General features: G+C 39.9%; 3 protein-coding genes across 16 annotated transcripts; 2 read left to right on the plus strand and 1 right to left on the minus strand.

The window, feature by feature from the left end:
* Nucleotides 1–11,640: 11,640 nt before the first annotated feature.
* LARP4B (La ribonucleoprotein 4B) lies at nt 11,641–68,167 on the plus strand. 5 transcript variants are annotated; one of them, XM_088052998.1, is made up of 17 exons: nt 11,641–11,718; nt 29,814–29,952; nt 41,943–42,090; nt 42,283–42,444; nt 44,528–44,609; nt 45,059–45,195; nt 46,560–46,663; nt 48,474–48,584; nt 49,049–49,102; nt 49,449–49,658; nt 53,571–53,677; nt 54,160–54,414; nt 55,818–55,863; nt 58,831–58,995; nt 62,906–63,027; nt 63,653–63,764; nt 64,321–68,167. In XM_088052998.1, the coding sequence occupies exons 2-17, from the start codon at nt 29,872–29,874 to the stop codon at nt 64,600–64,602; spliced, it is 2,178 nt and encodes a 725-aa protein (XP_087909124.1). In that variant the 5' UTR covers nt 11,641–11,718; nt 29,814–29,871; the 3' UTR covers nt 64,603–68,167. The 5 variants fall into 5 exon arrangements, with proteins under 5 accessions (XP_087909124.1, XP_014112892.1, XP_014112888.2 ...); XM_014257417.2 differs by lacking the exon at nt 11,641–11,718 and adding an exon at nt 12,672–12,743 and having other exon boundaries at nt 29,818–29,952; XM_014257413.2 differs by lacking the exons at nt 11,641–11,718; nt 29,814–29,952 and adding exons at nt 36,587–38,543; nt 39,309–40,016.
* A 59,862-nt stretch (nt 68,168–128,029) lies between these two features.
* On the plus strand, nt 128,030–436,249 carry DIP2C (DIP2 acetate--CoA ligase C (putative)). 6 transcript variants are annotated; one of them, XM_014257423.2, is made up of 39 exons: nt 128,030–128,235; nt 292,477–292,548; nt 295,085–295,252; nt 304,520–304,630; nt 321,800–321,925; nt 322,751–322,960; nt 329,071–329,202; nt 330,563–330,682; nt 331,597–331,794; nt 341,353–341,444; nt 345,220–345,330; nt 355,594–355,717; nt 356,323–356,432; nt 357,758–357,860; nt 358,213–358,277; nt 360,079–360,172; nt 360,283–360,402; nt 361,322–361,436; nt 365,230–365,369; nt 366,966–367,102; nt 369,258–369,466; nt 370,277–370,391; nt 374,602–374,803; nt 376,851–376,960; nt 377,753–377,833; nt 381,607–381,730; nt 383,347–383,468; nt 386,187–386,298; nt 386,387–386,496; nt 389,246–389,376; nt 398,024–398,192; nt 399,120–399,290; nt 406,097–406,126; nt 407,826–407,887; nt 424,178–424,235; nt 425,216–425,290; nt 426,233–426,407; nt 428,171–428,294; nt 432,938–436,249. In XM_014257423.2, the coding sequence occupies exons 1-39, from the start codon at nt 128,151–128,153 to the stop codon at nt 433,188–433,190; spliced, it is 4,866 nt and encodes a 1,621-aa protein (XP_014112898.1). In that variant the 5' UTR covers nt 128,030–128,150; the 3' UTR covers nt 433,191–436,249. The 6 variants fall into 6 exon arrangements, with proteins under 6 accessions (XP_014112898.1, XP_087909221.1, XP_087909211.1 ...); XM_088053095.1 differs by having other exon boundaries at nt 329,092–329,202; XM_088053085.1 differs by having other exon boundaries at nt 295,088–295,252.
* Nucleotides 436,250–445,187: 8,938 nt separating this feature from the next.
* Nucleotides 445,188–550,409, minus strand: ZMYND11 (zinc finger MYND-type containing 11). Of its 5 annotated transcripts, none has more exons than XM_005528522.3 (16): nt 550,213–550,409; nt 506,267–506,401; nt 489,057–489,216; nt 475,978–476,022; nt 473,078–473,239; nt 464,140–464,217; nt 463,663–463,755; nt 462,117–462,204; nt 461,043–461,098; nt 460,183–460,260; nt 459,506–459,624; nt 457,430–457,637; nt 455,555–455,623; nt 453,507–453,779; nt 452,232–452,417; nt 445,188–447,611 (listed from the first exon to the last, which is right to left on the minus strand). In XM_005528522.3, exons 2-16 carry the CDS (start codon nt 506,380–506,382, stop codon nt 447,489–447,491), a joined length of 1,854 nt encoding a protein of 617 aa, XP_005528579.1. In that variant the 5' UTR covers nt 506,383–506,401; nt 550,213–550,409; the 3' UTR covers nt 445,188–447,488. The 5 variants fall into 5 exon arrangements, with proteins under 5 accessions (XP_005528579.1, XP_087915351.1, XP_087915345.1 ...); XM_088059225.1 differs by lacking the exon at nt 550,213–550,409 and adding an exon at nt 549,617–549,637; XM_088059219.1 differs by lacking the exon at nt 550,213–550,409 and adding an exon at nt 548,732–548,879.
* Between the last annotated feature and the right edge of the window lie 26,307 nt (nt 550,410–576,716).

Here is a 576,716-nt window from a genome sequence, read left to right on the forward strand (position 1 = left end):
CATTTCTCTTTTCCCCCCTTCCTGTTTCTCATTGCAATTTATATCTCTCAGTAGAAAGATTGGACTTTACATATTTTGATGTTTCTATTTAATCCTATTTAAGATTCTCTTTCATGTTTATAACTTCCATCTGCTTATATACCATTGGATTATCAGCAGAGATATACAAGGCCTTTTCTTTCTCTATGAAAAGGTCTATGAGGCAAGGCAGGTCGCATCCATCCATTTTGTCTCTGTTCCTTTTGGTTGATTTGCCTCCAGGCTGGACCATGTGCCAGCAGGTAGGTTTCCACCTGTTTCTCAGCAGGACCTCCTCTGGATTTCCTGGGACCATCAGTCCTGCTGTGAGTCTCAGGACATCACCCACCATTATCCTATCCATATAATCCCAATGAATTCCTGCTCACCTCTATCTGCCATCCAACTCACTTCATAGAATCCATGGACACACTTTCTCAGATACAAGATACCATTCATTGAAAAAGATAATTTGTGTTATCTCTGCAGGGTATCCCCCACTTATAACTCAATTTGATCAAAATCAGAAACATATGACTGCAAGTATTACCCATATTATAGCAGACACCAAAACGTGCTGCTACTGTGCCACATACAGGAGAAGAGGCACTAGAAGTGCAAAAAGCATCATAGGCAGCATTAAGCTTTTTTAAAAAATCACTGTGTATTGAAAATCAGTACACACGTTTGCACTGTTATTGCCTATTCAGACTCCACAGCTGTTCTCTCAGAGCTCTCCTCTCTCCAAACATGGAAGAGACGCAGGAGTTTGGAGGGAAATACTTTTCTTCCGTGCCACAAAGTGGTTGTTAAGAAAACAGCTCTTGGATTCATAGGTCACACTGCATTTGTCTCATCTGGGCTCCTCTTTGTGTCACCAGGCATTGGCCTGTCCCAGGCAGCCTGGCTGTGATGCAGAGAACTTCCTGATGTATTTCTCCAGTGAACACTGAACCACCTGCACATGTCATAGAAGCCACCAGACATGCTCCCAGCCCCAGCTCAGAACTAACCTCACCAGACTGAAGAGAGAAAAACATGTATTTTTCACTACAGAGTAGCTCTCATGGTGATTTTATCCATCTGTAGTAATACCAGAAGGATGAATATTGTGTCCAAAGCCTGTGTTAGCTGACCATGCCAGTAATAACAACCAGGGCTGCCTGTCACCAGGAGAGAAAGTTCTGTTATTTCCCTGACACTGAACTTTCCATGTTGCACTTAGCTTAGTGAATCAGTCAGCAGAAGCTTGCCATTCAGGCTTCCTATAGTACAAATTGCTTTTTTCTTTTCCCTTTAAAACAGCTTCCTATTTTCTCTCATACACCCAAGGGGAAGTTAGAACTGAGATTGCACAAAAACTCTGCGTAAATGAACTGTTTTTATGTGTACCTTGAGGTGCACAGGGATTTCCCCATACCTGGGTAAGTATGCTCAGTTTAGATGTCTAACATACATGTCAGTAGGTCACAATGAAACATCTCTAGGCACCATTCACGTGGGTTTCCTCCACTCCCTTTACAGGTCATTCCACTCTCGAAATCTGGCACACATGATCCACTCAGGGGTGGCCACAGCTCTCAGCCTGGTACACTCAGCTGTGCTTTTCATCTCATCCCTGTTTCATGGGCAACAACCACTGTTGGAGTAGCCAGCACTGGAGTATTCTGGAGCTTCAGCTCTGGACTTAATCCATTGCCACCAAGTGTTTGACCTTGCTCAACCTGTGGATGACTTAAAAACCTGCATTTATCCTTCTGGGTGATTCCATTAATTGGAATTACAAGTACTAATCAAACAGCAAACACTTCTTTTTGCCTGCTTGGAGCCATGTACACAGACTTAGCAAGGAGAAGCAAGGTATGGACTAAAGGTAAGAACCATCAATATGATGGAAAAAACACACATTCTAAAGAGAAAACTTCACTGAAAGAAAGATAGCAAGTTTTCAAGCAAACCAGCTGCCTGAAATTAAGTGTTACCATCATAATTTGGTAGAGGAGAGAGTTGGTGTTGATGTCAGCATTGCAGGTGAGTCAAGGAAGCACTGGGAAGACAGGAGGAATAAATTCTAACCCCCTGCCTCCTCAGAGATTGAGGAGAGATTGTTGATTCAGCAGGAGCTCTCTTTGTGTCTTGAAGCACCAGCAGCCTCCACAGAAACTCTCTGGTAGATGAGGAAACAGATCAATCAGAAATTTTCATGAGAGCAACAGTAGTTTATACAGGAAAATGCTTCCCCTGAAAAACATCCTGAGGATCAAGGCCCTTTGGTACAGAATATAGTTGAAATGCCAAGATCACTAGTTGAGGCGTGAAATGAGAAGAAAGCATTGTGACTTCTCAAACAAGATCTGTGTTATCTTTCTGAGTATTAGAAAAAAACAGGTGTGAAAATTGTCCCTCTTACTGGAATACTTCTGCTGGCTGAAAACCAGAAATGAATCCTCATGTCATGGAAAAGGGCTCTGCCAGAGGGAAGAGGATTCATAGGGCTGTATTGAACAGATCATCTTGACAATTTCTAGGATTCAGCATCATGGAGTAATTTTTTTATAGGCCTCCAAAGACTAGTTGTCTTCTTTGACTGAGGGGAAGAGGTGCAAAAAACAATCAGACATGACTTTACAGAATATCAGCACCTGATTGTCTTTTCTTGTGGAAATCTTGCTTTGCTCCCAGAGGGCCTGACTGCTTTTCAAGAGCACGAGAGATACATCAGAAAACACGATGAGGGTGGGTATTTGTTACACTGTATCTGTAAATTATGGGCATAAAATAACTGGAGACAAGACAGCAGAGATTCTTTAACACAGATAAACCCCCACTAGCTAAGATGTACAGCAATTCCCAAGTATTTACAAGCCCAGCTTGCCAAGCGCAAGACTCAAAGCTACTCTGTCCCTCTGCCACAGGTGGCAAGGGTAGGGGTCTTCTTTACACAGCTCAGAGACAACCAGTTCTTCTCCTTTATCTCCTTTTTTTTCTCCTTTTTTCTCCTTTCCTTAGAATTACAGGGAACTTGGTGCTGGTTTATCAGAGGGCAGACAGAGGCTAGTGGGCATCTCTGAAACGCCCCCCCAAAAAAATCTATCTTGAAATACATGTGCAAATATAGGTAAAATTCACCATAAAATTATTAAATTATTCTAAAGTATTCAAGAATTATCTGAGATTTTCAGGACTGGATGTTATCAATTTTTAGTGACTACAGACCCTGTTTTCATGTGATTCTTATTTGTAATGCGCAAGCTGTTAGTTTTTTCATTTATATAGCAGAGTAGAGGAGATCTACAAGAGAATTATCCTTTAAACATTGCAGCAGAGGAAGAACGATACCTTTTTTTTACTTACCTAATAATCACCTTGAGCCCTGCAGCTTCAGAAGCAGTAAACCCATAATTCAAAAGGAAATGTGAAAAGAAAGAGACCAAGAAGTCCTTCAGTCCTCACTGATGAATACAACAGAGTTTTTCTGCCACCTTTGCTGCTATCCTCCATTACCCACCTTCTAGCAAAATTACTTCTTGCATCACTAAGAAAGATACAACCTCCTAGTCCAGCCATAAGGTGTAAAACTCTCAAAAGATCCCTTTTGCTGGGTATGTCTCATTATAAGCAGTAGGTTAGCTCAGTTCTCAAAGCTGTGTAAAAAACCAACCAAGGCCAGGAACAATTGTCTTGGGGCTCATGGAAATGCATGTCAGGCACTGTACATCCAGTACTTGGCTGAAGGATTCATGGTCTCCTCGCTTGCACTGAGCAGTTTCAGTGCCTCTGAGGAGTGTTGCACTGCTACCAGAAACAATTTGCAACTGCACTGTTCTTGGCATGGCCTGGGAAGTCCTTTCCCAGCTACACCAGTTGCTGCTGGTCTCAAAGGACTAGAGAGCACCTGGGAATCACTAGCACTGGAAGGGTTTTGGGATAGACTCCTTTGTATCCTGAGCCACAGTGACCCTAAAAAGCAACAAGTGTTAAATCACTGCAGCCAACTGTGCCCTTAAGAAGTCCTGGCAAGAAGGACTACCCAGCATTTTGACTTAAAAGTGTCTCTCAGACCCTACAACTAGACCATACAACTATCTTTTAAACAAATAATAGTCACTGTTTTGTGGCATTTGAAACACTAAAAAGGGCCTGACTTTCATCTATTTACCAGTTTCAGTCAAGTTCTTTATTATAAATCTGAAACTTTAGCCATTTCCCTCTACATAATGTGTCTTGCATCCAATACACAGGCGAAACAGCAGCCTGCAACAGTTTTCTTTTGTGGTGTCAGGATAAATTGATGCCCTCAGCATCCTACTGTTGAACATATTTTATAGTGAAGCAGAGGAAGGAGAATCTGAGGCTTCCCAGCTAAAGCAACACCACTCGGACCATATAGGCTACACAAGAAATCTGGAGAACAATTCTGTGTCATCGAGAGATTTTGATGCAGAGTTAAAGTGGAAAACCACATTTCTCCAAGTAAATTAAAAATGTAGCAGAGTTCTGTGATTTATATTGTGTTCTACGTTAATGCCATTATATTTAGTGATATGACTGATACTACATTTAGGGAAAAGTGTTGCTTTGGAAACAATTCTTTGTAATTAATATTTCACTTGGCCTGAATATTAACTTTGAAAAAGAGACACTTCTTGAATTCTGTGTTTGGTCTTCTTGTACATAATATTCTGCTATGATGGGAGGGTCATATTAAACAGTCTAGCTGATGCCAAATTAACTAATGGCCAAATAAAATGTTCATTCCAAGCAAGCAGTACTTTTTCCTGAAAACTAGAAACAAAGGCACCATAAATATGTTTCTATAGAGCGTATATGCTGATTTTTCAAGTCTTTAGTATTTAAGTTACTACTTTTTCAGCATTTTATCCCAGCTCACTATTGTGCTTTATCCAATATATTCCTTCTATAACTAGAAACATTTGATATTCATAGCTTTGCAATTCATTCATTAGGGACATGACAATTTTATGTGATTTTCCCCACAGATGTCCAACATAATTGAGAATGAGAGAATTAAAATTGCATCCAAACACACACACAGCCAAGATATATAAAATCTTAAAATCTTTGAGAACACAAGCAGGAAATACAATTAAATATGCTCTTGTTTGAAACTGAAAGTTTGGGGGATAAAAATTTATGTATATATGGTCCCATAGAATCCTAGTATAGTGCTTAAGAGCACAGAGATACAAAATTATAATAATTTTTCAGAGCACATACAACTTTTTCACAGGACCTGTTACAATACAGAGCTCAAACATCTTAATGCCTTAGTTTGCCACCTGTTGATAGAGAATAAATACACTCATACTTCACACAGGAGCTATAAGGATATTTAAAGACTGCTGTGAAGTGTTCAGAAACAGAAATTATAGAATGATAAAAATAGGTACAAAGGCAGAAAATTGCTAATATCCTTACTGCTAAGAAAATCTTAGATTCCAGACCCCTTAATTTTTTTTTTTCTCAGCCAGAAAATGTTTAAATTATACAACTTTTCATTATGGTTTAATTAGCTTTTAAAAATTGGCCCAAGCTAAAGAAATAAATATGTCACAGATTAACAATAACTAAATCAAAGACCGAATATTGCATAAACACAGAATATACAAGATCTGGTTTCAAGTCCTGACTCTGCTACAGATCTGCTACCTATAGACAGAGTAAGGCCTGTGCACCAGTCATTTTATGGTAGTGCAAAGTCCATGAAACAGAATGGCAATTTCCAGATTTGTGATTACACTCAATTAACACTAATTATTACTGTTAAACCACCTCCTGAAAGTTTGCTGTTAACAACAGTTTTAATATTTATGGAACAATCTACAGCTTAGATTTTTTTTACAGGGTGTTCATGAAACCCCAGGTTTGATGGCTCGCACCCACACTACAGCCTTATTTTAAAATGGTCTCTATGTCATAGAGAAATCAGACTCACCTGCTGCAGGGATAAAGCCAGAGGGAAAATCTGATGAGTGTGGGGTTGTTTGGACTGGTGCTACAGCAGCACTTTAGAAGGCTTGATATCAAACAGCAGCTGATCCAAGAAAGGCACAAAGTGCACGTGTTCATGCTGGCAACCACATGTGGGCACTCAGTGCTACTGTCTGGACATCAGGATTCCACTGCAATCCAAAGATGGATTTTGGCACTGGATATAATTAAGAAATTGTCTCATGATAGCCTTGCCACAGTGTTAAAAATGATTGATCAGCTAGAAAAGAAACAGATCCAAATTATAATCTGCTTTTATCAAGACTGAATACTCTGTAATACATATCTGCACTTAATTGAGAAAATGAAGACTTTGCCATTAAACATCAAACGAAGAAAAGTTATACTGGTGTGGAGTGCCCCTGCCCAAAGAGGCGAGGATTTGATTTTACATAAGCAGTGTTAAAGTGAGAGGCGTGTCTTTAAGTCCCGGGAAGAGTGAATTCCACTCCTCTGTCTTGGAAGATGTGCTCTATAAACCCGGGAAGAGTTGCTCCACCCCCACATCCCTCGTGGGGTGTCAGCCCGAGATGTTCTGCCCTTCTTGTGTTGCTATTCGTTGTATTCTGCATTAACCCCTCCTATTGTACCTCTATTGGTTCCTCTGGGGCTTCTCCCTTGCTGTGTCCCTATTAGACACAGACTATAAACTCCACCCTGGCTCGATCCCATAAAACTCACCACTCTGCCTCTGTTTGGGGTTCTCCGTCACTGGTTTATGCTGGGTTAATTCCTGTGTTGGTGACACCCCAATAAATGGATTCCCGAGTTTAACCAAACAGAGACCTGTCTCATTGATTTCACACTGCACCTCCCTGGACACGACTCCATTGCAACGAGATGCAACATAGTGGAACATATCTCTGTCTACTTCATCTGAACCTGGATCATTCCTTCAGTGAGAGATGCAGGGGTAACAAGGATCATAAATCTATCTGATCAATAATGGACTTTCATCAGTTTACTTGATAATTAATTTTCAGCTAGCTACAAAGGAAGCCTGAACATTTCACTAAACTATAGGATACCACATGGAGCTGAAACTTAGATAACCCCATCTTGTGTAATCATTTGGCAGGTCATTTAATCTCTCTTAGTTTCCCCTCCCTTTGGAAGGATTATTTAGTATGAGCTTCTCCTCATGTCCTCCATGATCACTGTTGAGATAGTATACTTGGAACAAGGACTGTCTTTGACACAGTCATATATTTACTTGTGACTTATGAAAGATACTGACGTTGAAATAATATATATTTAAAATGCCACTCATCAAACCCATGCAATAGAGACTGGTTACAGGATTCAATTAAAGTTTTATGACAGGAATAGCCCATTGTGTACCATCATTTAGTATCTTAGGTTTCAAAACACCTCTCTTCCTGCAAAGCTGGGCAATAGCTTCAGGAATCATAAAATATTACTTGGCTCATAAGGTCTCGCAAAATTGCAGAGTACTAAGTGGTTTGTGACTTTTGGCAAGTGTTCCAATAAGCAATTCTTAAATAGTAGTGCTTCATGAAGCCTTATCCAATAGATCTGAAGGGTAAAATATTTAATGAGAGGGTGTTTCAAATGAATAAGAAGAAATAAACATAAAACAACACAAACACAAACAAACAAACAATTAAAAAAAGAGGTAGTCCAAACCAGGAACTTCCTTTCAAAGCAGAAATCTTGTTCTGTTAGTGGAAGTTTTTATCATACTACCCAAGTACTTCACAAACTTCAATAAATAAATCCTCTATGCTCTTGTGAGGAAGGAAATATTATTTTTATTATATTGAGAAGAAATCATAAAGACTATGAAGCCCAAGTGTTTCAGTACATCCAGTGATTTTTGAGGGTTTGATTTTCTGACACTCAGTTCTAGGTTCAGCTTCCAGGTATACTGCATTATTTGCAGTTCCTCTTTGTATGGAGTTAATCTTTTTAAGTACACCAAAGACCTTTTTTTGTTCCCCTGAACTGTGAATCCCAATTAAAAAACTTACAGAATCACAGAATGAAAGATGCATCAAGTTTGGAAGAGACCTTCAAAGATCATCTAGTCCAGCCATCAACTCAGCACTTCCATAACTATCCCCAAACCATATCCTCAAGTGCCACATCCAAGCACTTCTTGAACGCTTCCAAATACTCTCTGGGCAGCTCATTCCAATGCCTGACCATTCTTCCAGTGAACACTTTTTTTTTTCTAATATCTAAGCTGAACTTCCCCTGGAACAACTAAAAGCCATTCCGCCTCATCCTTTCACTTGAGTTTTGACAGAAGAGACTGACCCCCACCTCACTACAACCTCCTGTCAGGGAGTTTTAGACAGCAATGAGGTTCCTGAGGCTCCTCCAGACTAAAATATTATTTTCAGAATATATCAGTAATATGAGAAGTAACTTACATAGTCCCTTCTATATCTGATTGAACACAGATCAAAGAAAAAATAATCACTTAGTCTAATCTTGCTTGATTTTTCTGGATTAATGGTCTAATTATTAATGGATATTGCTCCTTCAGAGGTGCACTCTCTCTCCTGACTGCCGAGTATGAGATGTTGAAGAAACAGTAGTTTCTACCACCACACACAGCATGCAAAATCTGTAATTTTTCACTCCTATCTGGGCACACACTCCTCAGCTACCAAAGTACCAAGGAAAACATCAAACCTCTTTGATCCCAGCAGTGTGCCATTAAAAAAATGGAAGCATTTTTAGAGACTAAGTTCTATATCCCCCACAGTGAGAATCAGAAGGGGCCCAGGCAGGTAGAAAGCTCATATTACTTTCACCAAGTGTTGCATGGGAATATAACTTGGGGTGTAAGTGAAGACTGCATGCCTAAAGGGGTAAGGAATTTTGAGGCCCCTCAAGAACAAGGGGGCTTACGAAGTTTGAGAGCTTAAAATCAGATCTTTCTCTTTTTTTCCTTTCCTTGACAAGTACTGCAGTCTGCAGAAAAATGGTCTGGCATTAAAGAGCAAAATTATATCAAACTCCTTTATAAAATAATTTTTTCAAAAGCATTAGGAATAGCAACTTTTTCACTGTTTTAGACTTTTAAGCAATGAGCTGTTTATACAGCAGCTATATGGCAACCACCTAATGGATCAGTGACACTCCCTGCACTGCTTGAGGTACTGTCTGTCCTTCTGAACACTCACTCTCAAAGCTGGTTTATCCCTTTTCCTGATCAAGCTCTATCCTATCGGTCTTCTTCTGCTCAGGGTTTTTTCCTCATGACAATTCTGAAAAAGTAAAACTTTTTCACTATGGGAAACATACGCTTTTTTGCCCAAGAGTGAGCACTGAGATGCACTTCCCTCAATGAACAGCAAAGCTCTGTGTCCAGTAGGGTCTGAGCTCATTCCAGGCACTGGGATGTTCTTTATTGCCCCTGCTAGCAAAGGATTTTTAACAAGTAAGACAGTAACATCAAGAACATTAAAACTGTCATAAAAACCATTCCAAAGGGTGCTTGGGTGTCCTTAAAATAAATATTCTAATTGCTGTATTGTCTCTATGGGAATTTCTAGCAGATACCTGGAAGGCAGGCATATGAATCTTATCAGTAAGGATTAAAAACTCAATTATCCTATCTGGATTAACTTCTGAGATACAGATAGGCAGCAACTCCTGGTATAGGTAACTACTGACAACTGGTTGTAACGTGATGTAGTTTTGCCACACCTGTAGTAGAAGACAGGCTGAGGACTGGGAGAAGTCCTGGAAGATGAGCCTTTCTAGACTTTTTTTTTCCTCCCCCAAAGTCCCAAGAGGAAACGACAGATTTTTCTTTTGCCTAATTAACTGCAGGTAAAAACAGATGATGATCTGTACTAAATAACTAGAACTGTTTGACAAGACTTGTTTGTTCTTTGGTCAAACAAATGAACTGTTGAATATTGGCGGGGGGTGGGGGGGAGGTCACTGCAGGTTTATATAATTGAAGATTTACTCTATTCCCCAGCTTGGGGAGAGTGAGAGGGCTTGAGGCTGAGAAGTTGTGAGTCCTACAGAGATTTTACCTCTGGCAAAAGTCCCTCATGTTCCTACCAGAACGTCCTGTGCTTGCACCTTCATGCCTGCCTCTGTCTGCATTCCCTTTTCTTCCCATGCATGTTGTTCAATGCAGCCTGACATTCGCCTAGGAGGAAGCAAACACCTTAAAACAAAATATATTTGTACTTCCCAGCAGCTTCTTTGCTTGTTAAGCCGTGGCAGTGGCAGAGAAGAGCCATTCTGTGGGGACTGGAACTCGCTGTTGGAGGGAAGCACTGTGTGGATCCTGCTTAACAAAACAATCCTGCCTTCCTGCTGCAACCCTTGTCTTCCCAGGAAGCCCTTTGCTTCCTCTGCCTCCTCCGTGCAAATTACAGTGTGAGGCTGTTGAGGCACTGGAACACATTTCCTAGAGTAGCTGTGGATGCTCCGTCTCTGGAAGCTTTGAAGGCCAGGCTGAATGGGGCTTGGAGCAACCTGGACTAGTGGAAAGTGGTCCCCGCCCATGGCAGGGGGGCTGGCCCTCGATGATCATTAAGATGCCTTCCAAGCCAAACCATTCTGTGATTCTATGAGACAACACACTCCAGGCATTCATAACCCACATGAAACACAAGGCTCTGTCATTAAATACTTTTCCCCTATAGTTATCTTATTTAAACTTATCACTTCCCTTTGAGCTGCAACTGCTCAGGTTTGCTCCACAGGAGCTGCTATACCAGGAGCTGGGGCACTCTGCGGTAATTTTGGACAGGCACCCTGCTCTCTTCCATTGCTGCCGTGGCAGAGTTCCAGAAGGCGAGAACGTGTCCTGTGCCAGCGCACAGACCTGAAGGTGCTCCCACACCCGCAGCCCTCGGTGAGGCCGCGCTCCGTTCTCTGTCCTGAAACACCGCCCGGGGCCGCCGCGCTGCCCGGGCCGGCTGGGCACTGCCCCCGGACACACACTGAGCCAGCAGGACAGGAGGCATCGCTTCCGCGACATCAGTCGTGACCCGCCCTTCCCTTTCTTCCGCCTTCCCGTCCTTCTCCCTTTCCTTTCTCTTCCCTTCCCCCTTCTCTTCCCTTTCCCGCCTCCTTTCCCGCCAGTTCCCAGCGCAGCTACGGCGAGTGCGAAGGGACAAACCGCCTCCGGGGGAGGTAGCGGGGGGACGGGCGGTGCCGGCCCCGCCCCCGCGCGCCCCTTCACGGCGGGTGACGTCAGGCGCCTCACGCGCCGCTCCGCGCGTCACACGCCGCGCGCGCGCCGGGGCCCCCTCCCCCCTTCCCCACTCCGCCAATCCGCGCGCGGCGGCGCCCGGCCGAGCGGCGCCGGCCAATCCCTTCCGCCGGCGGGGGCGGGACTTCCGCCGGGAGCCGGAAGCGGGTCTCTCATGCGAGCGGGTGGTTGAGTCTCGGCTCGGAGACGTTTCGGGCCCGGAGCCGCCGCCGCCCCCCCGCGCCCCCCCCCGCCCCGCCCGCCCCCGGCGCGGCCGCCGCCCGCGCCCCCTCGGCCGCGCCCCGCGCCCCGCTCTCCTCCTCACGGCATCCGGCGGCGAGGCCCGGGCGGCGGCGGCGGCGCGGCGAGAGGCCCCGGCGCCCGCGGGAACCCGACAGGAGTGAAAGGCCCCGCGCCGGCGGAGCCTCCCCCTCCCCCGTGCCCGCCCGTGTCCCCCGTGCCGAGCCCCGGCCCGGGGGCGGCGGCGGCTGTTGGTGACAGGGGAGTGCGAGGGGCCGCCCGGCCCGCGCCCTCCGAGCGGCGGCGCCCGCCGGGGCCGTTCCCCACCCGCATCTCCCGGTGCGGGGGGATGGCGGGGCCGAAAGGGGAGCGACACCTCCCGCTCCGCCGCCCCCCCGCACCGGGGAGGCGGCCGGAGCCGCCATCTTCCCACCCGAGGCGGTTCCCGGGGGAGAGACGGGAGGGAGGAGGAGGATCCCGGCTCGGGGCCGCGGTGGTGGCGGGGGTAGGGCGGGCGAGCCGCCGGGGCCGCTCCCGCACTGCGGCCTCGCCGCCCCGGGCACAGCGGGTGAGCTTTGCCCCCGCTCCGACGGGGCCTTGAGGGAGAACCGCGTGTGCCGCGGGGCGAGCGGGAAGGGGCGAGCGCCGGGGGGACTCGCCTGGAGCCTTCCAGGCCGCCGGGCCGGGGCCGATGAGGGGCTGGGACCCTCCGGAGTAGCAGGCGGTGCCAATCCCTGGCCCATGGCTCCGGGCACGGAGCTGACTTTCCACGCGAGCCGTGTCCTGAGCAGGTGAATTGCCGGCGGGCCGGGGGTGCGCCCAGGCTGCACGGAAGTACCTGCGGGAGCACGGGCGCTGCGTTGCCCCCAGGATTTAGTTGTTTTTGGGCCTTGTAACTGCTTCAGCGAAGTTGTTTTCACTCTCGGTTTCAGTTTGTCCAGGTGCTCAAAATTACTACGTAGCTTTGTCCACAGTTTAAACAGATGTTCACTTGCCAAACAATGTTTGTTGTATGAGATTCCTGTGTTGCAGATAAGTATAATTATTTTTATTCTGCAGGTAAGCGAATTGAGGCAAAGTGGTTAAGACTTGCCTGTGGCCACAGAGAGAGCGAGCTGCTTTCAAAACCACTGTTTAAACTTGAGTCACTGTTGGGGTAAAACCTTGAGAATTCTGGCTTCCGATTCTACGTCTTGTCTCTGGCCTAGTTTTGTTGGCCTCTGAATCCTTAGTAAAATTGGAGAAGGCATCTTTGTTAAGTACTGCCTCAAGGATTGTTATTGTAAGTCTGACTTGTGGTTAAAGTTTCATGTCAAACTTATCTGGGTTTTACAGACTGGATAAATTCTCAAAGGTCAAAGCATGTTGTATTTTTTTTTCAACTTGCTGGGATTTCACAACTCTTGGGTTTTGATTCTGGTCTGGTAACTATTTATCAGTTGAACTTTCACTTCTCCCTGATGATTTGTAAGCATTTCTTCAAGTCAATTCTCAAGATATGAAACAATCAGTTTAATCATTCTAGCTATTAGAACAACACTGATATTCTTATTTTTTAAATTATTTTTTTGTAGGAAGTGAAAGAGAGGTGAAAACTAGGCTGAGGCCTGATAATACACATACAAAAAGCAGTATATACTTTATGCATAATGTCTACAGAAAAATTAATTCTTCTAGATGTGTCGTCATTTATGTGTGTATGCTCTTTATATAGAAGCCGCAATTACTCCTACGTTTTATCGGTCTTACATTTTGGGGAAAAAATAATCTTTATTCGAGTGGAGGTAGAAGTTTTGCTTAAATTAATTATTTGAAAACATTTGATCTCTTGTTCCTTGATAAACAGTTGTATTTAATCAGGTCCTTAAGTACACACAGTGTTCTGGGTTAGATTGAATTGTTTACTTTGTAATTTTTTCCGGGTTTTTTTTACCCATTTATACATAAAAACTGTAAGGGAATAAAGGTGTCAGTACAAGTGTGTGCTGCCTTGGTTGCTTTTTGTGGATGGCTTTAGTGCCAATATACACATAGAAAGTACAAATGACTGATACGTATTTTTTATATATATTGCTTAGATAAGGGGCTGTATCTTAAATCTGTTTCATTACAGAGCAAAATAGAAGATCCGGAACTGGAGGCAGTTCTGGGGGCTTGGGGATTTTGTTTGCGGGTGTCTTTGAGACATACAGAAACCATGTAGATAATTTCTGATGATGATGTTTTATTTCAATTAAAGTGAAATTAAATCTTGGTTTATTTACTGAACTGCAGAGTCAATACAGTCAGGTTTGTCTAATCTACATGTTCTGTACTGATCTGTTGCTGCGTCCCTTATAAAGTCTCATATCTTGCAGTGGCTTTGACTTTAAATCAGTTGAGAGCTTAATTGGCATGGTAATATAAACTCTTTGTTAAATATTTATTACGTTACCTCACAAAATGCACATGCTAGACACGGAAAAGGCATGCTTGTGACCATAGTGCATGACAAATCTAAAGTGACAGCTTAAAGGTAGCAAAAAAGGAGTTACAAAAAACAAAGTAATTAGGTGTAGATGTGTTCCATCAGTTTGATTTTTTTTTTTTTAAACTAGGTGGCTTTTACGACCTTCAGTGCTATTAATGTTTAATTTCATCATGTCTGTATATATTCATCAGGCATTCACATTCTCGTAAATTACCAGGTAAGGCACACAAATAAGAGCATAAAGCACTTGACTTGCCTTCTCTTGTGCCCGTGTTGGAAGGAGCAGGTTTTGCAAAGGCCACAGCTTTATTGATACTGAAGAAGAGCACTCTTGCCTTGGAGGTGTGAAGGTGGCTGTGGAGGTAGCTCATGAATGCAGTGTCAGGAGGGCTGTTGCTGGCAGAAAGAGGTGAAATAAGCAAAGAAATGTATTCTTTAGTCTGGAGAATATTGAGCTTTCGGAGTGTGATTTGTGTCTGTGTGCATGTACACACACATGTGAGAAACTGTTACATGATATAACACATAAGTGTGGTTTCTTTGTTCCAGGCATTTACTAGCAAAACGACATTTTTGGACAACGGGTTTGTCTAAGTCTTAGACATAACTGTAGAAAATAATTTCAGGCTGCATTTTTTTTTCCTGCATGTAATCAGTGATACTCAGCTAACAGGAATATTGGAAGACTCGTGCATTTGCATTCAGAATGGGCACACAGGTATGAGTAGGACGGACAGGATGTTGCAAAACAGGATGTTGTAAGGAAGAAAATTAACCCTCTCCCTTGCAGTTTTGAAAGAGGCAATGATGTATGGAGAGCTGTGTAGAAGATAAGAATAAAAGCTACTCTTGTAGTAAAGGCCCTGGAAAGGTGTTTGAGCAATGTTGTTCTGAAAGCAAGGCATGCATGTACTGAAATTAATATTCTGATTTTCGTCCATATACAAGACGTAGATGGGTGGATTTCACCACAGAAACCAGTAATTGGATTAGGGAGGGGAAAGTGATGTAAAACTTAAAACCAACACTATTTCAAAGTTGGTGATCCCTCAAAAAAAGAGAAGACACACGCGCAAACCCTCTTCTCCTGAACTGATAATGTGCTTTGTCAAAGGCACCAGTTCTAACTGTACTTGCATTTTCAAACTAATGCTTTGGGAAAGCTCTGTTTTCTTTTCCTGTGCATTAACTCCTCTGCTAAACTCAAGGCAGGCTAGTGTATCATAACAGTCAAACACAAAAATTGCACTCTGAAGCAACTTCTCTGAATATAAATCTGAGTGATATTTCACCTGGTCAAATGGTACTATAAGCACTGGATAATTGAAGAAGACTTGTTTCTATTTCAACAATCTGTTTCTTTCTCTTTAAGCATATAATGACTTTGTCTAATGGTAAAAATGTGTCTACAGCCAATAAGTTTGAAGAACTTGTTAAAAGCAGGAGACCAGCAGTTGATTTCTCTTCCACCCATTCATCTACTCAAGTTCCATAAAAGTATTGTAAGATAGGAACAATTTCTGTTAATTGGTTCCCAGCTGGTGGTACTTAAATTTTGGTGATGTGATGGAGCCAAGGATTTATGAAATCATTGGTCTTTCACATCTGTGTGGTTAGCTGTTCCATACCCTTTCCAAAGGGGAGTGCCCCTCTTTCGGAAGCAGGTGCTATGGAGCCATACCTGCAGACAACAAAGGTACTTTGGAGTGCTTAAATTAGGTGTGACTATAATACAGTGTAAATGTGCGATGAGGATAGCCATGACAGTGTTCATTCTGTGATGTGTGCTGCTGCAGGTATTTTGTGTCTGGGTATGTGTTTCAGGAACAGCAATTAACTCCAAAATTGGAAGTCTGACAGGGGTTACTAATATGTGACTAGCTGCTTGGCCTAGAACATTGCCGGGAATTGGGGAAGCGCTGTTTTGACACCCTGATGAATCACCAATTTCTTTGAGTCTTAATCTTTTCAAATTCTCTCGTTTACCATGGAGGGCTGGGCTATGCATATTCTGGATCCTGTCAGTCCAGCTCCTTAATGGGTAGTTGAATGATGTAATACAAAAGGAATCAGTTGTTCATAAGCTGAATGGATTGCCACCTCTGCGCTTCCAGCAGCTCTGTTGTTACTCTCGTAAGGCTGTTGGCATTTAAGGAGCTGGTGTCCCGGAGAGCACATCCTACAGTAGAGGTTTATTCTGGATTGCCTCTATGGCCATGTAGAGTTCAGTGTACCTGTATTTAAGGTAGTGGTAGGTGTGCACAGCTTTGAGTTCAGGACTGTTGCACATATAGATGAAAATACGGATGCCTATAGAAACATATAGACATCTGTCTATTGTGGTAGACTGTGGTGAATTGGACACAATTGCTTTATCTGTTAGGGATTCTTTTCTAAAATGCCAATATCGCTTTCATTATTGAAAACAGCAAGCACTGGCAATACAGACTTCGGAAATTACACCTTCAGATGCTATCAGAATTTCACATGGAATATGTTCAGGAATACACTGAGTTTTCAGTGTGACAAACATACATTTTATCTAAAGCTTGTTCTGGGCTTTTTGTAAGTCTAAATAATTATTTTTCTTTTAGATTTCTTCCGGGTTTTTGCACAAGTATCTAAACAAAATTTTCCCTGTGGATGGGTTAATTCTCTCTCAGCCTCATGTTGGCCCTTCCCTCCTGACTTCTGGAAGTAAGCAACAATGGTGAATACTTCATTGGTACTATTCATAAGGCAGACTTCCATCTGTCTTGTTAGTGGAATTGCAAACTTACTTAAAACATTGTAGATTTCTGTTAATCTGTTAAATCTACAGTGTTAAAAACACCATCAATTTCTGTTAATCTGTTTGTCAGTGTTTCTCAGCAAATCTAATGTTCTACAGTCTGTTTTCAAGTAAAGTATTTTATAATTACACGATGCCAGTGATCTGACAGGGAAACCCGAGAAACAAAATATTAGTTAAATAGCAACTATGTTGAGAAAAAAAATAATTTCATAAATCTCATTTGGCAGAAGCTTAATGAAAGGTTTGAAAGCTTTACAGTGATGTCTCTTGGCAGCTTTATGGTTTTGTTTTCGGTCACTGTTGGTATCCATATGTGTATTTTCACAGGTTGTGATGCTGTCACAGGTTGCCCCACAAAAGAGTCTGACTCTGTTGTTCAAACAAGGAACTGATGAATCAACAGGCCAATGTCCAAAGTAGTTTGCTTTTCCATACCTTAATGCTGAGGCTTTATGCTCTAATGTTTGGATGTGTCCTCCTGGTTTCTGATTCTTGTTCTAGGAATTAAAGCGTGGAGCAAAAGTGAAGAATGTACTGGGCCATGGTTACTTTAAGTGCTGAGCTACCTCTGTGTGCAGAATTTGCAGTCTTATCTCGGAGTTTCGTTCCCATTCAATGTTGTTGCTGCCTGACAGATAGGGACAGAAAATGGTCACCATGTTGCTGTTTAAAGCAGCAAGGCAAACAATTTGGTCAGAATATCATTGTCTACACTGGCATGTCTCCAGGACTGTGTCCCTGCTCACATTTAAAGCTTCTTGTCCAATTCTTTGTAATAAATGTCCAAAAAATTATGCTATAAAGAAGGGGAGGGACTCTTTTTAATGAACATATGTTGCAGCTTAGCTTATAGTCTATTTTTTATTATTATAATTTTCTTAGTTAGCATTGTGTATTATAACTGCCTGGATTCAAGGAATAAGTGTAATTTTTAGAAGGGTTTGTGCCCAGTTATTTTGATTTGCAAGGAAGGATTATTGTTTTTAAATCCAAGATAAAATATTGGCAGTCCATCCTTTAACTGTGAGTCAAAACCTGAATTACCAGTAGTTTTGATTACAGTGATACTCTAGGAAGGTGGGGTGCTCTAACTGTGAACAAATGTGCACCCAGGAGATGATAGTCTTTCATACAGTGTTTTAAAAACGAAGCAAGAGTTGCTTCTGGTTTCGGTGAAGCTTGTAATGGAGGATGCTAGCCTTTATTAATAGAGGAAGTAATATTAAAATGACTGGATTATTGGGGTTAAGTTCTATTTTTGGCTAAGAGGTTAATGAAATAATCATTGTCAAAAACATTAGCTTCCTTTTCTTTTACAAAAAGAAAAAATGCTTAAAGTTGAATGATGCTTCTTCTGTAAGTAGTTAAATTTCACTTTAAATTTTGTCCTGAACATGTTTCAAAACTTAAACTAGCATTTTAGGTCAATTAATGCTTTTCAAGTCATCTGAAAAAAAAAAAAAACAACCAAAAAACCAAAACCCTAAACCCCAGAGCTTGAGAGGAGTTCATTCCAGGTGGTTTGTTTTGCATCTGTTTGTTGAAATAGTCTTTGCATTGTCAAGGATTGCTGTATACATTCGTGTTGGGACAAAAATTGTCCCAACTTTTTGCTTATCACTGGCATTATCAGCATCTATTTGGTTAGATATGTGTCTCACTTGGACTTCATGTAGGTATAGATCCTTTTCTCTCTTAGTTTCCTCAGGCCTGTTGTGTGGAAGATACATTCCAGGAGGACTGTAATGGTTGTCCCATTGGTTTGCATCAGATCTTTTCCAGAATTCTAGTTCGGTGTGCATTAAAATTTGAGATCCATGGTGTTAGATTTCTTCTTCCCTGAACTAAGAGTTTATTGTATGGTCCCAGAATGTCATGATAAAGAGCTTGGCAAATAGGCTTTGAAGCTATGTATGTGTCTTAAATAGTAATTCAAAGTACTAAAAATATTAAGTGTCCTGAAAATTTCAAATGCAGCTTTTGACCTCTTGCTTAAGTGCAAAACTGATTGAAGACTTGAAACATGGAATCCAAGTAACAGCAATATTCTAAGATAAGACTATTAAGATCTATTAAAGAAGGTCAGACTTCTAACCTCACCCTTGGAATTTCACTAAACGTTAACCCTATAACTTCAAGTGATGTTTTTAATCTTGTCTTTCATCATAAAATACTGCATCTGCTTCTACCAGCTTCAGAATTTTTCTGAGGAAGATGATGGTCATAAAATCCTGCCCATCAGAGCTGGGTTAGTTGTTTCCTTTACCTTTTCCAAGTGTTCTGCCTAGAGTCACAGGCAGGCTGAGTGCCTCAGCCGCTCTCTGGTGAGCAGTGTAGCGAAGAATGCGGAAAACTTAGAGCTGGTATTGGTAAATCGTGAGGAGGAACATTCAGCAATTGAAACAAGGAAGTTTGTTGTTCCCCGCATTGCCAAACTGACACTCTTGATGCACAGCATTTAACTTGTTCCCTCTAAGCAAGTGCTAAACCTCCTGGAACCTCGTCATGTGTTGCAGCATTTGAAGATTCAGTGTTTCTTTGAAGAACTGGGAAAACCCATCAGTTGCTGCCTCTTGGCTTTAAATACTTGAAGCAACTAGTAAAATACTGTAGAACTGTCAGTTGTTCTGTTAAACAAACAGAATTTATGAAATGACAGGTCCACCTAAAGTGAGCCTGACATGCTGAGATGCTGGTATGTTAGCCAGCAAAGTTCAGTGTCTTTGTAGTTTTCACTTCAAGTCAGGAATCAGTTTGTCTTAGACCGAAGCTTTCTCATAGTGAAAGTGCAACAATCTCTGTAAACTTCACTGCTCTATGTGAGCTCTTAGTATGCTTAATTGTTGCTTCCTTCAGCAGAGGAATAGGAAAATTAATCTCATACTTCCCTTCAATAGCTACTTTAAAGAAAAGCAAACACAAAAAAAACCAAACCAAAACAAAAAAACCCCAAACCAACAAAACCCACCTCATTGTTTAAGTGAGAGCAGGCCAGTTACATGGGGAAGGAAGGGAAACAAAGAAAATACATTATTATGCAAGGTATTATCTTTGCATAATAATTCCTCATGTGCATGAATTCAGAGAAGGTAGGGCAGGATGAGACAGATTTAGTGTCCAGAGTGCCAAACTAACTTACCTGCTGGAAATAAGATGTGTGTCAAAATAAAGAACTATAGTTCATAGAAAAAAATATTGGAGAAGTCTTCTATGTGGCTTTTTCTGATAGACATGTTAATCTCTTGTGTTGTCTTGTTTAGCTACGGGAAAGAGCAATACAGGCCTATTTTGAGAGTTCAAAAGTTTAAGCTACCATGTAGTGTTCTGTAAATGACTATTTGAAAATAGTACAGGAATGAGCAGTATTTTGTGAAATCTAGTCATTAGTGCTAACACGTATTTGCTCCTGCATTATCTACTCCAGGGCAAGCTTGAATTTTCTTTCCAATTCAATTTACTGTTTCTAATCAATTGCTCTTCTGCATTCTTTGTGTACAGAAGTGTTGTCCAGTTTTTGGCCCAAGTCACATTAGTGCAGACAAGCAACATGGATGATGATAGTTGATTTATGTGAGGTTTTGAGTTTGATGTTGCTAAAATTTTGAAACATTTTTGTGATGTTTTCCATCTTTTTTTTCCTCTCATTTAACATTTGCATGAAATGACAAAATTAACTTCTGCATCAGTGAACACTATTTGATATTAAATATTGGTATTACATTAAAAGCCTGGAACAGTCTCTCAGCTAATTTATTGGCTTAAAGATCTCTGAAATTATTGAAAACCTTTGACTTTCAGAGAAAATGAAATTATCCTATCAAAGATCACCCCAAAGCATCTAGAATTAATATTTGTGTAGAAAGTAAACAATTTTAGCAGTTAAATTCATGCATATTAGTAAAAATACCAAGACTTTGTGTTGCCTCAGCTGTGACTTGAGTTTGCAGATCAGAATCCTACTGCACTGGACAGTGCAAGCGTAGGCTGTTGCCTTGTACCTTAGTGTAACAGGTAAATGCAGGTGGATGGGAGTGCTACAAGAAATAATTGTGAGCAGTGGGTTGGTATAATATATGATGCCGATGTTCTGATGAAAACCTAATCAGTTATTAAAATATATTAATTAAAGAAAAAAATCTTGCAGAAGGAGGGAGCTTTCAACACATCCTGCAGTTTCTCTTAACCCATGTTAGGCGTAAATATTAGGGGGTTTATATACTTAGTCATTATTTAGGCTGGCTGGTTTTAGAAGATTATATGAAAAATTAGTCTGCCTCTATGATTAGGCTCATTTAACAAATGTATTTCAAATGTAGTTTGGAAGCAGAGGCAGATATGAAGTACTGTGCAGAGTGTGGGGTCCAACTCCAAGCTTGTCATTCTGTAGCTACTTTAAAGCATTGTTTGCCCTGTATTTAGACTTAATTAGTTTTCAGATTATTTCAGTGCAGAAGAGCAGTGGCTTGCACTGGCCTGTCCTTCACTCTTTCATTCAGTACTGGCCATGTGCAATATGCTGGGGTTTCTGTTTTAAAGGTCCTGCAGATATGGTACTGTACCTTTCCTTTTTTGATTTTGGGTTGTTGTTTTTTGGGAGTTTTTTAATTGGTGTTGGAACTACCTGTCATGCTTTGTAACAGCAGCAGCAGAGTGATGTGGACTTAAGCTGTTCGGTTCCACTCAGAACTGAAGTACATGATTTGCAGTGCTCTGCTCCTCTGGTTTCCTAGAGCAGGACAGGATTAATGCCATCAGGTGTTCAGCTTGAGTCCTCTCTCTTCTCCTGCTCTTCTGGTGGTCACAGAAGTAAAGTGCATGTGCAGGTAACAACTACTGTGTAGTTCTCTGTTTAACTGGCGAAGGGGGTGTTCAAATTTACTCAAATTCTGTTCTTGCTGGTGATGTTTTCTGTCCTGGAAAAGTAAGAAGTTGTGCCAGAGCTGGGAGGTAGGAAGTCAAATGCTTAAAAATATGAGGGAGGGCAAGTGATGGAGCATTTTAGTAGAAAATCATTATACTTAGAGGTATATCTACTTGAGTAACAAATTCCTAATCTCTTTCCTGAGAAAGTTAGAAGACCATTTTCATTTAATGTGAGATGTTTTTTGCTTTTTGTAGGCCTTGGTAATGAATGTAGAATGTGTGATTCTACATTCATCTTATCAAGAGAGAACAGGGTTGTGGAGAATTACAATCATAATTAGTTTATATTAAGTTAGCATTTCACTTTTCAGAATTGTCATGATTTGGCTGAGCTGCTAACAATTTAACTCTGCCATTTGAGGGGCTTCTTAGAAAATCAGAGAGTCAAGAGATGAATTTTAATTAAGTGTGGTACTTTTGAAATCAGCATCTGATAAATACCTTATCTAACATGATAGTTATAATAGAAATTAAATACATATCTTTATGAATAACCTGCAGGGTGTGTGCTGTTAGTCCAGTTACAGTGAAGAAAACAAGCTTGTGGCTTTGTGATGGATGTGCAGCATGAAGCAACTCCTGTTAATTAATGAGTTGGGTTTCTTAATGTAATGTGCTTCAGCCTGCAGTCAGGAGAGTGCTGCTTCAGACTTGGAAACTGAGAACAAGCCATAAGCAAACTGGAAGCTGCTCATGACACAATCACTCTTGTCTTCAAGGCACATTCCTCCCAGTGGTTTATGCATGCTTGGTAGGCACTTCTAGTGTTCTTAAATGGTAAGATTTTTGTTAGGTTGTATACCATTAAACATCTGGTTTATTGCATTGCTGAAGAGGATGTGATCCACAGGATTCTTGGTCCATCTCTGGAGTGATGTTTGAGTGCACATCAGACAGCAACTGCCTGTGAAGCTTCTTGGCATGCAGGAGGGCTGCAGAAATTATGTGAGAGACCATAAGACCATGCATTTAAAACATAGTGCACAAAAGTCTAGATATAAAAATGATAATCATAACTTTTTGTTGGTGGAGGTCATCCTGTTGTCTTCTGTGCACTGTTGACATCATCTTGTTTGAGATGGTGAGTAACACTGTAACTTTACCTTCCTCCCATTTTTCTTGCTCTTCACTGGAAGAGCTTTTTCGTATGTCTCTGTGCAGAGTCCTTATCATTTACCAGTATCAGGTTTCTTTGGTATTTTATCACCTTTGTTTAGTAACTTGCTGCTTGGCATCTTTTAGACAGCTAATTATTGTAATGATCTGGATTTGCAGACTTGCAGAGTAATCAGTTCTGGTGTGCTCTTCATTGCATAGGTTTCTGTGTGAATGAGAATGCTCAGGAAATGATGAGAGTAGTGAATTGCTTGGGAAGCCTCACACAGAAATGTTTCATAGATTTTTAAATAAAGAAAAGCAGCATTCCTTTTAAATAGGAAGATTTACTATTTCAGCCTTTCTTAAAGGGAAAAGGGATAATTAATAGAATTGCAGAACAATTTTGGAGGCTGTCAACATTATAAAAAACAGAAGGGATTAATAAAGAAACAACTTATGAAGTAGATGCAGCAGCAGCACTAAATGATTTGTGCTTGTGTTTTCTATTGAAGAGTGTTAAAGTACAGTATTAAGGTTTAGGTTCTTCTGACTCAGTATTTCTTGCTAAGACCTGGTTGCCTTGTGCATTTTGAAGTGCCTTGAGTCTGCCAAGTGTTCTGTTGCAGGCTTGCCCCCAGTGCTTATGTCCATGTTCCTCTTCAGGAACCCAGCAGTTGCATTACTCTGGAGTGTGCTGGGGCAAGAGTAATTTTCTTGGCAGGAAGGAAAACTGAAACAAATCCAATGGTACTTCCCTGGGGTTTTTTGAAATCTAACTTTCCAGCCACTATGCTGGCACATACTCTGGATGCTTGTACATTTTGAAACCTTCGTCCGACAGACTTGCATAAATCGCTGGGTCTAAACACTAAGCTCCAGAGGTGAATTTTCAACTTTTTCCCCAACTGTTTAGCTAATCAGCAGTTAAACAAATGGAGAACCTTGTGATGATTTTTAATAGTAATGCGTTCAAGACTTCTGTAGACACATGCTGTGACTAAACATTTATGTCGTGTCAGCTTTTTAATTGCTGTTGTGCAATAGAGATTTTACAAATGATGTAGGCACAGTGATTATTGCGGAGATCACCACAAACAGATATGCTTTTGGTGTTGTTAGTTTTCTCATTTGCAGCTATTTAATCTGCTGTGGTAATGGAACTTATTCACAGTATATTTTATTTTAAATAATGCCATCCTTTGAAAGTTAGATTGCTTGTCAAATCTGCTCTGTAAAAAAAGTGATTTCCTGTTTTGAAGGGAAAGATGGAAACCCCTGAGTTCTGTCAAAAGTTTTCTCTGTGAGCGTGATAGAGCTTGGATGACATTATCCATCTACAGAATGGTAGCATGTGGCCCATGCAGCAGGGTGAGGGGTTAACTCTAACAGCTGAGATCTTTTTTGAAAGTGTTCTCAAACAACCACATGATGGAATTTGAAAGTTTCTATCAGTGCTTGTGACACTAAGAGGGAAACTTCCAGCCATTCAGGATTAGGGCTTTTCCAGTTTTTCTTGAGGATGATGTCTGTGTAAGCTTAAATATTATATCCTGTATCTGAGTTGGCGCCTTTACTGGGACTGAGAACTTAAGTCTTGACATACTGTGTATGCTTTGGCTATTCACAGTGCTGTTGAAACTAATAAAGAAAAGTTAAACTTCGTTTAAAGAGGAGCTGATGTATTAAATTTGTAGCATATTTTTGGAAAAGGCATCTCTTATTTCTCATATAAATGTCTATGTGATGTCTTCAGCAGGTGCTAAAACCTTTCAGAGTCCAGGTCAGTGATAGCTCTGTTTACCTCTGGTGTGATGCTGTGATCCTCATGGGTACGCAAGTGTGTTGTAGGTGGTGAGAAACTATGTTCTCTCTCACAGTATAAAGAGGATTTGGCTTGCATCTGGATGTTTGCTATGAGGCTCAAGTTAAGCAATGCACCTCTGTTTGGAAAACATTTTAAGCTTTCTCATGTTACTCGAGTGTATTTCTGTATTAGCCTTGTAAAAACTTAATCTGTGTTTAAAGTTTCTAAAATGTTTGCTAGGAAGAATTCTGCACAAAGCCAAACTCAAATCTATTTTTGTTTGTACTTGCTGGAAGAGCAGTGAAAAGTTCTTTTATTCTGGTAAGCTTTTTTTGTTTTATGATGTTGCTGTTTGCAGGGTGAAAGTTAGTTGTCAGCACTTGCATTTATAAATCTCTTTTTAAGGGCTGATTACTTTGGGCTGAAAGTTGGCAGGCAAGATCTCAGCCCTAGAGCATTGTTTAGGGTTTTGCATGTTTTTAAATAACAGATCTATGTGACTGATTTGGTTGAGAGAACGCATGCTGCTTCTCCGACTGTAGTAACTCTAGACAGTGAAACAGACTGCAGAAAAGCACACTTTGAATATGAATTAGAAAAATTAGAGATCTACTAAATGAAAGCAAGAGGATTGTAGGCTACACTGCAGGGAAGTTTTTAGGGAGGTCAGCATGAGCAGTAGGGCTTTCACTGTGTAACAGTCAAGGAGATAGATGTCTTTTCCAAACTATTTGCAAGGTTGTGGTGCATGCAGATGCAGTGTGTTTATAAATACCTTCAGACAGTTGCACATTAACTCTGCCCATACAAAGATACCTAAACCTAACCTTTACACTGCTAAAATGCAGGTAAAGGTTAGTCTGTTGTTAGCACCACACTAATTAATACACACTTGTGGCTTTTGGATGAGAGCAGTCCCAGCTCTGCTTGGCTTGGTACCCAGGCAAGAGTGATCATGTGGTTGTGTGCACTTATCTGTATAGTCATCCAGTGGGCCATTGCTGGTTTGTAGCTGGTGTTTTCTGAAATGACAGAATTCTTATAACTAGATGGTTTTGAAAATACTTGACAAGTAAAGAACCATGCTGTCAACTTTAAAAAAACCAAAACACTAAAACCACCCCCAGAAAAACCTCAAACAAAAAAGAAAATGTAAAAATCAGCCCCTCCCCTCCCCCCAGAAAACCCATATCTTTCTTTTTGTGAAGGTGGTTGTGGATGTTGCGGAGTGAAACCAGTAGGCTGAAATACCCTGTTGCTTGACCAGATGGTCTCAGTCCCTCCTGAAAATATTCTTGTAACTTCTCAGGTTAAACACTCACCAGGTGTCCACAGGGACAGATCTGTACAAGTGAAGGGTGTCTGCCCCCATTGCCCTCAAGCTAATGAGAAAATGAATAATGAGGCACTCTTGCCCTTGCTGTTGCAATTACTAGATTTGCGGATGGAGCAGTGTATTACAGTTTTGGGGAATGCAAGGGAAAGCAAGCATCATTGAATATTGTGCCGTATCTAAAGAAAAATGTTTTTACCTGTACTTTAATCTTCTCTGTCTTGCCTATTTACAAACCAAGATTGGACTATTTTAGGTAAATCTCAATAAAATCTAGGCAGTTTATCTTGGGATAGGTAGTTGTCTAAATAAGTATTTGAGAATCTGTAGTAGAGTCAAGAACAGAGTTACACTCAAGTTGCTGAACTGATTACTCTATGATGCCAAGCCAGGGTACAATAATTTACTATATGCATTTGTAGAACTGAAATTAATGAGTGCTTCTAAATCAGTGAAAGCCTAGCACATGTTGCCCAGAGAAGTGGTAGATGCACCTTCCGTGGAAACATTCAAGGTCAGGTTGGATAAGACTCTGAGCAATCTGATCTAGTTGAAGATGTCCCTGCTTCTTGCAGGGGAGTTGGACTAAATGACCTTCAAAAGGCCCATTTCAACTAAAAAACTGCTCTGTGATTCTGTGATGAAAAAATTGTCATTTGACTGTGATAGCTCAGTGTTCTGCTGTAGGTAGTACTATATCCCAGACGGGTATGCCAACTTGCATTTTTCTCTTGAATGTCTCCTGCTTATTGCTGCGACATTTATTTATGCAAAGACACATTGAACTGCTGACTGGTAAACCTTATCTTTCAAAGCCATGGACAAGTTAACTCTTCAGTTGGATGATAATTTTTATTGCTGCATTAAAATGCTCCATTTAACTTGTCACTAATTCAGCTGATAAACTCTTTCAAACAGTGAATCTGTACCTGTGTTTCTAGAATTACCAGCTATTGATTGTGGTTTTTATAAATAAGCTTTTATATGAATATATATATCAATGCTAATGAAAAACATGCTAAAACATTTCCTATGGAGAGCTTTTAACTTTCCATGACTTTTATTAGTTTTCTGTTTCTGAAGTATCACTGCCTTTTTCTACAGCCCTTGTATTTGCTGACATGATAGTCATGGGAGTCTGCAGTCACGTACATTTTGTTCTCTAGGAATCCAGTAAGTGACAGCTCTACAGTAGAAAAGGTGGCATTAACTTTCCAGAACAGCCCTGCATGTGAAGGCATTATGAAGTATCTCACAACTGATGGAGTTTTGCAGCTGAGCACTGACATCCTGCAGACTTGTAGCAGTGGGATCTATTAAGTGAAGAAAATTGCAACAGAAGCTCCCTCCTTCTGTGTTTGGCATTTTTCTGTATGACTTGCCCATTTGCAGAAAGGCAAAGGCTGATCACTGTTAAAAATTATGGGATTTGGGAAGCAGGTTTTATCCTCTTCAAACAAATTACTTTATCGCTGTTTGGAGTGTCATTTTGAGCCTTGGTGATCAAAATTCAACTTAAATACATGGGTTTGACATTGTCATTACTAAAAATAATTTGTTTACAAGGTGAGTGGTATTAATATGGTGTGTATCACAACCAATCTGTGTATCTAATGAGAATATGATTATAGTGCAAACAAAGTTACCTAGAGCTTCAATCTAGACCTGGCCTGTGATAAGCATCTTGCATAATCTCGTCTAAGGGACTTCCGAAAAGCAGTAGAATGATATGCTGCTCTAATTGCTGGTGGCTTGCCCAAGGAATTTGCAGTTGCAGTGTGCGCATTGCAATTGTGTGTTGTCAGATTGGCTGACAACTTGTCTATCCTCAGCTGGAATTAATTATTTAGCTGGGTATTTTGTGCTTGATGGCCAGTCAGCGAATGCTTTAAAGGATATATATGTAGTGGAACTTCACTTTTTGTTTGACAGATTCACGTGATTGTAGTTGTTTCCTTTCCTTTATCCATAGACGTACAGAGTTCTGGTGTTAGCACTATGTGCCAGAGGATGGAAGAGATTGCAGCATGGCTCTGGACAGGCTGATCCTAGAAGGGAATAGGAGTATGTGAGATAAGTAGGTGACAGAAGGATGCAGAGACCTTAATATTGATTTGGGGATCAAAATGCTGAGTAGATACCACCATTGCTGACTGAAATGTATTTGTCTTTCTGTAGGCTTTAGCTTATGAATCTGGACTAAAGTGTATGCCCAAGGGTCGTACGAACAGCAGTGGAGGTTACATACAGCAAACATGAAATGAGTTAGAAGCCTGGGCTCTTTTTAGAAAAAAAAAAAAAATCAAAATTTTGAGAAGCAAAACACAATTTCTTTAAAAAACATGAACAGAAGTGTTTTCCAAGAAGCTTAGACACTTCACACAGTGTTAATATGTCTACCTCTTCCTATGCATGGCTTTGAGCATCACAGAGTCTGGCTATTTAGTACTGCTTATGAAAAATTGCTTTCATCCTGAGAATGATCTTGGTTATTTTATGAAATATAAACATCCTGAATAAATTCCAGACTTTGTTACATAACCTGTTAGTATATTTGTGTGTAACACTATTTGAGGGATAGTGTAATTCTGTTTCATTTTAACGTGGTTTTTTGTCTGTGCCATTTCTTCCTTAAGTAGTTTCTATTCCAAGGTGAGAGACAGAGTGTTAGGAATAGAAACTTCTGAGAATATGATAGTGACACAGTACATGTGTTTCTTTTGAAAACATGTTTTTCTTGCCGACTTCACATCAATAGCACAAAGTTATAAGCAGCTGTTCATGTAAACTGAAATGTTCATCTTCTTGGGGATGTCAGTATATTTGTTTCCTCAACTGTATGTATAAATACCTTTTGCATAATCCTGTAATGCAGGTGCTTGAATCAATTCATAGCTGAACGTAATAATTTTTTTTGAAAGTTTTTGAGTATACTCAGTCAGTTGTATTTGGCATTTGCTTTTGACCACTACAAAATATAGTGTAGACAAGATTCCATGGAAGGCCATAATGCCCTATACTGAAAGAAAGTCTTCTTAATTCTAGCCTGGGAGTCAAGGTGGCCTAAAAGGAGCTTATGTTCCTAAAGAATAGAACAATACTGTTAACTTCCATGTGCTGCAAATCTTTACATTTTCATTTTAAGGAGATTGCATATTTGGTGTCATCAACTTGAAGGCAGTGAATCTCTCACACATTGTTACAGATGCACTACTGGAATTTCCATGTGAACAAAAAACTAAAAAAGCATTTTACATCTTTTTAGAAAAGAAAAAATTAAAAGCCTGATTTTCACACCTCAATATTTACTTTGAGACATCATGCTTTAAATTAGCTTTGATTGTTTTTTGAAGACTTTTAAAAATAACAGTATTAAATAATAGCATCAAATTTCAAAGCAATGTCACTGTCAGACTTTCAGCTCTACTGAGTTTTTTACTTGTTAAATAAAATAAGATTTTTGAGATGATAAGGCAGAAGAACTGGTTGAGCATTACTAGTCTAGCAGAACTGTTGGAACATGGTTCTTAAATTTTGCAAAGATGAAGTGACCATCAGAGTAGTTATAGAAGAAAGGTTAGTTTGTGATGAAATGTTTAGTAGCGAGTGGAGTCTGCCAGGTGAAGAAGTCATGGTTTGAAATGCAGTCTGAATAATTAAGGTGAGAATCAAGATAAACTTTCCCAAGTTTCTTGCCCAGTGCTGTGGCAAGTGTTCATCCGTAATCCCAAGGCAGCCAGTGTCTGGGAAGCTGAGTGTATCTGCAAGGTGGCTTTATCATTTTATGTTTTCTCTGGATGCATAATCCCAACTGTATCGTGTGGAAGTTCTTTGGACCTTTGGTCTGAATCAGGGTGGTGTGTCTGGAGTGGCTGAGGATTCTCAGGAATTTCAACAACCACTTACAGAATCTTTTGTTGTCTTATTTTTACAGCTTGCAAAGGTGACCAGTAAAGTTCTCTCTGAGCAGCCAAAAAGCAGACAGCTCATGACTTCTGATCAGGACACTAAAGTTGTGGCTGAACCGCAGGTGCAGCAAGTACAAGAAGTTAAGGACGGTTCTCATCTAGTAAGTATTATAATTGCATGTTCCCCTGGTGTAAGTGTTGTGTGAAACATGGTGTTTTCTCTGTGTCTTCATCAAAATTGTAGGTCAGAACATTTTAGAGGACAGAGAGCATTGCAACATTACAGAACAGAGCTGTTGGAGGTGGTTAATTCTCCATACTGACTAGGAACCTCAACTTTGCTTTAGCCCTATGGGGGGATTTACACAAGCTCCAAGATATGGCAGTTTGCAGTCATTAAAGGTACAGGACTTTTTAGGCTATGCAAGAATGCAAGAATTATATCACCAATCTTGAATTAGGTTCTTACTCACACCTTACCAGGTGAGGAAAATGCAGGAAATGCACTTCGTATGTGTTTGTAATTGAAAAAAGCACAAACCCATACAAGCAGGAATTCACAATCTGTAACAGGAGTTTTGCTCTGTCAGTTATGCCAAGTGGCACGTGCTGCTGTTGCTGTGCTGCTGTGAAGGGTCCAGTAAGTGGCTGTATGGGATGCTTTTGGCAGATCATACTGTACATTGTAGTGTGTCTGTGTTGCAGTCAATGTTACATCCATCTTTAAGAAGATTGAAGACTTGATTTTTATTCAAATACATTCAAATTTTTGTCTTTGTTAACTGTATATTGGAAGGAATGTTTCCTCTTGGGACATCTTGAAGGGTTTGGTTTCAGTGTATGTTCTGCCAGGAACTTTGCTTGTGCTATGCTAAGCAGCAGATACTTCCTGCTTCCAACTTAGCTCAGAGCAAGCACTAAGGAGCATTCTGAAAAACTCGTGCTTTCCTTTTCTAAGAAAGCTGGTGCACTTTTTGTTTGTTCCTCCCCCCGATTTTTTTTATTCTGAGTTCTCATCTTTGTTTTACATTTCTCAGATGTGAATTTTTACTTATTTGACAGTAGAGGAAAAAATTCAGCCTGGTTTTCTGCCATATTTCTGAAAGTTGAGGTTTTGAGATTTGCTGGTTTCTTTTTTTTTTTCTGTTTTTCTTTTTTCCCTGTACCAAGGGCATTAGTGTCAATAAACCAGTGTGTAAAATTGAGTAAGAGCAGCTTGCAGATTTGAATAAGAGCTTGGAGGTGTCTGTGTTTTAACAGGTACATTAGCATTAAAAGCTTACATGGATGCTGGTTCTTTTAATTTGACATACTAGAATTTTTATTAAAAAAAAAATTAAATCTTAATTCTTGTTCTTCCCTACTTATTTGGAGAAAGAGAGCATAACCATTTCTTTATATTTCAGGAGACCTTACTATTATTTTCATGAGAAGAGAAGGCTGATGTCAATTTAGATATCTTGGAATGTATCCATAGTGCTATAATAGTACATTTCAAATAACTTGTTCTATTGTGATTAAAGCTTTTCTTTGGCTGAATATTTTACCTGAAAAAGATGATTCTTGTAGCTTATTAGGCTTTAAGTTATACCAGTATGATACTCTTACATGCACAGCATCAGAAGGTCATTCTGTTTTATGAGCATAATTACCAGTATATTCTGTTAACAGTGGTGTTTTCAAAATGGTTCCTTCTGTAATGGCATGCTTGCAGGAGTTGATTTTTGCCAGTGCTCCAGGACTTCACTTGCAAGTTCTGGGAACAAGGTTATAGTTGGAGAAAAACTTCACGGAGTGTAGGAAAGAGTTAGCGAACAAAAATCATTAAGACACTTCCATCTTTCCATAAATGTGATCAGAAGGAGAAAAACTTCTGGAATTCTGACTATTGCCTTTAGCAAGTACATACTTCAGGTGAAATGAAAATCACCTGCTATTTCTTGTGTCTTGATTATTTTGAGATCAGAGGGCTAGACTGCAAAAATAGGTAGTTTTTGCTGACCCTTATTTAATTGCACATTTGATATGGGGCCATACTGCTATGGCACCTAGTGAGCTCTCTAGGAGTCTGTTTTTAATAGACTTAGAAGAAATATGCTGAACTGTGCTCCCAGCTGTTTTGGCTGTGCTTTTCCACTGGGATCTGTTGATACACCTAGTCCAAATGCTTTTGTTCAGGAAGAAAGTTAGAGAATTTCTATGGGGAATTTTGATGCACTTCTATAGATCCTGTAAAAATAGGTATTAGGCTAGTTCTTAACCTCAAGTGGTTATATAAAGTATTTTTTTGTTTTCTCTTTGAACAATAACTAATTTTTTCTAATTACGACCATTTTCTGTTATTTGGCAAGAGCAAAACTGAAGACATTCTACTGTGAGTAATGTCAAATAGGTAATCAGTAGTGACTGAATTAAAGTGCAAGTTTTGATGTTGTGATGGAACCCTTCAGCAGTCACTTTGTAGGGTTGCTAGTTAAAAGTACACAGGTCATTTGTTCACTAACATTTTTTTCAAAGTCTTAACTTCAGAGTGAGGGAGACAGTCTTTTCTTCTGCATTGAAGTAGCTATGAAACTGCTATTTAAAGCGTAATGTAGATCAATCACAAGTCTAGTATGGTTCATTTCTAACACAAACATTCTTGAGTTTGGCTGATTTTAGTAGTATTTACCCACAGAATTTTAGTAATTTTGCACACAAGTCATTTGAAGGAAATTGACATCTTGAGGGTCTCCATGGATTTCTTGTCAATAGTAGCTTAGACTTACACATTGGAGGTACATAGCTTAGAGGATACTAGCAAAATCTTAACTTTGATGTTTTTCTTAGCTTCAGGAGATAATTATGCTATTTTTTCAACTTCTTTAACATAGAGGTGGGCTTTGTCACTTCAGGTGACATCTGCCAACAGACTGTTTGTATTCTGATTGACAATTACTCTTTCTGAGAAAATGCTAAAGGTATGCACAGTCTTTTTCTTCACTTGTTGAGCCTAAACTCTTCCTCTGCCATGCTCATATTTGAATGTGTGGCCTCTCAGAGCATTTTCCAAGGACCAGAGATTTTTCTTTCTTTGATTAGTCAAATTGAAGACCTGATCTGGAAATTTGAAAATATCTTTAGGAGGGATTCTTGTCATCAAGTGACAGCAAGTTCTGCAAATGTGTGTTCCAGTGCAGGCTATTACGGTGGGGCCATTTAAATCTGCTGTCTGATTGCAATATTAGCATCAGTCATTCTTTACCTAGCTGAATAATTACCAGGAGCTGCCATGGGTTTCTGTTAATGGCAGTTCAAATCTGTGTGGTACAGTGATTTTTGTCAATCCTTATAGGTACTGTAAATATATCCAATCATACTGTTGTTCTAAGCAGGGGAAAAATAACTAGAAATTCATTAAATAAGGCACTTGATTGTACTTCCCAAAAATGTTTTTCTTAGGAAGCACTATAAAAGAGTGTCTCAGGCTTATTGCTGCTTGATTATGCTGTTCGAAAATCCTTTTGCAGCCCATTCAAGAGTAAGCCTCAGAATAAAAAGGAGCTGAGGAAATCGGTTTACTAGTTTAATACAGGACCATGTGCTCAGTGAAAATTCAGTATACCATGTAATCCTCAGATCATTTGACAATATACAGTATTACAAGCACTATATGCCAATTTAATATTAAGCAGCAGTTTGTTTAATGAGTAGGTGGTATTTAGTAATTCAAGAGATCACAATTAGCTTTAAACAAGAAATGGGAGAATTAAACTAAACTGGACACGAGCAGTATCAACATTGTGAAGGATCAGTACTGATCAATGTTTGCTCTTTCTGTCTGGTATTCTAGATTAAGGCCATAAGAAAAGTGAATAGGCCATAAGAATAGTTTTATGCGTATAGATAACTTCTAATGCTCATGTTTAATTATTTCAATATGTAGAATGTGTACTTAAAACTCTTAGCAGTCCATTAGCCATGATCTGTCTGTTGGAGGGAGAGTTAGGCAATTTGATCAGCTGTTTCCAGAAGCCTGCAGTAGTGTCACTGCAATGTCTATTGTGATGCTGCTTTTCTCTGTTCCTTTAACTGCAGATGGGCATGGCATCAGGTGTGGCCTGGGAGTGCAGCATAATCACTGTTTCTTCAGGACTTATAACAATTGCATGACTTCATTATAGAAAAAGAATAAAGGAGGTTAGATTTCAGTAGATTGTAAGGACTGTTTTGACTTGTGTTATTGTATCTTTAAATCTAGATTATGTTTTTACCTTTATGCCTATAAGGCTATATCTGGGATGAACCCTTACTCCTTGACAAAGAATAGGTATGTGGAGAAGTGAAAGATGGATAAGGATACTCTAGCTAATAAGCATGTTGACTTCTTGCCTTCTGTGTAGGTGTGTGCAGGACATAGGAATAAATACCTATTAAAAAAATAAATTGTTCAGGTTATGAAAGTGCTGCTTCAGAGCACTTTGTTTCATGCAGACAGAAGACCTGTTTAGGCTTTGAGTAGATGAGAAATATACCAGAGATAAAATATGCATGAATAAATGAAAAAAACCCAAAACAAAGTAACAAAATTTATTCCCCAGTGGAGCTGGGCTTTCAAGTAGCAGAGAATGAACTTTAAGTGCTTTTCAAGTTGGTGGCACTGTTAAGCTTAGCCAGAGGGTTCCTTGGGTGATGTAGCATAACAAGAGTGGTATTTTCTGCTTAAATTCACATTGCCTTTTTTTTTTAAAGTTGTGATCCCACAATAAATAGTATTGAGAAATCTGACTTAATGAATGTGCGCTGTAGCTGCTTTAAAATAGAAAATATCCCTGGAATCCTAAGATAAAAACAAAGGAACAAGTACAAAATGTGTCTTTGCACATGAGAAGGGTATGGGAAAACTGGATTAAGTTTCTGCTTGCCTCAACTACTTCACCCCTTTTCTTCCCATTAGTTGATAGGAGAAGTGGTTGTTAAGGCACTGGAAAAGTGGACTTTGCCCTGGTCTGTCTCTTAAAGACACTTAGCTCCTCTCTATAAAGCGTGAGTTAGTATTGGTTAAATCACAAAGGGAAAAATCTTGCTATTTGTTTACCTGATAAGGGAGTTCTCTGAATAGTTGCGAACTTTTGAAGTACTACTGTGGCTTTAAGCTGACATTAAAAACAGTTAAATTGTTTGCTTATGGCATTTCTTCAAAAAAACTATTATAAGTAACTCCCTCCCCCTTTCCCTGTTCTCAGTTCCAGGGAATGCTAAAGAGAGGAGTGACTTGGCATAGTTTTCAGTCTGGATCCAAGCATGTTGAATAACTTTGTCCCAGGGGAGAATCAAAAAAAATGCAGCAGATGGCAGCAATGATGCATCAGACTTCCTATCCTTAGGAACAGTGTAGCTGCAGGCACTGGAGTCTTCCTGGGTTGGATAAGGGGCGGGGGGAGGGCAGTTTTCCTCTGATCTTACTTTACAATTTCAAAGCAGAGTTGCTGAAGAGGGGATGTACTTTTTAGCCAATTCAGCAATCTTTTATGGTCAGAGTTAGTGGAATATTAGTTGCCGTAAGGTGCACAACCAATGGAAAAATAGCACTGAGTTCAATGTTTCTCTGAAGGAACATTTGAAATAGAGTTTAAGAGTCTGTCTTGTTTTACACTCTTACGTATTTTCAATATCTTTTAGGTAACAGAGTAGAGTGGCACTGTTGTTGTACACTCTGTAAACTCTCTGAAGTATGGGGTCCAAGTCTGAAATAATAATAATGAGTTTGAGAGAAGGTCTGAGCGATGTGAGGTAATGAAAAGGCAAAGAAGAACTCTGTTTAGAGCAGAAAAAAATTGCTGGGTATTTTCATCTCTTTTGTTGGGCTTTTCCTATTTGAAGAAGCAGGAGCACTTTTTATTAGCAGCTACAAGAACTTGCAGTAATAGAAATATTTCAGTATGTAAATACGTGTGTATAAAAATGGTTTAGTTGTGACAAGGTCAGAAGGAGTCTATGTATGTACAATAATGAAAACTATACTGAGGAGAGACTTTTGGAAGGACTAGCATTCAGTCAAATAATTTTTTAAATATTTCTGAATTTTTAATAAAAGGATACACAGGTGTTTTTTGAGGTTAAGTATAATTAATCCTGTCACAGTACCATGAAGTGGGTAAATGATCTTGAGGCCCCCTTCAGTGCTAAGTCACTGAGGAATTATGTATTCTTTTTTTTTTCCATGCGGATAACAAATTTTAAAAAAAGGCTTGGAACAGAATTAGCTTCTGATAACGTACAATGACTGCTCAATGGAATACATGAGGTCTTATCTATCTTTAGCCTGGTTTTCCTAAAGAAGTAATTGTGGTGTAAGTTCAGCTCTGGGGGAAGGGAGGAGAAGGAAAAAATGGTCTGCACATCAGACTTAAACATGTAAAGCCAGAATGCATTTATCCTTGTATAGAGGGTGGGAATTGTATTAATATAAAAACAAGTAGTTTCTGACACACATGGACATTGTGAAAGGTGTCATTTAAATATTTTAACGATTTGGATGAACTAAACTTTTTAGGAAATGAAGCAATAGAAGTTCATAAGACTCAGTAATACTCCTAAACAAACAGTAATCTCATTAGAAGGAGTATTTGGCTTGAATATTACAGTGTATATGATGAAATGCTGCAACATTGCTCAGCAACTGGGATTTGGACTTTGAGTGGCAATGACATATGAACCCCTGCATGGTTTTAAAGTGTGCTATTTTTGGCAGTTGGGTGTTGGCTTGTCTCCTCAGTAGCCATAGAAAGTTAGTGTAAAGGGGAAGGTGATTTGCAATGAGAAGACCCTCTGACACTACTTAGTAAACATGGGCTGCTGCTTCAGTAAAGAATTGAGTAACGGCACGAGTGAGGAGAAAACCAGCTTGTTACAAAAATCTGTGGAAGAGGAAGCACCAAAGTCAAGGATAAGTAAAACTTTATCTTCAATTTTTGGAACTGTGGAAAGCCAGGACCTGCATACAGTGGGAAGGACAGTTAATGGGGTGGCTGTGACAGTTGGCATTGAACATGTTTGTAGTGATGATTGTGCAGCATCAGATTCTAAATCTGGCTTTTGGGGTAAAAAAGCAAAATATTCATCATATAACAGCATGGGGAATACTCCCCATGGGAGCCCTAGGAGGATGTATGGCAGACCTTTTAACTTCTTTAATTCCTTTAGTCACCTCTTGAGAGTCTCTGGTACATACGGAAGTCTGCAGAGAAGTAAAGAAAAGAAAGATAAGATTATTAAAAGAGCACCTAAAAAACCTAATAGTAATGGTCAGCATGTGAACAATATAGAAAATAACAATAGCAATATTAATAATGAAAATGGAGCTGCACAAGAGCATTGCTTGTTTGATCATATTTCTAACTCACATGTACCAGATACCATAGACAAAGGCTTACAGAGTGAAATTTCCTTAAATAGAAATTCTCTGGAGGATTATGCAGTTACATGTGACCATTCAAGGCAAAATGAAACAACAGTAAATGTTGAAGACAGCAAGAGTGACAGCTTACAGAAAGTTTCAAGTTCATATAGAGAGATGTCTCCAGCATTTTCCTGTCTTGATGTAGAAAACAGTCAAAATGTGAAAGACAAAGAATTTTACAGCATTTGTGTTGTAGATGCCGAAGATTTGAAAGGGGATGAAGAGGTGCCAGCTACTGTGCACGAAGAGACTGCAGCAGACATAGATAACTCAGCTGTTACTGATGAAGGAATGTGCACCATGGCATGGCCTCTAGACAGAGGGAAGGAATTTCCAGTGCAGCAATTGGCACAAGTGGAAGCCAAGTTTAATTCACAGAAAGAACTGTTTGAGTATAAAAAGGATGGTAGATCAAACATGGAGAAAAAGGATACAAAGGAATATTGCAGCCTAGACATCCGGTATTCTTTTGATAACTTACTGACTGACAGGTGTCAGGTGCATAGGCTAAATAATGACAGTATAGTAACAGATGTCTTAAGAGCAAAAATGCCTGTTGAAATCATCCCTGAGAGTCAGCAAGAGGAGATGTATACCATGGGTAGTGCTGCCAGTTGGGATGAATCACTGGATACAGCTTGTGAGTCCATAAAGCCTGTGGATGCTGCTGGAGAGGACCAATACAGCCCTAACTCAGAAAAGGTGAAAAATAGTGATTGTATTTCCAGTGTATTGTTAAACACCAGAGTATCTAATTCAAGAAAAACTGAGGCAAGTAATCATTCTGATGTACCACTTGTGCCACTAACTAGGCATCCCTCAAGTGTTGTAGAACAAATAAATCCTGAACAGGTGGTAGAGAGCATGGGGGGTAACTTTAAATTATTATTAGAATTACATAAAATGGACAATGTAAAAAAACTTGATGAAGAAGTCTGCTTTCTGGATGCAGAAAGTAAATTAAACTCAAATGTGGAAAAGAAAGCACTTGAAAGAACATATGGTGATGGCCAAACATTTTCACCAGACTCTACTGAACATCACAGCAGTTTTGAAGAACCCTTGAAAGAGGGAGAGAAATGCACAGGTACAGATTTGAATAGCTGTGAAGCTTTGAACATGACTGGAACACAGCTAAACTTGGAGGAAGGTTCTGATTTTCAAAATGACATTAAAGGTGACACTGAAATCAAGGCATCATCTGAAGCTGCAATCCACAGTGGTGTGGAGGAAGATATCTGTGTGAGTGCCACTGAACTAAAAGGTGACTTGCTCGAGGAAGCTGGTAACTTGAGCAGAGCTAGACCAGGGGTAAGTGATGGCACTATGACATCTCGTGCACATAATCCAAGCACAGATGAAATGTTCCTAAAGGAAAACAGCTTAGAGTGTCAGGTTTCACAGGAGTCATTAGAAAATAAAGGTAAAGCATGCAAATACTCAATTTCAGATAATAAAACCAGTGTCTCTTCTGTGTCTGTGGAATGTGAGCATATGAATAAGATAGACATGAACAGTAGACAAGGTGAACAACAGGATGTATGTTGCTTCCACACAGTGGAAAATCAATGGAGTGCAGAGACTGAGTCAGCCAAAATAGCTGGGCATGTAGCAGAATGTGTAAAACGGGCAAAATTTGAAGGTAAATTAAATGAGTCCATTGATAACAAGGCAGAAAATGTAGAACAGAATCTGGATGCTAACATTGCTGATTGTGATAAAGGCATCTTCAATTGCAGTAAAGGATTGCCTGACAGTCAGAATGCTCCCTCTGACTCCAGTGTACCTGCAGCCACAGATAGTTGTATGCACAGGAGTGTAGAATTACAAGATGCCACTAAAAATCTGGAAGATGCCAGTAAACTCTTAAATGAAGACCATAACTTTTTGCCTTTGTTGTGTCAAAATGCATGTTTTCATGAGCATGACAAACCAGCAGAGGAGCCTGAGTTGAGTCACTGTGCCAGTCCAGAGCCAAACGTTGGGAACACTCAAGTTTCTGTTGGGCCTTTTACTGAAGAAAGATCAGAAACTCATGAAAAAAGTATATGTGATGTAAATGAATGTAATCTTCAGGACAGTGAAGTAAACAAGTGTGTCAGCATCCACGCAGAGGAGAACCTCACTGGTTTTGGTTTATCAGCTGAGAATCTAGAACCTTTCACCAGGGAGAATTTGAAGCAATTGCAAGCCAAGACTACTGAACTGAAAAAAACCAGTTACATATTAAATACTCAGATGAATGACTTGACCACAAGCTGGGAACAGATTCAGCCAGATCACAAGATTTTCTCAAACAAAGAGCTAGGAGTTTGTGTTGACCCAAAGCAGGTAGACAAACATGCTGCTACCCCTTCCTATGAAATACCCAGTGCCTCTCCTGGTGCAGCAGGATTTCAGCAAGGCACAGAGCAGTGCGTGTTAGGTCTGATGGACAATGGATCAAGTGACCAGAAGCACTCCTGTGACCTGGACAGACAAAATCCCCACGTTGAAATGTGGTCACATTTCATCAATCTTCAGACTGGCAATGCTGATTGGACAAATCAGCTACTTTCTGACACAGTTCCTTCTAGTAATGGTGAATATCTAGTGGGCTTTTTATGGAATAATGCAGCTTCTAATGATACCATGAAGAACGACAGACTGTGTATAGTTAATGAAAACTTACAGAATGAACCTGAAAATTTAACAGGTGCTTCATATGCAGTGGAAACATACCCATATCAGCTGCTAGCACCAGAATATGCTGGTACGTGGGGATGGCACGATAAAGATGAACTTGTAAGTATTATGCAGAAGTGATTGCTCTTAAACCTTAAAGCTGAAGTTAGAAGTTTGACTAAGCTAAGTCAAACTGTGGTGTCATTGGTTAAATAGATGTTATTTTGTCCTGAACCTGATGACTCCCTTCCCTTTGGAAAACTGAATGCTGTACAGAATGCAGAAGTCAAAAATTTTGCTGAATATTGATTTTTTTTTTTTGTTCTGTTTACTTTGTGTGAAAGTTCAATCATTGGCAAAGTAATTGATTGCAGGTTCTCAGTTCCAGCTGAGCTTAAGATAAACAGTGTGCAGAAAGGAAGCTTGCTACAAACCTTTCTTAGTGCTCTTTAACTTTGTATAGGAAGAAATGTTTGTGGATTTTCTGAAGTTCTTGTTTGGTAGCAATTAAGAAACCTTCTGCTCACTTCTGGAGGTGAGTAGTGCTGTAGAGAGGAGTGGCTGCAGGAGAAGTGAGAGGAAAGAGTTAGACTGGATCTTGGCTAGCTGGGCTAAGAAACAAGCAAAGCTGTGTGGCCACAATCCTGAGGTGCTCTGTGGACCCTGCTCAGGCAGAGAGGTTGGACTGGATGACCTCCAGTGGTGCCTTCCAGCCTTAGCCTTACTCACGCTGCAGAAGTCAACCTGTAGCAGCTGCTGCTCCTTTTCCTTCGCTGCTGAGCTTCCCTGAAATTGTTCCCCTCACTGGCTGTGTTGGAACAGCTGCTCTGAATTTGCCCAGCACTTGCAGGGTGGGCAGTGGATTGTACTCGAGGCTGTTTGCTATCTCCTGGGAACTTCTTATATTAAAAATGGAAACTGGTGGAGCTTGCTGTCATCTTTGAATCCTTACTATGCAAGTAGTTATGTCAAACACTTCCGCTTTTTGTAAGTCTGTCATTCAAGAGATGTTTAAGTAAAATTTCTAAAGCTTTTTTTCATTTTCTGGATATATTTTCTATGTGCTGTGATAGTAAGTATTTGAATGCATGTGTTTAAGAAGATTTAAAGCTTTGTGGAGTTTTGGAGTGCCTTCTTATAAACACTGTGATGTTCCTAGCATTGGTAAATTTAGAAAGCAAATTTTAATAAGCTTTTTTAGTATGTCTTATCATGAGCAGTATTCTTTCCCAGTGTAATTAGATTAGAACACTCAACATATATTCTTGGTATAGAATAATCCAATGCACTTTGCTCAAACATTAGCAAAACAAGTCTCATGTTACTCTAGAAAAGTATTGTAGTAGATGTTTGCACTGCAGAGAGCAATGTCTCTGAAGCACAGATGTGACCATCTGTATGATGGTTGTATATAACTATATGTAATCAATAAATGTGTCCATTTCCAATCCAGATTAAAAGAGATTATTTTTGAATGATTTAACTGGATCTGGTTATTCATCCTTTCTGTCCTAATGCTCTGTTCATCCTCTAAAAGTAATAACAAGTTGTCATGCACGTATTACTGCTTTCAGTTTTCCATAATGTTTCATCAAAACTGTTGCATGTTTATATAATTTCAGAAAAATCCCTGTACTTTTGTAATTTCTGGATTTTTTTTTTTAGTATTATTTTGCAGAAACATACAATAGTAATATAATCAACATCAAGCAGACATGTATATTAGAAAACTGCCTGAAGTCTAGGTCAAGTACAGGCTGAGTTAGTCTGTCAAAGGCAAAGAATTAAATGTTTGTTGTCATTTGTTCTCCTTGGATAGCCTTTTCTGGTGGTTTTTAATCAGATAAATGAATACTGTGCACCACAATTCAGTTGTGTTTATACCTGAAATGATTATGGGAATTCAATTAATATATTCAGGTGTGAAAAAGCATGACAGTAAAATTTTGAGCTGTATGTCTGATACTGTTACTTGAAACTGAATGTATCTGTGCACCAGATGTCTGCTCTGCATCCCTGAAATGCATAATCAATTTATTTTTGCAGGAGTCAACCAAGGTTTCTGAGTTAAACCCCAATGCAAAGGTGTGGGGAAATCATATGTTACACTTGGAAGCAAGTGGTGCCACTGATGGTAGCGTGAGCAAAACGTGGGAAGAAATACCTGACCAGCCTCCAGACTCTTGTAAAGAAGGTATGAATAAGAGTTTCTGGCTGTTGCTCAAGCAGAAGGTAAAACTTGATGCAGCAATGTCTCGATTTTAATTTTCTGTTAAAAAATTTCAAGCGAGTATGTAAGCACCTTTATTTCAGATTTAGTTTTAACTATGGTGTTACTGTGATTAGAAAGAACACTTTTTGAGTGTGTTTGTGATGTGTGCTTCAGGACTGGATGCCAATGGCGATGGTGACAAAAAGCATCAGAATGCGGTGCTGACAGAGCTGCCGGAGCCGTCCCCAGCTGTTCCGGGCTCAGAGCAGACGGATATGAACCCTTTGGCTCTCGATCATTCCGAGTATGAGTCTATGCATGAAACCACCCAGACAGGTAGGAGAAAGCTAAGATATGCTTGGACTTAGTTTAAAAACAAACTAAACAAGTATTTTAAGTTGAACAATGAGCATCTGGACAATAATAAAAGCCCCCCAAACTATGCCAGTTTTCTTGTTCAATATATGCATTCTTTAAAATGACCCTAGGAATTCCTGTCTCTTTTGCAGTCAAACTTAGGCATGTTTAGGGACCTGTCTCCTCCTGGTTTACATCTTACAAGGTACTGCACAGAATCAAACAAATACATGTTTGTAGTTGGGTCAGGTACTGAGGTGAGATTCACATACAGTTTGTCTCAAGTACTAATGTTCATGTGGGGAAAGAACCGTTTTATACTTGAAATGCTAAAATAAGTGACATTTTAGTCTTAACTTTTTCACATTCTTATTTAATGAACTTCCAAGATTTCAGTGCAACTGTTAATAGTAGCTGTAGTCTACACCAGATGGTTTGTTTTAAGAAACTTCAGGAAACTAGCCTTGAGATTCACCATGCTTATATGTCTCATTGAATGGGACAGAAGGTCTGCAAGATGCATGTAGGATTACTATTTGAACTGAGATGAGGGATGGGGAGGAGAGGCAAATGTACTGGGTGTTTCTTGAGATTCACAACAGGTCTGTTTATTGTGCTTAGCTGATTTTGTATTTAAAATTACCGTTATAGCATCCATAATAGGTGGAAATCAAGGCAGCTGAAATCAGACATAGTTGTGGCATCATCTTTGCTTGTATTTAAAAACTGAAAGTTCTCATTGACCCTTCTACTTAAGGGTACTATCAGGGAATATTAAATAATAAATAGCCAGTGAACAGAAGATTGGATTAATGGTGCCTCACGCTCTAGAAGAGAACAGTATTCTTTAGATTAATGCTGGAACTTGTCAGTATGTCTTTTATGTACCCAAAATAGTTAACTTTACAACATTATCGGACTCTTGTTAAAAGAGCTGAACAGCAGGTCGGGGCTGTTCCACTTGATGAATAGAGACACATGGTCACAAGTCTGAAATCTGATCTTTCATTTTTTAGTAATTATTTTTAAAAATGCATGTGATTTTGGTCCTTACCGGGTTTTGGACAGGAGAGAGGAGACAGGGAAAGGAAATAGTGGCTAGAATGTGATACATGTATTTCTCAGGTGTTGGTGTTCTTTTCGTCAGAGTAGGACACGTGAAGGACAGCATGGTGGGAGAAAATTAGAAGTTGCTTTAGGAAGAAGAAAGGCTAAGGAGAGCTGAGTAAAATGATGAATGTTAGTGATGGGAAGGGTATAGAGGACAACAGTTGGTATGAAATACTTCTAAAAAGCTAATTTACATTTACATACATATATATTTAGATGAACAATATGCTACTAAATGTATAAATTGCTAAAGGCTGTGCAGAACTTCTAATCATTAAACACTTCTCCCACTGACACAGTGAGTTTACCCTCTGATGACACTGGTATATTGTATCTAAACAAAATGGAACATGAAGTTCATGTGTTCCATGTGATAATTTTTTAACTTTCACATATAAGAAAGAGATTAATTTTGCCTTCTTAACCAAAAGATTGTAAATTGATTACATATCTGTTGTTAGTAGATTCGATATCTGCTGATATTCCGTAGCTATATTTTTGAAAACCTTCTCTGAATTAATGTGTTGGTAATTTAGAGTAAGACCAGAAGCATGGAGTGCCTCCATTGCGTTGTTCCCTTGCATTGCATTAATCAGGGTTTTGTCAACTAGGAATTGGTTACTGTCCTGAGAAAAGAACACAGATCTACAAGCCAAATCACGTCAGTATTTACTTTGAAATGTGCTTTAGTTGTTCTAAAAGTACTTCAGATTTTTATGTATTTGGGAACAGAGGTTAACAAGTAAAGTCAGACATGGTTTCTTTTTTCTGTCTCAAATAAAAAGTGTTGCCATGCAATTTCGGCACTTGGTAACTAACATAATGAACATCCATTGAATTTGAAAATTTGTTCCTAGTTATGTAGTCAGTAATAGACATGATGGCTTGTTTTAAATAGATATTGTGTAATATAGCAGAGTTACTTTTTAATCTGAAGTATTTTAACTATTAGGTGGAAATGAACAGTTGCAGCCAGAAGGTCAGGAAGATTTACGAGAATTACTGAAAAAGACACTGGAAGTCTGTTTATCTAGGTATGTATTTACCTAAATGTACCAAACTGGAGGATGACTAAGAACTTGGGATGTATGTTAATATATTTCTTAGTTGTTACTTAAAACTCAGTGGGAAAGGATGAGAATTCAAAAAAAAAACTGCACAGAAATTTCAATGTGTTGTGCTGATGTACCTCTTAAAGCTTACCTGAAACCCCTGTGCCTAATGCATAAACTAGCAAATACATGGGTTTGAAATGAGAGTAGTTACAAGCAATTACAGATAAGGTGAATTTTTGTAATCTTTACTGGTCATAATTAAAACTGAGTAACTTAAGCCATTTCGCAAGCTTTGTTTAAGCCTGTGATTTTCATTAATTAGCAAAAGTGCTGAAGGAATCTGCCTTCTACTTTGTGGTGAATTTTTGTCTCAAGTTTATTGGACAAAGTTAATATGTGACATTTCCCTATTTTTTTTCTCCCAACAGAGAAAATCTTGCCAGTGACATGTACCTTATATCACAGATGGACAGTGATCAGTATATGCCAATAATGACAGTAGCAAACCTTGATCATGTCAAGAAACTCAGTACTGATATGGATTTGATTGTTGAAGTGCTGAGATGTAAGTAAAAGTTCCTCTGTGCTTGAAGGCATTTTGGTTATTGGTGCAGAACTATTAATCTGAATTTTTCATCTCTTCCTTCTTATTGCACTGCAGTAAAATGCCATTGATTCTCTGTATGGCATTAAGTAACCCAAGCAACTTAGGCTACCACAGTTATAATCACAGTTTATAGTTTAATTACACCTACTCCATATTCTAGCTATTGAATAATGATCTGTGCAAATAAGAATTAATGATTTTAAGTTGTGGGATGTGGTGGGACAACTCACATGACTGGAGGATCATGCTGGATATCTCTAGACTGTTCTGTAAAGACAGATGGGGTAAAAAGGATGGAGGAGTCTCGCTCTCTTGAGGAGAGCCTTGAATGTATAGAAATCAACTGCATCAGTCATGGAAGCTCTATGGAGAGCCTGTGGGCCAAGACCTTGAGGGTTGTTTCTGAGGGGGATCTTAGAGTTGGCATCTGCTACTGACCTAAATGAAGACAATAAAGCCAACAGAGCAATATTTGAGTCACTTACGAGAGCTTTGGGTCAGCCAAACCTAGTTCTTACAGTCGATTTCAATGGCTTAGGTATTTGTTGAAAGAACAATACAGCAGCTCATGTCATCCATCAAATTTCTGGAATGTGCAGAGGACTGGTTCCCCATACAAGTGTTAGATGTGCCGACCAGGAATGAGGCACTGCTGGACTCACCACTCAGAAACTAAGAAAACCTGCTTTGTAATCTCTCAGCCAGTGGAAGCCTTGGCTGCAGCAGTCTCAGAACTGTGGTGTTTGGGGTCGTGCTGAGCACACTGAGTGTTTCTAAGGTTTTAGATTTTGCAAGAGCAAACTTCAGCTTGCTCAGAGCACAGTTGGGAGGGATTCTGTGGGAAGTTTCCATGGAGGATAAAGGCACTAACTATACTAGTGTGCTGGGAGTTCTCTCCTGGAATCACAAAAACATTTAATCCCCTGTAAAGGTAAGGGAAGTGTTGGTGGATCAAGAGACCCCCTTGGCTTAACTCTGTGCTTCTGAGTCTGCTCAAAACAAGAGAGAGGCATTCCAGAAATGGAGAAGTGGATGAATACCTGGTGAGAGCTACAAGGGCATTGCCAGGGTGTGCAGAGATGCAGTTATAAATGGAAAAGCTCTGCTCAGATTGAATTTGGCTAGAGCTACAAGTTTTGTAAAAAACTAGGAAGGGTTCTTCAGGCATGTAAGTGATGAACAGAAACATTGTCTGCTTGTTTCTTATTGTTCAAAAATATTTGAAGCTCTGCATTGTAAGTCTGTGTTCACAGCATCTTTTGGAGTTCAAAGCTACTAGGTTTGCTGACAGCTAAAATGCATTCTTGTCTTTTCTCTCTTAGCGTTGCCTTTAGTTCAAGTGGATGAAAAGGGGGAAAAAGTTCGGCCAAATCAGAATCGCTGTATTGTGATTTTACGTGAAGTACCTGAATCTACTCCCATTGAAGTAAGTGTTCCCTTGGTCAGAAAAGAATACTTTTCCCTTAGGACTTGGAAGTTAGATTTCTACTAAATTTCCATAAGCACATCACATTTTTTACTACACTTTTAGTTTCTAACAGCACTCCTTAAACTTAGTTTATTGTGGGTTTTTGGGTAAGAAATATTTTTGATAGAAGCATGCTTCTCACAGGAAGACTGTGGTAGAACCTGTGGTTCTGCAGAGGGCTGAGAAACTGATAGTGCTGTCTTTGGTAGAGATACATCATTTTCTTGGACTTTGTCTTACCTATATGCACTTGGTCCTCAGATCCTTGGTTAAATAGACAAAGATGAAAGAAGGTAAGTCATAGACTAGAAAATGCCACCGTTGCACCTTGAAGCTTGTTCAAGTAAAGTAGTTAAAGCTTTGTAAGTGTTTCCATAATGCTGAAGTGAGAGGTGTCAGTAAGTCACTAAGGATCTCCACTGGCTTGTGGAATGAGCGCAAGACTGGAGAACTTCATTCTTAGAAAGATACTTCATACCACTCTGCTTAAGCAGGGATTATGACTAATGGAGATATTAGAAAAAATTATGGGGTCATAATTAAACCATGCTGAATTTTCAAAAAGGAGGAGAAGGTGCTAATACTTAATGATGGATATATATTTTAATTTCTCTTCTATTAAATTTTACAAGGAAGACTTAAAGATTCTGAAAGAGTTGCTCTTCTTAGTAACCATCAATATAATGGATAATCAAATATAATTAATTGCCACACAAAAATCAGAAGTACTGCAATTTGGAAACTGATAGCAAAAAAGTAAGTGGCCTTAATAAACAGGAACAAAACAAAATGCTAAAAGAAATTGGAGGGAAGAAGTTGGATATATGCTATGTAAATAGGTTAAAAATAGTGGCTATTTCTAGCTTTCCAAATGAAATGTAGCCTTTCAAAGACTGCCTAAATTTTATTATTGTAGATTTTTTTTCATATTTATTTTTTTTCTGTCATCAGTTCATCAGATTGGATATATTAGCACTGGATGTTAACTCTTAAATGTTTGGCAACAACAGAGTTCTGAAGAATCTTTCTTTTCAGAAGAGTTGGTCTCCAATGAAATGTTTTATATATCGTGTTTAAATTTGTTGGACTGGAAAAATCTAGACTTAACTAACCAAATAGCTAACCAGCCTGTGTTTTCTGGCACAGCAGAGTCAGGCTTTATTTAAGCAGCAAAATTCCAAGATGCTGTAAGGCCTCCCAAGTTGTTGCCTTTTGATGCTGCTCACCCCAAATCTGTGACAAAACAAAAAAATACGCAAATGAATTAAAACAAGTAAATCCAGGGTCTGTTTCTTCTTTAGAAACTAGCCAGTTATGTTTGAGGGTAACTTAAGCCCTGTTTCAAATACATGAATCTGTAGATATTTGAGTTAAAGCTTACCTGCAGGTTTCTGCTGAAAGGGCAGGATTTTCCTGACCCATGCCACATGCACAGGTTTTCATGTGGCTTCATGGTTTTGGGGACAGGGAGAAATAGACATATTTCTGCACTTGATTCCAAGTTTAAATGTCTTCTGTGGCCTAAATAGCTCCCAGCTAAAACTCTCTTCAGTATGGCCTTAGACAGTGCTAGTTTGAATTCCTTCCAGTGGGGAGAGTGGGATGATGCTGACTCTACTGCAGGTGTTCTGAACTACTCCGTTGTTTTGTAAGCCCAGCAGTGCTTCCGGTCTTTCTTTCTTGGAGTGTCAAGAGTTTTGCATTTTTCACTGATGTTTTCTTCTCTCCCTCTTACCTCCCCACCTCCTTATCAAACCACTTTCCCCAGGAGGTTGAAGCACTTTTCAAAGGAGACAATTTGCCTAAGTTCATCAACTGTGAGTTTGCCTATAATGACAATTGGTTCATCACATTTGAATCAGAAGCTGATGCACAGCAGGTAACTCTGGTTTTTGAAGCATATTAGAATGTAAAAGTAAATGAGGATGATATGAGGGTGAATCGACAGGTTGTATTACAAACGTGTAACAACTTAAAAATACCCCAAACCGTAAAAAAAGTAATTCTTCCCCTTAGGTAGTATCCAGTTTTCAGTAACTGGAGGTTTTTTTATCTTGTTTGCATATTCTGACTTCCTGGCTAAAGCTATGATTTTTTTTGTACTGAGAGTGTTGATATTTTGGGTGACACATTGAAATGCTTCCATCTAAACCATTGGAGTTTTAATGCTCCTGAAGCACTTAATGATCAGTTAAATGTTGCTATATGCAGGTGGTGTATGAGAGTTTGCTATACTGTAACATTAGCAGATACTACAGGAATTGGTAGGCTTAGCCTGTCAAAACTTAAGTTTCCTTTATTTAAATTACATTTGACAAATCTAACACTTTCTTTTTTTTAAAGGCTTACAGATACCTTAGAGAAGAAGTGAAGACTTTCCAAGGAAAACCAATTAAGGTAAATAGAGGTTTATGATGTTAGGAGTGAGGTGTGTGTATGTTCTGGGTTTTGTGGTGCTCACTGTGATTTCTAATATAAATTTAAGTGGTCCAATCTCAGCAGCCATTTGACCTGGGTTTAGAAATGTAGCACATACCACTTCACTTCTCATTTTCCTCATTTTTGGCAGTGGTATATCCAGCCCAGCATTAGGCGGCAGGAAAGCATTCAGCTGTTGCTGCTGTCCTTGAAGGACAAAGCAGTGACTGATAAGTGTCCAGTACAAGTTTGAGAGCTTCTAGTTTGAACCATCCTGATTTAATTTGAAAGGCTGCTGTAATAAATAATCTAATCTCCTTTGCAGGCAAGGATAAAAGCAAAGGCAATAGCTATAAACACGTTTTTGCCAAAGAATGGATATAGGCCTCTGGATATGAACCTCTACACGCAGCAGCGCTACACTGCATCCTTTTACATACCTCCAGTATACAGTCCCCAGCAGCACTTCCCACTGTACAGCTTAATTGGCCCACAGACCTGGTCAGCCACACACAGCTACCTTGACCCTTCATTGGTAAGTGTCTTAATTCTGAAACAGTTGTATTCTTTTCAAAGCTGATACTATTTTCTTGCTGAGGTGTAGGGAAACACACCTAGCCTGAAGAGGGGAGTTTAAAGATTCTGGTTCTTCTTGAAAAACAGTCCTTCAAAATCCTTGCCATGGTGTATAAGACAGATTATTTGAAAATTGTGTCTGATCTCAGAATGGAGTGTGATTCTCTTCTTAAACCTTTTAGGTATTGAGGCAGTTCTTTAGTAAAGACTTGTCAAGATACCAAGATATCTTGCTCTTCTAGCAGGAAGTTAGGTTGTAGGGTAACTGTACTGTGTTCAGTAGTTCTATAAACTTCTTATAAATCATTATCACCGAGCCCAGCACAATAACCATTCTAATCCGTGCCCCTCTACTGTGAAAGAGGGCAAAGACAGGTATTAAAACCTCAAAAACTTTTAGGGACCAGGTCCACATGAAGGCCTCCACCCCAAGAGACATTATGTATCCAAACAACATGGCTACTGACTGCTTTATCTCAATACAGAATAAATACAACCAACACTCAGTACAGGTTTTTCCACTTTCTCTTGCCCCACGTTGGGCGCCAAAAAAACTGTATTTGTCTTAGTTTAGGGCAAATTAGGAAGGAAAACTCCAAATGGGGATTTCCCCAGGGAAATGCCCCTCCCCACTAACTGGTCCGGGAAAAGAAAAAAAAATTCCTTAGAGAGAAGTGGAAAAAGCTGTTTATTTAACAGAAATTGAGTAATATTAAATAATAAAACCTCTTGCTGTTCGATGGAATGGCAAGTCTAGGAAGAAAAGTCCTTTTCATGTGGTGTAGCTCGGCTCGCTCAGGTTCTTATCAGTCCCTCCGGCGCTGGAAAGTGCCGAGGCCCAGGCCCTGGTGGGCCACAGGCCTGAGCTCCCGGGGTTTGGCTGGGTGTTCAGTCCAGAGCAGGCTTGCACAGATCTAAGAAAATTGGGAAAAAACCAAACAAAGGTCCAGGGAACTCCTCTGCCTCAGCTAGCTAAAACTAACTAAAAGCCAGAGAGAAGCTCTATCCCGCTGTCTGTCCGTGCTGCAGACACCACAGTCCAGGAGCGGGATGTGTGGGAGTGATGTTTTTCCTTAACACAAACTGCGCGCTTCTTCTTCCCCCTCTCTTGCTCTCAAAGCCTGTCTTAAAGGTGCAGAACTTAATATATAACATAAACCAGACGATTGGGGATACCAGTATCATAAAGTCACCCCAGGACACATGCTGAATTGCCCTATTTGACATGTTCATAAAGCAGAGTATTTTCTGTACAATAGTAACATCTCTTTCAGCAATGAAAAGTAAAATTGCTTTTGCTAATTACAAAAATCACCTTGAAATTGCTTTTTAAATTATTTTCTTAAAGGGGGTTTTGGTGAGGCTTGAAGCTAGGGTGGTAGCAATAAATCCTTAAATACTCTAATGAGACATCTACTGTATCCTGCCATGCTGCTTCCGTCTTCTGCATTGTGACAGTCTCATCAGAATTGCCTTGGCCCCTTTTAGTTGGCCTTTGTTACCCTACAAATACATGGACAGTTTCCTGTAATGACTGGGAGGCTCAGGTTTCCTATCTGAAGCCTCTTTCTCCCCCTTGGAGATGCCTCTTTAGTTGTGGCTCAAAGAATTACAGGGAACAGTGCTCAAAATTAGAAGTTCTTTAGATGTTTTTTTTGGCAGAGGATTAAAGTGTCCTTGGGCAAACATCCTCTGTACTGAACCACAGCTAATTAAAAAGTTAGTGTGCTAAACACTTCACACACAAGGAAGGCAACCAGAGCCCTTGCAGGGGGAGGCTTTCTGTGGGAGGGAATGAAGAATGTGGAGGAGACGAGGTACCACAATGAGCAGTGTTGTTCCAGCAGTGTTGTTTCCAGGAGAAAGCTGTCTTGTTAAGCAGCAATGAATTTGAATCTGCCTGTAGATAAAACTGACTATTGCACTGTCTTGCTCTGGGATACTGAAGGAGCTGGATGGGAATGGTATCCAAGACACAGGTTAATAAGCCACAGGTTCAAGCACAGCATACATACTGTGTATCTACCTTATGTTATCCTGTAACTTTTTGTATTCAAGAAATCTTACTAGCCCTGTCCTTTGGGGAAGCCATGAGTTTGCCAGCAATAAAGACCTCATACTTTTCTTAGTCAAAACAGGAAATCAACTATCTGCACTTTGCTTTTCACTATTTTGCAGTGTATTGTCATTGGTTAGCTGCATTTTATGTACATGACTGTAACGTGATGTTTCTTGATTCTTTTGTAGGAAGAGCTATATTTGAATAGAAATCACTTGAGGAGAACAGGGACCATGAGGAACCATGACACAGCAATAATTTTCATGAGACAGGGTTGCAGTTTGCATGTAGAGACTTGTGTGAAAATACAGCAAAGTTTCTCTATTCTGCTTCAACATAAACACTACTTTCTATCATCACTAATTTGAGATTGAATACCCCAGTAGTGTGGGCATACCATTTTAGTTCTGAAATTTAAATGTGACAACACATGAAGTCAGGATTCTAAAATTACCTCATTCTTCATCATGTACTTAATAGTATTTGAGAAAAGATCTAGTTTTCCTATTTGGGGGAAAAAGAAAAAAAAATTGAAAGGAAAGTATGTTTGAACCAGTTGACTTCTTTTGATGTTATTGGAAAATGGGGAAAAAAATATTTTTTTCCTCCAAAAGGATCACGCATCATAAAGAAAGAGGAATTGAATATTACTAGGGTCCTAATATGTTCAGCATCTTCCCGTTTTTCAGGTTCAATGGTTACTATCTTTGATGCAATTTTGCAGCATTCATGTTGTAACTCTTAAACCAGAAACCACTTCAAAGCATTATTTTGATGAAACATTGTTCCTCGAGGTGCTTTGTTACAAGCTTTTTTTTAAGGGCCTTTTTGTGAAGCCTGAGGTAGCATTTGCTGTCGTGCATGCTGTGTTAGGCTAGCAGTAGTTTGATATGACAGATTTGGGGTTAAATTTTGTTTTCTATTGATAAGTGATTTAACTTGCACAAGAAATCTCTTTCAAGTTTGATTGTGGCTTTATAGCAAATGGTCTTAATCCCAGCTGTTTCTCAACATTTAGTAGAATGTAGAAAGAGTCTTGTTCCTTCTGCACTGTAGTTATTTTCAGGGGGAGAAGACAAGCAAGCATTTGCTGGTGCTAACAGTAACATTTCTTAAATGAAACTCACACATTTAGATAAAAATGACAAAAGTGTGCTAGTGAGGTTGGAGAAATTGCTTTGAACATGCTTCAGGTTTAGAGGCATCTTGTTATTACAAGACATTGGTCTTTACCCACCCCAGAAAATGTTTTGCTAATGTTTCTTCAGACAACAAGAGTGTTTCACATGTAGAATTAGATGTTAAGATCTGAAAAGCTTCAGAGTTCCATTTAACATCCACTTATTCTATAGGCTTTATTTAGATGTCATATGGAAGTAGAATGAGGAACTAAAAACTTGGAGTTTTTATAGGGAGGAATTCACATAAAATTAGAAGAGAAACAATTACCTGCCATGTAGATTAGAGGCTCTGACAAAGAAGTATCTCAGTACTCCCAAGACATGCGTAGTATGATGTGAAATAGGAGGGGAGCTATTCAACTTCCAGCCAAGAATTTTGGCTTGATGTTTTTCAATCCCCTTGAACTATCATAAATTGAATATGTACAGTGACTGGCTTCTCAGACCAGCAGAATATTGGGGTTTTTTCAGAAATTTTGTAACTTAGCTACAAGATACTAAGCAGATGCTCTATTGCTGTTTGAGACAATCTTTTGAGTATTGTCCTGCACAGAATGACATAAAATATGGAGTTAAGAAAAGTAATACTCAGTTTGTTTATAATAATGAGCATGTGACACCATTTTTTTAGGTAACACCATTTCCAAATACTGGGTTTATCAATGGGTTCACATCTCCAACCTTTAAGCCTGCTGCTTCTCCGCTGACAACGCTCAGACAATATCCTCCCAGGAACAGGCAAGTTCATCTATCTTTTAACAATGCTGTTGTATTATCTAGCACATGGGGTTTTCATCTGCTTATTTTAGTAACACCAGCTAACTTGAGAATACTTGTGAAACTGAACCTCGTGCCCAAGGTGAGGCCAAAGGGCAGATGGTGCTCCTGATGTTAATGAATGTAGCGTTTCAAAATGTAAAAGGACAGTCTGAAAGCTGAGAACTTGTCTGTTCTGTGATTTAGGGTATTCAGCTGAAATATTCTGAAAGATGAAATGTCATCAGCAGGATTATTCATATAGTAAAGGTCTAGTTGAAAACAGGGAAAAGGTTAATTTTGATAATTCACATGACCTGTTACAATGAATGTTGATCATTCTTATAAATGAAATAAGTGATAAAGGACTGAAGATCTTGCTTCTTCTGAATTCTGTGAATAGGCTTAGGCCTCAGAAGATCTCTGATAGTGCGCGTATGTTGAAATGACTTTTGAATTTATAGGAATCCTAGCAAGTCACATATACGACATACAATACCCAGTGCAGAAAGGGGACCTGGGCTTCTAGACAGTCCTACAATATTCAACTTTTCTGCTGATCGTTTAATCAATGGCGTCAGGAGTCCACAGACGCGGCAGCCGGGACAAAGCAGGACACGGGTGCAGAGTGCTACCACCAGTTACACCAAGAGGGAAGTGGGAACTGGGCGGATGGAACAGACCAGCGTTGACTCGTCCCCTGGATTAGGGAGAGGAAGGTGAGTGTACTCCGTAGTTGTCCTCTGAACAGCCAAGTTCTGCTGCTTTTGAGCGACTCTGTTTAGTAGAAGTGTGGTATTGTTACTGTTCTCAATACTGATACAAACTCAGGCTCTCTCCTCACACCTAAAATCTTGCAAAGTACTTCACAGAAAGTTAAATACAGAACAAAGCAAAACAGACTTTCCTACTGGATGAAAATCATTGTTGGCAGCTGATGAACAACTTAGATCTGTAAGATCTAATCATCTAGCCTTTCTTCATCTGGTGCAAGAAAGTTTTTGTATATTATTTGTTTGACTTTATTGAAAAAGTTCTGCCCAATTCCATTGTTCAGCATTGTAGATTGTACACCTGAACATGTGTTAGCATTCTTAACTTTTTCAGTTGGAGGATCAGAAATTTTACCAAATTGGGCATACACAACAGCAAAGATGATGGATTGGTATGGAGGGAGGAAAAACAGCTATAGGCAACTAAGGAAACTATTGTTATGTTGTTTTAAAAGCAACCAAACAAAAACCACAACCAACTACCAGGGGAGCTGAAATCTGGCATATTTATACAGTTTTAATAAGTGCTTCATGAAAATATTATGCGGCTTTGATAATGGCTGTATTTATGACTCCAAGTAAATCACATTTTGAGTGACTTACTGAATTGGAAGATAACTCAAGTGTTTTGCAGATGATCCTATTTTAGACTCGTATCATTTCAAAATTAAATGGGTATTTTGTGCAAGGGTTGTAATACTTTCCTAAATCTAATTTACCAAATTGTGTTATAACTAATGGACGAAAGTGTTATTAAGAACTCAGGAAATAAGATTGCTCAAACTATAGACTACAAAAATGTACAGGAATGCTCAGTACTTAAAATTGTATTTTGTTGTTTCTGTATTGAATACATTTAGAATTACAAAAGTCAAACAAACTTAGAAAATATATTGAAACTGAATTAGAATGCAATGCAAATTTTATGAGTGCTGCTTGGAGGGCTTTACCTGAAGCAGGGCTGGAGGCAAAATGCTGAAAATGTTTTGAAGGAGCCTTACCTGGATTGAAAATAGTTAGCTGAAATTGAGAAATTACATTGGCATACAAAAATTCCTAACCCCCTTATTTAGGTACTGTAATGTTTTGTCTAGTCCTTATATGTAATCCCTACTGAGATGGTTTTAACACAGGAATTACTTATTGCATATTCTTACACTGATTTGCATAAGAGCTGTACCTTTATTTTAATGACAGCTTGCTAGGAATTTTTCCATAAAACTTTTCTTCATGACCTGTGTAGAATGAAGATGGATGAAATAGCAATTTGAATTAATTTCTCCTATTTTCATTAACTGCTTTCTGTCCATTTATAGGCAAGGTTCTCATATCTGCATTCTTTCCCTTAGGAAAAACTCATATGGCTACCGAAAGAAAAGGGAGGACAAGTTTACAGTGAGTGTTCATGATCTTATTTGTCTCTAATAAAAGCAGAGTAACAAGGCAGTAGTGTGGATATTACATGGAGTAGCAGGCGAAGTAAGTTACTGCAGAAGCAATTGTACATCACAGTTGATTAAAGACAGCAGCTCATTAGTCACATGAGTTTACTGCATTTGGGTATCAGAGAAGATTTTCCATTAATGCAGAAGTCAGGGAAAAGTTAAAATTACTCTTATGGTAGCAAAAAATTTCCATCTCAGTTTTTGTCAACGTGCCAGTGTTCACATTCAGGAATAGGTAAACAGCTGAAGCTCAAAACACTTGATACTTCATTATCAGTCATTGTGACAGTGAAGAACATTTTATAGATCATTGTGGCATAATGTGTGGTAAAAATATTTGTTGTGATGTGGTCAGTTCATTTTCTTAAATGTCTTTTCAAGTGCCACTTGGTAAGGGTATGCTAATACTATTATAATGGTGTGGTTTTGGGAAACTGACATTCAAGGTTAATACCAAAGTGGACTTGATACTTAAAAAGGCCGCACCAGGCGTAGAAGACAAAAAACATGTTTTTGTAAGATTTAAGTCTTGATGTGATAAAACCAATCATTCTTTGCAATTCACTTTTGCCAGACATGGCATATTCATGAAGTTGAACCAGGTTATTTCCTTATTTGTGTTATAATTGTAAAGTAACACTACTGCATGAGCCATAACACTTCCTAAAGGTCTGGAATCACTGCACATATGTGTTTGTGGCTCCTGCTGTTGAGCGGCCTGAGTGAACTTAAAGGAGCAGGAAATTTTAGCAAGCGATTCCTTCCTTTTGTTTGCTTTTAGCTCTCATCAAACTTCCCAGATTGCATGTAGGATTCCCAGTACTTCTTCCTTTTGCCCTTTTAAAGCTGCTTGAATTTTCACAGTGAGATTTTCATATTAACTTTTTTCTGTATTTAAAAGAACAAGGAAGTGGTACAGGTTAGGTGTGAGTGACTGGAGTGAAAGGATTGCTTTGATGCCTCTCTGAGTAATGCAGCACTTCTGACAGAGCTGACTGCAGAGATTATTTGAACTTTGAATGTAAAAACTGGTAGATGTGACTTTGGAGATGGACAGTTCCCTTCTGTCAACACCAGGCTGTAATTGCAGCCTGTGCAGCCAAGTTCCTTCCAGTCTCTTCTGGGCCAAGAATCTTTAATCTGTCGTGTCCACTGCTGCACCTTAAGCAGAAGTGAGAGCTGCTGCATACCCACCACTGCAAGGAAGCATACTTGGAAGCAAAAGATGAAAATTTTTAGACTGTGGAAATAATTGAATCCAGTATCCTGTTTCTTGTGTAATGCTGTAGCAATTAGGTAGTGTACAGAGGACACCACTAAAGCCAGTATATTTGAATGGAGTAATGACTCCTTTATAAGATTTTTCTCTTTAAAGGAAAAATTAAAGAGTTGTATGCACGTTTGCATGAAAAAAGAGCATGAAACTTTTTGATCAGATTGTTTCTGAGGCTATAGACATAAACCAAGTACTGAAGCCACAGGAAGTTAATTTGAGAAATTTTATGCAGTTAGCTTAAAATTTATTGAAGTCCTCCCTCATCCTGGTAATTTGTTAATGCCACTCTTAATATATTGAGCGTTTTAGGATTCAACTGTGTAACTTAAAATGTAATATGAAGGCATTTGCTATTTCAGAACTTCAGTCCCCTTTAAGAAGAGCAAGAGCTGTGATTTGAAGAAAGACACTTAAAATTCGAGTTGTTCCTCTTGCAGTTTGAGCTGGATAAATGTAGTTTTTCTCCCTGACCTTTGACAGGTCATCTGACTTCAGTTCTGAAGATTTGCAGTCTCCATTGCTGTAGCATTCTTCCAGGGGGTAATGCTGGATCAGTAGCAGTGCTGGGAGTTGCAGTTGGTTTTGCCTCTGTATTTTTGCTTTCCCTACTTCCCTCTTGACACACAATTGTTTGGACATTACACGCAGTTTGTGAAAAGACTTCAAAGGTAGTCTTGTATCCATTGTTCTTTTTGTTCAGGAGCATTGTTCTCACATTCGCACCGTCTTATACAATACACACTCGTATTTTCCTTTTCAAAATATGAACTGTTTCAAACATTGCTTTGCATTTGGTATTTTGCAGCAGAGACCGTCTTAGCACAGTCAATAAAGACTTCTTTGAAGAAAAACTTCTTTGTTTACATGATGTAGGTGAAGTTAATTGGTAACTTCAGTTACAGCGTATTACAAAGGAGTTTTATTTTTCCTGTGTAAATATAATGTAACTTACAAATCCTTACCAGCAGTTCTCACAAGTGATCTTAAACCGTGGTACTTTTAACTCCTGAACTGCTCTCTGTAGTGCAAAATGGTTTCATTTAGCACACAGGTGTTGTTTTCTTCTTGAGACACTGGTTTTCTTCTTAGATTTAGTTAGAAAGTCTCTGTTTCAAAAATAGTTATGACACCTTTCTGTTTTTACACAGTGACGATATAGATTGATACTAATAAGTTATTGTCTGTGCTACATACAAGGCTTGCTGTCTTGCCCTTTCTTTCTTCATATATCTGAAAAAAAGATTCTTGTTGACTCCTGTTGTTTTATTTTGGATGTTACTAACTGTACATAAATGGGCATTATATTTTCACCATATCATGATACATAAACCGGTCTGTTTTCCTTTCTGTATCAGTGTTTCTGTCCTCAAGGATGAGTCAGTGAGGAAACTTCTTACTGTGCCAGCATCCCTAAAGCTGATGTGTATACCATGACATTTAAATAATAATTAAATATATTAAAGGGCAGCAGTGGAAAATAAAGCATCTATTCCTTGCTACTCTGTAGGTTATTTGGGAGATCATATGAGGGAGCCTCTTCCAGGGGCTTGCTGATACAAATCAAGTGCAAATACAGTTTAGAGTTGCATAAATTTTTCTGTCATCTAGTGCAGTAACCACAACATGCTATTTCTATTCCAGAGAGGCCAAACACAGTCTCCACCACCCCCAAAACCTCCATCTCCCAGCTTTGAACTGGGATTATCTAGCTTTCCTCCATTACCCGGGGCTGCTGGCAATTTAAAGACTGAAGACCTGTTTGAAAACAGACTGTCCAGTGTGGTAATAGGAACGTCAAAAGAAAGAGTGAGTAGTGGATGTTCATTTTTGTTGGGAAAGCAAGGAATTGCATACCTCTTGTTTTCTGATTTGATGGTTTATACATGGAAAAACTTGTGGGTTTACATGGGTTGTACAAAATGTTCTTAAAAAACAGCTGTCAAATGATGTGCTGCTGCTTTCTTCACTTATATCTTAGAATTTGTTGGGTATTCTCTTTGAAATGATGTGGAATATGGGCACCAGTATAAGTAGATGTTAATAGCAGAGATTACAAAATATGCTCTTTGCTGTTCACAACTGCCTCAGGCTTTTTGATAGATTCAGGTGAAAAATATGTGATACATTTTCCCTCCTGCGTGAAAGTAAAGACTTCTGAGTTGTATATAAAACACTTTAAAGTGACAGAGAAAAACTTATAAGCACCAAAATAAAGGAGCTGCCTACATAATCTCAGTACGCTAGGCATCATAGCTGGAACAAGACCTGCTACCAAAACCAGCTGGATCTCAGTGTTGTCTTGTCAGAAAGATAAAGATCTTTCTTGCTCGGAAAGATAAAAATACACCAGAATAACTTGGCAACCACTGCTGTATAGATGTAGTAGAGATGCAGTTGAAAATTATGTTCAGTAGCTTTTCATAGATTTCATTCTTAGAACTGTCTCTGCCATGCCATCTGTGAGTGACAGTATGTTCTCCTCCAGCAAGACTCGCATAACCCTCTGCACTGTGGGACGCTCTGGGCTATGAAAGTCTGTATTGGATTTTTTTGCTAGCTCAAATTTAACTTGTGTTTTTCTAGCTGTACCACAACTGAAGAGGTTAAGCCCTGGATTAACAGTGCAAAAGCTATGTGGTAAACCACCACAATCTCTCGGGTCTTCTCCTGCAGCAGGCTGGGTTTAGAACGTTTTCTTTGGTGCCCATGTGTCAGGGGTTGGTAGAGGGTGTTTGTCAGTAAAGAAAGAGGAGACAGCAGGGCAGCCTGCACCCAAGGCAGTGACTGTACAGACAAACCATCTACTCTGTCTCCTGCAAGTGGTAGGAGGGGCAGCCACGTTCCAGGATTGCATTTAGAGGGAATGTGCAGTTTAGAGCCATGCTAAGAGCAGTGTTTAACTTGCTGTCAGCCAGTACTACAGATTGTAGGCTGTTCTATTAGGGTAAGATCTAGTAATTTTGAAGTTTTTTACTTATGAAGTGTTTTTTTGACTATTGTATTTCAGGTTTTAAATACTATTCCAGCACTTGTTTTTAATGCTGCAGCTGAAATTTCTTTGTTCCCCTGTCACAGATGTGGTACTTGCTTTGCGCTGTATGGTAAAGAACTTAAGACTTCTCTCCTGTAGAGGCAGTCTTCATATGAGTCGGGCACTGATGCTTTATGAATCTTGCAGTGCACTGTCACATTAAAAAGCATCCTTCATTTTTGAAATCCTACCGGTTTAATTTTTCAGCATACAGGAGTTACTCTGTATCATTGTGTGGAAGAAAGGAATTATGCTACCTTTCCTTGTTGGCATTTAAATAACGAGTAAGATAACAGCTCCAAAGAGTGATTGTGTTCTGCTGCAAAACTATGGAAAATAATATCAGTCTTGCCAATGTATACAGGCTGCTTTTCACCTTGATCTCAATGTTTTTTCATGTCACTTGATGTGGTGTTACAAAGCACTGGAGTTACACAGTGCTTCCCTTGTTTTATATAGACGGGCAAGTCCAATATAAGAAAGCTGAGGGGACTAAAGGTCTAGAATTTCCAGCAGCTGTTATGTAAGCATCATATCTTTATGCTTAGTGATGCTCTTCTAGATGTAGCTCTGGGGAATGGCAAGTAATAATCATCCCACATTTTGTAACTAGGAAGTGCAGCACTGTCAGATCAAGGGCTAAGTGTTTTGGCAAAGAAAAGCTCTTGCATGTCTGCTTAACTTGAAGTTATTCACATTTAACCATGTACCTACAAGTTCCGATGCACTTGGGCCAGAATGCTCAGCAGCTTGCAATTTCAAGCCTTTGTACACACTATTAAAGTGAATAAAACTATAAAAGCTGTTTGGTGATTTCTAAGCATCCACCTTCTGCAGCCTTTTACTTTGAATCGAATTAGGCTTAGATTCTAATGAGTAATCTATGTTGCCTGATCTTGAAACAGTGCCATCGAATACCATTTTACTTTATAACAGTGACCATAGCATTCTTGGGGTTTGTGCCCTTTTGAATGGTGGCTTGGCTGGGGGAAAAGGAGGGTTATCTTGTTCCTTCTGAGCTTGTGTTCTTTCATTACTTCCCCTTCTGTATACCAGAATCTCTTTGGGGTTTAGAATTTTTAGGATGAGACAGGTCAAATGCAATACAAAGAACATAGCACCCTTTAAAATGAACAAAATGGTTATTAGACGTGAGATATATATTTTTCAGGATATGAAGTTGTCTTTTCTTATTTTGTGATAATTTAAATTAATGTATGCATCTTGAACCTGTTTGGCATTTATCTGGAAGCACAGTGTCACTTGGCAGTAGCAGAATCTTTTGAGGGCTATGGGAAAAGCCTTTTGCTTGGTAGCAAATCCTTATATTGGGATGATGCAGAATTAGAGCTTTGAAGATGACAGTTCTTAGTGCACAGCACTAGGGGGCTTTTGTCTTGATAGGCTGCCTCTGGTTATGTGAACAGGTGCAAAGCCTACTTTGTTACCAGAAGGTGGAAAATTTCCAGGTGGAAAGAAGTCCAGTCACTAGTGGTATTCCCCAGGGCTCAGTATTGGGGCCAGTCTGGTTTAATAACCTCATTGGTCATCTGGACGAGGGGATCAAAGGCACCCTCAGTAAGTTCACAGACAGCACCAAGTTGGGCAGGAGTGTTGATGTGCTGGAGGGCGGGAAGGAAGAGGTCTGCAGAGGAGTCTGGACAGGCTGGATTGATGGGCCACGGCCAGTTGTGTGAGGTTTAATAAGGCCAAGTGCCAGGTCCTGCATTTGGGTCACAACAACCCCAGGGAGTGCTGCAGGCTGGGGCAGAGTGGCTGGAAAGTGGCCCTGCAGGAAGGGACCTGGGAGTGCTGGTCAGCAGCAGCTGAACATGAGCCAGGTGTGCCCAGGTGGCCAAGAAAGCCAAAGGCATCCTGGCCTGTGTCAGAAATGGTGTGGCCAGCAGGACCAGGGCAGTGATTGTCCCCCTGTACTGGGCACTGGTGAGGCTGCACCTGGAATCCTGAGGCCAGTTCTGGGCCACTCACTGCAGGAAGTGTCCAGAGAAGAACAGCAGAGCTGGTTAAGGGTTTGGAGGACAAGTTACAAGGAACAGCTGAGGGAACTGGGGTTGTGTAACCTGGAGAAAAGGAGGCTCGGGGGGACCTCATCACTCCCCACAGCTGCCTGCACAGCGGTTGTAGCCAGGTGGGGGTTGGTCTCTTTTTCCCAAGCAAGCAGTGACAGGAAAAGAAGAAATGGCCTCAAGCTGTGCCAGGGCAGGTTTAGGTTGAAAGTCAGGAAATTTTTTTTTGTACTGAAAGGCAAGTTCAGTGTTGGAACACACTGCCCAGAGAAGTGATGGAGTCACCACCCTAGGAAGTGTTCAAGAAATGACCAGATCTGGCACTTAGTGCCATGGTCTAGTTGACAAAGTGATGATTGATTACAGGTCTTCTCTAACCTTAATGATTCAAAGTGATTTTGTTATTCAGATACATCCCAAAGCTTATAATTTCTTTGGAAGTAACCACAGTGTGTTATTTGTCTGTGTTTCTAAATAAATGTAAAGGGAAAAAATAACATATTCATTACAATATATGTATTGACTCCTTCTGTACCTTCCTAGTCAATTTACCAGTATAAATGAAATGATGAACTGTTTCCTGGTTGTGCTAATTTTCAGGCAAACCATATTAATTGGATATTTTGATTGTCCTTCTGTGCCTTTTTTCCTCCTTCAGAACATTAATGTGGATGCAAGTACAAACACTATTCCATCAGGAATTCCTCGAGAGCCGTTACCAGTTTCTTCTACATTGCCCAGGACCTTTGAAAGGTCTCCTTCGCCACCCCAGCCTACTGAGTAAGCACTTAATTACATGGATATAATTATTCTGCTCTGAATCACATTTGCATTTTCTTTCATCAGGCAGAGCAATGTAAATAGCTATTAAAATCTTAATCAATGAAAGAAGTAATATTTTGTTGTACTTGTAGTAAAGGCAATAAAGCTTAATTTCTGAACAATATTATAATAGTGATTCAATCATAATAGTCATTCAGCAGAAGAAAATTTAATGTCATGGTTTAGTTTCTGTGAATAGAAGTTTAATGAATACCTTACTGTCTTGTATTTATATAGTTTTGAAACACAGAGAGTAAACCCGTGGCCCTATGGGCAGTACTGATGTCCATACCATAAAAATGTTTCTTGGTAACAGTTTATTTGGAACCTGCAAATCAAATAGCTGAGTAACTGAATGCTGTTAGAACATGACAAATTACAGATAGTGTCACATTGCACAGGAATATACTTTTTCTATTATTGATAGCATTTTTTAATGCAATGCTAAGTCATCATGTGCTGGGCAAATTACAGCTGTAACTACTTGCAGTCATACTCAAACATTTTAGACTTATTTTTAAACCATTCGTCTATCCTGAAGTTTCACTTCTCATGAGCCTTGCTTCCTGCTGGATGCTTACAGGGACTCCAAAGTTGTGGATAAACAGCAGAGAGAGACACAGAGTACAGAAAGACTTTCTTCTTCCACACTGAGTACTGCATGTAAATCGGTACAAGTCAATGGGGCTGCCATAGTAAGTGACCTTACTACTTCACTTTTTCTTAATGATCCTAGTTTGCATTAAGCTGAGTGTTTATTGCTAGCCAGTGTTGTCTAATCATGTGAGATTAGCATCACAGAATTTGTCCAGCAGCTTTAAATTTGCTTATTGTGCTTCATGTTTACTTGCATGATAGAGTTATGCAATTAACAGTGCAAAAGAGATCTCCTTATCTGAATCATTTTCTTGGTAGTATCCTTGAGGTAGAGCTATTAATACATATGTTGATATTGAAAGCAGAGTATTCATTGTGTTTCAGCTGGTTTAGCATTTTAAAGGGAAGTATTTTGCCCTATGCCAGTACCCCATTTTTCTGATGTGCTGTTTTACATTTTACCTTTTCTTTAGCTTTATTTATTTATTTAGTTAGTTATACAGCTTCTGTAAACTTCATAGTCAAAAGCCCTCATCTGCATATTTAAGTGCAGTAGTCTTTTGGGGCACGGACTTCACCATTTTTTGTTCATAATTTTTTTTTTTCCTCAGGATGTTTTGTTTAACTCTGTCCTGTTTGTTTCTAATTTCCCAGGAACTGCGAAAACCTAGTTATGCGGAAATTTGCCAGAGAACAACTAAGGATCCTCCTACATTGCAACCCCAGAAAGACCAGAAGCCAAACACTGTAGCATGTGGGAAAGAAGAAAGAAAGGCCACAGAAACAATAGAGAAAAACAGAGAACCTCCTCCTGCAAAGTCACATCCTGGACAACCCAAAGACCAGAGGAGACAGTCAGGACGCAGATCGTCCCCTCCAGCTGTTGGCAAACGCTTAAATAAAGAACAGAGTACCCCTCCAAAATCTCCTCAGTGAAAATAACACCTGTGAGGGATTTGAGAAGAGGTCTGTTTCCCACAAATTAAACCCATGTTCCCACTAAGATACCTGAGAATGAGTTGCTGGTTAGGAGCTTGCAGTGATACAAGGCATGTAACAATGCCTGCAAGTTATTTTTCTGTGAAATACTTTTTCCCCTCTTGAACAAACATTCTATTTTTCTGGGTATTTCTGGATAGTTGTTCTAAACCTTACATTTAGATTGGTGCTTAATTGGAGGTGAAGCTTAGTGTGATTTTTTTTTTTTTTTCCAAGGTGTAAAATATTTGTCTTTAAAAAAAACACAACTTTTTATTAAGCCTCTCTGTGGCTGTGTGAGTGCAAGCTCTGTATAGTGAGTTTTTTCTAAACTGTTAAGCAGAAACATGCTGCTGCAATATTTTTAATAAACTGGTCTGCAAGTACATATCTAAAGTGTCCAAAAGACTGATAACGGCAGCTAGTGTGTAGAGTGCAAGAAAGTAGATATATTTTACAAACTAGTATGTGACCTTGAAGATTTTTTTTTTTATTGAGCTGCTGTACTAAATGTCAGCAAATGAACTTGCACTTTTAGGTTAAATGAGTAGCTGTTTCTAGCATTTTTAAAAACTTAATCTTTTTTTGATGTTTTGCACACACAAAAGGAATTCTACAGGGCACCATAGCAGTCTTTCTGAAATATTTCCTTTTTTGACTTACTGCAAGCAAGTAACCATCTTCTCACTCCAGAATAAAACTGATGTTATAATTTGCAAATACAAAGCACATTGTGAATAGAAAGAATCAAGTCTGTGAGCTTCTATGGTGGTGAAGCCTGTTAGTGGATGTTATCAGGAGAAAGCAGAGTAGCCTTCTTGTGATAACCTGAGCTTCCCTGTGCTTGTAAGGGAGTTAACTGAGTCAGCGCTGTATATTCTGGTTACCCCTGTGCTCTGTGTAGACTTTTTTTTAAAACTCTGCCCCAAGTGCTCTTTGAAAGAGTTCATATCTTAGTCAGCCTTGTGTTGACAACTTCCTGTAACTACAAGCATTGGCATATGGATTTAAATTTTTCAAGACGTGAGATAATGGTGTTTGTTTTGTGTGGTGGAGGAAGAGATCCCTGATATTTACCTCTGGGATGAGGTTTCTCACACTTATTTACTTTAGAAGTGATGCGCTTTCTGAAGGACAAGGATGCACTAAATTAGCAAGTTTCTAATAAAGTTGAATATAAATTATTTTTGTTTTAAAATGCCTAAAGCTTTTCTTTAAGTGTTTAAACTGCAGGAAGTTCAGACAAAACTCATTCCTGCTGACTATGACAGTACAGTTTATTCCACAAAAATGTTTATTTAAACAACTGATTTTTTTAAAGAATTATTTCCATCCAATATTTAAAGACTTGAATTTTATTTAAACTTGAAAATGACTTTGCCTTAACTTTTGTACAAGACAGTTTAGAGTTAATGAGGTCTGACCCTGTGGAGGGTTAGCATGAATGGCATACAGAATTACTCAGTTACAGTATGTATCTATTGTCACTGGTCTTACTGGGTAAACATACTGTAGTACAGGAACTAGCAGCAGTTTTTGTAATATACCTTAAAGATCTTAAACAGTTGATCTTTTTCAGATTGTTGAAAAACCTGTAAATGCAAATAGTCAATACTGTATTAAATATGTGCACTTGGAAGTGTGTGCTTTGCTTGTACAGTTGTAAATAATCAGAACATATAAAAAGGTACCCTAAAGAAAAAAATCTGATAAAAATTATTGATATTATAAATGTTGCTGTTGAGCTGGATGTAGATAAACTAAATGTTGTGGTTTGAATATTACTTTAATTTGTTGTTTTTTCTTTTTCTTATTTTATTCTGGTGTGTTGAACTGACTCTGCCTCTTCACTGCAAAAGGGAAATGGAACGAAAGTCTTATTTGAAAGCCCTCAAATGTTTTCCTAATGTCCCTTTAAAACCAAACAATTTAACCAATTCAAAAGTGTTCTGCAATGTAAATAATGAATTTCAGCAGTCAAACTGTAATTTTTAAGTCATTAATAAAAATCAAGTCTAATTTGGGAAAAAACTTGACTGCTGCAAAAATATACACTGAAGCTTGTCTGCTTTCAAGAGTATCAGTGCATGGTTCATAGAACTGTAAAGTAACTATAGAAGTTGACTCCTGATAAATTTCCTATTACAAGCATCAATTGGTAACCAGTTGGCATTGTAAATCCAGCCTGTTGTGTATGCTGCAGAATTGGTCAAAATAGGGCACGTGGAGTCTGTTGATTTTTCCTGTTTAAAAAGCGCACTTTGTAAATGCTGTGGGAGGAGATAGGACCCTGACACTATCACCAAAACTGCTCAACTACTTCTGTCATTGGATTTTTTTATCCCCTTCTCCTTTCCCCAGTGGCAGTGAAAGCGGTAGCTAGATTTGTGTATGGTTTAGGCCAGCTGTATGATTCATTTTGTTTGTCTGCTGCAAGTGAAAGGCTTTACCAGCTGCAAACAGTGGCAAGTGGTCCCTTCCAGCGGCTGTGAGTGGCTCGTCCTGGTGCTCAGCTGGTACCCGAGGTGATCTGTTGAGACCAGTGGGATGTGTTGTGCTGTTCTAATGTATTCTGCTGCCATTTGTGATAGGTCAATACACTGTAATTACTGCTTACCCAGCAACAGTCTGTTGCATCTAAAGTTTAAACCTTCCTCTGATGTGGTTTTATAGCTTTTTTTTAAAAAAAAAGTGACACGCCAAATCGCTGTGTAATATACAATACAACTTCTCCTCGCTGTAATTTTCCTTTGAGATTTACTACCCCCAACCCCACTCAGTGACAAAATGGAGTTTTCGGAGTAGAGTTGTGAAGTTGCATGCAGACTGTTGCTATGATACAGAGAGGGATAAAAACATGGCTTTTAAAATGAAAAACCTCCCAAAAACAGTAGCTGAGCTCAAGGTTCAGGGATACAGTAATTAATATTGGCATTTTACCCTGTTAGAACTGTGTGGTGATGCTTTTCATTTTGAAAACAAGCCAAAATGGGATCTGAGATTCTTCCAGGAATTTAAAAAAAAACGTTGCTTTCAAAACTGAATGTAATTTCAGATCAGTTCCCACCCCATGACACTGTCACTTAGAAATGTGTGAGCAGTGACAAATTTTTTGTGTTGCTGTGTTATCCTTCAAAGCCTTGAGCTGCTGGCATGGAAAGGCCCTTGTTGGAACGTGGTGCAGTGTATCAGGAGCAACAGCTGGCTGTAATGGTGCACACCTATCTCTATCTCCTTCAGCTACAGGTAGGGGTTTTGTGCTTTGTAACCTATTACACTAATAGCAGCAGACAATCCAAGATTTCTAAGGAGACCTAACAGCTGCCAATTCACAAAATAGAAGTGTAATATGGGAGCCTTTTTGAGGGTTTTTGTTTTTGTTCTTCTTCCATTAAGACTGGAATCAAGCTTACATGTAAACTATCAGTAATTTAAGTTTCCTTTTGTGTCATAAAATGTAAAACTGTCTAATTTGAAAAAAAATATGTAGGTTATGAAAAATAAAGATTTAGGCACTGTTGAATTCCTGATTTTCTTAATTAAACATTTCTTCAGCAGTATTTTTCATTACCTTTTGTCTTTTGCTCCCATTTTTGGAAATTGTATATTTCTAATTTTGGGAAAAAACACCTTTTGCTCTCCTGTTCAACACAGCTCTTGTAACCATCACCTGAGGCTCTGTATCAGCTGCAAGAACCCCTGAGATATATCTCTGAAGGCTGCAGTGTCTTTCTCTATTTAGGTAACTATGACTGGTTAACTTTTTAAAAGGAAACACAAAAGCTGGTATGTTGTTTACTGAAGGTTCTATTCATTACTGGTTTCATCAGTTTATTAGACAAGATATTGGCTTGATCCTAAATACAGATTTCAATGTTTGGGTTGGTGCTTTGGTTTCATGGCGCTTGAATCTGGAGATGTCCTGGGATTATTTTTGGCTTCAGCTGGGTTTTGAAGTTCTTCCTCGAAGAAGGTCTTGCATCTAGGAAAGAAGAGCTGGGATATCCTCTGTCTGCATGAAAGACTATTTTGGAGATAATTCAAATACCACCCCACCACCCCCTTTTTTTTTGTTTTGTTTTTTTCTCTTATGCAGCTATATCTGACCAATTATTACAATGGATGCATGGAAGTATTAACAATTGTTGTGGTTTATATGCATCTTGGGAAATATTGCAGTATTATTCCTCAGGCTGTTGGTTCTGTAAGCTCCTGGACAGGTTAGACTGTTACTGCTCCTATTTCCTCACTACTGTCCTCTCAGCAAGGTAGGCCAGCACAGGAATACCAGCCTGCACTGGGCACTGTGAGCATCTCCAGGATGGAAAACTCAACCACTGAGCTTTCGTGGTAACCTGGGCTACGAGTAGTTGAAGGCAACTAGTTTTCACTTGAGCATGGTCTATCTTGTTCTGCCCTTAGGACAAAGTTTTCTACCACTTCATGTGTTAAAATGCATGGAAATTTGTCAGCAATGTTGCCATAATTCTAAGGTGACTCTGGAGGACCACCCAGCTCTGACAGAAACTGGGGATCTGTTTGTTTGCACAACAAAACTGATTTTCAGCACCCTTTGTGCTGATTTTCCTCAATAAAAAGATGTTCAGTGATGGCTGTAGCAATGTTCATGCTAAACACAGTTTTGTGTCCTCTTGGGCATGATGAGAGTCAGTGTAGAAAACTACATGCAATTTGAGCATCCAAAGGTTATTTATTGTCAAAGAAACTGATTCATTACGCTTTCATCCTAAAGGCAGCCTTAGAAAGTAAGATTTCATGAAGATTTTAGTTTTCTAATCCGCTTTTACTTCACAAACCTTTACATTGAAACTTCCTGTTCTGGTGTAGCTGAGCTTTTATGATTGCAACCATTTAAGTCAGGGAAGAAGTGATTGAATTTCAGATTTTGCTGGTGCATAGATGAAAGCAATGTTACACACTTCATCTCTGCTTTTGAGTGAATAAGCTCTGCAACAGCCTGGTGCCATCTGGTTACGGTAGCTCGGTTACTGCAGCCTCTACTCATCGTGGATATACATCTTTGCATATATTTCAATGCCCAACATGAATTGATCAGGTAGAAATTTAACTCCTATGGAAGTGGCACATGTAATACAGTTCCTAAGCTGTTGTGCCAAATAAGCACAGAAATTCTGCAAAGAGGCTGGCTGGCCTCAGCTGTGCCATCCATCCTGCCTGTGTGCTCCCTCACATCTGCACATTGCCTGCTCTGAAAAGTACCCAAGAAAGGGGAAGGCTTGGAATAGGTCAGCAGCTTTAGTTGTACCAGCAGTACAGTGGAGGAAGGAACAGGAGTACAGCTGGTGCCCAGAATAGCGTCATGGTGATGGTCCTGGCAGGAACACTGTATTACAATCAGCCAAAGTAAACTGAGTGTTGGTACAATTGGCTTACGACAAACGGAAGGCAGAAATCTTGACTTAAATGTTGCCTCGCTCCCTCCAGTGAATGTGGCTCCAGTCATCAAGCTTGGTCATTTTTGAGCCTTTTTCCTCACAATGGAGAGGAGAAAGGGTTCAGTTTCTGCTCTAATGGTTTTTGTTATTACGGTTATTATTACAAGTTGTAAATGTGCTAAATACTCAATCTCTCTTACGACAGACTATTAAAGGTCTTTGTGCATCTTGTCACAACTGGTTTGGGAGCAGTTCACTGTTTGTCAAAATGGAGGGCAGAAGGGGTGGGTGTATGCCAGGGAAAGGAGTCAAAAGATAAAAATCACTCCCTAATTTCTCTAAATTCCATCAATTTAAGGAGCAAATTGCTCTGTGTGCTTGTGTTACGCACGTAGTGTGCGGAAGCCATCCTGCAGCCTGATGGCTTCACATCCCATTTGCTGAAGGCAGACAGCATCTGCAGAGCAGTAAATCTACCATGGCCAAGGGTGCTCTGAGGAAGGAGGGATAAATGGAACAATTTAGAGTTGTAAAACATGCCAAAGCTGGACAGATCTAAGAAATCCACATGGGTGCCGTTACTGATACACAATGAAATGTGTCTAATGTCCTCCAAAACAAAATCATAAGCACACTCTGTGCAGCTTGAGATGTCAGCCCAGGTAGAAGAGAGTGAGATTCTGCAGGTCCAGCCTGTCACCTCCAAGGTTGGGGTGTTTTCCAGGAACCCACAGTTCATGGGCTGTGGCTCACACAAGAAATCTTGGTCACTTTTGCTCTTTTGTCTCCGACTCCGGTGTACTTAGCTCAGGTTTAGGGTGTCAGCATGGGGTGGAGCTAGCTCTGCACAGCAGTGGCTCACAGCCCCCACAAACCAGCCCTGTTTGGGGTGGGAGGCAGCTGGTGCCTCTCCTTCAGGAGGGCAGCAGGATGTACTTTGTGATGGGAACAAAGGTGGGCAGTTAAACAGGCTCTGTGGGGGAGAAGGCCTTTCTCCTAAGTGGAACTTCTTGGGATTCATGATGTCTGTGGCTCGCCTGACCTACAAAGTCTCTTACTCAAGGATCTTGTTCTCCTTTAGAAATGGGGTGTGTAAAATTCATAGTCATTTTCCCTCTCTTGTTACAGTCACCTTTTCATCTCTAGTGATTCAGTGCTTTGTATTCTTGGGAGCTGCATCGCTTGTGGTAGATGGCAGCTCCCTGCTCCTAAGAATTGCACCTGTTTCCAGAGATACAATAGACTCAGCATTTTGAAGCATTTCAGTAGACTGGAGTTTTACATTTTGTCCCACTCAATAAAGCAAATTAGAGGAGGATTATCTAGGTATGTGTTCAAAACTATAATTATACAATAAATTCAAAAATGTATGCTCTATCTTTTAATATTTACAGTTGTTGCTGGGTTTAAGGTGTTTCTGTGATATTTTCTTCATTTCTTTGTTTGCTGGGGTCTGTGTCCTTCCTGCATACTGAGAATGCGTCCATCTCCTCTGGGATGACTTGTGCTGGTGCTGAGGGAGAATTCTTACTTTGAAGCTGTGGCAAATAAGTGTTGGAGTGACTTGTTGATTCAGACAGTGGACACTGAAGTGATAGATTTGCTAGAGTGATTTTCTCAGTGGATTTTACTGCTTGAACTGCCAAACAAATGCCACCTTAGTAGCAAAGTCTTCCAGATAAATCTTTGTATTTTACTTTTCATTTGAACTAGTGATTCCTACTGAGACAGAAACTACTGGCTGCCATCCTGAGTGCTGATCCATGCTTTCATCCCAGCCTAGGAAATCAGAAGGCAGCCACACTGGGTTGCACACATGGAAGTTATGTGCCAGGCTTAATGTACATTGAGCTTGAAAATTAAAAAAAAAAAAGGCAAGATGTGCTCTGTGGAACACTTTTTTAGTTCTGACACAAAAAAGGAGATATGGTTACCACAGGTGGTTCTGGAATGGGAAGGCAAGGAAGTACAGCAGAGCTGGACTTAGCAACACACCTTGTGCAGGCAACACACCTCATGCTTCGCTGCTCAGCCTCAGCAGGTGCTGCTGTCTCAGTAGTTCTGTCAAGCCAGGATGCAGCAGACATAGGCATTGACTTGGTGTGAAAAGTCACTACTTCGTTTCTGCATCAAATTATGTAGAATTGAGTGCTATACAATCCCCTTTTCCTGTAACTTCAAGTTTCAGGGGTTGCTCTTCAACTGTAAGGGGGTGAGTTGCTGATTGTCTACCATATTTCTGTCCATGGTTTAGCAAAGATTGGTTTTGTTGGGTGTTGTAGAGTTGGTGACCTCCACAAGGCTGGAGAAATGGGCACCAACAGAAATCTTACAGAGGGAAATGCCAAATCCTGCACCTCCTGCTGCAGGAACAACCCCATGAACCAGCTGGGGTGTGGAAAACAGCTGGAAAAACAGCTTTGTAGAAAAGGACCTGGCGGTGGCAACAAGTTGAACATGAAATAGCAATGTGCCCTTAGAGTACAGAAGGCCAGTGGCATCCTGGGCAGCCTTCAGAGCATTGCCAGCAGCTCAGGGGGCAATGATCCTCTGCTCAGCACTGGTGAGGCCACACTTGGGCTACTGGGTCCAGCATTGGGCTCCCCTGTTCAAAAACAGTCATGGACACGTTAGAGTGAGTGCAGTGAAGCTTTATGAAGAAGATGAAGCAATCTGGAGCATCTGTCAAACAAGGAGAGTGTGAGAGCTGGGACTGTTCATCCTGGAGAAAAGACAGCTCAGGGAGATCTTGTCTGTGTTCACAAATACCTGAGGGGGAGAGAAAACACGTTGGAGACATATTCTTCCCAGTGGTGCTCAGTGATAGTAAAAGAGAGTATACTCTTACGAATATACTCTTCTACTCACACATGAATAGTAAGTTCATGTGTGCATGAACTGGAACAGGGAATTCTGCTCAGGCAGAAGAAGCCCCTTTGTTTTTTCTAAGGATAGTTCAACACTGGTGCAGGTTGCCTGGAGAGCTGTCTCCATTTGTGGAGCTACTCATTGTCACCAGAGTCAGCCTCCCCAGATCCACAGCCACCTTCAGTTGTTTGGCAGCATTTCCAGGAACATACAAATGTTTTCTGATTCCATTTCTCTGAGAACTGGTGATCTAAAATTCCTGTGCACCAGGAAGAGACCAGCAGGCTGAGCCAGGTGACTGTGGGAGCTTCTCACGCTCCATGGAGACTTGGGCACTGTGACTGCAAGACACTTCTCCATTAAGATGTGCAAAATGTTGGTCCCCTCTGCTTCTTACAGTTGTCATCCCATCCCTTGCCCACAGCTGCCAAGACAGACTGAGCTCAGCATGGTAAAAACTCCCAAGCAAATGACACTAGATGTGACTTGTAAGCACTTAAATGGGGGGTTGTGTTAGGCAGTTGTCTGCTAATACAACATAAAAGAGCAAGGGATGTGGATATAATTCACAGAAATTAAGTTACAGACCACTAGGCAGTGGTTGGGACTCAGCTTACAGATGTACTTAAATTGAATTGTCTACTTGGTCCATGGAGATTGGATCAATAGCCAATGGAGCCTGGAGAGCTATTCATCTGCATCTTGATCAGCTGAATTTTGATCCTGTGTCTTGCATCTGCTTGAGTAGCTCTTCAGCTCTGTTGAAATATGAAGCCACACATTTACACAGCTTGTACAGACAGCTGTAGCTCAAAGACTTGATCTGTGAACTCGATTTCTTACATGAAAGTGGCTAAGTGATGCAATTTTTATTAATGTAAGCATGCATACCATGTTTCTTATGACAGTCTTTGTTAGGCAGTGGCTGCAACTCATAGAATGGTTTTCTATTTGCTATTAAATATTTTCCTGTTCACCACAAATTATAGAAACATAGATGAGTTCTGGTCTGAAGGGATCTCATGAGATACATGGTGCTAATAATGCCAAAGAAGGGGGTTCAGTGCCCCCATAGGCCTTTCACTGAGAACTGGACTTGATGATCCTTGTGGGTTCCTTCCAACTCAGAATATTCTGTGATTCTGAGGTCTTTGGTTCAACATCTTGCTCAAAGGAGGATCAGAGCTGGTTTCTTAGGCTCCATTTGGGCTTTGAAAGCCTCCAAGGATGCCCAACCTCTCTGGGCAATCTGCTCTGATGTTTGACTGCCCTTGTGGGGAAGGAGTTTCTCCTTAAACCCTTGTGCCTCTTCCCTCTTGTTTTCCTTCTGCCCTGCTATACAGATCCCCTCTCTGTTTCCTAGATGGCTCCCCATAGGTATGGAGGTAAATTTCCCCAAAATAATCCCACCTCAGTGCTGACCAGCTCCCTCAGCCTCCCTGCCAGGGCAGGGGCTCCAGTTCCTTGGTGAGCCCTTCTGGACTGGCTCCAATTTGCTGGTTTTATTGGCCCAAAACCAAAGCCAATACTTGAGCTGTAGTCTGCCTTCCAGAACTTTTCCACTCAAAAGAGAATTGTTCTTGTTGTCTTTCACCTTTGCATAAATGGAGACCTGAAAAATTTCAGAACTCTGCTTCTCCTAAGAGGTAGTGTAATACTTAACAAAGTCTGAAGTGAGACAAGGAGGCTGCTTATAACCCTGATCATTGCTCCTCTGGCTTAATGAGTGCTTCTTGTTTGGGTTTTTTCTAGTACCCAGTGGCTGCTATTATGAGACAGTAAATTTTTGAAAGTATGGATTGCTCAGTATAATAGGGAATAAAGTTCTAGAAAGGCCTTCAGAAAATTAATCTGTTGCCTTCCTTTTGCTCCCTTAGTGCCAGACCGGTTATTTGTTGCATTCATTTTGTTTCCACAGTGGAAACTACCTTCCCAAGCAGTCTAGTCCAGTGTTGTCCTGACCTTATTACCCTTTTCCCAGCTTCTTCCCTTGTCCAGCTTCAGCCAGCCATCCTGGACCTTCTCCCTGCTCCTCTGGGGCATGGGGAAGGAGTCTGAACTAGCAATGAGCAGGGGCAAAGGAAGGGACAGTCAGGGAAAAGCTGAATAAAGCTACAGTTCCTCAGCATTAAGAGTGTGAGGAGGGGTTGGTGCTCTGTACAGCCCTATGTGCCAGCAGGGCTGTGGCCAGCGATGGAGGGAAGGCTGCACAGCCTGGCTGGTTGCCCTGGCCCCAATAGCCCAGCCCTGCTGGCACCAATATGGTGCATTTATTTGGAATGTCTCTCCCAGACAGTGCTGGCTCAAGTGTAATGCTTTGCTGGCATTCAAGTAAGAGGATCATTCCCTGTTGGAATTTTACAATCCACTTTATAAAAACCAGCGTTGTAGTTCTGGTTTGCATTGCAGCTGCTATTTAATCTGGTCAAAGAGAAGAAACAGAGAACTTGTACAGCATGATTTATGATGTTGTCAGTGTTTTGGCACTTACTTCAGCTGTATGAGTTATAAAACCAAAGACCATGTCTCTGCAACCTGAAGAGTGACTCTTGGCCAAAGCTGTGTCGTAGTAAACTAATGCTCTGAATGCCTTTTTGACTGCATCCAAGAATACTTTGCTAGATGGAGCAGTTGCTTTCCCAAAGTGTTCTTTTTTGATTAGGAAATTATCCCTGTCTTATAAATACACTCCTAGTGCATTAAACCCTTGTCAAATGCAGGGTAGCCATTTGTCGTGGCTTAACCCCAGAGATAAACCCAGCCCCTCACTCACTCACTGTGGCACTCACTCACTGCCACACCAGCGGGATCAGGGAGAGAATCAGGAAGGTCAGGGCTGGAAAACTGATGGGTTGAGATAAAGACAGTTTAATAGGGAAAGCAAAAGCCACACACAAGTGAAGCAAAGCAAGGAATTAATTTAGTTCTTCCCAAAGGCAGGCAGGTGTTCAGCCATTCCCAGGAGGGCAGGGCTCCATCACACCTAACAGTGACTGGGGAAGACAAACCCCATCACTCCAAACCTCCCCCTTTCCTCCTTTTTGCCCCCAGTTCATATACTGAGCATGATGGCACATGGTCTGGAATATCCCTTTGGTCACTTTGGGTCACCTGTCCTGGCTGTGTTTCCTCCCAGCCTCCCAGGCTCCCCCAGCCTCCTGGCCACTGGGGCCATGCAAAAAGCAGAAAAGGCTTTGGCTCAGTGTGAGCCCTGCTCAGCAATAACAAAAACATCTCTGTTATCAACCCAGTGTTCAGCACAAATCCAAAACACAGCCCACTACTAGCAACTGTGAAGAAAATAAACTACCCCAGCTGAAACCAGCACACCATTCTAAACTCATTTGTCTTAAGTGGTCATCTGATGGCTCAGTTTATCTGAACTTAGCCAGATAACTGGACATGGCTCAGCTGCTCAGTTTGAAGCAAATCAGCTGCATGCATCTGCTGTTCTGTGCTCCCAGCACTGGTCTAGGACTGTACAAAGGAGGGCTGAGCTACCTCAATCTCAGCATCATGGAATTGATTGGGGTTGGGAGGCACCTTAAAGATCATCTTGTTCCAAACCCCTGCCATGGGCAGGAACACCTTTTACCAGCCCAGGCTGCCCAAAGCCCTATCCAGCCTGACCCTGAACTCTTCCAGAGATGGAGCAGCCACATCTTCTCTGGACAGCCAGTTTCAGTAACTCATTACCCTCACAGTAAATGTGTGTTCCCTTCCTAATGTCTAACCTGGATCTGCCCTCTTCTAGTGCAAGACTGTTACCCTTATCCGATCACTACACTCCCTGATAAAGAGTCCCTCCCCATGTTTCCTGTAGACCCCTTTTAGGCACTGAAAGGTGCTCTAAGGTCTCTCAGCCTGTCTTCACAGAGGATGTCATGTGGGACACTGTCAATGCTCTCCATAACGCCAGGCAGATGACATCAGTTGCTCTTCCATTACCACCAGTGCTGTGGTGGATATCCACACACTCCATCTAAGAAGACAATCACATTTTTCAGGCACAATCTGTGTTTAGTGAAGCCCTGTTGACATACCAGACACTTTAGTATTTTCCATGTGCCTTAGCACAGCTTCCAGAAGAATCTGCTCCATGATCTTGCCAGGTGCTGAGGTGAGACTGACTTTCTCAGTCTTCCTTTTTTTTCCTTTTTAAAAATGGGGTTATGTTTCCCCTTTTCTGCTCAGTTGGAACTTCCATGACTTCTCCAGTATGATGGAGAATGGCTCAACCATTTTATCCAACAGTTCCCTCAGGTCCTGCAGATGCAGTTCATTAGGTCCAATGGATTTGTGCACCTTCAGGAACCTCCTGGATTGCTTGTGCCCTGCTGTGTTGTCCCTCCAGCAAGTACTGGGGTAGTTGAAGACCCCCATGAGGAGCAGGGCTTGTGAAGCTGCTGTCTGTCTGTCTGTCTCATCCACTTGGTCTTCCTGGGGGAGCAGCCTGTAGCAAACCTCCCCCATAATGTCACCTGTCCCTTCCCTTCCTTTTACTCTGACCCATGAGCTCTCCTCCATCCCCAGGCAAAGCTCCAGGCTCTCCAATATTGACATATACAGAAAACACCCCCCTCATCTCCCCTCCCTCTCTTTCCTAAAGAGCTTCTATCCTTCCACTCAAACCCTCCAGCCACAGGAGCCATCCCTCCAGGTCTTCATGCTGCTGGTAACACCACAGTCCTGCTGGCCTGTGCACACCTCTAACCTGTGATAAGCTCGTATTTGACAGAGATGTACATGAGACTGATTACTGCACGTTGCCTTCTGGTGACAGTGAGTCTCTGCCCAGAGGTCTGGAGAGAAAGCAGCATCCTTTGAGAGGACTGTCTTTCAAAATAATTAGTCACCACTGTTGTTAAATCAACTAAATGTCTCCTACCACACAAGCTCTGCTTGTGCTTAAATCCATCGTTGGAAAAAGGGATTTGCCACAGATAGCAAATTGCTATTTGGAGTATATTGGTTCTTAAAATTACTAAAGTGTGGCATTAAATACTGAATAATCAGTGTCAATTCTTTTTGATCATGAGTAATGTGCTTTTTACTAAGCAAGAAATCTGCAGATAAAGATTTATAGGATCTTCTTTATATTTTGCAGTACTTAAGAGAGTGTCCAATTTCACAGATATTCTTGGACAGGAATTTCCCAGCAGTCTGGCACACCAGCCTTCTCCCACCAGCTTGCAGTGGAGAACTCTACATTTTTCTTCTTGGTGTTCCTGTCCCTGGGAGGCCCAAGTGAACCACCCACATGATGTTGGTTCTACACAGGGAGATGCTGGAGCTGTTTGTGAAACACTCCACAAAATGACTTTTTGTCTCACAGTGGTGCCTGCAGTATGTTCTCATGTGTAGATACCTAAATGAACACCATGTATCTTGCTGTCTTTTGCTAGAGACTTAGCTTCTGCTGGGGAAGCTTTAGTGATGTTTTAAAAACAAAGCACCAATTCCTTGATTGTTTTAACAAAATAAAAAAAAAAGAGAAAATAAATACTTCCATGCCCATTTTTAATGAGTTTCCATCCAGTTGCTTCTCTTGCCCTTTATTCAGGGAGATAACAGGCAGATTAAATCACTCCCCTCAAACCCCACCTGGGGCTCTGGGGTCAGGATTGGACCTGTGCTGCTTGGCTGAAGCTTTGGAGATCTTACACCAAGGAGGGAATTCCCAGAACTCTCCAGCCTAATGTTATTGTTGGTGATCAGGGCTATAATTAGGTCTGTGAGAAGACTTGCTGGGAGATCTGTCTTGAGCCAGTCAGAGCAAGCTTATTGACAGAGCCAAATAAGAGTCCACTGATTATGGCTGTGGGAAGAGGATGCCTCATCCTCCCTGCACCTGGCAGTGCTCCTGGAAAGTGGAATTAAAATGGAGACTTGCAGGATACCACATAGAGCTAGGACTGGGCAAATACCCCTCTGTTGTGTACCCCTTGGCTGGGAGTAGAACATAGCAATCCATCTAGGTCAAGGTTTTTTAGGTTCTTCAGTCACCTGGGGCCGAGGAATGGTGGCAATGTTTGCAGGTTAGGTGAAATGACAGCGTTTTGGTGGCAGAGGGAAAGCTGGATGTGTGCTTATGGAGGCACAGCTACCCAGGATAGTGTGTCTTTGGGGTAACCTGAGTCAGGGGCTGGCTGAACAGGTGGAATCTGTTCCTGCTGCCTTGGTGCTGTTATGGCTTCTCCCAGCAGCGTTTGGACTGGCATCAGTGGGAGGTTCCCATCACACAGCTTTGGGTTTATGCCAGGGATGAATTTCAGCACAGCACAGGTCCTGGGTGTTTTAGTGCTCCCTGAGGAGACAGGTGTCGATATTCACTGAAACAAAATATTTAGGAATGTCAACATATTTTATGGGATGGAATTATTTTCTAATTAAACTGTGCAAGCTGCAAAAGCTGTGTTTGTATGTACTTGTGCCTGAATAACTGCTGCTCTCACAGGACTGCAGTCTTCCCAAATCTGGTCATTAGGATTTCCAAACCTTAGCCGCCCTCTCCCTGTGTAGTTACATATTTTCATAGTACAAAAAAATACTTTCCTTAGTGTCATTCAAAAAAAACAAAACAAAACAAAGCAAAAGGCAGAAAGGCTAGGTCTGCACTGGTTAGGGATAGAGCACAGTGTGATGGAGGACTTGCTATGGGAACTGCTGCCTGGTTGTCTATGGCATTTATTATGCCACAGATAGAGATCATGCTGGTTCTTTCTGGCCTTCAGTCTACAAATCTCTGCAGAAGCCCCCCTGCCCCACGCTCTCTCAGGCAGATGGTGAGGCAGATGAAGAGCAGAGAGGCACCACTTCAGCAGGCACCCCTTGTTGGTGCCAGAAATTTTAAAAAGCAAGTTGGAGGAAGAAAAATGTGCAACAGCATGGGCTCAAACTTCCCAGTGAGAAGTTCTATTCTGGAAGGACACACAGGATGGTGACTGGGGAGGAGGGGGGACTGTGGATCAGTGAATTGAGTCTAACTGGAGGATAAAGAGGAAAGGAGGGAAAAGTGTGACCCTGAGGTACAAAGGGCTGGGATGGTCTTTTCCATCTTGAGCGCATTGTTCATCTGGCACTGGTGTGTGGAATGCGGAGTTTGCACTGCTTCCCCGTGTTAGATGAGGATAACAACATCCCTTGAGAATCCCTGTAAACACTGTGGCACAAAGGACACAAACATCTCAGACAAGTGTGAATTTCAACATGTCAGGTGAGAAAATTAGAATGACAGAGAAAGCGTCTGAGAAGCAGGTTGGTACCTGGGATCCCAGTGATTTTAGTGATGTCTAGCTGAGAAGAAAGGATACTGACAGGGCAGGAAAGAATCAAGGATACAGGGAATGGCTTATCAGCTGAGACAGGGGAAAGCCTTCTTTAAGTGCTATAAATCTGGTTTTCCCATGAATTTGTGAGGCTGGTGACTTATAGCTGGTTCTTGAGGTCTGCACAGCAGGAGAGGTGATGTCTTTCCCAAAATACCTTCAGCACTTTAAACCCAAGTCCATGAATAAATACCACAACACTGTACGTATTCTGCTGTTTGCTGGGGGGAGGAGAGAAGTGACCTTTTTGTGTTCTTTCCCTCTCCCTGGGAGCCTGATGGGCTGTGATAACCCACTTAGTGTGTGTGTGGGTGGAGGGTGATGGCGTCAGAGTGACGAGAGGGAAGCAGCTCATTCCCTAGCCTTAGTGCTACGACACTAAAAATAAACACGTCTCACGTCGGGAGTCTCTGGCTGTGCCTCAGCTCCTCTCGGCTGTTCCTGTCCCTGGTGTGTCTGTCAGTGCTGCTCTGCAGCAGCTGATGCACTGTGCTGCCTCTGAAGCCTCTGAGTCACCAGGGACAGGGCTGCTGGATGGTTTTGCATGGCAGGGAGCACAGAGGAACCATGGAGCAGTCATCAGGCCCCACTGCTGGAATTTCAGGGATCAGTGCACCTGCAGCAAGCAGCTCCTCTGGGTGCCGAGCTGTGAAGCAGAGATTTGGCCTCATCACAAAGCTACACAGCAGCAATGAGAACGGCAGAGTGGGTTCAGTTCAACACACCTGGCACAGGTGGGCAGGACTGTGCTGGATGAAGGGAGCATCTTTGCTGCAGAGCAGGGGCAGGCAGGCAGATGAGCTGGCTCAGGTAGGAGGTCACAGGCAGGGCCTGGCCAAGGATGCTGCCAGCTGTGTGGAAGCCCTGGAAAAGGGGATCTGTCTCCCTGGGTCATGTCAGGACCCTGCAAACTCACCACTCATGCTGTGAGCAAACAGGCTGTGGCAGCCCAGTCCTGTGGTGCAGCTCTGACTGGTAGTGCACTCAAACACCTCACCAGGAGCTGTAGCAGCAGAGGACATGACATGGGGCTTGGGCACATCTGGCACATTCAGCTTGGGACAAGAAGGCTTATCTGGAGAAGCAACGTTTTGACAGGTGACATATTTACACATAGCAACAATGGTTACTGCAAACACAAACATGAGAAGTAAAAGAGAACAAAAGATAAAATAAAACCCTGGAGGACTCAGTTGCTGTAAGAAAAACACAAGTGCCATTGCTGTAAGAAAAGCACATCCACCACCATCTCCCTTCCTTTCCTTGCATTTCATACACGAGCTCAGTGCATCACCCACCCAGCTCACTCCAGCCCTGGTGCCTATGGGCACCCACTGGAGCAGACTGGGCTGGGCTGGGAAGAGGCTGAGTTTGGGCTGTGATGTTTGTGCCACCAGTGAGACCAGCAGTGCTTATGAGCCTGCTCTTGATGAGGTCCTCACCACCCTGCCTGAGGAGCAGTCACAGGCTCTTTATCCATCACCTACATTGTTCCTGCTGCATCGTTTCTCCAGTCCTGAGCTGTGACTCTCCAGCCTGGAGAAACTGCAGAGGGATCTTCTGTGTGTGTAAAATTCGTGCTATGGGCAGTAATGAGAGAGGACAGAGCCAGGTTCTCCTCAGGGTATCCAGAGAATGGAAGAAAGGCAATGGACTCAAATCAAAGCACAGGAAAGCACATTAAACATAAGAAAAAGCTGGTTTATGGTGAGGAAGGTCAAGCACTGGATCGGGTTCCCCAGGTGTCGTGGAGGCTCCATCCTTGGACACACTCAAACCCAATGGTACACAGCAATGAGAATCTGCTCTGGCTGACTCTGCTTGAACAGGGGGTGGACTGGGTGACCTTAAGAGGTCCCTGATGTTCCCTGCCAATGTGTGGTCATGTGGTCCTGCTCCTTCATCCCTTCATCCCTCCCCCAGCTCCTGCTGGCCACATGACCTGAGACACAGCCATGCAGTGCTTTCAACAAATGCTGTCTTCCTCCCCACGAAGCCCCTGGGTCCTCCCCTTATTGAGCAGTGTCAGGAGAGATGGATGCCTCATCTTACTAAAGCACAATAAAGTGGCACATTATCTCTGGGCTGAGGGAGATTGAGTGGTAGGTGAGGGAGAAAGGAGCTTCTCTCTTTTAATTGCCTGTGTGACATGAAGGCAAAGCTTGTGGCTTCCATCACTGCCCTCCTGAGCTGCTCAAAGACGTTAACCAGAAGAGGATTGGATTGTTTCTTAAATAAAATAAAAAAGGCTTTAACTGGTAGCAAGTCAGAGATTGTAGCACCATTTCAGGCTGAGATGGCTTTAGAATATAGCAGCTTAGTGAGGAGAAGAGCATCAGTCTCAGGCTGCTGTGGCACTCCTTTGGCCAGGCAGACTAGTGCTGGATGGGGGCTGGCAGAGCAGGGCTGGGGTCAGTGCAGGCAGCTGTCCTGCCTGTGGACCTGGCACAGCACTGGTGGAGCTGGAACTGCATCTCATGGGGAAGGAACAGAGCACTGACTTATCCCTCAGCATCCTCCAGTGTGCTCCTGTGACTGTTCCTGTTGAAAGCAGCAGCCTGAACCACATCTGAAATGTTCTTGTGCAGGTGTGAGTGTGTGTGTACCTGTATTGGTCTTTATGGGACCTGGGAGTTGTCCAATCACATGGAGAACTGTTTCCATAAAGAGAGGAAAATTATGTTGGAAAGCTCATTTTCTGCCATCCTACCCTGTTTATTGAGGTATAAAGATAATGTGTAGGATAAGCATATAAGGTGTTACTGCACCACAGGAGTGACTAAAGCTAAGTTTCAACCTCTGACAGGCAAAAATAACCTCAGAGATGCTCTCCCTCAGCTTTTTTCATCAAAGTTTGCCTGTACAAGATGCCTTTTCTGTGTCTTCTGCAAGTTTTTTAACCCCTGTGTCACTACCTTCAGAGAACACCCCCTGTACCTTGCTTGTGCTGTGTTTTCAAGTGAGTTCAGGTCCTGGCATTTACTGTGGAATTATGATGATTTTCACAACCTGAAACTGTAAAAGAAGGCTGGGGCTTCCCACAACTAGCTGGAAAAGGGAGCAGTGAGCATGCACCATGCTTACAGCACACTTTGTGGGGGGCATAGGAAGGCCCTTGAAATGCCCTCCTTTACCAGCCTGCAGCAGCAGCTGCCATAAGAAGTTTCCATTTTCCATAGTTTCTTCCTACAGAGCCTATGTCAGGTTTTAAGTTCCTGAGAACAGTAGGGAGCAGAAGAAACAGGAAAGAAAACTAATGTCCTCTTGATGCTCTGATTTTGATTTTGTATGAAAGACCACAGCAAACCCTGATTAAGGTGTGGGGTTTGCCCTGTTGTCTTTTCTCCAGTAGCAACATCATATTCCACTCTCTGCATCTTATCTAAAGCTGCACTACTGTCCTCCCCTGCATCCCCTCAGCTGCAGATCACCCTGGATCCTGTTTTTGGCAGGGTACCCTAAAACAGCAGTGGCCTTCCTGGAGATGTTTCCTGGCACCTTGCACTGCTTGTGCCCTGTGTGAGCAGGAATCCTGTTTATAGACAGATATGAGGAACTAACTGAGCAGATAAACAGACTCAGAGAAGCAGAAATTCAAACCAGTTCTTTCTTTGTGACACTGATCAGCTCATCACCTTGCAGTGCTTGGAGTTGAGAGGGTAACACACTGAAAAATTCATGTCAAAGTTTTGAAATATCCTGATTTGGAGGCACAAGAGAAATAGATCAGAAACAAGAATAAGCATTTTGAAATTGAAATTGAGTAGTTAGGCAAAATGTACATAATCACAACTTGCTTTCTCAAAGGGAGGATGTGGCTTAAAACTCTTTGTTTTTTCAGGCAGAAAAGACAAGAGGGAAGACTTACTTCTGATCACTTTTCTTAATTGCTTCCTCTGTGACTGTGCAGAGGAGGAAAAGGGGGAGGGGGAAGGAAAACTGTGGGTAACACAGAATTTTCAAGATGTTGTTGGTGCCCATGGCAACTCCAAGGGAACCCAAAGCAATGTGTTTCTGGAGGGATGAGCAGTTGGTCAGGAACCCCCAGCCGGTGTGTTGCCTCAAGGAAGGACATTAGACCTTTTAAACTGCAGTCTGATGGGAGGTGAGGCCAGTGTGATACTGCTCAATGGCTCAGAGAGCTCTGCCTGTCCTCCTGTGGGACATTGTGGGACATGTCCTCCTCTTGCCCATTTGGTGACCAAGTTGTTCAGCCCTGTAAGTCCTCATTAGGCTGGCTTGGCACTGATCACCTCGGGGAGCTGATTGCCAGCCCTGCACACCGGCTTACCGGGATCTCAGCATCATCCTAGGCTGCACCAGTCAGCCCTGTTGAGACTGGGCAAGTCCTTCATCTCCCTTCCACATCATCTCCCACTCCTGTTTGTACCTGGGATGCCCTGGAGCTCTCCCCTACTGCTGGCAGCTATAAACCAGGTGACAGCTCCCCTGTTTTACAGGAGCTGTTGAAATTATGGCAGCATGGCTTTTCCCTTACACGTTGTTAAGCAAAATGCTGTCAAGTGCAGGTGCACACAGAAGTGAACACTGGCACTGGGAGCGCTCCCCAGCTCAGCCACCTTTCCCACCACATTTTTGGGAGATCTGTCAGGGTAACAGTGTGACTCAGCCTGATGAGGTGGTGTTCAGAGGCAGAGATTAAGAGCAAGTGTGAATTAAAAGAGGTTCGAAGTGTTCAACAGCAGGCATTTCCTCAGTGTAAACATTTTGTCTCAAAGCTTTGTCAGGTTTTAATCTCAAGGAAGCAGCGAGACTGGAGCGAGACTGGTCTTTGGTTGAGATACACCTGTCCCACCCTGAGCCATGAGCTCCTGCCTTACCTGTGAGTCTCCACTGCTTTTGGCACGCCTGGGTCCCGGTCAGCAGCAGAAGCAATGCCATGTGTGCTGTCCCCAGCTCGCCCTCTGCAGTGTCACGTCTGGCTCCTAAAAGGCACCAGAAACCCTGCTGACAGTGGCTTTTGTGGCATCATTTCTCCTGGCATGCACACCTAAAGCGGTATCAAAGCATACAAATAGGATTTTCTCTCTCCCATTTGTCTATTTATCCTGTATATTTCGAGAAGGAAATTGCAGGCTGCTTTCCTTACATTTAATTTTTCTCTCCGGCACTAGAGGGCAGAAGGAAGGGCGGTGGAGCCGCGCATCCCTGACCTGTCTCAACAGCTATCCAAGGGTGCAGAAATAAATCTGGCTTGAAAGGCTTTTCTCTTTGCCCATTACGAGAGCTCATCAAGAGTGCCATGGCCCAGCCTCTTTAGTGCTATTAAAGTTTAATACTTCTTATACTTGTTAATAGTGAAATTGCATTTCAGAGGTAACACAAGGCGAGCCCGGCGTGCTCCCGGGCAGGCACCGCGCCGAAGCGGCACCCCCAGTCCTGCAGTTTGGGAAATGACTTCGTGCCATTCAGAGCTTGCTTCTTTCCCTCCTGGCTGGGCTGCCTGCCCGCCCCCAGCATCCCTCTCCTCCCAAAGCCTCGTCTCCCCTCGCGGCTCCCCAGCAGGAAAGCGGGATGTGCAGGGTGCGATTTGCCTGGGGGTGGTGGTGGAGCCACATTATAAGCCGGGAAATAGCAGCTCTTAACAGGCTGGGAGGATTTCTCATTAAAGCCGCCGAAGAAGGGGGCACTTTGGCGGGGCGCACAGACGGATGCCTCATCTCACGTTTCTTCTCTCGGCCAGAGAAGCGCGGTCAGGGAGGCACCAGGGCTGTGGCAGGGAGGATCACACCCCGCAGGGATCCCCGGCTCCCAGCCCGCCTCTGCCGGGAGGAGAAAAGAGCAGGAGAGACGGAGCACGGCGTGGGCCGGCCCCGAGGGATGTTTGCTCCTGGCCCTGGCTGAGGAGTCCCCGAGGGAAAAGCTCGGTGGGTTTAACGCTGGATTTGCTCCGGGATGAGGAAAACCCAACCGGACCAGCCCCTGCTGCACCCCCACTGCTGCTGTTTGATGGCTGAAGGGTGAGGGGCAGATGGCAGCCGGTAGCAATTCCTGTTGAGCCAATTCATTTTATTCTGAGCCCGATTTTTGCAAGGTTTGTAATTACCACGCATGACATAAGTAGTCATTTAATTGACAAATAAGACTAAAAATATTCTTCCCTTTTATTTTTCATTCAGTTCATCTCCTCAGCATATCCCTTACTAGGATGAAATTATCTGATATTTGTGGGTAATGGAGGGAAACTAAACTTCTTACATTCAAATGAAACTGCACTGAAAAGGGTTTTCACAGTCTGCCACACTTTCTGAGACTAAGAATTTTATTTTGTTTTCTACCCAGGAAAATGAATCTCTCATATGCTGGCAGTAAAAAGGATGCCAAAGGAGCTTGTGGATACTCCACTGGTCAGGACACTTCATTTGTGGAAGAGCTGACTCTGGGTTTTATTGTCTTTTCATTTTCATCTCTTCTGCACACTTTTTCAAGAAAAGCTCTGGTTTTTCAAGCAAAATTTTGGTTCAACAAGTCAGCACTCCCTGAGTGGAGAGAGCAACTCTCCTGACCATCCTACCACAGGAGCTCTGAATGCTGAGGGAAGCTGGGACCAAAGCCAGCATTGCCTCACCTCATGCTGCAGCAGCACCTGGGAAGGAATGATGTCCTGGGTCCCAGCTCTGCTCTGAGCAGACCCAGCACAACATCAAACATTTCCTGCACTTTACTGCAAGGCCAGGATGCTGATATTTGCATCCTGGAGTTAATTTAGCAGCTTGGTTTTGTTTGTGGTCTAATGCGTAGTTCTTCATTCCTGGCGTGTACAGGCCCACGCTGCTGAGCCTCAGGAGCCTCTGCAAAGTCCAGCTCCTTCTCCTGGCCCTAGGGGAGATGAATGGAAGGACAGCACCAAGGAGCAGGTGTCTGCTGGATCTGAACTCTTCTTTATGTTTGGACAGCTGACACTTGTGCAGTGAAGCCTGATGGCTGAATTAGACTTTGGTTAACTCAAGGACTATTGTCTTTCTGAAAACAAACCTCAGAAACTGGTAAACAGATGATACACACTCATACACAGGTTTTTGGGTGAACAAGTTATCCCTGGCTGAAATGGGTTTGTAAGGGTTCTTCAGCAAGTGACACAGACACTTTGATGACAGTTAGGTTTCCTTCCCAAATAACATGTAAACCCAAAAGTGTTTGTCATAAACTGTGAATGAAGAGCAATTGAACAAACCAGAGCAAAACATTTGCAAGGAGCATCCAAGCTGCTGTTTCTGTGTAATGTCGGCAAACTTTCAGAAGGTTGAACAAATCATTGAGTGTTTTACCCAGGATAACATTTGGAAGATGTCAGGAATATATGTCCATAAACACCAAGATGTGGGATCAGAAACGATCCCTACTCAGAGGGAATGAGACTTAGCGCTTCCCCAGTGGAACCAACCAGTTTCAGGCAAAAGATGTTTGTGTTCAGTGCTGTTGGCCTTAAACAGCTGCTGAGCACTCTGCTCTGTTCCTTAATGAGTGTGTCTAAGGCTCTCATGGATAGGAAACTTCAGATTTACTTCTGATACTATTTCTGTATAGAATAAAAGTACCAACTACTTCAAAATCCCTGCAGGGGAACAACTAACAGCATGTCTGTCTCATGAGATCACTCTGTGGGAGAGGCGCCCATCCTTCCTAAAATTTCTGGAGTCCAAACACCATCAGGTCCTCTTACTGCTTGCCAGAATAAACCAAGGCTTGGCTGGTCATAGAGTGCTCCATAAAATATTTTAGTTAACAGAAAATTTGAACATTTGTGCTCTATCCTTTTCCTTCAGCTGGAAGCTCTTTAGCGCAGAGACTTAATTCCTTCGGCCTCACCTGAGGGGACTCCTAATAAGCTGGAATGGCACAGGAAGGAGGATGGCACAGGTCATTAGGTGCCTTGGTTTGTACCGCCTATGGAACTGGTAACTCCCCACATTGTTTTGTAGTACAGTACAAGTGTTTTCCAGGGCCCATGGATGAGCATAGTCCTGGATAAGCAAGGCTTTCTCCAGCCCCGTGTGTTGGCCTAGGGCTCTGTCCTGCAGCTGTGGCATCTCTAGCACACAAAAGACATCATTGTGATTTGTAGTAAAGATGTGCACTCAAGATAGCTACAGAAATGCAACCTGGATGAATAGTGTACGTGTGATGAGGAAAGGGGATAAAAGGAAGCAAAGAGGATTTCTGTGAGCTACTCTCTTGCAGGGTATACCACAGCTCTTTGCTGTGACCAGATTTTAGGAATTGAGGGGAGCACTTCCAGCATAATTCACAATGGCAGCTGGGGGCACAGAGTGGCTGTTGGCTTAGCAGCAGCTGCCCAGGACACGGGAGATTCCCAACCCATCCCTCCATCTCTCACACACCGTGGCAGCAGATGGTCACAGAGTCGTACTTGCCACTGCTCCCCTTGCCCACTCTGCCCCCAAAGCCTGCCTGTTAAAGCCTCTGCTGAAAATATTCAAGTGAGAAAGTGCTGAATTTAAATGAATGGATGAGAGTTTGGGATGAGCTACAATCCATGCCATGAGCAGTCCCAGTAGGGGCATTCTGCAGAGAGGGGAGGTAGATCTCAGCAGCCCAACACAGCCTGACCCTGCCTCAGTTGACAGCTCAGTCACACAGGCCTCTGGGAATGCTAAGGAACTTTTCCAGGTGTTTATCACCTTCATGGTTTTAGAGGCCTAGGGGGCTGCTGGCAGAGCAAGGGGGTGCTGGTGGCCCAAAAGGGCTTCTCTGCTCTGAGTGCTTCAACACCCTTATGTTGGGAGCTCTTTCTGTACAAGACAGAAAGGGGAGGAAAATCTGTATCTCTGAGCAACCATCACTGTTTCTTCTTTTTAAAGCCTAAAGATAGACTCCATATGGGCTCTGTGCAGTGCAGTCTGACCATACATACGGTAGATCTTTTCTCTTGGCATTTTTTCAGACAGCAGTAGACCGATGGTGAGAGGCATCCCAGTGGTGGAGCCTACTCCTCCAAGAGTCTTGGCAATGTGTGCATTAGAGAATGGCTCTTCTGCCAGGTCAGGATAATAAAATACACCTTTATTTTATCAACTATACCATGCTAATATGACAAATATGACATGATATTGCATAATGCCTCACCAGTCTAGAGAGGAGAGATGCGCACAGGAAGGGAAAGCAGGAAGGGTTTGTTTCCTGCAGCACCTGGGGTAGATGCAGCGAGAATGTCAAAGCTGGTCCTGCTGCCCAGCAGAGCACATCCAGGCTCAGTCAGACAGCCCCAGCCTCTTGCACAACCCAGCAGCACAACCAGCTCCTTTCCTCTTCTTATCCACAAGGAGGGAGACAAAGCTGAGGGAGTTCTGGAGCTCAGGGGAGGGGAAGGAGATCCCAAGGTCCGACTGCAGTGTCTCCTACATGGAGGAGATAAGCAAAGGTGATGCTGGTGCTCAGCACCGCTGCTCTCCCCTCCTGCAGAACCACAGCCCTCCCTGCAAGCCCCACCTCTCAGATTTGTCCTGTGGGGGCTTGTGCAGCATCCCTGCATTGTGACAGAGGCACCATGCTGCTGCTGAGGGCTGTGACACCCAGCAGCCTGGCCTGTGTCTGGCATGTTTGTCAGTCTCACTCCCCTGTCTCACTCATTTCTGGGGGTACTTACCCAAAAACGCACGGTCACGGTGTGATAGGAGTGCAGGGTTCTGCGGGGAGATGAAAGTGGGGATTGCTGAGTAACTCTCATCTCAGTTTGAAAAGCCAAAAGAGATTAAAAAAAAATCACTTTCATGTCTTTTCGCTAATGTGGTTCTGCTAGCAGGGCCTGTATCACTGGTTCTGTCTGTCTACAGAAAATAAACAATTCCCACCTGACTATTTCCATTCCCACAACTGTGTTTTGCAGCAGCCTTTGGCATCTTCAGACTTCTGCTGAAATGACTTCTGCAGTGATGGAGAGAGGAAGATTGCTCCAGTGAACCACGGACACCAGACCAGAAGCTTTGCTTCTGCTTGACTTGTTTTACCTTGGCATTTCTGTTCCTCAGATGTGCAGCCACCACACAGACCCATGGAAGGGTGTTCTCTGGCCACCACCAGGAACCCAACATCTGGGAGTTTTTGCATGTTCCAGGCATGGAAATGGGAGGAAACACTGGGGCTGGAGCAGGAGGCTTAGCCTGCAAGCAGTGTTTGCAGGGCTGGTTCTCCCACTGCTGCGGTTTGGTTTCTGTTCATTGCACTCCCTGCTCAGCAGGCACAGGGCAGGAGGGAAAGCTTTTCCTATGGAAAAACCAAGGGCAAACAGGCAAACCAGTGGAAAAATGCAAAAGTACAAAATCCAGGCATGGAGGCTTCCTTCTCTGATTATGCATAGCATGGTGTGGCAATTTTTAGGGAAATAGCCTCTTGTGGTTTACATGCACCTGGAGACACAACAGCTCCAAGACATAACTTTGCTTTTCCCTGTGTATCTGTAATAGCTCTCTGTGGTTTTGGATCTCAAAGAGCCTCTTCCAGTGGCAATCACTACCCAATAAAGAGGAGTTTCTCAGTGGTTGCAGTGTACAAGCAGGATGTTTCCTCCTGTCACATGCTTGATGTGCCTGTTCTGGGGACAGCTACCTGCACACAGCCATTTTCCACTGCTCATTTTCTTTTCCCCTACCTACTGAGCTGTGAATTCCCTCATGCACCAGTGGAGCTACTGCTCATTAAAACTAATCAGCTGAGCAGATGCTGAAGAAAATAATGGGCCGGGAATAAAGAGAACATTGGTCATACACTGCCAAAAATCTCTGCAACAGGCTTTTGTAGTTCACTGAGTTTTCATTCTATTCCAAATCAACATGCAAACCAGCTCCACCGGGAGGAGAGCAGTTCAGTGAGGAAAGGGAACTTCAAATTATGAAGGATTGATTGCCAAATGCTACAGAGGGGACCCATTATACGAAATATTCCTCACCGAACAAAACTTGCAACGCAGTAATGGGTGTAAGTGCAAGTAAATCTCATCCAACCACCACCACAGACATAACTGGCAAAAGAAAAACTCCCTGCCCATGGCCTGAACATCTCCCTGTGATACGGGAAGCTAAGAAGGATGGCCTCACTTTCAGTAAGTTGATACACACTGCAGAGAGGAACCGAGCTCAGAAAATGTCCTACATTAAGTTAATATTCGAGTATACAAATAACTTAGGGCCAAAATTAGCCTTCAGTTGCATTAGTGTAAATGCAGTAAAACATCCCCGAGTGGATGGAATTTTCTGGACTGTAAATGGAGGGAGGATTTGGCCCTTGGAAGGCTCTAACAGGAAGAAGGGAGAGTGCATCCCATTATCTGGCTTTGCAGGGGAATTGAGAGTGGTTTGTGTATGTGTGATGCTCCAGACAGCTGGTGAGAGCCCTGCCAGCAGCACAGGCGAGGCTCAGGTACAGCCTGCAGTGCGGGAACCCACTGAGGAGACTGCAAAAGCACAGCAACAAAAGGTGGGGAGGCAAAGCCCTGTTTGCTAAGGACGTTTGTTCTAGCAATTCCAATTAAAAGTCAACATAAGCGCATTTTTAGCATGTCAAACATACCTGTTGTTTTCCTGGCAGGGATGCATGAGGGGCTTCATATTTTGTCTGTTTACCTTGGTGATGCTGCCTGATGCTTTCTCGCATCAGATGCCCAGCCAAACACATTTTCACACCTAACATAATTTTCTCTTTTTGCTTTATAATTTTAATTTGCAATAAAAAACATGGAATCTTTTTAGCTTATTATTCACATTGACAACTTTTTGAAATGTATTTGTGATCGGTATTTGATTTAGATGCAGAGCAGAAGAAATGTTAGGTAAGGTTTTATTTGAATACAGCAAATATTTTTGGTGACATTATTATAAAACTAGCTCAAACATCTTCAGGGATTAATTTCCTCTTTCTCTCTTTTTTTGGTTATTTTGCTTGTTGTATGTTTCTGATTTTTTATTTCTCCTTGATTTTGTTTGCATACTTTTGAAATCATGTTTATAACCAAGAGCACAAGTGATTTACCAGTAGAGGTATACAAATGGCAAATTTTCCAGTTTAGGGGCCAAGCTGAGAAATGAGGGGCCAGTGAACTACATGCATTTGGAGCTGCTTTGAAATACAATATTTCTTCAGAAGCTAATTTTTACCCCCTTTAAGAAGTCAGCTCAGCATCAAACATGAGCAAAACGCTGCATTTTCCAAGGTCATGAAGCCATCTTTCTTGATTTTTTTCTGTTGCCTAAAACCCTTTCCTGGGCTTTGTTCTCCAAACCTGCACTCCACAGAGGTGAATGCAAGAATGCCTGGAGGACACAGGATAACAGCATGGGATAAGGAAGAGACACTTTCTTGGAACACAGATTTCCTGGGGCTGTAAATTGGGAGTGAAGCCAGGCTGGGGGATTAAGGCCTGAGTGTCCTCGTGTGTTTTGTGAGTTCATCCAGATTTCCATTCTGGGGATATGTCCTTCTGTAATTAATGGGCCTTAAGCTCAAGTGTGAATAGGAAGCCTGTGAACAACCCTTCCTGGAGCCAGAATTTTGTAGCCTTGGGACTCAACTCTACTCGGTCTCAGTGCTGCTAAAAGCAAGTTGTTCTTTTTGTGGAGCTGCCAAGAGGAAGCACTCGGGACTGTTGGGAGGATTGAGTTCCCAATGCAATCTTAGAAGAAAGACTTTAAATACCCAAATCCCCAAAATTCCACATGTCCTCTTTTTTCTGCTTCTCACCTCTCTCTACATATTCCTCTCTCTGGTTCTTTTGGTTTCCTTCTTTAGCCCATGAGAACGTTGGTTTACTCCCTCAAGCTTTGTGGATGGAGCAGCTCCTTTCCTCCTGTGCAGCCAGCAGAGGGGATGGTGGGGGTCCCTTTTGCTTTTTATATGAGTGGTACAAAGGTCATATAGGAACACCTGTTTCCCAAGTAATTATTATTCCCAGTGAGAGTCAAATGCACAAGACCTTTCTGCATATGTTCTGCAGTTCTTAGTGGCCTCCTGGTGGCTTCTGAGGCAGATCACAGAGAGGTCAGATGGCCAGCACACAGGTGGCTTAAGAGGACAGGTTCTCATTCTCATATCCTACAGAAGTCATGGGCTGATCCCTTTTTCTTATCCACAATGCCTTGCCCAGGTTTTCTTCACCACCCCATTCACTGTCATATCCCGTGTCAGCAGCATTTCTCTTTCTCCTATCAGTGGGTCTTTTTTCTTTTCTATAAGCCTATTTCTTTCTGTTTACTTCACTTCATCGCCCCTAATTGTCTTTAAATTTTTTTTTTTAATGTTTTGCCACCTTTTCTCTGTTTATATTTTCAGTAACCTCAATCCTGTGATGGAGGAGAAGGAATAAAATTAACAACAAAATCCCTTACTCTTTTCATTTTTTAGATCAAAGATGACTGAGCAACCAAGGGGGAGAATTCAGGGCAGCCTTTGATGCACATTATTGATGTTGGCTTAGCATGAAAATCTCCTTTTGCTATATTTGGGCCAATTATCAGAGGTCCACACAATTAACCTGAGACACAGTAGCCCCATGTGAAGCAATGAAATTTAAGGACTAGGGATGTTAATTCAAATCTTAGATGTTTCTGTGATAGGAGATTACTTACCCTGTTCCTGTGTAATTTCTGGGAATCTTGTGCTGAAGGTTTTGATACTGCACTGAAGCTGAGCTTGGCAGCCTGGCTCTTGCTGACATCCCTGCCTGCTCCACTGGACTCTGAGCCCTGCAGCTCTGCTGGTTCTGCATTAGAAGTGCTTTGGCTCTCACACCTTCCAGCTTCCCATGGGAAGTGCTTCACTGGCATTGAGCTTCTGCTGCACCTTCACAACACCAAATCAACACCTCACCGCCACAGCCTCCTGCTTATGTAGTTTGTGGGTTTTTTCTTCCCTTTTTCCTCTTTGTACACAGTTTTTGATGACCAGGTTTGGGTCAAGACAAGATGTCACACTGCAAAGACAGGAATTTTGGAGACCCACAGTTCTGTCTTCAGTGGGTGCTGGCATTTTCTGACTCCAACCACTCCTCAGAAAACTCAGTATTACCTGTAGCTATGAATATAATCCTTCTTCTCCTTGCAGGACTTGAGAAACTGCACCAGTGTCCAATCTGGGGCTCCCCAGGACATGACAGGAGCAGACTGGAGTGGAAAGCTACCAAAAACAGTCAGGGACACCTCTCTTTATTTTTTTCATTTGCAGGCCTCAGTGTGTAGTTTCATTCAGACAAGTTATCATGGCTCAGATCCACAAAATGATGTATTCAATTACCTGGGTCTCTTTGGGATCATCCATTCAGAGATGCTGTGAAAAAAAAAAACCCTCTGGGCCTCTTTGGAGCTGGCTGGTGTTTCCACAAGATCAGGTACGTGAACATCTGGAAGATGGCTCCCCCTCCCTCATACATCTCCCAGTGCTCCCTTCTCCACATCTGGCTCTTCCTGTGCTCAGAGGCTGAACAGCCAACCTCTTGCCCCTTCTTCACCTTGTCCTTGAGAGCAGAGCTGGTCCCAGTCATCCACTCTATGGCACTGGTTTGGGGCTAAAAGCCAGCCCGAGGTGCACCACCATTCTGCAGAGGAATGGTCTGGAGTTACAGCCCAGCAAGAAGGTTTGCCTTGCAGGAGTCCCAAAACTTCTGGAAGAGCACAGACAAGGTCTGGATTGCATCAGAGCCAGACCTTCTACACATTCCCTCTCCAGGGCCTGCAGAAACTTCTTCTATTACTTGTAGTCTGGCATGGAGCCTGCTGGCACACACAGCCCTCCTCCCCTTTTGTGGCCTCTGTCAGAGGCAACTGGCAAAGCTTTTGCTTACACCTGACAGGTCTGAGATCAGACAGCACTGGGCAGCTGATGTGGCTTCCTATGAGAACATTCTCAGGAGCAGAAGATTGCTTCTGCAATCACATTTCTTCTGATGGAGAGGGAAACATTCCTCTTGCACCCCTGGGCATAATCCCATATATCAGTCATGGACACACTTTTTGTGGGCTGGGAACTCCTTATCTCTTATTCCTTTTTTACAGCTCTAGGTTATGATAAGAGTTTTGTCAGCACTTCTAAGTTTTGTCCTTCTTCCCTATTTGTACAGTCCATTGTTTACCAGCTGGTGTGATCCCACTCTGGCTTGAAGAGAGCAAATTTTGTTTTAGGTGGACTCAGATCACTTTTGTGAAGTCAGATTGCCACTCACAGCAATGAGTTATGTCATGGTGAGTGGCTGCAGTTCAGACTTTTGCTGCAGTCGTGGTAATGAATGCATCTCGAACTGAGCAGGTTTGCCTTCTGTCTTGGAAAAAAATGCAAAAAGAGAATTTTTACCTGTTTGTGCCTTGGCATATGGCAGTTATGGGTTTCCTTACCCCTTTTTTGTTCATTATATAATTTTTTATGTTTAACTTTGACTATATGGACAGAGATCAATCATCTTATTGATCTGCAAAGCACTTTCCATTGACACTGTCTGGTCTCAACAACTCTGGAGGGCTTCAGAAGACTGGATGGTTCATTACTTACAGGATCATCAAAGTGGGACACAGGTAACAACAAACAGTCCATCAAATCATCCAGCCCCACCCCTGTCAAGAAGCAACTTCCTTTTTTTACTTCTCACTGAACTGTTGAACCAGTTCAAACCCAGCTGAGGAAGAGCTGGATCTCTGCCTTGTCTCACACACTGTGTGTCACCCCATGGCACATCCCAGCAGGAGCACCCAGGACTGCAGACAAGGGTGGCAAAGCAAACCTGTCCCCCTCGGGGTCACGAGCTCCAGGCCAGAACTCAGGCAGAAACAGGAGCTGCCTGTAACAGGAGCTTGGTAAATTTGTCACTTCTTATTCCAAGGCAGTTTTGCAGATGAAAAGAAGGCTTGAGTCCCCAAGGCTCTCCATCTGGCACCTTTCATGAGCACTAAATAATTTAGTAATGAAAGTCTTTACATGTTCAGTGGTCCTTTCCTATATCTGGCACAGCTCAAAGTCTTGCTGAAAATAAAAATGCCAGAAAATAATGCTTTCTAAACATAGTCTGAACACCAAATATTGTTATAGTTAACTTCATCTGACCTTTGGTCACTGTTTTCTGTTAATACCAAATCTACATAATCTTAAAATCAGACTTACACCTGTTGTAATAGCTTTGTTAATTGCCTATGCTGCAGTTTGGATATCTTAGCAGGTACTGTGAAAACGCCTTTCTTTGTGAAGGAGTTCTTTATTCTTTTTAGATTCTGCAGTTTTCTAAAACATGGTTGCTAACTGCTATTTTCCTATGCAAAATAGTTTTTTTTCCCTCCTGTCCCTCATGTTCTTTCAGTTTTATATGGAGAAAGAACAGTCTGCCTGAGCTTCTCATCCTGAATGCTCCAAAAAAAAGGTTGGTATGTTTGGAGTACCAATTTGAGAAGTCTTCAGAGAAACCTGGTTTGAAAGCTAGGGGTGCTCAATACTGGCTGAAAAGAACCCTGAAAACCAGAGCACAAAACACATGCCCCTGCCCAGGTATTTCAAGCAGGGGATCTGCTGCCATCAGTGTTTGTGAAAACTTTTGTTCTCCTTTCCTTTTGTCTTCTCCAGGCACAAGGGATACAAAGGAAAGATTATATGACTGCTACTTTTAAATACTCATAGATTTTCCAGCATACCTGTGACAGTGGTGTCTGGGAACCAGTGATGGGATGCCTGTTTTGCCAAGAGGTGTGAGGCTGCTCTTCCTGGAAGCCAGAGGAGGGTCCATGCTGTGGGAAGGGAGGTTACTGAAAAGGAGAAATGTGAAGCCCTGATGAGATGGGCCCTCCCTGGTGAAGGAGACCTTCTCCCAGATAAAAATACTTTTATATTCAAGGAAAATATTTGGACAGATTGTATTGTATGGGAGAAAGGGACAGCATTGACTGCAGATGTTCAGAAGAGCCTTGGGGAAAACCACTTTTAATGAGGTACAAGATGCACTTCTTGAACCTGGAAGAGTTTGTTATTCCCTCTCCAAGTTTAATCTGAGTATATTTACTCCAGTCAGAAGCCCTATTCTGCAGGTCCTTACAGCCTGTTGGAGTCTATAGGAGTTGAATACATGCTTCATGCTTTCAAAGCTACAGATTTCAACTATTTTCCCCCCAGTTTCTGTGTTCCTCACACACTGGTCTGTGCACGTACTAAAGCAACACCAAGCAGCCAGTCGAGCTGCCCTGGATCACAGCACTCCATGCCCTGCAGCCTCTGCCAACTCAAATCTCACCAAAAGCCACAAGGAAACACTAGGGAATGGATTTTGCCTGTGAAAGACACAGAAAATGGGTCTTCAAAGGCTTGGTGGTGCATTCAGTCAGGAGACACTCATTGCCAGCGTGTCTGGGGAGGGCTCTGGGCTGGGAGAGCCCGGCAGACGGAGCGTGGCGCCGGCTGCACGGGAAAGGCTTCACGGAGGGACACGTGTCCTGCCTGGAAAACTGACCCAGGGCTGGGGCAGCAGTCAGCTGGCATCTCACCTGGCCCCACCTCTGAATTCTGGCCTTGCCAGCTGCCCTTCTCACAAGTACTATCTACTCTGCAGGAATTGCCCCTATCCACAAGGCAAAAATTTTAAGGGGGTATGATTTTGTCCCTCTGTCCATGTCTGCATCTCATGGTAGAAGTGAGTTATTTACAGCCCACAGATCTGGGTCTCTGAAACCATTTGTCCAGACCTCTGATAGGGATGTACTGAATAAATACGGCTATGTCCTAGTCTGGGTTAGAAAGTTGTATTGTATCCTTGGAGCAGGATCTGCCTCTTGGTTGAACTCACTGCCCCACCAGGAGCAGCTGCATTTAGAAACCAACACCCACATTTGGTGCTCTGGCTGTCAGAACATCATGTGGGTGAATCAGGCTGGGAATTAGAGGTATATTTATACAGCTCACCTCCCCACAGGCCAAACTCCCTCTTGGAAGGAGAAGTTCCAGCTTTCTGGCACACAGACCATCTCAGAGACATTGCTAGGAGTATTGTAGGCTGACTGAGAGACACGATGCTGCTCCCAGCCCTTCCCAAGCTCATCAGAGAGCAAAATGAAAACAACAACTTCTGGAAATGCACCTTTTGGGAGCTAAGAGCAGCAGAGCAGGTGAAACCCAGGAGATTTGCAGGCCCTTTTGGGAGGCCAGGTAAAAACTATGGTATTGAAAGAGAAAATTATTGTGTATTAACATAATTGGATATAATTACACCTTTTATCTTGTCCATATTTATGAAATAGTGAATGGGCAACCCTGAAGGAATTCAAGGAAGAAATCACCTTACTGAACCCTCCCTGTGAACTGAGGTCTACTGTAAATCATATTCCCCTGCTTTCAGTACCTCACCAGAAGGGCTGAACTGCCCCGTTAATGTCAGCTCTGCAATGAGCTCTGCCAGGCCAGTGTTGAGCAGGCTACATTTTGAAACTAACAGGAAAAGCAGAATAATCTGACTACTTGGACTGCATAGGTCTAGTGACACAGGCTAAATTTTCTTGTTTCTGCTAATCCCTGACTGTGATTTACCCAGGATAACAGACACTCGTCCACTAGTTATTCTTGCAATTATGGTTGTGACAATTAAAAAAATATATAATTTAAGTATTTTAAAATAAGGCTTTTTTAATTTTATGCTTAATTTCCTGGGGAGCTGGAAGGTTATGGGCATCTGCTCGAATAACTCTCTTATTGCAACACAAAACCTTTGTAATCCTGATCTGTGTTTTGAGAACAGCAGGGGTAGTTTTACTACACAAATAAACAAACAGAGGGATGAATGGAAATACTGTTCAATTGAGAGTCCCTCATTGATAAAATACCTGTCACATATTTCTGCCTGAAGCACACAGACAAGCTTCTATAGCAACGTGGCAAGTGGTCCACTAATCATATTCCAAGTAACGCCTAAAAAGGAAAATTCCTACAATCTTCAAATCTATAGAGGAGCAGATGGATGATGGCAAACTCTAAGTGCTTTACTGGCTGCCTGCCTGCCATCCTCTGAACAAGGGCTAATAATAATACCACTTAAAAGAGCCGCTGAAAGGTTAGATTAGTTTCACTGCTGCAATTTGCAAATAATCCAATATGTGAGTTTACTACATCCTTTGCTATGGCCATGGTCAACAAATTCCTGGGTGCAGTATGTTTACCCACTGATAAGGGCTTGTGCTTACCTTTCAGCAAGAAGAAATCAATAGAATGGATCTGGGTCCTTGTGAACTCACTGGCAAAATACAAAGGAAGTTTCACCAGTCATTTCTTTTTACAACTCCCAGTTTATTCAGTCAAGGAGCAGGGAGGAAAGCCTGCTCCCACTCACCTTCTGGCTTTTTCTGCAGCTTTTTAAGCCTTTCTTGACAGGAATTTGGAGCCTTTAAGTGCTGCATGTGAACTGAGGGAAGCATTGTCTCACCTTGAATTGCTGGGCAGGCATGTGGTAAATCCTGGAGTGGTTTGCATAGCTCTGCCCTGTCATGGCCAGGGACCATGGGGACCTCTCCTGCAATCCCACTCCCCCCAAGGGGCTTCATGCTGCCCCTGGCCTGGCCAAAGTATTGCAGCCATTCTCAGCCCCAACAAAACATCCTGCTCTGGAGGAAAGCATGGGGGCAGCAGTAAATGCAGTGACCTCTCTCTTGTCAGACACTACACAGAGACGGGGCTACCAAAATTAAATAGCTGGCAAATAAATCTGGATTCATGGGCTTCAAAATGAGCAAGTTTGATTTCTCTCTTTTCTGTCCTCCCTCATTTCGTACATGATGAGGTCTGTGAACCTTTATGTCCAGAGCCATCAACAACCATTGCCCTCCCTCTCTGAGGGCTAATAACCTCAGGTTTGGATTTTACTAGCATACAGGGAAGGCCGTATTTTTACATGAAACTATCACCACAGAAGCTACATAAGGAAACAAAATCATCTTGGAATGACATCATATTGTGGATGAACCCCAGCTGGCAGTTCCATCCCACACTCATTCACCAGCCCCAGTGGGATGGGGGAGAGAAACAGAGGCGTAAAAGTGAGAAAGCTCATATGTTGAGACAAAGACAGTTTAGCAGGTAAAGTTGCACGGGCAAGCAAAACAAACCGAGGAATTCACTCATCACTCCCCCTTGCCAGGCAGCTGTTCAGCCATCTCCAGGACAGCAGAGCTCCATCACCTGTAGTGGTGGCTTGGGAAAGGCTACACAGTCACTCCAAGCATCCTCCCTTCCTCCACTTTCCTCAGCTGTTGCTGCTGAGCACGGTGTCATACGGTGTGGGACACCCTTGGGTCAGCTGTCCTGGCTGTGTCCCCTCCCAGCCCCTTGTGCACCCTCACTGGAGGGGCAGTGCAAGAAGCAGAAAAGGCCTTGGCTCTGTGTAAGCCCTGCTCAGCAGTAACAAAAACATCCCTGTGTTGTCAGCATTTTTCCCATCACAAATCCAAAACATAGCCCCACCTTGCTACTTTGAATAAAACTTACTCCATCCCAACCAAACCCAGCTCTTTTTAATTCCAAATAGATTCAGAAATATCTGAATATAAGAAAGATGAGGATTGGCACCCAGAAAAATGACCACAGCCCTTGGATCTGTTCAAATTGACCAGTGTGACATGGAAATCACTTGTTCTTTGTTTCCTGAACCTGACATCTCCAGAAGTCTAAATGGTTCATCCTGCTCAATCTGTTAATTTCTTCATTTGTCTTCCTCTCTCTATTCGGCTAGAAATTAATATTTCTTCCATTTTAATTGTGAGTAAACAGGAGCCATCCCAGCTACATCCTCCTTACCAGTTCCTGCTCAGACCATTGGCTTTCTTGGTGGAAAGACCAGATTTCCCCATTTGATGGGAGTTTGGTCACCATATGACTCCTACAGTCTCCTGGGCAGGACAGGCAGGCTGTGATGCTCTTGCTCCTGGATGATGTTACTACCAGGCTTTCAATCCTTCTGGTCATCTTACTTTTTGATACCAATGTGACATCTCTGCCAAGCAATCCAAACAACACAGGCAGGATAGGTATTTGCTGCACAAGGGAACTTCTTACACTAAATGGAAACAAATCACAAAACTCACCCATAACACTGCACTAGCACACATTTTGCAGGGTCAGTGAATATTTTTTCCCCCTGCAGCAAGAACTGCCAGCCCTCCCTAGGGAAGCACTTCAGGCCAACACATCTCGCAGTACTCTGGCTTCCACAGCAGACCAGGCTGATGCAGAGGGGACGCACACAGCAGCACACAGACACCAAGGGACACCCATACACAAAGCCCAAGGAACCACAGCAATCCCCTGCTGACCTGGGACCTGATCCCAACATCACCAAACAGACTGGTGCAGGACTGTTATTGCCACTGCTGTCAATAGTAACCCATCTGTTTGGGCCATTTAATACTTTCTGTCACTGAGAGGTTCTGCACTGCTGGTGTTTGCAGCCAGCCTTTGAAATGTTGCAGAAGGAATCCCTAGAGCTATGGAAATGCATTTTCTTTTTCCACAAGAATTCACCTAGATTTTGCTGAGTTATGAATTTTAAAAACGGCAATTTCTCTTCTTTCATGTTTCTTCTGGAAAAAGTTAGTAGTGTATTTTCAAACTAATTGATCCTGACTGTTCTCGTGCCCCAAAGCAAGTCTAGAGAGCAGGGCTGGGAGTGCTGGGAGGGGCAGCTCCAGACCCAGGGACCGAACAAGCTCATCCAGAAGGAGCACAGCTGGAACCTCCAAGCTGGGGGAGCGATGGTGAGCTGGGGTGGCCTCAGCCACTCCGTGAGTCCCTTCCAGGTCTGATCACCAGCACTGCCTGGACAGGATGTTGTGAAAACATGGAAAGAGAGACTTGGGTTCTTCCATCCTCCCCTCTCCTCCTGTCTCTGGGTGTGTGACCCCTCGCCCCACCAGCAGCTTTGCACGAGCACCGCGTGGTGTGACCAGACCTGGGCGGAGGTGGTGGCAATGCCCAGCAGTCAGCACACCCCCACGAGGAACACTGTATAATAAATGCACACACAAAAAGGCAAGAGTAGACATAAAATAATTCCATTTTTACCTCTTTTTTTTAAAAATTACACAGAAAGTGACACTTAGCAATACATTAAAAGAATTCTATTTAAGCTTCAAAGTCGTGCATTGGAGATGAAAGAAAGGGGTGGTTAGTGTGCAACATTAATTCTGTCCCCTATCTGCATTATGCTACAGAATTTAATTGTTGAATCACTTGTGCCTCGGGGACAGTCCAAAATGGGAGTTCAAGAGGCAGAATCAAGACAATTTTAATGCAACATTAATTTCTCAACATTGTGGTACACAGGTTTTGCATCCTGAGTTGCTTTTTTGAATGTAATTTTAAAATTAAGAAAAGAAAGTCTGCAGGAAAGAAAGTATAATTATTTATGAATGGGAAACTGAGATGTGGAGCAATTAAGAAAGCTGTTCAGAATCACATAAAAAAAATGGCAATGGAGAGGAAATTAAACCCAGTTTCCCAGTAGAGTTTTTGATTGCAGGAAACTGACCCATGAAGAAGACTTCTGTGCAACTGTTGTTTAAAATAAGATGATTTATGATTTTTATAAACAACTTTTATCTGTAATGTCTGTGTTTTTAAAGTGTTGGACTCTCCTGTACTTTAAAAGAAAAAGTCCATGTCCGAAAGCGTGTGTAACAATAACTTTATATAGGAATAACTTTTTATAGGAATGCCCTTTCTATATTTTCTATCATTCACCTTATTACATTCATTTTCTTTACTGCAAGGTGAGTTAAGAAAATGATGGCACTGGGACAAGCTTTTCTTGCAGGCCACCCCTCCCTCCACACTGCCCTGCTGGTCATGGGGGCCCTGTGGGGTGTGGAAGGCTTTCTGTGCTTCTGGTGAGCAATGCTCAGCACTATTTTCCAAGAAAAGTAACTGTCCACTAGTTTTCCATCTCTGCATGTGTGCACAAGGCACAGAAGAGCCTGGCAGGCACCATCTGACCCTGGTGAGGAAAGAACAAGGTACTGCCCACCCCAGGACCCCACTGGTCCCCCTGGTTGACCTGGAGAGACATGATCAGGGAAACAGCAGCATCTTGAAAACAGTTGTGGGGTCTGATTGTCTCAAAAATGTTTCTCAGTAGACAAAGGCTTTTGTGGTGGGCTGGGTGACCTTTCTGTGGCTAAGGGGCTGCTGTGAAGCTGCTCTGAGAGCTGAGCGTGGAGCCTTGGCCTCACTTGTGAGGAAGCTCAGAGGTGGGGTCAGCTGCTTCAGCAGAAATGTCTGTGGCTACATCCCTCTTTGGTCCTTCCTCTGCTCATTTCCAAAATGCCCCATCCAGGTGCCCTGTGGCCACCACAGCACCTGCAGCCTCCAGGGAAGGACAGCGTAAGAGGGGAAATGAAATGTGCATTTTCCTTCTGTCAATCTGGAAGGGATCCTAGGAGGCACATCGTCCCCATCACTCTTTCCCCAGCCTGTTTCCAGCTCACAGGGGGAGGAGCACAGCTGCTTTTCCCTGCAGCCCTCTGAGTTCAGGAGCTTCCTCTCCTTCCCTCCTCCTGCCGAGTGCCCAGTCCTGGTTTCTCTGTGCACAGCAGCACCCAGGTAACCCTGCCCAGGCCCCACACACCTGGGCACCCTCTGGTGCTGAGACAGAGCTGGGAGCCAGCGCAGGGCATCTCCTCCAGGCCCTCAGCCCTGTAAGTGCATCCAGCCTTCTCTGGGGAATGCCTGTGAGCTTTGGGGATTTTGTCCCATCCCTGGATACAGTTATGCAGTCTCTGTTTGTCTGCACAGATTGGTCTGCCTTTAGCTTTGGGCTTTGTGCAAACAGCCAGGAAGAACAGCTGATGGCAGGCACTGAGGTTCCTGGGCTCCCCCAGAGGTACTGCTCTGTTTGCAAGGGCTAAGGCTGGAAGGGTTAAGATGTATGTCTGAGCCAGCAGGGATAAATCAAAAATATCTTCTCTCTTCAGCTTCTCTTCATCTACATATATGGCCTTCAGCTCAGCCTCCCACCAGATTACAAACGCATCCCCACAGCTCCCTGTGAAAGAGCCAGGGCTTGACAGAATCTCTCAGAATACTTTAGGTACAAGATCATCCTCTCCTTAGCTAGAACTCTGAATAAAACCATCTTGATGCCCAGAAATCATCAGTGCTTCTTTTTTTTCTGCATGCCTAGGTTCTGCCATTGGGACACCTGGTATGCACAAAAGCCTTTATTTACTACGAGGGATTTATGGCACAGACAGAAATGGAAGGGAATGCTGCTTGATGCCTTGAGATCACTTTGCAGCTCCCATCCCACGCGACCACCTTGGAAACTGTGAACTGCTTTGTGGGCCCTTTTGCAGAAAAAAAAATCCATTTTCCCCAGACTTCCCAGGTCACACTTTATTTTTCAGCCTCCCTGAGGATACAGCTGCATTTCCCTCACAGGCACAGCTGAGTAACTGCAGAAATCTGGAGACCCTGGTCAGTACTGTTGGGTAAAGGAGAGGTGAGGAAAGCTGGAAGATCATTCTGTGGAGATCTCTGCAGTGGCTCAGAGGTTTTCCTGAAGTTCAGGACAAGCTCACTGAAGTGACTGGGATGTTTGGCAGAGGAAGAAGATCAATCCTTTTATTTCCTCCTGGAGTTGTTGTGTCTCACCCTCAGAGAGGTGCTGACCATGGCTTTTTCTCCATGGCAGACAACAGGCTAGAGGGCTGATACAACCCTCAGTGGGAATAGACAGAGACCTCTGAAGTGACCAATACTCATGAAAACTGAATTCAGGCTTTTGTTTTCAGCTCATCCCAAAGAGAGTCGAGGGCTTCTTTGTATGGTGAGGATCAGCCATGGGCTCAAATCCAGAACAACAAGCTGGACTCACTCACCCCAGCACTCATCCTCCCATTGAGATATGGGTGGATGGATGGATGGATGGATGGGTGGATGGATGGACGGATGGGTGGATCCCAGAAATACATCTAACAGGGACATGAGGAAGATGAAGGTTCCAGTTAGCTCTGTTTGACACTGTGGATGAAGTTGTGAGTGTCTCCCTTCTACAGTAGTACCAAAGGCTCTACTGAATTTCCTCGTGTCTCTTATGTTGCTCCCTTTGCATGATCAAATGTAAGTTGGCCAGTTTGGTCATAAACTCCTGGGAATCTGTGAAAGTCAATGACACATTCCAGCCAGTTTTTCCAACATTATTGATGAGCAGTTAATTATCTTGGATGGGAGAGCATCCCTACAGGACTGCAGCATGGAGAGACACCGTGTTCTGTAAAAATAGAAAAAAAAGATAAAACTGTGATATTAAAAAAGAGCTTGTTTTCAGTGAAACAGATGCTAAAATATTACAAATACCCTGACAGACTAAGCAAAGCTACAAGCTGAAAAGGAATCCTGTTTGTTAGGAACAGGCTTTGACACATCTTTCTGAACTGCTTCTTCACCAACTGTCTCACCCCATCAGTGGGATGTCTGAGTTGGGCTGTGGTCTCTTCAAGGATATAGAGCAACCTGTGACACAGACAAAATAATTCCTGCCCAGCACTGAGCCCAGACAGGTATTTTTGCATTTTCTACAGTGTCCCACACTGACTGGAGCAGAGCATCAGCCCAGCACCAGCCTGGAAACCCACTGCCTGCACTCACGCTCACCCAGGACACTGGTGCTGCTCCTTCTCCACAACCAAGCCGGGGACATCTCTGCCCTCATCCAGGGCCTGAATCCAATCCTGGGCTAACTCCTCCTGTGCCTTATAGTGCAGTGTCTAGGTTGGAGGCTTGAGGTTCCAGGGGATACCCTGAGGCTCAGGCTCAGGAGTATTTTCTTCTGGCCATTTTTACTCAACCCTCTGTTTTCATTTGCATCATCACCATGGCAGGGTCTGCTGTGGTTTGTATGTGTGAAACAGCAGTTTGTACCCAAATTGGTCACTTTGCCTATCTTCTGGGCCTGCCTTAAGGCTGGATGTTGTGACATTTCCATGTTATCTAAATTAGACTGAACCTCATCATATCCCAACCTCTTCCAAAAAGTACAATGTCACACCTGCTCCCTGCAGTCTCCCAGGCAACTACTACCAGAGAGGTTTTTTCTCACCATAGCTTACAAGATCTGGTTCTCACTGCAGTTTACCCTAGGCATGTTTACTATTTTATTTTGTCCCCACCTTGCAGTCTATATTTAGGAGTGGCTTGTAGGACTGATTGCTGGGTGTGCCATCGTACATCTGCCTCAACTGTGAGACCCAGGTGGCTCCATTCTTCCCCTTGTTTCACTGCTAAATCACTAATTCGTTTTACATCAAAATGTCAGACAGGATTTTGAAAGCTTTACTCACAAACATGAGCATTTACTCATATTAATAAGCTTCCTTATGTTATGGGTGTGCTTCCATGCCTATTCAATGAGTAGGAGAGTATGACCTCTCAGTCACACTGTTAGGAGGCAGATCTAGCTCTAATTTTGGTTTTACCCATTCCTGATTCTCTTGAGACTTCCAGAAAGTCACATCTATAGCTGATTCTTTCTGAGCCTCACTGGAGGCATGTAGAAACACAGGCAAGGAGCTCAGTGCCAAGGTACCATCTTACCAGTCCACACATAAGGAAAGGGGGAATGTGGCAGGTTGTTGGGTCAATTTGTCCTTCACCTCAGCTACAGGACAGATTTAACCCTTCAGAGGGCCATGAAGAGCACAAGATATGCTGCTTGATCCTAATTTGAAGAGAGAGCATATTATTTTCTTAGGACTTTCTCAAAGTCTGAGGAAGCTGAGAATAATTACGAGGTTAAAAACAGGGGGCAAAGCAATTATGGCTAACTTGCAGTCTCATATTTCTATGGAAGATCAAAGTAACCTATGTACTACAGGAAAGACTAATTCCCAGTGCAGTGTTTCTTACAATTTCTGCAAATGTTACTCCCTCCTTAGTTTAAAGTAGATTTTTCTACAGAAATTATTCTTCCAGTATCTTATATTAACATACATTTCCATCTCCCATATATATATATATATTTATAGATATAGATATATTTTTAAATATATATGTTCATTCCAGCTGTATCATTCCCATCTCTTCTTTTAATATCAATCTTGGTTTATGACCTCAAGTAATTTGCAAGAGGAGTACAACTTGTAGTTCTGAGCTTCTCAATTTGGTTTTAAGGCCACAAAACAAAATCTTAACTAAAACTTCTTTAATAGGATTGTAGGATTGTCCAGTCATTAAAAAGATGGTACCTCTTTCTGAAGCAGTTTGCTAGCTATGAGAGTCACATGTTGTGCCAACATGTATCTCTTATTCAGATTTTTTGTTAGTGATGGATGTTAAATAAATTTGTTCTAGGAATTAAGTTGGAAAGTGGACAGACCAACCTTATTGCATTTAAATTCATAACTCTGACACTGCCTCTCTTTTCTATGTTCGAGCAACTTGAACAACTTTGTTGTAATAGTTTGTATACAAAACACGTACTGGCATGTCATCATTTTTAGCAGAGTTACAGTTTGACAGCAGGGTGGTAGAGTGAATGAGGTGAGACAAAAGAAAGAGTCCTTGGCTAGGTTCTAAATAACTGACTAATGCTCAGATTTTATGTCCCCATTTAACTTTCACTGGCTTGAAGTAACTGAGTGGGTCAATTAATCCTCATAACAGAAAGCAATTGCATTGCTGCTCTAATCCAGGATGCAGAGAAAAAAAAAAACCCCAACTTGTTGTTTTCAAAGAAAGCAACTGCTTTACGAAGCCAGGGTCCTGGACAATTTATTTAGTGTCAATTTGTGACAGCCCCCAAGATCTGTGCTGCCATGTCTGTGTATTTAATGTCATGGACCTGGACATAATTGCTTGTCATGAATGTTGCAAACTCCATTAAAGAGCTTTTTCCCTTCAGGGGAGAAGCAGAGCTGCACCTGTGATCCGTGTGGCAGTGGCTTTGTCTGCAGAGACCTGATGCAGGACTTCCTCATCCTTTATTCCATGGCCCATCAGATATCAGATGTGATATATTCCTGTACCTTAGGCAGCTGATAGATTTGCTCTGATGGCTTGTTGAGGAGTGTGCTCACGTGGTGGACAGGTGCTCTATGGTTCATTATCTCTATTGCAAGAATGGTCACGTGCACTGAAAACTGTTCATAATCTGCTCTTGAAAAAAGGATTATTATGTATGAATTATTAGATAGAAAATTTCCTCATTAGCCTTCCCACTGTGTTCACTACTGTAATATCTGAGGTCCATAGCTAAACCAGGAGGTGTGAACACACGGAGTGTGGTGTGGCTGGCTTTTGACAATGAGCAGATTGAAGATGTTTCCTACCCACAGGTAGGAGCTGGGTGACTCCTGGGTACCTAGAATAGAAGGTACCAACGCTAAGGTGAGATAAAGGTATAATTTGAATTTTTTCCTCAGATTATTTTGCCTTTTAGTCCTAAGTCCCCTTCAGGAAAAAGTGAGGACTAAGTACCACAAAAAGAAGATTGTTATGCTTTTTTCTTTTCAAAGAGGAGGCAGTTCTCATTATAGCCAGTAATATAATGAATGGAACATTCACCCAGGATGTAGGTGATAGGTTAAATTCCTTTCTATTACTGTGGAAATGTCCCACTGATTTCACGTATATTATCAGTCCTACTTTGATCCAGTGAATGTGCACAGTGATCAGATTCTTTGTTCTTTGCAGACTGTCCATTTTTGCTGGCTTTAGCTCCTCTTCCCATGTAGACTTTGCAGCGTATCTTGTCTTTGAAAGTATTAATAGTTTCTTTGCCACTGCCTTGGTGCTGGGAAGCAGCATTAGACCTCAAAATAAATCTATTCAGGATTCATTTAGACAATGGCTTGTTTCATTTTCTGTTTTATTTTAATAAGCCATCTTTTACATTGGTAAGTTTCTCTGTATGAACCTTTATATACATGGGCCTGTGAGCAATGCCTCAGCACCACCTAAGTCCCGGAGGTTTGTTTCCCAGCATCTGTCCCTGTTAGAGGCAGGAGGAGATGGCCACTGAGAAGCACTAGAGAAAAGAGAGACCAATTCCCATGGCAGCTGCCTGGAGAGAGGAAAGGCAGGGCCTGTGGCTGGTGTTTTATCAATTGCAGTGCAGACACACACTTTGCTATGATGCAGTGCCGCTCCAGACTGATGTGGGAGAGGATTTCTGATGAACTCTGAAGGTTTGATGGCCTTGCACCTGCTGAACATCAGCTCTCTTGCTTTTCTGAGTGTCTAACTGGGAAGCTGCAGGTGCAAAACTTGGAGGATTACTTCAGAGGTGAAAATGTAGAAAGGCTCATGACGATAAAGGTAACAACACACAGGTGAAGGTGGATTTGTCGTGAATTCATATATTTTTCAGAGGTCAGATTGACATTCTTCTGGCATGACTGCAGTGTGGCTCCTGCACAGGACACAGAATCACTGCAGGCTGAGCACAGGAGGCAGCATTCCTGCAGGTTAGACACAGACCCCCTGCCACAGATTCACCACTTTCATTCACATTTCACCTGGAGTCTTACATCCCATGGCAGCATCAAGGGCTTTTGCTTGATGTGTGAAGCGACAGGAAACAAGGCTGTTCAGGATTTGTCTTGATAAAATTCCCTGTTTTTTTTTTTTTGATGTAACTTCAATTGCTTACTCTCTAATTAGCCAGCACATTTACCAGTGCTCATTCAGATAAAACTTATCTAGGAGAAAACTGGTGCTTCTAACTCATCATTTGCAACTGTATGGGACTGCAACTGTATCAGATGTCCCCTTATGAATATGACTGACAAAGTTTAATAATTAATGTTTCAAAAAAAATTAGCTGATGAGGCAAACAATACTCATTTCCTTCAGTGAAAAGTCAGCTTTTCTGGTATGAGTTAATTCATAATCATCTGCCTTGAATTACAACACAACAAAAACTATTTCTTCCAGTCTTCTATGTAGAAGTAGGAAAAGAAATAATTAGCATGTGATGATGGAACTGCAAAGGGTATCTTTAGTTCAACCATGTAGTCTGCTACACTAGCCACATGTGGAACTCAATATTTTGATTTCAAATGAGAGCACTTACTACATTCCTCATTGTACAAATGATTTTGCAGCCATTGGTAAATACGATTATGTAAAGGCCTGACTCATGGCATGCTGTATTAAAAAGGACAAATTGATGGGGAGCAGCCCACGAAAGGCCTCGGCATTTCTGCAGATTGAATAAAATTATAAAGAAATTGTAATCACAAGTTTTGCTAGAATATTTCCCTTCAAATACTGAATGACAGACTCCCTTAAAGTAGCATGAAAGGAAAAAATTAAAAAGAAACAAGTCTGTTATCCTAAATTGACCCTAATAATTGTCACTTCATGTTTAGCAAAAAATATTGGGAGGAAGGGAAAATCCAGACTTCCAGGAAAAGTATCTCATCAAATTCCTAACTAGAAATTGTATGAAGAATGGTAGACCATAATCTCTGAGACTGCTCTTTAAAACTCTGTATCCCATTCTCCTCAGGAGTGGTTCAGAAGAAAAACTTTATGCAAAGCTGATACTGCTATTTATCAAATCCAAGGTTTCAATGGGAAACATCATTGCTTTTTGAGTACTATGAAATGAAGAAGAAATGCTATTGTTGGTGTTCCTGCTTTGTCTATTATCTTTCATAATGAAGGAGTGATATCCTACTCAAATGCACTTTTTAGTTCAATCACTGATGAATCAGGAGTCCCTCCCATGCTCCCATCAAAGATTCTTGAACATCTGCAGAATCTGAGCTTCGTTTTTTAAACAAAATCATTTCTAATCTCTGTGTTTGAAGAGGGAAAAGCTTCAAGTATGAACTGAATGCAGGCTGATCCTATTCTCTGTTATGAGCTGAGATAGTAAATCAATAGCAATATGAAAGGTGAAATCCCTCCCCATCTCCCACCTTCCATTTCAGTAGGCTGAAGACTCTGAAGATTGTCTCTGAAGGGTGATTTTAGTGTCAATGTTGTTATCAATTTCTTTTTCCAACAAAGGCTGTAAGGAACATGGAAATAGGACTGAGAGATCCTTCTGAGTCACAGAACTGACCTTCCTGCCATGGCAGCACTACAACAACAGCTGTCTCCAAAAATGAATAGTGCTATTTTTTAATCTAACTTTGTTTTTTGGCCCACGCTATTCTGATTAAAGGCTTCACTCGTCCAGGGTAGCAGGTACTTTCTTCTAAAACCAAGGCCAAGTATATTCAAGATCAGCTTACACCCATTTGAGAGTGTGCCAACATCACTCTTAAGTGTAAATCACTCTTCTCCTTTCTTGATGTTAACCCCACAATGAATTTAGCAGTGATCACACCCTGCTCTCAGCCTTCACTTGCCAGACTAAACAAGTGAAGGTCTGTAAATCTCCTTGAAGCTGGCCACCACTACCCTGATCCAGCTGGAATTTTGTAGGCTATCCCAAATAAGACTCACCAGTAATGTTATGTAAGTGGCAACAATATTATCCTGGTTTTGTTGGGAAAAGTCTTCTTAGAATCTTTCGTTTTCTTTTAAATTCTGTCAGGTCTGAGAAGAAGAAACCAGTAAGAATTATCCAGACTGATGAGGTTATTTAAAAGATGCTTTTGGGCACCCAGTTAACAGAGTGCCAACTCTTTTGACTGCTGAGACAGAACTGGGGAGGCTGAGATCCCCATGCATTTTTTAAAGCTCAAATTCTCTTGCCATATTAATTTTTCCTGCCCTGGTGGTGGCACTCTTTGCTTCACAAGAGAAACCAGTAAGAAAAGCCAGGAACTGCACAGAGCAAGAGCTGGTGCATGAAAGGATCTGGTAAGCCTGGCAGTGGGAGAGGGAGCTGACAGTGAGAGATCCATCCTGAGGACACTCCTTGCCACAACAGGGCCACTGCAGGGTGCTCCTGCCAGCCCAGCACTCTCCATCATCTATCTGAATGGCTGCCTTATGACGTGGCAATGTCCCCACCATGATGGGAATTTTCAGAAAAGATACATTATAATAAAATGCAAATAGTGTACCGTGTCTGAAAATGCCCATAGCTGAGTGGACATCATAATTACATTAATTCAAGCTTCTAAACAATATCACAGCTATTGGTATTGATCTGACACCCATAATTGATATTAATGGGCTGTATGCACAGTTTAGTTACTCCGTTCTAAAATATCACCTTGAAATTTTCCACTGCTGATAGCACACAGGGGTGTGTCTCTTTCCAGAACAGGTAATTGAAATGTGGCCAGAGACAAAGTAATGGAAAGCAGCAGAGATGGAGACAGAACAGCTATGCAAGAGTGCCTGTAATAAAAGAGGAGAAGAAGGACAGAGGATAAAATGCTACTAAAATGGCCCATACTGTGAACTGGCTATATTTGTATAGAATGGTCATGTCTCTTGCTGGGGTTGTCTCAGTTACACAGTTATAGAATAATAATTTGCTTTTGCTATCAGCATGGCCCAAGACAAGTGTTCTGGCCCTCTCACTAAGGTGAGGTTCCAGCAGCAGGAAAAGAGCTCAGGTCTTTGTGCCTGGACTCACAAAGACCCTAAACTACCAAACCAGCTTCTGTCGGTGGGCAGAAACATCACTGAGGGCAGCAACCCCGAGCTGCACTGCTTGGAGCACCCAGCCACCACTAGAGAGAGCACTTCAGACCTGTCTCAGGCAACTCAGAGCTTGCACCCAAGTACTGAGCTGAGAACTTCTTTCTGCTTGTGCTCCACACAGACCTGCTCCACTAGCGAAGGGTTTCGCTTTAACCCAAAGCACGGCAGCTGCTGGGCTGGGCCGGTGGAGATGCAATTCGAGTTCTGCTGTGGCCAAGTCCATAAAAACACCTTAGCCTGAATTTAAAAGCACTCCAGTAAGTCTTCCATCCTTATGAATTCTAGATTAGGCTGAAAACACAAGTTGTGTGGTCTGATCACTGAGAGTGAGCACTCAGGACATTTTCCCAGTGTTTCATATTGGTCTAGGGACTGATAGAAACACCAAGCCTTGATCCTGGGGAAATGAGTGCTGTAAATCAAGCTTAAGTAAGGAAACATTTCCATTGCAGTATCTTTCCCAACCTTATGATGAAGCAAATTCACATGCTTGCTTCCCCAGATTTTCCACAGTTGTTTTTTTCACATCTTTTTTTCTGACAGGATATTTATTTTCTCCAGCTGTGCTAGCTTGAAACTATAATTGCAAAGCTCATCTTCCAGTGTCTTCCTGTCTTCCAGTACCTGCATTCCATAACTATCCATCCTATTGAGAATGACATGGGAAACCAAGGGTTTGCTATTCTCATAAACCTCCCAGATTGTGTCATAGATACATAGCACTCTGGAAAATTTCCTGATAGCCTGTAATCTTCAAGAATCCCATAGCAAAAATAATTAATGTAACCAGAAACAAGAAGGAAAGATGCATGCTATCTGAATGTAATTCCAGTGTCTTCAGAGATAATTGCTTGAAGTGCTTAAAAAAAAATCTGTCAGGGTGTAAGAGTTGTAGAGTTTTCTCACTGCCCAGGAAACAGAGAGCTGCTTTTCCTGGGCTTTGCATGTTAATTCTGTGCAATATCACTGGTAATACTCAGACACTTCTTGCTGTGTGGGTAGGACTAATGCAAGATGGTATGATGCAAATATAGCTTGCTTGCTGAAAGTGAGCTGGGAAATCGTTTCACATGTTCACTAAGCTATACTCCGTGAGGCACATATCAAAATGCATTCAAAAGTGGATGTTATTTCTGTGCACCAAGAACATAAATTAGAATCCAGGTTTCATAAAGACAGCAAAATATGTGTCTACCAGAATGGAGAGAGCATAGGTTGAAGACAAACAATTGAATTTCCCCAGTTTAATGAGTCATCACAGACCACCTGAGCCACTGCCCCTAACCATGTACATGTCCTTCCCTTCTGGCAAATGTGAAGTTAAACACTGATCAGACCTGATTTACAAGCTGGTAGGAATGACCATATTCTCCCTGACACTGGCCCAGCTGATGTCCAGTAGTGTGTCCAACCAGGAGTCACATCATTCTCTGCAAGGTGGACGCTTACTGTTTTTCTGGTCCAGGCTCAGGAGAATCAAGTGCTACCAGCACCCTCAAGCTCCAGCTTTGGGAGAGGAAGGAGCACCCAACACTGTTCCCTGAGGGGCTGCCAGCCCCTGTACTGGGAGCTCAGTTGCTTTGTTGAGTGGATCTCCAAAGGTCCTTAAAAGTTGCTTTGATCTGTTGTGGTGCTGAATACAGAATCTTGCTGTGGATTTAATGGGATCCAGAAAAGCTCAGCATTCCTGGAAAACAGTCTGCTTAAATCTGTTGGAATTAAATATACTCAAGATTTTTTTTTCTTGTACTAATTACCTAAGGTGTTGAATCAGCATTTTAATGTCAGGGGTAGTAGAAAGCAAAGCATTTCTACCTCTGCACTGAACCAGTCACCCTTTCATGAAGTGATTAAGGCAAAAGATAATCACAGGGTACATTGTTCCTGAGTTACACATACAGCACTGGGTATCTCAAGAGCTGTCATCACCTTCTTGCTGGACAATACAGTGTTTTTTTTACTCCAAAGAAAGGTGTGTAACTTGCTAGCTGGATGCTCCTGTGCATTTAGAAATAACCTGGAGTACCAGCAAGCCCAGATGCTGAAGAACACTCAAGTTTCAGGGCTTCTTCCCTGACCTTTTGCGTATTGCTGAGCATGGCTTGATTTTTGAAGGGAAAAAGCCATATTTAATAGTAGTCTACATCCACTTTTTGCAGGAGGCATGGCTGAGTACTGAGTAAACTCTTTGTTAAGGTTTGTGGTGAGTTCCATTCCATGTTCTCATTTTAACCATTTCCCAACATGAGCGGCACTGGATATGATTTCATCTGCACTCACTAAAGACAGAAACCATCTCACTACATATCTTAAAGATACTTCTGCATTAAAAACTACATTCTGTCTTTCTGAAGTAATTTCTACTTGAGGTATCTAAGTCTTGATTAATGTACATGTACATCTGATACAAGAGCAGTGTCAAGTATTCTTCTCTGTAGACTTCTACAACAAGATTTGCCTACAAAATGACTTTGAATATTCATGTGAGTACTAAAAAGCCTATTAATTGTTACAATTTGGGAACATTTTAAACCAATGAGATGAAGGTCAGGTTGGATGGGGCTTTGAGTAACCTGGTCTAGTGGAAGGTGTCCCTGCCCATGTGCTAGATGATTTTTAAGGTCCCTTCCAACAAAAATAATTCAATACAGGATTTTCCACACAGCTTTTACTCTTGTATCAACCTTTTTGGCACTGAATATAATCTTCTAGCTTTTCCACTGTAAGTGACCTACAAAGAGAGAAAAAAAAAACTTAAGCTCCTTTTTTTTTCAGTTCATTTTTTCTTTTTTAATAAATATTATTTCTTGCCTTTATCCCTTTCTGCTGAATTTGGTAGAGGAGAAAAAGACACTGGAATGCTGCAGACTTTGTGGAAATGGATGGTGGGCAGAAGAAGGAGACTCCAATTGCTGTCCCAGAAAGAAAGATTATGGGTCAAGCCCAGGCACATTGTAGGGCCTGGCTATGGGGACCAGGCACTGAGCAGGAACAGGGTTAAAACCCCCAATCCTTTATTAGAGCTCGAAGGAGGTGACAAGGTGTCTCTCTCCCTTGCCCTACATCAGGGAAAGCCAAATGTGATGTATGTTTACCACAGAAAGACTGAGTAAAAAAACCATTGTACATTTTTAATCTTGTATTTGAACAAAAAGGACACAAATCCAAACCAAGCAAAATTCCCAAAGTCATCTCAGACATCTCTCCACAACCAATGTAACTCCAGCTGAAAGCAGGAGGTATGTATTCTGTCTCCCTAAGAAAAACTCAGGCTCTTAATATACTACCAATTAGAGTTAGAATTATGTATGGATTGTTTAAATGGTTTATTGACATGCTAGTGAACTAAGTACTTTGCTTTATTAGTATTATTTAAGTCTGTATTAGAAAAGCCATTAGAGAATTTAATCCCTAATAGCAATAATAACTAGCTAGATTTTTGAAGGAAAGGCAAAACTACCTATCTGTCAGTTCCACAAAACAACCATAACAAACAATGATCCTAAAAGCATATGAAATTCTGAGTTGATCACAGAACTGATAGCAGAGTAACTCAAGAGTTTCTAAATGCCACTTTGTTTTCTGTGGTAATTTAATCTTTATGTGATATCCCTAATATAATCAATCATATCTGCATTACACAGAGCATTTTTTTCTGATGTATGGCTTTGCATGAACTTATCCATCAAAATTGTGCCCCAACATTACCTCTTTCACTAAACTGCAAGTAGTTTCCAATAGAAAAATTGTCCATGAGTGGCTACACTGTAACATACAAAAAAAAAAAAAAGAATTTGGCCATTTCGTTGAAAAGTATCCATTACATACAGTAACAGTGATTGATTTTGCAACATCTATTTTATGCTTTCAAGCTACATGGAAAGAACACTTTTTCTGTGGCATTTAAAACTAAGACAACACAGGAGGGTTTTTAGTCCCCTTTCTGTACCAGAAATAAGCATGAAAGGGACAAAATTTTGGCCCATCCTTTTAGGTGCTCAGAGAAAGCTGAAATAACGGGGCAGGTGGTGTCACTGGCAAAGCCATTCAGGTGTCACCGACAAAGGGTGAGCACCAGGTCTTGGCATTAATGTTACCTGTAAAGGTGAGAAAGCAGCAGTTCCTAGGAAGGGGAGCATTTCACATCCCTTGTTTGCTCTGAGCCTAAGAGCCAGAGCTCTCTCCTCTCCCACCTGCAGCACCAGCCCTGAGGCACCATCCCCACAGGCTCTCTCCTGCTTGCCACTTCAAGGTCCTAGAGAATCCAGTTGTCACAGCCCGGGCTGAACCCTCATCCCGGCTGAGAAGGTGCAAAAAACCCCTGGGACTGAGGTGCCCTGCCCAAAGCTTTGGGTCAGAGAGGAGCTTCTCAGAAGCAAAGTCACAAGGAGCACGAAAGGCACAAAGGGCACAAGGGAATGTGAGGAGTGTGGATTATGAGAGGCAGTAAAGACAGAGACAACTGGCTTTAGAACTGGAAGATGAAGCTGGGGATCTGGGAGATTTGTCCCCAGAAACCAAGGTCTTAGCCAAATGAAAACATTATATGAAAGAATATATCAAATTCATGTAAACTGCATTTTCATCCTGAAAATGCACTCAAGCAAGGTATCAACTGGCTACTCTGGCTAAATATATAATAATGCCCTCTTCTCTTGTATGTGTGAAATAGTCACATCAGGAGTTTTTTCAAATGAAATCCCAGAAAACATTCTGTGATGACCTGGAGTTAGCCCACCTGTGCTGAATCAGCATCACAGCTCAGAGAGGGGTAAAATCTTGGAAAAACTGTGAATCAAATTTGTTCTTGCAATACAAGCTGTTTTAGGGTTTGTGGGGTTTTTTTTTACCCAGGGGAACTACATATAAAAAAACCAAGGATGCAAGTTAACTCAGTTGGAAGAAGTTTTTCACACCAATAAGAAAAAATGACAAGGCATCAATACATTTAACAAACTTTCTATATAAAGAGGGTAGAGGAAAAGGAAATAATTACTTGAAATCTTCCCCTGGGCAGAATTTCATTTGAATAAAAAATTTCAATAGTGCATGACATTAAGTCTTCCCTATTACAGACAGTCACACCAATTTAACTAGTGTAAGCATTCTGACTTTGGATTAATGAAACTTCTATTTCATCTTGGTTTTTATTTGTTCCCAACTGACGCAAGCTAACTGATATAACTTCAGTTTAATTTGAAACAAAAGTGGTTTAGATAGTTTTCAACTGAAACTGCTTGGAAGAAATGTGCAATCTATTCCCATGTGATCTGGAGGCCTCACATCAAAATAAAGATGTTCATATACCAAAAATATGCAAAGGTTTGAATTTCACCCCATCTATTTTTTCCCTGCTCATTAGTACCCAGACAAACCCAGGGTCAGGTACTCACTTGCTTCCAGAGGTTTAGCACTTCATACATCTGATAACATTGCAAGGCAAGGCAAGAGTCCCCCTCTTGCCTCCAAAGTGATGTAGGGGAGGTTTTAAAGGTCAGTAAACAGATCAGCTAAAAATCAGACCAAGAAATGGTAGAAAAAGAGCAAGAAAAGAGAATGAAGCAAGATCAAGGTTTGTGATTGAAGCCTGTTCTTGGGATGCAGGGTTGCCCTGTTTGGAGAATACTGAGCTCTCCTGCTTTCTCCAAAAGGCAAGATTTAAATCCCAGAAAGTGAAAACCTATCCCCCTTAATTGTGGTGAAAGGGCATTTTTCTAAAATCTCAAGGACAGTCTTAAAACCAGAAGGAAATATTGGAGGCATTTTAATACGTTAAAATTGTCTCAGCTCTTAAGTAAAATTGCTTCCTTATATTGCTAAAAAAATGTTTAATGTTAGATAAACATGGTATCTGTGGAATTCATGGCATTCCCTGGAGAAACACACAAGTACAATTAAACAAGTGGTCCTCAGAGCACCTGATGATGTAAGTAAATATTATTCTGGTTTTACACAGCTAGATGTTACCCCATTCTCCGGACGATAATCCCAAGAAATTAGATTATTTCACTGCTAGCTCCAATGCCTCTGGAAGCGAACAGACCTTAGACAGGTGTCTGTACTTAGAAGTATTAAGAAGATGAAGAAAGAAGTAATTTTAAATTTTGGAACTGAATTTCCCAGCTGTCAATCCTGACCTGAATTTCCTGGACTATTTAAAATACAAATGTAGAAGCTTGTCACCGAAAGTTAAACAGTATAAAGATGATTAATCTGAGCTGCTGACATGGGGTTGTAGGCCAGTGATGTAGTGTTTGTGGACTTTCAGTATTTCCTGGTAAGAATAGCTCCCAGGGCCAGAGAGAAGAGGGGGCAGGAAGCCCTGTCTACTGTTATTAAAATGGTCCACTGAGCTCATGCCTTTAAGGAGGCTCAGCCAAATAAATAGTCAAACATTAACCTTTTTAGCTTAGAAAGGAAAGAAAAAAAGTCCATGCACAATGAAAAACTGTACTGTGGTGAGCCATGCCCCATCTGCAGCCCTGGTCCTGCCCAGATGTTTGGTCCCCCTCTGCTGCCAGATGTGGCTGCTCACAGTGGTGCTCACCATGGAGTGCATTTGTCCACACATCAGGGACACTGAACCTTGATTTCTCGTTTGAGAAGTACATATTAATTCATAGAACCAGAGCCATTTAGCCTAAAAAAGGCCTTTAAGTGCATAAATCAAACCGTAATTCATTAATCTGCTGTGTAAGCAAGGTGAAGACTAAATCAATGACCTAAACATTTGCAGAGAGCACACAGAAATGAAAATAACTTGGTTAATACTGTTTCCAGAACTGAACTCGACTTCCATGTAATTATTTAACAAAAATTGACATAAATTCACAAGTAAGAAATTCCTATTCTGTGCCTCCCTGAGGCAGTGATAAATCATGCACCTTAAATAATAAGTGGGGGTGTGGTTGGAGCCTTTGCCTGCAGGACCAGCTTAGTGCAAAATCCTGGGCTTTGCACTTGTAAATCAAATAAAGAAACATCATGCAAAGGAGAAAACTTCTGGCCTGTTTCATTAATGGACATGTAAACAGCAGACACTTGCCATTTAAACTCTTGCAGGATTTTTTATGCAAACGGCCAGTGAGAATTTTTTTCAGGTATTTTGAAAGAAAATAGGAACCCAGATCTTCCAGAGAAGGTATTTCTATGAAGAAGCTTGAGTATAACTCTCTTTAAAATTTCTCCAGGTCTCTAGCAAGTCCTAAAAGACTTCAGCTCATACAGAAGCTGGCACTGCAAACTTGAGTACAGAGAAATGTTGAAGACATCTGTCAGAGCCTCATGGTAACATTAGAAGGAAGAAGTGGCTCCTTCTGAGAGAAAAATAAATATGGGAGTTTCAGGACAGCATCAAATTAGACAATTCTCTCAAAAAAAGAGAAAAATTAGCTTGCCTAATTGAGCAATTGCTCAGAGGTGAAGAGCCTGGCCAGAAGGAAACAAAGATGTCTGGAGAGCTGGGAGGAATGAGGGTTGAATTCCCAGAGGGCATCCCTGAGGTTGCACTGTTTGCTGGAGGCTGACCAAAATGTGTGCTTGCTTTTTGGGAACAAATATCCAGAACCAGTTGAGCCAGCACTGGGGTGCACAGACTAAAAGGTGATAAAGATCTAAGACTGGGTACTATTTATTTGGATTTAGCTGAGTTACATTCTTACAAGAATTGTGACGGTGCAAGTGATGATGACAGCAGTGTTTTCTCAAATGCCTCAGAAATGCAAAAGCTTTCTACTTCCAGAAAGACAGAAGAAATCAGTTGATGCAGGTAAGTAGTGAGATCAGTAATTGACATACGTTTACTGCCATTTGCTAATGGTAGATGTCAGACATAAGACAGTATGTAATTGGAGCAGATTGTAAAGATAATTATAGAACACTTCTCAGACTATAATTCAATTTTATTTTTTTTTTGGTTGCTAAGTTAGAAAATATTGAAAATGAAAAGTAGTGCCACAGACATTGTGAAAGTATATGAGAATATTTCCACTGTTGTTTAGCTGGCCACTATTTTTGCTTCCAAAAGTCACTGATAATTCCGGTTCTACATCTTCTTGGCATAAATGCTCAATCTCTTAACATAATAAACTAGCTCCCATGTCAGCTAGGAAAACAAGTACGAAAAAATACACTCCTCTCAGAGTGTATTTTTTCTGTGACCACTTAATATTTAAGTCACAGAGTTACTGAAATTCTTTGGATATACATCTGTTACTCTGCACAAACAAAGAGTAAATTATCATTCTGATTATTATCAAGAAAGCAGGAAACTCTCCTAGGACTACCCCAAAATATAAAAAACATTCAAAAGTGCAATGTTTCAAATTTTTAGAATGCATCATGACTGCAGATTTTAATCCTAATCCTAATTTTTTGTGATAATAATCAAACTGAAATGGATTTAATCAATCTCAGGTAGTAAAAACTGGGTGAAATGGTCAATGTGAAAATATCCTTTTATTTTTAATAGAAAAATAAGTATTTTTCCTCATTTTCTGAATAATTTCACATTTATAAGGATATTTGTTGTTGATTGCTGCGAAACTATGAAAATATTAAGGCATGTTCAAATAGGAGTTTATCCATGTCAGTAGAAAGAATCTTAAGATGTTTTCTGACTATTAATAGTTATTTTTATAAATTAATTGTACATCAACCTGTTGTAATTTTCACGTTCTTTAGGTAAGGTAAAGATGGTCAGTTCAGAGAGGCATATTAGATAACAAAATATTGCTTATATTGATTTTACAATGTGCCAACAGTTTTGTATGAAATCTTAAAGCACCAATCTGCCTTTCTGTTGCTAAAAAACATGATATAATGAATTAACTGGAGGGCAAGCTATTAAAAATTGCTAGTTCCTTTTTCATCCATGGATTTTTTTCCTAAAAAACTTCACAGAAAAAACACAGAAAAATGTAAAGGAATTTACTTCAGGAAATTTGCTCTCCTATACTCAGCTTCACATTTCTACCTCAGTAGATTGAAAAAGTCACTAAAAAGTTAAAAAATTTTGTAGAAGAAAAGCTGATGACTTTTCCAGAGACTGTAAGCATCACTGGTGCTTCAAACCTTGATGAGAGGGTGAGCAGCTATTATTCCTATAATGCCCACGGTGGGGTGAGAGACCAGCTGTGCACGTGTGTGTGTTTGGATCTTTTAGTGTATTACAGAATATTCTTACAGAATAATGGACATTTCCTATCTCCAGATTCCAGTACCCTCAAATTCTCTGAACTTGTGAAATGTGTTATCAATTCCAACCTCAAACAGAGCAGTGGGGAGGATCTTTATTTTGTGTAAACAGGCTTTGTCAGACTGCAGGAGCCTAATAAACACATCTTATGTGGGACTGACTTTCAAACCAAAGTTAATTTAAACTTTGCCAAGAAAAGCTTTTTATTAGATTTTTGCTTTTAATAAAAAGAACAATTTATGAAAATTACTAAAATGCACAAAATACCATTGTAAAAAATACCTTAAATGTATAATAATCAAATAGTTCCTTTAAGAACAATGAAAATGCAACACAGAGAGAGAACTATCTAATATATTAAGGGGAAATATATTTCCCAAGGTTTTATTTTCATTCCTTTTTCTGTGCAGTACCTCACATTTAGCCAAGAAAGTTCCCTTTTATGCATCTTAGCTCAAATCCAGCATGTGAGCTAATATGCCCAGCTATGTGCAGAAAGAGCTCAGGCATGAATTCATGTTCCCTGCTGCCAGCTGTGCTACAAGGCCAGTAAGCTCTGGCACAGAGGAGGAGAAAGGAACTTCACAGTTTCCCCACTACCAGAGCTCATCTGCAGTGGTGTAAAGGAAGAAAATGACTGAAGGTCATGAAGTTTCCTCTCAGTGGTCCAGGATTTGCTGCACACTTTCCTGTACACTGAGGTAGATCACTCTGTCCACGGTATTCATTTGGCTTTCCTGGGATGCACTTTCATAAGCCATGGTGAATTAAGAAAGGGACTTCTAAATCATTTCAAAGTGTTAAGGCAGAGAATGAAATGCCCAGATATGCAGCAATTGACATCTGCCATGTGCCCACAGTAATTAAAGGGATCTCAGGTGTCTAAACAGCTTGGAGAAATGGAATATGGTACTTGCTCAGGTGGCACAACATAAAATGAAAATCATATGTGAGAAAGGTGGAGTCACTTCCCTTCCCCTTCTTTTTCTCTTTGCCTTCCCTTCTCCATCCCTTCTCTGTCCCCTTCTGCTTCCCCAGGATAAAAATTAGAAGATGTGATTTGATTTATATTTTAAGCATGAAAATAAATTGTTTATTATGAAAATAAATTTGTTTATTATTGTAAAAATTATTTCCAACTTGGAAATAATAACAGAACCCTTTGCATGCCATTCACAGGAAACTTGATTAATTTATCTAAGTAACAAATTCTTTATTTACAGGTGGCATCAGGTAGCCATCCAGACACATATGTGGTAGATACAGCAAAAGAATAATACATTTTATGATCTGTTTGTGAGACACAAGCAGACAGATGCAAATAGATGGAATGGAATTGGAGAGGTGAAGGGGAAAAAAATCAATTGACTTCAACAGGAAAAGAGAAAAGCAGTACATCTTTGCATAAGCAATGCCAGACAAGCATGTTCATCCCATCCCACAGTAGGATTGTTTCCTACAGCATATTCATGATTGCTTTGTCTACTCTGGTTTTAATGTTTCAAATTATGGGGATTCCACCATTTCCTTTGAGAGCCTGCTCTGCAGTCTAATGCTGCTCATCCCCTGGAAGATTTCCCTGATATGTGTTTCGGTTTCCCTTCTTATTTCCATGACATTATTCAGTTATATCCTCTTTACCCTGCTTTTTTTCCCCCACTTCAACTTCCCTGGTGCTTTTGCTTTTGAAATCATCACAAGCAGCTGCTTGGGCCATCTCTTGCTGTTGGTTCAAAAAGTAAGCACTTTTGTAATTTCTTCTGATTTTTTCTGTTGTTTTTCTGTGAATGCCTCCTGCTTTTGACTTTTCTTTTGCTACTTTGGCCAAACCCCCACTCCCCCCTCACTCAAGAGAGAAGAGAAGCTGACCTATTAATTCACAGACACAGTCCTCTCACTTCTGCTAAGGTGTGCAGGAGAGACACACACATCATTTTAGGTGCTTTAAGTTAACAGTGTCTCTATGCAAGAGCCTTTTCCTTCCCCTAAATATTTTTAGTGCCTTGTCCCCTTCCTAAATGTTGAGATGCTGTGAATGTTTTCTTCTATAGACCTGGCTTTTGGCTAAATCTCTGCAATCATGGATACATCTTTTGCTGAGAAAGCTAGGAAAAAGACTTTTTACCTAAGCAAGGTCAACTCTTCTTCAGAGGTTTCACACAGATAGCAATACCATAAGGTGATCCATAGTCACCAGTAGGATTTGACCACTACACAGGTACTGTTAAGCAAAACCACACTTATTTCTGACCATGGTAATTAATCACTGCATCCAAAATGAAAATAGTGTCCTGCTCTTCTTGGAGTCTGGAACTTAACCACCTCACAACCTCTTACCTATAAACCTAAAAGGATCTATGAATAAAGACCAACCAACAAGATCAAAAGTTCTGATTTCTTTTTCATTGCAATTTCAGTGTTTCACCAAAACTATTGTGCAAATTTATATGCCTGAGATTTCCTTCCTGGAGTCTGGGCTCTGACACTTGGCACAAGTAAGAAATGTTTCCTCTCGAGATCAGCCCACGGGAACAGGTGGTGTTTCCAAAGGAGGCTGCCATGGCCCCATGCACATCCCCATGCCCGAGGTTGGCAGCTTTGGAGCCCCACGTCAAGGCTCCCACAGCACTCACCTCTGTCTGCACCTCACCCCAGGTGATGGGATGGCCCTGCCTGCCCAGGGGACCCTGTAGACCCCAAAGACCCTCCACAGGAGCCAAGACCCAGAAATCACCCTGAGTGAGTGCTGAATTCAGCCATTTCCACTGATGACATCCAACCTCAAGTGATTACTCTTCCTTTCAAACAACTAACAGCTGAAACCCTGGGCTTGTCACGGATGAGCCAAACAAATTCAGTCACAATGATGTGAGTGTTCAACCATTTCTCTTTGGGACCCTTTATATAACTTCATGAAAAATTTGGGAAGTGGTAAACACCAGTAGTACAGATCTGTAAAGACCAGGTAACAAGTTAAATAATCATATTGTATCAGTATGGGGGAAGTAAAGTTGCAACTCAGAGATACACATTGGTGAGGGAAGCTGGACCGCCACAAAGCCTTCTCTTGCCTCCCTCTAGGCTGCCTTCATCATGGTTGAAAAAGCCACTCTGCAGAAGTCTGATACTTTCAGCCTATTTCATCCCACATAACACAACAAACAAAACTCAGATTCTCAGGTAGGAACCCTGAAGCATATTTGTACTTAATTGCTTTTCTTTGTTTAGATCTGGATTTAATGAACAAGAAAGACCTGGATAAGTTTTTTAATCTGTATTTGAAACATGCAGTGCTCAACAAAAGGTAAAAAATTCTTACTTCTGTGTAAGTGCACAGTGCACAGTGCTGGAGGAGAGGCATTTGTACAGCCTTAAATAATGTGTGTCACCATGCTGCTGAAAACAATGGCCCTTCTCAAAGGAGGCTGACCAGGTGGATTTCTTTCTCACTGCATTGAAGAGAAGCCCACAAAAGGTTACAAGAAAACAACATATGACAATGAAACAAACAGCAGCACCATAAAATTAAGGGACACTTTGTGTGCTCAAGCCTTGTTTACACCAGGCAAACTCATCAAAGTATCCCAACCAGTTCTGCTGCTGGTCTGGCTGGAGTGATGCTGGCATGGGCCATGGTTGGGTGTAAACAGCTCTCCAGTCTGGGGCTGGTAACCAGCAAAAACACGAGAAACCACCAGCCCTGCACACGCTGCAGGGATCACTCCAGTGCTAATGCCTGTACAGCACAGCTGGCAACATGATGTAATTTGGTTCCCTTCCACAACATAATAAAAAACTACTTTGTTTAGTATAGTTGCAGCCTAAGCTTTATCTTTCCAAGAAACTCCTACATCCTTTTCTTTCACTGACTAGAACAGTAAGCTGGCAAGTCACAGCTGACCTGGGGATGATTATGACTATTCCTTTCTGCTAACACTGGGTCCCACAAGGACCTGTTCTACCTTTCAGACTCCCAAAGATTTTTGAAACCATAGGTGCTGTGGTGTTTTGCTCCTTCCTTCCTGTGAGGGATTAAAAAAACCCACCAAACCCAAAGCAAACTAATAATCCCCAGCCCAAACCAAAAAAAAAAAAGAAAAAAAAAAAAAAAGTACGGAGAAAAAAAGGAAGATGTTCCTTTTGGAATGTATTTGTTGATTGGAAAGGCAGTTTTATTAAATGTTTTCAAAACAGTCCTGTTGTTGGAGTGGTGTAATTAAGAGTCCTCAGTCTTTTTTCCTGTGTTGTCCAGATACTGGCTCAGTGTCAGCTGGTACACATGTCAACTTTTTCGTCATATTAACATTGCTACTCTTTCATGGCAATGTGCACCCATGGGTAAGTGATACACACACCGGAATTACCATGGCTTGTTTGGAACAGAATAGAGTAGAATTGGAATTAGAATAGAAATAGGATAGGATAGGGTAGAATAGAATAGAATAGAATAGAATAGAATAGAATAGAATAGAATAGAATAGAATAGAATAGAATAGAATAGAATAGAATAGAATAGAATAGAATAGAATAGAATAGAATAATTTTGGTTGGGAAAGACCCCTAAGATCATAGAGTCCCTCTGTTAACCAAACACTGCAGTCCTCTATTGGCTGTATGCAGAGAATAGGAGTGAAAATAGGGTTAGGCTGGAAGTTCTTTGGCAAGTGGGGAAGGAAAAGGGGGCACAGGGTTTTGGAATTGAATCTCTGCCTGCCTCGAGCACATAAGTCCTTCCCCACCTTCTTTGGCAAAACGGGACGTGCAGCCCCACTCCTGGGAGGTGGCACGAGTGAAACCAGTGCAGCCCTTTCCCGTGCTCCCCCGGAGCCCCCGGCACCTGCACATCCCGGACATGTAGTACATCCCGCACACCTCGGACATCCCGCACATCTCCTGCACACCTCCCGCAACTCCCGCACACCTCCCGCACACCTCCCGCACCTCGCACACCTCCCTCACACTCTGCACACCTCCTGCACACCGCACACATCACACACCTCCCACACACCTCCCGCACACCTCCCGCACACCTCCCGCACACAGCACATCCCGCACACAGCACATCCCGCACATCACACCTCCCGCACACAGCACATCCTGCACATCACACCTCCCGCACACAGCACATCCCGCACACAGCACATCCCGCACATCACACCTCCCGCACACAGCACATCCTGCACATCACACCTCCCGCACACAGCACATCCCGCACACAGCACATCCCGCACACAGCACATCCCGCACATCACACCTCCCGCACACAGCACATCCTGCACATCACACCTCCCGCACACAGCACATCCCGCACACAGCACATCCCGCACATCACACCTCCCGCACACAGCACATCCCGCACACAGCACATCCCGCACATCACACCTCCCGCACACAGCACATCCCGCACACAGCACATCCCGCACATCACACCTCCCGCACACAGCACATCACACACACAGCACATCCCGCACACAGCACATCCCGCACACAGCACATCCCGCACATCACACCTCCCGCACTCCTCCCGCAGCCCCCGCGGCAGCGGCGGCCCCGGGGCGCGCGGGGCGGGGCCGGGGCAGCGCGTGGCGCCCCCTGCGGGCGGGGGCGGGGCCGCGCGGTCACGTGGATGTGACAGCGGCAGTGCCCGGCCAGCCCCAGTCGCGGCAGCGGCACCGCAGCGCCAGCGCCGCCGCCAGCCCGGGCCGGGCGGGGACAGCGGGGCCGGGGCCGGGGCGAGCCCGGGGGGACCCGCCGCGGCGGGGCGGGGCGGCGGGGGGCGGGGAGGGTGGGCCGGGCGCGGCGAGGAGCCGATGCGGAGCGATCGCGGGCGGGCGGCGGGAGCAACCATGGCGGGGCCCCGCTGAAGGAGGCGGCGAAGGAGGAGGAGGAGGAGAGGGGAGGAGAGGAGAAACCTCCGCATTCCCTCCCTCCGCGCCCCGTCCCCCCGCGCGGACCGCCCGCCCGCCCGCCCGCCTCCCCCTGCATGCCCGGCTGAGACCGCGGGGAGGACTCAGCCACCCGCCGCGGCCCCGCCGCCTTCCCGCGCCCCGCCAGCCGCGGACAAAGGGGGAGAGCGGGCAGCCAGAGGAGGGGAGAGCCCGTCCCCGCCGCACGAGCATGGCGGACCGCAGCTTGGAGAGCGTGTCCCTGCCGCTGGAGGTGCGGGCCCGGCTGGCCGAGCTGGAGCTGGAGCTCTCCGAAGGTAAAGGCGCGGCGGGGCGGGCGGCGGTGGGCGCGGGCGGCGCGGCAGCGGCGCGGCACCCCCGGCCCGCTTCCCCATCGCACACCCTCCGCCCTGCGGCCCTGCGGTGCCGGCCCCGGCCCGGTGGCGCCCGGGGGGCTCCCCTGACGGCCCCTGCCGCCGGCGGGGGACCCCGGCGCGGGGGTTTTGTTCTACCTGCGAGCCCCCCGCGCTCCGCCGCGGCGCGGGCGGGGGCGGCCGTGGGGCTCTGGCGGCGGGGCTTGGCCGCGCACGCGGTGGTGCGGGAGCTGGAAAAATCCGTGGGGATGGCTTGGAGGGGCTCCTGCCCTGCCAGGGAAACGCGGCTTCACGGAAACGTGCCGTGTACCTGCGTGCCAGACCCCGCTGCGGCCGCATCGAGAGACTCCCGCGGAGTCCACGCAGCGTGTGTGTGTGTGTCGGCTGCAACAAAACACCCTCTCGTAAGGTCGTTGTGGACAATACCACTCAGGTCACTCAGACGAAACGATATATATATATATATATATATATATATATACATATTTAATTGCGGGATTTATTTATTTATTTTTTTATAAATGTATAATTGGAAGCTTGTGGTGGCTTCTTGGCGTGGTTGGTTGTGATGCTCCGCCGGTCCCCGTGCTGGGAAGGCGCGCACGCAGCCCGAGCTGTTGCCGTGGCAGGGAGGATGAGCAGGAGCCCCAGCCCGCCCTCCGCTCCTCAGCCCGGCTCCCGCTCCCCGCTTTCCATGTGTGTCAGCGCCGGGGTAGGAGCGAGGAGCGCCTGTCAGTGCCCTCTCTGATGGGCACTGAGCGCCCGGAGTCGTGCAGACGGTTTTAGTGTATCTGATGGAATTGGTGTCTCCCGGAGGGAGAGAGTGGGCAGTATTCATATGTATTGATGCTAGCGTTGGCTCTTTCTTGAAACGCAGATCTATCTGCTATTAGCTGCCTCTTCCTTTTTTTTTCCTAAAAAAAAAAAATAAATAATGCTGCCCCCAAATGTCAGGGTTTGTTCACCACCAAGAGGCTACAGCACTTCATAGAAGGGACAAATGACCCAGTGTGTCCCATATTAGTTATTGGAAGTGGTCAATATATTGAGCTGTCTGTCTGTCTTCTGTCTTTTTGTAACGGTTTGTAAGGGCTCCGAGCCAGAAAGTAAAATGCGCTGGAGCCAGTTTCATCAGCAGGGAGGAGCTGATGTTGACATTGTATTTTCCTTTTAACGCTTTGAGGGTGAAGAGAATGAGCTACTGAGATTTCTTGTGGCTCTCATTTTTGTGCTTCCCACTCCCTGATGGGGCCCTGAAAACTTGAAGTAAGAGGAGTTAAATACAGTATTGCCTTTCTGTGATGCACTGCCCGTCCATTGGCCATCATCTGTGGTAGTGAGGGTGGGAAGAGCTGTTTCTATCATGGTAAATGCAATGTCTTTATGCAGAAAATGCTTCTTGGTGTGTGTCACATAATTGTCTACACACCAATGAGATACTAATTAAAACATCTCTTAGTAAATGCTTACCAAAAACCTGAAATCAAACTGGCATAGACCTTCAATAAATATGCTAATGCAGTGTTCCAAAGTTGTAATACAGTTTTGTGGTGCAGTTTCTGTTGCTGTAAGCATGATCCAAGAAAGCTCTGAGGAAGTGGGACATGGTTTGAAATTGGGCATCTGTATCTGCACTGCCATAACTTCCCTGCAGCTAGATCTGGAATGAGTTTAGGCCACTGACAGTGAATGAGTTTAGGCCACTGACAATATAGTTTTTTATGTGCCACTGGCGTTACATGCAGCAGACAGGGTGGCTTGTGTGTTCTGACTGTGGCAGCCTAAATGAGGATCAGTTGGAATTGGGAGGCAGGTAAAGAACAGGCAATATCACATTTTCAGCGTCTTCCCCCAGGCTGCTCTTGGTGTGTTCTTAGTCAAGTACATGATAGTGTTCAGTGCCTGAGAAAATGAAATAATTTACTGCTTAAAGCTCCTACTTTTAGGCATGCTGCAACTCCTGGCCTGTTCCCAAAATTAGTCCCTACAGAGAGTGGGATCAGTAATTTGTACAGTTTTATTGTGTTGTAGAAGTCTGCTCATACTCTGGCCATGCTACTCCTGAGTTAAATGGTTTTCAAGGCAGCTCTGTCTCTACACCCTGAATGTACAGAACCTTATGCTTATGCTTCACTTGGCTGTCATGAGCCAGTCTACTGCCTTCATTCACTGATACACACTTATGCAAGTGCATACAATTTCACATGATTGAGGTTTTAACATGTGTTCTGCTCATGATGTGTTAGGGTGTCTCTGCTGCCTTTGTGAAGCAGGAGACTTTTGGAAGCAATAGGCAACTGCATGCTTTAATGTGTTTGGGTCTTATTGATAACACTGGGAGCAGAGTGACTGCTGTAATTTATGTCCCTTTTTAAAGTGCTTCCCCAAGTCAGACTTCCTTGGAAGATGTTTTTTCAAGTGCTGCATTTCTGAACCATTGTATTTGTTGTATTGTTTGAGTATGAGGTTTTTGTTTCTGGGTGCTGTGGGTCTTAGAGCTGCTGCCTGTACCCAAGCCATGTGGTTCTCTGTGCCAAAACCTGCTATGGACATTGGAGCTTTAGGAACACTTTCTGAAAGGGAGCTGCTGCTTTGTGGGAAAGAGAGGAGCACCGGCAGGATTATTGTGTGGTTATTCCTCGGCTGTGAGCTAAAGCTGTCTCCTTCCTAGCTCTAGGAAGTGTGATAGAGTGGGTCCTGCCCACGCAGTGCATCTCAAAACTAAACTGAACATAAAATAGCTGTTGTCCCTGTGCCCAGACCTGGTTACTGTGCCACTAGCACAGCGGGCACTGTGCAGGTGTTGGAACCACAGTCTTCACTGGGAGTTGTCATCACACATTTCAGTTGGGCCGTGGTGTTTTCCCCAGCCCCTGTAGCCAAATCCTGAGCTCCTTGTTCAGCTGCACACTGGGCATAGCCTCTCTGGCAGCAGAGATGTGGCAGGAGAGCCTCAGGAAGTGTCAGATAGCACATGCTTTGTAGACCATAGAGCAAAGTGCCTTTTTTTTTTTTTTTTCTTTTTTTTTAGCAGTTGTGCACTGCTTGTTTGTTGAAAGGGAGGAGGAAGGTTGAAAGGACTTTAATGGTGCTCTGTGAAGTTTGTCTCTGTGACAATCCTAACCTGTTGGTTACTGTGGGCAAGCCACCTGCCTTCCACCTCCCCTTTGCTGTGGTCTGAATGGGCTTTTTTTGGTTTTAACATAGCTATTTAAAAGGTACTATGGATGCAAATGAGAATAACCATTTTAGATTTTGTTAGTTTCGTTAGTATGACTTAGAAGGTGAAGATCAGCCAGACTCAGAAATGCATAGCAGGTTCCTCTGTATCCAGGATGCCTGCCCCACACGAGGAGCGAGTGCCAGAGGTAGCCTGGCACCCCGAAGAATGTTGAGAATGATGTTCTTGGTGATGTGGTGGCATGTAGTGTTACATTCAGCCTAAGGCATCAACAGCACACTTCTTGTTGGTGTTTTCACTTCATTTTGGGAAGGGAATATTTCTTATGGTTTTTCAGGACACAGCAGCTCAACAGAACTTTGAGTTTTTTAAATATTTGAAGTTGTGGAATCATCCTTGATTCCAGATATTCTGGAGACGTTTGTTAGGCTGTGTTTGAGTGAACATGCTTGATGCTGGTATGTTATGTACATGTTCTCTGACACTCTGGTAGTTTCCCTGAGCTACTCAAGCTTGCATTGCTCAGAAGTAGCCCTTCCAGGCTGATGCAATCAACATGTCACTCTGCAGTAGCTGCTCTTCAGGGCTGCTTAGGATTTTATGAGGTTTTTAGTTTTCTAACCATGTATAAAATTGTACTGGGTGGAAATAGATGAATCATACTGTTTTTTAGAATAGCTTGGGGGTTGTTAACTGAAGAACTGATTAAATAAAACCAGGAGTCTTGAAATGTGCTGTTTTATTAAAAAAAAAAAAGTCATTCTACAACCCCTTCATTCTTAAAAACACATAAAAGTTTAAAAAAAGCTCCCTCCCCCTTTTCTCATTTTGTCCTCAATTTCAGGGTATACAAGGTCAAATTGCCCTTCCAATTATTTAGTGAACCAAAATTAATTGGGCAAAGGTGCTCTATATTTCTTCCAGTATTTTATCCAAGATAACATAGCAGAAACACTTAAAGAACCACAGACACCACATGGAAAATGTGAAAACCATCGTGTTCAGAAACTATTTTCCCTATGTTCCATACTATAATTCTAGTCCTCTTCCATTTTAAACATGTGAGGCATTGCAGGTTTCTTTTTTTGAAAGTCTCAACTTTTCTCTAAAGAGCACTTTCAAAAAAGTCTCAGCAGATCTTTAATAAGTGATTACTTATTCCCAAAGGCACTGGATGTGAAGTCACCTAATTAATTTGGTCCTCTGCTTTCACTGTATTGACTGGCTCAATTATATTTGGTAATATTGCTTGGGTTGATTGAGTTACTTTCTGGCCAGGTTTATTATTTTATTTGGTGTAAGTTATGTCTTTTATTGTCTGCCTGTAGTTGCTGGGTTGAGACCAGAGATGTGTAGTTAACTCCTCTTATTATTATTTCTCCCTAACATTTGCCAGCTGACTTCACTTGCAGAGAGGTTTTAAAGTGTGAAAATTTCAATAACTAGCACACCTCTGTGATTTGGGACACAGAGTCATCCTTTTAATTCACTCCTTGAGAGATAGTTCTCTGCTTAGAAAGTGAGTATCACCTGTGCAATGACAGAGTGTTAATGCTTCTTGAGTTTAGGTGAGAAATGAACTAAGAAATTCAACACTCACATTTGCTTTGTGTTGTTTTTTGAGCTGTTGAGAGTTGGCTCATGTTTTCAGTTACTTTCTTCTGGGGGAGAGAGGACTAATTTACTCAAAATACATAAAGCTGAAATTTTCATGGGAGTTAGATGGGAGACTAGGGCTTTAAGAAAATATACTGGGTATCATGGAAATTATGATAAAATCAAGAGCACTGTCAACAGAAACCTTTCTTTTTTAGATGAAGCTCCTCTCATCAGCTATTTTGTTTCTCTGATGGTGCTCAAGTTGGAGAGGGACTGTGAGCTGATTATTTTAAAAACAGGTTCAATTCGTTCATGAGTTAATCATTTGTATTTTCAGGCACTGGAATTTGAAGGGTTTCTTCTTTTTTTTTTTTTAATTCTAAATATTTTTAATTGCCTCCTTCACTGTGCTATTTGGACTTAAGGGCTTTTAATGTGTGTCAAAAGAATTCTCTGCCACTCCTTCAGTAGAAGTACATGGTAATGCCTTGTAAAACAGACTATGCAAATCTCCAGGATGTTCCCAGAACAGCTGTCCTGAAGGCATGCTGTAAATACACCTTTATTGCCAGCTGATGTTGAACAGCATTGATGCCCAAGGGTTACACTTAATAGATCATTCAGATGATCTTTGCTGTATTACACAACTGACGTACTCGAGACACTTTTCCCAAGGATGTGTGAAAGTTGCCGAGGGAGTGTCAGTTTTATAGGCAAAGCAGGGAGTAAACAGTGTATTTCTGAGGAGAACACACGCTGCAAGGAGCTGCCCTTTGCAGCTTCAGGTTACGTCTGGGTGGCTGTGCTGCGCAGCGCAGGGAGCAGGAGCCAGCGCTGCTTCCCCTTGCCAAACCTGTGCGCACCTGTGGCTGTGAGTCAGTGTGCTGCCTTCCCTGGAAAGGTGCTCACCTGTTTGTGCTGATCCATCAGAAGGGAAACACAGTCATTCTGATTCCAGATATCCTTTGGTATCGGAGGAATTCAGGTTTAGCACGCCTCTTTCATTGGGTTTAATTTTTCTTGGGGGAAAGTGTTTTCATGCTGTCTAAAAGCAGAGGTAATAAACTAATTTTTGATGCAGGATTTGGATTGTGAACAGCAAAAAGATCAGTTTCTCTGAAGGCATATCAGCAGATTCCTTTAGGTCTTCCTAGCTCAGAATGGATGTTTGTGGTATGGTACGCAGAATCCTAAATGTACCATAGCTCTCCTATACTTAAAAATGCATTGACTGCGTTTTAATTTTTTAAGAGGCTATTTGTATAACGCGTCAAGCAGGACATATAATTTTTTAAAAATAACTGCTTTAATTCCCCAGCAACTGTCAGACAAGATGAGTCACTGCAGTATAAGAATTCACCACAGTGCATCACAGATTTGACACAAACTCTTAATCCATGTAAAATTATGCATGTATATTCCCCTATCTTCTCAGTGGGTGAGCTTCATTTTTGCCAAACTCATGATGATCCCATTCTGCCTTCTTTCCTCCCCCGCCTCCTTTTTTCCCCCTTTTCTTCTTGAGAACCTCCTTGCAGTCAGCAGCCCCAGCGCGGGATCTGGATGGAGCAGTCTTTTCCTGGCTTGTGAGGAGCCTTTCCTGATTGTTAACCACAGCTCCTGGTTCTCTCCCTGACTGTGGTGGTGTGGGGGCATTTCCAAAACATGATTGCTCTCTGCAGAATTCTGTTCTTTCCTTGTATTACTAGGGTAAACATACATTAAAAGATGGGAACTGGTTTATTTAACTCCACTTGGTGCAGAACGCTGGGGAATTGCTCATTTTAGACCTGTGTAAATAAATCTTTTTTTTTTTCATTTTTTTTCCCCCTGGTAGTCTTAGCTTGGGCATCTAATTGCTAGCAAGTATTATTTATCCCCAGGATTAAGTATGACTTCAAAACAGTGTAAAATATACTGGGGACACCATCATATTCTGCAATAAAACAGTAAATACAGGAGTAGAAATACTTAGAACAATACAGCTTGAGACAGATGCTGGGCAGAAGACTGTGGCCATGGCTTTAGCTGGAGCCTCTTGCCACAGAAGAGGAGTTTCTGTGTAAAGCTGTGTGAAATCCTACCAGGGCACTCTGTGCATGGCTTTTGGGATGGAGGGAGGTGTGCCAGAGTGCTTCTTGCAGTCCCTTTTTGGAGAGCAGAGTCATTTGCTGGTTCCTGGCAGTTTGGTAGGCACAGTCTAACTTGCAGTGCTTAGAGCAGCATCCAGAGCCAGGGTGTGCATAATTGCCACATTATTTTACAGCAGAAGTTAATGTTGAAAAGTGTATGGTGTTTCAGTGATCTCTTTTTAAGACTTGTGTTAAGTGGTTGGATAACTAGAGGAAGGACTCTCATGAGGGATCTTGATAACTTGGAAGAGAAGATATTTCCTCCAACTTTTGAAGGGGCTGTTTGCTTTCCAAAGACTGAGCCATACATATACTGTCATTTAGGATGCTTGAGGGGGTTTTTGCTTTTATGAATATGGCTGGGTCTGCAGAATGGTGGCAGTGGAGGGGACAGAGGGATTCTTCAAGTGCTGTCTTTGTATATAAGTAGAAATGGATGTTGGGACTTGTTTGGTCCTGTATCTCTCTGGATCCAGAGTCTGTATTTCCAAACTGTGACATCTGCAGTTTATTCACTCAAATCTTGGCTTGATCTGTATTTAAGATTAAAACATCAAAAAAAGATCCTGTAAGTGTGGTCTGGTAAGAGCTGCTCAGAAGCCAAGGAAATGTTTCTTAATGAACCTGTGACAAATACTGAAGTGTAAATAATGGGGCCTGGTTTTTCACTGGTAGGCTGCTGGTTGAAAGTTTGCCTACACCAGCAAAAATTCAGAGACTTTTGGTTGGCTTAGACACTCAAACAAAGTGTTCTGACACTCTTTTTCCTACTGTGTGGATGTCCATGTGTCCATAAACAGCCTGGCAAAATACAGAGACCCTAGCAACAGTCTCCTCAGAGAAAGCAGCCCTGGACTGGTCCATCTGTGTGGACCCTCCAGGAAGAGTTATGTGCTATTAGCAGGATGGCTGCAGGGATATTGCATCTATTATTACCATTTAGTGAGAAAATGGACCAAACTGGTCTTTGGACTTTTCATATCAACTTTTACAGAACGGCTCTGGAATTGTACAGAAAATTTCTTCCTGGTAGTAGCAAATAATAAAACCTCACCTTTTTTCTTTTGTGGGGATATCCTTAGTCATATTAACTCACATTTTTCATTGTTATAATTTCAAGGGGAATGAGCGAAGTTTAGAATTTTGTGTGCTATGCCTCTTATCCTTGAAAGAAATATTTAAATGACCAGTTATTTTTTATGAATGTGTGAACAAATAAAATTATGGCATTGTGGTGGCATGCAAGCAGTTCAAATTTAGTGAAGAATCTTGAAGTAAAAATTGTTTGAAATGCTAGACTTCTTTGGCAGATGCCTGAGGAGGAACCAACAACACTTACCCAGTGAAACAGCAAAATGTAGAAACATCCCTGCTCTTTCCTGAATGATGATAATGGCAAACCCCTTTGCTGAATTTGTTGGAAGAGCTCAATTTCATTTGCCATGTCTTTTTAGTCTGAAAAAAATAATGGATACTTTCTTTAGTAGATGCCATAAGTTCTCTGAGTGTTGTGAAGTAAGGGATTAACCTTTTTTAAGAAAAAGTACTGTTGGACTGTGGAGTAATGTTTATTTCTGAGAGGGAAAATAACAGGCTGTACTTTTAATTTGCTCTACTTCAAATTTGCTTTGTGTTGTAATAGAAAAGGTTGATTTGTTATGTTGAGCAGCAACAATGGGACTATCAGCAGTTAAATTTAATATTTTGCTTTTATGGTGATGGAAAAAAGTCTTGTGTTTTATGTTTATGAATTTTATGCTGTTAAAGTTTGGCACATTCCAATCACAAGGTTTTATCTGTGTCTCTGGCAAACACTGACTTCAGTCACAGGCTTGGGAGAGTTGGACAAGCATTTCAGAAGAGATCTTGAAGAGTGACCAAGAGTAGAGGCATGGACATTGGGGATTAAAGCAGTCTTAATAAACATTATTTACCAGGAGAAAGATTGGAGTTTATTTTGATTATTTGAGAAGTCTTGTGTTGGGGATGGAGGAATACTTTCTCATACTGCAGAGCATTAGCAGTCCAAAACAACAGAAGATTGAACTCCTAGGAATGGAAATTAGACAAGTGGAGTTTGAAGATAAGACAGAAAGTATTAATAACAGTAGATAAACAGTGAAACACTTGCATAGAAGACTCAACATCTTTCAAAACAAATCTACCTACAAGTAGAACTGGTGGATGGCTCCTTTCTAAGACATAGTAAATGTAAGAAGTTTGTGTGTGTACATAGGTTTGTAAACCACTGGAGCCACCCTTGACCAGAAATACACTGGTTTAGTGCTTTTATAGTGGCATTTTTTAAATGTCTAGTCCTATATTATGATATGTGTTTTCCTGGAAACTCCAAAAGGCACTGCAACATCTTAGAATTTCAGGTTTAGTATGTTTTCAATATTTTACTAGAGATGACTTGACATTTACTTGCAGTAGTAATTTGTTTTAAGTCAATATTGAACACTGTAAGGATTGTGCATACATTACAGTTTGAGAGGGTATCAAAGGCAGCCGCTCTGATAATACTTGCTTAAATACTGGCTACTCATATATTTGCCTGTAGCTCAGGGGACTTCTATATAAACAAGAAATGGCAGAAAAATAACATTTTTAAAAGCTTCCTTGAAGTTTACTGTACTTTGCTTAATCATTGGTTTCTACGTAAAGATATTGTCCTTTGTAATAATTTGGATAAAAAATAAGAAAGTACTTACTTCCTCTAAAGATTAATCCTTCTTGCATCCTATGCCCAAGGTTGCTCTTTGCTGTGATGTCTTTGCTTCTGCCTCACTGTCTGACTGTAGTAACTTGTATTTGCTCTTCACTGTAGTGGTAGATGAAGGGTGTAGGAGCAGGAAAAGTGACTCTGTGCCTTAGTGCTGCCGTCGGAACGTCTGTGAAAACTGTTTTGTTTATTGGGAGTTTCACAAAGCTGGTGTCTTTGACCTCCAGCAGTCACTTCTGGAGCAAGGTGAAACAGAGAACATACTCCTTTGTTTGCAGTGGGAGAAGATATTTGTTGTTGCTTAACCCAGACACTGTTTTTCTTCCTGAGCACAATAATGCTGTGGCTGGTATTGTCTGCTAGTGGTAATTCTGAGGAAGATGAGGGCTCCTGGCAAGTCTAATATTTCTTCCTTGGCTTTGAAGGTCAGCCTCCTGTCTGTTTTTTGTTCTACCAAAGATGCTGTGTGGCTGAGCGAGGTGATTGGGGTCATCTTGTGAAAAGTGAGGAAGCTGTGTGTGGGATGTATTGAGCCAGAAATAGCCACAGCGATGTTAAATTTCATCTTTGACTGCTGGACCTTTCAGAGACATTTGTTAACTTGTGGTAACCTTGTCCATAAGAGTTTTCTCTCCATAGGATACCTTTCAAACAAGTCTAGGAAGCCTGGATCCTTTCTCATCAGTGCCAGTTTCTCTCTCCTGAGAGGAAGGAATTCCAGCTGGTTCATGTACCAACTCTTTCTGCTATTGAGGAAATACTCTGGGCTCTTTTCTTTCATGAAGATCATGCAAAAAACACAGCATCTCTGAAACATAAAGTCCTCTTACTGCTTGTGATGGTGCTTGTCATTCCTAGGTGGTGGTCTGGCTTTGGCTGACCTGCAAAGTGCTTTTCTGAGTATTTTGGTAAGGTAATATCACCTGCAATGTTATGTCTATTGTACATCATTCAAAATGTGAAACTGCACATGTATGCTTCTTCAAATGCCCATTAGCTCTTAAGTATTGTAATTGATTTCTTCTGGTAAATAACAAATACAATTTCAGATTTGACTTTCTTTATAAGCCACTCTGGTGCAGGATATATACTAGAAATATCACCAGGCCTCATCTGCCAGCTTGATCCTTTGTGCCTTCTTTAGACCAAAGCAAATTGAGTATCTAGGACTAGATTAGACTGAAATTGGGAAGAAGAAGAAGAAGAAGCCAACTCTTCTTAGAAATGAACTTTTTAAACATGAATAGCTTTGTGTTCTGAATTTTAGAGGTTTTTTCACTCTGTCATAAATCTGCTCTAAATCAGACACCCAAAGACATCTCCCCTGACTTTCCCCTAGAGTAAAAGGTTCTTTTGCTCATGGGGAGCGTGTAAAAAGTGGTAGTTTGAAAATGGTAGCCAGTAGATGCTACCAAAATGTCTTACTTAAGTATTAGTGAAACATATTATGTGTCCTTCTTTCTCAAAAATTGCTCCCATAGTTGTGTTAGAGTTAAGAGAGGATAAAGCATCTAAGTGGCCACATTCTTCTGGAACACTGTGGCACCTGTTCTCCAGGCTTCTTTTGAGAATGCTGTATGACTGTTGTCATGGACTGGGTTACCTCCTTCACTGGTTTCTGCATTCCACCTCTGAGCCCAGCACAGACAATAAAGGAGCCACACCTCACCGAGTTGGGCTCCTAGGAGAGTACAATAGTAATTACAATAAAATTACAATAGGAAGTGCAGTTGAAAGGTGATTGAAATCTCCACAAAATAGCAGTATGGTAGTATTTTCAATGTAAAAGCTGAAGCTTAATTTTCAGGGGCTCAGATAAGGGTGGGGAGTATAAGTTTTTCCAAAATAAATTATTGTATTTATTTTTTCACTCAGAACAAAGTCCAGTTCACCTAAAAATAAATGGCAAAAGCTATGCTGGCATCAGGACTGCACTAATGGGTGTACTTCCCTTAAAGCTAGGTCTGTGAATAGTCAGAAGCAGTCTGTGATATTTAAGGATCTGTGCTATGGTGTATGGCAAAAAGAAACAGATACTTTTACTTCACTTGGTGTGTAATCGTTGGTGGTAGAACATCTTGCGTTTGAGACAGAGCATTTACTTATATGGAGCAACGGGCCATGATGTACTCCCAGTGGAAAGATGGGAACCCCATTCAGGACTGGGAAACCAGTCCATATTTAGAGAAGTTGTTACTCATTGGCTGGAAGGCACTCATTAGCACTAAAGCTCTGTAGCATTTCTGGTCCTTTAATACATGGTTGGTATCACCTGTTTCTGTGTGACAGAAAGCCAACATATGTGCCTTTTACTTTAATTTTTAGCTTCTTCTCACCTCTCTGTTTTCCCCTCCCCTCACTGTTTAATTTCTGACTTTCTTCTCTCTAAAGCCATCTGGCCATGGTGTGGCCTGTCAGGGTCATTCCATCATCCTGCCCCACCTTCCTTGGTCATCTGTCCTTCCACCAGGGCTTAAACAGTCCACTTGGTACAGGATCATCATGTAGGTAATTCATGTGATGCCCCCTTTTGCAATTGCTTCTTTTTCACATGGGAAACATTGCTCTTGAAGCATGTCAGGGCCAACATGTTGCAAATTGAAATATTTTATTCTTAAGTTGATTTCAAACAAATTTCTGTCATGGAATAATAAACTTGTTAACTGCTGAAACTTACAGGCTGTAGAGACACTAGCTGAGCTATGTGTTCTATTGGTCATGCTTGATGTTTGCTTTTTTGGTTGTTGTTGTTTAGTTCTGTCATGTTTGCTTAGAGCTAGATTAGGGTATCCTCTGTACAGTGCAAGGCATTTATGGAAAATGTGCATCTTAAATTTCTTGAAATCTGATCTGGAGCTAAGTCGTGACATCTATTTTCCATCTAAAAATGCATTTCTCTTAATTATATCCCCATTCAGTGTGGGTGGGTTTTTTTTTTTTTCTCTCAATTCACGTGAAACCCACACTAAACAAAAATACAGCTAATAGAGCCTAAAATTATAAAGGAACTACTTGCAAAGAGCTGGCAATGCTGTCTACATGATGAAAGCAATTTAAATTGTTCAGGCATAAAGCATGGATTAGAAACTGTATCTTCAAATCATCTTTACATATTTATGAGTACACCTGTTATATAAGCAGTGGAAAGTGCAGAGATTCCTCCAGCCCTCTGCCACCGTCTGCAGGGTGAAGAAGAACCCAAGATCGTTTGTCAGTTTAAGTCTTTCAAATCCAAAGTGGAGCCTTATCTGCCTAATAGCCTAATACCAGAGAAAGATACTGTTTGTGTTCAGCAGGGCTGTATTCATATGACTGTCAGGGGCTGAATTACTGCTCTCAGTTCTATATAAAGATTTCTGCTCCCACCCTGCCCCTCCCCGGCACTGTCATTTAGCACAATGCGCAGCATGGCTGTAAAACATCCCTGGCATACTGAAGCGTGTCTCCTTTCACACTTGTATGTGGAAAAGGAGAAGAAAAATAAAGGCCCTTCTTCTTGGCTTCTGTTAACTTCCTAGCTGCAGAGGGTTCAGTGCCAGCTGGGGCAGAGTCATGTTACTTGCACCTATTTTCCAGCTCCAGGCCTAAATCGAGAAGAGTTGGATTGTGTGATTGCTGTATCCTGCACCTCTTCTCTGCTCAGTGCAAGTGCTATGCCCAGTTTAGCCTGTGGTGTTAACATGAGTGCCCACAAAATACAAAATACAGCTTCCTGGGGAGCCAGGCTTGGAACAACAGGGCTGAGGGTTATACATGATGTGGCGTGAAGCCAGATTTTAAAAGTCCTTTTCGCTGTCACTGCTGCCTTGTTGCTGTTTGCAGGTGGGTTATGATTCCACTGATGCCTGGGTTTACAAACAACAAAACAAAACCAAAAGAAACAAGAAAACAAGAAAAGAAAGAAAATCTCATAGAGTTTTTTTTTCCCCGAGTAAGTTTCTTTTTCTAGCACTTAAAGTTGGAGCAATTCAACAGTGTGTGCTATAAAGTGCAACTTCAGAAATAACTGCATCCTGCTGAGAATAGGGTCTGAACAGTATGCATAGAGAAAAAGATGGATGCATTGGGAAGGGGTGCATGCATAGAAACATCTAAATCCAGTTTTTCTGCTGAATAAAATAATTTGTGTAACTACACTGAAGATAAGGAAAACATTTTTTTACTTTGAGGCTATTACAGCTTGCACAGGGTGGTTGTGACTCCCTATCCTTTGAGATGCTCACAAAGCTGTCTGGACGTGGGCAACACCTGTTCTAGGTGGCCCTGCTTGAGAGGGAGAGTTGGACAAGGTGACCTCTTGAGGCTCCTTCCATCCTCAGCCATTCTGTGATACCCCCCTAAATTTCCACCCTTTCACTGATAAGTAATTTTGTGCTTCCCAGCACATTTCTTGTGGATCACCCACTGTATGTGGATTTTAGAATGGCATACTTGGCCTCTCCTGCAGTGAATTAATACCTGAGATTTGCTGTAACACCAAGTTTTAAAATTTTGGATGTAATTATGCCTTGTGCAGTTTAGTGATAGTCAGCAAAAATATGCCACATGAGAGGTGAAGCACAGTGCATTAAACAGATATTTGGTTCTGAAGTTGTTTCCCTTAAAATAATGTTACTGCTTTTTGTATGCAAACCTTGATAATGGCAGTAAATTTACATCTTATGTAAATGAACTAGAATCCAAGCATGGGTAAGGGTGCTTGTGATGATTTTAATACTGTCATTAGGATCATCACTCAAGTATATGACTGTCAATTAAACAATTCCTGGTTTGTTTTTTTTTTGTATGATGGAACTATATGCTTGTTTATATCTATGGAAAAGTATTTCCCTTGGTTCTGTCAGGAGCAGGGAAATGAGCAGAACTGAATGGCTTTGAAAATAATTTTGTTCAATTACTTATTAACACTGATTTTAGATATGAAAATACCTCAAATGTTGATGAGATCTTTTATTATTTTTATTGAGATTTGTTTTGAGAGTAGTATGCAGCTGTAATCACACAGTTAAATAGTGCATATTTTTTCAAAGTTTCATGTCAGTAATGCAACAATGAGTCCCCCTGGCAGAGGTAGAAATCAGTCACCAATTCTTTGCATTGTAGAAAAACCCACAGTGAGCCTTCTTATAGGAGTGATCTTGTAGCTGTGGTCCTCAGATGAATGTTTGGCCTCACACTATTAATACTTTCTCAGCCACCAGGCTTTCTTTTCCTCTCTATAAAAAGCAAAACTGGGCTGTATTTTTTGGGGTATGAACACAGCTTTCAAATATGGAAGAACTCCCATATCCACATCGTCTCCTGACTGTTCAGTGAGCAGCTGGACATAGCTTTTGTGAGAGAAAGCTATGTAGAGTATGGTCCCAGTTCAGCAAGGCATTTTAGGCATGTGCTTCAGTCTCACTGGTACTGCCAGCTTAACTTAAACCAAATTGTCACACATGGAGTGAGCATGTTTGTCTCCTGCATGGAAAAAAAAGGTTGATGGCATCTTCACTGCTTGCTTGAAAAAGAGATTCAGTGTTAAATCAAAGGATCAACAGTCTTTCTTTTGGATTACTGAGCAAATGGAAAGGGATCTTCAAGCAATTTTTGTTTAAATGATGCTTCACTTTATGTTTAAGGTCAGGTCATTAGATGAATGATGAATCGAATGAACCTATGAACTGACCACACCTGTATCTCATTTTCTGTGCTTGCTCAGTGCTTTATAGAGTTTGCAAGAAAAAGAGAGCAACTCCAGGAGCCCCCTCATTCAATACATGTTGTGGAGAAGGATACATTCAGTAGCTTGTCAGAAGACACGTGTCATGGGCAGGGGCCTTCTGTCTGCAGCCAAACGTGTGCAATCACCTTAAAATCCCAGTGCAGGTTCTTGCTTTCAACACAGTGTGGAAATAGGGGAATACAAGGAATTGCCTTTCCTCCTGAATGCAGGTTGATCTAAGCAGCCATCTTCTGGAAAATGTTTTGAAGCTGTTTCTCTTCACCTTTTGCTGCAAGGCCAGAATCATGAGGAAGTAAGGAAAAATTGCTCCAGCCTTGCACTTTCTGCCTTTTTCATCTTTGCCTTAAAAAAAGTGTTTCATAGACCAATTAATGTAATTGCCAGCCAAAGAAAAAATGCCTATCTCTTGCTTTCCAGAGCTGGGTTTGCAGCTCAGGGATATGAAAAATCTGGATCCAATAGGGTAATTTCCTGAAGACTGTATTCAAGCCATTTTCTTATGGGGAAAAAGAGGCAGTTGAGGGGTGGGTGAGAAGATACATTTAATTTCTTCACGGGATTTTCAAAATAGCAAAAGAACAGGAGAGGTCAAGTGATCAGTGTCTCAGTCCTTTGACATTGTATGTCAAAGGCATAAATTGTTTCTGTTTTAGGAATTTGAGAGTATATTGCTGCGTTCAACACATGAGATAAAAGATTCTGTTCAGGACCATGCAATAAATTTATGGCTAGTTTTTAATTTTCATCTTCCTTTTACCATTCATCGTGATGTTTTCCTGGTGTACTTGGAATCTACTGAACTTGGTCTGAAGCCTCATGAGTTAGTTTTGCTTCATGAACCTGTGTGAAAATGTAGTTGATTAAAAAAGCTTGGTCCTTTTGTGGTATCCAGCATTTATGGTGGTTTAGTCCTCTGTTCCTGTGTTTCATAAGATGGGGATAGCAGAAACTTTTGATTGTTTGTGGTGTGAAAGGAATGGTCTGCAAAGTCAAGTATGCAATTGTTTCTACCCACTGCTGTGGGGTGAGGAGGGTAAGAAGTTAGTCTGTCACTGATAGAATAACTAAAATTTAGATATAAGAATGTGGACAAGGACTATGTATTCCATTAAGGGCTAAATGTGACACATTAAGAAACTTAAGAATTTAGCTGTGGAAACATCTCTTTAGGCAATGATTTATTTCCAGGGATATTTAAGGAAGGAGCTTTTGAAATGTAAAAGTCCGTACACAGACGTCATTATTCTTGCAAGCAGTATGTGAATGTATGTAGGCATATTTAAAGATATAAAGAAATATACATTCATAGAAGGAGGGGAAGAAAAACCTCACACACTGACTCTTGGAATGAACAAATCTTCCCACTTAAGGGAATGTTATAGGAGGCAGCAGCTCCCTTAGGGATAGGCATGTGCGAGTTACCCGTTCTGAGTCACGGATTTTTCCACAGCTTTGTGGCTCAGATGTGCAAGCCCCTTCCCCACAATGCTCCCAATTCCTTAAATAGCAGCTGAGGTCAAGAAGGACAAGGGACAGATCACTGTCACTAGGAGGCCTTCTAAATCACACCAGGGTATGTGGGGTTTCTTGATGCTCAGTCTCAGCTGTCTGGCGAAAGAAGATAATTTTAATCCCATTATATTTATTGCTTCTCAGTAGTGTATAGGCTTTTATACTGACTCACACCCTTTCAAAAGAGTCACCGATGTTTCTGTTAAACAGACTAAGAAGACATCTTTATTACAGTTAGTTTTGTGATGTGCATATTTCAGTTCAGTCACCTGAAATGAATTACATGCTCTTGCTGAATTTGCAACAATGTCTTTTGGCTTGGAACAATTAACCATTATGACCTCTGGTGCCTTGAAATACACAGTCAATAAAGTAAAACTCTATTGTATATATCTTGAGGTTTACATGAACCTGTTGTGCCTTTCCATTTACAGTGTCTGGCGATCTGTAGGGGCTCTGGCTCTCACTGAACCAAACTGAAAACTGGAGCAAATTCAGACCCGTTCCCAAGTTGGGAGAATAATGAGGGAAGATCAGTTTGGCAGACAAGGACATAGATATACAGAAGGTTTTGAGTTGGAAACAAAAGAGCTTTGAAATTCAGAGCTGGCTCTAAGACTTGCCCAGCAGCTTGAGGCAGAGGTGGATGCTGCTTCTGAGCCAGAGTCCTTCCTTGTCCTTGGGCTGGTGGCTGGAGGTGCGTGCTCAGACCTCCCATCAGTGGCAGAAGCAGTGTTGTGTTCTTCTCAGAGCCTCAGCAGGGCAGGCAGCAGAGCTATGGTGGGTTCACATCCAGTAGCAGCTTATATTGCTGATGCCCACGACCTGTTCTCCTGAAACATCTCTAGATGAATATGTGCCCGTAAAGTTAAGTCTCCAACTAACATGTCAATAACCACTCCAGAACATTAATAATATATACCAGGAGCTCAAGACATTGAGCTGTGATTATCCCCCACGCCCCTTTATTTATTTTTATTTTTTCTGTGATATCTCAAGGATTCATATGTTGATAGCTGTTTTGTTTGAGTTTTTCTTTCAGGTCATAAGAAATTCAAGTGTTTGCTGATCACACAGACATGAAAAAGTTCTCCTTGTATTTCCTACCTTATATCTAATGTCTTGGGGATGAACTACAATTCTTAGATGCCATTCTTTCCTGTGCTGCAGGAAAAACTGCTTTGTTTCCAGATGGTGCTTCTCCAGTGGTGATTCATCTTTAGGTTAAGAACAATCTCTTATGTTTGGGAAACTAATACTGTATATGGGTTCTTAAAAAAGTGTTAGCTTCAGACATGAAGTTATGTATTATTGACAAACCTCAGGTTGATACAACATAGTAAATTGAGGTTGGACACCATTATACTCTAAGAAATAGAATTGCTACTCTGGGAGCCCTCTGCTACCACTTAAAGCCAAGAACAAGTGTTACATCTTTCTTTACAGTCTAGTATAAAAAGCTGTGGGGCATTTTATTGTGGATTATCCTGTGAAAAACTGACTGGTCTGGAAACTGCAGTGTGACATTCATGTAGAAGAAATTTTTATCTGAATAGTTCCATAAAGCTGTGCAACTGTGGATTATTTTATTTGCTTATGGAAATGTGTAGGCACAAACTTAGTTGCATGGAACATGGTGCTTTTATTATGGGCTTAAGACATATTGAAAAGAATTAGAGCTGAAATACATGATTGTAAGTGTGAATGTGCTTGCATGGTTAAAGATTCTGCTGTCCAGGGATGGACTGCACAACTAGAAGAAGAAAACATCCAAAAGGACATGTAAGAAGAAAGGATGCCTAGATAATCCTTCAAGAGTTCAACTGGTGATGTAAGGGATCCAGTATGAGAAAGACTATAAGAGACATCTCAGCCATTTCAGGAGACTACACTGTTCAGCAATTTTTGTTCTAGTAGAAGTGAAGATGAAACCTCCTTCTGCTGCTATTTTTAATCTCCACAATCTTTGCAGTATTGACGTGTTATTGAGTTCTTTAGCCTCAAAGACTTTCACATCTGGAATAAACTTGTTCATTTTTAAAAATCATCTAGACAATACTTGCTTGCAATCCTGTAGTATTGTACACTGCAAGAGGAGTCCTAAAGAAGGAATAAGCTTGATGGTCCTTTAAATTATTTTCTTCCACTGGACTAAATGCTTCCACTTTTAAAGCTGGATAAATAGTATTCTGGATGTAGCTTTTTTAAAATGTTCTTTTAATAGGCAGGAACTGCAGCCTTGGAAACACATGTTTCTTCTTATTCCCTCCTCCCTGTTTTTTTTATATCTGGCACAGCAATGAAGGAAAAACAGTAACAGTGTCCAGTGGACAACGGGAAAAATACTATATTGGAACATTCATCAGTGAAGCCCAAGCATCTGTTCTTCAGCACCAAGGCTTTGTTTGCCTCCAGACAGGCTGTGTTGTTCAGTGGGATTCCCTCAGGTGGCATTGCCTGGCCTCTGCGCTGTCCCCGTGCTTGTGGGTGAGACAGCTGAGGATGTGTGTGGTACCCAGCTGTGCTCGGTTCTGTACGCTCCTTCAGACCCTGACTGATGTGCTGGACTGTGAATGGAGGGACCTGCTAGCACACATTCACTCCTGCCACGTTTGCTGTGGCTTTAGTGGCTGCAGGCAGAGGGAAACAGTGGCAGCTGGATCCCAGCAAGAATGAGAGCATGTCTCTGCAGTTAAACTTTACCAAAAAAAGATGCAACAGGATTGGAAATGTTTGGGTGGGTGTTCCAGGACACTTATTTGACTTTCCCACTCTGTCCCTCAGGATTTTTAAAGCCTATCTCTAGTGTAAAAATAATTTTGGGGGTTATTTTTTCATGTTGGGAATATAATATTGGAAAAAAAAAAGGTTGATTTTCAAGGTTTAACATGTTTTTTTTCATGGCTCAGAAACATCTTGTGTTTGTAGCTTTTGGATGTTTTTCTGTTAATAAAAAAAAAACAACAACTCATTGGACTTTTGAGCATATTGAAGAGAATGATGAAGGATAGTTCAGACTTTGGAGGCAGCCAATGAGATGTTCACATCAGCCAGCTATAACAAATTAGTATCTGAAAATCAGGGATCAGTTTACACAAACAGCATTTGATTTCTGTTGCAGAGCTCAGGCTGGCATTATATGTGCATTATACACCTAAGCAATTCTTTAGACCACTTTCCTCACATTTCCTAGCAATTATCTATTTAACATGTGGATAAGACACTGTAAAATAACCTTGCCTTGAGATGTGGAGGTTTCAGGTGTTGACATCCACACTTTATTAGAGATAAGAAGAGGGAGCATCACACAGGATTGCTGCAGCCTCTGCTGAGTACTGTGTGCTGCCAGTGCAGAGTTTATGAGCCTGTGGTTGGTGACCTGGCATGAAGGTGGCTGCTTGGCTTCCTTATGAGGAGGGGTCATTAGTGAGAAGCAGGAAGAAGAAAATAAAACTAACAGAAAAATAGTTTCTGAATTGAAGGCATCTGGTTTTAATCAGAGATGCTAATAAATACTTTTTCTTAGTTTTGACATCCTGTATTTTGGTCAAAATTTTTTCCCTATTTTTTTTTCCCCATGAGCTGATGTCATTGCTGGATCCACCATGCAGTTTCAGAACTATTGCTTTTGATTGCATCATAGTGTTAAAACTTTTCAGTTTTGGCCCAGGATGTCTGTCTTAGAACTGTATGCAGATGACCCGTTTGAATAAAATCTTGTAAATTTTAAGCAATGTACATTGTAGAACCAATAGCAAGTTGGATCAAGCTGTTTGTGTCTTCAGTGGGTCCTTTTTTAGAATTTTATGCTTGTATTGAGTATATTTCCAAAGTTATGGAAATATGGGGGGCATGAGTAGGGTATGGAAAAACACAGATTAAAAAAAGGCTGTCTCTTCCTTCAGATTTTTATTTCATGTTTCCTCCTTTGTTGCATCTCTGAAAATACATGAAATAAGCCCCTTCAGACCATGTTCTTGTATACTTACCTCTCAGAGGGTAAAGTTATGCTCAGGGGGAGGGAATTGACTCAGATATGTGACTAACAATGCAAGTTTGCTATCAAGAAGGTGTAAAGTCTTATTTACAACTGTTTAAAACAAAATAATAACCAGAGCTATCAGTAAATGACAGTAATGACTGTCATAAAAAAGGTACAGTAATTCCATATTTATGAATTTTTTTGTTAAAGTCTTTTAATCTAAGAAGTAATAATGTTAACATACGTGGATATTTAAAATATTTCTTGTCTCATTACACTGATGTGTTCCTCAGCCTTAGTGTGTGTCTCATTCAAAAGAAGTGAGCTTGACTCTCACTGTGCTTCAGAGTAACTGGGCTCCAACTACTGGTGTCAGGGAGAATTTGTAATACTTGAAACTACTCAGGGTAGCATTTTTATTTTTGCTGTATTTTCGGTAAGACTGAAAAGGAAAGGGGCAAAGGCAACACTGGAAGTCCAGTTGTGTCAGGAAGTTGGTGAAAGAGGGTATTGGTATTGCTGCAAACCATTTCTTCTGTCCCTTGACTGTGACATGACTTAAGAAAATGCTCCGTTATGAGCTTGTGTTAATGTGTAAGAGGGGCAGTATTTGTAATAAATAAAATAAAGGTTGTTCTAGACATGGATGCTTTTTTCTTAATGAAAACATTTTAGCAAACAGTATTTTCCGTCTTAGCAAGAAACCAAACAACAGTGGAAAAGAATGCCTGATTTCTATTCTTGTCCTGAATTTATATGAATTTGCTGTATTAATCTAGCTCCATTTGCTCATGTTGGATCTCTTTGTAGAAGACTGTGTTTTTTGGCTCTGTCGCTTCTTGTAAATGGGTGCCACTTAGTGCAACAATGTGCCTAATGGAGTCTAATTCTGTGATCTTCAGTTTTGGAGTTTTATTATTATTAATGTGTGGTTTCAATGTTTTGGATATTTGTTTTTATGAATTGTTACAGTTTACTTTGTAAGATGATAAATAAAGTTAATAATTAACCGTGTTCTGCCAAGAGTTTGCATGTGTTTTGGTTTTGGTTGAGTGACAAATTAAGCAGCCTCTAACTATATCCCTGAATTTTCTTTTGCTGTTCCAGCCCTAGAGGGGTGGGGTTGCCTCTTGTGCATTTTGGTGGTATCATGCCACATCAGTGAATATCCTTGTGCCACATCTGCTTGCATGAACTGGCAAAAATTTCTTCCATTTGTTCAAAAATAATGCAACATTAAAAAATACCTTTGAAGCAGTGGCACTGTTAAGAACAGTGTGTATCCTGATACTTGTTCAGTGTTTCTCATTAATTCTTAGCTCATCCTGTGTGGATATCATCCTGGAATGAAAATTGCAGGCCTGGCTGTGATGCCAGAAGTGTAAGTTAATTAATGTGCCATAAAGACCATAAAAACAATATGGTCAGATGACATAACCCCAAATCTCATTATGAAATCACTTAACGTCTTGCAGAGGAATGTTCTTACCACATGTTAATTTTCAGTGGACAGTGTTTCTTTTTGTGTTTGAAATAGTGCATTGTGTTGCAGAAAAGTGTCACACAGTATCAGGCCAGAAATACAGATGTAAAAAAAAATCTTATTAATATTCATGTTTTCTGCACTGGTTCTGGGCAACATTATCTTCCTTCAGCTTCTCTATAAAGATCTGCTGTGACAACATTTCATATTATCCTTCCTATTTCAGTACATCTTCAAAATCAACAGTGTTAGAGATGCACCTTGTACCTTCTATGTTATATTTTCCCTTCCTGTATAGATTACTGCTTAGGGCATACCACAGAGTAAATTCAGCTGTGTCCTCTGCTCACAGCCACAGGATTAAGTGTCAGTATTCTAACTGGCATTGTTTTGATGCAGAAAGTGTCAAAGATGTTCTTGAATTCATTGGAAGAGCATTCTGCCTGCACCCCTGGCACCAGTGGGAGAATTTCAGTACCTTCTGCATCTGCTCACTCACATTGTAACTGCAAGGTTTAAAGCAATGATTCCTAAAATTTGGGATTAACTGGCATTCTTTGGTGTTTCCTCTAAGTCCTTTTTAGTCAAAGATGACTGACTTGTGGAAAGTGTGAATCTGCTTGTTTTTATAAAAATATAAAAATTAAATATATAATAATATAAAATATAAAAATATATCTAAATATATATATATATATATATATATATATATAAATAATGTTATAAAAAATTTTAACAGCACACATGCCCATTTTACCAGTTTCATCTTCAAAAACAACCGAGAAGCTTAATGTGATTTGAACATTTTTGGACATGGTGTAGGCTCTGTGAACTGAATATAAAAGGTGCCTAAGGGTTTTGGAGTCACCTTGCTGAGAGCAGTCAGAAGGGTCTGCTCCCTTGGGTGCATGGCTGCATGAGCAGGGCTTTGCTGCAGGCATGAGGGTGTCCTGACATCACACCTGGGCTGTTTGTCGTGGATTTCACGTGCCAGTCCTTGTGAGAGCCTGCTGCTGCTGCAGCCCTGTTGGCCATCCATGGAGGGCAGTTGGGTACAGAGAGCTTGGAACATCTGCACCCGTTTGCCATCTTATGGGGAGCTGGTAAGCTCTTTGGGAGTGGCTGGCTGGGGAGCCAGGGTTTGAGATTGAATGTTTACATCAGCTACTACAACCTCCTGCTTCTGCTAAATTATTTTGCCCTGCATCCTTTTTCCTTAGAGACAAATGATCCCACCCTCAAAGCAAAGCCAGGCTGGTTGCTCACAAGGTGTGGGGTGACCCACGTGTGACACCATGTCCTAGCCACCAAGGGCTGCTGTTCCTGGTCCTGCACTGTGCCTCATGGAGTTGTCTGCTCCCTCAATAACCACTGCAGTCACTCGCAGTCTAGAGATGCAAAAAACCCCTTCATAGTGCAAAGGTAAACTGGCCTGCATTGCCAGGAAATTGCTTACAGTGTGAAATGCTATATTTGTGTCACCCAGGCTAAAAGATTTGATGCTTTTTAGAAGGTAGCAATCAGTTTTATATGTCTTATTGATTTTAGAAGCCTTCTATGACACTGCTGGCTTAAAAAGCTGTTTGACCTTCAGATATTATATCTAGTTCACATTTGTGGATTTTGTTAGAAGAATTGAGAGGTATGGGGAGATTTTAATTTATTTTAAAAATATATCATATTTATACTTTTAATCCTAGTCTGTTGGACACAAATTAAGATTGTAGAAAAATGGTAATTTACTGCAAACCACTTCTAAGCAGATTGAACATCGCTGTTTTCAGTCTCCAAATGTATTATACTCCAAATGTATTATGGTCTGATGACTTGAGAAATGGAGACCAAAGGTGATCCAATATTTCAAATACCTTATATCAACAGGAAGCTTAAGAAGATGTTAATTTTGTCCAGTGTGAAACAAAATCAGATGTTAAATTGTCATATTCCTTGATATTATTTCTGGATATGTGAGGAAATTATGTGGTTGCTCTTTTCTTACCCTTTGTATGATAGCTCAATGTGAAGCTTTCAAAATTGGTGCAATGGAGCCTGACCTATTTTTCTTTCATTATTCTTGTTGGGAGCATCCTCGGTTTTGATGAGTGCAGGGCACAGTCACAAATAGCATGGAATGATGTAAATATTTCCTGTATCCCTTCAGGACAAGATTTATAGACCACATTTTCCCCAGCTGAAACTTCTGAGTGAGTCTTATCTCAAAGTCCAGGCAAAGGTTTGATCTGTTCCCTTGGAGCCTGGGTTTTAGTGCCAGTGGTGAGGTGGGTATGAGCAGAGGGGTGGGTGTGCTTCCATCCTTGCCAGGTTTACTGCTGCTTTCACAGACATTTCTCCCCAGCAGCCTGGCAGCCATGCAGGGCTCTGTGTGCACCCTAATGTGTACTGCACCAGTGTTGCTCAAATGCAAGAGCATTTGCTCATGCTAGAACATGAGTATTACTAAATCTCAACTGAATATTCTAGCAAAGTGAGTGTTCATTTAACAAAATGTCAATTTCTTTGACACTTGGACACTCAGAGCAAATGCTTACTTGTTTGACTATCAATTTTTAATCAAAATCACAGAAACATATCAATATGAGAATATCACTGAATGGATTGTTATTCTAGAGATGTTGTTTCTGCTGCCTGATCATAGAGACAGAATTATAATGCATTTGTTTGTGAGCATGAATACATTAACAGCACTGGTATTTCTCTCTCTGCTTGCTCATTCTGTATTTTTACTCCAGGGTTTAGACTGCTGAGGAGACTTAAGTAAGAACATCTTACAGATTTCTGTCTCCAAACATCAGTTACACTAAATGTCTGCTACTGAGCATGAAGACAAAGCCTTGAAAATTTCTTTTTCTGTGTTTTTTTTTTTTTTTTTTCTTTTTCTCCTTTCCCCTTAAAATTACTAGATCTATAAAAAGCTGCTCTTCCCTGGATTGGCTGCCTGGTTGCTGGCATAGCCTTCTCTGTAAGTGAGGACTGGAACTGTGTCAGTGGGTAGCTTGTGCCTTGGCTCATAAGTAGCTTAACAACTCCTAACGAGTGGCTATTAGGCAGGTTGAGTGATGTGAGTAAAATCGTGCTGAAAGGTACAATAAAAGCACCTGAAATATGCAAGTAATATACCTTTGATATAACTGATGATGTTATTAGTCTTAAAAAGTCTTGCTAAGACGATTTTGGAAAGTGCTAAATACATATAAAGAAAAATAAAGGCAGAGCAGAACTCTGCAGTACAAGTTCCAGCTGTTTCTTTTTGTTATGACATGGTTTTTGGCCAGATGGGGATTGTGACCTCACTGTTTGTTAAGTAGTACATAGCTCCTCTTTTTTATGTGAAGTGTGACTAGTTTTTTAAAACCTTGGATTTGTAGCAGTAATCAATAAAGTGGTGGTGGGTATGATGTGTGTACATGTTGCACAAATACATATGGTCAATTAATTGTGAGTGCAGAATCATTTGTATGGAGAAAGGAAATGTTAAGTAAAATAAAAAGAAAGTTTGTAATTAACATGCTATAAACTTGTGCCTGTTAACACTGTCTGTGCAAGGGGGTGTGCAGCTTCTGAATTCTGTCATAGTTCGATAGTATCTGCTGTCCACAACTGCAAAAGAAAATGGAAATCCTGTGTTGCTTGGAGTAGTATTCCACATACTGTGTGTCCCAGAAGCATGTGAACAACACAGCACAATATTGTACAGTAAATATGAACAATATAAAGGTTATATATATATATATATATATGTATATATAAAGGAGCAGAGACCTAATAAAAGAGAAGACTTGTAAAACAGTCTCTACAGCAATCTGTATCCATATTCAAAATGGGGGTGGAAAACTTAATACTGTTGCACAGTGCCAGGCTTTGCTTGACACTGAAGTTGTCACAGGAAGCTCAAGATCTGTTTATAGGGTACTTTATAGCTTGTACTGCTTTTAAAAGCTGCAGGGGAGAAAAGAGTTAATGTCTTGGACAATTATTTATGGCCTTTTCTTTGTTACTTTCTTACTTCCAGGAAACAGCTTTAAACAAAGACAAGCTGTTGAAGGGACGCTCTAGATCCTTGCTAGTAACAAGGACCTTGCTGTTGCTACTTAATAGATTACCTAATTCCAATATCAGAGCATTCTCACTCTCTTCCTTTCACTTCATTATCATGTGTTGAACTTGACAGAGAGGAATTCATCATTGCTGCAGGGATGTGTGGAGAGCAGCTCCAGTCAGAGTGCAAGGCCTGCACAAGTACCAGCTCCTGTTCAGAAGGGCCCAGGGCAAACAGGCAGCAGAGGGCTGTGTCTGCAGGGAGAACAGCAACTAAAATCAAGGACTGATTTCCTTACTGACCTGCTACCCTATGAGTGCTTGTTGGTTGCCAGATTCTCTGCTGTCCCATCAGCTTGGAGGTTGTCCTCCAGGAATAATGGATTTGTTCTGCACAATGTGCCTGGCTCTTCCCATCATAGCCTTTTTCACATCCTGGTTTGACCAGGGCTGCTAGTGAGCTGACATCCCTCCTTTTCCCATGTTCCTCTTATTTTCATCTGGTGCCCTGCACAGAGCCACTCTGGTGCTGGGAAGGCTCTTCTCAGGAACAGACCCAGGCCACTGCTGTGGAGAATGAAGGAACTGCTTAGAAATATCCCTGGGCATCATTTGGTAAGAAAGCAAATGCTATTTTGTATTTACTGCCAGGCTTTCACCTGAAGCATTCTTCTTCCCACCTTTTTCCAGTAAAGGTAAGCTGTACCCTTTTTCCTCACTGATTTTCCCCACTGAAGTTAGATCCTGCATGTCTTTCACATGAGCTGTTCTGCTTTCATGTGATGTTGGTTTGAGATCTCCCCCAAGAGATCTGGCAGTATTCTGTGTGAGGCTGGCACATGGAAAATGTGGGCAAACCTCTTCCATGGCTGTATGTGATCACTCATCAAAAGGAAGATTCTGCAGTATCTGTTAAACTAAAGGATTTTCAGCTTAAAGAATTTAAATGTAATTTTGTTGAGAAAATTGTTCATTGCTTTCACAAATAGCTTTTATTGATACAGCTGTTTTTCTTTAAAGAAAGCACTCTCTGTGCCCTCATTTCCATATTAACAGGATCAAAGAATGCCCTTTATAGCTTTTGGATGCTGCAGGAATGCTGACGTTCTGATAGCAAATAGTCAGACTTGCAGTCATCTTTCCATTTAAAAAGGTGACAATATCTGGAAATGGTTCCAAAGAAAAATCTCTCAGTCTTCAAAAAAAGGACTTTTTTTCCTTCTGGTTTATACTGAAGTTGTCTTTGGTGTGCTCTAACTCCAGCTCATTTGTTTCCACTTCTATTTTGGATATTTTCCAAAATGAGCTTGATTAGAAAAGATCGTGGAAATGCCACACTTGGATATATTTGAGCCATATAAATGCATGCAAATACAGTGAGGGAACCTGCTCAGTGTTCAGTCCAATTCTCAGATGCTGCCAGGACTAATGAAGGACTTACCATGAAATCCTTTTCAGTCCTACTTCCTGCTCTCCTAATGCTTATAATTCTGCAAGCTGCAAGTCTGGGACTGTGGGTGAGACCTTATCCTGTTCCCAAAGCCACATGCAAAACTGTTGATTCTATGGTGTGCTTTGAGGTGGTATCATGTCCTGTCTAGAAGATCTGTTTGTTTTTCAAAAGGTACACATTCTGTACAAGGACAGTTTTACACAGTATTCCGGCAAAGTAAAAGTCCTGTTGGGAAATGCATGGAAATGGTTTTTTACTCAGTCCAACTTCTTTTTCTTAATCAAAGCCCAAATTCTTAAAGGGATGCTCTAGGTTACATCACAATGGTACTTTTGGTGCTGCACCAGATAGCAGCAGGTGGAGGAAAAAGGATCTTTTTGACTATGTGAAGTGTCTGCCATTCAAATTCTCACAAGCAGAATCACTTGTACTATGATGAAGATTATAATAATAATAATTATTATTATCGTTATTATTATTATGTATGACAAGAGGAAAATATAGTAGTGATCATGCTATATGAAAGTGCTGTTTACACTGTCTTCTTTGCACTTTAGCAGTGATGAAATGTATTTAGTAAATCCCAGCTCCCTAGCTGGGAAGTGACAACATGACATTCTGGAGACTGTGTTAAGAGGTCATTTAACTTCATTTTGTGGGTTGGTTTCAAATGGGCAAGCATCCTGAAAATACTGTGTACTGGATATGTGGCTTCATAGTGGGATGTGCTTTTACAAAGTGGCAATGTGCCTTTTTTACATTCTGTTGCTGTAGCTGGCAAACAGTGGCTTACTGTTTAGAAACCCATGATATTGAAATTTCAAGTGTGCAGAGGAAATGTAATCATTGAAAGACTGTAAGTTTTTTTTGAACCTTTAATGGATTTTTTTAAGGGAGAGAAGACCATGGGCTGAAATGCGTTGCTGGAAAATTCTCTCTTGAAAACTTTTTCCCACCTTAGCTCCCTGCTCTCCAGAGACATCAATAGAAAAGCCCCCTGAGGCTCTACACAGCAACTAAATTTTCACTTTCATTTGTTCTCCTTCAGAATGTCCTTGGGGTTTCAGAAACTAACAGGATGAGAGAAGAGAGATGCATCTGATCCAAAGTGATAATTCGCATGACATTTTGGGATATGATTCTGCAGAAAAAAATCTGCCCAAATTTGATTTATAATATCCCATCATCCTTATTGAGTGGTAGAGATTAAAATCTCAGACAATATTTGGTTAACACATTTCAAATTTAAACTCAGGTGTGCTATAAAAAACCAAAACAACTGAATCTAAATCCACCAAAGGCAAATGATTAAACTTCAAGGAAAATGAAGTATTCCTGTGTGTTAAAGCACACACAGAATGGCACACTATTTAAGTGCAATGCATTTGGTTTCCATGACGTTCTGTCCTAGCAACACATTTCCATGTTTTGTTCTTTTCCTTTCTGCCTGCTTTTTGCTGCAGAAGATACAGAATGCAGCGTGTCAGTTGAGGTCTCTGGGTGATACTATTGTAGGAGGATTAGATAATTTTAACAACAAAATATGTAGCTAGGATGGTACCTTCCACTTTGATGCGTAGACTTCTTTAAAGTGAGAGTGCAACAATATTAAATATATTAAATCTTTAAAAATTGCAGTTTACCCATAGACCAAATTTTAATTTATTTTGAGTATCCACAGAAATTTTATGTGTCTTTTACTGATTTGGTTTCCTGGATAAGGTTTCCTGTGATCTAATGTCGTCAGTCATCACTGGCTTTAGAGAGACATAAGATTTGCACAGATTCTGAGGAGGTGAATTTTGGAAGTGGAATAAGAGTTGTATGGTGGCAGCTATGAGTTTTTCTGTATTTTGACACTGTGTGTGCCACAGGGCTTGAAATGAGATGGCATTATCCTTCCTGTCCTTAGTAATTCCAAGTAAGGTTTGCAGAAATACATAATTCTTCAAGCAAAAAGAGGTCAGACACTTGGTGTTTCGTAGCCTGGCTGACCAGTTGCTGGGCACTGAAGCTGTGCTATGTAATTGGAGTCCTCTGTGGTCCCTTCTTTCTGCTTTTCTGCTGCTGAGACTGCTGGTGGTAATGGGCAGGCTCAAACAGGATCCAGCATTCCATGAGCTCAATCCAAAGCCTTTGGAAGTGTTTCTGAATCTTTCCACTGATTTCAATGGCACTTGAAACCAGGACCTGTGTTATTATCTGAAATTTGAAAGCAAGTTTACTGCCTTGAGGGTCTTGTTTAATTTAAATAAATAAATAAAGTTACTTTGTAGGACAGGGGTCTATTATGTTCAGGCTGATGAATCAGTAAGTCGTGTATTTTCTGTTTTCCACACTGTGATTCATGGCCCAAGCAATGCTTAGCATTGCAGTTTTGTCTTTAAGCATCGTGAATGAGACTGGAGAGGGTACAAAAGCAGCCTCCGTACACTGCAGTAAGATGTATGAAACCACCAATTTGAAGACTGTCAGGTTCCCCTCTCTTGCAGATGCTTTGCTGGGTCACTTCCATTTCAGATGAAATTTTGTTTGTGAATAAATAAGAGTTGTAATGGTTGTAAAGATGGTGTGACTGAGGTGAGGCTTGGCCCAGTGGAGTTCCCTCTCCATCTGTTTTGAATCCAGTTTGAGTTTTTCCATGTAACTTCCTCAGAAAACAGCAAATAAAATGAGCTTTTGAATTTTCCACCCAGGTTTGGTTGGTCCCATTGCCTGTGTGCTGTGGCACAGCAGTGTTCTGTAGCTGCTTGGCATTTGGGATGTGGATTTAACCAGTGGAGTTTCAGCTGAGGTTCTGGTCATCCCAGCTCAACCAGGGGGTCCTGGGCTTTGGTTTTAACATCTGGAAACTCTCCAGATTCTGCTCAAGTCCAAACACATGCAGCACCTCAAGTAAAATTCCAGCTCTGATATAATATTTTAGTGCCTTAGAGGTGACAGTGTTTTATGTATAAAATAAAACCTGCTAAAGTTTATTTGCGTTATAAAATGCTCTGTAATGTATTTTGAGATTGCTGTGTGGATTATGCTATGCAGCAAAGAAGCTTTGTTGACAGTTTGATTAACCTGTACCACTAGATTTCTAGTTCCTTTATTTTCTGTAAATACATAATAACATACCAGCTAGTTTTAGCTCCAAGAAATATCAATAAATCAATATAGATCAAAATTGAGTCAGAGTGTGTAATGGCTTAGTAAGCTGGGATTTTTCACTAATTCATTTTATAATGGGAATTCTTGAAAAAAAGACTTTTCATCGCATCCATCATCAGTTTACATATGCACAGAAATAAATGGTGATTGGGATATATGCTAGTATGAATAACGTGAGAGTATGCCTATCCAAATTTCATCTATTTTCACTTCCATCTCTTTAATAAACAAAATGTGTAAGTTATCAGGCTTTAAAATCTGACGTGGAGCCACGGCATTTTGATATAAGTTATTGGAACAGAGTTTTGAGCTGCACATGTCACTGCTAGCAAAGTGCTGAGTGAAACTTGGAGGATGAGGAACTCCAGGTGAGAGTTGCCAGTGCTGCCAGGTGGGGAATGGTGGTCATGGAAAGAAGGGTGGGAGTAGGGACAGCACAGCCTAGGGCTGCAGTTCAGTGGTAGACCAGATTTCTGCAGTGGTTCCTGCTGTTCCCTTTTCTCATACACTCACTGGTGTGCCACCCCTGCCTCTCTGTGCCAGGGGATTGATCTGGCTTGAAAACTGCAGAATTGTGTGGCTGGGTCAGTTTTTGGTGCAGTCAGCATCATGGCTCTGCAGAATGTGTCAGTGCAGCACTGGTAGAGCAGGAGCTGTAGGAATGGCAGAGGTGGGAAGCCTTTGTTAAACCATGGCAAGTACAAAACCAGAAGCTGCTGGTGAAACAGCATAAATGGGAGCCTGTGGAGAATGCAAGAGATGTGAGAAGGATGGTTAGCATCTGGAGGAGGTAAATGGGATCATGGGCTCAGAGTGTGAGGTTAATACATGTGGTCAGTTGGTAAGTGGTTAATGAAGGACTTTGCTCCATCTTCCATCACGTACTTGTCTGTGTCATACGTCTGATTGAAATGGAATGTGAGAAACACAGAGGCATCTTTTGTGTATGTGAAAGTATCCACAGGAGGTACAAAGGCATTTCATCTCACCTTCAGGAGGCTTTGTTTTGGTCCTGGAATTAAGAAAACAAAACCCTACAGCACACCAGTGGATGTTGATTGGTGGGTTTGGCCTTCAGTGGAGTACACATATACTGATCTGATCTTTACCTTCCAACATGCAAAGGTATTCTAAAGTAAATATCATCTATTCCTGAACTTTCTTCCACTTCTTGTTGAGACACAGGCCTTTAAAAGACTGTTTTATCTTTATTTCATATTATTTACAGATATGTTTATGGACATAATTTACGATCTCCAACTCAGTGTTGTCTTGAATTTTTGCAATACCTTATTACTCCATGGAAGAGCACAAGGTGAAATAGAATATGTATTATTTAATATTCTGTTTCTTACTAACAGTAGTTAAGAGCTCTTGAGGTGAACGAGCTAACTCCTGAGATGCATTTAGCAGTTGCTTTGTAAGATGGGTGTCATGGAGCACAAGTGCTGATTTCTCCATCCCTTGCTCTACTGGGCTTTTGTTTCTCTGGAGATGCGTTTCAGTGGGTGTGGAGAGATCTGAATTCATGCACATGCACTTTGTACCACATTCCTGCCTTAATTTAGAACCTCTTGGAGACCAGCTGCAGCCTTACTTAAAAAGAGGAGAGGGTGGGTGGTTAGCGATGGAAGCGTCCTGCGGAGTAGGAACAGTCAGTTACACTTGTGAATGGAGGTACTTTTTATCTTGCCTTGAAACTGTGTGGTGTATATCTCAATTTTTCAAATTCAACACTGTCTCAGAAAACTAAAGCTACCATTTCTACAAAATTATAGCAAGCAAGAAACCTATAATGAGATAAAATAGAGAGAGATGGGTGCCAGTCACAAGATTTATTAGAATTTTTCAACTGTCTATTAAATTGTTCAGTAGAAGTAGAGGTGGTTATTAAAATGGCAGATATTAAGTGCAGTGTTTGGCTACTGATTCTTTTAGAACTGCCCTGCCAATACTTAATATGAAGAAACTATTTCTGTAGTGTAATTATTACAAAGAAATGGAACTTGTAGGATGTACTATTGGTTCACTTTTCTTCAGGAAAACAGCAGAGGGTTTAATGAGATAGTGCTGGGAACTTGCTCATCTTTTGATAACAACCTTTTAGTCAAAACACGATAAGCATGTAAGGGCAGGGCAGAGAGGTCACTGTATTTGCCAGTTTGTTTCTAAACAAGCTTGTTGATTAAGGTAAAGCTGAGCCTGGAGCCCACGACTTCACCTCCTCAGAGTTCTCTCCCTGGCTGCCAGCATTGTGTTAAACCATCCTGATTTTAGAACTGTTCATTGTTGCTGTAGTTTATTTTTTATTACCTTCTCCAGTGTTATCTCCTGGTGTGTGACTAACCAGTTCAAACAAAACAGTGCGGAAGTCTTTCTCCCAGCAAGAAAGAAATAGAATCAGCTTTTAGTGCCAAATTTAAGGTTTATTTCCACAGAGTTGGAATTGATTTTATTGGACAGATCTTCAGGGGCTTTAAACTTCTTCATAGGTACAGTCTCCCGTGGAGATGGGGAGGCGTCTCCTCCCTGGGCAGTGCTGTTCTCTGCAGGGGCTGCTGGCTGACCCAGCTGGGGGCTGGAGCCCCTTCTGCCCTCCCTGCTTCCAAAACTCTGCAGTTGTCAACCAGGGTCCTGCCACCCTGCAATCTGAAACAGTCTGGTGTCGCTGAACACTGCCCTAGTGCCAAGCATATCTTCAGGCAGAGATCAAAATTACAGGTCTCTGCAATTCTGCAGCTAAGGCTGCAATCTGGTAATTAAAAGTGATTTTCCTTTCTTAAGTAATGTGCTTACTTTGCACCTGTCCTCATCCTCAGGCTTATGGCTTGGGAGAGGGTTATTGTAAGAACAAGGGAAGGTGAAAGCTTCTGAAAATGCAATAGATAGTTGTGCCATGTTTGAGGAAGATGATTAGCTGTAGTATGAAGTGACAACTAGGTTAAAATTACAGGATTTCAGATGCACTTGTCAGGTTCCATACTGTGCTTCAGCTGTAAGGTGCAGCAGTGCCTTACCATAGCTTGGAACACTTAATACAGGTATCTGAAACCAATGGTGTAGTGTGTCTGCTCTAGTATTTACACCTGATGCTTCAGAACTGGTGTTCTTGTGAGCACAGCATAAGTAAAGCAGTATTTGTTTTATCTGAAGTAAGAAGATGCCATGAAATGTAATTTTGAAGCTGCCACTTCAAAAAATTGATTGGCATTTTGCAGTAGTCAGACTTGAAGGGCTGGATTGTGGCTGCTGTGTGTAAAAGGAGGTGGGGCAGGAGATTAATCCTCTCTGGGTGCCCTACAAAGAGCTAGGCACATTCAGACTGTAATAATGCATTTTTGTTAAACTGGTATTTCATTCACTAATAAACTCCAATCAGCTCCTGTGGCCAAGGTCTAATACTTTGTCTTTCATTTTCTCAGCTTTTCTTTTGACTCTGCCAAGCTCATTTTAATTTCTATCTTTCCTTTATTCTTTTGGTTCCTTTTTAGATAACTTTGGTTTAAGTGACAACTTGGTTATTTGATCTATTTAGTCTTAAATTGTGCATTTTGGGCTACTCTTGTCAGGTTTTGCTTTTTTCTTTGTGGCTTATTGTTCCTTAATTAGAACCTCATTTAATTTTTAAAGCTGGTGAGTAAATAGGTGTTTTTTTCAAGAAAAGACCAAGAACAGTATTTGCATTCATGTAACAATTTCCATCCTAATTCCCAAGCTGCAAGCCCTGTGGCTTTGCTGAATTGCAGCCACCTCAGAGGACTGTAGCAGCCAAGTAAAACAAGGCAGGAATCTGTTTTTTTTCCAAAAAGCCCCAAGCTATCTTCTTTGTCCAAGGCAGGCACAGAGTGTATGGATATTTAAGGTCTCATCTGAAGGATGCAAATGAGCAGACTGGTATGAGTTAGAGGTAATTAAAACCACATATTGAGATAATCGGCCAATTCAATTCTTGCTTTATTGTAGTCTGTTTTCTAATCCGAGGGACTTGTTTTTCAGTGTTAAATTTTCTGTACACTGACCAATGCACAGAAAAGGTAGCTGCAGGTAGCCTGCTTGTGCCAGCAGAAAAGAAACATGTTTGTGAGTGTGAATGATTGGCATGCCAGTGTTGGCAGGATGCATTTTTGTGGAGCCATGTATGGACAAATAGGGAACACATGAAAATCTGCTCTCAGATATTTTGTTCCTGAGCCTGTAGAGCCTTTGGTCACTTGGAAATGCTCAGGGAGAGGATTTTTTATACCAAAAATTATTGGTCTTTCCTTTGCCTGAAAAAGCAAGTAATTTTCCATGGCTGGTAGTGGTGAGTGTAGTTAAATCCTTGGGAGGTGGGATGGTATCAACCACCTTTTCCAACAATGGGGCTGTATGAAACAGTTCCTGTAATGTGCACATTGCTGTGTCTGTTGTGATTTAAAACTAATGTTTCTCATGGTTCTTGAGAACGTTTTCATAGGCAGTGTAGGGTGGACTGATACTGATTTTCATCTCTGAAAAATCTGGCCCTTTTTCTTTCATTTTTTTTCTCTGAGTTTGTGATGGTGACTGTCCCATCCTTCTGCACTGTACAAATGTCGTGGACTGTGAACTCCTCTTGCTGGGGAAGGGCTTTTGGGGCAGCAGCTCCAGCTAAAGGCTTCCTCTCTAGCTCAAGTGTGGGACCAGGGCTTGGCCACACACTGTCCCCTCTGCAGCAGAGCTGCCCCAGCTGCATCCCCTGAGCTGGAGGGGGCATTTTCCAACATGAACAGCAGCTGCTGCCAGGATGAGTCCTTAACAGGTTTTTATTGCACTCCTATTTTCGAAGCTCCTTCTGTTATTTCATTCACTACAGATGATGTGGTCCAAATGCTGGTCTAAGCTTCATTTGTATTTACCTCGTGAATGAAGCCCCTTTTGCTTTATCTGAACTTTAATGAATAGCTGCTTTTAGGAAAACTGGACCTCAGGTCTGAGAGGAAATAACCCAGAAGCAAGAACAGGAGCAATAACTGATGCCACTGTTAAAAGCTTAGCCTGATTTGGACAGCACTTCATATACCCTCTTCCAGGACTGAGGAAATGAAGGTGAAGAGAGCTAGAACAGTATGATTTCAGTCTTTTGAATAATGAAAGATAATGTGATGGCCACACACAAAGGATTAATTTTTGCCCACTAAATTTAATTAATAACTTTCAGGAAGTCAGTTTCTGCCTTCAGTCAAACGGATGAAGGACAGAAGATCAATTTTCCATCTTCATTTGGTTTCTGGCAGGTTTAGGACTTCAGGGGTCCTTTTTCTTCTCAGTGCTCACTACATTTGGAGGCACTTCGTTCTAAATATGTGTTTGAGCCAGAGCAGGGCAACAGGTGGAACTGATTTTGTTAAATCTTATCTCTGTTCATTAATCTCAAATAGTATCATGCCAAAGTGTCTGTATAAAAGCAATTATCATAACCTGTCTTTCTAAATCTGTATGCTATAGCTAATATTTTGGCTTCCTTTCCTCTGATGCTGCCACACTCTGGTGCATTCTGTGTTTTTGCCTTGTAAGACTCGATCCCAGAGGAAAACTCTGGAGGATATTGTGGGTTTTTTTACACCTTGCAGCAGCTTCCCACCCCAATAATGGATTAAATCTATTTAACTGGGTTAATTGGTGTTAGTGAGAAAAAAAAAAATCTGTTCTGGCAAAGGGCTTGAATTACAGACTGAAGTTACCTGTTTTACCTAGAGATCTTAATCCTCAGATAACATGATGCAAGGGACTTCGTGTATTATTATAACAGGTCTCCTTAACAAGGAGGGATTTTCTCTGCCTGGGGAGTTAGCCTAGGGGGTAGAAAGCCTCAGGTTGAGTTTCTGCTGCACACAGCTCTGGCACCAGTTCCTGTTGTGCAGAATGGGAATGAGGTACCTCCCTGGCCTCAGCAGCACTGCCAGGAATTTGCAATATTGGTGTGATTTGTGCATTGATAAGAGAGGAGGATCTCTTTATATGAGGATCTTGGATAGGAAATGGGTCAGTGGCTCATTGAATGCATGGGATTATCTTGTCTTTATTGTAGAGCTTAACTTTCTTCCTAACTCTTCACAAATCTCAGCTTTGATACCTCTTTATACTGTAGGGAGAAATCAGGCATTTGAATTACTGCTCTTTCTATGATTCCTTTTCTTATTTTTGGACTGAAATTGAGTTACTGTTTACTCTTTAGCATTTCCTACAGAGATAACTGATAAAATTTAATATTGACTTATTGTCTGACAGAACAAAAGCTCTGGGAGTTGCATTGGAATGCTTAAAAGTATTATTACTAGTGAAGTTGTCCTCAGGGTTGAGCTCCATTTCACCACCTTGCTGCTTTCACAAAATAAGCAAAAGACACAATGTGACTTATTTTCCATAAAAAGGCTGTTCCCTGCCAATAAGATGAGTGAGACTGGCACTATTTTAGTTACTTGGAAGCTTTCTGTAAGAATCCTCTGCCTTGTGTTTAGGAATCCCATTGCCTTATCTTGGTGGCCTTGGGTTTGTGTGTGGTGTCATGGTCGCTTATTAATGAAACTTAACTTCTTCAATAAGTTCAGTAAGTTTAAATTACGGAGACTAGGACCTTGGAGGTACTGCCCTGTAGCTCATTTGGTTATTTCTGATGACTGTGAGAGCATGCTTGGTTCATTTAGACACAGTACCTTTTGTGACTAAACTAAGAAATCAATCAAAAAGTAAAGGGTAAGTTCTTTAATTGTTTCCTCTGTACATTGCATAGTGATGAATTAGCTTACTATGCAATTCCTTATAGCATGAGTGTAGTGGTTAGGAAAAACTAAGTTATTATTTACTAACAGACATTGAGGCCAATACCAACTGCTTGCAGATTCCTAGTTACAGGCTTTCTAAAAAGATAATACAATTCTGTAAAGGCTCCAAGTAAAACTTTCAGGGATTATTCTGTAAAAAGTCCTTAGCCCAATGAGGTGGGAAAATTCCTTCAGTTTGTTATTTTAATTAGTCATTAAGTGCATGATACTTTTTTTTCCCTTGATTTCTTTTTCTGTAATGGAATTCTGGAAAATGCACATGGCTTCTACTTAAAAATAACTTCAATGACAAAATGTCCTGTGTCTTATGAACTCTCAGCAGATCAAAACAGATAGGCAGAATAAGCTCTTGGATTTCTCTTGATGTGTTTTACTGCAGCTGCCATTTCTTTCTGAGCATGACCTCCTCAAGGAATATAGAGCATAAATAGGAATAACATATTTCATAAAAAGATTGTGTTCCTAGAAAGGTTATGGGGTAGAGAATCTTCATAAACATGTTCTCAGTTCTTGTCTGAGCCATAGAATTCCTGTCGGGGCAGGAATTGTTCGGTTTGTAGTGTTTGTTTCCGTTTACTAGCTCAGTGTTATATTGTAAGCAGAAATTCCACTAATGGCTACTGTTTTCAGATTCTGTGGATATGTAGATTTGGTAACTATATCATTGGTAAGGTATTAATGATACTTTCTGGAATTAGGAGTTAAATGCTCTAAGAGATTTTTATTCAGGATCATGGTGCAGTAAGAAACTTGTTATGGAAATTTTAAATTGAAGCTTTGCCTGTCAGGGTGGGAGAATTCCTGTCTATAAATGCTGGTATGTTCATATCCCGATGTTCTAAGTGAAGGCAAAGTGGTTGGAGTAATGTGGGCAATATCAACAGTGTATTTCTTTGTGAAGTTGTTAGGGACTGTATCATGATGGCTCTTTCTGTCATAAATCTTGTCACCTAGCAGAAAGAAAAAGCCTGAAAATACACTTTCTGGATCTTATAACCAAGGATTGGGGCTGGATTGGGTGGAACCAAGGTGCTTGATTCAGTAGTTGTTTTGCCTTCTCTGTGGGTGCAGTAAGATGCTTTCGATTATTCTAAATCAAACACCAGTCACAAGCATTTAAGTATTTTTAATTAGTGTCCCTAGAAAACTGTCTGTACTAGTCCAGAAAAAGTGTTAAAGTTGTCAGCAGCTGTGCTTTCTGCTTGGTAGCAAAAGAGGAATCCCAGATTACCACTTTGTAGCAGAAACACCCTGATGGAGGCACTGTCAGCTGTTGTGGTTCAGGTTCCGACTCCTCTTGCGGTGGCGAAGGCGTACTCACACTCAAACCAGACTTAGGAAGGATTGGAAGCTCCTTCAAGCTGCTTTGAGAGAACACTGATTGATGTTGTGTATTGCTTCTTCCATAAAACCTAGTAAGGGGACAATGTTTCATTCTTCTCCCCACATCATTAGAGTTAGGAGCCAGAACTGGTAGCAGTTCTGAAGGAAAATGGGAAGAGGGAACCTGGCAGTTTTGGTTTGTTTTTTTTTTTTTTAAGTAACATTTATTCCTGTGGAGAACTGGTTATAATGTGTGTCTTCACCCTTTTTTAAATGAACCTGGTGATTAATTATATTCCACTGTTTCAGTAATTTCCCTGTTTCATATTTTCTTTCTTTTCAAAACTAAAAAGGCGATATTTTTCTCTTCCTACACCTACACTTGCAGTGCATTTTGGCAGGATATATGAATTTGAAATGTGAAGCAAGTTTTCTGAACTGTGTGACTAGCTAATATCAATCCAAATTGGTTACCTAATGAGGAAAAGCCTCAGAAGATTTTTGTTGAAGGGTCTACTGAAAGAATAGTATCATCCTAAATCTCAGCAATGTCAGCCTGAATTCATCTGACATCACGTCTCTTCTAAGCACTCGCTTGGATTATTTAGCTCAGGAGATCAGAGGGAGATGTTTTGAGTTTTAGTTTTTCTCTCTTGTTTGTTTTCTGTGTGTACTTGACACCATATTAGGTTTAATTTTATGAATGGCTTGGAAGGGCAGGCCTCATTGATTTTGTGTGGTAATGGAGCTCATAAAGCATGAGGTCCTTCTGGAGCTGTTCCCTGTTGGGGTGTCTGCAGCGCTCCCCCAGCACGATCTGCCTCCACAGGGACCTTTGGCTGTGGCTGCCTCGTGCTGGGAGGGGAGAGGCTGCTCTGGTTTGTGCCGTCCAAGGCATGGCAGGGGAGCAGGCTGCAGCACTGGCAGCTTGCTGTGCTGGGTTCTGCCCTTCAAATGGTGCTTTGCTGCTTCTCTGCTCTCTGCTGAGATGCCCCAAACACAGCGAAGAAATTAGTGTGGTGATAATTAAGTAGGCTTGTGTCTCAGTATTCCTCTCAGCTGAGAAGGCTCATCAGCTACTCCTTCAGAACCAGCTTTGAGGATTTTTTCCTGTGTTAGGAGGCTGTATTATTTTGGAGTGAGGGAGTTTCACCCATACTATAGGTTTCTTAAGGAAGGAGTACTTGTCTCAGGATGATGAACTGCACTCCCATCAAGATAGTGCCTGCTCACCTCCAAGCCTTCAGTACAAGTTCTTGGGAAGCCCAGCACAGGGCTGGAGTCACAGGTTGTTCTTCTCCCTACTTCATCTAGCATGGCAGAGCTCCTGCCTTCTGCCACAGAAAGCAAGCAGCTTCTGAAATTTGCGGAAATCCAGTACCTTCCCATCCTAGGTGCTACTCTGTAGACTTAATTACATTAATTTTTTAGTGTCTTCCTTCCTAGTGTAAGTGTGGTGCTTTTGGCTTGAAAGTGATGCTGATTTATCTGTTAGCAAATCCTCTTGTGTTCCCCACTCTAGAGGGAAGAGAGACAAGTTCTAATCTTGTATCTTTTATCTACCGGTCTAGGAATATGTCTCCATTTGTTCCTTAAGTACAAACAAATAATTATTTATGTATTTCTCTAAAGCTGGTAGCTTCGAGGTATTTCCATCCACTGGCTAACATAAAACCTGTTGTGCACTTATGATAAACTGTGATGAACAGTCTGAAATGTAAGGTCTTCCAAACTATTGACTTGGACTATTAAATATTTCATCTTGTGTTTACCATGAAAAACTTAGTTGAAAAAGCTCTGGTTGAGACATTTTTAGGCATTTCTAATAGCTGTTCATGTCAGCACTAACATATGCATATGTGCTAAATATAGAATGCAAATTACCTGTTTTGTGCTGCAATCATTTTTCTAGTTATTGTATTCTTAGAGCTTCATTTATCGTGGTTTCTAGGCAATAAAGCACAGCAAAATAGGAGTGAGGACTTGGAAGAAAAAGTGGCTTTCAATGCTACTTTTTGATACATTTATATTTGCTTGTTATTTTGTGTCTGCAAAGAACAGATGCAAACCTATCCTTTTTAGTTTGGTGTGTTTGCATTTCTGGTTCCTGTTGGATCTAAAGGAAAGGGAACGGCCATTTAATAGCAGAGCAGGTTTTAGTGTATGACTCAAGCAAAGTGTGTGAGCCCAGAAAAGCCAGTTGCTTCTAAGAAATGCAAATTCCATGTAAAATGGGAAGGAATAGAAACGCACCATTGGAAATGTGCTATTTTGAAATTAAAATGTGATTAGAGACAGTGTGAAATTGTGTTAACGTTGACAACTGTGGGTCTGTTCTCAGGAACAGTCACTGCAGCTTGGAGGGCTGAGCGTTTTCAGCTGCTTGGTTCCTTGCTCAGGGCTCTTTGCTGCACATGGCTGTGGCTTTCGTAGCCAAGTGGCAAAGCTGTGAGTTGTCCAATACTTATTCCTTCTGCTTTGTTTCCTGCACAAGCCATTCTTCCTTCACAGGCCATTGTACCCATTTGGCTTGCACTGTTGTACCCAATTGGCTTCAGACACGGAATTTCTTACGGATGTCCTTGGATTAGTAATGCACTGTAACAAGTGGACAGGCAGTGTTTGAGGTGTAGGGCTTAGGCAAGGCTGCCTTTTTCTGAGTTCTGAGCTGCTTTTCTCTGACCCTGCACTATAGCAGTCTTGTGCTTTTAGCAAACTGGAAGGAGCTCCACTGGAATCAGTGTGGCTGGACTAGCCATGCCTGGGACATTTGGGACCATCTGCACTTGGGCCAAAAGATGTCCATGGTCAGGTAAACAAAAGCCAGCTTGTGGTTTAAGTAATGCCCATTTATATCAAGTGTTGGAGTTGCCTACCTGGCTTACTGCTTTTGTTTTCAGGTAGAGATGAAAAATGTTGCAATGTACAGTAATCCAACCACTTGATTCATAGAAGTGTGAAGCTTTATCAGTTATCAGTTTGGTTTTGCTTCTTATAGACTAAATGCATTTTACTGAGTGAGTTGCTGATGAAAACATTCACTTCTCTCCTGTTTAATGTCCTTGAAGTAACCTCTATGCTTGAGGGATGATGTTAGTTTATACTTACTTTTTTTCTCTGATCTGAATAAAGTAGAATCTAACCAATATGTTTCCTTACTGCTCTAATAATGACCTTTTTGGCACCATCTCATAAAATGAACAGAGCCATTTGTAATATGTAAACAACAAGGTTTGTGGCTTTAGTCTTGAAATAAAGATTTCATTTTTAAGATTCATGATGCGTTTTTGTGGTTTTTTTTTCATTTTGCATAATTGTCCAATCCTTATAATTAACCTTTTCATTTAGCTGAAATAAGTCACTTAAGTAGGCATATTGTTGAAATCATCTAATGTGTGTTTATTTTATGTAAAAATTAAATATTAAAGTTATGAAATGTTTTTAAATTCTTCTTGCTATTTTCTTTTTCTCTGACATAAATTATTCTGGTTGCAGGCTGAAAATATTTGTATTTAACAGCAGTGATAAGAAAAACTAAAAATTTTCTGCCTTTATGTCTGACTAGTTTTTCCACTTTAGCAATTTATAGTGGCAGTGGATATTTTACTAAATGGAAAAAGTGTTCTGGAAGAGATAATGACTTAGTTCCATACAAAATTCACACTTTGTTTCTAATGCTCAGTGTTCTGGGTTGATTTTTTGTGATAAATAGATATGTTTATGCAAGGCAACCAGATCTTAATTTGATGGCAGCATTTGTCCAAAGCCTGGTTGTTGCTTCTGGAAGAGTATTCCTTTTAGCTAAAATTTTTGTTATCCACTGTGGCTGTTAATTTCTTAAGTTTCCTTTTCATGTGTGCTTCTAACACTGTGTTAATGGAAAAAAAACAATAAAAAGTTGAAAAATATCAGGCAGTCACTGCTACCATCCACTGTACTGGAAGCACGTGGAAGAGAGATGGAGGTTACTGGGGAGTCCCAGTATGGAGCAATTTACTTCTATACAGCTCCAACAGAACACAAGCCTTGCTTATAAATGCTGTTAAGCCCAAGTATCTTTAAAACAGTCAAAAAAGCTCTTGCCTGGCCCTTGAATTGCTGAAAGAGTACATTGTAAGGTAATTTGCTATAAAGATCTCTTGAAATAATTTCAGTGTATTCAATGTTGGTTGGTCTGTCTAAACCAATCCTATTATCAGGATGGGAATTTGATGTATGGACAAGGCTCAAATTAGGTTCCGGATTTAATTCTTGTCTTTTCACTGCATGCTTTAGATTCAGTCAGTGTTTTATCAATCAAGGTTTTATGAAAGTGAAAATTACTTCTTTATTCTTCTCTTTAAGGGTATTAGTTTTTTACTACTTTGTCAGTCCTCAGCTTGCCACATCACCCCTTAATACTAATTTCCATTTTAGATTTATCCAGGCAAAGTCACCATTTTAGATTTACAAATAGCTATTAACTTGTGCTAAATCTATTGCATAATCTTCTGTGTAATACAGTGGTATTGATCACTAAAAAGATTAAGTAGATCTTTATGTTTTCAGACACTTTCAAAAATTATTTGGTCAAGTTAGTGAGACTGAAACTGTAGTACAATTTGTCATCTAAAATGGCAAAAAATCAGAGTTAAGGATGTAGCATCCCTGGATGTGTTTTATGAGATTCTTTTAATCAGTGGCTGTGCCAGTGGCTAGGATCCTGTGGGTCAGCAGTGATTTTATTTCATGACAGGTTTCAGCTTTTTTAAAAAAAAATAAGAAATGGTTGCTGATTTGCATTATCCTTCTTGCTTTAAAAAAGTGGTGATTCATATTATCCACTCCTGAGATACCTCAGGATTTGCTGTGGCTGTGGGAGGAGTTCAGCTGAGAGAGTCCTTCAGACGGAAACTGCCAAAGCTTGCTACTTGAATCATTATTCCTAGTGCAAGTTACAGGCTTAAGACTATTATTAGCTTGCATACAAAGCCCCCCCTCTAAATACATAATTTGACAACCAACTCCTACAAATTACCCATTATCCATTTCTTTAAAAACTGTGAGCGCTTCTGTATTCAGGCCAGTTTTGAGTTTGCTCTTAGTCACTGTCATGGGGCTCTGTGTTAATTTGACTGGAGCTGGCAGATGCAGGGTGTGCTGCTTAATGTGCTTGCCAGCACCTCATCAGAGGTTAGCTTGCAAAGAAATAATACAGGATTTGCTTTGAGAGAGGCAGACTTTGGGTTCAAGTGTTTTCCTTTCCTTGCATTCATCCAATGGCCAGCTGCACAAGTGTCTCTCCAATTTTAGGGCTGTACTTCTGTTTGGATCTCGAGGTTTAAACCTGAGCCTCCAAGCTGAAATGCTTGAATGAGATTTCAAAACCCACTAAAGAACAGGAGTAAGTTTTTTCTTTGTTTCTCCATTGTTAAGTACAGCCTATTCTGTCAGAAGTTCGTGTGTGGTATGGGGCGGCTGTTTTATTCAGAAAGTCCTTGTCTGACGGAACTGAATGGAGTCTGGGGACAAAGAGAGTTACTTTCCTCTGTCCAAGGAAAGTGAAGGAATACTTTCAAGTGTTTCTTCTTTTGTTTTCCTGCATAATGGTATAAAGTCTTTCTTTTACAACCCATGGATTGAGTTCAAGGCTGCTCAATAGCATGTCTGGCTCTGGCCTTTCATGTTTTTGAACACAGATCCACAAAGGAAATGAGAAGGGAGAGAGGGATGCTTCCTTCTGCACGTTAGTCCAAACCCAAGAGCTGGATGCTCGGAGTTCAGCAGGCTGATGTGAGAGACTCCAGGTCACGAGGCAGGGACAGTGTCATGCTGGGACAGGTCACAGTGAAAAGGGCTGTGACTCGGTGGTGCTGCTGAAGGGCTAGGTCTCCTTCCATGTAAAGCTCTCCAAGAAGATCCCCTCTGGGGTCATGGCTATTTTTTATCAACAGAGGCTGGCTGGCTGTGTCTGACATCTGAATGGCAGCATGGTTCAGACCCTGAGCTACGCTACTCCACGCAGGGAGCACAGGGTGGGAGCCACTGGATGAGCTTCCTGTTTACACAGCAGTCACCAGATGAGAAATAAGTGGTAAAAAAGCAGTGAATAGTGGAGTGTGTCAGGGAAGGTTCATTTCTTTAGTTCTTCAGTTTCCCACATTGGAGAAAGGAAAGGTGTGAACCAAGCTCACTGTACTGGAAGTAGCTGCCTGGTGTGTGATTGAGCTGCTCAGAGGTAAGAAAAGAGTGGTCAGAGGTCGAGGGGATGGCAAGCCTTTAGCAAGGGTTGAAAGATATAAAAGGTCCTGGTAGCACTTACTTACTTGAAAGGAGAAGATTAAGTCCTGACACTGACATTGGCTGGATCATTGGAAACACTGAACTCGGTTTGAGAGTGCTGATGCCACCTGCTTTAAGAAGGAACTTCTGTGTTCCATTCTAGGACAGTGCTGCCATTTATTTCAAGTGCTGGCTGTAATGGCTGAGAAAGCCATCGAAAATTTGTGCCTAACAGAGCAAATAATTGCATAAGGATCAAGCTTGTAATCACTCTGAATAAAAACTGGAACATTTGAACTTAAAAACACAGACTTCTTGTAAAATCTCTCCTTATTTAATGATCATTGACATTAACATTGGATTATAAAGACTGCAACATTTCTCTCTGATAATTTTTTGTTTCCTTCCCTGCTGCAGAGGTAATGGGTAGAATAAATAAATGCAAGGAGCAAGAACTGACCAGCAAAAGTCCCTTTTTGACATGTATTCCTGATGGAAAATAATGATGATTTCTAGAGATAAGCTTCATTTTTCTGTGGATTTGAACCAAATTAAGAAAAAACCTCATTCCAGGTGTCACCTTTAGGAGTTTAAAAGGGAGGAGAATCACACTGTGTTTAACCATGTGAATGAACTAAGCTTTTATTTCTTCCCTGATTAAAAGGCTCTGAGCTTGTGATTTTGGTATTTGCAATGTTGGGGTTTTTTTAGCAGAATGGGCAAATTGGAAGGAAAATTGAAATGTGAAATCATGGCTGCTGTACATACTCCAGTCTCCATCCCAGGCTTTGCCAAGCAGTAGTTTCATGCTCACTCTCTTTAGCAGGTATTATAGTTAGACAGTGCCTTTGGAAGTAGCATAAGAATAAGTTGTAGGCTTGCAAAACCTTTGAATGTATTTAGTTGGAGAGCAGTAATGAGGTGAGAAAGGATATACATTAGTGCAGACACTGAAGTGGTACTGCTGGTTTGTTCCAAATAATTGAAGTGCCATAGTGAGAAGAAGTCAGCTGGTCTCTTGTAGAGTATTTAACATCAAGTGCACTGTGCTGGTTCCTTTCCCATGCCATCCCCACCTGTTGTCCTTAGTCCTGGTCTTTGTTTGGGAAGTAGTATCTGTTGAAGCAATTTTGTAAAATAAGTGTTAAACTGGGTCAGAATTACGATGAAATTTTATAGTCTATTTACTGCTTTGTGAAGCAAAAAAGTAACCCAAGACATCATGTGCACAAGAGCTTTTTCGTTAAAACCTGAATAAAATGTTAAATTTTGAAGCACCTGAGAATTTTTTCCCCAATTACATTACTGGCCCTAATAGAAAAATTAAAAGCAGAAATACTAGGATTATGACATTTTGTTTAAGAGGAATCATACTCTGGTTTATGTTGCAAAATGAACTGCTGGTGCTTTACATTGTATTTGGGGAGGAACTGGGGTTAGAATATAGCTTTAAACTGAGTCAGTGGAGTCTTGGACTCTTGGAATGGCTGTCACCAACTATGACACTTGTGTCCCATTTTAATTTTACTGAAAAACTGGTTGTGATCGTAAGATGAATCTTTCAGTTTGGCCTCCTTTTTTGATGTTTATCTTTGGGGTACCCAGGGAAAAACTGAAAGTAAGACTATAAATTAGAGTGAACCTTGCTAATGAGACCTGGTTAATTACATACATTTGCATGCCTTCAGTGGTGAGGTGAAATTTACTTAAACTCTGGATTCTCTCCCTATATGAAGGCTTTCATTTTATCTTTCATATCAAAGGTCACATCATGGATCATGGGTTGACAATTTTAATAGTTTGTAAAACACTGTATTTTAATTTCTGGTATTATCCTAATTTGTCTTCCCTTGCTTTTAAAGGCTCAGTTGACAAGCAAAGTAGGGCGACAGTCTCTAGAAATTTTTGTTATTATAATGTTTTGTTTAATGCAGAGAAGCTCCAGTGTATTTGACTTTCACAGTTAGTGAAAATCTTTTTTTTTGTGTACTGTTCACACTGGGTACAAGTCAGGAGATATGCTTTAGACACTTCCAGACTTAGGGGTATTCTTTCCACCTGATTTGAAGAGTGGTGTATCTTATTCAGAAAGCCCTGTGCCATTAAAGGATCACACTCAATATTGTTCACTCATATGACTTACATGTCATCAATTGTTTTGCAGCCTCAAGGCCATTTTACACACGGTTGGACAGTTAAATGTTTAAAATTATTTTGGGAAGGGCCAGGAGCTATAAGAGTCATTGGATTCCTTACTATTGTGTTTGAAATGTTACAAGCAGCAGTTGTGTCCTGTGCATCTGAGGAATGTGGGTAGGTCAGATAAAACAGCCAAGGGCGGCGGGGTGGTTTCGCAGCTCCTCTGTGACAAGACCTCATTAGCAATACACAGTTCAGCCTTGGTTAATCCTGGTGGCAAATGTGCCATCTGCTTGCAAACAGTCTTGGATCCTGCCAGACCTGTGTTCAAAGGCATCCCTCGGATCTGTCCGAGCATCCAAGTCCTGAGAAGGTGCTCATGGAGGTGGCAGTTGTGATCACAGGGAGCATCACACAGGGATCACCGAGGTGTGGATAAACTAAACAAAAAGGGAAGCAAAACCCACACATAATATAAAATTAATCTGTGAATTCTGTGAAGTTATTCCAGGAAAACATATGTACACCATAGTAGCACTCAGGTGAAGTAAGCAAAAAGAGGCTTCAATTATAGCAAGTAAAGGGGTGGAGATTATGGATACGTGCTCTCATGCCTGGGAGCTGAGACTAGTTGAAAATAAATGAGTTTTATGAAGAAATTTCTCCAAGAACAGCTTATTGTGTAGTGGTTTCCTGAAGCTTCACTACAACTTTACATTTATAAGTCCCTGTTGTCAGGGGTAGGACATTGAACCAAATAGCTGACTAGTCCAGTCTGATATTCCAGATCCATTTTGAAAAAAAAAAAAAGAGACTGAGCAGAAGGATACTACAGTGTAAATCATGATAGCAGAAAATTGTGTTTAATGAAAAAGTTATTTAGTGTTCATATAGGAAGGACATGGAATGAAGCATTTTTATTGCACATAAGAAAATGCATAAAGCAGAAAAAAACCCATTGTTTAACTGTGTGGAAGATTGAAGTTGAGCATTTGAGATTTTAATGAGTCAGGAATATGGAGCACAAATACACTGATACTTCAATTTAGAAATGTTTTGCTGCTTTCTTCCTTTGGCTGAAATGCTGTGCCGTATGTGAATTCTAAAAATACCACTCTCAAGTCCTGTTGTCAAAATAGTTTTCTTTTCCTTTAAAACAGCACATAACAAACTGGCGTTTTTGCTATCCGAAATGACTTCTGTGTGTAATTAAGCATTTTAACAATGCAATCTTAGCTCTTGTTAAGAGCCATGAAAGGTAGGTTTGCACAGTGCAGTCAGTCTGGCTGCAGGGCTTTGCTTGGCCCTGCTCACCTGCTTTGCCAGTTAATCGAGGCTGCTCCCCATGTGGTGACGTTTCACTTTGAGTAGAGGCTCTCTGAGTAATGTTAGGGACAGAAATAGGAATGAAGTTGGCAAATTTAGAACTGGTGGTATTTTAGGGTGAGGTCTTTTTCTCTTTTACTTACAGTCATTTCATGTGTGGAAACTTTGGAAACTTGGTGGTGTTGGTGATGGTGGTTTGGGGTGTGTTTCTGGAAAGTTGATTGTCCCCCATCCTATTTGATGCAGAACTGTGGCCCTGTGTTTAAGTCTTTGTTTTTCACAACTGCTGACTGAGGCCTTGTACACACTGGAAGGATCAGTGCTGTGCTCTGGGTTTGTAGGAGTGAGCTTTTTGACAGCAAGTTATGACCAGAGAGAGAATATTTCACCCAATTACTCTCCAGCAGTGAATTTCCTATAAAAATATCACAGGGATAAATTTTTCTTTACCCTGTGTGTAAAGAAAATCTACCTGTCTATATAAAAAAATGTATTTATGTATATTAAAAAAGTCACTCTCTGCTTATGAAAGGTTTTTGGTGAGAAACTGTAACCCCCTTTTTATGTTTCAGGTCCAGTTATTTCTTTCTCTTCCTTTTAAAACTGAGTAATCTGCATTGTCACTCCTAATTCTGTACAACAATGCAGGTCCTGTTTCAATCCTATTTAGAACAATAAGATATCCAATTTGCTGTTAAATGGCTTGACAGGCTGTTTAGTTCTCCATGAGCTCTGAGTGAGTGTCAGACCTTCCAACGTCATATTCGTATGTCAGCTGCAATTTTATAGATACTCTTTACCCCTGTAAGTATATAAAGACATTAGCTGGAAAAAGAAAGTGTTTGTTGTTATTGTCTTCTGGAAAGAAAGGCAATTCAATGTTTACAAAACTCACAGGTCAATAAGACAGAGTTATTATTAATGTTTTATTTTTGTAAAGAGAGACTTGAAATTGTTTCAGCTTCAGAATAGAAGAATTGCATCATAAAATCCTGACACTAAATTAGGAAAGGATTATGCTGAAGAGAAAGCCCCATTCATTGCTCAGAATCCTATCACAGACAGAGGGAGAGGATCTTTACCATTGGCTGAACGGACTGGAGATTTTGTGCATGATGTATTGCACCGTTTTATGACAGATGCTCATTGTTTAGTGACTTTTATACTTCAGCTAAATTTGTACAGCTTACTTTGCTAACAAAGAATAATTATTAGAGTTAATATGCCATCAGCAATGCACGTTATAGTCTTACTGGATTTGAGACCTTATTTATCATTTTTAAGAAAACTATAATCTTTTATTGAAATAGGTGTATTTTCCTTTTTTCCCATCTACAAAATAATAAGCAAACAAATGTGAAAATGCAGAAAGAGGGAAATTGGCAAAATCATTCTTTGAAAAGAAGTCAGATTGTTTGCAACTTGTACAGCTACTGTCTAACACTAACACTGTGCCTGATGATCATAATTGGTCTTTCAAACAATATATACAAATTGATTGACATTTCTATCTGGCATTCGTCTAAGATGTAAATATGGGCTTTGATTGCAATTCAGATTAGTCTGAAATTTAATATCTGGTTATAATCAGAATTGCTAAAGATGTCTAGCTAATTTAATTGACATAATTGTTATAACATCTCTAATTTTATGTTGATGTCTGAGGTAATGACTGCTGAGTCACCTCTGCTTTGGGAGGCTTTTAAAATAAAAATGAGCTTACACAGGACTGAGTTGAAAACATGTAAAGAAAGAGAGTTTATATCAGATTTTCTCTCTCTTTTGGTAGGTTGCTGCAGGGGAATGAATGAAATCTGGAGGTGTACAGCGGTATACCAGCCCTATCATTCTCTAGTAAAGATCAGCATGAAAAAGCAAATGGCTCATTTATTGGACTGAATCATTGTTACTTATTTACAGGACCAAAATAGTTTCCTTCACATAAAAAAGCCTTCAGCAAGTTCTCCTCAGATAGGAGGATTTATTTATGAAGTCTCTCTGGGATAATGTGGGATGATTCACTGTTTTTGCTACTTGCCAAAAATGACTCCAGCAGATTAGGAGAATTTAAGCTATTGTAAGTACTGGATAACTTCTTAAAATAAGCCAGGGACCTAATTCAGCTGGAAGTGCCGAAGGACATTTAAAAATCTACCTGATGGAGACATCTTGCTGGTGGTGGGGCTGTGCTGGTTGGCTGCTGACATCCCCGTGTCATCACAACCAGTCCAAGCTACTTGGGTGGGAGAGACTGAGGAAATGTGCAGAAATGAGGACATTTCTGTCATTCCCCAGCCTTCTGTCTGATGCAAAAGCTTAAAAATTTTCTTAAGTCGGCCGGAGCAGAGCTGAGCATTGATTTATGAGCTAAAATTATCTTGGTCACTTGACCGTAGAGATCAGTCTCCTGACTTTGCCTTCACCCCACGTCTCCAGCTGAGGACAAATGCGTGATTGTGTGTGGAAGATGAGAAACCAAACTGACTGCTTAATTCAGGATGTGCTGACAGACAGACCCTGTTCCTGATTTGGGGAGGAGGGGAGGGGGGAAGGTGGAGAAGCACCAGGGAGAGAGGAGCTGCTGGCAGAGGTGCAGCTGAGCGGCTCTGGGGGCTGTGGGCTCTGCAGGCTGTGCCCGAGGTGTGGCTGAGCACAGAGCAGTGCTCAGGTGGCAGCCATCTATCTGACTAAAACCTGGGGTATTATTGCCTTCAGTTCTGTGAATGTTTTATGTTTTAACCCTTGAAAGGTGAAGATTCAGTACAAAGGTAGTGATTGCCAAGATTTATTTTATCCATGTTCTGTGTCTGTCTGGATTCCATTTGCAGGAGGTTTCTCATTTCTAGTGGACTACTTGAGTTTAGGCTTTATGTGCTTAAAATTCAGATGTTCTCTATCAATATAATGGTTGTCTAACAAGCTATCCATCCTGCTGCTCTTGGATTTTCAGTAAGCTTTTCAAATATCTGAGAAGCTAAAGCTTTCCTTTGAACAGAAATTATCTTCCTCACTCTAGTTGGGTGCCTTTTTTTCTTTTCTGGTTTGGCAAGTGCTTCCAGATGATATCAGATGTGAGAAGATCCATTCACTACCCTGTCAAAGATGTAGCATTTTTGCAAGCAGGAGGATATATCCAGGCTGCTGTGCACCAGTGGTTTGGGTCACCTCTGGCCTTGTCAGAGGGGATGGCCGCAGTGTCAGTGGGCAAACCATTCCACCTTCATGATTTTGTAGGAGCTATAGAGGGGAAGTATGTCATGTATTATTTGAATATTGTTTTGAAATGGGAAGAGTGGATTAATATTCCCTGGGGAACAGCAGGGGAGGTCTGCTGATGTCTCCATCTGCTTGTGTCCCTCCCTGAGAGATGAACCTTGTCGTGCTCAGGAGCAGTGTTTTCACAGAGGTAACCATCATTGCTCTGACATCAGGTGTCTAATAATAACTGCCTGGCAAGTCATCCTCTCTTCTGCTTCACCCACTCTTAGTCACTATACCAGTTTCTGTAGGCTAGAAGTAGTAGGCTATTTATTAAAAGCAGTAACTAGTGAAAAATGGTTTTCTTAATCAAGTTTCTCCTGCCAAGAATATAAAATCAGACCAATTTTAGGTGCTTTGAATCTTGTCCAATTCAGATTACTTGGCAACTTGTATTACCTCAGCTGCTTCTATACCTTCCATTCACATTCCAGGTGCTGAGGAGCATTATTTGAAAATTTGCTGTTATTAAAACTAATGCCTTGAAATTCTTTGTAAGGGAATAAAGGTATTTGGGTAACATCCTCCCTGTGTCCCATCCACATGTGGCACTGCATTGCATGGTAGAGTCTTCATTTATTCTGAAGGAGAGGGTCAAGGTTATCTGAGAATAAATCTCTCTCTCCCTTATCCCTCTCACCTCAGCATTAACCATGGGGTCATGCCTGGAAATGCCAAGACTGCTGAAAGCCTGCCTGTAGGCACAGGGCTTTGTGGTTTTTCTGACCTTGTTGACTTAACAGGTCAGTAGCTGTGCTTATCCCGGTTTTCTAGGTGAGCTCACTTGTCCCCAGGTTCTTGCAGGAATGTGACATTTCATTTCCTTTTTATAATCTGTCACTGATTGACAAGCTCTGTATGGGGAGTTATTGTGACAGCAGGGGAGCAGCAAAGCCAAGCACCCTCTGCTTCCCACACAGGCTGGAGCTTGTCCTGCCTTCCGGGAAGGACGGAGAACCGGGAATGCCCTGGGGAGCTGCTTTGAATGAGATCCAGAAATGTGGGTTTGTAGCAAAAAATACCTTTCTAATTTAGTTTGTTCAATTTTTAGGTCAATATCCTGCTAACAAAAAAAAAGAAAAAGAATTGTATGGATTGGGAATTTCCCAGTGGAAGATTGTTTGTGAATAGAAAAGCTTATGCAACTCATTGCTCAGAAGCAATGACAATTTTCAATACCACATGGCAGTTTTAAGTGGAAGCTGTCTAATGATGTGGAGACTCCACCACACTGTCATTTTACTTCATTTTATCTACACAGGCTTTTCAGTGTGCTAATTTATGGGAATATTCCTCTTTAACTTTTGCACCATCCTTTTCCTGTATTCATTTTTCTGTTTTCGGTATGAACTCATGTTTTTACAGACTATAACAGGAGAGGGAACACAAATTAAAAATTTTAAATTTTAGAGCTTTTCCACCAAGTTGGTTTATACTCTGTGTTTCTGGGCCAACTTCTTAGTTCCTGGTGTGTTAAAGAGTAGACTTGCTGCTTCCATGACGATCTTAATTTTATTGCTCTTTCTGTTAGGTACATGACATTTTAAAAATAATTATATTATCAAAGTTATTTCTGGAGTATTTCTCTTTTTGTCAGAGCATTTTGTGCACAGTTACATTTTTCTTCCAACTTACCATTTTTTCGTTCATTCCAATGATATTGCTAAAGTGTTTCTGCTCACAAAATAAAAGGAAAAAGGTGTCTGTAAGTAGTCTTAGGAAGACGCCAGTGTTGAGCTTTGAAACAGTCTTATACTACTGAAAAAATACAGATACTTGGCTGATGTTGGGGAAGAGCAGGATTGGAGTTAAGGGTTTGGATTAGCCTTTTTTGCCACCTGTCTTCTTTCAGCCATCTTTTGTACCTCTGAGTTTGGGGCTGATCTTTGGTGCAGGATGGGTGTGTTTGACAGATGAGCTGACTGGTTAGGGGAACGTGGTTTTAAAAACTGTCTGCACTGAAACAGCTGGAAAACATCTTTCTCAGTCCAGCTTCAAGAAAGAGTAATAGATGTATTTGACAGCATTGATATTTCACTACCACTTGCCATTAATCATTAAAATTTATGCATAAAACAGTGCAGGAAAGCACCAGGCCATAAATGGGATTTAAGTGTCCATGGAAGAGACAGACAAGAGAAGGGGATGTGCCTGTGGCTGTGTGGGCGTGCTTGGATAAAGGACCATGATGGAGAATCTGGGTTCAGGTCTCAGTGCCTGGAGGGTACTGGGTTGGTTTATATTTTATTTATTTAATTGCTTTTGTGAAAGGGGTGTTGGTTTTTTTTGTTGTGTGGTATTGTGGGGCTACATTATAAATATTTTATTGGAGGAGTAAAATATAATATAGCAGTAGTTTCATCTTTCTGTGCTGAATAGTTTGTCTTCTGGGTATGTTAAAAGCTGTTGCTGGTGTTTGATTATTTTACTTTAATAGATCATCTGGAGTTTTAAAAATCTTATGAGACCAGCTGTGAGTTTTCTGCCTGAGAGAGAGTTTTCTGCTCCTTTCCTCCCTTATAGCCATACTGCTTTGCAGCTGCTCAGCCTCAGTGGTGCTTGCTGGTGGATGAGATGGCCAAACAAACTGCAGGCATCAGACAACTGAGACAGGCACCTAGGACCACAGTCTTTTTAGTCCAGGATCTGGCAGTGAAGCTTTATTTTTACTTTTTAGGTTTTCTGAATCTTGACTTCTGTCAGTGACATGAGGAAGGTGGGGCTGACCTGACGGGGAGAGTAAAGAAGCTGGAACCAGGCTCTTCCCGTGGTATCCAGTGATAGGACAAGGGGCAATGGGCACAAGCTGAAATACAGGAAATTCTGCTGAAGGACAAGAAACAAACTAGAGATGTCTCCTCCTTAGGACTGTTCAAAACCCAGCTTGTCATAGTCCTGTGCAATTCACTCTAATCAGTTCTGCTTTGGGTAGAGGACTGGGTAGTGGTGGTCCCCAAAATCCCTGCTGACCCCAGTTCCTTTGTGATTCAGTGAATTGATACAAGGAGCTGATGTGGGGGCTACCAGATGCTGGCACATGTGAATGCAGCATTCACTTAGATCTCTGGGCAAAACAGTGGCAGGGATGTCAGTGAGTCAGTTGGCAGCATAGCTTGGTACAGCCTATTTATATGGACATCCCTAAAAGTATTCTGCCTACTGTCCATTACTCTGGGAGGTGTTCATACAAGTTTGAGAAAATCATCTTATGTAGATGTAGGGAAAATTCTTTCCTACGTTTCAGGATGTGAACTGTCTTGCACTGCCCAAAATTAGGAAAACTCTCCACCCATAGAAATGTTCATGAATCTATATCCTTTCTAACCCCTTTAGTTGCTCACACATCACCACACAGGTTAATGTTAGCTATTAACAACACAGAGGGGAAAATCGTGCACCAGGACTGAATAAAGTGAAAGCTTTAAGTCCTATGAGCTGCAGACTCCTTGTTGCTGTTTTCAGGCACAGGAAGAGATGAATTGGATCTGACAAGCTCAGCATGTTCCTGGCCAGCACAGATAGTGTTAGGAAGGGGTAAGCACAGGGCAGCGCTTCCCTGGTGAATCCCCTGCACTTCCTGCAGTTGGCCAAGCCAGAGGCTTTCCGAGCTGTTAGCTTGGTCATCTTGGTCAATAGTCAGCTATGAACTTATTTCCCCTGAATTTTTTCCATAAAACCATTTATACTTTTGGCCTCTGCAGCGTAGAGTTTCACAATTTAATGATTTTGTTTGTGTGGAAAGGTCCTTCCTTTTGTTTTAGTTTGAGTCTTTTTTAACCCGCTGAACAGTAATTTCTGTGAATCCCCATGAGTTTTTTGTGTTTACAAGAGAGAGGATAATAATTCCAAAAGTTAGATAAAATATGAAACTGCTAGAGAAAATATCCTCAATCAGATGGACCATTAGCTTCATCCTGTGTAACAGTTCATTCATTCCTGCAAATAATTAGGTGAAATTCCTGTAAAGTCCTGCAAGTAGTTCTTAAAGAAAGTGATATTCCAGGCAACTGGGCAGCTCCAGTTTTTGCATTGACTTCCTGTCTCTCTGAGAGTACATTAATATTTGTTGGGTTTTTGCCTTTTAACCACTCTTCAACATTTAAATGAAGTGTCTCAGTAGGTGACAGCATCCAGAATCCAGCACACAGCCAGAGGAGTTGTACAGGTTGAGAAACTCAGTACATCTATATCTGAAGGATTCAGGCTTTGTTTGAACAATAGGGAATTAAAATGTTCCTGATTTTCTCTCTTTGTTTCTCTCTTAAGGTTTCTACACTGACTTTGAGATGTGAAGAGGTGGAGTGAGAAATTAAAGCAGTTTCAAAATAGCTCAAAGGTTAAAAAATTGAAACATGTATTCGTGGCTGTTTCAGTTCTGACTCCAAAATTACTGAAGAAAATGAGAACAGGAGATTAGGAAATGGCATTTAAGAGCAGATTCATCCAAAAAAGGGAGTTGAAAATTTTGCAGTTTGCTTTCTTTTCTCTGGGATGTGTTTTAAGAGAATATGCATTCCTGTTCCTCATGCTTTTAACAGGTATTATATCATTGTACATTTTACAGAGGTCTTAAAAATTTAAGAATAAAATTGCTGTGTGAAAACTGATGAGATCTTTTAGAGTGTCTTGTTCAGAATCTGCTTTAATAGCCAGATACCAGGTGGAGTTCAGCTGTAATGGCAGCAGGAAGGGAATTCATTCTACTACAATTAGTTTTCAAGCAGATGATTTTTTAAATTATTATTATAAATATCCAGGATTTATTATTAAAAAATATCCAGGGTCATATGGAGAAAGATATTTTGGTGGTGAATATTAGAAAAAGTTGGAAATCTATTAATGGTCTTGACAAAACAAAGAAACCTCATACTTGATGGAATGCCTCTATTATACAAAAAGTGTCTTAGTTTATGGTAATCTGGTCATTAACAAATATAACTGTCCTAGTTTTTGGTTTTGACTTGGGATGGAAAAACTGGTGAAAGTCTGTGAGAGGAAAGATACCTCTCATTTTTCTGGCCTCTCATCATCCTCCCACCCACAGCCCCCCAAGTGTGATTTTGTCGGGGTTAGTTTAGTCTATTGTTATGTGTAGTACTCGTGTTTACCTTACTGGAGAACAGTGGGAAAAAGAAACACATGGTATTTGAACTGTGTCTGTTGTCTTTTCCAATTCGATTATACTGTGTAATTTTTTTCAGCTAGCCACTTTGTTAATGAAGGCCTCAGGTGAGGTTATTTACAGCTGTGATACAGGGGGATGTTTAAGGCAGCGTCCTCCTACATTGATCTGAGTTGGTGCTGGACTTGCTATGGCTCAGCTCTTGCACTGTGGCAATGTACACAGCCTTAGAGATGTGTATGTTGTAATAGCTTCATTATCTGTGGCCACTGGATCTTATTTTTTTAATTTAACACTGCTGCTGCTTTCTCCTAAGGAATAACCAGTGTTTATGTTGCAACTTCTTCCTATGTAATTAATTGGTGGGTTTTTGTATTGACTCCAGAGAGTCTAAATGGCAAAACAGAAGACTAAAAGGGAAAACATGCTACATAAGGTGGTTGCCAGAGGTGGAATTACACTATTGTCATTAGGGTAAAAACAGTATAAAAAAAGTTGCATCATGTGAGTTTGTCCAATCAGGAGAACTCTGTGAGATAGCTTTGGTTCCTGTTTGCATATACTATGGAAATACAGTATTTTAAAAGTGAAGTTATGTTTGCAAGATTGTTTTGAAGCATGGGATTAAGCAGCAAGATGAATTCTGCATAGGATCAGTTTGCAAGGTTAACATGAGCCAACTGGGTTTTCTAAACCCAATGCTTTTATCCATAAGATGCAATTTCAGGATTGTGTATTTTCACAGACCCCCTTGCAATTAGATTTTTAACTCCTAATTGTTCTGCTTTACCATACAGCTTGCCACTGAGACTCTAAAATGTGTCATGAGAAAAGATTTGAGCTAAATATAGCATGTCCTCTTCATTTGAAAATGATAGAACATAAATGTGTAAATGACAATGGCGATGTGGAGCAGGAGAGTTACTGAATGGCTGCTCTTCCTGCCTCCTTGCTCCCTTTCTGAGCTGTCTTGCTGCCTCTTTGGCTTGTGCACAGTGAGTCACACTGATGTCATTCCCCACGCTGGCAAAGCAAAATTTGGCAGATCCATGACTCTTTCTATTTTGGGAGCTACAGATTTGGGGTTTGGTAGCATTGTGTGTATTTGAATACAGGAGTAGCAGTTTTACTGTTGTGTTACCCCCACCATGACTTCATATGTTCCACAAGTGATATCTTTCCCATCAGTTACACCTGAATGATAACATTTTCTTGAAGGTTTTTCTCTTTCCCTGCCTACTCCTCATTAACGCTTTTCATTAGTGTTAGTTAATTAGTGATAAAGCTTCATAAGTTAAGAACTGTCAATACAACAGAGCCTGGAGGTTGCTGTTCTGGAGGCTCCTGTGCAGTGTGAGAACTCCAACCCCTGCTGTGTTTCTCCTTGCAAGGATAATTTCTTTATTGAAATGGTGATGATCCTAGCAGAACTGGAGATTTCTGTTTCAAATACCTTTTCTGTGCAGGTTCGTCATACTGTGCTGCTTTTTGAAAGTGAAATTGGACATATTACTAGCTCTGTTGAAAGTGAGAATGCAGGTTGCTGAAGCCTAAAATTACTCACCATGATGAAAAAGAATTTTTATTAAAGAAAAACAGTGCTGTTTCTTTTGTGGTGTGCAAGGTTTAATGACTGATGCATCAGCTATGAAAAACCTTCAGTTTCCAGGTCTGCTGGAAAAGCTATCATAGTTGGCCTAGATGATCTTTGTAGGTCCCTTCCTAATGAACTATCCTATCCTATCCTATCCTATCCTATCCTATCCTATCCTATCCTATCCTATCCTATCCTATCCTATCCTATCCTATCCTATCCTATCCTATCCTATCCTATCCTATCCTATCCTATCCTATCCTATCCTATCCTATCCTATCCTATCCTATCCTATCCTATCCTATCCTATCCTATCCTATCCTATCCTATCCTATCCTATCCTATCCTATCCTATCCTATCCTATCCTATCCTATCCTATCCTATCCTATCCTATCCTATCCTATCCTATCCTATCCTATCCTATCCTATCCTATCCTATCCTATCCTATCCTATCCTATCCTATCCTATTCTATCCTATCCTATCCTATCCTATCCTATCCTATCCTATCCTATCCTATCCTATCCTATCCTATCCTATCCTATCCTATCCTATCCTATCCTATCCTATCCTATCCTATCCTATCCTATCCTATCCTATCCTATCCTATCCTATCCTATCCTATCCTATCCTATCCTATCCTATCCTATCCTATCCTATCCTATCCTATCCTATCCTATCCTATCCTATCCTATCCTATCCTATCCTATCCTATCCTATCCTATCCTATCCTATCCTATCCTAATCCTATCCTATCCTATCCTATCCTATCCTATCCTATCCTATCCTATCCTATCCTATCCTATCCTATCCTATCCTATCCTATCCTATCCTATCCTATCCTATCCTATCCTATCCTATCCTATCCTATCCTATCCTATCCTATCCTATCCTATCCTATCCTATCCTATCCTATCCTATCCTATCCTATCCTATCCTCTTTTGTAGTTATATCTAAAGATACTGCAAACTAGTTTTTACATTGAACTAACCACATTTTCAACTATCATGGGGTTGCCATAATTGTAATTTATTTTCCCCAAAGTGGTAGGAATGTAGCCCATACATAGCCCATGTAGATTCTGTGTAACATTCCTGAAGGAGGAATGTCTCTTTCCATCTTGGATTTTATTGAAGTGCTGGGTGTCTGTCAAGCTCACTTTTGCTCAATGTCTAAAATTCTTTGAGCCCTCTGCTTTGCCCTGTGTAAGCCTGACCATAACAGGACCCCTCAGGGATTAGTTTACTCACAAAACACAATAAAGTAGGTTGTGGCTACACCTGAGTGTTAATGGAAGCTGTAATATAACATAGGCATTTCACATGTAACATAACATTTCACAATTAATAAAGACCTTTTCAATAGCTTGGGATGTAAATAATTTTGTATGTATGCTATATTAAAAATATTGCTGCCTTCTACTTTTTGATCATGTAATAGAAGTCATAAGCTGCAACCAAAGGTAATGCAACTAAGTAGTTCCTTAATTTTAAGGTCATAACTTATGGAGGCATAAACAGTTTAGTCTTTTGAATATTACTTCTTACACACTGGAAATGGAAAAATTTACTGAAGATAATGTGGCTAAAATTATCTAAAGCATGTGGCACGCACTGCTAGAGAAAAGGAGTTAATTAACCAAAAGACTTCAACAGGGTCTACATACGGCATTTAAACTTTTATAACCTCTGAATTTTGGATGCTGTTTAGTGTGCTCTTAATTAATTTTCATTCAGTGAAGGTAAAATTCAATGTGGAAAAGTTTATTGCAGTAATCTTGTAATAAGATAACTACAGACAGAACTGATCAGTATTTAAGGAAGACGTTCTTAATTCACTGTGTAGGTTGAAATAATGAGGCTGGGTTGGAAAGTTAGAGTCAATAGCTCAGAAAGCAAAATGCCTTCTGTTTGCTGCCTCCTTTTTGGTCTTAGAATTTTGAAATTATGTTGTCTGTTGTAACTCAGATCAATGACAGGAAAACCAGGGGAGATCCATGGTGATGATTTTAAATCAACTTTGTTATTACTCCTCAGGCATGGTATTGCTGCCACACTCTGACGGGGAAACTTGGTCTTGCAAAATCGTGGCCATTCTTTCCTTGGTTACATTTGTGCAGGACCACACTTTTACTTGGGATTATTCAAGTGTAGGTGGCTGTAATGAGAATTGAATTCTGTGTCTTTTGCAAAGCAAAATGCTTGTGTGCAGTGAGATGTAGCAGTGTCAAAAGTCTCGTTGTTATCCAAAGTAAATGAAACAGATTTTCTTGTTAAGACCGTAAAAGTCAGCATTAGAACCAACATATTTACTGTGTGATTAAGAAGTTTCTCAACAAAAGTTTTGTTCTTTCTTAATGAAAGAAACTTCACAGTGGATTAATAGCATTAAAACTAAGTCTGTGGAAAACAGATTTAATACCAAAATAATTGTTTAAATAGAGACTTAATCACAGTGATTAATGTAGTTCTTATTGAGTGATAATACATTCCAACTCAAAATTTTAACTGTGTTTTAAGTATTACTGTGTAACTATGCACAGTAAGGGTTACTTTATTTGAAAACAATGTTTTATGGTAGGAAGTAAAAGACTAATTTGGTTCATATGTATCTGGTGTTTCTGTTTCATATAAGTTACCTTGAGAGTGGGATGCCCAGTGGAGTTCACAGGGGCATTTCCCTGGAGGTCCAGAATTGAACGAAGAACGACTTTCACTTTATTTCTGTTTATGACTACTGCTCACTCAGTGATTTCTGGGTAATGTTGCAGTTTTTATTTCTTCAGGGCAGGATGTTCTCCAGAATAGGAGGCTTTTAGGTACTTCTTAAAGGGTCAGGTTTTGTATATTGCATGGCAGTGAATTAGGGTTTGAGCAGCTCTTCCCTTCCATATGCTTTATGTCTGTTAATAAATATCATGGTAGGTGTGATGGACACAGAGGTGTTCATTCAGTCACAAGTGCCAGTGTGTTCCCAGTGGGGTGCTTTGTTACGCTTCATCCTTGCCAGTTTTAAACACTTCTTAAATTCCTTGGCCAGCTGCTCCTGACCTCTATTTTCATTCTATGATTGCATTTTTTAGCAGAGTGGGCCCCATGTAATAAGCGTTAAGAATATGTTCACTACCCAGTTTAAATAACAGTGTTTGGGAGGAAGACGTTGCCTTTTTTCCATGCAACTCATTGGAATAATTTTGTGCATCAGAAAAAAGTCTTGGGCCTAAAAGTGATGGTGTCTCATGTAGGTTGAGTTCAAGGTTGTGACCAGCAGGCTACAATGATGGCCAGTTTTGACAGAAATAAAAAATGTAAGAGAAATTTTTTTTGGGGTGTGATTTGATTTATGTTCTGACTGTTACATGTGAACAGCTAAGCCATGATTCCGCTTAAATTTAAACTTGCACGTATTCCCACTGGCTGAAATGAGACTGCCTGTGCTTAAGTGAAATGTAGGCATTGGTGTTCCCAGAGCAGTAAGGCAGTGGAAAATGCTCTCCTTCATTTGCTGTTTCATGCTGAAAAGGGGAGGGTGGTCTCAAAATTGTAACCAGAGCACTAACAGCTGCAGTATATTTAATTTTAGAATGAACATAACCAAGTAATACTGTATATTTGATTAAGCAGATTGCAAAAATTTATGACACAAACTATAACCATTGGACACATCAGATTAAATGCTGCATTTTAGAATGGCACATTTAATAATTATTTGTAGTCTTTTGTTATAAATATTCATGAAATTTTTGGTTATATGTATATATATATTTTATTCAGAAGTGTTTATACTCAATCTTTATTCTTTTACTTTATGCTGGGCATAAATTAAATGGTTTGGACTCTGTATGTCAGGAGGCAAGTTTGTCCTTCGGTTTCACACTATGTAAAGAAATAGAATTGGTTTATTGTATTTTGTTAAGCTTTTAGAAGAATTCAGAATTTAGAAATAGCATTTTGCACAATGGTTTCAAAAGAAGGCTTGGAAAACCTTGGTTGAGTAAAGTTCAAATATGAAAAAAGCAGGAGATCTGAAAAGTTATTGATCTTGGTAATGCTTTTTCTTAGAACTGAGCAGAACATAATTAGTGTTCTGGAAGATAACTGGCAATTAAAAATGGTCAGAGCTTCTCAAGAAGAGGCATGAAAGTTTATATTCAGCAATTGAGTCAAATGGAATGGGAACATGGCTTGGTTGGCTGCTCCTTTTCCTGGATAATGCCTGGTGGGAACAGATGAGGCAGCACAGCTCACAGCTTCACATGCAGCTTTAGGCTGGGTTTCCATAGCTTTCCTTTCTTAGAAAGAATGTCTTAGCTGAAGGCAAGTCAGAAAATATACCCTGAGATCAGAGCTGCTTTATCCTGATAGATAATTTTAGTAGCAGGACCTAGATATGTCTTTCTCTTTCTCATGGATGTTGTAGTTGTGAGATGAAGAAACACTTAATACCATAAATAGTGATAAAAGCTCTTCACAGAGTACAGTATACAGTTGTATTTTATTTAAATACACCCAGGAACTGTCATTGTGTATGTTTTTATGAAAACCTATTTTAATATGAACTGTATTTGAGAATATTAACCCCAAAATTATTAACCTCCAAATAACCTCATTGTCGTGTAATACAGATGACAGCTTATGCCCTAATGTTATTTTTTCAGATCTTTCAACTGTGTAAAAAGAAGTATCTCCAAAGTCTAATATATATAGTTGCTGATGTGCCTGGGGCGTTGCAGTGCATACTGCCTTAGTGTATTAATGCACGTAGTTCAAATTCTCTTTATTGTTAACTTGCCAAAAATTTAGCATTTCTAAATCATTAACAATGGGACAGTCGATTTGCATATTGGCACAGGGTTATGGTCTTGGGCCAGACTGTAGAGCTGAGAAGCTGGTCTGGTCTCTGTGGCATTGGTAATTGAGATGTTACAGAGTTTCACAGATAAGACCTGTCTGGATCCACACAGTGGAACCTGAAACATTTTTTGTGAAGAATAATTTTTACCTCTTTGATCATTGGGGCAATTAAATCCCTGATTTCACAGTTACAGATAGTTAGCTGTGCCATTTTTGACATCTGTGTTGTGTCCATTGTCTCAGGGGCCCTTTTGTTTCAGCAAGCTTGTTTGACTACATCCTTGTCATGAAATATGATGTCCTTTTTTAGTTATTTTTAATTTGAATATAAAGGTGGCTGAGCAGTAGGCTGTGATGCAAGTGATGCAGTCTATTCTCCCATTCCCTGGACCACCCAAAAAGCCTTCCTTGCCTTGCCACACTATCCATGGCAGGAGGTTTCAGGATTTCATAGCCATGCAGGACAAAATGGTCTGAGTTCCATCTACTCCTCTTGACATCAGGCTGAGGGCCTGCACGAGCAGAGGAGGTTTGATTCTTCATGTGCTGTTTGCATCCCAGCCATCAGTCTTGGGAGGGTGTCCTTGCACAGGCTGAGCCCTCTGCCCCAAGGTGGGTTGTGCTTCCTCAACCTGCCGTTCCTCCAGGCTGATTCAGCGCTATGTTTGTCATGGCATTCAAATCCCGGTGTTTATAAAGGTTTACTAAACACTTGAAATTTATTTACTATGTGGTAAGACACATTTTTCTTTTTGCCTGGCTTTCACTGCATAGATTAGTGTTTTGCCAGGGGTATTGCAACACTTCATTATTTAAGTGGAGTGTTACTTTATAATGTATTCAAGCCAGTGCAAGACCTGTTGTTTTAATGCTATCAAATCCTGGTGTACAGTGATTGTACAGGATGCATTCCTGTCCAACAGAAGAAATCTTCCCATTTCCTGAAGCTTTATGTGCAATCTGGGGATTTAAATTAAAAGAAAAGGTCTGTCAGGACCCTTGAAACAGGGTAGTATTTGTTGCCACCAGTGTAAATGGTTTCCTTCAAGGGACTTTCAGGTTTACTGGCTACTGCATTGTCTCCTTCATTCCCTCCCCTTGGTCTTCTTAGCATAACTTTTATGGTTTTATCTAGGCTGTTTATTAGGTGGGAGTATACTACAATATGTGTGTGAGATCTAGTCTTGCTATGCCATCTTGGGCATTTTTCTGATCTGGAGATAATAAATGGTGTAGATCCTTTAATTACAGTAGACTGTAGTTCAAACCACTGCTGTTGAGCATTGTGGAAAGTAAGAGGCAGGGGCAGTCATAAGAGTTTACAGTACAAATAGACATGAGAAATGAAAGCTGGTACATGAGATGCATTATTATCTCCCCCAGATATGAACAGGTAGCTGATCAGAAGTAAAGTGATATATCTAGTGTGAGCTACCTCGGTCACATTTGAGGTGAGACAGAAGGAGCCCTGTCATTATATGAATGGTTCTAATTAATCTTTCCTGACAGAGCAATATAGATGTGATTTTTATTTATGTTTAATACAGTCAGTGTCAGGCCCACTCACTCCAGTTTATTTTACATAAGTATAAAAATAAGCTATTTTTACCCCAAAGACATTACATTCCAGGGTCAGAAAAAGTGCTGGTGGGCAGACATTGTGGAGGGGGAGGCAGGGTAAGGAAGGTGTGTGTATTGCAGTGTTGACAGATCTCATGGCTACACAAGAGTCACTCTCAAACCACAGGAAGCACTTGGCATCTTGCAGGATAAGCCCTCTCCAGGTCATCACTCAAATAATATCCTCCTCATTGTACTAGTGATAAATGTCTTTTGAGTGCAGAAGAAGCGCTCAAGAAGCAGCTCCACTGCTGTTGGTAAGAAATGCAGCTGCTCAGCATCTTTGAATTATTAATTTAGAAAGAATGAAACACAGAACACCTATGGTTTTTGTTGAACTGTTTAATTTGTCTAACCTGTGTGCATCCTTTCACCTGTTTCTAGAAAATACATGTAAATATGCTGTATACTGACTATCCTGTTGGCTGTGTTGCAGAAGCATAATTGTGTAAGCTTGTGGAGAGAGTATTCTCCATATAGATACACCCAGAAGCACTGCCTGGTGATAACTGGGGCCTTTATGTGAAGCTGTCTGAGAGCAAACTGTATGAAGCTTTGGAGGTTACCTGCTTCTTGCTGTAGGATCAGCCAGATCACTCAGGAATGAAGGCACCGCAGCATGGTTTGCCATGAGCTGGGATTTTCATGCATTCCTGCTACTTGGACAGAAATTTTCAGTCCAACACATTAGAGTTTATATGGCATGTAGCATTTCATTTAAAAAACAAGTGGTATTAAAACAAATTGTTTCTGTTTTGGCATCCCTCTTCTGTATGTTTTTTGAAATGTGACTATAGAACACAAAAGAGATTTCCCATAGAACTGGCTGTGATAACTCAGCACAGTGCAGTAGTAGAGCTGAAGGGATACCTGCAGTTCTTATACTGACCCTGATGGGTCCTGGCAACTGAGTGGAGAATAATGGCTGCACAGGTCTTGGGTGGAATCTGTCAGAGCTGCTGAAGCTATGAACCATCTTGTATAAGGTTAGATAGTAGTTTGGGTGTCTGCTTCTGATCAAATTATACTAGGACCCCTCTGTGACAAAGGAGCAGTTTTTTCTTGGACACAATTCACCTGATCCTTTTTTCAGACATCTGACGGTCAAGTGAATTGTAGCCCAGGAGTGTCTGTCTCTAACCATTGCCTAGAAGTGGAAGCCAGATTAATGAGATGGATTCATTTGACAAAACTGAGACATCCTAGCCAGAGAATCTCACTATAGGTATTTGTAAGGTTTCTGATCAGGCCCCAGATGGATTGATTCAGTGACTCTACTGGCAAACAATGGAAAAATGGAACAGGAGTTCTGACTAGAACTTCTATGTGTTCCAGAAATCCAAGTAACCTGAAAAGTGGATTTTAGTTAAAGTTATTTTAAGTAATGTATATATAACCAGCAAGGTAGAAAAAAAGGATTTTTTTTTTAAATACACGGCTTTTCATGCAAGAAAGAATGGTTTCCTTTGTCACAGCTGGAATAGGATTTGTTTGTTATAATCAGAATAAGACCTGTTACTTCGGAGTTCAGGGGCCTTTCAGTTCCAAAAGCTGCTTTACAGATTTTGCAGCTATCCAGCTCCAGACTGATAGTCTGTGGATAGCTGCATCACAGACACAGACACCACTCTGGTGCAGGGAGGGACCATAGCTGATTCTCTTGCAAGACCTGCTTAGCAGAAGGGAAAATAAGAAAAGTCAGAGCCTTTTTTCATTGCTGGACTGCATTTGGGATCATTTCCAGGTATGTTCTTCTATTCCTGGGTTCCTAACATGTCTAGAAAATATATGCAATGAACCCACACATTCCCTGTTCCAAACTTGCTGGGAGCTGTTTCGGTTGACATACCTGGAAAGGCCAATCCCCCTGGGATGCCACTCCATGTGGGCCATGTTGGATCCCCCCTGCAGGGGTTGACAGCATGAGTGCCATGGACAGGGATAGCATCAGGGACAGCTGGGGAACCTTTCCTCTCATCTCCATCTCAGTCTGCACCCAGAGGTCTGTGACCGGTTACTGATGTTCAGAGGACAATGTTGGCTTCAGTGCAATTAAAGTTCATTTCACAGCCCCTTCAGTTTGCAGAGCTGTATTTTCTTGTAGGAGCAGAGGTTTCTTACAAGGCATTTCCATCTTTATACGGTGGAAATGTTTTGCATGTTGCCCAGAAATATATGAAACTTTAGGCACTGAGTTAAGCATCCCTTTAGGTGCTTGTAAGGATGTTTCTGGACACTGCTGAAACATCTTCACTGCCTGCATTATCTTGAAGTACTAGTTGCTCACTAGCTAAGTCATACTGGTACTTTGGTATCGTATTTTCTCATATCTACAGAAGGCATCCTAGTTTCCTGGCATTCAAAATTAAATCTTCCTTGGTTGTCTTCATTTAAACTACATGGCAGGCACCAACCCACTGCTTAATTTACATTTTCATGTGATATTTAAAGAAGAAACTTTTTTCCCTGGATGAAGTTTTCTGTTAGCATAGAGCTGAATTATTTTTATTTCATTACAGGAATATTTCTATTGACTTCATTGGGACAATTTAGTATCAGTGAAGCACACAGAATTTGGCTTGTAAGCAGTAGAATTTAACATGCAATGCAACTTAAACAAAAATGCAGATTTGTAGGTCTTTTTATTCTTTTGAGCTCTAGACTATGCTAATTTAACTAGTGTTGCATCTTGCATTGATTATAGTGCCTTTAGATTTTAATGAACATTTGCATCCTTGCCATTTCAGCTTTGGGAAGCTAAATGCATTTAATTATTGGCAAACAAATTCATTTAAGGGTTATTGGTGTATTTGTTTATCAAGATGTTTTTAAGTCAGTCTTTCAACCATTCACAATTGTTCTCTGAGCTGGCATCCCTTGAACACAAGAAATCACTGAAGGCCATCTGTATATCTTCCTGAATTGAACAGGACTGTTGTACAGTAACTAGATCCTTTTGAAAAGCTTCTGGCCCATCTCCTAAAAAAATGACAAGGACTGGAACAGGGGAAATCAAAAAGAATGAGATTATAATTGGTACTTTATGAACACTTGTGAGGTTTCTTTAAACTCTGTAGCTGCAGCAGGCTGGGCATGGTCAGGTGGGAAAGGAGTAGAATAGTATGTTTTGGATGAAAAAATGTTACATAATTCCCTACAAAAAGGGGTTGGAATTACAGATGCTGCAGCACAGTGATTGTTTATGCCTGAATGGTAGCAGTTGTACACAGTGAAGATTTTTAGGAGTTGAGCTTTGTTTTGTATGTTTGAACTTCCCAACCATGATGTTGAACTACTAGTAAAAATGCTAGGGTTAGAATACCTTTTAAGTTCCAAATTACACTTAAAGTTGCCCTAGATTTGTCCTAGATAAGTCAAACTGAACTATTGAAACCAGAGAGGCTTAGGGAGTTGCCTTCAGAAATGAAATCATTGTGACAGCAGAGCTTTTCAAGTTAATACTAATTCTGACCAGTTGAAAAAAAACCTTCATTGGATGCAACTTAATTATGTAAATTATTCACATAATTGGAAACACATTAAGGGCCTGGTTGAGGGAAAGGTGTATGGGAAGTTATAATGTGCCAGCCTGCGCCTTTTAGTGCTTGAAATCATTCATTTTAAGGTTTGTGCTGGTCCTGTTTTGTTTTGAAGGTATTTCCAAGGTCTGGGCTGTTGATCAAGAGGAAAAGAGGTTCAGAGATTGTGAATTTTATTCTTCTACTGGTACCTGATTTTGTCCCTTTGAGTATCTGTGGGAATTCACCTGTTGTCCTCCCTCTTGGATTGTGTTAGCTGCAGGAATGGGTGAGATGAGTGTGTGGGACCTTCATCCGTATCTGTCTTCAGAAAAGAGACTGTGTTGTGTGTCTGCCTTGGCATCAGCTGGTGTCCAGACACTGGTGGTACTTCTTCCAGCTGCAAAGGCTGGGAACATGGCACTGAGCTCAGCTGCTGGGGGAGAGAAGCACCTTCACTAGCAATGCCTCTGCCCAATGACCCCAAGTTAGGTTTTTTTGGCTTCGGAGGGATTTGGTGTTTACTCAGCCAGAACAGGGGCCATACCACTGGGTCTTGGTCTCAGTAAAAGCAGGAAAGCTGTCAGTTCTCAGATTGACCCTGGTCCCACCAGTGTAGGTGCAGGTGATGAGAATGGAGAACACAGTAACCTTTTCAGACACCTAATGGAACTGATGTGACTCATTAGCAGGAATGCTGTTTTAGCCTGTTCTGACTTTTTAGAGGGAGCGAATAAAAACTTCTCTAAAAATCTTTGTGTGTTTAGACTGGTCATTTCAGTAGCAGAGCTCTTATTTGTTTGATAAAATGAATATATGAAGTAAATACAAAGACTGAAGAAGGCCAGGAGAGGGGTTTGTTGGTAACAGAGCCAGCAGTGTTTCCCTCAGAGTAAAGTTTCGAGCAGCACTCACATGTGAATGTTTGTTATTTTGTGCTGCTTTGCTCTTGTTTAGATACAGAAGGTCTTGTATCCTGGGATGAGCCATGCACTGATTCTGGCTTGCCATCGCAAAGCTCTTGAAGCAGCAGTAAACTTGTGGTTTCTGCACCTGTCTTTATGGATTAGTGCCCAGAACCTGTAATTAATGTGAGTCCTTGTGTGTCTAATTTGCCTTGAAATATTAGACTTTCACCCCAGAATGCACTTGGTGCAGCATTCAGAACAGCCCGTGCAGGCTGCGGCACTTGACAGGGTGGGATCAATACTCAGGGTGAGCTGGTGGCACCAGCTCCACACTGTCACATGGAACAACAGCACTGGCTCCCTGGGTGGCTTCTTGGCCTGCTTTTGCCTGTGTGTCCTGCACTGGTTGCATGCCCATTAGGAAATCCCAGGTACTTGTATTTGCTCTGTGGTAGGTCCCCATCTCCAGCCATCCCATGTGGCCTTGTGGTGACAGCATGAGGCAGAAACAATGCAAGGAGTGTGTTTTGGCAGTTGTCCTAAAATCCTTCCTAGAAAGAATGTGAAATTGCTTGTCAAGGAGACAGATGGGATTTGGAGGCTGCTGGGCACAGGCAGTGTGAGGGTTCTCCTTGAGCGTGGCCGCCAGGTCCTGGTGACAGCCTGGAGCTGGGGCAGCTCCCAGAAACTGGCTGGTATTCCATGGGCATCATCCATGTGCTGTTTCCTGGGAGGCACCTTTTAAACTGGTGTGTTCCAAAAGGCTTCTGAAAAGCACATGCATAGCAGTGTCACTCTGAATTGCAGTAACCAGCTTTGTCAGCCTCCTCTTGCAGGTGGCTTTGGTTCACGTGACAGGTGATGAATGTGGGTGTGGACAAGGAAGGGTTAAGGGATATAGAAGATGTCAAAGAGTTAGAGCCTGACTTCCCAGTGTATTGTTGTCGTTGATTACACTGTATAATTGGTATGAATTTATGAATACTGTGAACTTACCAAATTAAGGAATAATAGGAAGTATGATGCACTCAAACCAGGACCAGAAGTTGTCAGGCGAGATGACTGAAAAATACTGTGTTAGAAAATACCAAGTTTCAATCTTGTACTCTAGTTTTAAACATGAGAATTTTTTTCAAATTCTCAAGAGCTAAGCAGCAATAGCTATGGAATATTTGACCAGCAGCTTTGTCTCTGTGTAGCTGACATGAAATGGCAGCTGAACTCTGTTAATTGTGATTTTATGCTTTCTGGGAAGAGTTGAATTGGGAGCCTGCCAGCCCCTGAAGACAGAGATGGTAGGATTTGTTTTCCAGAACCAATTTCTGGAAATATTAGTCAAGAAAATGAGTGACAAGTTGTATGTACTCACCATAGTGTTGTAATAAGGGGGCTCTGATTTAACAGGATTTTTGCAGTCTTTAGGAGAGGTCACCATGGCCTCAAGGTAATGAGGTTTTGCTCTTGGTTTCTTTTCTGCTGGGATTTCACCATGTGAGTTAATTGTCATATTTGGTGAGGATGAAATAGTGCACACAAGTACCAACTACCTTGAACTTATTACAGTCATGTTTTACTTTAACCAGGGATCATTTCAATGCTTGGGTAACTCCAATTGCCAAACTCATTAAGTCCTTGCCCAAAGTGGATCATGAGACTATGTTTATGAAATTACTGAAGTGGAACTACTTCAAAATAGTATACCAGGTGATTTTCCCAGTTTTCCCCAACATATTTTTCCATGTGCTATAATGCAAACTACAAGAGTGATATGAATTTGGGTTTTTCTTGTATCACCTGGAGATGCAAAGCAGAGCTTATGTAACAGAGAGGCAGAATAACTGAAGGAGCAGTGCAACTGCTGAGATACACAGTACTTGATGTCGTTTGTGATAAATGTAGGTAATTATTTTGCTTTTAGTGGTGAAATTAATATAATCTGTCTGCAGTTGATCTAGACAAATGCAGTTATAATGTTTTGTTCAACTCAGGCCTTACCCTTAGCAGATTTCTTTTGCATATTGTTGAAGAGGAAACCTAACTTCCCTGGTCTGAGATGTAATGAATTCATACTGCAAATCTGGGCTGGTCACTGATCCTGCTCAGTCAGGAGGTGGACGTTGGGGCATCTAAATAACCTTTTAATTTTCCTGAACTATTCACACAAATAATATATTAGATTGCAGAGATGGAATTGTCACTGTCGAAGTTAAAAAGTCGGCTGAGTATTAGGGTTGTTGGCATGCACCTAATGCCATTCTCGTTTAAATTTTCTAATCCAGGGTGATGCACATGTCCAGGTCCCATAGGAGTGACAGAAATGTGCTCCTGTGTGTTGGCAGATCCCTCTTTGGAGGAGGGCTCTGGCAGTGCTTGGCAGCAGGCTGGGCGTTGTGCTCTCCTCTGCGGCTCCCGGGTTGTCATGGGGATGTGTTTTCAGCTGGTGAGATGAAGCAGAAGGGAGTTGCACTTCCACCAGTGAATCAGATTTTACAAATGCTGCAACAATATCACATAAAGGTTTGGAGGCTTCATAATTTTAAGCAGCCCTTAAAAATATTTTTTTTTATCAGGCATGTTGTCTTAATATGAGACCTTGGGTTCACATTTTCCTTCAGGAGGAGGTTGATTACTTGGAAAAATATTGCCTCCTCTAGCTCACATATTTCCAGTTTTGCAGTGTGATCAATCTTACTTGAACATGCTTTTGTTTTCATGATCGAGATGCAAGGTCTTCTGCCTTTCTTGCTGCTTGTTCCAGCTCAGAAGCTGAAGCTACTCAACAGTGTAGGGACAAAGAAGACTTAACTCTAAATGGGTTCAAAGTGTATCAGCATCAATCCATCAGAAAGAATATCTAAAATCTATGAAGCCATTGCAGAAGCTGGCCCCCAGCTCTGAGCTAGTTTCTTCTGTTCCACTGAAATAATTTCTTTGGTGTTACCTGAATATTCAGTCAAACAGAAAATAAATCTCAGTACTGTTTTATTGGAACACAAATCTTGCTTTCATTTTTTTTTTTAGAAAGAGAAACAGGTTTCAAATTTTCCAAAAATAAGGCCAAAAGAGTTTTTCTTGCATGTTATATGTATATCATAATATCAACTTTAATTACAAATTAAATTGAGAAGACAAGTATTTAAAAATGAAACAGTATCATTTTTATTTGGAATAACTTAAGCCTTTTTGATGCCTTTGGAAAGCATCAGCAAATCCATTTACAAAATAACTCTTGATTACTGTCTGTCAAGTCATCTTTTCCTTTCAGAGAAACAGTCTTAACTTGATTTCACTTTTGTTCTTGTGACCACTAAGCTGATTTCATCTTGCTAACAATATGCCATGTTATTGCTGTACCATAAACCAAATTCCTTAAGTCTTGATAAAGTGATGATACTCATCTTCCCAGGATTGTCAGAATTTATTTTTTTATTTTAGAGATAGATATTTGGTAATACAACAAGGTCATTGTTGAAACCATCTATGAGCTACTCCTGAAAAATGCAGTCTGTTAATTTAGGTCTCCAAGTCAAAGAAATGTTAGAACAACAACACACATAAATAATTGCTCTAACCTAATCTCTTACGCTACCTAAGGCAGAAAAAATACTTCTTACTAATCTCTGTACCAGTGCCCTGAATATAGTATGAAGAATTTTAACAAAGTATCAGTAGCTTGAACTCAGATTTAACTAAACCGTTAACATTTAGACTAAAAATGCTGTCTGTTACATCTCAGCTTTGTAGCTGCATTTCAAATCCCCCCAGGCAGATGAGGAGTGAGGGGTGTTGAGAATGCTGTGGAGATTCACAGTTTGCCCCAACTCCATGAGAGGTGAGGAGCAGAACGCTGCAGCTGCCTGTGCTAGACCTTCTGCATCTTTCTGGTTCTGAGGCCACAATTAAGTTTTGTTTTAAAACAAGTTACTTCTCAAAACAAACACAGCTGGAATGGTTTTTTATGACCCTTTTCTGTGTTTGTAAAATTTGTATTTCTGGCTGTTCAAATGTTATAGGAAGATGGCCAAAATTCCTTTAACTTGTTTTCTGGCAGTATCTTTGTGGCTCTTTGGAACTCTTGTGTTTTCTTGTCACTGCAGAAACCATTAAATACTGGGTTTGGAGTAATTCAGTTTACCGTCCTTCTGAAGTAGATATAGGTTCCATGGAGTGGGATCAGGAATCTGAAGAGTAGACATAATACCTGAAGCTCATATTTGGTCTGTCCCTTTTTTCTGCAAATGGATCTGTTCTGGCCCAAACCATCCAAATGCATGCATGCATTGATTGCTCTTGGTGCTTTGTTTGTGGAAGTTCTTATTTCCTTGACAAAGTCAGTTTTGCTTGTGTGATACTCATGGACAGCTCTGGGACTCTGAGATGAACCGATTGGAAATACATGTTGAAAGTACAGTAGTTTATGTGGATTATGAAGAGAAAATGAAGTCACTACTGTATCAACTTAAGGGCCAGAATGCAGGAGATAACTTTGTGTGTGCTTGACTGTGGAGCAGGGAACCATTAGTCATTAACAAATTTGCTGTACTGTTGACCGGAGTTTTGAATACTGGTGACAGTGTCATCATCTGAGATAGAGCACAGAATGTGCAGAAGTAGCTTGGAGAAATGTAAAATGCATTTTCTTCTCATTCCACAACAATAATAATTTCATTGATTTCCATAAGTATAACTTTGCATAAAGCTGAAGTGAAATCATGATTTTCTCTTTTGCTTCCTATAATTGCTCATGTTTAACCAAAACTTGGGTATTTACAAAATGGTGATTCAATGCAGGAAGGAAGTGCAGTAGAGATAGTGCTGATATTTGTAGAAAACTGCTTTGAAATCTGCTTTTTTATGTTGATGGAAAGATACTTTTTTACCCCTTTCTTGGTGAACTAAGAAGTGATTTGCAAGGAGGTGGGAGAACTGTTCTTTACTACAAATTTTCCCCCTTTTCTCTCTTGTCTTGTTTTCTGGCCAATTGAAATAAGGTTTTATCAGTGCATGGTACCAATTGGAAACTTCTTCTGGAAGCTTTTTATGTCTTGCAAATGTCCTCCCACATCTCTTTCTTCCTCCGCAAGCGCAGAGGAGAATGAGAAAAAAGTGAGCAACACATTTAGGTAGAGGATGGTTTAACAACTTTTTTTTCTGAATAAAAGCAACATTTCTTTCACAGTAAATGGCTTTAGTATCATTTTTGGTAATATTATTAAAACTATAAAATAATGTGCTCCTTATTTAAGCTAGAAGAACTCCACCAGCAGACTGGTTAACAGATCAAGGCAGTCAGCTGATGAGACACATATGGCAGAAACTGCTGCATATGAATTGTTAATGATCTTCACTGAGAAAAATAACCTTCTTCCTGTTGGTATGGAGCCCAACTGGAGTGTGGAAAAATCCATTAAATATATGAAGATTACAGTGAGTCAGACTTCATATCCTCTCTCAATAGGCTGTTGTGTGAAACAGTGATTTAGACATATTTTCTGCTTTCTATAATATTACCATTTGACCCTGAAACATCACTAGTTGAAACACCATACCAAAGGCTGGGTGCTCATCTGTGTGAGGCAGAACCCAAAACCTGGGTTGTCTCTAGAAAGGTCTTTGCATGGCAGCATTTCACACGCTGTTGCCAGCGCTGAGCAAAGGGGACTCGATCTCTCTTGGCCAAACACTGTTCCACCTGCTGGCACAATACAGAAGGGTTTGGGCATCCATGTCACCATGGGCAGGTCATGGAGAGCAGCCTGGAAGTTCTGTCCTGCAGGCAAGCAAATCATGGTGGTTTAACAATGCTGTTGTTAATAAGAATGAATGAGATTCTCTGGGAGAGAATTAGAACTGCTTTTAGAGTTACGACGTGGAGCACCCCCCTTCCTCTGTTGGTAACATCTCTGGCTTGGCAGGGAAATGTGGATATGGCCAGCAAACCTTGTGGGTCCCTACAGAGCTTGCAAGAACAGGGTCTTGAATCTTGTGCCTTGGGGAAGCTTTGCTGTTGTGAGGATTTGCCTGGGCGTTTATCCTGGTCCTCTTCTGTGTGGAGGTAGAAGGGGAAAGTTAACAGTGAGGAGTCGTCTCTGTGGCTTTTGAGACTATTTCCACATGTGCCATTGAACACATGCATATTGCTGATACTGGTGGGTAGCTGTGGGTGAGAAAAACTTCCCTATGCTCTGAGAAAAATGAATTTTACTATGGAATTACTGTTGCCAACTTTCTACTGTTGTTAACTTTCTAACTTTAATATTCTGCTATTATCATTGTCATTACAGTAAAGGAATTGCAGTATACTTGGTCATAGGCCTAAAAGCAAGGGCTGTCTTAATTTAAGAGCAAAATGTGGTATAGAAGGGCAACTTGCTCCTTCACTGTCAGTGCCACTGACTTTGCTGTGCCTGAATGTGGGATAAATTCAGGAGTTACCTTTAGCAACCTGTGGAGCTGGGTGTGTGGGATCCCAGACAGGCAGGCAGCAGGATGGGCAGCTGGCAGAAATGCCTGACCCAGATCGTCTCTGTCTCGTGTCACTGGTTCACTAATCTATTATACTTGCCAAAATATTTCAAGTACTGTAAATCTCAGTGAAATTAAATGACAATGATAAAAGTTTTTCAGGGAGATTTAAATTCATCATCTTTGAAGGCTGTTTCGGTTAAATCTGCCCTTCTGTAATTTTTGGTTGCATTTACAGCAGAACTGTTTTTGGATGAGGGAGGAAAGACTGGCATAAAGGGGCCGCAAGTGCCAGTTTTCATTCCAACTCGTCATCATCAGGTACTAGAGATTTGTTTGAAGAGAAAAACATCACTGCAAGTTAATCAGTTTAAGAAACTGAGAAAAAAAGTGGAATGCATAACAACGGAAGACATTATTTCTAGAGCTGTAACATCAGACCCATTTAGTGCATTTCTGAAACCCTTTCTTACATAACACCACTGGGTAAATTCAGCTTTGCAGAATTTGGCCTTCAGTAAATATTTTTAGGTCTATTTATAGTTTGTTAATATGACAGGGTAAAATTGCTACAACAGAAGTGCTTTCTCTCTGCAGCTTCAAGTATTGTCTGTTTATTTTGGGCACCAAAGGAATATTTAGCTTGACTTTTGCATCTCTGAGGATCGGCAGGGCTAATGTGGTGTTAGCAATTGGGCTAATGGTGCTGTGTAAACCAAGGAGATTGAAGCTTTGATGGAGGTTTCAGCCCTGGCAGTCAAATTAAATGATAGTTTTATTTTTATCACTGAGGAGCAATAAACATTTCCCTACCACATGACTGTGAAGTTAATTTTCTGAGGAGATCTGCACTCCCATTAAAACATACGGTTATCTGGCAGTAATTGTTTTCCCTGCATGGCTTCTTTTTAGAAGGCCTACAGGCTATTTATGATAAAACTGTCAAAATTTTGTATCCTCCTGCTTTACAGATTGCTCTCGGCCAGGATGTATTTTAAGTCCTGCCTGTGGGTGTTATGTAGTTGTGCAGCCTCAGGTGAAAATCGGGGGAGGAACCGTGACTCAGAGGTGAAGAGTGGGATTCATGTACCTTCACTCAGATGCCCAACTGTGAGGTGCCTGGGTCAGAACCGGTCCTTCTGGCTCTATTTATAATCACTGGAGGGAAGTGGTCCTGCCAAGGGTGACTCACCTGGGGCTCACCGTGTGCCTGGGGCAGCGGGTGCTGCTGCCAGGGGACCGACTCCGACACGGCCCCGGTGCAGTGGGGTGGGCAGCTCCGGTGGGGACGGCCAGCAGCAGCCAAGGTGACCTTGCAGATAGACCAGCACTCATTACATTTGTATGGGGGACTGCAGAAACAAATTATCAGCTGCACCATGTCAGAGGGCACCCTTGGGACTGGTGTCTGAGGTGGTTCACACATTGCCCACCTGTTCGCAGCTCAAGCATCTTTAATCCCCATTTCCTAGCTTGTGTTTGGGAAGGTTGGGAAGGGAACATGCAAGCATGTATGTGCTTGGATTACGTGCCCCTTTAAGACTGTATCAGAGCTATGAAAATCTTAACTTTTCATCTTCTACCTTCAGAAGAGGGACCGCATATTTTATCCTTGATGCTTTCATGTGTTACAGAGCATGTAAGATAGAAGGAACTAGTGAAAGCATTGGATGTTTGAAATATTTATCTCTGGTTTTATTTTTGTTATGTGGTAAAGGAGGTATGTGCAATTAAACTTCCGAGTGTTTAATCTCCATAACAGATTGATTTGAGTTGGTCTGCCAAGTTAGAAATTGTTTACTGTTATCTTTGTATCCATCATCAAAACCTCAGTGGTTCTTGATGATACATTTAAATATTTTTGTTTCTAATGTGTATCTGATATGAGTACAGTTTATCACGCACCTTCATTGCCTACATAATCCTAAAAACAAGGGGGTTTTGGTGTCAGATGCAAATTTATGGCTAGTTCAGATAAAATAAAAATCTGTTGCTCACAGCTGGGTTGGTTTTTTTTTTGTTCTTTTTGGCTACAGTATTGAAATGTATTCTATACAGTTTCTGTCTCCAAAGCTTGAGTAGAATATCACAAGTTGTGACGCTAAATCCTTGATTCTGCAAAGAATGGTTACTGCAGAGGAGTTACTCTAACAGGACTGTGCAAATGGTTTCCTTTGCTTTGTGTTTTCTCTACTTTGGATTCAATTTTTTTTCAGTGTATTAGAAGAATCCCAAAGAAGTTTTTTGTAATGTTTATTACATAATTTCTTCAAATGAGGGATTTTTTGTAAATTATTGCTTGAGCCATTAACACAAGACTTGAGATGAAAGACTGCCAAAGTGCTGCAGCTGCTAAAACTGCACAATAACTTGCATATTAGATATTTTAGAAATCTGAATACTGTTGTTTTTGACCTTGGTCCTTTTAAGGACACTTTTGACAAGCGTGTCACCCTAAGTGTGCACAGGCCTTCTGAAAGTTCCAGCCCTGAAACTCTAACATCTGGAGCAGTGTGAAGTACTACAATGCTCTGTGGCAGACCTGCTAGCTTAAAGCCTGTTGTAGGAAGCCACCAAAATAATGTTTTTATGTAAATAATGTTAATTAACAAAGATGTGTGGTTCTTTCTTGGTATAGTGGTGTGAATGCAATTTTCTTCACTTACATATGAGTGGTTGTTACTCACAGGAGAGCTTTTCCACTGTGGCATTTTGGTGTGGAGAGGAGGGACAAAAATCTTGCCCTATGATCCAAATAAAACTCAAAGCAGTCCGACATTGTGGCTTTGAGCAGTAGAATACAAGTTTTAGGGCAATGTTTTTCATGAGGTACTTGTCCATGCAGAGGGAAATGCTGTGATGTACACTGGCACAGTTCCCTGGTGATGTGTGTCTTGGGCTGAAAAACAGAGAGGATTTTGATTTAGGTTTTGCTCTTGAGGCTAATTATTATCTGTCTTCTGGGTGTTTGTGCTCTGTATTCCACTGTTCCTCTCCAGGCTCTTCGCTCCTGCCTAGTTTCATGGGATCCTGAGTCTCTGTCAGGGTGTGCCCAGATTCAGGACACCCATATTTCTGCTGGGCTGTGTTGATTACACACACTTCAGAGCTCCCAAAGGCCAGGGAAATCTCACTGGTCCCACTGGAGCTGGTGCAGGCTTGGCACCCGGGCTGTTGCTGTTGGTGGGTCCTGGCTGTGCCAGCTCAGGGCTGCCCTCCATGCAAGGTGCCACTCTTGGCACGTGCTCAATTAACAGCTGTGCCTTGTTATAAAGTTGACTGATTCTTTAACTCACTAAAGGACATGTGAGGTACCACACTGTTAATTGTTACACTGACAACTTAAAATACAGGGAACACAGCAGTTGATTATAATGCTGCTCATGCGTGTTCTTTCCTATTTTAATAGTTATGTCTGTTGAAAATAAACATCTGTTTGAATGATTAATTTTCTTCAGGCTACATAAAGTGATATATTGAATGTCTTTTTGTTAAAATGTATTTACTGGTGTTTGAGGAGAAAAGAGTCAACCATGTCAGAGCCATGGCTAAATACCTCAAAATACTTTACATGTAAAATCTTCTGGCATTGTTGTCTCAAGTCTGTACTAATTAACCATTGCAGTGTCTTAGGGAGTTAAGCTAGTACTTAAGATGGTTCTGTAATTTTTTTTAGTTCCAAGCTTTCGCAGTGACAACATCTGGATCATTAAATGGGAACTACGGGTGAACCTTGGTGAAGTCCATGCGGTGTCTTTGGGATGTTTTTGGGTTTGTGTGGGCTTCTTTTGCTCTCTAATTATTATTCTTTGCAAGTAAAATTAAAAGAGATCTGTAATTAAAATGTTCTGGTTTTGAGCTTTTGTCACCTTGAGTTGGTGGGCAGCACTGTTGTATCTGTTTAGGTGACAGAAGCATGGTTTGTGAAGCCAGGGTAACTAAGGAGGCTGTCAGGGAGAGGGCTGGGAGAAGTCTTTTGCTGCAGTAGAAGAAGAGTGATTTCTATATTCTGTGCAGAAACAACATAATGGAACTAAATTTGGGTTCTGTTTCTCCTGTTTTGGAGACTAAAACCCTTTTCTCTCTGTTCCTACTGCTCATCTGGACTTTCAGGACAGATTCTAAAATGTCTCATTTCTGTGTTTACTCGCTGTGGAAATTAAGCGGAGCGAGCGAGCGCTCGTTGTTTTCTTCGGTGCCAATTCATCCTGGTGAGATTAAGCGGGGGAGAACCGGCTGGGCAGAGATTTCCGTCGGCGGGGCCCTGGATTGCCGGTTATTCCATGACCCACATACGTCGGGCCCCTGTTGTGACACGTGATCTTTCAGCTCATGGGTGGAAACCGATTGTGCACAAAGCCCCCTTTGAGATGTGAATAGATGAAAGGAGATGAAACAGCTGGTTTGGTTTTAGCCCGTTCAGGTCAGATATTTTGTAGTCATCGTGCAGCATTAATAGTAATAAAACCAGCTGTTGTATACTAGAAAACTTGCCATAAAAGGGACATAATTACAGAGGGGGCCAGTACTGTCATTTAGTCTGTTATCACTTCAAAGCAGAGATCTTAAGTTTAAAGAAATGATGAATGGCTATGACATTACTATTAAAGTATTTGCATTGATTGCTTTTGTGTTTGAAATGGGGAGGCAGAGATCATCCTTGATCCTGGAGTGTCATACAGACATACTTGAATGCATACATAAAGTACACCTCATGTTACAGGGGTAAACGATTGATAACTAACTTCTAGCTCTTGAAGTTGTAGTAGAAAAAGAAGCCTAGAGCAGTCAAAGATCAGCAAAACCAGGGAGGTATGAAGTCCATAGTGGAGAGAGAGAAACAGATACCTGGTGGGTGGAAGGAGAGGGTGTAGGCTGTGGAATAAAATAAAAACTCCAGGCCAGTGCATTGACCAGACCCTTCTGCAGCTCTCCAGCTTTGACAACTAGTGATAAAACCAGGGAGGGTCACTAGTACCAATTGTGCTGGGGTCATTTTTTGTGTGGAAAGCATGATAAATTCAGCAGTTAAGTACAGCACTTATACTGCACACAGGAATCTGAATTCATGTGAGCCAATTAGTGAAGACTGGTGCAAATCAAGATTTGATTGTAGATAATGTTTTAAACCAATATTAGCTGTATTTAGGCTAATCCTCTCCCGAGTTATGTCTGTTACTCTTTTTTCTTCTGGCATATGAATAGCTGTCTTTCTGCAGCAGGGTATTTAGGATAAGGCCTTCAAGTGAAGCTTGGGAATTTTGTGTTAACAATTAAAAATCATATCACTGATTCTGTGTATCAGATTCGTAGCCATCTGATTCCTTCAAATATGTGTACCAGTTTTTTGATTTCACTCTTATTTGGGAATTCAGTAAGTATCTAAGAGTTCAGGAAGAGATGAATCACACCTGACATTGTTTACAAATGTACTTTGAGATCACCTGTAAAGTTTTCTAATCTAGTTGCCTACATGTTTACATCTCCCAGGTAAACTCCTAGTTAAGGAATTAACTTCATTGGATTTTGACCTTCCCCTGCCACAGTTTTTTTCTTTGAAGAAGTTGTAATGTCTTATTGTTTTCTAACTTCTAGAATTTTGTAGTAATTTCATTTTGTGTCGCCAATGGAGACAAAGTTCTACTTTTAGGTTAGATGAGAAATCATAAGGGCAGGCAGAAATGTGAAGTGATTTTGAGATCCAGCTCTGCATTCATGTTATTTTAGGGGCATTTTGAACTCTGGTTCATGCTGTCTGTAATCCCCACCTGCCTTGTGCCAGGTGGTGGCAGAGCTCCTCTAAGAAGGGTGTTGAGCTGCTGTTCCTGTCTGATGCTAGCCAAATGGAATTGAAAATAATACAATGATTAAAAAAAGGATTTAATCTGTTATCACCTAAAGAACTCCAGAGAAGTATTTCATGTAGACTTTAAACTTAATGTGCTTGGCCTTGCCAGAGTTTGGTTTGTATTTTAGATCACAGGGTAGAGCAGCTATTGCAAGAGGTTTTAAAACCTTTTTAATATAAAACAAACAAAAACAGACATAAAAACTTTTTATTTTATTATTTGTCTGCAATGCATGTGATGATTACTGTCAAACACAAATGGAATGTTATTATTTGTAACTTATATCTATTACCTGACTCATGTGAAACATCTGAGTCGATGTTTCCTGGCTATCATGATTCTTCTGTGCTCAGTCCTGCAGCAGCACTGATGCAGCCCTGGACTCCTTGCCCAGCAGCTCTGGGGTGTGTGGCTCAGAGAGGGGGGACCTGCTGGGCTGAGACAGGGAGGGAAGAGCACAGGGATGAGGGGCCTTTTCTGCCAAAATGTGGGAAATGCCATCCCTGGATTGGTGAAGCAAACTTGAGATTGTTAATCATCTGTAAATGATGCAAAGCAGGATATTAGCTGAAGGTATGGCCGTTTTGTAGGTAGCTTCAGTGCCAGCTGCTGTTTCAGGCCATTGGTTTCCTACATCTGCAAATAGACATCTCAAGTTCTAACTTGAAAAACTTCTTTACTTGTAGGTGGGTAATATGAGCCATGTAGCTACATAATGGTCACAGGGGTGTGTGTGGGAAGGTGTACGTGTGTTTATGGATATAAAGTAAATATTTATGCTAGCAACACCAACTCAGTTTCAAGTAGAACAGAGAAAGCTCGCTCGTGTCTTGTATTGTCTGTGAAACTCTTGTGGAAAGATTTTCACTTATTGCATATGACCTATTAGCCCTAAATGCAAACTGGCCAATTTATGACATATCCAGGGAGGGAAGAGGGAAGGGCAAGCACAGATAAGTTTCTTGGACTCCAGGAGTGAAGAAACAGGATCTTTCACCATCTGGGGCAGGGCTGTGTTGGAAAATTGGATGCAAAGAGTCCCAGCAACGGCTGGGAGTAAAAGTGTAGATGTTAACCTACATTGATTGTTCAGTCTGTTACTCTGAAAATTTAAGTCATGTTTTCCATCTTTTTTTCCTGTTGCTTTTCTCCATTTACTTGTTTTAATCTCCCTCTTCCATTAATCCTTGCTGAGTATAAATTGTCTTTTAACATCAGAACAATGAAAAAATAAACTTAGTTGTACCTGAATATTTTTTTTTCAAATCATATTATTTCTTCCTCCTTCACAACCATTAATGTGTATCCCTTTTGGTGAGTGAATGTTTTATTCACTCCGTAGTGCTAAAGAGCTGGTCTAGCCTCTAGAGGGATTTAAACAAAGTGATTTAAAAGTGATTTTTTTCTTTTTTAAGAAGATAGTCTTCAAAGAAAACAACAGCAGTGACATTGAGTAAGATTAAAAACCCATGAGGCTATTCTTGTCAACTTTAATATTCAAAATTCAGAATATTTAATGTTTTCTACTCTATGGGAATTATTTTCTGCTAGATAGCTTTCTGCAAAATTTTTCAGGGTGCCCTGGTTTCAGCTCAGATAGGGTTAATTTTCTTCCTAGTAGCTAGTACAGTGCTATGTTTGGGATTTAGGATGAGAATAGTGTTTCAGTGATGATTTAGTTGTTGCTGAGCAGTGTTTACACAGTGCCAAGGTCTTCTCTGCCTCTCACCCCATCTCACCAGCAAGGAGCCCGGGAATGCTCAAGAGGCTGGGAGGGGACACAGCTGGGACAGCTGACCCCAGCTGACCAGAGGGGTATCCCACCATTTGGGGTCATGTTCAGTGTAAAACTTAGGGCAAAAATCAGCCAAGGGTGGCACTTGGCTCCTGGCTGGGCATTGGTCTGCGGATGGTGAGCAATTGCATTGTGCATCTCCTGTTTTGTGTATTTGGTTATTATTATTATTGTTAGTGCTACTACTTCAATTCCTGTCCTATTAAACTTCATCTCAGCCCACAAATTTTACTTTTTTTTTTTCTCAATTTTTTTCCCCCCACCCCACTGGAAGGGGAAGTGAGCGAGAGGCTGGGTGATGTTCAGGTACCTGTCTGGTAAAACCACAGCAGTCTATCCAAAACACCAAACTTGTAAACTGCAATAGAAGAGTGAGCTGTGAGGACACATTAGTAATGCTGTGGGATCAGTGGACTTTATCCACTTTCATTAATAAAAATCCTCCAAAATTTGCACATTTTTACATCCATCAGACATATGACTTTCTTTGCTTTATGGGATCATCAGCAAGGCACACAAACAAGAGTTGTTCATCTGGTCATTTATTCTATTGCATATCTGAATCTTTGTATGTTTGCAGCTGAGTGGTGATTTGAAGCCTGGTTTGATGGTGAAGGCAATGCAGCTTTCAAGAGGTCAGGCTGCAGAAAACTGTTTATTAGCTTCTTGGGAGAATGCACAATGGGCATGTGGTCTAATGGAAGCAAAGCTACAGGAGTGTTACCCTAAAGAAAGTAATAGTAGTTTTGTGTGTCATTAGATCTTACCATGTTTGCTGGACACTCTTACATTAAACAGAAGGATCATCCCTTGCAGTTCACTACTTTTCTGCTATCTGTTGATTCTTCTAATTAATGACAGAAAGTTGGATGGGTAACACCAGTAAAGACTATTTTTCAAGCATCAGTCAGATTCTTGGTTTTCTTGGATCCCTAACAAAGAGAAAAGACTGATCCCCACCTTAACAACAATTACCTATCTCCCTTTGTGGCTTAATTACAAAAGGGAAGCAGGAAAACTTGTGTGTTTGGGTACCAAGTGTGTGCTGCACATTCCTGCTGACGTCTCTGTTGTCTGGGGTGATCACGTTACCCTGACAACCAAGAACATCCCTGTTTTCAGGGCTGGTCCCTGAATCTCTTTGTATTTTACAAACATTACTATTTTTTTTTAGAAGTGCACCGATCTTTTCTTGCACACTCTGAAAGTTGGACATCTACAAACTGTCCCAGCAGAAAAAACAAAGAGATCTCCTTCTAGGAAGATCGATGACAGACTGCCTCACCACATGTGTATCACATTTGCTTGCCAGACCCTGACTCCTTTGTACTTTCCTCTAAAGCAGTTTCCTATATTATAGCCTTCCTTTAGTTCTGCAGAATGTAGTGATCCCAATTAAAGTCAGTTCCTGTGTTCTTTCTTCCTTGTTAAATCTTTTGTGTTTTGTTAATTTTGGTCAGTCTTATGGCGTCACATGGCTGAAGCAATGAGCAGAGTGACCTGTTTATTCTCTTGAAGCAGTCAAAAATAATAGAAACTAGAACCAGGGGGGAAATAATTTAGCATTTCAAGTCCTTAAGGAAGTCACAGGTCTTTGTAAATGTAATAAGTACGTAAATTTTCTACAGAAAGTATGCATTTGAAAACATCCCTGCAGACATCAGTCCAGATTTGATTTCTTCCTGAATCTCTTTTTCCTATTGCAGAGTAAGAAGTTTAATTAGCTGGTAAAATATTTCTTCCATGTAACAGATCACTTTAGTTTCAGACAACTCTATACTGCCGGCCAGTGTCTCAAGAGCTGTGCATTCTATTTCCTATTTTAACAGTTATTGATTTATTGTCAGAATAGAGCATTTTGATCAATGTGATTTCTTGGTTGTTTGTTTCTACAAATTGAACATAAGATTGTGAAAATTTGTGAGTTAAAGAAATGCCTAATATGTGACAAAAATCTGAATACTGGTGCTTAGAACGTGGCATTCCTTGTTCAGGGCCTTTTAAAGACTTAAAAATGATGCTGAAATATGCATCATCTTTGAAAAATTTGTCCTGTCTCCAGATGCCCAAGTGCCAACCCTATAAATTGAATGTCAGGCTATGTTTTGTGTGGCTCACACATTCCAACCAGGAATAGCAGCTTTGCAACTGGCATTTAACTAACAGGTCTAATGGCGTACGACCCAGAAACAGTCTAGTTCCTGCTTTCAATTTCTGGTGGATTTTGCATTGCAAAGAGCTGCAAATGAGGGGAGAAGTAATTTTAATCTCTCAAGCAGCCAGAGCTAATCTGTGTGTCATATGTAGAGCATGTCTATTAAGGAAAGGTGGTTTTCTCATATCTGCTTTTCTGAGCAGCAGCACTGTTTAGACCATGAGACTGGTTTTCTGTGGCTAACCTTCATGAATAAAGTGTGACTTTGCTAACTGTGAATTTAAAAATAGTTCTATTTTCCCTCCCCACAGAATATGTTAAAATAATTCCTTCCGTTTTCTTAAATGGAGCTGCTAGTCAGGAGATGTTCAGATGTCAGCAATCATCTCACTTCTTACATGGATCTAAAATGTTACCGGAGCTGTCACCATTTGTCTTTGAAGTTCTCTATTTTATCTCATGCACAATGTGATAACTCTTCATTTTGAGAAGCTGGGCTTTGGCAAATACTTGCTGTGTAACTTGGGCTTGTATTGCAGAGATCCTTGGGCTGGTGCACTGCAATGGGTGTGGAATTTATGGCAGTAATAGAAAGTGGGGTTTGTTGAGGTTTATGGTCCTTAGGTCAAGGCCATTTCACTTGGGATTGCAGAAAGGAACTTTACTGCTAATGTTCATAGGAAATACGGTTTGGATTAAACTAGAGAGATTGCCCAGTCTGTTACCTCCTCTAGTCTGGAATCAGCTGCATAATATCTCATTTGGGTGATTTATAAAGCCTTTACCTGGACACTAAACAGGGCACAGATGAAACATTCTGGACCTCTGTCATTCCTTGTTAAGTAACTCCAGACTGCTTTAGCAGGTGCTGAGATAATGTGTAGTGTCCAGAGCTGATTGCCAGGTTTCACCTGAGGTCTAGCAAAGCTGAACAGTGTGGAAGGAATATTCAGGTACTTTTGAGGCTAAACACCTGTTTATATTTTCAAAATGTTATACAATTGCATGGAATTACTGATGTGTGTCCTGCAGTTTTGTGTGTCTGTGGTGTTGTTTCTTTTCACACTGAGCTATTGAGGAAAAAAAATAGACTAATATTGCATAAAATATCACAAAATTTAGGATACAAGTAACCTCTTAAGTCCGTTGAATTTCCAGTTTGCTGAAAACAGATTATTAGAGATATAATTCAGAATATTTTCTTTTTGTTAAGCAGAAACACCCTGTTCTAAGCAGTTTTCCTGTGTGGTCAGGAATATTGGTTTTTTTCACTGAACATGAAAACCTAGAAGAAATGGAGTATAAATCTGAATTTGAATTTAATGAATATTTCTCATGTTTTCTGCTATTACTCCTTTGTCTTCCCCCTTTCCTCCCCTTCATTTTGTACATGAAACATGTAATATTAAGTATTTTTTTCTTATATGACAGAGGCACTTAAGTCCCAGTAAATTCATTGGGCTTTCCACAGGGCTGTTTATTCTTACTGACATGAACAGGAAACGCACTTGTGTGTCTTAGGAGATTAAATCTGTCTTTTTTTATGACAGCTCTCCATCATGTTTTATTCATCAGAAATAAATGAGACTACTGCTGTTAGTTATAATTATTTTAAGGTTTACTCGTGCATTTCAATAGATGGGGTACTCAAGAACATGGGAAAGGTTTTTTCCTTTTCAACAGAAAGAACGTAGAAATCTGGTACCTCTTTTTTTTTTATTCAGGATGACGTATCACACCAAGGCTAGTGACAGGTGGGCAGAAATTAAATACAGCTTAGCCTCAGAACTCTGTCTACTTCCTTGAATTTGCAAGTATATGATAATGTTAGTTCCTAGCTTTACAAGTTTTATGGCTTAATGATTTTAAGTCTAGAACTGAAGGGGGAAAACCCCCTTTTTATTATAATTTTATTTCAGGGTTGTCTGAAGTCTGACGTGGCCTGGATCTTACCGTGGTCATTACAGACTAACATTACCCTACCAGATCACTGTGCTGGGTGTCCTGGAGCTTTGGCCATCACACTCCAAATGGGAAACTGAAGTTATGGTTGCCACATCTTTGTTCCACCACCTGAAGTACTCAAAAAAATAGCCTGAATGCAAGATGGTTTACGGGTTTGATGGGTGCTGGAGGTGGTAAAGGAACGGAGATCAAGATATAAGACCAGTTGTTTGTGAATGGCACTTTGATTTCAATTTTTCAGACATCAGAGTGTCAAGGCTTCTTTCTTGACTTCACCCCCTTTCACTGTACAAAAATTTACATCAGCAATTCCAAAATTACTGCTTTCTTTTCTTGGGAGCTGGTGTGCTGTGTGATGGTGGGTGATCTGGGAAGAAGAAAAGAGGAGAGTGATAGCTTTAAAATCTCCAGTGACACCAAATGCTAAATTTGAGATCTCTGTTTCTAAGTGCAGTCCTTGTGCTAAGGGCTAGCAAATACAGGATGGTACTTTCATTTTTTTCCCCCAGCCTTAAAAGCATCAAGTTTTACTTCGATAATTAAAGCTCCCTGCAATCCTTTACAAGGAAACAATTGTGCTATTATTAGCAAGATTAGCTGAAAAAGGCAAATATGTGGGAGTTTGGTTCCTGGTTCTGTTCCGCTTTCTTTTTTTTCCTATGACTGTACCTTCACGAGCCGCAGGCTTTTGCATATATTCATCTGTGTAGGCACAGCATAGGCAGGCATTGGCTTCTGTGGAACTAGTTTTAAAATGCTCTACAGTGCAACAATAATCTTAAAGATTTGATTTAATAAAATACTGTGATGGTTTCATGGTGTATTTTTGGCAATTTCTAAAGTAATGCATTAGCTACTTGTTTAGGCTAGGCTATGGCAAGCCTTACAACCAGAGACTTGTACTTGGCATTTGTTATAGGAAATCAGCAGGACCCTCAGGGAGGAGGAGCTGGTACTCGAGATTCCTTGGGGAGGTGGGTTACTCAGAGGGAATCAGAGCTCTTGGGTGTAAGCAGTTCTGTTTTCCTATCAGTGCAGTTGTGCTGTGCAAACTGACTTAGGCACAGCCTTTGGTGCGCAGTTCATCAGGATTCAGGGGCTTCCTCAGTCTCAGCCCCACAGCAGGAGGTTTTCTGGAGGCTGGAGCACACTCTCCCAAAAGCCTGGTGCCTCACTGTACGAATACAATCAGTGTGGCTGTCACTGAAGCCAGCAGCAATGCAACTTTGTAAGCATTGCTTTGCATGCAGTATTTCTTTTTAACTTCTAGGATAAAGTTGCTCCTAATGTGTGATAAAAATACTGAGTTGAAGGTGTCCAGCAGTCACAGTTTGTACTTGTGTTGCAGTTTTTGTGTCCAAACACTCCAGAAAGGTTTCCAGTGCTTCTTTCTGCTTCATGTAATGCAGCAAAGCTGATTGCTGCTGGCCATGATTTTGTTAGGAATCTTGGTCTATATTTTGTCCTTTATGTGTTTCTTTGTTTATTGAGAAGTGCTGGCTACACAATGTGTGTCAGCTGTCCCCAAATCCCAAGGGAGTGTCCCAACAGCTGTGAGCAGCTGGAACACCTTGTTCTTGGGCCAGCCCTTTCCTTGGCAGTGCCTCACTCTTGCACATCCTGGGCAAGGCTGAGGCAGATACCTCTGTAATCCAAGTAATTGCTGGGCTATGGCCTTGCTATTTGTGCTCTGGGCAGGTCTGAAGACCAACCATATTGAGGATTTTCCTATTTTCCCAAATTTATTTGCCCCTGTGAAGCAATTCCCTTGGGACCCACTGTATCCTTTTGTGTTGTTTTTCTTTTCTGCCAAATTGTACGTTAAATACGTAAGTACTGATGTGGGTAGTAGAGAACAGAGCATGTATATGCATATGTCAGATATATTTTCTTACTATTTTTGGCAGTATGTTTTCTCTGCTTGAAATAACATTTTGTATGGCTATGTCTCCATTGCTGCCAATCAGGCTTCTTTCCTTTTCTGTTCACAGGGTCTTAGATTTTCAGGCTGGAAAGCAATCTTAGATTCTCTAGTCTGCTCTCTTGTATGGCCCTGGTCATGGAATTTTATCCAGTTACTTCTAATTTAGTTAAAATTTAACTATTCAATATGCCTCTGGTTCTGTTTAAAGAATTCTAGATGATCTTTCTGCTTCCCTCTTCCTTTCCTTCTTCTCTTTCACATTCCATAGGTTTGTCTCCTGGTTGAAATTTTTGCTTTTTTATGTCACATCTTTTTTATCTCATTGTGGTTTCTCATTTAATATTAATGTCCCTCTCATTTTGTGCACACTCTCCAATGGCGTTTTTTATGGATCAGGAAAAAGGTTTTTAATCCTTGTTCCCTGAAATAAACTCCCAACTGCTAATGCTGCTGCTCTCAGTAGTTAATGGTTGCTTGGCTGAACTACATGACTACAACTCTGCTTGATCACCTAATTGTGGTAAAGTATACTAAGGAATTGGTATTTAGGGCATGTAAATGTTACCTTGAGATCCCAAGTAAAAAAAAAAAAAAAAAAAAAAATTGACCTAAATGGGCAGTTCACGCTTCCAACCCTGTTATGAGACCCAGCAAACAGCTGAATTAGTCATTCTGCCCTCCCAGAAAAACAAACAAACAAACAAGCAAACAGAGAAACAGCTGCCAAGTGGGCATGTGAATGCTGCCTGTGGTCCTGTCCCCAAACAAAGTGTACGGTGCTTCTGTAGGATACCAGTGTTCAGGCACAATTTTTTTGAAGCTGCATATGCCATAGGTATGCTAGTGCAGTAATTCAGTGTCAAGTATCAGGTGTTTTCTGTGTGTGGTACTTCCATCTGCATCTGAGGGTAATGGGAATTACTGGAATTACTGCTCTGGAATAAGATTTCTCCTGCTTTCTGTTGTAAACACAGCATTGACAGAAATTTATGGGCTGCACTCCTACTTACCTGGGTGTGTTCAGGTGCTTTTCAACTGCTCTCAGAAGCACCAGACTTTGAATTTCTGTGCTTTGTATAAGATGACCCAGCACTTAGGAACGTTCATTGATGGTTGGGCTCTGGCTGGAAGAACCATTCTCACTGGGGTACTGGTACGGGGTCAGCTGGCAGCCAGGCAGAGCCTCTGGAGAGCCAGGTCAGTAGCAGCCTGACATTGGGTGCTCAGTGTTATAAAGACTTTCCCCTAAAAGGAATCTGTGGGACTGGACACATATGTCTGCCTGTAGATGAATGCAGTCTGTTGTTGGCTGTGTGCATTAGACCCTCGTGATCAGTGTCATTTGAAAATACAGATTATAACTGATGGAAGGAGGCAGCCCAGAGCCACGGTCTGGATGTTGCTGGAATTCAGCAGCATCTGCTATAAAGTTGTGGTCATTTGGGAAGAAACACATCTTGGTTGTCATTCTTCGAGACAGGAGACATTAGGCATGTGAATAATCTTGTCTGGACTGAAATGTTAGTAATTTTGGCCAAAGTTTTATGTTAATGCCATATTTTGTGCTGAGAGATTGTACAAATAGTTTACTGTTACCAGGGAGTATAATAGGTACTACTGAACAGCTGCTGGACACTTTGGGCTGTTTTAGTGTTTGGTTTGGTTTTTTTTTGGTGTTTTTTTTTTTTTTGGTTAAACACGGACTATCAATTTCAGTCTGGACTGGAACCAGTGACCAGGTGGTGGAATGCTCTGTGTCTGATAAACTGCTCCCCTGCTTCATTCCATCACCTGTGGAAATATCTTTCAGTGTGACAGATATTTACAGATTAGAAATCAGAGTACATTTGACTTCAGTTATTTTCACTTACTGAGTTTTGGTAGGAATGGGAGTGGGATACCCAGGAAATTAACCTAAATGGATATTAAGGGCACTCACTTCTTATTCTAATATTACCCAAGTGGGAACAAAAAGCATGTCAGTACATTGCTCAGCCTGTAGTTATGTAACACTATTTATCTGGTGTGTTGTTTTTTAAAAAGTGTTTTTTTTAAAAAGGACTGGTCTTTTGACAACTGTTTGATTCTCCATTTGCAGCTTAGGGTGTTGGCAACTACAGTGGTAAAGCTGAAGTTCTTGCCTGTTTTAAATTTGTTATGCAGGCTTAAAAATTATTATGTATTATTTAGAAGTACATTTTTTCCATGTAATCAACCATTGCGTATGTTGTTATTTCAGTTAGGAGGTATTGAAAAGATTAATCCCATATTGCTCTTTAGTCCTGATTCTCAGCTTCAGACCTGGTGGTGAATCTCACGAATTTCCTCCCACCGGGTGCTGTCACAAGCTGCTGTGCCCCTGTGGAATGAGTGACTGGCATCTGCAGTGCGCAGCCAGGACTTCACTGTCTCAGACAATCTGAGACTCCAGATCCAGAACTAAGTTTAGTCTAAGTGGCCATAATGGTCAGGCATTTTCACAGGAACTTAAGAGATGTAAATAGTGCCATCTCAGTAAGGTTGTCACAGGTCAATAAACTTTTTCAATCCAGCTAAGTTCCACACTAAGCTGTCAAGAAGAGTTAACTGTGAATTTTTGGAACATTTTTCTTAATACACAGACAGCCTAGTAAACTGTGAGTTTGCATCTGTTTCCATTAGAACAAAAATAAATTTTTTTTTACATTAAAACTTTTGAAAATATGAGTCACTTATACAGCTAACAGTTCAAAACCGCAAGAGAAATAACCAATTTGTCTTTATAAAAATCTTCATAATGTGACCTAAAGTCACCTTCATAATTGTGACCTAAGTGACCTAAACTTAAGACTTTGGGTGTTAACTTGTTATTTCTAGATTCTAAAAATGTCAAACCTTCAGGCTCATAATTTTACTGTTACTCTTTCTATGTGTACTTCAAGTGAGCTTATTCAAGAACAAACATGTTTCTATAGTGTGCTGAAAGATACTCGAACTATTTTAATATCTGAACACAGCTCAATATCAATGAAATGTCAAATGTTTTAATAAGGTTATCTTAGTTTAGTTTATGGTGCATTTTCAGAGGAAGGTTATTGTGTGAAAGGCAGTAAGAGATATCTCCAATTCCTCAGTTGTTTCATTCCAAAGAGAATTATCTGTGAGTTTGCCTTAAATTAGTTTAATCTCTGTGTATCAGTCGTGTCTGTGTTTCAAATATTCTGACATTTACATTTCTGGATTCTTAAATTTTGGACTTCCTAATCCAAACCTTTCTTCTTAAAGCCTGGTCTGCAAGGCTTTAAGCCTAATAGAAAATTTCATTTTAGCTATCATTTATCACTTCAAAGCCTTTGGGGAAAAAATGTCATACCGCTTCCTTGCCAAGTACAGCAGCTTCATTGAAGAGGAAAAACTCCCTTGGGATGGTTATGAAATATATTTATTACTCCTAGAATGAACTTCTAAATGTTTCAGAGAGCTGCTGACAGGAATGAGTGTATTTCTTAGATACCAATGCCATCACCTGGAACATACAGCATTTTCTGAGGCATACCCAAATTACAAAGATCTGTAAGATCTTGTGAGATCCACCACAGCAGAGGACAGGACTTCTTTGATCCCCAGTTTGTGATCATACATGAGGGAAGAGTTGGTGGCCGCATTCTTATGGGTGGCTGCCAGCCTTATGTGCTAATTGTTGCTAATCACTGAAATCTGCAGCACCAGCTTTCCACTGATCCATCGATGGGAGAGAGAGTAGGGCAGTGTACCTTGCCCCACATAGCTAGTACACATCTCAGCACTGGGGTTATAAATAAAATGATAGGAATTGATGTGCAGCATCAGCCTTGCTCTAAGTGGTGGCTGTTCAACATCCCATTCTGCCCAGTCAGGTGGGCAGTGCTTGGCATGGCAGCACTGCTGGGATTGCTTCCACAAGGGAACATCTTTCAGCTCCCTATTTTCAGGGTGGGTTTAAATTAATTTTGCATGCCTGCACATTCATAATGCATCTGCTTCCTTGTAAAACTGAGCTTCAGCTTTAGTCTCAGGCAGGGAACTCTACTGCAGTTGCCATTTCTTTTAACTAAGCCTCTCCTGGGGTGCAGTCCAAGCAGGGACACCAAGCAGTTCTTGCTGTAATAGAAAAAAATATCTTAATTTCTTCTGGTCCTGTGCTAAATGGTCTCTGTTCTGGCAACATCTCAGGCCCCTGTGTTGGAGAGATACCATGCTCTCTGTGGTGGTCTGAGCTGTATCTCAATGGAGGGCAAGAAAATCTAGGCTCAGGCAGATGCATTTGTTTAACGCAAGGCATCATTGACAGTGTGTCACAAACTTACAGGACACACTGCCTTTATCTGTCTTTTCCTTAGATACTGGTTTTCTGCTTCTAGTAGTCACAGCATACAGTGGCTGGAGATTTTCACTTAACCCTTTTGCAGTTGAGTTTGTCTTTTGGGAACCCACATGTTGGTAGCAGGGAAGGGAATTTCAGGTGCACTGCTGCTCACCTTGCTGCGCTGCATTTCATCCGCCATCACACGCAGATCTCCCCGGGCGCCCACTGAGGCTGGTGAGAAGTGCAACTCCCTTTGTGCACTTCCTTTTCTTGAAAGGGCTCTGTGAAACCGAGCTGAAAAGCATCTATCAGAGAAAATAAATACTTCCAAGTGACTTCTGAACATATAATCAACCTATGTAATATTATAACTGTATTAACGATGCCTGCTCCTTTCAATTATTTGTGATAATCGTTGGTTTCTTTGATTTTTTTAAAAATGTGTTTCCTAGAATAACTCTCAACCTGATTGAGATCTGTGATGGTTGTTGCATTGCAAATAATCTTAAAATACTGGGTAGGTCTGATCTAATAGAGGACATTGGAGAGTAGGCACATGGCTATGTCTCTGCTGTGGGAGTTTTCAAAGGATCTGTGGTTCCTCCAGACTTTTAAAGTGATTATACTGTGTCACACTTATGAATGGGCTGCAAAGGCTTCTGGGGGGGAGGGGTTTGCTTCCTTAATGAGTATGTTTTCAAAGAAAAATTACATTTCCTTGTCACATGAAAGAAAGTAATGTGTACACAAATGCTAGCCATTATTTGGGAAATGGCTCAGGCTCAAAAATTCTGGCTGGAAACCATTAGGAAGAAAAACGTTCTCCACCATCAATTAATGCATTGTTTTTCTTTTCCTTTCATGTAACCAAGCAGGCCAAGAGATAAGGGGCCAGCTGTAATCCATCTTGTCAGATGAGTTAAGTCACTTCATGTTATACCAGTCATCTGGAAAAAGAAAACTCCATTTCTCTCTCAGTTAGATTTTTAGATCGTATTTTTCAACCTATTGTTGCTTTTACCTAATGTTCTTGTATTCTACATGTACTGATTGTGTGTCCTGATCCAAAAATATTTAACATAGTGCTGCCTTTTTTATTAATGCATGTTTAGTTTGATGCTTAAAACCAGCAATGTAGATTCTGGAAACTAATTGCCCTTTGTCTTGAGAGGTGCATCTTCATCACTGACAGTAATTAGAGAGGATGGGATTCACAGGGACAGTTTGAGGTGGTGGTGTCCTTGGCTGGGGCGCATGCCACGTTGGTTTTGCCACCTCCAGCAGAAGGGCTGAACAAAGGCTTTGGGAAATGATAAGGCTCGAAGTAACACCTTCAACTTCTGCATCTCATCTGTCATAGCCCAGAATATCTTGGTGCCTGTTGGCAGCCTGAGTCTGCTCAGTTACACCAGTGGCGATACTGGAGTTGGCCAGCTGAAGTGCTGGTTGTTTCCTGACTGTCTGTAGTACCACTGGTGGTGCTCAGGTCCAGAGGGAGGGCTGAACATGCACTGTGCACCTTCATCTGCTCTACCAGAGATCCCTGTGTGTGTGTGGCTTCCTCCTCTGTCCTTCACTCGGGGTGCTAAGGAAAATGATGGCAGAAGTTAGTGTTAAAACCAGTCTTAGTGGAAGCTTTTCTGTTATCAGCTTTTGCAGACACCTCTGACCAGGAGCGAAATAGGTTTGAATCCTGTGAGCTCCATAACGTGGAATATTGGCTGGTGAGGATAATAATGCCCTCAGATCACTTGTTCTGCCTTCTTAACATTTGTATTTTATTGAAGCAATAGAATCAAACCCAGTTACACTTGTCTGATCTCTCCTATGTATGGCTAAGTTATTTTTGGGTGCAAGAAAAGATCTTGATTTGTCAGTTTAAGGAGTTACAGTACAGGCAGTTTTGAATGCCTTTGCTGCAGTGCTGTCCCCCCAGCTCAGTGCAGCTGTAGGAGGCACTGGCATCTAGAGTCTGTGTTCTGCACTCATAAAGTCCATTTTAAATAATGGTTTGTTTCAGTATCACTCAGATTTGTATGCTAACTAAAACAAATAGAGCACATTCCCCAGACTTAAACTCACTGGGTTTTTTACACTACTCAGTTGATGACAGATGTTTTTGCCTGGACCACGGGAGATCCCTCACCAGTGTCACAGTGCATTGTCTCTGCCAGCAGTGCCAGCATCCACAGTCAGAGGAGAGCTAACTTGTGAGGACCACGTACCATGGAGCTGGTTCTGCTGTCCAAGGGCTGTACGTGGGACTGCTAAGGACACCTGAAAGTAAAGCAGCTGCAGCTCCAAGGCTGCACACCCTGCATGGTGCTGGGATTTGTCTGTGCATGGAAAGGCCGTGGCTGCCCTGGCAGTGGGGTCAGCTGGCACAGCAGAGCCCTGGCCAGCCCTGCTGAGCCTCACCCTCCAGAGCAGGTTGGTCACATCCCAGCTGATGGATGGCCAGCAACTGGCTTGGGAGAGCCCTGCGTGGTTTGGGGCCAGGTGCTGCCAGGGGCCATCTCCCACCGTGGGAGTGCAGACCATCAGGTTCCCTCTCCCAGGATCACTGCCTGGCACTGCTGAATGTGCTGGGATAGATGGAGCCTGTGATCCTCCAGGAGTGGTTTTATTAATATGAATCTTATGTAGGAGGACAGCTCTCATTTATGAAATAGGTTCAGTCTTGTGTGGGAAGCTGAGGAGAGAGGAGGAAGATGAAAAGAAGGATTTAACCCCTTGATTGCTGACAAGCGTTCTTGATTTAAAGAGGAGACTGAATAAGCTATTGCTATGTAACATCAGGTGAAAGTTTGCATAGGTCATGCATTGGCTGGGACACATAGCTCTGTTCTGCTGCCTCTGATGTTCAGTAGTTTGTTCGGTACTTTGTAGTGTGGAAAGAAACGCACTTTGTCCTTCTGTCTGACCATAGTTTTTCAACCAAAATTTAAAATTTAAAGTTGAAAAAAATTCTTCCTTTTTTGATGCTTTTATTTTTATTTGTTTGACTTTATTATCCCACAGACATAGGATGGGTACAGAACATAGCCTATTGCAGTGTCATGGTTTAGACAAAGATACCTCCGTGTTTCTCCACCACTGAAATTGTCATGTACAACTCTGAAAGTGGAAAGATATTGAAGACTACTTATGTGGTTGATGATTAATTGTAAAAGATAAAGGCAGACTCTACCCAGCACCTCTTCCCAGTAACTTGGGATCAGATTCATATTCTGTTTGCTCTATTAGGTTTCTATGGTATCAATTTTCAAGAATAAGTTAAATAAAAAACCTGTTCTGCTTGCTTTTAAACACATGGTCAGGGTGTATAAGAGCAAACTTAGAATCAAGAGCAGACTTAATAGTCTTTTTCCCATCTGCAAAGTATTTTAGCTATTGCTGTGTTTCATTTCAGTCTAAACAATTACATAACTTTATTAATATCTACAGACTTGCTTGACAGTTCTGACACTATAATATAATGGAATAATATTGTTTATTATTGGGTTTTGAAGTGGTGAGTTTTTCCTCATATTTATTTGTGTGTGTATATATGTCATTTGCTGAATGCCTTCATTCCCTTTTCTCCCTCTTCACTGACTGTACAAATTATATCTGAGGTTGTATAATCCTCTTCTTGTGGTGAACCCACTTCGGTGTGTTCCTCTCTTTGTCTTCTGTCACCTTCAGTTGTCTGAAACAGGAGACCACAGCCAGTGTGTGTTTCTATCCCACACACTCTGGGGATGAGATGTGGGCAAGGAATCTTCCTCAGCAGAAACTCATTCTGCGCAGAAGCAGCATGACTTCTTAGCAGACGCAGTTAATGATGCTGTTCATTTTAATTCTATTTCAGAACAAATATAGTGGGGTCTAATCTGTGGCTGGCAGGTTTCTTCTTTTGTAAATCACATCTTCTAAGGCTATTTACATGAGATTTTATTTCTTCTTCTTTTGATTTTTTTTTTTTTTTTTCCCTCTCATCATCTATTTTTGGCTACAATCTGGAGAAAAAAAAAATCCCCATCAAATAGATAATACAGCTTCCCAGGGCTAAACTGAAGAAGAGAAAAATAGAAATAGAGAGCTCTGCAGAACCGAAAACCATCAGAACAAGACAGTCCTGGAAGTTTAGTTTCCTGCCTTGGAGGATACTTTCTTTGCATTTTGCAGCTGTGCATGTCTTGTACTACTTCTTTGCAGTGTTTCCTAAAGATTTCTTAATATGTGACTGTGGGGCTAGAAAGAGTAATTGATAGTACATCCAGACAACTTTTTTTAAGCTGGAAATGTTAAACAGATTTCTTGGTTTAATTTTTTGTGGTTTTCTGTTTGTTTTATTTTAAACTAGAAAAGGGAAAAAATTCAAAGTTATATTTAATTCAGAGAGTAATATATATCTAGGAGAGATTGTAGGTTGAATTACTTTTCATATGGTAGAGAGAAGAATGTGCCAGATTATATTTCACAGAAAACATTGTTACATCAATTTTATGTATTTAATCTCAAATTTCTGTCAGATAAGTGCCAAAATATGATATAAAAGGAACTTAATAAATACCCTTCCAGTATTAAAAAGCAAAATCAACTTTCAATATTTTCATGTGAATGTTACAAAACATCATATTTTGTGCTGTTAATTTATGCTCTGAGAAAAATAGTCTTTTTATTCAGTCTACAAGTGTGAAGACTAACAATAATCCTTACCAATTCATGGCATTGGCCATTTGAGGGGAAGCTGCAGATCCTGAGCAATATATGAGTAATTAGTGTAAAGAAAATTTCTGTTCTTGTGCAATATATGGCAGTCAAAAGATTTCAAAATTTTGTAGACCTTGCAAATTGGTGTGTGACTGTTTTAATCAGGAGCATGCCAACCCACCTGTCTCTTGGGCATCCCAACGTCACAGACTCTGAACAGAGTGATTTTTGTGATTGATTATCCATTTTTGAAGTGAGTTAGAAAAGAAGTGTGCAAGTTGGAAATATCAGCAAAGCTTTCCTCTAGAAATCAGAGGAACAAAAGGAATTACTTTGTCAGAATTAACTCTTTCCTAATTCATCTTGAAACCACTGAATTGGCCTTGAAATGTTTTCTTCTGAGAAGATAAACTCATTTTGTTTATGTCTCATGCGTAGTGTTAAAAATCAGTGTTAGGCATTAGCGTGGAGCAGGTTTCTGTGGAGAGATTTCTGTCAAGGAGAGGAAATCATTGTGGTTAATTGTGGTGGTGCTGGCTGAGGCTGCTGTTGTGAGCAGCCAGTGGATGTGGAAGGTTTTCCATTGGCGTGTGAGGCTGCTGAGCAGCCGGCGTTGGGCCTCACAGTGATGACTTTCACAGGTAATGGCAATAACATGTTCTGTGATCCAGTTTCTTTCATGAAAGTGTTATGAAATAGTCTCGAAGTTGTAGCACTGCATTTTTGGCATACTGGCATTCATTTTGAAGTGGTATGGTAGGTACATTACCCATAACAGAACAGGCCTGTAAAACCTGTGTGTGTATCTGTTGGGCAGAGTGGGATTTTCTTGAAAATCCTACCTACAAACCTGAGATAAAACAGAAAACTTCACTAAGGAAAAATGCCTGTTAGTATTTTCTGCTATAGTATCTATAGATAGATAGTATCTATCTATCCACATAGATACTAGGTGGAAGCTGTTAGATTCAGAGTTACTTCAAGGAGTAATTAAAAAAGTAAAAGTTGGAGGTCAGAAAATAATTGAGGTCTTGTTAATACTTTACAGTGGAAGGAACCATGAGATGACAAAGCCATTTTTTTCAAATCAGCTTTGAGTGGAGAGATAATGGTGATAAGAGTGTGATAGGTAATGAGTGTTACCAGGATGATGGGAGAGTGTGTCTGGCCACAGGAATGGGATGTGCTGCCTTTGTGTTTGGGAGCGTGATTTGCTGCAGGATGCTGGGGCAGGGCAGGGGGCACTGTTGTCTGCAAAGTGCAAAATCCTGAAAAGAGGTTCAGGAATGTGATGAAAATAATCCAGTTGAATCTTTCAGTGTTGTTTGAGTAAAGATAACTTCTGTATGAGAGCTGAAGCCTTTCAGGCTGACCTACTGCTCTGCTGCTCTGTGTCTGCAACAAAGAGTCCTGGATGTTGATTCTGAGGCAGTGGGGTGGTTATTAAATTTATACTGCTGAGTAGGGCTCAGTAGGGCAACTCCATGCCTTTAGTAGTTTTGTGATACTGTTTTTTCTGAATTCAGGTATTTTCAGATGGGAAGTTACATGTTCTTTAGACTCATGTGTGCTGAATGGGGCAGGGTTGGTGGAGAGGCTGATGATTTTTTTTTTTTTGTCTCTCTCCCGGATAGAAGAAATACAGAATGATTTTATTTTTCCAAAAATAAAAAAAATTAAAAAAGGTATTCACTTACTGTTCAAGCCTAAGGGGAAAAAGAAAATCAACTGTTTTGGGAACTGGCAAGACTCATTTCAACAATAGCTCCCTTTGTCTTGTTTTCATATATGATGTTTGGGCTTTTTATTTTTTTTGTCTGTGCTGTGGAGCATAGTTCCCTTTCCTCCTTTGTATACAGATTTCTCTGGTAATTACAAGAGCTTGTCTGTTTGAATTTGTCACATTTTTGGCAGCCAGTGTTCATCTGCAGACAGTTTCTGTAAAGGAATGGTGTACATGAAGCATGAGGAGGGGGGACTAAGGCTCTTTCACTTCTGAGCAAGCTTCTAAACCCAGACCAGACACCAAACAGAGCAGGACAGGCAACCCCATCTGCTTGTGGACATTGAATTTTGTATCCATGAATTGCTGTGTTACTCTTGTATTTCCTCTTTAATATGAATGAGACCATATACAAATAACAGATGCTCAGTGATGCAGCTATCAAACCCCATTCTTCAAAAGCATCCTCCTCCAAACCTTTCCCATCACCCCAGGCTTTGTTCATGTGTTAAAACCACTTTATAACAGAAGCAAAACACAAACACACACAGACATGCACACCCCACATTAAGAATATAAAGGGGAAATGGCAACTGCTCAGGCTGCCAAGAGAGCCCTTTGCAGAGATGTGCTGCAGTGGGTGTCCCTGTCTGCTCTCTGACTGCTGGGCATCACTAGGGGGAGAGGGAGAAGAAGACTCCTTGCTCTCCCACAGGTACCTAATTAGAGTTTCAATCTCCAGCCCAGTGCAGAGCTTTCCCATCTCTGTATGAAGTGTGGGCAGACTTCTCCTAGCAAAAAAAAAAAGTCACCATACATTTTCTAGTAGCTTTCTGTCAGGGTAGGAGAAATGAGCTGAATTACAAGTGTAGTAGCTTGTTGTTCAGACTATATAACCCTTTCTTCTGCTCTGGTTATGAAACAAATAGTCCAGCAGGTAGGGGAACAGTTTGGGATAGCTTGATTATTTTTTCTTTTGAAAAGCTGTTTTCCTCCATGTCTTATTATGATTTGGTGTGTCAAACTACTCTTGATCTCCTTAGAAAAAAAGTTGTACCTATACTTAAAAAAAAAAAATCAAAAAAATCAAGCTATTTTTCACTTAGTGCTATTTCTTAGTGTTATTTATGAATTTAATGCAAAATTCTGCTGTCTCAGGATACTGGTTGTATTGTTTTTGCAAATTGGAATGCATGGCTGGACAACAGGAATTGCTAAAACAGTAGGAGAACAAAAGTATATACCTCAGTTTTGTGAGCAGACTGCATTTCATTTTTGAAGTACATGTTACTGTGTGCATCCTGTTAATTTTCTTCACATGAAGGTTTGCAAACTCTGTTTTTTTCCCAGGGAAATGCTGTTCAGTGAAGCTGAGTTTGGCTGTCCATTAAGTGAAACCAATCTGTTGACAACTACTAATGGGTAGAAACAAGTCTGGCAGTAGTTATTAAGGTTGGAGTGATCTGAAGCTTGTCTTCTTCTGATAATAATTTAGAAACAAATAGTAGGGGGTTTTTTTTGTGGTTTTTTTTTTTATTATTATTATTTTGTTCTTAGCAGCTCTAATTTCCAACAGTTCAGAAAGCAGAATGAGTTGGGCTTAGAAAATGTAAACACGGGTCATCCCCAGCCACACTGTGTTACATGTGGTTAGAAATGTAGAGGGTGTTGATTTGAAAGCAAACTAAGTGGTTGTCAGATTATAATGAGATGTCCAAAGTGTCATTTTAGTTAAAGAAAGTGGTTTGGTTAATGTTGTGTTCTTCCTTGGACAAGGAAGGAAAAAAAGAGCCATTTTACTTTTAATAATTTTTAAGGGAGTTGTGTAAAGTAGAGATAGGGGTAATAAAACTAATGGAAATACCATTGGAAGTTGTAGCAGAGCTTCCTTTCATTTTGGCTAGACCAAGATTTCCATTGGAACAGCTTCCAGTGTAAAAACTGCCTCCAGAACTGTTCAGGCTGGTTCTGAAATAAAGAACAAGGTGGAATTTCTTTTTACCCATTAAAATCATGCTTTTTTTACATATCAGTAACCCAGAACAGGGTCTTGCCTTTTAAAAATCTTTTTCTTTGGAAGCATACCCTAATTTTTGCCAAGTTAAGCAAGAGGTACCTCTCAAGAGGTACCTTTCTGGGAGGGAGTACTCAGGCTGCTGGAAGCAAATGTTGGGATGGTGTGGATGAGGTGAGAGGTGGGGACAGGAGGGAAGGACAGCTGGAATCTGCCAGGAATAAAGGACTCAAACAGGACATAGGGCTGTGTCTGCTACCAGGTCTGCAGCCACACCAGGCAGTCTCATCTTTGCTTTGGCTCATGGGAAGCTGTGGATGAATATACAGAGTTAAACTTGGGAAAAATCTCAGCATGAAGTTTCCTGGCCTCTTTCCTTCGGCTCTCTGTAAGACACAGCCTCGCTGAGTTGCTTTTCTGGCCCCTGAATGAGCCAAGGGGAACCAGCACACTGTCAAGCTCCAGTCCCTTCCTCTGCTTGGCAGAAATCACCTTTGTGCCTGGGTTATGAAAACGCATCTTTAGTGCAACAGTTAGAGGGAGGAAATTCCAGGCGAATTTTGGGACAGCACTGTTAGCTGTAATATTAATCAGCTAATTCACATTGGGAAACCATTCATGAGAGTGGTGCTAGTTTTTTGGGAAATACTGCAAAGCAACTGCACACCTTCTAGTGAAAATAGGTGCTGTGAGTTTTTTTCAGAGCTGCCTCCATTAGGGTTTCGGTGCAGGAGAGTTTTCTGTAGCAGATGAGCACAAGTACTGAATTTGGGGGTAAAGCATCTATCCTGTAGCTAATTAATGTGGGGGACTTGTAGAAACACACCGTTTGCAGCGAACTCTTGACTTTCCTAGTTTGCCCTTTAGACATGAAATTCTTGGTATCTACTTAAAAACAATGCTTCTGTGAAGAAGTTGGGTAGCATCTGATTCCTTACATACCGTGTTTCCCTGGACTGGAGCCCGTCGGAGCTCCAAGGTCATCTTCCCTCTCAGAAATCCCTGCTAACTATTTAACCTTGATCTTCACTTTGCAGTGCTCCCACGAGCATGTGACTTGTGATGGAATAACTTAACATGCTGTATCCGTAGTCATCACTGCAACTGGCAACGAGGGGATGTGGTTATTTATAAAGCTGTAGGCCATCACACAATTTTAATAGATATTCGCTTCCACATTTGTTTCCATTCAGATACTAAAAATATTAATCTCAGCTGCAATATAAACTGATTTTTTTTGATAGCGACTCAGAAATGCTTTTAATTATTTAGGAGATTGAATTGTGTTTTCTGCGTAGGTGCAAACTCTAATTAGTTTCCTCTTACTATTCATTTTATGGCACATGATTTTTTTCAGAAATGATAAAAGATCATCAGATTAAAATTTTGCCATTGTGAGGAGGAAAACATGCAAATTTTTAGTATATTTTTCCAAGTTGCTTTCTATGCACAGTATAGTGAAAGAGCCACGTGAGGCATCTACTTCATTTGCTGATCTTTTAGTGTTTGCAACATTAGGCTTGAATTACACTTCATTGTATCACTTTGAATTTTTCTTTGTTTGTTTGCTTTATGAAGGGATTTAAATTGTACTTAGAGTATATTTTATACACTTCTGCCTTCCTAGAATGTTGGCTCCTTTGGCTTTATATTCTCCATTTTCTTTCTATGTCTCCAAGAGTAATTTCATGTAATATAAATTTGTTTTATAAAATTTGTGTGCTGCAGTGTACTATAGCTGAGCTTTTCCTCTGAGTGTGGGAGGAAGGTGCTGAAGGAAGCAGGAATGATGCAGTGAACTTCAGACAGGTGCTGTGTAGGAAACCTGAAACGTTGGAAAGGTGTTGGAAGGCAGGAGATACTTGCCTGTGTGCCTTTGCAGTCATCAGGACATACTGATAACTCTTAGGGGGAAAATGAGGGAAAATTTACAGTGACAGTAGTACTCCAGTAATGTAGAGTGCATGCCATGCTGCCCTTTGGATAATTTCTTTCATATTGTTCTAGTTTATAGGCTCTTCCTTTGCTAAGTAGTTTGTTTTTCAGATGTCACCGAGCATCTGCAGCCCTCCTTCAGAAGGAGGGTTGTGTCTGTGTGTGGACACAATAATTGTAAAAATCAGATTTTTGGTATTTAGATGGACAGGGTCAAATGCAGCAAAAGGGTGTGCTTTAACATCATAGTCCTGAATATGTATTCAGTGAACTAACATTTTTTTAAATGAAGATTTTAACCTAGTTTCAGCCAGTCTTCTGAAGAGGCCAGAATGCCAGAGGGCCTTTAGACTTGCAGGTGAAGCCCTACTTTTCCTGTTTTACTTTTTCCTACTTGCCATTATCCTTTATGACTGAGGATGCCACCATTTCTGGAAACAGCAGTTGACTAAATATCCAGATGATATTTTCTGTGATTTTATGGCTCTTTCTACCATATGGTGGAGACATTTCTTGAAAGAAGGATAGGGTTGGTGGAGTAAAAAGAAATCCCCAACATTTCCATCCAAAATCCATGTCTGCCTTGGCACTGCATGACAGAAATAGGATGTTCAGATTCTTCTTTCTTTCCAAGAAGCTATTAATGTTGAACATCATAGCCAGAGAGCCTCACCTGGTGTTTCACATCCTGCTGGGCTTCCTTCTCTGCGCTCATTCCTAATCTCTGACTCATCTAAAGGAAGACTGTGAAAGAGGCTGAAGCTGAACAGTGCATCTGAGTGTTGCTCCCAAGTCATCCTCACGTTATCCTCAGCAAATCTGCAGTAGGCTAAACCTGGGCAAAATGAATCTATCCAGAGGACTACCAGTGTAAAAGGATAAAATGTGTCCAGTGAAGAGCTCTCTAGAGCCTTTTACTAGACAAAAGCCTTTTTTAAAATGTAGTATTTTCCAGTCAATCTACCCACTATGCATCTTTCTATGTGTACATAATGGAAAGCAATTAATTATCAGATTAAAATCCAAATAGCCCTTTGTAACTGAAAATTCAAATACATCTTGTGACAGACCTGAGCGTCGGTCTGTTGAGAAAGGCTGAACTTGGCCATCCTCTTTGTGATGGATTGTGGTGTGATATAAATAGTTGATGCAGCTTCCCAGTCCTGGGGAATACCCTGCTGATGTGCTGTTTTTAACTGATACTAAAGGTTGTGTGTCTGGGACAGAAAGGAAGTTCATTCCATGTTTTCAGATCATCAGGAGGTTGTAGGGAAGAGCTGACCTGGTATCTTTCATTTTTGCAGGGCTGCAAAGTAACAGTTTAAACTGTAAAAAAATTTTCTTTACTAAAAGGTGGTTACTTACCCGGAGAGAAAATCTCATCCAGCCTTCAGTGGCTATTGCGTCAGGAACCTGTGACTGGAGAAGGAAGAGGTTTTCTCCAGCAGCTAGCATTTGAGTCAGTTTGGTAGGCTGGAATGGCAGGTGAACTTAGGTGTCTGGTGCTGAGTGAACCTTGAAATACTTCTTGGTGCTGTGACCTGTGTGAATGTGGAATTTGTGTGTTGACACCCTCTGTGTCAATATTCTTTTGGTGTTGTGTCGCAAGGATGAGCTGGATGTGTTACAGAAATGCATCTGTCCAGATTTTGTTAAAATGGGGGATTGGTGTGTTGTTTCCATGCCATATGCCTTTCATTTACTCAGTAATTCATCTTCCCTTGTCTTATTTTGAAGCTTTCAACCCTTGCTCAGGTTCTGCCAGCTTCTATTTAGAAAAAAAGGAGGAAGTTTGCAGTACATGGTTTATTTTCAATGTTAACCTAGCCCAAACACAAGCCAGGAATTCTAACTGGGCACTGAGGACTTCCTCAGAGGTCACCAGGAATACTGAGTCACCATAACATGCAGCTTGATGTTCATACAGGTGGCAACAGAGGAGGAAAGAAAACTCACAAGCCAGACATTTTCTGGGAAGGAGGTAACAGAAAGTGGCTCCAGCAGAGCCAGTCTCATCATTCTTCACTGACATGAGGGTGGCTCTGCCTCTCCATCAGTTCCCATCCTCCCCAGCTGCCAAGGCTGGATGTTGATCCATTGCACTCAGGACAGAGAAGGGACTTCATTTGTGTGCCACAAGCAACAAAGGACTAGACAGCAATTCCGGTGTTTCCATACCAAACCCTTTCATGCAAACCAAAACTGGGTGCAGCAGAAGAATGGGAGGAGTGAAGATATGATGGAAGTCCTCCAGCAGCCAGCCAGTGTCCCAGCTGGAGACCTTGTTTTGTTTCTACCACTTCCATGGGTAAAAGGGTCCTCCTTAAAGCTCCGGTGGTTCACCTGTGCTCTTCAATATCACACTATGAATATGTGGTTTAACAAGTGAAGAGAATTTTAAGCAGATTATACAGACAGTTGGAAAACACAAAAAAAAGCTCAAAGCCTCAAAATAGCTGTTTTCAATTTTCACTGCTTGAATAGAGTTTCAGAAGGATTTAACCTTTGTTCTTTGATCATGGCACAAAAGAATATATACATGCAAACGAGGAGGCTGAGGTAATGATTATATGCAAAGATGCTGCTAAGTATATAATTAAAAACTGCCCTGTGAGACACCCCCAAATTTTATATCCTAATTTTATTTTATACTGCCATTTAGGGGAGGGATGAATTCACCTCTCCCACGCACTCTTTGCACCTGTTTCATATAATGGGCAGATTCAAAATTCATCTTTGTAGGAAGTCTGCTCTATATTATTCAGATAATATTATGCAGTATTTGTTAACCTAAATTTTGCCCCCATCAAATACTTCAGTCTAGACTAATTGGCTGCAGTACTTAGCATTTAAATTATCAAGCAGTGGGGTCTGTGAAAATTGATCTCCCCATGTTTGATACTAATACTTTGTTTTCTATTCCTTCACTGAGAAAATTGCAGCAATTGTTCTGCAAAGCTTGAAGTGGAGGAAATAAATGTAGACTTACAGCCACACGAATGTCAGGAAGAGATTTTTTTTATGTTAGAACATGGTTATTTTATGTGATGGGATGCTGAAATCAGGAATTCTGTAACCTTGGAGTCATAAAATATCACATTGTAATGCACACCATGTAAAATTACAATGTGCTGAAGAATGTAAAGGTAATATTAATGAACCAAGGCAATTCTACGGTAGTCCTTGTAGTTTCTGTCCTGTCAGTAATATTTTTTGTACTCCTACTTGTAACTTCTGTGGGTTTTCTTCCCTAACATGACTTGATGTTTCTTCACATTTATATGAATGTGAATATATAGAATAGGGCCTCGGTACCAGGCAGAGACGTCTGCAACAGAGCAAAGACTAATAGTAGAGTTTCAGCAATAATGAACTGCAGCAGCCAGGTTTTCTTCTGAGAAGGGTGGGAAATTTACATTTGCTGGGATTTTCTTTTTCCTAATTCACAAGTTACTGTATTGCTTTGAAATAACTTTCCCCATAAAACATATTTTTCTTACAGAATCTGACCAACAGAAGGCACTTCAGTGTCTGAGATACTGCAGAAATCCATTGCTGTTCTTCCCAGGCAGGAGCATTTCTCAGAGCTGTTAGCGATAGCACTTGCAGCACATGTGTTCCTGGCTTCTCCATCTCATATACCCCTTTTAAGGAAAGGGAGATAGGGTTGAGGAGTACCAGATACACTTATTGATCCTCAGTGTCTAAGATTATGTCTAGATACCAGTGTGCCTCTGTGACCCTTGCTGTAGTTGCATAGGTTCCAGCGATGAATGCCTCTAAACAAAATGGGTATTTCCACTGATGAACTCAGACAGAGGAACAAAACAACCTTGTAAATGTGGTGTTTAACAGGTACTGTACAGACTGTAGTCAGAGCAGACTTGCTGTGAGGTTAGATCTGAGCAATGAGCTTGTATTTGGGAAAGGGATTCTTCCTGAGATTTTGGAAGCTTTATCAGGAAAGCATAAGGGCCAGCCGATGACCTAGGAGTTGCAGAAGAGGAAGAGAAGCTGTTGCATTGTCTGCAGCTGATATGTGATACGAGATGCCAGTTATTGCTCTTCATGTGGAAATACCATCAAGGAGCTGGGCTTCTGCACTAGGAACTGTTTGCTATAAATTCCAGTTTTATTTGTAGCCCTTTATGTGGAAATGTTTCCCTTTCAGTTCAATACTTCTAGTGCTCCGTGCCATAAGTTACATACTTGCATTTCATTAATGCTGCTGGCAGTTCATCTCATTGGAACGGCTGCGGTCCATCATCAGATTCTGCATCTCAGATTCTGGTCACGATGCTTTCGTGCTCCTTGCTTGCTGTATTCTCATCTGGCACAGGATCCTGTGCCTGCAGTGCCCTCTTGGCACTGGGCTGCCCCGTAATAACGAATGATTTTTCACTGGGTCACTTGAAATAACAGGCTGCCTTCCTGCCTGGCACTGGGTTTGCAGGAGCACAGTCTTTGCGAGGAGCCAGCTCTGTGCTGTCCCTGGAGCTTTTGCAGAGAGTGAGGAGGCAGTGGGGGGATGTGAGGAGCAGCCAGGCACTGGGCAGGGAGGCTGGAGCCAAAGTGGGGCATCTCGGCACCGGGGCCCCGAGGCTCTGCGTGCCCCGTCACGTACACGGCGTGTGGCTCGGGCTTTGTGGGCTCTGAAGGAGCAGCCAGCTGCAGGAGAAGCTTTACTGTGTGAATACAGAAAATAGAAGGCAAAGGAGTGTGGGTGTTTCATGCACTGGGTAGCTGTAATTACAGATTTGGATTCCTGGCAGCACTGAATGCACTGGAGGAGCCAGGGCCAGATGGGCAGAGCCTCCTGGTGCCTACCAGGAGCTGTTTGAATGCATTTTCCTGGTATCAATCACCAATTTGTGCAACTTGGTTTTTTGTTGTTGGTTTGTTTTGTTTTGTTTTTTTTTTTTAAATTCTAAATAACAGCAAACAAACAGCAAACTCACATGCCTCACACAGCATCTCTTCATTGCTGTTAAAACTGTGGCACATGAACAGAAATTGGAATGAGTCACTAATTTATCTGAAATGACCACTGTGTATTTCTTGGGGGAAGACAAGGTGTCTTCCTTTATAAACTTCTCAGCTGTCTCCTTAGATGTACTGCTTTTCTGCCCTATGTCAGTCCTGCAAATAATAATGTAATTAATGTTGTAATGAAGCTCAAGTAATAGGTGATGGAAAAATGCTATTCTTCACAGCCAGAAAGCAAAATTCAAAGGGCAGGTGCTGTGATTGCTTGAGATTGTGCAGGATGTTCATGCAGGATAAGAGTTTTGAGCTACTTTGATAGTACCAGCCTTTTCAAAATCAGGTGCAAGAATAAGGCTTAATACCATTCACTCTTAAGGAAAACTTTGTTGTCAATTTCAGGATGCACTATGAACGGCCTTCATTTAATCAGTTTTGCTTATTGCAGCTAAGCTTTGGGCACATAGACCACCACTATGTGAATGACCTGCCTGGGAACATGCTCTGCCCTCTGAGGAAAGGGAGTTTTCTTGTTTCACCTGCATTCTGGTTTCTGCCACACCACACCGTGCCCTCAAGTGTGGCTGAACTCATGAATTCAATGCAAAAAATCCTGTACTAATGTACGGTGTTCACTCTTACACAGAAATACAGCTTTAATCACATTTTTTAACTAGAGCAGAAAAGGTAATTTTTAGAATATGTTATTTATAGGGTTTATGGAAGACAGTTTTAATTTTCTTTTGTCATTACTGAAGACCACTTGTTTTTTTACACATCAGTGACTGTAACAGGATTGACTGATGCTTTAGCAAAATTCTCAATGAGCCATATTTCTTCTTCTTGACTATTATGTACTGCTGCTCACTGCCATTGAACAGTTACTGTGGATCAGTAGGTAACAAGAATCAAACAGGTATGTGAACATTGCATAGGGGATGGAGAATCTTCCTTGATGGAGGCTGTTTCTTTATTTACCTGTCATGTGGGCAACCTTCCTAATCTTGCCTGCAGTGCAATCCTTGCAGCAGATGATCAGCAGCCTCAGTAGGTAGGGGCTGGGCCCTGTGACTTTTCCTTCTTTGATTTGCGTCCTGTTCTCCAGTGTGACAATATCACCTCTCTCTTCCCTATCTCCTCACAGCTTTTAAATAAATCAATAATCCTCAAGGGGTGGAGAAAATGTTGAAATTCAAGCTTTGGCATACACTTGAAGTTAAAAAACAAGAAAGGAGGAACATGAGCATGGTACATATGAATCTCACAACCTGGAGGCTGAAGCCAAGATTATTTATTAATGCTGATGGTAGCAGTATTACAGCACATAAAGTAACTGATGATTTAGGCAAATTGAAAAAAATAAGCTTCTCAATAAAAGTGTGTAAATCCTCATTCAGCTTTGGCCTTGCTGCCTGTGCTTCTGCTCCTGATGGGGTGGCCAAGATAAATAAAGCTGTGCTGTTATGAGAATGACCCATTTGTGGCTGGAAGAATTGGCAACAGTGTTATGAATCAGTTTGCATGAAGGAATTACTGTGAACATCTAATTAATAGATTTCAGACCAATTTAGTGTTCAGAAATAGTATATGAACAAATTATTGCCATTGTTTTCCTTTGCTGCCTGCCACTTGTAATTGTTTTTTGCATGTTTTCATACATGGTTGAAATCCCGAGAATAACTCGGGAAGAATTCATTACACCTGTTCCATAGGATGATTAATCATTATGATTTGGAGAGACTGGCTATATGGTCATTAGCATAAATAACAGATTTTTTTCTCTTTTCTTGATCAGATGATTGTTCTGCAACACCTTATTGTCCATGGTTAGATAAACCTTGGCCATCAGTTAAACTGCTTTGCTCAAACATTTAAATAGAGTACTTTTCAATGTAAACAGACTGAAGAATCAAAAGAGAAATTTCTAAATGCTGTAAAAGATTTTACTTCATGCTATCTTGAGTAATCAGTATCAAACTCACTATTTTCTGAGAGGTGCGTTCTTTCCTGATGGAGATCTGTAGGCTGCAATGTCATTCACTGATGCAGTGAAGCTGATCACATTAAAACATCAAGGCATTCCTCCTATAGTCGTGTTTGAGACTGGCACAATATTCTAAAAATGTTGTCAAAAATGTCATAGAGAGGGAAATAATAATTTCCATAAGCCTGCAGTCTGCACTTGGTAATACAGCTGTGTGCAGCCATCCCTCCCTGCCACAGGGGCATACAGCTGGCTTGTGTTTCCCACTTTGGTGCACCAGAACCCTCAGGGTTTTTTGGCAAAGCTGCTTCCTTACCAGTCAGTCTGCACTGCAGATATTTCTATAGGGTTATTCTGTACGGGATGCAGGACCTCATATTTGTCATTCTGAGTGTCAGGAGGCTCCTGACAGAGCATTCCTCCAGCATAGTGACCATCCACAACCTTGCTGAGGGCATCCTCTCTCCCACTGTTCAGGTGATTCATGAAGACATCCAGCAGAGTTGATCCCATTGTCATTCCCTCAGACACTGCTAGAAACTGGTAATTTGTTGGACTTTACCACTGGCCACCATCCTTTGAGTCAGGGATACAGTCAGTTTTCCACCCACAATGGCCATTTTTCTAGTTCCTGTCTCACTAGTTTGGCTATGTGACTGAAAAAAAGTCCACGTCTCAAATACAGGACTCTCCATCCTCTGCCCTTCTACATGAAGACCTCCTCCAGACAGTAGGAAAAAGCTCATGAGGAAGATAGCTCTAGAGAAATACTTCTTCTGTAGTCATGTTACATGCTTGATGATGATAGATGCTGTCTGGTTGAGAGTCAGGTCTAGGATCTTCATCACCTCTGCAGCTCAAATATATGGACACACACAGTTTGGTGTCCCTGTTCTTGGGTGAATTCTGATTTACGTGTTCTCTAGCAAACAGAGATTATTTTGGCAGTCATTTAATCAACAGACCTGTTTTGTCACTAGTTCCTCTGAGTTTATGGGTCCCTCCTATTAAATGCAAGGACAGGGCTCATGTTGCCCTTGCTCCTTCCTTTTAGCAGCTGTTCTCGGGGCTGAGGCTCAGCACTAATCTCCCTTGCCAAAAAGAATGGGTAGGACAGTGTTTAAAAGGAGGTGTGATTGCTTAACACTGGGAGGGGAAGGGCTTTGAGACCAACACCTACGTCAGCACATTTAACATTATGTGCTAGGGTGATGATCATATTTTGTGCAGCATGTATGAATTACAAATAGTGAACAAGAAATTTTGGCCAAAGAGAATTTAAGAAAAAAATTAATGCAAATGTTTGCTTTTAGTTATCCCTTTACATTTTATTTCTTCTTGACTCTCATTCTCATATTCTTTCCATTTTTCTCTCCATTACTTCTGCCATCAGGTTGTACTCCTCATGTTAGGAGCTCGGAGTGTCTTTTAAAATATAGATTATTCTGTTAATGTCTGGTTGAAAGGGTTTCAGCATGGTATGTGAACCATGGAGATAGTCCAAGGGCAGGTATTTACATTCCTTGTTAATAGTCTCCTCAAAACATAATTTAGGATATCATGAAGACTCGTGGAGTCATGTTGGGCTGCAGATCAGGCCTTCCTGCAGCCATTCCAGACAGTTCTAGCCAAATGAAAATGCTGTTGAAGTTAATGATATCAAATAGTTTTAGCTTACTATGGTAGCTGGGAGCTCTGTGGCAGAGCTGAAGTTTATAATAGAGCAAGAAACTCTATAGAATGTTAACAATCAGAAATAGATACCTCTGGATACTTGGACATGCCTGCATTTACCCTAATTGTGTGTCATGCCTCAAGCAAGAAACTCCCTGAGTGTGTCACTTAGGGACTTAACTGAAAAGTTCAAGGAGAGACATCTGATTTATTTTATTTTATTTTATTTTATTTTATTTTATTTTATTTTATTTTATTTTATTTTATTTTATTTTATTTTATTTTATTTTATTTTATTTTATTTTATTCAGCATGTAAAACTTAAGCATCAAATATTGAAATAGTGAAATTTCCTTAAAACACACATTTAGACTGTCAACAGCAAATAGGTTACAGGAAAATTAAAGCTGAATTGGCATGAAGAACTTTTAGTTTCACGTTCCATTTGGAAAGTGTTTTGCTTGAAGGAAAAGGAAAGAATGATGAAAAAAGGTGTATTTTTTTAAAGACAACATATTTGAATGGGAAGGAATGTAGACAAATGTAGACCAGGCTGTAAATTAGACTGATGTGGCTGCTTTTCCCTCAGATGGAGCTGGAGCACTTGTCCAGGCAGCTGAGGTGGAGTTTCCCCATTAGAGTACACAAGTGGTACCTTGAGTGCAGGATTTAGGGTGAAAGAAGCTCTGTTTGGGAGGACTGTCATAAATAATTTTCATTAGTACCTACACATTTGGGCCATCTCTGTATGTATTGTGGGCCACAAGTATGTTAAGAATTAAAAAAACATATTTTAGAAGTTGATGATCCGGGTTTAGATGTGTTGCATTTCAATGCAAACAAAACAAAGCTCATGAAGAATCCCATGCATGCTTTGTCCTTAAATCTAAGCTCTGTTCTCCTTGAGTCAAATAAGTACAGTTTCCTTGGTGATCTTCATGTGTCAAGCACTGAAGAATTAACTTTCTGTTAATCCTTTTCTATTTTAAAGAACGTATTCTTAGCAAGAATCAACAGAGCTTGCCAAAGGCATGTTATTAAATAATGGGTGGTCCAAGTGTAGGCTTCTGCATTAGGGTATCCAAAATTTTTGCTTAAGCAGGCACTTTTTGTACTTATTAAATTTGCTTACAGATATTATAAGTTACTAGAAATTGCATGTTCCCATTTTATTATGAAAAAAAGGAAAATTTCCATATACTGGTCTGTGAGGCTGTATCTGATTTTTGAAGTTAGGAATCTGCAGATATTTGCGTATACATAAAAAGCGAAAATGGGGGGGCAAACAATTCATATGTATATGTATGTAATTTCTAAAACTCATGTCTTTAGTGGTTAGGAAGTTTTACTCCTTATAGAGTTGCTACTTAAGTATTCTGAATTCTGTTTATATGCAAGTAAACTTGAGTCCTCAGCTATTCATGAGTGAGTCTTTTCTCTTTATACTCCAGGACCACCATAGTAATCCTATTAAAAACCCTTGGTGCTATGTAGCACCAGTGAAACTGGAGGGATGCTCTGGGCAAGTTTTTGATCTAAGATGGAGAAGCACAACTTGAGTTTGAGTCCAGGCAGAGGCCAAGACTCTGGCTGTTGGGTGAAAATGTGTTTTGTTTTGCAAAGGAAGCAACCGTGACAGAGTGGTGTCTGAAATCCTTTAGTACAAATCCAATAACGTTAATCTTATAAGGTACTTCTTCAGTGCAGATACTCCTTTACTTTCACTGTATTGTTTCTTCTTCTCCTTTGCAAAAACAATATGCCAGAAGTGGAGTTAATCAGACTGTGGTGACATGTATACGAAGAGAATGCAACAAGCAGAAAGGTACATGAAAATGGAAAGTGGAATAGAAATAAGTATTTCCCAGGCATGACAAGACATGCTGTGTAGCTGAAGGGTCTAAAGTGAGATGATGAGAAGCAGCAGAGAAGAGAAAAAGAGAGGGCAGTGATGCAAAATTCATGTTGTGTGTTCATCCTTATAAGCATATGTTCACACCTTCACGGGGTGACTCAAGGTGTGGACTCTGAAGATAAGTTGCAATCTAGATTGGCTTTTTAAATACTTTCCCTTAAGAACGAGGAACTTGGAGTGAGATTTAGAGTCAGAGAGGGACAGGTGGAAAGTCCAAGGGCCAGAGCTGGTGGAGCTGGTGGCAAAGGCTGAGACAGGTTGTCTCCAGGGAAGCTGGAGCTCCCTGTTGGAGAGGCAGCTGGAGGGCCAGGGAGTGGGCAGAGCTGGGGTCAGTCTTCTGTGCAGACACCCTTCATGGCAGAGACTGGAGAGCTGAGCAGGCCAGGTAAGCCTTGCACTTTCTTCATGCTCTGCCCATGGAATTTACTATCTTCATCATTCTCACAACTGAGGATGATGAAAACATGTGAATGAAACACCTGAAACAGTGAATGAAATATGGGACCTTCTCGTATTGATGCTTGTCACATCAGAGCAGAATGTCAGGAGGAATCAGAGCTGATCTGATTTTGTTATCACAGCAGTACTGGGATGCTTGCCAAACTGGACTAGAAATACAGTTATATTCATGTTCTCATATGCTAAAAACAGGTATACTTTCAATGGATGTGAGGAATCTGTAGGATATTCTTTTGAGTCAAAGATAATTAGTTAGATAGTCCATAAATTTAATCTGAAGGTGGGTGACCCTGTTGTATTGTGGTTACGCCCTCAGAAGGGGTGGGGGGAGTACGCAGAGATTTCCTGATGCAGAGATCAGATCTCTCCTGATTTTTCCCTCTTTCTCTGCTGTGCTGGACATGTGGATGCTGTGTCCCCAAGTAACACACCTTTGTTTAAATTTTGTGAAACTCATACTAGGACATGACACATAATTAAGTCACTGTCTTGGCATAAACTATGTCAGTCGTTAATGGAAATATAGTTAAGTGCAACAGGATTTCTTTTGTTAAGTATTCTACTTATTTATGTAGTATTGCAAAGATGATAAAAACTGCTGGAGATTTTCCTTATCCTGCCCTCTTAGTTATCTACCCTCAGATCACCTGCAGCACAGAACTTATATTGCTTTTTTTGTTCTGTCATCCAAATATAATTCAGCTTTTAACAGTCTTGGAGTCAGAGTAGTTCCTCTTTCCTATTTCCTGTCTCTTTACCAAGTCATCAGATGGCAGCAACTCCAGCATCATTTGTCAGATTTGGAGGAGCATGTTTATTTTAGTGTTTCTTTGAAGCTCACCACTGGAGGAGAGGTGAGGGCAGCCCTGAGGTCAGAGCCAGCTCTCTGCACACATGGTTGGATGTTTGTGTAGCTCTTGGCTGTAGAAGGGAGGCTGATGGCTCCCACCTCACTAGCAGATCCCTTTGGAAGGGATATCCCTGTGAGGATACTTTCCTAGCGGCCACACTAGGAGCTCCTGGCAGAAGGGTGATGTGTGTGTGGCATGGGGAGGTGTGGTGCTTTGCATGCCCTGCTGTAGGTAAAGCTCTTCTGTAATCACCTCTTAATTATATTGCTTTTAGCTCCTGGCATGTTTTCTTGGAGCCTTTAGCCAGAATTTGATGCTCACTTTCCTATACCCATCTGATAAATGGAGACATAGATTTTTTTTGTTAGAGACTGGCTGATTTCCTTCAATCATCTCCTGCTGCAATTACCCATTTCTTAATGATAAGAAATGCTTGACTGATACGTGGTTGGCAATCTGATATAAGGCTGTAATTACAAACTAGCAAGATTGTGCTTCCTTAACATTCATGATCTTAAAAAAAAATAATCTTCCTCTCATTTTCTCTATTAGAAAAAAAAAGTGAAATATTGGCAGGATTGAGCAAAAGTTGTTCCAAAAAGCACTGCCCTGGGGAATCTGAAGGAGCCCTGTACTGAGAGCTACTTTCCTTCTTCTTTCTCCAGTGGTGGCATTCAGAAGCACATAATTTAGGACATGGATATTTTCATTAGATGTACATTTCATAAAAAGGTGGAGGTTCTAGCTGAATTCTTAACTTTCTGCCATAGTTTCCAAGATCAGAATACACCACCTTGTATTTGAGATCTTGCAAGTTCCCCAAATCATGATGGTGTGTCCAAATAAAATGTGCAGATGGACATGCAAACAAATAGAGCAGTAGATTAATTGCTTTATGGTATCATCCACAATTCCTGAAAGCTGCTGTGCATTTATCATTTATCTTGCCAAAAGTGCCTTCAGCTGCCCTGATGGAGCACCAGGTCCTGCTGACCAAAGGGAAGTGGTGTCTTTGCTGCCTTTCCCAGGCACAGCCCCCTCCCTCCTCTCCTGACTGCAGGTCTCACAGGCTTTGTGCAGCAGAGCTGCCTAAGGAAGATTGCAGGTCACTTCACCAGTGTTAACTCTTGCACTTTCCACACCTCCAGCAGCATGGATAATCCACGCCACCATAAATCTGCCTCTCCAAGTCATATCTTTAAGGAATGCTCAAGTTGAGGTCAAGAGAATGAATCTACCTCTATGGCCAGGGACTGGGACAGCCAGAAAAGCCTTGCTGGACATTTAGTTCCTTTCATCATTGAAAAACCAACTATGTTCCATTTTTCCTCAAGATGCAGCTTCAAATTTATAATGCAGTTCAAGAATGCAGCCTGGAAGCCTGTCCCTGCAATACATGGTTTTTCTGAGGAGCATGCAAAAAACAAACTTGGATTGTGGGGCTAACTTATATTTTTTTGTGAACACACTGATCACAACTCCCATTCCCTGTTCCCCTGCACCATTGCAGGAGAGAACATGGATAATTCAGGAGTGAAGGTAGGCCTGGGAAGAAGGGAAGGATGTAGGGAAGGTGTTTTAAAGTTTGGTTTGATCTTGCATTACTCTGCTCTCACTTGGTTAGCTATAAATTGAACTGATTTCTCCAAGGCAAGTCTGTTTTGCCTTTGGTAGTAACTGGTGAGTGATCTCTCCCTGTCCTTATCTTGACCCATGAGCTTTTCTTTGTATTATCTGAGGAGGTGAGTGGTAAGAGAGGCTTTGGTGGGCACCAGGCATCCAGCCAGGGTCAACCCACCATCAAAAAACCCCCTGAAAACCCCCACCATGAATATATATATATTCCCTATTAAGTAGGAATTAATATTGTAATTCTGTAGAAACAGTGAAACAAAAATTTGATCTACTTGTTTTCTAGCTTGTTAATTTAATTTTTCCCCGGAATAGAATAATCTTTCCAGTTTTAAAAAGAGATAGGAAGAGTGGTCCTCACCTTTCTGTGTTGGTATTGCTGATGGTCAATCTGAGTTTTGCTGTGAAAGCATTTGATTTCTTATCTGAGCAGTATCTGCAGTGACACATCTCAATCCAGAATATTAAATTTCCGCAGGCTAGGGACAGGCAATGAGTTATTACTCTGAAAAACGCTTCAAAATAAAGTAAACCACTTTGGAGGTGTTCTGCCTCTTTCTAGCAAGGAGCTGCTGGAGGAGCTGGACTTGGAACTGGACTTCCAATGGACTTGGAAGGTGCTTTGCACCCTCAGTGCAGGCAGGGAGCTGGGATGGGGTGGATGGGAGCTCATTGCTCAGCTTTCCTTTCGGCACCATTGCATTTCTGGGGAGAACAGATGGCATAAAGTGTTTCTTCAGTGGTGCTGTGATGCAGGAATATGAAAAAATACCTCTTCTAAAACATGGTGCAAGAGAGCAGTGAACTTCAGACTGTTAACCTGCATCCAATGTCGCTTAACTTAGAGATGTGGATTTATTCATAAGCATGCTAAACATAAGTAAAATCACGTGCAGTGTCGTGAAAACCTGAACAGAGTAATAATAAAAAGAAAAGGGTAATATATTTGTGCATTAAAAAAAAGAAAAAAGATCAGTACACAATTAAGAACAAATACTGTGCCATGAAAATATTTGTTTTAACCAGATGGTCTTAAGTAATGCAGTCAGAGCTGTGGTCACAGTACATTAGTTTTGTTTCCATAGTAACACTAGTTTGGCAGACTGAGTTATTTAGATCTGCACTGCAGTGTTCATAGCAGTCTAATCCTCATATACATGCTTTTATTGAAATTGAAAACGATACTTAGGTGATCATGCACACTTAAATGGGTGCAGACATCACAAGAAGTCAAATTCCCCCAAGTAAGAATGTCCACATGTACAAATGGTGTTTACTGTGTAATGCTGGTGTTAATTTTGTACTAAATACAGTGTACATAGAAACATACAACTATATATTTAAATAGAAACACTGGGCTACCTTTTGGGCTGGTGAGTGTGATGGAGGTAGCTCTTGAGTGGTAAGGGACAAAGCTTAGCTCAAAACTTTTCTATTCCTGTGAAACTTTAAGCAAGTTAGAAGGAAAATAACTTTAATCAGCTAGTTGTAACTTATGACATGCATACTGATATGTGTTGAGGAGCTGAATTGTGCAGTGACTTACAAGATTTTTCTGTGAAAGGAATCTAATTTAGATAATGTAAATTAAATTATTTGGCATGATAATTTGTATGCTTACAGAATATGCCTCAAATAATTAAGAACAACGGGGATTTGTGAAATTTGGACTCAAACAGTTTTGCCAGATGGCAACAGCCAGAATTGTAATAGATTGTTTATTGGAGAAACAGGAACAGGTACCACAGGTCTTCAGGACACAGAGTGGACATCCAGGTCCTGCAGTTGGCAATACCAATTTACTGCACAACAGGGATAATTAACTGTGTCTTTTCCAAGCTGGTCAGAGTTTGCACGTTTTCAGACATTTAGGAAATTATTATTTCCTTGAAGCATAGATAGCAAGATGATGGATTTTTTGTACACTACCACCAAAAGTGACCTTGGCTGTCCAAGGTGCTCCAAAACAGCAATTTTCCTTTTGCCCCTTGGCACTCCAGCAGCACACTAATTACAGAAGGCCTTGAGGCATTCAGAAGTAGGAGAGGATTCAGAATTGGTTTAACAAGTTTTGACAAAGGCCAATAATCTAGTTAAAAACAAATGTGCTCTCCTTTTCAACCACAAGTGAAGAAATGGAACATAACTTTATCTGAGTTCTTACTGATCATTAAAAATAAGATAAATATGTTATCTTAAGGCCATGTTACTGTGTATGAAGTAGACAAACAGTTCTTATTTTTAGCATTAGTGTGTTGAGCACTTATACAAAAAGAGAATGTATTTTACTGTCTAAAACTGTGTGCCTGTGGTACTTTATCCAGGGTAACTGGCTTGCTTTTCATTCAAATTATTAGTATTTGAATGAATATTCAAATACTAATTGAGTTATTTTTAAAGTTGTTTTAGGAAAAAAGAAGGGTTGTAGGGAGAACATTTAATACTTGATGTGTAATTTCCCCTGCCAGAGCAGAGATGCTGGGCACATCCTTATTTGAAGTTGAGAACCCTGGACTAGGTGTCATAGGCCCCATGAAAGGAGATCCACATGGTTTGTACAAACTGAGTTTTCCATCAATCTTTGGAAATACCTCCAACACTGAGAGTCTGGGCAGCCAAGGAAGGGTCAGGAATGTTTATTTCTGTCATGTCAAATCTGTTGTAATCGGTTTTTTCCATCCATTTTCATTGTTTTCCATAAAATTAGTGTTGTCTTGTAAACTTCAGCCTAGTGGCTGACCCTTCATTTTGCATTTTGAAAGTTGCTCCTTGGACTTTGTGTTGCAAAATTATGTAGCTGTGGTTGTATCTGTGAACAGCATCCTGTAATATAAAAAGTACTTTTAAAGCAAAATGAAGTAAAGATGTAATAAAAAAAAGCATACATAGCAGTCTTAATACCCCACACTGTGCCTGCGTGTTGCAGCATACACAGAAAATATCATGACACTTTGGAGTCACCTTGGCTGCGTAAAGAGTGATGAGTTTAAATCAGTTTGCAAATGACGCAAATAGAAATATTTTTATTTCCATTAGAAGAAACACCTGAGAATTCAGTGACTGAAGGAGGTTAGTGGAAATTATTTTGAACTGCTTGTTACAGGCTTTTTGCTTTGCCTTTGATGTAACATTCAGTAGAGTTTACAGAAATAGTTTGGCTCACAAATAATTTATGCCCCATTGATCTTCTTGATCATCCTGAACTAAGAAGAAATGTTGTGGTCAGTCTTTCTGCTCCCCACATGGCTTCATTGTTGGGTTTTTTTTGGTTTTTTGGGATTTTTTTTTTTTTTTTGCTAAAACTTTGCTTATCAGTGGAAGAGAATAAATTTGGTTTTAATTTCTGTGTGGGAATTGTAAGCTAAGGAATGCCTTTGCAGGGCACTAACTATTAATAATAGATTTTAGAGGAGAGCTGCTTTAGGGGGTGTGTTGGGGCTCTGCTGGCTGTGCACCCTGCCTGCCAGGCAGCTGGAGGTGTTCTGTGACACACAGCAGTGGTGTGGCTACCCTGTGCTCAGGTAGAGTTGCCTGACATTTGGCCAGCTCAGGGCAGCAGACTGAGCCAGCCCACCTTCATCTTCAAAAGATCTTGGTAAAAGTGCACCAAGCTTTTTGCAATTCTGAGCTCTTAAGCAGCTTTCATATTTATTCTGGGCAAAAAGCAATCAAAGAAATTTCCACATTCTGAAGGATTGCTTTAGAAGCTTAAGTAGTGCTGGGAGAAGGTGTGATTATATTTTACTGCTGTAGTGTGTGAAAGTATGACAGCAAAATAAAATTTTAATAAACAATTCTAAGTAGAATTTTTTGTTTCAGTAGGATCTTTCATTGAAAAAAAAATCAGTAAAATTTATGAAATGAAAATATGTAGTAACAAAGCCAAAAGTTTATTATAAAGTGAGTATATACCTGACTATGCCATTTTCTTCTAAATTGCTAAATCCTATTATAAACTTTCATTTATATGCTCCAAGTTAAAAAAAAAACAACCAAAAACTAGCCAACAAACAAAAAAACTTTTATGGGATTTAGAAAGCACAAAATGACCTGAATATAGGTATGCACAACCTGATAGCACACAGCCATTACACAACCAGCTCCCCAGTGTGCTCTGATCCAATTTCACCCCCATTCCAATTGCAGTGAACTGTTGATATCACCTTTAAATCCTGGTGTTTAGTTTCAGTGTGTTTTGATGAAATATGTTTTAATCAGGGAAGTGAAGACCCGGTGATTTTTGATTTGTTGCCTGCTCAGGAAGGAAAGGACTGGATCCTACAGGAGGTGAAGCTGGAAGCACGCGGGTTTTGTGATTGATGGCATTTCATTCCCGATCCAGTGCTAGAGCAGCAATCATGAGCTCTGATTTAGATTATACTCATCTCCCCCACCAACAGACATCTGTGTCTTTTGAACTTGCAGGAATAAATTTACACAGGAACGAACAGGAACTACTGGAGTTTAGGCCGTGCCAAGGTGAAAAGCAGAACTTTAGACCGAGCTGTTTCTTAGGCAAGCTGGTTTCACCACAGCTAAGCCAGGCAAAGAAAAAGACAACCACGTGATGTTTGGCACATGTATTAGCTTCCAACACCTTTAAATACACTGACTTATCCTATCTAACCACGTGAGGTGTCACAGTGCCACACATACATACCATCCATAGCAGCGTGCAGTGCAGGAACATTTTCTGTGGGGCCTTGATATCTGCTATCATTTTGGCTGGCAGATACACTCAGACTCAGTTGACAGCAATTAACTGAAATAATGAGAACTGGTAAATGCATCAAAACAGTTCATAACATTTTGTCATTTTAAAGCATCTTCCTGCTTTATTTTTAGGAAGAGAGGAGTGAGTTATGACAGTCATTTAAACCTTCCTTGGTTCTCAAAAATACCAATGACCTGAGTAACGTGATGGTTTAATTAAACAATGAGATGGGAAATGGAACCAGTACCTTGAAGCACTTGAGCACGACTAATTTTAAGCATGTGAATATTGTGCTTGTGCTTGGCTGTTGTCAGCTGAATTGGAATGGCAGGCTGTCAAACTGATAACTGCAGCTACCAGGGTCAGCTGAGGGCTTAAGCATGAGCTTAAGCATCTTCCTCTGCTGTTGCCAGTGGTGGAGCAGGAATTCTGTCCTGGAGCATTATGGCCTCTGTCAGGGTGGCTCTCTTGCAGCTCATGTACGCTTTTCTAAAGCACTGCACATTTAACTCTTTTCATTTGGTCTTTTGCTTCTTCAGCTCTTACTGTTTTTCCAGTATTGTTATTTTAAACTGCAGCCAGTTTCCTGTTTGTGGAATGTAAGCAAACCCCATTTTGTAGATACATTAGAAAACTTTGAAAATCTTGTTTTTAATTCCAAGTATCTTCTTTCAGCTGCACTCTGTACAGAGCTTTCTCTTGTTCTTAGCTTCTTATCAGTTGTGTTAAGTTGCTTCCAGAAGGAAAAGATGCACTATTGAGTAAGTAGGTCAGGGGAGCAACCAAATGATGGTATTTTTGTACAGAAATGAGGAGGAGAGTTAAGAGTGGGAGTGGAAAGCTGCTCTGAAGGAAGGCAGGTGTCTCCTGGGGTGGAGGGACGAGTGCTGCCCACAGAGGCTGCTCACGATGCTCTGCTGCCTTAATTTACTGTACACGTCCAGCTGAGAAATAGACTCACGTAGGCTCTTTCCTAGAGTAGAGTTCTTTTTTCTACATTTAAATGTACAAAACCTGTTAATGTGCAGTAGTGGAACAAAATTATCTATGAGAATGAGTCTCTTCCCACCCAAGAGAGCCTCAGTCACTTCTGTAAATTAGTTGTGAGAGTGGAGATAACTCACTTGAATGCACAAGGTGTAACTGCTGGAGGTTTCTGGGAGATGGGAGTGTATTAAAGGTAATTGCTGTAATGTGACTTTGGCTGAGTTTCTTTTCTTTCAGAACTCAGGTTACAACTTAGAGCTTTGTTTTCAAAGTCATTGGCCAAGTGTTGTGTTCTTGATATGTGTTGCATTTGTAGTAATGTAATTTTTACCTGAATTATTTAAAACCTTTCTGTGACTGTAAAAAATTCTGCAAACTGAAGTTAGGATGATGCTAGACAAATTTTTCTCTTCATTTTTCTTAAAATTTTCTACCGTGTTGCCCTACTTAGAAAAAGATTTGCTTTTTCCTAAAAAAAAATATTAATAAAACCCCCTAAGATTAATGATGTTATCTTGGTGATGCAAGAATGGAAAAATAAAATGGTACTTAGACAAAATCTGTATACTTTAAAAAGCATTGGAAACTTTGCAAATTCTTTAGGCAGGTTTCTCTCTCAAGAAAGTTTTTGAACTTTATTTCTGTGCTCTATACCAGTTAGTTCCATCATTTGTGTTTGTGGGATGGGGGAAGTCTGAACTGCTGACAGTGTCTGCAGAATGGAGCTTTGCAGTTGGCTTAGTTCATACATTTTTTAAGCAGAGGCTGCAGATGGAAGAATACAATATTGCAGGCCAGATGTGGCTGAATCTCTATGTGTGACTAAATGTCAGTGGATCACTTCCATGGTCATGGATTTCAGTGTACTGATAATTATCAGACTGTTTAGACCATTGCTGTTCTGGGAGAGGTTTCTCCAACCATGACAAGGGGTTAAAATGCACCATAACTGAAGAAATGCAGGAGTTTTTACATTTCACTTGGAAACTCCTTGACTGGAAGTCCATGGTGCGCAGAATTTGTGCCAAGCCTTTCTGCACTGGGCTGGGCTGGATGCAGAACCCAGGGGGATGAGCTGTGGAGGTTTGAAAACCGTACCATATTTTAGGAATCTCTTCACTTGATGTTATGAAAAATACTAATCCATAAAGAGTCTGTGGAGAAGTGGTCCTTTTTCATTGTTATCCCATTTTTTCTATTTCATATTTAAATTTTAAATACATTTAACTTTTCAACAGTTCATGTCAGAGATTTTAAATAATTACTACATTGAGCTAAAGATGAATTTTTAACCTCTTTTCTTCGGAAGCAAAGAACATGCAAATTTACAGTTACTTTCTGGCCCAGTGCCGAAACATCTCTTTTGTTACCATGAAGGAAAATAGAAAGGTTTGATTAAAACCTTGCTTGGTAATTAAATGTCTGTAGGTTTTTTTCCTGTAGACATTGTACCATTTTGGTGGTACTTGTTGTAAGGCAATGTAAAATTTTAATAAATATCTCAAATGAACCCCCAGTCAGTCTTCATGATTTTTATACTACATTAGCAATTACAGAAATACGCTGCAAAAATAATAAATGGCTGTTAATTGCAAGCATTTAATTGTGTAGATTATTAATTTAGCATGAAGGGCAAATAGCGGTCTATATTCTGCTTTCTGTTGGAGAAGTCTTGCATATATTTTTAAGTTCCGTCAGTGATTCCATTTGGAGTAATGAATGATGTGTCTCCTACTTGGATTTTAAACTGAGCACTTGCTGAACAAATTTATTAATACACAGCCCTGCTTAGCACTGCCTACTCAACATTGCCTCTGAAAACTCAGGTCTGAGCACCCTGCAGTAAACTCTCTTGAGCTGAACGACATTTTAAGCTATGTGATGTGTAAAGCTTGTAGAATAACCTGTATTTAATGGGGCATTCAGGAAGCATGGGGGATTAAGGCTACTTTCATGCAGAGGGAACTGGAAAAAAAAAAAAAAAAAAAGCGAAAACCATTTGGGAAAGGGCTGTGGAGCACTGCCTGATTGCTTGGGGTGGAAGTTGACTCTCCTGAGCTAAAATTAACTAGATCCTTTTTAAGGTTTGCCTTACACATGGTTGCCCCATTGAATATCTGTAGGATGGTTTTTGCTGGTAAGAAAACCATGGCCAATATAGTAGTGTTTCCTGAATTTAGAGCTTGCAGGCAGCAGTGCTTCAGGCTCAGTTTTCAATTTGCACCACAGAAAAAATGTTGCTCTGGATAGAGAGTTGTCTGGGGAGGGTTTTGGAGGTGATGGTCCATGGGACTAGCACTAGGAGTGAAAGCTGATGCTTTCCAACTTGAACATGTAAGGTGGAATGATTTTTTTAATCCTTCTTCATGTTCACCCCAGGTGGCAGCCTCTTCTCCCTCAGCTTCCATTCCATCACTGCAAGATGCTGGGCCCGCTCTCTCCTGTTTCTGCCTTTCCTGGCACAGAATCATGATTGTATTTGGTTTTTTTCTCTCTTTTCTACTTTTTCTCCAGCTCATATAAAGCTGCTGAAGGACTGCATAATTTCTGTAGGCTTGTGTGCTGTGTGTCAGATCCTTCACCCCCTCTTGCTGTGGACACAGTCCTTGTGAGGAACCTCTGGATTTATATATATGGACTTGTCTGGGCCTCAAGTGGAGAAAACCCCCTTAACTTCCCAATTCTCTTTTAAGGGAACAGCTCAAAACTGACTTATTTTAAGCAAAAGCCAAGCCCAGGCATGCAACCTATAACTTTTGAAGGAATCTGGGAAACTTTACTCAAGAGAGAGCAAATGCTGATGCTCGTCGGGGTGAGCTCTTGCAAGAGCAACAGCAAACACATGGAAGTAAAGTGTCAGTGAACAGCTACAGAAAATGTATTAATCTGTGAAAATACACAAATCTTGTCTTTGTATTGAATTCTGGGGTGTTTAGCAGAAATACCTAATCATGATTATATATATTTTAACTAAGGCTATGTAATCACCAAAGACATCCAGGTTTGGTCAGCTGATGTAGGTGGGTACAACAAGCTGTTCATGATACAAAAGGATTTGTGTGTAGACAAAATGGTATTTTGATAATGTAGAATCAAGTGCTTGCTAAATCAAGGTGGTAGCTTCTTTTATTTTAGGTAGGAATGCTTCCATGCTAACGTTAAAGTGTGAGTTCCATTTCTGCCTAAAACATTTCTGGTTTAAAATGCATTGGTATGCTAGAACCCTTCAATTTGAGGTTTACTGTTGTTTGTTTATTTTTTTGAGAACATTTTTGAATTCTCTATCAGCTGTTTTTAACTTATATAGGAGAAAAAGAAAGGTTGGGAGGTGCTTTTATGGGGTAATGTACTAAACCAAAATATTTGCAGGGAACCAAGAAGTTTTTGGACCTGCAGGTTTTCATTAGAAAAGTATTGTTTTGAGAATCTCTGCCTCTAAATGCCACTGCTCTTTGACACTCTTTCTTCCTTCCTTTTTGATGGTGCTAGTAAGAAAACCAGGATTGTGCTGCCTTTTAAATTTCCCTTTGTGCATGCTACGTCATACAGGAGTTCTTTGTGTGGCTGGGGCGTACTTGACAGGAGCACTTATTTCGCCTTAATTAGGGACAGGCAGTGGGCGTGAAGGCTCCTTTCGTAGCCTCGAGACTGTCATACACTCCTCCAAATCAGGCAGTCACCTGATGCGAAACAGCTCCTCTAATTTATATAAAAATGGACATGTAGGGCTCCGGCGGGGGGCGTGGGAGGGGGTTTATAGTGTTTATTATCCCACTGGGAAGGATTGTACTTGACAATTGGCTGGAAAGTCCTTGGTGGTCAGCAAAGCTGTGGGAAAGGGGTTTGATTTTTTGCTGCTTGGGCAGTGTATAGTGACTGAGAAAGCCTCCAGTGGCTGCCTGGCGTGGCTGCCCTGCTATTTATGGACAGCCAAGCTGCAAGTGGGAGCTGCAGCTCTAATTCAGCTGAATGCTGCCAATCCTTTGCAACATTATTGGGGTTTTCTGGTTGGTTTGTTTGTTTTCCTTGTTGTTTTTTCCTCCCAGCTTTAGCCCTTAGCTATCCATTGTATGGGGTTTTTTTCTCACACATGCCACTGTTGACTGCAGCAGTGTCATTCCAGCCCTGGTGAGGCCAGGGCAGGACCAGCCTGTTGAAGCAGAGGAGGAATGTAAAACTCCTGGTGATAAAAATAGCCTGCTTTATATTTTACATGTAAACTAAACTTTGCCATTGGTATGGGACGTTGCCAGGTATGCATTCCATCTGCTTTGTGACCTCTGTAGGACTAATGCAAATAGCAGTTGACTTCAGATAATTTCATGTTATTTAGCTCGTTAATTTATGTCAGTCAGAAGACAGGAGGACTTTTCTGCCAGCAATGAATTAGTTTCTGGTATTGATTTACTGGTAGTGACATGGAAGAATGAGGAATGACATTTAGTATGGCTATGTCAAAAACTATTATCTTAATATCACAGGGGTCAAATTTTAATAGCAGCTGCCATACTGCTTCCCTGAATAGGGAGTACTTTCCAAAGTGTGGAAAAACATACATGGTATTACAGGATAATAACTGCTGGGAAGGGCTTTTTTTATACTCCAGCAGCCCTGCTTCTCTCTGGATCAGTTGAGATCACTATGTACCACTCAGAAGAGGGAATTTTCTGGTTCCAGCAGAATTGCTGGATTCTAGAAATGCCTTCAAGCCATCTGGCCATGTCTCATTGCATTCGAAGAATGCTGCTGGGCACGTTTAACTCAGTCCCCGTGCCAGGCTGCTCTGGCTGGGGGTGCTCCTGGGGAGCTCAGGGGGATGAACGCTACCCTACTGCAGGATTCAGCATTTCCTCAGAAGGGTGTAACTGACTTCCAGTTTATATACATATTTTATGGCCTGTAGTATTTTTACTGGAAATTGTTTTTCTTTTCTTATGCGTACCTCACTTTGTTTTTGAAGATGGTGAATTTTCAGCATTGGTTGATGGCATTTTGAAGAAATGCACCTACAGTGTATTCTGTAAAACATTTTATATGTATTTAAAAAAAGATCCATGAAAGTCTTCTCTGCCACAGATTATACAATGAGAACTTTGATTTTGCATGATATGTCTTGTTTGTGGAATGAAGATCCTTGCAGATGAGAAGTTTGTGCAAGGCCCATTAATTTTCCATTAGTGCAGTGTTAGTAGTTCCCAGGAGCTCTTTTATTGATGGTGGATGTATATCATTGTTAGTTTTGCATGGAATGGTCTCTCACTTCACAATATTGTTGTTGATTGTTTCTTTTCTTTTGTCTTAATACTTCCCTTTATTTTGCTTAATCTGTTAATCCTTCAGCCCTCTTACATTTCAGAAAATACACTATTATATGTAAAGCTGTTGTTTTTTAAGAAAAAAATTGCATAAACCAAAAAAAAACTGTCTGATCTAAGTTTACATAAAGAAAGAAAATTGAAGAATTTTGTGTTGCTTTGCACATATGCATGACTTTTGCACAGACATCTGTAGAGTAGCATCTTCCTGAAATTACAGACTGTTACATTCTTCAGTATTTTCATTTTAGTTGCATAAAAGTAAGTTATGCATTCCTGCAAGCTTTATGGCTTTCTTGATAGTTCTGTAGCTCTAGAAATTTAAAAGAGATGCTGCACTATAGGTGATCTGATTGTGTTACTTATTTTTTTGTCTTTCCTATGACCTTTAACATAAATGGTGTGATTAAAAAGTTAAATTATCAGTTCTTGGATATAATAGTCTTTTAGTAATATATTTGGATATTTTTGTAATTTCTTCAGAGCTGTTAATTCTGCCACTGTAATTTGTCAGAAGTTGCACTAGACATAAGCAGAAATCTTTACATTTATTATTGGGTTCCATTAGGAAGAGTAGGGTTTTATTCAAGGTTTCCCAAGGAAGTGGGGATCTACTGCCAGTAGAGGATTAATATACATACTTGCCAGATAAAACCAAATTTGGGAAGAAAGAATGATGCATAATGTGATGCCGTTAGGAACTGCTTATATTTTGAGGAAGAAAACTATAGACAATTTTACAGAATGAAATTACATGTTTTTTTCTGCATGGAGTCTAGTTGCATGAATCCAAAAATCCTAATTTTTAGAAGATGAAGCATGCCCAAAAATGTGACTTTTTCACTATAACTCCTTTTCTCAGCTTTATTTCTTTCCTTTGGTTGGGAGATTCCTGTGCTGCAATTGGTAAATTCAGACTGAATTTATTTCATTTAACTTCAGCTGCTAAATTCAGTCCTAGTTAGTGGATGTGGATGGAATCATCCTTGGAGATTCCTGTTTTATAAACCTATTTTAGGATCCAGTGAATCACCAGCTGAAAGTGCCTGTCTGTTAATGCTGATTCTTGAGGAAGCATCAATCATTACTGCAGAACAAATGTCAAGCATATATATATGGCTAAAATTAAGTCTCATGAATCCAATGTCAGGACCAAATTTAAAAACTCTACATCTTCATTTCTAAACTGCCCAGAGCAGCTCCCCCAGCTCCTTCTGCCAATGGAGCTCTGCCTTTTTCCCTTTTCATGGACAACTCACCATGCATTTGTACTCATTCTTTAAAGTATTTATGGTCCACACAACCATAAGATGATAGATAACATGGCATTGCTTACTGCTGATCCGTGTTGCTTTCATGTTTACAGGCAATCTTTACCTTCCTGATTTCCATAAAAGAACTTGCTTGGTTCACCCACATTTAATATAACAACTTGCTTCTTTCCCAAGGTATTTATTTTGGTGAGATTTTAGTTTTTGTGGTACCATGTCACCTAATTTTTGATATTGTAAAGGACTGAAAGGAACACGTGAAAGGAGTTTCTATGACTGTTGGCTTACAAAGATTTTTCCCAATTTTTTGTTAGATGGCTGTTTAAATGCCTCTAATAGTTTTGTAAGTACTACATCTTTTTCTTCTTCCCTGTTGGCTGCTTCTGATTTCCAACACAGATATTTCTCATTCTGCCAGATACCGAAGGTGTAATTGCCCACAGTGGATTGCACCAAGAGCTTGCAAAGAGGGGATCATCCAGACAAACCAATATTAAAGTTCAAGCATTTACTACCAGTGAGCAAATGTCTTCTGGTGCTGTACTGCATTAAATAAAAAGTGATGGGCAACAGAATTGCCTTCAAATCTTTTAGCTGTCCAGACAGTGCATCATACTTTGGGGCCCTAACCATATAAAACCCAACTTTACTCTGTGATTGCAAATTCTGAAACCATTAAATGAAATGTGTGTAAAGAAAACAAGAGCCATTTCATCTTAATCCAAATTTATTTATTTTAATTTTCTACTTAGATATTGTACCAGATGATCTCGACTGAAAACCCCCAGAATGTAAAAAATGACCAGGTCTTGTTAGAATTGCATCTCTGACACCTCCCTCCTGAGAAATGCAGTTATTTGATTGTGCTTTGTATTTGACTGCAGCTTTCTGCATCTCCCACAGCAGAACTCTTTACAGGATAAATAATGTAAGAGGGAAAAACAAAGTGGCACACTAGGACATATTATTCAAGGCAGTGATGTCGCAAAGCAGCATTTGGGTTGAATCAAAATGATTATTTTTGAAATACCTGCTGGCTTCCTCTGCCAGGAGTGTGGCAGTGGGGCTGGGGTGGCTGCTGCCCCTGTACTGAGCACTCAGCAGTGAAACCCCCAGTGTTCCCTGAGCTGTGAAGTGCCCAGCACAGGGCTTTGAGGCTGTGGCTGCTTGCAGGAGCCTGACTGGGTACCAGGAAAGCTAAAAGCTCTCTGAGGTGGGAATGAAGTCTTTGGACATGCATAAAATAGCTCGATTCAGGTCTTAAAATATGCAATTTCATAATGGGCTGTGAATGACTTTGATACCAGAGCTATAAAGAGTTTGAGACACATTTTAAATTTTGTTTTTCTGGAATAACCCCGGGGTAAGTCAAGATGCATTGGATTTCATTGCTGTGCTGTAATGGGAGGTGTTGTGCGTGAGGACTGGTGCAGGGTGGCTGGGAGAAGTCCCTTGATGTGCCTGGGAATGGTCTGGTCACATGTGTGGCAGTAGAGAGGTTAAATCCCTTTGGCTGCTACAGCATCTGCTGGCAAGGAAAGGAGTTTTCCAAAGTTTTGCATAACGGGACCATTGAACAAGTATGTTTTGAAGTTGTCCATGCAGAAAGGCTTTCTGCATTAGCATGTCTGTCCTTTCAAAGACAAAATGAAAGTAGGGTGAAGCCTGGAAAGTTAAACAGCTGCACAGTGAAATGAAATATTAGCATTTCGATTTAAAACTGAATGTTTCTGCTCCTAATTCCAGACATTGTGGTGTTTATTGTACCAACATCTGGCTTTTGTCTGTATGTCCACAATAATGAAGCAAGTTTATAATTTGTTTTCACTGCTTAATGCTTTCATCTCCCAACTGATAACTTCTTTATCCTCATCCTCTTGGGTCATTAGATATTGCTGGGTTATTCTTTTTGCTGGACTTTTTTGAGCACTAAGAGGAGCTTATATTTTACTCTTTTTTTGCTCTTTTACCATCAGACTTCACAAATAGCTGAGCTATAATTGCTACATATTAGCAGATGACTGCCTTTAAATGTGCAAGCCTACAGTAACATGGTCAGGTTGAGCTAAAGAAGTCCAGCAGATAAAACACAGGGCTGGCCAGGACCTGGCTGCTGCTGGAGCATGTTTTTCATTCCCTCTGCAGGTATGCACATCATCTCTTTGGAGAACACAGAATCAATCTATTGACAAGGCTAAACACCCAGCCTGCCTTGCCAAACCTCAGCCTTTGGGAGCATCCTGGCTGGGTTTCCAGGGCCACTGACCCAAGGGGAAGGATTTTTCCTGGGCTTCATGCACTGCTTTCCAGGCCATCCCATCTGCAATGGGGCTGGAGCCCAAGCTATCTCCTCCTTACGTTTTTTCTATTTCTCTCAATTAGTTCAGCACTTTGAGAAAGAAACTTACTGGAAGGAAGGGTCTTACTTGAATGTCCCACATAAAAAAGAGCCTGGGATGTTCCTGCTGCTTGTCCTGTGCCTGCATCTGTGACTGCCCTGTGGCCAGCTGGCTCTAGTCCCATCAGATCATCCTAGCCATGGTGGCTCCTGACTCTTCTTGCTTTTTAATTACAAACAGAAGAAAAATTTAACAGGAGCATATATTTAAACAAGTTTTTGCTGGTATTGTGCCATTTTGCACCAGCTTTGTTACAAGGAATATGTACCAATGCCAGAACTTACTGAATAATAGAAAAGAGATAAATGAATTTGGAAAACCTATATTACATAGACATTTGCAAAAAAATTGCTAAGAAAAATACTATTATTGGCCATATGATGTCTATTATGAGAGAGTAATAGCAATAAAAAATGCATAATGGAAACAAACTGTTTTCAGTAGGGAGAGAAAGTAAACAATATTAGCTTCTTCAGGAAAAAACACCATGCTGTCCCAGCAGATAAAGCTACCCTACAGGAAATAGCGATGGAAAGAATAAGAGGAATAGGTTTTGGCATTTCAGAGTCCACTATCTAAACAGTGTGACAGGGAGACCTGTCTGATGACTGCTGGGTTTCTGCCACTAAAAAAGGTATTATGTGCTTCAGGCAGGCATATTTGATAATTTAGCAACATGAAAATGTATCAATGCACCCAGTGTTTAATGCTAGAAGAGTCCAGGCACCCTTCTGCACCAACAGTGATGAAATGGGGTTAGCTGTAATATTTTGCTTGCCTGTATTTCTTTCAGCGAGCTGCGGGAGCTATTTCTGTAGCTTTAGTTATCGATGTCACCTTGCGCTGTTGCGCTGCTGTAATGGCTTTCACGGAGGGTGATGGCACAAAGGACCATGCTCTTTGCATAAGTGCAAAGGCCATGGAGGGAAATGCAGGAGGGCTGGGGAGCACAGGGAGAGCTCTCATTGATTTCCTCTCACAGTCTGCTGAACGCTGCGTGCAGCACCGAGCCCCTGGAGAAACCTGTCCAGCTGCATGTGTGTCACTGGCCCTGACATCCCAGGGTGGGGGAGACAAAACCAGGGAGTGCTTGCAGAAGGCAAAGTGTTCGCTGCTCCTCCTCCCCTCCTACCTGCGGGCAATCCTGCTGCCCACCCCCCTGTTAAACTGCAACAATGAAAAGAGAAGTATGAAAAAAAACAAAACACCTTTGCAAAAGGCTTTGTGCTTTTCAAAATTATGTGTGCTAGGGGAGAAAAAGGTGTTTAAAAGTGAGTGTTAAGCATTAAATGGAGGCTGGTGATGGAGAGGTTGGAGTGCTCGAGCAGCAGGGCGATGCCTCCCGTGTGCTGCCTTCTCTGGACCCCGCTCCAGAGCCTCCCACCATCATCCAGGAGAACTCCAGAGGCCAGGCAGACATTCCCTGTTTGGAGGGTGAGGCTCCTTTTGGAGTGTATTCACACCAGTTTAAGGGAGGAAGAGCAAATCTCCAGCTGAACTCCTCTGTGGGCTTCCCTGCCTATCAAACCAGGGAATGCAGCCTGATGGCTTTTGAATGTGAAGGTCTCTCCTTTGGAGATGCCAGAGGCAGTCTTTGCATACCTCGTACTTCCATGGAGCAGCATTGTGATGTCTGGGAACCTGCTGGGCCTGTCTCCACATGGGGAAATGTGACAGCCTCACACCCTGTGAGGGGCAGAACATGGCCCTGATGAAATGTCAAGCTGTACAAGATATAAAAAAAAAGGGGGATTTCTTTTTTTTCCCCCTCCCAATGAAACATTTATTAGGCTTTCTGGTTTTAACTGAAAAGGGTTTGTTTTTGCTTTCCCCAGCTGGCAGAACACTCTCTGACCAGCTCTAGAATTTACACTAGATTGAGTAACACCAGAGTCTTGCTGAATTGGACCAAAACAAAAGTGGCTGCCATGAAGCACTGCTTGGTGTGAATTTGAAGCACAAGGATAAACATAAAGGGTTCTTCAGTGACACCTATACTATATTTAAAGTATTTCCTGTGCAAGTTTGCTGCTTTAAAAACTACTTATAAACACGAGAGGTTCCAATTTTAAATACCAGTGTACCAGTCATATGTGGTGCTAGGTGAAAATTTATTTTTATTTTCAAGTTTGGTTGGAAATTGGGTGGTGAAAGCAATGTGTGATGTGTAATAAGCCTGTAGTTTTTCAAATACGCACAGACCTTGAAGTGGGATTGACTTTGGGGGGGAAATAAGCCAGAAGACTCCGTAAGCACAACCTGTGTGCAGGCCACACCAGAACTCCTCAGCCTGCAGGTGTTTGCTTTGGCTGTGGAGGGTTGTCACAGCCTCTGGATCTATCCCAGTTAACACTACCAGCTTTCAGCAAGGAACATGTGGTGCTTCTCACCACAATTACCTTCCATAAAACATGTTTCTTAGCCTTGAGGAAGGTGCTTTTTCTTGCCTTCAAACCTCATGAATGAGGGGCAGACTTTTAATGATGTATACACTCCTTTTATATTCACCCTAATGCCTTTAGTGATAACATGTAGTTTTTAATAGCTGTGTTTTTATGGATTTTCTACTGTTGTGTAAGCCCTGTCTCTTCTCTGAGGGAAGATATCTGTGCTCTGCCAAAGCTGATGCAGGGCAAAAGGGGTGCAGCTGCTAGACTAGCACAGGAAAAGAAGGGTGAAGAGTCCCTTCACCCGCCTGGTCATCTGACTTACTTCCTAAGAGGACATTTCCTCTAAAACATGTATTAAGAATTTTTTTGTTATGTTTGAATTATGTGAGGTTAAGAGGAGACATGGTAGTGTTATAGAGGTAATGAGGTCAAGATTGCTTTGACTTAGTGTTCCTCCTTCCTGAAGTTTCTGTAGGATTTTTTTGAATTACATTTGAAGTGGACAGTTTTAAACAGACCAAAAAGGTTAAAATGATTACAGGAAAGTGATGAACAAGGAAGTGGAATAAGAATTTTGTAGACTTCTCTTATGAACTGTCTCTTGCATAGATACTTCCGGCTGTGGAGTACTGCACATGATTGCCTGTGTGGTTCTTCCAGCCCTGATGTGACTATGTTTCCTTCCTTTCTTATAAAGAGGAAGACTTAATATAATAACTACATTGTAATTTCTTATAATTAATTTATTTTTGAATGGACACAAGTATGGAGCACAACTATCTTTGTGGTCAGTAGGAAGAGAAATGTTGAATTCACAAGCTGTGCTTGGTAGCAGAAAGAATAAATTCAGTCATCACGTTACTTTAAATATAACTTTCAAGAATATCCTTGCTTGCTTATTTCCAGACCTAGGCAGGCAGACATAAATTGAGCAATGCTGTGCAACACCCAACGTAAATATAATAAACATGCACACAAAAAAATGGTCTGAAAAGAGGGATAGAAATTTGAGAGAAGTGGTATGTGTGCAAATACAAGAGCATTGTCCTGCTGTAACAAAGTATTGTCATATATAGTGAAGAAATATATTGCCACCACTTTCCCAACAATCTTCTTTCCTAACCAGTCTAAAGGCATATATGCAGCTGCCAACTTGATGAAATAAAAATTTGGAATGCTTTTATATTGTTACTCCAAGGAAAAGCTCTTTACTGCTGTATGAGGAAGAGAGGGCAATTAGTTCTGAGCCACCATTTTAATAATTTTATTTTTCAGTTTAGAAAGCTGTAGATAAATTTTACAGTGTTGCTATCTAAAAAATGCAGACTTGTGCTTTTGACTGTCACTGGTAAAGCAGTAGGGTGAAGAGAACAAAGAAGATCAAAGAAAAGTGAGAAAGTTTATTTCAAATACATCCATAAAAATAGTGGGGTTTTAAAATTTTGTTAACGATGACCTGAATTAAGCTTAACTAATTTGGGTCCCAATCTTGAAAATAATTTCATGCATGTTTAACCTCAATCATGTTTGTTGTCAGCTAATTACCTCTGTTTACAAACTAAGCGTAGAATGTTTGCAAAATGAGCACAATAGAAAAATTGATATAAACCACAGATATGCTAATGTGAAAAATCAGGCAGGCACACAAGTTATAAATATTATTTCACCTTTTAGTGCTTGGAAATTCAAGAGATGCTAATTCCATGTCTTTTCAGCTACTGTTGAATTTGATGAAACCTCTTTTTCACCTGAAGGAATAAACTAAAAATAACCAAACAACGCAACTGAAAGTTAATGGAAGAATACTGAACTTAAATTAACATTGCAGTAAATTATGGAGGCCAAGTAGATTTTTGGCTTAAGACCAAATGTTGTTTGGTTTGGCAAGAATTTTACTGGTGCTTGGCTTAATGCTAGCTATTTGAATATATATTGCATTAAAGTATTGAAAATAATTGAAGTACTACACACAAAAAGATTTAGTATCACCATGACAATTAGCTATAAAGTATTCATAGTAATGTCTGGTAAATCACAGTAATGTCATTTAAAATCCAAGGCAGAAATCTTAAACTGTGACTTCTGTAATAATTTTTAGTTAAATCAGGTTTACACAAGTAAAATTTTAAAATTGCAACACCAGATAACCCAGGTGAAAAGCAGGACCAATGATGGTGATTCTCTCCCAAGTATCACCTTCTTGGTAATGGAGAATGTTTTTTTTTCTGGGGTGGGGTATGTACTGTTTGTAAATGCTGTAAAGCAAAACAACAACTGAAGAACAGAGGCACTGTACATTTTGCCTTTGAATGATTGACCTCTGTGGAAATCATGCATGTTAAACTGCAGATGCAAGCACATAATGCATGTCAAGGTCGCTGCTCGGTGGCACTGCTGGCACTGCCACACGACTTTGACAAAAATCCTGCCTGGGTTTGTATTCTTTCCAAATTCCTAACCTGAAAGTTAACTTGTTTCCTATTGGTTTATTTGGTGGGCAAGAGCTGTATTGATGAAAGGACCTTTCACTTGGAATTGAGTTTGAGATGCTATTTTAGGTAGACTGTGGTGCAGGCTGTGTCCCATATCGGTAGTTCAGAAGGAATTTTGAGCAGACCCGGCTGAAGAGGTGAACAGCCTCAATCTGGAAATTAAGTTTTCCACTGCATATATGCTCATCTACTTTATTTCCTCCTGGAACTGAATAAACACAAATTTAAGTTCTCCCAAACTTGAAGTTTTTGTAGTATTTCAGCACAGAATCCAGACACAGCACAATTTGAATAAATCAGGTTTGGACTTGTCAGAAAAGAACTGAAAATCAAGCCTCAGCTTGGTTTTGAGTCCATTAGTGTGAATCCAAATGATGTAAGGGAGGTTTTGGTTGCTGTTGATAAGAATTCCCATGAGTTTTAATTCTGCTGAATTAATGTCTGGTATATGTGTGATCTGAATGAAAGCAATCACCTGTTCTTGCTGTGTTGCCCCTTCTTTGATGGACCTGCCCCTTAGGTCACGGACCTTTCCCTGCCTCTGTTACCTCTCAAATGGGAAAAGCAAAGCAAACTCGTCCAGGAGAAATAGAAGAAAATAGCAGATATGCAAATATAATTTATTTGATGTACAAATGGCAGTCTTGGAGTGTTCTTTGTTAGAGAAAAGAACAGTGCAAAGCCAAAGGGCAGAAAAGTCATTAGAGAAATTGTATGTTAATTCCCTAGGTGCTCTCTTAGCTCCTGGAGAAGTTGGAGCTCCTCCAACATGACCTGGGCTTTGGGTTACTGAGTTTCAATGCCCAGGCTGTTGTTTATTATCTCATTTTCCAATGAGCATGGCATTGCTGACAGTGGGGGATTTTTTTCTGAGGATGATTTTAGAGAAGATGCTGCAAAGTTTTTCCTACTCTTCTCCTCACCTGGGCTCTAAACAACACTGCAGGGAAGCAGCTGCGATCCTCATTCTCTTCCCTGTGCAGCTCCTCCATGCTTGTGTCTGCACTTTTATTCCATGGTGCAACTCCCAGAAGCTGCAGCTGGGAGGGACCAGCAGTGGCCAAATCCCACCAGTGACATCAGACACCCACGGTGTGACTGGGAGCTGGTGTTTGCCTTGTTCTCCCCATGCCCTCAGCAGAGGCAGCCGACCTGGACACCCAGCAAGTTGACTGGGCTTCTGTTTGGGAAAGGTCGTGCTAACAATGGGCACACACTGGGGCTCTGCTCATGTGACAGCCAGGGAGAAACCTGTGCTGGGCCACAGGGAACCCTCAGTTTTGGGGCAATGAAGGCGGCTTTGTTTCCAAGGAGAAGCTGTTGTTTGTCCAGCCTGTGGCTCGAGGTTGCTGCTTGTGTGTGATGGAGGGAGCTTTGTGCTCCTGCCGGGCTGTTTGCATCCCCTGGCAGTCATGCCTTCAGTTACACATGGGCTGTGGAGAGAAGACCATCCTTCCTGCTTGCAAAAACATCAAATTACACCTCCTTTGCTGAAGAGGGGCCATTGTGTTCTGAGCTGGCAGATCACCCGGTTCAAATAAGCTTTAATTTCTCATAGGACCCTATTGTTATCCTGTGGTAAAAGCTGCTCTGGGAAATTTCCATGATAACAGTGCAAATTTATGCTCAATTCTTTCTGGCACTGCCTGTGTGATAAACACCATCAGGAGCAGGGACTGTCCTGCCGTGGCTGTCTGGCCATCTCCTGCTACGTGGTGCTTTGGTCCTCCCTGGCCCAATGGTGGGATTTATTTTGTGTATATTTTGTGATTATCTATGTCTGTATGTGCTCATCTTCTTCCCCCAGTTCACAGTGTGGGAGCATGAGGCCTGCACTGAAGGATGAGGAACAAATTTTGTGTATATGTTCAATATCCTGGCACAAAAGAGATTCCCTGAACCCTGGGTAGTGCCGAGGGAGCAGAACCTGGTGCCTTGTCCCAGGTGCCTGGTGCAAGTGAGCCCTGTCATCCCAGCCATCCCTGCCACTGTGCCTGTCAGCTGGCACTGAGAGCCCCGTGCTGCAGCCTGTGCCCTAATCTGACCCTGGAATCTGCTGTTCCATAGCCACTGCCCACTGCAGGCACAGGCAGTGCGCTAAACTTCTTTCTGAATTTAAATTCCCAGCAGGACAGCCAGGTGGGCACGGTGCAGCAGACAGCAAAGGCACGTGGCAGTGTTTGCCTGGCTGGCTGGGAGACCTTGCTGTGGGGCCAGACCTGGCTTGTCACTGTGGGGAAGGGGTCCCAGAGCTGCTCCCAGCTCAGTGCTTCAGGGGGAAGAGTGAAATTGTAGTTTTGAGCATCCATTGAAGCAAACTTAGGGCTTTAGGTGTGTAAACACATGCACACCATGCAGGCTTATGTTTTAATTTCAGTGTGCAATGGTTGAATATTTTCCCCCTGCAAATTTCCTGGGCTTCATTTTGACTCCATGGTCCTCTCTGTCTGAAAAAGGTTCTGGCAGGGGCGCAGTTCTTCACCATGTAAAATTACATCATATGTTTCCATTTTAAAACTTTATTGCAATAACTTGTAAGAAGGGTTAATTAATTACCTGAAATACTTCTGTGCCTTTTTCCTGTTAGATTTTTTTCATTAGGTTACAATCTTATCTTTCTATTTGATTATTATTGTTAGATACTTTTCTGTCTAATGAAGAGTCAATTTTATTGCATTGCAACGAAAAGGCAGAAATTGCATGGGCAAAATAATGTTTCTGAGACAATTCTGAATCCATAAGCCTCTATTTTAGTCTTGCACAGGAATGGAGGCAGTCAAACAATTTCTGAAGTGTCATGTAACTTTGCATTTCAGAAGCCAGTGACTCAATAAAGTTTATTTAAAACATTTATTTTTATGACTTACACAGATGTCTTTCTACAATAACTTCCTATTCTTTTTGATTCAAAGATGCAGAGAAAGGGTGTGAAATCTTTACACAGTTTCACCTTTTGTTTCTTGGTAGATGTTAGTTGTGAGACATTCTGGAAATGCTTTACCATTTTGTTTCTGAAGTGCAGCCTGGAAATCATGCTTCTATGTCTGATAAATGCCTGCTCTCCATTTTAAACATTCTAGACAAATCTTTTGTAATGTTTTATAGCTTTCTTTTGCCTGCATAAAAACTTAAATGTTCCTGGCTGTAACTTTGTTCCTGCTTTCTGGCATATTTTTGTTAAAATCTTAAATCTGTGCACTCCTGGAAAACCTGGAAAGTGATCCTGGAAAATCACTTTCTTACTAGGAAAACCAACGGCTGTGCTTTTAGGTTTCTGTCTTTATTTTACAAAATCAAACTCCCTTGAACTTAGCCACAGTTGTAGTTTTCATTTTACTTTAGTTGTCCTCTCCTTCTGTGGCTTGTATTTTATGGTTTCAAGTAAAATATAAAAGAGATTGGCAAACAAAATCAAGCAAAGCTATATATTCTAAAAATATTATAAATCCTCATTTTTAATAGTTCTACCCTCAGGAACTCACAGTGTGGGCATTGGCACAGGCAGCCAGATGCTGAGATACTTGAACTCATGCTCCACATGTAGGGATAGAGTACATTTGCATGGGGATATGAAGGCTTGTGGATCTCCAGGAGGTGAAAAAGCCATGCCAGTGGATTGTGCAATAAGGGGAGAATTCTTCTCCATGTCATAACTGCATTCTTCTGCACTCCTTGCAGCACTCCAAATGCCTGCTTGAGATAATGGTATCTTCCTCAGTGCTGCCAGCTCAAACCCCCATATAAATTCTTACCACTTTTCTAAATTCTTTGGTTTAAGTAGCACGCTTTACCTTCATCATACATGGGACTACCTTTACCAGCCATCCTGTGCGTGTGCATTTCAAGGGCAGTGTGGGACTTATCCTGAGCTCTCTTGCAGCTCAGCAGGGAAGAGTGAGTTAATTGTATTTAACTATCTTTTTACCTTCTTCTGTATGTTCCAATCTTCTAAGTCCCTTGGGTTATTTTTCCTCCAGAGTGGTCACTCTCCCTGTCCCACAGGTGTGCTTTCAGAGGCACTGCAGTGGATGGAGACTTCCTCTGCAGACTTCAAAGGGTCTTTTAGACCTTAGCCTCTTGAAAGTTAACCGCTTGGTCTCTTTTACAACAGACTTTAAGTCCTTTATGATTGCCTCAGTTGTTTTTTATTTTTATTTTTATTTAAGAGGGAAGAAACAAGGGCATGGACAGGATAAACATCTAGTGGTAGTAAAACCTTCAGATAATTTAACTTCCATTATTGTTCTATCAGTCTATTTATGCATTCAGCAGAGGCAATTAAAGTGTTAAAAACTCTCATTACATTAAAGTCTTTGATTGTCCTCACAGCTTTGGTCATGCATGGAGAATGTAACCACCTCCATTTCATGCTGATGAAGTCTTCACATCAGCCTGTGTTTTATGTATATGCAAATCCCTACAATCAAGCCAATTAAATATGAGCTGCACATTCAACATCCTTTGTGGGGTGACCTGTCACAGCCACCACACTGATAGCGGCTGAAGCTGTCATGTGCTTTAGTGACTGGGAGAGTCACATGGGAAATGTTGTTTTTTAATTGAAAACTCATTTCTCTGAGTTAGAACTGCAGTTCAAAAGATTTCTCGTGCTCACTGGTGCATGTGCCTCACCTTCACAAGTCTTTGTTTCGTGGATTAAGTCAACTTCCTTCATTTGGTGATAGGATAGGAAATATTTTTTCTTGGAATATCTATTTTTTAATTGAAAACTCAAAATAAGTAGGTCATACACAGCTTAGTGTTTAGAATGCTTATATATATATATATATATATATATATATATATATATATTTAAAAATACACTAAATAATTTAGTTGTGAGGTAAGATGAAACACAAGATGTCAGGGGAAAAAAAAATCTCATTACCTGAAGTGTCATCTGTGAAAGCTTTGAATTGCTTGTCTTTTAAATTACTATCTTGCAGCTTCAAGAATATGTTCATATATAGAATGAAAATAACCTGCTAGTTTAGATTGCAGATAAAGTGTGTGATTAATATGTACTTTAATTTATATTCTCCTTCATTTGCCAGAGATAACCATGCTAGTGCTTTGCATGCATAAACAAGAATCTCACAAATGGAGCAGGAACTCCTGTGCCCAACTTGTATGATTTGTCTACTTGCTTTATGAAACAACTGGGCCCAAAATTACATGTGTAGCATATGTCTCTTCAACTCTCCACTTTTTGGAAGACTGAAAGTTTGAATTACATCATCTCCAAGGAGAAGGGAGACATTATTAGCTCATGGAGGAAACCTAGAGAAAACAAACTGCTGTTTATTTCTGCTCCTTAAACTGTGTCCTGGCAGTTTGACATCAGTGTCCACATAGCCACCTGACTTTCTTTTCACCATTGACCTCACACATGCTGACTGATAAGGAGAGATGATGAAAGAGACCTGAGGTCACAACCTTCCTTTGCACTGCAGGCAGTACCTGAGATGCAATTAGCAGTGATTCAGCTGAGATCTGATGAGGGCTGCAGGCTTCTTGGTGAGACTCCCTGGTCAATGGCTGTTATCTTTATCCATTTTAAGGAGAGTATGAGCCAGTGCTGACAGCAACTTCTGCACTGTGCCCAGGGCTGGAAGCAGATTTGGTAGAGGAAAGAAGCGAGGAGATCTGAGAACTCCACCACAAGAGCTGTAGTGCCTTGCTGAAATCATTCATCTCAGCAGCACAGCCTGTCTGTGCTGCATCACCTGTCACCTGTGGATGGATAACTACGGCAAGAACTCAGCACAAGTTGGGTATAATGTTCCTCTGCCCTTCATAGAGCCTCCTAGTTTCTGAAAGTGAGGGGCATAAGTTGTTCTATGTCTGGTCCATCATGTGTCTGGACCTTCTTTTTCAATAGATCCATTTTTGCAGCTAATCTTACTGTTGCTCTGTAGAGTGTGCTGGAGCTGTCAGTTCCATATGGGAGTGATGTGCCATGCAGGAAAGTACTGCTTTATTCAGTAGGTTTAAATCTGCTGCTTAATAGTTATCTCCTATTTTATTAAATGGGAATCGTATTGCCATGTATCTGCAATTTATGATTATATGGAAATCTCTTCTGCCTCCTGGAGGGAGCACGTTTTCATAGACTTTCAATATACAGAAGTGTTTCAACAGATCAGTTTGCCCTCACTGTCTGCCTGACACATCCTCTGTGAGGTGAGGTGACTCTCACTAAGTGCACTGCAGGATGGGGCTCACCATGAATTTACTCGATGATGTAGGTTTGAGGTTCTCCAGTCTCTACTAATGATTGCTGCTGTTTGCTTTCGGCCTCTGGTTATCTTCAATTATATTTCACAGGCTTAATCCCAATAATTCACACATTTTTATCTCCTTGAATTGCAGTAGGTATGTTGTTGCATAAAAGAGATGAGTAAGGAAGGTTTTTCCTGTTGTTTTAATATTCTGTTGTCTGACTGTGATGTTTACCACAGCTCAGCATTTAACTCTCTATGGAGGAGATGATTGAATGCAACCTCTTGGGATAGGTCCTTCTTTCCCTCAGGGAAGACGTGAATATCACAAATGTATTTGCTCCTATAGCTTTTCCTGGACAAAAACATGAGTGAGCTGGTAATGATATGCAACTAACCTTGCCAGGACTACAGAAGAGCATTGTCAGATATTAATCAAAATGATCATGTAGATCATAAAGATAATCGAGGAGTCTGAGGAATTGTTGGTCTTTGTACTTAAAAGTATGTACAGTCTCAATCCAGCCAAAGCGAACAGGTGTTCTGAAGCTGCCTTTTTTACACATACAGAATAAGCTGTTTGTGTAGCCTGGTGACCTATGAAAGCAGGAAAAAGAGAATGCAGAATCTATTTAATCATCAGAAGGGAAGAAAAACATCATGCTCTGAAAGATTTTCTACTTTTTTAAAGGGTAGTTTGATATTATGGGTAATACACAACCTGGAGATCTGCATTCAGTTCTCGCTGCTGCCATGGATTGCCTACCTGACTTCTGGAAGTTACACTTACTTTATTTCCTCATGTACTAAAGTAAGTATAACATGAGGACATGGTGGTGCCACGATGCTTTTGGTAATTACTCACTATATTACATAGAAACATTTGCATTGAGATATTGTTACTGTCTTATGCAGAATAGCAATGCAAATCATTCTGAGCAGTGGCCTCAAACTGGAGGAGACAAGGGCCACTGCATATCTTTTCTGAATGATATTTGGGTAGATGGATGTGTGGAACCTGTGATTTCCATGGCTTTTGTAATATTAGGTGTTATGTGATTTGAGAAACCTTTTTACCTAAGCTGCATCACCTGTGCCAAATAACATATATATATGTATATATATATATATGTGCATGCAGGTAGGAAACAGGTGAAATACTTTCAGTGTTAGTTGCTTTAGGAAGGTAAAATCTCAGATGCTGCTGCTTCGTAAAGTTGTCCTTCTATAGTATTGCTTTCTGAAATGAACATATATCTATAATTACTTGTAGTGTAGTTCTCTCCTTTAAGGAATAATTTATTTTGGTTTTTAATTTTTTCTGACTTTCCCTCTTCTTTCTTTGGAGCACAAAAAAGGAAGATGTATGTAAAGCAGCAACTTGCCATCAACTTGCCTGTGGTTGGGTGCCAGAGAGGTGGGAGTTTGGGGATAAATCACCTTCCTTGATTTTCTTCTTATGAGATAAAGTTGTGATGTGTAACATGCCAAAGCCTTCTGCACCAATGACAAAGGATTTCTTTGATGGGTTTGTGAAATATGTGGAAATGTCTGTTCGCTATTCAGTGTTTCAATTACTTTATTTTATATTTAGTAAATGCATCCATCTTAATGTGAACACAACACTTCTGTTGTTAGTAAATGTGGGAGGGGAGTTAGAGCAGTTCCCTTGTGTCATGTGGTGGTAAATCTCAGATTATAAATCCCAGTATTCACTCTGGAACTGCAACTAGAATGCAATAGTAATTTCTGGTTTTTTAGAAAGAATAACATAAAATTGTGTAGAGAGATTTACACAGGAAAATTTATTCACATCACAAAATTAAGTCGCATTTTCCAAGCACGTTAGCATTTATTTCTGTGAGAGTAAATTACAGATGCAAGTGACTGCACAGCAGTACTCAGAAAGCTGAGCTTTCAGAGGCTTTTTTTTGAGTCCATACTGGGATTGCTGCTTGCAGAAGCAGTGGCTGAAAGAAGAGGAAGTGTAATACTAAATTAGGTCTGTATAAATGAGAACACAGGCAGCCTACATGTTGTCCAGTGTAATAATGCTTTGCAACCTTGAATTTTCATGAACAATAGAGCAAAAGTGTTGTTTGCTGAGGTTCACAGATCTGAAATCCATCTCCTTCCCTCTTCTGAACTCTCTACCCATGGGGCTCTTTTTTTCTCAGATGCAACCAAAGACTTCATCCTGTGTCTTGATCTTCGTGTCCTGTGCTCAAGGAGGGAACAGCAGCAGAGTTGTGCTCTTAATGTCTTTCAGGGACCCTGCTGCTGTCTGCAAGTTTGTGGTGAGGGGAAGAGGAGGAGCAGGCACCGATCTCTTTGTGGTGACAGTGACAGGCCCCAAGGGAATGGCCTGAAGTTGTGTGAGGGGAGGTTTATGTTGGACATTGGGAAAAGTTCCTACCCCCAGAGCTTGGTTGGGACTGAACAGGCTGCCCAGGGCAGTGGTCACAGCACCAGCCAGAGCTCAAAGAGCGTTTGGACAATGCTCTCAGGCACATGGTGTGACTCCTAGGATGTCCTGTGAGGGGCTGTGGGTTGGACTTCATGATCCTTGTGGGTCCTTTCCCATTTAGAATTCTGTGATTCTGTGGTTGCTTCTCCCAGTAGAGCCTAGGGTAGCCTACAGGAGTAGGCTGAAGGGTTATCTGCCTGTAGCTGACAGAGAATAGGTTAAAGCTAAAAGGAGGAGCTGTAGGTAGTCCAAACACCATTTGGGTGCCAAGGTTATATCTGGGTTCCCCATGTCCCTCTTTCCTTCCTGTCCTAGAACACAAGGTAATTTTATTCAATTTTTAAGTTTACTATGGATCTATATTATAGGCGTCCTCTATTTCTTGACAGCTGTACCAGAGACTTCCCACTATTGTTTTACTTATTTCCAGTGATTATAAATAATGTATTAATTGATTATGTATTCATATACTCATTTAACATAAATATATAATAAATATATTGTTATTAATGAATATATGTTATTTTCCACTCATTTCAGATAGCCAGTGCAGCCCATAGCTTTGCAGGAGCCTGCATCCCAAGTTTTACCAGGATCTGTTAGTCCTGTGTTGGTGGGGTAGCCAGATAAGTAAGTAGCTTGCTTAGCTGAGAATCTTTCTAGAATTTACCAGTGAGAATTGATGGAGACAGTGTAAACACCCTTGGTGGGAGTAGTACCTGCTGAATGCACTGCTGAAGATCCACCAGTGTGTTAGCAATGCCCTGCATTCGATGTGTGAGGAGAGAGAGCTGCCAAGGTTCCTGATTTAGGAGGGAGATGAAGGGGAGAAAGCGTCACAAGGCACTCAGATTGCTGAGGTGCAGCTTCATGTGGAAACCTCGTGGTTGAAAGCAGTGCCTGCCTGTAAGTTTGGGTGTGGAAATCCTCTGTAAACCGTGGTAATAACATCTCTGGGACCCACTGAGGCTCCATCAGTGACTTGCCAAACTCTTAAATGAAAGCAAGCAGCACCATTTTCTCTAGGACAAAGAGGTAAGGTCAAGAAGAGAGGACTCTGTAAAGTTGTGGGTGGTATAGTCCTGAAAAAAGTGCTTTGAATTGACCCTTATGGGAAAGAGAATTCACAAAGTGACAGTGTTTTGCAGGAGGAAAGGCAGTAGTGAGCTTCAGACGAATCTGTAATACTCTTTGGCCAACAAAATTGCTGAACTGAATTTTAGGGATACATATGTGAGTTTTACGTACGTATGTCAATGTCTGTCCCACTCTGTGATCTTCAGTTGTAGTGTTAAATACTTTGGCTGATTTAGGGCAGTGATTTCCCTTGAGAAATACTTTGTGTATCCCCTTCTGATCATGCATAGCAAGCATCCTTAATATCTTACATCTTTTCCTGGTTGGTGTCTGCCTGATCTCCTATGAAAGAAATTAAATGAGCCCCTTGGTATGCTGTGAGAAAGGAAAGAGAGCAAGCACTGATGTAGCACATCTGATAATCCCTACATGTGCAGGCAGAAGGGAACCGTGGCCCTGGTGTACCTGGACAAAACATGGGCTTGTCTTTCTCTGAGGCCATGGCAAAGGTCATTCATCTGCCACATGGAAAAACAGTCGTGGTTGCTCTCCAGTGACTCCATTGATATATAGTAAAAATTAATCCAGTCACCTTTTTGATTAGGTGACCAAAAGACAAATAAGCTGAGCTGCTTTTTTTCCCCTGTAATTTCTTCATACATATGTATGCAGAGTGTAACTTCTGAAATAAGCCATTATGCAGTGCTTGACTTTGCAAAAACTTGTGATTTTTAAAGGGTCTGTTTGACATACAGCTTGCATAGGTTAAATAGCAAAAATTTTTACACAGCCTGAGGTATACAACTCAGGGCAAGTGTTTTTTCATGGTGGAGGTATAAATGCTTATTACACATTATTTATATTCTAGTGGTACTTAAAAGCTGCAGAGAAAGTGCTGTACTAGGCTGTGTGTCCTAATATGCTCTGATAGTGCACCTGAAACTACAGAACAGGTCAACACTACACAATGATGGTTTCTGGGTCAGAAGTAGTCAGTTTTGTAAATTAATGTCATTTGAAAGAAAGACATTTCATTTCAGTGTTTGTTCCTAGGAGCTGTAAGCCTTACATAAGCCCTTTTGGCAAATGGGAACTTAACCTGATAAAAAAAAACTGTAGTCAATATATATATTTTAAAAATTTTTACTTGCATCCTGGTTGTCCATGTTCCTTCCCTTAGTCAGCCGTAACCAGCAATGGCTCACTGGTAAACAAAGATACCTGCAGAGCTACTTCTGAATTTGCATAGATTTTTAAAAGCATGGACCACTCTTACCTGGACACGCCTGTAGAGTACCTATAATCACAACCCAAGTTACAGCTTAAGTATGCTCTGGTGTTTTGAGCCCTTGAAGAATTTATGAGTTAGTGATTGTAAGTTGTATCATAATTTTTGTGTGAAAGAAGTCTCAGATATCTTTATATAAGGCATGTACCTAAATATCAGTGCAAATGCAAGTTGAAAAAGGAAGGACTTTATTCCTCCAGGTTACTGAGATGGGTGCTGATTTCACTTTGGCATTCATTGATACGATATTTGCATTTGATTTTTTAAGTAATCCTGTATTCATGCAGAACTCTTGTATAGGAGTTACCCATGTCTAAAGAAATCAGCAAATATTTTTGGTGTAGAGGCTTGACAACATTTCTTTATAAATTTAAAAGGAAACTGTCCTCCAGCTTCCTAAACAAAAAGTAAATGATTTTTATTTTATATGAATATATATATATACATATACAGTATATATACACAGTGTATATATATATATATATGTACAGTTTCAAAGACATAAGAAAAGGAAACTGCGTGTGTATATCTGATTTAAAATCACAAGCCACTAAGGTATTTAGAAATATTTATACAGTAGTCACTACCTTAACCACTTTTTGGAGACAAGTTGTAGGGAAGGGGTTAGTAAGAGTGTGATGGATGTGATGTTATTTTTCTTTTTGAAAGATTTGCAACAGAATCCTAACAAGAAACAAGTAGAAAGAGGATTCTTTCTTTTATTAGCTGAAGTCTGCTTTCTAACTTGTATGAAGCAAAAATACGTCTTTGTCTTCATAGTCACTTCAATGCTTTTACTCACCTGGGTTTAATATTCTCAAATGAGATAGGTTTAGACTGATGTGGATGTTCAAACCTTTCTGCTTCAATCCAGAGAGCATTCTGGGGTAGCATAATTTTGATTGGAAAGAACCAGAGAAGTTGTGCTATCCTGGAAAAAATGTGGTTTTTACATCAGTAAGTAACTAGGCAGCCAAGGGAAAAAAAAGGGGAACTACAAAGTAGAAAAAAATCCAACAGAAAAACTCACTCCTAATGATGACATAATGATTGATGGTACTGAAATTGCAAGCATTATAAGGAAGGCTTTTAGCAATATAGAAATAAATGATGCATATAATATTTATTTTTTTTGTTTGAGAGTATGAAGTAGTCCAAATATGTTCTGTGTGTGATATATGGGGTTTTATTTTCCTTTTAAACCTCTGACCTTGGAGCACCTTACTATTAAAGCAGATCTGTTGAGTTTCCTCAGTTTAACATAGCTAATCTCTATGTTTGGGAGCTGATAAGAGGTTGTAAAACTGGCTCTGGGATAAAGGTGTGTATTCAGAATTTTCAAGATGGAGCAGTTGGGTTAGAAGAGAGACGTGAGTGTGGGTGTCAGAAGTTGGGATAGGTGGGCAGCGCTGCACAGAACTGGCAGCTGGGAGCCGTGGACTGGGAGCACTGGGAAACTCCAGGCTGGAGCATGATCCAAGTGTTTCCCCCTTCACTACCCACTGCCTTGCCTTACCCACAGGGGAACTGGCCTGTGGCTGTGGTAGAGGGGTGAGAATGATGAACAGCACAGAAAAAAACTGTATCTTGAAAATCTGGAATTAATTATATTGCAAGGAGGAACTGACAAGAGTGTGTCAAATAATGAACGCTGCAGAGAAGGTATGTCATGAACTCTTCATGGCAGAGGGTAGGGGGATATTTAAATAACTTAAAACTTGGCAAATTCACTCTGAGTGTAATTACATTGTGGAATTAATTCTTCATTGAAACTCACTGGGGCCAAGACTTCAGCAAGATTCAAAACAGGGTTGCAGTTTTCCTAGGGAGCCAAAAGGTACTCTGAGCTGTGACAGTGTTTTTTTGCAATGTCGTGCTCTGAGGTTTAGGTGACTCTCTAATAGCTTTTGATACAATGACACTGTGAGGAGAAAGAGGGTAGATTATTGATATTTTCTCTTTGAAACTTTTTGCCTTACTATGTCTTCTAAGTAACTGTATGGGCTGGGAGACATGAAAGAGCATTGGAAGGGATCCAGTGTGACTGTTCCTCCATTTTTGACACTGGATGGGATCCAGTGTGATAATTCCTGTGTTTTTTACACTTTTCCATCCATGAAAATTAATGTCTTCAGTCATCCAAAGCATGACATTATTAGACAAGTGGCAGAAGCCTTTCTCTTCAGGAAGACACAAAGATGATGCATTTTTTCCATCTTCAATGTACAGGTTTTCAGATACCACTCACTATTTAAATTGTATAACAATTGTGGGGATCATGTTTTAGTTAAAGAAAGCACCTGATTCTGTTTTTGCTGTTCCTTGTTTGAATTATATAACAAAGATTGCAGTGAAAACTGAAATGTTCTGATGGGGAGGTCGGCTTTGCAGAGCTACCATGGTAGGAAGTCATAGAGTAGTGATTACATCAGATGGAAAAGGAGAGGAATTCCTGTGGGCCAGACAGTGAAACTTCCAAACTGTGTGCAGAGGGGAGCAGCTGCAAGGTCTGGTATCAGCCTTGGCCATGGAAAGCCTTAGCTGTACTCATCTGATCCAGGAGGATGTTAGAACGAGCAATAGCTGAGATTGTAGATGATTAATAAATGTAAATTAAAAAAAGCTTATAAATCTTGTGAACATTAAACAGCAAAGGGGTGATTGAACATGTTTGCAATGCAGCTTCATGGTCTGCAGATCTGAGTGAGGCTAGCCAGTGCTCAGGTAGTGTGTGGACACCTGTGAAGCAGATCTGAGCAGCCGATTTGCAAGGCAGAAGAGAATGTAGATAAGAATGAAGATCACTGAAAATGAAATCGTGGCACAGCCTTGCAGCATCATTGTCCATTGGAAAGAAGAGAGGAACGAGTCTGGGTAGACTTGCAGAAGAAAATTAAGGCGTGGTTTGGCCTAATGTTTCAGGTTTATCAAGTTACTTCTTAAGCATCACCCAGTCCAGCAGCTGCTCTGAGCGATGTCCTGCTGTGCCCATGTGGATTCACAGAGTGTGTTTGGATGTGTGGATCTGCTTGTGTAGGGCAATGGTGTACCTTCAGCAGGTGTTTCATCTGTGGTTTTGTCAGCTTTAAGTGGACAGTTGTCCACCCATGTGAGGCACTCGGGTCACCAGCATTTGTGGGCAAACAGGTGCCTGAGGAGACAACTGCAGGACTGAGGATCTTGGGTGGCAGTACAAGGCCAAAGGCTGATGTGTGATGCTGCTCACATGCATTTCTGCCCAAAGCAACCTGGCTGGATGGGCTATCTGAATTGTGCTGAAAATACAGTGTTTTGTGTATATTTGTGTAAATCCTACCTTAATTCTTGATTTCTTAGTTTCTTAAAAGATGGCTATCTTCCCAGGCTCTGCTAGTCCTATTTCCCAGCTAGGATTTAATAATGGATTATTAAATCAAGTCTCTTGTTGGTTTTCTACATGTTAAGTAATCTTTATTGGCACTTCTAAAGTATAGCTGTATTATACATGTAAAAGCAAATGGAGTGTTGGGTTTTGTAAGGTGTGTTTACTAGTGTTCCTTCGGTTCTCAGGCTGGCATGTCTGCCAATTTACCTGTGGATCCACAAAATAAATAAGCCACATGGGGAATTCCTGCAAACTGGCAAATTAACAAACATTTGTGATAATAAATAGCTACTTTTCACCACATGACAACTGGAGAACAAGAGCAGAAGAGTATATTTTGACATATTGATACAAACATGCATTCATGGGCTTTCTCAAAAACTTCTAAACCACCAGCCCTGTCTGTGAAAGCCAAACCCAAGTGCTGAAACTTGTCATCATGGAAAATGGCCTTTGCAAACGCCTGCCTGTTAGAAAAGCAGGTTTTGGCTTCTAGCACAGGTGAAAATGAACACTCCTCAGTAAAATTTTGCTTGCTTTTATTTTAGTAGGCATAGCTATGATTTAATTCCAGCTTCTTTTTGAAAAGAACTCTATATTGCAGGAAAGAACGAAACAAGGATGTGAAATTAGTGGCTTCTTTTGGGTTGAAATACTTTATTATTTTTTGAAATATGAGGGAAAAGGCTACAGAAATCACAGAATAACCTCATTAACGTATGAAATAAATCATGAACTCAAAACTGAGGGAAAAAAATGCTTGCACATCTGGCTTACAACAGCAAATTTCCATATCTTGATCAGGAGAAGTTGTAAGCTGGAAATGGAGAAAAAGAAGGATGAGAGTATGAAAATCTGATTTTTCCAGCTGCATGGAAGTGTGTGCCATGGACCTAGCAGAGGCTTGCAGATTTCCAAGTATTTCACAGGCTCTGGAGGGCAGTAATTCCTATGAGAACAGCTGCTTTGTGCCAACGTCAGTATGAGCTGTCACATTAGGTCTGTAATAATGTTACAGACCTTTAGGAGCCTTCAGAGGTGAACAACAGCAGGGGAAAAAATGTAATTGGCAAATACTGTGAAACCTGTGGAGAACAGGGACATCGATTGTGTCTTGAGGTAATTGAAGGAATGCAAGTATTTTTCCTTTCAAGTTGTTTTACAGGCTTAAGAGGGTAGGATCTGAGTCAGCCTTTGGGTAATAGGAGTCCTTGAGTCAAAGGATGCATATTTCCAGTGCTTCATAAACACTTTGCCCACATAGCAGGAGAACAGCAAGGTGCTTTTGGGCTTTTCTGTTCCTTTAGTAACATGCTAGGGATTGAGTTGAGTAATCAAATGATGTTAATTCCTCTTTCTGTTTGAGGTCCTTGTGGAACGGAGTGGGAAAATTACATGAATGCATTTTAGGTTATTTCTTTTAAAAGTGGAATTTCAGTACTTTGGTTCATGCAGAAATACCCTAGTGACAGTTTTCAAATGTAGTTTTTTTGCATAGAAAAGATGAAGTGATTTGGGTCTCTTATTAACATGAATTGCAGTTCATATATTGCAAAGGCCTTTAAATTGCTGCCTGTTTTGTCATATCTGCCTGTTGGATCAAATAGACTGTCAACAAAATTTTATCATATCAGCCTAAATTGCATTTGCAGGCTATAAAATAAGGATTAATTTTTCTGATTTCTTGAGACCAGAGACAGATTTCATTTACTCTACATCACCAGGATAGGTAGATCACTTTGCTCTGCATACATTTTCCTTAGTTTTCAGGCCTAGATTTGCTTGAAAATCTGAACTGTTTTTTTCTTTGAACTGCATATTAATAGAAATGAGTGTTTAGTTTTTTTCATGTTAGCAGGAAAAGAAATACTTCCAGGAACTGTGCTGTTTTGGAAGCCTTTGTCTTTTTAGAAACAGTTTTTGTAGTGGTTATTATATATTAATAACAGTGGAAGAAAAATTTGCTGAAATAGGCAACTAGATAATATCAGCCCTGGAATGCTAAAAGCAAAAATTAAAGACAGGAAGGTAAATTTAAACTTGATAGAACACGACCTGAATTGTCTTTGATAAGATAGGTTTTACAAAACTGACTGATCTCTTGCTTTTTTGAGGTAGTTCACTTTTTTTAGACAAATGAACTTTGTCTACCAAGGAACCAGGAAAGCCAGTTGTATAGGATTAAATGGAAAATATATATTTCAAGTTGAAAAGATTGAGATCAGTGAAAAAATTCCCCCAGAATGCTAAAGGGGATACTATAGCAGCTTGGAATAATAAAAAAAACACAACCCAACAAATGACTGCAGCTAAATTTAGTTCCAGATGAGACTCAGTTCTTCCTTAGAGAGTTTGACAAGCTCTTCTGCAGTACATGGGACTCAGTGACCCAAAAGTTGCCATGTACTTGTCTGACACCTTTTAAGACCTCCTGAAGGATAATGTTGGTAAAATGGGATGTCACTTTTTCCTCAAGTGAAAATGAGCTGAGAGGTTTGTGAATAAAACCATTGTCCTTCCCTCCACAACGCTTCTTCGGGGAAGGCATCACTTCCAGGTTGCTCTGTTCACTCCCCAAGCAGCCTCTGTGGTCTATCTCACCAGTCAGCAGTTCTCCACTGGCCTTCAGTGGGACAGTACTAAAATGCAGATGCTCTGCTTTGGGCTAAAGTGAAGTACTGAGGCACAAAATGATGAACAAATTTCCTTGGAAAGACAGCCCCAGTGTTTATGTGCTATGGTACTATAGAAATTCCTGATCGTGGTGTTTTCTGTCTCTAGCTGTAATATCAGAGTTACTTTTCAGCTGTGTGAGAGGTAGAACAGGAGTAACACAATTTTGCACCTGCTTAGAATTATTTGGACTATGAAATATGTGTCAGAAGATGTTGATTAGATTCATAAAATGTACCTGAATGCAATCTCCTGCTGTGTCTAAGTAGTACGTGCTCTTCCACTTAGTGAAACTGTGCTCCCAGGTGAAATAACGCAAGGGTCCATTGCAGCCATCATAGCAAGAACCTAACTGAAAACCAAGAATAAATACTGTAGAAAGAAGTGTGGGCTTTTCTAAATTTTTGTGACTTACTCTATGTTTGGACCATGTCCAGCCTGTCTTGGACAAAATAAACCTGGAGAAGATGCCTTCATGTATATGGGCACATGTAAAAGCACATAAAACTAAACTTCCTTTCTCCTCCAGATTTGAAACAGTATCTTGCCTCTTAGATAAATCCATTTATGGCCATCTCTCAGTTCTAAGAAGGGAACTAGAAATGAGGTAGTTTTATTTTGCACAGAATAGTTAAAAATCTGCTGAGGCAGAGGATGTGAGTAGCTATTCAATGTTGTTGGTAGAGTGCTCATCACTCAGAGCAAGGGTGTTCACTCTGATCTGCTGTTCCTGCCTAGCACAATGTTGGACTGTGCACTGGAGGAGGTTGTTCCCTTTTGGCTGCTTTTAAAATGAATGTGTTTCTATTCTTTTGGGGGCTTTTTGGGAAGGAAACAAGTTATTTTACTCTTGTTGGAAAGCTTGAAAAAAGAACTGGAATTACTGGGGACTGAAATGAAGGCAGCAGGAATGTGGGTTAGGTTTTTTGGGAGAATTGCTTATCAGAACTTGGAGATGTCTGGAGGCTTCCTTGAGAACTGCACTGTTCACATTCATTACCCTTGGGCACTTTGGGCTTAGGAGAGGGTTGATTCTCAAGTGTTGGAAGTAGGAAAGCAGATAAGGATGTACCTGGCTTTTATGGGCAATAGGCATTGATGATCCTTGATTGCTTGCCACAAAGTTTGTGATAGTACAGGAAATAACTTATTTACTGAATTTAGTAAATCAAACACCATTTCAGAAAAAAAAAAAAAAAAAGGTGAATATTGCCATAGAAGAAATTCATGTTCCCTTCATAAATCATTATTTTAAAAAAAAAATTCTTGAGAGTCATATGTGTCATGTAGCAAAACACAGTGCACTAAAATTGCAGACCAGATTACTAGGCTCAGTAATCTCCCAAGTGATACTTTTTTAAAGTCATTATGGTCACTCAGCACAGTTGTCATGGTAATTCCAGTCCCTGTTCACAACTACTTAAAACTTCTCAATATTCTTCCACAACCATTAGTGGTCTTCAAATTGTATAAAAAGGGAGTATTCCTGCTTCAGATTTCCCATGGTAGTTAAGATATCCGTGCTTTTCTCTCTTTGCATCCAGCTGTCAAAGTATGTGGAAATTTGCATTTGCTTGAAGAGGTTTTTTGGGTTTTTTCCCCAGAAGAGGTTCTATTTTTACAAAAACCGTGGGAAGAGATTTGGACATTTTGGCATTCTAATACTACAGTACAACTGCTCTAAAAACCTATTTTTAAAATCAACATAATGTCTTTAACCCACGTTAAGGTAAAATAACATTATTTTAGATATTGTAGATAGAATCAGTTCTATTATTGACTAGCATAACTAATACCAAATACAAAAGCTTTGTGGTGAACCCATGTCAATAGGGAGAATGCTGCAATACATCAGGTCAAAGCAGTTCTTCTCGTTTTTTTTCCAGCATATGAAAACAGGAGTTCCAGATTTCTGTTCTGAATTGAAATTTGGGAAGAGATCTGTAGTCATAATGTGATGAATCAGTGTACTAGGAGCAAAATTATGGATGAGGGATTGTTGATTTTTGGAACATTTGTGTTCTTTTCCAAGAAGATTAACCCTATTGCACTTTTTTGCTTAAACTTAGTAATGTCAAAAGTAGTGAAAAGATGGTTAAAGGCACAAGGTTGCAAGCTGAATTATTTTCATAGGCTACTTCCTGGAGAAGTGGCAAAAATAAGAAATTTCACTATTAATGAATTTTACCATTTTACCTAGATATTGCATGTTTTTCCTTGTGAAAAGCCTTGAACATATTTTTCTACCCAGAGGACCAAATATGTGCACAGACTTGTTTGGATATGTGTTCTCAATTTTGTTTCATACATCTATTATATGTTCCTGCTTTAGGATTCCTCCTCCTCCTCCTCCTCCTCCTACTGTAATTTTTTTTCAAGGCATTTTCAGGACTGGGAAAAAATCGGGACACAAATTTGCAGTACACAGCACGGCATTTATGGAAATGTCTGATTTGCTCTGAACTGTAAATTCTAAATAATGATAAGTGAAATTACTGCTGTAATTATCTTTCTGTAGGGAAAATTTTTAACTTGAAATATAAAGCCTGCCTATTAAATAACATTTATCAGGAATGTTTCCTTAGGCATAGATTTCAGAATTGTATTTTATTTTTATCTTGAGCAAGATCTGACTCTGCTCCATTTGTTAGAGACAGGGAGAATAACTAGAACAGGCAAATGCCTCATAGGCAACAGGAAAGCCAGGAAAGAGATGAAAGATGAGCTTCCAGCAGCTGCAGAAAGGATATACACTTCAAGGTTGCCCCATAAGCCTTATAAAGCAATAAAGGACGGAAAACAACATTATGAAGGGTCCTAACAGTCATAAAATTCCAAAAATGGCAAGGATTGCTTTCATTATATAAAGTGTTCGTTAAAGCTTTAAATAATGAAATAAACCCTTGACACTGAGAATGGAAACCTTCACTGTTCAACCAGCCTCTGTTTACTTTACAATAATCCAGGCCATAAAAGTAGTGCTGTGCAAATTCCCCGTTCCAGGGGAGCTCCGGGATGCCCGAGGACCACACATTTCCCCGGTTCCAGAGGCACGAGGTCTCAGCAGCTCCTGGCCCGGTGCCACCCCGCTGGCAGACCCTGCTGCTCCCCAGCCCGGCCAGCCCCGAGAAAGTCTGAGTCACAAAATCCCTGGGATTGTTTTAATTGGCTTAAATTAGGTGTTTTGGGGTTCCTTTTGGATGACTTCCCCCTCTCCTCCCTGCCCCATCCCCCCCAGGCTTTTTTTGCCTTTCTTTTGAAGCTCAGGAGTATTTTGGGTGTTGGAAAAATGTGCTGAAGACTTTGGGACTAGAAAGTAAGTGGGGAAACTCATTAAAAGGTCTTCTGAGGTTCAAGGTGGAGATACTAAAAAATGGCTTACATACAAAATTATTTGCTGCTCACATACTTCTTTAAAACAGTAGAATTTGAATTAAAACTAAGCACTTGGCTGGTTATGCAGCAGATACTTAATTTCTCTATCAAAAGAATGGGAAGAAAGTAATGGAATACTTTCCAAATTCAGAAGACCTTGAATCTCTTATTTCAGCTCTGTTAAAATAGTTTACCTTCTCTGTTAATAGCATAATCTGTTTAAATATTTTCCCCTGAATTAAAACCGTCTTTAGGAAACATTATAAGCTTCTCATTGTAGACACATGTGGAGCACTCTTCCTTATCTTTCACTGAAATTCAGCCACTTTCTGCTTTGCTTGCAACAAACAGGAGCAAAATGTACCCTTGGGGGAAAAAAGAGAATTCAGATATAGGTGGGTAAAGTTGTCATTTAAAAAAAAAAATTGAAACAAATTGAAACCTTTAAGCTGCAGCATAATCTCCTTAAAGGCACTTGAGCAGTACTGTAATTTATGGCACTGGTTCCAGTGAAAGTGTGGGATCCCATTAATTTTTCTGCCCACTGCCATAATTTGCCATTTGTTTCTTCATCCTAGTTCTGAGCAGTTTTCTAAGCTGCTACTGTAGTTAAACATCATTTTTAAAAGACATTGGAAAAGAAAATTACTCCTGATATATATTTTTGTTTTCTTGTACGTGTTACGTGATATATTTGTGGAGTTCTGGTATCTCTGTACTTGCACCCTACAAAATGAAATCTTTTGTCTCTTGGCATATTTTTGGGAGACCAGACAGGGAGACTGTCTGCATCATGAGTGGGAGAAGTAAATGACTCACAGTTCTCTTTATGTGGAGCTTTGTTTCATTCAAATCCCTCTTGCCAAGATGCTGACACTGAATTTGAGTCATCAGCAATAAACAAGTCGTACAGAAAATTGAATCTTTAGAGGGCAGAAAATCATGGACAAAGGAAAGACACTCACGGCAAGCTCTGTGTTAGTCTGTGCTTGAGAGGAGTTATTGATTGCATTATTTCCCATGGTGGATTTTTGAGCCTTAAATTAATTCAAAGTCCCAGCCAGAAATTTCATTTTGAAAACATGTATGTGTAGTGAAAACAGCATCAGTCAGGCTTCGAGATCACAGAGTATAAAATTGAGTTTTCGCTGCACTAAACAAGGTGATTTTGGTCCCTGGTTTTGTCATCAGCCTTTTACCTATGCTGTGTCATGAAAGGCTGAGATCAGTAAGAATTTTTGGCATCTTCCAGGAAAAAAAATAGATGTGGTGAAATTTAGCTTGTATTGGGCTTTGTTATTTCTTTTTCCTCCCCTGTATAATGCAATAATTTTGAATAAATTTGTTTCATATATCATGGTAGCAGTTCTTCAGGACTGCATGTGTTTGATTTCAGAAGTGATAATAGATTAGCTAATAGGTATTTCAGTTGAAAATGAAACTTTTTTACTATATCAACTCAAAGAATTTTACTTTTGTGAAAGCAGCACAGCACCTTATTTTTCAGTGGTACCACTGTTTCTAATTACTCTCAGCTTTGGAAGTGCAAATGCTTTAAATAAGGGTAGAAATGCACAGATATTTTCATGTGGAAATGTTTTCACGTTTAATAACCTTCCCTTCAACAAAACACTAAGAAGTCAATAATTTGCTAGTTACAAAATGTGCCTGTTCAGTTTTGGTTTAAGGTGTGATTCAGTGCAGGACATGACATACAAATGGATGGAACTGACTCATGGAGAGGCCCAGAAAGGGGATAGGATAATGGGAATGACTTCAACATTTACAGGCATTTCTTGCTCCTCAAAGTGTCTTGTCCAATGTGGAGTATTCCTGGGGCTCTCTGTTACCTGGCATTCCTTTCTTGCTCGTGCCGGGTTTGTGCTCTGGTTACATTGCTCTGACCCACCTGCCCCAGCTTTAGACCACTGTCTCTGTAATGAGGCAGAAATCCAGCACTTTGGAAAGAGGAAAGAGGAAAACCCAGTAAGATTTCAAAGAAAACACAGGGTCTAATGCAAACAGTAACAGTTGTGGTGAGCATAGTCGAATGAACTTACACTCTGGCGCGGCTTTGCTAAATATAGCTGCAGAGGACTTGTTGTCTGCGGGCGCTGGTGTCGGAGAGCATTGCCATCTGCAGCTGGGGAAGCGGCACAAACAGGGGCACAAATCACAAATAAAAGAGATGGCAGTAGGATTACAGACTGCCAGAGCCCTGGTCCTGTACTCGGCTCAGCTGGGCAACCTTCCTCCTTGGAGGGGTTGATGGTCTTTTGTTTGTGCTGTCCTTTCCATTGCAAACGTGGCATTTTTCCCTTTTGTGCCTGGAGAGACTCTCTAAGACTTATTTCAATAGGAACAAACTTGTTTTGGTGAAAGAGGGTCAGTGTACTGCATGCTTGTTGTTCAGCAGCCCTTGGACAGCCAATTCTAAATATGGAAAAAAGCAGGGTTACATTTGCTCACTGTTGGTGCATTCAGGCTTGTGCACTATTCTCCCCTGCTGACCCTCGGGCACAGTTCCGCCCAGGGAATACACCTGTGGCCTCCCATGGTGGAAAAGAGCAATGTGTCCAGGGGAAAAAATCCTGGAGAGTGCTGATGCAAACAAGAGACCGAGATCCTTGGGTGCAGTGAAATGAATGCAGCCTGGGAGGAAGGGAGTGAGAAGGAGGGCAAGGGCTGGGGACCAGCTGTGGGATGAAGCTGAGGAGTAGAGCTGGACAGAGTGCTTGGGAGCAGAGCCAAGGCCAAGAGCCATAGCAGCAGATAGGCAGGCAGAACAGAGGCCTGCAGGGAGCTGCTCAGTGGAGATGCCACCTTTCAGCTGTGTGACATTATGTGATGGTGTCTTGTCCCAGCCATCCTCAGAGTGCCCTGCAGCCATGTGCTCCTTCTGCTCCTGCACATCCTTAGTGCTGGAGTCTTGTCATCGTCTGTTCATCCATTAAACCCACTGCCAGCCTTGTCACCTGTGCAAGGAGATCTACATTTGCAGAGGCTTTGGAGGCTGGGTAGAAAACCCAACGCATTCTCAAAGTCTGCTCAAAGGACACTGTGGGTGAGACCCTTTCCCCTCCTTGAGTATGCTGGCTTTTCAAGGGAAGAGTTAGTTAGAAACAGAAAGATACCAGAAATCCTTTCTTCCCAGGGCAAGAAAATTTAATTCGTGTTACCCTGTTGATACTCTCGAAAAGCCAAGACTAAATGCAGCGTTGCACTGTGGAAGAACATGAGCTGGGTGGACCTAATTGCAAAGGGGTTTGCTCCTTAGATGATAGATGTAGAATTATCACATTCATTTGCAAAGGAAGGAAAGAGATAGTCCAAAGGTCTTAGTATTGTGTTGAGAAAACTGAGTGAATGGTGATTTATGATAAGAACAGAGTTTAAGGTCACCTAACCTTTGGTGAGCTGTGCTTAGTATATTTTTAGAGCTTACACAATGAGTTCAATGTAGCTTTGAAATGCAATAGTTTTACATATGTTGTAATAATATTTTAATGGTTAGTGAGCTATTGTTTGTAATCTAAAGTCTGTCAAAAAACACAAATGAATATGAATAGAATTAATCCTGGTAAATAAAGCACAGTACTTCCCTGGAGTATGTGATAGACTTGACTTCATTCCACCTCAAAATGGTGAAAGTGATACTACATTGAAAATTATGGAGATTTTATATTTTCCTTTTGCATGTCTTTTATAACTGGTGACTTGGGAAATGATGGACAAGATTATAGAACGTTTAGTGATTATTCCAAATTAATTTGCTGTTTGCTTCTGGAAACAGAAATATTTTCATACCAAATAGTCTCAAAAGCTCATTTTTTTGTTATTTTTTTGGTGGAGTCGGTGTTCTGGGGAAGGAGTCAGTATTGTTTCTGCTCAGAGTAATTCTTTAATGGTGAACTTCAAAAGAGTGAGTCTGGATACCAGTTTGAATAAAAGATTATTACTGACAAGAGGTAACTTGATTTTTATCTTTCACACTTTGGTGTCAAAGAAATAGCTAGTTCTTGTCATTTCATTCCATTAAAGACGATACAAGTTTATAAACTAGTGGAAGAAACTTCAGGGCAGGAATGGGTGCAGATTGCACGAGCCATGTCTGGAATTTATAGACTGAGGTATTGATTTGCGTGTGTATGTAGTTCCATGTGAGTGGAAGAGTAACCAATAGTCAAGCACCTAGCACCTGTTGTTAATAGTTTCATATCTAAAATGGCATTGCCAACTTGCACATACCACAGAGGAGCTGTGGTTCTCCTAAAAGAGCAATAGTAAAAGAAGAAATCAAAATTTTTACTCAGGTTATGTCTGGAATGTGTGAGACTTTGCTGTTGATGAGCACAGGAAGTCAATAGGAATTTGTTTAGTGACAGTTTTAAAGAAATTTTTTTTCACATTTAATGATATTCAAATAAAAACAAACACATTTTTTCATTAAAACATTTTAATGAAGTGGTATCTATTGTTACTGTCTGGTTTGTGAGAAGCTGATGCTTACAACGGAGAGGGAGCTTGTTTCACTAGCTTGAACACACGCCAGAAGTGTTCAAAATGGGAAGAAATGTGCTTGAAAAGTCAGTGGGTTTGAACTTTAAAGGCTTAAGACCTCTTGCCAAGTCTGCCACTTCTTCCCTGTGTAAATATGGGAATGTTATCATTTGAAGTGCTTCAGTCTTGCTCTCCTCACTTAAAAACACAGATATTTTAGCCGACTTCTTCTGTAGAGCAGTTTGAGATATGCTAGTGAAGGGTATAGGTGTTATTTTAAGGACTGTTTTTGAAGCAGGGGCGAGAGGTTGGCTCGGGACACTGGCAGAGAGGTTTGGAGAATTTTGCCTCCTTATTGCTTACTGGAACCATTCCCATGAAAAGGTGTTTCAGCAAGATGTGGCAGTTAAGGATGTTTTTATGTAGTTATTGATTTCAGACCAGCAGACATTGGTGCTAATTTAGCACCCATTTACCAGAGCAGCTGGGATTGAAATGAGTGTGTTATTCCCTTGGCAATTGGTGTCCTGAGGTAAAGGTTGAGCACAGGGATCGAAGAGCACAAACAGGCTCACGTTGCTGTGTCCAGCTGGACACTACAGTCAAAGCTCCTCTTCTTTTTGTGGTTTCCACCCTCCTAAGCCCTCAACCTTTACCAATATACAAGTCCAGTGTTGCAAGTGAGCTAAAGCTAACCCTCTTTTTAGTTTCTGGTGTAATTTAGAATGAATACAAGTATATATGCATGTACTATATTCAGTATTTAGCTCCAGAGTCAGGACTGTATCTCTGCTTTGGTGCCAAACTTCTCCCAAACTCTAAGACTAAAAGTATATGTGTCTTTTTTTTGTTAGAAAACTGTAACAGCAAAATGTTTTTAAATCTTTATATTAAAAAAACACATCTTAACGTGGGGAAGCTTGAGACGTAGTGAAGTGTCACTTCAGTTGAATTTTGGAAATACAGACGTTTGTTTCCAATTTTTTTTTTTTTTGATACTTCAGTGGAAAGCCAGACCAAGAGCCTTTCTTATACTATTTTCTAGTGGATCTGTTGTAGATCTGTTTTGTTTTGGTTTTGTTCCTCAGTACTACTCAGAAATTAGCTAAAACATTTATATTGCAGAAATGATATAGCAGCAGTTCAAGACTTTTGTGCCTTACATGCTCGATTAGAAAAATCCCATTAATGATGGAAAATGCTAATCAGTGATGTGTTTCACCAGCCACTACAAGCCCACGCATTCTATGTAATCTATTGTTTATTAACCTAATGAAGGTCATTGCAACTTTTGAAAGCTTGGGTGCAGCAAATCAAAATGGCTTCAAAACTCTGTGCTTCTGGACTTTGGTGCTGAAATAAGTCAAGTTTGGGTATTTTCTTGCCAGAATTACTCTGGCCTAAATTGGGTTTTTTCTCAGTGGAATGATCGTTCTGTGCTTTTCATTTGTTCATTCTAATTGTCAGGACAGATGAACAGTGGAGTAGTGGCTAAGTTGATGGTGCTGCCATTTGGCAGCTAGACACTGTCTTTATCCACATCTTATTGATTTTTCGTTTCTTTTCTTGGCAGGTGACATCACACAGAAGGGATATGAAAAGAAGAGATCAAAATTAATTGGGGCCTACCTGCCACAGCCTCCCGGTATGTGTATCTGTGCTTGCGATATATGAAGACGTCAAGTGTACTGATAGTTGCCACTGTAGAAATCTGCATCTCTGAAGAAAGACACGTGGCAGAAACTAAGCTATTGTTATGCAGAATAAGATTATTCCATCCATTTTGTGTGTATTTTTATATATATGTCCGCTTTGAGGTGTGTGTACATTTTTTACATACATTGGTGTGGGTTTGGCAGTCATGTCTGGAAAATTACATCAGCCTAGGCTTGTTAGAGAGGCATTGTTTGTTGGAGGGAATGCAAGAATCCAAAGGAAAACGTGATGTCCTGACTCATTAACATCTCAGCCATGGGAAGTTTTCTGAACAGAAGTATGCACAAACCTTGAATCTTTGTAACTTCCTCCATTTCTGGGTTTCCTGGCCAAGTTTCACATTTGAAGATATCCTTAGAGTTCAGCTTGTTCTAAGGTGTGCGGGCAGCTGACCTTTTACACATACCTGGTTTTAGTACTAAGGATGGGCTGTATGCCCTTGCCCATAAGGTGTAAAAATACCTTCAAACTAAATTTAATAATGTATTGCTTCATTGAATTTATTTCATATTTATCTATAAGAACTTTCCTGAGTTCTTTTACTCTTGTGAGGCACTGGATAATGAAGTTCAGTGTGAAATTGTAGGTATTGGTGTAGACCTCTCTTCTGTCTTGGTCTCAGAGCAATGTGTCTGTGCATTTCTGGTCCCACTGACCTTACAGAGGCTTCACTTGGGCTTGGCTGTTCTCTGAGCCTTGTTTTTGTTGCAGGCCTCAGCAACAAAAATTTATCCTTCTTTTACAAAATCCTTCCTTTTTAGTGGAATTGATGGGGTTTTATTTAAACTGCTGATGTATGAAGGCACTGTCTTGTTCTCTCTTCATGAGGTTTATATATCTATTTTCTAGCTCCATAGCAGGATGCTGATTTTGTGCCTTTGGATTTCACTTGGTCTGCTCCAGTGGTGGGAACTCCACAACAGAGATCAGTGTTGCAGACACCTCTGTTTTCTAAAGTGATACAGTCTGGTTTGAGGGTGTCTGTGACATTCCTAAACCATTGGGAGCCATTAGAGAACGAAGCAAATCAAATCAACAGAATTACAATACCAGAGGTGCAGTATATTAAACTTCTGGGTATTTATTGATCCAGCCTAGCTATCAGACATACATTAGTCTTCACAGCTGGTTCTCATGAGACCTGCTTAGATTTGCTGGTTATGGAAAGCCTCACAGTGATCCTCAATGCAGAGGCACAGTTGGTACCAGAATCTCTTTATTTTTTTTAGTTGTTACTCTCCTTTCTTCACACAAACAAAAAGAGCTCTTTCTCCAGAAAGCTTGCAGTCTTCTGGTCAAGCTATATCCATGGCTGAAACTGCTGGGGGTACATATGCATGTGATGGTAAAAGAGAGAACATGGAGAACCCTCACAGATTTACCTGTCAAGGTCTCTACTGTGATACTTAAGTTTTGCAGTGTAAGGAATAGCAGAGGGATCTCTGTAAGTCAGTTCTGTGGTGAGGTCCATTCAATAATTTTAATACAGCTGACTTAGAGCTGTTTTAAAGATGGGACAAAATGGAATAAGCATTTTCTACTCAACCAGTTGCCGGAAAATCTCTCACAAGGAATGTGGAATATGGATAAGTGAAGGTAATAGGATAAAAAAAAAAAAAAAATGAAATATTATCCACTGTTTTCTTGTAAATATATTAAGCTCAGTCATTTAGCTGATGGCTAAATGGATTATTTTATTATAGTGGAAGACATTGCTTCTGCTGTATTAAAGTATTTTCCTCCATAAATGGATATTATTTGTACTTGGGTCTTTTGCTGTCTTTGTACTTTTTGTTTGTTTTGTTGTGTTACCTTTTGGACAAAACTTGAAAAGGTTTGATTTGATATAATCCTTCTAAGACCTTACTCCTCTGAATGGCTTTAAGTCCCTGCTCACTAGGAAGGGGGAGATGAATTCTTTCCAAGAAGAAGTAGGATGACAAAACAGATTCTGCCTTTTGTAAGCCTCTGTTAATATCTCAACAATCACATACATGACCAATTAGCCCTTTTTAAAAAAAATAATTTTATAACCTGTTTTGATGGGGAATGCAAGGATTTATAAGCTTTGATGGACTCGGATCTTGGTGTTATAAGGGATAAGAGGTTTTAGAGGTATTTTAAACCAGTATAGAAATGGACATGACTTTTGCTGGGGTTGGAGGCACTGGGAAAGGGCAGGAATTTGCATTCTTGTGACTGTGTTCAACAAACTAAAGGAAATACAAAAGCATTTCCCCTCTGCTGGGACATCCAGTCCTCCTGCTGCACCTTTGCTAACATTCCTAACGCCCATGTTGGCAGAGTGGAACATCGACCCGCGTTGGCTCCGTGGGTGTCCTGTGGTGTCTGTGCGTGCGTGTGCGTGTGTGCTCTACTGCATGGGGGCAGCAGCTCCACTCGTTGCTGTAACAAATGTAAAAAAACTAAACGTGAATTAATTAGTTTTTTTCAACTTGTTACAGCAGCGAATGGAGCTGCCGCGGTACGGTGTAGACTGCAACACAGTGAAGGAGCTGCCAGAAGAATGCTCCGCACTGCCAACATTGGTGTCTGTGACATCCGGGAAGCGGCCGCTAGAGAGAGAGCAGCCAGCACAGCAGGAAACCGGCCTCTCTTTTATTTTCGTTTTGGTGAGCACGATGAATGTATCTTTTCCAGTCCGTATCTGTATATAACTGTGCCTCATCTGGAAGCCTCTGGTAGACGCCTACCTCAGTAGGATGGACATGGGGCTGCCAGTTGCAAGGCAGGACAACCAAAGGATGACATCTGGAAGGCCGTTGCTGACTTTGTCTGCCTAAGAGTGAAGTGATGGGAAGGGAGAAGGAATAGCTCTTCTTAGTAACATTTGAACATATTAACACTTCTCTAGCTTCCATACCATGGATACTTTGGAGGAGGTTGGATACAATAAACTGGTGAAATGCAGGAATGCATGTGTTTCTAATTCCCTTTTTGGCACTGCCTTTTTACAGAGCTCTAAACAGGCCCAAGCTCACCAGATTCCAGAGGAAGCTGTAAAAGTCTAAGCACGCCTAGTTCTATGCTATTTTCACATAGAGATCTTTGCCTGAGCTCTGCTCACATCCAGGCCATTCAGAAGCAGACTGACTTCCAGGAACAGGCATTGGACTGGTAGAGCAGGCTGAAGGAAGAGCATTCCACAGGGTTACATCTCTGCAAGGCAAGGCATGACTCCAGCCATGCCTGGAGAACTGTGGCCTTCCCAGATACCCATCCCTCTGGCAGGACCTGTGGCTGGTGGCAGGCATTCTGTTTTATCCCTGCATTTGTAGCAAGGCTGAAGAGGATCCACAGCCTCTCAAGACACCAGATTTTCTCTTGCCAACCATCTGGGTACATGGAGGACATCATACTCTAGCCCGCGTGCTTGTCTGCACTTGCACAGGCTGTCCAGACATGTTGTAAGAGATGGCTGGAGGGAAGATAAGATTTGCAGTTCTATCAGAACAAGACATACCTGTAAAAAGATTATCTATTTCAGAAACCCTTCTCCACTCATTTTCAAATCAATTTGCTATAAGTCTATGAAGGAGACCTATATTAGATTCTGACTGTTTGTATTTCTTCTCTTACACAGGGCTGCTCTAGGTCAGGTCCCCTCAGTCTGACATGGTTAACTTCCTCTGCCTGAGATTTTTGCAAAATGGGAAGGATTTAATGTAAATTACAATTTCAGATTTAACACTATTAGTGATATTAAACCATGTGATAAATGTAACCACTAAAAGGGCTGTAGACATATGAAAAGACATACATTGTCTTTTTGTCATGCTTATTGGGATGCTGTCATTTTAGAAAGGGAGAGCTGTTACTTTTCAGGAGTGGGATTAATGAAAGGTAAAGACTGGCAACCAAGTGGTTGATACTCCTCCAGGTGATGTAGGAGTTGGCTCTTTGGCTCCCTGTTTCTGACAGGACAATCCCACAGAGTGTATTGTCACGTGCTGTACAGAAATGTGCAGTGACACACAGGGGATGTGCCAGATCCACTGCACATCTGCAGACTGACTCTGCAGTGCATGCACAGCGGGTCTGACACATCCAGATGCTGCACAGGCTGCACATATGCAGAGGACATTTGTACTGCTCCAGCCAGGCTGTCGAACATCCAGAAATCCGGAACGGATATGCTGCATTTGGCAGTGTTAATGGGAGAAGGGATGGGGGGAGCTCCCTTTTTCTTTCCCATTAAATCCCCAGCTGCTTTAAGTCAGGGAGACAAAAGTATAGCTTTGTTTTCTCAAGATGCTTTTGTCAGGATGTGAGTTTGTAGCTGGAGATGTTCTGTGTGCAGAACAGTTTTTCTTTTCTTAGCGTGCCCATGTGTCAGGTATCTAAAAATAATAGTGAATCCAGACCTTGATATCTGTACATATATCCCAGTCCCTCTTGTGTGGTGACCTTTCCCTTACTGCCTCTCTAGAGGAGCCATGACAGCCAAGAGCTGAAGTAACCACTTAAACTGGGATTTATTTCAGAAAAACATTCTGAATTTAATCTTGATTTGATCATTGTTCTTGATCATTGATCTTATTAAGATAATGTGGACAACTGCATGCACACTATAAAGAAACCCTCCTTAGAAGAAAAAAACCCTAAATTACCTGTATTCCCCATAAGCTGTGGTTTTACCCAACTTGCTTCCAGTGTTTTGACAGGAAATTTGATTATTCCTTCACAGAACAGAGACAATGTTGGTATCAATTAAGCATTGCTTCTAACAGCTTACACATGAGTGGTTCATTCTCTCTTAATCAAGTGCTGTGTCTCCACTAGATTGCTTTCTGTAATTTCCCATCATTGGTACCACCAGTGTAGCTCTATTTGTAGTGTAACCATGTGGACCAGTCATCAGTGCTTTATTTATTATGGTTAATAAATCTGTGAGATGTGGTGCTTAAAAGGCACCTGCTGCTCCTTTCACATGCCTAGAGACAGATCCCTGCACCTCCTGCTGCTGGAGCCCCAACAGCACCAGCTTGGGAACATTTCAAGCTATGCAGGGCAGAAAAGATAATACATTTGTGCAGAAGATCCCTTTGCCTCATGAAAAAGCAATTTTCTGTAGAATTACAGGAACCAATTTCCATAGCCTCTCTTATTAGCATGACATATATATATCTGTTCTCTGTGCATATATTTGCATACTTTCTATGTGTATGTGTGCATGCCTTTGCTTTCAGCTATTTCTGCTGCTAAGTCTTAAGGCACTCCAAGTAAACTGAGCGATTACAATTTAATTTTTCTTTTCCACAGACATTATTTGTCAATACAAATACAATCCAACATTATTTGGATTGCAAGGAAATATTTAAACAACATTTGATTCTGAAAAAGTACTCATGTATTCGTTTTATTAATACTAACAAGTATTCCTATCACATCTGCCTTCCTAATTCTCGAAGATCTTACAAGGGATAACCATGATGGGACATTTCAAAGAGTGTATGTGTTGAGAACAAGGATCTCACTGAAAGGCACGTGCATTGCACAACATGTGGGCACATCCCTGAAGCAGTGAGACAGATGTTTCACAGATGAGAAACTATAGCACACATACAAATGCCAAGTAAGCCTTGGTCTTAAAAGAGAGTTTGGTTTTGAATTGGTGGATGCCTGCAGAGCTTAGTTTGGATAAAAAGGAAGGTACCGAAAGCCTCTGAGAAGAACCCCTTGAGGCCATCAGTTAAACACGATGGCTTCTATTTAGGTTTTGTCACCATGACTAAGAGTCCAGTAACCATTTTATAATTCTTTGGTTTTTGGTGGCATCTCTGTTTTCTATCCTGTACCAAAAGCTCATACTATTAAGCTTTGTTCAAACACAGAGCAAAAAATACCTTCCTTCACTTTTCACTAATGAGTACATGATGAAATCAGTTTCTAATGCAGGTAGTGGTTTCAGCACTTGGTATGATGTTTTCTGGGGGGAGGATATTTTTGATAAACATCAGAGTTGATGTATTTTTCAAAGAATTTGAGGATTTCTGAGGAAATACCCATTGATGTTCCTGGAGGCTATCTGCAGAACATAAGAGCATAGGAGGAAACACGAAAGTGTTGGTCTAAAATCTGACAAATGGGTGAGGAAAGATGTCTCAATCAGAGGTGAACGATAGTAGAAAAGAAAAGCATCATTGAGGGGCTTAAAGCTTAACCCAGTGCAGGAGCAGAGGAGATGGAACCTGTGAAGGTGTTTGAAGAGCTGGGTGCCACTGTCAAGATGAGAAACTGCTGGAATTCAAACTGCTGCCTGAATTTGTCTGCAGTGTGATTTGACCAGCCCATTGGTGAATATGTTTGCTTTGTGAATAGGTAGTCTTTTACATATTCTCCAAAGAGAATCTTCAAATGGGACACTGAAGCTGTCTAAAGGAAAATGGAAATCAAACATTACATGTGCACTGGAGCTGTAATGTGATGTCCACCATCACTGGGATAAAGAAGAGAGAAAAAGAAGTCCAAGATATCCATGCTAAGCTTGAATTGAAAGCTCAGCCTTTCAAGGAAATGCTGGAAGGCAAAATTGAGATTGTAATAAGGAAAGAAAATTTGAAGTTTGTGCACTGTTTTAAGTCAGGCCAAGAGTAAGTTCACCTGTGAAGGAAAATTTTTAATTAAACAAATCTAATCAGAAATTACATTTTTCCAGATTTATCTAGCAGAACATGGCTCCACTTTTCTGGATGTCTTTGGTTAGAAGTATTGAATTTTAAATCTCCCTTGGCTTATCCAGTGAATTAATTGCTTAGTTGTACATTTGATGGCAAGAGTGAAATACCACGCTAAGTAACAAGTTCCTTGGGCATAGTGTGACATTTAGCATGTTTACAAAATGCACTGTGTGTTCACACCTGACTGCTTTTAAAGCTGAGCCATCAGCCATTGAATAGAAGCTCAGGAAATACTGTGAAGGTAAATACTGTTTCTTAGAACTGCACTGCAAGCACTGTGTGCCTTCCTTCCCACTGGCCCTGGAGTTGTTTGGTTTATCCTACAGCTCTGTCTTCTGGGGGCACGCACTCTAAGTTAGTTTTCGAACAATAAATGTAGCCTCTGTCTAAGAATGCCTTCTATTTCTTGTCAGTTAGACATTTCAGCTTTTAAATATTTTTAGATTAAAATATTTGGCACAGAATTAGGAATAAGAGATACATCAAAGCAGCTTGTCAGCTGTCATTAAGGAAATAATTGTCCTCTGTTGGAGAGGGCAGTGCAGCTATTGCCATATTATCAGCACATAGTGTTGCAATTTAGCTACAAAAAAAAGTAGTAAAGAAAGGAGGAACAAGGAGGTGAAGGGGGAAAAAAAATTTAAAAAGAGGTGAAACCTGCTTCCAGCTGACAGTTTTGTACCTTCCATGCACTTAAAGCTATCCAGCTTGCAGTGGTATTGCTTAAACAGCTTTACTGAGGCTCTTGCATTTTTAGCTAAATGCAGTCAAGACAGGATCCAGCTTGCAGATTAGGATTTGTGGATTGATATATCTGCATTAAATTGTCTGCCTATAGACCTTACATTTATGCTTCCATTCTTATGTGAAGAGATATAGTTAATTCAGTTGATGAAACCCAAAGAGCCTTTCAGTTTATTCCAAAGCAGATATCTCCTTCTGACCACTTGCACAGCTCTCCAGGCTTCACTGGACTTACGGAGCTGCCTGAAGTTGGGTGTCTGATGCTATTCAGCACTGCCTAGAGTACTGGAGACATCTGCACAGAGTGAGCACACATAAAACAGGACTTTAAGGGGACAATGCCATTCTGGTCAAGCTCGGTGTTGCAGTCTGCACCATCTGCAAAGAAATTTATTTAGAATCCTGAGTTCTGGTCTAGATCTCTATTTTTCATAATGGGAGCTTAGCTTAAGCACCTTCTTGTAGACACCTAAATATAGGTGTCTTAGGAGCTTTTGCTTGTATTAGAAACAAGTCTGTTTGCTCCAGTGCACCTGCTGATGCCTGTGTGTGTTGTGATGACCATGAAGCACGGATTTCTAAGCCTCTCAAATAAAATAATTGTGTTCCAGACATATATATTTAACTGAAGTTCTTCATGGCTTGCAAAGAGTCAACCTTTGTGCTAATCATGCTTACCTGGTGAAGTCCTGCTTCAGCTGTGAGACTGGGGTAGACCACGGCATTATTAAGAGTTATGCCACTTTGATAGTGAATGTGTCTGTGCACAGGGCATTGGCATGACACTGTCCTTTCTCTTAGGAAAGCCATTCATTGCTTTGCCACCTCCTTAAATTTAGGAATCGATCCAAGTATGGATTCTCAAGGCATTACGCCGCCAATTCACAAACGTGTCTGGGCAAAGCTGCACTTGAACAGGCATTAGCACTTAACTCATGGACCCTTGTGCTGGCTGTGAAAACTATCAATTTTTTGGGTTTAGTTATGTTCAGAAGGAGAAGTGAAAAAATATATATTCTTGTTACTGCACTTTACTGCTGTAGCCTTCATGGAGGTGAACAATTCGGCTGTTAACACTGCTTTGTTATTTGTGGCAACACTTCACTGATTTCATGGTACTCATTATTCTGCATGGCTTTTACTCCTACCCATCACTCAGGAATGGCAGTGTGTAGGTTCTTGCTATTGTGTCCTTTGTCTCACACCATTGCTGGTGCTGTGGGAGCCAGGGTGCACAGGAAGCCGAGATGTGAGTCCAAGCAATCCAGCTAATTCCTGCTCCAGCCCCTTCAGTAGAGAACTGTCATCCAGTTCCTTGCTGTCTCTCCAAAGTGGGGCGGTGCTTTCTGTTTTTCAACCCTAGAGGAACATAATACAAAGAGATCCCCACAGTTGGCTGATGCAGAGCTTCTCCTTGTATTTTAGCAAACAATTAACTTCCTCATCTTAATTGGTGTTATCAGTGACCTAAGTTCACCTGTCCTGCTCCACACTTGGGTGGAAGTTTATTCACTGTTTTTATATATCTGGACAAGTGGGAAGTAAGCTATCAAATGTTCCCCCCAGATCTCATAAAACATTTTGATGTTCTCATTTAATTTTCTATAGCCTGCTGGTGCAGGATGATGAGTTGGGGCTCCCTCTTTCTGATTGTATGAAGAAACTTCATGTTGCCAATTGGGTCAGAACTGACTTACTTAAAAGAACAAAGACGTATAAAAAGTAGAAGGAAATGAAACTTGCTAAAGTGTCTCAGTTTTAAGATTAGATGAGACAATGTATCTGTAGTGAAAACACAATCTCCATAGTGAACTGGAGGAGGGAAGAGCCCTTGGCAGTGTCAGGGAGTGCTGTGGGCAGTAGCACTGCCTGGCCAGTTGGATGTTCTGCTGTCTTCTGCCATGGCAAGGTCAGTGTTTGACGTTATCTTATGTGCACTGTTTATTTTACACCTGAAAAAAGATGTTTGTGGACTGCCCACAGCTGCAGAAAAGGGACTGAGATATTTGAGGAGTCTCACAGTCACTAAGCCAGGAGAAAGAAGCTATAGGCTTTAATGTATTTTGCCCAATGGCTTTCAGGTCTACCTGGAAGATCTCCCTCCTACAGCAGTTGTGCACCTCTGAAACTGATGTTTTTCCTCACAATTTAATTTCCCCTGGATGTTTCTAAAGCCTATTGCATGTGGTTTTGTTGTTTGGAAGATGCAGATCATCCTCTTTTCCTGTATCATCATGATGGTATACTGCAGTGACAACATCTCAATTATTTTTGTTTGTTTTTCTCCACATGCCATTGCTCTGCACAAGTCACTTGCCATGGGAAATGTAGCACTGCTTTTTTAGCAAAACTTCTGTCACATAGCATCAGTGTTAGGTGTAGAATTTTTGGGTGTGACTTTTTAGGATTTTTGTGAATATATGTGATTTCCAGAAATTATTTCATTCCTGACGATGTAGATAAGGACTGAGATGAATAATGGTGCTTAGCATCTCATAGAGACTGAAACATAATTTTTGGAAAACTTTCAGTCAAAATTAGTTTTATTATTAACTGTTAATAACTATGTATTGCTCATTTTCAGGGTGACCAAATAAAGAAGGAAAAATTCTGAATATAAAAGGGAGGAGAAAGTATTTATTTTGATATATAAAAGTGAAGAGAAAGTACTCCTTTTGATATTTCAATGATTTAGAAGTCAGGCTCACCTGACTGAAAGAACATTAAGGGAAGTGAGAGCAAGTGAAATTATGCAGTACTATAGTGTGGAGACAGAGGAGTTAAATGAAGACATTTTATTTGATTTAAGAGAGTGAATTATTAATCACTATCTGAGTAGAGGAAAATTTATGGATTTTTTCTGTCTTTTAGGCGCCTATGAGATTTTATGCCAAGCATGTTCTTTAGCCAACCAGCCATTCCTCCACAAAATCAAAGCAGACTTGACATTGCTGATAATCCAAAGATTTAAGAGAGAAGCTGGATTTCGAGTGCAGTTTATTTTCACAAAGAAATAATCATACAATGCCAGCTTTTTTCAAAAGATGCTTTTTAAAGACTTGATTGAAACCCAACTGAGACTGACTGAAGTAATCACAGGATTTTCAGTTGGTCTGTAGTCAACATAAAAATTCTTGTTTCCACAAATCTAAACTCAGCCCTCTCCAATAAGCTTGCATTGAACAGTTCAGAAGTAGTAGTGGAGAGTTTTTACATTATATTTTAATTGAAAAACACGAGCATATTTCCAAGCATTGTTTTCTTGAATCCAATTTCAAGTTATTAGTCCTACATTTGAGCTCTAAGGTCAAGGGACCAGTTTTATTTCTGTTTATTTTTTAGTTACACATAGCGTGTAGCTACTTCTTAAAGGCAAAAAAAACAAATAAAAAATCCAAAGAAATAATCAATTTAATTTTGTCAGGCACTCCTGGTTCTTCACCTCTGTGCATCACACACCCAAGGCTCTGTGTTTTGTTAGCTCTAATCTGAATTCATCAGCTGGGCTTGTTTGCTCACGTTCTTCTCTGGAAGAGAGGAGGGCACCACATCATGCCAGTATTACAGATGCAGGTTTGCTTTCTTTTCCTTTTTTAAGTTTGAACTTTCCTGCTTAAGTCATTGCCTTCACTCTTCTCTGGAAGTTGTCAAAGAACATCAATTTCTAGAAATGTTTATATATCATGCTGCTGTTATATTACTACTGTGGTTTAGGAAGCTTTTGAGAAAATACTATTAAAAAAAATTCAGTATGAGAAAGGGATTAATAAAAGGTTTGAATCTTAAAACACTGGGTGTTTAGGCTCAGCATACTCAAATGTTGCAGGTTTAAAAGGCTATTTTTTGTTGTTTGCTGGAACAGGTTACTATTTTCAGCCTGGTTTGGTGCAGTTACTGTTTACTTTCTGACCATTAGTAGCTAAAAATGACTGTAGATATTACTATGGTTCCCTTCCCACAAGAACTGGTTTCCACAGGTTACTATTGTGTTGTCACCAGCTGACACCATCCATCCAGATGAGGCTTTAGATGATGCACACTAAGATTTCCTAGGAACCAATTTGCAGGAAGGTTTCAATATCCATTGCAATGGTGTCTGCCTTTATTAGCTCATTAAAATATTTCCTAAATACTACGTTATGAAAAGTCATCTGTTGTGGAAATAAAAAATGCCAAGCTTACTCTCTGTTTGCTCTTTCTATGTTGTCCATGACCCTGGAAAAAAGGTTTTTTAGAGAGAACCAGGAAAATAACGACATCAGAAAAACTGACCAGAGGCAAGTAGCGCGTAACCAATTGACACGACGTGCTTTAGGCACTGAATGTTCATTTTCTACTCCTAGTGTATGTTGAACTCCTCCTCACTATAAATCTTCAATCAGAATGATTGAATTGAAAAAAAAAAAATTCAATCAGAATGAGCCATTTGTTGTTTTTTTTTTTTCATTAATGCAGGGGTGGACCAGGCGTTACCACAAGAGCGTCGAACTCCTGTCACTCCATCCTCTTCCTCTCGGTATCACCGTCGCAGGTCCTCAGGGTCACGGGATGAGCGCTACAGATCAGGTGAGTGGGACTGAGGACCCCAGAACTGGAGTGAAAATTTGAAATGTCTTGTTCTCTTCCTCGCTTTTTTAAAAATAAGTTTGTTGTAAACTCATGTAACTATACATGGGGAACATTCACTGTGTGAATAGACACTGTCCAAGTGGGCAGGGGCGGAGTTGCAAAGCCAAGATACATCTGGAACTGGATCTGTCAGTGAGCATGAAGGGCTGCAAAAAGGCCTTCTACAAGCACAGCAGTAAAAAAAGGAAGAGTAGGGAAAACATGGTCCCACTGCTGACTGGGGCAGGAGACCGGGTGACAAAGGGCATAGAAAAGGCCAAAATAATCCAAGATAATGTATCCTTTGCCTTGGTCTGTGCTGGTGATATTTGAGTTCTGGAAACCAAGGCATCTGAGACCATCTTGAGCAATGACAACGTCTGTGAAGGAGAATCAGGACAGGGAATATTTGAACAAACTGAAGGAATAGAAGTCTGTGGGACATGATGGAAATGCATCACTGCCCAATGTGAGTACATTTTCGACTCCTCAAAAAGTTGTGTCAGGGGAGGTTTCTGCAGACTGAGAGAAAGCAAGATTCATTGCTGTCTTCAGGAACAGCAAGAAATAGGATCTGGGAAACTACAGGCCAGCCAGACTCTTCTCAATCTCTTGAGCAGGTGGTAGCGTGAATAATGCTGGAAGCTCTTTTTAAATATATGAAGGACAAGGCCATGATTTGGAGTAGACAGCAAGGATTTACAAAGTTCTTTTAGTAGGTTGGTCAATTCATGCTTGATCAGCCTAATGACCTCCTAGAATGAAATGACTTCCCTGGAGGTTGAAGGAAGAGCAGTGGAAGTTGGATGTATGACTTTAGTGAGGCTTTTGACAGTGTCTCTCATAACATCCTCCTTGACAAATTTTTGGTGAAATTTGGATTAGATAAGTGGACAGCAAGGTGGTCTGAAAATTGGCTGGAATTGAGTTCAGATAGTTGTGGTCAGTGTCACAAAGTCCAGCTGGACACAGTCTCTGATGGGTACTGTAGGGAGTGAATACTGGCTCCAGTAGCCCTTAATAGCTTCATTAGTGACTTTGCAGGTGAGACAGTGCCCTCTTCATACACTGGCAGATGATACCAAATTGGAAGGAGTGGTTGATATAATGCACATGTGTAATGCCATTCAGAGGGATCTGGGCAGCTCTGAAACTTCTTTACTCTTACCTTTGAAGGTGTAACTGCATGTACTACACCCTAACAGAGGATGAAGGGTAGGTGTGCTCAGCTGTTGTTAGAGCTGCTTCAGGGGCTGCTGCTGTATGAGCATCCTCCTCAGACAGCAGCCTGAGGCCACAGGCTGGTTCATCTGGTGCTGCCTCTCTTGCAGCTGCAGAATTAGGGAGCCATAGACAGCAGCACCCACCAACCTTTGTGGCAGAGAGACCCTGGTGAGCTGAGAGTCAGAAGTCAGGGCGTGATGGTTATGGAGGGTCTTGAGGAGAGTAAATTTGACAGTGGAAGCTCTGGATTGTTTTTGAGAGATGCCTCTTGCTGGATGCACACTCATTCAAATATCAAAAATTTGATTTAAACATAAGAATAACCTTTTTTTTCCTCTAAGAGAGGTTGAGCACTGGCACAGGTTGCCAAGGGAAGTTGTGGTGTCCCCATTCCTGGAGCCTTTCAAAACCCCACTAGATGTGGCCCCAAGCAGTGTGCTGTAGCTGACCCTGCCTAGAGCAGGGAGTTGGACTGGATGGTCTCCAGAGGTTCCTGCTGACCTACTCCAGTCTGTGGTTCAGTGGCACAGCTGAATTTTACTGTACTGATTCTAGTAATGCTATAAGAAAAATATTGAATTTGCAGTATAGCAAGTTGGGAACATCATTATGCCCTAAATAGAAGCACTGATTAAAGGAAGATAAAATTAATTTCAGAGCTGAACAGAAAGGTAATAACTAATTTCCAAGTGAATGGGATCCAACTTTCTTTGTGATACTGCTCCAGATATAACACAAAGTGAAGGAAGTGATTGGTTTAAATGTGGTTTATAGTGCCTTGTCAGAACAAGAAAGACATTGAGGTGCTGGAGCATGTCCAGAAAAGGGCAGTGAAACTGGCAAAGGGTCTGGAGCAAAGGGTCTTGTGAGGAGCAGCTGAGGGAGCTGGAGGTATTTACCCTGGAGAAAGGGAGACCTTATCACTCTGTACTACTCCCTGAGAGGAAACTGGAGACAGGTGGGGTTCAGCCTCTCTTCACAAGAAACAAGAGATAGGACAAGAGAAAATGTGCCAGAGGGGATTTAGATTGAATATTAGGAAAGAATTCTTCACTAAAGGAGTTGTCAACCATAGGAACAGGCTGCCCAAGGAAGAGGTGGAATGACCATCCCTGAAAGTGTTCAAAAGGCATGTGGATGTGGCTCTTGGGGGTGTGCTTGAGTACTGAACATGGTGGTGCTGGGTTAATGGTTGGTCTCGATAATGTTATCTTTCTCAACCTTAACAATTCTGTGACTCTATAAAAGAAAGATGGGCTGTGAAACTCTACTCTTTGAAGGTGTAACTGCATATACTACACCTTAACAGGATGAAGGGTAGGTGTGTTCAGCTGTTGTTAGAGCTGCTTCAGGGGCTGCTGCTATATGAGCATCCTCCTCAGACAGCAGCCTGAGGCCACAGGCTGGTTCATCTGGTGCTGCCTCTCTTGCAGCTGCAGAATTAGGGAGCCATAGACAGCAGCACCCACGAACCTTTGTGGCAGAGAGACCCTGGTGAGCTGAGAGTCAGAAGTCAGGGCGTGATGGTTATGGAGGGTCTTGAGGAGAGTAAATTTGACAGTGGAAGCTCTGGATTGTTTTTGAGAGATGCCTCTTGCTGGATGCAGTCAGGGTCATTGTGCTGACACAACTGGAAAATTGTGGAGAACTCCTTATTAAACCTTTTGTAACATATCTCTGGCTCATTCCATTAGTCAAAGAGCTTGCCAGTCCCATTTAAAGGAAAATTAAATGATAAATGTGGTTGAGAAAGTTCATGTGTGTCCAGACCATTCTGATAAATTTTTAAAGCTCCCTCCTCCCCTCAGAAATCCTGGATTCATACTGTAGATGTTGCAAATTTTTTGTTGAATAATGGTTGTGGTATCTGCATAATAATTCCTTGATATATAAACTCCTAGAAGCTTCTCCAACATTACACTATAAATGGTCTGATTTCCACCCAATGTTTTTAAATAGGTAAAAAAATACTATTCCTGAACTTGCATAATTTGTGGGCATTCAACACATGGTCCTCAAGTCTCCAATCTGTGACTCGCCAGAGCAGTTCTGTTAAAAACATGTGCATTTGACTGTGAGTCGAAAGTCACCTGCTTGAGCTGTGTTGGCCATTTGTAAACGAAGATGTTGAGTCAGTTTGGGGACTGGCAAAAGGAGACATCCTGCATATCTTCATAGTGTGCCTCTTCTGAGACCCCAACAGTGCTCTGAGTTAGTGTTGCTGCCTCTTGGTTTCAGTTGCTGTCTGCTGCCTTAAGAGGAAAGCATTTGTTCAGTGAAATGGTACATGAGGTGCTGTCTTTGGGATGGGGAGAGTTGTAATTGTAAATATATATAAATAATAAAGACACAAGCTTCACTGCTGAGAAGAAAAGCAAGGAATTCAGTATAAAGGGCTGTTATTAGTGCAAGAGTCTCACTTTAGAAGAGTCAGGACTATACTATAAATTCAGATCTTGCAGCTCTGAAAACGTTCTCAGTGTTAAAACTGAAAAGCTTGACAGTGTTTTGGGGACTTCTGGCAAAGCTCTGAATTCCTAGCTTGGTTGCTGTATAGCACGATTCCTCAGCAAGGCACTGTGCTCTCCAGCAAACTGGTTTGAGCATCTCCTGCATCTTCACTCACTCAAAATAAAACCAAATGTTGCAAATGTCAGTGAAAGTAGATGTAAGTATACATTTCAATTTTTAGAAATTATAAGATCATCTTCAAATTTACTTTCAGAGGAGCTTTCCTAAGGTACAGCACAATGTTCCACCCTGAAAAAAAACCAAACCAACCCTGAACTATGTCCTCTCCTTCTATATATTGCCCCTGTGAGATCAGAAGACTGTTTCTTTCTTGGTCTCTTAGTTACTCAATTATTAGTGTAGATTGCGAACTTGCAAGTCAGATTTCATTCTGGTTATCAGGTTTTCAGATCCAGATTTGCTTCAGGTAGAAGTCTTTCTTTGGCTTGTTGTTTTGCTGTGCTTAATACTTCAGCATCTCTGCTCTCATCACATTGTGATTGTTAGATCCTAGCTGTTACCTAGTGTTTGTTATCATATTTGGCACATCTACTTGGAAAAAGCCCCAAACAAAATGAATACACACTCTTTAACCAATAAGGAATTCACATCTAGGAAAACATTTCCCTTCCTTAGTGTTTTTGCAGTTTATTTCAATTAACATCTGCAAATAAATTTCCCATTCCAACTCTGATCAAAGTCCTTTTCTGTCTCTTCTTGGTAAGGTTTTCCTAATTGGAAGTCTAAGATTCTGAAAGTCATCCAGTTCTCCTTCCATGCCTTCACTTTTTATGTGGATTTAGATGTCAGCAAAGATTGTTTAATGAACTCTCTTTGGAGACTCAAAATCATTGCTGCCACTAATATCACCTTGAACTTATTCTCTTGTATTACACAAAATGTCAAACTGTGACATTTTTAATCCCTACTTGTTTTCTTACTTCTATTATTATTATTATTATTATTATTATTATTATTATTTAATTAAAGTTGTAACTAAATTTTTCAGCACTATAATTTTGAAAACCTGCTTTCTATGATTTTATATTCTAAATAAAATTGACACTTGAGTTTGTGGACATTATTTTTTTTCCCTAAATGTACTTGGGATATTTTTTGTTTCAAGATAATTGGATTTTAGAATTCAGCCTACACTGGAAATTTAGTTTAATTCTTTAAAACCAAAAAGGTTTAAAATTTCCTGGCTGCTTCTTTTTATACAGGAAGGGAGCCTGAAACCACTAGGTTTCAAAATGTCAGCTTTGATCATTTCTCAGATGTCTAAAAAATTAGAAAATGCTATAAAATGTAGTAACTGAATTAGTGCAGGGTTAAGCGATGTTATTTACTTTATATAAATGTAGCAAATAGTTTAGCTGATATTAATCCAAAAGCATTCCTTAATTTGTTTACTACTGATTTTAAAAAAATAATCTCTTAGTATTTACTCATTTAGATACAGTATTTGGAAAGGTTTGCCAAGTGTAGATCATGGCAATGTTTTTCTCTTACCAACTGCTATTCCTTATCTGGTGCTTGTACTATAACATTGTCTGGGGGCTCAAGATGACACTGAAGCCAAATGGTGCTGTGGGCTGGATCAGCAACTTTTGCCAAGAGGCTTTTCTGGCCTAGAGGATTTTCAGGCAGGAAAGCTCAGACAGAGGAATTCTGGCTTGCACAGCACTTGTGGCTCTGCATGTGGAATAGATGTCAGCATCGGGCTTGGGCTGCTGATGCGAGTGTGAAGTCAGGCACAGACTGGAGTACGAGTTAATAATGGTCATGTAGATGTAGCTGCAGTTGGCCATACAGCTTTTGTTTTCCTTAGTGCTGTTAAGAGAAACTAGGTTTCTTGGGTACTTTTGGAAGCTGCAAATCCATGGATTTGGAATGGTGTGTTGGGATAAGGAGATAGGAATGATCTGGTGGAGTAGGCAAGGGGGTAGCCTGAACAGGCCAGCTTTCACACTCCTGCCGTGCTGTCTGAATGAGCTAACTCGATTGAAGACTGAGATTTTCAGATTTTCATGTTGTCCCTCCATGCAGTCACTGGGGCCCTGTTTGCTAGCTGGAAGCAGCGGCTGCATTCTGCTCTTGCTAACATTGAAAACCCTCATAGGAGGACCTGAAGTTTCTGCCACCATTATTTAAAATGCCATCATATCAGCTTTCTTGCTTTTGGAAGAATGATCTTAACTGATTTGGTGCTTAAAGCCCCTCCAGAGTGTAGCCCTGTGGTGACTGTCCTGGCGGAGCTTGGCCCCTTGCCTGTGGCTGCTGCTGTGGTGGCCCGAGCTGAGCTGGGCTCTGCTGCCACGTAAAGGCTGCAGTGCAGTACAGCAGCAGCTGCTGGGGCCCTGCCAGCTGACAGAGCCCGTGGGCAACTGGGCAGCTCCTTGGGATCAGAAATGGTTTTCTTGGTCACCATCGATCTCCCCCAGCTCCTTGTTTCCCAGCCGGTCATGGTTTGCCAGAGAGCATGGGGGTTCCCTCAACTCTCCCTCAGACACCTTCAGCACCTTTCTGGAGAATAAGTGTGTTATCCTCCCTCAGCTGGGTGATCAACACACAGGGAAGTGAAACATCAGGTCCTTTCCAACTTTGCTTCCAAAAGGACACCCTGTGGCCTTTAGATTAGGCCAAAGCAAGAAGCTTGAGTTCTCCATCCCAATGGTGAAAACCAGAGCACCTTCTTCTGTGCCAGGACCTGGCTATTACTGTTTCCACACTTGTCAGAAGTAAAAACCCACCTAAACCCAGAATGGATAACAAAAAAATGTACACTGATAAAATTGAAAAACTAAAATAAGAGCAACATTAATTGCTAGGGAATGTGGTGTAATATATTCAAAGGCACATGGATGTGTTAGGAATGAGATAGTGTCTCTATGATTTCTACTGCACCAGAATTCTCCTCTGATGAGATAAGGCTGGGACAAATGGGTTGGGCCAAGGTTATTAAGTCTCTTTTTTCTCATGAGCTTTGTAATAGGCCTTAAAGATGACCAGAGCATTGTCTGGAGCAGTGTAATACTTAAGAAAAGTGAGACCAATGAATTCTAAAAACTGAGTTTTCCAGATGCCAGGAATTATGTGGGAAGTAGCAACATAAGTGAAATTGTGCTGTCTCTGTGTCTGGGGGTTCATGGTCTTCTAGAAGCAAGACCAGCAAATGAGAGCACATGCACTGCATGGACTCAGTGGACAGGTTTTAAAAGGCATAGGTGAGCACAGAGCTGGGAGCTGAGAAATGGAGTGTTTTGAGAAACACCATTTGTGGAATCAACATCTCTCAGCTGATAGCATGGAGGAAGGGTACGGCCTGTAGGGTGGTTGTGGTACCTGCACTCCCAGCTGGGATAGTACCTCCCTTCTGACACTCTTCTGGTGATTATTTCCCCCCCATAATTTAGGTAGTGGAGATGAGAAATAAAAAAATTGGTCTGGTACACCATCCTTGGAGAGCTGCCAGCCGCTGCCCCAGAGATCGCACCACTGCAGGGAACAGCCCAATTTTCAAGTGTACTCAGCACTTCTTTTAAAAGACATCTTAATATAGGAGGCAATTGGAGGTGCTGCCAAAAGTACACCTTTCAGAGCTCAAACTCCTGAGCCACCTCTCCCACACTGGTGTTCAAAGGGGAAGAGAGAACAATTTATACTGAGGGTGAAATTGTTTAACTTCAGAACAAATCATCCCAGGCCAGGTTTGAGGGTCATTTGAAATATGGCAGTTAGGAAGGAGAGAACATTCCCTGTAAACCCAAGTCCTAGAGATGCTGGCACCAGACCTTTGGTAGCTGAGCTGCTCTGCTCCAGGAGCTTCAGTACCTGCCTCACCATGTATTTGTTCTCATTTACCATGAGGTGTGTGCATGAACCCTAACAAAGGTTGGTGACATTTTGTGTTTTTACAGCTTACCTCATGGTGATTTGAAAATACATAGGTAATGTATATTTTGTGGTTTTGAAAGGACATTCAAAACCTTGCTCTGCAATCCTGCCAGAACCAATAAAAAATTACACTATGATACTATGAGAGTTGTGCATGCTGAAGGATGAAATGGGAAGATGGGAAGTATCATTTTTAATGAACCCTCATAATTTAGCATTTTTCCAAAGAATAAGGAGAAAGAAAAGATGTTTAATGTGCTATGTAATAGAATGGGACTGCACAGAAATGTTCATGTGACTGATCATAAAACAAATAATATTTTAACTCTAAATGTGAGTGAGGGTTACTTGTAGAAGTTAATTTGAAATCATTAACCTGGCTGTAAACAGACTTATTTAGAAATTAATTAATCTCCTGTCTGATTTAGCTTGCTTACAAGTTGCATACAACTCAATTAAGACAAAAAAGAAGTTGAAGAAAAATGCTAGCAAATATGTAATTTATATGACCACATCCTTTCTTTTGACCCAGCAGAAAAAGTTTGTGAGGATAAATATAGAACCCTTGAGAAAAATTATTTGAGGATCTCCAGAGGGAAAGAAATATGGAGACAGTTTAGTTCAGATTCCATAGTAAGGGGGCCTGAGATGAGGTCACTGTGTGAAGCTGACTTCCAGATTGCATTACAAATGGGAAAATAAATAAATGGAGGGATGGAAATTATTAGTGGGAGACCTGCACATTGGGGTTTTGTTTCACTTATGAGTGAGTAGAGTTAATACAATTTTAAAACTCAGAGTTTTGAGAAAAACATTTTAAAATTAACTTTATAATAATACCTGAAGAATCCAAATTAAAGCAAAAACTATACATTTCAGCAAAACCAGCAGTGGAGTCAGAGAGAGTTCAATCTGTTGTTTTTGTGTTCTCTGTTTCCAGCATGTGAGCTCTGTATTTTGCAGCCTGCCCATACAGCTTTCCCAGCCACGTGTTCAGCTTCTCTCTTCCTTCTACCCAGAATTATGGATTACTGCTGTGCCATCCAAAGTGGGAGATGACAGCCGTGCTTCTCTTCCTTGGAGTTTAGCTTTCTGACCGCATGAGAACATGCCAAGTATCTGGTTTGTGCATGTGTGCAGCAGGTGGGGATGGAAGATGCTCAGGAGGTGCCCAGCATCGGCTGAAGGATGCACAGCCTTTTGTGGAGTGCATGGAGCAGCTTCCTGCACCAGTGGGGCTTATTGGCTGCAGCATCCTTGAAAAGCCAAGCCTTTTCCAGCACATTCATGGCAGTGCACATCTTTTCTAAACCACTGAGTTTTAACTCCCAAAAATGGTACAGATCAACAAAATTCAGCCTCAAATTCATGAAGAGACAGCAGAAGTTTCCCTTGCATGTCTATGTATTCCCAGTTCCCAGTAAAGCCAGAGGTCTAGTATATAGAGCTTAAATATCCCACAGATTGAAACTTGCACACATAAGTTGTTTTATGGAAGGTAAGCAACAGTTTATTTCTGTTAGTAACCTCCACAGCCCTCCTATAAATGAGAGTTATCTTAGACCAGCTGTTCTTGCATTCAATTGTGTGTTGACTGTTGTGAGTGCCATATTTCAGAATTAATAGCACACCTGCTACCAGACAGAGAGAAATTAGGTGTCACACTGTTTGGGCCACGTGCTTTCCTATCTTAATACTCAGAGAGATTGTGTATTCTGAAACTGCTTCATTATAGCATCACCCCCAGCAAAGATCTGTTATTATTAGGAGTCACTTTCACATTCCCAGGGGTGAGATGATTTTCAAGGGATTGATCTGTGTTGGATGAATACAGCAATTTTTATGAAATCACTTGTCCTGTGTCTGCCTGAAAATAACTCAGCACTGTCAGTCCAGGACAACCAAAAGATAAAACCCAACTGTAAGCTGTTCTGATGTTAGCACATTTACCATGTTTCACCCTATTTAATATGTCCTGATAGCATTTCCAATAAATGTAGCTACCAAGTTATCTCTGTTCAGAGTATTTACAGGCCACTTATTAAGAAATGAATTCTCCATGTATCCTTTGTTTCCATGGTAGCTCTAACAAAGGTCTGATTAAACTCAGAAGCAACTTTTGTGCTTTCAACCACTAGTTTCCTGTAAGACAGCAATTAACCTTCTCTGTGTATAATTACTTAGCATACAGTTGCTATACTTATTGTTGTCTTATCCAGAATTTTCAGCCAAAATTCACCTTTGATAATGCTATTTTCATATAGTATCATCTATTTCCCTGTAATAGCTAGGAATTGTTTTGATTATTCTGTTGTACTGTGTTAATGCAGCAGAAAATGCCCTTCTTCCTTTGCCTCCTCTGTCTGTTCTTCCAGCTGCTTTCCTTGATGCCATCCCAGATGCTTGCTTCCCCATGACAGAGATTTATTTGTGGTTTTACTTATTTGTTAAATGTCTGACTTCAGGGCTGATCCTCTACTGCAATATAGACAAGACATAACTATGTATTATATGCACCTAAATAACCTCTAATTAAAAATCCTTTGGCATTCTCAACTCATTAGAGCAGACCATCAGCCTTCTTGATCTTAATAATCTGCCATTCTCTGAGTGAGTTAGCTGTGTTTGAGGGTTATCTTCTAACAAGCAAGGAGTCTAAACCTTCTCAGTCCTTAGGCCTGTCTTACTCCCAGTAGTGTCATCCATCACGTTACCAGGAATTGGCTACTAATGCAAAGGAATAAAGGTTGTTTCCAGTGGCTAGCTCAAAACAAGGGGGGAAAAAAAAATGACAAAAAGAGCTCAGGGGAGAGGAATGAGAGGAATTACATGAGGCAGAAGGAAGACACAGAAGAGATGGATGAATTCAGATCACATCTAGGTTTGTCTCCAGGCAGTTTTATTCTTCTAAGGATACATCCCCTGAAAGGAGGGATGGAAGAAGAACCATTACTTCACAACAGGCAAACCAGGCTGCAGAAGCTGGTACGGACTCTGTTAGGTAGTTCTGCATCTGTACAGAAAAAAATTAGGCAACAGCTTGTTTTTTCATATTTGTGTTTCTTAAACAGCTGGTGATTGCATATGAAGGCTTTATAATTCCTGGAAAACTGAAAATGTGAGCAAAACCAGAAGAAGGAATATATTTTAGCAGAAACAGATTCTAAAATCTTGATTCTAGCGATGTACAACTCCCATCTACGGCCAGTCTAATTTCTTGTCTTAAAAAGAGACAGGGCTGCATGGTAAATGAGATGTAGGAGAGCTACTTGACACACCACTGCAAGACCTGATTTAAGTACAAAGGAGATAATGTTTTTCTTTTGTGTGCTGAGGCATTTTATGCAAGGGCTGAGAGGAACAGTTTTATAATGTGGAATTTTTTTAGTGTCGCTGTTGCTTGCTGTGGGAGGAGCACCCTGTTCTGTGATCCATGCAGAACTAATACCCAGATCCCTCTCTGAGGAGTTACTGCTTTACTTACAGTATTTTGAGTGTTTGACATGCCTGTGGAGCAAATGCAGCTAATATTGAATAAAGGAAGCTGCTGAGGCAAGTTAAACTTACGCAGAGAAAAAACCCTAATAAGCCCTCTGCCTTGAGGAACAATGCAACTGTAATTTGTTGAATAGGTTTTTGTTCTTTTGAAAAAGAAGATCTGAAGAAAAAGGAGCAAGTTCATTCTGCTAAAATCTGCAAAGGTCTTCAGGAGGACTTGGAATTTGCAGCACATTTCGGATGTCTCAGTTGCAATTCAGAGCTTTAAAGGACACTCTCTGGCCCAAGTAAGGAATGGGGTATAAGGGATAAGGTGAGTCAGGATAATGCTGCATGCCAGATGAGAATGCACTCTTTGGAAGAGAGCTCTTCTAGCAGCTGTAGAGAAATACAAGATGCTGCAGCAGGGCTCCATATGTGGAGCAGGAAATGGCTGGCCTTGTTCATCACACAGCAATTGTTCTTTGCTTCGGGAAAAGAAGACTGATTTGCTTGTGGAGACAGCTGAGCCTAGATGGATCATACATACTGTCTTCCCCAAAGGAAATGACTAGGAGAGGGCAGCTTGTCATAGAGGGAGGTCTCCACTTGTTCTAAGTATGCATGTATTTGTGCAAGGAGGAGAGAAAGTATGTTCTCCAAAAAAGGCTTCATGAAAACTTTCAAAGAAACTTGTAATATCCCAGAGCCAGTTAAAACCATCCAGCTCGACTGCTGACTAAATCAAAATTTATAGTGTTCCCCACAAAAAAGATTTTAGGTCATCAACAGTATATGGAATAAATGGTTGAAGAACACTGTGAAAAAGGAGTCAAAAGTATCAGCAGTTTGAAACTAACAGTGCTTATTTCTGTATTTCTGGGCATTACTATTTGACCTTTGGCCACTGCCCACCTATCAGCAGTTAATACAGCTATCTCCCTAACATCTTCTCTCACTCAGTTACCCTGTTTGAGAAAGGTGTCCATATCAAGCTGCTTCTGTGCAGTAATGTCTGTTTTAGTGGGGTTGACTTTTTTTCCTAAGCCTTTCCAGTTAAGCCAGGAGTACACCATTGTGCCAAGTTATGAGATAAACCAGATGAAAGGAGTGACTGCACTAAGCAGAGCACCTCCCAGGAAGGCTGGACAATTCATCCTGCTAATGGCATGAGGAATTTGCAACAGTTGAGTTTCTGGTTATGGAGCTCATTGGCCAAAGCCATAGGTCATCACTCTGGAAGTCTGAACTTGCAGATCCTCATAAAACTGTGCCAGTTTTAATTTCTCTGCCCTTTGTTTTGAGGCCTCATCACTTGTATAATAACAGATCATTAGCTCTTTGAAAGGAAACTTTCTCTCTACCACCTGCTTGTTTTTACAGTTCCACTTCCTTTCTATTTCACTTACTGACTTTATTCCCAAAAGCATGCTTGCCCTTTCTATCCTGTCATAGAAAGTAAAGGAAGAGAATAAACAAGTAAAAATGCTTGAATGCAACAGGGAAAAGACTGGGGACAGAGCTGTTGTGTCTGCGGTTTGCAGCCCATAAGAAATATGTCAGGTTGAATGCTGAGCACCAGGTTGATTGGTGTTAAACAACAAGCACAAGTTAAAAAGTGAGCTTTCCCAAGCTTGTTGCTTTGCTCTTTCCCATTTATTGATTCTTTGAGTACAGACACACAAATTGGGTTCAATGTGTGCTTGGCCAAGATAAAACAGTGGAGGACAATAGCAGATAAGTCACTAAGCCTTAGTTCCTACTGCTGTAGAGAGAGGTAATGATATTTTATTCTATGCTCTAGATTTTCTGTTAAGACATTCTTGTGGAAAAGGCAGGTGGGAAGAGTAAAATTATATTTTTACATATAGGAAAAAGGTCAGGACCTGGAGTCATTTTATCAGCTATAACACTGTAGTTAAAATGTCACATGAAAGAACATTTTGCCTAAAAGCATGATTTTTCCACTTAGAGATTGGACTTTCTCAGAAGGCTTGAGTGCAATTACATCAAATATATTATTTCTGTTTGAAACTGTATCAGAAGTTTATAGTAGGTGAGAAATTACAGCAAGCAACAGTAGACCGAAGAAGTGTTCTTTTCATGATGTTTTTTTTAATGCAGGCATTTCTGTGTGTTGTTTCTGGACCAAGTTTTCATACTTGAACCTTTTTTTTTTCAGGAAAAATTAATTAGAAATCTGTGTTTTCTAGCAGTATTCAATCATAGTATGATGAATTCAGTTAGTATGAGCATTCCAGGGTAGCTTGAGACGGAATTCAGACACTTTTGTCAGACCTGTAACACAGGGGCATCAACCTACCAGAGATGGCTTGAAATTCTAATGTGATGTTCCTGATGATGCTGTGTGTGATGTGTGTAGAATACAAACTGCTTTGTGATGAGGGGATTTGGGGGGGATAGCATTTTCCTGTCCCAAAGGAACTTGGATATGTCTTTGCACTTTGTCCTAACGTGCATCACAAATGTGTTTTCCTTTCTTACAAGAACAAGGAGGATCCAGTTCCTCTTGTATAAATTCTTGTTGCAAATCTCCTTGTATTTTTTCAGTAGCTGTTAGGGACAGCTTTGAGGAAGCAGTAAATTACATACAGTATAATGGACACCCATCTTTGACCAAGGTAAACAGAAAGAGCTACCACACTCCTGTTTAAATTCATGAGAAGCAGATTACCAGGGATAGTGGTGATGAATATATGTTTCAACTTGGATTTAAATCCATGCTTCACAGAAGTACAATAAAAGATTATTAGTTGCATTTTGGTTAACATTCCTTGTGCTACATAAGCAAAGTTGGTTTGTAGACCAGAAAAGCAAAGCTAAAACCTAGAGAAAAGCAAAGTATGTGTATGCAGAATGCATGTCTGAAGCTGATATTTGTTGGGAACTAACCTCATTACTGTTTCTTTCTTGCTGTGGTTGCAGGGTAGATACTGTAATCCATGAGTTGCTCTCAAGTGTAATTCTGAAGTATCAGTCTAGCTTTCCCCCACCTCTCTGATTTCTCAGTACATTGGGTCTTGGTCTCGAGGCATGAAGGGCTTGAAGGCTGTTCATTAGTGTAGCCAAGTCCCACTCTGTACAATACTGTCAGACAGATTAAGAGCATCTTCAAAACCCACCAATAGGCTTTCATTCAAAAGACCATAGAATCTATATAGGTTGTTATTCATGCTTTACCTAATCCTTAGCCATTCTTTATATGCCTAGAGAAATTTTGTTTAGCCAAGAGTTTTATTCCTGAGAGAGAACATTGTGAAAAGATTTTTCACCCAAGCTTGACTGTTTATGCTGCATTTTATTCCTCTCACCCTAAAACCCTGTAAACTCTTGTTGATGGTCCCTGGATCATCTCTGGATTATCTGTCCTCAGCATTTTCTAGACATGTGTCCCGGGGTTTTTGGTAGCTTCCATAGTCTGAGTAATGCCTTCTAAATATTTGAGCTTGCAGGCTGGGCTGGGAGCAGGTGTGCATGTTCCTTCTTCCCAGTCAGCTTCCCTCTTGTTTATTCAGAGTTTCTTGTCTTTAACATTGTTTATCTTTCCTGTGAGGTTTTGCATTTGTTTCCTTTTAGCAATCTATAGTGTGGTTTATTCCATTACAAATAAACGTATCAAGAATGTGCCTTATTGAGAAAACAATTAAATTCCTAGACTCCTGTGGACTCATTTGAAAATTAAAACCCTGCAGAGTGTTTTTAATTAAGCTGATGAGTCGACTTTCTTATATCAAAACAACATCAAAAAAGAAATCAAAGAATTCACAAGTTCTGATTCAGTGTCCAGCTGTCACTAAGCATTTCAATGATTTTCTGTCAGCTGTCCTCCTTTAAAAAATTTTTTCAGAATTTCTTTTCCCTCCTGACACAGTTAAAAAACAATCCTATGTACAATAATTATGAATAGTCCTTCCTGTGTTGATCAGCAAAATTTATTTTCTTCCAAAATTTTTTATTTTTCCAAAAATTGCTGTAGAGTGTTGGTTTGTTGAGTTTTTGTAAAGGGAAAGCTCTTTTTTTTTACTACTTGATATCTAATTGGCATTCTTTGAAGGAAAACCAAGAATTTCCCCTGTTTAACAGATAAGAAACTATTAGGTAGCATGTTCAGTCCTGTGTACCTTATTGACACTGGTGTGAAGCGAGCAGGTAGGAATTTATCTTGGGGTCATGCTGTTAGGTAAGACTTACATTGTTTATTTTCATAGTCTGATACCTTTCCCATAAATTTTCTGATACTTTTCACATAAAATTTTCATCAGTTTATAATTATAAGAAAGACCTTAAACTTTCTGCTTAAAAATAATGACTTGACAGGAGAGAAATTGCTCTCTGGGTTGATGATAACATTGGTCTTCCTTAATTTTGGTCCATCAGCTGCATGGCTCTTTTATCTTTTGAAAATGGTTTTCTAGTTTTGCTGTTTGCTTTTCTTTGCTGATATTCTCATCCTCTTCATGATTTAAAACAAAAGAAAAGAAAACAACTCACAGAAGCAGCTGTTAATGTTCTTTTTCTTACTCTTCCCTGTTGTACTTCTACTGAGAGGTGCTTAAACCCTGGCAGAAGATAGGAAACACCATTATTGGAAATGAGACACTGCAGCTTATCAGCAGTTTATCAGCTAATGCTTCTAGTCCTTCCAGGTTGTTACACACAAATTACTTACATAAATCTGATTCAACCAACACTTCTTTAAATAAGGATATATATATATGTATATATACATACACTCTTGCCTTTCCTGTTGCTTTTCTTGGGGCACATTGCCTGTTCAAAGCTGCCACCACGTCCGTAGGGAGTAGGATAATGACAGCATGCTGCCAGCCCAGCCTGTGAGGGTGGTCTTTGGTCTTCCAGGAGATGCAGCAGAAGTGGGATCACTCTGGATTGGACCTGATTCACTGTGCTCCTGATCCACAAATGGGAACAACTAAACTATGCACACAAAGTGCTGTGTTTTCTACAGCTGACCAGTAGCAACTGTTTAAAAGGCAAGATGTCAGATGTTATATGCCAATATATGCCAACTTCTTTACACACACGGATCTCCTGCTGGCTGCCATGTCTTTTGCATATATTTACCCCATGTGAGTCTTGTCCCAAATCCATAGAAATATGCAGACAATCAGTACAAGGTAGTAAACTAAAGGCAGACTTATTTCAATATGTAGTTATGGTAGTAATTAAAAAATGAGCAAATAACAAAGTCATTACCAAAAAGACACAACTTTTAGACATGATAAATGGCCTTTTTCAAATTTTGAGAGGCAGGCAGCTATAAATACTGGGAAAGATAGAGAAGCTGTTCAGCTCCCCAAGGAGAAGGGATCTGTTTGGTACTGTGGAGTGGGCTGGTGTGAGCTGTGTGCAGCACCTGCCTGCAAAGCACCAGATCTGTGCTTAGGGTGTTTTTTTTCCTCATTCCACCTCAGGCCAGCCCTACATAGTACTTATTTTTCTGTGAATAATGCCAAGTGACAGTGCCAGGAAAAGGATTTGGGAATGAGGGACCTGTTGCCATTTCTGTTGAGGCATTTTACATTCCTTTTGCCCTTCAAGCAAATGTTCCTGTTCTCTTACTCTGTGTGACTTTTGTGTAAATTGGAAACTTTATCCATTTAAAAAATGGACAATGTTAATACACCACAGTTCCACTGAAAACAGCAATGGTCACTGAAGTAGCAGCTCCTGGTTGAACAGAGGTTTGCTCTGGGGAAGTGATGTTCTTGCTCTTCAAATAGTGCAGCAGTGTTCTGGGAATATCATACAGCTCAAAGGGCTTGTTTGTTAGTACAGCACTTTTCACTGTAGCTGCTTTTTCTACAGTGAGGAGATCTGCAGTTCCTCTGAGATCCTGCGTGTTCTTGGCCTCCCATCATGGGATGTGCCTTGTCAGTCCAGCTGGCACATGCACGAGTCTGTGCCAGGTGTGCTGGATGCACAGGGAACAGCTCCTTTCTGTCTAACTCTGGCTTCAAACCTCTTTCCTTCCAGATGTCCACACAGAAGCAGTGCAGGCAGCCCTTGCTAAACATAAAGAAAGGAAAATGGCAGTCCCCATGCCCTCAAAACGACGTTCATTGGTGGTGCAAACATCAATGGATGCCTACACACCTCCAGGTGAGTATCTTTCTATTTTTATGAGACTTTTAAAAGTGGTTCTTTGTGCTGCTATGAACTGCAAATCTGTCAGCATAGATAGTAATGGAAATGTCATTTGATGCACACTGAGCTTAACTGAGGTATGTTTGAAGGGAAGGTGAACTGAGTAGTGGAAAAGTCAACAGGGACAGTTCACATGATTGCTTTGCCCTTGGTGATAACTTAGCTGGCACTGGTCCTTTTGGACTTACAAGGACCTAGGTATGGCCAGCTTGTCATATTTTATGGTAGTCTAAGTTTCTTTCAGTTTTCTTGTTTATTCCATAACAATGTAATATAACGTTGTCTTAGCATTTAGTTGTGCCATTCCTTTTCAAGTTTATCTGCTCTTTTATCTACTAGACTGTGAAAATACCCCATATCTCTTGCTTCTCATGCTCACTGAGTCCAGCTGAGACCGCCATTCCACTGAAGATTGAACTTTGTACAATTGGAAAAGTGTCTCACAGACTTTGTGGAGTGAGCTTGGGAAAGTTTTTTTTTATATCCTCTGCTGGCTGGAGATGTTCAGAAGATTCTGTGTTTAATATTGTAAAGGAAGACTTTAATTATCTTTTTTTTTGTGCAGTAAGACACATGCCATGACCTTAGAGCAGGTGAGGTGCATAGCTAGCAACTGACTTGTTTCAGGGCTTTCAGTACTGTACCTTTCTCATTATGTTTGCCTACCTTCCTGAGATTTTCTTAATGGCACTTTCTTGAGATTTTTGATATGAATATGAGTTATTTCTATTAAGAAAACCCTGGAGCACTGCAAGTTAACAAGCTGTTTTTAATTATCAGATACTTCTTCTGGTTCAGAAGATGAAGGCTCCGTACAGGGCGACTCCCAGGGAACTCCCACCTCAAGCCAGGGGAGTATAAACATGGAACATTGGATCAGTCAAGCGATCCATGGCTCCACCACATCAACCACTTCCTCCTCCTCAACACAAAGTGGAGGCAGTGGAGCTGCACACAGACTAGCTGATGTTATGGCTCAAACACATATAGGTCAGTATACAGATGTGTTTATTGTGTCCAGTTTACCATGAATTTTGACTCTCATTCAGTTGATGCTGCTATATGAAGTCTTACAAAAGTCTTTCCTGAGCTTCTTCTTTGATTTTTAATATTTTTATATATATTACATGGAGGAATAGTCCTATGTTCCTGTTTCAAGACAGGAAAAAATAGCACTTTAGATTTGGGGGTAAGCTTATGTTGTGAGAAATTGGATCTAGCTATTGGTTACCAAATACCTTAAAATGTACAGTTGCATGACTTTCATTACTTGGCACTATAAAGGTCTCTGTGGAATTCATCAGTAAGGAAAATCAGTGCATGCATCATTAGGGATTGCTTGCATATGAGTTTCCCCCACTGGTGCACCACTTTTAATTACATAGCTTGAGTGATTTTTGATAATTCTGTTAACAGTAGACTTCTTAAACATATTTTTTCTGCCCTTAATTGAATTTAGAATGCTTGAACTGGGATATCTAATGATTATACTCCGTGGGAGAGATCATTATATAGCATCAGAGAAGGGAGCTGTTATTATTAATGGTTTGTTTATTTCCTTTGGAAAGATCCTAGGAAGTCAAAGCTTTCTTTCCATTAGGGCTAAGCTTCACAGACATTATTTCTGAATGTTGTGCCATTGACACTGGTCTTTATTAACATGAGGCAGCTATTAGATTGGATATGTGGAAAGCAACTCTTGGTTTCCATTCACTCTTCAGCTGCTTATTCATACAAGGCCTTTGCTTTGGGTATGTTCTTGCTGGGCTCTGTATTTTGGGCTCTTGCTGAAAACTGTTGCAAGTCTTTGTTGGAGTAGATAAAGTGATCTTACTACTGTCTTACTACAGTTTTGTGTGACTGTTCTTCACCTGACATTTCCTTTTCAAGTATATGTCATCAGATATATGAAAGCATCTTCAGAGCTCCTGATTTTATGTGCTGGATTGGGAATACAAATCCCTTGGTTTTTGCTATGAGTATAACTTGATGTAACACCTGTATTTTCACATCATGATCTGGAACTGCTGAATTGCAGTCACGGGAAGAACTTGTATTGTATTCATAAATTCATGCTAAATGAATGCTTAGAACCTGGTTTTAGAAACACATACATTTGGAACACATTAATCATTGCATTTGATTATTTTCTGTGACTTCATCTTGAAATGCTACAGGAAATTATAGCATAGAGAATTAAATTTATCCAAACTCTGAAAGGTTGCATTACTCACACACAAAGTCTTAATGTGTCTTTAAATATAGCTTCTTTATAATTTGACATTTTAGTTATTTTAAATCTGGCACAGTAAATCTTTTATAATCACTGAGTTTGTGGTAAATAATACAGCATTTATAGAGCTAAATTAAGATGGCACTATTCTGCACAAGAGGGAAACTACTATTTCTTATGCGTGTTTTATTGTGCCTTGACTAGAAGGATGTTGCCTTTGAAGGAAGCAGTTGAGCTTACCTCAGTGTATGCATATTTTCATTTATTCTGACAATAAGATGCCTTAAATTGCATCTCTTCTCGGACAGTAGTTGAGGTGTAGTAATGTAAAGGTCATTTGGGCACAAAATATGATTAATGAGACTGGGACCTTACGGTTGTCATCAGTCATTGCTAAAATCACTGGAAATGTAAGAGAAGCTGCACAGTTGATAACTGTAATATGTATTCTTCATGAGGGTGAGCTGCATTCTTTAAGAATTTGAAATTAAATTGCTGTTCTGTTTCTTTCCCATCCAAGAAGGTTGATTTTGCATTTAAATGTATTCTAAGAGGTAATAGATTTGAAGTATCTACAGAAAGCCTGGTTCTTTCCAAGGCAGTGGGCCAGTGATGGTAGATGAAAAATAATCTTTGGTTAGGAGAGAAGATGAGGGAGAAGAGTAATCCTGTTCCTTAAGGCTCCTCAGCCATCAGAGACAGTTTGTCCTTGGTCACAAAGAACGTATGTTACCATGGCTTGATGTTTGTTTGGTCGAGTGAGTTATTCTCCAGAGACAGACCAGCCTTCAAGAGAGAAATTAACTGTATATATGTAAGGCCATACTCTGAAGGTGCCAATTTTGATAAATACAAATTCAAGGTGCAATGGGGATGACCTTAATGATAACCCAAGAAAGCCCTCCCTTCTGATATCCACTAGGATTTTACCTCCAGAGTGCATTACAGAATGAAAGGGAGATTATTTTCAGTTTGCGTATACTAATGCAGTCCTGAAAAGGGATTTGATAAAAAGCTATGGCTATAATATAATCAGTTATCTTTGTGAATAATTTGGATAATTTACATAAACTATGATATGCTTTTAATGTTATACTGTTCATTTAATTTGACTGCTGCTTTATTGTGGCCGAAGTTCTAGTTTGGGATAGATGTAATTTAAATATTTATTCTCGGCTTTAAGATGTTCAGGAGTCTGCATTAAGCTATAGGCAAAACCTTTACTTTAGCATAGGTATCACAGTGTTGTAATACTTGATACTTTTTGTAATACTGTCTTCAGTAATTCTTGAATTTAGAGGTCAAACCACTGAAATCTGTAAAAAATATCTGATGTTCTGACAGTTCGTTGGGTGAGTACTGTGCACATTTCTAAGATCTTCAAGCTTTCTTGTTTTGATATTACATGGTTTGAATTTCTATGTATATAAAAACCAGGGACAGAAAGCACACCCCAAAGCTCACAAAGGTCATGCAGTGAAAATTACACAAGGCTTCCCTATCTTTGTAAATCTATATAAAATTAATCATCTCACTTCAAAGTTTTGATCCTATAGGTGCATTTGATGTTTCTTTCATATGCTTCAAATATGTTTCTGTTTGAAAATCAAAGGCTTCTATCCACATTAAAGACTACATAGCTTGCTAATCAAATAAATAGAAAACCATGTACCATAAGCATGGCTGATAGTTTTCAGACAACTTGGAAATTCTTGTGTTCTGAGGGGGAATGTTAATTTATACAGGAGACTAGTTTAAAATACAATGTCACCTGGACATCAATACAAGAAAAATCTAGCTAATGGAAAAAGCTGCATCTCTGACTCTGGATTTCTCTTCCCTGACAACCAGAAGAGACAGCTTATTTGGGAGTAAAAGCTGCATTTTCTTCAAGTACAGTGTTGCAGGAATGCGTTTTGAGTTCCTGGAGACTTTTCAAATACCTGGTGCTTATGTGAGCTTCCAAACCTCCACTGAAAGTATTCCTCCACTTCTTTGCTTCTCCTCAGACATGGGGCTTTGTCAGTGCACGTGCTTTATCCCTGCATGAATGTGCTCTGCTCTTTTGGAACTTTCTGATCTTCATGAAATGGGGTAAATGATGTTGCTCCAGTGGCAGAAATGAAGGGAGCCTTAACTGGAAACAGCTGTTCTGTCTGTGATCTCCTGATGCAAGGATATTGGAAGAGATGGGAATAGGTGGTGACTCAGATATGTATGTTTGATGGAGGAAGTGCTTTGAAGTCATGCAGCTGTCAGTTTCTACTTTTTAGTGAACAGATGTGTCAGGATCATGATTCTTAATGAAACCTCAAACAATTCTTCAAGTTACCTGACATATACAGATTGTGTCCATAGCCAAAGTTTGGATTGACTGTTCTATACCAAAAAAAAAAGGGTGCATTTCACATAACATAACAATTATCTTTTCCTTCAGAAGTCATTGGACCAAATCTTTGTATGATTTTCATTTCTCCAAGCCTGACTCTGAGACGTTAACTGAGCGAAGATTTGTAAATCTATGAATGGATGAAACTTAGCACTGTAGATACTGCCATGATAAGACATCTGTTTAGCAGATACTATAAAGGAACACATCAAGACAAACCTTAGAATTCCTCTTCTTCTGGATAAAATATCAGCTGGACAGCCAGAGCACTAGAACTTCTTGACTGAACTGTGGTGGCAACCTTGGGAAGAGAGTTTCTTTAAGGCAACTTCAAGTGCAAATACTGTTTCTTTAAAAGGAAAGCCTTCTACAAAGGAGCAAGACTCTTGTTATGTTCTTTCCCCCTGCTCAGCACCATGTGTAACAAAGAAGAATTTGGTTTTCAGCATAGAGTTCTGAAGGAAAGCATCCCTGCTCATGTATCTTCTGCCCCATGCATTAAAAAAAAAAAAAATTAAAAAAAAAAATCTTTAACTCCACTTCACTTTGCCTTGTAAAGTCTGAAAGATGGAAATACTTCACTGTAAAGATGTAAGCAAATACAGCTCACTTTAAAATTACTTTCTCGTGTTAGTAATAGCTGACTAAGTACAATTATTTTCTTAGTCATGATCTCCCATATGCATAGCAAAACTGCATTATAAGTAAAGAGAAAAAGATAAACATCAGCATTTTTTAATTGACTTAGTTATTGAGTAATACAATCATGATCTATAAAAAGTTCTTGCCACTTAACAGGAAAGGGCAAAAAATTGTGCTGAGTCTAAAATAGTTAGTAATGACAAGAAATTTAAAATGAAGACATTATTCAAGCAATTACCAGCGTAAGCTTCATTGTTCGATCTATTGTGCTTCAGTTGGTCACTTATAGCACAATAGAAGGTGTTTGTTTCAGTAAAATTGTAACAATGGATGTGATCAGAAACAAAAGCTCCAGCTGGGTGCTTATAGAATGTTAGATATTTTTGAGTTGCTCAATAAAAGCCATTTCATGTTTTCCTCAACAGGATAATATGATTGGGTGATAGGATTGAGCCCTTATGATGTTCATGAATATAAACATTAAATAACATCTGCAGACATTAATGCCATGTCTTAAATCTGCGTGATGATTACTTGTCAAATGCTACCTTTAAATGAGAGGTATGCAAAATAAGCATCTATTAGCATCCTTTTCCTGTATGTGTAACAAAAACAATTAAGTTTTCTGTGTTGATGGTGCATAAATTTGGGACTGAATGCACAAGAATCACAGTGTTTCAAAGTTCAAAACTCATAAAAATGACAGTGCTTTAAAATTATATTTGAGATTAAATTTACTGTAGAAGTTGGTGTTCTAGTTCTTAGAGCACCATAATGCTTAAAGATAAGGTTAAGTAAGAAGTACATCTTCAAAACAGTATTGGAATACAATGACATTTTTCCAGAATTTTTGCATTTTGAAAGACTGTTACCCTATTGTTAAATAGAATACATTTCTCTTCACTTCCATGGCAGCAGAATGAAGACCTGCCTTCTTTTGTAACTTAGAGGCTTCTGGGGATCATTTATGTCAATTGAAAGAAAAGTTGTTACTTGCTTTTGGCATTTGTCTCCATCTAATCTAATGTGGATAAAAACCTGAAAAAAATTATGGGACAACCTATGAAAAGAGTACAAATATGTAGGAAATACAGACTCAGACTTGAAAACATGGGAAGACGAACTGTGGTAGCATGCTGAGTTATCAGGCCATGAAAGAGAGAGATTATCTCTGTGGAATTGTTCAGCAGTGCTGGCATGAGTCAGACCAAATTGTGTTTGCCTTCTGGAAGGCAAGGCTTTGTTATGCGGAAGAATTGAAATATCTCTGTCTAAAAATAGTAGACAAGCAAGTGTCCATGATGAATGCAAAGTTCATGTTTCTTTACATTTTATTTCTTGCCTCTGGTTTCCAAACCTGCTATGATTGACTTCTTTCCTTTCTTAACTAAAACTGACACATTCAAAATACAGAGGTTATAAAAGTGATATGCATTGGCACTTGCAAGTGATTTACAACATGCTGTGTTCTTTTTACTTAGAAAAACTAACACAATAATCCATGAGAAGTGTTTTTGTCTGGGTCTTTTCTATTTGCAGATGTCCACAAGCTTTAAGTAAAATCAGATGTCAGTGGAGAACCTACAACCTAATTCTATAATTCTTTTAGCCTATTGCTTATGTGATTGCAGATATACAGCCCTGTTTTAATCAGTGCAAACTTTATTTACTAAAATTATATTACACATTATAGTTCAGTATAATAATTTTGTGCATGAGTTCCTGTTTATATGCTGGGGAAAAAACCCTCAAATGGTCTCCTTCCCTCTGCCTTTTGCTTTTCTGTCCTTTGACATTAGAGGTACACAGTTAAACCTTTTAACTTACTTTTCACAGAAAATCATTCTGCCCCTCCAGATGTTACCACTTACACCTCAGAACACTCAATACAAGTAGAAAGACCACAAGGATCAACGGCACGGGTGGCACCAAAGTATGGCAATGCTGAGCTTATGGAGACTGGTGATGGTATGTCACAAAGCAGAACTGGGGTTATTTTGAGTATCCTGACCTTTTTAGTGGTTACTGTATGCATCTGCTCTTGTTTTTTGGGTGTTCTTCGTGGGCTTTTCCCCAGGCACTTTCACTTGTAAACACAAAGTTTCAGCACCTTTACAGTTCTAAAATAATGAATAATATCAATGAAGATAACATAGAGAAATATTTCTTAATCAGCAGAGCTGACTCCCCATAGAAACTGTTTGGCAAAAACTCCCAGAGAATCTCTTTAGATTTGCCATTATCATGCTGCCTGGTTACAGCTAGTCTGTTTTTTTAAAAGGCAAAGAATGCAACATGCTAGGATGGCTACAGCTTGAAAATTGACATGTTTGAAGTTTTATTCTCTGAGATTTTTTTTTATTTTTTTTTTTGAAAAACAGTTATTTGTAAACCCTTCCTTATTTACTGCTCCTCTTTTCTTAAAACTTACCAAATAATATTTCAGCCAGCATGGAATTGTTGACCAAGTGTACTGCATCTAAACTTAGTAGCTTCAGCTCTAAATACCACTTGGTAAAAGCTTTGGAGCCAACCTTATGGAAGGGTAAGAATTTGAAATTCCTGCAATGCAGTGACAGAAATCTATTAGTTCAGGAACACATGACATGCACATTGGAGAGGTTTTACACTCAACTAGAGAAAAGCAAGGGGGAGGTGATTGATGGGACTATATTATAAGAATGCCCCTTGCCCAGGCTGCCACTCAGAGCTGTGTTTTCCAAAGTGCTGTATGGGCAAGCATGCTCTCTTTGGAGATTGCTGGCTGGTGGGATTGATTGACTGTAGGGATGTTCAGAGAGTACAGGGGCATGCTGAAGTAATACAAAGACATGAATCATATTTAAGATGGGTACTGGACAGATATCCCCTGCAGTGTAAAAATAACCCAGAATAAACGATGGGGCAGAGCCTATCACCTGCACTCCTCACCAGGCTGCAGTCTAGTCAGACAATATTGGTATGGACAATGATCATGGGAAGGGCCAGCGCCAGTTTTCTCACTGATCATTGCTGAGGCAGTTCTCTCAGGGTACTGACATTTGCTGTAGGGACATTTTTTCCATTGCACTTCTCTCCCTCAGTCTGTGTGCTGTTCCCCCTCTAATTTTGCAACCTTGCTCTGACATTGTTGTATTGGTTTTATTTACCTTAGGCATCATTGTTCCTTTTTGCTTATATGTTTTGATGTTAAATACTTGAGTCACAGTATGGCATGAAACTGTAGTTGTGGTGGCCTTGCAGTCCTCGACTTTTTCTTACCCCACTTGACATCTGGTGGGTGCAGTGTAGCTGTCGACTGATGTCTCCATTGATCCCTGTCCTGCAGGAGTACCAGTGAGCAGCAGAGTGTCAGCAAAGATTCAGCAGCTGGTCAATACACTAAAACGGCCCAAACGACCACCATTACGAGAGTTCTTTGTAGATGACTTTGAGGAATTGTTAGAAGGTAAAATGACTGTTTTTCAAAAGGTTTGGGGATCGCTTATTAAATCTCTGTAAAATGTTTCTCTCCTACGTTGACTTTCTAGAAAGCCAAGTAAGCCCTCCCTGTACTGGCAAGTACCAAAAAACCATTGGTGTTCAGTGGAAACTGCTGCTAGTAAGCTTGGACATAATGCTGTGGGGTCAAAAATGTCCCTTGTTTGCTCAGATCCTGGTTCTGCTTGCAAAGAAATTACAGAAGACAGTGTAGGGAAGAGAGTGAGAGCATTCATTGCTTTGGAACACCAATAAAAGAAAATCTGTTAGTGAGGGAGTATTTGAAATGTTTTACACATCCTTTGTGTAACAGTGAAGTATGAAAAATTAACTAAATGTAAAATAGAAACAAAGTCAATAAATGAAGCTTATTTTTAAAAAGACAAATTCTTCTTAAAATTAAGATTTGACAGGATGTGGAAATTTAAATAGTCATCACAGGAATTTATAAGAAAACATGTAACAGAACATGACTTAAATCAATCTGTTACTTGTTAAACTACATTTTTGTCAGTAGTTCTGCAGTTCATCTCATTACTGCATTTTTTTCAGGAAAAAGTATTCTCCATTTCTCTTTAGGAATAAATAAAGGTTTACTATTTTGAAGATAAATATATACATGCTGCTTCAGCAGTTTCTTTCCCTTCTTGTAGAGCTAGTGCAAGAACAAGGACTTTTCATTCCTGAGGTGCATAAATTGCTTTATCTGTGTTAAAGCTAAAAGTAAATTATTCTGTTACATTTCCCTGTTGCTTCTCAATACCTTCTTCTATGTTACTGTTTTCAGAACATTTTGCAAAGGTAACTTATTCTCTTGATTACACAGGTGTACACAAGGTATAGAATTTACATGGTAACTGTATATCTTTTCATAATCATAAGTTCAACAGCCAGATCCAAACCAGCCAAAGCCAGAAGGAGCTCAGATGTTGGCTATGCGTGGGGAACAATTAGGTGTGGTTACAAACTGGCCGCCTTCCCTGGAAGCAGCCTTGCAGCGATGGGGGACCATCTCACCTAAAGCTCCTTGCCTAACCACTATGGATACCAATGGAAAACCACTGTATATTCTCACTTATGGTGAGCGCTCTTCGGATTATTTGTGTTTTTATGTGTTCTGTTCAGTGTGTGTAGTAAATGCGCAGAGTGAAAAAAGCCTTGTAATGATATACCTGTTCCATTTGTGAGTAGGGTAAGACAACTCTGAAGCTGTTGATGTCTGAGTATGAGTTGCTGAGATGGTATAGTATGATTTATTTCAGACAGAGGAAAAGAGCTGAGTAGATACACCCATGGAATAACAGACTATAAATTGAAACCACCTTTTAAATAGAAATGTGTCCTAGGTCAGATTTGCCTGAAGATTAATGTCCAAATCCATTGCCCTTGGATATCATCCAGGCTTTGTTCTGCAAAAGCCTAACCTGGTCTACAAAATTCATCAGCTTCCTGAAGAAGTTAATAGGATTTTTTCTCTTGTTTTACTGACATTGTAGTAACTGTGATTTGAATTATTTCTCCTGATAGGTTAGTTGTACAACTAGAAAATGTACCCCCTTGAAATAGATTTGCTAGGATATATTTTAGTGTGACCTTTGTTATGTTCATGTAGTTCAATGTGTACTGCCTGACAATGTATTGCAACCAAGAAAGGCCAAATAAAAGTAAGCATAAGGATATCTCTGACAAATAGCTCCCATATTACTTCTAATTTTGAGATGTTCAGGGGACATTTGGGAGATGTTCAAAGGAATTTATTATGAATGTCAGATTTTGAAAGTGAGTTGAAACATTTCTGTATGATATTGATATGGATATAAAAAATTATTTTGCTTTCTTATTTCTACCTTCTCAGGGACTTGGAGTTCTTTGCAGAGAATGTTGTTACATGCTGTGATATAGAGGTCTGTCTGTTTTGTTCAGGGCTGAGCATTCATATCCATTCATGAGTCAGACTCAGTGATGGTCTCTGGCCAAAAAGTCTGCTGTAAGTTTGGCACTGCAAATACAGTTAAAGGCTTTCAAAGCATAAGAGAACCTCTGCAGCTGAGGGTCATGCATGAAACATTTTCCCTTCAGGTACTTCAGAGTTAAGAAGTGACTTAATTTCAGGGGCAAACATATGATTCAACGTTGATGAATGTTCTTCTTCCTTAAGGACATTTACTTGAAAGTAGGGAAGAATTTTAAAGTTTGCAATTACATGTTTGCAGAAGTCATGTCTCTACCGAATGCCCTAAATAAATTGGACAGGAAAGGAAATTAAGCTGTTGCTGAGAATCAGACCATTTTTCTGAATTTGGGATTCTGTCCAGGGAGTCTGAGCACATGTCCTGCTTTGCCTGAGGCTGTAGGGTGAGCAAATCAACCCGAGGAACATATCTGCATGGCTCATGGAGCCACCTAGCCTGCTTCTCTGTTCTAAAATAATTCTTTCCTCTTCTGCATTGCCTGAATCTTGAGAAAAGTAAGACTAAAATTTGCACCTTTCATTTGGCAGCACTTTGGGATGTGGTTTTCCTGTTGCCTTTTAGTAGTTTCCTGAGGTCAGAAAAAAAATCTGTTCTTTCTTTTTTCTTTTTTTTTTTTTTTGTCTTCTTTTTATAGATAAAATAAATTACAAACCAAACCATTCATAGATTTGCTGAATTCTTCTCTGCTAGGTGCATTTCATGCTGACATTCTTTTTCATAGGAATTGTTCATTCACTATTCCATAGTAGTTTCCTTAAATGAAAACTGCTTTGGAAATGTCATTAACAATACAGCCACCTGCCATTTCACTGGTAACTTTATGAATGATTTTCCTGTAGCTAGTCCACCTCCTCTGCCTGCAATATTTTCTAGGCACGGCAGTTTTTAACTTGAAAATTAATAGACATTAAGCCTCAAAATCATTAAAGACACTCCTACTCATGACTTTTTATCCTTGTGCATAGTTCCACTGGCCCTGGTAGTAATAAACTTTTGAAAGATGAGCTTAGCCACAGTCCTACCACATGGTATTAACGTGACACTCAATTTCCTCATGTGCTTGCTATGATCAGGTGACTAAAATTTTAAGTATCAACCCTGACGATTTTTAGTAGCCTCCAGTTTGTACTCCACAGTTATTTTCAAGTTTTTTCTCAATTTAAGGAAATGCCAGGAATTTTCGTATATTTCACAAATATTCATGAACTTTAAGAATAATTCTAATTTTCCAGAGTTTTGGTTTTTGAGATGCTGTCATCACTTGCACTTCCTCTTAATTTTTTTTACTTCTATGTAGTTTTTGCTTCAGTCTCTTCTCACACCACCTTCGTGGAAATTGTCTTCCTTTGTCCACCAACCTTCCAGTTAGGAGGCGGCTTCTCTTTGATGTCTTTGGATTTAATTCTCAGTTTTTTTGTTCCTGCGTGGGTGAATTGCAGGTTTGCCTGCTTATTCCACGCTTTTTCCACCTTTCCAAGATGATTTCCAGGAGTGTCTCTGTAGCTATCAGCTAGATCAAGTCCCATCTTGAGCAGGAGTTCTAATGCTTTTAGCACCAAGTACACATTACCTCCTCTTTAGTGGATTGTTGTAGACAATACTGCCTTCCCATCCATCTCTTGGGCTCTAACTAGACTACCATACACAGCCCAGACATTTGTTTCTTTCTTCATTTTTCAGACATTCTGAGTCCAAATCTTACAGGTTGTTTCAGGAGGAAATCTTTTCAAATTGAGGCCTTTTGTTGCATCTGCTTTGTGAAATCTCATCCCATCTGTGACCTTGGTCTCGATTCTTACATCAGGCTTTCTTCTGGCCTTGAAAAGTGCTGGCCTCTTGCATCAATCCAGGATGCTTTCCAGTTTGCCCTTGGTGGTCTTGCATGCTGAAAAGGAGCTCTGAGAGTCCACAAAATTCTACTTCTCCAAAGTCCTCCTCACAACTCCTTGGCTGTCCCTTCCAGAGACACCTTTGAGGGCTCAGACCAGAGGCCAAGCTATGATCTGCCGTGGCAGACAGTGGTGGATCAGTGTTGCAGGGACCACCTTGTGTGATATACTGGGCTGGATTTCTGCCCCTCAGGGTGCTGATGTGGATATGTGTTAGTGTGGCTTTGGGTGGTGAGTGGTCTAGCTTGTGAAGGGCTTCTGGACTAGAAGGGAACCAGCTCAAAGAAGTTCTTCTTCCAGCTGTTGCTTAAAATCATTGCTGCCCTCCCATTTCTCTGCAGGACTTCATCAAATTTGTAATGCCTTGTATCTCCTGTCTTTTTCAGCATGTTTTTGAGCTTCTTGTCTTCATAGCATGTCAGGACTGGATTTTTCCACATGTCTCAGATTACTTTAGATATAATAAATGTCTGCAATTGCAGACTTGATCCTTTTTTTCAAGCGTTTGAAGCGGTTTGCCTCAGCTCTTGAAGTTCTTCTCAGTGCCCCAGCTGTAATCTTTATTTAATGTACTCAAAACTCTTAAATTCTTTCTGCTGAATGAAACACTATGAATATTACTTATTTCTCAAATATTTTGTTCCTTTGGGAACTTGTTTAAGTGGAGAACATCTTAGTTATTCTCAATCCCTTTATAAATCAAATCACTGAATATGCATAAATTGAAATGTCTGAGATATGGGAAGGAAATTTGTCTTTATCAGGTTTTATGAGAGTCTGAACTCTGACTAGAAAAGACAATTTCTGGCTCAGACAAAGTTAATCAGAGTAGTGAGGCATCTGGTTTGGACATTAATAATGAAGCACTTGGTGATTTCTTAGAGGAGAAATTTGAATAAAGGACAATTAAATCCTATATAGTTCTTATGATATCAGACCTACTTTTCTTACTTAAAGTGACTCTTCTAAGGAGAAACAGAAAGGCTGGCGAAAAAGTAAAGGGTTGAAAGTACTTTAGCAATGTACAAGTTTTAAGCCTTCTTTTTGTAACCATTGTTAAAAACAACAAAATGAGTACCAGTTAAATTTGTCTGAGTCAAAGAATCTAATTTCCTTTATGTAACACTATCTGTAATCATATTTTTTAAAATAATTTTCAGTAGCTCTGATGTAGTACTTCCCACATCAGATTCCCGCTAGAGACAGTAAGGCTCATAAAAAAGAGCAGATGTGACACTCTGGGCAGAGGACTATTTCTTCCATTTGGATTCTATGGAGAAGGAAATACTTGGCAAATGGCATTTGTTTGCAAATTAATTGCTGATTTTAAAAATAACTTTAAGCAACTGTAAACATTTTGGGGCCAAAGAGATCCTGCCTCAGCAGAGGTGATGTTGCTCATACTAGAGATATCCTGGCATACCTTAAAGGTAACAACCAAAAATAGCCAACCCCAAGCCATTCTGCACCTGGTGTGCAATGTGCACCCTTTCCTGACCTTTCTGTGAGAATATCCTAGACAAGGAATTATCAGCAGGAGAGAGACAGATTCAAGATGCTTCTGACCAAGTAGCTGCACAACCTTATCTCTGAAATAACTCAGGACTCACAGAAGTATGAATAGTCATGGTTTAAATCCCCCGACAGATATTACTCTTATGATTGTTGAGTACTTTAAACCTTTATTTCTTTAGTAAAAAGACTGAAAATTGCTGTATTATATGATTCAGACTTTAATATCAAGCACTGTAATTAGCAAGGTTGCCTCTATTCTGATTGTGTCTGGAGTCCTTCATTCTCTGCAACAGAACATTTTTGTTCTTTTTCTTTGGATTTTTTATCCCAAAAAACAACAATTTCCTTTTATGTTTAGGCTGGATCTAAAGAGTTCATGAAGAAAGGATTACCAGAGTAGAAAAGCTGCAACTATTATTTTGCAAAGCAAAAGAAAAGCCCCTTTACCTGCATAGCATTAGGAAGTTTGCAATTTACACTAGATTAAATAAATGCTCTTGTTTCTATTTAATACAAGGAATGTTCTACTGTGGTATTGAGAAAATAAATATTTGACAAAATTATTTGCAGTTAAACTTTGGCAGTCTCGCAGCTGCTGTGCACGGAGATTGGTAAGCAACTACTGGTTTGGTTTTGTTGAGTTAGTGCTGTGTGGTTCTGAAAAGTGTCCTGAAGATGATCAGGAAATTCAGTGTGGTTTGTTTTCTGAGTTTTCTCCCTGATACAGTTTTTCTATTAAGACCTTCTTTACATTCAACACAAACATTTAGTCCTTTTACAGGTTTGGAAAGGAAGAGGAAGGGGATTTACCTCAGTGTCATGTGTTGTGTTTTCCTTCACCTTCATAATGTGTTGCTTAACCAGATGGGACAGGGTATTATCTACCTTCTCCTGCTAAATTTTATTGCCATCTGAGTAGACTTAAAAAAAAAGATGACTGAATAAAAAAACATGTAATTTCTTCTGTAGAGTTTATACTGCTCAACTAAATCAAAACCCCAGTGGCAGGAGAAAAAGGACTAGCTCCACATGGGTGCTAAGAGTGTTTGTCACAGCTGCCAGAAGGCGAGATGCCGTTTTCCATCCTGTCCTGCCGAGCATTTCTGCACGTGATGTCTGCCGGATATGGCTCGGATTCACAGGCAGAGTGGTGCTTGCTGTTACTCACTGGACAGTGGGAACTCTCTGCTCAGTTTGCAAGTGTGTGAAGAACCTGAAAGGCCTCCCTGCAGAAGCGTGCTGCTAGGGCATGGGAGTCTGGCAGCAGCACTCTGGCAAAGTGACAGAAGTGGCTAAGTGAAAACCTTTAGAAGATGATTTATTTCAGTAAATAAGGAATTATAAGTTAGGCAATGATAGATGGACAGAAAAGCTCAGTTTCTTACCATTTCTTGGAATTATACAAGATTTTGGAAAGCAGCACCACAATTAGCAGTTCAGTGGGAGGAAGGAACAAGGCAATAAATTGTAGTAGTAACAAGGTGTGTATCAGCTGCCTGTTGCTGGGGTTTTGTTTTCCAAAACTAGCTAGGGGAACTCTACCAGTCTGCTTTGTATGGGAGATAGTTTTATGCCCTGAAAACTGAGGGGTTATTCATGTTCTTAAACATCTAGTGCCCACAATATGTGTGTGTGACTGGAAGTCCCAGCACTGGGTCTGCAGAGCCTCGGACCCTTCCAGAGGGAACCTTTGTGCCTTAAACACCACTGGACATTTCTGTAGATAACAATCCTACATTTTTCAAATGCAACAAATTGTCTAGTGAGATCAGGGCCTGAAGGCACAAATCCTGTGCTGGTGTGGTGGGTAGGAAGGTTGTTTGGGAGGACCCTGCTGCAGTAGGGATGGGGACAAGAACGTCAGGAGCAGGAGGGCTCATGGGGTCTGGTGTTTAGAGCAGGGAAGCAGCCATGCAGTTCCAGGCTCAGGCACTTGTGCTCTGCTGCAGGAAGGGCTGAGGGAGCTCCCTGTGGCATGCCTGGGAAAGAGGAGCTCTGGCTCTGAGCTGAGACACGGGCTGCTCCACTCACTACCAAATGAAGCTGTTGCTTGGGTTTCTTACATTCCCCCTCCCCTGTTTTCAAGGCAGCTCAACTTGAACTTGTCTTGTTTTCAAGACGCTGAACTCGGGCTGAGGACAATGGGACATATCCCCCGTGGTAACAAACAGATTTCCTCTGGAGCCCGTGTAACGAAGCAATTTATCCCTCACGAGGATGGGCCCTAAGCCCCGTCTCAGAGCGAAAGCCTTGGCTGGAGCACAGCTGACCTCCTCTCCAGGCCTCCCACTCCCACAGCACAGATGTGCCACTGTGTGGAGGTCACGGCAAGGCCGCAGCATCGGGATTTGTGGGAGAGGTTTCAGCAATCGGCTTTTTTCCCAGCAGCATCTAATCTCTCAAGTTTGCAAAGGAAGAATTGCTCTGAATTGCAGCCTAGGCAGAAACGAGGAAGGAAACACTTCAAAGATTTCCTTCTTTATGACATCCTCCGTTTCTCAGAGCTGTTTTCCTGCAGATGTGGAGGCCTTTGTGTTTCTCTTGGTGTCAGGTCAGAGAGGGCAAGCAGCAAAGGTGACAAAACAATCCCATGGTTTAGTCCATGTCTGGTCAGAAGTTAGTGCCCCATCCAGAAGCCACTGATCTGGTCCTGACCATCCATACATTCCTAGCTCCAGCTTCTGGATTACTGCTCCTTTGGTGGCCCTTTTTTAATTTACTTTTTTGGAACACAGCTATACACCCTGCTAGAGAAATTACAGTCTTCCTGTTGAACAATTGAGTTCAAGATCTGTCTGGACTTTGCTCTGCTTGCTCATGAGCGTGCCTGGGGGTTCCTGGCAGCCCACACTGGAGCAGAGTTGGCAGCAGCTGTAGGCAGGCAGAGCCTGCAAGGGTTGGAGTGACATTATAGAGTGTGTAGGGTCTTTTTGTTTCAGCCCCTTCCCAGCTGAATGCAAGCAAGCTGCTTCACTCCAGTTTTCCACAGGTTCATACTCAGAGGTATGTGTGTGCCTCAGATACTTAACACAGATTGGTATCATACCATTAAATAGAGAAGGAAAGGGCTGTAGTAAAAGAGAATTTGAGTCTTTTCTGGGCACTAGAAAATATTATTGCCATGTTTGTGCTGTTCAAAGTGTATTCAAACAGAAAGGTGAGGCTTTAGGAAGGCAGTCTTATATTATCTGTGTCTTAGAAGATGAGACAAAATTTTGGCAATAAAAGAGCATCATGACAAAATGTGTTTAAACTTATTTAAAATCCTTTAATTTTCTTAAGTTCTCTTTGTGAGAATTTAATTTTGGCATTTATCCAGAACTCTTAGGTGGAGAGGATTGTACTGCATACCTCTAAAAGAATGCATCTAAATACTGTAATATGACTAGCCATTAGATTTTAAAGAATATATTTGATGGCACGTGTGATAGTTGAAAAATTAGTGTGAATATGTCACAAATGTAAATTTACGACTTTTAACAGATTTAATCTCTATGGCTCAGATATAACTTTTCACAGCAGCTTCTTCAATGTCTATTTCAAATTTAAAAGTGTTTTGTGTAAAGATGGTTCTCTTTTGCAATTCAGAACTCTTGCCAGGCTTTTGATTTCCATCCTCCAATATTCTGTATCATTACTAATTGCTCTTTTAAGTTTATTGCCAGTAAAGCTTTAATGTTGAAAAACTTTATGAAAAAGAATATTTGCTTTCTTAAGCCATCTTTTTTTTATCCTACTCACTTGTCAAGTTCAAGTGTTAACTGTAGCAGCAGGGATGATTTAAACAACTGTCTTTCCATCAACTGCAGGTAATTCTGTCATAGTTCTGTGAGAGTTAATCCTGCAGACATATTCCTGTATCTGTGCTGAGTTTCCAGTGAAACAGAATTGTGTTCCTTTCTGAGCAACAAGACAGTTCAACATGCAAATACCGGAGTAATTTTAATAAATTAAAGACTTTGGAAAGCATACTTTGGTGATAAAATATTACTGTTTTCATAAGAAATAATTGCATTTAGTACTTTCTCCATAACAAGCAGCAGTGACCCTTCCAATTTTCCTTAAGTGGGATAAAAGGAAAATCTGGCCTTCTCATCATACTTTATATTTACATTGGATTTGAACTTTAAAATGATTCAGTAGTATTGCATTTTATAACCAGGATGTAGAGGAACTTATTATAGCAACTGCTTGGCATAGTTATAAATAGCAATGCTGCGTGTTTGGGGGCCTGAACTGCTGAACTCCATAGGTAATCCATTGTCATTGTATTATTGTTTCAGTTATTGGTGGGCATGAATTAAAGATTTGTTTCTGTCAGACTGAATAGTGCTTAAAGACAGTACCTGGGGGCCAGCCAAGCACAAGGGCTTGTTAAACTTGGTGTTGTTCACATGGAAGTAACACAGTCTCTAAACAAAGGGCATCTGGAAGAGCAAAGATGCCAATCACCTGAAGGATTTTTGAAAGGCCTGTTATGTGGGCAAAGAGGCCTTGGTGAGAGAATTTTTCTTTATTGAGTTTTGGGATGGGGACTTGGTAAGGATTAGCTAAGAGTAGTGGTGGAAAGGTGAAGCGAGGGAGAAGAGAGACAGTAAGGAGGAGTACCTGGGACAAGTGAAAGGAATCAGAGAAGGGAGGGTATGGGAGCAGGTGAGAAGGAAAAGCCAAGTTAAATGGAAGAAGGTCCAGGATTAAACGTGGATGTACTAAGGTTCAGAGGGTCCCTGCTGCTTCAGTGTGCCCCTTTGGCTGTGGGGTGTTTTCTGTTTGTTGGGGTTTTCTTTTCTTTGCCTCTGCTTCTTGGGACTCCTTTCCTTTTTCCTTGGTGAGACAATTGCTGTGATGAAACATGAACATACCCTTGAGGTCAGTCTATGCTGAAATGCACCGTATCCAGCTTTCTGCAGCTAAGATGTTAGGGTGATGTCTGGACTTGATGATGTACCAGCCTCTTCTAACAGTTAATTTCAGAGTCAAGATACAATTTCCTCCAAAGTAAGAAACTTCTGCCATAAAGAAAGCTTTCTCACTTTTCTTTTTGTTTTTAAAGTGCTGCTGTCTTAAAAAAAGAAGTTCAAAGAAAACTTCTGATAAGTATTTGTATTTCCACTAGTCCCAGTAGTGGTATTATATTTAGTTGGAAAACTAATATAAATGTTCCTACTGTGTGTTTTCAACTTCTCAGGTATTCTTTCTCTTTAATAATCTTGTAAAACATAAGAATTTTTATATTAATTTTGAAAATTTTGTGTTAATAGGCAAACTTTGGACCAGAAGTATGAAGGTTGCTTACAATATACTACATAAATTAGGCACAAAACAAGAACCAATGGTACGACCTGGAGACAGGGTGAGTATCTCAATGATTATTTGTAACAGTTCAAATCCAGTATTGACAAAGAGAAAATGAGGTATTTGGGGTGCTCACAGGAAATTAGTGAAATGAAGTAATGGGCTGTAGGACAGGGTGCTGAAATGGGCTCTTTCTTCCCTAAGACTGATCATTCAGACATGTTTTGAACTGCATAATAAGTAACGTGAGCAGGTACCCTCTGGACAGGAAGTTCTGGCAACATCAACAATAAACATTCCCATGGAAAGTGATTTTTGGTCATTGAACAACTGTCTGTTTAGAAAAAGCTTGCTTATGGAGCCTGGAGGTGTCATGTGGATAAAAAACTTACTTACTAATGACTTTGTAGTTGTTGAGATGGTAGAAACAAGAGAAGTGTTGTGGAGGACAAAGACAAGCAAAGTCAGCACATTTTGGCAGCCAGTTGAATAAATAAATGATGCTGACTGGTAACAGAAAGAATATTTCCATTCTTACGTCCAAGTCTGATGCAGCTACTGCTAGAGGCTGAATCTAAGTAGATGGATAAAGCCCAGAGAGAGCAAGAGTTGCAGAGGTAGCACTTGAAGATGTTAAATGAAGACAAGAACATCCTAGGGTTTTGCTAATATACTTACACACCTACCCCTTTGACTGCCAAGGCTGGTTTATCCTGCTGCTCGTTTTCTCTGCCAGTGTGTATAGAAAATTCCACAGGTCCCACTCCAGTTTGGATCTAAGCCATGGAATGGGTATTCCAGAACAAATTTGTCAGAAATGCAAATTTTAGTCCTGCTATAGTGCTTAGAGTTGTGAGTGTGGGATTAAGTTTCCCCCCTCCAGCATCTGATAGCAATTCTCAAACTGTTGGTTCACTTGATCCTCTTGTGCCACATGTGAGAAACATGTCTGCTTGTATTACACATGTCTTAGGGCTTCAAAAATGAGAGCATGAATTAATGCTTCCCAGAAGAAAAAAAGAGAAAAAAACCTAAAAGTGACAGTCCTTCCTGTGTTTCTTATTGAAATAAATCATAAAGAAATTAACTAAAGGATCTCTAGATGCTTAATCTAAATTGCTTCCTACAGTGGCATTCAGCCAGGACTAGGATCTGAAGACTCTCTTTTACTTGACTTACAAGTATGTCTCTAAGCAACAGCAGAAGCAGCAAGTTGTTCAAGTGTACACATCAGAACAGTCCATCCAGAAAGCTCCAAAAGAATGAAGTTCAAATATGGGCAATGTGCCTCTCCTTATTTACTGTGTGCTGCCTGCCCATCTTCGTAGTCATTTTCTGCAGCAGTCGCTGGCAAGAAGGGATTTGTGGATAGTTCAGGATGAAAACTGGAAGTTTAGCTAGCACAGGACATGTAAGGTATAAATTGTAGCTCATCTAAAATAAATCAGCCTAGATTAGAGTGAAACAAATGTTTGTAGCTGAGTGCTGAAAGCATATGCTTTGTTTCATAAAAACATCTTGCCTGACATCCTTGTGTAACAGGAACGTGATCATTTGAGGCAACTTCACATTGAAGATGAGGTGTTACAGCACTGCTGATGCTCTAGGCTGATTCTGGCTGTTACACCCCTGTTGTAATAACAAAAAAAACATTCTGACCTCTTTGAAGGTGACTTTATTCTACGTAATGTGTGTTGTGTGACAACACTTAAAGGCAGTTTTAAATGCTAAATGAAATGCAGGCACATATGTCTGGCCTTTTCCAAATGAGAATATTTGTTTCTTTATTTTGATATGTATAAAATAGTTTATATTTTCCCTTTAAAAACACCTTCTGTCAATACAATCTCTGCATTTCACCACTACCATTACCTCACCTTCTTTCTTCTTCACTCTTCTGAGCCAAAAAATAAATGAATGTGCCTGCATCTTCTTCCCTGTTTCTGGTATTATGTGTGGCAAAGTGCATTTGCCTTCTACAGTAACTTCAGAAATTTAACCTTGTATCACCCCAGACAGCTGCCTGGAAATTAATCTTGCTCTCTGAAATATCTACTAGCTAACCAGATTCTCATCTGCTAATATACACTGCATGATTTTGTTCATTCAGCCTTATCCCTTTCTGCTTTTACATGCATTATTTATTTATTTGGTACGAGTCTGTTAGTGATTAATGTTTTTTGGAGAGGAAGTTAATGCCTCATTCCCACTGGACTTTGGTGAGATTTTTTTCACCTCCGTCAGCTCCTTTTCAAACATTCCCAGCCAAACCTTCACTGCCTTTGTGTAAGAAAAGACCAATGCAAAACCCAAGAACCCTCAAAGTATATTTTGGGATCTTTCAGATGTTTGCTGGGCTCAGCAATCTCTACCATCCCCTCCATGCACCTGGCAAAATTCCTTTATTTCCATTTGCACATAGTAAGCTCTGCACAGCCATCTCCAGCACTTGGATTGTTTCATGTGCAAGTATGCAGATAAAGTAGCAGTGTATTTGCTCTGACTCTAAAGAATTATGATATTAAAGTCTTCAGCCTAAAACCCAGAGATATTTTGGACCCACCTGGACAAGGCTGATTAGATTTCTTCTAGTTTGAATAAATCAAGTTGGTATATGGAAGGTGACTATCCTTGAAGCCGTGTGAAAATTCTGGAAACACAATCTCTAGTAATTGAACTATGGAGCATAGATGGAACATTTTATTTCAACAAAACTCCAATGGATGTTGAAGCAGTCAAAACTCAAGAGCTGCTAAGTAGTTTCAGCAAATTGCAAGGGTGATAATACAACCTTGTCCTGTGTGTGAGCCCAGAGGAAAGAGGTTTAGAATCATTTGCCATGCCTTTGCATGCCACTGGAGCTGACTGTGCAGGAGTTACCAGCTGTGTCACAGCTGTTTAGGACATGAGCTGAGAATGCCCGTCTGACTGAAATGAAACAAAACTGCAGAGAGGATCCAGCCTTAGGGTCATTCACCAGTGAGAGCAATACTGTTCCCTGCCCTTGCAACAAGAGCTGTGGGCTCTCAGAAGTGGCTGGATCCTCAGCAAGGCTGTGAACCCTCCCTTCTCCTTTCCCTTATTTTTTGGAGGATCTCAGACATTGTCCTGCCTCTGGCAGGGCCCGTAGGAGTTAAGCTGCGCAGCTCAGCACCTACTGAGCATTCTGGTGATTTGTGGTTGGTTTGGGCATTCTTTTATCTAAATAATTCTCTAGCCCTGAAGCTGTTAAGTTCAACAAATCCACAGCTAGGTTGGCATGTGATACAGCCAGCTCTGGATATGACATGTGCTTCTACTTATCAGTTTTTTGTGTGCACACAGCACACAGAAATTTTACACTGGGACAGCAGGACAGTCCTAAAATTAAACTGTTGTACAAGGCAAAGTGTAGGGAAACAAAAAAGTGTTTTAATGATTGGCATAATGACATCTAGGTCTGGATAATTTTATTTGGTCACCAGTACACTTCAGTTTCAGTAACTTCAAATTATTACATTAGAATCTAAAATCCTTCTAATTCCATTTTACTTAGGTTATTTAACTCCAGTAAAGCAATCAGTTAATTCAGAACCAGATAAAAGGTATTGTCAATGTGGGAAACAATGTAGCATGAAAATATTTAACTACATCCTGAGTGAAAATATTCATAAAAAGAATATTTATCAGAATAAATTCTTTCTGATTCCTCATTCATCTGTCATTAGGTATTTGAATAGCTGTCTTAGAAGTGCTCTGGTATCATCTCCATCCAAAAGGAAGCATGGAAACTCCAATTATCATTATCTGACATCTAGGATAAAGCATTTTTAACGTACATCTCTCTCTTTCAGGTAACACTCGTGTTTCCTAACAATGATCCTGCTGCTTTCATGGTGGCATTTTATGGCTGCCTGCTTGCGGAAGTTGTCCCCGTCCCTATTGAAGTGCCACTTACAAGAAAGGTGGGGAACTGACTTTATTCTCTATAATCCATTTTAGTACATACATCAGAATAAATCACAACTGAACTTAGCTTTTGAGTACATTTTTGTGGTTGGCTAGCTCTGAATCTGAGGATACCAGGATTGTGCGGTGAATTATATATAGTTCTTTCTTTTTTGTGATTGAAAATCTGAAGATGTGCTTGCAGTTTCAGCAAATGCAGGTCTCTGCATGGAAAATGAGAGGAAATTTTTTCAAGAGAACAGCTCTGCCAGTCGTTGATGGATTATCTTTGTTGCCTTTTAAAGCCTTCTGGTGTTGGCCACTGACAAAGAATCATTGGCAACAACTGCTGATTTTCCACCTGTCTCTGCAACCCAAGCTATGTTATAATGCCACTGGTGCTGTGTGTGCTACTTCAAAGCTGTTATGGAAACGCCTTCTCCTGGGTCTATATGTGCATATGTGTCCCAAAGCTTCTGTCACCATGGTCACCCCTGCCAAGGGTGGCACTTGAACAAATTCATTTCAGGAGTTCTTGCTGCAGAACATACATTGATAGATAAAGCTGACCACTGCTAATCAAAATCAGTGTTGGTTCAAAGATACAACCCCATATCCCAGAGAAGTGTTAGGAGGCAGGTAGAGCAGTTCCGGCTGGAAGGAGTGTCTGGGGGCAGTGAGGGGAGGGGGATCAGTGGTGGAGATGAGCCACAGCTGGGTCACTTACACAGATTTTGCAGAACCTACATTGTTTTTTGAGGATGTATGCCTTGAAGGCTGTAAATACAGTAAAATGTATTTATTAATTACAAGGGTTGTTTTGGTCACATCCCCTTAATTTACCATGTCTAGCTGCTCCCACATAGCCCTTGTATAATCTCGTTTTTATTAGCTACTGCTAATAATGCCTTACTTCAATTATTTGGTCTGGACTTGTCCACACAAATAAAGTTCTTTAATCTTTACAACCTTTCTTTTTAAGAAGTAAATTGTTTTGGAATATGTTGACTGAAGCCATGAGATGTTTCCAAGGAAACAGCTGAGCAAATGTATTGCTTTGGTCACATTTTCAATATTTCAGTTGTCAAGAGCTTTTCTTTAAAGTGTTCCAGTGTTAGAGTACTCTGGAGCAGAAGCTCAAATCTTTGTTTCAGGGACAGGAACCCTGCCTTTCAAATGAAAGCCATGAGAACAAGATTGTAAGCCCTCACAAAGACTTTGCAGTTTGGACATCTCACACAGCCAATTAACAGCTCAAAATATCTGGAGATTCCTTCCTTAATGAACCTGCTTGAGCCTTCCTCACCTCTGGGCAGCTGAGTTGACCTCAACATTTCTCGAGCCAACTTCTGTGGTGGGCCCCTGCCATGGTGAAACAGAAGGTGTCAGGGAGAGAAGGGGTGGGAGCAGCAGGAAGGGGCAGTTGATAAACTGGTGCAGGAGGAGAGAGAGATGGAGGAGGGGAGTGGATCAGACAAGAGACCATGATCCAGGTGAGCAGATTTGAGAGACACTGAGCAGAAGGAAGGACCAAGGGAAAGAGGAGACAGGATGTGCCCCAGGTTCAACTGTCTGGGACTGGAGGAAAGATACAGGTGAGTTGGAAAGGCCATGCAACAGGAGAGGAAATCAACCACCTTTGCTTTGGGGAGTAGGGTTATACTGTTTCATTTGTAAAATGTTGTATTTGAGAGCAATGAGATGGCTGTAGAACGAGGATGGTGGTTTTTGTAGAAGCATTTGCATTGGGCTTTCATCATGCCTTCACATCCAAGGGCAGTGCATTTAGTCTGAGGTAGTTGCATAACACAGTGCATTATTTTGATAAAAACCAGAGATTTTATATGCATCAACAAAATAAGACCAGCAGAGTATGTACATTTTAAGGTCTTACAGAGTGCTCAAATGGGTAAATCCACTTTCATTTCATAAAAAAAATAAAGAAGCGACATGGTTTTGAGGGTTAAAAAAATCTGTCTTTCCCTGTTACTATTTTCTGAGGTTTAATAACATTTTAAAGCACATAGATAGGTGTAAATTTGATTTCTTTTGGAATATCTGATACCACATCCATCCAGTAATCTGTAAAATCCAGCTGTCCAAGTAAATACTCTGTGTCAAATGAATAACTTTCCCTAATTTGGCTGTACCTCTTGGGTGTTTGTTTTTTTTAATTATGTGTCTCTATATGGATATATAAATATACACTTACACATGTGTGAGTATAGATATATATTTATATAATGGAATATCTACAAACTCAGACTGTTAATCTTCTTCCCCAATGTTTAAATATCAAATTAATAACACAATAACAGTGATGTCAGTTAAAAAAGCAATGTGATCTATACACTATAAATAAAGCTATGCAATCTCACAGCATATACTATTGCAAATATCTTTGCATTTGTTTATATGGAAAGGCAACTGGAGTGGAAACAATGAGATGAAAATCGTGTTCTGAGTAGTCCCAGAAGGAATACCTCTGCCTGGTCAAATGGCAGTGGATTGCTTCTGGCATCCATGGGAAGATGTCATTCCTGTCATCACACAATGGTGTAGACTGTTCTTTTATGCTTTCCCATTATTTGTTCTCTTTTCTGCATGCTTCATTACATTCTGGCAGTAGACATTTTTTGGGTTGCTTTCTGGAAGACAGAGATGTGAACTAGCAAATAGACCAGCAATTATTGTATTATATTATAATATATATAATTATTCTATTCTATTCTATTCTATTCTATTCTATTCTATTCTATTCTATTCTATTCTATTCTATTCTATTCTATTCTATTCTATTCTATTCTTTATAAATTATATTATATTCTTACAGAATAATAAGCTGATACAGGATGAGCTATTTCAGTAGTTATATTAGCAGCCATTCTTAATATTAAAAGTTTGTATTAGCAGCTTTAATACGGTTCTACATTTTCTTAAAGATGAGTTTTTCAGACCTTTATGCAGAATTTTGTCCCTGGCATTTTAAAACTGGGCAGTAATTTTTTCAGCCAGGTAAACTTTTGATTTACAGATTATTCTGCAGACATCTGTATCCACATGGAAGTAGAGGCTTTTGCTCTACCAGCACATAGATTTTGTGTGTATTCCCTTTTCTTTGTAGCATAACTGTTATTTTTTTAAGATTTTGACAGCATTTTTTTCCCAGTTCATTATTAGGTGAAGGTCCATCTTGCCTTGCTCTTTCCTTCTGTATCCTACCTTTGTGTTGACATACCTGGAATACCCCCAGGACTTCAGGGGATGTGTGATCTGGCATCTGGGATGGATTGTCTGAACATCCAGCAACCATGCAGCATTCTCCAGTTTTATTCCCAGAACACTTCCTAGTGTTTGGCAAAGCAAAATTGAAAATTTGGAATCATGCAGCATGGTTTTGGCTCTTTAGACTTGGAACGTCAGATCTAAAATTAAAAACCGAAATCCCAAACCAGCTCGTCATTCTAAAAACATCAGTCAGGGGTTCTGCAGTCATTGAATCAATAGAACAAGCAGCATTTTTTTCTTCTCCTTTCCATGCATTACCATTACCTTTACCACCAACACTCCCCAAAATGGTTAGAACTAATCATCATCCCTTGGTTTACAGGCTCTGTTCTCTCAGAGTAGTCTCCCTCCAAATTTGATCATGTTTCCCAAACATTAGCAAACAATGTGTCCTATACAGCATCTCTTCCTTCAGAACTGTCACTTATGTTAATCTTGTCTGAAGCTGGAGTATTACAAACTTTCATTGTATGTGTGATATGATATGAATTACAAACTGTGTCATAGAATGTGCTGTCAAAGTAGATGAGATGAGAGTTTCAACATGTTGAGTTATAGTTCCAACAGTGATTTACTATGTCCCTCATGAAAAGATTTCAAAATAAGGTTTTGGTTTCTTTCTCTTTATATTTTTTAGGTCAATGTTTTTTTCCATTTGATCGGCACCGTGAAAAATATTATTATTCTGCTCTGATACAGTCAGGGGAGCTAATCAGTTTTTAATCTAAAAATAACATTTTTGTCCTCCAAGCACATTTACAGTTATGCTCAGTCACATGCTGTGAACATAGGAGGAAATCTATCCCTCACAGATCTTCATGGCTTCCTTATCATAGGCAGAATTTGTAGCAGGGTGTGTATGACATGAAAGCATGTAAAAATTAATTTCTCTCTCAAAATGCTATTTCCTATCCTATTAGATTTAATGCTATGTGTGCTTCCAGCAGACATTTCTGTACTCTTCCAGATGCTGGCTCTCACAGTATGATTGGAAGAATTGTGTATTGTCATAGGAAATCTGGAGATACCCACTCCAGGACACTTGAGGGATTTTTTTTAAAGGATGCTTCATACAGGGTAAAAACTGTTCTTCAGGAGTTCTTTTTATTAAATCCTGAAATGCTGTTAAAGCTTTAACAGTAGCCAGGGAGGTATATCAATCTCTTCCAAGATGGTGAAATTGTCCCAGTCATATATTTTTTTATAGAAAGAAGAACTCTAGTCCAAAGGAAATATACCTTGACATCTTTCTTAGTGTTTCAGGGCTTGAGATAAAATGAGCTTTGCTTTCTCTCATTGTAGGGCTGTAGTGTGCCAGAAACACTGGTGCTCTGGATGCCTTTGAACATCTTTTGACAGTGCATCTCTTTCTCCCCTGGATTTAAAATATGTATAGAATGATTTATATATTCTTTTCAGTGACATAGTCTTCCAGTCCCTCCAAAGAAAGTAAATTCCCTGAGCTCCACCTGATCCCCTGGTGCACACTGCTGGGCCCTGCAAGCCCTGTGCCTGTCCATCCCTCTTCATACACTTGAACAGTGGAGCACTAAGAAGTCCTTGCTCAGTTTGCCACAGGGAATCTTGGATTCTTTAAAGTCTGTGTTTCCTTACTATATCTTTAAGTTTAGGAAATGCTAATTTCCTGGAGAGAATTGCATATTTCATGCAGTGTCCACTGCCAAAAACTATTGTCTTTTATTAAGATTTTTGGAGGTTAAGGTGCTCATAGTTGCAGATTTCACATGCAAATTGCAGGCAGATAGCAAAGCTGTTGTCTGAGGAGACAGTCAATTTCTTCATTTTAAAGCTGGTTATGAAGATTGTGTCTGCACTGTGTTTAATTTTACTAAGGTCTTTGTGTTTTTGAAAAAAGATTGCCTCAATGCCTTTTCAGTTTTGGCTCTGAACTGGTGATGCTTGGCCTTTACATCTGATCATTGCCCTATTTGTTCTTTACCAGCAAATTTTTGTTAGGGTAAGGGCACTAGAGCTCAAATAAGCATTGTAACAGAAAACAAGATTAGTTCAGTCTGTGATGCTCCACCACATAATTCTCATTTTGAAAGCAGTCTGGGATTTGCAAGTGAACAGAAGTAACCTTTATCAGGCCAACCTTTGCACAGGCTGTCTCTTCCTTCCTTCCTTATTAGATAAGCACATGCACTCTCACTCACGGAGACAAGATCATAATTGTTTTCCTTCACACAGATACTCTCACAAAGCATTGTAGAAATGACATTAACAGCATGCTGAAATGCAACCACACGTGGGATTTTTTTTTATCCTGACAATGAATTATCACTCTGCAGCAGGAAGAAGACAATTTGCCTCCAGGTACTGGTGAAAACCTTTAGGGAACCTTTAATAAAAGTCTGTTGAGAACTTTGAATGGCTGCCTACAGCAGAGAGGATTTCTGGCTTGCTTCATATGAAAGATTGATCTTTCTAGGTGTGTGCAGACATAGTCTAAAGCTATGCACACCTCATTTTTCATACCCCAGCAAGTGCTGTGCCTTCAAGAAATGTAAAATGATAGTTCCAAAGCCAGCAATTGGTCTCAAACCTCATGCTACAGTACCTCAGCTCTGTGTTTTGCCTTCCACCTGCATTACGTGTCATTTCAAACTGTGAATTGTAGTGAATTGCCAAGTGAGTGTCTCTGGAAAGTCTCTCCCTGTCTGCAGCTGGGACTGCGTTGAGTTGTTTCACCTGGTCTCCACTAGCTCCCTGATGTTTCTCCTACCTCCACAACATTCAGGAAAATAAAGTGGGGGGTTGCCAAGTAGCAGATAACCAAAATACCAAGTAACACTTCTCACAAACCAGTGTGTCCTGAAAATCTATTCCCTTCAGAGGTAGGAGAGTGATTTAATTTGAGAGGGGAAGAGGATTTATTTGGGGTTTTTCTTTGTTTGGCTTTTTATTTTATTTTTTTTCTTTGTGGAAGATTATTTGGTTGTGTCTCTTTGCTACTTACAAAGTCGTTTTCACCATTGCAACCATTCATATCACATTACTGAAAAGTTAGGCTGATAGCTTTTCTGTGAAATCTGAAACAATCATACCGTTTTAAGTAGCCTTTTTTTGTGGCCACATGTAAGCTTTGACAGCCTCAGGCAAAGGACAGCTCTTTTAGCTCAAACTTCATTTTTCAAACACAAATTTTGCCCAAGGTCCTCGCTGTCCTGGGCCTGTCATGCTGAGACATGAGGAGCAGCAAAGACTGTCATGTTTACATGGTTGAGTGTGTAAGCTACATTGTGGTGTGTCTGCAGGATGTATAAAGGTGTCAGATCTTCCACCTCCTGGCTGTCAGTCCAGTATCCCAACATCACTTGAGCAGTTAGAAACATGTTCTTTTGTGGGGCACCAGTTATCACAGAAGCACCTACATGGGGCAAGGGATGTCGACCCCTTCTTCATGTCCCTGTTCTCTGCAGTAGTTTTAGATTCTGGGTCAGGATGGAGTCACTAGAAGCAGGCAGAAGATTAGGATAACTAGTTACGAGGTGTGAGAGACTGAGACTGAAGGTGGAATTGATGGACACCAAGTAGAAGACTTCCAGAAAGCTTCATTGGGTTCATACTGCAAAATCCTCAACTGGAACTCCTGTGGCCCTTGAGAACAGTGTCTTTCACAGCACCTCTGCTTAAGCATCTTGATTTGCCTTTGTCTTGCAAGGCAGGATTTAGTGCGGCCACCGAAGCGTGGTGTGGGATTTGAAAGTCTGTAAAACACATTGCCCATGCCTGGTGAAATTCTTTTATCTAATCTCCTGTGGCAGTGTTACATCACATGATTGTTCAGTCATGTTCTCCTTACAACTGAAAGAATATCTGTACAGAAAAGAATGGGGTGAAGATTTTAATGCTTTTTGAGGTGGGTTGTCCTGATAGAAAGCAGTCTGCTATTACAAACTGTAACATGGGCATAGCTTGTATTATGGAATCTATGTATGTGTGTGAATAGCTAGAAATGAATGATTAATATTTATGTGGACATCCTCTAAGACAGTTGATATGGCACTGAGGGAAAGCATAGTCATTCTTTCTTGTATTATCTAAAAAACTCTACACTGTTAATACAAGTTTCTTTTTCCTGTTGCTTTGTTTTGCTGTGAGAAGAGTTTGACAGGTGATTTCTTAGCTGATGCATCCCCCAAGGCCATGGTATGCTGATGCTCAAGGGTCCACGCTTTCTACTGGTTTCCTTATGTTAGATTTCTTAATGGAATTTGTTTGGTTAATTTCTGTTTACAAAGTTCTGCATTAAATGGAATTTCATTGCTTGAGAATTAGTATTTTCTTGTAATAGTGGTGAAACAGTTTGTAGCAGTCTTTTAAAGGATATACAGTTACAACAACACTGTAATTTAAAATTGAGATCAATGCCATTGCTGCATTCAATTATAAAATTTATATGCCTTTTTTAATTAGTAGTTAGAAATTCATACATATATTAGTTAGCATTTATTAGATTAAATTTAACTGAAAAATCTGAGCAATGGTAGTATGAATCTGATATTTTAAGGAACTCATGACCTCCCTTTATAGATGATAGAGTAGCAGGTCTCAGAAGCTGTCTTGACCAAGGAGCGGTGTTCTCTGTGGAACACTCCAGCCTTCCTCTTCTTGCCATTCCTTCTGAGGGACCCTGAGGAGAGCCATTCCTCGTGCACTGGTCAGGCACCCACATTTCCTTACTCTGAACAGACTCCAAGAGTGGAGACAAGTCTCATCCTCATGTGGAACCAGGATTGGGTCTGACTAAGTGCTTGTCCCGTGGGTTTGACAACAGAGATGTGGACCAGCTAAAATGAGGGTCAGTGAGGACAGTAATTAATGCTTGACAAAGCCCACTAGGTCCTAGAAGCCCCACTGGTGCAGGTGTGGTGGAGCCAACGACATACTCCTCGCAGTGTTGTTCATGGAGACCACCAGTATTAGTCTCTGTTGTTCAAAGAATACTCTCATTGTCTGGTTTTATATGGGCAAAGAGGATACACAAGCTTAAGTTTAAAAAACCTCAATGAAAAAGTACTTTTTCATTTTTGTCTGTTTTTTTAAGCATTCTGGCTATAATAAGCAAAAGCAAATACAATAATTATGGATAGAAGGAGCTATATAGCACAGACTTTGACAGATCAGTTGATTGTCTCACATTGCTTGCTCAGCTATCAAAGTTCTGATAACTGCTGCCATATACATATTTTGAGGTGGTATGCAAAAGCTTTTGCTCTGTTCTCATTGCTTCTCCATTTTAGATGGTTTTATTTGACGACATAAAAATTGCATTAAGAATTACTCAGGCTCTGGGGCTTTGTTTCCATCATACAATTTTGCTTTGAATAAATCAATAGACTAAAGTAACTGTTCTGTATTTCTGGTTGTTTCCATGGTTGAGTGTGCTCTATGGTTTATTTGAAAGATATTTTAATTTGATCTTTTGAGTCTCTTTAGGTGGTTTTCAGTAGAATAATTTTGTGAAGAAAAGGTTAATATTTCAATGTGCATTTACATGTAGGGCTTTGCTCTGTTGAAGAGCCTTGTAGATAGATGTAAAGTTCATAAAAGAGCAATGACAAGACACTATACATAAAGCAGATGTAGTGCTGTAGAAGCAGAGCATTTCCTAAAGAATTGTTATGGCCTAGACTGGGAAATCATTACATGACTTTTAATCTCACTGCTTCTATCCCCTTGATGAAAGTAAAATGTAATGAGCTTACTCTAATGGGCACTTGACTGTATGTAGTGCTCCTGAAATGCGCCTGTAACTACTCAATGAAATGGTTATTGACAAATCAGGTTAGATCAGCATAAATAGGGAAACTCTCACCACTGTACACCTACCATAACATCTGAATGGTTAAAAGCTTTCTGCAGGTGGAAGCATCTATAATCCGTATTATTTCCTAGAAGTGTCACAAAATCACAGAGTGGTTGAGATTGGCAGAGATGTGTGAAGGTGACCTAGTCCAGCTTTTCTGCTCAAACGGGATGCCCAGGACTATACCCATAGTAGCTTTTGGATATCTCCAAGTATGAAAACTCTATAAGTGCTTTGTGCCAGTCACCCTCCCAGTGAAAAGGTGTTTCCTGATTGTCAGAGGGAACCTCCTCTGTTTTGGTTTGTGTGCATTGCCTCTGGTCCCACTGCTGGGCAAAGTAAGGAAAGAACCTGGCTCCATCTTCTTCACACTCTCCCTTCAGGAGTTTGTATACATTTATTAGATCCCTCTCTAAGCATTCTCTTCTTGAGGCTTAGTAGTCCCAACTTGCACTCTTTCTTCATAGGAGAGGTGCTCCAGTCCCTTCATTATCATAGTGGCCCTTTGCTGACTCTTTCCAGTAGCTCTGTGTCTTCTACTTAGAAGCCCAGAACTGATCCCAGCACTGGAGATGTGCCCCACTGGTGCTGAGAGGAAGGATCACCTCCCTCAGCCTGCTGGCAATGCTTTGCCTCACATGGCTCAGGTTGCCATTTGCCTCCCTCATGCCAGGGCACATTGCTGGTTCACACTCAGATTACTCTCCACCAGGACCCCCAGGTTCTTTACCAAAAAGCTGCCCTCCAGACCATTCTGGCACAGGGGTTTGTTCCTCCACAGGTGCAGGACTTTGAATTTGCCTTTGGTGAACTTTATGTGGGCCCTGTGTGGCCATTTCTCCAGGGATCTGTCTGGATGGAACAACCCTCTGTCAGATCAAGCATTCTTCCCAGCCACTTGTCATATTTGAACAGATGCAAGAGCAGATGCCATCTGATGGTTTCCACTGTCTTTATGATTTATGCTGCTACATACAAGAGGATATCTAGCTTGTGGAATTCCTTTGTCAATGTTCAGATGAGTTTTGATTGACACCTGAAAGGAAATCAATTTAAAGGAAAGAGACTGTTTTCTTCTCATGATAATGTGCCAAAGGACAAAAATTATTTCAGCCTGTAATCACTTCTAATCAATTCTGTGTATTTTGTCATCTCTTAGGATGCAGGAAGTCAACAAATAGGCTTTTTGCTTGGAAGCTGTGGAGTTACTGTAGCCTTGACCAGCGACGCATGCCATAAAGGACTGCCTAAAAGCCCCACAGGGGAGATACCACAGTTTAAAGGTAATCTAACTCTCCTTTATCGTGGCTTTAACTGGTCATTTACTACAACAAACTACACTTGTTTAGTGGCTGTGGGTGAGGGAAGTCTTTGCCACAGGAGCAGCTGGGCTGCTGGGACACCACTGTCCTGGTGTGTCACTGCTGGCAGGGATGGCAGTGCCAGCCTCATGGATTGAAAGCAGCACCAGTGCTCCCAATCCAGTTCTCTGCTGGCTCAGCCAGGCTGCTGAGACCATCTGTGGCCACAAAAATTAAACCAACAGACTTAGGACTGTAGTAGATGAGAGGTATTCATATGATTCACTCCTTTAGTGAAGTATAGGTTCAGTAACTTCTGACAGGGGAGTGTTAATGAAACTGCTCAGGTCAATAACAGCTTAAACTGCTCAGCCATTCCCTCAGGGACTGCCTAAAGTCCTCAGTAGCTGTGTTAAGAAAGCAGTTCTACAAAATCTTCTTTCCCATACTACACTGAGGTTCAAAGGAAGCAATGTTTAGGTAATGGTGACACAGGGTTTTCAAGAATAAAACTCTGGCAGGGAAGGCTTTTGTCTTGTCTTATCCAGCAGAAACTCAACAAAAGCTGGCTTTTGTTTGTACCTCAGGCTGGCCAAAGCTGCTGTGGTTCGTCACAGAGTCTAAGCACCTCTCCAAGCCGCCTCGTGACTGGTTCCCACACATCAAGGATGCCAACAATGACACAGCTTACATTGAGGTGAGTTAATGAAGATGCATCTTCTCCTCAAACTATTACATATGGCACTTCTGGATTAGATAAACATCATTATTCATTCAGTAGTCACAGAAGCAAAGAACATACTGGTTTAGCTTGTTAATGTTTTCTAATAAATTCGACCAATACTGATTTCAGAAAAGTCAATGGAATGTTAAATTGTATTTTGGATGTTTCTAACATTAATGTTTTTATGTGGCTGCTGCAGTGTTACATTACATTTGCCTTGAGCAATCTTGGCTCTGTTCAGTTTAGGCTTACGCACTAGCTTGGGATGGATCAACAACAAGGTTTACAGTGAAGCTTCAGTTCTCATATCACAACCTTCAGACCCTTTGAAAGAGAAAGAATTTCTTGTTCAAATGCTTGCCTGTCACTTACTGCTTTATGAGTCACACTCCCTACAACAGAACAGCATCAGGAAGGGAAAGTTAGCAAAGCTGTTGAATTTAATTTTCGTCCTTTTTCTTCCCATCATTTTCTCTCCCTTCTGCATAGACTCATGCTTCTCATTCAGTGGTGTTAATATTGAATTTAAATGATTCTTCAAAGAGACTAAGTGCAAGTAAATGGACTGAAGGTGTTTCCTGTCTTTGTGCAGTCAGGACACTGGGCTAGAGAAGCAGAGATGTCTTCATTCTCAATCTTGCTGATTATCTTCATCATGGAGAAATATAAATGTTTAATTTATTATCTGTCACTGACAGTTCTAAGACACTTTCATAAAGGAACCAAAAATTATTCCAGTAATCACCAATGGCCTCCCACCTCTTCTCTGCTGCTTTTTCATAAGTCTCATATTCTTCTGATCAAAGAGCTTGTGTCTTTCAGACTGTATACATATAGATTATGATCACAGCACCTAGCAAGGATTCTGAAGTCAGCTCTTATCAAATGCCTTGTAAGATGCAGAAGGCAGAAGCTGGGGTTTAGTGGTTGGCCTATAAAGTCTAACATATAAACACTGAAGAGACTGAACTAGGTTATTCTCTGCTAAATCTAGCCAAGTCCATTAGTCACTGACATTATCAGAATTGTTAGAATTATGCTTCCATAATGCCTGTTTTCAAACAACACATGGATTTCAGATACCAAACCTGGGAATCTTCAGTCAAAAGGGAAAGCCAATCTGAAAAAAATTGGCTTTTAACAAAGAAATGCCTCCAAAACTCTCCAGTACTGCTGCCTTCTTAAAATAGAGTCATTAGATGTGTCCATCATTCACCTGCAGAGGAAACACATAGCTATTAAATAATGGAAATAGGGCACTTATTTCACATTGACTTTCCCTGCTTATTTCTTTTTAGTACAAAACATGTAAAGATGGAAGTGTGCTTGGGGTAACTGTGACGAGGATTGCACTGCTGACACACTGCCAAGCTCTGACCCAGGCATGTGGATACACAGAAGGTACGGAGTGCATTTCCCTTGCATCATCCTTAAAATCAAGTGGGGATTGTAATTTATTTCTCATCAGTCTCCTATGTTGTTTTACACGCTTTGGTGCCAAAGGCTTCTAGATTTAAGAACATGATTTTTTTTTTTCATCTGTTTCAGGAAATATGTTCATGTTTAAAATATCTATAGGAGAGGTACAAATAATGTCTTAACCAATATAAATTCTGCAGTGGAGATTTACTTTGAAAGCTAACCTTTGAGGTCATCAGTCATGCTATACTGAAGCTTCCTTCCTTTGAGTGGGTTTGCCTTGGGTCAATGCCATGTTCTAAAAAATAAATTCTGCTTTGTTTTTGTTGGACAGCTGAAACAATTGTGAATGTACTAGATTTCAAGAAGGATGTTGGTTTATGGCATGGAATTCTTACAGTAAGTATGTTTTTTTATTCTCTCTGAGTATTTGAAAATAAAATAAACTAACCTAATATGCTTAGTGCTGTCACAAACTGGGATGTCCTACGGTTTCTTCTAATGCAATTTTTTCTGCTTTGAAAGCAAAATAAATGTCATTTAAACCCATGATCTTCTCCTAGTGCACTTACCCATAATGAGCATGGTAAAGATGTCAGTGTATTTTTACGTATCATGTCAAGTACTGTGATCCCATTCTTATCATTTTATCTCACCAATATCTGATTTTGAGATCAAACTTTATAGCAGAAACTAATCAAATTAGTGCTTGCCTCTGCAGGGATATAATCCAATGGCATAGTTCTATTGCCCCTGACTAGCTTCCCAGTCTAAACTCCCACCAACAGATGTTTTTTGTAACATTAAGTATTCCCAATACTTTAAATTGCATTAATTTTCTACTTGGTGTTAGAGTGTCTTCCTCAGTTGACATGGGAGACAACTGACATATTTTTAAGGATTTCTTCTTAAGGTGCTGTTGCAATCAGTGACTGACAAAATGTTAATGATTCATTGATCATTTTAAAAACAGATGTCAAGTCTTGAAGGGTCATTGTTTGGGGGTCCCAAGATTTTGTGGGTCTTTAGGAGTCTCAGTGATCTGTTTTTCCCATGCAGTATTCTACTGTTCTTACTATCAATGTGCAGTAATAACATTTCTGAAGCAGAAACAATTAGGCTTAACACCCATAAATATCTCATGTTAGAAAACCATCTTTATCACTGGTTGATAGCAAGTGTCTAATAGAGATTTTCTGTGCCTTCCCTTGCTATTAATCTTGTTCTGAACTTAATTTTTTTTCAGTATTTGTCTATTTTCTGGTACCTATGCTTGTGCCAGACTGAAAGGGGAACTATCTTTTGCAGTTCTCCAAGTGTTTAGATGACTAATCCACTGGGACACTTAACCTTTCTTAAACCTGGGCTTTCCAAAACAAATACTGTATTTAACCTGAGCTGCTATGAGGGGACGCGTGTTGCCCTCAGGAGATATTTATAAATGGTAACAGAAGTAAAGCAGCAGCTCATTTACAGGCTGTTTGTTTAACACTGAGAAATCGCTGATGGAATTGATGCGCTCAGACTGAGAGATCAGTTTTGGATTTGTCATTGGCTTCACTCAGCTGCTTTTTCTAAACTTCCTGGAACTTTTCATGACCTTGTTGAAAATACTGGAATTAGCTCACCTGGAGAGGGACTGAAACCTCCTTCATTTGTTTTCTGTTAAAATAAATTGATTTCTGCTTAGTCTAGGATTTCAATTTCTTTGTCTCTTGTCTTTTAAATAATTTGTGCCCCATTACCATTGGTAGCTTTTAATCTTTCCAGAGATGGATTTCCATAGATTTCCAAGACAGATATCTTGATGCTTTTGTCCTTTTTAGTACAGTGTTCATATATATGGCAGTTTATCAAGCTTAGGGATAATATTAACCTACATAGCAAACATTCTTCACTCAATTGTTTTTTCAAATTTTTCCTATTTATAATGAACCTCTTTGAGTATGAATAGAAATAAAATGTTTTTCAGTACTGCATAAAAGTTATAATCTGATTAGTCTAAATCCTTAATTAAAGTATTGGAAAATGGGTGTCTGTTTCATCTTAATGTAGGTAGCTAGATAGGAAAAGATGAACGTCAGCACTGACAGACAATAAAATAAACACAGAGTGATTTGCATAGATGCCCCTGCTCATAACACAATATAAGTAGTTGCCACAATTTTTGTATAAAACTCTTTTATCTTTTTGATTTCAGAGTGTCATGAACATGATGCATGTCATAAGTATTCCATACTCCTTAATGAAAGTGAATCCACTGTCATGGATACAAAAAGTCTGTCAATACAAAGGTAATGAACAAGAATATACAAAAGTTTGATAGTCAAAATCAAAAGTGCAAATTGATAACACAGCTGTCTAGCTTTTATATGGTGTGTTAGTAATTTTCTTGTTGTTGCAGCAAAAGTTGCCTGTGTGAAGTCCAGAGACATGCACTGGGCGTTGGTGGCACACCGAGACCAGAGAGACATCAACCTCTCCTCGCTGCGGATGCTGATAGTGGCTGATGGTGCAAACCCATGTAAGCTTTGCTGCTCCACTACAGGAGAGAGCAGAAAGGGGTTGCTCTCTTGCATTTAAAGCTTCAATCTTCAGCCATCATATTTGCAAAATATGCAGTTTGTCTACTACAAACTGGGACATTTATGGAAATCAGTTTGGGATTTTTTTCAAAGGATACTTTTCTTTAGCTCAACCTGAAACAAACTTGATATTCCCTATAATGTTAGTTGCAGTAAATCCAGTTTTGTTTAACATCACAGTTGAGTATATAGACTGAATATATAAAAGTTGAAGCAATGAAGACCTTAAGCTATAGAAAAGATTATAACATTTCCTCTGAATGATGGTTCTCAGATGCAGAAGTAACTGAGAATTTTAGGGGAATACTTATGCTACTCTAGAGAAATACATCTGAATCACTTCATGACAATTAACAGCATGAGCTGTTTCTCTGTATTATTTAAGATATCAGTGTACTGGTGTTCTTCTTGTTTGTACTAGTTTGTTTGGAATTTCTGAATTAAAGTCTTAATTTCCCATATCCTTAAAAAGAACACTGCAATGAAATTGATACTGTAAATCTAGCAGTAATGGCTTTTCTATGTAAGCATAATGAAAAGATTTCATGTTCAAAAATTAGTCTTTATTCCCTGTATGCATATACACAACATCATAGATATATATGTATATATATATATATATATATATATATATATATATATATATATATATATATGTGTGTGTGTGTGTATATATATGTATATGTATCTATAGTTGTAGCAGCAATTATGTATTTCCTAATGGACATGGATACTTTTAAAATTATTTTTCCTGAAAAGCTTATATATTAAACAGTAAATTTGCAGTTTGAATTGCATCACTTCAGAAATCAAATTATTTTTCTTCTCTGATTGTTTGTTTTTTTTCCTTTACCCCAGGGTCCATTTCTTCCTGTGATGCATTTCTCAATGTCTTCCAAAGTAAAGGTCTAAGGCAGGAGGTCATTTGTCCCTGTGCTAGTTCACCAGAAGCTCTCACTGTGGCTATTCGAAGGTACATGTTACACCAGTGAAAGTAGCCCCACTGAATGTATATATGTGGTAATTAAAAAAAAAAAAAAAAAATCTAAATATGAGTCTGTGTATTTAACTTCTATACGATATGTATAGTTTTCAATTTGTTTATGTCCAAGGAAGACATACAAGAAGAAGCTTTAGGGTAATGATTTAACTTCAGAATGCTTTATGGCTCCCATTGCTGTAATTGTATCTAATTTTAAATTAAGTAAGTTGAAATGCAAAGGCAAATTCTGTAAATAAAAATGTAAAAATGCCACTCTAAGCATAAAATTAATTAAATGAGAGAATTAAGTGGAATTGCCATTGAGGAAAATCATATTCTTAAGTATTCTGTTTAGAGAGAATTATGACATTCTGCAGGTTGTTTTTGGCTGACAGGCACTTTTTAACTGTTCACAGACTCTGAGTAATCATCTGGAAATGCTCTTTGAGTCTGAGGGATTTGTGATTAGAAATTAAATAGATAAATTCCACTAAAACTGCTAAATGCTACTAAAACTGTTAAGTATTATGTGTATACAATCACAGTGTTGTTCAGGTTGAAAATGACCTTTAAGATCATTGAATCCAGCCATTAACCCAGCACTGCAAAGCTTTCACTAAACTGTGTCCCCGAGTGCCACTTCCACACATCTTTTAAATACCCAAGGATGGCATCTCAGCCTCTTCCCTGGGCAGCCTGTTCCAATGCTTCATGACCCTTTGGGTGAAGAAGTTTTTCCTAATATCCAGTCTAAACCTCCCCTGGCAAACTTGAGGCCATTTCCTCTTATTCTGTCACTTGTTACTGGGGAGAAAAGACCCACCTGGCTACAGCCTCCTTTCAGGGAGTGGTAGGGAGTGATAAGGTCCCTTCTGAGCCTCCTTTTCTTCAGGCTGAGCCCCCCAGCACCCTCAGCCTCACATAAGACTTTACTCTAGCAGCAGTATCCTGTCAGGAATGCTGTAGCATGCAGTAAATGGTGTAAGTATTGTCTGTTTTGGCAGAGTTTTCCAAAAATTGTACATTGAACAGTAAGCACTTTGTTTTTAAGTTCATGTTTCTGCAGCCAATTATAATTGTTTCACATGTTAGAACATGCAGTATAAACATGTAAAGCACTAAAATAGCATTAAGTAAAATACTTCCTGCCACAATTTCCTAAATACACCATCCAAGTGAAATTTAACTAGATTTTCAATTAGCTTTCCAACAGAACATTTACAGGAAGAAGGACATGAGGCCAAGAGTGTGGTTGATTTTCAGCCACCTCATTATTAGTTTAGAACATCTCAAAACAACCCATCAAGGACTTACTCTGTCCAGGTTAGCTGTCTTTCTGTGAACTACAGGATGTCAGAGGCCCTTCATTCAACTCCACCAACCTGTTCTCAGCTTTGTACAAAAAGTACCAAGTGTCTTTCCTTTAGATGGGTTTCCCTGCCATTGGCTGTGCAGGCCACTTTGGAATGAATTCTTGCCTGTAAGTTCAGGGAGGAAGTGAATGGGCAGCAGATGTTGCTTGTGCTGAGCACTGAGCAGGTTTTTAATTTCCTGGGCCAACCCTGGAAAATTTGGCCCAAATCACAGGTTATGAAGTGGGAGAACTTTCTAATGGCCCCTTTCTAGACATAAGCTCTGTGCCTGTAGCTCCCTGAAGCACTAGAAATTCATTTCCAAATTAACTAGCATTGAGACCTTACAAAAAAATAAAATGTATTAGCACATAGTATTGTGGATAATTCAAAATAAAAAAATAGGCATTTTTATCTTCAGTGCATTGCTGTGTAATTACAGAGCACTTCTTACTGCAGTGAATGTTACTGAACATGTCTCCTTTTATTTGAACTCTGTTTAATGGTAGGATAATGCTAGATGAACTTGGGAGATGTATTATTTTTCATTTTGTTCAAGCCATCTCCACTGACAGTAAAGTCATTATCATGCAAGTTCCAAAGAGTTACTGCTGAAGTATGCGTTAAAATGACTCCCTGCAGAGCAGAGATGCAGAGAGCTCCCTGTTAATGCTCTGACTCTTTCAAAATCTATGGTGTACTTTTACTAAACTTACTACGAGGAAGAGCAACAAAACCAGTTCTCAGCTGAAATAGTTGACCAAATGACAGTAAGAGACTAGAAGTACTTCAGCCTCAGCTGAATCACAAAGCCTAACATTCAAAGGGATGTGTCATGCAAATAATTCATGCTATTCCCCTTTGGTTTATTAGTCTGAACCCACTTGCTTAAGGGAATGCAAAAGGGAGTGTTTAAGGACTGAGTTTTTCCCCTTTTAAATGGCTGGCAAAAAGCTGTGGTCAAATAGATATCCATAAGTGGTAGTAGGAGCTTCTCTCAAAATGCTTTGTGTGATAAGTAGTGCAAGAAAATGGATGTGATGAAAGTCCAGATGGCCTCTACTTCTGGAAGTCTGTGAGAAGCCTGCAGGAGACCTTTCTTCTCAGGAGCACAAAATGTGTGTTTTGGGGAGCAGGGATGAGAGAAAGTAGATCAATAATGTCACTGAAAGTTCTTTTTACATGATGGGAGTGTTATTTATCACAGGTGCTTGTTTACTAGTGCCATTTGTTATGCTCTAATGCATTTTCAAGTGTGCTCACATCCTTCTTTGTTGACAATGTCACTTGAGAAATATGGCTCGTAAAACCTATTAATTGAAATTTATAGAGCCCATAAGGACAAGGCTTACATGAGCAGGACTGGCTGAGGCCCATCTAGTATTTCAAACACAGTAGAGGAGAAATGTCACATCAAAGGATATTATCTGTTAAAAAATAGTTGTGTTGTGATGGAGCATGTGGGAAAAATGCACAATTGTGAGCTAAATATTGGCTGTTTTATCCGTCCTGAAAAAAGCTGGAGTCTGCTCTTCATGGATGCATAATCTGAACTCAGAACCACGTCACCTTCCAGTTTTGCATTTTAAAAGCACGACAGTGCGAGAGTCCTTCCAGACATGAGAAGCTCTGACACATTCCCCTGGCTTGGTAACTTGCATACGTCAACACTCATTTACTCAAGCCACACTCTCCACAGGTGTAATTGCATCCACTGGTGCAGCAGGTGGCTTTACACTGAAACAAGCTGACAGGCATCTTGTGCTGATGCTGTGGAATTTTGCAGCATGTAGGCAATGAATCTGAGCAAACTGAGGCGTTACCAAGAGGCTGCATCCACAACACTTTGACCATGACTGATGAAGGTGTAATTTGTTTTCATTTTCATGGGGTAAATTAGAATAGGAAGAATTCAATTATATGAACTAAAATGAAGATGGTAAAGTCCTTGTGTCTTCCACAGATACTTGACAGTAAACCTATGCCAGGTTGCCTCAAAATAGATAACATACAGAATTTATCAAGTTATTTACTGATCAGTTCCAAATATTTGTAGTGCAGTTTCCTTCCACATTGTCTGCACCATCTTTCAGTGTTTTAGAAATTAGGCAAAAGCTCTTTACTTGGGTGGTAAGGCAATTGTTATAAATTTTTTCTGAAAATTAAGTACAGGCTGTTTTAGGTAAATGTTGGGGGTTACTTGCATCTCAGCAGCCTCATATATGTGGGTGGGTACTGAATGAGAGAGATAAAAGATGTAATTACTCAGAAATGACTGAAAAACAGGATTTTATTGGGCCTAATAGAGGAGGGGGGAAGGAGAAATTTTAAACTCTTGAAACAGAGGAGTATTTGCAATAGTAGCCCATTAAGCACAAGTAAATGTTTACACCTGCCTGATGATGCACTGATGCTCTAACCCATGTTTGTAGGCCAACAGATGACAGCAACCAGCCGCCGGGAAGAGGAGTTCTGTCCATGCATGGTCTCACTTACGGAGTGATTCGAGTGGACTCTGAAGAAAAGCTGTCTGTCCTGACTGTCCAGGATGTTGGCTTAGTGATGCCAGGAGGTGAGAAACTTCCTTTGAAACTTATTATGATCCATCAATTTAAGTAATTGGCAGAATAAAGTTGCAGGTGAGCATACTTTTTTGCCAGACTACAACCTTTGGGACTACAAGCTCCTTGAAAACATTTTAGCCTAAAAGCATTACCTTACGAAACTTCATGGTTTGGAAATCCCAAGATTTCTTGTCTGCATTTACCTCAGTGTCTGTCATGCTTGCACTAGCAGCATGTATTAAATAATCTGCCACCACATCAGAACATCTGTTCCTCAGCTGTGAGATGTTGGTAGAGAAATTAAGAAAGTTAAAATACTGTGGCTATAAATATCCATAAGTCCAACCAAGACAAAAGGTTTCAGGAGGAAAAAATTTCATAGCCTATGCTAAGGATCAATAAAATTGCTATCTGAAAGCCTGCAGAATGTTTTTCCAAAGGTCTTGTGCAATCAACCAAATCTTGTGCAATTAGATAGAGGAGGTATGACTGAAAAGTTCATGTTGATAAATTCAAACTGAAATCGGTGCTTCTGAAGAGGAAGGTAATACTTTTCATAAGACAACTACATTTTAAATAAGATGCTATGGGTACTAAAAAGGGCCAATACTGTATTTTTTCATAAGAGAATTCTTGTTATGGATCAAAACAATTAAACATAATGATGCCTCTTACAAAATTTCAGTTTAACATCTTAAAGGAAGATACAATTGGTTGTTGTTTAATAGTTATCATACAAAATATTATAATGGATGTGCCATCTTACATTTCATATTATGTTCTGATAAAGTGCAAGTGCTTCTGTTTATCCTCTGAGTGAAAGATCATTCAAGATTTTGTACACTTGTACTTAAAAGATGTGTTGATTCCTTTCTGCTTTCTTTTGATCATCATATCCTCTTTGCAACTACAAAATCAACCAATTCTCTGCTCCAACTCCAGAGACTGTAACTAAAGCAGCATTCCTGATTCTTGCTGAAATGGTTGACATAAAATAGTGCTTCTTTCTCAGACCAGTGCTTTCTAATCTCTCCTGTTTAGCTCCTGCTGTCTCTGCAGGCCTGTAAGACCAGACAGAGGGAGTCTGAGCTCTGATAGACTCTCAGTAAAGCAACCAAATTAGTCTGCTGGCATATCTTGATCTGTCATATGGTGTTACTTGCTACTTTCTGAGAGGTGGATTTCCTGGTTGCCTGCCTCCCTGGCTGTATAGTAATTATCAAGGGCTCCATTAGAGTATTTCATTTTGCACTGACTGAAGCAAACCTGGTTTTCAGTATGCAAAGCTGGGAACATAATCACATTTCACAGCAATATTACAGATGAACTGCAGTTTCAGAGAGCCAGGCAACTAGGTATTGTTATCAATATAAAGATTGAGTTTACATAAAGATCCTTGCATTCTTCATATAAATATTATTTATAATAGAAAACCACTTGATAATGATGAACACCATAATATTCAAGAAACTGATTGTTAGGCATTAGTTTACATGTAATTAATTTGTTTATGACATCTCTACCATGATGTCTTTCCCACAGCATTTATGTTGTTCTGTGGTTCATTTTATAACATTTTTTTAATTCCTTGCTTCTCCCTCTAGCTATAATGTGTTCAGTGAAGCCAGATGGAATTCCTCAGCTCTGTAAAACAGATGAAATAGGAGAACTTTGTGTATGTGCTATTGCAACAGGTACATCATATTATGGGCTCTCGGGTATGACCAAAAATACTTTTGAGGTAAGTTGACAAAAAATGCTATATAAAATCCTTCCTTTTGAACTTTTTCAGTTTCAAGGTTACATTTGACATTGACATTGATAAGTATTGATATTAGCAGTATAAGAATAGAAATGTTAATCAATGCTTGTGGCTTGGGACCTATATTCTAGCCAGATAACCTGCACTGAAACCCATTTCATTGAGTGCAATAGTAGATCTTAACGTGAGTTTAGCTTTGGCTCTGAAGAGCTTTTACTTCAAGATTCAAATAAGATACCAGGAGCTGAAAAAAATCAAAAAGAAAGGAGTAAGAAAGACCAAGTTCAAAAGGTAATATTGTACAAGTCTATGTGCAGAATTTGATTATTGCAAACAGTAAGAAAGCTGCTTGGTATTTCTAGAAAGCAGATTTCAACACTTTCACATCACCTCCAGCATTAAGGTTTGTATTTATACAGAATCCTGAGAGATGTAGTCTTCAAAAGAAGTGTCTAAAGAGCAGAGAAACCTTTTTCTGATTAGTCCCTATTTGCTTTTGTTTGAATTGCCTTAGGTGAAAGCCTGTTGGCTTTGTGGAATCTGTTTTCTGACTCCAGTGCACACAGCTGTGTATTGATAGCTCTGTAGTACCTGCTCACTTGTTATCATTAACATTTGCTGAAGACAGTGTGAAAGGCTGAACAAATTAGAGAAAAAGTGAAAAAATTTGATTTTTAAGCTACAACTCTTTTCTCGTTCAATATTTATGGCTGAAATTAACACAAATACATTTTGGTTTTCCTTAAAAAATTCTCTATTACCACTTTGAATAGACTAATGTGACTAATACCTCCTGTAAAATGCAGAGCTGAACATTGTAAACACTGCACATTATATAATGAATGGAGACAAGTGGATATGATTCTACATCCTACTGTTGAAGTCAGGAATCCTACTATGCTATTGTGATCTGAAATTTGTTGATAGCTGATTTTTATGCTGCAAGTACTGGCAATACCCAATGTGAGTGATAATCCTGGATTTTACATACTCCAGGGTAGAAAGGTACTTAAGTTCATTTTGTAGTACTTGCTGTAATTGGGATACCATTCATAATTCATAACTGTCAGCAGTTTAACAGCATATTTAGACTGATTTAGACTTATTCTTAATGCTAAGCAAATAAACTGCCATTGAGTGAGCAGGACCACTCTATTTTAAAAGTTAAGCATGTTCTTAAGTGTCCTCTCCAAGTGGATTGCTATTCTGTTTTACTGCATAATTCATGTTGCAGGTATTAGAGTGTCAAAGAGTTTTGTGTTCCTGAAATGAATTATGGCCAAGGATGTATAAGCATTAAATCTATTCAATAAGACTCACCCATGGGCATCTGGCAGCAGAATTTGACCTTTCTTTTTATATGAGTCTTCAAGAACACTATATAGTCATGGTCTTCTACTTGCCATTGTCTTTTTGCCTTTAAACTATTTAAGTTTAAAGAAATGACTGCAGGAAAGTGTGGTTGTGTCAAAATGTAGCTCAGAGTAGCTCACTTGCCAAAGGGCTAACACTGTGCTAATTAGGATAGAAAAAACCATAGGAATCTGTCTGTGGAAGTCACATATGTCTGGTGTTCAGACATTTAGAGAGGTGCTCTATAGAGCTGTATTTTCACTTCCAGGTGTGCTACAGAAGACATTATCACTAGTATTCTGAGCACTTAATTGACCTTAAATGAAAATGTGGTCAGCTGAAAGAGTCAAAAATGTGCTGTACCTTAAAATAGCTCTATAGCACTTCCAGCCTGCCTGTTTCTTACACTGTGCTGGAAATTGGCATGAGGTACACAGCACCTCAAGCTGGCAATCTGCTCAGCTTGGGTTTTTATTTAATACTGTTGGTGTTGATTTGTATATTTATGTTATTTTGTTTATTTTTTTAAGGTCATACATGACTCACAGTTTCAGTTAGAAAATGTGTATGGTAAACAGAGTGGGATTGAATTTGCTGGAACTCAGGTACACACAAGTGTAGGAGTTTCCTGATGCTCCCTTTATGGTCAGTGAAGGATAAAGAGCGTCACCAGTGACCTATTTACTTTGTTTCAGAATAGCCATCCGAGAGAAAACGCCTGAAATACTTTGCAGCCTGATTTCTGTGTATAGAGCTGAAGACCTGTGTTTCGGTTTTGCAGGTGTTTCCTATGACCAGTTCTGGTGGCCCCATCACCGAATATCCTTTTATAAGGACTGGACTTCTAGGCTTTATAGGACCAGGTGGACTTGTCTTTGTTATTGGCAAAATGGATGGTTTGATGGTTGTCAGTGGAAGAAGGCATAATGCTGATGACATTGTAGCAACAGCACTGGCCGTGGAACCCATGAAATTTGTCTACAGGGGGAGGTTTGATCCTTTCTTTTCTTATATTATGTAGAAATCTTCATTTTGCTTAGATGAGGTGTAAATAATCCAGATGCTTTCAGAAATCAGTGCCTGATCTGCATTGTAGTTTCCTTCCAGTTCTGTTCATATTTCCTGAACCAGGAGACAGCTGAGGGAAGCCCAAGGCAATGCTGTGGCAGAATTTGGATACCAAGATCTTGAAACTGTGATTACTGAAATTTCCAGTTGAACAGCTGGTTAATTCCAAGGGTGTCGGCTCAACAGGAGCCTTTCTGTGTGAACTGAATATTTCCAATATGCCTTACACTGAAGTTTTTGAATGTGAAAGTGTTTCTTTGTGACTTCCCTCATGTGCTGAAACTGAGCAGGAGACATCTAAAACTTCTGAAGAGCCTCATGCAATAGAATGTGCTCACACTCCCGCACATGTCAGACCTCTCACAAAATGATGCTGCAATTACTGTCTTCTAAGACGGGCTCAAGGAAGGTGCTTATGCTGGCTGTTATATAACATCTTAGCAACAACCTTGGTGTGGCCCAAATGTAGTGTTTTTCTTATTCCAAGAATGTTCACTTCTCAATCCTGCTCTGATACTATGCTTGTTATACATGGCTGTAGAACAAGCCTGCTGTTTCGACTCTAGAACTTATCCAAAACTGTTCTTGTAGCTTTTTCCTCATAAATATATTAGTAATTGGCACACCAGGAGTGTAACTAATAAATAAAGAAATCACAGTTGTAGAAGATGAATGCAGAAGACAGGTTTTTCCCTCTGTTCTGGCACTAAATACTCTTCTCTCCTCCTATAGAATAGCAGTGTTTTCCGTGAGCGTGCTGCATGATGAAAGGATAGTTATTGTTGCTGAGCAAAGGCCAGATTCCACAGAAGAAGACAGTTTTCAGTGGATGAGTAGAGTTCTCCAGGTAATTCTCTATATAAACATTTGGAAGACATTTTTTTCTTGCTTTATATCCTTTTTATTGATTTTTCAGACCTCTAAGGTGACTGACATTTGTCTTTGAGTAATTGTGAATCCACCTTCTGTTGCACTTGTTCTTAATGAGCACAAAATGAGATTCTTGTGAGTGACAGTTCCTATCTCGGCTGCACACACCCAGAGAGTGATCCTTTTCCTAATTAAAATGCTATAAGAAAACAGGAACAAATTGAAATAAATAATAGCAATGAGAAAGTAGCATATGGTTTATAAGGATATAGTCATTCATTACTTTGAAAGGGGAATTAATGGATGAATGAATTATATACTGTTACTGTCAAAAGCTACCAGAGTCTCTTACTAAACAGTTATAAGCATAGATACAGAGTTGGCTTCATCCAGATTTTTTTTTTTAACAAGTGAGAGAGAATTATTTATTTCTGGTATACCATGTTGATAGCTAAAATAAACTGAATGAAACTCAGCCTAAAAATCACAATTTCCCTGCACTGAAATGAAGGAAAGTGATTGATTAGCTCAGATCTAGGTATCTACAGTGAGTTTATCTTCTCAGAGGGTCACCTGTTGCAAAGAATCCCATTCCAGCAGTCTGGCAATATCAATACTATACTCATTTATTTTTCACCTCTAATGTCCACACACAAAAATATTAGATATTTTAGACAGGGTGATCCATCTCAGTGGTTAAGCCAATTCAGACTCAAAAGCAATAGATTTAATGGAGATGTAGTCAGATCAGTCAGTCTGTTTATTGCTACCTTGTAAAGCAGTCTCAACTCTGTCTACAGTTGGTCTCCTGTTACTTCTGCTTCCCTTTCCTGCTTTCCTTTCTGTCCTTCTGCTGGGACTCTTCTCAATAAATACATTGCAGATATATTTTTTGTTTTACCTAAGAGCCAAAGAAAAAGATCCCACACAATTCAGAGGTGTTTTTATTCATCATTGCATTTTACTGAATAAGAAAGGGAATCTATCTACTGTATCCTTCAAGAAACTGAACAAATAAGCTTTCATCCACCTCAAGACGGGCTTATCTGCTCTCTTGATTCAAAAGACAGCTGCATTTCATACAGTTAGAGGCATCTCATATTCACAGTAGATCTAAATTAATACCAAGAAAAGATAGAACCTCTACCTTGCCATCACACAGAAAGCCTTTGAAACACCTAGTAGCATCTGGGGCAACTGTTGTAGAAGAGGCTTTGGATTGCCCACACTTTTGTCAAGGCTCCTAAAAGGGTTGCAACTCTGGACTTAACACTTGCCCTGTTTTGTCAGTGGAGCATCTTTGTGACTTTTACAGAACTAATATCTTTCACAATCATAACCAGCAGAGTTCTGCACTGAAAACTGCTGGAATCTTGTGTTCCAATACTCCTGCCAAGAGTCAGCCCTGTTACTCCGAGTCTGATCAAGTCCTAGCAGTGTCTGAGAATAGTAGGCCATGTATCAAAGTACACACGTGTGGCTGCTTTCATCATCCATATGTGGAGCCTGCAACTCTGTTGTGCACTGCTATGTGAACAAGAAGTTTCTGTTTCCACCGCAGCTGAGAGCAGAGATGAAGGACAGAAGCCAGGAACATGTGGGATACTTTGTGCCTCTTCCCAATAAGAGTTTTAATGACAGATGTTGGGAAGTGGTAACCAGCTGTATCTGAATCATCTGCTAGTGAGGCACAAAATAACACTATTACAGCCTGTGTCATGACTCTCAGTGAAATCCATGATAACAAATCTATCAAATTGTACTTGATTTTAATGCTATTTGTGAGTTGTCTGACACCCTGAGTGCTGCCCTGTGCCAGCCCTGCCCTGCACTGCCTGCTTCTGCTGTGCCTTGCTGTCTCTTCCCTGCAGTTGAGCTGGATTGATTTGCAGAACCAGTTTTCCTGTTGGTTTGCACATATTCTGACTCTCCTGATCATCCTGCCCCTTGGCAGGGAGCTGAAGGGTGGTGGAGCTGCTGTACCTGTGGGACTGTGCTGGACTGCATCTGTGGGCTTCAGCAGAAGGATGGTTGGGAGGGAGTGGTCAGGGTCTGGGGTTGAAGTTTCTTGAGAATAGAAGGATGAAGATCCTAGATCACCCAGCAGTTCAGTCAGATCCTAGATATTCATCTGCTGCAGACTGTTCTGACCCTTCAGGCTGGGTCGTGGTCCTTGAATGGCAGACTGGATGTTAGTTTTACCAGCACCAGGACTTGACAGGGCTAGGTAAAGCCAGGAGATCTACTGCAGCACTGGAGAGTGTTTACCCAGAGAATTGTGTCAGAACAAGATGTTTTCTCAGCTCAAACAACACTGAAGTCTGGACTCTCTGCAAGTTTGGGTATATCTTGTCCATTTTCACAATGAAAGAGAGGAACAGAGATTTCAGATACTGTTTGATTCTGTCTGGACAGAGTCATTTCAAAAACCAAGCCATCTCATCAAGAGACATAAATGCCAGCAATATTAAAATTGACTGGTACTCTTCTCCCTCAGAATTTTAAGGCTCAGTTCACCAGCTGTCATCCTTGTGACAGTGTCATTCCCTGCTTCAGAAATGTGCCAAACTCAAAGGTGTGAAAGGTGTCAGATTTGAATGGCGCATGGTATTTTTGTGGCATTGTATAGTAGATGTATCTCTTAGAGAGAGTTCAGAAGTTTCTGGGGAATCATTGCATACACCCCTCATCCTACCACAGCTGGGTATTGCTTTCCATTCACCACCCGTAGGAGCAACAGAGTTTTATGTTTGAGTAAAAGTGGTTACTTGCCCTGTGATGCTTTTCCTTCAAGCTGATGTCAGGTGAGGATTCCATGATTTATCACTGCTTTTCAGAACCTACAAATAACATTATGATTAGTAGGTTATGATGGTTTCTGCCAGAAACATGAGACATTGTGTATTGGCTGCCATAAATATTTCACTATTGCTGATCTTTTGGGTGGTGTCTGTAGACCAGTAACAAGGTCTCCCAGTTCTGCTGTGAGAGCTACTACTGCTGAAACTCCAATGTTTTTAAATGAATTTATTATTCTTTCTTATGAGATTTTACAGTCAAATAAATAGGAAATGGAGCAAACAGAAGCCAAAAGAAAAGCATTGCTTAATCTGTAAAAGTAATCAGTAATTTATTGGTCTACACCTTAGTACATTATAACTGTAAGTGGTTATTTGATTCCCAGAATATAGATTGTATCTTCAAGGCAGCACACATATCAATTCACTTTTCTCACAGTTTAAAATTAAAAAGAAAAATAAGTAAATTATATTTTTGAACATTTAACTACTCATTACAGATGCTATTTGTAACTTGTTTCTCAGTTTGCATAAATGTCTGAAGTTGGTTTTCTAACACACTGAAGTTGGTTTTCGAACACGCTGCAATTTCTGTTATAAAGAAAATAAATCCTTTAAATCTGTGGAGAATTAAAATCTATGTGCATGGATATTCATGTTTGACTCAATAAATTACATAGATATTCTACGCTACAGTTTTCTTGAAAATGATGCAGTTTAATGAACATATTGGACAATGAACATGGTTGCTATACGATCCAAAGATGCTTCTTTTTCAGGTTTTTGTCCAACATTTTTTTCAAGTGGGGAGTTTCATAGTTTTCCCTTATATATTTTCCATTCCTGCCTGAAAATCTTTTACGCTGTGGTCAGGGAATGATCATATGTACTGTCTCATGTAAACTTTACCTTACAAAAAAACTAAAAAGGTTCACAAGCAACATACATCATTAGGTATAAGGGTTATTTGAAATTTTGCCTTGCTCAGAAAGATGGATATAAAGTTGATAGGAATACTTTGAACTTTATCTCTGAGAAGTGCACAGCTTAAAAGCAAGTTCATGTGGTCTGACAGCCCATCTTTGTAAAAAATCTCCAGGATATCTGCTACTACATGTGCTTAACAAGGTAGCATTTTCTAATAGATTTGTGTACATTCATCACCAGGTTTTTGGTTGCTTTTTTATCTGTTGGAATGAGTGTAACAACATTTCAGTCCACCTGTTCCTAGTGAAAAGAACCTCCTTATCACTGACATAGCTGAAGTGTCTTTCCATTGCCAGTTAATTATTAGGGCTGTTTTATGCAGTAACTCAGAACAACATGTGCCTATTAGAATGATGAAAAATTAGCTTTTCATTAAAATCGACTTCCTGTGTGATTTTTTAGGCGATTGACAGCATTCATCAGGTGGGAGTCTACTGCCTAGCACTTGTCCCAGCAAACACGCTTCCCAAGACACCGCTGGGAGGGATTCACCTGTCAGAAACCAAACAGCTCTTCCTGGAAGGATCTCTGCATCCTTGTAACGTGCTGATGTGTCCCCACACCTGCGTTACAAACCTGCCTAAACCAAGGCAAAAGCAACCAGGTAAGAGGAGTGAGGGCCAAGGGACTGTGGCTTCGTGCTGTGTGCCTATGGTACTGTAAGGGAGCAAAATCAAGTAATTGCTGATACAGGTGAGAATCAGCATCATCATCTGTCCTCTTCAATGTTCTCTGTGTGTCAAGGACATCATTGGTGTTGCCAGAAGCTAGAAACACCTTCACAGAGAGTGCAAGGAAAAATGCTAATTCAATAAAAGATGACATTTTTATCACTCTGAAAGGCACTGCTGAGACCACACCTGGAGTTCTTTGTAAATTCCTCTTCAGTTATGTTTAAAGAGGATGGAGACCAAACCAGAGAAAGATAAAATCTTGGCTTATTTTGAAGGCCGAGTGTGTAAACTAGAAACAGAGAGGGAAGGGGACTGTTGACACTAAATAACAGTGTTGGAAGGACAAATACTTGAAAAGTGTTCATGAATAGTTAAACCAAAGAATGCGTGGTTTAATCCCTCACATGCATAGGGAGATTTTGCATTACTCTAACAGCAGGTATGTTAGAGGGAAAACCCTAACTAGTTTTAAGATGGTTCTTCAGAAGTTCTGCCTCTTCATGAAGAATGTGGGATAAAATGGTACAGCAAGGCACTGTCTCAAGAGACCAAGAAAGCCCTTGTAGCCTGCTGTAGTCAGTCGCTGGTTATTTGTGCCCAACGTACAAGTAAATTTTAACAAATTTTTGCCTTTAAACCCAATTGCAGGTTTTAGTACTCAGATTTATTTCAAGGAGTTCTGGATGTGTAGCCTCAGGTTTAAGATTTGAATTCAGCTACATAAGACTAAGTGTTGGTTATTTTCCACTTTGAAAAACATCCTGGAATTAGAAGTGGGTTTGCTCTCTGGATCTTGAATATGGAGACTACCCTCATGAATTCAGTGCAAGTTTGCCTAAACCATCATTATCATTTAAATCATTTAAAAATGATCAAATCATCATTTAAAACCTTTGCACAAATGTTTCAGAATCAAAACCATAATCTCAATTTGTGGATATTGGGAATGCCAGAGGTTAACAGTGACTTGCACTAATCTAATCAAAACCATGAGGCCTTTTCCTGCAACTCTCACATTGGTATTTTCTTGTTGCTGCATCACAAAATAATTGCTGAATTAGAATCACTGGAGATGATTACAAATATTTTATGTATACACGAAATATTACTAGGGTAAAAGTAATGCCAGGAGCACAGAAACAAAATTGGTAGTATAACATTCTCCCATTTTGTGTTGTTGTGACATACCCAGAGGGCATTGCTTTTATAATTTTAAAGCAGAGTAGTCTGTAGGTGCTTTTGATTGTACATTATCTGGTTACTTACACCACAAACAATCACTTGGACATCATAGGCTAGAAGTAGAGCCTGGTATAAATTGCAGTTTATCAGTAATCCATGCTGGAGAAGCAGAAAACAAATGCCAACATGAGCTTAAATGCTGTCTGTGAGACAGGTATTGTCTCCTAATGGCAGCAACAAAACATCAGTGAAATCCAACTCATGGAGGAGTGTCAGCCATGACATCTTCTTTTCTTCTGAAGTTACTTAACTTCACTCTCAATCTTATTCTAGAGGGCTTGCATATATTTTATCCTATGCACCATCTGCCCCCCCCCAATCCCTGTCACTTCCTGTCTGTGGCATTACAGAAGTCCTGATACAGATGCATTAAAAAAAGGCAACAGAAGAGGAAAACAGGAATGTTTTCACTCTGGGCTGAGGGTCTTGAATTGATATGCCTACAGTAGGAGCTAAATTTTCCAGATTCATCATATCAAGGTAGACAAGATAGGTCTCTGGCTGTGGAGAGCCCATGCTAAAGTAGAGCTGTTTTGACAGGATGAATTGAGTCCTATGTATCTTCCAACCACTTCTGGTCCATAACCAAACTTTGTGTCAACAGAGATGTGCTCAAGGTTTGGTTCTGTGGACAGCAGTGAGAAAAACATCATGTATTGCAAAAGAAATCCCATGAATTTTCATCCATAAGCAAAGGATTTTTATTGTGCCCGGTGGATTTATGCTTTATTCTAGAAATTGGCCCTGCCTCTGTGATGGTGGGGAACTTGGTCTCTGGAAAAAGGATTGCACAGGCCAGTGGTAGAGATTTGGGGCAAATAGAAGATAATGACCAGGCCAGAAAGGTAAGCTAAACTTTTCTGTTACATATAGTTAACTTCATCCAAACATACAGTTAACATCATACAGTTGACATCAGGACACTTAGCAGTTCACAGATGTGATGGTTGATGATGTTTATTGTTGTCATTATTACTACCACCAATTTTTTGATGGCTTCTTTTTAATTAATGCATATATTTAATATTTCAGAACCTCATTTACAGAGAAATATTAAGTAGATGTGAGGAGAAGTCACCACATTTCATTTTTATGGATTTTTGAAATAAGTTTACATGGGACAGTAGAAAAAATATGGTGGAAAGCATTCATGGGGCTTCTACCAGAAATCACCCTCTATTACATAATTTTCATCACCTCAAGTGGAATCCAGAGAATTTTGTTTACATATGAGGTCCTGACCTTATTTGTTGTTATTTTAATCCTGGAAAATTAAGTTGAAATTCAGCTCTTTTGGGGGCTTATGTGAGTAATTAAATTAGTAAATTCTAAGCTGTGTATGTACCTGTGTATTTATAGAAAGAAAAAGAGAGGAAGCTAAAGAATTAAATAGTGAGTAAATTCAGAGGGATCAGTAAGTAGTGTTTTGTTGCTTTGGAAGTATATGCAGTGATATATCATAATCCCAGCAGTGGCTTCACTTCCAGAGAGGTGACTGCTACCATGCAAAAGCACCTTTCTATAAATGTGAGATGACAAGAAGATTAATTCCTGTTTAGTGCTTCAGGGTACTGTGACTTGGATTTGAAAGCCAAGAAGTTGTTCGGTGTCGTGACTGCCACTCTGCTTTATTGCAGTTCCTGTTCCTGTCGGAAGTGTTGCAATGGAGAGCTCAGACCACCCCTGACCATGTGCTCTACACCCTGCTCAACTGCAGGGTAAGAAGCTCAGGCCATAGCTCCAACAGGCTTGGAAAAGGCTCATTGGGATTTCAGCAGCACCTGCTTGTGCTGTGGCTGGATGTGACCTTTCTCTTCCTATTTCCACTAATACTCAGCTGTTATATTTAATGTTCACTGACGCAGAAAGGAAAAGAGAATAATCATTGTCAGTTGTCGAGATATAGATTGTTTTTTTTATCAGACAGTGTGCCTTACACATTTCTCATTTCTTTTTCTACCACATACATGTTGTGTGTGAGCTGACACTGCAAATCTGTTTCAATACTGTTGAATCTGTTTCAAATCTGTCCCTGTGTTGAATAACTGTTTAATACTGCTCACCATCCTGATTTCCAATTTGAAAAGCACAGGCTTGGCAAAACTAAAGCATTTTCCCTAAATAACACAATGACTGTTGTTTTTGAGATTGGACCATCTGGGGGAGGTGTGAGAATGAGGAAAGAAGGTGAAAAGAAGAAAATGTATGTCCAGAATACAATCAAGTCTGCAGAAGATCAGTAACAAATCTCTCTGGGTAACCTCCATGAGGTGCCAGCCTGGCACAGCATTTCATTGCTTACTGAAAATGAGTTAATGAATGTGACAGGTACAGAACTTGGCTTTGCTAAGAGTAAAACTTCCTTGCTTTCTGTAGTGTAACTTCTTTACATCCTGGATGATTACAGATGACAAACCAATAAATCTCAAGACCACAGAGAGAATTAAAGTCTGATTTCAAAGCATTCCATCACAGTACATCTACACATATCTGTCAGATCTGGGAAACATACATAGTGTGTGAGGGTGTTCAGGAGAGGGGAGGCCTGGAATAGTGCTGTTCCCCTGGAGTGCTAGCTGATGTTGTCTCAGTCTATGTGGTCTTTATGCAACTTGAATGGGTTCTTAAACCTCCAGTAATTTGTGAACCTCTGTGAAATCACCACTTACAGTATTTACAGAATATCCTTCTCCATTTTACAGTGCTGGTACAAAGTTCAGTTTGAAGCTACCAGTAAGTAATTAAATAATTTTTTTAAAAATTCAGATTAATAGCTCATATTTGTGAATATGTGAAACCTGCCAGATAAATAGTGAAGTAATTACGTATTTTTTTAATGGCAATGTAGAAATCTTGAGAGGCAATGCTGTTTATAAGTTCAATATTACATCATTAAAGTACTGCATTGCTGTGTCCTCTAAGTCAGGAGCAAAGATGCTGTGAGGAAGAGTTGATGTGTACTATCCCATCTCTTCCACACATGGCTGTTGCTTTTGAGTTTTAAATAAAGCCAAACTTCCTGTGGTGGCAGAAGGGTTCAAACAGCGGGAAGTAAGGACACAACGTGCAAAACAAGGATTAACAAAACAAATTCCCATTCCATAGAAGTGAAGAGTAGCTGGATTTTAAAATACAGTTTCTCTGTTACTCTCAGTGAAGAGTATCTCATCATATGAGATTTGTTTGAGAGCTGTAATGCTTTTTGGAGAGGAATTAATATTTTATGGAAAGGGATGACACATTTGGTGGAGTTTGCCCTAGGCAAGTTTTATTGCCTATCTTGAATTTTAGTTCTGATTTGTACTTTTCCTATTTTGTCTTCCTTGGACATTGTCTGTACACTTTGTTCTAAAATAGTCAGGCATCCTGCAGTACATGACTAATGAAAGTCCACTGAGATTAGTGTTTTCCTGTAACCCAAACTTTGAGAATTTGAAATATTTCAAAATTAGTGCAATAGATTGTTTTTAGTGTGTGTCACGAAGGATTGCAACACCTTTACATTTCAGGATTGCTCATTAAAGGCCCAAAGGGAGTAGTTGCCTGATGCTTGCAACTGATTCTTGTCCAACAACTGTATTCTCCTTCCCTACACTTCATATAAACAATGACTTCCCACTAGTTCACAGGCAGCAAATGCCAGAAGTCTTAAATGTAAACAGGCTCTGCACAAATTCACTTGATTTACAGCAATTCCCTATCTGTCATTAGGACCCATGCTTCTGGTGTGTGTGGGGATATAAAGGGTCCTTCTTCTCATAACCATGGAAACAGGCAGTTTCTTGAAAGAAGAAATGGAGAGTTTAAGTACATTCTCCTGACTGGTCTGCAGTGGCAGGACAGCCAGACCTCATATTGCTTTGGCATACTCAGGGCTGGACAGATGGAAGTCATCTCTGGTCCAACATCCACAGAGTTGCATATGTCTTTAGAGGAAGCTTTCTTAGTGAAATGGTCTCCACATTGATCATAAGATTGATTAACTGTCTGAAGTGCAATTCAATAAGTGTGGTTGCTGAGGATGATGAAGAGAAATGCTGAGCCCTGGCCTTGTCCATTTTATTTCCAGTTGGATTGTGTTCTTCTTTGCAGTTTGTAATGAAGTCTGTGAATGCCAGGTGATCCTGGTAAAGTGGCGCTGCTTGCAGTGCTTGCCCTTTGGCAAACTTCTCCCTCCTCTCTGAAGCCTGGTCAGTAAATACTGCAGTGGTGTGTGGGGTGGTGGTAGATAGAAACCAGCATCAGAATAAATGCTTATTATCCCTTGCCTTGTTAAAATGGAGTGTAAAGAACATTTCTTTAAAACAGTAGACCTTCTTGCTTTCTCTCTTAATGAGGATAGAGTGATGCAATACATTTTTTATTGTATTACATTGTATTTTTGATGCACTGTTCTATTTTAGTGTGTGTCTTTGTGTGTTCTTTAGTATATGTTTATTTATGTATTCTTACATATTCTTACCTTTTCCCCCCCTATTTTTTCAGAAACACTTTTTTGTAAGCGAACTTAGTGCTTGTGATAGGTGCCAGGTGTGTCACAGCTGTACTGGAGACTGAATTTCTCTTTTTCCACAGAAAGTACACAAGCCTGTACGCCACCCTTCCCATACTGCTCTGTCCATTTCTCCCAGCCCTGACTTGGCCTGACCCAGCTCTAGGTGCAACCAGTCTGTCCTGTACATTCATTTTTAGACTTTTTAGGTGTCTGCCTGCAGTGGTAGTGATTTTTGTGATACAGATGTATATATTTTTCTAAATGTGTACTTGTGTGTGTGCATATATGTACACGTATTTATATTTAGGAAGTGCAAGAACTGTAGCACTCATTCAGTTTCAAACACTGGGACTGTTTGATAATTTTGGGTTTGCACTACTTGAAATGCTTCAAAAATGCCAAGCTCATGCTGACCAGAGTTATTCAAATTTAACAAATGCCTCTCTTCTCTCTTTCATTTATATGCAATATAAGTGCTTATCTTTTGTTACAGACTAATTCTTTTTTCCATTGCAAAGTATTGTTTTCTCCTGTGTCTTTTGTCTTTAAAGTATTTCTGCTGGGCCTTTTGGCTCCACTCCAGTGTGCAGACAACAAAATGCAGTTTTCAGAATTGCTCTTCACAGATGCTCCAGTTTGGTACAGAGACCATAAAGGCACTTCCCTGGCTGCAGCAGGAATGCTGCCTGTGTAGCAAGGGAAGAACAGGCTTCATGGGCAGGATATTAGCACACTGCTGTACTGCCTTGGCGGGGGCAGAAACACTGCTGAGGGCAGAAGGCACAGAGAAAGGAATAGAGAACATTCCTCTACTTTAGAAACATCTTTTTTCCTTCCCACCACAGTTTGGCCTAAGACTGAATGTTTCCATATTTTAAGTTGATTGCATGGCATATTGTGGCTGCCCTTCATTCTGCAACTTCTAAGGTGAGGAGGAAAATAGAGTTTCAGCACATCACGTTATCTCCTGTGACATTTATCTTTCTTCCTGTGCAGGGAACAATAGCCAACTCACTGACATGTGTCCAGCTGCATAAACGAGCTGAGAAGATAGCTGTCATGCTGATGGAGAGGGGACATTTACAGGATGGAGACCACGTGGCTTTGGTTTACCCACCAGGTAAGGAATTGCTGTAGCAGTGCCTTGGGTCTCCTGGAAGTTCATCAAGGTCCTTCTGAACAGCGCTGCATCAGGGGTGTTACCATGTACACCTCATTAATTGTCAAAACACAAGATGTTTGCCTCATGCATATTCATTTGAATTTGGTCAAATGTATTGAAAAGAGTCTCTCTTTCTGCATGCACACAGATTTTATTTCTTTGGGTTCAGATTAAGACTAACCTGTATTTTTAAAACCTATCTCTTACAAGTAGTCAAATTTAATTACTGGGTTTTTTTTTCTGGATACAGACTATTTTATGAGCATGCAGTTCCATCTGCTAAGTGTTCTTAGATTGACCTGTTCAATTCCCTTTTGGAAGTGCTGCATTTCAGAAGGGTAAAGCAACAATAATGAGGAAGTAATATGTGGGGGCTTTTTATAGTAGAAATTTGATTGATAAGCAGCAAATTATTAAGAAATACAGAATCATCATTACAATATTCTCTATAGATTCTTAATCTAGATAGCTCTCTTGGTTTGGATTTTCATCCTTTTGCATCAGGGCTTTTAAGTTTATGTTAACTGGTAACACATTTGACATTTGCTTGAAATTATTTCTGATCTGGTGCTACTCTTTTATCTTTAACATTTCTTGTGTGTTAGTGAAATAAACAGTCTGATTTAAGGTCTGAAATGTGATAAGTTTGTAAGGATTGCAAGACACCGGTTCTGTCTTTGTAGTTATAGGAGCAGTTTTGCAATGGTTAATATGGCAAAACCTTTTCCACAGAAGAAGACTAGTACTTTAAACTTAAATGTTTGTTTTCTGCATTTCACTTCCCATGAATGAAGAATCTTATTGAAGGAACAATAACCTACCAGTACTGCAGATCCTTTTCCACTGAAAGAATAAACCAGCCCCCACTGTCATCTTATCACAGCCTGTGCACAGCACCAGGGAGGTGACGGACAGCAGTATTCGAGGGATCTTGGCACAGTTGTCTGTTCAGCCTCCTTAGGTAGCCTGAAGGGTGCTGTCCATTGTCCATCACCTGTAGTCAATATTTATATGGCACAGCACCTAATTTTATGCTAGAAGCAGGATTTCAAAATCGTTGCTCCCTTTTTTACTGTAAAATTTGAGGTCCATATATCAAGGCTTCCTATGTGAGATTAAAAATGGCAAGAGAAAGACAGTATTTTGTGAAACATCCAGATGTTCTTTCTGCAGCTGGTAGGACCAAGCATCATCCTACCTCATCCTTTTGCTGGCACATCCCTCTTCTTGTACACTCTATAAATGTACATTTAGGAAGATAAGTAATCTGTAGAAATCAGTCTTTTTTTAGAGGTTACTTCCTGAGCAACAAACTGGAGTTCTCCTAAATGTTGATATCTGGCTGCAGTTTTGTGTGTCACCTGTGGTTTTTCATGCTCAGAACGGTGTGGTTGGGAGGAATTAGTGAAGCTGAACAAATACTGACAAGGGGCTGAAAAAGAAGTCTGTTAAAGGGCTTAGTCACTCATTTAACCTTCTGGGTTCAGTTCCAAGTAATATTTATGCTGACATAGAAGTCTGTGATTAAACAGTTTGATTTTCAGGGGAGGATTTCTGCTTTGTTCTCCATGCAGGGATAGACCTGATTGCTGCGTTTTACGGATGCCTGTACGCAGGCTGTGTGCCAATAACAGTGCGACCTCCACACCCCCAGAACATTGCCACCACATTACCCACAGTGAAGATGATCGTGGAGGTGAGCAGACGCCTCAGATTGCACCAGTAGATTAAATGGGTGATGGATTTGTGTCTTTAGGAGCAGTAACTTGAGTGAGGGGTGGTTGGGTTGAAGTTTTATTCCTTCCCAGGACTCAGGAATTCAGTGTGTTGCAAAATCAACACTGCTTGGCAACATACAACCTGCTCACTTGAGCTGTCACATTCTGCCCTAGTTGCATGACTCCTTTCAAGAAATATATTTAAAGTGCCTCTTTATATTTAGCTGTATGCCAAGAGGGGTAGGATTCCTCACAGGCAGAGCCACACTGACTGCTGAGAAAAGCCTCAGTGTGAAGTTTATCCTCACCTGATGGCATGCTCACTGCTGAATGTCCAATTGTTTTGCATTTAAAACAATTTCAAAGTTTTGCTGTGAAGATGTTGGTCAGTCTTTTGTTTCATCCAGGAAAGTGTTACTCAGACCTTTTCATTCAGTGCTTTCTTTTGATATTTTGGCTTTATCTAACAATGTTTAACCTCTGTTGCACATAAATAACTGTAATGTGCTTTTTACTGAGGAAAATAAAAATGGTTGAAATTAGATAGCCAGAAATCTGTCAGTTTCTGATTTATTGATTGGAATTCTAAAGAAACAAGTTGAAACAAATGTGGTTTTGCCATTGATAATTTATTTTTATATTTGCAGTTAACAAGTAGTAGAGATAGTTGTAATTTTTGACTTTCCTCATGGCATCAGATGCCATAAAGTATCAGAAGAGGTATGAGAAATTGTCCTATTATTTTCAGGATTCTTGTTATTTAATATTTTGGCACTTGGCATTTTTAGGCATCAATTGTTAACATACAGAAGTGATGTAAAATGTGAATTTTTTCTTTTCATGTTTAGTAGCTAAACTAGATGTTTGATCTCATGATAAAAAACTGACAAATCTAAGATGACTTGTATTCATTGTCACTTCAATAGACTAACTTTAGATAAGGTGTTGACATTTATTAGCCATATTAATGTCAGTTTGACTTATAACCTCTCAGCTCTGTTTTACACAAGAATTTTTCTCAATTCTGAGATTAATGACCTTGTAGAAAACAAAATATTACTGCAGTTCGCTCATTGCCAATGCAGTCACACAAATTTCCTGATGTGTTGGGGTCAGCACCTGCTGTAAGATGTTGTATGTCTGCACAGCATCTTTTGAAGTCAGTAAGAATAACTTCTGAGTAAAATTTGGCCTGCATAATTGTGTTTTTGTGATGTGCTGGTAGTTGTAAAACATTACTCAGTTGAGCCCCATCTTGAGTGGTTCCTAACCTGTAGCTAAACCGTGTTCTTTCTCCTTCCCACCATCCTTGTGTCTTTACCTCTGATGTGGAATTCTCCAGGCATAGATATTCTGTATTTTAATGAACCTTCTGATCATCCAGATTATATAATTCCTAAGGAGGCTGGGAACCATCAACTTTTGAAATTCCTTTTATTTATTGTTTAGTGTGCCAAATCAAGATTTTCATGGATCAAAATTAGTGATGTAAGAATTAATTTGCCTTGACAGGAAATGAAAATGGACTAAGGGCTGCTGCAGTGGCTTTGTTTGTATTCACTTTTAGCTTGAAGCATTTAAACCTTCTATACAGGGCAGTCATGGGATTAGAGTGTCAAGAGATAAAAGCTTGGCTCAGTGATGTGAGCTCCAAATTTCAAAATGTTGGAATTTCTGGTGTTCTAAAAAGTTGGCTTCCATGAGATCATTGTCAATAGAAGCTGTTCTCTTCTGCTCAGTGGTAAAATTTAGTGTACATATGATTACTGATTTTATTAGTTTAAACACAGGAAATTTAGTGTGCAATGAAATATTTAATTTTCTTTCCTTAAGGAAAAAAATAGTCTTAGCAGAATTTGCATGGATTTTCAAAGTTTGGGGAAAAGAATAAAAATGTTACCTTTTCTGTTTTTCCTATGTTTTATCTTCAGTGATTTCCATGCTCATATGCATGTTTGTCTGAATTCTCTAAGCATATTATTTTTTATTCCTAAGAATAAGAAGTATTCTTATTAAATAAGAAATATTCTTGTAGTTGATACCTATGAACTTCTAAAAATAGGAAAACTAAAAGGAGAATTCAGCATGTATCATCTAAAGTTTGGTGCAGATGGTATTTGCTGTAATGCTGTAAGCTCACCATTTCATTTCTTAGTGCCACTTGTACAATATCTGTTCTAGAGCTACTTTTGCCAGTATCAGAAGAGCTCCCAGTGGTTTATCACTAGCACAGGCCCTGGAAATATGTGGCTACCATAAAATTGTCTTAATATAATAAAATTATTAATATAAAATGCCAGACTAGGTATTGGTTGATTAAAATATTGTTTATGAACCAAGATACGTTATTGTCACATAGGAAGTCTTTTGGACACAGTCTTCTTTACTGGCACTTTGGGGTGAGAGCTGATACAGTGTGTAGGAAAGGTCACATTCTCACTATTAAGGCACCTTTAATTTCATTGCAATGCTCTTCTCAAATTGCAGTTTTCATGTAAGTTGTAAAACTCACGTGACTTTGTCATCTTTGTGAGCTGCAATTTTTTAAGCATCTTCTCACCTGCCGATCAGAAAACACAAAGTTGATATACCTGTGTCCTGTTCTGGCAGAAGATAAGTCACTGTCTTGCCCATTTTCATGGGCGAGTTAATTAGCATGCCATTAGCATGTTTTTATTTCTTTCTTAAATTTCCAGGTGAGCCGCTCTGCCTGCTTAATGACTACGCAATTGATATGTAAATTGTTACGGTCGCGAGAGGCAGCGGCAGCAGTGGATATCAGGACATGGCCTCCAGTCCTAGACACAGGTGAGTGCTGGGGTCAGGGGACCTCTGTCTCTTTTGTCACTGTGCTTGTCAGTGACATACACACATTTTCTGTCTCTGTCTCCACCAGACGATTTGCCAAAGAAGCGGCCTGCACAGATCTACAAACCTTCTAACCCTGAAACACTTGCTTACCTTGACTTCAGTGTCTCCACCACTGGCATGCTGGCAGGGGTAAAGGTAGGGACTTCTTCTTTAAGCTTTCCTTCCTGCTGTCCTGCCTGGCTGGCAGGTGGTTGCTCCTAATTTGTGACTCCTAATGATTTTTGGAAGCAGGAACTGAGGTCCTTCCTCCCTTGCAGACATTGTTTGAATCCAGTGACATTAAATTAGTTTTCTACTTGCTACAGAACTGTGTGTGGTGGTTTATCCCCTCTCCTCCTCAGACTAAAAGTTTCATCCCATTACTCCTGTGCACAGACCACCAGTTTTTCTGCCTGAAACATTTTTCAGCTTAGGCATCTGTTATTTCCATTTTATGAGCGAAATGAGACTGTCATCCTTTTCCTGCTTGTTCCAGTGCCCATTCATTGCTCGCTTCTTATGGCAGCTCAGGTACTGGCCATTGGTTTTCAATATTCTCTTCTTGCAATTAAGGCACCTGATGATTTCTCTGGTATATTCACCCAGTATAGTACTAGAGTAAGCTTCAAAAACTCATTAATAGATTTGTTTGCTAATATCAGGCATCTTGAGCTCTTGAAATCTATGCCATTTTCTCCAACCCTCTAGCCACAATTCATCTGTTTTACCTAACTTATGTATCCCACTACTGGTTTCACCAAGACACAGTAAAATCACTCTGTTATTCTTACCTGTTTCTTCCTTACTCTTACTTGTTGCATATCCAAGGATTATCATTGCTTTAACAACCTCTGCTGATGTATCACACATGGAGCCTATGCTGCATTCCTCATACTCTTTAATATCACCCATCTATTTGCAGAAAGTGTCAGCATAATTTATAAACAAAGAAAGCATTATTTTCCCAGTTTTTGGATGAAGAGATGGAAGCACAGAGCTGTTGAGGCTGACTGATTGTTAAATGGTTGACCTGGCTCATGGTCATATATTGGACACTCCTGCAACATTCAGTCCATCTAACTTTGAGTAGCTACAATGCCTACAGATGTGGAATAGTCATTGGGCTCCTCAGAGCCAGCAGAGAAAAGCAGGGACTGTTAGGGTGTAATTTATCTGACTTATCTGAAACATCTATTTTTTTAAAGGAGTAAATGTCACATAAGTCTTCATTTTCTCTAGAGAAAGCCTCAAATGATTGTTTCAGATGCAGTCAGCTGTATTAACTCAGGTCTGAAGTACACTTTATCAGACTTGCAGAAATGGCTACTAACTATGCAAAGTGAGTGTTTGGGAAACTTCAAAGATAGTCAAAGGCAGGACAAGTTGATGAGCCTTTCTTAGTGTGGCTAGAGGGAAATACAGATAAATCTATCAAGGAATTCTTGATTAGCTTCTAATATCTAGGTCACAGAGCCTGCAGGCCACTGACTCAGCAGGTTTATGTAAACTGTTACCATCTACTACATCATCATTAGTGACTAATTAATTATAAAATGATCAAAAGAGACCACAAGGCTTATATTCATAATGCAGTGGTACTAAATGAAAATAAATGGCTAAATAACTCCTGTGGCTCCTGAAAAGTTGATAAATGTTTTGTAATTACTTTGAAAGTAGTAGATTCCACTTGCATTTGCTCTCAACATTTTCAATAGCTTGCATGCAGCATGGTGTAAAAATTCCCAGAATAACAGCAGTTCTATGTTAATAGAGTTCAGTTTAATCCCATATGAAAAAGTAGTCTTTATTCAGCTGGAGTAGAATTAATCTGCAGACTGTAGATGATCACCACAGACCCACATTCAGAGCTGGTCATTTTGCATCACTTGGAACACATCCAGCTTCAATTATGGCTGTCACTGGAATGGAGAAAAAGTCACTTCTGGAACTTTGTTCCCCTGTTTACTTTAAGATCAAATAAATTTTACCTTCCAAGTGCCTGTTTTCCTCCATTGACTCTCAGTGAGCAGTGTATAAGGCAACCAGCTCCCTCTGTGGCAGAGATCAAAGCTTTGGTAAGTTAACTCCTATCCAGACAGCATTTCTAACACTGGTGTCTTTCTTGTTACTAATAGAGAGGACAAACATGAAAAGATATTTTCCTGTTTCTATTGTCATTAGAACTTTTAAGTCAGGATGGGTGAGTGTGGGAAACATCCTAAACTAGGAAAAAAAATCAGAAGATTTTCCTTTGCATCAGGTTTTTTATTTCTACTTTCTGCTTTTATTATCTCTGAAAGCTTCCTTACCAAGATTTTAAGAGCCTGTTTCTCAACTGGGAGCTGGATAACATGAAGATATTTGACAGATATTTATTTACAGGAACTTTACTAAGTTTATTGGGGATTTTTATTGCTGAATGATTAGGCCCTTAGTACTGCTTTGCTTGGCAAAATCCCTTCCAATTTAAAAAGTGCTTTGGCATTTTTCATTTATTTTGTTAAGAAATACATACTTTAAAAATGTTTCTGACGATCAGCAAAGTGTTTCATTCAGTCATTCATTCCTTTATTCTTCCAGAAAGTGTAGCATATTATCGTTAGCTTTGCATACAGCTTGGAGCACATCTTTAAACCACTCACAGCTTTCTTCCTAAATCACTTCAAACTTACCATTCATTCTGTCTCCTCTCCCCTTTCACAATTATTTGATGCCCTCTTGAAGGAAAATTATGTTTTCTGAGATATAAATTACCTGTGCGCATAAAGTCAACTACATCGAGCATAAAGTCAATATTTATTTGGTGTTTTTATCTTGTAATTGATGTAAGCACTTGGTGCAGTCTGGGAGTGAGCTTTCCAATGACACAGTTGATCATTTTAATTGCTTTGCTGTTGTCTTTCAGATGTCTCATGCAGCCACTAGTGCCTTTTGTCGTTCTATTAAGCTGCAGTGTGAGCTTTATCCCTCCCGGGAAGTCGCGATCTGCTTGGACCCCTACTGTGGACTTGGGTTTGTCCTCTGGTGCCTCTGCAGGTGAGGCTTCTCCTCAGCCTTTTCTGAATCACGGTTTCCATTGTACTGTGGCACAACAGAATGGATGATGTGAGTGATGAAAGGATGGGAGGAATGGACAGCGCCTCTGGGACTGCCACAGGCGGTTGGAGTTGCTGGAAGCTATGTGGAAGCTGCTGGCTGGAGGATGTGGTTTGTTTGAGTTGGGCATGGCCGTAGGTATTTAGACTTGGAAGTACAGAGCATCAGCAGGGCTGCTCATTGACCTCCTGCTGCTTTACTGCTGTCTCTGCCCAGTCTGGCTTGTTTTATTTGATGGAAGCAGTGCTTTACTAATATTACCTTAAGGAAGTGGTTTCCTCACGTTCTCTTTTTCATTCTCTAATCTGAAAGCAGGAGTAGATATGAGGGGACTTTCTCATTTGTGGGACTTTCAGGATGTGATTTTTGCAGAGACACAGAAGTGTGTTTTCTTGCAGGTACTTTTATGGCAGTAGCAAAGTTACCAGAAAACAAAACATTTCTAGTGAAATGTGAATTAGCTTTCTTGGTTAATAAATTTAGAAATATAATAAAGAGATTCTGTCAATCCCTATACTCCAGAGAACTTACAGTTCAGCACTGAAAGCAGGTCTATTGATTTATTTTTTTTTAAGTTAGCTAGGCTGATGCAGAGGCAAAGGAAAAGAACTGTGAGTGTTAATGGAGCCCATTTTGATGAAGGCATCTTAGAGTCACAGTAGTCTGACATCTTTGCTCTCTTCACAGAAAGTTCTTTGGTGTTAGCAGTACTGCTATTTTTAGTTACTAAAATGAAGATAATCCACAGCATTAAAAATACTTTGGATAAACTTTGTTCCAATTTACTAAATAACTGAAGGAAATATTGTTTGATAACAACTACAACAATTTATTTTCAGCAGTTACTGTTTATTTAAAAGTAGGCTATTGGCATGGTTATTTCCCTTTTAAAATGTTTGCTATTATGTATTAAATAGGCTAAAGATTAACAGTATTATCTTATTCATTCTTGATCACTTTCTCTTGATTTAAGCTATACTTGCCTAATTCTGTTTTGAATTTTACATAGGGATTAGAGTTCCCTTTGTTTTAAAAAACATTTGTGTTTTCAGTGTTTTATTTACCCAACATAAAACTATTGAGGCTGCAAAAAAAAACCCCAAAAAATACAACTTAAGAAATATTGAGATTTTAATTAAATCCCTCTGTTTTAAGTTTAATTTTTATATGTTGTTTTTTAAAATTCAGTCAACTATTTCTGATAAAGACTTGAGTGTTCCAGCATGTGTTGATGTCAGCACTGTTAGGCCAGGGATGGTCTGTACAGCACCATAGAAGAGTCCAGCTAAGGAATGTATCATTGTATAGGATAGTGCTGGAACACAGAGCATGCGGGAATAACTTCTCTGCAGCCTTGTGATAGAGCCATAAAACACAGATAAATGTTGACCTGTCCAAAACCCAGATAATTTGTGGTGCCCAAGACTTTCCTGAATGCAATTTTTTTTTTCTTCCAGAAACATTTTTCCAGCAAATACGCACTTGCTGCCCTTAGGTCCTTCCCAACCCTGATAGTATTCAGACTTTCAGAAGGAGAAGACTGTTTATGACTGGCAAGTGAATTAAGGCAGCAGGCCTCTGGGAGAAAGCAATCAGAGTCTGTGCTCATTTGTATCTTACAGAAGGAATAGAAAATTTCAAATACCATTTTGAAAGAAGAGAAAGGAAACAAGGGAGTTGAAGGAACTGAGATCAGGCCAGCAACACTCTTGTCTTATGAACCTTCATATCAATCTCTTCTTTGCCACTGATACCCTGTTCCTATTAAATCAAAAAAACTTCAGGCTGCTAGAATTGTGATTGTCATTTGGAGAAAGCTGCATCAGATACAACCTAATTAATTCCACTTACAAATCTAATTTCCATTTCATTACTATTTCAGAAATGAGGATTATTTGATGTGATAGGAAAAAATACAGCCTGGAGTTTATAAGGCTCTTATTCCTCATAACTTAAAATTTTGTGACTTTGCATTTTACCCTTTGAGGTTTGGCATAACTGGATCCTGCCCAGCATTTCAACCCAGATTTCTAACTCAGAGAATTCTACTCTAAACTTATGATTGTCACCACTTCAATTTACTAAATTAATTTTTCTAATGGCACATGGAAATGAAGTTTGATGTTCAATTTATTACAAGTCAGGGGCTTTTGAGAGTTAAATAGGAATTCTTTGTTTTAGGAGCCCAGCAGGAAGCAAGAGCAACCTCCTGTGCTGGGTGCAGTTAAAAGTACATTTACATTCCTTTATTAACTAGGCCAAAGGAGGCATTGACTAAGAAATTGAAAGAAAAACTAACCTTTTATCCCCATTGTAGGTGCTTAGATGTTGTGCTGGCCTGCTCCACTGCGGTGCCCCAGAGTTCCCCATTCTGTGAGGTCAAAGCTACTTAGGAAAGCTGCTGGAGCATGGAGCCAGCCCTTTGGTAAGTTTGGAATATATTGCATAGTTTTGCAAAGTTTTTTATTTTTTTAAAATTTATTATTTTATGGCCTAAAGGTTATAAAATAATAAAGAAAAGAAACCTTGCAAAGCAGAGCAATACATTAAAAAGATCTGTTCCTTCTAAACTGGCTGCATGCTCCAGCAGGGTTTCCTTGGAACCTTTGTCATTGAACAGCAAGTCCTGGGTGTGGCAGCAGACGTCAGCCCCATGTGAGTTCACAAACCCCTAACTTCCTAATTTGAACGAGTTCTTATGATTCAATAAAAGAATACATTATCTTTGCATTTTTCTCTTTAATAATCTCATTTATCCATTTTGAGAAGGTGCTCCTAATATTCTGACTTGCATTGAGTTACATTTTAAAATGTACTACATTCTTTAAAAGGAAAAAAATAATTTCCTTAAATGTAAAATGTAAAAAAAAAAAAAAAGAATTCTAAATCCCATTGTTCAGAAATGGTTCCTGAAATTAAGATGTCCCTGTCTTAATGCTTCTTACTGTGGGGCAGAATACAGCATTCTGCAGTTCATAGTGAGGATTCACTTAATTGATATTTGCTGAGTAATGCAATAGAATAAGAATTTTCCCCCTACTTTAGTCCAGATAAGCCATCTGAAATTGCAGTTCTACTGTAAAAGTAGAACTCTGCTGGAAGACAGAATTGTCCTTGCTCAAATTAAAACTAAGTGCATTAACTATTTTTAATAAACTTTATATATATTCTCAGAAACTGAGCATGTAGTGGTGTAAGTCAGTGAGACTCAGACTGGACCAGAGGAACTGAATTTTCTGGGCCGCAGTGGCCATGCAATAAATAACATGACTGCTATGAAATGGTCCAGGGAAGGCTTTCCAGAGAAGGTGCTTTCTCCTATCCTGCTCCTGCTTCCTCTGTTCCATAGCATGAAGCCAAAATCCACAAAATCCAGGTGGCTTCTGCTGCAAAAGACTGCAAGGTTTCTTAGTAACCAGACAGGTGGAACTGGGCTAGAAGTAAGCTAGGGATTGCTACACCAGCAGGAGAACTGCATTTTAGCAAAGTTTATTGTGTTAGGAATCACTGATTATGGTTTTTGGCTAACTTGAAGACAACTGGCAGGCATGAGCATTTCCCCCAATTTCCAGCCCATATGCAGCAAATTAAAGGCAGGACTGCATAAAGAAGCCTAAATGTCACATCAGAACTGGGTAACTCTGACATGGGAAGTGAAGGATATGGACATAAACATCTGTCATGTATTTTGCAAAGTGCATAACTGGCACAGGAGGGATGGCAAGGTATGTTGTCTGCCCACACGCTGCTGTGTGCCAGTTTCCTGGAGAGTCTGTAGCCAGTGACAATTTGTGGAAGAGGCAATTAGCTTTCCTTCCACATTACATCAGTACTGCTAAACCTGCTTCAAGCCTGGAAAGTTGAAGGGCAACTGAAAGCCCTGAGTCACCTTGATATGTGAGTTCTGAGATGAGTTGGCAGACTTACCACCTCTGGAGACATGCCCATACATGGGGTATAAATGGGGTAGGGGAGATGGTGGTAAGGAACCAGAATGATGCTCAAGGCTGAGCAATGGCCTTTTGCTGTCTCTGGTACTGATGGGCTATGTGCTTACCTGTGCAGTCGTGCTCTTAGAGCACTGTGTGCCTGCAGACATCTTTAGACACTGCAGGTGATGTGAAGTCCTTTACTTTTTCTCCAAAAGTCCCTGTTTTTTGTACATGATGGATCTCCAGAACTGAAGATTTAATTTTGGTCCAAGTCCTTTGAAGCCTAAGAGAGATAAATGCCCAAACACTGTCCTCAATAGCCTGTACTGTCCTTCCTACAAACTCTGGTCCAGGTGGTAGTGAAGATATTTGTTCTCCCAAACACTCAGTTCCCACACCTGGCCCTCATCGCCAAATGCCAAATATCATCTGTAGAAATGCAGAAACCAAATGCCTACATTCAGAGGATGTACCCACATGCCTCCTCCAGTTAAGTGGGGCAGCAGCTCATGTCACTCCTGACACAGGAGTGAGGGCAGTGATAGGTCAGTAACTGCCAGAATGCAATTGCAAATTGCACTTGCCATTGTCAGCATTTATTGACCTGCTGAAATTTTTGGAATTATAATCATCTTTTACTGCTAATCTGCCTCAGCACAATATGGGCTATAGTTCCAATTCAGTGGAACATTTAAGTGCCAAGAGGTCCTTCCCGGAATCTCCGTATGCTGCCAGAACAGCCTGCCAACAGCAGAGCCAGTGTTGTGATCAGATGGTGCTGTCTTACCAAAATACATCCTGGTGCTTTTACCGGGAGTATTCCTGTCCTTGGGCAGCCCTTGCTTAGTTCAGGCAGACATGGCTCTTCACTTACTGCCAAAATCCAAGGCTTTGTCCACCACAGGAGTACTTTTTTTTCCCCTGGATTGCTCTGCAGTCCCCTAAAAGAAAACAGCATTTCTAAAAGGTGATCTCACACCTCAGCCACCCCTGCATTTCACTCTGCATCTGCATCCCAAAAGTCACTGTGACAAGGTGATGGACGCTCTGCTCTGTGTCTGCTCCCGTTGTTAAGGCTTGCATCAGGTGGTGGATACTCTTGTGACACAGTTTTCTGCAGCAATGGAAGAAACAGTCTTGATACAGTTCCTTCCCAGTATTTACATAAGTAAAATCTTGCATGTAGTCCATTGTATCATATATTTTTGCAGTCTCAAAAGCAGAATTTAAGTTCAACAGTTTATATTTAAACTCCCAAATCTTTCCTAATATCCCATTCATCCCCCTGCTGTCGCAGTGTTCACCATGATTTTGTTGGTTCCTGTATGAGAATGTCCAAGCTGACAGCTTAACCGTTCTGTCATTGTTTCAAGGTGAGATGGAACTGCCTCAGTTTCAGGATTAACTCTACCAAATATAGAATTCCTTACCTGAATGAACCTACTAAACTTCTCTGCCATTCCTAGAATTACATGGAGACAGCATTGACAGAACTTCCTATAGGTTTGGAACCATATCAAGCTTTATCCAAAGCAGTCTTGCAGAACTGCAGTTTGTTCAAGCATGTGGTTCTCTGGTGTTTGGCATTCATGCTAAGCAAACACCCTGTAACATCTCACAATGATTTGAAATCACTAGAATGGTATGAAATGTTTCAACCAGCTCCACAAGGGTATTTTTTCCTCAGCTTCTCTCTACCAAAACATGGGTGATAGACAGCTTCTCAGGGGAATTTAAATCTGGGAATTTTCAGAGATATGCAGTATTTTGTGGCTTGGACTGATACACAAATTCTGTGTAATGTTTCAGAGATTGATTCAGGGAGCTGAGCCAAGTTATGGCCAATGTCGTGGTGACCAGGTGCTGCATAAACCACTTCAGCTGTGGAACTGGCACATTCACCCCACAATTATGCCTTTGTAGTTCTTCTTGTAGCTCCACCAACTGCTCTTGCAAATCAGAGGATATGCATGGATTATTAAACCACAGTTCAGTAGGCAAAACCTGTGCTGGGCATGAAGTTTGCAGGCATGGAATCAGCTGGCTGTAGGTTTGTGTATGGCAGCACGTGTGAGGCTCTCCACCACAGAAAGTTTTCTTCCTGCTAGAAATTTCCTTCGGCTGTGCAGTTTCATCCTGAGCTCCACAGTATTTTTGAGGCATTAGAAAATTCAGAAAACATACTAGCAACATCTTAATTTGTTTCAGTCTAATTAGAGTAATTTTTTTTAGTCTAAGCCTGATCATAAGAAAATTTGTTTCCCTCGGTCTGAAGAAGAGGGGTTATTTTGCATCCAGATCCTCATACTTTGCTGCAGGACTGTTGGTGGAGCAAAACCACTTTCTTGTCCATAAGTTGATCTAGAGAGGTAGACAGTTCACCCTCACACATTAGTGTTGCTGAGGGTAAAACCATTTGTCTTGATGTAAATTCTGCTATTTTGAATGATTTCCTGGTAAAATACATTTGGAATCAATTTCCTGTTTTCCTACCAAAATAATGCAGTTTTCTTCTCCAATGTTACTGTGGAGTTTGTGCAAACACTTTTCAGTACAGGGATAAAGTTTGTTCTTTTGATTTGGTTTTGATTTTGGTATGTCTGCCCAATTGAATAAGTGATACCTAAGGGATCTTAATGTGGTTGTGAGTAATAATCCTCCCACATTTGACACCCTGGCATCATGTTTATTATTGTGCAGATAATTTTTTCACCTGATACTGGTTGCATCAATTAGAGATCAGGGTCAGGGGGAAGGGTTTGAAGGTGAATCTCTGTATACCATATTTGTACAGATTGGAGCCCATCTCAGGTTTTCACTTGAGTGGTTACAGGCTCCTGTTTGTAAGAATTATGTATTTACCAGACAGATTGTACGCATTGATTGTTTGTGGAGCATTAAGCTTAAAGGTCTTTTGGTCTTACTTCTCTGAAAAACTTAATAGAATTTGCTATGGATGAAAGAGTGAGGTAATATTTATAGTAAAAATTTGTACTACTCCCTGGCTGGTTTGATCTTTCACTTGAGCTCAGGGCATTCCCCTTTCAGGTGGGGGTAATGCTGCCAAGATCTCTTTTCACATGTTTATGCAGCACATGCTCAAGGTTCAGTGATGCTTTATTTGGATTCCATGAAAGGGTAATGTTCATTTTCCTGCCATGGCCATCGTGTCAGCCCCATCCCAGAACACATCGCTCCATGGCGAGCCACTGGTCATCACTCACCCAGAGTGGCATAAATGGGGACAAGCAGTCAAAGATAAAATTTCTCCTCTGTGATAAATGAAATTGCTTGAACTGTAGTTCATACATATTCCATGACATCCTCAGGCTCATACTCCAGCAGAGACCTAAACAATTTGGTTCATTAACTGCTGTTGTGGCTGGGCTTGTTCACCTTTTTTGCCTTTATTGTACCAAGTAAAGACATCCGGGTCGCACAGACCTCATTCTACATGGCACAGTTTTTGCAAACACTCTCATCTGGGTTTGGGGGAGGTGGGGGCATTCACTCACCAGGGAGGGAATGTGTGTTTGTGTATTTGTGTGTTTGTGTGTTTGTGTGTGTGTGTGTGTGTTTGTGCAGCCCATCTGCAAGAATTGCAAAGGTGCCTGATATCCACTGTTACAGAGATGCTCATGTTCCTGAAAATAAAGTTCCATTTCATGTCTTACCTCAGAGTCTTGGATTTGAAAACATCAACTTTAGTTTACCAAGCTGGCATTTCAAGTTTTCAAGTCACAAATGAAATTCTTTTATGCATCATAAATCTTGAGGGCTTTTATGGCCCTTTCTCAGAACTTCTATGATTTGGAGGCTTTATGCTGTCACCATTCCGATTTGAAATATCTACAGATCACAAATTGAGATGTGAGGGGACTGTAAAATTGATGGTAAATCTGCCTGTGTGAGATGAGTGAACAACATAGAACCCATGGGAAATAAAGTCATCAAATTGGGAATATTTTTCCCTTGAGAAGAATCTTAGGTACCAGAGAAATTAACTCTGACATAATTGTTTCCCTCAGGGGCCCCTGATAAGTGTATTTTCGCAATATTTATGCTCCATGGGTATCCAGTATAGAAGAGATGTAGTATATTTGAGTTTCAAAAGTTCATAAAACTTTCACAAAAGGAATTTGAAGCGACAAGGGATCTTAAATTAGGGACAAATTTACTCTCTTGAAAATTATTGCAAACTCCTTGCTTGCTTTAGCAGGAGACAGGTTGCTTCCATATTAAGTAATAAAGTACTCTTTTAGTCAGGGTCTCTTAAAATGCTAATTAGTCAATCCAAGGTATTTGTCAGCAACACTTAATTTTTCTTACTATTATTATACTGCTTATTCACACCATTAATAACTGAGCTATTTTGCTCTTTTTGGTACAGTCGTAACAGCAAAGTGCACTGGAATTTTGAGTAAATTAGTAGTTCAGGAGCACATTCTGCCTGCAGTCCTCATGATTCATCATAGACTCTGGAAGTACAGCAAAAAAAACAAGTTTAAATATTATGTCAAACTTCTGAAGCTGTGGAGCACTGTAAGGCTTTACATGATTCAGCCAGTGCTGTGATAAACTGTATATTCACATACCCCATGGCTTGCTGTGGACACTGATGTTTAGTGTGTGTTAATGAATCTTGTGTCTTGCAGCGTTTATTCAGGACACCAGTCTATTCTGATTCCTCCCTCAGAACTGGAAACCAATCCTGCCCTGTGGCTTCTTGCCGTGAGTCAGTACAAAGTGAGAGACACTTTTTGTTCCTATTCAGTCATGGAGCTCTGTACTAAGGGACTTGGTTCGCAAACAGAGTCGCTGAAGGTGAGTGGTTCTGCTGTCCTGCACGCCCTGCCGCCCGCACGGTGGGGTTTGGGAGCCTTGAACACTCTGCTGAATGGCTGCTGGGAGGAAAAAAATCATCTGAGGGAACAGGCAGCTTCCGCAGAACCCACGTTACTCCTTGCCAAAGGCTGTGTACCAATACCCGTCATTCTTTAGATCAGAGGGCTGTTAAACATCAAGGAAAGGCTTTTATTTATCTAAGCTTTCTGATGTGTGTTGCAGCCTGTGTTGATAGGTGTTGGAAAACAGAGGTTTAAATGTCCAAGAGGCTCAAGGAGTATTACATCACGTAGTGTGTTTTATGAATACCCTGGTTATATGAAGTACTAGTTTGGTTTTGACCCCTGTAGTTAAATAATCACATGTTAAAAGTACTGTGTTGTTTTAACTAGATGGTCCTCGTTGTATGGAGAGGTGTATCTTCCTTTTCCCCCCAAGAATTAAAACCCAGGTAGCCAGTTAAATATCTGAAATCATCTGGAATTTCCCATGTGCTACTGAATTAAATTGAATCTTGAGACGCTGATATTTATGATGTCTCCAGCCTTTACCATCCTCGCTTAATAATTTCCTAATCAGTTTTTCCACGTCTAGACATTGCTTCCTGTTTGCTGTTATTCACTGTCGTCTGAATTAATTTGGGGAAATAGCATTCCCTCCCTTCAGAATTAGCATGCCTATCATTTCCTATGTGCTAATGTTAAGATGACAAGCAAGTATGTGCTTCTTCAGCTATTAGAGTGTCATCTGGCCATCCGGCCTCCAGGAAAAATGGAAACTGTGCTGATACCTTACCTCTGTCCTGCTGTTCCTCTTGAATCATATTACCTGCATAATACACTTAACTTCTGTTTTGCATTAAATCTGCCCATTTGTGGCCTTTGTTACATTTTGATTTCTTTCTAGGCGAGGGGACTGGACCTTTCACGTGTACGGACATGTGTAGTAGTGGCTGAAGAACGACCTCGGATAGCTCTTACTCAGTCATTTTCAAAGTTATTTAAAGACCTGGGTCTCCATCCACGAGCTGTCAGCACATCACTTGGCTGTAGAGTTAACCTGGCAATATGTTTGCAGGTAAGATTTTTCACTCCTTAAACTCAAAGTTGTTTTAAGGAAATGGTTTTCAGTAAGAATCGTTCATTGTATTTCCTTTGGCTGTTTGGTCACAGACATACTAAGGAAATGTATGTGGTACTTAATATTCTTGCATACACAGGTAGAAAATTTCTGTTACTTCGTCAAAAATTCATCCCCTTCATGTTGCAATCATAGCATTTATTCTGCCCATGAATACAGTGATTCCGAAAAGCACCTGACAGTGACAGAACGAGTACTCTGTGCTCCAGAGCCAATATGTAATCATGTCATGTCAACTCCAGTTTCCAAGTGTTTACTTCAGTGTGTTACAAAATGGATTCCTTCTGTTCGTAAAATACTTCCAACCATTACTTGTTTAACTAGATTGATATTTTCTGCACACAAGGAAAATTATTTTATTATATCTCTTCTGTTTTGATCCTCTAGTCAGAAGAAAAGTCCCAAGGATAATATAGGATGTAACATGCATTCTCCAGAAATCTTTACTGAGTCATGATTTTAATGACTGAAGGAGCACAGTGCTATCTGGTCTGAATTTCTGAATAGCATCTAGTTTTTCAACCAGTGATAACTACACCAAGCAAATACTTTTAGGTTGATCGAGAGTATTTTATCTTTGAGGACTTCATGTGGTGAAAGCTAACTTGCCTTTCTTCAAGGTGTTCAATTTTTAATTAATTTTGTCTTTTTCCCAGTTTAAATTCATCTGGCATTAGATCTAGACATTTTTTATTCTAGGATAAGAATCTCATTTCTGTCATGCATCTAATACACATCTTAATTTTGATATAAAGATAAAGAATCTTAATATATGCTTTCCTGATCTCTGTCTCATTTTTGTGGGTCTTGATCTCTTTCTCTCTTTCCAAATCTGGTTTCAGAGTTGCACATATTATTCCTGTAATAGTACCGTAGGTGTCCTACTCAGGTGTTATATGTTTTCTAATTCAATAACGTTTAAATCCTGAAAGAATCACCTTCTGCATTGGCAGCTGCTCTGGCTGGGAAGTTCCATATCCATTTGGTCATGTGCCATGTCTCTAACCTCTTCAAAGTCACTGTGTCCTCAGTAGGACTTGCCACACTCCGTGTGGTCCATCCCACATTTCAGTTCTGGCAGTTAACCCTGGTTTACATGAAGGATTTCTCATGAAGATCACAGGGGTACCTGCTTCGGTGTGGAAGTCAGAAGAAATCTCAGTAAAACTGCAAATAAGAATCTGCTATTCCTTTTCTGATTGTAAATGTAAATATTTTTAATTAAAAAAAACTGACAAACTGAGGTTATGGGTTCAGCACAGAGCAGTATGTCTCTGCCTGCTTCAGCCTCTTGCCCTTTTCAATGTTACCAGGATATGAAAACAAGGAGGTGTGCCACACCTCCAGGACTGTTTGCTTTCTCTCTGACTGCAGCAGAGAAGCCCTACAGCCTAGGCTGTCTTTAGTTATTATTGTCAAGCATATGACAAGGCAAAGCTGAGCAGGGTTAAAACTCATTCTTTTGCCCAGAGGTAGAGTTGTTTGGTTTGCCATTCTGTAATTGCTGCCATAAATATTCTCCAGGAATAAAAAAGTTTTAGAAAGGAGGGGAAGCAGGGAAGAGATGACATACCTTCCTTGGAAACAGGTCAGGATGGGACCTGCCAGCTCTCCCCTGCAGCTGTGGTGGAGCTGCTTCTGAAAGACAACTCAGCTTCTCTGGCTTCTCGTCCTTGGAGGGACCAGACATGAAGGATGCTTTAGATTACAAGGCCAAATTTTTAGCTGCAGAAGTTTGCTTGCCACTAATGAAAATCTCCATTTTAGATGTGCACTGATCTCTGGATGGTTCATGGTGGTTGCTTCATGTGTATGTCCTTAATTCAGGACAAATAGTAAAATCAGGGGATAACACTAAGTAGCAGTAAGCCAGGTGCCATACCAAAGTGTGACCTGCTGGAAGTGCTTGCTCTGCCTGGGATTAATCTTTTTCATAGCAGCCTGTGTGGAGCTGAGTTTTCAGTCTGTGACTGAACAGTGTTGGGGGCACACCAGTGGCTGGGCTCTTGCTGATCAGTCCTGCACTGCATCAGGGCTGTCCACATTTCTCTCTGTGCCCCCTGCACCATTGCCCCACTGCCCTCCAGCGAGCAGGCTGGAGGAGAAAGAAACTGGCAAGGGGCACAGCCAGGACAGCTGTCCCCAGCTGACCTGGGATATTCTATACCACATAATGTCATGCTCAGCATTATAGGAAAAGGGTGGTTGATGTTCCAAAGTTGCTCAGAGACTGGCTGGGCATTGTTCTGCCCAAGGGGGTGATGAGTGATTGCTCCTGCATCACTTGGGTTTTTCTCTTTCCTTCTCTTATTAAACTGTCTTCATCTTGACGGATTTTGTGGATTTTCTCACTTTTGCTCTTCCTATGCTGTTCCACAGGGAGCTGGGTGGGTCTTCAGCTTGGTCAAGCCACTGCAAACATGCAGGAAAGCTGCTTACACTCAGAGAAACTGGAAGTCCTAATCAACATGGAGTTAGGCTGGATTATGGCTTGGCTATGTGTATCTGCCTTTTGGTTGGGTTAACTCCTTAGCTGAAGACTGCTTCTTAGATGGTTCTTCACAGAAATTCTTGAAAGTGTTGTTGAATCAAACTGTGAAAGTGGCTAAATCTCTGAAGGAATATTGTTAATGGTAGTGCCTATGGGTTTAGCAACAGCACAGAATGAGAGCCTTGAGTGAGATGGTTAAACAGCCTGGCTAAATGTATAGCTTAATGTCAGGTTTTGTTGAGTTCTACTAAGATGTGGCATCTCAGTCCATAGGACAAACTAAAAGCCAAACACTGGGTAAAGAATGGTGTGGCTGGAATGGAGAAAAGCCAATTCAGGACAGGCTATATGTAGCAACATTATCCTCCCAAGTGAAATCGTTTTTGAAGCATTTTAGCTGAGGTCTTTTTGGCAAGTTTTAAAGGTGTTTGAAAAATTACTGAAGGCTTTACTTGCAAGCATCACCACAAAACATGTCATTTTGGTGGAGAATATAAAGATAGGGACTTGCGTGTTTTGAAGCATCTGGCAGTAGGCATTGCCAGGGACTGGATACTGAATTAGATTGAATGCTCTTTCCAAACTGTCTGGAAGTTTATGGCTAGTGGTATTCCAGAATAGCTTGTGGGCTATTCTGTTTTCTCATCTGAGGAACAAATTACATTTTAATCCCTTATCTACTAATTCCTGCAATTAGTATTGTCTCCAGTGTATTCCAGAAATGGGTTATGGTTTCTGGATTCTTCACACTGCATGAAACTACTTCTCAAGATATTTGAGTCAATAGCATCTGCTTTTGCTTTTTATCTTCCAAGTTATGTCATCTATGAGAACAACACGTGGTCCCTGGAAAACGTGGTTCCTGTGGTTCCACAGGGATAATGATGATCCAGCTTGTTCTGTCTGCAGTGTTTCTAAAATACGTATTTACTAATCACCTTACTAAACATATTTCAGTATTCAGCTACTGACCCTTACCAGCAAAAAAAGCTTATCCAGGTTTCTTCTCTGTGGGCTACCTCTAATACAACTTGGATGTTATTATCTTTGATACCTCCTTGACTTCCAATTTACTGGACAAATCCAAGACTCAGATGTTTAAAGGGGAAAGTATCCTGATTTTTCCAGAAAGCTTTTACAGTTCACCTCTCCAAAAAGAAGCGGAGGAAAGTATATATGTGTGTGTGGGGGTCTGTGTGTGTGTGTAGCAGAATTTAACATTTTGTTAAAGATTACCTTCAAAAGGAAATCATTGTGGTAATCTCTTTTGTACAAAAGACTCTTAGTCTACCAAATTATCTTAATTTCCGGGTTGTGATCACTGACAGACTAATGCATTGTCATTTGTATTCATTTCCTTTCAAACTGAGAGCAAATTTAGTATGTTTCCTTTGATGTTGTCATTTCAAACTAGATTTCTAGAGATGTGCTTTTGAAAATAAATAATTCTCTCCATCTTTAGGCACTTAAATACTATTAATATCTGACCTTTTATAGCTGCATAGTCACAGATAATGGTCCAGGGATTAGTGAGATGAAAAAGATTGCATCTAGCATATTTTAATTCTCATTAACTAGCATCTTAACATTCGAGAGAGAAAGAGAAAAAATAGATATGAAAAATAGCCGGTTTCTTACAACAGCACAGATGGTTCTCTAGGATTTTAGCTGATTTCCATTTAAACACTTGGAATAAATATTTTCATTTTATTCAACCTGCTACTCAATTTCAGTTGAGGGAAAACTTCTAGAAGTTGTCAATTTTCCTTAGTTAACCCTGAAAATGTACTAACAAATCTGTCCAAGCTAAGGAGAGCAGGATTCATCTTGCTTCTTTTCTATCTCTTCTAACTGAGGCTGCAAGGTTAAGTGAGTTACCCCATATCCTTCAATAGACAGTGGAATCAGAGAAATACTGCAAGAGATATCTCAGGCAACCATCTGGGGATGGGATCCATCACCCTCAGGAGATTCTTCCTACCTTAACTGCACACTTTCTTCTTTAATGGCTGAAGTTGAACATGAACATGAAATGAACCCTTTCCTCACAGTCTAGCAGCAGGGCATAAAGTTACTATTTCTTTTTACTTAATGATAGATCACACTCTCTGAGGAGCTTCCATATTAAAAGTAATAAAGGGTAGGTCTGCAAAGAGTGCCACAGGAGACCGTGCACTGTGTCAGAGTTATGATTCACACTTAGCAATGTACCTCAGCTCTGGGTGAGCTCCCTCAGATTCTGTTTTCCCACCTTTGCTATGAGTCATGCCATGAAGTTCTTTTCACAGCTCCAGCCGCTGTGCTTGCATAGGTGACATTGCCAAGTGCACACCAAAAATTCCTTTTCTGAGCATCGCTGGAACAGAAGCAGACTCGGAATAAACACTGAGGCCACATCCTTAGGCAGTTAAATAAAACCCAAAAACCCAGTTGTTTTTAAATTCTTAGGATTTCTGATAGCCTAGCTCCTGGTTTTTAACTCTGGAGAGGGAAGTAGAGGAGAGCATGCAGCTTGGCCTTTGACTTGAGTGGAAATTAGGTATGCACTGAGTCCTGGCACATGGTCAGCCCTACAGCTGACTTGTTGGGATGGTCCTTCAAGCAGTTTTGACCTGCAGTGTTTTCCCAAAGAATAAAAGCCTGGCATATTGCTGAGATTTGCTCAGACCAGGGATGGTTCACCAGTGGCAGCCTGTGCATGGGCAGAGGTTTATTTAGTCCAAGAGAAGTGACTTATGATATACTCATTTTCAGACAGAAAATTCTACATGTCCCATTTTGTTTTCTTGAACACTACCAGGGGTGTCCTAAGTAAATATGAGATACTCCAGAAGTTGTGTTGTTTTTTCCCTGTTACCAGCATAACAGATGCTCTCTATCTCTGTCTCTCAAAATAAATGTGCACAGACAAATTGAGTCAGTCATTCTAGTCTTGGCTTAGACTCTGCTTCCTTTGAAATACTTTTCAGAGTATCCCAGCTGCAACTGGCCACAGAAGGATGTTGCTGATAATTCAGCTGCTGTTTCTCAAGCCGTTCTGTGTTAAAAGCCATATGAGGCTCTGGTACTCCCAAAGTCCTTTCTGGACCTGCAGTATAGTCACAGGCAATGAGTTACATAACTGCTGGATTTCAGTAATTCTCTGGCTTTCTCGCAGTTACACTGGATTATTTTCAGCCTGGATTATTAGTAATACCATTTTGGGGCATCAATGCAATAAGCAGATCTGTCCTATTTTTGTTGAATGTTTCATCTTTCTTTGCACTCAAAATAAACCTGTCTAAAGGTGCTGCTGTGGAAACTTCCTGCAGTCTTTAACTCTGCTGGCATCAGAAGTCTGGTGAGAAGAATGTGGGATGCCAGGGCTTTCAGAGCTGTTTGTTTTCACAAGTTGTAGGGCAAATCCCACAGCAGCCATCTGGTGTTAAATACTCCATGTGATAGTAGTGCCTTAGGACTAGTCACCACTGAGGATTTTTTGTCTCTTTGCTGAGTTATCAGTCATGGTGGAGAGCTGATGGGTTTTTATCAGCTTTTAATTTTACTGTTCTTTATATGTATTACACTGTTTACCATAACATATAGGAATGAAGACTTACCAGGCTCTGAAGTTACTCCATTTATTTATGATCTTCCAGTACTTAGATTATCCAACAAGCCTTGATTTTATTTTATTTATCAGGATCAGGTTAATCTGTATGCAAGAAGGTGTAAGTATCTTTTTCTGTTGTATACTGATTTTATTTTTTCTTCCAATAAGAGAGCTTACTTTTGATTTCCAGATGACATCACTTACAAACTTCTGTTACTAGTAAAATGGCAGACCTGGAATTCTCAATGGAATAAAGTGCATTCAAATAGGAGGGCCATAATGTTTAATTACTACAAAAACAACAATAACAAAACAAAATCAGTATGCTAGACACGTGTTTTCCACTAACAGCATTGTCTGTAATGTCCTAAAGCCATTTAAGTCTGTTTGTCCGAGGTTAGCAGTCTACAGCTGTCTCTTCTGTTGCTCTACTAAAATGTTGACACCTCATTTTTTACTTTTTTTAACCTTTAATGGTATAATGGTTAATTTGTAAAATTCCTGTATTTGACATTGTTTTTCTTTTTATTTTACTCCCTGCTTTTTGCATTCTCCTCTTTTTTTTTCTCCCACCCTTCATTCCCATTTTTTATTATTATTTTTGTCTTGTGTTACCTTCTTTCCTTCTCTCCCTCATCCCTGCTATTCCTGCTGCTGTAGCCTCACAGGCTGGGGAAGCTGGCCGAGCAGGTAGGGGATTTTCATGTTCCCTCAATACCCACCTATCAGCTTCCAACAGTGGGACAGACTAGAAATTGAGTCTGGAGATTTGGGGATTTTCAGATCCTTCTATAAAATTATAAATAAGTCCAGTACAGCTTTATCTGGATGCAGGTTTCATCAAATATTAGATGTTCATTGTAACTATTTCATTCATGCTGAAAACAATAAATACCATAGTGATTGTCTTTAATTTTCAAACTTTACTGTTTCCATTATTTTACAAATCAAACCAGCTTTAGTTTTATTTTTAAAGATAACCAATTTTTCCTTGGTTTTGTCTTTTTCTTTTCAACATTGCATATATTTTAAATAAGTTCTCCACTCAGCACTAGTCTGTTACACTGCTGAGTTTACCAGTAGACTGAAAATCGTGTCGTTAATAGCTAGAGAGGATATTGTACCTTGTATTGTGTATAACAAGCTAAAGAGGCTAACATGCATGTGCAACTCTATTACTCCTGTTCTCCTTTGGTGGTGGGTGACGATCAGTACCTGTTCAGTAAGTATCAATTGGTAGTGGTAACACTTTTCTCCCATAGATACAAAAATTAGCTCTTTGTGGGTTTGGGTTGCAACTTTTCTTGCTCAAAAAATTGTGGAACAATCAGCCCGCATTGCAGAAATGTAAAATTTAGCCCTAGGCATTCCTAATGTGAAGAATTATACTCTACCATGTATCCCAAATGGGACAGAAATCACTAGGAGCTCATGTTGCCTGCTGGTTTAAGTAGTAAACATCTAAGTAACTGGTAAAGGAGTTTGTGCATCTGGAGTGTACCAGGTTTAGGAGAATTCCTCTGCTGAAAAAGAAAATTTCCAACATGCCAGTGTTCCAGAATGAAGTTGTGTTTTTCTTGTAGCTTTGTGCTTAGCAGTAGCGTGAGGTCTGCAGCAGAGAAGAGAGCCCTAGCCTGGAGCATTGAGAATTCACATGATGTTCAGTGGTGATGAGTTTGAAGTTTTGGATAAGGGCAGATCATAGCAGGCTGCAAAACTGCAGAAAAGCTGTGGGTGGAAAGGCCTAAAGACTGCATCATCTTTGCATGAAAGGAAACTAAAATTAGTCTGCCTCTTTTCAAGTAACTAAATATTGTGACATAAAGCAAGGGTTTAAATTATGCAGTGGAAGACTGAAAAGGATCAGAATAATTGCTTAACAGACCTTCAGTCCAGATTGGTTCATGTCATGCGTGCTACCTTTACTATCTTTAGCTTCAAGTATATTCTTTGTTGCATGTATGGAAGACTCTCAGTAAACCATGCTTCACATTCCTGACCATGTGCTTCTGCCATTAAACTGTGTCTCCTCAGCAATTTCCGCCTTCCTTTATATGGCAAAACGTGTTTAACCTTTTTTGTATGTATCCATGTGCTGATTACTTGGCCTTTTGTAGCAAATAAAACCTCTGTTGACATGTGTTGGTTAAGTAGTCTGACTGCTTGATGTTTTTCTGAACTCCAAGGTGGCAAGTACCTGATGGTAGGTATGTTTCCAGTGCTTGTTCTGATTCTGTAAAGCTGAGCTTTGATTGATGAATACCTTAAATATAACTTGTCATTTGATTAGTGTAATTAGCGCTGAAATGAATGTTTGGTTATCTGGGGGGTAAAACTCTTTTCTCCTCCCAGCCCTCAGGTTCTGATTAGCTGATGTTGTTGTTTACAGGGAACATCTGGACCAGATCCCACCACTGTGTATGTTGATATGAGGGCACTGAGGCATGACAGGTCGGAACCACCTTTTTCTTTTTCTCTAATGCACACAATTAACAGAGTTTCTAGCAAAAAAGCTGCTTACAGCACACCTCATGGACCCTGGAAACCGTTGCAATTCCCATAAATAATTTGTGTAGACTCCTACTAGCGAGCAGACACAGACATTTATATTAGTTAATTAATTAGACCATTGATAAAACTGAGGCATCTGACATCACTACTGCTAAGACTAACAACATTCCTTGCCTTTATTGCCATCAGGATTTCATGACATTTGTATTCAGGTGGTGCAGCCTAGCCAGTCCCCATGGACTGGAGTCCTGTTGGGCCTTTTAGCTTTCCGGAGGTGTTTCTCCTGGCTGGCAGCTGTTTGCCTGTCAGGAGATCATGGTGGGGATTGCTGCAGTTCTTGATGCTGCAGGACTATGAGGGGATTGGATTATTTGCTTCAGCCACTGTGAGCAACCACATTCTGTAATTGTGGGTATTTACCAGTTCCATCTTGAGTGTTAGATATGTATATATCTAACACAGGTATACAGGGAGTGAGAAATAAAATGTATCACTTAGTGGCTGGAGGCAAGCTTGAGATCTCAGGTGTGATTGAAAAAAATACCCATGTACATATATTTCAGTTTTCCAATACTCTGGTCTTGAGTCTCTTTACAGAACTGTAACAAACCAAGAAGTTTTCTATGAACTCTGGAAAAGGTGAACATTTAATTAACAGTCCCGGTTCCCTTAAAAAAATCATTACCCAAATAGAGAGTTTCTTTGTTCTTTTTCTTTCATCCCTCTTAAAAGCTTAACAGAGAGTTTTCCCCCCAACTTTGGCTCTATCAAAGTGACCAGTTCAGCTTGCAGAGTACAAACCTCAGGGCATTGCAGGCCCAAATTACCCACTGGGGAGCTTGGTCAGATAGACATGTATTGTTGCAGGTAGAAGAAAGGAGCTGGAAGATGTTTGACTCACAATTTCTTTATTCCTTTTGCACATAATGCTTCCAATTATAACAATTATGTTTGATCTGTCTTTGGGACACTACTGTCTGCATAACCTAGCCACGGAAATTTGGTGTTCCTGGCCCAGCAGCTCCAGTAGTGTGGAGGCAGAGTCCACAGTCATACTCAACCCAGAAAAGAAAAAAGGCCTTTTCTACAGAAAGAGAATGTAATATTCACAGTCAGTAAAAATTATAAATAATAAAAAAATGTGTTTAGAGAGAGGAATTAAGATTTACTGTTCATAAAAATTGCATTAAGCATGGGTATACTATTTCCCTGCCGTAGCATGTCGTTGAGAAGTAGGCATCATTATCAAGATCAGGCTTTGCAGTGTGTTAATTTATATTTAGTGACTAGTTCTACAGAACATGAAAGACGATCTTTAGAGCTGGTTCTCATATTGTGGTAATGTAGATTTTAATTTGATGGTTTAAAGCTGTGCCTCATTTACCCAATCCTGCGGAATTCAGAATTAGATTAGTGGGTCATAAATTAAGGGAGAAAACAACTCTATTTGACATAGCATCTTCACTCTTGCTGTTTCTAACCATTTTAGTGGAACTGAATGTCCCTATTACTTAGCAGTATCTGAAAGATTCCTGTAAATATCTGTGAGACCACAGAGTAGCAACCCACTGAGTCTTTGCAGGCCAGCCAGTCAGTCTCCTAACAATATGGGCATTTTACACTTAATGGAGAAAATGTTTTTCATAATTTGTATTTTAGAAGATATTTTTCAGGGTCTGAAACAGACTGACTTTTTTTTTTTTTCTTGGCATGATAGCACTCTCTAGTTGCTTCAAAAAAGAGCTGTAGTTCATCTCTTTGGGATTATTCAAATCCTATTCACATCCATAAAAATTAATAATCAGTTTCAATACAACTATTTCAGGCTCATCCAGTAATTATATGCTTGCACACTTTACAGCTTATGAAAATGTCATTTTCTTGTCAGCATTTAGGTCAAAATACCTGTTCTAGGTACAATCTGTGTGGAGACCTAATGGTTGTTTGACTAAACTAGATGTTTCCTTATCTCAGCTCTTCCTGGATTTGGATGGTTTGCCTCTTAGGTCAGGGTGGAGTTTTTCAAACACCTTTTTGTGTGTGTCCCTGTGTGGTTTTGAGCTAACAGCCCATTGATTTAGCTGCTGGGACTCTGGCCATAGTACTGAGCTCACCTGGAGAGGTTCAGGAAACGTGTACCAAGGGGTGCAGCCACTTGGTCAGTGACTGGCACCAGTTTTGACCCTGAGAAAAGGCCTGACTGCCTGGCTGTGAGCATCTAGTGCAGTTCTAGGTGCTCCAGCTTCTCAAGTAGCATCTCACGTGGAGTCACATTGCATTTGTTAGCCCTAAGGAGTGTCCCAGGCACCCTGAGCTGTCTCAAATGGCATGAGACACCTATTTTTGGATTCTGAGTAGTGCAAAAAGCAAGAATATACAGCTCTGGCTTGCTGCTGGTGACAGGATATCAGTAGCATTGTACTCGGCATTTTACTGATTTTCTACAGCTCAGGGAGCCTCAGAATGGCCTGAGGAAAGAGTGAGCAAAGACAGGCAAGTCCCACACAGGCTTTTCTTAAAAACCAGAAGACTCCTGAGCTGTCTAGCAGGTGGGTGATGTGCCCCTGCAGTGCAGAGCAGTGCAATTTACAGAGGTTACAGAGCTTAACTCAGGTCCAGAGGACAGAGTAGGTGGATCAATGCTTCCAGCACAGCACAGAGGCTCCTGGCTGCTGCCTCCTTGTGCAGCTCAGGCCATGTGCCCACGGCATTCTCAGGGGAAGACGGGCAGCAGAGCACCCAGTCAGGTCAGTGCTGCACTTCTCTGCCTCTGGGAAAGTAATTTTATTCCCCCTCCCCTGCAAAAGAGGAAAATAAACGGCATAAATATATACATATCCTTCTAAAGGCCTGGTTGTCAGACTGCTCCATCATATTTCTCACCAGTCATGCTCTCCTCAGAAAGCTTTTCAGGTGGTTAAGCACAAGATCTGTAAATATGCTAAAAGCTGAGAAATGCTTGGAAGATAAGAAAGGACAAGAGTGAGAGAGAGAGCCTTTTCTCATCATGCCAAAACACCATACACTTGAAAGATGGTGGCTTTTACAACATTAGCAGCCTTTTGTACTAGTAAAGATGTAAATTTGAAGCCCAAGCATCCTTTTTATCTGGATTGTTCTAAAACAATATGTATGTGTATTTATAAAATGTCCAGCAAAAAACACATTTCTGATATTAAAATAAAATTTTCACAACTTCTTCTTCCTTAACAGCAGCTTATTTCTCGATAGGAAAGCTATTTATTGGTAAAACAAGCCAATTCATCAAACTGAGAATAAACCAAAATAAATCTTTCCCATCAACAGGGCAAAAATACTTTCTGGTGTTATGCAGCAGGTCAGGCTGGATTCTCAAATGTTTCAGTATATTTGTGAACATCCCAAACCATATTTTTTTTAGACTCATTCAAAGCTGTTTTCAAAATGTTATTGTTTTAATCTGATAATAAATATTTTTAAATTACTTTGAATTTGAAATTAGCAGGTATGAATTAGAAATAAAATTACATTAAAAATATTGAGACATTTTTACTGCTTTGAATTATTTCTCACATTTTTAACATAGGAATTTCTTTTCCTGAGTATCTGTACCTTTCATATTCTAAATGTTTTATAAAGAATTTCCTCGGAAATTTTATATAGTGAGCTGAAGGTTCCATCTGGTGACAGCTGAGGCAGAGCATCTTTCTCCTAAAGTTGAAACTTGATGCAAATCCTGTAAAGATAAATATCCCCTTCCATTCTAATATTATTTTCTATATCAAAACCTTATCCATTAAAAAAAATATGAAAACCAGTGTTCTACCATAAGTGGAGCAAGGAAAGATCTACTTTGATACTGAAGTTTATTTTTAAAAGGATAAGAAAAGTAAAAGGAAATGTATTCATTGCAATCTGTCTACCCCCAAAAGCAGATAAAAATGTCACCAGTGTTCTTGTTCAGTATCAGATAGTAGCAATTACGAGCTTTGATGTTGTAGGGCTTAGACTCCCAGGGGGAGAGAGCCACTAACCGAGCCACAAATGTATTGATGACAATTTAGGTACCATTTTGCATGCATTTGCAAATGTCACAGACATGTGTCATAGACAGCTGTCATAGCTCCCCCTTATTTTGACTACAAATTGTATTTAAACTGTTTATTGAACTGCATTGACATTATGTATCAAACTGGGCAAGAATGAAGACTTTCAGCCTGTGCTGGTAAATGCTGTTTTCTATTTTATTTAGTGCCATCTCTAGTTTGAACACATGCAAACATCCTTTCCCATCATGTCCTTCATATCCTGTCTTCAAACTTCAGTACACCCTTTGGTGAAATAATAGGTGCATTAAATGATCTTTTAAATTATTCAGTTTCATCTGGTTAAGTCTGTAGGGTAATAAAGATGGAAAAAATAATTTATTAAACTCCTTTGTGATTTGCTAGAGTTCCTTTTGAGCTACATGTAATGGTGAGCTGCTGGGATAGACAGACATGGTGAGGCAGCTGGCACCAAAGAGGGACTCAAATCCAGGTGTGGATTGAACAGACCTCAAACAGACCAGAAGCACAAAGATGTATTTGGGTTCAAGTTACTAATTTTTTAGTCTGGCCATTATTCAATTTGTGGCTTGTGATATCCATAGTCTTTCATTGAAATGCTCCCTCTCCATCATTAGAACAATTACTTTAACCTGATTACCCTCTTTGTTAAACAGGCAGTCTGTGGAGCTGTACAAAATAGGTGTCTTTTCCCATGTGGCCACTGACATCTTTTTGGAGTGATGCAAATTAATGTAGCTCTTAAAAAAAAATTACCTTGTATATACTTAGTCTGTCATTGGCAGACTCGATTTCTTAGGGGGTCATTTGTGTGTTGTACTAACAATAATAAGCATGCCTTACTTTTTCTTTTGGATTCTGAGAGTATTCAGAGATCTCTGAACTTCCTTCAGACTTGCTCAGACATTGTCTCCCTAACAAAGGTGTTTTCAGATGATGGAAATTCTGAAATTCATTCCTCAAGGAAAGAAGGGAACACTTGTAGCATTTCAAAGAAATGAGAAAACAATTACTTAAGATTTATTTTTATAGATTGCTTATACTCTGAGCCCAGTCTCAAATCCAGGCTCTGTCAAAAGGAATCAGTAAAGGCTTTGGCTTCATTTTAATATATTCCAGCATTTCAGACTTCATGCAGGAGCATAAAAATAGCCTTTTATTATGTCTGTCAATAATATTGTCAATATGGCTCTCCTCTGCATTTTACTGAAACTTTAAGTTATGTGTACATTGTTTGGGGTAATACCAAACAGCAAAGCCACAGGAGCTTTTTTCCCTTATTCTCAAACACTTCTTCTCCATCTACCTTGAAAAATACTTTCATTAAAGGGTTACCATACAAAGGAACTCCTTAGCTGAGTTTTTAGCTGAGCTGTGGCCGCAGCAGTGCTCTGTAGCACAGTCAGTGTGGAGTGGAACCATTTTATATTCACACAGGAGGGAGAAGAGACAGGGGGGAGGTGTGTCAGGAGACTGGATAATAGCATGTGACAGTGAAATAGTTACCTTTTGTGAAAATTTAATTGATTAATCCTATTTGAAAGCCATTTGCCAATGGTAGCAAAAGAGAAACTTAGAGTGCTCCCTTGATGCTGGGGGGAGCAGGGCTTTTCCAGCTCCTGCAGTGGGTTACAGCATACAGAGCCCAGACAGAGAAAATCAGTCCTCAGCTGCTCACTGTCAGGGGTCCAAAGGGTGTTTAAAATCCATCACTGGATTGTCCTCTTTGACACCCAGCCAGCATTTCCCTTGCAGTGAGATTCTGTAGGAAGAGGGCATGCGTTGTGTTGAGGCATAAAGTTCCATGTACCTGGTGAGGTGTTCAAATCATCGACCTCCCATGTCATTGTCCTCAGAGTGCTTTAGACACGAGAAGCTCATTTTGCAAATGGGATTGTCAAGTGCTGCCTTCAGCAGTGCCATTCCTGTCACCCTGAGCTTCAGGGATATTCTCATATGGGTGGTTTCAATTCCAAGTTCCACACATCAACCATACTTTTTCATAATTGTCTGTTGCTTTAGCTGTTTGGATTTTTTTTCTGTTATCACTGAAACAGTTTTTTCATGAAAGTGAAAAGATTTGCACCCCTATGGAGTTGGTAGAAGTATCTCAGCTGAGAGAAGGGCCTGAGGTCTTTAAAATGAAACCTGAGTCCCTCAAAGATTTAAGTACAAAAAGAAACTATGCAGTTTGGTTTTGAGGAGTCTTTGTACAACTGCCTGGCTTTTAGGCATTTTGCCTATTAGCTTTCAGAATATTGTTTGTGAATGTAAGCTCTTTGTCATGGTACTAGCAAAACCCTCCTTCTTCTTCATGTTTTTCCTCAGGAGAAGATACAGCCTTGACCTTTTAGAAGTATTGTGCTTTCTTTCTGCCATGCAAACACTGCTGTCTCAAAAATCCCCTTGGCGTTGTTTCTGATCTATGAGAAACAAATCTCCCAGAAAGAAAAGTTAATTTGGGCTGATAAGCATCATGTGAACACTTTCAATTCTGGCTTAGAGAACTCCCAGTCTGTCTAGAGAGGAGCAAAGGTTCTCTCTTGCTGTTCTGACTGCATCAGGAGACCTACTTGTTTAATCTCCGTACACTGAACAGTCAGTGATTAGGAATAAAGCTGACGGCCTGGGAAACTGAAGAGGAGCAAATATTGTTGAAGAAATTGTAGTGTTTATGCATGAGGATCCAGAGTTATAACCAAATTTGTAAATGTACCTTTCAAAGAGCTTTGAGAGATGCCTCATGTTTCCAGGCATAGCACAACTTCTGTGCTGGGCAGAAGAAAGGAAGAAATATCCAAGAACTAGAGGGGTGGGAGCCCTACAAAGTAATTTCTGTGCTTTCTAAGGCAGATTACTTGTCACTGAAATATTTCCTCCCTTGATGCAAGGCCATTTCTTCCTTGATAAAGTCATCTTCAAGAGAAAAGCATATTATGATTTTAGTGGAACAGGACAATAAGAGTTGGCTCCAAATACGGTTTTTGAGAGAGGATGTGGTTTAGCATGTATTAACTACAAATCAAAAAATTCCAGTTATATTTCCCTGGAGGGCTTAAGGGAAAGAGAATAGTGTCCTATGTACCAAGTAAGACAAAGACAAAGGGAAAACAAAAAAGCTGTAGCTTTCTAGGAAGATGGGTGTACTGCAGTTGTACAGTTACTGTGTTACTGTTTGCAAGTAACATTTTCATGTCATTCTTCTAGTATGTGTGAAAGAACTAGATGGAAAATGGTTCCATTTTTGTTTTTACAAACCAGTTTTGAGTGTAACAGTAATTTCACTGAAATTATAAAATTTCAGTAAAATTATTGTGAATTTCACTGCTTATTAGATTTCCAGCTTATTAAAATACATTAACATATTTATTCCTGAAGAGTATTTGACATTGTTAAAAAAGGATTTCCCATTACCAGGTATACTGAGTTTCTTTGGTGTTACAGGTCCTTCTCTTTCAATCATGCTTCTCATGGAAGCTGAGAATAGATAAAACAAGCTGGCTGCTCAGATTTCTGAGGAAGATTTGTTAAAAATTCTTCCCTTTTTTGTTACCTACAAGCCATACTTCTTTCTTTTTTTCTCCCAGACTTTGCTGTGAGTCTAGCTGTACAGGAATGTCTTAAGAAATGGAATTTTGATTCTTCCATTTTTTTATGCAGATAAGATGTATTATGTATTTGATTTTTACGGATAACATATTCTGATACAATTTGCTTTCCTTCATTTTGGTATATACTCTTAATGGAATGCTAAACAGTGATTCTTTAAAAGTGCCAAGTGATCAGCATAGGGTATGTTTGCTGTTTCAGTAGTGGAGGGAAAAGTGCTGCTTTCCCACACTGTTGCCTTAGAGGGCATTTCACAAGGCATCTGCTTTGGAAGGGGAAATACTTAATGAATATATGTAAGATTTGGAACAAGGCTTTGTAGCTTCTGCAGCCCTAGCCACAGACCAAGCTGTGCTGTAAGAGATGGAGCTTCCTACGTGCTCTCCATCCCACTTTCTATTCCTCTCTTCTCTTGCCAGCCTTTGCAGGAGGACAGAGCCTTTGCCATGCCACACACTGTCAGGTTTTGTGACAAATAATTCAGCACAGGATGCTGTGCTGCCAGTTACCCCTGGGAAATGGGCTCTGTCACCTTTGGGACCCAGTCCAGTTTGCCAGCCTCAGGCACTCATTTGGCTCCTGTTGTCAGTGAAATCTCTGGCTGAAGGAAAATTGAAGGAATGGTTAGTTTTGGGAAGAAGAGCTCTGAATAGTAAAAGCTTCCTGAATTTATATAAGGATACAACACTAATTTGGTTAGAGATGTAATACCCTCTTAAATGGCTCTTTTCAATGGATCTTAATATGTTGCTTCGAGCCTAACTTGTCCTTTTTATTATGGCATATAATGGAAATGTCTGTGAGCAGAAGGTGAACTTGGGTAAGCAAAGAGCCTCAAGAAGCTCAGCCACAGTTCCCAGTGAGTCTCCTGTGACAGGACAGTCCCTTTTCAGTGCCTGCAGCTGTACAAGGTGCTGCTGCTCATGGCACTGCTGACCTTTCCTTCTGAGTGCCCATCTGCAGTTTGCATTGAACTGGGAAAATAGCTCCATGTGTTGATGTTTCATGCACGAGAAATGTCCCTGGTTGCTCTTAAGGAGAACTTTTTGCAGATTCTTTCCCAAAAATTCAGGGTGAGTCAGTTAATAGTGAAAATTTGGAAGTTAAAGTGAGAGAAGGGGACAGGTTAAAGAAAATTACTTGATTTCAGAAATTCCACCTTTGTGGCAATGTAGAATGTGAATATTAGCAATGCTAAAATAATTTCCATCATTTGTTAACAACAAATGAGCTCATTTCATTAACTGAGGATGTTTTTAGATCCCAAGTTAATTATAATGAACTTTTTCCCTGTATGTGAAGTCTCCTTTAGAAATTTGGACTAGGAAGACAATGGGTTAAAAAACAGAAAAAGCATATTGCATTAAAGAGGATTGTCAGATCTTAACATGAATATGAAAGGTGCTGTAAAAACTATTAGTGATAAACATCATGTCCTGGGAGATTTGTAATCTGAGTAAAAAGATAACAGCTGCAAGCAGCTTTATGCCTGGTTTTGCAAAGCTGAACCTGAAGCACAGAGAAAGGAGATGCTGTACCTTATGGTGCTTGAGCTGCAAGGTGGAGACCAAATTCTCCAGAGTCCTGGTCCACTGCATTCTCTCAAAATAGTTGTATACTGTGCTTTAAACAACATGCAAAGTTAATTTAAACAAATTTAATGTGTGATGACAGCTGAACATTTTAAAGTACTTCAAAGCTGAAAGAAAACATAAACATTACTTACCTTTTTTACATATTCCCATTATATTTTATGATAAAATTGCTATTTTATCATAAGCTATGTGAAACTTTGAGTGTTCTCTTCCTGAACCAGAGTTCCTGCTCCATTTTGATTTGTTTGCAGCTTTCTGAACTGTCTTAAATTATTGTGTAACTTTTTCTGATTCTTTGTCCAGCCATCTGAAGGATTGGAAGCTCTTACCTTTTGACCTCAGGGAATTCAGCACATGAAGTGTAATTTAAGTTTATTTTAAATAAACTTTACATTAAAGGAAATAATTTAGTGCTAATTCTTGTTGATTATCAAATTAACAGAATTAAAATACATCCTGGCATACAGAAAGTTTAAATCCCCAAGTCCCTTTTTCAGTCTCAGTTGTATTTATCCATTATCTGAATGTATCATGTGACAGGAGAAAAACTGCTCTGAGGAGACCAGGATGATGCAGGAAACTTCTTCCTTATCTACATTTTCCCTTCAGCCTAAGTGTTCAGCTGTGCAATTTTCCTACTTTTCTGATTTGCTGTTTGAACCCTGCATGCTATTCTGGAAGGCAGAGCTTATGTTCTTTGAGCCATATTTCCTTTTTTTTGGTAGAATGAGCTCACTGACTTGTTAATTCTGGAATCGTTTACATAGAAGCATTTTATTATTTGAATAAAGAGAAAATGCACTGGCAGTCTTGAGTGTCAAAGAGCCCTGACCCAGTCCAGGATCCCACTGTTACCTACAGTGCCCATCCTTCTTCCAGCTACAGAAAACGAGAAGAGGCTGCATCAGCCCTTTCCCACCAAAAGTCCTACCCAAGCACCGTCTCAGACTGGACATTGATGTGTATCTGAAAGGTGCTGTTAATGTTAATGTTAATGGCAGTAGCTCTTGATGATTGGAGTCAGAGCTGGGAAGTCACTGTGCTCTGGATGGAGCCACGTAAAATGTCTCTGACATTAAATGCCTTGCAATTAGATTTTGGTTATGGTTTCTAATTAATTAGGCAGTTGGCCTTTTTGTCACTTGTAAAAGATCATTGTGTTGAATTCAGAAGAGTCCATTTGGGCAGATCCTTTTCAGCTAAAGGAAAAAGCATTTTCAAAGTGGTCAAAATACAAATTTTTAATTTTCACTCATGATGTAGATTAAAACATTTTCAATTTGGACAGTTAATTATTTATTTTTTGAAAAAAATCCAAAATGCCCTGAAATATTAAACATAAATAACCTATTTTTCTGACCTGCCACATGGGGGTTTTTTAGATTTCGTTTACAACTTCTATAAGTTACATATTTAACTTCTTTGTTCCAGTTTAATAAAGAAGATTTTTCAAAACATCAATATCTTGCAGGATAAAAAAATATACAATTTTCCCCCACAAGCTTAGCTTCTAATGTAAGATGATTGGTAAACTTAACAAGGGTAAACTTAAATAGGGCTGGAATGAAACCAGCAGTTGCTTTCTGCCACAGAAAGACTGTGGGCAAGGAGAGGGCTTAAATACATTGGGTTATATGTTCATCACATCCTGTTTGGTTTCCTCTAGGCTTTGTTGCTGAAGGTTTTCAAGAGTGGCAGCATCCAAGAACAGATGCTGAAAGAAATCAGAGTGCAAAATAGCTGGCATTAAAGAAACCAAAGAGTTGGGCTTCCCAGCTGTCATGCCTGTGAAGTGACATGGTGTGAGAACTGCTCCAGGCAGGAGGAAGGGTTGGTGGGATAGGCAGGGAAATGAGAGCTGGAGATGATGTGTGTGAGAAGGTGCAGTGCCCAAGCCTGGCTGACAGAAGATGCTGGCACACAGGCAAGGCGGAAGAGGGCAATTACCATGGCTCAGCTTGAGGGAATGGCAGTAAAGGGAAGACAAAAGTTCAAGATGTGGGGTTCGGCCAAGTGGTAGGGTAAAAGGCAATCTCTTCAGCTGAGTTATATTGAAAGAGAACAGGGGCACTGGGGAAAAGCTCCTTTGAGTTGGACATGGAGAGGTAGAAATAATAAGAGGAAGCTAACACTGGTTCATGCCAAGCATCGCTGAGTGAAAAAGGTTCCTGGATTTGAAATAAATTCAGCTGAGAAATAAGCCCTGAAAGGAAGTAGAAGAATCCTCATCATTTGAAATACTGTAACAGAAGTAGGCAAAGCACTCAAAAGTGCACTGCAGGGAGCAGTCTTTTTTTGGCAGGGAGCAAGACTTGGATGACCTCATGGCTTCTTTCCGTCTCTATTAGCATCACAGAATCCAAACGCTTTCTCTGAGCAGCAGCACAGACGGCTCTGAAGGATTGCCCAGTTTTGGCACTGTAGTCTTGCTTTGTACCACTCTGCATGTGCCAGCCCCTGCAGATTCCCAAAGCAAGAGTTAATAGCTCTGCTGACAAACTCTCTGACTAGTGTGAAGCACTAGCAAGCTGTGCAGTGCATTTTGGAGAGTTTTCATCATTGAATGAACCAGATCTAAAATGGAGCATAAAATATTTTCAGTTTCATGTAAGATAGTTGGGCAGAAAGACATTGCTGCTGCCCCTTTGATACCCCTTTTATTTTGATACCACTTTGCTGCAGTGCCTGGTTAGTTATAGCTGGCCAGTTCCTGTTACGAAGTCAGATTTCAGTCCTGCTTTTCTATAGTAATTGTTTGCTTTAAAGAAGATGGAATATGTTCAATATATTAAATTGTAACAAGAAGTTGACACATACTGGGGGTGTAGCTGCATTCCCTGTTAAATCCCAGGAACCAGACTTTGAAACAGTTTTCTCAACTGTACAACTCCAGTGAGAGAATTCTTTGAGGAAATGTTTTTAGGAACCAGTGGAAAAAAAGTTATGAAAAATACTCTCTTCTATACTGTTCTGTGTAAGTATTACAGTTTCATTGTGTATCATCCCTGGTTATAGCTTTGCAACAGTGAGATGATTCTTAAACATCTTCTGTCTCCCCTCTCCAGTGAGACATTTTAGTGGGGGAGAAACCTGTGTCTGCCCTACATCGGGTCTCTCATTTATGTTTTCCCTCTCAGCTTGGCTGCAAACCACCAGAAGGTGCAAAAGTAGCTTTCACACCCAAGGGCAGCATGTGTTCTCTCCCATCCGCTTGATTTTCAGGCTCTTTGCCCAGTCTGGCTCTACTGCCATGTTCTCCTCTGCCCTTCCCAGCAAGACTCGGTGGCAGAAGAAAACAGTAGGAAGGCTCTGTACTCACTTTGTAAGAGATTGTTTTCATTCCCAACAAAGCATTCTGGAGCACTGCAGAGAAACAGGACCTGCCCTTCCTGGACCTGCACTGCCTGGGAGCAGGTTATTAGTGAATTTGGAGAGGGTTTGCTGTCATTGTCCTAGGGAGGCTGCAGGGAGCCGTGTGTTCCTTGCCAGCATCACCTGGGTAATTCAGAGGTGTTGTTTTTAAGGGTCTGATGGGCCCAGTGCTCTGCATTTTTATTCTGCCTACCAGAGCAGCCTTGATAGTGGTGCTGTTTGCTCAAGAGGAAAGCAAAGAAGTTTTCAATTGTGTCTGCATTTGTCAGTGGAAAAAGGGAAATCTCTTGAGGAAGAGTGGGAACAATCGAATTATTTTATGCTGAGGCACAATAAAACTCATTTTAAAAATTACTGCCTAATGCCCATAATTTATTCACAGTATCTAGTCCCAGTAGAGTTCATGAGACTATTAAGCACTTAAAATTAAGAATGTGCATGACAGTCACTAACATCAGAATCTCATGTTTTGCTTATATTTTTTTGAAATATCTTTGAGGCAAAATATTTTTTATTATTTTTGGATTTGTTAGAGGTTTAACAGTGTGTTCCCCAATGGATTGTGAGCTTAGCAGAAACTTTCCAAAAAGGGATCCAAGGTTTTGGGTGCTAAGAGGGCCTTCACAGAAAACCTCCAGGAAATGCCGTTTCTATGTTTAGTACACTGCCATGAAAACTGGGATGTGAGGCTGGAAGCACAGAGTGGGAGAGGTTTAACAGAGCTGGAAAGTGAGAAATTGCACCTTCTGTGGATCATCATGTGCTAAAAAATCAGGCAAGGTTAAATGAAACAGGTGGAGAAGGGAACTAGAAGAATACGCCAGTGATAATAAGAACAAGATGGGAAGCACAGATGCTGAAAGCAAATAAGGGATTGTCAGATTTATGACTGTTGATTCATTTCCAGTAGCCACACCACCGACTATCGAATGTGTTGCTTTATTATTTGTGATTTTTGCTAGGCTGGAGTTCAGCAACACTTCATGAAGGCATGTCCTAATGGCAGGAAGGGACCAAAGGCCACCAGTAACTCTGGTGCTGAGCTAGAACTGCGCAGTTCTGACATACACTTTTCCTGCCCCAGAGGTTTTTTCTACTGTTATCCAAATAGAATTCTCCTTAAACCTATCTTAAATTACATAAAGTGCTTCCTGAGCTTTGTTACACCTTCAGTCTTAACAGTGCTTGTGGCTGAGGTTTCCTAAATTATATTTTTTTTTTCTTAGATTTTCTCAGCTTCACAAATGCTTGTAAATAATAGGTAAAATAACTCTGTTAAAGGAGGTACCGAGTGGGTGTGAGATGATGACTGTTTCTTCCAAGAGCAGCTACCTCTCTGTAAACACCTATTGAAAGATTGGAGATGTCAGTTGTTTGGAAGAACTCCGTTAAAGTAATTTTCTATTTCTAGACTAATATGGATTTTACAGAACAAAGATATAGATATATATATATATACACATATGAAGGCAGAAATATGTAGGCATTAGTAGCAACTGTTTTTTGCAATATTTGATTTCATTTCAATATATACAGAATTATTTTTAAAGCCCTTGCTGTATACTCCTAAATGCTTATGATTTGGCTGCCATTTGTGTGCTTGTGTGCCATTTGGTTGCCATTTGCTGCCACAAGTGTGGCTGATGTAGATGTACCCTTTATAGAGCAGCTTTAATTTAGTCTTGCACACACACATTCTAGAGAGGCTCCCATGGCCTGGCTTTCTGCTGCCCCGTGTCTGTGCCCCTGGATGAACAAATGGATGCTGTAGCTTCACTGCTTTTGCCATCAATCCAGTGGCTCTGCTGCTTTTCAGCTGGTGGGAGGCTGGGCAGGAAATGCAGAAAGCACAGACATGTTACACGTGTAACACAACAGTGTAAAGAAGGGCAGTGTAAATTAAAGGTAACACACAGAGCAGGGAATTAGTGCTTCAGGCTGGCTCTGGGAGTTAAGTGGCAGCTGAAGGAGTGTTGAAAAGTGATTCCTGTTACACACCTTGTAGGTCAGGCTGCAGCCGCCCAACTGTGCCTGCTCCATGCAGTACCTTGTAGGGCACTTTACAGCCTTTTCCTCTCAACACAACTTGGAGAAAGGTCTGAAATTCTTGAGTGTTTGGGTTGTATCTTTCTGTTAGTGAGAGGAGCTGTTCACACTGATGTGCCATATCTCAGGGCTTAGCCCTGCCCCATTCATCAAGGTTGAGAGACTTCCCAGAACTGCAGATAAAACACTATTCACTACTCCTGCCTTGACCTCAACAGTCTCACCTTTTATAGAAGACTCTTGGAGCAAAGAAATAAGGAAAAAAAAAAAAAAGAAAAAAAAAAAAAAAAAAAAAAAAAAAGGAGAAAGATCTTTTTCCATCTCCTTTCTGCTTAGGGTCTGAACTTGCCAAAGCTTTGTTCTGCAAAGGGACCTCTGGCTGGGGTCTCTGTGTCTCATCCCTCCTTTCCCAAACTGAGCACTGTGATGCTCTGTCTATAAAAAGACCTCAAAACAGTCTGAAAAAGATCTATTGTGACTGCTCCTAATAGATGGGTCTCCACCCATCTGCTCCTATCTTTTTTTTTGTTTTCTGATGTTTCATCATTACCTTTTACCTGGTTGGCTTTTAGACAGCTTGTATTGTGGGGTTTTGTCTTTCCAATGTCTGGAGCTGAGGGGAGGCAAGAGGTAAGAACAGCTCTTGGGAGAGATTTAGCTTATTTAAGTGGATTATGGATATTGTTCAGGAGTAGAGAGTTAAAGGTTTTCATGGTTGTTAGAACTTTTAAGTTAGTTAGGATACAGGAATAACTAGACGTTACCAAATTTTCTTTGCAATGTACTGGCTGAGATCACCAGCTATTTTAGAACTTGGAAGCCTCTATCATTCTAACCTGCTGAGTACTTTTCTAAGGTTAAATGAGAAATTTCCTTCCAGACCATTATACCACTGAAGGAGAGATGACATTCCAGTTCACTTAGTGAGGAAATAAGTTAACTAAAAAAAGGAGACAACCAGAAAGTCACACTCTGAGAACGGATCCAATCTCAGCAGTAATAACATTTTTGATTAAATGATTTTTTTTTTAATATTAAAATGTTTATCAACAACTGTCCATTGAAAATAATTAAAATATTGCAAATGCAGATTTGAAACTGAGGCCAGGTCATAAGTTATTTTGATAGGATTTTGATTTTAGCTGTCAGCTACTTATGGAATGTGGTTGCTCACTCAGCTCACATGATTTTGTGTCTGTGCCCTGGCTTTTATGACATTCTTGTGGGAAATCAATGTTTCAGATCCCTCTTGTCATGAATAAATTTATGCATGGAATTCCATTTACAAAAGTCTATCAAAAACAAATAAAAGGCACCAACTACATTTGAAGAATTTATTATTTAAGAAAACGTTCACACACATCTTTTTTTCATTATTTTCCCATCCATAAGTTTTGACTAATACTACATATTGGGTCTGATTATGTTCCACATAACAGGATATAAGCTTCACCTCTTCCAAAAATAACATTAAACTCTGCAACCTTAACCATTCCTTTTAGAAATAAATGTTAATGAAAAGCAAATAAACACAACCCGGTATTATACATATTATTTTACAGAGTTCGTTTAGTTGAAAGAGGATCTCCACATAGTTTGCCTCTCATGGAGTCTGGAAAAGTAAGTACTGAAAGAAGATTTAAGCGTATCTTTTATGGTCTATATTTTCAGTAAATATCCATTTCTGTTCATTTTTACATGAGTGTAATACTGGGGAAGGTGCTATTAGCTGTGCAGATTGATGTCCTTCTTTTACTGTTGAGGTTACAGCATGATGGCAGTAACTGATGTATTGCTGCTCTCTCAGAGCCTGTACCTCGCTCTTTTATGCAGAAATCAATTCCTTCTTTTATGCAAAAGGAAGGTATTTCATCCCCTGCGTGTCATTCGTGAAGCAGCTGACAAATGTGGCTCTGGTGCCGGCAGTTCCATCGATGTAGAACCCACCTCCAGTGAGAGCTGCTCTGGGATGACCAGCACTGTGCTCACGGGCACACCTGCAGAGGGACTGTCCCTGCTGGGCCATGGCTGTGGGGACAGGCTCTGACATAGGGGCAGGCTCTGATGCTGTGGGTGCTCATCTAAAGCTTTCTGTCCATCGTTTTGCAGACATTCATGGTCAGAGGATGCTCCCTTTTCTGTTCTAAGGCTCAACATTCACCTCTGTAGCTGTTGAATGTCCATTACATGAGGTCTTTGGCAGATCATTATTCTGAGAGATTGCATGATGCCTCTGGCTTTCTCCTTGTTTTAGGACAAAGTTTCATTGGGGTTGTTCCTATCCCACTATGTATTCTCATAGAGACAAGGGGCCATTTGGTCAGACTTTTGTTCTGCAGGAGAGCATTTGATTTCTGAGGTGGTTTATTGATGGAACAGCATTCACCAAGAGAAGCAGTTTTGTCACATTTCCGAATTATCTCAGAATTTGTCATATCTATGGACTATTTTTTTTTTCCAATATAAGTCTAATTTAACTTTTTAAGTATTTTTAAGAATTTCCTGTGGTTTGTAATGAAGGTTTTTTGGAGACAAAGCGTCAGTGTACAATTGCATGAGGTGGTACCTGCTTCTTACTGCCTCGTGTTTTCTTTCAACAGATCCTCCCAGGAGTACGTATCATTATTGCTAATCCAGAAACAAAGGGACCCTTAGGAGATTCTCATCTTGGTGAGGTGAGTCATGAGAACTTGAACTTTGTATGCTCTCAACTAAATTGCAGAGACAAAGCTATTGTTGTGCATGTTAATGATTTCCTATGATGATACATCTTATCAAATGCCCAGTTAAGAAAACAGTGAATTCTACTGATCTTTATGACGTGTGAATCATGGTATTTGTGTCATTATTAAAATTGTTAGTAAATTTTTTCTAAATAGTAATAGCTCAAGTTAAAAAAATGAAAAAATCTGCTTTTGCTAACTGTATTTGTACTTGGTGCTTCGCTAATTCTGATGGAAGCTTACATGAAAAGTAAGTTTATAGATTAGTCTGATTTCAGCTAGATGGTTTTCTTGTACTGTTCTCCATAATCATTGTGCTTCATTGCACTGAAGTACTCTCATTAGAGGAGTTGAGCAAGATTATATGTTTTTCAAATTTATTATGTTTCTAGAGTGAGAAAAAAAATTATGTTATTTTCAAGCAGTTAAACATCTAGTTAACAAAATGAAGAACATGTTTGATCATAATTAAAACCACAGTCTAATTTGTGAGTTACTGTAAAAGTTCATTAATTTGTAAAATTAAATTGTAAAAATTTCCATGATGCTTCGAGTTCAATGGAATGAATCCTTCTCAATGGAATGAAGTTCCCTGGCCTCACCCTTTAAAATAATCTGTCTGTCTGGTGTTCATGGAGGATGCTCTGCTGGGGTAGATACACTGAACCAGGAGTGAGGAACTTGGCATGGCTCAGAGCTGCCCTGCAACTTCAACAAAAGTAGATTGGAGCCTCTGTGCTAGAACTGGGTCAGTTATGGGTTCAGAAATAGTGTTAAAAGGCATTTTTAGTATTACCTAGCTATGACTAGAAATATTTGCATCAAGAATTTTCAATAATGCTTCATTCTCGAAAGATACTTTAATTAATACCAGTATAATTGCTTTTAACTTAGATATGGGTTCACAGCACTCACAATGCCAGTGGGTATTTTACCATCTATGGAGATGAATCTTTGCAATCAGATCATTTTAACTCAAGACTCAGCTTTGGAGACACACAGACTATTTGGGCAAGAACTGGTTATCTGGGGTTCCTGAGAAGAACAGAACTCACTGATGCAAATGGAGGTAAGAGGTTTCTCATCATCTAGGTCTATGCAAGTAATTTGAATTATTTGGAGGGTGTCACTGCCTCTCTGGCCCTGTAGTACCTAACATGCTCCATCTGTGCAACCTGTAAAACTGCAAAAAACCACTTAGTTTAAATAATCAGAAAATAAATCAGAGGGCAAGATTTCCCTGCTGAAATAGTTGTTTTTCCTTTGCTATACCTCATGTACTATAAAACCCCTCCACCAGTGACCTTTTGACACTTAATATACCCAGTGCTTCAGCTTGAAAAATATGAAATACAGCTGAAACTGCCATCATTTTTTTTCTCTGACTGCTATGTCCCCAGGAATGCTTTTGTGCACGTGGAAAAAGCCTGGTGGGAGTCTGAGCCCTGTCCCTCCTGTAACCACCATCTCTGTTATAAACCCAATCACAGAAGCTGTCCATTCCTCAGATTTTATAGTCTTTAACCACAGAGGGCTGGTTGCTGAAATGTAACACAAGCAGAAACCTGCAAGAGAAGCTATAGGGTGTTTGGGTTTCTGTCAGGAAGGTACAGGATTCCCTTATTTGTTTTAATGAGGTTCCTTGTCTCTTGTACACATGTATGTGGACCGGTGCTGCCAGGCACACAAAGTCTGTGCTTGGAAAAATGTTTTTTTCTGTGATTTTTGAGGAGCACAATGCCACAAGTGGCTGTGGCTGAGCTGGCCAGGGGAGGCCAAGTAGGGTTTCCAGCAATGCTGTGAACACCCCCAGGAGTGATTCCAGGGCCATTAGAATAGCTGCTATTCAACTAAAGAAAAAATTCATCAAATCTGAAAACATTTTAGTAATCCCTGTGGATTAGGCCTGCTGCCGTGTCCTTATATTGGCACCTTCTGAAGAGATTTACTTTGGGTTGCACAGGCTTTTTTAATTTCATGATAGCCCAACCCTGAGAAAATTCAGGATTCTCTAAGGATATTGCAGCTTAAGCAGTCAAATAGCTCAGGTATTCTCCTAGTGAAGAGTTGCTCCATTCTCCTACATTTAGCTCCCAGTGCAGAAAGTTCTCAGCTCTTTATTAGGCAGACCTCCTCTTGTCATTACAATACCACCAAACAACTGTCCAAATTCATCTGCTTTTAAGTCTATTAGCAAATATTTTTTTATGACTAGCATGTAATGGTTTATTTTCAGCCCCGTATCTTTTAAAAACTGTAATTTCAGCCTCATTTATTTCTTCAGTAGGTAAAAAATATGAGCTATAAAAGTGTTCTGTTTAAATTACCTGCATAAGCAATTTGCTATCTAGCTATAGTACATTTTCAGTTTATTGATAAACACCTATGTAATAGATCAAAAGCATATGTAGTGACCATCTCAAAGCAATTGGGAGAACATCAGCCACACTGTTAGGATCAAATCTATTTTTTCTCTTTGAAAAAAAAGAGAAAACAAGGAACCAATTGTCTATTTAGAGTGCCTTAAAAACAATGTGCTCTGCATCCACCTGGGAGAAAAACAGGAATTATGCCACTGTCTTTGGATGAAGATTTCTGCCTTTGTCTTTGTCAAATGGGAATAGTGTTTCTGCCTTTCTGTCTTCTGTTTTTGCTCTGCATTGCACTTCAGTAATGGAAAACGCTCATTAGTTTGGAAATCACTTTGGGGTTTCAGAAATTTGAGGATAACTTATGTTTGTACTTATTTTACTTAATTCTTAATGTGAAGATTTCTACAATTTAATGTACTGGAGAATAGAACCTTTCTGTTTTTTTATTCCTTACCACCAGAACGCCATGATGCACTTTATGTGGTGGGTGCATTAGATGAAGCCATGGAATTGCGAGGGATGAGGTACCATCCAATCGATATTGAAACCTCTGTAATTAGAGCACACAAGAGCATCACAGAATGGTAAGGATTGTATAACACCAGGGCCCTTATAAAAAGCTGAAATATCTATAATGTCTGGGTTTTTCCCTTGGATATTGCAATTGATCCAGAAAATGGCCTGTCTGGATGGTCACAGGATTTATAACCCAACTGCAAATGTGTCCTTAGGATAAAACTTTTCACAAACAGATTTAATCAGAAAGGACTGATTTCTGATAAGTTCATTCAGTATGTTTCTTCTTTTTTTTTTTTTTTTAAGGAGTAAGCAAGCAAACATTTCAAATAAATGAACACACTAATAAATTTTATTTGTGAACACATTGTTATTTTTTCAATTGATTATTAATAAATGAAGCAGTGATCAAATCAAGGTCACAATGGAAATTGAAGCAGTAAATCAATGAGTTAATAATGATGTTGTCTTAATCAATGTATCATCCTCAGATGTACACAGCAGGAAATCATTTCTTGAGGCCGACATGAGCACAAATTGCTTTTCATTATTCTTGCATCAGAAGACTCAGTCAGGTAGTTGTTTTGTTTTGATACAACCTCAGTTCAGCTATTCACCTTTCAACCAAAATAAATCTGTCACAATAGCCAGAGCAATTTTGTGCATTTTTCTTTTCAATCCTGGCTGCAGAGGTGTGGCCTGGAGCAGGAAGCTTAATAGTGAATGAAGCACAGCAGCTGAACTGGTTTCTTTAGTAAAAGACTTTGCTTTTTTCTTAAATATAAGTTAAAATGAATGCAATTAATTGCTTGGCTGACTGTAAATGAGGTTTTGCCTTATTGCCTCCTCCCTTGAGCATCATCATTGCTGGTATGGTCTTGTGCCAGACAGTCATTACACAGGGAGCTGGGTTCTGTGCCTTCGCACAGACCATTATGAACACTTTGGGAATGTCATGAAATTCCCCTTGAAAATGTGTCAGATCAGTACCAGCAGTGGATGGAAAGTTTTCAGATCAAGCTGTTTAAGGACTGCTCTATTATAAGATGGCCATAGGTTCATAAATGCTGTGGTCACCAGTATCTGTTTGTCAGAGGTTTGTGTCCCCTCAAATTATGAGCTCACAAGCAATGAATAAAGTAGCCATATCACACTGCAGAAATGGGTTTTAGTACCAAAAAATGCTTAAATTATGTTCCTGCTTTCAAGATTGCTAACAGCACTTTGAGGATCCTTTTTGTTGCACAACCATGGAAATCCTGAGTGAGAAAGTGGAAAAGGGTTGAGAGTAAGCTGGAATGAATTTTGGCAAGAAATACATGTAGATAATTCTCTGCACCATAACTCCTCCCAGTAGTCAGGTGATAAGGCACGGGAGTGAGAATTCAGAAAACACTCTAACTGTTGCTACCCTTTTCCCAAAGGCCAATATTTAAGGCCAGTATTTCAGGGTTGTTTTCCCTCAAAAAGAGAGATTGCTGATGAATTAGATGTGTCTCGGATGCGCTCCCTGCAGAAAAGGGACACACAGTTCTTCGGAGTGACAGCGTCTGGTTGGCTCACAGATCCCAGCCTTTTCCTAACCACTGCTCTGCCAAATAACCATCATGGAGTTTTCATTCACAGATCTTGTCCTGACTGTCCTTGACTTCTCTCACATAACTTCTTTTTCAGCTTCTCATAGAGACCCTCCTTATGTCTTTGTGAAACACTCCCTGCCAAAATAATAGCCAGCTAACTATTTTTAAATTTTATTTATAAGTTGTATATCCCTTTCTGTGGACAGGGGCACGAGCCTCTTTTCTTGTTTCGGTTATGATGCCCCATTAAGGATTTTACTGCATCAATTCCTGTTGCACACAGAAGGTGCTGGGAATGTCCAGTTGATAGATTGTAAAAACAGCCTCTGAAAAATGCAGCTCGTTTTGTTACACTGGACACCATTGAGGGATGTGGGGGTTTGTTGACTGACATGGGATCCTGCTGGGCAGCTTCTGTCATTGAGGATCAGATCTGAAAGGTCATTTAAAATTATTCTTGTCTCTTAAGAAATTTTTGCACAAATCAACAACCTCTGACTCTGGACCTCCTGTGTCTCAATACATAACAAGTGAAAGAGTGGCACAGTCTGGTTTTATTGTGATGTAAACTAACACTGTGCATTTTGAAAATGCTTCTAATACCACAAAATGTGGTATGTGTTTTATTGTATGTGTTTTAATTAAAGCACAGGGTTGACTCATTTAAATGTCAAAGTCGCAAAAGAGGAACAGAATGGAACTTCCTGGAATTTGCTTAGAAGTGGTTTATACACAAAGCTACACAAGGTATTTGGAGAAGAAAACAATTAGGAGCTTCTTTCCCTGGAGGTGTTTTGACAACTTCCTTGTTTTTCCTGTAACATTTGGTGACATGGAAGCAGCAGGAGGGGCCATTCCCAGCTCAGTGCATTGACTGCTTTGCACCTATTGGGTGGGACTTGATTATTGTGACTCGATTATTTCTTCAGAAAGGTCAGCCTTCCTGGTCCCTAGCTTTTTGGTTTGAGTTTTTCTATTCATCAGGCCTAGAAAGTTGATATATGCATAAAAGAGATACACTGGCAAATGTATCATCATCTCAACAAGTAAGAACATGAAGAGCAGTATTTCCTTTTACTTCCAGTGATTACCAGTGAGTTAGAACCATGACATATGAAATTAGTATTAAATTAAATTGAAGCCTCTTGGGAGTGTCACTGATTTTAGGACTTAATAGAAGCTTCATGAAAGTTTTGGGAATCAGTTTCCTGAATTCAGACAAACTAATTTATTCTAGCCATGTTTTAGGGACCTGCTCCTGAATCTTGCTGTTAATTGCTTTCCCAAGTAACAAGCTAACAGTAGTTTCCAGGCATGGTTTTAAATGCTAACTTACATTTCAATGAAACCTCCCCAGGGTTTTTCGTTAAAATATATATAATACTAATTTAGATGTTTGTACAGCAATCGATAAAAATTCCAGGACCTCTCTGGAGATGATCATCTGTGCAGATTGATACTTCATTTTGTTAATATTCAGCATCAATCAAAACTTACTAGAATGTCTGTGAAAACTTAATTACAAATGAAAATTCATTTCACAGCAGTACTAAGTCAAAAGGGGCCTTCTCATCCTTGGTTTCGCTGCTCATTAGTTTTCCAGATCAATAAGCACATAAGAATTCAATCAAATAGTACTTTGGCAGGATCTGAATTTTTTTTTTTTTTTTTTTAAGAGTTAACTACTTTTCTCCTAAAACCCATTCTGTCAAGCATCAACATAGAGCACATTTTCATAGCTAATTTTTGGGCAAAGGAAGATATGTTTCCACAGTACCTGGATTTTCAGAGCTGTCTTAGGAGGCTAAAACAGTGCACTTCTGTCTCAATCAAGCATTGACCTTAGGGGAAGAAGCTCTTTTTGAAGATGGCTTATGTACATAATATATTCTGACTTTCAGATGCTTATGCTCGAGACAGTTCTGGGAAGTTATCCCCTGACTTTATGAGGTAAAGATGAGTAAAGTACAGGGCTGGATATGTGGCTTATATGTGTAGAATATTATTATTTATTCTGTGGAATAAGCTAGAGGAAGAAGTGTCTTAAACGCCTGCAAGGATAAATGAGATTGCTATTTGTGGCTCAGCTGTGCTCACCTCCCATGAGATGCGAGACCCTGGAGACTCTGGAGATGTGAGGAGGATGGAGGGAAGCTGTAAAACTACTCTGGATGGAAACATACACCAGATTTTTATACCCTCCCAGCCTCCATATTTGGAAGGATAAATGCATTCTCCTTAGCCAGAAATGGTCCCAGATAGCAGAACCCAAAATTTACCTGCTTTAGCTCAAGGGCTTAACCAAAACTTTGGGGTATTACAAAGGTCTTTTAGCAAACAGGAGATACTGGGAATAATGGTGTCCCTTGACCATCTCAACTGTTATCAGGAATGTTAAAACTCTGATCCCCTTAAACCCAACAGAAATAAAACAGCCAAAATAAAACAGATGGAGACACAGCCTTATTTCTGTGGAAACCAGTTGGTCCAGAAGAATTGCAGCTTTTTTGTGCTGAGCTCTGACCTTCCTGGGCAGCAGCCAGCCCGTTCCTGAGGGTGCGTAGCTGTGTGTGCTGAGCAGGCACAGGGAGGATGCCCCCTCCCCGGGCACCCCTGTCAGCCTGCACTGTGCCATGTGCCTCCCCAGGGCTCCACACCCCGTCACTAGCAGGGGTTATCCCACAGACCTTTCGGCTCAGACTCTGCTCCTGCTCTTCTTCTTGGTGCCTCCTCTCCTAACCTCCTTGGTTTTCTGGGCTGCTCTTCAAAAGACCCTGTAAAAAACCCTTCAAAATACCTCCACACACACATCACTCCATGAGCACAGCAGAGCTGTGGCACTTCCCTGGCTTCAGAGGGAACCACACGCTGCCGTACTACCTCCTTCCATGACAGGCAAGTTTCTGTAAAGTTCAGCCTAATGCTTAAAATTGCAGCAGTATTAAATAGAGAGCTCATGGGGCTCTTCCGCCCCTGCCTGCAATGTGTTCTCTCTTGCTGTTTACCCTTTCTCCTGAACATGGAAAGAGCCCAAGGAGCTCCAACAAAAGATAACCAAGGTGCAAGAAAGGAGATAAAAAAATGAAATGGGTGAAAAAACCCCACGACTAATATTATTTTTTTTTTTCCAGTGCGGTGTTTACTTGGACAAATTTATTGGTCGTTGTCGTGGAGCTGGATGGATCTGAGCAAGAAGCTTTGGACCTTGTTCCTTTGGTCACCAACGTGGTCCTGGAGGAACACTATCTGATTGTAGGGGTGGTGGTGGTTGTGGACATTGGTGTAATTCCTATCAACTCCCGTGGAGAGAAACAACGTATGCACCTACGAGATGGATTTTTGGCAGACCAGCTAGATCCCATCTATGTGGCCTACAACATGTAGTCTTGTACCTTAAAGCTTCCATGGACTTTACTATAGATGTATAAAATTTTTTTGTGTCCACTAAAACAGTGTGCAGATAAGATGCTGACACTCATCAGAATGGAACTGTTTCTATTACGACTTTTCAAAGCAGTCAGGATTGGCAGGAAATATAATGTGAAATGTTTTCTTTTACCACTAAATTTTAGAAAAGAAGGACTATGGGGTAAGGCCCTTCAGTGTGTTGGAAAAGCCCATTTTAAACTTTTTTTTTTTTTTGCTTACTGGACAATACTGCTTTTTGAGTAAATGTGGCTTTGTATTTTACATTAAGTAAGCTGAAGTAGATTTTTTTTATTCTGCCCTCCAAATGGATTCTTTTAAAACAATTTGCATACTAATACAAATAGTTGTTTCCTTCATTTGTTTTAATATGTCATAAAAAGCTGATGAATACAGATCCATTACTAACTTAAGCCATTTTAGATCCCACATCTTAGGAAAATATGTAGTGGTACGAGGAGAAAACCCAAAGTAGCACCTTTCAATTAGAAATCTTGCAGCTTTCTGTCAGAGATGCTGAAAGCCCAAAGGCCAAAGAGCCTTTGTTGTTAGCGTTAGAATGGAAGAAATTTATAAATAAGGTGTATTTCGGCAATGAGCTTGCAAATATCTTTGTACTAAACTAAAAAGATAAAATAAGTTAACTACTTCTTCTGTAATTATGTACAAAACGTTTAATTTATTTTGATCTCTTTAGAAGTATAAAAGAGAAGAAACATTCAAGAATATTAAACTCTTGAAATGTTTGCTAATATAAAAACAAAGTGTTGTATTATCTTGAGTGGATAGTATCACATCAAATATATATATATGAAATATAAATTCACTAATGACAAAAGATTTTAAAGTTTAAAATGCAGTACTTGTCACTTGCATGGTGTCTCCCACTGTAGATAATCAAATGTTACTCACAAATTTTTTGGAAAAAGAAAAAAAAAGCAATCCTGGATTGCTAAGTATCCCTGACAAAAAGAATCCTCTAGATACCAGCAAGTGAAATTATTGCTGCCTTTAAGGCAGTGAATGAATTTAAGACTAAAAATGCACTACAATAATTTTCTTTTCTTTGCCATGGAGGCAACAATAAATATTCGTGCTGGCATGTGCATACACTTGTTAGACTTAGAAAAGGCAGGTTGAGGAATAGCACTGTTGTCTAGCTGCAGAACTTTGTTGCACAATTTTTTTCATTGTTTTAGTTGGTGTTTTTACTGCTATAAGGAAAAGTTTTGGGGTTTTTTGCACAGTTATCAATTTGCCTCTCAGCTAGGACACGTAGCTCGGTGGCCAACGCTTCCAGTTTACATTTACAGGAAACGATTGTTTCAATGGTCTTTAATTTATTCCTTAATGAGAGGAGCGTACAGTCACTACCGCCCTTTGGCACAGATCGTGCATCTGCTAACTAGTCCCTAAACGCATTAAAACATCAGAGGAACCCATCTGCCTGGTTAAAGAACGGAGGAGTCCCGTGGTCTCCAGCCTGAGGCCATCAAGGGAGAAGAGTAGGAAAACATGCATCACAGCTGCCTTCATTTTACTACCTTTGGAAAAAAGAGGGGTTTGATTCCCCAGTTCTGTTGTCTTCCCTGCCCCCCATGCCCCCTTTTTTAAAGCCTTCCTGTTCCTTCATGTGGTTGTAACTGAATTGACCTGTTTGTGATCAAGAGTGGGATTTACCAGCTGCAGTCCAAGAATGCTTTTCTTATTTGTCCCAAATGACGTTCATGTGCTGGCTCTCATTACCGGATATGCATGACTAAGATTGTTGCAGGGCAAACGTTATCATGTTTATATCACGTATAAGGGAGTCTCAATGCTGGGTGTTAAAAATCTTTTTAAAAGGTAGGGACATTTTAGTCTGCATGTACAGTACAGAGCATCTCACCACGTCAGACGCGTTTTCTTTCAGGCCATCTCTTCCGCCCTCACTGTCCTGTGAATAGCCCTATTCATGCTCTGCAGACCAATCCCATACTTTGTCAAATTCATTTTCTGCTCCCTAAAAAGAATAAAATCTGTTCTTAATGGCAAGTTGTTGTAAGGTTTCAGACAAGATGTTGATTGATTACAAACATAATTGCAGTGTGTGAACTAACTTGTGAAGTCCTGCTATTGCTGATCTCAGTACTGCAAAACAAATCTCGCTGTCGTTCAAAGCGTCACTTTAACCTTCACGAAGTCAACTTTGCATTTGTAGAGAATAAAAGAACTGCAATGCAGTTGTGAAATGCAGTTAATAACAGCTCTCTTCTGCAACCTGTCATCTGTGGTTGTTAAATCCTGAGTTAAGAGAAATGATAAACTGAGTTTCTGGTTTTGTTGTGCAAGCAAAAGGAAGGAAACATTTAAGCACCATCAGACTGAGCAATAAAGAAGGATTGTTCTGTATTAGAAACTGTACTGTAGATAAACCATTCATGAGAATGTATAAAATGTTTGTCTTGTGACCTTGTGCTTTTGGAGTCAGACAAAACCATGTAATCAACTCGATGCACATGCACAAAGAGAGAGGGTACACAATGAACATTTAAACACAAAACTAATCAAACAGGAGCAGATTCCTCATGGTGCTTGTTTATTATATATATTTAATCCTGCTTGACACTTTACCCAAGGGAAGACTGTCCCTTTTATCAGTTGAATGTTAGCAGCGTTATTTCATAGAGTGTGGTGACTGGTTAGAGAAATTCATGTAACTCAGCCAATCACAGATTCAAACAAAAATTTTTATGTGCAAAGGACAGCAACCTTCTTGTATGTTAAACCACCAGTACGCTTTGTACATCTGTGATAACGCCTGTTTTATATTCAAATGAACAAATAAAAGCTTTTATTTTTGTTGCTCTGAAAATATCAGTTTCTTAATTAGTCATCTAAAATGGAGCTTCCAAGAGCTGCGGATGCTCAGTGGAGGAACATGGAGAGCTATACTGTAATTTTATTTTGTTTACCTCTCTTGTTGCATAATTTATTAGTACAAATCATTATACTTTTAACAATGTTTAAATACTGGTGTGGGCATTTATTGCTGAAAGACTTTCATATGGCAACAAATGTTTTTTGTGAAATGTTTTTTTAATTCTTTTTAATATATTCAAATATACTGTTCACATTTTTGCTGAAAGTGTAAAGATTATTGTAAGCTTGGTAACATTTTGTGAGAAGCAATAACAAGCATTAGTACTGTAAAACTCCTCCAATTTGTCACTTATCACTTTTGTTGCAAGGTCTTGCTACTGACATGCTGCTAATCAGTCACCTAAGGAAGTTACTGATCCAGGTTTTACAGCTCTGATGGAGCTTTCTGCCAGTGGAGGTTTATGGGTTACAGCTTGGTCACTCACAGATGTGGGGCTAGAACCTCCCTATCTATTCAGTAGCCTTGGGCAGCCAGATGATCGCGCTTGGGAATGTGATCTGCCCATTTCCTTTTTGCAAAAAGACCTTGATTTCAGAGCTGGCTCCCAGCTGCTGAGTAGCAGCATTCCCAGAGAAGAGGTTTGGCCCCAGCTCTTGTTTTCCAAATGTGATTTCAAAGGGTGAAATTCTCAGTCGTTGTGTCTTTGGAGTCCTGACTGAGAAATTCAGCGTGTAAGATCCCATCTCTGATGGCTCAGATTTCAGGTTGCTTATCACAAGAGGTAGGTGCAGTTTTGTGGACCCACAATTACCCTGGGCACAGGGAGAGAGATACAAAAATTGCGGGAAGGAGAAAACAAGTTAGAGATGGCAGAAGGAAGAGGATGGCAGAACAGCAAGTAGTTCCTGATTCAATTTTACAAATCATTTAATTAAAGTAAAAAGGGGATTGATTTTTATGTAATGGGATTAAGGCTTTTAAAATGTTAAAATATTTCAATTCCACATTTTAAAAACATTTTTGGCAAAAAGTGCTATAACACTGCAGAACTGGTGGGAAATTTCAACCAAAAAAATCACAGGGTTAGGAGAACCATGCACAATAAGAACAGCATAATTTTTTCATTATCATGTTAATACTAAGAATGTAAGATTTGGGAAAAAGTCTGATAAAAAGAATACAGCTTTTCTGGTTTTCAACACAAAGATTTTCTTTGTTTTTATTATGTTATTATCAAGGGAGGGAGGAAGGGGTGTGCACAGAGATCAACAACAAATTGTCATCAGCCGCCTTGTGAGCAAAGCTGATATGGGGGGAGTTTGGAGCTCCCTCCAGCAGAGCTTCTCACAATCCCCTGCTGGGCCACAGAACCCTCTGCACCCCTGGAGAGGCAAATCCAGCTGTGGCCCTTGCCTAGACACACTCATGGTTTGAAGGGGCTGGGCTGGGCTCTGGCTGGATGGGCAGTGGGGAAGAGATGCAGCCTACAAGAGTCATCCCAAGGGGGATGGACACCTCTGTCCCCAGGGTAAGAGCCAACCCTGATTTTGATTGATTGATTGATTGATTGATTGATTGATTTTGAAGAAGTTTTTGCTTTAAAACTGAGATTTGAAGAGGTAAAAGAAAAAAGCAACCAGATTCTACACTGGGAAAGCAGAAATTAATCATTGGGGGGAGATAAAATATAAAATAATATATTGTTAATTTTTTCTTAAACATAAATGTATGGGTTTTAGTTTTGTTTTTATAAATCTGGAGTGCTCCATTTGGCAGCCTACCCTCCCAAAAGCTCTCACTCACCTTACCATGATTTAGGGTTCTCCTTTTCATGGTTTTTCTGTTCTCTTTTGAGAGGTATCACCTTAAAGATGGTACAAAAACCCTCTCAAGCTTTTCCTTATTTGTGCTGAACCTGGCTGAGATCAGCATCTCTGAAACAGCAGCTCCCCCTTTCTTACACAGCAGACCAGGAGGAGGCCATCTCTGCATCTTCTGGCATCATCCTGACACTGGGAACTGCATGGCATTTCAGATTCCCTCAGGTTCACTAAGCAGGGTATGCTGCATCATGCCAGTCACAGTCAGAGCTCTTCTTTCTGGTCTGCACAAAGATTTCTCCAAAGGCACTATTGTATCCTCTATGATCCACATGGGGAAAAAAATGTCTTTTTCCCAGGGATCCTACAACACATCTAATAATAAATTTAAAAGTTACTGCAAAATATTCTACATCAATGACCACTTTATGGTGGATCCTAAAGGCACAAAGCTGATCTTGTTTTAATTTTGTGCTTTGGTAGATTGATGCCCATAGGCTTGTGGAGAGTGGCTGGAGAAGGGGATGAAGCTGATGGAATCTACACAGGGAGTGACTTCCAAGTGTGACTGGCAGCACATGGGAAAGGTTTGGAGATGTCAGGAGAGGCACCAAGGTAAGCACTGTACTGAGCTATCAGGATAAAGACACCAGTGAGGAAGCCATAAATGAAGGGCAGTTTTAGGAAGAGCATTTGGTGTAGCAGGAGAGGCCAGGAAAAAGAAGACTGCATATGGAGTAAAGATCAAACAGCTGAGACTATCTAACCCTGTGACATCAGGCACCCAATTTTAGGGGCATGCATTTTAATTTTCTCACCTAGGGGAGTGCATTTCAGTCAGGAAGCTCCAGATGCTGAGACACACCTCACTGCTCTTAGCCCCAGGTTCTGACTGGGGGCCTGGATGAGCTACTCCTGCTAAATTCAGCCAAGAGAAGTCTATGGAGGTGGGAGGACAGATATGTGTAAGGCATGGACAAACCAACCCTGATGGTTTGGAAAACTAAAAAAAACAACCAGGGCTGTATTAGGTAAGTGGCAGGGCTGGAGAGCAGAAACTCTGGGAGAAGACAAGTGTAGGAAAAGCAGCTGCAGGCAAGAAGAAAGTAATGTTTCCATGAAGCCAGGGAGGTGAATATGGCATAGGCAGATTTCATAGAGCAGCAGGAGACAAGAACTTGAGCCAACAACTACCCAAATTAGTAGCTGAGGAGGTACAAAGGAATTAAATTTTCCATTGCAGTCATACATGCTCATTAGCATTTCTAGGATGCCTCTCTTAAACATTTGGGTTTGGATACTTTCCTGAAATCCACAGGAGGATCTGCAAGCTGGGGTGGGGCTACACCCTCGTGTGGCTTTGCAGGGTCCCTGCGTGGCTCCGTCCCTGCTGGCTGCTGCAGGGGCAGGGATGGACTTGCACAGCCTGAAAATGCTTTCACTGCCAGGGCAGACATTGGGCATCCACTGTGGAAACCCACAGCCTATCCTGCCACTCCAGGGTGTAGGGCCACAAAAACTGAATGGGAATGTTTAAGTTCTTCTCTCACAGCTCTTTGGTTAGCAAAGAGAAAGAAGTGTGGTCTCAGCTATAATTATTTTTTTTTTTTATTCAGAGGAGGGAAGTATTTTTTCATCTTGGAGCAAAGCCTTTTTACAGTACAAGAGTCTTTTAACTACTGTTTTAAGCCATAATAAAATGACTGTTATAGATCACTCAGTTATGAATATTTTCCAGCAAATCCCATGTTTTCTTAAACAGAAACTTCCATTAAAAACTCTTGTTTCCAGTAGTACACCTAATAGGGCCATAGCCTTGCTGCCAAATTGGTGTGACTGCATCTTGCTATGCCTGCATAAGCCACATGTGCTGTCATTGCACTTCACTTACAACTACCAGCACCATTTATCTATCCAGCATGATAAAGCCAGTGCATCCACAGGAGAGACACAAAGTCAGGATGCAACCTGTCGTTTTGGGATGTGGCAAAGTCCCATTTTAATTTGGAAATGCTGAGCCACAGGAAGAATAATAATTAGGTCTGTAATGGGACAGGCAACTCCAGATGCTCCTTTTCTTCACCAAATGGTGATAGCAATAGTTGGGAGAGGTGGAAACTCCTTTTGCCCAGGGAGGTCTGGAGCAGGATCGCAACTGGGAGAAAAAGCAAATTCTGAACAAGCTGCTTAAGAGAAGCCCATAAATAGGTTCTGTCTCTGCAGATGATTCTGTACAGAGAGTGTACTTTAGCCTTAGGCTAAAGAGAAAGGCTCTGGAGTGGAGGTAGTACCAGGGGCAGAGTTCAACAGTCTGGGCTGTGCCAGGCTAAGGAGGCCTCTGGCTTTTAGGCTTGAGCTCCTGCTACTCTCTCGTTGCCAGGCCCCTCTCTATGACAGTTGTGCTTAGCTTTCCAAGGGAGGCCCCTGCATCAGGAGAAGCCCGAGGTGGCTCAGAGCTTCTCAGCATCTGTGGCACTTCAGGACAGATCCAGTCCCTGCACCTGCAGTGTGAGCTGCCTCCTGCACCACTTCCCGGCCCCAGAATCCCAATGCCACCCCACTGACTGGAGGGAGAGAAACTCCAGGGCTTGGGGGCTTTCCTTGCAAGTGCAGCATTGCCCCCACCCAAATTTGTCAGAGAGAGGCAGCAGGAACACCGCTGGTGAGAAGGGCTGAGCAGTGCTGGGCTCTGGCTCAGCATCCAGTGCTGACTCCCAACAGCTCAGCCAGCATGGAGCAGCTCCTGCTGTGGAGCCACTGGCCCTGGGGAGCCCAGGGTTAAAATGCTGCTGGCTCCAGTGTCAGTGGGAAAGCAGAACAAGCAATTACATGACTGAACTGCACATCTTGCATTTCTCTGGGGCAAAACTAAAAGGCTTTCCAGCCCTTGTGGTCTCTATGGACTTGTGAAAAGACAGGAAAAGGCTCTGTCACTCAGTCAAGTGTTGTGTCAGCCAAAGAAATTCTCTCTCCAGCACATAAGCCACGCATGGCAGAGTTTCTGGCCATGTTCCTCCTTTGGGAAGGGGCTCCTTGTCAGGGCTGAGCTGCAGGGCCAGCAGCAGGGGATGTCCCTGCCTGGGGTTTGCAGGCCTCATCCTGCTCTCCCCCCATCACAGCAGACCCACAGACCCCCCAACGAGGACAGTGAGCAGGATGCCCCTCAGCTGAGGCACAGAGGGGTGGCCCACACCAAAACCCTCTTTCCTGGTGACAGGGGCTCCAAGAGTTGTTGCGTGCAAGGCACTGAGTTCCTTTTCACTTTTAATGAAGCTATTTTCCACCTTGAAGGCTCTGTTACAAGGGACAAAAGCACATTGCTGTGGCCAAGCATGGTGGGATCATGGCTCAAAACTGGCCCAGTGCAGAGCTGGCTCCTACAGCTCCCCTGGGAGGGAGAAGCAGGAGAGAGGCATAGCCGGAATGTGGCAGCAAGAGGGGCCCCAAGACACCTACAGCAGCTATTTGTAAAAGCTACCTTTCCTGTTAATGAAATAGTTAAATATGAAAGTCCTCTGGCTTTATTAATAAACATTGTTTTGTTCTGCAGAAGTCCTTTTCCAAACACTAGTAAAGCAATTTGTGTAACCAGATTCATAGCGTCTTCTGAAGCAGAACTCAGTTTATTTTTAGATACCTCTCTAGGGTAAATCCTATTTCCATTGAAGCTTCACGCCAGCTTAGTTTTCACTCAGGGAATTTACAGCAACTGGCCGGTGGCTTTGTAAACAAACATATCACTCTGCCTTGTAGCATGGAGTGTTCTGGCTTTCTTGGCATTTTTTCTGAATAATCTTCAATTATCAGTCCCCTTCTATGTACAAATTATCTACAAAGTAGATGCTGCGCTTTATTTCAGTCTCTTCATGGCAGTTTGCCATCCCTGAAGGGATGAAACTTCCCTTCTATACCTCATTAGTGGCTCTAGGGTCATGGGGCTGGAGAGGTCCTGGGGCAGGCATGGCCATGGGGAGCAGGAGGGACAATTCAGAGTTAATTTTCTCTTGGTTATTTTTTTTCTGATTTTACAATTTTGAACCTCTACTAACTAACATTTCTTTTTCAAAGAGCATGACTCAGAGTCTATCATACTTTTGAGGCTTTTGACATCTGGAAATAGGTTTCATTAGGTTAAAATATGGGTTTGGAAGGTCCAAGATAGTTTGTTTTATTCCTTTTACATTACCTATAATCATCTCCCACTTAACCCCAACAATATTCTAGTATTCTCACAAATGGATGGGCCTTTCTACTTGTAATTGCATTTCCTTAATAGGAATCAACACAATAAGGGCCTCTCTGGTTTAGATACCCCCCTCAATTTACTTTATGAAAGCATTTGAGTAGCATATGCACAGATCACATACGTACTCTCAGTCAGGGAGGCTAAAATTGATAGGGTGGCCCCTAACTACCAGTAACAAATCCCAAATATATTTCACATACTTGGTCATTGTCATGGGGTGGCTTTACCTTTAAGATAGCTTTGAGAGCTAAGGAAGTTGAAACTGCTGGTGGCTGATGGGAGTCTTTCCTCCTGACCAATTATCAGTCATTTCTAAGAATTTACAGCAGTTTTGACCATTAAAACGTGGAGTCAACCTGTGAACACTTCCTTAAGATGTAAAGTCAGAGCACTCTTGTCTTCTTTGTGTTTCCAGCTACTGACAAGGTAACAGGCTCTGTCCTCCTCCTCCTCCTCCCCCCCACTCCAGGCTGGACAAGGCCACAGAAGAGGGTGGGGGGGAAGAAAAGCAGAGCCGGCCAGCCTGGTTTAGTTTTCAGTCTCTGCTGCTGGACTGAAACCTGACACCATGAACTCTTACAGCTTTTCTAAGACTTTAATTCTTTTACTACCTGGATAAAATATACAGATTACTCCTTTTTCCCAGAGAGATGGAGAAAGAAAGAGACAATCAACATAAAGAAGACATCATAGAACCACCAAAAACAGTGAGAAAAGAGTTAAGTTTTAGATGGAGGAGAGAATAAGGAGATGCTTTATAAGCTGAAAATATCTTTCTGTTAAAGCTATGGAGATGGACAGTAGTAGCTTGAAAAGACTCCTTTAATTCATGACAGAGTATATAGGGAAAAACTGAGTGTTCAAAGTATAGATTTTGAGCAAAAGAGAGAGTAATTCTGATACAGTGAGTTGCTAGAACAGAGTTGAGCAAAGATTTAAAGCCTTGGGGGCAATGAGAAAACTGTTTTCCAGGAAAGCTCAGAGAGACAGATGAAGAAGACTTTTGCCTTTGAATAACTCATCCTTAAAATGACATCCCTAGACTCATGGCCCATACACACCTCAGAGTGATGTGAAATCGGAGGAGTGAGCTGATGCCAGATTTCCGGGCAGCTGCCATCAGAAAAATAGAAAACTATAACAAAAATAGTTTTCTTGTGAGAAACTCCATAGATTAGCAGAAGGAGATTTCTGTTTCTCTACAAAGACTGATGAAAAGACTGTAGCAGGAATCGAGACTGTTTTAACCACCAATGTTCTAAGGTTTTTTTATTTATGTTGTCACGTGTACAAAAGAATGGTCAAGTAGTGGGGGATAAAAGAGTATTATGGAAGCTTATTCTGGTGTTTTTATTCTTGTAGTTTTGTTAATAAAGTGTCTTTATTCCTTTTAAGTTTTAAGCCTGTTTTGCTCTTGTTCTAATCCATATCCCACAGCAAGAAATAAGTAATTTTTTTAGTTACTGCTTTAAAACCACGACAGTCATTTAAGATTCTGAAAGACAAACAAGCCATGAGCTGGGCAGCTCACTCCACCTAAAGGAAGCAGGAGGCAGAAACCACAGCTCCTCCTTATTAAAATAAAGGAATAGCCAGAGTAAAAAAAAATAAAATAAAATAAAATAAATTAATTAATTACAAAAACAACAGTAATGATAATAGTAGGAAAAATCAACAATAAATTGTTTAAGCCTTTAAGACTGATGGTCAAGGACCACCACCTGTAGTGGTGATGCTGCAGAGAAGCCCCAATTCACCCTGAGATTCCTGATGGAAGGAAACTTGCAGAGCTGGGGCAGTGCAAGGATAACTCTGCTCCTCTGCTCTGCCAGCTGGCAGTGACAGGGCCCAGTGTGGGACAGGAATGGAGCACAGGTCGCAGACAATCCGCATTATATAGTGGAGAAGCTGCCTTGGCATGTCCAGAGAGCTGTTTGATTCTGATACTGGCCCCACTGGTGTCACCTGAGCTGGCAAATGCATGTGGAGAAGGGAGTGGAGGAGCATTTTCACTAGGGATTTCTGCCATTGGAGTGCTGGTGTGCAGTGTTGAGTTTGAAGAGTGACTGCAGCCATCAAACGGGGAAAATGCCCTGGGAGGGGAGCTGAAGGGAGATGCTGTTTATTCTTAATCCTGCTTTTCCAGCTTGTGTGATTCACTATGCTGGCTGCTGACACCTAATTGAGTTTCATCAAGATGAAGGAATAAAATCTGGCTCGTGTAAGAACAGAACTGTTTGGATAGTAAAATAATAAAAGAGACTTTGAGGGATCCCTTGGGACTTAAAGGTCTTGCCAGGTCTTAGTTTCCATAGGGAAATTCTGAATTCCGAGACTGAAACCAACTCCCAGAGTGTCCCTACTGCAGCCCTGAAGTCCCGATGGAGCCCCAGGATGCCCCACTCTGCCTTTGGCCTGTCCCCATGTGGCTGTTTCTGCAGGATGTGCTCCATGGGCTCTCGGCCCCCTCGGACACCTCACTGGCACCAAGTGGTGGCTTCACAAGCGAGTGGGACTGCGCTGCTCAGGGCTTGGCAGGAGAAATCCCGCTGCTCTCAGGTGAACTTGGCTCCTGCAGTCCCTCCAGAGGGAATTACTTCATCAAACACACAACAGGCACAGGCTCAGGGCTGGTGACCGGGTGAGGGAGGAGGCAGAAGCAGGGCTGAGCCCCAGCCTGGTGGAGGCCGCTGCAGGATCTGCTCCAAAACCAGGACTCCATGGGTGCAACCCCCGGGGCCTGCTGGCCCTGCACGGGCTGAAAAGACTCGCTGTCGGTGCCGAGAGCCGTGTTAAATGTTAAATGTTAAATGTTAAATGTTAATGCCCTTCCACGGCCTGCCGGCTCCCCTGGAGGCAGGAACAAGGCTTCGGGGAGCGCAGGCCCAGCTCCCGTGCACAGCCCCGGTCTCCCTTGGTGAGAGCACAGCAACAGCAGCCTCAGGCCTGCCCACCCCAGGACGTGAGGACAACGGGCCAAAATCAACACAGTCACATTCAGTAAGGGATTTTTTTAAATACATTTATTAACCAATGTTAACACATTAAATGACTCTATATATTGCTAGTCAGAGCAGCTTACAAAATGCCAGAATGCATCATAAACTGGACAGCCACAATGAATAATTACAATGTGCATAGTGGCTAAGCTCAACACTTTAATATAGCTTTATGATTTGCAGAAAAATTAATTTTAAGTCATGGTTCCTAAAACAATCAATTGTAATTTTACCTAAAACTTATACAAAACCAGGCCACAATCTTTTTTTGGGGTTTTTTTTTTTTTTTGTGTTTTTTTTTCTTTTTTTTTTTCTTTAAAACACACAGTTTTCACGCTGTAGTAACTTGGAAATGTGCAACCGTGTCAACAGAGACAAAAAAGCCAAAGTAACACGAATCTTACTTTCATGCAGCTATCAGTTAAATATTACATATTCTGGAATGATTTTACACCAAAAATATTTCCACAATACTTGCTTTCATAGGGGTGGATCGAAGTTTTGGAACTTGTAAAGTAATCGAACAAGATTGATTTTTAGTTGTGAAGTGTTTTACAGTCACAACACAGAGGCGACAAAAGTTAATTACACATTTATCAGGCAATAATGTAGCTGTGGTAATACAAGTTACCATCTACTTACTATTTTTTCCAATCAACTTACCATTTAATTTCTGCAATATATTGGGCATTATTTGGCAGTATCTAGTCAATTAACTTATATCACCACTGTAAGTAAAAAAGGTCAGGAGTTCAGTGGTAGTTCACAGAAGTCTTAGTTATATTTTTGTCTTTACAATGACCCTGACAAATCCTAGAGAAAACTTTTTAAAAGGCTTTCCTCCTTATTCTTCAGCTTCCATCGTTCCATCATGTAATTGCTTTCAATAAATATCAAAGATCTAAATAAATATTTACAAATTATTCCTCTAACTCCTCAAAAAATAGCTGGATGATTAATGGGCAAATGACTCAGTCTAAGACCAATCTTTGAAAGAAACTAAGATGTGGAGACACTTTAAAAGAAAAGCTATTTAAGTAAGCTTTACATCTATTTAAAAAATTGTCTCTGAACATGGATGCAATTAATATATCTATATATAAAACAAACAAAAAAGAAAATAATTTTTCAACTATCGATCCATTCCTATTGGTAATGCTTCTTAATCCAGACATTCCGCAAAATACAGACTTTTTACAAATCACGGCATCTTTAATACAAGAAAATTAACATGCATTATTCTTCATTCTGAGTACAGTGATGGAGCTCATTATTAGGCAATGACCCATTACTACAAACATAACGGCTTCTGTGAAACTTAAGTGCTTTTTCTCCTTTTATTATCAGTTACAATGGACCAGGTGACACCAGATCAGAGGTGGTCAAATGACATTGAATTGGGGAGGCTGAAGGGGGGAGCAATAAAGTAATTTGTATGCCTCAAAATTCCAAGTATGAATAAAGGTAGTTGGTTTTTTTGTTTGTCTGTTGTTTTTTTTTATTATTTTTTTGGCTTTTCTTATTCTTGTTATAAGCACTCATGTTAGAACAAAGACGAAATGTGCAAACTTCAAAATTTAAATATTCATTTTTCTCTAAGATCCAGCTCAGTAAAAGATTACCCCAGTTCCCTGTGATTTTAAGCTACAAGATCAAAGCTAATATTTTGTTATAAAAGTTATATATTGAAAAGAAATAATGAAAATAAAACACAGTTGGGAAATATTTAAGAAAAAATACGCAGGACTAGCACCTGCTGTGTTAACCCTGTTCCCTAAATTCAATCATGTACCCACTGGTATAACCAATAGATAATGCCTTTAAACAGTAAAATTAAGCTGAACAAAACCAGCTCAACAAGGTTAAGAAATAAATGTTACATCAAGGTAGTATGCTTTGATTTTCTGAAACAGTTCTGTACTTCTTACATTCAGAACTAGTTTTTAAATGTTCCTTTTTGTTAAACTTTCATCTTTTTTTTGTTTTTAGATCTGCTGTTTTTAAAGATTAAAATCCCTGCAAAACCTAAAAATGTCTTAAAATTCGCTGAAAATGCAATAAATCCTCTAGTTTAAAATTATTTGAAGTAACCTGCTCCCACAGATGTTCAATTAATTTTGCTGACAACATTTTGGAGGAGCATTTTTAACACAAGACTGAAATAACTGTGCAAAATTTCTTTTACGAAAAGTGTTTAAAGGCTGGTGCAAAATGGGAAACAAATTCTAAACAATTTTGGCTTTTTTTATTTTTTTTTTCTGAAACAAAAACCGCTCTGTCTGAGAATAGCAATCATTGGGGTGGCGCTCTAGGGGAGAAGTAACTCTTTCATCTTTTCCTGCGGCAGGTACGTTTGTGTTCGGCATGCCAGTGCTCCTGCTGACACTTGATGGAGCAGTAGGAAGTGTTCCAGCAGCAGTGGTACATGGCCTCCTCTTCACAGTTGTAGCACTGGGGAGAACAAGCGAGATGGGATTACTCCCCTGGCAGCTCACCAGCGTTCCGCCACCCCGGCACACAGCAGCACGTGCAAAGCAATGCTCCTCTCATTTATGCTTGGGGGCACCCAGGGGCACCAGGGCATTTTTCACACGTGCTGAGTGAAGCAGCAATTTCAGAAAATCCACACAATACCTTCCTATTTTCCAGAGTCTGGATTATTGCTTTTCAAAAAATCATCTCTCACTTAAGAAAACTCATCTCTCAGAATGACTGACATTTTTCAGCCACACAGCACAGGAGCCATCTTTTACCCTACATTTGTGTAATAGCACCCTGATCTATGTCTTAAAAGCTACAGTAAATCAACAGGCATTGCTGGTGTGAACAGGCTCTGTACAAGCTTGAAAATCAATGTTTCTGAGGTTTCTTTATAAGCACAACCTGTCCAGAGGTTGCTGGGGAAGATCCTTTTGGTCTAGAAAAAGTCACAACAATAACATCCCAGGAGACAAGAATTCCTGTTTTGTTATAGCCCATCTGGGGTCAGCCTGCAAGGAGGCTGCTGTCACTGGGGTTTGCTGACTGCCAGCCAGCACTGCCACCTCCTGAAGGGAAAACCTTGTGCTCCATTAGTGCTACTAAGCAGATCAAAAAAGAGGCTTTTCCTGCAAGTCTTAGACAAACCCAAGAAGGCCTGTTGTACACAGGTTGGTGCTCTGGGCTCTTGCCTTTGTCCTGCCTGCCAGAACTGTACAAAACTCCTGAAAGAAAGATGCTGCACAGCCCATGATTTTTGCAGTATTATTTGGTTCTGGGGAAAGCTGCAGCAAAGATAATTTCTACCTCAGAGCACAGAGAACGGCCCTAGCCCTCTGATAGCTGGAAAAGCTACTTGGGAAATATCCCTGTGGCCTCTGAGGAACTAAGAAAGGGAATTCAACATTCTGGTCAGCACTATGGGTGGCCATCAAGGAGGTACAGTACCCCTACAGGCAGTCTTCAGGTGGGTTTATGCCCCTGCATAGCAGGGAGTGCTGCAAAAGCATTAGCTGTCAATTTGACAAACCTCCATGAAGTAAGGTGGCATTGCTGCTAAGTTACCATTTATACTTCTGTATCCAGGAGAGACAGCTTCTAACAACCTCAAAATTGTCTTTCTGAATTTGGTCTGCTCAAAATCAGTAAGCATCTTTAGGAATCCAGTCTGAAATGCTTATTGCATGATGGGGAACAGGGGGAGGGATATCACACAGTCTGTGCAGGCTGCTATCAAACCACAGAGTAACACAAAATTTACTTTTTATGTCCTGTCTAGCTACAGCTTTGCTAATAAAACAGGGAATTACAAAGAAAACAGATGCAACTGCCTCAAAAGAAAAGCTACAACAACCCACACTACTGAAAGACAGATCCAAGAAAGACAGCATTTACATTGCCTAAACTGATAACCATTTATTTACATCAGCAATAAAGGGACTGCCCTAGCTTTGTGAGAAGGGAACCTCTCCATTTTCCTTCCATAATTTAGCTCCTGGGAAGTTTATTTGTAAAAATGTCTGCAAACAAGTGTCCTCTCGAGAGCTGTTTTCCTGGTTTTTCATGTTGCTGGCTGCTCACAAGCCTGTGGGAGCCATTAGGATCATCTGCTGGAAAGGTGCAGGAACAGCTGTGTTCCTCCATTATGTACAGCATGGGTCTCAGCCCAGAGACCAAATTCACATCTGCTGGCTTGGAGACATCAAAAAATGCTATGACAGGAGAGGACAACTGATCTGTGGGTCCTGCACTTCCCTTTACATATGCTGGCCATAAGTGTGGGATGTAAATCTCCACTTACAAAGGGAAAATAGTGTCATCTGTGCTGGTACCAGCACATGTGGCACTGGAGGCAAAATGCCAGCTGGCCTCAGGCCTTCTCTTTTCTTTGTATTTTCCTCTTTCTAAATGTTATCAATCACTTGGGGTTTTGTTTCAGACAGTACACATCACAGACAATGCTCATTCACTTAAAGACCACCTGTTGCAAGTTAAAATAAATATATGTGTAAATAAATTTGAAAGGAAAAAAAGTTAAAAGCCTATGGAAATGACCTATGCACGGACTTAAATAAGGCTTATATACAAATAAAAGAACTTGGAGAAACTAAAACAGAAACATTGTCAAGACCAGCACTCCAGCCTGTACCCTGAAGGCCACCAAGCTGCATAATCTCATTATTGCTATTCCTGCCTTTACATTTCTTCCTTTGTTTGCTATTTACTTGAGGTATCTGTATTAAACCCAAATTTTATGAAGGTATAAAAATGAAACTGGGCTAAGCCAAGGCAATTATGACCAGCTAGAGAAAGAGTAACTGTTATTCTTTAACTATGCATTAGTCTTCTGAGGGCTAGAAGTACATCTCATGTCCCTGTACACCACCAGAAAAATGATCCCTTCATCCCAACTGGACTATTTTTTTAGGTATGAGAAAAAGACAAATACAGTGTGAATAATAGCAGCTGTATTCCCAATCCTAGACATCAGCATTACACAAAACTAGAGGTCTCTGCTCCTAATTAAAAAGCAAAGCCCCCAAAACTCATTTAGTATGTGTGTTAATTACATGAGATTTTGGTAAGGAGGTATCATTATAATAGCAGCATACAAGTGCAGTACTACACACCAGGGACTGTCATTAGTACCACTGAAGGAATAATCACTGGGGAGTTGTGTAATTGGACCAAGTCCAGCTGCCTGGGGCTGTGTGTTGGCAGGCAGATCCATCAGCTTGAATGCAGAGGTGTTTATCCTGACCCTCCCTCTCCTGCCACATGCAAACCAGCTGTCTGCATGATGCCTTCATTTAGGGTGGTGACTGACAGATAGTTCGAGGCCACAGAAACAGGCAAGATTGTCAAATACTTTTTCTATCTTTTGATTGTTTTGCTCAGAGAGGCTTTATGTCCTCATTAATAAATTCAGTGATGTGGTACCAGGGCATTTTCTGATTAGTCTGAAGGATACAATAAAGGCACACTGGAGCAGATAAAAGTAACTCCAGTCAGTCTCTTTCAAAAATTCTGCCTTCAAAACCACCAAAAAGCAGGCAGAGCTGAGAGTCCAGCCTCACAACCAAGTTATTGTGCCTGAGTTACTGCATGTCAGCTGGATGGTGACAATGGTTCACACATGTGTCTTCACTCGTGACAGAGCAGAGGTAATTTGACGTATTCTATAGTGGGCAAAGGCAATTCCATTTCCCTCTCCAGTGCCACAGGTGAGCACATGCACACAGGCACCAGCAGCTGGTGACACACTGAACACAGTAACTCCATCAAGTCAGTCACAAGCAACTTCTCTGGTCTGCAGAGACAGGTAGACAGGAAGGAATTCTCTTATTGACAGAGACCCAAGCACTGCACCACGTAACCGACAGTAAAACCTCTGTGAGGAACAGAAATAAAGACTCTACAGGAGCTCTGGCATTTGAAGTAATTCTTCTCTTTCCAAAAACCAAACTCATAACTGTGATATTCAGCTAATGACTGTCTCGCCTGAATACTTTTTCTGCTCTTCTCCAGAGCAGAGTTTTCCCAGCAGGGACCATCATTTCATGTAAGCACAGGGACTAATGAGGCTGAGCAGCAGCAAAACAGCCCTTTATAGCAAAGAGGGCTGCAGAGAGGTGGCAGGACTGACTGTCCCTTAGCTCATGCTGTCTCCTGGAGGCTCCTGCTCCTTTCCAGCCCCACCAGTGCTGCAATCCTGTGCCCACCCCTCTGTGTGTTACAGACAATTGTCACGGTGCTGTGTGACTTCTTGAACAATGGCTTTCACTCCCGTGTTCTGTGAAAATCAGCAAAGAGAAAGAGGAGTTTGTGCATGTGCCAGATCCCATCTCCTGAGGGGAGCAATTTCCACCTGCACTCTGATCCTGGCAAGCAGCACAGTTTATGGTACTTGCAGTGTTTGGCTAGGTGCTGTACAGCCATGTGGGAGAACACACTTCAGCCTGAGAAAGCATGAGCCACAATCCAAATAAAACCAGGGAAAAGTTGGTGGCATGTAACAGAACAGTAAGTTAGATGTCTATTTTCGTGTTTCTAAAGGGCACACCAACATGTTTTTTGTAGCTGATGCTGAAAATTTGCACTTAAGGACCAAACAAGAGAGGAATACATTTCCAAATGGCATGTCTTAAATATAAAGGATTATAAAAGAGCTGTAGAAAAAGCAAGGAGAGGAAAAGGCCAAAAGGATATCACTAATAGCCTTATTAGCAGGGGAATCCAAATTGATGCAGCCAGATATTGTACTGTCTGAGATCTCAAGATCAAAGGAGTGTGAACATAATGCAAAGCATGTCTTATACAGAGTAAAACTGCATTTGGAAAAAAATATTTTTGATACTAAGATCTGACTGGGCTTGAGAAGATATTGCTGTTAGCACCAACAAATTAAGATGGAAAGTAATCAAAACATCAAGCTGAAATTTGGAGAAGATTTGAAACAGTAATATGAAGGAGAAAGCCTTAATGCTGAAAGACCAGTGCAGTTAAAAGCAAGAAAGAAATCCCCTTCAACTAGCCTGCAGGATGCATTATACATTTCCACTTAGTCTCTTGTGATCAGTTTTTGACACTTACCCACTGCTTCTTCTTGGTCTGGGAAATCAGTTGCTTGTGCTGACCTGCTAGTTTCTTAATTTCTTCTAAAAATTCTTCTTTGCACTTCTCCTTTACCTGCTTACATTTTCTGTCCATCTCTCCTTGTGCATTGGCCACGGCTTTATTTACAGCCTGCCTTTTCTCTTCTTCCATCTCTGTACGCAGCTGCCAAAGACAGTCAGCAAAACAAGTCAAGGGACAGCTACTGCAGTTAGAAGTGTCATATTTAAACCTCTACTCTTTAAACCTGTATTAGTGGTGCAGGTAGAGGTCACCTAACTAGAGATTTCTCCTATTTAGGAAATAAAAATTACTCAATTAGAGATATAACAAAATTTAAAATCAGAATTAATCAAAATAAAAATGTCACTTTATTTCTACTCTGCTAAGCACCTACAACAACAGTTACATAAATTCTATGAATATTTGCTCAATTATCAGTTTATAATTTTATTAATTTCTCTTAAAAAGAGATTTTGTTTGTTCCAGATCTACAACTGCATATAAATCTACAATAAGTGCAAAATGGAAAATAAAAAATAGAGTATTGAGTTCATTAAGAGATACCTTTTAGTATTCATTGTCAGTGAGGTTCCTTTGCCCTTGCTCAGGTATCTACACATTCAGTGTCTTAATCCTAGAGGATTAACACTTGAACTCCCTAGGCTCATTTCACAGTCCTTCATCCAGAAGAAAATTAATCTTATTTGTCTTATCTTAAGACAGGTACTTAAGAGCGGTCAGACAAATCATCCTCCAAATTGCCCTGCTCTCTCCAGCCAAAGGTGACCAGGTCAAGCTTAGACATTGAATTTTAAACAGGTTAATATTAGATAAGAAAATTCAAACAAATTTCAGTGACCCTATTTGATCTTTAGGTCAGAAGATGAAGAAAAGAAGAATTATTTATGACTAACAGTTGAACAATGACATTGTTTAGAATCACATTTAACAATGGAGAGAAAGGCTTTGGAAACAGATACTCATGAATGAACAATTAGTTTCAGTTTTGGATCACAAACTGATTTCACTGGACAAGAATCAAAAAAGCCAAGAGTTTTCTGTTTAAAGTAGGTTTGTTGGTATAGAAATGGTCTAAAAAAGCCATAATGGAGACTATTTTTATGTGGTCTCTTTGGAAAAGGCTTTTTATTCATTTTGGTAAGTGGTTGTTACAAAAATAGAAAGAATGTGAAAAAATCCCCTAAACTGCCTCTCCTCAACCCAGTGTAGGTGGTGTTCAACAAGTGTTACCTTTTCCACTGCCTCTCGCACAACTCTCTCAGTTTCTCTTTTGTGATCAGCTTTCATCCTGTCCTTGAAATCGTTAAAGATTTTGGTGTATTTGTCATGGCACATGTTCTGACACACTCCATCATTACTGGTCTGGGTGCTCCGATGCAGCATTTTTGGAGAAGAGGCACTTAACTTCTTGGTCTGAGTTGAGACTGAAACTTTTTCAATGGGCTGAGGCATTGTGGGAATTTCCTGGCTTGAACTTACTGCTTCAGTTTCAGGTTCTGGCTCCTGCAGAGAAAGAACAAACTTACAAATCATGTAACAAAATAGAACAAGTCAACCTGTTAATTTTTCAGTTCCCCCAAAGAAAAAATGTTACTTGCCTACTATCAGTATAGTTAATGTGAAAGGTGTCTGTTGAAGACCTGTAGTTCTAATGGGATGTGGGATCCCAGTGGAAACCAGCTTGGGAGTAGGCAGGCTCTTGGGTCAGTCTTTTCTGACTTCAGCCAGCCTCACCTCCCCAAAAAAAAAAAAACCTCAGAGGCTGTGCTGACTCCTTGGGATTGCTAGAGGTTTACTAGAGATATTTTTCCCCCCACAATATTCTGCCTAAAGAGACTACAGCTGAATGGCCAGGGCTCCTGAATTGTTTTGGCAAACTCTGGGCTTACTCTGACCCAACAGGCTGCAGTGGAGTCTGTGATATTCCACTGATTCCACTGAACTGCTGCAAAGATTGATTGGTACTTCAAAGGTCCTTTGAAGATGAAAGGCTAATGAGAGTCTACATCTTGATTCCAATAACATAGAACTAGACTTGGATGACCACAGAAGCTCTGTATAATTACACAATTATCAAGAAAGAAGTCACTGTTACTGTAGTGTACTGTGCTGAATCTAGCTGCCTGTGTTATTACAGTGTAACACCAATTGCTCCTGCTCTTTAGAACAGATCGAAGTTACACTCCTGGAAATGCTTACTGCTATTTCAAGTGTCTGAAGAAACAAACGATTTTTATTTTTATTTAAAGGTAGATGTTTTAATGCTCATTTAGCAGTGTACAGACAAAGCCTTGCTCAGGACTGGACTTTGTGCCTGCGTGTGTGATGAGGTATTGCTCACACAATTCAAACACAATTCAAAAGGCTGAGTGTGTATTCCCTTTTGCAATCAATTACTCCCTAAGAGGTCACTGTGATTGACTTCTGGATCACTGATCAGAGCTAAGAAGGCATGTTAAGACATAAATATATGAAGCAAATTACAGTATTTGCTTGACAGAAAACACAGTAAGAATGGCAAGACATCCTCCTGTAATCTCCCTGTCTTGCACTCAAACACAGTTTGTGCCCCGGGGAGCACAGAGTGTGTGTCACTGCCTCCATCCATGACGCTGCCTCCCGCAGGATCAGGTACAATGGGGAGGCAGCTGCCCAGGAATTAGGAGTGGCCACGTCCCTGTTCCAGCCACCACAGAGAGCTCTGCTGCTACAGTACCTGCACCCTCCTCTGCAGCGGCATCCCGAGTCCTCTTGCAAGGAACGGGCATATGTGAACATTTTTCTCAGCGTTCCTCGGACAGCTGGAACAAGGCCAGGAAAAAGTCCTTGGCAGTTCGGGAACAGATTTACGGCTCTCTCTGTAAGTGCCCCCTTGTGTACACGCGCAATAACGCAGCCCTTGCTTCCCTGATCCTGCAAGCGGGATACGCAGGGAAGCCCCGCAGACAAAGTGGATATGGTTAATAGTCTCGATTGCACTTCCTAATTTCTACCGTTTATGGACTTACTGATATCCTGAATTTGTTATTAAAAAAGAAATGTTGTAAGCTGACTTGCTTTATTCACGATACAGATATGCCCATGATGACACACGTTACTTGCACGTGGGAGGCACAATTACATTTGTTAGCAAGGAGTACCAAGCTGTGGGGCTGGAACTTCCAAGACTAATACTGTACCATCACTGAAAGGTAACTAAAATTGAAGGCGTGCCTATTAAAATTTCAGACTTTTTGTATTTTGCTATCTCTACAAATACAGTAATTGAGGTTACTCACTTCTTTCTTGAGTTCCATACTCTGGTTACGTCGTCCTTTCTTCGCTCTTGGTTCCTGAGTAACCTTCAGCTGTGAACATTAAGAAAAGCATATTGAATCAACCCAAACAAATTCATGTAAGTGGCTTTCATTGTAATGTAACTGATGTGCCTTCTATTTGTGATTATTTGCAATTATTTAGGGTATCAAATAGAAACGTTAATTAAATGTTCTTAAGTGAGAAGTGCACACAATAAACTTTCTACATTATCACTGATGACTATGACTGCATGAAGGAACAAAATTAATGAACAAGTTCTACCATTCAATATGCACTTGCTAAAATACTCTTAACCATTCCTTTCTTCATCGCAAACACAAGTTCATACACTTGTTTTCTGAGATATTCTGGTAACAGTAACCCATACATAAAAATCAGATCTTGTTGGATGCTAGAAAACAGCAGTGATTATAAAGAGAATGTAAGTATGTAAATATGGGAAGATCATCTAGACTGGATTATAACTATGGAACTTTATGCTCTAGAATAAAAGTCAATCTCACAGTAGAAACATGGATGAGATCTAAGTGAGTGGTAATTATCTTGTAGAGAAGTTCTTATGTCTGCTTTTGAAGCACTCAGTACTAGCTAGTGTTAGTAAGAGGATAATGCAGACCACAGCAGAACAGTGAGTTTGATGGCTACTCCTGTGTTCCTGTATCTGGGAAACCAGTAAAACAGGTATAAGCATTAGCCAAGTCAAGGATGAATAGTTGGCATTGAAGACTAAATATGTAAATGGACACTTCAGACCCTGTGACTGACATTTCGGAAAAAAATGGAAAAATACCAGTTATCTTGTGACTATTTTCCTTTTTTACCACAGGCTGTTGTATGACTGCACATAAGACTTTAAATAAAGGGGTTACAAAGGGTTAGCTGAGCAAACCAGGCTAAAAAAAGCCCTAAAACCACTTTGATAAGGAACAACTCCCCACCACAATATAGAGTTTTATAAACTTTTAAATTTTTAGTTCCAAATTGGATGGTAGACCTGTTTGACAAAAGGAAAAAGGAAGAGGATCAAAATATTCCTGTTTTTTGAATACAGACTTGGAGAAAGGATAGTGGTTTTAAATGAGGAAAGATGTTGCCAGGGAAAGGGCTGCCAAAAATACAGAGAAGCATCCTGCAAACTATGAAAATCTTAGTGCCAAGTCACTAGTAGTTAATATATTAACACCCTCTTGGTCAATGAATGATTTGTAAAGATCAGCTATGATACAGGAATTTCCATGTGGAAATGCAAAGTTTTGGATCTTGGCCATTTGTGCTCTTTGTTAAAACAATGTAATTTTTATTGTTTTGCAAAATTATTTTTAATGACTAATCAGTTCCTGGTCACATGGTCCTCAAGTGCAACATTTGCACTTTAGTTGGACCTGCTGAAAATGTCATGGATGGTGTTACTTGTGGATCTGAAGGCAGAACAGAGCTCAAAGTGAACATACTCCAGCTGTGAAAAGGCTGAGCAGCTACAGGGCTGTCCCTTGATAGGGCTCCAAGAAGACAGTGCTGCAGTCCATCTGATATCTGTGACATTTGACTTGAACATTCCTATTTAACTTTAGAAATCTTAATCTGTCTCATCCAGGTGCTGTACATGACAAATGCTTTGAAACTTCACAAAGGTCATCCAAGAAACAGAGGAAAGAAGAAAATCTATATTCTTGCTATCATTACTGAGCTACAAAACATAGGGAGAATAAGTCTTTGAACCCTCTTGTCATCACAAACCTGCAGACAGAGCGCAAGGCTAATTTAATAGCACATTAATCAAAAAGACATTGTCTTTGTAGTCTTTAATGAATTGCTAATACTGTAGCAGCACTCACTTGCTCATTGCTAGTGGAAGAGATACTTGACTCTGCCTCCTCCTCCCCTTTGTCCTCATTCTTTGATTTCCAGAATCTCCCCTCACGAAGAAAACGCTGGTGCAGTTCCAGTTCATCACAGGCCTTCTTCCATCCCATACTGCGTTTCACGTGCAGCCGGTGGATGTTAACTGTGATGTCTTGAATGTTTTCAGAGGGGATCCAGGCCCTTTAGAATACACAGCACAGACAGGTTCAGAAACATTAAATACAGGTGAAGGATCTCGACCTGAGAAACTGACTTCAAAAGCAGTTTTTCACAATGGCCTATCACTGACAATTCCTTTATACTTTGATTTTTTTTTAAACTCAACACATTTGAAAAAAAAAAAAATGGACTGCATGCTGTTAGACATTTTTGTTTCTATAAATACTTGTTAGCTGTTGGTGCTATGACTAAAAGTCTCTCTCATTTTTGATGAGCCACAAACCTTCCCCAGCACTATCTCTTACCTGTTCTCTCACTAAATGCCCTGACTCAGACACAGAAACATTTTTTCACTGGAGGTTCATATGCTAATCCAGTTTAGCTCTCGAACTCTTTCCTAAAACTGTCAAGGATGTACCAACTCATCACCTTGAATAGAGACATTTTGTGTTCTGGGCTCCTGTCTATCAGGACTGAACTTCCATGGGGACTGTCACACTTCTTTGGACTGAATTCATGCCAGTGACATGGTTCCAAAGTTACTTTGTCCTCTCAAATATATTCAGAGAATCCTCAGAGAGTCAGATGGGCAGGTCTTGACATTTTGAAAGGTTATACCAAGCACTAGGCAACATTGGACATTGAAAATATAGAGTCACTGCCATGCACATCTGCCTAACAGATTAAATACTCAACAAATTACATGTTTTGAAAAGATCCTTGATTCCTGCAATATAAATTAAATTTGAGTAAAGACAAAGAAACAATGCCAATTTACATCAACAAGGAGTTTGGCCTCTTGTCCAAGACCAGCACAGTAACTAAGAAATGGCTCTCTAGTTAAACATCCTTTGCCTTCTGTATCAGCACACATTTAAGAAGTTGCAAGCACCTCATCCCACAGGTACCAGGTTACTTTATTAAGTAATTTTAAACTGTGTGAACTTAAAGCCAAAGATAACTTATGAAATAAACAGTATTCCTAAACAGATTCAAGGTAAAAAAAACGTTCTGTGACTGAGGCCCCAGTAAAGATCCTTTACTTACTTTATGACTATTAGAAAGTTTTGGAAGTTCATATAAGAAGTGAAAAGATGTTATATACAATGCAAGTTACATGAAAGCAATTTAAATAAACAGTCTCCTAAAACACTGCTACTGAATTGTCTAGGCCCTTGGGATGCACCAAAATACACCATCTCCCGAGAACCCTGAATTAGAAATGTCTCCTCTCCTCACATTATAGCCATATAAATAAAATATAATATAAATAAAACAGTAAAAAAAACCAAACAAGTACATCCACTGTCACATTGCTACAAACCTCCTCAAATGCTGAACAACCAGCTGGAGAGAAAACCAAAAGCTGATCTCTAAGAGTCAAGTTTCCAATGTAAAGAGGGATTCCCTGAAATTGCAAACTGGCTCCCAGCAGGAGGCCTGTCAATGTTCTAGCAGTGAGACACAAACATTTGTGATATATATCATGGTACTAAACCACAAAATTGTAGTGCCTTGGCTCAAATGAGAAATTGCCTGCAGTCAATACTGCTGGTAGAAGGAGTACATTTCTGTCCAATTTTCACCCTGGCCTGGATTAGCAGACTGCTACACATTTGAAGGAACAGCTGAAGTTCACTTATTGTCTTTAATTAAAATGGCATTAAGGAACTCCCTTCTGGCAACTGTGGAAAGAGAATCTCTGAGCCACTGAATCTGGACACTAAAGATGTGTTAGACTGAACTTTAAATTTTCTGGAACAATTGTGGCAAAGTATTCAGTATTTCTAAAGTTGGCAACAAGCTGAGCCAGGATTTAAAACATGACAGATGAGATAAATTCTTTTAATCTTGTTTGTAAAAAGCAGCACATGGAATTAATAAATTACCTTTGGTGGTGATGGCCAAAAAAGCGAACATCAACTTGATTGTCCTCTTTCTGCATGACTTTGGCTGGCCAAAACCCAAAGCCTTTCATTTTGGCCCAAACTAACTCGTGATTAGGTATCTGGAAAAAACAAAAAAGTTGCATTTATTAGTGGATATGAAATGTAATATTGCTATCTCCCACAAATATTCTGCTGGAATACTACACTAGTGCCTTAAGAGTATGGTTACTGTTTGTGTCTAGTGCTATTTTCATTTTTATCTTCTTAGAATACATTTCCTTGTTAGACAGATTGCTTGGATCAATGTAAAAAAAAAGCCCAAAACTACAAAGTCTGAAAAGGGTATAACTGCCTATTGAAAGCAGATATCTTAGGCAGCCTAAAAATTAACTTGTCTTTCTAGCTTCATTTAGGAGCAAAGTTTTAGTTCTGTAAGCTCCATATTTTCTTGTGAAACTGTTTTAACTGGTGGATATCCAAGTTTTATAACATATATTGTTACAGCTTTGAACTTCAATCAATACTTCACTTGTATAAAAACATCCAGGCTTACAGAGTATTAACCATGCTTTTGAAACAGGCCCTCTGAAATGGAATATTCAATGCATTAATGACACCAAAACTGCAGGCTTTCATACGGAAAAGCAAACAAATAAACATCTGTATCAGCAACATACACAAGGATAGCAGAACCAATTGTCAGGTCGCGCATTTGACAAATAGAAACAGTTCTTGCAAAGCTGCAGTTCATCCAGCTGAAAAACAAAAAAAAGGTAAATAAGCAAAAAACATCCTATTTATGTGATTTCAGTAGCATCCCTCTCCCTTAAGTAGTAAAATTTTTCAGCCCCAATTTGGTGGAGTTACTTCTGTTCATGCAAACTGAAGGTGTGAAACTGAGGTGGGCTGTGAGAGGCTAGAAGACAACCTGAAGAAACATGATTCATGTTTCAGAAAACCCAGGCAGAGGGAGAAGACTAAATCACATATTAATGATCTATTATAGATGAAATGCAAAGAATAGTTCTTAAAATTCATCAAATATTTAAAGTACATTGTGAAAGAAGTAATTCAACTGTACAAAAGGAGAAAGTGTGTCAGCTCCTCAGCTGTACTTTTTGGTCTCCTCTGAATGCAGAGAAACATTTTGATGACAATTACAGAATTTAGTAGGAATCTCAACCTCAGATTCAATTTATATTAGTAAGTACAATTATTTCTAGTCTAAAACTATATTAATTGATAGTTTCAAAACTAAAATTTGAATATCAGTGTTTTTAAAATTATAATCTAGTTGCAAAAAAACCCCAAAACCCCAACAAAACCCCAAAAACAAAACCATAACCAACCAACAAACCAACAACAAAAACCTAAAGAAAAAGAAAAAGTAATTCTGAATCAGATGCTAGACTGTCTGGAGGAAATTTATAACTCAATTTCACACGCTTTTTATTTTGTAATACAAAGAAAAATTTCTTAGATTCAGAAATGAAAATCAAGTATCTTGACTACATCTTGGTTACTTGGTAGTACTTACTTCATGGCAGGTGTCTTTGTAAAGCATCCTTGCTATATCAGCTTGTTCACTGTCCGCTGCAAATTAAAAATAGATGGTATAAACAATCACAGTTTGATCACAGTGCTCACAAAGATTTGCAGCTGTCATTGCTGTGACTTTCATGCTATAATTGTTGTGCTTAAGAAGAAAAAACGTAATTTGATCACTTGGACAGCCCTTCCATTTAAAATTTTCTAACAATCAGTTCAATATTTGTTTTCTGTGTCACATTTATATGCCACAATACCACTTTTACACTGAACAATGCAAGTACACATCTGAGGAGGAGCAGCAGCAGGGAGACACAGTTGCTTTTAATATGGGTTCAGTTCCCTTCTCTGCTTATGTCTTAATGGCACACTGCAGTTGTCCTAAAACATCTCCTCTCTGCTCTGAGTGATGCTTCACAAATTGTTTATGACTGAGTCTCCCTTCACACCTGTGTATTCCTCTCTGGCACATTCACATCTCTCCCCACCAGCCATAGTGTGAATCTCCTGGGGCTGCAAACAGACTGGTGCCACCCTCCTCCCAGTCTCCATGATGGGGGCTGTGTCTGCAGGGGAGAACCACATCCTTCCTGAAATGGTGCCCCTGGAAAACAGGACCTGGCTTATGGACAGAGTGGTGATTTTTGACTTCCAATCGGTCACTCATTACCTCCCCAGTGCCTTCACTGATGGCTGCAACAGCAGTACACTCCTGGTGTGGATGTAGCTACATTTACTGTCACAATATGGCAGATAATGCCCAAAAGTAAAAGAAATATATCTATAGTACATGTTTCTGCTGACACAGCACAGAAAACCCTACCCTACCCTAGGAAAACATGTATATTGGCAAAAATCTGCAGAATAGACTGACTTTGCTGAAGAAGAAGCAGGATAGAAAAAGTTTAACTCTCACTCAGAGGTTTAGCCAGAGAGGATGAAAATAGTTACGTAGCAGGTGGGCCTTATTAAGACTACTTAATACCAAATTCATCCTGGAATTGTGAGTTTCCTACAAATAAAGAGAAATCAAACAAGGCAAGCAGTAAATGTAGTATTTTACCTCCATAGAAAATCACTGTGTTGTGTAGAAGCAGTTGAGCATCTGCTTTGAACTCCTCATAACTCCTGTACTTTCCTTCATTTACTTTCTACACAAAAGAAAACACAAGACTGTGAGAAAACTTCAAAGTGCTCTACCTGCTTTATGCATAGCAGCTTTCACAGAAAGCTGCATTATGCAACACAGATCAGACACTGCTTTTCCTGCATACAAAAGGAATACTTACAACTCTTTGACATGGTTTGTTAGTACCTGAGAATTGGCTGCCCTCTATGCAATGCCCAGAAGTAAAATAGATTTTTTAATACTTGACCAAGTTTAAAAAAGATTTTCCTGGTTGTAACAAGGTGAATGTGGAGTAGCTGCAGCATAAGGTGTGGCCCAGAACATTTGTTTAAACTAAACTATGTTCCCTGAGGTGAACATTTTGTACCTTAAATATCAGCTAGTTTCAAATCAGTGTTGACTGCCTTTGCACTTCCAGGATCTTCACTGGATAGTCTGTGTTATCTGATGAAAACTGATTGTCCCAGTCTTCCAAACTCATAACAAATTCCTACATGGAGCCATTAATTTTCTTAGTATGGCCTTGTCCAACAGGGAATGCAGCATTTTCAGTTGTGCTCTCTCAAGAACATCTATGACAATTCCAATCACCAAACAAAACAACATCAGCTTATAGAATGCTGTCAAGGCCAAAAGACCTTCTTTAGAAGCAGGAGAAGTTGACAGAGTGAAAGGAAGGCCCGATCTATTTTCAGGCTCAACCAGTGTTGCCAGCACTTCTAGACAGGAAGCAGTGCTGGCCTCCAAAACTGTCAGTGAAGCTATTGTTTATTTGTGCATTTTAATAATAAAACAAAGGCTCTTCACATCTGTGCTTGAAAAGGGCAAGATATACCACAGCACTGCACAGCAATCCAGTTGCAGGAATGAGTAAAGATGAATAAGGATGCTGTTCATTATGATCATGTGCAGTTGATTTATATGAGTCATGATCAGACCTTTAGTTCAGAAAAAAAGGGACAATATATTTATTAGTACTTTATTTTTGGAACAATTAATGCAAAACAGATGTTTTGGGTGAGTCTGGTTTTTCATAATCAACAAAGTGATTGTTTTTTTATGAATCATTTAGGTGTCTGTAAAGCTGACACCCACACAAGGGCATAATGATTGAAATCAGATTATGGTCAAAAACCTTGGGCCAGAGAAGCACACATAGGGCACTTGAGTCTATATTCATTGATTTAGTTAAACAGTACTTTGAAGATTTTAGCTACCTGCAGATCCTAGTATAACCTTAGTACAAAAGGAATTGAGGATACTCTATCTGAAAAATAGGCACCACTCAAAATGGTTTTACTCTGTTAATGAGGAAAAGTTTATGAGGAAAAGTTTGACATGTTAAGCTTCCATATCTAATGCTGGATACAATACTGAAATACTGATCATAAAGAGAATTAAACAGGATTAGGACTTTTTAGACTTTCACTATTAAAAGACACCAAAACCAGTGTAGAAGTTAGAAAGCAAATCACTTTACCTCCTGTATAGTAGGAACATCAACAGCTGAGTGCACCAGCCTTCGATACATTGGATGTTTGTTGTCCTTCCCTTTCTTGTTTAGATCTATAGCCTGAAAGAACCACGAGACAGTGTTTGTTACTGCATTTAGAATCTGCTTAAAACACATAAAAGAGGATTAGAAAATGCAATACTTTGGAATATTTCAGGTGGGGACTACACAAGGGCAAACTGGGGATCCACAACCCATGAGATTACGTGTGTCTCAAACCTGAAAAATGTCCATGTCAGAAGAGTCACAGGTCCATGGCATAGCCTGGTGATACTGATGCAAATCACTGATAAGTGTATGTGAAAACACACACAGTGCTTATGACAGGAGAACTAAAAACCACCCTCTTGTAGCCCTCCTCCCTGCACAGTCACACCTGGGCAACCACAGTGCTCCTCTGCAGTGCAGCACAGCACTGAACAAACCTCGCTGTCTCAGACTCACCCGTTCCTTCATACGAGACACTATGAATCGCAGGTATGTGCTCATCTCTTGTTTACTTGTGTTCTTCTTCTTGATACTCTGCCAAAGAAAAATGGGATCATATTATTTTTTTAAACTTGACTTCAAAATCCAGCCAATAAACATTTTCTCTGCATTAACATTTGATTTGAAAAGGTAACTTTGAATCACATAAAAAACTATTTCTTAGGGAAAACCTTATCTGGTAAATTAGCAACACTAACACACCACAACGACTATATATGTTGCTTTGAATTATGTCTGGGCTGAGACCTTCAGCCACGGAAAAATGACAAGTTTTATTTCCACTTGTATCCATAATAGTTTGTCAAAATCTCTCATAAAAAAAGTGTCTAATTAGAATAAAGCAACGAAGAAAGTCATTTTAGGGAGCAGCTAAAAAATTATTTAATGGTCTTTTTATTAGCAAGGCATTAATAATTTTAGTAAAAAAAGAAATAATTTAAAAAATAATATCCTGTACCATCTACAAATTATGTGCTTACTAAGCAAAATGACACCATCTGGGAGGAAGACAAATTTGCTTTAGCCAGTAGAAACTCAGAGCACTTTTTACTGCTCAAGAAACATAGCAGTCTGGGATTTTTGTGGTTCTTCCTTAAGAAAATTTAATCCAGATTCTGGAACACAGATCACTACTTTTTAGCAGTTCAGGATCCAGAGCTTTTCCCTCTCATCTTAGACTATTACAGAGACTTATCCCCACCCTTCAAAGTATAACCAAGCTAGTGGGAAGCCCTGCATACCAAAAATGTGCTGCTAAAGAGAAGGTGTCTCTCTGCAAACGCCTAATGTGCTCTTACAAAGCAGCCTTTCCAACCCCAGCTCACAGCAGCTGTGCTCAGCTCTGCATGGCCCTACAACAGCTGGCTGGAAAGTGCTACCTTCTCCCTGCTTTTACCTGCAGCAGCTCTCCAAAACAAAAGCACAGTGAAACAACGGCATGGGTTCCAGGTCTATTACCCTGAAGTGTTTCTAACTGCTCACATCTCCTGCAAGGAATTCACTTCTCCTCACACCTCCATGTGCACTGACTGCCAGGCTGAGTTCTCTCCCTCTCTTGTCTCATTTCACCACTTGTGTGCAAACTATGTGGACCAAACGGGCTTAGTTACCCCTGCATCCTTAGAATCTGATGGTTTTAGCAAGATCCACATAATTGTGCAGATGATGGTTGCTTAGCAAACAAAAGAAAAAAATGAATCCATGTTCCAGTAGGTAAATTAAAGAGGCTTAAAAATTATCAGTCACTAGAAGTGTGCTATTTTTCATTGAATTACTTCTATATGACTCTGGACATAGGGAGCACACACACTGAGTACAGAGCACTTGCTTTTACAAATTTACTTGGCAAGAGTAAAATTACACATTAGCACAAAAAAAGCTGGTATGATTCGGTAGTGTCTCTCCTGTTTATATTCCTCCTGCAAGACATTGAGGACACTGAAAACCACCGGCTGTTCCCCTGTGCTACAGCAAACTTGCAACCCATACATTTCAGGATTGTACTTACTACCTTTCTTGAAACAAAACTGTATGGAGCACTACCTGCAAAGCTGCTCATTTAATTGCTTAACAGCAATTAGAATCATTACAAACTGTGCTGAAATACCAGTTCAGTCACGAACCTACTCAGATACTGCATTCTGCATAACAACACTACAGCTTCTTCCTGACTGGGAAACTCTCTGTGGAAAGGGCCAGCCCCAGGTATTTCTAATACCTACAGGTCCTTTAAGCAAATATTAATGGTTTCCTGGCCTTCCTTCCTTCCAGACTCTGGACTGACAGAGAATTTATCCTGCACTATATATCTGAATCACATTCTGTATATTCATGTTTCACTCTGACTGCCACGAGAACGTGCATTCTGCTGGAATTCAAATCACCTACTCAGTTTCTCATAAACCAACATTGCCACTGCAAATGAAAACCCAAATGTGCATTAAATTATCTGCATTATGAAACACTGCTGTCATTTTGTCATTTCAGGCACTGGAGTGCTGTGTGCTTGCTAATGACACAGCATTTTAAAAGACTGAAACTTATAAGGACACAATAAAACTCACATGCACTGACTAGTCCTACACCTCTTTTTCTGACACGGCTCTGAATTTATTATCCTTTGAAAGTATTTCAGAATTCATGTGAACCGTTTTTCATGCCCTGCTGGGCAAGACAGTTTGAAAGAGACTGTTGAGATAGATGGTTTACAGTCTTATCCTTCAGATCATAAGAAAAGATAGATAGCTGGCTTTGTATAGTTATTGATGTCAGCAATTAATATCATCTTAAGCACCAATGAAAATGATATAATTAACTTGCCAATTCTGGCAAACTTTAATTTTTCCACTTTTCCTTCAATTCCCTACACTGATTTATTTGAAGAAAAACTTGATCTCCATGTTCCTCTACTACATTTTGAAAGGTAATAAATTTAGGGAATTGGAACCTATAAGCCAGCAAAATGTCTTTTTATGGCAAGATTGCTTACCCTTTGGAGAAAGCAAGTTACATTTCTAGCATTTCATTCACTTTTCAACAATAATTAGCCATTTAGGAGGCAGCATTCACACATTTTTTGGAAGTTATACTGGAAAATGTGTAAGTTTCTAATAAAAAACCCCCTTCTTTGTATTTTGAAGACTTGTAGTGTTCTCAGAGAAGTCAACTTAGAGCCACATAAAGCAAGAAAATAGATAATACTAGATGGGGACTATGATTCGCATAAAATCTATTTATATTGCTCTGACACAAGATAATATTCCCACTTTCAGGTCCCCTTTATAGGCAGAATGATACAGAAGAAAATATAAATGAAAATTAGGTCTTCTAATTTCCTACTTTCAAGAAACAAAAGCAATGATAGTGGCAAGATCCACTGTCTTTTGTCAGATCTACTGAGATACTCTACTGGATAACTTGTTCAAGTTCAGGTTTGTTTCAAGGAGACTGCTGTGATTCAATCCAGCCCCCAAAATGCCAGGATCCTTATACTTTTAGATAGCCTATTTGGGGGATAAATTATCTTAATATAGGACTGTACCACGTCTGGCTGGGATGAAAGTAATTGTCTTCACAGCAGTTGGTACGGTGCTGTGGTTTAGATTTGAGACCAAAACAGTGTTGGTAACACATGGATGTTTCAGCTCTTGCTGAGCAGTGCTTGCACATGTAAAGGCCTTGGCAGTTTTTCACTCTGCCCCACAAGAATGGAATGGGGGGTACACAAGAGGCTGGGAGGAGACACAAGGCAGACCTGAACTAACCAAAGAGCTATTCCATGCCATAAAACCTCATGCTCAGCAATAGAAAGGGAGAGGAGCGGGCCTAGGGGGAATTTAGCCATCCTTAACTCAGGAACTATCTGGGCATTGATCTACCCATGGGGGTGGGGAGGGATTGCCTCTGCACCACCTTTGTTTTGTTTTCTTTCTCAGCTGAGAGTTGAGACATGAGGGTGCAGCCGTGTGGTGCTCAGCTGCCTGCTGGGATGAACCTGCAACATGGACAATTCCTCAGCCACACCACTGCTTTAGAGAAACCTGCAAACCTGCTTTGAATCGAGGTAAACTAAAGACTTGGTCAAGCCTATGTGTTTACACAGGGGATGAAGGAGTGAAGTAATAACCTTCACAATAGCAATCCTCATGTGGAAGATTAATGAGATTTGGTAGGTGAAAGGCCAAGCCTGCAGCCTAACTCTTTTCTTGTGGGTTCAGGAAATACCTTATATGAGCCTTATTCTCTGCAGCACATCTGTTTCTTAGAAGCTGGTACCTGAAGGTTACATTGCTCTTTATTTTCAATATTCCAGATTAATTATACTGCCTAGCTGTTCAAGAGGGTAGCAATATATTGCACCATACAGGTGTGACTTATTTAGCAATTCTGACATACTTATAGTGCAGGGCTTCACTGCAAGACTTTACAAACTACATGAGGGTAGAGAAGCCAGAGGCATTTCCGAGAAACACTCCATCCTGCAGTAGCACCAGGGATGATGGAAGTGACAAATCTCTGCACTCTGAGTTAGCTCTCAACTCCCAGGGTGGCAGTGGCCACTGTGCTGCAGTTGCTGCCGTCTTCCATTTGGAGAGAAAAAAAATAGGGAATCTCTAAGAAATGAAAGCTGTCAGTGCCAGCATTCTGTCTAGCTATAAGCATTTAAATTACATTTGCACTGTTTAAAGAGGCTTCCATTTCCCTATAATCCCCCATAATGAATATTTTTTCCCTCCCTCTCTCACCTGTCCTGTGTATACACTCATCGAAGAGCTGCATTTCTGTTCAGTGATGGATTATGTGAAGGCTGCTCAATGACAGATTCATGTTTCTAAGGCATCATTTTCAGAAGCAATTCAGGTTTACAGGGGTTGCAGAGAGGAACTATGAGCATGAGTCTAACATACACTCACCACTGCTCTTTAGAAACTTCTTGCTTTACACACTGACCCTCTGACTTTTTTAGGGCTTAAATTGCCAGAGGAATTTGGTGCTACATATGGAAAGCTTTACCGCTCTGCTGCCCTCTCAAACTTCCAACCCTCAGGTCCTCAGGTTTCCTGTACCATTAAGAAAGGTATGCAGCACATGGAATGGGTCTCAGAGCAATCGATGCACTGTGTGCCCTAAGTATCACACAGAAAAGCTTCTGCAGGAGCAAAATATGCCCTAAGACTTGCCTCTTTCATGATCAGATGTAGTAAAATTAGATTTTTTAAAGCATCAGATGCTTTTGGAAATGTTACAGCTGAATCCACAAATTGATTTCTACTTGTATTGGTGCATTAAGCACTTTCTGAATATGAAGCATCATATGAATTAAATATGCTTTTATCTGCACAAAGAAGGTGGCAGGAGGCTCTAAGTGGAAGTTTCCCCATTTTCTCACTGCTGTGGACATATTCCTTTATACTTTATTCTGTCCTGTGCAGTGCCCAGTTCTGTCAGCTCCCTGATTTACTCCAGGGTGCATGGGAGGGACTGGTGAGGACAAGCACCGCACAGCTGGGGGCTCTGTGCACTGAGCCATGTGCTGCTGAAGCTGGTCCTACACTAGGACTTCCCTTTACCCATCCATCCACGACTACTATTTGAGTGATCATGCCAAATACTGTTTCAAGAATATGTTTCCCCATACAGGTCTCAAACTCCTACCATAATACTATGAAATAAGTTAATAAAGCTCTTTCCTCCCCCTTTGTATTTTACATTAACCACCTTGACTGACAGCTGGTACTTAAACCCCCCTGATCTAAGCACTTGAGTAACTTCACTTAAGTAACCTCCATCTTCCTGCGCTTCCAACTTTCTAATGCTTGTCATTCTCACTTGTCAAATTTTGTCTGAAGTTGATTGTGAACTGCATAATGGTTTATTTTTATGTACTCTAGGAAATGCTCAGTATAGCAGTAGAACTCAGAAAAAGCCTATCTATAGAATACTTACCAGCACAGTATTTAATATCTCAAGCTCTACAGATTACTTTGGTCTCCTATCTATAAACTCCAGGAATACTGGAATACCCACTATGATAGGTAAATTGGCTGTAAGTCCTTGCAAAGAACATGCATGGAACACCAATCTCTGATCAGATGATTGTAAAAAACTTTAGGAGTCAAGTCAAGTGAAACCACATAACTAATTCTTTCTTTCTGTTTCATGAATCAATTTTTTTTTTCTCTGGGACAAATAATATATCAAAATGCTTCATGTTGCCTTCTTATTTTTTTTTTTTTTTTAGATTTGGATTTTTAGACAAGAAACAATACAAGTCAGCTACACCAACATGATTGATATTCTCCTATACATAATTTTTTATATATATATTCCCCCTCCAAAAAATTAGTATTTTGGCAGCACTTTTTGTAGTCTTTAGGTACTAAATTAACAGCTGAAGAAAATTAATTCCCTCATTTTATTTAACCGAAGAGAAGCAATAAATGTAGAAGTTTCCTACATCCTTCAGAGACGGAGTTGACTAACCCTCTCTGTAATGGAACATTCCAGTAGTGAAAAATGTAATCTCTAAGCTCATTCAATATTAAGTTTTTCTCCTGTGACCTGTCTACCAGGAATTTTGCTGATAATGCCAATTTATTTCACTTAAGACAATGATTAGTCAACAGTCAGGGAAAATTTTCAATCAGTGCAATGTGGTTTGAATTGAACTTTGTTTGACTTTTGACTCCTGCTGAGAGTTATATAGGGTACAAAAATATTCAGAGTGGTACCATCAATTTAAAAAAAGAAAAATGAGGAACTGTAGATTGTTGTTTATGGATGCAATAGAAAAAAAAAAAACACAGACAGGGAAACAGAGTTCAGAACAAGGTTTGAAAGGGATTGTTATAAATGATATGGGAGGAAAAAAGATTTTAAAGTTATGAACAAATCCTTAGCAATGGCCTTTATAAAATATTTCTGAGTAGTCAAGTGTGCAGGATAAAGCTGCACAGGTTGATCAAACTAATACAACCAGCAATTGTGAAACGAAAAATCCAAAGGCTTGCTGACCTTGGCAGCATTACAGAAGCAATCTTTATGTAAGAATGAATTCTTTGATTATTTCTCCCAATATATTATGTTTTAAACATATTTTTACTTCACCTCTGTAAAAAGCTTTGAAATCTCCAAGTCAAAAGTGCTATGTCCAGTTATGGAATTAAATATGAAAATATATGTATCTCTCTGTCCCAGCTATCACTTTTCTTGAAGATACATATTTACTGCTGAAAACGCAAAGTAAATCCCCCACTGCCCTTATGCAAGATGGTTAAGCTCTGTTATGCCCTCTGGACATCAGCCAGGGCTCTCTCCACATTATTAGTTTTTTTGAATGTAGGCCACTTTCTTGCTTTTAAAACGAAATTAGAGCAGTCATTTCCTAGGACGGTGGGGAGAAAGTAGCAGAATACTGAAGGATGAATACTGACACAAGGATGCTGACTCCCTCACTTACAGACTGTGCAAGCCTCCTTAGTCCAAGTTTGCAGAATTAGGGCTTGAAGGGATTTGAATTAATGACAAGAAAAAATAGGAGCTTCTGGCAGAGGGGGAGAAAGGATGTCATGGCATTCACAATGGCAATATCCATAAAAATAGGTTGATCATCACCTGAGGCACTAAGCAAGCCAAAGGCCTCTGGGGCAGGAAATATTTAAGAGCCCCCAAAACCTCTCTTTAATATTTGAATAACAAAAAAGGAACCAATATGCAGAAAGATAGGCAGAGAGCACATGGCTCAAGTTTCACAGGATTTTTTTTTTAAGGTAAACATTTATTTAATATCATTGCCATAAAGGACTTCAGGGCTTCATGATGAAAGTCAAACTGTTCTCAAAGCTGACATATCAGAGCATATTTCAAGCAATGATTCAGCATTTCCACTCTGAGGACATCCATGGTACAAGATAGATGTTATGAAACCACCTCATATACAAGGTGGCATAAACCATCCATGTTCTCTACCTTCACCAGGCGTCATCTAAAATTCCTGGCAAACTCAAGTGAAGACTGGATGCAGTTTACCTAAATCTAACTAATTATAAGAATTATCAATACTTATAACAAGACCCAACAATTCTTAGAGATTTATTTAAAAAACCTGAAAGTAATTCATCTATATATGGTCATACTTTTTGTTTTTAGCAGAAAGTATGTTGAGTAGCTAAATTAAATGCTAGCAATTCAATATGGAGAGATACAGTATATGTATTTATTCCTAACTGTTTTTTTCCCTGCCACTACTTCTTTTTCATTACTTTCAGCTTCATTGAGGCAGGCCTGATTTTCTTCCTAAACCCAGAGAGCTCCCAATCTGAACCAACAGCAACAGGTTTTCTGGAACTCATTCTAAGGTAACAACAGTTAAAAAGTGCTGTTTTGAAACATAAAAATCCACGTGTTTTTAACAACTGCTTCCCCATCCCACTGAGTGCCTGAAAACTTACATTCCTTGCAGCACAGATCATCTTAAAGTCAGTCTGCTGCTTACAGCTAATCCAAGCTTTTAGCAAAGGAATTGCCTCTGTCTCCAGCAATCCTAGGCAGAGTGGAACTGCCACTTTTATGCCCTTCTGTAGCAACAATTTTATCTGAAACATTCACATGCATTATTCCTTCCAAAGGAAGGGAGCCTAGGTCTGTAGGAAGCCTAGTGAAGTGCTCCATTTGGGGAGGTGACACCGAGATGCCAACAGCAACAGGTATTTGGCTGATTCAAGGCTAGGTACCAGTAAGCACCAGAATGTTTAATCTTCTAATGATATGTAGACAACATTCCTGCCCATTCTTGGAAAGTATATAACAAATGCTTTTTGCTGTCTCCCTGCCATACTCATAATAGCATTTTTAAAGAAAAAGCAATATGAAAAAAGATATGGATGCCATGAGTGAAATCCAGATTGCCCTTTTTGCACCAACAGAATCCACATCAGTAAATGACAAGTAGGATTTAACTCCGTATTTTTGATACTAGCCTCATCTGTAACATGATTGTGGCTTTATAATGTAAAATACCATTCCAATAAAATATTAAGAATGCAAGTCATCAAAATACAAAAATGATTCATTAAAACGACATTAAATAAAAACAATAGCATCTTATACAGCAATTTGTTTACTCTTGTTGAAGGTTCCCACACTTTACTGCACTCAGGTGCTCACACTCTGGCACAGGGTACTGTGCAAGTAAAACTTGCTGGAGTCTTCAAAAATGGCCATCTGCTACATGCACCACATTTTGGTACCTCTGTACAGATGCTCTAGGTATGTACCATTGTTTCAATAGTCAGTTCTTTACCCATTAACCTGGCCAGACCATCTGGGCACCTTAATAAATCTATTAATGAATATCAATCCTCTAATCAGCACATTAAATCTCATAGGTACTCACCCTGCAAACTGGGCACTGCCAGTGACTACTGCTGTCTCTAAGCCTGAACTCATCAGACAAACACTTGGAATGATACACACGAAAACACAGGTCACATATCAACACCTCTCCAGGCAAATGGCATTCAAAACAATACCAGTCATGATTTTCTGTTTCCCAGTCCTACAAAAAATACAAAATATTTTGGTATGACATTCTGTCAAAATCTGCAGGAACTAAGAACAAAATTGATATGTCTTGAAATCCAGCAGCAATTAGACATTATAAACATTTTAAAGAAGTGTATAATGTTTAAAAAACAGGGGAAAACCTACGTGCTTAAAGGTCTTCATCAATTTAATACATACTAATTCCAATAGAATATGAATGCCAAGTTTTAATTTTTTCAAGTGTCTGATTAGTTGCAATTTCAAATATGAGCTCTGTCCACAATGAAAAGTGGGTTTGTTTTCTACCTTTGTGTAAAACATTTGTTGACCTCTCTGTATTAGATTGCAAACAAAAGTTTGTGCACCTCAACAGACCATAGCTATTTTCTTGGACTATTTCCCTTAGTTTGATTGTTACATTATATTTTCAACTGTAATTTCTGAAGGGTGGTCCCTTCCAGGCTCTTTACTCTCTTAAAACTGACAACTTTTCAGCATCAAAGTGTTGAGTTACAAGAAATAAATGAAATCATGAACCAATTACTGCAAGAAATGTTTCTGCTAAGCAATCCCAATGCAATCCAAAAAATATATAATGTTTCACTTGCCCTGCTCAATAGCACTGGGCTCATTCCTGAAATGTTCTACAGAAGACAAAGGATATGGTTCTGCTGATGCACAGATGTCTTTAATATACTCTTCCTTGAAAATTCACCCCCAACGGCCAAATTCTGACCTTTGAAACGTGCACAAGCTTTGCTGAAATAAATCAGAGCAGCATGCATATAATTTGGAGGCAGAATTTTGCTCTAGGAATCTACAGTTCTAAAACCAAGCAGAAATGCCAGTGGCCACTGTTAAATGTTTATGTTTGTTATCTGAAACACCATGGTTTTTCTACACTTAGAAGACAAAATAGCTGCCATATCTCAGATAAAACTCCCAATGCCTTTTCATGTCAAATGTCACTTTTCAATGGGTTCAGATCTCTGAAAAAAACTACTCCTATTCTTCAATAAATTATCTTGATAAAAATCTGGTCAAGCTATTTCTAATGTCATGTTGTAAAGGTGGAGTTAGCAATTCCCACCAACTGCCAGAACTGGCATTTGTCTGATTTTCATTATTCTGTGCCTGGGAACTGCAGTCTTTGTGTGAAAGGTCTCCTCCGGTGGAGCAGTGTAAGAAGTGCCACACTCAAGTGGCACTTCCAGTCCCTGCGCTGAAGAAGCTGTGTTGTGTACAGAACTCATCTGACCAGAGCCCCCATGAACACAAGAGTTTTTGGGACAGCCTCAACCCAGACTGCCTGCACTAAAGTTGATGTACCATGAATGTAGGATTGCAGGGGCAGCAAGTTTAGAGGGGGAAAACCCGCCCTATGAAATCTTCACCAGTTATTTTTGAACTCAGAACTTTGCCCTCCTTTGTTGTGCAGATTAACAGTGTAACTTGATCTTTTGTCATTTCTCTTCATTTCATTTTATTGGTAAATTCTGTATATCTCAAAATGGCATAACACAACCAAATTTGGCTATAAAGAACTCATTATTGTTTCACCAAATCTTTCCCCTTCCAAAGTCCAGTGGCTGTGTACTTTGGGAGCCCTTTCTTCAGGATATTTTGTAAACAACTAAAGATACTGCATTGTTGGTGTACTTGATTTGCCTGCAGACTGAGAAAAAAATCAGGATAGTGTTTTGTATTTCATTTATTTTAACTGTATGTATGAAATGAAAAAAAAATCAGGTGGCTGCAAAGGGCCAATTAAGCAAGAAAAATAATCAGTTTTGCTTAAATGTATATTTAGATAAAAATTAAACTGAAAAGACCCCAAGAGGTCCTGCAATTTCACCACAGAATCAGGATTCCAAAATTCTTAATTTTTACTTGTGCTAGTTACATATTCGTATCTCCCAGATATTCCATTGTTAAGAAATATGCTGGCAAAGAGACGTGGAATTTCATAAACATACGGAAATATATTTGCTGGCAAGAAAAGTCATACACTCAAGCCAGAAACCATGACGTTAAATAAAACACCAGAAAAAGCTTCCTTCAGTATTCACACTGTAGTTTTGAAAACCTCATTATTTCTAAATACAAGGTTTTCCACAGAAAAAAAGTTTTAGTTTAATGCAGTATATTTAGTGCATAAATATACATAAAACATTCATTTGTGCAATATATTTGAGAAGCTAGTAAAAAAAGACAAAAAAAGGTACATAACCCTTGTGGACTATTGACTTCAATAGCGAGGTCAGAGGCATTAATTTTCCTCCAACAGCAATGAAATGTCGGTTATCGCTTCTCTCGGTTTACCTAAGTGTGAATGGGAGGGGAATGTGCTCCCAGCACTCTGTTTATCCATGTATTTATTTATTTTCATGCAGGAAATGGGATTAGTTTGGCCGTGCCCAGCTCAGGCTGCCGGCGCTCGGGGTCGGGCAGGTCAGGACGCTCCGGCACCGCGGGCGCGGCGGGGCTGCAGTTCCCGCTCGCACCGCCAGGTGTCGCCGGGCGCTCCCGAAAGCGGCGGCCCAAGGGCAGCGCCGGGAGCTGCGACATCCGAGCGGGCACCGGCAGCCCCGGAGCCCGCCGCGCACACGGGATGCACACCCAACTCGGGACCCGCAGGGATATGGATGATGGTGGTGGCTAAGAGAGGAGACTAAGCTATCCTAATGGAAGACAGAAACGTAATAGAAAATATGACAGAATTCAAAACCACATAGTGCAAAAATTGTTCACCTTGTTTTTTGCTGCTGTCTGGGAAAAAGGCTGCATACCGTAGGCCTTTCAAAATAAAAACAAAACAAACTTTGTATCTATACTGTAAGCCATCTGATTATCAGGATATACACAAGGCTAGAAAGAATTCATGCACAGTGACCAGGAAATCAATCTGTTAGTTCTAACTTCTGGTTGCATACATTTCCTCCTGCATTCCTGGAATGCTACCTGGCACTTTCACCACATTTTATTTCTTTAAAATATCCCATGTACTTAAATGATTAAAAGAACCCAACACCCATCATTCTTATCCATATACACACCCACCACCAGGCCAATTTAAAAATCATCAAGAATATGAATGATTGTTAATTAATGCACTCTTTGACACATAAACCTTCTCTGGGCATCTGAAAAAAGAACCTAACATACATAATTTACTGCATAGAGCGGCCCCACCAAAAGCAAAGCAACACCTTTGCTGCACATTATCAAAGGTTAGGCTATCACTTTATGAATAAAACTCACAGTCCTTATTTGTGTATAAAAGGTGATACATTTTCCCCGGGCCATGCAGACCGAAGGAAGGATCTCCGCCACAGGGACTGTTTCCTGGCGCAGGGCAGGGAGGGTCTCCTGGGTCACTGTGCTGGCAGACAAAGGGAATCCTCTGCTGGCTGCCCAAGTTCAGCGGCACCAGCGACTGGCCCCGAGAGGGAGCGGGTTTGGCAGCAAAGCTGCGTAACTCAGATCCAACAGGAGGCCTTCCCCCTTCGTTCTGCCCAGCTGCCCACTGCATTCGTGGATCTATGCATCAGCAGGGCAGCAAATGAGTTCGGGGGACTGTGTGTAATAGCCAAAGAGCCACGCTCTGTTAGGCAGAGCGGGACCTTGCAATCATACGGGCCACATGTGGTCACTTGTTCTTTATACTCAAATCCGTCAAACATTACATCATAAAGGTCACTTTGCACTGACATAAATAGCTGAGATTTCTCAGCGACGTGAGTGAAGTACTGCAACAATTCCAAAAGTACATCTTAATTTATGACCAGCACGTAAGCTTACTTTTCTTTGTCATTTGTCTTAAGTAGGCTGTCTTAAAGCAAATACATACATTTATTCTGGAAGTACAGAAAAATAACATGGGATAGAAAATGTCAGGCTATCCAGAACATTTGACAATTTAAATACAGATAAACCCAACAGAAAGGAATGAATCACCATGTCGTAGCCTTTACTGTAAAATAAAATACATAGTTGTTGTCAAGGAAAGAATAATTTTAGTGCACAAAGAAAATGTCCATTATAATGCAAATGCACATGGAAAAGAAATGCTTACTCATTAGTAATGGAGATTTACTTAGCTGTAATTGAAATAGGGAATCTGTATGTTGGAGAATGTGACATCCTGCTGTACAATTAGCATACCATTAAGTAGGAGATGTGAAGCACATACTGACAGTAAAATTAACAATAACTTAGAGGTCACAATTGTAACTATTAGGTCACTTCCATAGCACAGCAAGCCCGTAATTATTGTAAAAAAAAAGATGTTAAAACAAGTAATAAATTTTCATTTTCATACAAATTATATGTAGGCATAACACATGAAAACAGTATAACCTCCTTTCTTAGACTTTGTCTAAAAGGACCACTTTGCCTCTTTATAATGCACATTCCATTAACATAGCTCATTTCTTACCTGTTAATCTGTTTTCTCCAAGTCCCTTAATGGTAGCCCAGATACTCGGTATTAAGTCACTCTACTATCAGGTGGAGAGAGGAAAAGGGAGGGGGGAAAAAAGCAAAACTCTATTCATGAGACTCCCCCTTATGGGGATTTGCTGGTTTCACACTGTTGAACTAGATTTCCCAAACAATCCAAATTATGGATATCCTTTGGACCCAAACAGTAAGCTAAAAAAAAAAAGGGTCACACAGATGGGACAGACAGTTATAAGTCAGTTACCCTTTGGCACAATCATGTTTATTTACGAATAGTATACATACAGTTCTGTTGTCCTAAATTCCATATGAAGCAAATGAAGGAAATCATTCATGGTTCTCAGCATTTCCTGTGTGGCACTTGTCCCACAGCACTCTTTGCACTTTTTTTTCCCCCAGGTGTTCTGTTGTAAGTGCTTCTCCAGTGTTTCTTTTACGTGTGTGCTGCTGTGGTGTTCCTCTCCCTCTCCCCTACACTCATGCACACACACACAGTTCCTTCCAGATGACCGGATTTGCATTCAGACCCTCCTGTGCACAAACTCACTGTCAGCCCTGCATGGTGTCTATGCTTTAACAGTCCCTACAGCTCCAGCTGCCCAGTGGATAAGAAACTTAGAGCAGTTTTTCCACTAGTCTAAAGGAAGAGTATTAGCAAGTACACAGTAGATTTCACCCACCGTGTATCGAAACACTTTTGGCCTGTCACAATGGTAGAATCTAGAATGGCAATAAGGTCCATGCCAGCAGAAAGAAGTAATTTAAAAAATATAAATTATTTTAAAATAGTAGTATTTGCATGTTACATTTATTTCAAGACATTTTCAAATTACCAGCCCAAGACTTTAGTGTAATCTTTCCATGACTACTTCATAACCCTTTAAAGAATGTCAATAAATGAGTTTCTACTATTTCTCAGATTCCCATTTCTTTAACATGCAATGAGATAGGCCATGGCCAATTTAAAGATATAGTTCTGAAGCAAATGTTCTGGATTCTGATATTTTAGGATTTGGGAACAGCCATAAGGAACACTTTAATCTCTTCTCACCTCTATCAGCTTTAACAACCAAGTTCTTTACATTTTCCCCCCTTCAACTAAGAGAGAAACTTTTCAAATCTTGGGTTCTGATGTCAAGGTTTCTTTGCTGGCCTTCTGTAACTCTTCACTGGAACCCAACAGAGTTGACTACCAGTCCATATCAAGTAGAAAGATACACTGAAATAAATGCCTCACAAGAATGATGCACATTTTTTTCACATCTTTGATTTTGCTTAGGTTTGGCAACATGCATCCAATCATCATCATCTGCTATTGGGAAATAATTGCTATCTTCTCTACTTAATCTGTCATATTTCAAACTTTTTGCTGTAAATTAAAAGCTTTTATTATGTAAGAAGGGGTGGTACTGCATTCTAACATGGATATATCTACCATTTCATTTCTCTTCTCTGATATCTGGGTCCACTCCTTAAGAGGACTCAGAGTATGCTGCAGGAACCTATGCCCCCACTCACATTAAACAAAGCAGAATCTATTTCTGTCTAAACATATTTTCCATTCTTAATAAATCAGTTCCTTTCTGTCTTTTTCAGGCAGCATCTGCTCCATCAAAGCTTTCTCAATTAGACATGAGCTTTACTAAAGGTAATTGCTAAAACCTTGCAGTACATCTTTATGACTCACAACTATCAGGAACCGCGGTGGGAGTGCACTACCTATGAGACTTCTGTCCTCTGGTGCAAAACCTGAAGAAATGCTTCTCTTCTACATTTGCTGTAAATAGCTACTGCCCACTTCATTTATCTGTTTTGTACTTCTCTCAAAGTGTCGATACTGGAATCCCTGCCCCACACTAAAGGCAACCTGAAACAGGCTTGGACAGGAGCAGTTGCTAACAGCCCTGATGAGCTGCAGAAATGCTAAACCAGCTCATCTTTGAAATGCCTCCCTTTGTCCATCTATCCACTGCTTTTGCAATTCTGTTCAACTTCCAAGTAACTTCTGTGTGGTAAGAGGAGTTTTACAAAGTGTGGCTGATTATCTGAAGAGCTGCACAGATGGGAGCCTTACTCCTTTATTTTTTTTCAGAGTGCAAGTGGATGTGGTACATGCACACTGGCCTCTATTTTAACCAGGCTCTATCTCACTGGGTATAGTAGCCAGTAAGAAATCTCCAGCTTATCAGGGGTCTCTGGCAGATGTACCAGTTTCCACTCAGACACCAGCATGCACCAAATAATACCTGGGCTGAACAAACATTATGTGTCATGGAATGTCATTCCCAGTATTTTTTCAAATGCAGTGGGGATACTGTGTTTGTTTCTCACTAGAGGCCTTAGCTTGCTGTGAGGGCAGTCCTCCTACTGCCCTGTGGCTCAGCCTTCTCTTCGTGCCACATCCCTGGCTCCATCATTCCTTAGCAAGCATGAATCTTCCTGTAAACATCCTTTCAGTAGCCTACAGAATTTGCTTTTATCTTTTCATCAGAACAATGATGAAAAGGTTAGGCTTCAAACTGAGGAAGGTGTGATTAATTCCTTGATGGCTCAGAGGACTTACTCCATCTTTGCAGCAGGTAAATGGTGAGTTAGCTGTTTAATAAAGTATTTCCCTTTCATCATTGCTGTAAAGGATCCATATTTGATCAGGACGATTGCTTTACAATGATAAAAGTTTCTTAGATCATCACATGTTTTACATTTAATGCTAGAGCAATGCTTTGGGGTAAATTCAGCACCAAAATAAGCTTATTTTCTCCCCTGCAGTTTTCCTCTAGCCATGTGTTTACTAGATATATTTCTTCCTGTTTTGCATCTGTGTTTTTCCTACTGCTTTTGCTCATCCAAAGTGCTCAGCAAATAAACAAGCATCCATCTCTCTTTCAAAGCCAAAAAGACTTCAGCAGCTAGAATCCCTTTGTAAAAATTGTTTCACTTTATCTTTTCCTTCTTTTTCTAGAAAACTACCACAGCAGGTAGCTACAATGTGAGCTTTTACAGACAGGATAATCTATCCATTCAGATCAGTTGCCTTTATAGATTCTTTCCTTCACTGACCTGAGTTTTATCTTTAAAATGGATTCCCGTAAATTGACTCTGCAGGATACTTTGTAAGTATTCATTATTCATATTTTATCACAAAGAAATCCAAAGTAATTGTGAATTTGTATGTCCTCACAACTACTGAGCTTTATTTCAAGTACATTTATTTATTTATTTGTTAATTATAGCCAAGGTTTTATCATCTCAGCAATTAATTGGAATTTCTTGTTTTACATGATTTTTAAATTATCTTGTTTTAGAAACCCGTTCTATTCTAAAAAGAACCAACACAAAACCATCAGTCAGGGGAGAGACCAAAATCTCCTTCTCCATAGTGCATGTATTTATGGGCTTGTAACAATCCATTTCCATTTTCTTCACTAGTAACTGCTTCCTCTTCTGATGCACTGATGCAGGAAGACTCAGGCTCTGCAGAGAATTCCACATCCTCTCAGAACACTTTTGGCTTTCTTTCACTGAATTTAATCTGCAAGCCTAAGTTAGTCTAATTTATTGACAGTTTGTCCTAGAAGTCTTCAGTTTCTGGGCAGAAATCACCCAAGCCCTCTCTGGATTCCTGCCAGGACAGGTAGATTTTTATTCACCTTCCCACCTGGCAGTCATGTTCTGGGCAATTTGGGGTGATAGGCCCCAAAGCAGAGAGCCAGGCTCTAGCTCCCAATGCTAAATCAGTGAGCTTTTTCCTGGAAGTATAGTAGCATGTCAGCAGCCAAACTGACTGCTTAAACCCCTGTCACACTTATCTGCTCAGCCTATGAGCTGTGCTCCTGAAGTAATGAATAAATCTCAGTTTCCTTCCCAAGAAGATCATGTTTGAGTAGTAGCAGTGTACATTACTTGAGATGAGACAATACAAGTATTTTCCTCCAGGATATTGGAAATAGAAAATAATTTCAAGTGAAAATGTTTTTTTCTTTCTACACATTCCAAGCAAGTTCAAGGTGAACAGAAACTTTCAACTTATCTCCTCAGAAACTGGATTGACTCTGCTGTTAATGTCACAATTTTTGACTGAGGTTGAGTCAAGAAGAGGTGTGTAGGCTATTTGCATTAGGGAGATAAATCAGTGATGGAGTGAAGTGTTTATCGGGTGCAATGCCTTTTATGTCCACATTATGGTTTTGTTCCCCTAGAAGGAAGGTGAATCCAGATCAGAAATAAACCATCTCTTTGCTTGTACTTCCAAGTCTCTTTTCAACAACTGTGCACAAAAGTGGTCTTCTTCCCTTTTCTTGCTCAAAATACGTTTACATTGCTTCTCTGGTCTCATTTTGTAGTGTTTCTTTAGGTTGATGTTTTAGCACACAGAAATATTTTATCTGAACGAGCAGTACACACAGAAACATTTTATCTGAACCAACAGCAGAACCTCCTACAAAGGTTCCTTAAATCTCTTGTCTATGTGTCCTGTGCTGTAGGTGTGGTTGATATTGTTTCAGCTGTCAGCTGATAGAAGGACATGGGGACTGCATTTATTGTGAATGAAGCATAAATATTAATAAGCCCATCAGCTTCAATGAAGTTTCATTCAATGACCAGCATGACACAATAATAAAAAGATTCAAATCAGTTGCCAGAGATACAGAGCATTTTGACCCCAAAAAGTTAATAAGAACAACACTGCTAAGTCAGGGTGGGCACAAAAGGGGTAGAAAAAACCCAAGATGGGTATTTTCAAAACAAACTCAAGACAGACTGATCTATGTCATTATTCTATTAGCATAATTTAAATCCCATGATGGAACCTTCCTACAGACTAGTTTGACTAGTTTACTTCAAACTCAAGGGTAAATTCTCATTCTTTAAAACACCCTTTCAATCAGACAAGAACATTTGGTGAAATCTGTGAACAACATTACCAGTATCTCAACTCCAGAATGAAGAGTGAAAGCCTCAAAGAAGGATACAGCATTACATCAATTGAATTTTTAAAAGTCAAGTTGGCAAAGCTGAGAGAGCCAAGTGAAGATGCTGACAAGGTTGTTTTACCAGTTTAAAAGAAGCAGCATCTCTCTGCAGTCAGATGGAGTCTACTAGTGTCACCTTCAGTAATGTGAAGATCCTGCAAACATTGTGAATTCCCTTTCCAGAGAACAAAAAATAAGGATGAGCAGAGAAGACGAAGAAATACCCCTGAACAGATGGGAAGAGAAAAAGAAGACGAAAAGGAATGCAGAGAATTGCTCACTATTCTTAACCCATCTAGAGGCAGGAAGAACCACTGGAATGGCTGTGAGGCCATTCTCATGAGCTGTATGTTAACAGCCTTAATGCAAAGACAGAAGAGGGTCTTGGCTTTAATGCAGAAAGAATTTCTTGTCCTTGAGTTGGGAATTTAGAATTCTAATTTGCTTCTCTAGGACAAAATATTCTGTGCTTTGATTTGGTGATTTGAATGTATTTGCTTTTCTGAATTTTCACAAATTCACTTATTTTTGGTTTATTAATAAGCAGAATCACATCTGCAGTCTGTGACAATAATTTGCAAGAAAAATTAAAATGGAGGCACATGGAGGATTGATTTAATGGCAGTCTTTTGGAAAATTAAGCTCCAAATGATGGGACTTTAAAGGATAGAAAGACAGAGAGAAAAGACTCAAAGAGTTTCAGAAGCTCATCTTCCTTGAGTGTTCTTGTGTGACCAGGCTAGTATGTGGCCTGACCTCAAAGCCTCCTCATACTCTCCCTGATGTCTGGTAGTAAGGGATGGAAGCCAGTTTGAATTTTTTCTCTCATGGGATCAATCATTAACTCTTTGCATGAGTGGATCACCAACTGTAAAGAACGCTGGCACTTCCACAGTAATTAGGAATCTATCTGGGACATTCCAACCTGGAAAATTCTCAGTTTGTCCAATGTGTGAAAAATATTCACTACTGTGGCTTGGCTATGTTTGGCTTTGGATCAGTGAATTCACACAGGACTTTACATTAAATGCAATATGGATGGATAAGGCAAACGGAGAATTTTTTTAAACAATGAAGGAGATTTTTCTTCATTTGGTGTGACATGTTCTTCCTCTTTGTGCTCTCCAGTTGTAAGAGCTTTCATGATGAAGGCACTGGCTGTCACTATTGCTGTTTCATATTATCCTTCTGCCCTTAACTGAAAAGAATGGGATGCACATTAAAACCATTCCTCAGCCTAGTTATTTAGAAGCTCCTAGCTTGCTAGCAGGAACTGGTATAGCTGTTCAGGCTGGTTTTGGATTGAGGTTTGGTTTTGTCTGTTGTTGTTTGGGGTTTTTTTTATTATTTAAAATGTATTTTATACACAGAAAAGATTCAAATCCTCACAGTGACAGTTCTTAAGCTTTTTACAATTATCTTCACATTTATGGAGACTCAAGATGACATAGCCAGTTCAAAAAACAGCTTCTGGCTACCAATACTGACCTAGCATGGAAAAATCAATATAATTACAAAAGCAATTAAGCGTGGCAAGCAAGGAATCAAGCCTTTGCTCAATCTAAAGTAATTTAGATTAACACAAACATAACAGCCAAAAATACTCCTTTCTCCTAGACTGAACCTAGTAAAATTGAACCTGCAGCACATCAAATCACAAAAATAACTGGGTGTGTGCCTAAGGTCACTTGGGTTAACAAAATCACCTTCAAGACTCACAGTGCTGGCAGTGGGTTACAATAATGTTAAAATGATGGGAATACAGACAGAGTGAAGAGATGGATTATTTAGGCAGCCTTGTGACTTGAAAGTATCTGGAGTTGCTTTGAGCAAGCACCAGTACTTTCTCAATTTAAAATACCAGAAAACTCCCCAGTAATGAGTTAGCACATTGAGAATACATGTGCATGTTGGGGAAAAACACATTGTACCTCTAATGTCTTCTGAAAGCAGGAAAAAGCAAGGAAACTTCCCCTCCAAACAGTGTGCTCTCCACTAAACTAAAACATCTTTAGAGGGAAGAATTGGAAAGGCAATAATTTAGATACAGAGAGGACCAAATAGACAGGAGAATGGCTGTAACTGACCCCCAAAATCGGACTTAACTAGCCAGAAGAATTGCTGGCTCTTTCTATAGGCAATCAATTAAATGATCAGAAAACAGAACTCTGTGAAAGAATAATTTCTTGAAAATATAATCACCTTTTATGCATTCTTCAGTGCAGAAATAGCTCACAGTGCCTTAAGCAAGTGTGAAGCCTCACTCTTCACATCTCATTAGGGAATTTGGCCCTATGAACCATTTTTAAACCACGGCAGTACAGTGGGATATGTAGCAATCAGATGCAAACAATGAACACGTGTTATGAACACATCTCCATTTTAGAAGAGCCAAAATATTTTTGGCTTTATGAACACAGGAGAATTGAAATTATACATTCATAAAGCCTCTCTCTGGGTCAGAGCAGTTTTATGACTTTAATCATGAGGAGAAGAACTAGCATATTAAATGCTCAAAATAGCTCAGTGCACACTGTCTGTAGAAAAATGTAAATGAGTAAGACAAACTAACTCTAAAACCTGCATCTAACCCCCCCCCCCCCCCCAATAAAGCTATAGGACATGGTACTTAAATTCAATTTCTTTCCTTGGGGTTAGGCACTGTACTATGGTACACAGATAAAAGTACATAAAAATCATGGCAGAACAGAAAATAGTAATGAGTAAGTAAGCAGATTCATTGTAATTTTCTTGAAGGACTAAGTTTCCTTTCTATTTTATCAACTGTGTTCAAAACATAGTTAACAACACTGATTTGCAAATTTTTTTCTAAACCCAAAGAGCAAGGAGATTTTTTTTATGCTGATAATAAATAGCATATCCAAATTCCAGCAGTTCTGTGAGAAATAGAAACAAAGCATTTAGAAAAAAAGAAAAAAGTAAACTTCCATTATCAGACTTCAGGACTGACATTTCCCTTGTAAGGCAAGAAGCTGAAGAAATTTTGTTCAATTGTATAATAATGCATTAACAAACAGAAAAATGCAAAATTCCTAACTAAAATACCGAATAAAAAGTATTTTTATTATCCCTCATTTATTTTGTGCAAATGCATTAATCATCTGCAAGATAAGAAAGCCTGTAAGATGAGAACACATTTTGAAAATGTGCAAAACATCTGGAGACACGGCAAATGAGCAAACAAAATGAATACCTGCACAAGCCCTGGAGGTATAATATTTGCAGCAAAGTTCTTGTTCAGGTACCAATCCATAAATGTCAGTTGGAATACAGTACATTTTGCTACTGACTCTACATTTTAAATTTAGCGATTTAGTAAATTTAGTAACTCAGTCTTAAATCTGATCACTCTTTTTTTTCCCAGTTTTTCTGAACATTAATTTTCATGAGCCATCCCTTTTGGAAGAGCCTCCTGATGCCCTCAAACTGTTTTGCTTTTGCACCTCCGCTTGTCTTTTTTATATTACTAAATATGTGAGGTTTTGCTAAATTTTTTTATCGCAGCTTCAACACACTGCTTGAACAATGAGAGCAAAGTAGTATAATTTTTCTGAAGGCTAAGAGTAATCCTATCAGAGATCATGTCCTTACTGCATAGACTCATCATTACATCAACCTACTGGATATGGCAGATGTTTGGAAACACCTAAGCAAGCACCACAGATTATCAAATGAATCTTTTTCAAATAGAGCTGAGTTTTCATAATCTCTGTACTTTCAATTATTGTCACTATTTAGACAACAGTCTGTAGTCACCATCACAACCAGTACTTTCAGGTCATGTGGTGTCCTCTAGTCAGGCACCTCTTACAATAACAGACAAAGGTGCTCAGCAGTTTTGTGGCCAAGACCAGTAATCTTTTTACTTACTAAAATTCAGATCCAAAGCTCCAAAAGTGTAAAAAAACACTAAGCAAATAATCAAATAAAAAGTGGGAGGAGAGATGATAAGAATGTGTCCCTTTACTATCTCTTTGGAGCAGCCTGTGTTTGCTGACTTCCACTGTGGTGCCAGGAAAGAAGCTAAAATCCAAAAGCATTCCTGCACTGGTGTCAGTGGGTGGTGGATTGGTTCTTGAGTCTTCTCTTTCCCATTTTGAGCTTTCCAAGTTCCAGTAGTACCAGTCAAACCAAATTTGACAATTAGGTCAAGGGTCTGTAAGTGCTAAAGTTTGAGCCTGAAATTCCCATTTTAACAATAACAACCCTGCTTTGAAGAGCTCCATCTCCTCCAAGTGCACCTCCAAAAAAGAATTCTGTGTATTTGTCCTCACTGAAATGTAAATTGAGCTCATGGTTCAACAGCCATTAGTACCAGGTTTGAGCAGTGCTGAATTACAAAGAACTACAAACTGCCTCTTGATCAAGTGCAGACAAAGCATCTGTAAAACTATCCTGTGTGTCCAAAGCAGAGAACATACCAGACTTCAGGGGTTTGCACAAATTGTCGGAGAATGGAAAATAGTTGATCTGATGTCGAGTGATGACAATGACACTTTGTTACTCATTAAAACTTTCTGAATAAAAGAATAAAGAGAATGACTTTATACCAAGTTAGTGAGTTTTGCTTCATCTGTCTGCAGCATTTTGATTCAGTATTAGGATCAGAAAGGTTGGGTTTGGGTACTATCGAAACATGGCCTGGATCAGAAGCTGATTCTTATTTTTTGCATAAAACTGTTCATTAAGTCAAGTGTGGCGTTCTGAACTTCTGAGACGGCCACCACACATATGGTCACAGCCCGAAGTATGAGTGCTTAGCAGTCATGCTGAAAATGCAGTCAATGCTTCTAACTAAAGGGTTATTCATAATGTGACTTCAACAGCATCTTTGATCAGGTCAAAGACAACATTTTTTGCTCAGACATTAAATAATTGTGTAATTCTAATGACTCACTCAGAATTTACAGGATGGTTATCTTTTAAGTTTTGTTAAACAAATGTTGCTAATAAACAGCAGGAACATTATTTGAATGACTATATATGAAATGGCTATTGTGAGGCATTTTGAAATTTTTTTCTTTTTTTCCCTTCTCTTAGCAATAGAGGAAATATACAGAATATTTGAGATAATCACAGATCTCAGGCTTTATGTCTTATTGAGCCTACACAGTTAATATCACCTCTAAACAGATGAAACTGATGTAAGAAATACCTAAATGAGCTAAGTTGGAGTTTTGAAATGTTTCCTCCCAGGGAGAACAGTAACATACCCTTTAAAGGTTCCCTTGAGGGTTTCTAATGAAATTAGAATGAAAATCCTAACAGTGACATAATGTACATTAAATACAATGTATTGAAATTAAGGTATTTCAATACTTTAGATTCGTGTAAGTGAGATAATTTTGATGATAATGTTTTCTGTTATGGATATTGCTTGTTTCCACAAAACCAAAAACAATACATTGTTTCACTTTCAGGATCTTACTGATAACAGCAATATTGCAATGGGTGTTTTGTGGTTTTTAGAGTTTTTCTGAGTTTCCTCAAAATGTAATGTATTAGTTATGTCTGAGACAATCCTGACTCTTTTATCAGTATTTAATGCAGTTTATATTCCAAAGCATTAGCTCCCAGTTCAGGTATTTTAAAGCTTTGCAAAACTCTTTTTAGTTAGGAAAATGTTGTCTTGTAAATAGAGAGATGGGGCTTCTGAACAAGGCAAAGCAATTGTGCAAGGTTTTTCCTGGTCTACATGACTATCCTCACTTTGTGAGTGTGTTCCACCTCAGCTATGGAGGGATATGAAAAACATACTTTTTTTCCCTTCACGTAACCTTCAACCTATTTAAATGGATTTTAATATTTATGTTACACATCCAGTGGAACAATATTTGGATGCCTGTAGCTGATTTGCTAAGAAAATCCTTTCTAATTCAATGCCCTGGTGTTCACAAATATCAGTAAAACACATCTTTTAATGTGTTTGCATATAATTTTATAATTTCATGTTGCACTTCTGAAAGGGAGTTCTTTGTTCTTCAGATTCAGATTAAAGCAAGATTAAAAAGTTCATGACTTCTTTTTTTTTTTTTTAACTACACCATCTTTGGGATTTGAAAACATCTGAGGATTTCAAGTAATACCAATAATATTTACCGTCTTCCTGTACAGCTGCAGAAGAGAATACTACATAAAAGTGAGGCATAACCAAGAAAAGGAACCTTGCCAGTTTTTCATAGCAGAAAACTCAGAATTCAAGAGGATAAAGCTTCTATGGAATAGAAGAGGTTAAAAAATTTAAGAGTGCATTACTTCCCTGTTCACAAGCACCAACACAGAATCTATAAATAGCTTTAAATATAAATTAAAACAAGTTTTTCATGCTAAGATATCAGAAATCATGATTTATTTTCTCAAAGACTTTATACTCACAATCTCATCTCCTGGCAACCAATATCCTTCTTGTTCAATACCAGCTTTTGACCCTTTACACCCCACTGTCAGGGTTTCCACAATGAGCCCATCCTTGACTGCTAAACTCAGTTGACGTGTGGTTTCTTTTGGATGCATACCATGGACTCGAGACATATACCTGCACACAAAGCACAGAAGTCTTTTAGCGTTAGTTTTAAATTAGAAATGTGTCAGCAAAATATAAACATTTGCAAATGAGTTAAAATAATACACGATCTAGGTTTTAGATTATTTTTAAACAGTCCAAATTTATATAACTTCCCCTTTCAAATCAGCTTTTTTCCTCTTGCAGCTATCATGAACACATTTAGACAAGTAGTAGCACAGTAAACTTCCACCAAAGAATCCCAAAAAGAACACATAGGGTGCTTGGGCTTGTCTCTGCTATGTCCATTTGTGCCCTTTAAATTACTTTAAACTTGCATATATCTAACACTTCCTATACTATACAGAATGCTACAATGTAGAGAATGTACAATTAATCTTTGTGATGCTTGTTTGTACAACACATTTACGAAAAATGTGAAATTTATATATCACATATGAAACCCCAACAGCTCAAGTTACTGTGCTAAGTGGTTTTTCTCCTTTTCTTGAGTTAACCACAATGATCACACTGTGACAAACTCCCTTGGTGAGAAAAAAAAAACCCACACAAAGCTTTAACTGTGTATATACATGAGATTCAGCTGTGTAATGTTGACCTTTATCTAGTATAATTTGCTCCTAGGCCAACACCAGATATTAACTTGGAGTAAACAACATAAAATTATCTTCTCCCAAATAAAGATGACCTCTCTGCCTTAAGATCATCACAATTCAGGTATTTTAATAAAATTCTGAGAACATATTTAGGAGCTGCTGCACACGGAGAGCTGCAATCGCATGCAATCAGCAGACATGTGAATTGACTTGGAACCAATTATTTTGTGGGCAATATTTTCCTACTTATGGATCTCTTAAAGTTACAGAGCTAACTGAATTTCTCTCCATTTTCGTTTCTCCAGGTACTCTGTATTTACCTGTTTCCTCAGAGAGAAATTTGTAATTTGCCTGCTTTAAGACAAAGCTGTCAGCTATTGTATCCTCACCTTCCTGCTTCGTAATGAATTCCAGCAACCATAATTCCTTTGTGACTGCCATCACAAATACCTTCACAAAAAATGTAATTATGATCACAAGCAAACTCAAGAGAGATTTATTTTAAAGCAGTAGCATTGCATTAAAAAAAGGAGAGTTAAATCATTTCAGATTCTTTTAATAACATGGCTGACAGGAATTTTTAATGCCTTAGAAGTTATAAACTTACAATAAGGAGTGAAGACCACCCCAATAGTCAAGTCTTCAATCAACCCCTCTCTTTGAAGACATTTGCCTTTTGAACTTCTTACTGTTTTGTATGAATAAAGATCTTTCCCTTTCCTTCTTTCACTCTCAGGCTTTTGCTGGAACTGGTTTATGCTAATCTGATATTTTTGTTTTGCTCTAAACTGTATATAAAATCATACAGTAGATTTCTGACTGAGTGGAAGTATATATTTGTATAGTAAATTATGCAATAATCAGAGCAACACAGGACATTTATAAATTTCTGCTTGGTATCAGAGGCATTTAAATAAATGCAGCACGTTTGCAGGATCTTGAGGTTTATTTTTTTTAGGATAAAAAAAATCTGAGAGGCAGATGCTGCCATTTACCATATTTTACAATGTCTGCCATGACATGGTCCAAGCCTAATTGGTATGTGCATGCTAGCACTGTATAAAAGGTAAGCAACAAGAAATAACAATATTCTGAGCAAGTCTGTGTTCCAAGCTAATATATATGAATCTTTTGGTGGTTTGCACATAGGATCAAGGACCAAAATCAAAAGATACGGCACATCAGGTCTATCACCTTGGCTGGATGCTCATCTGCCCAACCCTATCCCCCTCTACTTCTACAGAAAACAAAACTCAACATGAGCACCTCTTCAAGTGGGATTAAACACCACAAATGAGTCTTCAAAGTTATCCAAATTCCAAGGTCTGAACCAGGCAGAGACTCAAGTCTATTTACTTCGCTTTCAAACAGAGTGCAAGTGAACACCACTGGTCTATAGAAGCATAAAGTGTTGAAGCTTAAAAGCCACATTAAAAGAGCTGATTTGCTTATATAATAATGTTACATGTATTTCATATGTGTGTGCATATATGCACATATTTATGCAAACACAAGTAGCTTCTTTAAGTGCAAATTATCCTTCTCAACATGTTACTCTTTTTTCACCAAATTTCCATTTTTAACTCACTACTAACAACCTCCCCAACAGTGCCATAGCATTCATGTGTCTGTAATTAATTCAAGTCCTTAATAGGTCTCAAAATACAGAGAATAGGCTAACTATCATTCTTCCCATTTTACTGACAGAATAAATCAGTCTCTGAGCATGGAAGTGATTTCCCTACACTTATATGGTGGGCTGCTAGAGGTCTGAGAACAGAAATCAGGTATTAACCCAGTGCCATAACCCTCAGGGTATCCTGCTGAAGAATCCATGTATTTTGCACTGCATCATCCCTAGTTGCAGAAACACAGCCCAACCAAATTCTTAAATGTAAGCTACAGGTTTTGTGATTTGTCACTCATACCTCTGAACAGAACAGATATATAATACAAACCAAAAAGCCTTAAACCAACTGTAATCAGCTAAGAGCTTTAATCTGCTTATTTCCACTGTGGCAGGTTGTGCACTAATGAAAAGGAGATCAAGGCTCAGATTCGCCCATTTCTCAAATCCAATCTGTGTTCTCAACCAGAGTGAAAGTACTGCTACCAACTAAATTATCTCCCCATTTTGTCCAGCTGTAAATCAGGAGTAGTAAATTCCCAGTGGCTTTTTGAAGTATACTTTAGTCAATGTTCAGCTTGCGCCACTGGAGAGCCACAATGGCTATGTTCTCTATTTTAAAATAAAATGCTATCAGCTTTCATAGGAAAGAACACAGATGTAAAAAGAATGGTTTTACTTCAAAGAGTAGAACTGCTGTTTGAAAAATCCACCCTCCCCCAAATTTTTATTTTACTCAAACCTGTGAAGTGTACATGGCTAGATATTCACAAAGACAAGAAACAACACTGTAGGGTTTGGATGAAAACTTATATTGCTTCTTTTCAACCAGAAAAGACAGCAGGTAAGCAAAGATGTGACTAAGGCACAAGACTCAAATCAGAAAACTTAAGTTCTTTAATAATGAAATGTGAAAAACTGTCATGACGTGAAAATGCTGAGAACACAGAATAAGTCAAAATCCAGCTCAGAGACACAAACCAAGATGTTTGGAGTCCCAACTACTACGTCAGCCTCATTACTAGATCAGGGAAAAACAATATTGAAATGCCTTTGTGCAGAAGTGACACCACTAATTCACAGAGTGCAAGTCTTTTCCTGGCACTGAACGCACTGAAGCATCTGGCACCAACAAGTTAAAAAACAAGAATGGGAGATAAAGCAATTCCTGACTGCTGCTTTCAATAAAAGCTGATTAGCCTTACCATGGAGCCAGGGAGTTGAAGGAATACTGATTTGCTACACTATTGCCCAGTCCTCCATATCAACAGATTTGGGAATGCAATACAACCCAGTCACAAGAAGTAAAGCAAATACACTCAAATGAGTGAGAATAAGGCACAGAGACAAAGTAAAATCCTCTAAATCAGCAAGCCAGCGCTAATCAGATAGGGGGCTGAAGAAACCATTTCAAAATACAATTTAACTGCTAATCCCTACTATATAAAATGAGGGTCTGTCTGATGAAAAGTGGAGGTTAGGCCTGATAATCTGCATGTTAAATTCAAAATCTCACCAAATGAGGCTGCTTGTCTGTAGAATACTGAAGCAACTGAACTGCTGCTGAAAATTAGAGTGTTTATAGTTCAGTATTTTCTCCATTTATGAACTGGCAGTGCAGACCTCCTTGACATTAGCACAGAAGAATCCAGCAAATCCAGCAAAATTACAGTTTTTGTAATCAACTTCTAAGGGCCTAGTAATGCATGTTTTCAATTATTGCAACACCACTTGGAAAGCAAAGGATAAGGACCTTTAGCATGGAGTTTATTCATTGCCACCCTTAAGCAAACCTCACTGCCATACCATCAAATGTAAATTTAATTGTGGCTACTTTCAGTAACAAGGTACTACAAACAGAATCAGAATATATATATGCATCCATCTGATGGCAAAAGGCAGCCTTTAGAGGAGACTCACAAAGGATAATCATTAATAGATTTGTAGATTATATATGGATGTGATGCTCATCTGTATTTAGTCACAAAATATCAATCAGAGAAACAGTGAAACATCAATTTCAAACCTCTTTGGGACTACAGATGAATGGTAGTCAGGTGTAAATAACAATAAAATATTGTCATATTCTTCAGTTTATATTATTATATTATTAGTGTTACCCGTCATAAAGTCTTGACCACCTCTCAAGCACATGTGGAGGGTAGGGCCTCCAGCATTTCTCAGAGGGGCCACACAGCCACCTGCTGCACACCCCACCTGAGCCACACTGAATGCTGGGGAGGAAAAATATGCAGGGAAACCTGGTATGGGCCTTTCCAGACTCCTTCCTTCACAGCAAGAAAATCTCCTCTAACTCATGCCCTACCTAATGACAACTGGATTTTGCCACCACCTCCCTTTGCTAAACAAACTGGACTGCAGGAGCACCTGATCCACCTCTAAATCACCTGCCTGCCCAATATATATGACATTCCAGAAGCACCAAAGTCTGTCAGCATATCACCAATTCACTCCTAAAACTTCAAAATACTTTTCTCAAATTAGCCAGTGTCCATAATGTCTTTCTATAAAAACCTATATCTAATATATGTGCTTCATAACACACCTTAAAACTAAAGAAAGAAGATTGGTTTGATCTTAGAGGTGTGGAGGAAGCGACTCTAAAGCTGTGATCACCATGGGAGCAAAACAGACACAGAAGTAGCCAGCACTTGCAGGGGATCAGATGGTGCACTTTTCACCTACAGCTGTCACACAGCTCACAACTCCTGCCTGGTGCTCTGCAAGACACAGCATGAAGCTAAACCCTGTTTCAAAGAGTCAAACCTATATGGCTTCAAAATACAGCATGGAAAAATAGCTAACTCTGCTCCCAAAGAGTCCTCTTGAAGGCATCTGTGGTCTACCGAGAGGCAGAAAGTGGTTTAAATGGGCACTGCTGTACTGTAGCCCATACAAGAAAGCTGGGCAGAGAAGGAGGGAAGGTTACTTATGGTAGGAAGCTGACACAGGTATTTAAAAAAAATCTCAGTTTTTCTGAACTCATAAGGACTTGCATTTTCATCCACCTGAACTGAATCAAAAGAAAAGAACTGAAAAAATGTTACAGCAAGTGTATCTGTACAAGACTGAAATAAAATACATATCACAAATAGCTGCAAAAATACAACAAGTGTGGCAAGTGTAGGTAGATGTTAATTTTCATGGCAAACTCTGTAATCTTGGTCTGATCAATTATCTCTCTCTAGGCTGGATGCCTCCACCCTCCCCCAATGCAAAGGGAAGTAGCAGCCTGCCGCTGCCAGCAGACTATCTGCTGATCCAGGGATGAGTTGAGAACTGATAAATTTGAGGTCTGATAAACTGAGATCTGATAAAATTGAGATCTGAGGAAATACAGCAGATCCCATTAAACTTAACTGAAAGTCTGACATTAATTTTAAATGTTAGCTACAGGTACATAAAAATGTCCTAGATTCAGGGACAGACCTTAAGGAATAATACATAAAATAGAAGGAAAGCAGCCAAAAATCTGAGTTTTATATTGTCTTCCTACCTCTAGTGAGAAATTATGCCTTTTCCCTCAGTTTCAGGGCATGACAGCTATTTTATAGAAGGCCCACACATGTCTTTTAAGTTTTTTTTAACATAATTTGCAAAGAATAGGCCAGCTGGTCATACTGAAAGAAAAAGTTGAAAAGATGGCTGTTATTAATTAATTTTTTTTTAAGAAATACAGCTCCATGACATAAGAATTGAAATACACAGGCTCAAAAATCAGGAAACCATCAGCTCTCCTAGTGAAAAGCCAGGTGAATATCTGTGCTCGCAGCTGTATCTCAAGGTCTCACTCTGAAGCTCAGGTTGCCTGCTTCCCCCATGTAGCACCCTGGTACCAATCAACTCCCATAAAACACAGACTAAACATTATGGGTATTTGACACAGATATTCCCTGCTTGCCAGAAACTGAGAGCTGGTCCGAGAGCTGAAGACAGCACAGACACACAGAGAAAGTGGAACTGGCTACAGTGGGGACGTAGCAGCTCACTTTTGTTTTCTAGGACACTTTTTGATATATTTACACTTTCTGAAGTTTCAATTATACGGATTATATTCACTAAGATAAACACAACCAAGGCACAATGTTCTCCCTGTGTATTTATACTCCACAATGAGATGTAGGTATAGGAACAGGCTGCATTTGATTTCCACTGCACTACACATACCAATAGCACATGCACAGACCACGCAGGCACTGACAGCACTCCTGCCTCTGCAATGAAATACTTCTTACATGATCTACATTTTATACGGTCCAAAATTCCAAGAATTACAGAGAAAACATGCATTTACTTTTCCCTCTGACATTAGTATCTGCAACATCCATTTTGGAGACACTTATACTATCCAAGCAGGAAATGTTTTTTAAAATTTGTTTCGTCTCTCCTTTGTAGTCTAGAAAGTCAGAATTTGCATGAATGTGGAAACTAATTTTGTGCAGTGTTTTTATAAAACAAAATGAATGCATAAGCTTGATAGTGCAGCATTGAATTTCAGCAGTTCAGCTAAATTCACATTTGCCTGATGTTTGTGCTGCTGCTGCTAAAAGGAAGCTAAGGGGTGATCATGTTTGTGCGCACTTTAGAAATCCCAGGCACCATGCATGCACCTATAACTATAATCACCTGGGTCATTTCTGTAAAAAGCACAGTAATGTTAACCCAGGTAATTCCCTGATTCAGTATTTTAAACTCCACTCATACTTCACTATATGCTTTAGATTGTGTAACCCACCAGCAAGACCATGAAAAGCAAGAACTTTAGGTACTAAGCCATTCAACTTGTATCCAGAAAACTCTCCCCACCACCATCTTATGGAACTCATCTGAAAAAGGGCTCTCCTCTCATTTTTCCAGCCTAAAAGCTCATATGTGACAGTGCTGGTAATGCACACGTGCATGCACTGAGCACGACTGGCAAACAAGCACTCATGGTTCGGGGGCACTGCATGCACAGGTACAAATGCTCGTGTATCTGGGCCACTATTCCACCCAGCTCTTTTCTTTGGATGTACTGAAGAGACAAACAAGTATTATGTGACTCAGAATGTAACATCTTAGCTAATACCTTGCAAATTAAATATTTAGTCAGCTCATATTGAGCATCTCAATTCAAAACATGTTAAAAAAATGAAGCCGGATGCTTTCATCACTCAGTTTTTTAGAGCTTTCTATCTAATTTAAGTTCCATTCTTATCTGAGTTAAAACCTTTCTGGTTTTGGGGTTGGTTTTTTTGTGTGTGCATTTTTTTTTTTTTTTGTTACATTACTTTCAGTCTAGCTAAGTTTCAGAATCATCACTATGTCACACAAATGTTCACCTTATTACCATCTAGGGAACAGCACAACGGCTGGAAAAGCCATCAGAGCAGGGCTGCTGCTCTTGGTGATGATATTGTTTATATGAATGGGAATATGAAACCACAGCCTAAAATAGATGGTATGAGTAGTGCTTTGGAGATCATTCTCTCTCCACTGATTACAGAGAAAGCCTTGATGAGCACTTCAGGTCAGATAACAAGCTGTTAAATGGCCATGTCCCACCAATTTTTATCTCTTACTTCTAACAGAAAGTCACATTTATTTACAGCAAAGAAACAAAACACAAGCTAGAAGTTCCACTTTCAGTTATTACAATGATGCTATGATTTGGGCAAAAAACATAATTGTTGTGACATAAAAATTGTTTTGCTTTTAATGATTAGAAATAAAGGTAGCCTTTTATGTATTTTTCTGTGTAAACTTACACAATTTCAAGACGAATATTAATGGCAGTATGGAGTACATGAAAATGGGGACAGTGATTTTCAAATCAGTTCCATCCCTTTCCTTCTCAATATTCCTACTAGAGCTCATAGTTTGCACGGATTATATTAAATATTGAATATTACAGATTTTATAGTAACACTTAATAAGAGGAGTTAAAATGAGTATGCACTTACTAACAAACATCAAACAAGGAGTATGGCTGTGGTTAATAACAATGTGTTTGTGCTGTTACTGTGAATCATTTTATTTACCATACTCATGTTCAGCCCAGAGATGACCTCACTTACCAAATCAATGAAGAACATTGACCTCTGAGACAGAAAAAGAAAAATGCCACATTAGCAATATCATGTAAGAGCATTCCTAGGAGAAGAATTATTAGATAAGGAAAATTGATCAAGCAAAATTCATCAGAACATCTGAGAACTTATTTATTTTTTTCAGAATGAACTGTAGGAACAAGATGTGCCTGCAGTAATATTTCTGATCAAAGCAAATACACAAAAAACTCCACCTCAAGCTCTAGTTCTCAACAAAATAGTCATTTATGCTAAACCCTTACAGGTATAATGATTAGACAGCCAGCTACAGCATCCTTTCCCTTCCCTGTATTCCGCATAAAGCAGGAGAAAAAGGCAGTGAGGCTGGAGCAATCTGTCAGTCTCCTGGTGAAGGGTTTTCCACATCAGACACTGAACTAGTCTTTGACAGCCAGCACTGGAAAGCAGACCCAGCAATTCAGGAAGCAACAGGGGAAAATGCCTCAGTACCAAGCTGATGGAAAAATCATCCCATAGAAATTAGAAGTAACACTGTTTAATACATGTGAACTTCTTTTTATATATTCCTTTAACCAGTTTAATTAACATGATTAAATAGAATTGTTGCACAAATCGAAGAAATAAGCTGTATCAATAAAGGAGCTCAGTGGGAAAAAGTAATTATTAATACACATTATAAACTTAAGATAATACTTCAACCAAATGTACTAATTTAGCAATTTTAATTCCACTACTACTTGGAGCAAATTCAGATATAGAAATGCACTTTTTATAAGAAAAGTTTACATTTTTTCCTGCAATGCCTGTTTCCACTCTCTTTAGTCACTTATGTTTAAAGGCAGCACTTCAAATGGACCATTAATATGAGCAATATTAAAACTAAATAATATCCAAACCAAAAAATAACTCCAAAATCTTATACAAAATTAAGATTACACACCCTATAAACAGACAGGTAAAAGTTGTATGGTGAATCTATCTATCTACAAAGAACAGGTGAAATTCAACGAACATATGCCATTGTGAACACCCTTTGTGCAATTAAATCACAATCTTTCATTTCTTCTTAAGATTTTTGTAAAAACAGTTTAGCTTAGTTTCTTACTTTTCTTTCAACTTTTTTTTTAACCTGGGTATTAAAAGATATTATTAGCTTGGTGAATATTACCTCATTGGTCAGTCTTAGTACAAATTTACAAGCAAATCTCTGTATCAGTTATGATGCAATAACAGGTGAGAACCCCTGTACTTTCCTACACATATGCAACTCTCAGTGTTCTTTTTGTTACTTTATGGAATACAGCTGAGCTTTTGAAAATACACAACAAATTTAACCTGAATCCATCATTTAACCTCACTGTGAAGCCATCAGTATAAAAAATTAATATGTCAAACAAGTCAAACGTTTTGGTGTCCAGCACATTTTTCTGCAATGTAGTGCTATGCTTGTAACTGCTAGTTATGCATCCATAACACAATTTTTATATATGACCAAAGTACTTGTACTAAAAATTCTGTTATTAGGGAATCAGATGATCAATTTTAGACTGGTTTTTGTTTTATTAATATAATGATTTTTAACTAAATTGGTCAAAATATTGCTGAAAAAGCAGAGAAGACTTTTGTTTTCTGCAGTATGAGCTCTGACTAAGGATTTACAAGCCTTAAAACTCCAAACTCAGTTCATTCTCTTGATTTAACATAAAAACAGTGTTCTGAAAACAGAAAAACCCCACACTGGTTTGGAACTTACTTAAAGAAGTAGCTGAAGTTTATCATGAGAAACAGAGAAGGAAAGTAAAAGAAATTACAAAGGAGATTGATATAGTGGAGTCAGACAGAAAAAAAAGTGCCTTGTCTTTACCTGTAACAGGAAACACATGAGGTATTGAAAACTAAGAGTTTTTTACTCTGTCACCTCCAAGTGATGTATTCTGTAATGCATATTATCTATAATTCTGCCAATCCAATACAAAATGAAGTGAGTTTTCTCACAGGTGAACACTGAATAGACAGGCAGCCTCGGGAAGCGACTATGTAGACTGCTGAGGAAGTATCATGCTTTCTATTATCAGACCTTGTACTCCACACTTTTGCTTACCCTTGCATAACTAGGAATTGCTATTACATTGCATATCACAGTCAAAAAGTCTTCAGTGTACTGGCCAGGGTTTCAGTAACACTGTTTTCTTCAAATAGTCACATTTAAAACATACATGAAAATGATGTACAGATATGGAAAAGAAGCCAGTAACTCTGGTAAAAAGTGAACTTGAGTGATCACTGCATTCTCCTGCATAACAGGAGGATGTTCTACTTCAAACAGTTGCTTTCAGGTAAGCCTGCTCTCCAGCAACAAAAAGATATTTTAGGGGAATGGCTTGACAAAGGTTAAGAAACCAACAAAGGAAAAAAAAACCCATTTCTAAGCTTGTATTTCAACCAAAGAAATATCAGGTGGTACAATACTTCTGTTCATACAAAGTTTAACAACAGGATTATCTAGTTATAAATCCAGAGGCATCTGCTCTTCTCATCTTTCCTATTTCAAAAATACTATTTTTGTTTATGCATAACTGTTTAGTTGCAACATGTAGAATACTAGGAAGACTTAAATTTTCATCAAAAGTACTATGAATAGTAACAGGTTTTTTTTTCCTAGTAAATATCTAAGCTTCAAATAAACAATTTTCTTTATTAATTAAACTTGTTCTTCCAATTTTTTTCTTGCCATTTCATCACATATTCTTTTTTATACACTTGTGTGATTATTCCCTATCCATTCAAATTGCTCATTTTCTTATTTATACTCTGTTGCATTTATTCTGTACCTGAGAATAAATTGCTCATTCTCAACTTAAATCACTGCTTCTGTAAAGTGTTTTCTGTTAAAGTAGACAGAAAGAAAGGGAACAGCAAAATAACTAAGGCAACAAACCCAGATATATGAACATAGCTCTTCTCAGACATTGACTAGAAAAATTCCAAAGACTGATATTTGGAGAAGAAATCCCTCTCCTAGGTCCAAATGTCAAACTGAGAGGATCACATACTCAATCTATGACTTTTACCAACTCCATCTCAACTCTGGGACCAGAAAATCTCATTATTTTACAGTAATCTTTCATACTCAGTAATTCTTTTCTGGCATGCTTTCCCATCAATGCTGATTAATGTCAGTCTGCACAGAGCTAACAGAGTCTACTTTACACTGGCTTGGGTTCTGCTCATTTCTGTTTGACGTTCTGACTGAGCTGCACCTATATTAAATTACAATATAGCAAGAATGAATCCACAGAACAAGTATGGGAAAAACAGCTGTGATCATCTAGGGACCTAGTACTGCCCCATCCTATTTGAAAGCCAATTAAAAAAGATGAAAGTCTTTGTATCTATTAATGAAAAAAAAAAAAATCTTGTATCACCAATGGGATAAAACAGCTTTCTGATTGATAGAACAGATGGTTTTGGTATCACTTTATCTGAAAATAATATAAAGTGTGGAATTATAGCATTATCAGTTTTATCCCAGCTAATGGTCTATCCATCAGCTTCATTGCCTCCAAAGTTGGGATACCTCTACCTTGTGTCCTACAGCCACTCTTGGTTTCATTCCCTAACTTATTCTCAGGCTCTTTTCTGGAGAAAGAAAGACAAGTTCTCCCTCCAGGGAAAAAGCAAAGCATGGCCCAGGGCTTGGTTTGCTCATGACAAAGATCCCAAATGTGAACCATGCCAACAGTGGCTCCTTCTGCCAAGGGCACCCAAGCCATTTGCAGCACGCTGTGTGTCCTCAGATGCCTGCACATCCGTGCCCAATGGCAAACTATCATGTCTCTATCTTCAGGTTTCAAGAATAGCATTGCTGTGGGCTGTGTTATTTTTGGAGCTTAGAACTGAGGAACCACACACACATAGAAAACAAACAAAGAATATGTCAGGGCCAAAGAAACATTCTGTGAGCCAAAAGCAAGGAGGTGTAGCCCCAGCTCCAGAGAGTGCCAGAGCATTTCCTGTCACCACAGAGATGGTATAGACACAGCCTATAGAAGGGACAGAGAGAGAAGCTAATCAACTTAATTAATCATGAAATGCAACAAAGGGAGAGAGGAAAAAAATCATGAGGAAGGATGTGAGGAAAAAAATTGTTTTGGTTCTTTACATTAGTCCTCATGGAATAGTTTAGAAACCAGAATAATTATCTGTTTATAATGAAAAAAAATCTTGAAAGCTGACAATAATAGTTCTAGCATACCAGATTTGCCAACTGGGTATGTTAATAACATTAACTTAATACTAATGAGCTATGAACTAATCATAAAGGTTATGAAATGTTCATATATTGCTACTGAGGAAACCAAGTATTTTCTGAGAAAAGGGGTACATATTTAATTAATAGTTAATTAAATCTTAGGAGTCCAATTACCTGCAAGGGAATTATAGAGAAAACATATAAAAGGAACTGGAAGACTGGAATAGCCAAAAAAAAGAGAACTTTAAAAACATGTCTGTACAGAAATACTTACCAATCTGCTACGCAACTGAATGTCAATAATTTATCCTACTCATCTAAATATGCATGCCTTTTTCCCAGTGTATTTTAAGGCATTTTATTCCATAGAATCAATTATTGAGGTTACCCCAAAACCAGAACAGATGGAAGATAATGAGGAAAAAACAGGAAGTCAAAGTATAGTCATAATTTGTAACACAATTTAGGGATGAACAATTTGTCAGGCTGCACTCTTGACAGAGGATTCACAGGATATGGAAAGCCATTTCTTCACTAGTGTCTACAGCAAAACTAATACCAATAACGACCATCTAAATAATTGATACACTATGGTCAAATTATCCCAATATCAAGCCTAGACAGAAGAATAAGTCATATTTCTTGATAAATACCTCTTAGAAATGTAATTTTATTATTAAGATATGGGGTGATTTAGAAACACTAGCTAGTTTTTGTAGTAAAATTTTAAACTATTGCAATTCATTGACTTGAGATACCCTGTGACAATATAAGCCAGGAGAGAATATTTATTTTCTGTACCTTTACAGAAATGCTACCACTGCCTTCAAGTGAACTCTCTCATTAAATAAAAATGCATGGAATATACTGAAGCTTATGTACAAAGGTAGGAACTCAAACATATATTTTAAAGTCCTCTTCCAAAGGTAGTTTGCATTCAGAGTACTAATTCCTTTAAATTCGCATCACTCTTGCTTCTTGTTAGTATTGGTTTTCCGTCCTTCATTCAGTTTTCAAGTTACTGAAGAATGCGTCTCTCCAACACATGAAAAGTGCATTTCCAACTACAATGTATCCTCACAGGAAGTCAGTAAAACTGCAGAAGCCCTTTCATATGATGATTTGTCAAGGTTTTTTTTTTCTGAGACATTGAGTCTGCACAGTGTGGTCTCTTTCCTACCAATGCCTTAAGTATTTATATAACACTCCAATTAACTCTGTCATACTCTTACCATTTTTACAACAGCATTTTTAATTCTTTACAAAAACAGACATCTTTCCTGTGCTTCTTACTTCTCTGCATGCAATGACTTTTCTAAAAAAAATTGCCAGAAGTTCAAAAAGCTTACTAATTAATTTCTTAAAGGCTCTAACTTGCATATTCAAATTTGCCAAGTGACTCTTCCCTTGATGTAAGACAGTTTTCAATCACTACTAATCACGCATTTTTCTGTTCTTGCCTTTCCCCCTCATCAATTTAAAAAGTAAAGCATACTTGATCTAGTCTACTTTTAATTAAAGGGCCTCTTTCCTTATAGGTTTTTCCTGATAATATCAGAAGTACCTTCTAGTGCTCTAGGCTCCTCCTACACTATCCTCCTACTCTTATGTTCTCAACAGAAAATGTGTGCCTAGTTCGGTAGATTTTTCTTGTCTACTCTCCACTGACAGTATTTTCTGGAAGTCTTCCTTTACCCAAGTAATCTTATATCAATTATACTTAAACTGCACAGGTAACAATTTGCATATTTGCATGTGTTATATAAATTTGTCTGTTTTGCATATTGAGTTGAAACAGTTCATAATCTACAAATAATGAATCCTCTTTTTATATTACGAACATTTCCTCCCAAGTCATCAAAAGTAAATGTTCCTTGAGATGTACAGTATCTTCTACTCAGCACCAGAAGACTTAGAAAATTAAGAATTAAATTAAATAAACAAGAATAGATAAAGGAGAGCGAGACAACCATGCTGAATGCACATTAGGAGATGAGCCAACAAATATATTTGCTTGAAAGTAGCAAACCACCTAATGAAGAAAGCAACAGTTCTTCACAGCAATTTGCTATAAAGGTGTTTAGACTAACAGGTCACAAAGTACGCAGGACAACATGTCTCTAGCAGCAAATGAATGCTTAAATCAGGAGAAAAGAAAATCCATTCAAAAACCAAATCATGAATCACGTTGTCAACATGTGAAGTTCTCTGAAAGTACCCATTTGTCATCCACTATATGACACATAGGAACACTGTTACTTACCTTAAATATGGATTTATGGATTTATAAAAAAAAAAATTCTCTTACTGTTTTTTATGTATTCTTACTCAGGAATATGACATGCTTCCAATGTCAGTCATTATAACTTTCTATTATTCCCAAGAGGTATTAACACTTCTAAAAAATGTTACTAGTACAAATATTAAAACTCTCCTTTTAGCTCCAACTATGTACATATGCTCATAATTTTGAATTTTGACCACTGGCTTTGAAAATTGTTAGTATTCATATGTTTGCCTACATGCCCAGACACTGATTGATCTTTTAAGGAATTGCAGTTGACCTGACCAAATGATTTTGAGCCTGGAAGAATATATTAGCTGCTCAGTTTTCATCAGAAGAGATATTCTGATGCCATGGTAATTTTGGAACTTTATTTTGAATATTATGTATTATGCATACTCATTTACTATGTCATCTGTGTTTCTTCATCAACCACTAGTACCATACAGCAATTCAAAGGTCTTTATCATTTCCTTGTCAAAAGTTATCTCCACAGGAATGTCACGTAATAGAAACTAGATCAGTGTTTATCACTCTTGTCACTGATGTGCATGGGGAGAATTTACAATGCCCAAGCATTTTTTGGATTACTCTTCACTGCTAACAACTTGTTCATCTTTCTCAAAGTACTAAGGCTTCTTGTATTTAAGTTTAGTCACTTATTTTTCTTCTGATTGGAAATGAGTCATACAATCTGGTTCTAGACTTTTTTAAAAAATCAAACTACCCATCAGTTACCAAGAGCAGTAATTCTTTTTCTAGTATCTGATTATTTGTTTTCTTAACCCTTTTGTAATGATTTGTCTGACCTAACTTTACCCAGCTAAATGTTATTCCCACTATCTTAAAGTAGGCATCTCTCATAAGACTGGGATGAATTCCCAGCTAGACATGCCTGTCTCCCTTTATTATATCTAAAAAGAGCACAAACAGCTAACAAACTCAGCTAATATGTAGCCTAGAGCAAGTAATTTGAAATGTTAAAACAGAAAGTGTATAGCATTAGTTTACCCACTTGTCTCCTTGGAGACATGATGAAAATATGTATATATGCTTTAATGCTTTCTAAAACTCCACTGCGACCTCAAAAGTGAAATTCCCTAAAATACAATCTCCTTCCAAACCCTCTTGGAATTCCCAATCTCTGGAAAAGTGCTTTTCAGTTTGATGGTCCATTTTTCTTCTTGTAGAAGCCAAGTACACATTAATTCATTTGGGATGTCATCTTTCTTCCTGCACTTCACTGTCCATTATGTTTGGAGAATCTGAACTGTTACACTTCCACTTATGAAGCCAGTTTTGCCTGTCACTACCACCCCAGAACTTCCAAAGTCTGTCAGCAGACCCTTGTCATGGACCATGTTATAATGATTTTCACTTCGTTAGTCACCTGCATTGTTTGCAACTCTCCCCGTTAGTGGTCTCTGGCTTCATTATCAGTTCACATTGGTTCTGGCAACTGAAGAGTTGCCAGCTGGTTACTTTAGTTCTTTTAAATTATTCATATTGATTACTTTGACTAATGTGACGTACATGTCAGCCTGAAAATGCAGACAAAGCAGAGAGAGTCACAAAGCCCTCTGTTTTTATTACAGTGGCTGCTACAAGTAATATCGTAGACCAGTGCAAGCTCCACAGAACAAAGAATATATATTTCTGTGTGTATCCAGCACCTAATACACCTTGATGAATATTTTAACAGTATTAATCAAACGTGGTAATCATCTTATGTCTTTTCTAATAGCATCTTATGCACATCTCAGCAAATATGGCTTCTTATTTATTTGAGCACCCTAACACTTCAGATTTCTCTTTGCCTTCTGGGAAAGTCCTACACTAACCTCTCACATTTTCCTAAAGAAATAGATTATTCACAGATTTTATTAACCTTTTCTCCTTAACTGTTATATCTACTTTTTGTATTTTGACCAAGCTATCAACTCCAAAATGCTAAATTCAATTAAAGTACTAGAAATGTTACATATTTCCTAATGATGCTTATGCAAAACAAATACAAGGTAAGATCTCACTTCGATGAATTAAACCTCACTTTTGGATCTTCAGGTGTTCACTTTGGTAAATTTGTTTTTTTATATATAATTGATTAGCAACATAGAATTGCATGTAACTCTTTCACAGTCTCTCACAATGTTTACTATCTCTGTCTCTATGGGCTTTTAATAGTATCAACCTTCCCTCTCACCAAGACTTTTTTTGGAGCAGGTCACTTACTTTGTAATACGGTCAATGTTAGCAATTTGCTTCTGGTTCCGGATTATTTCTATGGCTGCCCAAAGATGCTGGATAGCTTTTGTATCTGCCTGTCGTCTCTTCGTTAGGCGTGCCATGACCTGTTTACCCGGTCAGCTGCAGACAATAAATAAAAAAAAAATAATAAAAAAAAATACACCAAAAAGTTAACCAAGAATTACAAAATAAATTACATGAAATATGATTACAAGGAAAAATGTGTTGTTGCATAGCCATTAAATTTGTGTATAACAACATGCTTTCAAGTGTTTACAGAGCAGTAAAAAGAGAAAAAATGTTATCTACAAGAACCCCTTTCACATAATCTAAACAGAAGACAAAAGGCAAGCAGTAAAATATATGAAATCAATAAATTTAGTTCATATCTCAGTTCCCTATATTTGGTAAAAATGCGAAACGACCCTAGCCTGAAGCTGCCACAGCCTCCCACATTGCCCAAGAGGGCGAATGGTACTTGACTGCATCATACAGCATAAGCATGAATTCTGACACACAGAAAAAGCTGGACACACAGTTTAACATAAAACACAGTTCTTGGAGCATTACCTTCATGCTCTTATCATTTACAGGTATTTTTAAAAAGTCTATTCTATGAGGGAAAACTAGAATTATATTTTCATGGATGAGAAATATTAAAAAAAAAATTTTGGAGCAGTTCCATTTTCTGTAACATGCTAAAACCCAACAGGACCAAAGTGCTTCTGATGGCATTTACCCATCTAACCAATCCTGAACAGGAACATAATGAGCATCTGGCTTTGTTTACAAATTTTCCAAAAGCTGGAGGCAATGAGTACAGATAAGCCATAAATCGCCTACAGCTCTACTACAGGCACCGAATCCCTTTTTAAAAGCTTAACGATGCATTTTGATCACTAAATAACTTTCTTCCATTGCCACCACTTTCTCAATGAAAAAATGACTGATTTATGAGTGCTACCAAGGTCTATAATTTATTTTAGAGCTCTGTCCTCAGAATGAACTCTGTGGTATGCACGCGGATATTTGTAGCTAGCAGAATATTAACTTCAGTAACCCAAAATAATACAAAAAATGCAAAAAAATTTCACCATCTGTGCAATGTTAAAGATGGGAATTTAAGTACTAAAAGTATCCCTGCTCTCAAATTCAGAAAAATGAAGCAGATTTGAGTATTCTATCAGTTGCAGCAATGTAATTTTCAAGTCCATGGGACCTACAGTTACTTATCAAAGAAGGCTCTCAAGTTTTAGATCTGATATAAGCTCCGTGACACTCACTAACTTTACAAGGTGCAATGAAATGAATGGCAACATTCAATTATTAAGGATAAGACATAATTTAACAGCATTATACTTTATGTTATGTAGCCCATTTAAAGAGAAAAAAAAAAGGAAAAAAGATGATGATGAGAAGTGGTATGTACATGCCCAGGTCCATGAGGCATTCCTGGCTGCAGGAGATATCAGGGAAGGGCAGAACAGAGCAGCACATGAGAAGATGTGATGTGGTCACACATCGATGCCACATTTCAGCTTCAGAAATCTCCTCCCTCTGGGGTTAAAAGCAAGGGCAACTAGAGGGATCCCCCAGAAAAAAAAGGCCAAGAATACAGTTTTGATGGAAGGATAAGAGGGAATGTGACAGACATACAGCTAAGAGTGACAGCAGTAGATAGCATCGCCTGACAATGATTCAGAGAAAGAAAGTCTCCATTGGGAACAGCAGGAAAAGACACTGCATCCCTGTGAGCTCCTCTGCATTCATTTCACAGAACATGAGGCCACTGCAAGTTAAAAAAAACCCCTGCCAATTTGTAAAAGAAACATGTAACTATTTATAGAATTTAATTTTTAAGAGAAATAGAGTAAATCACAAATCTTAACACAAAGCCCAATAATCTTTACAGACCTATTGCTTTAAGATAAAACTTCTTTCCTAACACAGACATGACTGAAAGATCATTCTTCTTATTCCAGCTCTCTACAAATTCTTTGCTACAAAAGCTGTCAGACTATATGGCAGCCAGCAAGCCGGACATGGGGTCTCTTGCACAGCATCACATCCCCATGTGAGGAGCAAGCGCTTGTCCTTCTTGACCCCGATAGCAGTGTGAAACAACAGACTAGTTCTCAGTTTATTTAGTAATCCCAACTCCTTTAAAAATAGTCACTGTTTTTGGCAGCCCAGCATATGGCTGCCGTGTGAGCGTCGCACCCGGCTCAGGGGACAGTGGGGTTTTCTCTCACAGCCCTGTGACGCCTGTGCCCAAGGGCCTCGCACAGCGCAGGGTCCTGGGGAAGCCACCTGTGCATGGCCCCATGGCCCCGCTGGGCAGCCAAAGGGAAGGCTGGCCTTTGGGGATAAGGAATTCCCACTTCTCTGGGGTGGGAGAAGAAGCCCATGCTCGAGGCAGGGAGAGTGAGAGTAAAGGAGCACTGTGACCACGAGTTCCTGAAGACCTGTGGCTGCAGAGTGGCAAAGGCCCTATGGGATCACTGTTCCCTTTGGAATGTGCTTTCAGAGTAAAGTCTCCAGCCAGCCCCTTGCCCCATCCACGTGGGCTGTGTTGGCTTGAAGCAAGCCCAGGCCATGCCCTGGACTATGGCTAACTCAGCCCTCAGGACAGGCGTGCACCTCCCATCCCTAAATGCTGCAGGGCTGCCACATCACTGGGCGTCAGACATCACCCCAAAACACAACCCATGGCTGGCCCCCAATGGGCTGGGCCCCAATGGGCTGGGCCCCTGCTCCCACTGCTGCACACACGGCCACGGCTCTTCCCCTCTGTTTGTCTGGAAATAACGGCAATAGGGGCACACATGGGACACAGCAATCACACCTGTTCTATTTCCTTTTTTTTTTTTTGTCTATTCAAGATACAATAATTTTAGCAGGTGTTCTGCCTTCAAAGAATATTCATTTCACTTTCATAACTTTGGTTCACTATTTAAGGACACTTTCACTAAACTCAGGAGTTGACACTCTACTACTGAAATAGCACTTCTTACACACCATATTGCCAAAAATACAAAAATAGGCTTGTTGTTTTTTTCCAAAAGCTCAGACTACTTTAGTGTTATTTTAATCTTTTAATTTTATGGTGTATAAAAAAATACAGAGTCTTCTTACATTACAGAAAAAGATTACAAGATTGTGGCATATTTCTTGCTGTTCATTGCAGTCACTCTTCCTCTATGGTAAAACTAACCACAACAGTCTACTCCCTGCACTCCTGCAAAAATATAAGCAGTTTTCTATATTATTACAATATTTTAAAGGGAACTTGAATCCAGCTGTTAATAGTTCATACAATGCCTTTGAGTGCTACTTCCAAGCAACAGAAATCCTCCCAGCGTCTCCACAGGAACAACTTACTCATGCAAATAGTAGTTTACATTTTAACAGGAGACATGTTAGAATCTTAAATCTGTATTTATCACTCCCCTTATTTTCTTATGTGTAGGTTCACACACACAAACACAGGAGAGAACGAGCATAAACATGCGGTGTGTGTATGTGTAAAAATCTATGGCTCAGAGGTTAAGTATCAAAAGAGGCTGATTCACTCATGCAGTCTTTTAAAGAAGTTCAAAGTCCAGAGACTCTTTAAAACCACAATACTGGATTGTACATTTACAGATAAATGCTTGGAAATGTTACTCATCCTCCTCTTTTGCTATAGCATTCATTTAAAAATCCTGGAAAGAAAAGCTTAAAGCTGAAGTAAACATTCATTTCCTTTGTATGATTTGCTGGGCACTATGCTCATTTAGCTATGGTATGCCCTGTCCATACAAAATTATTTGCTCCATGCCACTTCATGTTTTCTTAGCAAGTTTATGGTAGGATGCAGCTTCTGAGAGAAGGCTGCCAAACACAGATGACTGAAAATCTAGGAATTTGTATCAGCAGGATCTGTCTTAGATACTGTAGGCATCCATGAGACCTGCAGAATACAAGAAATATCCTCCTAAAAGAGAAAGTTTTATGCGGCTGATGCACCAGTTCACATACTTCCATCACACCCTCACTCACACAGGGCCTAAAACAAATTATTGATGTTCTCAATTTCCAACTCTAACTTTTCCTCATGCACTCTGAGTATGGTTTTACTGTACTTTGTATTTGGAATCCCTCTTTATTGTCCTAAACACATTCTGAAAAGTATACCACTTTTCTGTGTGCAGCTTCCCTTGAGAGCCAAATGTTATCCACACTCCTTACAGGCAGGCTCAATGAATACAAAGATAACACACACACAGCAAAGCTTATCTTCCCTGGGTCCCCAGCGCAGCCTCACTGCCACGTGGCAGCAGTGGCACAGCAGTGGCAAGGCGGGCACTGTCAAAACAACAAGGCTACCAGTCATTAGCACACACTTGGCTGAACCAAACGCTGTACAGCTGTCTGCTGCAACAGTGGTGGATACGGAAATCTGAACTGCAAGTCAAAATAACGAAAAATCACCTTGCAGCACGTCAAGGAATTTAGCCCAAGGAACCTCCTGACCTGCTGCTTGCATCCAGTTTAGCAGATACTATCAAGTACTAAGTTTAGCTAGAAAACTCTCCCTACACACCGAAAGAACCCAAAGGTAGTCAAATCTTGCCACATGTCAGCTGTTAAACACCATCGTCCAAGCAAAACACAATGCTTCTGAAAACTTAACTAATAATTTGGACTTTGCACCAAAGCAGACAGCACTGCAGTTGGGTGCTGCTGCTCTGATGGGAGCTGCTAATTAAGAGCTGACAAATAGTAGCTTGTTAAATCCTCTGTTGGTACTTCACTGTAAGTGAGGCTACCTGTGGTGCTCGGCCCTTCCAGTGCAAAGTCAAACAGGTTAAACTCCATCCCTGCTATCAGCCACCATTTGGCTGGGACTCCCTGTGCACTTAATTGCAATGGAAAGAAGGTTTAAGGAGTTGATCCTTGCTACTGCTCAGCTACTGGTTGCTGCCTTTTGGCCTCACAGCCCTGGGACTTGATACTGTTTCTTCCACAATACACAGTGTAAGATTTTAGGCTCAACAGCAGGAAGAAGTTAGGCTCAGTCCTAGTTTTAGTGGTTTTCATGCTGAGTTTGAGTGCATTGGGAACTTAAACACAGACTCAATTTCATATTTTTAAGTACTTTATAATATGGGGTCTCGTGTTTATTAAAGCATAACTTTTTATAGTAGGCATAAAACTGTATATATCAACAGTACAAAGAGTTCCAAATTTCTAGCTTTGTTCTTGTACTAAATAGGAGTCTCTACCATTAAAATCCGGATTTGCAAATTCATGCATAGTTTGGGTCCCTGGACTTTATACAGATCTTCACTGTACTGTGAACTTCTGCAAGCTTAAAATTTAGTTTACAATTTAAACTGCTGTTGAATCATATCTTGCATCACTGGTGTAGTGGGAGTGTGAACTCTTAGTCTTCCCCTCCTACAACAATTGTGATTAAAAGTGGTAATTATTCTATTTTTACATAGGAAAGGTACAGGTGAAAATGTCTTGACTGAGCAGCAGCATAGGTCATGCATGGGGAGAAAACAAGAGAGGGTTTAATTTCAAGTCTGCCTTCCATAGCTGGTGATCCAAAAATGTGGGGAGAAGTTGCTAGGGTGAGGAAAAAGCTTTTGAAAGGAGAAATTCCATATTTTGCTTACCATTTATTTATCTTCATGAGTGTGGAGGATTATAGGCATAACCAAGGATTTGCTGGGCACTTGGTAGCAGGAGATTCTCTATTGTAAGATGGAAGGTTATCAGAAATAAAGATTTTGCATACAAAGCAATTTTCAAATGTTGAATAATAACAGTGGTTTGGTATATTAGATATTTATTTTGGGCTTAATCCCAATCCACTAAAATCAACAAATGCCTTTCTGCTGACTTTCCAGGGTTTTGGAGTAAACTTTCAACTGCTGTCTGATTGCCACATCCTCACAATGAAGAACTTAGGGATGTATTGAGTGATGTTAGTGAAACTGAAAGATGTAACAAAGGCTTGTGACTGAAATAGGGAAGATTTCTTTGTTAATTAAACTAAACTCAAAAAATTAGACTATAAATTAATAAAAGTTACTGAATTCTTTGGTGGTTTAGGTTTTTTGGGTTTTTTTTTTTTTTTTATTAGGAGATTAGTTCAGGCTGTAATGCTGTCCTTTTGGAAGTTATTAAAATACAGATTTTTGGATGTTGAATGCATGTCATTCCTAATGAAAATCTTTTCATTTCACTGTTAGCTTAAGGTCTACACAGTCTAATCAAAAGAGGAAAGTTTATTAGCATAATTATCCTAAATATTTCCCATGTGCAAGTGCAATACCCCTGCTGATCTGTGCAGCTCCACCTTTGCATTTCCCAACTGCAAGGTTTGTAACCTTGATGTCATGCAACTTTTTGAGTGAGGTTTTGCACAGCCCCCTGAAGTGCAGTACAGACACAAAACAGGACTGCCTGAATATAAAACTGTCATGTTTTGCTTTGTTCTCTCTGAAATTTAATTTTTTCCCCAACTCCTGTACACAGAATACATGAAAGGTTTTGCTTTTACCTTATGCCATTTCAAGATGGCAGTGAGCCACTGTAGAAATCTGAGCCAAGGACATTACAGAATTAAAGGCCCCAAGAATACTTTTACTACACATATGTTGCAAGGTCTATTTTAATCCCTGATACCGCATTTATTTCATTTGTATTGTATTCTATTCATAATGATTAAGTGTCCTTCACTGGGGCTAAGGCACATGGCATTTGAATGTTAAGCTCAGACATTCTGAATCACCAGTATACAAATGGTAGAACTCTATTTTTCTTTTGGATTCAAACTTGGACTTTCTTGTTTAATTAACTCACCCTGTTAGAGACCACTTGACACAAATTTGAGGTGCCATCCCAAAAGAGAATTTCTGAAAGTGTAAGTGCAAACAGAGTATAACAAAATCTCATATGAAGCATCAACACAAGATGCTGAGAAAGACTGAATAATAGCCATATACTCCAAACAAAGGCTGTCAAAGTTGTCTTGTCAGCTATCAAATACAAATATATGTACAGGACTAAAATGCATTCTGCTGCCTCTCCAGCCAGTCTCAGTCTGGAATTTCACAGACAACTGCAAATGCCATCCTAGTATTTGAAAGAAACAATCCTTTGTTCCTGTCTGGCAGAAATCACTGAATAAAACTTTATCTAGCAATGCAAGTCTGGAAAAGAGAAGAGCATAGCTGCCAAAGAAAGTAGTGTAGTTGAAAGAGCTGAAAGCAAAGAGCCAAAGTTGCAACCAGCAATGTAGCTACACCAGTTTCTTCCAAATGACATTTTTTGCAATGGTCATCATGTTTTACTCTCGGTACTGTGCCTAGGTAAGCTGAAGCTCATAATATATTTTTCACTATGATCTGGGTTAAGACAGGGCTCCATACTGATCTTCTAAAATAAGTAGTATTTTCCTTAATATTTCAACTTTTAATTGGTATTCAATGCATAGAGAGTTAGTTTTTATAGCCAGTAAGAAAATTAACAGTTACATAAGAACACCAAGAACCACACAAGTTTCTGTTTTCCTGAGAAAATATTGTTTCAAAGCAGTTCTGAGGAGGTTTAGACTGGACATTAGGAGTCATCTCTTTACCTGCAGGGTGGTCAAAAACTGGAACAGACTTCCTAGAGAGGTGGTTTATGACCCAAGCCTCTAAATGTTTAATAGGCATTTGGCATTTTCCGTTAAGAACAGGATTTAACTTTTGGTCAGTCCTGAAGTGGTCAGGGAGGTGGACTAAATGATTACTGCAGGACTCTTACAACTGAAATATTCTTTTATTTTCTATTCTACTACTATTTCATATGACCACTGAAAATGCACACAACTCAATGCATTTATCAAACTTCTAAACATAATTCCAGTTAAAAAATCAATTTAGTTTGGTTTGGTTAAGGCTTAATTATTGAAATTGAGTTATGCTAAATAGTTTCCACAATGAAGCCTGCACTAATGTAAGTTGCTTTAAAAACATAGTTCTTGCAAAATGATGCAAGTTTCTCATGAAGATAAACTTCAGCTTCCATAATAACAAAGCCTCTTATTTTCAGGATGATGATGTACTGAACTAATATTAAATAGACTTTAAGCTGTTCATCTCCGAAGGCTACTCAATGGGGCAAAGAAAATCTATATTTCTATACAAAAGATGGTCCAACACGAGTAGCTTCAACATCACTAAATAATACATGGCTCATACAAGGTGTAAAAAGATCATCCTACATACTTATTGTCCTCTTTCATGAAAAATAATTAATTCTCATCAGATTTGCTCGTTTGGGGAATTATCAAAAATAATGCTTGCACCCAAGTTGCTGTCAACAGCACTCTGGGCTCCCTGTAGAAATGCACAGGCACATGGACACAAGCAAGACTTCATGAGGGAGGCTTCAACTAACATGTTTTACCTTCCATTTGCCACAGACTAAGAGCATGAAGAGGGTCAGTTACAGAAGATTAAATGACACGTGGAGATAGGATCATGTTCTGAACCCACACTGCACACTAACACAGCCTTTCTGTGGTTTAACTCCACCCACTACCAAATTCCATAGTTTCCAAAGCAGCCTGAAGCTAAACCACTGAAAGACCCTCAAGTAGAATCCATGGAAGGAGTTAACTCCTAGTGAACAGTCTGGGCTATTTCCCCATGTAGACAAGCCCTTAGTAAATAGATGCTTCCTGTCCTCTCACTTGGCTGTAGTGAGCAGAGATGATTAATGCAGCTATGCATCCTGACAGGCTCCAACGCTCACTCGGTCATAAAACGGGAAAAATCATGGCCAAAGAAGGCTGATGGTGAGGGCTGAAATTTCAGTTTGGATGATAAATAGATGCCACTTTGATTCTGCAACTCCCTCTAATAAAAAGTGATAGGTGGAAGACATCTTAGAAAATGCTAAGAAATATAAATTAGAAGAGCAGCTCCTTCTCAGAAAGCAAGCTTTTGATCATCATCTTCCTTTCTGCTCTGAAAGCTAAGGAGCTTGGTTGTTCTGTAAGCCTCAACTGGACTGATGCAGTAAATTTCCCTATAAGTAAGTAAGCTATAATAAATAAGGTATGATGACATAAATAAATAAATAATTTTTCACGGTATATTAGCAGGGAATGTAATTCTGCATAAGGTCAGTTTCACACTAAACAATGAGAGAGATACATTTTCCAGGTCAAAAAATTATGAATGTATGGAAAAGTACTAAATCATGAAAAAGATAAATTACTGCAGAATATGTAATGTATATGGTATAACACAGAGCTAATGTTGACTTTTTTCCCAATTTAATGTGAGATTCCAAATTGCTAGGGTTTTTTCTCTTTCTCTGAACTACACACAACTGATACTATCTTTAAACTACAAATTGTGATTCTTGTGGTAGCAACAGGACCTAAACCTTAGATGTTTGTAACAACTATTCCTCTAACAGGCTGCATTTTTATTGACAAAAGGCAGCTGAATCAATTTTTGTTGCTCCTTAACAAAAACAAAGTCTGCCTGAACTTGTTTCTTTCAAAGCTCTTCTTTTTGGCCTCTCCCTCTCTATAAATAAAAGCACAGCTACAGAACTTCTAAAACGGCTCAGATATTGAATTATTTTAAAAGTGAACGTGTCATGCAGGCATGACCACTTTTCTCCAGCAATCAGGCCACAAGCAACATTAACTCAGAGACTTCCTCTTGTCAACAGTCATCTGCAGGAAAGCTGATACTATATAAAGAAAACAAGCACAATTCTGAACCAACTAAGGTTTCCAAACTAAAGCTCCTTCAAGCCAATATGCCTGGGCTCACCCTTGAAAACTTTCAGAAATACACTTAGAGTGTTAAAACACATTGATCTGTAACACGGGTAAGATGAGCCTAAGAAAAACACTGCCAAAGCTTACAGGCTTCTACAGCATTAATCAAAAGAAACTTTCAGGCAGGGAGAGGATCAAATTGTAAAATCTGAGCTTTAGATCCTGCTTCTGAAATTCAAGGTGAATATCAGAAATAATGGACCTGAAAGTTTCATGCAATGCTCTCCCAGCTGTGGGACAGTTCATCAAGAACAATGCATTGAGGAAATGGAAGCCTTTCCCCTAGTGGTCACCTTGCTTAGCTTTCTCTTCTATGTTTCTTAGAGAATGTATTTCCTACTTGGACACAGATATCTGGTGTAAAATTTGAAGTATATTTGGAGCATATGTTCTCTCTTTCATACGCAGCACCCAAACTGACTAATTACATGCATTCCTACACAGCTTTCCACTCATCCTGCCCCAAACCAACTCCATCATCACTTCCTAGTGAAGCCTTAATCCCTATCCATGTCTAAGGTCCTTTTTTTTTTTTTTTAATACCTCAAAACCAGGTAATTTATTAAGTTTGAACTTCTTACTTCAGATTGCTCTCAGCTCTCCCCCCAAAGCACTCATGTCAGGACAAGGACAAAGCTTGCCTAGAGGACAATTTACAGGCATGTGAGAACAGCAGTTTTCATGAAAACAAATGTACAGTAAAAAACAACTGCATTCATAACTAAACGAATCCTGAAGTGGAAAACAGCTGAGCATAATTATGATCCTTTTCTTTTTATCTTTGCTGCAGAAGTTAACAAATGGAAAAAATGAAGAAAATAAGTTTCAAGACCATAAGCTTTATAAAGAGAAACCTTAAAAGTCAAAACATTACTCAAACAAAGATCTTCCAAAGATCAGAGCAGATGATGGAAGTATGTTGCTATTACTTCAGATAACACCAGTTTCTCAGCAAACCTGCTAATAGCTGACATCAAAAAAACCTCATCCTACAATTTTAGGACATTTGGTATGTCCTTCCTATTTGTTCTTTAAAAGAGGCAGTGGAAGAATATACCACTTAACTTTCTGAACAGCTCTTGGTGTGGGGCTCATTGGGTGGCAGGGGCTGGGAAATGGGTTTTTCTGGCACAGAGTTTTCCCCAACACTGTAATCTGGGGCTGCGCTCTCAAATTTGTGGAGCTGTTTCCAAGACCTCGGTGGGAGTTCTAGTGTGACCTCTTTTTATATAATTTCTATTACCTATAACTTTCAGATGCTCCCAACTCCTATTTCTCATCTTCTCTTACCTGAAGCCAACTTACATGTCTTTATTTTTTAATGGAGAACATTCTTCTCAAGACTTCTCGAGGACCAGTTGCAGGTGAGCAGAATTACACATTTTTTTCCTGAAAATCCACTTCACATCAGCCTGATTATTGCATGTTATATCTGTTTTCATTGGTAAAATGAATATTTTGACCAGTGCCGTGCTATTATGTTCATACCTATGTCCATGGCATATGCTGGAGCTACTAAGAGCCCTGTGCTGCTGTGGGACTACAGCACTTTCCACTTGCAGAATGATGTTCTGTGTTTCCTCTGGTGGGTGCCTCTGAAACCTATTTCTTCAAGCACTGATGATGGTGATTTCAATGACATAGAGCAGATTACAAAGGCCCTTTAGGGAGGACATTACTTCATGAACACTCAAGAGCTCTTCCTGCTCTATCATTATCTAGGGCTGAGGTTTATTAAAGGCAACAGGACCACACTGTTCTGTTCTCCGGCATTTCCTTTGGACACCGGAACATGGGATTAATAATTTTGTCAGCAAAACTAGGACTTCATTTTTCAGATTATTTCATTTTTCACTACTGCCAACATTTGGCTGGGGTCTTATTTTACTCCTTCAACCTGAATGCAGATGAATGATAGGGAGCTCTGACACCAAAACTTAGCCCTACAGCGGGGGAGAAATTCCTTGATGTGCAGGACATAACTGAATAGTGTGCCATCCCTGTGGCTACGAACAGAAGTAAAAGCCCAGAAAAATTAACTAATCCTACAATCAGCTTCTCCTAAATTTCAGAAAATGTCATTCATGAAATTCAGCCTCCTGTTGTGATTTCTGCAAAAATCTTTTCTGTGTAATGCAAAGAAATTGAACAGCAAGAATATCATAACATTATGGTGCTACCACAAGGGCCAAACCTGTTGACTTGGAATTTGGATTTATAATACACTGTTCTGTGTGTGAAATAAAAGACTGGACTTCTGGCAGTCTTTCCAATCAGTATCTTATTTCATCATGTGGGGTTCCTTCAACCTAGGCAGAAGAGCTGAATTCCACCGTGCTGCTGGAGCACCTGTCTGGAATGACTCCAGTTGTGATGCCTGATGCTGAATGAGGCATTTAACTTGGGGCTACTTCACCAAGCACTAGAAACCACCTGAAACACTTCATCATACTCTTAAGCTGCTCCCTGTCCTACGGGACTGAATGCAAAGTGGAAACAGAGAGGGTCATTTCCTCCTGACAGGGTTTTTGAAGCTGGATTATTAGATTCCTTGATTTCAGAGAGCTACTCGTTAGGAAAGTGGTTGTTTTCTTGCAGGCGTGTAACTTCTCATAGAAGTCAAATCTATTAATGAAGAACCAAGTCCAAATCTGGAAGGACTTCATAATAGTAGTGATTTCCTTATAGGCTTATATGGCTGCTTCTCTTTGATACACTTATATGCTAGAATTCCTTCTAAAATGGTTTCTAGAGTGTGTTCAGCCTCTATTTCTCACTCATTCTTGCCTTTTTCCTAGAGATTTAATTTAATTTTTCATTTTGCAATTTTGAGTATGACAAGACATAAAGCAAGACTATTAGAGCTTCTTTTACATTGAGAAGCAAGGTTTCTTTGTTTCAGTGATGCTGAGGCCCTGGTGGGTGATCACAAAGTGACCAATGCCTTATTCTACCCTACACCATGAAATCTAAGATGTTTTTCACTGTTTTCACCTTCATTAATAGAAACAGAATGTATTCATCCAAGTGATGACATGCTGAAAGAAAATATACGGGATACTGAACTGGTCATTTTCAACTGAAGAAAGACAAAAAAGGTATTGTTTTTAAACGCTTCACATCTGTTTCCCCGGTGCTCAGAGACTGAATTTTACTACCTTTTTCTGTTGCAAATAGCCTGTTATTTATTTTTAGACATGAAATTTCCTACTGAAATCAACTATGAGTTTAAAATCTTTGCTAAGTTGCAACAGCCAAAAAAAATCTCCATTTGAGGAGACTTTTTAGGTAGTGTTTGTTGGAGACTGCTGCCACCACAGTGGTCAAACCAATTTAAAGCACTATGTTAAACCAACTGCAAGAAATTTTACTGTCCAGTCCAGCAGTATGGCTGTTAAACCAGCCACCGTCCTGTCTTCATTCGTGCTCTTACTGCAGCCTTCGAACCATAATGGTTTTGGTGTGCTAAAGAAGACACTGACATTCATGTCAGTCTCTGGATTGCAGCATCTGAGTTTATGACAGATGGGAAACCAACAGAGGAGTTAAAATCCTGTGAATCCACACACAGCTTATAGCCAGTAGCCATCTGGCTGGGGATCTACATAATACCACAAGAGGATGACCAAAAAAAAAAAAAAAAAGGCAGTTTCATTTGCACTTCCATTTCTCATCCCCTTCTTTGTCCTACCTGGTTTGAATATACTATATAACATTAACATAAACAGTCTTTCTTCTTTTTCATACAGGTTAAACAACCACAGTGTTTTCTTACTAGCACTTTCCACACAGAAAAATAAATTCAGTGTTAGGCAAAAAGTCCAACACATGACAGCATATAAGGTTTTCTATGGTAACAGACAAATAGGCAGCATTTAAGTGAAGTGTAAGCATTTGAGGAAAGAACAGAGAAGGGAAAGCACAAGCAACCCCATTCAGCAGCGCTTCCAGTTGCTCTAAAACCAATTCCAGGCAGAAAAAAATGTAACACAGGGCCCCTAAAGTATAATTACTTGTGAAAAAATGTAGCCAAACAAAAGTTACCTAACCTGTTCAGAGAAGAAAGAAGCTCTTTACCCCTAAAATGTGATGGAAAGGCTGAAAATCAGGTTTTCAAAGCAAAAAAAGAAAAGCTTTAGTAAAAACCCCTTTTGCACAGCAATGTGTTCAGCTGGCTTGAGACAGGAAACATGCAAACCTTCCTTACAGACAAAAACCCTTTTTTGCCTCAACCTGCTGAAATGTTTAGCTAGGCACTTTCAGCCCCTGCATGTTTGTTGGGGTTTTAGCTTTCTCAAAAGAGCAGATTTCTGATGTAAAGAAAGAGGAGAACCACTACACCAAGAATTCTTTTTCCTGTGAGCTGTGTTGCAAAAATGAGAGCATATTAAGCAACTTGAGAACAGGAAATAACACTGACAAACAAAACTGATATTCTTTCCATAATGTGGTCACTCAGAGGAGGACATTTGAAACTTCATCTCCCCAAATCAAGAAATGTTTATTCTACTTTTGGCAAGGCTGCTGAATGCCTCTCCTTCAAGTGTTTCATGATCCTTTCAGTCAAGGAGATAGTCACACTAGAGTAGAAATGAATGCTGAGCTGAAGAGTTTTCTCATAAAGCTCTCTCCTTCAAAAAAATCTTATTTTATTGGTCCCAAGATGCTTGGTGGAAGTCCAGTAGTGGATATGTGGGAATGTATCTGAGATCCCCTGAGCTCACCTGGAGCATCTGGCACTGCAGGTGATGGGTGCTGAAGCTCCAGCTCCACAGCCAGGGTCCTCCTGCGGCTCTGCCGTTTTGTTAACGCAGCCTCCAACGTGAGAGGCTGCAAGAACGGATTGAATGCAGACATCTATTCCTGAGCTAATCACTCCACGCTCCCTTCACACTTGACATGATCTACTCAAGGCGACAATTCATCTTGTTGTGAAGCAGACATCACAAATAGGTCAGATGAATTAAGCCCTAAAATTAACCATTTCTCTCCAGGGAAGATAAAGTGAGATTAGATGAGAAGTTCATGTGGCTGGGTTTAAATCACACACAGTGCACTCAGGCTGCCTGTTTTAACCAGTGCCCACACTTGCCTGGTATGAGGTTGTGCTTATAACTGAATTTCTTACGTCTCAGCTAAGAGCTCTAGCCAGCATATTACTGATTTTTCTGCTACTTTGTCTTTCTTGGATGAAAAATTTCATCAATATGTTTTCATTTTCCATATGGACATCTTTGAACAACTGAAGATATCTTACTTTCCCCATCTGCCTATAGAAAAAAAGTGCAGTTGTGTTTTTCATTGAGAAAGGATTAAATAACTGCAATTTTTCTTAAAAAAAACCATCCCAAACAAAGGCAGGGATATTTCCTTTAAAACCCGAGTAATATCACTGCAATTCTAGTAAAAGGGCTGATTAATGAAAATGTCTGATATATACTATAATTTTCAATGGGAATAATGTGTATTTTGAATTTTTTTTCTTGTCAGATTGAGTTTTTAATTAAGAAAAAGTGCAGTGTAAGACACTTTTTAATTTTTCTTGTAAGAAGTGTGATTTTAATAAATGTAGCTATCTATCCAGACAAAATGAAACTGCAAAAGCATAACTGCAGAATTTTCTTCAGTGTTTTACAACTATACTTTGATCAAGTAGAAACTGAGCTAGAAAAGAAAATTTATATTCTTAGCTATTTCAAGAGGGTAACTTTCTCTAACTTTTACTCCTAGGTCACAAGGCTGTTTATTTCAGATCAGAGGTACCTTCATTTAAAGCAAAGCACAAATTTTTCATCCCTTTTTATAACGTTGTGGCCTTTGTCCTCTACATCATATCACTACTGGAACCATTATCTCACCCTCCTGTCTTTATCAGCACTCAGTTAATCAAATTTATTTGGTTGGTTTGAGCTTGATTCTTACATGCATTTTCTGATTACCTCCAAACAGTTTAACAAGTTCAGTAAAAAGAAGCTGCAAACATATAAGCAGTAAAAAATTTCCATACTGATATCTTTGTCTTCAATAATTTAAAATAAACACCTTCCTTTATTCCTTCAATTTGACTTTGACCTTTATGGATTCCATGGAAAGTTATAAAAATGGAATGTAAAATAAATTTTAAAATGCTGAAATCCAGGTTTCAAGCTCTGTTCCCAGAGAAGCTGTATATTGAACTACATCCCATGGGCCAGCAGACCTGCTCACAGGCCATGCCCCAGCCCCTGCCACGACTTCATGTTGGAGAAGTCATCCAGGACCTCACAGATAGGAGTCATCTGACATTATAATTCAAGCCTTCAGTCTCAGAAGCCATCTTTATCTCTTCCTTTGATTTATTAAGGGTTAATACAATGTTCTTCTACCTGCTGAAACATGTTACTCTTTCCTAATTTCCTCACTAAGAGGAAGCTGCATCTCAATTCATTCCTATAGGTTTTACTTACAAAGAAGGACCTAACAAGGGGCTTAACTCTGTATATACTCTCATATTGCACTTCAAATAAAATATTTTAACCAGCAGTTGTTATTTAGAGCAAACCACAGAAATAAAAAGCTAAAGCAAAAATCAGATATATAAAATACACTTTCATTTTTATGTCAAAAGAAATTACCTACTTCATGCATTCAATTATCTTACTGCTGCTTATAAGAGATGGGGTTTTTTTGCATGAACTATAATGACTGATTTTTATAAAAGAGTTGAATTAATTCTAAAAGTAATGTGCAAAAAACCGTTCAAGTTCACTTCTATTTGATGTTGGCACAGGCAATTTTGTGCATTCACAGCATCAAATCGCCAGGATCTTTTGTTTCAGGCCATGCCAGCGTCATTCAGTGCAGCAGCAGTAGAGGAAAGCAGGGCACTGTTCTGTGTGAGCATTTGATATGATGACGTACAGAAGACTGTATCCTACCCCTAACAACTGCTAGGAGCAATGCTTCGAAGAAATTAGGCTCTACAAATAACCAGAATGAACCTTACTAATTGCAGAAGGCTTTGCAGGTGACAGAGAGGAACGAGGCCTTTCCAGACGCTACAGGTAATGCACTTATGTCTTAAATCATGAAATTTGATTACTTTTCTCTAGGCATGCTTAGCTGCCACTGTTATTAGACTTTATATCATCAAGCCCTTTTTGAAAATTGAACCACTATATTTAACTATATGATTTCCATGGTATTCTACAGGTTAAATGCCCGCTGTCCAAAACATTATTCATACCTTATACAATTACAAGTTACTTGTAAATATCTGATTTCTTGATCTTGTTTTATGAAGTTGAAAAAGAAGAAAGAAACACTGCCTGATCATTTCACCTCTTATTTTATATTACTAGATATCTCAAAAGTAATTTTTTTTACTATTTTATTTCCAAAATAAACACAATACACATCCATCCCACACATCCATCGCCTCACAGACAACACCTGTTACTCCTCTTTGTATTATTTATACTTCTATACCTTATAGGACTTTGAAAATTTTAGAATTTTAATGTTATGACTGAAAACATAAAGTCTTTATCTCTTCTTTGGTTTTTGGTCTCTCTTATGGTTACCAACTGCAGCAAGATGACTTCCTGATACAATCCTTTAATCCAAACCCCTCCGGCAGAACCAGAAAAGGAGTTCCAGAGACATTTTTTCCCCTTCAGCTATTCTCTTTAAGAGTTACGTATTTTTCTTTACTCTTTGAAGACATCTGCATTAAATTAAGTACATAACAGTAATCCTAACAAACCCAAAATTTATTAAAACAATGACAAAATGGAATTAAACCAAAATAAATTGTTTGCTTAATGTAGCTGAATTTACAGTTCTCATACATTAAACTAGATAAGGCATAAACCAGATAAGCCTGAATTCAGATAAAAAAAACCCCAAACAATCTGTAGTTTATCCTTTGAAATTAAATATCCTTTCTGACCACACCAGTCAGCCTGTCAATGCCACTTGCTGCTTGGAGACCAACAATTCTGGTTTTGTCTCCCAAAGATATGCTTAATAAACCCCAGTTAAGGTTTCCCAAGCACTTCTCTGAACACAAAAAAAATGAGCTTTGGTAAACAATTTCAGTCTCCATTCTCTGAAGAGTTACACCATTGAGGAAACAAAAAAACTTAATTATGATTTATAGCTGCCTTTTCAAGGTTTATGACCCAGCTCAAATACTGTCTTTTGCTAACCATCCTGGCTGGCTCTCTAGGTTTTGGCCAGACCCATGGGCAAATCTCATGTAAAGTACACTCCCTTCCTCTTCCACTTGCCACACTTGATGAGTTCTAGACAAGGAATAAGGGTCACTCTTAAAATCAGCTTCATTTCAAAACAAAGTCCAGTGGACATTTGAAAAAAAACAGTCTTGGTTGATGTGTCAAATAACAGATTGTTTCCACCTCTATGGGTTTTAGGACTCACATACACAGTCTTTGCATGAGTACCCTGTGTCATTTAGCAGGTGGCATTTCCCTGATACAAGCAGAGCATGACTCTTGGAGGGATATAGTAAAAACTGATCTGTAATGGAAACATTTGCCACTTTGGAAGTATAATGAAAATGGCAGGTTTGTTCCTTCTCATACACAGCCATGGATGCAAACATGCCAGCAAAAATGGCTTAGATAAGCAGAACTTCTTTCTGTTAAGCAAATAAAGACAAACTGCAAACTGCAGAACAGGGTCCGCACCAGGACACCAATACCGAGGTGCCAGAAGAATGAGAGCAGCGATGAACAGATCCCATCGGTATCCTGTGATATTGTGACTGTTCTCATCTTAGAGCATGGTCTAAGCCATTCTCAACCTTTTATTCTCCAGCCTCTCCAATAAATTTGAAATTAGAAAAAAAACCCAACTTCCAAGACAAGAGACACCGAAGCCATGAAAATAATGGAGGTATTACAGAGCTACCTAACACTACCCAACACAGCCCCAATGTGATACAGCCCCAGAGCTAAACCAGGGCTACTGTAATCAGCCATGAAAAAGAAGTAATCATGACTTGGAAGCAGATTGCTAAAGGAGAAGGTTAGCCTGTGACTCCCAGAGGTGGGACTATGTCACATACCATTTTTGGTGTAACTGGAGGCTTGGAAGAAGCCTTTCACCAGAAGGAATTCAGGGTGCGGCTGCACTTTGGTTCCCTAAAGCCAAAAGCAAATGAATTGTGATCTCAGATCTGTTCAATAGAACATTGTATTAATTTATTTTTTAAATTATGAAATCATACATAGGACAGCCTTTCCAAGCTCCAGATCAAGTTAATTTCAGTCATTACAGAGGCAAGCAGAGTTACTCAAACATTCAATTAAAATAACCTTACAGAACTGTATTTAAATTGTATCATCACTCTGATGATATCCAAAGCAAAACATAAAATAAAGGTCAAACTAGAGAACACTATGGAGCAAGTTAATACCCATGAAAAATGAGCACAAGGAAAACAAAACTATTCCCCGGTGAAAAATGGTAGCAGAGGATGTGAGAAGAAATGTTATTCCTCTCCTTTATTGCTGCTCATCTAACAGAGAAAAAGAATGAGAAAAGAACTTCGAAATTTCTAATAGTAAAAAGACAACCCTGCCTTACCACATAACAAGGAAAGAAAGAGTTAGAAAAGAAGGTACATAACGAAAATAGGACCTCACTGCGTGCACATCTCCCTCTCAAGCTCCAGGACACACAGACCCTGCTATGGATGATTTTATTTCTTTTAGTTTTCTCAACAGTCTCTTACAATGAAATAATTTTGTAATTGACTTAAGGCAAGGATTCTTTCTTAAAAACAACCAGAAAAAAATCCTAATGCTTTGGTAATCTCTCTCTTAATCCTCTCTATACATTACCACTGGAAAACACTTCAAAAACTGATTAATCCAAAGATAATTATACTCAACTGTTCACCAATGAGGAATAAGAATGTATTAGAAGGCAGCTAATACACATCTTCCTAAAAGAAATAAATTAAATATTCTTTCAAAATGCTTTCAGATGTACATATTGATAATAACAATAAAAGCTAATGAATCTCACATAAAAATCTCTAGTTGATTCCTTTCAATTACTTTCAAAAGGAAGTTTTTCTCAATTTATAGAGTTTCTGCACACATTTGAGATGAGTCCAAGAATCAACCAACACATTTAATTATTTCTACCGCAGAAATGTTTAGATAGCATGCCTATATCTGTGAGAAGGCAAAGGCCTCCTTGTTTTTACAGGAGAAATATGTAATATGTTAGCCATAAATTAGCATGCTACTTTGAGTAGTAACCATGAAAAATTAACCTTGATACAAAATTCAAATTATTCAGAAATACATTTATTTTAGATCCTGACCTTCTGGCTACCATTGCAGCAGAATACAATTAACAGTTTTCTGAGGCTCTCACAATGTATATTCAGAGGGTTTATGACTAAGTGATACATGAAATGATACAAGGGACTCTTTGAAGTATTGCAGATAAAAAAGAACATTGAAAAACAGTATCTTCTGTGTTTACACACAAATATTCTGCATAAGCAAAGCCAAGCTAAATACATCACCCGGATAGTTTCTTTACAGGTGGTGAATTCAGACAAATATTATTTTCCTTACATTAAAATATGACAGTATGGCTGAAGTCTGTTAACAAGCTAATGTTTTAAACCAAGAAAGTGAGGATAGAGTGTATTTTAAGGACTTATTTAAACTCTAGTGTCAGAAAGGTCAGCAGAATTTTCGTAATTATCCATACTTGGGGAGGATGCTGTAAAAGTGGGAGTTGAGGCCCAATTTCAGGGGTAGGTAGGTGTGTACCAATGCTGTTAAACATGCTGAGATTTTTTATTAAAATACCCTCAAGTACTTTTAGTTTTAATAAATGAATTATCCTATTGCCAAAACCCTACACAAAGTGATTAACAATTGTGAACGTGCACCTAGGTTCTGCACAACCATTTATGGACCAATGTAGAATAACCAACAGATGTACAACCCAAACCAAATATTTGTGATATCTCTGCCTTAGTATTTGCACTCATTTATGGAAGTTAAGGTAGAATCTTTTAATACTTGGTCTATAAAGGTGTGATTCACCAGGGCTCTTGACTACAGAATGGTTTAACTGTGATTCAGGAATGCTCAGCACCACCCTCCATAGCAAGGAGCTGTTCCACACCAAAGCTGGAGCAGCTGATGGACAGCCCAGGCTGGAAGTGCTCAGCTGCTCTGCTGGAGTGCTGCCACTTGCACAAATAATTAAGTATTTATTCTAACATGGCACAAACCCTCATATCCTAGATAACGGCACACTCCCTAAGGTTACAGACCAAATGTCTGTGTGCCTCACCTACCCACTAAATATAAAAGCTTAAGATCATATTAGGCAGGAGAAATTAACTCTCATATACACTAGAAAAACCTTCAGTAAATAAACATTTATCACTGTGATACTGACCATTAGTTTGTACCTGGAATTTAATTTTTTCTCATCCCCATGGAAACAAGAATTAAAATTACAGTGTTTTTTCTTCTTTTAATTGTACTTTTAATTGTACTCACTATAGAAAGCAAAACTCTTACAAAATACAGGTATTTTTAAAAACCATACCTATTTCAATTTTCACAAAAGAATCTGGAGAAAGGAAATTATGTGCTACATTTTCTTAATACATCATGCCTCCAGTGACCTTCAGCTCTGATGAAAACTGCCACCACTCATTTTTTTAATTACTGACACAAAGCTCTGGATTAGTTAAAGAGCTTATGAACTCTTCAATACTTCAGATACATTGTTAAAGGCAAAAATGTAAATGGCCTTCATTCATAACATTTTAAATGCAGGTGACAGTTCTCACAATGACACTGTAAGAAAGCAGAGGAAATCACTCTCAGTGGTTTTGAATGACCCCAGGACAGAAGCTGCCATGTTCAGACCAGTGTGAGAGTGGAGATGGTCGTGAGATGCCCCCCACCACCACACAGGAGCACAAAGACAAACAGAAAAGCCCTTGTTCACACATGCCTGGCAAAGAAGAGGCCCCACAAGGCCAGGGCCTGAGAGGGAGAGTGGTTCTCAGACAGATCCCAACAAGGGAAATGCTTTCACTGGAGACAGCCTGGCACCAACTGTGCTCAGAAACCAGGGTGATGATGGGATGATAGCAGGACCTGCATAAAGGTAAAAACCAGCAACAGAAAAATTCTATGGGATGATTCAGGCTAATTCTGAAGGAGAAAACATTATCTTCCACTGGGTCAGGTCCACAAGTTGATTCCATAGCAAAATCCTACAGTTCAAACCATAAATGGATGTATTTGGCCAGTACACTCAATACTGGACTTGCCATAGGATACAGAACTCCAGGGTACTAAATATCATTCAAACCCCAGAAAAATATTTCATTTCCAAAGCTCATAGATAACCCTTCAAGAAGATAATAAGACCAGGTGACTGGGTAACTAATTTTCACTAGTGTAATTCCTAGCATCCTGCAGAAGTTGATTTTTTTGTAAGATCTTCCAAAGAACTTCAAACGCCTGCCCACAATCTAAAGCTGGGGGAGTTGAGTCTTTGAAAGGTTAAAGGGCTTGTCCAAGATCTGTAAATAGCAAAGACAAATCTCCAAGCTCCATCTCTCCTCCCTTACTCTACCATCATGAGTCAGAAATAATCCTGCACCAGAGCTTTATCCCAGGGATTACAAAAATTATTTTGAAAGACTACATATGAGAAAAATACATAGATCTAAAGTTCTGACATGAATTCTAAATAATTAGATTTTAAAAGAAGTAGAGTTTCAGTTCAATTCTCTGCTCCAGTTATAGTCTCTCTTCTAAACATCAACTAAAAGAAACTCATTTCAAAATAACCAAGATGAATAAACAATCTTTTCAGCACAGCAGCAAATCAGGTGGATGGATGTCTTAAAGATATGAATTCCAAGTTTCACATCTCATTACTGCCTACAGCCCTCCAGTCTCAATCCTGACAACAGCCAATAGCTTTTATGAATAAGCATGCTCTGGAAAGAGACGCTGGACTACTCGGCTGATAAACAGACAGATAAGATGGAACAGAAATACAAAACGTCAAACATCCATTTACCACAGGTACCAACCCAGGAGCCTGCAGTAATGTTTATGCAGATAGGAAAGGAAAGATCAAAAAGAAAGCTATGCAAATAGTTTGGTTCTATTATTTATTATAAGATTTTGGCTTTGTAAATATAAATCAAATATAAATGTACAGCACTGCCAGGGAAATAAATTATATTAGATATCTATACATTAATATATTCTAGTAAACTAGTCTAAGGAACAAATCTAGCTATAATTCAGTCAAGAATCTGTACGGAACCATACTATTAAATTTCTATGATATGTGAAGAATAAAACAAGTCTCAGCAATACAGTTCTTCAAATCATACTAAAAGCAAAATGACTGCAAACTCCTAAAGCAATGTTACTAATTTATCATTGCTACAGCTTAAGAATGTAGCCACATCACATAAATTGCTTCTCCCTCATGTAGTATCTTAGAATCACTATATTTGAAAAAAAAAATAAAAATCTGAATTGTATTACAAAGAGACTGCACTTTTATAGCACAGGAGGTAGCAGACGGTAAAACAAGAAATAATATAATGGCATGAAGAATTATATGCATTTTGCACTGGACTTATCATTTATATGATAAATAACAAGTGCACAAAAATCTGAGACACTCGATTGTTTTTCTTGAAGAAAAAAATCTGTTTGGTATAAGGCAGTTAGTTGGAAGAAACAGATTTTTCAGGAAATCTGAAATGAAAGTAGGCAGTAACAGCTAAAATGTATCTCATACTACAAAATGCCTTCCTAACCATTTTGGGATGTTACAAGGTGTACAACTACTTCAATTAAAAACAGGATAAAGATATTCAGAATCCTAAACAACAGCTTTGCCTTCCCTGGATCTCATCCAAGAAGGAGTAGTAGATTTCATCATTTTTTTCCTCTCATAATTAAAAAAATGCTGGATTTCTCTTCCACTCAATTATATATTTTTCTACAAATCCTTATTTTCAAAAAACAAGAAGGCAAAGAAGAAGGGAAACATCAGGGCACCAATTTCCTTCAGGTAATTCATCACATTTTGGTATTGGATTGGATACAATTTTGGTACCCTAAATTCTATTTCTCCCACATTCATGACCTCCTCACCGCTCTTCTCCCTAGCCACAGTATCTGAGTACTTCTCTGTTGAATTCAGTTTATTTTAGTCATTTTCCCACAACAAGAGCCTTCTCAGTTGTCCAACTGATTTGCTATAAATTTTCTTAGATTGTAAGCCACCTCCCTGACATCCTCCCCTCTCCTTATATCTTGTTTCCTGCAGTCGTGGGAAAGGGATACGAGATGTTTCATCTGTGCTCTGACTCATTTTCTTGAAGGTCCTTATTGCCTTTTAGTTTCCATTTGCCAGCATCTCAAAAAGCCCAAAGATTTTGTAAAATGCAGCATCAATCAATAAACTACAAATATTCTTTTATATCACCCCAAAACTGCTTTGAAATTTTAGTGCATTTAGTGAACATGAAAATGCTAATTAGAAGGAATAAAAAATAATCGGTCTTATGTTTTTAATTGGCCACAGCTAACAGTTAGAAGAAAGCAAACAACAGAAGTACATATTGGAAAGCAAATCTCATAATTTAAAAATGTAATAGTTCTTTTTACTGGAAGTGTTTCAGCTGCTGTTTCAAGTAAGCTACATGAGGAAATGTGAGAATTATATTGTCTCCATGTATTCAATTTTTACAAATATAAATCAGTAATTTTAATAATTTATAATCCTAGACAAGAAAGTCTTTTTCTCAGTCTACTTTCTCTTGTTTTTCTTTAGAAAAGGAAAAGCTTGTGTAAAATATGTGCAACTATTTTTCTGAGGAAGAATTAAAACAGACTGCCTGACCTGATAAGCCCTCTTGGAAGACTCAGCTAAAAGTCTAAGAAATAGAAAAGCTGAGCTGCAGGAAGATTGCAATGACTATTCTGGCACTAAGTCTCCTGTCACATGTGCCACTCCCATCTTTTTTAAGCAGAAATGACAATGCATGGCCAGTTGCTGACAGCCAGCTTCAACAGTATAGCCGATCAATTTGTTTAAGAAGGTCTGTCCTGCAGGTATGTCCAAGTTCACTTCCTGATAGTGCTACAGGCTTGCTGAGACACCAGGAATGTTTCTTAACTGGTTAAAAAATTTCTATTTTCTTGAGATTACATAATTTTTCTTAATTTTTTGTAAAATGGAAAAAAAGCCAACATACACATGCTGATTACTGAACTCTCCAGTCACTCTCGAACAAGGATATTCAAATTCCATGAGTGAATACTCAGATTCCATGAGTGAACATTTCTGTTTAATTATACTAAGGAAGAAATCCAAGAGGGCGTTTCCAAGCATAGGACTCATGTTCAATAGCACAAGCACCCTCTGAGCTGAAGCCTGAAACTTGACAATTTCTGTAACAATATTCAGTTCTCTCAAAAGTTCTGAGGGCAGCTCCAGACTGTATCACAGTGAATGTCTCAGCTCACTGATGACAACAGAACTTCTGATGTCACAGCAAAAAGTAAAAAATGGGCTATGAGCAAATGTAAATTGAAATACATTTCACTATTCCCAGAGTCGAGACATTCACTCTGAATGAAAAACTAGCAGTACAGCACTGGTAAGAGATTTGCTAGCAAGATTAGTTGCCTCTTGGTGAAGATTTTAAAGGAAGCTATTTCTCTTGAGGAAAATGATGCAACTTCTCATGACATTCCTCCCTAAGTTATAAGCTGCTTCTCAATTTCAAAGTAACATTAATTTAGTTACTAAGTACAAAATTTGCTGGTTTTATTGTAGCACTTTCTTTAAAACTAATCAGAATATCATAGCAGCAAATGTTTTTCACTGTTTCTAGGACCTAAACACAATACCATTTCCTCCTACTATGGGGGAACCAGCAACTTGAAATTCCAGCCATTTTTACTGAGCTATTAAACAATTTAGCATATTAAATCTACTTGCTGTTTTCTTTTGCACTTGTTTTCATTGTTATCAATACCACCTTCTCTCCATCTTATCTCTTCTTACTTCTAATTTTCTATTCTTCTAGCACTAAAAGGATTGGCATATTATCTTTATCACTTTTTGCCTTAGAAGCAGACCTGTTCAGAGAATGAAAAGGAATTGTATGCCTTAGCAACTGTTCCCCCTCTAATTTATACTCCAAATGCCTCGTAATACAGCAAAGTGCTGATACTGCTACTTTACAGGGAGGAAACCATGGCATAGAGAAGTATATTCAGAATCTGTTACAAGCACAAAAATGAGACTGGTAAATCATTGCAGAAACCTGATGAGTTACTCTCACCAGCCCATGGTGGGCAGGAACAGATCCTGGCTCACAATATTTCAGGTACAGATCTCAGGAGGCTGCCTGTCATGTACCTGGCAGCAGGGCCGTGCTGATGCCATGAAGGCTGAATAAACTCAGATCACTGGATTTGGAAGAAACCGATTAACAAGGGTCGCTGAAGCAAACACCAGCCTAGCACTCAACACTGAGACAAGTCTCAACCTCCATTTTGGGAGCTCTCAGCTATCCAAAGCATAGGGTATAGGAGTTTTGGGCTCATATCCACATATGAATTTTAGTGTGCAATCTCCACAGAGTGAGCCAGTTTGGCCATGTTTGCCCTACACAGTAAACACTTAAAAGCAATCACAATACGTGTGATACAGACATCATGTCAGGTTCCTCCATCTGAAACGCTCATGTCTAGATCCTACAGCCTGGCTTCCAATCCACACTTACCCAGACTAGCTGTGTGCTGCCATCCTCACACTAATACTGTGGCTTAAGTGGCTTTTTACTCTTCCACAATCACCTCCCTCTAGACATATTTGTAGAGATCATAAGAACCACAGGGATTGATCAAAGACACATTTACTGAATTCCTGGTGTATGACATGAAGCTATTCAGTGAACCTACTCAAATATACAGGATACTCCAGGGCTAAAGATGGAGAAGGTAACATAAGTAACCTTATATAATAATATATGAAACATAATAGTTTCAGCCTCTCTGTTGGAACACCATTGTCAACATATAATTCACAACAAATCTAAATCCTAGCTTATTAATATAAGCAGGTTGTAAATAAAAGCAATAAAGATCAGGTATTTTTACTGACTCAGCAAACAGACCTGCATGTTTCAACCAGATGCCTTCCCCTCAAAGACACCTGTAAGGCCCACAAATATCAGTTCTTTCTCTAAATCAAGCTCTGACTAGAATAACTGACTCTGCTACAAGGAATCTGGAGAATTTTTTAATTCGAAGAAAACATTAAGTATCCTGAGCGTTTTTGTTGTGCTGAAGAGAATGAGTCCTAACGAGAAATCTTTCCTTAGCTTGGGGCCACTAAATTAGTGTTGGCTACTTGAATCCTTGGAGGCAAGGGTCTCTAGCCTTTGGGGTCAGGAACAAACCTCAGCTGAGCAAGTTATAGGAATTAATTTAAGGAAAACTGACCACACATCTGTTCTCCTGCCTGAAAAGTTTGCTCTAATCCACTTCAGTTGATGGGGTAGAGAAAAGCAAACAAACTGGGCCAAGAGCTCTCACAGTACCTACAGCAGACATTCCTCTACAGTTAATTTTGAGAAAGCAAGGTGACAGGAGTGGTAAGTACTCCATGGTGAGTAGCAGCTGGATAAGGTTATTAGTGTTTTTTCTGCAAACCATCTTGGCAGCAGATCTCGTAGCTTTGAATGTTTTTATGCCCACAGCACTCTGACTCTGTAAGATACGTTTTTCCTTTTTTTTTTTTTTTTTTTTTTTCTTTTCACTGTTGGAGAACCACTACACAAAAAGCTGAGTCTGGAAGGCCTACTGAAGGTACCCAACTTCAGCACCACAACTGACATGGTGTGCAGTTCAGGAAGTCTGATAAGTGGTTTTTATGCTTTGTGCTCTGCAAGATCAAAATAATTACACTCAATAACTAACAGTGTCCAGGCAATTGTGCTGTAAATAGTCCTGGGCACCTCCAGTTAGCTTATAGTCAATGCACTATTTTGGTGACTATGTAAAACAGAAACAGTCCCAATCACAAATTTCTACTATAGACAAAAATAACATGAGCACATTAAGCTGCTTTCCCCTGTCACCCCTGATGAACTTCATATGGCAACCAGACCAAAAGCCCCCGCTGAGCCCCCGAAGCTGAATGTGAAACGGAAATATCACAAAAAAACAGTGCCAGCATCCCAGAACATGACTCACACTGCGTAAGTACCAAATCACTACATTTAGAAGATTCTCATCTGGTTATTTTGTGTGGATAGATCAAGCACTCTAAAACTCCATTTGCTGAAGGAAGCAGACTGAGCACCAGGGCTCCTCACTTGGTAGTTGCCTCCTGTGCTAGTTAACTTCAGGCAAGTCACTGCATATCTCTACACTACCATTTCCAAATGCAAAACTAATTACACTAATCCCTTTTCTGCAACACTTAAACATCTATGGATGAAAATAATTATCCTAGGAACTATTTATGTTTATTAGAGCAAAGAAGTAAAATAGTGCCTGGAAAGCCAGGGCCAAGTCTCTTCTGTCAATCTGTCCCTCCTGACAAGTATAAACTCTTAAATACAGAAATTACTACAAAACGCTGTTTAAAATTGATGGACCTTCCTGAGCAGAGTAAAATGGGGAACTGCTAAGGGAAAAACACTGAAACAAGAGAAGGAAAGACGTAAACTGTCCTAAGGGCCAAATTTTCAAAGACATCTGAAAACAGATATGATGTCCATACATGATGAGATTTTCAGAACCAACATTTATTCAAAGTCCTGCTAACATCAATTGCAGCTAATTAGTGCTGCCTTTGCAGACAACTGCAACTTTAATCACTCTGATCATTGAAAATCTGACCCCAAGTAAACAAACTAAAACAACACTGTTTAATGTTGCTTGTATGACTATTGTGGAAAAATTCTTTAGACAGAAATGGGACTTTTAAACTGCAGTTTAGCAATCCATAATTGCTAATGAGATCATGTGCTGTTTTGTCTTGTGATAATTTTTTCCTATTAAAATCTTCTTTTTTAACCTAATAAGCACATCACCAGTTTAAGCAGCTTCATTGTTCAAAGTTTAAATTTACAGCTAAAATAAAGAGAGGTTTCTTACAAATAACCAGAATTCTTTCAGACATTAATTCTTCATGTATATTCAAACTACTGGGCTACATATATGTCCTTTCACTACAGACCAGTCTTTTATCTTTGCAATGAATAAATATATAAGGTACTGACTGCCACCTTTGGTTTCCTTCCAACCAAAGAAAGAAAACTCAGATAAATTAAAAAATTCTGAGGGAGAACAAAGTAATCAAAATAGAAAACATTTATGTGAACTAAACATATTTTTTAAAAGTTGCCTATTGGTAAATCAACTCTTTGTCTATTTTGAGTGCACTAGTACAGTTTATCATAGTGACTTCAACAGCTACACCTGGCCACTAAGCACCTGAGGGCATGGAATCTTTTACAGAAACCATTCTAAGAGCACTGACAACACATGGTGAAGCTACTGATGGAACTACAGATAGCATCACCTTCAGTACCTCAACTATTTCTTAAAAATGTTTTATGCTCTAGAGAAGTACTCTGTAGTGACAGTGGGAGATTCATCTTAGCTGTCTGATTGCAAATTTTGACAGTCTTCAACTGACTTCAACAGTCTGTGTGGAAATGGCTGAACCATTAAACCCCCCAGAAAACACACAATGAATAGCCTGAAGCATTTAAATGTGTGAATATAGAAATAGACAATCCACGACATAAAAGCATAAAATAACAAATTCTGCTTTACAGGTAGAACACCAGCAATAAAAATTTGAGTTTAAAGAAAACCTGCTGATTAAAACGTAAAATTCTACCATTGATTTGACACAGAAAATGAAGAATGTTATTCATAAGAACATGTGTCTCCTGAAAAGGCATCTGAGGAAGTGGCCTTGATGAAAGCAGAAGTAGTAAACACCAAGCCCAAGACCTTAATGAGGCTAAGTGAGAATTCAAAATCTTTTAGCCTTAAGCAGATATTCCATAACAGCTTTAATAAATGATACAGAAGGAGAAAAAAAAGGTAAGGAGCCACGTGGATCTTATTACCATAATCTGCAGCATGTGAATGCCGGATGGCTTTCCTCGTTGAAGTATTCCTGATTTTTTTTCATAGGAAGAAATCCACAGATGACAAAAAATCCAACTAGACAGACACTAAAGTGGGTAAGATACCTGTCTGTTTCACAGCACTGACAGATGGGGCTTCAACCCTTTCACTTACATACAACAGGTTGGCTGCTGTCACAAGGGCTTGTGATGACATTTTTACTGGGTTTGATACAGAAGAACAAGGTAAAATTATTTAAGCTGGGTTACACAGAAAAATTCTTTCAAAAAACAAGGCCAAGCCATTGAACAGACCAAAATTAAAAGAACAGTAGTTTTCAGAAGCCCATATATTGTTGTTTTTCTGTTGCATAAACACATAGTATACTATTTACTAATTTTACTAGAAATTAAATTATGTAAAAAGAACTACTAACAATAAGAAACACCAGTGTTAATATGTAAATTCTAGGATAGCTTCAAAATATTTTTTTTTCATTTCTATAAAACCAAAGAAACCCCAAACCTCTTTTTGTGAACAAATTATTTGAGTTGGGTATGATTTAACTCACAAGTACTAGTCAAAAGCATTTTCCTGAAATTATTTTCAAAATGAAAACTGTTTTTCCATCTACTTCTAATATCTTTGTCTAATGGGGTACATACGCACTGTGGATGAAGCATCTCTAAACAGACAAGTTATTTTTGGATGAACACTGTGACAGTTCTTGTAAATATTAGACTGCTATGGTTATGCAGTATGGTCTAATACTGGATTATTTTGATCTCCTCTGGAAATCCACTCCAGGTTAATATTGACTATTAGTATCAATCAGCTTTAAGAGCAAGCTTGCAGCTTTGAAGTTCATATTTCTGCAAAATAACTCTCCACAACAGGATGTGGCTTGGGTTCTTTTTTACCTACCTCTTCAGTAACAAAACAGCAAGTGCTTCCTACTGTAATTTAAGCAGGATTCTGAGAGACTGAGTGGTAAATGATAAAATGTGCCTTTGTATGTAGCAGAGAAACATTTCCGTGCCAGCAGATGATTGCCACGTGCAGATCTGTGATTGCCTAAGTCCTTTTGACATCACCACATAAACTGGCTCCCACTCCCTTGTTGACACACATGTAAAATCCATGCCTGATAACCCTGTAAAAATATATACTGTTTAACTACAATACAAACAAGCATTATTTCTCCTACCAGTGAATTATATCCATTCCTGCTGCACAATATATCATATGTTTAACAGTGCACACTACTCAGCAACTTAACCCATTTCATAAACTCTGAAAACCTACCTCTTCTATGAATGCTATTACTGAATATGCCACTTCATATTTTTTCTGTATTGTATCATGCCACACTATACTATTCATGCAGAAATACCAAATGTAATTTGGAGCAGGGATTTTCCCAACTTTTTTTATCCTGTGCTGTTATTTTATAAGTTTCCAAGTACATATGCATTCCTATTTAAATAAACAACAGTAACAAAATCCAGATGAAACTCTACAGAAATGTAGCTACTCAGAATGTAATTAGCCAAACTGGAATTTGTTCAGGGCAACATCCCTACTCTTGTGGAAAACACCAACAGATCATACAAATGGCTTGAATGGGTCAAAATTTTAAGTACATAAATACACACTTTAAATTAAATTTCCAAACAAAAGGCACCATCATCTATCACTTTCTGATTATCTAGCTTAGCTATCAAAGGTGCCAGAGCCTCATTAGCAAACACCATCTCAAGGCTACCTCCATTGCAGCCTGCTGGGTCTGAGACGCAGGAAGTGAAGGTCATCATTTAAATTCAAGACAAAGCGACTGTAAATCAGCACTTCTGCCCGATGTGGGGCTCCTGCGACAGCGGCTCACCAGCAGCTCTCCACCCGGTCTGGCAGCTCAGTTAATTTCATTAATTCAGGGGAACTCAGAAGAAACATTGGAAACCAGGGCTGTAATTTCAAGCTGTCAAGAGCTCTTTTTGTTTCTTAAATTTAGCAACGTACATGTGAAAAGGTTTGATACCCACTGCAATACTGCACTTCATGTATTGTTTGATAATCATCTGGTCACCACACCCACCAGAATGGGCTGCGCTCAAAGGATGCTTGTTTGCTCTCCTGCCAGGACTTCAGCCTTCTTTAACACCCTGTCCTTTAACAGTTCCTAAACTACAATTTAGTCACCCAAACCCGCTTTTAAAGGGTATCTTCAGCTCTTCAAAACTCAAAAGTATGTTGCATTAACACTGAGACTTCGCTTTTATTGTCACTGAATTCTTATTTTCCTTTGACATCCTGCTGATTTCAGCACCTTTCTTTCTTTAACCTCACTGAGTTGCCTTCCATGACTGAGTTGCCTATTTACTGGTAAAGAAATACACAGTGAGGACACAGCACATTCGTCTGAGTTTGCAGCCCTTTCAATGTTCTTCAAAAAGAAAGGGAGCAAAAGTATCAGATCCCTATTAAAACTGCCTCACTGAGGTCTTACTCAAGCAGTGGGATGGCATTCATTAAACCTTTAGTCAAATTCCTCCTCTACTGTTGAACTCCTCCTGTACATAGATCATGACATTACTCCAAAAGAAGAATGACATCCTAGAATGCCCAAATGAAAGAATAACAAGAAGTTGTACCAAAATTGTAAAAAAATAACATAATCATAATAAAGCAGAGGAGCTATTAGAAGTCAGAGAGTGAAACCACTGAAAATTCGCTAATTAAGAACACACCAAATAAGATGAACAACTGACCCTCTCCTCTGTTTAGTCTCTCTGCTGAAGGTGCAGAGAGATACTTACCATGATCAGGACTTCTCATCTGATGAAGCTTTCAGTACAGATCAGGAAAGCGCAAGGAAATAGGCCAAGAGATCCAGATGCAAACAGATGGAATTGGCATGTCTGGATTCTGAGCCTTCATGGAACAAGAGGGAAATAGAGTTCCCATGTTCATACGAAACATGACTTTCTTGTTCCACCTGCCCTCAGACAGACAACAGTACCTCACAAAAGCATGAATTTCTCCTCTCATCTCTGCAGGGAAATGACCAAAAAGCACATGGTGACCCTCTAAAGGTGACCCTTTAAAAACCATTGTGCCAAGTGCATCACTGCCTAAGAATTTACCATCTCTCTGGACAAGATACTTGCCTATTGCATACCAAGAGGAGATTTATTTGATTGAGAGTAGCTCCCTCTCAGAAAATACAAGACACTTAAAAGCATCATGACATTTTCCTCTGCTTTTCACTGCCACCTATTAGCTGCTGTTACACTTATTTCCCTTCTTATGTATTTAGATTATTTGGTTTCTATAGTTGCAGCATTTAAGGCTAAGGTATTAAGTTTTCTAGTTAATGTTGACATAAAATACAAACTTCTCCCACTTTCTTTCACATGATTATACTTACAGAATAAGCCATTTTCAGAGTAATATTTAAATTCAGAAAGTTATTTGGGGTTATAATTTTAAAATGTGGCTTTCATTTTCATGCTCACAAACTATGTCTGTTGTGAAAATATTTCATACAAGCTGCTGCCTAATTAGATGACTTAATGTTTCAAAACTCTGTATTTTAAAGTAAAATAAATGCCAAAGGATATCAAAATCAGATTTTTCCCTTTGTTTGCTATGATGTGCTTTTTTTCTACTTATATTATGTACAGAACAAAAAAAAGAGTTGAGTGATAAGACCATGAATTCACATTGTGTTTTCCTTTACAATGTTCATCAGTTAACTGGGGTGTTCATAGGTTGTTCACTTTTTTCCTTTCTTTTTTTTTTCAGAAGTGACATTTAGAAGCCAATAACCCAAAGTGCATTACTGAACACTTTACAGTGCCCAATAGGTAGACGACCTAGCTGCACAGTGATTAAATGATTTAACTGTTAGATCAATGAATGCAGCATGAATTAAAATGGCTGCAAGCTTTTCCAGGCATAAGATGAGACCTAAAAAAAAAAGGTACCTTACTTCTTATTTCACATTTCAAAGAAAATGTAACCATTTCTTTTAAAAAGAAAAAAATACATGTTTTCCTGACAGAAAGAACACAGTTTTATTCTAATATATAATGACTAAACCATATATTTTAATTGTAAAAGATCTGACTACATTTTGCCATTCTCATACTGAATAACCTCACTCAAGAAAAAAAGCAGGCTCTGCTCAGGAAACATAATGGTGTTAGGATCTGGTCCAAAGTGAACTGTTATCTCACGCGTGAAGATAATGAATGTTAATTTAAAATAATGTTCTTTCAACTCCAGGGTTTTTTTCATACAATCAATCAGGCCTGAAAGTGTGTGCGTGCACGTTCTCTCTCACATGCACTCTCTCTGTCACTCAGCCATGAACATTTCATTTTATATTCTCATTCCTAGAGATTCAGGAGAAAATTTTCTGCAGGTGTAAACTAATATTGGTCCACTAAAGTCAACAGAGCTGCACCAAATGACATTAACAAAGTCAGTAGTCCTGTCTCCTGTGACAAGGGTGTACCTGACTTCCACTTAATGTGCATCTCACAACAAACTCTCCCTTTCTTCCTTTCATATGTGCATTTCCCAGCTCTTGCTGGTACTAAGCAGACAACCACTACAGCCTTTCACTAACTCACCCCTCCAGGTCTCTTATCTCCATCAAATCCCTCAGAGAAGCAGGTGTAAGATGGCTCTTTCCTGCAACCTAGGAAGAAGCTCTTGGAAAATGTGCAATGAGAAAGAGCACTGCAGCGGGAGGCTGCAAGGCATGTGGAGAGGACAGAACAGGCTTGACCTAAAAAGCAGTAGCTTTCAACATTACAGCTAAAATATTCAGTTATTACAGGAAAGAGAAATTAAAACATTCCAAAAATGGGAAAAAACCAAAACTTCTACAACATGTGTTAAAACAGGAGCCATAATCTAAATTACTATTGTTTGGAACAGTATGGGAAACAAGTATTCTGTAGCTTACTACCTCAGAAAATTGCCTTATTTTTGACATCTTTTTAGGAGACATCTGATGGCTGGAAACAAGACTCTGGATTACATGACATGCTAGTTTGATCAAGAAAGGCAGTTCTGGAAAAAGAGCCAAGCAGAAATTTGGATACCATTCCTTCCCACTGGCCCAGGAAACCCTGTAACTGCTTATCCACTAACTTGGCAGAGCAAACCATGTTCAGTTCCTCACTCCGTGATGCACCTGTACTCCAAGAATCTGCACCATTACACAGCTGTAGCTGATATTTATTGGTATTTCCTCAGCCTGTGTGAGGAACAAAAGTCCTTCATTTTATTAAAAGCTCCATGTTTTCAGGAATTAGTGCTACAAATTAGGCTAATACTTGGTTGACTGGAAAATGGGTTATTTTTATAATACTTTTTAAAACTAAAGAGAAAAAGAATATTAGCATGAATTAAAAAACAAACAAACAAAAAACAATAAAACTGGCTCCTGGAGATGGTTGACTCTTAATCTGTATTTCCTAAAAGGTGCAAGTTCAATAACATGAGGAAATTTCATGTCTGGAACCAGAGAGAAGTTAGGAGTATGCTTCCAATTAGGAGATACACAAAGAAGCCTTCTGGGAGCCAGCAGAGTGGAAAGTGTGCAGGAAAAGGAAGAGTCTCTTTCTTACAACAAATATTTCCTGCAAACCTATTTATTTCAGGTCAGAGTAAGCAGAAGATGAACACAAAGCTACAAAACTGAAAGACACAATTACAGACTGGCAGTGTCCATGTTTCTCACTTTCCAGCACTGTCAGTCTGAAATGCTCCCAGGTATGCATCAGCACTCTCCTTCAAAAAAGTTATGTCAGTGAAACAAAACATTTTCTTTTAACATGCAAACAAACAAACAAACAACATTTTAATATGGCAGCTTTTAAACAGCCTGATATTCCATTCTAGTCAGACTGCTAAGAGGCCATATACCCTGAGTTATCCGTTAGCAAACTGTAAATCCCTTCTCACTGTTACTCACATTTTACTATGACCAAGAAGTTTTAAGAAAGATATTTTTATATGGCAAAAAAGAAAATAAATTTTTTAAATGTTAGTGCCAATGCCAAATTATTCAGTGTGCTGTATTATATACAAATGTCAGCTTGCATGTGATGACTGACACTGAAGCTTCCTTAGGAAAGTCCATGCAGCCAGTTCTTAAGAACATCCTAAATTCTCAACTATAGTGAAGCTTAAAATGGTGCCAGTCTGGTTCCTGGGAAAACAACTAATAACAATTCTTAGATTTTCAATTAAAAAGAAAGAAAAGGTTTTCTGCAATTTTGAATGTTTAAAAAAGAATAGAAGCACAAGGTGAGGAGAACATTACCCTCTCTAAACAATTTGTTGCGTGGAGCAAAAATGATTGCCTAAATTTGCGTACTGTCCACAGGTAAATTATTAGAACGGGATGAATCAAGACAGCTTTCAGGATTCAGGTTTTTAATTTATCTTCTATGGTAAAATAAAATTAAAAATTGCTTCACCTGCTTGAACATTCACAATTTCCATAATTTTGAAACTATGTTAAAATACAGACTTTCTTGACATATTTGTTTTCTAGCTTTCCTGATGAAAAAATAAATATTTCTTCTCATAATATTATTGGCTTTTCCGGTAGGAATTTCTTCTTTTACCATCTTCTTTATCTATAATTAAGGTTTTCTATAACACACAGGATTTAAGATATATAGAAAATGGCAGAAATCACTAACAGAAAAATATTATCCATGTCTTCTCTGTTCTTTTAATAAGCACTGTAAATTCCTTCAAAGATATGTAGGAAAAGTGCCTTAACTTCAATGGAAACAAGCATGAATGTAAAATTTAGCATGTGCAAAAAAACCCAAGTCATACTGTTGATATTGAAAAGGCATAAAAATGCTCATGTAACACTGCTACGTAACTCCATAGAATAATCAAAAATATAGCATTACATTAAATTTTATCAGCACAACTAATTTTGACTGTGTTCTTCCTTGAATATTGGAGTCATATGTAAGGTTTTAATTTTTAAAACTAGTTTGTGAAACTGAACTTATTCATCAGTATGCTCCAAGGCCTATGCATTTTCATGCCTGTGGGAAACAAGTGCTTATATGATCAAGGTCTCCATCATTATATTAATATTAATCTATGGGTAACAATGAATTTTCTGCAGTGAATATCAATTTTCATCAGTGAACAATCAGTGACTGTGTGGCCTGTGATTACCTTTTATGAAATAGCAATTCTTTTGTTTTGATTTTGAGCAAATTTGAACCTGGATCTCCTTCCCTAGTTGAGGGAAGGAGATTATGCATGAACTCTGGGTTTCAGCTTGTCTCTGAAGTCAATGACAGCTCATAAGACACTGATCACAAAATTAACAACCGACCAGAAGGAAAACTGGAGAAACCCCCCACCATTCTGAGCCAGAATTTCCACTTCAATTTGTGCATGTGAATGCACACACTGCAGTGTTATGCAAGGCACAGACACTGTCCTCTTCGGAAGTTTTCTTTTACAAGCAATGACACCAAGAAAATAGCAATAAGGCGCAAGCAGCCAGTGCGGACTTGGCTGGTGCTTGCTTTCTGACTTGAGAAGTATCTGTAATTGCAGACAGGTATCTGTAGTGTGAGATCCTCTCTTACTGAATGCATAAATGTTGTGTGAGACTGAACAGAAAATGATAGCGTGCTAAGAACGATAAAGCTCTTAGATCAGTCTCTCAGATCTTAAAGATTTGTTGAGCAATAAACATACCTTACATACTTTTAATTTTTTTCACTGTGTACTACATCTAGCTACTCTGGGATTCTGCTAAACATTTTCTCTCAACTCCATTTTGTTTCACTTCATCGTTTTTCCAGAAGGTTCAAATAAAACCTAATGTTGACAGATAAGAATCACTCTGCTAAAATTAGTAAACTAAGTGCCATGTCCCGTGAGTCACAGCACGCAACTCCCATCCAGCTCTCTTTAAAAGACCAGATAACAATGCCATGCCCTAAGTACATGGGATCAAAGCACAAATATCCACTTGCCAAAACACTGCTTTGCTTGCCAAAACACTACACCTACTAGCAGAGTCTTACAGCCTGTAACCAAAACATTGTTAAGCCAGTTGCATTAAAATCATAGATTTGGATATAATGCAAGTTGGTTTAATATTTAACATAATAACAAATATCGGAGAAGTGAGAAGTAAAAAGGAATATGTTTAACTCTTCTGAAGTTACTAGACCTCAAATCAATAGTATCATATTATGGATAAAAAATTAAATAAGATAGTGAGCCCAGTTTTTTGCATGCAAAAAATGCAATTTCCAAAGAAAGGATGAAAGGGATATTACTGGTATTTTTGTTGGCATGTTTAAATTATTTTTTTAATGAAAGAATAGTACTTTAAATTTCACCGTGTCTGGTGTTAAAATTTTTGTTAAGAATTAGTGTTATATGATAGTATAAGTGATAGTTGTATGAAAACTCATAATCATGAATTCATGTTTTATTTTGCAATTATTTAATCCTGGAATTTAAAACTAAATATACTGTAAAGGTACATGCAAAGGTATTCTGATTGTTAGTAAATACGCTATAAACCATATTTCACTTATATTTTTTAATACATTTCTAATTTTGAAATAACAAACTCTACTGTCTTTTTAATCAATAACATACTTTAAACTCAAATTATCCGTATTTTGGTAACAGACACCTTTTGCATTCTAGTGATGTGTAAAATGAGATATTGGAAGAAAATCAAAACCAGTCTTTTTGTACACAAAACTCTCAATAGCTATACTTCGTATTTATCTACATAGCACAGCTACAGGATCAGGCTCTGATGGGATATTACCAAAGCTGGCTAAAATTAGACACCATGAGCTTTAACTTGAGTTCATGGGCATGTCAGTATGTATCACCGCTGTGCCTGCTGTCACCTGCCCACAGGACTAAAAGACCCTGGTCATTTCAGGGAGAGAAAAAAAAAAAGAAAAGAAAGAAATATGAAGGAAATCTTACTAAACTGCTAGGTTTACCACTCCCCCTCCTTTATTTTTTTTTCATATAATTCAATATTCACAGCATGACAGAAATAAATAAAGAGTTCAGGTTTTCACAAGTTACTTGATGGCAGACATTAGTTTAAAGAGATTATAAAATTATGTTTAAATACTACAACTGAAAATATGGTGAAAAAAATAATGGGCTCAATCCAGCCCTTGTGTTTCTGGGAGCTGCATGTGGAGAGGCGTTGGAAACCAGACGGCCCCATGTGCCACAGGAGCACACCTATGCAGGCTTGAGGCCACAGTGTTTATTGTACTGTACACAGCCACTGGTGTCCATCAGTTACCTCCACTACACCCAGGAATGAAGAGCTTTGTGGAGTTTTCCACATTTGTTTTGCATTTCATATACTCTCACCAATAATAAATAAAAAAAATCCTGAAAAACGGAGTCATTACGTCATCTTATAAACTACCTATTTTGTAGCCTGTACTCTCTCGACTGGAAGATTAAACCTTAGAACAATAACCCAATTATGAGCTAAATTTACATTCAACTGATGAAAAATGATCCAGAACCTGACAAGAATAATCTTTGTTCGCAATGTTCAGCACAAGCAACACTGACAGCCTAAAACGTATGAGCTATATAAAAGATGACATACACTGCACTGCCCAGCTACCAAGGGCACCGTGCTCCAGGTACTACACACGTACTATGGGAGTGTTCACCACATCCTGAGACTAAACAAACCCAACAAAAACCAAGGCACAAAACCCTCTGCAGAAAAAGAACATGTTCCTACATCACCTCCTAAACAATCAAAGCACGAAGGATGGCTAAACAAACTCCTATTATATGGAAGGAAAACCACTGCAATTAATAAAATCAGTGGTCAGAATTTGAAACAAATTTATTTATTTGCTGGATAAATATGAGAAAAAGAATTGCTCCAACAATTCTGACGTAACTTTTGAAAAGATCTCGAGACTACTTCATTCAGGAAAGTAAAATCTTGTGTGCATTTCATCAGTAATTTCAAACAATTCCACATTTTACAAACCAAGTTCATCACTCGAGTGAGGCACATATACCTTGTACAGATTAATTTTGTTTATAGTTCTAGTTAGCATTTGTAACCACCCACATTATGGGTAAAATACATTTTTATTGACATTTATGCTAATCTGGATCTAGCTAAAAAGTCATTTAAAAAGCAAATTAGAAATTTCCTGAAGACATCTTCATCATCACCTTGTCCTCTTTCAGAACTTTTAGCCTGGACTGATTCACACTGCCTGAAGTCTTCACACACTTGCAGAGATAAATGCTCTGAAAGACTGTGGAAGGCAGTTACTATGAAAATTAGTTACAGGTATGTCCAAAATTTGTGACCTTTAGCTGACTGAAATTGGATCCTCAATTTCAAAACATGTCTCCTAATTCTAAAATTCCCCCTCATTCTCCAACTGTGTGAAATGAGATGATTTGCTAACTAACTAGATAATGCAGGCATCTACAGACACATTCAGATACCTAAAATGAAGAAAACATCTTCAATGTTACCTTTTATCTATTTCCTTTTGAGGTATTTTATTCTAACCCAGTGACTGCAGATGACACAGTTCAGTGGTCCCCAAGCTGTGGTGCACTGATAGAAATGCACAATGGTCTAGATGGAGCCTGAGCCACTTCAAGGTAAGTTTGAGGCCAAATTCATAGTCCATCTGCTCAGGGAGCACCACATCACCAACAGCACCCAGTATGTTTTATTTATGTGCAGGCAGAAATACCAGACACACTTCACAGCCTTTCACCATCTCACTTGCTTTGGAGATGACCTTAGGCCAAAAACATGACCCAGGCACTTCTGCTGCAGAAGCCTCAGGTATTCCTGAACAGTCCCTTCCCAAGGCAGGGGGAAAGCCAGGACACTTGAACAGTAGATGCCCACAGAATGCCTACTGCCTGCAAACAGTATGGACACACAGCACACGAACTACCAGTCACACATTGTGTACACAGCAATTCCAGTAAGAAATTCTTGTCACTCCAATACTGCTCACTTTTTTTCTGACAAGTTATAAAGCATTGCTCTGGTTCATACTACAGAAGGACTATGTCAAGCTATTAAGAATTTTGATTTCTGGTGAACAAACTCAACTTGATTTTTTTTATATTTATATTTAATATCTGCCAAGTGCTTGCTTAGATTTAAAAAACAAAAAAACCCAACACCTTTAGAAGTGAACTACCCTGTAAATTTTTTGCTACAAAGCTTCAAACTATTGAAGTGTCTTCTTGCACATCAGCAAAGTTTTAACACCCCCTCCCAACGACCACAGACTCATGACTCCCCTTACAAAGTTGGCTTCAACACAAGACAATTTCCATCACATTATCCAATTCATGAGGTGGAAAGGAAGAGTCATTTTTCTCACTCAGACCTTTGCTACTGAACCCAATACCAAGTACTAGTTGCAGATGCAGAGACTGCCTTCCATAGCACAACCAACAGTCATCAACAGTCACTTTTGTTTCCCCACTCACTAAAACTAAACTCACCATCAGCAAGATAAAGTGCTCTCTGTTGACCTACCCCATGAACCATTCCCTTTCCTCCTTTCCCCATCCAACTATCTGGCCAAAGCAAAGACGGTTTGTTTAGGCACGGAAAAGCTGGCATTTTAAGGCCATAAATCCACAGTGGGAATTAATTAATGCCATAAATCCCATAAAAGTGGAAATTATTTTGTGGGTACTTCCACTTTTATACAAAACATTAGTCAGCAAACAGTCGACTTCCCTAAAGACACACTCAAGAGTAGTTGATAATTAAAAAAAAAAAAGTGGAGAGATGCCAGGTCCTTCATACAGAAGGATGAGGAACTAGAAAAACCCAAAGGAGTGCAACCTGAACCACAAACTGGCATTTCCCCTCCCATCTTCCCCCCTCCTCACACCTGTCTCAGCATTCACCCCTAAAGATTTCCTACAAAGCCAAGAGAAATTAAAAAAAAATCACCATTAAGTAGGATAAGAAAGCACTTCCCATTCTTTTCTACTGCAATAAGATCTTCTTAAAACTACAATAAATAGAATTATTCCTACAATACAGAGACCATGCCAGATACTTCCAGGTTAAATTATAAAATCAAACAGCACCAAATTAAAGTTTTTTCACTCCTTTTCGTCTTGTCAAACCACCCCATCTCTAGCATCTGTAAAGTTCACAGAAGACCAAAAACAAATTCCCAAAGTCTGCTGGCTTCAGGATAAGCCCCAAAAGACACACGAAGTTTCACAAATCCTTAACATCAGCCTTTTACAGGGGGGCTGTTGTCTGGAACACACGGAAGGTCAAGAAAGCGCACCGAAGCTCCCCATCATCCTTACCACGGGCACTCCCACACCCTACACTTCCATCCTTTCTCCGAAAAAAGAGGAGACAGGCCTCTGAGCAGCCCCGAGGGAGGGGGTGAAGGCGAACACCCCACAAAGTGCACCGAGGGCAGTTATCTGCAGACAGGGCTTCGGGGGTGCATACGCACAAAGACCCCCACAACGCAAACAAAAGCGAGCCCGTCGCGATTCCCCGACCCGCCGAGTCCGGCGCAGCCCCGGGAGGCCCTTCCCGGCACTGCCCCGGAGGGCGCAGGGAGCCGGGTGGGGGAGAGCGGAGAAACTGCCCCTTTTACCACCCGGGCGCTGCCCCGGAGCTCACGGGGGAGGCGAGGAAGCCCTCGGGGCTGTGCCGAGGGGCAAGACGACGCAGGGTCCCCGGTGCCCCGCCGGGCGGCGAGGCCGTCCAGGCAGCGGGGGTGGCACCGCCCGCAGCCGCCGGGGGAGGAGGGTCGGGGCTCCGAGTTCACCCTTTCCCCGTCCCCTCCCCTGCCCCCCGCGGGCACGGCAGCCATGGCCCCTCGCCCGGCCTGCCGGGCCCCGCCGTCTCTCTCCTGGGGAGCCTCGGCGCTGTCGAGCAGCTGCCATTACTCGGGCCAAGACCCGTCCTCCAAGCAGGCATCCCCCTCCCCAGCGAGGAAATGCGGCGGCGGCGGGGGTGTGTGAGCGAAAGGAAAGCGAGGGAGAGTGGGGAGCAAAGCGGTGGCCCCGCGAGTGGGAGAGAGCGGGGCCGGGGGGTGACGGGGCTGAGGCCGGGCTGCACCACACCCTGCCCGGCCTCGCTTCTCACGCGAGTCCCCGGCTCCCCCGCGCCCTGCAGGCCCGCGCGGAGCGCTGGACGCGGCGGTTCTCTCCGGAGCGCCCCTCTCCCCACCCCACCTCCTCACGCCCCGGCCCTGGGGCTGGCTGCAACTCGGCACGGGGGGCGCGGAGGACCCGCCGCCGCCTCCCAGCCGAAATTCGACCGGGGAAGGTGTGGGGACAAAAATAATCGCCGTTAATAATCACACGCGCTCCGCCGCCGTCCCCTTCTCCTCCTCGGTTTCCAAGCGGGCTGCCAGATAATCCTGCCCACTCCGAAAAATGAAATAATAATAATAATAAAAAAATCCCGCCTTCCATCTCCCCCCCCGCAGCCCCACACATTTTATTATTAAGTATAATTGCTCCCCCCTCCTCACACGGCACCCCGCGGGGAAGGATTGCCCCCTCCCCTGATGCCCAGCCCTTCCCCTGTCCCCTCTCCCCCATCTCCTTGGAACAGTGTGTACATGATTTTGTAGTTTTTTTAAGGCGCCATGTTTATAATCCTCCATCATATTAAAAAAAAAAAAAAAAATCCACCCAGCATGAGACACGGCGTCTCTCGCACCCCAAAGCCAGGGAGGCAGACACAGAAATATCCACAGGGCTGTAAATTCACCCCCCCTCCCGCACACACACCCCTCCTCCCCAGACTTAAAAGTCTCTCTCACCTTGTGCTGCTGGCGCTGCTTCTGCTGCTGCAGGGGGGGAGAAGTTAAGCCAGGGGAAACTTTTCAATCCCTTCCCCAGGCCGCTGCTGCCTCCTCCTTCCACATATTTTTCCCCTCAGAGTTTTATTGTGTCTGAATTTTCTCTCTCTCTCTCCTCTTCTGTCTGTCCACAGTTCAGGTTTCTGGGGTAAACAGGGTTTAGGATGGTGCTAGGGATATTTGGGAGAAGGAGAACTCTAGTGGTGTCTGCTGGAGTTGCTGTTTGTTTCTTTTATTATTTTTTTTTTTTTTTAATAATATATTTGAAACGGATCTTTAACTATTTATTATGTATGTATTTTGTCATACTCTTAGGTCTGGACCCTCTCTTGTTGCAGGGGGAAAATGTGGTGCTTATCCAGCCTTGATACATGGAAATTCCTCCTATCATGAAGTCCAACTTGGAGAAATGACAGATAATGGTTTTGAAAGTAGACGCTCACCTTGAGCAAAAGAAACTAAACCATAGATAATCAGCGGCCTGTCTCAGGGTTGTCAATACCTTCTGAGCTGCAGATCACAGAACCATAGAATCATTTAGATTGGAAAAGACCTTTATGATTATTGAGTCCAACTGTTAGCCATACTTGCACTGCAGGGTAGGGAAATGCATATTAATACAAAACACGTAACTTTATAGGAACATATACATATATATTTAAATAGAAAAAATATGTACATTTATATTTTTATGGAGATAAAAATATGGAAATATATTCTAAAGTTTCTGAAATTCTTCAGGAATTATTAAATTAATAAGTACCACACTACACAATTAACTTGACTAGAATTTTACTTTTATTAAAATATACCTTTATTAAAATATACTGCAAGCTTATTTCTATAAACATTTATGCATGCAAAAAAATTCAGTCATATGAGTAGTAATTAATATTACTAAAATAGCAGAAGGAAATAGTAGTGCTAATGTTGAAAAAAGATGTATCCATTGTGCCTGGTCAGACAAAGATTAAACAGAGTTTGCACAATGAACAGTGAAAGTTTCTCCAGTGTGTCCAGTAAATAAAATTCAGTAGTGTCTAAACCCACATAGTTTCTTCGAGACTGCTGCATCAGGACATTACATCCACTTCAAAAATAAAATGCAAATAATGGTTAGTTGCACAGCTGTGATAAAGTCTTACTTCTATTATGCATTTAAATATGAAAGAACATTTTACATTTTCTAAAATAAATAGGTAGGAAAGAAAGTGCTGGTAATCTGCTTCCAAAAAGTGCTTGAGGTGTTGGGCAGATACCCAATAGTACTGTAATTTATTAACTGCATTGTATTGCTTGTATTAATAAAAAAGCAAATGAAATTTTCAGGCAATTTTTTTAAATAAAAAGGGATTTACCATTAGTATAATAACAAAAAGACTACCTTATGTTAAGTGTTTATTTGTGATGTTGGCTGTGATTTTGTTAAGGCTTGTCATTTTCAAAAGTTTGATAGAAATATATGCCAAGTTTCAATGGGATATTGCTGGCCTGCCTGTCTTAGCTTTCTTTGAAACCTTCTGTTCAAATTGAATCTGAGCTGTATTTATCTACAGGGGGGAAAAAAGAAGTTGGGGTCATTACAATTATTGCTGTTTCTACCATGCAGTCAAGCCAATAGCTCTACTCAAGCTGACATTGTTAAGCTGACACGTAAAGCTGACATTTTTACATCCAGAATCAGAGGACAAACATAGCTAGCAGCCACATAACCATTTTTTAATTCTTAACTCCAAACAACCAGGTGTCCCAAACAACTGGGTCAGCTAGGGAGATTTGCCATAATTCCAAAACAAAGCTCCAAAGCCAGTCTCAGCTTCTCTAGTGAAAGATTTACTGCTCTGCTGCAGTGCCTTGTCCTTACCTATGTAAATATTTATTTAAGGCAGAAGTTCAGCTATCTTCAGTATAAAGAGGTTTTAGACCTTTATCTCTCACAGGACCCATAGAGAGCTGTCAAATAAATACTTAGGCCGCAGTTTCACCAGCATGGAAACACATGGAGCGCAGAAGCCTTGTGGGTTGCCTACTGTGCAGGTTTTACCTGGAGTCTACCACTTGCCAACAATCTCCTGTACTTAACGTATTTATAAAGGCTAGTCTGGACCACCTCCAAATATTTGTTTCATTATACAAATATTTGATTTTGGAAAGAACAAGGTATCCTAAAGCAAACAAGTAGGGAGTGTCTGCAACCATAACCAACGTAACATTTGCTGAGCTGGTGGGCAGTGAATTACATCAAGTGTAGAAAGACGAGCATAGAGCTTATAAATGGGTGTTCGTGGGCCTTGTTTTGGGATATTTTTATATCTTCACTAGGTCCTCTGAGTAGCTGTTTGTATTATATAGCCTTCAGGATGCACGTTGAAGGATTAAAATAATGCATTTTTGTCTCGTTTTGACTTATTTTATGTGTAATGTGAAGACTTTTAAATGCTCGTCAGTATACAGCTTTGACTCCCGGCTAGCCGGGCCGGGCTAGCCCCGACTCCCGCGTTTACCCGCAGCAGCTGGGTGTCTAACACAAGCCCTGCGGCCGGTCCCTCCCGGCCATTCACTTTCACTGGGAGCGGGGGCCCGCAGCGCCGAGCCCGGCAGACAATGGGAAGGAAATCCCCCCTCCCCCAGCCCCGGCCTCGGAGAGTTTCCTCATCGCCATGGGCAAATGTTTCTTCCAACAAAAAGCGGGCTCAGGGCCGCTGCAGCCCCCCTTCCCCGGGGCGAGGGCGGGGGGCGGTGCGAGACCGCGGGGCCGCTTTTCCTCCCGCCCGGCCAGGAAGGGCCTGGGCAAGGACGAGCAGGAGCCGGGGCTCTGGGGCAGGAGCGGCAGCTCTCGGGCTGCAGTGGCTCGGATGGGAAAAGGATTTGCTGGTCAGAAAGGTTAATGGTGACGGCTCAAGTCGCCTGCTTGCTTACGTGGTTGTGGGAAGAGAAAACGCACCACTGCGTCATTGTTAGAAAGAAAACATGATAAAGTTACTTCCTTCCGAGTAGAAACTACTTGCCATAGGAATACATTGGTCTGCTTGTGCTGTGTGCTTTTGCCAGTAGTGCTGCACTGGTGTGTAAATAGGTGATTTGAAGGCACTACTTACCTTGGAAAGGGATTTGAAGCCGGTATTAAGTGCATAAACAAGAAGCACAGAATTAGCATCATCCAGACCAAGAATGTAATCTACTGCTGTGAATTAAAGGGGATACCGAGCAAGTTTGTGGGAAAGAAACCCTTTGCAGGTTGGAGATACACAAACCATGACTTGGGAAATCCCTGAGCTGACCACAGTTGGAGGCTGTGACATAACAATACTCTGTGTCCTGGCTTTACCGTGTTCACCCAGGTATGTCCACTACACTTTACAGCTGTGAGAATACCAACACTGTATGATGTTGTGCAGACTGGTAAATATGCTTCCATGTTCCTTTTAAATCCTACTCTGCCCATTCTCCTTTTCCAAAGATCATTCTATTTTCAGCTATAATACTGGAGAACACACTCCTGTGTGTATATGGATTTTTATTCTTGCCATGATCTGCCATTCTCTTGCTCCAGTGGCTCAACTGTCAAACCTACAGGTGAACAAGTACATCTCTGCTGGTGGGTTCCAGGTACTGGGCTTGGTACCGTGAAATCATCTGTTGAATGCTGCCCTTAGGAGAACGGGGAGTGTTGTATCCTCTCCATCGACTTGTGGTCGGCTAATGAATGCACATCCCTGCATTCTCCAGGATTTTCTACCATCTTTTTGGCTGAACCAAACCCACCCACTCTAAGCTCAAGTCTTTATCTGGCTTTGTAAGATAGCTGTTTTGCTGGTGGTGCCAACCCACTTCACTGTGTACTCCACTCCCAGCTGCACTGAAACAAAAATAATTTGAATGTGTTTCCTGAGAGGCAGGTCTGCTGTGTTGTGATCACAGAAGTATTAATGCAGAAAATTAGCGTAAATTTTTCATCAGGACAAAGTTTAGCAACACAGTTTTCTTTGCAGTAAAAATCTCAGCAAGGCATTTAATTTAGGAAGCTGGGGGAAGGGAACAAAGACTTAATAACAACAGTCTCAGGAAATCCATGGAGCTGAAAACAGTTGGAGGATGGGAGAGTCTTAAGGAGAAGGTTATGCTGTTCCTTTTATCCCTGGGCATTGTAAAGAGAATGCCAGGCTCAAGAAGGGGACACAGAGCAGAGAACCCCCAATATCTGCTGCTCTATGAAGCTGTCTAAGGATGAGTTCAGGTCACCCAGAGATGCTGTCCTTGCAGATGGCATGATGAGGATTGAAGCAGACCCTACAGCAGCCAGGATCCTTCCTTCTTTCCTCTTCAGCTTCCCTCTCCTTGCTGTATCCCTGACCATGCACCACTGGATGTGTGGTGCAGGCTACACACAGTGCTCAGAGGAGCTTGTACAGGCAGAATTTCTAAAGACGTTCTGGGGTGTTTATTGAAAACAATATACTGTGGGGAGGTGGATCTTCGGTCTGACACCCTGTGGCAGTACTCGCATGTGTGAGTTCCTTGTGGGTACAGCTGGTAATAAAAAAAACAAATGCTCAGAACTAAGTCTAGCAAGGATACATGTAGAGTAAGATACAAAAATGAACTTTTTTTTCTTCACTGTGTTCTCTCTTTACATTTTTATGCACAACTGGGAATAGAGGTTTACCCTAAAAAGTTTACCTGTGAGTAAACTGACATATGTTTATGACATATGACATGACATGTGTTTACAGCAGCATTATGGTTCATGAAAAGTGTATGCCTGATTCAGCACAGAGTCTGCCAAAGGAAACTTAGCTCCATATTTCTTAACTAATTCTAAACAACAGAGCCAGTTTGCACCAGTTGCATGCTTTGTGGAAAATAAAAATCTTTAATGTTCATTTCCAAGTGTACATCAAATTTATCTCACACAGGTTCTGTGTTGTTGTATTATAGGAAATAATTTATATCTATGCAGAATAAATGCTCAAAACTCAGATTTGATTTTAGACTGAATAGCATCTATTGTTATTTTATAAGGATACTGTGACTGTAGAAACATAATTTGCCAGAAAACCTGCAGGGACTATGAGGAAATAAGTAGTACCTTTTGTTGTTAAATAACGACAGAACTAGAACTTACATGATGAATGCCATAATTTTAGGGAAATAATAATTACATTGTGCATCATATTACATGCCATCATAGAAAACAAGAAGAAAAAAAAATCCTATGTTTAAAGTAAGTGGAGGCTATCATTCCAAGATAGGGGACATACATAGATAAGGGAGGTGCATGCATTAGGAACATGCAGAGATGTTCATGTGCCTTTTAAAAAAAGTTAGCTCATGACAAGCCTGGTTTAACGTGTTTTGGTCCAGCACTGCCTTTAAGCTAATTAGTGCAGAAATACTCTGTCTCTGCCCTTTGTGTCAAAGCCTTCCATGTTCAAACTTGGCTTGTTAGCTTCAAGGTAGTGCTGGAACCAGGCTGGTTCCATGCATTCATGTGGCACTTCTCTGGGCTTAACAAGCCCTTCCAGTGTACAGACTTCTGTCCCTGCACAGAGCAGAGACATCCAGATGTTTCTGAAAGAGAAAATGTGTTATCACTGGTACTTAACTGAAGCTAATAAGCCATGTTAGGCCAGAGCCGATCACCAGTTGTGGCTCAGTACAGCTTTTTCCCAAGCTCCAGTTTCCAGGAATACACTGTTTTGCATAGCATTAGCTCCAGTCTCACTCTGTTTATTTTTCCAGTTGTGATGCTATACAAAAGAGGAAAAATGATTTCTGGAAGAGAGCTGCTCTCGAATCTAATACATTGCCTGAGCTAAAGATCCCTACCAGACTGATGCTGGCCTGGCATGAAGCCATATTCATGTGCTTGGAGCTTTGATGTGTCCTGATATCATCTGCAGCTTTACTACACCTCTTGGAGATATCACTGATTGACGGTACAAGGATGTGTTTAATTAATAGCAACATTTGTGTCACTTTTGAACCATTATGGTCAAGATGAAAGCTAATGTGGGAACAAAAAAGAAAATCCACATCTGTCATGCTATATTTCAGACACCTTAGTTGAAAGCTTTTTATATTATCCAAAGTTAAAGATAATATGTTGGATAAGATAAAATAGTTTTGATCCATTATCGCCAATTTAATTTTTGTTGCATTCTGTAAGGACTCGCATATTTGAAACCAATTGTAATATTCAAGTCTAATTGTCCTTTCACTACCAACCTTCTTACACTGATAGAATTGGAAGAGAATGCCATGACGTTTTCCAAAGTGGAACTTGCACAATGAGACTAATTGAAATTACTGAATTTGAAAAGAGTACTGGGAGAAATAGTTTGTGTATTGCTTGATCTTATATGTCATCTAGGATATGTATTGTGTATAATTCACAAGTAATAGATTTCATTTACATATTTGTCTGTTTACCTACTTATCTTAGTTATAGCTGCATTATGTTCAGCATATGGCAATGTAATCAGTTAAAGTTTTCTCATTAAAAAAATAATTTATTAACACCCTATTAACTTTAATTAGAATAATGTGGGGTTTTAAAATATCTTGTAAATTTACCAGGCATACTAATCAAAAGCCATGGTTAGCTAGTAGCAGGGTAACTAAATTACAGTTACCATTGAAATAGTAACTCTAAATGTGCTGCATTGCTGAACTTTAAAAGTCCAACTTATTTCCTTGATTCTGAATAAAAAGAAAAATAAAAGGAATCAGATTTTGACATCCTGTACATGTGTGTCACTCAGGGCAATCTTGATAATACATTTTCTGTTCAATATCTGCACTTAATAAATTTTTTAACATTGAGACGTAAATCCACATATTTTATTTCTAGTATTTGCATGCTTTATAGCCTCTTCTTAGTGCTAGACTAGTTCTAATTTTGTTCATTTTTTAACATAAAAGGAAAGATTTATCATCCCCACTTTTCAATTCTTAACTATAGGTCATGCTGCTTTTCATCTCAGTAATTTATGTGAATGTTTTCCCTTCTGGGTGACAACTATATTGTATTCACTTTGGAAATGTTGCCTTTGAATGGTTTAGCACAATTCCAAGGTGTTGGGACAGATATACAGACATGTTTTTCCTTCTTTCTCCCATAACTCCCTAGAGATCTTGGGAATCCTGCCCAAGTACCAATTGCATAAGGGTTGCATTTATTTTCTTTTTTATTTTTAGGAAAAAAAAAAGCACTGCGTATAGTTTCTTATGCATTTCGTAAGATCAAGCTAAATTTGATGTGTCACTACAATTTTAGAGTCTAACAAATTCCTGTGTGACTTTTTAAACAAAAATAAAGCATAGTGTTAGTATTGAAATCTGTGGGTGAAATAAGCAGGAAAAATTGTGAAATACCAAAAATAGAAAGAATTGTTCTTGGAAAATGAATCAACAGAACTGTTGTTACATAATCATTCTTATATTTAAAACTACTTTTCTAATGCTGTTCAGAAAAATTGCAAACTGGTAGGTGTGCACATGGTAGAAAACAGCACAGTTCTCTGCTGATAACAACTCAGGAAGCTGCAAGGAATTTACAAAACATTTCAAAGGGGATGCTGTAATAAATATCAAGCAGCAAAGCATTGTAATAATTCCTCATAATATTATTATTGGAAAAGGGATTGAATTTCCAGATGGATTCTCTATTTGGAAAGGGGGCAGGGTTCCCCCCTCACCCTCTTAGCCAGTGTGCTGCATTTTAGAGTTAAATTCATTGTGTTTGATTATATAAAAAACAGGACAAATCAACTCACACAAAAGTCCATGTTTGAATTCTTATCCTGGACTAATTTGTGTCTGTAAGAAAATATTGCAGAGGTTTTAAATGAAACACTGTATCAGTTAGTTTACCAAAAAGTGACCATTCACATAGGAAGTTGTATTTTCTTTCAGGTACTGATCTGTGAGCGTATGAGGGCACAGTACACACCATGCATAGGGGGAATAAGGAAGATAATATGTGTCTTCTTAAAATCAAAGGACTCATGATTACTCTAGCAGGTGATCAAAAATATTATGAGAGGAAAAAAAAAATGTACTCAAAACACCTCTAAAAGTAAAACACAAATAATTCTTTTAATAGCCTGAAGGTTCAGACTGAGCCATCTCAAAATATTTTATGTGCATCTCTATGCATAGGGATCCCCGAAGAGACAATTCCTTTTTGTCAAGTTGTAAGCACTGTCCAGTGTGTATGAACAACATCTTCAAGCAAGGACTACAAGAATAAAATCTTCCCTCTCCTAGGAATTTACTGACTAGGAATGAACTCAAAGTATCCCTGTGGTGGCAGTATGTCTACTGGTCACATTAATGTATGGGAATCCTGGGATCAAGTGTCCCAAATTTGTATCCTCTTTTATATTTTACTGGTTAGTAAGGCCACCTAGATGAGAGGTGACACTGGTGCTAACAGTGAACTTCTGCCTTTTCATTACCACAGTGAAATTGTTTGGTTCTCCAATGGTAAAAAAGATAGAATAGATTTATGCACACTATATAAAACATGATGTCTGTAGGGAAAAAATTATAAACTATGGAACCCTTGCAGAACACTAATTGAATTGTTAAACTATGTTATTTACAAGCATTTTCGTTCAGTCCCATGGAACTCCCAGGCTGAAGGGATGCGGGGAGGTATGAGCTATTTGTAAGCAATTAACTTGCCATGAAGTAATAATGGCAGTAACAAAGTGTTTTAAGGAGACATTCCTTCAGACTATCAGTCTTGATTATTTTTTGCCTGAGTTACTAGATTTATACAATGAAGACAGACAAAATTCTGCTCTTGAGTTCTAGCAGAACTTTCCTGGGAGTGTTTAAGTCAAACCTGGGCTCATTATCTATGACAGCAATGTAATTGTACTATCTATTTTGGGGAATAAATACCTGTTCAAATATTATATTGAAAAATATAAAAAAGCCTTTAAAATTGACAGCCTTATGAAACTGTTAAAAGCGTTAACAAAGAGATGCTTCCAAGCTTTCTCACAGATGGCCCTTTAAAAGAAAAATAAATTTAAATAGATCATTCTTCCTTGGAGAAACAAAGAATAAAGACCAGAGTTATATGGCTACAGAACGTAAGACTTGTAGTTTAGTAACTCTGGAAGGAGCCAATAGTCATGTTGGATAATTAGTTGAACAAGAACTTGTGTAGTTAATGAAAGGCAAATATTGTTGCAATAAGTAAGGTAAAGTAGAACGGATTACAGGAAGTGTAAGGAGTTGAAGACCAAACTAAAACCAAAAAATGTTTGCTACAGTTGAAGCAGTAGGTCTACAGCAAAGTTTTTACACAATTGACTTAAGGTTTAGATGGTGTATTTGGATATTGTTTTTGTACCTGAGACTTCAAAAAGAGGTAGTAAAGAATAAAACACCAGAATAAAATAACATCTGTATAAATTTCTAGTAGAAGTTTGTGTTAGCATTTTGATAATAACTAAAAACATTGCTGATTCATAAATTAATAAAATGTTGTCCTTCACTGTTATCTAGCCCTGGCAACAACCTACACAACATGCTTTACATTCAGGTGGCTAAAATCTGTTACCTGCAAAATACAATGTTCTCATCTAAACTGTCTATTGGCAGTACTGTCTGGGTTGTAATGCCCTTAAATTTGTTACTTTTTTTTTCTTCAAAAACCACATTAACCATGTAACTAAATCTGTGACCAAGTGCCAGTGCTTGGACCTTAGCACTCCTTTGTTTATACCTACAGACATTGTTTCTTTATTATACTGCCTGCCCACTCAAATTGAAAGAAATGTATGTGAATCCAGTTAATCTTAAGAAAAGTTAATCTACCAGACAGCCCTAAAGTCAAAGCAGAATTCCAATAACCATTTCCCTAGACAAATAACTTTCTTGCTATTAATGTGAGCAAACTGTTTGCTGCAAGTCTAGCAAGCAGTGAGAGATTGATTGGAATGTGCATCCATGGAAATATAGTTTACAATTACTAGAATTAAATGCATCAAGTCTAGTGCGTGAAAGACATTAATTTAACTGTTTACTATTCGGTTGTCTTCATAATATACATTACAAAAAAATTGAAAAGCTTACTTTCTCTGTATGGAAGGGTTATGATTTCCAAGCAATTAGGAACTTCTATTTCTTAAACAGCTTTTTTAACTTGTCAAGACATGCATGAGTTAGCAAGCACAATAGGATCTTAATATTTGAGCATACACATACAACCTGTCCTAGTTAACAACATCAGAAATGTTAAAATAAATGTTTAAAAATAAGTTTTCTAAGTCAGAAAAGTTAATACAACCCTAAGCTCCTCATAGCCTTTATTTTGAAAGAACACAATGTGAAAAATGGAAACTAAAAATGTAGGGCCTTTATTAATAGCAACAACTGTCATGTATTCATTTTTTTTCTCTCTCGGATATTAAAAAATGGCTAAATAGAATTGATTAAACTTTGCTTTAGAGCTGTCCTGGGAAGGAAGTAGCGATGACAGATTTCATCCAACAAATTACATATTTTTTTAAATTGAGGCTTATAGTAAAAATCCTTGGAGATATCATACAGCATTTCTTCTGTGATACAATGAAATAGAGAGGGGATAGTGGAACTCCACTGGCATTAGTCATTTTAGAGCCATAGAAGACATCTGCAGTCCAGACTATTGCTCAGCTTGCTTGTGGTTTGCAGGACCATATGTGTGAATCATTTAATTGAACAATAGAACGCAGATCATACTGATTATTTTTTGTCACTCAGAGATATTAGTGATCCTGTTCCACAGTTTATTTTTGGAAAAATTACTCTGTTTTTCAGATAGTCTAAATATTAGTTGTACTAACATTTAGAAAGTACAACAAGTTGTAAGTAAATTTCACTGGAATTTTGGAATGGTCAGTGGGGTCAAAAAGGGATCTGGTCCCCAACATCTTTTTCTAAACACCTCAGTAGTAGTGTATGCATCTCTCATTTATTAAGGCCGTGAAAGTTGTAGTACTTAGATATCTAAATAGAGGTATAACAGTATATGGTTAAAAAATCATTTTTTTCGCCATGAATAAATGTCAGATCTTTAAACATGGTGCATTGGTAAAGAGACGCAGAAAATTGAAGTTACAATGCCATTTTAAAATACCTGCTGAGAACCATGTAGAATTTTGAATGTGCTTTGTAGACTATAGTAAGAGTTCCAGCAATGCCAGAATTTCTAAGTATAACTCTGAGAGATAAAAAAAATAAAATAAAATAACGTCATGACTGATTTCTTGTGCTTTCATATTTCCTCTGCATCTTTACAGTCAGACCCTCTGTTAGGCCATAATTTACATCTCTACATTCAAACGTAATTTAAACCCCTCTTGAAGTCGAGAAAATTTAGCTTGAATGACACCTTCATAGCTGTTCCATTTCTTCTGTTTACATTGAAATCAAACAAAATAATCTCATAGATTTGGAGGCTGTTTTTACAGGCATGAATACAACAGAGAAATTTGAGATCACTTTTAATATTTTACAAAAGTGATTTAGCAAGGCAGAACAGGAAACTCCTTTCTTTCTAGCAACTCAATAAATCACTCTCATAGTACTAAGTTTCAGAGTTTACTGAAGGTCTCACTTGTAAATGAGCTGGAGCCTCCCTTTTCCCTGGGAAATTTTTGTAAGGTGAATGGGAGATGAAATAAACTTCTCTGTGATATAGGAAGAGCCTAATCTGAATTTGAGTGAAACTGCTTAGAGAGTCTTCTGCCTTACACAATGGGAAAGAAGGCAGAAATGACAAGCATCACTTGCAGAGCCCAGGCTGCATCAGATGGGAGAGTGATTCTTGAAAGAGAAAACAAGCACAAACCCAGGTATCTGGGGACAACAGTACCCATTTTCTGTCTCCTGTGTGGTGGCAGTGACAGCCAGGAAAGTGAGGGCAGGAAGGACCTGAGACCTTGCTCAGCTGGAGCAATCAGCAGCTGCCCAGTCAACAGAAACACCAGGGAAAAGAGAGGCCAGGAGAGTAATGAGGGGTTTTAACCAACCTTGTTGTCTTGCTTATGTTTTATCATTTTATCTTTTTCTTACCACTTTCAATATTGATTAAGGGAGCACCGACTTTGTGAGTGTTCCATCACAGAGAAGGACTTATGTGGACTTCAAGGGAGGAAGGAACACACTGGAGGCACAAACCTTCAAGTCAGGGTGGACATTTCTCAGGAAGGGATGAGCATTACTACTCTGGTATGGCCTTGATTGAATATATAGTTTCAAATCTTAGAAGCATTTGTCTGCAACTGGGTCAGTATTTTATTTTCTAAGATTTTTCTTCCCCATGTATTTTGTAAGCAATCAAAAGCTTGAGGAGGGAGGAGGGAAGCCTTTGCGCAAAACACTCAGCCCTGTATATTTGTGCAAAATGTAAAATAGATGCCTGGCAGGCAAACATAGAGTACATACTGCCACAGTAAACTGGTGATTGCTTTCAAACCACTGCTTTCTACTTCACTGCACATAAATAAGATCCTCCTAACCTCTTTCCTTGAGTTTTTACAAGAAGAAAATCACAAGACCTCCATGCAAGAACAACTAAAAGCAAAGTTAGAAAGATTATCTTGGAGAAAAAGGGCGGATGGGGCTCACTGCCAGAGCAATGGACCCTAAAGCATTGGTGCTCCTGGTTTGTATGGTCTAAGATACAATTCTCATTGCCACCTCCAAAGATGTATAACAGTGACCAGGTCTACATCTGAAAGCACCGTTTGCTCTGTCCTGCTAAGGCACTGCAAATAGAAAAGTGACCTGATTATACTGCCCACGAATGGTTGCATGCTTTTCTATCAGAAGGAGGGATTTTATAATTCTGAGATATTGTGGGTTAACCCCATCAGGATGATCAGCTCCATGCAGCCACTCACTCACTCTACCCCAGAGAAAAGGAGGAGAGCACTGGAAGGGTAAAAGTGAGAAAAGTCATGGATCAAGATTAAAACAATTCAATAGGTAAAGCCAAAGCTTCACACTCAAGCAGAACAAAATAAGCAATTCATTCACTACTTCCATGGAAAGGCAGATGTCAGCCATCTGCAGGAAAGCAGGGCTCCCTCATGCATAACAGTGACTTGGAAAGACAAACAGCATCACTCCAAGCATACTCTTCATTCCTTCTTTCCCCAGCTGTTTTTGCTGACCATGACTTCACATGGTGTGGGATACCCCGCAGTCAGGTGGGGTCAGCTGTCCGTCCCCTTCCCACCTGTTGTGCACCCCCAGTCCTCGGTGCCAAGGTGGTGTTGGGAGCAAAGAAAACCTGTATGGGGAATAAAACAGAGAGCACAATGGAACTGATAAAGGAGCCTAGTATGTTAGGGCTAATCAAACAGAAACCATGGGAGAGACAGACACAGATAGCTGCTCCCTGGAGTAGAAGTGACCAAGACATATGTTGTGAAACAGGCACATACCTGAACCAGGTAACTGATGTCATGAAGAATGAGTACCCAATAGGAAATGGTTACCAAAAATAAAACCCTATATAAGTGCCATACAAGTGAAACCCTATATAAACACCTTGTATACTTAGCAAAATGGGTTTCTGATCTCGACTCGGATGTCCCTGTCTCTCAGTCACTGATAAACCTTGAATCTGTGTAAGCACTGCTGAGCAATAGCAGAAACATCCCTGTGTTACCACCACTGTTTTGGCCACAGATCCAAAACAGCACCCAACAGGCTGCTATGAAGGAAGTGAACTCCATGCCAGCCAAAACCAGTACACAAGATAAAGTTATTACAATTCATATGCCTCAAATCCATTGAGGGCATTTCAGTAGCTTCTTGATAAATGGAATATCTACCATAGCCATTGGAGACAAGGGCTTCTCTGATCTCTGCATTAAGTTCTGTGTTGGCTTCTCCATATACAGATGCTCAGTCTGGGACTAGATTGCTAACCAAGGGAAGCAGGTTCTCATTATGTCCTCCATGTGCAGGCCTTTTGAGTGAATTCTCTAAAAAATCACTTTTGAAAATGTGTTTCGGAGGTTGGTTTTATTTGCTGCCACCCAGGACATAGACACAATTTTCTTTTTCAGACAGTATTTTATTTGGGAACATGAAGCTGAGAACAATGTTATTTAATTCTGATGGTTGGAGATTCAAATACTGAAGAAAATTGCTTTTTCCCTAGTTTAAAACAAATTCAACCAATGACAATACATTAATTTTGAGATGGATCTTCTTTTAAATATTCTTATCTAAATTAATTTTTAAAAGTATTCTGAAAACAAAGAATGAAAAATGAGAAATTCTGTTTTGGAAAGAGTGAAGCCTATACTAACAGTTCATATAAAAAAATAGTGTAATGAAAGATTGCTGGAGATGATGAAGAGGAACTTGAGGAGATGGAAAAGGAGACATAATTGCCACCATGAAAGTTTTTTAACAAAGACTTTCCGACTTGGTGCATAGTGGAGGTGGAAACAGCACATAATATTTTATTGAGGATGGGACATTGCTGAATGTACTCCATCCACTTTAGTACACATATCAAAATGTAAATGAGAAAGAAATCAAATATTGCTATGGATGCTGATTTTATAGTGGAATGTGTGAATTTGCCATTTGTGAATATATCAGTGCTGAAAATCCTGGGTGTCCCTTGTTTGTGTGAACATCTTAAAAGACTGCTAGTTTTTCCAACCAAGTTTCATTGCAGTTGTAGTTATAAAAATAAATTATAAAAATCCATTCACTATGTAGTTTTAAGATTTATTTCTTCTTTCTTGTGGGGATACTTTGTCTCTTTTTCTACTCTTTGAAAGAACATGGGCAAGCTAAGGAATATTTGTAATTTCTGTTCAGGTCTGTAGATTGCTTATCTTGCAAGGCTACTATCAATGTCAGTCCCGTGATTTGGCCTGCAGTGTTGAAAATGTTTTTTCTTTGTTTCTTCCAGACATTGCCAGTGTTATACCAGATCAGCTGTTGACAATACATATGGGAGTAAAGTAATGAAGCTCAGCTTGGAAAAAAATAGCAGTACTGGTGAGGATGTGAGAACACTCCTGGGTTTGCCAGCATGGCTTGCAACATTTGAATTGCCCCAGGCCGGGAGATCTGAAGGATCACTGCTCGTGCTGTGTCCTTTCACAGCACTCATGTCTATCTGATTTGCTGGTGCATGTTGCCAGCATCACACCTCTCAAGAATTCAGAGCTTGTTTAGCAGGGAGCTCATACTTCTGCAGCCTTCTTGCTAAGGGGGAAATTCTCAGTTTTTGAAAGCCCAATGTTGCAATGTAAGAGGTTTTTTACTTTCATTTCTGTGGAGAGGAAACGGGGCATTTAATGAGGGTTTATTTGATTAATTTATCTGGTAATGACTGGGTTTTAATTGTTTCAGATTTTCGCATGCCAAACTTATTGGGCATGTGAGTACATTTCAAAGAAATTGGGTTTTTACTTTAAATACTGATTTTGAAAAAAAATTGAAAAGTAGGGAAGAGTATAAAAAGGGATAAATGATTCACATGCCATGTTTTCCCGTCTGAGATAAACATCAGATAACAAACTCAGGCCCAAAGGGTATATGTTGGCAATCAATTCTGCTCAGCCAGACATCCATAAATATGATTTATTTAAATTATGTAGTGTTCAATAAACATCAGAATCTTTATTTATACCTCTTGATTTGCCAAAATGTTTTGCTTAAAATCTAAGGCTATGAGGAAATATGATAAGGACTACTGTCACCATCTGTTGAAGGAGAAAACTTGACATATTTTTTGGAAGAAACATGCATATTTTCTTATGAAAAAATATTATGAAAGATTGCGTATGTCACGGTCAGGGAGCAAAAGGAATGTAAAGAATATTTTAACCTACTTTTTATAGGCAAGTAGCTAAAATAGTTGTTTCAAGAATGTAGTGGGGTTATAGAGAACTAATGAAGAATTTCTGAAATCTTCCACTACCTTTCCTTAGACAAATGTTACAAGTGGAGAGTTTCCTTACCTTTAATTTCTTTACCATAAGCAGTTTGTTATCACAAAAGTGGGCTTGTCTGTGCATGAAAGGTCTGTGTAATTTCAGAACATTATGGGGAAAGAATAATGAAAGTAATTTTTATGTGAAGCAAATTACAAACAAGCAGGAACATGAATATTTGGCACATTTTAGGAGACTGAACTTCACAAAGCTTGTTAATCCCTATTCACAGTGGTCCCTGTAGATATTCTTGGCTTTCTTTTGGCTTCAGTTCACTTTACTGTTGTGACAGCTAGAAGTTATGTGTTATTTTAACTCTCAAAAGCCATAAAGGGATTAGGCCCACATAGCACTAGATTCTTCAAGAAAATACAGAGAAATTATTTTCCTTCCTGAAGGTCTTACTCTCTTGTCTTTAGGGTTGCAGAGAGAAAAGGCAGGGAGAAGGGATGTGATTATGTATGTAGAAATATTAATTTAGTGCGCAACTTTAGCTTTGGTTCTTACTTGTATTTTATTGGATCATATGTAAACACTTATTATAATTTTATTATTTTGTTCTACAATGGTTTCCTTCCCAAGCCCTTTTTGAAGGGAAAAGGAAACTAAGGAAACACACAATCACATTTTGTTTTTGTGAGAGAGGAAGAGAGAAAAAAAAAATTGTTACAGGTTTTGTGGAAAGTTGTAGTAGGATAGAGAGAGTCTGCAGATCATTTTTTAGATGATCCAGATCCGCATTGCTACAAAAAAAAAAACACTGGATGTGGCTCCTCTCTCTGAAGAACTGTTTTTGCCTATTGATAAACATCTATGCTGTCACTTTACTTCATCATATAACATATATTTGTAGTTTTAACAGTTAATCTGCTCTGAAAATGAACTGGGCTATCTAGATGTATAATAGGGCAGTTGGGCACTTAATTTTTGAAAAAAAATTCTCTGTTCTTTAAAAACCAGAACACTCTGTTTTCCTTAACAAACAATGTCCTTCAGCAAGGGATTAATCACAAACAAAGAAATAATATTTGATAAATATTACATGTTGAAAATCACCAGGAGAGGTAAAATAACTAGCTGGTCCCATGGAACCCAAGCAATTACAACAGGAATATTTCCAGTACTAGTAGTGGTAGTTAATAAAATGGTTGCCTCCAGGCATATAACACACCTTTCTGCCACCTGTGTTTGTTCAATCTGTCTGCAAGCAACATGAATCCCACTGTCCTGCAAGAGACAAGAATCTCAGAATCACTCCTATGGGGGTACTGCAGTGAGCTTGGAAGTAATAAGAGCTTCTGAGAAGACACATCTATCACTACTCTTCTGTTTGTGTTTGACTATCAGGAATGCAAAAATTATTAAAGTATTACAGGAGATTTTATAGTAAAATTATAGATGAGATACATATGTCTGACTTGGCTTAGCTCAGAGGAATTTTAATCAATTTCCCAGTGAATTCATTTCAGTGTTGCACATTTAGAAGCTTTTATTATCTTAACCCCTTAGGCACCTCTGATACCAAGTTTTGGCATGGAGCAGTTTGCTTTCAGCTACACCTGTGCAATTCTTCTGAGTCCAGTATGAACGGCTTTTCTCATCTCACTCTCACATAAATATGATTACAGAACTGAAAACACGACTGAGAGCAATGAAAGAGAGTGCTGATGGAATTGGAGCGCAAAGACTTGACATTGCCCTTTGTGAGAAGGTACAATACCTAGACAACCACACTGAAGAGCACCTTTGACAGAACCAGCATACAAAATGGATTCATTTAAAAAAAAAAAATCTGATAATAATCAATTTTTATCTAGCCTCTCAACTATGGGATTAACGAGTTGCGTACATTCAGTGTTCTGCTGGTAGATTAGATGGTCTCTTCATTCCAAAATGACTTGAAGTAATGGTGCCTTGAGATTTTATTGACTAAACCTGTCAATCCACTGAATTTTAAATCCCATCAAAGGTTTACAAAAAGCACATCTGAAAACCTGGAAACCCCATTCATTGTCCGATCTTTAAAAATTGGGTTCTGAAATAAAGAAGAGGTTGTTTGGTTTAAAACCTGCTTTCATTTCAATTTAACTGAAAGGTAAATATCTTATTGGTTTAAATGGGAAGAAGAACAGATTCTTGATATATTTTATGTCAGAGATTTGCAAATTGTTCAGCTTCTGCAGCACTCTGAACTGTGCTTTAATTGAGTTATGCTCATAGGAGTTAATTTTTCAAATGTATAAAAAAAAATACAATCCAAAGCTTTCTTTCAAGTTTTAGTCTGCATATTCCTGGGGATTTTAATGCTGCCTCAGTTTAGTAACTTAATATTAAAAAAAATCAGACTCTAGATATATATTTGAATGTTGTCTAATGCGACACTTTTATGTATGTCTAGAAAATTAAGATATACCAGTTTTGTTATTTATGATTTAAGTCATATGAAGCAATTTTTCAGAGGAAACTAATTTTCTTTGAAAAAAGGCTCAGCTGGCATAGGTTTACTATTGGTTATTAGGATTAAGAATAAAATTTTAAAAGTGAATCCTCTTATAATCGGGCCAGATCCTTAGAAGGTGTAAATTGTAATGGCTCAATTTAAGAAAAGCAAGCTCTGACAATTTACATCAGTTTAGGATTTGACCTTCTCCTCAGAAAATTATTTCTCTCAAGATCATACTTCCTATATTTGTCTTACTTTGTGGATGGCAGAGAATTAATTAACACATAATTGCTTTGGTGAACTCAGGATAAAACTTCTCTGTTCAAGAACTCTATTCATTTACTGATTAACTTGCTTCATGGCTGAGTTAGTTCTGCCGGGTCATGCTGTACTTATGACCAGAGCACAGGAACGTTGTCAAACCAATGAGGATGAGGTAGGCTTGGAAGTATTCCAAATTCTGTTCAATTAGTCACTGAAATTTAAGCTTTGGGGACAGAGTTGAAAAGTAAGTTGAAGAGAAAGTACTTAAAGAATTGGATTCCTATTCCAGACGGAGGGAGTGGGAGGGAGACATTACTGGATGAGATTCAAAGAAAGATGAATTGAACAAAAATGTGAAGAAATAATTTTTTCTAAAACTGTATAAAAGATGCTACTGCTGATTTTTCAAAGCATTGCAATTATTCCTTCTTCAGTGTAATTTAATTTTATTCTTCTCTGACACTGCTTGATAGTGCAATCTCTGCTAGTATGACAACCTGCATGCATACTTACCTTACATAAAGGCTCATGAGGTCTAGCTCAGATTTTTTTGAAGTTTCCTCTTTCTTTTTCACAGCCTAGATTTTGTGCCACAGCACACTATTATATGGAATCCAAAAAATTGCTGTGTTTAAGACCCGAAACTTGTTGAGGTCAATGAAGAGTCAATTGCAAATACTCAATATTCCTCAGAGAGGTCCCAGAGACAGGCAGGGTCTCTGGACACACGGTTCCAAATCCATGAGCACTACTGAGATAATGACACGTGAACTCAAAGGAAAATAGGCTGCTCAAAGATTAGGGGCGACTAATCTGCATAATTCTCCTAATCTGCAGTTCTGTTACTGATTTTTTCCAATAGCACTCAGTTGAAATCTTTCAGCAGGTGCAGTACCATTCTAGCTTCACACAGGCTGCCACAAAAGCTGGGTTTCAGGAAATTGGGCAGAATCTTCCTAATCGCATCTTAGATTTTCAGCTATATTTTTCTAGGCTGCTGAGAATTATTGTAGCACGTGACTTGAACTTGAATAGTAGATACTAAAGACATCACAAATGTAATTTTTGAAATAACTCTGGCTGTATTTTTTTTTTTTCTGGGTGAAAAAATTGATTTCAGCTTTACCTAATGGAATCATCTCTGGTGAATTAAATTCTATTGAAAGATAAGCTCTATTTTTAGCTTTCACATCAGTTAGTAGATCAAGTGAAAGCTGTACTTATGAGTTTATTTTGACCTGCCAGCTCCTGTCAAGGTTGCAAACTGTCTGGACTTCAGTGTTACCTTGCAAGACTTCACAACAAATATGAAAACTGTAGCTTCTCTCCTGTCAAGAAGAGAAACTAGTACTTCTATTTCTCAGTCTCTAGAATCTAGTCAGTATTTTGATTTAATTTTGTAAGTGAGAAGTGAAACTCAATTCATTAAGCTTCAGAGCTTTGTCAAAATGTGCGATAGAGAAAATCATTAAAGTTAGGTGCTGTCAACAAAAAGAATTTCAGCAATGTGTGTCCAGTACTGTAAGGACAATACAATTATGATTAAGCTGTAAAAATTGTGTAAAATTTTAATAATATTTAGATGCATATTATCATAATGTACAGTTTTAGCTTAATTAGAATGACAAATAAAGGTCAATTTGTTTGATTTAGGTGCTTTTTTAAACTACAGTAAAGTAAGTTTCCAGAAAATGAACCAACCAGCCTAACCCAATAAAAATTGTTTCTGGTGTTGAAATTTTTCAATTTATTTTTTTAATCATTCAGTAAAATTGAAACCTTTCATGTCAATAAATCCGCTATATTTCACAGCTGGACTCTGATATTCTGCTTATTTTGGCAGAACATTTCTGTAGGAGTTTCTACATACCTCTCTGCGAACCAGTGAATGTGGTTGAAAACCTTGCCAAATTCTGGCTAGCAATATATAATAATAATATTCTCAAGATCTTCTAGTAGATCAAGGGGAAGATTGGACTATTTTTTTCAACCATTTGTCTGCTTGAAGCTCTTTTTTTTTGGAAGAATGAGGAAAAGATTTTCTTTCCCATTCCTCTCCCACCTCCAGAAGACAGAGCTATCCATGAAGAAGCTGAAAATTTTTGGGTAGATTTTCCCCCTGCTCTACTGAAGCCACTGTCACACCATGCAAACAACTTTCTGTTTCTAAGCTGACCCAGACGCAGGTTAAATGTTAGATTGTACAGTGACTGTCATCAGCCTTTGCAGATTACAGAATTCAGCTTTAGGAAAGGCTTTGAGGGAGGTGGCTGTGCTGTGTGTCAGACTTAAATCAATTTAGATCATGTAAGTCTTGCAACAAGCCCTGATAAAACATGTTGCAATTATACAACATTGACTTAGATGAAGAACTGAGAGTAAAATGAGAACTGATCTTTAAAATCATATTTATTAATGTGTTGATTCTGTATCTTTATGATGGGAATGACATTAATTTAACCAAAGATTGGTTTACATTTGAGCTAGTTGCAGTAGTCAGTGGAGAAGCACTTAATTTTGTCACTATGGTCTAGGTATAGATTAATTTTGTTCTCCAGATAGATAACTGAAGTGGAGCAGAACACAATCCCAAACCACATTTTAACTCCCTATAAAAAGACACTGAAGTGTCTTGTTTAGCTGTAAATCTCCATGTGGCTGGTGTCTGAAGTTAGGTATGATGAATACCATAAATCAAGGATAAATAAAATCTTCTTATTTAGAGGTGTTCTCTATAGAAAGTTTAGGACTTTATATGTTACAGTGCATTCCTTATTTTGTAGTCAAACATCAAGAGACCACTACATTTTCTGAATGTCCAGAAGAGTGGGAAGAGACAAGTCCTAAACCCTGCTGTAGCAGATACTCATTTTATGAAGAGTCACACATCAGGAAAAGGTTTGTCATTAAAAATGCAGATGACTTTACAAGCTAATTATATAAATAAAATATGCTGGAAAATTTAAAGCATAAATGTGGGCCTGCTCTTTTCTTTAATTTTTGAACTATATGTATCAAATCCAAGGACAGAATAAAACACAATTATGGTTACTTGTGAAAGTAAAGAGTAATGTGAAAAAGTTTACCATGGATGGTAATTTATATATATATATATATATATATATATATTCTGGGTTTATATCACCAGAAATATGTACAAACAGAGATAAGTAGAAATCTTTTTTGTTTCTTCCTTTACATTTATATATTCCACAATTTTAATTCTCCGAATAAAGATGTTTCAAATTATTAAAATACAGAGGTAACGACTTTCTCTTTGGAAAATGGAAAGAGAGCAAGGTCTCTGGAATAAGTTATCCAGACTGTCCTTCCATGTGGGGCAGTGGGGAAGTGATAGGCAGTCAGCCCACACCAGTCCAGTGTTTATATTGGACCCATCACAAGGGTATTTGCACTGCAGTTCATCACTGCTTCCCCCCAGTTCCATTTAACAATCTGCACTCCTTCCACTCGAGTTTTGAGGCAGAGGCTGTGCACACTGATATCACTGACTTTCTCACTGCACGTCACCTCTTGGTCTCTTTGGCAATGAACAAAAGGAACTTCTCCAGAGGAGGCAGCAGCAGCTGTAGAACACCTTCCAGCTGGAGATCTCTGGTAGCTTGGGGAGCTCCAGGTGCAGTGATTACCGGGGGAAGGATCTGGTTTCCTGAGTGCAGGTCACTCTTTCAAATTCAGCTTGTAGTTGAATCTGATTGATAAGTTGATGCAGAGCCTTTCTCATGGCTTAGCAGGAGTGGTAGCCCCAGAGTCTAGTCCCTCCTTTTGACTTACAGACAATGTCAGTTTTAGGTTTCAGTGCTAATTTTTAAAGCAGTGTAGGACTCATGCCACCAACTACCTGAAGGAGCATTTTTTAAAAAAATGTCAATCTATTATATAATCAGTGTGCAGAGCAATGCAGTGTGAGACCAGCATCTGAGAACTGAAGGTAAAGCCTTGGCATCTAGAAAGTTCCAAAAACTTGCAAGAAAGTGGTTGCATCAGTAAGTCCTTCCTGAGAAACGCATTCTGCATTCTGAAAGATCCTTTTCAGCGAATGAAGGATGTTCAAAGTCTTCAAACTATGCCACCTTTCCCCCTCAAAAGCAAAATGAAAAAAAAAAGTTAATTGGTTTTTTATAATTACCATGGCTTTTTCAAAATGTGTCCATTGTTCCCAGCCTTGACCCTAGTCCAAAATGAGATACAGGTGTTAAGAGAATGTGACTTTGTTTTTTTGAAAAAAATGTTCAAAATTGCAGTGATACATGAATGTTCAAGATTTCAGACGAATAAACTAAAAGTAATGAATTACCTGTAGCTAATTAGCATACTGATTGCAGGCATTAGTTTTCAGTAGCATGCTACTGGAAAATGCTTGTAACTCCCATTTTATAATAGTAAATAAATTTGTCAAATGTCAGTGCACAAACGCTACCTCTGCATGTCACGAGATGGCAGTGTAAGAACATACATAGCATTTGCTCACCGAGTGCTTTCATTGCCACAAAATGCTGCCAAAGTCGCCTGCACATCCTTCGGGCATTGGCAGCCAGCCCCTTAGTGGGACACGCTGCCAGCTGAGCGCTGTCTCCAGGACATCTCTGCACACCCCTGCTCTCAGTGGCAGCAGTGCTGGGGCAGGGCAGGTGTGCAGAGTTCCACTCCATCCTCACACACATCTTCCTTGGGTGCAGAGTCTTGCTGATCATCCCGTGAGACTGAGGGATGCTGTGTACATGGAGCCTTTATCCCACCTCATCTCGTGAGCCCAGACTCAGTTCTCTGAGGTAACAGTCTATTAGTTACAGAGAAATGTCTTTAGCCTGATAGGGATGGCAGTGACACAAGACGCCTGAGGGCTGCTACTGAGTTGGAGAAGAGGCAGATGGAGCAGCAGGGGCAAGTGAAAAGTGCTGTGTGAAAGTCCCTGCTGTGTGGCAGAAGGTTTGGGAGCCTCCTTCTTTCTACCTCAGACACCAAGTGAGAGACTTGTAAATGTAATGTAATGTAAGTGTCATCACATTCACCTACACTGTGGTTTCCAGCACCATGTGTGCTGTCAGGACTCCTCCAGTCCCTTTGGGTTCTCCTTCCCATCTCTCTGAATGCCCGCAGAAGTCCACAGCACAATGACAGGGGAAGTATCTGAAGTGGGTTGTACAGAAAAGCGGAGGGCTGTGTAACCACTGCTCCCCCAGGACACCCCATAGAAACCCAATAAACTGACATCCTGCCCACTCTGACTTGCTTCTATGAAAAACAGGGAAAGATTTCTAGCACCTGGCCCAGCTCTAGGCCATTTGTTCTGTGAAGGGACAGTAGTAGGTAGTAAATCTGCACATGCTTCCCGGACAGACTGATAGATGGAGGCATGTCTTTTGTTTGGGTTCAGGCAGAGTGGTGTTCCCTGCTCGTGCCTGCCCTGCTTGCAGGTGCCAGAGGCCAAAGGTGTGGCACAGCCTGCACGGCTCCTGCTGAACAGCACATGGGACTCTGGAATGTGTACCCCCTTCCATGGGGTGCAGACCTTCAGGAGAAGGCTGCTCCACCATGAGTCGCTCAGGGGATTAGAGGTCCTGCCAGCAAACCTGCTCCAGCATGGGCTCCCCTTGGGGTCACAGCCTCTTTTGGGCATCCACCTGCTCTGGCACAGGGTCCTCCCTGGGATGCAGGAGGATCCCTGCTCCACCATGGACCTCCATGCAGGGACACAGCTGCTTCACCATGCTCTGCACCAGAGGCTGCAAGGGATTGGAACACCTCCTCCACCTCCTTCTGCACTGACCTTGGGGTCTGCAGAGCTGTTCCTCTTATTTTCACTCCTGTCTCTCTTGACTGGTGTACAAGTTGTGCACTTTTATCCCCTCTTCTTAATTCATTAGTCCAGAGGCATCACCACCATCACTGATGAGCTTGGCCTGAGCCACTGCTGGGTCCACCTTGGAGCTGCCTGGCATTGGCTCTATCAGACATGGAGGAAGCTTACAGCAGCTTCTCACAGAAGTTGCCTCTGTAGGCCTCCACCACTAAAATGTGGCAAAACAGACCCAATACAAGCCTATTGAAGAATTAGGAAATAAGTTCTATAATGGTGTTGTCACTGAGCCGGGGCCCAGACAAAAAAGAGTGGTGAGTCAAAGTGGTAGTCTCAATCCACCATAACACTGGATGTATTCGTGTAAGCAATTTATCTTTTTTCAGACAGCAAGGACATTGTGTTTGTTTAATTTCCCACTCTTCCCTTGACTAACAAAACCACTAATAAAATAGAATTTTATCTTTTACAGATTTATAATATACTTTTATCGTATCTGTTCTGCAAGCTAAGTACTTTTTATTTTGGTTTGAAAGTAAACTTATGCTTTTGTAGTGGAATGAGTTAATACTTTGTGCTAACTTGTGTTTGGTTGCTGGCCTATGTGCAGTGAAATAAGGACCTATTCCCCCTATTCTTTTATTTTTAGGCTTTAAATCCCGGTTTGCCCAGGGACATTTCTGGTCCCTGAAATGCTGTTATCTGTCTGATACATGGTTTGGACATTATCTAACAGCAGCTTTGCCTGTCCCAGGTCAGACTTTCTTTGTACCCACCCTGCACAGGAGTTCTGTCAGTGAGGACTGGCCAGCCCAAAGAAGCAATTGCTTGCAGGTCCTTCTTTTGGAGACAATGTCAGGTTGCTAACATGGATACAGAGCACTCACTGCCTTGGTCTCTGTGGCATCCCCAGTTCAACTGGGATAGACAGAGCACTCGTGACCAGCGTCTCTAGATTCTCACCCCAGCTGAATGCCTTGGTTTGACTTTCAAGTGGTATCTGAATCTGATAGACACAGCCTAATGATCGTATTTCTCTCATGTTTTCTTATATTAGGTCAACATGTGCTTTTCACAACTTACTGTGTCTTGAGCACTACCAACATAATTCAAAAAATAATAGAAGTGGTGAATTACGGTTAGAATTACAGAAAATTCCATGTTGGAAGGGGCCTCTGGAGATCATCTGTACCAATCTCCAGCCAGCAGCCAGGCATTAGATTTGATTTTCCAGAGGACTGTCTAGCCAAGAAATATTTCTAAGCCAAGGGGATTCCACCACTTTGCTGGGCTGCCTGTTCCAGTGTTTAATTCTTCTCAAGATGAATCTTTTTTTTTGTTTAATCCAAATGAAAATTCCCGTGGAACAACGGGTACCTGGTGTCTCTTGACCTGCTACCATGCATCCTACAGAACAGAGCACTTCCAGCTTCCCTGTAACTTCTCTAAGGTGTTGGAAGACAGTGGCAAAGCAGGTTCAGGTAGAGGTGGATTTCTTGGAGATTTCTGTGTGGTTATGGGCACGCTCTGTTAGCTGTCTGTGGTGATCGCATGAAATATTCTGTGCTTTCAAAGGTTTTGCGAATCTATTTAATTTTGTGAAGATTCAGGTAAGAGGATTAAATGCCTTAAATGATGGTTTCAAAGCGCACTCTTTTGATGGGAGCTGAAACAGAATCAAAATTTGCATCTTTTTAGCTCCAAGTGTATATGAAAATTTCAAAAGAGCTTGGTATTTGAATCAAATTTCTGTCTCTGAGGATTGAAATCCTGACATCAGCTGCAGTGTGCAATGGTTTCATTGTGAGCACTGGAATATCATTTGATTGCATTTAGTTTTTCCTTGTCCTGCCAATGTTGGCTCTGCTTGTTCTGAATTTTTCCAAACTACCACAAGTCAGTAGCTGATCACAAAAATAAATCAGGTCCTTTCTGCTGATTTTTTTCTCTCCTATGTCTT

The sequence above is a fragment of the Pseudopodoces humilis genome, chromosome 1 (assembly GCF_049639895.1).
Source record: "Pseudopodoces humilis isolate 2021_Gansu_Grassland_sample_001 chromosome 1, ASM4963989v1, whole genome shotgun sequence".
Classification (NCBI taxonomy): domain Eukaryota; kingdom Metazoa; phylum Chordata; class Aves; order Passeriformes; family Paridae; genus Pseudopodoces; species Pseudopodoces humilis.

Coding starts and splice junctions, on each gene's coding strand:
- LARP4B (XM_088052987.1), top strand. CDS start 36,621: ATGGGCTGCTGCTTCAGTAAAGAATTGAGTAACGGCACGAGTGAGGAG. Junction 40,017..41,942: donor GGCACGATAAAGATGAACTT/GTAAGTATTATG, acceptor TTATTTTTGCAG/GAGTCAACCAAGGTTTCTGA. Junction 45,196..46,559: donor GATTGTTGAAGTGCTGAGAT/GTAAGTAAAAGT, acceptor TTTCTCTCTTAG/CGTTGCCTTTAGTTCAAGTG.
- DIP2C (XM_014257423.2), top strand. CDS start 128,151: ATGGCGGACCGCAGCTTGGAGAGCGTGTCCCTGCCGCTGGAGGTGCGG. Junction 355,718..356,322: donor GGAGATACCACAGTTTAAAG/GTAATCTAACTC, acceptor TTTGTACCTCAG/GCTGGCCAAAGCTGCTGTGG. Junction 358,278..360,078: donor TATGGCATGGAATTCTTACA/GTAAGTATGTTT, acceptor TTTTGATTTCAG/AGTGTCATGAACATGATGCA.
- ZMYND11 (XM_005528522.3), bottom strand. CDS start 506,382: ATGGCACGCCTAACGAAGAGACGACAGGCAGATACAAAAGCTATCCAG. Junction 459,625..460,182: donor ATTGGTTCTGCTATCCTTGT/GTATGTTGCTGA, acceptor TGTTTTTTCCAG/ATACCTAATCACGAGTTAGT. Junction 452,418..453,506: donor TGCGAGAGGCAGTGGAAAAG/GTAACACTTGTT, acceptor TGTCTTTGGCAG/CTGCGTACAGAGATGGAAGA.